Consider the following 576,716-nt stretch of genomic DNA (forward strand, 5'->3'; position numbering starts at 1 on the left):
AGATCTTTAATTCATTTTGAGTTTATTTTTGTGTATGGTGTTAGAAAGTGTTTCTAGTTTCATTCTTTTACCCGTGGTTTACCAGTGTTCCCAGCAGCACTTGTTAAAGAGATTGTCTTTTTTCCATTGTATATTCTTGCCTAGTATTTCCCATTCTGTTGTTTTCCTCTATTTCTTTGCATTGATCACTGAGGAAGGCTTTCTTATCTCTTCTTGCTATTCTTTGGAACTCTGCATTCAGATGCTTATATCTTTCCTTTTCTCCTTTGCTTTTTGCTTCTCTTCTTTTCACAGCTATTTGTAAGGCCTCCCCAGACAGCCATTTTGCTCTTTTGCATTTCTTTTCCACTGGGATGGTCTTGATCCCTGTCTCCTGTACAATGTCACAAACCTCATTCCACAGTTCATCAGGCACTGTATCTATTAGATCTAGGCCCTTAAATCTATTTCTCACTTTCACTGTACAATCATAAGGGATTTGATTTAGGTCATACCTGAATGGCCTAGTGGTTCTTCCTACTTTCTTCAATTTCAGTCTGAATTTGGTAATAAGGAGTTCATGATCTGAACCACAGTCAGCTCCTGGTCTTGTTTTTGTTGACTGTATAGAGCTTCTCCATCTTTGGTTGCAAAGAATATAATCAATCTGATTTCGGTGTTGACCATCTTGTGATGTCCATGTGTAGAGTCTTCTCTTGTGTTGTTGGAAAAGGGTGTTTGCTATGACCAGTGCATTTTCTTGGCAAAACTCTATTAGTCTTTGCCCTGCTTCATTCCGTATTCCAAGGCCAAATTTGCCTGTTACTCCAGGTGTTTTTTGACTTCCTACTTTTGAATTCCAGGCCCCTATAATGAAAAGAACATCTTTTTTGGGTGTTAGTTCTAAAAGGTCTTGTAGGTCTTCATAGAACCATTCAACTTCAGCTTCTTCAGCGTTACTGGTTGGGGCATAGACTTGGATTACTATGATATTGAATGGTTTGCCTTGGAAACGAACAGAGATCATTCTGTCATTTGTGAGATTGCATCCAAGTACTGCATTTCGGACTCTTTTGTTGACCATGACGGCTACTCCATTTCTTCTGAGGGATTCCTGCCCACAGTAGTAAATATAATGGTAATCTGAACTAAATTCACCCATTCCAGTCCATTTTAGTTCACTGATTCCTAGAATGTCTACATTCACTCTTGCCATCTCTTGTTTGACCACTTCCAATTTGCCTTGATTCATGGACCTGACGTTCCAGGTTCCTATGCAATATTGCTCTTTACAGCATCGGACCTTACTTCTATCACCAGTCACATCCACAGCTGGGTATTCTTTTGGCTTTGGTTTCATCCCTTCTTTCTTTCTGGAGTTATTTCTCCACTGACCTCCAGTAGCATATTGGGCCCTTACTGACCTGGGAAGATCCTCTTTCAGTATCCTATCATTTTGCCTTTTCATACTGTTCATGGGGTTTTCAAGGCAAGAATACTGATGTGGTTTGCCATTCCCTTCTCCAGTGGACCACATTCTGTCAGATCTCTCCACCATGACCCGCCAGTCTTGGGTTGCCCCATGGGCAACCATGCCCCATAGTTTCATTGAGTTAGACAAGGCTGTGGTCCTAGTGTGATTAAATTGACTAGCTTTCTGTGAGTACGGTTTCAGTGTGTCTGCCCTCTGATGCCCTCTTGCAACACCTACCGTCTTACTTGGGTTTTTCTTACCTTGGGTGTGGGGTATCTCTTCATGTGTGCAACTCTTTGTGACCCCATGGACTGCAACATGCCGGGCCTCCCTGTCCATCGCCAACACCTGGAGTTTACTCAAACTCAAGTTCATTGAGTTGGTGATTCCATACAACCATCTCATCCTCTGTCATCCCCTTCTCCTCCCACCTTCAATCTTTCCCAGCATCAGGGACTTTTCCAATGAGTCAGTTCTTCACATCAGGTGGCCAAAGTACTGGAGTTTCAACTTCAGCATCAATCCTTCCAATGAATATTCAGGACTGATTTCCTTTAGGATGGACTGGTTGGATCTCCTTGCAGTCCAAGGGACTCTCAAGAGTCTTCTCCAACACCACAGTTCAAAAGCATCAGTTCTTCAGTGCTCAGCTTTCTTTATAGTCCAACTGTCACATCCATACATGACTACTGGAAAAACCATAGCTTTCACTACAAGGACCTTTGTTGGCAAAGTAATGTCTCTGCTTTCTAATATGCCGTCTAGCTTGGTCATAGGAGCAGGCCTCTTTTAATTTCATGGCTGCAGTCACCATCCACAGTGATTTTGGGGCCCAAAAAAATAAAGACTGTTACTGTTTCCACTGTTTCCCCATCTATTTGCCATGAAGTGATGGGACTGGACACCATGATTTTTGTTTTTTGAATGTTGACTTTTAAGCCATATTTTTAACTCTCTTCTTTCACTTTCATTAACAGGCTCTTTAGTTCTTCTTTGCTTTCTGCCATAAGGGTGGTGTCATTTGCATATCTGAGGTTATTGATATTTCTCCTGGCAATCTTGATTCCAGCTTGTGCTTCATCCAGCCCAGCATTTCTCATGATGTACTCTGCAAATAAGTTAAATAAGCAGGATGACAATACACAGCTTTGATATACTCCTTTCCCTATTTGGAACCAGACTGTTGTTCCATGTCCAGTTCTAATTGCTGCTTCCCAACCAGCATACAGATTTCTCAAGAGGCAGGTCAGGTGATCTGGTATTCCCATCTCTTTCAGATTTTTCCACAGTTTATTGTGATCCACATAGTCAAAGGCTTTGGCATAGTCAACAAAGCAGAGGTAGATGTTTTTCTGGAACTTTCTTGCTTTTTTGGTGATCCAATGGATGTTGGCAATTGATCTCTGGTTCCTCTGCCTTTTCTAAATCCAGTTTGAACATCTGGAAGTTTATGGTTCATGTACTGTTGAAGCCTGGCTTGGAGAACTTTGAGCATTACCTTACTAGCATGTGAGATTATTGCAATTGAGTGGTAGTTTGAGTATTCTTTGGCATTGACTTTCTTTGAGATTGGAATGAAAACTGACCTTTTCCAGTCCTGTGGCCACTGCTGAATTTCCAAATTTGCTGGCATGTTGATTGCCGCACTTTCACAGCATCATCTTTTAGGATTTGAAATGGCTCAACTGGAATTACATCACTTCCACTAGCTTTTTCTTAGTGATGTTTCCTAAGGCCCACTTGACTTAGCATTCCAGGATGTCTGGCTCTAGGTTGGTGATCACACCATGGTGATTATCTGGCTCGTGAAGTTTTTTTTTTTTTTGTATAGTTCTTCTGTGCATTCTTGCCACCTCTTCTTAATATCTTCTGCTTCTGTTTGGTCCATACCATACCATATGTTGGGTTTATGGAAACTTTTAATCCACCACACCATATTTTCCTCTTCACTTCTTACCCCATAGACTGTTGTTTTCAGTCCCTTCACAATCCCCTCTTCTTCTTCCTGAGCACTAATATTTCAGTGCTCCAAGCCTCACTCCTCAGACATCTTTTTCTTTTCTGTCTACAAACACATAAAAGTAAGCTCACTCAGTCCTATACCTATATTAATATCTCCCTTATATATCTCTAGCTTCCAAACTCTCCTCTGATCAATAGACTTACATATCTACTTGCCCACTTGATGTCTCTACTTGAATATGTAACTTTGCATCTACACCTTTGTACGTCCAAAACTGAACTCTTCATTGCCCTCCTCCTCCAAACATGTTCTTTCCAAAGCTTCCCCCATCACAGGTAGCATCAAATGGCTCAGGCAAAAAACCTTGAGTCATCCTTGATTTTGTTTCTCCTTCTCTCACTCTCCTGACCACATATAATCCAGTAGTAAATTTCATTGACTTGACCTTCAAAATATATCTTGGAACTAACTACATCTCACTGTCTTCATTGTTACCATTTGGTCCAAACGGTTCTATTTTATTGTCGCAACAACTTCCAAACAGATCTCTTTTCCACTTTGATTCTTCTGCATCACATCACTCACTTGATCAAAACCCACCAATGGGTTCCAAATCACAGAGAGAACAACACACAGGCTTTATTGTGGTCTTCACAGTCCTCCCTGACTGAAGCTACAAATTAATCTCCTCTGCAGCCCTCGGTAAGGCTCCAGGGAACATGGTCTGCTATTACACAGCCCATTAGCTCACTTCCAAAGAAGGCTGACCCTCACTCAGAGGAGGCAAACTCATCATCACAGAGAGCCAAACAAAGGAATAAACATGTCTTCTCTGGGTCCTGACAGAATGGAACAGCTTAATCCTCAGCTTGGTAAATGCCACAGCTTCAACTGTGACCAGCTCAGTCTTGAAGGCAGTTTGAATGACTTTCAGGGATGGTTCTGGGAAACTGCCAGCTGGAGGGCCAAGACGTTGCTTGAAAGAGTGACTTTTCTGGGGATTTCCCTGGTGGTGTGATTAAGACTCCAGGCTTCCACTGCAGGGGGACACACATTCAATCCCTGGCCAGAGAACTAAGATCCTACAAGTCTTACGGTATGCCCAAAAAAATTAAAAATAAAATTTTTAAATTAAATAAAAAAGAATGACAGGGAGAGTGATTATCAAGATGCTCTTTCTCTTCATCATCTCTTAACATTTTCTTCTACTTTGTGGTTTTACAAAGCATTGCCATACACATTGTTTCACTTACTCCTCATAGCAAGTCTGTGCATTTGAGCCTTTTCCTACAGCTGAGGCTTGGGGAAAGCTGGTCTCATGGTTAGAAAAGGTGATCCCTAGAATGATTTAGGTTTGGGGGATGTCATAATTTACTACCTTGTCTTCCAGATTACAGTTTGTCTATTCCCAACTCATCTGGGCCTTTGTGAGCTCAAGCTAACTGACTTTTAGGTGCTTCCCTGTCAGCTCAATGGTAAAGTATCCACCTGCCAATGTAGGAGACATGATTTTGACCCCTGGTCCGAAAAGATCCCATATGCCATGTGCGGGCAATTAAGCCCATGCACCACGATTTTGAGCCTGTGCTCTAGAGTTTAGGAACCACAACTGTTGAAGTCTTTGTGCCCTAAAGCCCATGCTCCTCAACAACAGAAGACTCAGCAATGAAAAGCCCGCACACCAGCAACTAGAGAGCAGCCCTCACTCACCGGAACTAGAGAAAAGCCCATGCAGCAACAAAGACCCAGCACAGCCTAAACAAATAAACAAAATTACTTTAGAAACATATCGTTAGCAAAAAATACAACTGACTTGAATGGGGTGGGGAGGAGGGATGGATTAGGGGTTTGAGGTTAGCAGATACAAACCATTATATATAGAACAGATAAACAAGGTCCTGCTTTAGAGCATAGGGAACTGTATTCAATATATTGTGATAAACCTTAATGGAAAAGAATATGAAAAAGAAGATACATATATATGTATAACTGAATCACTTTGCTATATAGCAGAAATTAACATAATATTATAAATCTTTAAAAATAATTTTCTTAAATGGTAGTTAACTTGAAGTTGAGCCTCAAGACTCTTCCCACTTGACTTAAGCCATAGGCCACCTAGGATTTTACTGGAGTCCTCAGTCCTGACCCACTAAGACCCCAGTGATGCTGGAGGTTTAACATATCTACTAACTTTTAAAAATATGAACTGATTATTTTGCAATCTTGAAGATATAGACAACGTTAATGGTGATATTTGTCAATCTGATGATATCATACATCCATGTATTTTCTTGCCAGTTCAGAGCATTCTGATGAAGTTAAGATGTCTGATGCTAAGGGATAGTCTTTGGCCATTAAAACAAATCAAGTTAGCTAACTACACTAATGGAAATAGAATTGTCTTAGTGCTTTATAATAAGTACTGGAGCTAGGAGGCCAAATTCAAGGTCAGACTCAAATTCAGTTCCCTTGAAAAATCTTACTCAAATGGGCTCCTCCATCTTTGGGCCATATGTGAATTTTTACCTCCGTGTTTCCAGTGAAAATCTTTCAGGGAAGAACTCAAGTCTGGCCAATCAATTCAAGTTAATGACTTTGGTATTTAAACTCAGGAATCTAGTTAGCAATCATTAAATTAGAAAACAGTAGCAAAGAAACAGAGTAAATACATAGAGGAACTTGTAACTATCACAATATAAATTAAAAGAAGCTTTCAATTCCACCAATCTCAAGTTGGCATCTTGAGGATGAAATTGAATTGCACAAGACTTAGCTTGACTTGAACATGAATTATCCACCACACTCTAAGCAGCTGTTAGTTACTATTATTTATACCAAAAAGTAAAAGAAATTGAGATATCTTACAGAGGTAAGGTGTCTAACACACAGCCACATGGAAGATGGGGAGAGCTTAGAATCAGCATCCCAGCCAGCTAATCTGTGGTTATGAAATCAATCTGCCAAATGATGCAAGATGTAATTGAATAAATGCCTATGCAGATGGCACTGTGCATTTAGTAGGCACTCAATAGATCTCATGGAATGAGTGAAAACAAAACACAGAACAAATACAAGTTTTACTAGGACTCCTAATCACACATGCCATACTCTGGCCTTGTGTTGTGCTGTGCTTAGTCACTCAGTCATATCCAACTCCTTGCCAACCCATGGACTGTAGCCCACCAGGCTCCTCTGTCCATGGGATTCTCCAGGCATGAATGCTGGAGTGGGTTGCCATGCCCTCCTCCAGAGGATCTTCCCAACCCAGAGATCAAACCCAGGTCTCCCACATTGCAGGTGGATTTTTTACCATCTGAGCCACCAGGGAAGCCCTAGAAAAAGGTTCTAGAATCATCACACACAGGAAAAACCTAGAGAAACATGCCCTGTATCTAATGTCAGCTCTGTTCCCCACCCCCCAACACACAAGATCACATTGCCCATCAATGCAAGCAGATTGCCTTCTGCCCAGCCGCTGAGTGATACACAAGGGTACTGACATGAGCTTTCCTGATGGAATGCTAAGGGCTGGCTATCGCTATCTCCACAACTATGGAGAAGTAGGAGAAAGTTCACAGATTACCAGGAAAAACACATTTAGATACTTGAAACATAGGTACTGTAAATATATTGTGTCTTTCTTTATAATGATTAGTTTGGTTTTTGCTATGTTTTGATAGGCGCCATAAACTATATGGTTTTTCATATCAGTTATGCAAAAAATAAGTTCCTGGAGGGACAGACAAAAATAATACATTCCATATGAATTTTTCCTGGGGATCTTTGGTGCCAGCACATGCTGCTGCTGCTGCTAAGTCGCTTCAGTCGTGTCCGACTCTGTGTGACCCCATAGACATCAGCCTACCAGGCTCCACCGTCTCTGGAATTCTCCAGGCAAGAACACTGGAGTGGATTACCATTTCCTTCTCCAATGCAGGAAAGTGAAAAGTGAAAGTGAAGTCGCTCAGTCGTGTCCGACTCTTCGTGACCCCATGGACTGCAGCCTATCAGGCTCCTCCGTCCATGGGATTTTCCAGGCAAGAGTACTGGAGTGGGGTGCCATTGCCTTCTCTGCCAGTACATGCTAGATGCCCATAAATACCCTTTGAATTTTGGGTCCATCCAATGACCTTGTTTTTTAATATTTATTTTTATTTATTTATTTATTTGGCTGTGCAAGGTCTTAGCTGCAACACTCAGGATTTTGATCTTTGTTGTGGCATGTGGGATGTTTAGCTGCCCCACGTGACCTCTTAGTTGTAGCCTGTGGGATCTAGTTCCCTGACCAGGGATCAAATCCAAGCCCCCTGCATTGGAAGCTTGAAGTCTTAGACACTGGACCACCACGAAAGTCCCCAAATGACCTTATTTAACCAAACATTCTGGATATTTTCCTTTGGTCATTTACCTGATGGTATATGAGGTCCTATATTTTGTCCTCTTTTACATAAAGAGTGATCCCTTGCAACTTCCACCTCATAATGTGGAACCATGGTAATTTCTTCAAGCAGGATTGGGGTGCTTAATCAATAATAACCTCTTCTGAAGAGCAAATTACCTTACTTTGTGATAGGGTGATCATCATAACCTAAAACAAAAGAATGTATAGGCCTCTGGAAAACTAAAGAAAGGTCAGTAAAACCATGGGGAGAAGCATTCTGCTCATTCCTCCCTGACCAGAAACTTCTGAGTCTACCTACTAATCACCTGTGTTCTAGTGAATATTTTATAATGAAAATTTCTCATTAGCCTAATGTGGGAGCCACCTGATCATAAACCAAAAAAAAAAAAAAAATTAATTTAGAGATTAGCCAGAGGTCTTTTCGTTACTGGGTGCTTTATTGGGAGATTTCTGGGGACCTTTTATATCTGTCTTTATAGTTTCATAATCAAATGAATTGCTGTCAATCATTTCAGAAGTATTGGGGGTGAACTTAAGGCAAATATCCAGAAGAAGCAAATATGGCATGGGCAGTCTGAGAATGTGAGTGGAGCAGGGGGACTTTTTGCAAAATCACAGAGGCCTTTTCAGTGGTTATTAAGCATTGCATGCTCTTCTCAAATCTAGTGTAGTGAAGATTAATTTAGTGGGGATTTATCAACTCTTCAAGGAAAGCCAAAATAATTTCAGAAATATGCTGTCTTCAGGACTCTCTCACTGAGTTAGTGTTTCAAGACTGACCTTCAAGAGAATGGGGAGCAGACTAGGGGTTTAGGATCCCTGCTGAAGGACAAATGGAACCCAGGCATAGATGGCTGAAGTCCACAAAGAGAGCCTGTCTATTTTTAATCAGACAGCTAAGATCCGAGGAGTCTATGACTCTGCTTCTATTTGTGGAAATGGACAGCATCAGAAAAAGGGTGTATGGGACTTTGCTGTCCTGCTCGTGTTACACCCTGACAGTAAAGGGGCTGCCTGGTATGTTTGGGCCACAGCTCCTTCATCCCCTATTCTGTGATTGTCTTCCCTAACCCTGAGACTTTCTCTCCCCAGGCTTCAGCTGCAGAGAAAGGGCTCAAATGTCAGAGTCACCATGAGGAAGCAAGCGAGATAATGTGTATAGCAATGCTTTGTAAAACCACAAAGTAGAAGAAAATGTAAGAGATGACAAAGTGGAAGAGCATCTTGATAATTACTCTCCAGAAAAGTCATTCTTTCATGCAACCTCTTGACCCTCCAACTGGGGGTTGCCCAGAACAATTCCTGAAAGTCATTTGATCGGCCTTCAAAACTGAGCTGGTCACGGTTGTAGCTGTGGCATTTACCAGGCTGAGAATTAAGCTGCCTCATTCTGTCAGGGCCCAGAGGGGACATATTTATTCCTTTGTTTGGCTTTTGATGATAATGAGTGTACGTCCTCTGAGTGACGGTCAACAGAGCATGTGTGCTGGGGCCTCACCAAAGCACTGTAGAATCAAAGCTGTGTCCAGTCCCAGGAGCAGAAATGGTTGAGACCCTGACCTACTGGGAAAGCTTCCAGCAAAGCTAATGGCATTGGATCCCTGCGCTTCCTCTGCTCTTCCAATCACAGTTGCCATCTCGGCAGTTCCAACAACCCTGCCTTGTGAAAAATAGCTACCCAGCCCCACTCAGGAGGGAGACTTTATTACTCAGAACCACCACATCAGGCTGCAGTGACAGTACCTAAGAAAACATTTTAGTTCTGTGTTATCCAAGTACATGCATATAGATACAATATAGAAATGCTCACATGCTGGTGAACAAGTTCCTGGGCCTCTATTTGCAAATGAAGGAAACTGCCTCTAAAGTCCTTGAGGAAAGGCCTGTTGTAAATACAGAGCATTTTTATTATTGCATCACTGCAAACAGTGTTATCACTTTCTTCTCTTCAATACATCTAACCTCACACAAAGGATAAGGCTATTTGCCAGATTGGATGCCACTGTTGGTGACAGGCTAGGGAAAGAAGCAGGGTTAGATGCAGACTGACAGGTTCTTAAATTTGATTTCTAATTTTATGTATTTATTTCTTTTAAAGAAAAGAGGGAGAGAGGGAATACTCACAGCCATGAAATCTTTAAAACCAATTCCCTTTCTCTCTCCCCAACTCTCCCTCTTCCTGAGTATGTGTGTGAAACAATCTTTGCAGCTACAGAGCCATCCGATAGTATTGATCCAGGTGTGGAAATTGGTATTGACTGCTGCTGCTGCTCCATGCAGTTCCCCAGCTTTTAAAGATACAGCATATAGGTGATTTCACTTTGTACATGACAGAGCCCTGGAGATCTGGGCTGAAACAAGCTAAATAATACAAATTAAAGATCAGGTTTTGTATCTTGCTCCCCACTTAAACAAAAGGAAGCCCAAAGAGCTTCCAAAGAGATGGTGATAAAAATGAAAGTTCGATACCACTTTCTAAGGTGAGAAAAGGACAATTTGTGTGTGCTTTGATTTCAAAGTGACCATTGGTAAATGTCTTAATACAGCCTCAATGTTGTTAAAATCCTTAGAGTATCTAGATGCTTAAAGGAAGTGTGGTCTGCCGGTCAGAGGTGCTGAAGTAGTTCTCTTTCACTGCCCTAAAATATTACCACAAATTTAGTGGCATAAAAAACACAAACTTTTTATCCTACAGCCATGTAGGTCAGAAGTTCAAGAGGGTCCCACTGGACTCAAGTATCAACAGTCTTGGTTCCTTTTTAGAGGCTCTAAATGAGAGCCTCTCGTAACTTTCTGCTCATTCAGGTTGCTGACAGAATTTAGTTCTTTGTGGCTGTAGGACTGAGGTTCCAGCTTTGAGAAGCCATGTATATTCCTTGTCTCATGGCTCTTTATCTCCAAGGTCAACAGGTCAAATCCTTCTCCTGGGGCACCACTGTTTTGCATTTTCTCTTTCATTTTTAAGGATTCATGTGATTAGATTGGGCTGACCAGAAGAATCCAGAATAATTTCCTTTTATCATAGTCCTTCACCTTGATTGGGCCCTGAAAGTCCCTTTTGCCATGTAAGGGAACATATTCACAGGTTCTGGGAATCGAGGAGCCATTATTCTACATAGCACGGATGTCATGATTCTATGCTACTCTCAGTATCTTTCAGGAGAGGCTAACAAAAACTAAAAAGAAAAAACCAGCATTGCATTTCTAATTCTGGACCACATTATACCTGCATTGTGTGTGAGCTCTTTCACGATGGATGCATACTCACACAATGCGTAGAACTGACCAGCCCTGTGTAGTGCCATGTTCTAGCATCAAGCTTGTCTTGAAAAGGCTAAATAAACTATTGAAAAAAGAGTTACTATATCTACTGGCTAGTGTGCTGGCTAGACTCTTCGAATATCACAATAAACACAGTATAATCTAATAATAAGTTTTCCAGAAAGTCACAGTTTAGAGGATAGATAATCATGGGTAAGGCAATTACAATACAAGGCACAGGAGCTCTGCCCCTGTGGTCTGTATAAGAGAGTCAGTGACCAGCGCTGTGCTGATGTGTATAACCGCCTCCCAGCACCTCCTACAGAGGCAGATACTTCAGTTCTGTTTGATAGGTTGCTAAATGAAATTTAGAACTGAGACCATCTGTCATCCAGCCTCATGGTGGCAGATGAGAGCATGGTGCTGGGTGTCAAGAGCCCCAAGTCCAGTCCTGCTCATATGCTGAGTACTGCTCCCCACAGGATGTCATGTAACCTGAGTAGAGATTTTCCACTTGCCCATATTTATTTAGATATCCCTAAAATCTTCCTGTGTTCTATGGGGAAACCATGATGCCTTAGCCTCTGCTGTACTATTATCACAGCCCAAGGCAAGTCTATTTCAGTCTTGCTTATGCCCTCAGACAAATTCATCATGTTTTTAGCCCATTGCAGGGTAAGGGCCCCTTGGCTGAGAGTCTTCTGTTAGCCTGAATGGCTAATTGAGACCTACCGTGCACTGAGCTGGTGCAGATGGCCGTGAATGCAACACTGTTAGGCAAGGAGGGAAGGCAAGGCATCATGAATATTTAATGAGGTAAAAGTAAATATTAATGAAACAATTGTACCTTTAAATGGTTAAATTACTTTCCATGCTCCAGTCCATTTTTATTTCATCATGGTGCACATGCACACATGCACACACTCACACACATATTATATATTTCATCTGTGCTAGTGATTTCCTGTTCGATCCTTTGAAGGTGAGAAACCCCTTATGCTAGATATAAGCCTTCCTGAATTCATTCCCGAAGTTGAAAAAGCATGATTCTGTCCTAAAATATATAGCTCACAACTTGCTGGAATTCCAGTGACACGCCTGAGTCTTGTCTACTCTGATTTCATGGCACAAAGCCATGCATGCTATTGGGAGACAGGAAACCTTAACTTGAGCTCATGTGTGGTAATTGCTTTATTCTGCATGAACTCGTTCTAATTCCCCCTCCTTCTCAAAATAAGAGAGAACTTTAATTTTGCAGTTTTAATGACCACATTATTTTTCCCTCTGCTATTACCAGGTAAGCTGTCTGAGATTTCTTCAAATACATAGCTTCCTTTGATTATATCCCTCTGTGTTAATTTTCCACAAGACATCAATGAGTTTTCTACTTTTATTTTATCTCCCTTGGCACTGACTTTCCCTCTTAACATTTTAGAAAGTTTATTCACTCCAAATTGTATCTCCTTAGACTTGTTTTGTCTGTTATCTTCTATTTCCCATTGTAGAGTTTAGTCTTCTTTCTTTAATGGTCTCTCTTTTGCCTGAATTTCATAATTCATTTTTTAATCACTGCATTTCAGATAGATCTCTTTTATGCTTCTTTGTTTAGTCTTCTGTGTTGAACGGAATAATCTCCCCTTGATGTTACTGAGATGTCCAAGAATCTCTTATCCTGCTTCTGGTCTGTAACCTCTTGGTTCCCTCTCTATCACTGATGATCACAAGAGTCTTTCTCCACCTTTTGAATGCATTGCTCTTTCACCTAAAAATAATTTCCTAATTTCCTTCTTATCATCAAGTGATTTAATGGCTTCCCAACCATTTTTCTGTCCACTCTTTCTAGCTCTTTTGTTATTGACCACATTCTGTGCTCCAGCAGTGATGAGTAATTGAATAATAGAGGTAAAAAACTCTTTTTCATAGGCAAATTCAATCTATTTCCATGTTTAATGAATCTTCGAACCTTATCTGCAAGCAAAGAATTTTCTCTTAATTCCATAATCACATTTTATAGGCCATCTAAATTTTACACCAAACTTATTATCAAAATGTCATATATATATCACATATACATATATATGTATATATGTATACATATTCAATATACATTATACATATAAAAATATGTATGTGTCATAAAACAGTTATTCCAATTTGAGCCCTAGTAAGGAAACGCATTGCAGCCATTCACATGTTAACAAGCAGCATTCTAGAAGAAGGGAAGACATGGAGAGAAAGTTCCTAACTTGTTTTCCTGTTAGGCAATAACAGCACAAGCCTTGGTCCCGGTCTCTCACTTTGCGCTTAACCTTGGTCCTCCCTCCTACCTGCGCCCCTAGTGGCCATCACGGCCCACATCCTTCCCCCAAACTAAGTCTATAATAGCAACAAAAACAGAAAGTGAACTGGTTTGCTAACTGATAGTTGTTTGGCCTCAGATAAGTCACTTGAATTTTCTGAATCTCATTTTCCTGATCTATGAAAATAAAAGGGTGAGGTCAGGGATTTTAAAAGCTAGCAAACTTTCTTCAAACAAACTCACACACAGACACCTCCTCTATAAAACTAATGAACTTGGGCAAAAACCAGAGAGCACCACGTGTCTCAGAGGTTCCTCACCAACATGCTGAGCTACTGCTGGAGCTCGGAGCAAAAACTGCTGGGCCAGACAAAACTAAAATCCAAGTTTGAAATTCTGCATTTCTACAAAAGCAATGGAGCTTGGAAATAACGACATACACACACTTACAGGCACAGTTCACTTTATAGATAGAACCTGTGGCAAGTCATTTCTAAAATAAAGCCCATGTTTCCTATTGAATAGCATTCCATTTCAGAATTGTTTTCTCTTCGACTCTGATCTTCCTTTGGTGACAGCAACTAACATTTCCCTTTCTGACTATTCTATCTCTCCTTTCCTCCCTGTGAACATCATTGCCCAACACCTACTCACGGCCACACCCTGTGCCCCACGCTTTTATATCACATTTTTTCACATTGTTCATTTGCTCTTAAAGGGGAAATTACACTTGATTTTCATTGCAGGAGGAAAACTGCTTGATGAAATGAACCCTGGATTCCATTGTTTAATAAAGTAAAAAAAATTTTAATTTTTGCAAAAGCACAATAAAACTATTTCCTAAAGTATCTATTTGGTCAGCGTGAATGAAAAGAGTATCAAATTTGTATTTTGCAATAGTTTCAAAGTTTTTTGCTTTAGGAGTGAGTTTAAGGAATGTCTATAGTGTCATCTCATTTTTTTTGCCCTGTCTTTTAGATAGGATAAAATCACTCCTTTGACTTGGTTTAGTCATTTATTACCTGGATGAAACAAGAACTCTCAGATCCTGAAGAAAGTGGCCCAAAGGTCAATATAACACAATCCCTGACTTCAGTGAGCTCCCAATCCTTGGAGAAGACACATAAGTGTCTAATTATTGTGAAGTATCATGAATACAAGAATAGTGGTATGAACAAACCTACTAGGGAAACAGAGGAAGCAAAAATTCATTTTCTCTTCCAGAGAAAAGGTAGGACCCAGGGAAGTTTCATGGAAGAATGACATTTGAATCTAGAAAGATGGGTAGTATTTCACCAGCAAGCTCTTGACAAAAGGAACAGTCTGCCCAGAGGCAGAGGCTCAAAAAACAAGGCATGATTATTGATTAAGACCTGGGGTCAAGCACAAAGTACATGGTAGGTAGCCATGGACAATGAGCAAAAAACTGCTATGGGTGGATTGGGAAAATATATCTTACCTTATTCTACTCTACACCCAATAAGAAAGATTTTTAATCAAGGAAATGGCATAATCAGATCTGTATTTTCAATAGTCCTGATATGAGACATTTCAGAGGTGAAATTTATAGATTCTAGTGATGTATTGGAGCCATGAGGAAGAGAAGGTGGTCAAAGAAAATGCTAGTGTGCTAGCTTGGATGACTGGATAGATGGTGACACCATCAGAGATTAAGGGGAAAAGGGAGAAGCAATTTTTATATGTAATTGTGGGTAGTTCACCTTTTAATATATCTTTTGGAATGCCTATTAATATATACAAATTATAGTATATAATTTATAGTATTATATTTATTTGTATTTGTATATGTATATGTATATGTATAATTTTGTATATATAGTATAGGTATTTCTAAAGACAAGTTAAAAGGCAAACTCATTATTTAATTTTTATATTTTTATATATTTTATTAATTTATTTAATATAAATGTATATATTATATAATAAATTATATTAATATATATTATATATATCACATAAAAATATACTCATACTGAGATGTGCAGAATGTTCATACCTTGCTGGATATGTTTTAACAGAGTCAAAAAAGTGAAAGTTAAGTTGCTTAGTCGTGTCCAATTCTTTGCTATCCCATGGACTATAGCCTACCAGGCTCCTCCGTCCATGGGATTTCCAAGCAAGAGTACTGGAGTGGGTTGCCATTTCCTTTTCCAGGGGATCTTTGCAACCCAGGGATCGAACTCGAGTCTCCCGCATTGCAGGCAGACGCTTTACATCTGAGCCACAGAATCAAGCAGTGCTCAAACAAAGTGAGATCTAGACTTAATGGGAAGAAGTCATTCTCAGGTATTAACAGTAGAGCTGGTCACTGTGTACACTACATGGGAATTCAGAGCTTGGTAAACCAGACCAAGGTGCATGAAAGAGATCAAGCCTATCCAGCTACAGGACTCAGCCACCTTAAAGTTTCCCCGTATAGGAGCAGGATTAACCAAGGAATCTGGGACTGCAAATAGTAAGTCAGATAGCATTGACTTAGAAAGGAGGAGAATGAGCAGGGCCATGTCAGGGACTGGGAGAGAGAATGAGAAATCATACCTATTTTATAGGATAGTCTTGAGAATTAAAGGAGATAATTAAGGAGCTTGGCATCTACACATATACAGGACATAATCTTAGCCTTTTACATAAGCACTGTAGACCTCAAAAAAGACACACTACAACAATTATCATGTCATTATTATTAAGTAGCATTTGTAGTTCCTGTTATGTAGAAACTCATTTTATATAATTCCACAAAGAAATTATTCATTACACCACAATCCTATGAAACAACCTCTTGCATATCAGAGTCCTAAGTGGCCATCCTGTTTGTATCCACCATCTTATTCTTAGTGCCACCAACTCCCCCTCTCTTGTATGTTATCATATTTGGCTTTCTGACACACATAAATTTTTTTTTACAATGGTTGCTCAAGAAGTAAATAATTACTTATCTCCAAAAAATAATGTAGTGGAGAAAGATGGTAGTACTGACTCGCCTTAGTAACCCTGTCCTTTGCCTGATTCTCTCCCTGCTGTCTCTTTACTCATCTTCTGCTTTCAACAAAGATCTTCTGAGATGAAATTGATAAGGTGAATATGAAACTTCTCACATTTTAATAATACAGAAGGCATTAAATGTGATTTCTCTGACATCACAGGGGCTCAACTCTGTTCTGTAAATTCTGCTTAATTAAAGCCAGGCTTCTTTATTAGCTTTGGAAAAAGACTTCTGACAAAATGGCTACTTCTTAAAGTTCCAGCACCCAAATGGATAGTATTCAGCTATCAAAATGTATGAACTCAAAAGAACTCATTATCCAATTATGATGCACATTTAACATTCCTATACATTTTGAGACAATTTGTTTATCCATAGGATCTCTGGTTTTACAAGCATTTTACAAGGTTTATGTGACATACAAGTGTTCTACAGAGGAGTTTGCAAGAAAGCATCTTTCACGTTGAGAAACACCTCTATCTTATTCTCAGATATTACTTCCCTCTCATTGCCTCATTTACTACAAAATTAGATACTTGGTCTTAAAATTTACTTAACAGGTTATTTTTAATTAAAATACTCTCTTTTGAAATATCTAAATATCACCATACTATGCCAAAATTCTGCCACTTTCAAACTGGTAAGAAAACCTGAAGGAGGTTCATTAAGCTTTGATTTTTCACAGGAGAAACTCTTAAATTTCATAATTGTTAAATTTTGCTTAAATTTAGGTGCTGAAAAAGTAAAATAGCCCTCTAAATACGATCTATTAATAGTTAAAACAAAAAGACAAAAAACAAAAGAGAAATGATTGAAGACCAAGGAATCCATGCAATTAGAAAGTATTTTATTCCTGGATAGGTATTTTGGCAGAATAAAAAAAGTCCTGCCAGGACTTCCCTAGTGGTCCAGTAATTAAGACTCTGCACTTCGAATGCAAACAGCATAGGCTTGATCCCTGGTCAGGGAACTAAAGGGGTCCCAGGTGGCTCAGTGGTAAAAAAAAAAAAAAAAAAGAAAATCCACCTATCAAGGCAGGAGACACATAGGAGATGCAAGTTCGATCCCTGGATTGGAGAAAACTCCTGGAGGAGGAAATGCATCTCACTCCAGTATTCTTGCCTATAAAGTCCCATGGACAGAGGGGCCTGGCAGGCTACACCCCATGCGGCTGCAAAGAGTTGGATGTGACTGAGCACGCACACATAGGGAACTAAGATCCCACATGCCAGGCACATGGCCAAAAATTTTTTTTAATTTAAAATTTAAAAAATTTTTAATAAATAAAATTTCTGTCAGTGAGCATTGCAAATATAGACATAGACATAGAGAAATTTACATACAAATCTATATATGAATGGCATCATAAAGATACCTGCATTCATACACACACTTGCACACACAAAAATATAAATAAGGACTTGGACTTACCTGTTTCAACCTGCATTTCTAAATGTCTTACTGTTCTAAGATATTGCTGATAAAATTATGCAAGTAAAAAGAATTATAGAGAAATACATTTTATTCTGAAATATACCATAATATTAGACAACAGAATGATAAAAAATCAACATTTTTATCACTTTGTGGAATAAGGTCTCATCAAAGCTCACCAAAGATTATGGCTGTTTATTACCGTTCTCCCCTTTTAGAGCCGGAAACAGATGTACAGAAATCATATGACATCTTACAGACTACATCAGCCTCCAGCTGTCTTATTCAATAGTCTGTCTAATAACTGAAAGAATAGATGCTTGGAACTACTTTCTCCCCTCTCTTCTTGTTTTTTTACCCCTCTCTCTACTCCTGAAGAGAGCAAGCATGCCTTTGTTTCTAGTATTCTAACTGGGATCATCTGCCAAAAAGACATTACGGTTTACGGAACAGTCAAGCTAATTGGATTTTGACTCCACTTACTTTTAAGAAACCAATCTCTTGGTCAAAGAGGAAACAAGTAAGGGGCTCTAGAACTACAACTCAGATATTTAAATGACACTGTAACACAGAATCAGAAGATTATTTGAAGACAATGTCTTGATAATTATTCTTTAATTTATTGATTATAGATTGACTATACCTCGAAGATTATGGCATCTGGTCCCATTACTTCATGGGAAATAGATGGGGAAACAGTGGAAACAGTGTCAGACTTTATTTTTTAGGCTCCAAAATCACTGCAGATGGTTACCGCAGCCATGAAATTAAAAGACGCTTACTCCTTGCAAGGAAAGTTATGACCAACCTAGATAGCATATTCAAAAGCAGAGATGTTACTTGCCAACAAAGGTCCATCTAGTCAAGGCTATGGTTTTTCCTGTGGTCATGTATGGATGTGAGAGTTGGACTGTGAAGAAAGTTGAGCGCTGAAGAATTGATGCTTTTGAACTGTGGTGTTGGAGAAGACTCTTGAGAGTCCCTTGGACGGCAAGGAGATCCAACCAGTCCAGTCTGAAGGAGATCAGCCCTGGGATTTCTTTGGAAGGAATGATGCTAAAGCTGAAACTCCAGTACTTTGGCCACCTCAACCGAAGAGTTGACTCATTGGAAAAGACTCTGTTGCTGGGAGGGATTGGGGGCAGGAGGAGAAGGGGACGACAGAGGATGAGATGGCTGGATGGCATCACTGACTTGATGGATGTGAGTCTGAGTGAACTCCGGGAGTTGGTGATGGACAGGGAGGCCTGGCATGCTGCGATTCATGGGGTCGCAAAGAGTCAGACATGACTGAGCGACTGAACTGAACTGAACTGATACAAAATACAAAAGAAAAATACAATAGATAGGCCTATTAAAATGCATCTAAAAGTCAGCAGGTGAATAAAACAATTAGAAGACAATGGCTATATCTACACGATAAAAAGAACACCAGATCCCCAAATGACAAATTTTAGCTAGTTACTTTCACAGAGGAATTTACTGCCAGGTCCGCTCAAATTTTTGGTCTATCTAAAACTAAAAAAACTGACCTACAGGCAGTTTAATTTCTATATACATCAACCATCCTTATAAAAGAAACAGAATTTTTTATAAGCTTAGCATTTAGGAAAAGTGATGTGGTGATTCAAGGGCTGATATTAAAACAGACTATAGGGAATTCCCTGGCAGTTCAGTGGTGGTTTTCACTTCTGTGGGCCCAGATTTAATCCCTGCTTGGGGAACTAAGATTCCACAAGCCTTGTGGCACAGCCAAAAACAAAACAAAACAAAAAGCAGACTATAATGCAGCACTGTAATTCAACTCTACTTCAATAAAATAATTTTTAAAACAAGAACAGGCTATTATTTGAGCTAGTCTTAAAAGCAGTGTTTGGAAAAAGCATGAGGATAAAGATTAAGTGCAAGTGTGGAGTGTTTGGGCTTGCCTGGTGACTCAGACTGTGAAGAATCTGCCCGCAATGTAGGAGACCCAGGTTCGATCCCTGGGTCTGGAAGATACCCTGGAAAAGGCAATGGCAACCCACTCCAGTATTCTTGCCTGGAGAATTCCATGGACATAGGGGCCTGGAGAGCTACAGTCTATGGGGTCACAAAGAGTCTGACACAATTGGCAATAACATAATATTAATTAAAGGAAAAAATAACAAGGAAGTAGGAAGACTGGCTATGGAGCCACGTTGATAGTCCCAGACCTGATGGGAGCCACTATAATAGTCCAACAAGCAGTCACAAGAGCTTGACATAAGGTGCTAGAATGGGATAAAGAGATGTCACATATGAGAGAGGCTATGGAGGAAACATTGATAAGAATTGGAATCTGTTGAATTTAGGAGGTGAGAGAACGGACAATAACAAAGATGATGACCAAGAATTTTAAAATTTGAGAAAGGAGAGCCTATCTTATATTGTTTAGGGCTTAAGAAAGCCCTCAGAGTTCATCTAGTACAGTCTACTACTATAAAGAAGAAATATAAGTTCCAGGGAGTTTAGGTAATCAACTCAAGGTCATACAACCCTTAGTGACAGAGTTAGACTAGATTCTCAAACTGCTGACTTTCAGGTTCATATTACTTTTCAAAGGTTGGGAAAGTTATCTAGAGAAATCATCAGCCTAAGGAAGAGCACATTCAATAACAAAAATAAAGATAAGTATAACAACAAGAATAAAAAGGATTTAATTTAGTGTATGCTTACAATAAACCAAGCGGTGTACCAACTCTCCATTTATAAACTTACCACTGTAACTACTCTAAGATATAGGTACTATTATCCCCTATTCACAGATGAAAAAACTGAGACAAAAGTTTAATAGCTTCAAAATCATAGAGTTAATAAGGGGCAAGGTCTGGGTACAAACCAAGACAGTATGACTTCAGAAAGTACATTCTAGCCCATTTTGTGTCATACTGACTCTGAAGGACCAGTGAAACATCCAAGTAGATATCCAACAAGTTGCTATAAAGTTAGTGCTGTGTTTGGTGGATTCAAGACTGTAGATGCAGAAAATGGCCAGTGCTAAAGCCATGGAAACACATGATCCTACAAAAGTAAAGACTGTAAGAAGAGAAAAGAAGGAAAAGGGAAGGAGCTGACAGCATATTCCTTCCATGGGGTTGTATTACAGAGCAAGAGAAAGGAGACTCAGAAGAAAAATAGTCATAAAGATAGGAGGATAAACAGAGTAATGGACACACCTGCATATTTTTGGCTTAGATTTTGGCTTAATTTTCCTAACTGAAGACCTCCAAGCAGACCCAAGGATAAGGTTAACAAAGATACTTGTCCTAGCACAAGACCAATTTTATCTCAGGATGGCTTATTTGTCTAGAATTTGCATCTTTGCCACTTTCCATGTTTGTTAAAATATTAGATCTCAGTTTTGGGCCTGATCCTTGATTCCAATTTTTGTCTAACCTTTAGGGTCAGTTTTGCCTTGTCTTGTATTGTCTTTCTAGTTACAACTCATGAGACCCATCATTGCAGAATGATTCATCTAATCTTGATCATTGATGTCACCCATCAAAGACTGTTTCATTTCAAGAAAGAGCAACAATTTGAAGCAACTTTAAGTAGAGATGTCCCATTACTCAAGGCAAGGGAAAGTAGCCAGGCCACAAATATGGCCGGTATTGGGACATGACACAAAGGCTCTCTCACTTTCTCTCTTTCATTCTCTCTCTTTCTTCGTCTGGTTCAGTCTCTTATCTATGTTGTGAACCTATTTTATACTTTCTCTACTATTACATAGTTATCAGACTCTGTATCCACAAAGAGTCATCCAAGCACTCCCACCCTTATGTACTTGCAATTTGGGGGACCACCATGAACAAACACAATTTTAAGCCTCTTACTTCAAATTCACTCATTAGAGAATCTGATGGATTCAACTTGGTTTAAGTCTTTACTCCAGTCCTCAGCTGTGACCAATGATGGGCAGTTTTAAAAGTTAAAAAGTGGCCTCTTAGGTCCACACTTTCCACAGGACTGGTAAGAAATTTCAACGGAAAGAGCATGATAATGGGTCCTAGATCATTCACATTCTTTTCCTGTCCTTTTGACCTACTGAACAAGCAGCCTGCTTTCTGCTTACAATTCAGGGTTAAGAAGGGGAGAAGTTAGGATAAGATGGAATATGCAGGGAAAATTCAGAGAGGAGATAAAACTTGAATTTCTGTGCTTAAGTGAAATTTGTAGAAATGAAGATATTTTTGGAGAAAGATAAGTAACATATGGAAAAGCATAGAGACGAGAAGAGCATAGTCTGAAGTGTCCAAGCTAATAAAAGAAGAGGGAATTTTGCACAAAGTTAGCCATTTCATGTTTTAGCAACCTCCCTCTCTGTGTTGAATTCTTGACATCAGCTTTTACCATACTCTAATGTATATCTTGGTTAAAACACAAAAGCAAAAAGAGCGCACCCTGAACCAACTTCCTACCACAGGCCCTCGAGCTGCACCTCTTGCTGCCCTTCCACAGTCAAGCACCTCAAGAGAGTTCTCTACACTCACTGTCTCCATCTTCTCAAACGTGTTTGCAAACCACTCTGGTGTGACTTCTGTCCTCATCACCCTATGGAAATTGCTCTCAAAAGGGTCACTAATGACTTCTGTCATCAAGTCCAGTGGAAAATGTCCAGACACTATCTTATGTGATTTATCAGTAGCATTTAACTCTGTTTACCAAATCACCTCTCCCAAAAGAGTTTTTCATGGCCTCGTGGAATGATGCGCCCTCTGCAGATCCTTCTTTCTCTCTGGTCCCCCTCACGCATGCTGAGATTTGGGTTTGTCAGATCTCAGTCCTCTCCTCACTCAGTATGCTCTCACAGAGTCTCACCCAGGTAGTTCTCATTAAACACTGATGAGCCCAGGCTCCTTCAAGCCCAGGACTTAGATATCCAGCCAGCTCTCTACATTTCCCTCACTGGAAGCACTTCACAACACCATGGCCCATGCCACAGTGTTGGTAGGCTGACACCTACCAACCAAATGATGAGAGCATTTACAGTACAGAAATTACCCAATGCTACATATCTATTTCTTTTCTCCTTTTTGGAGATCCAGTTGTTAAACTTTACAAAGCACCACTGCTAAAGCTTCATAAATGTAATATTTCAAAACTGAAGGCACACTGTCCCTAATTCATACAACTTGGTTCTCTTGCTGTGAACTCTATTTTTGTGAATACTGCCACCAGAAGTCCACTTCATAGTTAGGCTTACAATCTCCCTCTTCTTTATTTTTACCACTAATATTTTTTCAGTCGCTGCTGCTGCTGCTAAGTCGCTTCAGTCGTGTCCAACTCTGTGCGACCCCATAGATAGCAGCCCGTCAGGCTCCACCATCCCTGGGATTCTCCAGGCAAGAACACTGGAGCAGGTTGCCATTTCCTTCTCCAATGCATGAAAGTGAAAAGTGAAAGTGAAGTCAGTCGTGTTTGACTCTTAGCGACCCCATGGACTGCAGCCTACCAGGCTCCTCTGTCCATGGGTTTTTCCAGGCAAGAGTACTGGAGTAGGGTGCCATTCAGTAGCACCACCCAAATATTTCTCAATTCTGTTCACATCTACCCATGCCCACTTTGCCATCACCACTTTTCTAAATTCCTTCAAACTAACAGTCTACTAAATGCTTCCACTATATCCAAACTCTCTCTTCCACATGGTAGATTTGTGTTTGTTTGTTTTCATTCATTTGTTTGGCTGTGCTGGGTCTTATTTGTGGCATGTGGGATCTAGTTCCCTGACCTAGGGAACTGAACCCAGACTCCCTGGGATTGAACCCCAGACCCCTTGCATTTCTTACCTCATAGTCTTACCTACTGGACCACCACAGAACTCCCCATAGTAACTTTTAAAAACATAATTCTGGTTATGTCACTCTCTTTGATGATTTCCCATTGTTCTTGGATAAAGATGAAACTCCTCAACATGGCCTCGAGTTCTTACCTGGGCTGGTTTTGCCTTTCTCTTCCTTGTCTCACTGGAGAAGGATTGGCAACCCACTCCAGTACTCTTGCCTGGAGAATCCCATGGAGGGAGGAGCCTGGTAGGTGACAGTCCATGGGGTCGCAAAGAGTCAGACACGGCTGAGCGACTTCTCTTTCCTGTCTCACATCCATCTCCGCTTCTCTCTACACTTCATTAAATGTTCCATGTTCTTACTGTGTTCAGGGCTCAGGCACATGCTATTCCTTCTGCCTAGGATAGTCTTTTTTCTCTTCTCCTTCATCTAAGAAACTCTTATTCATCCTTCAAATCTCAATTCATTAATACTTCCTCTTCCTCTTTGACCCTTTGGACCTCGCATCTTAATGACATATTCACGGAACAACCTCTATCTTCTCTATACTTTTCACAATTGTAATCAAACAAGTTAACATAGAATTATTTGTTTAGCATCTGCCTTTTACACCAGAATATTCTTATGAAAGCAGATACTGGGTCTGTCTTGTTCAACATTGAATTCTCAATAGCAAGTGCAATAACTTACACACATAGTGGCTGCTCAATAAATATTCAGTGAATAAATAAGTTTTCAGTAAATTAAGACCATCTTTTTACTTTTATGCCCACTCATAGAGAATAATCCATTAAGTCTCCTAGGCCAGATTTTGAGGGGAAGATAGGCCACAACCTGTGGCGGATTCATTTCGATGTTTGGCAAAACTAATACAATATTGTAAAGTTTAAGAATAAAATAAAATTAAGAATAAAATAAAATTAAGAATAAAATAAAATTAAAAATAAAATTTAAAAAAAATAAAATAAAAAATAAAAAAATAAAATAAAAAAATAAAATTAAATTAAAAATAAAATTAAAAAAAAATAAAATAAAAAATAAAAAAATAAAATAAAAAAATAAAATTAAATTAAAAATAAAATTAAAAAAAATAAAATTAAAAATAAAAAAATAAAAAAATAAAATAAAATTAAAAATAAAATTAAAAAAAAATAAAATAAAAAATAAAAAAATAAAATAAAATTAAAAATAAAATTAAAAAAAAATAAAATAAAAAATAAAAAAATAAAATAAAAAAATAAAATAAAATTAAAAAAAAAAAAGATAGTTTCAGTGTAAATGTTTCCTACATCTAAAATAAAAATAGCATGAAAATTGCAGAAATACAACTACTGCACCCACCTTTGGACCCAGAAGAACAAGACGAAGTGGATTCTTCCATTAATGGTCGATCTGACAACCTAAGAGTCAAAAATACCACTGAAGTCCTGGGCCAAAAACATAGTGATAGAAATGAACAATGATCCCATTCCACCTGAACCATATTCAAACAACAGGAAATGCCCTTGACTCTTTCTTACAAGACTCTTCAGAAAGAATAAACTCAAAATGGAATGTAAAAGGGCAACTCTAGAAAAAAAATTTTAAACCAGATGCATACTCTTTTTAACCACTCTCCTAGGATTATTCTGCACATATAAAATTCAGAGAGATTCTGGAATGATTTTTGAGGCAGGAGTAAGATGGGTCTCCCACGGTAAAGCAATTGGAAACTCATTCCCTAAGGACCAAAACTCCAAGACAAGAATAGCAGGACAATTAAGGGAAGAGGCTGGGCCCTGCCGAGACCATATATTTCTCATTGTTGAAGTCAGGAGACCTCACCCACCAAACATTCACAAAAAGGCTCCTTGAAGGTCAAATGAGAGTGATGCTAGCTAATGCCAGGCTACCCACAGGCCTCTTTGGGAAAATCCCATCTTGGCTAAGAGATGCATACTCACACATGAAAGGATCCTGCTGCTGCTGCTGCTGCTAAGTCACTTCAGTCATGTCTGACTCTGTGCTACCCCATAGACAGCAGCCCACCAGGCCCAGCCATCCCTGGGATTCTCCAGGCAAGAACACTGGAGTGGGTTGCCATTTCCTTCTCTAATGCATGAAAGTGAAAAGTGAAAGTCAAGTCGCTCAGTCGTGTCCAACTCTTAGAGCCCACATGGACTGCAGCCTACCAGGCTCTTTCGTCCATGGGATTTTCCAGGCAAGAGTACTAGAGTGGGTTGCCATTGCCTTCTCCGGAAAGGATCCTGAAGTACACCAAATATGGACTGTTAACCAGGCAAGTCAAAATATTTGACCAAAGGAAACCTGGAAGAAATGCCCCATAAAAGTAATTCAAACTGCCACGAGGGGCAAGATTCAGGGACTCTCTGAGTCTGCCCGTATGTCTATCCACATGTACTATACTCTTTTTTCCTCTTAATAAACATTCTACTTGCTTCACTACTTTCCATCTTTGTGGAAATTCTTTTCTGCAAAGCTGAAGGCCCAGAGCTCTCATCGCTGACGACCAGTCTAGTGGCTAGAGTATCTTGTGCTTTCACTGCTGCAACCCAGCTCAGTCTCTGGCTGGGAACCCAAGCTCTGTTTCAAGCTGCTGCAAGCTGAAGTCACCTGACAAAGTGACTCAAAGTGACTCAATACCTGTCACAGGGGCAACATCTGTCCCTGACTATTGCTATTTCTCTCTGAAATTGGTTACAGTCCAGTCTATCACAATATTGTCATTGATTTTGAATATATAAAAGAAATAATACTTATACTAATATCAACAATAATCATAACCATTTCTATTTTTCATAATTATAGATAGGAATCATTCTAAGTATTTTTATATCCAACCACACATTTCATCCTCACAATAGCCCTAGTGACATGTACTAATGTTATTTCGATTTTACAGATGAGTTAACTTACATAAAGAAGTTCAGTCATCAGCTCAGGGTCAATAAAGTTTTCCCAAGTTTGCACAAATTCAGGTGGAGCTAAAATTTGAATGCAGGCATGATACATGATCATTATAGAACATATCTCTGTTTATTTACTCAAGTTTCAGTTTAGTAGAAACTCTCTAGTGCTTCCTTGGTGGCTCAGATGGTAAAGAATCTGCCTGCAAGCTGGGAGACCTATGTTCAGTCCCTGGGTCAGGAAAATTCCCTGGAGAAGGGAATGGCTAACCCCTCCAGTATTCTTGCCTAGAGAATTCCATGGATAGACAGGCCTGGCAGGCTACAGTCCTTGGGGTCAAAAAGAATCCGACACGAATGAGCGACTAACACTTTCACTTTCAGTTTTCTCTAGAATCAAGCAGAGGTTTGCTTAATCAACCTGTACGTTTACATATGCAAGGAGGGAATGGTCTTTTAGTCCTTTCACTTTTGTGTTAGAGCCTGGCATAGAAACATCTGCAGGGCATGATGGGTTGAATCTTATGGTTCCCAGAATCTTTCCTTTCTCTTTCCCCATGCTCCATTTTCCACCATCTTGATATTAGAGTCTCCGACTTAAAGTGGATGAAAATCAAATGCTCAGCCACATAGAAAAATAAGAGTATCCCATCCATTGAAGGCTAAGACTAAACTGGCAGGGGAATGGGAAAAATGAATGCCACGGGCAGCCTTGCAGGAACTCCTCTCCTGACACCTCATGGCAGTGAAAAGCAAGTGTTACCTGTGGTTTGCAGTCTCTCCCCTTGTTGAGTTCAATCTTTCCAGGAGTGAACTAGAGATATGGTTAAAATCTCCACTGAGGGGTGAAAAGAATGTCACAATCATATGGGAGTTTGAAAGGTCTCTGCTTTTCTCATGTAAAGTCGAGCTGTCTTTGGAGGAGTCTCTTTTGCAGGACATAATGTTCATGTGTTTTGAAGAAAATGATGTGTGTTCTGCTTTGTAGTTTTGCTAAACATTTAAAAGCATACAAGTGTCCTTTCAAAGTGTAACTGCAGTCAACACGCCTAGAGAAGAGAAGCATTAGAAGTGGCTAGCAGAGGCATGTTCCAAAGGATTGAGCACAATGTTCAGTTGGAAGGAGGATCAGAAGAACTACTGAAGTTAACAAAAGCACTGCTTACAGAAGCAGCCGAATGGAAGAAGCTGATGTCCACACTGATTGTTAGGTGCAATATTTGCTGACTTTTTTCAAATGCGTTTTTGATGATACCTAATGGACCTGACTGAGAGTGGATGTTATTTACAGTTCTGAGTTTGTTAGAAACAAACACATCTGTGTGCATCTATAGCTCATCAGACATGGGTGTGTCCTAGATGTATCAGGAGACCTGCCTTGGAATCACATCCATGAGACATTTTCAGGTCTAAGGCTGTGGTGCTTTTTAAAATAGTTACATTAAGAAATAGAGTAAAGGAGCAGGATTTTCATTTTCCGATTCGATGATATGAACATGTTCAGCCACTATAGAGTTTTAAGGTAAAACCCAATGGCTTTTAAGACCTAGGCCTCCAGGTCATACAGCTGTTCCTACAATTTTATGTTTTTTTTAATTTCATGCATTCCTCATTTTTAAAGCAAAATCTCCGGCCCCTGATGTCTCATCCCTCTGCTCCCAGGAAAAGAGTATGCCCTTCCTCTTCTCTTTTGGTGCTGGTTATAAGGAAGATGAAGTCAGACAGAAGCCCCCTCTCTTTTCTGCCTTGCCCCTGACTACCTTCCTTCTCTGCCTTAGGCTTTGTCGGTTCCTTTCTCTCTACACTGCATCTCTTTTAGTTCCAAAAATAGATCATTCAATTTAGGAAGAACAATTAACTGGGATGAAAGAAAATCCAAAGTATGAGGAGGCATTCTCTATCAGGCATGAAGTAATTGGCACCGCCAGGCAGTGTCTTTACTGGGGATACATGCTCCTTCTTCAGTGTAAGCTTCAGGAAAACCAGGGATGCAGAAAAGTCAGACTCAGTTTCTACAGCACTTCCCTTCTCATCTCCAAACATGTCACAGAGTATGACACGAAGCAAAGACCCTCCTGCTGGGATTTCACAAATGTCTAGACTAGATTTACTCCATTTTCTAATGCATTGACCTGTCCTTTGAAAACTAATGTATCAGGAGCATTCTGATAGCTCCAAAGGGGTTTTGATTCAAGACTGCTGTTATCCTAGGGCAATATTTCTCATTTTTAGAACACTGCTTCAGAATCACCCAGAATCCTCGTTAATAAGGCAGATTCCCAGCCTACTTCTCAAGCAGAATATCCAGGTGACACTCATGTTTGATAAATGCTAACTTAAGAACTCCTTATGAAGACATGGCAACTTTAGAAAGTTAAAGACCCTCTAGGGCAGTGGTTCCAGAGAAGGCAATGGCACCCCACTCCAGTACTCTTGCCGGGAAAATCCCATGGGCAGAGGAGCCTGGTAGGCTCCAGTCCACGGGGTCGCAAAGAGTCGGACATGACTGAGCGACTTGACTTTCACTTTTCACTTTCATGCATTGGAGAAGGAAATGGCAACCCACTCCAGTGTTCTTCCCTGGAGAATCTCAGGGACGTCTGGTTGGCTGCCGTCTATGGGGTCGCACAGAGTTGGACATGACTGAAGCGACTTAGCAGCAGCAGCAGCAGCAGCAGCAGCAGCAACAGGGCAGTGGTTCTCAACTGGGGCGATTCTGGCTTTGAGGTGGTAACAGATGGAGGAAGTGGGTGGTGCTATTGGCATCTAGTTGGCAAAAGCCAGCAATAGTGGTAAATGTCTTGCAATGTACAGGATAATCCTCCAAAAAAAAAGAATTAATTCTCCAACCTAAAATGCTGCTGTGAGCACCATTTTTCAATAGCCAAGGACATAAAGATAATCTAAATGTCCATCAGCTGATGAATGAATAAACATACAGTGTATATTTAAACACAGCCATGAAAAATTTTAAAATGCCATTTGTAGCAACTTGGATGGACCTAGAGATTATCATATTAAATAAAGTAAGTCAGAAAGAGAAAGACAAATACTACATGATATCACTTACATACAGAATTCTAAATATGAGACAAATGAACATATCTGCAGAAAGAAACAGATTCACAGATATAGAGAAAAGACATGTGGTTGCCAGGGACATGGGAGATGAGAGAGGGAAAGATTGAGAATTTGGGATTAGTAGGTACAAACTATTATATATAGGATGGATAAACAAGGTCCTACTGTGTAGCACTGAGAACCATATTCAATATCTTGTAATAAATCACAATAAAAAGACTTTGAAAAGGAACATATACATGTATAACTGAATTGCTTGGCTATACAACAGAAATTAACACAATATACAATTTTTTAAAATGCTGCTGTAGAGAGATGAGTCATTTCTGATCTCAACTCAGAATTTCCAGTTGCTATATGGAAATCCTAAGTTCTTTTGTTATTCATAAACATAATAATAAAATAAAATAAAATATTTGCTATATTATTCCATGAAATTTTTATTTCAGTTGTATGTGTGCATGCATGAAGTTGCTCAGTCATGTCCGACTCACTGCCATCCCATGGACTGTAGCCTGCCAGGCTCCTCCATTCATGGAATTTTCCAGGCAAGAGCACTGGAATGAGTTGCCATTTCCTTCTCCATCAGTTGTATATATGAATTTAATTATTGTAAAAATAATTTTACAATATTAATATATAAAAGAGAATATCAAATGTATTTCTCTTTTATATATCTTTTCATTATTAAAAATATCACATACCCTTAAAAATATACAAACCAACACTTCAGTTCAGTTCAGTTGCTCAATCGTGTCCGACTCTTTGCGACCCCATGAATCTCAGCATGCCAGGCTTCCCTATCCATCACCAACTCCCGGAGTTGACTCAGACTCACGTCCATCGAGTCGGTGATGCCATCCAGCCATCTCATCCTCTGCCATTCCCTTTTCCTCCTGCCCCCAATCCCTCCCAGCATCAGAGTCTTTTCCAATGAGTCAACTCTTTGCATGAGGTGGCCAAAGTACTGGAGCTTCAGCTTTAGCATCATTCCTTCCAAAGAACACCCAGGGCTGATCTCCTTCAGAATGGACTGGTTGGATCTCCTTGCAGTCCAAGGGACTCTCAGGAGTCTTCAACACCACAGTTCAAAAGCATCAATTCTTCGGCGCTCAGCTTTCTTCACAGTTCAACTCTCACATCCATACATGACCACTGGAAAAACCATAGCCTTGACTAGACGGACCTTTGTTGGCAAAGTAATGTCTCTGCTTTTGAATATGCTATCTAGGTTGGTCATAACTTTCCTTGCAAGGAGTAAGCGTCTTTTAATTTCACGGCTGCAGTCACCATCTGCAGTGATTTTGGAGCTCAAAAAAATAAAGTCTGACACTGTTTCCCCAACTATTTGCCATGAAGTGATGGGACCAGATGCCATGATCTTCATTTTCTGAATGTTGAGCTTTAAGCCAACTTTTTCATTCTCCTCTTTCACCTTCATCAAGAGGCTTTTTAGTTTCTCTTCACTTTCTGCCATAAGGGTGGTGTCATCTGCATATCTGAGGTTATTGATGTTTCTCCCGGCAATCTTGATTCCAGCTTGTGTTTCTTCCAATCCAGCGTCTCTCATGATGTAATCTGCATATAAGTTAAATAAGCAAGGTGACAAGATACAGCTTTGACGTACTCCTTTTCCTATTTGGAACCAGTCTATTGTTTCATGTCCAGTTCGAACTGTTGCTTCCTGACCTACATATAGGTTTCTCAAGAGGCAGGTCAGGTGGTCTGGTATTCCCACCTCTTTCAGAATTTTCCACAGTTTATTGTGATCCACACAGTCAAAGGCTTTGGCATAGTCAATAAAGCAGAAATAGATGTTTTTATGGAACTCTCTTGCTTTTTCCATGATCCAGCAGATGTTGGCAATTTAATCTCTGGTTCCTCTGCCTTTTCTAAAACCAGCTTGAACATCAGGAAGTTCACGGTTCACATATTGCTGAAGCCTGGCTTGGAGAATTTTGAGCATTACTTTACTAGCATGGGAGATGAGTGCAGTTGTGTGGTAGTTTGAGCATTCTTTGGCATTGCCTTTCTTTGGGATTGGAATGAAAACTGACCTTTTCCAGTCCTGTGGCCACTGCTGAGTTTTCCAAATTTGCTGGCATATTGAGTGCAACACTTTCACAGCATCATCTTTTAGGATTTGAAATAGCTCAACTGGAATTCCATCACCTCCACTAGCTTTGTTCATAGTGATACTTTCTAAGGCCCACTTGACTTCACATTTCAGGATGTCTGGCTCTAGGTGAGTGATCATACCATCGTGATTATCTGGGTCATGAAGATCTTTTTTGTATACTTCTTCTGTGTATTCTTGCCACCTCTTCTTAATATCTTCTGCTTCTGTTAGGTCCATACCATTTCTGTCCTTTATCAAGCCCATCTTTGCATGAAATGTTCCCTTGGTATCTCTAATTTTCTTGAAGAGATCTCTAGTCTTTCCCATTCTGTTGTTTTCCTATATTTCTTTGCATTGATTGCTGAGGAAGGCTTTCTTATCTCTTCTTGCTATTCTTTGGAACTCTGCATTCAGATGCTTATATCTTTCCTTTTCTCCTTTGCTTTTCGCTTCTCTTCTTTTCACAGCTATTTGTAAGGCCTCCCCAGACAACCATTTTGCTTTTTTGCATTTCTTTCACCTTACATCAAGACGTAAAGATAAACTGATTTTATGTGTATGTGCTCAGTAGCTCAGTCATATCCAATTCTGTGACCCTGTGGTGGGATTCTCCAGCCAAAAATACTAGAGTGGGTTGCCATTTACTCCTCCAGGGGCTCTTTCCAATCCAGGGATTGAACCCAAATCTCCTGCATTGGCAGGAGGATTCTTTCCCACTGACTTACTTGGTAAACCAGAAAACATGGTACGTAATTGTATTTAGATCTTTTTAAATTTCCATTAATTAAAGTTTTCTGCCTAGGGATTTCATACACACTAGCATAGTGATGATATATTTTTTGATGATATTATATTTTTCAATTTTAGTTTCTGTTTATACTTGATTATGGAAATACATTTCATTTTTTGTTGTTACTTGAGCTTGTACTCATCAAATTTACTTATCAATTCTAATATTTATCTGGGATTCTTTGGGAGTTTCATATACACATATCACAAACAATGACAGTTTTATTTCCTACATTCCAATTTTTGCTCTTTTTGTTCTTTTCCTTTTCTCGTGGTTCTGGATATTACCTCCAGTAAAAGCTCTAGTAAAATAAATGTAAGCCTGGATATTAAGTATTCCTGTCTTGTTGCTGATCTCAAAGGGAAAGTTTTCAACACTTAACCATTAAGAATCATATTTACTATAGTTTTTCATAGAGAATCTTTATCAGATTAAGAAAACTCCCTGTGTTTCTAATTTATAAAATTTTTTTTTATCATGAATGGATATTGGATTCTATTACATGCTTTTGATACTTGTATTCAATTCTTTTTTCCATTATTCTGTTAATGTTTCAAACTATATTGATATTTTAATGTTATATCAACACTGTAGTAATGAAATAAACTCAGTTGGTCTCAATCATACCCTTTTTACATATTGAAGGATTTGGTTTATAATTACTATATTTTTTAGGTTCTCTGCATCTATGTTCATAAGAGAGGCAGGCCTATCATTATTCTTTCTCACAACGACTTTGTAGATTATTGATATTGAGGTTACGGTGGCTGTAAAGTATTTTATTTTTCTCCAGTTCTCTAGAAGTCTAAGAATAAGGCTGCACATTTTCAATTTCATCCTATGGTCATTTTAGTAAATTCAATGTATTAGAATTTGTTACTTCATTATTGACATATTTAGTCACAACTTACTATTTTTTCAATTGCTACAGAATCTGTATTGATAGCCCTTTTAAAGATTCCTAAAAGTAGTTTTATGGGGTTTCTTCCTTTTTCTCTGAATCAGGCTTGCTAGGAATTTATCTATTTTATTAAGCTTTTAAAATACCTAACCTATCAGTTATTGAGAGAAATGTTTTAAAAATCTTTACCCAAGATTGTGCATTTGTTTATTTCTCTTTGTAGTTTTAAAAATGTTTTATTTTATATATTTGGAGAATGTTTTACTAAGTACATACAAATTTGGAATAACTGAGTATCTATTTGGAAAAAAATAAGTTGGATCCATATCTCAAATACTTATCAGATACAAATCACACACACACACACAATAAAAAACTTTAAAAAATAATAGGAGCATTGCTTTATAATCTCATGAAAGCCTATTCCAAAATATCTAAAAGTCCGAAAATAAGATAAATTTAGCTATATAAAATAAAATTTTTCCACATGGCAAAAAAAAGCCATAAGTAAAAACAGAAGATAAATGACAAAATGGAAATAAAATTCCAAACCAGATCACAAGAAATTAATTTCTCTAAAACATAAAGAAACAAAGAAATTTTCAAATATTATAGAAATTAAAATTGATATAACCTCAATGAAAGGCTATCTAATATAGCAATATCGATCTAAATAAAAATACCTTTGACTCAATAATTCCAAATTTAGGAATTTATCCTACACATACATGTGTGTATGTGCAGAATGATGTGTATAAATACTATTTACTTCAATCATTTCCTATTATTAAATAAAAGTTAACATGATCCAAATATCTATTAATAGGTGACTAGTTGAACTAATTATGGTTTACCCTGAATATGGAGTGTTAGGTAGTCAGAAAAATTAGGGAATACTGTGTACTGATATAAAATAATCTGAAATATATATAGTTAAGTAAAATGAACAAAGTGCAAAACAGTGTATATGGGATGCTGCTACTAATAAAAAGAGGTAAACAATGTATATATTTTGCTAGTATTTTCAAAGTAAGATATATATTAGAATGTATACAGAGGAACCTCAAAACACTACTTTCTAATCAGGGTAGGACACAGGTGCCTTAGTGGCAAAAGAATAGGGATAGGAAGGAAGATTTTCCACTACATTTTATTTTCAACCTTTAAAAACTTTGTTGTTCAGCCCTTCGGTCATGTCCTGCTCTTTGCAACCCCATGGACTGTACCACACCAGGCTTCCCTGTTCTTCACTATCTCCCCAAGTTTGCTCAAACTCGTATCCATTAAGTCAGCGATGCCATCCAACCATCTCATCCTTTGTTGTCTGCTTCTCCTCCTCCCTTCAATCTTTTCCAGCATCAGGGTCTTACCAATGAGTTAGATCTTCAAATCAGGTTGCCAAAGTATTGGAGCTTGAGCATCAAGACCAGTCGTTCCAAAGAATATTTAGAATTGATTTCCTTTAGGATTGATTCGTTTGCTCTCTTTGCTGTCCTAGTGACTCTGAAGACTCTTTTCCAGTATCACAGTTTGAAATTATCAGTTCTTTGTCACTCAGCCTTCTTTATGGTCCAACTCTCATAGTCAGTACATGACTACTGGAAAAACCATAGCTTTGACTATAAGGACCGTGGTTAGAAAAGTGATGTTTCTGTATTTTTTTATTAATCTATTTTATTGAAGGATAATTGCTTTACAGAATTTTGTTTTCTGTCAAATCTCAGCATGAATCAGCCATAGGTACACATATATCCCCACATTTTTGGACCTCCCTCTCATCTCTCACCCCATCCCACCCCCCTAGATTGAAACAGAGCCCCGGTTTGAGTTTCCTGAGACATACAGCAAATTTCTTTTGGCGATTATCATATGGTTTTTATCTTTCAATTTGTAAATATGGTATATCACATTGATTGATTTGTGTATATTGAAAAATCCTGCATTCCAGGAATAAACCCAACCTGATAATGATGTATGAGCTTTCTGATGTGTTGCTGAATTCTGTTTGCTAAAATTTTGTTGAGGATTTTTGCGTCTCTGTTCATCAGTGATATTGGCCTGTAGTTTTCTTTTGTGTGTGTCTTGCCTTCGTCTGGTTTTGGTATCAGGGTGGTGGTGGCCTCATAGAATGAGTTTGGAAGTGTTCCTTCCTCTGCAGTTTTTTGGAAGAGTTTTAGAAGGATAGGCATTACTCGTCTCTAAATGTTTGATAGAATTCTCCTGTGAAGCCATCTGGTACCGGGCTTTTGTTTTTTTTAAAGAGAGATTTTTGAATCTCAGCACAGCTTCAATTTTAGTGCTTGTAATTGAGTTGTTCATAATTTCTATTTCTTCCTGCTTCAGTCTTGGAAGATTGAACTTTTCTAAGCATCTGTCCATTTTTCCCAGGTTATCCATTTTATTGCCATATTCAGTTCAGTTCATTTCAGTCACTCAGTCGTGTCCGACTCTTTGCGACCCCATGAACTGCAGTACACCAGGCCTCCCTGTCCATCACCAACTCCCGGAGTCCACCCAAACCCATGTCCATTGAGTCAGTGATGCCATCCAACCATCTCATCCTCTGTTGTCCCCTTCTCCTCTGCCCTCAATCTTTCCCAGCATCAGGGTCTTTTCAAATGTCTCAGTTTTTCACACCAGGTGGCCATATAGGTGCTCATAATAATCTCTTAGAATCCTTTCTATTTCTGCATTGTTTGTTTTAACCTTTCTTTTTTCATTTTGAATTTTGTTGATTTGAGTCTTCTCTCTCTCTCTCTTTTTTTTTTTTCTTGATGATTCTGGCTAAAGAATTTGTCAGTTTTGTTTATCTTCTCAAAGAAGCAGCTTTTAGTTTTGTGACTCTTTACTACTGTTTCTTTAATTTTTTTTTTTCATTATTTCTGCTCTGATCTTTATGATTTCTTTCCTTCTGCTAACTTTGGGGATTTTTTATTCTTCTTCTCCCAGTTGTTTTATGTGTAAGAATAGGTTGTCTATTTGAGGGTTTTTTGTTTCTTGAGGTAGGATTGTATTGCTATAAACTTTCCTCTTAGAACTGCTTTTGCTGCATTCCATAGGCTTTGAGTTGTGTTTTCATTGTCATTTTTCTCTAGGAATTTTATTTCACTTTTGATTTCTCAGTAATCTGTTTGTTCTTTAGAATCATATTATTTAATCTCTGTGTGATATATTTTTTATTTATTTTTTCTTGTAATTGATATCTAGTCTTATGGGATTGTGGTCAGAAAAGATGCTTGACATGGTTTTAATTTTCTTATATTTACTGAGATTTGATTTGTGACCCAAGATGTGGTCTATCCTGGAGAATGTTCCATGTGCACTTGAGAAGAAAGTGTGTTCGTCTGCATTTGGATAGAATGTCCTGAGAGGATCAATGAAATTCAGCTGTTCTAATGTGTTAATTAAGATTTGCGTTTCCTTGTTAACTTTCTGTTTTGATGATCTATCCATTGGTGTAAGTGGGGTGTTAAAGTCTACTATTATTATTGTATTACTGTGAATTTCTCCTTTTAAGTCTGTTAGTGTTTGTCTTATGTATTGAGGCGCTCCTATGTTGAGAGCATAGATGTTTACAATTGTTATGTCTTCCTCTTGGATTGATCCCTTGATCATTATGAAGTGTCCTTCCTTATCTCTTGTAATCTTCTTTAAGGTCTATTTTGTCTGATATAAGGATTGATACTCCAGCTTTCTTTTGATTTCCATTTACATGGAATATATTATTCTGTCCTCTCAGTGTCAGTCTTTATGTGTCTTTAGGTCTGAAGTGGGTTTCTTGCAGATAGCATATATATGGATCTTCTTTGAATCCATTCAGCCAGTCTGTATCTTTTGGTTGGAGCTTTTATTCCATTTACATTTAAAGTAATTATTGATGTATATGTTCCTATTGTCATCTTCTTAATTGGAATTTGTTATTCAAGATATTTTTATTCTTTTGTATTTTCTGACTATGTAAGAAAATACATTTAACATTTAACATTTAACATTAGTTGTAAAGCTGGATCTGTGGCTCCAAATTCTCTTAGCTTTTGCTTGTCTATAAAACTTTTGATTTCTCCATCAATTTTGACTGAGATCCTTGCCAGGTAGAGTAATCTTGCTTGTAGATTTTTCCCTTTCAGTACTTTAAATATATGCTGCCATTCCCTTTTGGCCTGCAGAGTTTCTCCTGAGAGATCAGTTGTTCAATGTGTGGCGTTACCCTTGCATGTTACTTCGTGCTTTTCCCTTGCTTTTCAAATATTCTTTCTTTGTGTTTAGTCTTTGTTAGTTTGATTAGTATGTGTTTTGGTGTCTTTCTCCTTCGGTTTATCCTGTATGGGGTGCTTTGTGCCTCCTGGACTTGAATGACTATTTCCTTTCCCATGTTGGGGAAATTTTCAACAAGAATCACTTCAAAAATTTTCTCATACCCTTTCTTTTTCTCTTCTTCTTCTGGGACCCCTATAATAAGATTGTTGGTGCATTTGATATTGTCCCAGAGGTCTCTGAGACTATCCTCCATTCTTTTCATTCTTTTTACTTTATCCTGCTCTTCAGCAGTTATTTCCACCATTTTATCTTCCAGCTCACTGATTCATTCTTCTGCTTCAGACATTCTGCTACTTATTCCTTCTAGAGTATTTTTAATTTCAGTAACGGTGTTGTCTCTGTATGTTTATTCTTTAATTCTTCTATGTCTTTATTACTTGACTGTTGCATTTTCTCCACTCTATTTTCAAGATTTTGGATCATCACTATCATTATTCTGAATTGTTTTTCAGGTTGTTTTCCTATTTCCTCTTCATTTATTTGGACTTTTGTGTTTCTAAATTGTACATTTTTGTGCAGTGTTTCTCTGTCTTTTCATTATTTATTTATTTTTAACTTATTGTGTTTTATGTTCCCTATTCCCAGGCTTCAAGGTTGAATTTTTTTTCTCCTTTTGGCTTTTGCCCTCATGAGCTGGGTCTAGTGGTCTGTGTAAACTTCTTGTAGGGTGTGATTTGTGCTCGCATTCTGGTTGGAGGAGATGAGTTATTTTTTGTTTTTGTTTTTTGTTTCCCTCTTATGTACAGGGCTGAGTGAGGTGGTAATTCTGTCTGCTGATAACTGGGTTTGTATTTTTGTCTTGTTTGTTGTTTGGATGAGGCATCCTGAAGAGGGTGCTACTGACAGTTGGATGATGCTGGGTCTTATAGACAAATGTTTGCCTTTGCGGGATTTCTCACTATTTGATATTCCCTAGGGTTAGGAGTTATCTGGTAGTCTAGTGTCTTGGAATCAATGCCTCCACTCCAAAGGCTCAGGGCTTGATCCCTGGCTAAGAATGGAGATTCCACATGTGGTTTGCTATGGCATTAATTGAGGTTAAAACAAACACCCTTAAATGAGAAACAAAGGAAAGACCCCAGACAATTGTCAGTTAGAAATCAGGCAAATAATAACTTAAAAAATGAATATACACATATACGTATACACCTATAAGCAAAATCAAAACTGTCAAAAAAATTAAAAAAGCACAATAGATTGACCTGGCAAACAAAGCAAACAAAAAATGATATCACCAGTTAAGAAAAAAACTAGCTAAAGCACAAACTGGAAAACAAAACTAAAGCATGATTCCCACTGGGGAATAAAGCAATAAAACAAAACAGACTAACAAATATGGTGAAAAAAAGAAAGGAAAGAAAGAAATGAAAGAATAGAAATGTAAGATTAAATAGAATTAGATGAAGATTTATATAAAGGTTAACTTCAAACAGAAAAGATCAGTAGGAAAAGCAAAGGAATAAATGTAGAAAAATAATAATAAATTAAAAATATAACAATTTAAATTAAAAGAGAGAATTAAAGAAAAAATAAAAAGGAAAACTCCACAGAAATGCAAAAGGCCAATAGAGGCAGAGGCTTACAGCAGAAATAAAAAGTGTGATTCAAGAAAACAATTCTCAAACGCTTAAATAGATTGAATAGTACTAATGAAATCAACAAATACAGCACCAGAGGGGAGAAAAATGGGAGAAAAAGAAAAAAAAATCCAGAAGAAAGTACAGAAGGAGTTAAAATATACAAATAATAAACATTTTTCTTGAGTCACTGCTGTCAGAGTCCTTTCCCTTGCTGGGGGTCACAGTCCACCTTGCCTCCCTTGAATGCCCTCCAACATCACGCTGGTCTCTGGACCTGCTGTGGGAGCAGCTCAGACTCTAATCTGGTCCTACTCCTGTGTGTTCGTGCCTCGAATGTCCACAGCTGTCAGAACTAGTATGTTTTCTCTGTGAGAACTTTCAATGTCCTTTTATATGTCCACAGACACAGAGTCTGCCTAGTTGATCGTGTGGATTGAATCTGCAGCTAGTACAGCTGGTGGGAAGGTTTTGGGTCCTCTTCATTAGCCACACTGTCTCCCGGTTTCAACTGTAGTTTTATCTCCACCTCAGCATGTGGGTCATCCACAGGGGTTTGCCCCTGAGACTAACCTGGAGGTCTTGGGTCTGCCCCAATGAGGGCCAGGTGTGGAGGTGGCACAGCTGCTTGGGTGATAGGAGCCTTGGCAGCATCAGGTACTCAGAGGAGCTGGTGGCTAGGGAAGTAGGAAATATGATGCTCTAAAAGGGTATGGCAACCCACGCCAGAATTCTTGCCTGGAGAATCCCCCAGACAGAGAAACCTGGCAGGCCACAGTCCACAGGGTCACAAAGAGTTGGGCACAACCAAAGTGACCCTGCATGTACAGACGCAGGACTTTTTCTAGCCTGTGGCAACTCTACCCCAGTGAGGATCGAGCATGAGGATGGTGCAGCTGCTCAGCTTGGGGGGACCCAGGTGGCACCAAGTGTTCAGGGACATGGACTGCCTCAGCCACAGGAGCTGTGGCCCTATCAGAGTCTTTGTGTAGCCTCTGGCAGCTGGTGATCAGAAGGTCTCTGGGCAGTCCTTCTCTGTTGCTCAGCCTGAACTTGGAGGGCTCCCCATCCTGGGGTCCTTCCCTTTTGCTCCTCATGTCAGGGGCTTGAAGGGCCAGTCTCTGTTGCTCACCTGCTGGTGGTGGGATGTGGGCAGAGACAGGCGATGGTGCTGGCTCCACCCCCTGTGCATGACTCAGTGGTATCACCTTGCTTCCATGGCTGCCTGACTTTCCTCCACAGGCGTTTCCCACTACAATCTCCTCCCTCACATCCCCTTGGGATGTCTTCCCACAGTCAACAGCAGACCTCACCCTGAGATTGCTGCACAATCCCTAAGCTCTAGCTCCCAGGTGCTGTGCCTTCTAGGGGATCTATGTTCCTGTGGAGGGTACATATGACTGTGGCGAGGATTGTGTGATTCTCATTCCGTTTAGGCTGCCACAGATCAGCAACTTCACTCTCAGCCTCAAATGATTTTCCTCTGACACAAACAATTGACCCAATGTGGGAGTTAGACCCCAGCTTCCGTTCCCCTGCCCACCAAGGGCAGGTCCAGTTCTACCAACTCCTGTTTCTTCCCCTGGTTCCTTGTCCTACCGAGTTTTGCATGGTTCTATCTGTTCTCCAGTAGTCAGGTACTCCTGCCCGCTCTCAGCTGGCGTTCTGCCGTCCCTTCTGCGGCTGAAGGTGTATTCCTGATGGAGAGATGTTCTCCACATCCACCGACTTCACCATATTGTTCTTCCTTACTATCCATTATGTTTTAATAGATACTTTTCATTGCCTATTATATTTTTAATTCTTACGAATCCTTTCTTATTCCCTTATTTTTGTGCAACTGTTACATAACTTCTCTCATCACTGTGAAGATAAAAATATATTTGCTTTTAACATTTCTTTGAGTGTTTTATCACTTGCGTTTTTCTCCAAGAATCCCTTTTATATTTGTTTGCTTTGGTCTCTATCGTGTGTCCTAGTCTCTAATGTCTAGGACCTTTGTGTCTATTTGCATTTATAGATGAACTTTAGGAGGCTGACTGAAAACTTTGTGGGGTTAGCTCATTGACTGGTGGGTTTCAGATGATGATCAAGGCTGTCATGGCCCATTCATTGAAAACTCTCAAAAACTGGTTTTCCTCCAGAGCTTACACCTAATCTATTTTGCTAGAGAACAACTCAGGTCTCCCACTCCCCCATGAGGACATAAGCTTTTATGTTGGCAGTTTGGAGGGCAGAGAAAGGAAACTGAGGTCTTCACATTTAGTGTGCATAACTTCTCTTAATTGTCCTTCTTTCAGGAAAGGAATACATTCTCACCCTCTGTGTAGCCAGTGCCCCTAGTCCACTGACCCTCATTTGCTGCATTAGGTCAGATGCAGTCATCTAGGTTTATTGTTGGGTAGATGGATCTGGATGCAGCGTTCTCCTATGTAACTTTCTGTGATGCTGGGCGTATTCTATGCTGCTCCATAAACCAGGTATTGCTGTATGGTATGTGGCTTGCAAAACTGTTTAAAACTTTTTTTTTAATTTATTTTTTTATTGAGGATAATTGCTTTACAGAATTTTGTTGCTTTCTGTCAAACCCCAATGTGAATCAGCCATAGGAATCCATATATCCCCTCCCTTAGGAAACTCCCTCCCATCTCCCACCCCAACCCACCCCTCTAGATTGAAACAGAGCCTCTGTTTGAGTTTCCTGAGCCATACAGCAAATTCCCATTGGCGATCTACTTTACATATGGTAGTGTAAGTTTCCATGTTACTCCTTCCATACATCTCACCCTCTCCTCCCCTCTCCCCATGTCCATAAGTCTATTCTCTATGTCTGCTTCTCCAATGCTGCCCTGTAAATAAATTCTTTAGAACCATGTTTCTAGATTCCGTACGTATGTGTTAGAATATGATATTTATCTTTCTCTTTCTGACTCACTCCACTTCTCTATTATATACTCACTGTATAATTGGTTCTAGGTTCGTCCACCTCATCAGATCTGACTCAAATGCATCCCTTTTTATGGCTGAGTAATATTCCATTGTGTATATGTACCAAGCTTCTTTATCCATTCATCTGTCGATGGACATCTAGGTTGCTTCCATGTTCTAGCTATTGTAAATAGTGCTGCAATGAACCATGGGATACATGTGTCTTTTGCAATTTTTGTTTCCTCAGGGTATGTGCCTAGGAGTGCGATTGCTAGGTCATATGGTGGTTTTATTCCTAGTTTTTTAAGGAATCTCCATACTGTCTTCCATAGTGGCTATATCAATTTACATTCCCACTAACAGTGCAAGAGCGTTCCCTCTTCTCCACACCAGCATTTATTGTTTGTAGACTCTTTGATGATGGCCATCCTGACTGGTGTGAGGTGATATCTCATTGCAGTTTTGATTTGCATTTCTCTAATAATGAGCGATGTTGAGCATCTTCTCATGTGTTTGTTAGCCATCTGTATGTCTTCTTTGGAGAAATGTCTGTTTAGGTCTTTTTCCCGCTTTTTGATTGGGTTGTGTGTTTTTCTGGCATTGAGTTGTATGAGCTGCTTGCCTATTTTGGAAATTAATCCTTTGTCAGCTTTTTCATTTGCTATTATTTTCTGCCATTCTGAGTGTTGTCTTTTCACCTTGCTTATAGTTTCCTTTGCTGTGCAAAAGCTTTTAAATTTAATTAGGTCCCACTTGTTTTTTTTTTTTTTTTCATTACTCTAGGAGGTGGGTCATAGAGGATCTTGCTCTGATTTATTTCACTGAGTGTTCTATGTTTTCCTTTAAGCTTTATAGTTCCTGATCTTACATTTAGGTATTAAATCAATTTTGAGTTTATATTTGTGTATGGTGTTAGGAAGTGTTCTAATTTCCTTCTTTTATGTGTAGCTGTCCAGTTTTCCGAGCACCATTTAGTGAAGAGGCTGTCTTTGCTCCATTGTATATTCTTGCCTCCTTTGTCAACAATAAGGTGTCCATAGGTGCATGGGTTTATTTCTGGGCTTCCTATCTTGTTCCATTGGTCTACATTTCTGTTTTTATGCCAGTACCATACTGTCTTGATGACTGTAGCTTTGTAGTGTAATCTGAAGTCAAGAAGACTGATTCCTCCAGCTCCATTCTTCTCTCTCAAGACTGCTTTGGCTTTTCAGGGTCTTTTGTGTTTCCATATGAATTGTAAAATTTTTTGTTCTGGTTCTGTGAAAAATGCCACTGGTGATTTAATAGGGATTGCACTGAACCTGTAGATTGCATTTGGTAGTATAGTCATTTTTACATGTTGATTCTTCCTACCCAGGAACATGGAATATCTCTCCATCTGTTTATTCTTTCTCTCATTAGTGTCTTACAGGTTTCTGTGTACAGTTCTTTTTTCTCCTTAGGTAAGTTTATTCCTGGATATTTAACTCCTTTTATTGCAATGCTGAATGGGATTGATTCCTTAATTTCTCTTTCTGATTTTTCATTGTTAGTACATAGAAATGCAAGTGATTTCTGTGTATTGATTTTGTATCCTGCAACTTTGCTAAATCTACTGATTAGCTCTAGTGGGTTTTTGATACTATCTTTAGGGTTTTCTATGTACAGTATCATGTCATCTGCAAACAGTGAGAGTTTTACTTCTTTTCCAATCTGGATTTCTTTTATTTCTTTTTCTTCTCTGATTGCTGTAGCTAGGACTTCCAGAACTATGTAGAATAATAGTGGTGAAAGTGGACACCCTTGTCTTGTTCCTGATCTTAGGAGAAATGCTTTCAGTTTTTCACCCCTGAGAATAATGTTTGCTGTAGGCTTATCATATATGGCCTTTTCTATGTTGAGGTAGGTTTCTTCTATGCCCATTTTTTTGAAGAGTTTTAATCATAAAAGGGTACTGAATTTTGTCAGAGGCTTTTTCTGCATGTATTAAGATGATCATGTGGTTTTTATCTTTCAATTTACTAATACTGTATATCACATTGACTGATTTGTGTATATTGAAGAATCATTGCATTCCTGGAATAAACCCAACTTGATCATGGTGTATGAGCTTTCTGATGTGTTGCTGAATTCTGTTTGCTAAAATTTTGTTGAGGATTTTTGCATCTCTCTTCATCAGTGAATTAGCCTGTTGTTTTCTTCTTTTTGTGTTGCCTTTGTCTGCTTTTGCTATCAGGGTGATGGTAGCCTCATAGAATGAGTTTGGAAGTGTTCCTTCCTCTGCAATTTTCTGAAAGAGTTTTAGAAGGATAGGCATTACTCGTCTCTAAATGTTTGATAGAGTTCTCCTGTGAAGCCATCTGGTCCTGGGCTTTTGTTTTTTGGGAGATTTTTTATTACAGCTTCAATTTTAGTGCTTGTAATTGGGTTGTTCATAATTTCTATTTCTTCCTGATTCAGTCTTGGAAGATTGAATGTTTCTAAGCATCTGTCCATTTCTTCCAGGTTATCCATTTTGTTGCCATATAGTTGCTCATAATAGTCTCTTATAATCCTTTGTGTTTCTGCACTGTCTGTTGTAACCTCTCTTTTTTCTTTCTAATTTTGTTAATTTCATTCTTCTTTCTTTTTTTTTCTTGATGAGTCTGGCTAAAGGCTTGTCAATTTTGTTTATCTTCTCAAAGAAACAGCTTTTAGTTTTATCAGTCTTTACTATTGTTTCTTTCATTTCTTTTCTGTTTATTTCTCCTCGGATCTTTATGATTTCTTTCCTTCTAGTAATTTTTGGGGTTTTTTTGTTCCTGTTTTTCCAGTTGTTTTAGGTGTAAACTCAGATTGTCTAGTTGATGTTTTTCTTGTATCTTGGGGTAGGATTGTATTGCTATAACCTTTCTTAGAACTACTTTTGCTGCATCCCATAGGTTTTGAGTTGTCATGTTTTCATTGTCATTTGTTTCTAGAAATTTTTTATTTCCATTTTGATTTCTTCAGTAACTTGTTGGTTATTTAGAAATGTGTTAATCTCCATGTGTTTGTGTTTCTTAGAGTTTTTTCCTTGTAATTGATATCTAGTCTCATAGCATTGTGGTCAAAGAAGATGCTTGGTACGATTTCAATTTCCTTAAATTTACTGAGGTTTGATGTGTGACCCAAGATGTGGTCTATCCTGGAGAATGTTCCATGTGCACTTGAGAAGAAAGTGTATTCTTCTGCATTTGGATGGAATGTCCTGAGGATATCAATGAGATTCATCTTATCTAAGGTATTATTTAAGACTTGTGTTTCCTTGTTAATTTTCTGTTTTTATGATCTGTTCACTGGTGTGTGGAGAAGGCAATGGCAGCCCACTACACTACTCTCACCTGGAAAATCTTATGGATCGAGGAGCCTGCTGGGCTGCAGTCCATGGGGTTGCTAAGAATTGGACACGACTGAGCAAGTTCACTTTCACTTTTCACTTTCATCCATTAGAGAAGGAAATAGCAACCCACTCCAGTGTTCTTTCCTGGAGAATCCCAGGGACGGGGGAGCCTGATGGGCTGCCATCTATGGGGTCGCACAGAGTCAGACACGATTGAAGCGACTTAGCAGCAGCAGCCATTGGTGTGAGTAGGGTGTTAAAGTCTCCTACTATAATTGTTTTACTGTCAATTTCTCCTTTTATGTTTGTAATGTTTGTCTTACGTTTTGACATGCTTCTATGTTGGGTGCATAGATATTAACTATTGTTACGTCTTCCTCTTGGAATCATCCCTTGATCATTATGTAGTGTCCTTACTTATCTCTTGTAATATTCTTTATTTTAAAGTCTATTTTGTCTGATATAAGGATTGCTACTCCAGCTTTCTTTTGCTTCCCGTTTGCATGGAACATAATTTTCCATCCTCTGTGCTTCAGTCTATATGTTTCCTTAGGTCTGAAGTGAGTTTATTGTAAACAGCGTATATATAGGTCTTGTTTCTGTATCCATTCAGCCAGTCTGTGTTTTGGGGTTGCAGCATTTAATCCAATTATATTTAAAGTAGTTATTGATATATAAGTTCCTATTCCCATTTTCTTAATTGTTTGGGGTTGATTTCATAGATCTTCTATCTTGTCTTGTATTTTTTGACTGTATATTCCCTTTACCATTTGTTGTAAATCTGGTTTGGTGGTACTGAATTCTCTTAACTTGTTTGTCTGTAAAGCCTTATATTTCTCCATCAGTTTTGAATGAGATCCTTGCCAGGTAGTGTAATCTTGTAGATTTTTCCCTTTTCAATACTTTAAATATATCCTGCTATTCCCTTCTGGCCTGCAGAGTTTCTCCTGAAAGATCAGATGTTAAACATATAGGGATTCCTTTGTATGTTACTTGTTGCTTCTCCCTTGCTGCTTTTAATATTCTTTCTTTGTGTTTAGTCTTTGTTAGCTTGATTAGTCGGAGAAGGCAATGGCACCCGACTCCAGTACTCTTGCCTGGAAATTCCGTGGATGGAAGAGCTGGTAGGCTCTGGTAGGCTGCAAGTTTGATTAGTATGTGTCTTGGCCTGTTTCTCCTTGGGTTTATCCTGTATGGTACTCTTTGTGCCTCTTGGACTTGATTGTCTATATCCTTTTCCATGTTGGGGAAATTTTCAACTATAATCTCTTCAAAAATTTTCTCATAACTTTTCTTTTCCTCTTTTTCTTCTGGAACCCCTATAATTCGACTGTTGGTGTGTTTGATATTGTCCCAGAGGTGTCTGAGGCTATCCTCATTTGTTTTCATTCTTTTTACTTTATTCTGCTCTTCAGAAGCTATCTGCAGCATTTTATCTTCCTGCTCACTGATTCATTCTTCTGCTTCAGATATTCTGTTATTGATTCCTTTTAGAGTATTTTTAATTTCAGTAATTGTGTTGTTTGTTTCTGTATGTTTATTCTTTAATTCTTCTAGGTCTTTGTTAATTGATTCTTGCATTCTTTCCGATTTTTTTTCAAGGTTTTTGATCATCTTTACTATCATTTTTCTGAATTCTTTTTCAGGTAGTTTGCTTATTTCCTCTTCATTTATTTTGCCTTCTGTGTTTCTAGTTTGTTCCTTCACTTGAGCAGTATTTCTCTGCCTTTTCCTTATTATTATTATTAACTTGTGGTGTTTGAGGTCTCTTATTCTCAGGCTTCAGGGTTGAATTCTTTCTTCCTTTTGGTTTCTGCCCTCCTAAGTTTGCTGGTCCAGTGGTTTGTGTAAGCTTCGTATAGGGTGAGATTTGAGCTGAGCTTTTGTTTGTTTGTTTCCCCTCTGATGGGCAAGGCTGAGTAATCCTGTCTACTGATGACTGGGTTTGTGTTTTTGCTTTGTTTGTTGTTTAGATGAGGTGTCCTGCACAGGGTGCTACTGGTGTTTGGGTGATGCCGGGTCTTGTGTCCAAGCGGCTTCCTTTGTATGAGTTCTCACTATTTAATACTCCCTAGGGTTATCTGTCTGGTAGGCTAGGGTCTTGGAGTCAGTGTTCCCACTTCAAAGGCTCAGGGCTTGATCTCTGGTCGGGAGCAAAGATTCCACAAGTGGTTTATTGTGGCATTAAGTGAGATTAAAACAAATATCCAAAAATGAGAAACCAGAGATGAACTGCAGACAAAGGGCAGTTACAAAATCAGGCAAATAACAATTAAAATAATGAAATATACACATATACAAATACACCCATGAGCACGGTAAAAGCAGTCCAACAAAAATAAAGTACAGTAGATTGACCTGACAAACAAAGGAAATAAAAAATTGTATTTATCAGTTAAGAACAATACTAGCTAAAGTATAAACTGGAAAATGAAACTAAAGCAAGGTGCCAAGTGAGGAATAAAACAATGAAAATAAAACTAACAAATATTTTGAGAGGAAAGGGAAGAAAGAAAAGAAAGAAAGAACAGAAATGCAAAGTTAAATAGTGGTAGAGAAAGAAGGTATATATACATTAAGGATTAACTGCAAGGAGAAAAGAACAGTAGGAAAAGCAAAGAAAGAAATAAATGTAGAAAAATATAATAGGTTTAAACAAATTAAAAACTAAAGGTATAGAAAAAAGAAAAATAAGAAAAATAAAAATAGAAGAAGAAAAACAAAAGGGAAAAACAAAGGAAAACTCCACAGAATTGCAAAAGCCCAATGCAGAGGCAGAGGTTTATAACAACAATAAAAAGTGTGACTGAATATACACATATATATACACCCATAAGCAAAATCCAAACAGTCCAACAAATTTAAAGTACAATGATTGACCCAGCACACAAAGGAAGCCACAAATTATATCTACCAGAACAAAACTAACTAAAGCATAGTCTGGAAAGCAAAACTAAAGCAAGGTGCCAAGTGGTAAATAAAGCAATGAAAATAAAACTAACAAATAAGTCGAGAGGAAAGGAAAGAAAGAATATATATGCAAAGTTAAATAGTGGTAGATAAGGAAGATTTATATACATTAAAGATTAACTACAAGGGGAAAAGAACAGTAGGAAAAGCAAACAAAGAATGCATGTAGAAAAAAATAATAATAGGCTTTAAAAGTTAAAAATTAAAATTAAAAAAATAGAAAAGGGGAAAAGAAAAAAAAAGGAAAATGCCACAGAACTGCAAAAGCCCAACATAGAGGCAGAGGTTTATAACAACAATAATGAATGTGACTGAGAAAAAGAAATTTTAAAAAAGCTCAAAAGTTTTATTAGATTTCATAGTGCCAATAAAATCAACAACTACAATCAAGGGCCGGGGGGGAGGAAAAAAAGAAAAAGTCCAAAAGAATCTACAGAAGAAATCAAAACATAAGAACATTAACTGTTTTTCTTGAGTCACTGCAGTCAAAGTTCTTTCTCTCGCTGGGAGTGACAGTCCACCTCACCTGCCTAGGATGCCCTCCAACACTGTGCTGATCTCTGGACCTGCGATGGGGAAAGCTCAGATTCTAATCTGGTCCTACTCCTGTGTGTTCTTGCCACCAATGTCCGCAGCTATCAGAACTAGTGAGTTCTCTTTTGCGGAAGCTCTCAATAACCTTTCATACATTCCATAGACACAGAGTCTGCCTAGTTGATCGTGTGGATTTAATCTGAAGCTTGTACAGCTGGTGGGAAGGTTTTGGGTCTTCTTCCTTAGCCACACTGCCCTTGGGTTTCAATTGTGGTTTTATTTCCACCTCTGCATGTGGGTCGTCCACTGGGTTTTGCTCCTGCGGCTGCCCTGGAGGACTTGGGTTTGCCCCTGTGAGGGCCAGGTGTGGAGGTGGTGCAGCTGCTTGGGTCATAGGGATTCCGGCAGCACCAGGTACTCACGGGAGTTAACGGCTAGGGTAGCAGGAAATATAGTGTTATAGAAGGATATGGCAACCAGTATTGGCCAATACGCTCCAGTATTCTTGCCTGGAGAACTCCCTTGACAGAGAAGCCTGGCAGGCCACAGCCTACAGAGTCGCAAAGAATCAGACACTACCAAAGTGACCCTGTATGCATGGACACAAGACGTCTTTTGCCTGTGGCAGCTCTGCCCCAGTGAGAGTTGAGCGTGAAGATGGCACAGCTGCTTGACTTGTGGGGATCCTGGTGGCACCAAGTGTGCAAGGACATGGACTACCTCTGTGGCAGGAGTTATGGCCCTTTCAGAGTCTTTTTTTGAGCCTCTTGTAGCTGGCAGTCAGAAGGTCTCTTCTCTTTTTCCAGTCTTTCTCTGTAGCTTCACCCATTTAGACACTTAGAGGGCTCCCTTGCCTGGGGTCCTTCTCTCTCCTGTCCATCAGGCACATAGAGGATTCCCCCTGACTGGGGTCCTACTCTGTAGATTGGCGGGTCAGGCACCTAAAGGGGCACCCTGGGTGGGGTCCTGCTCTGTGTAGTTCAGTGAGTCAGGAGTTTGATGCGCCAGTCTCTTTATTGTTCAGTTGCCGATGCTGGCGTGTGGGGAGAGGCCATCATGATGGCTCCACCCCCCATGTGTGACTCAACAGTACTCCCTTGCTTCCAAGGCTGCCAGGCTTTCCTCCACAGCCATTTCTCATCATGATCTCCTCTTTCAGCTTCCCTCAATCCGTCTCTCTGCAATCAACAGCAGTCCTCACTCTGGGATTGCTCCACAATCCCTAAACTCCAGCTTCTAGCCACTGCACATTCCAGGAGACCTATGTCCCTGTCTGGGGTATGTATGGCTGCAGCAAGGACTGTCTGATTCTCATTCCATTTCGGCTGCCACAGATCAGCTGTTTTACTCTCAGCCTTCAGTGTTTCTCCTCTGACTCAGACAATTGCCCCGATGTGGGGATCGGACCCTTCCTTCAGTTCCCCCACCCACCAAGGGCAGGTCCAGTCCTACTAACACTCCTGTTTTTCCCCCTAGTTCCTTCATCCTCCCGAGTTTTGTGTGGTTCTGTGTATTCTTTTCCACTGGTCATGTACTCCTGTTTGCTCTCAGCTGGTGTTCTGCACGCACTTGTGTGTCTGAAGGTGTATTCCTGATGTATCTGTGGAGAGAGATGTACTCCATGTCCACCTACTCCTCTACCATCTTGTTCTGTTTTAAATCTTAATTAATAGATTTGTTTTTGTTGTTCAGTCATTAAGCTGATTCCGACTCTTTGCCACCCCATGAATTTGCTCAAACTCAAGTCCCTTGAGTCAGTGATGGCATCCAACCATCTCATTCTCTGTCATCCAATTCATTACATTTCGTTAAATATAAGTAGCCACATATGGTTAGTGGCAACTACATTCAACAGCACAGATCTACAAGTTTTAACTTGTCTAAAGAATTTAAACAGACTTTCATCCTGACCCTCCAAATTTGCCTTCAGCAGTAACCTGTACTTTTCATTCCTGAGCCTTTCCTGGCATCTGTACTGTAAACCAGCTTGCCTTTTGTGGTCTTGCTTTGATCATTCTACTCAACATCTAAGCACATGCAACAGTTTAGATAAACCAGAAGCCTAGATAGGATAGCATTAATTCAAATGTTTTTCATCCTCCATATGTTGACTTGTCTCATTTGCTGTTGTCTGTTATGATTCTTTTTGTCATTATTTGTTCGTATCTGTTACTCCTACAACTTCCTTAGAGTAATATTAGTGTGATTTTTGAAGAGAACCATGGGAAAACCAGACTGCAACTTTTAATTGCTTTTAACCTTTTTTAAAATAACTAGCTTCTTGATAAAGCCTCATTATCAGTTGAATTCAATGGTAGCTCCAGAATTTCTTCACATGTGGGGTGTAAGGCAGAAATCTTAAGGGATAGAAAGGGAGCTTGGGAGTTTGTCTTGAAGTGAGTTTTCATAGCAAATTTAGGTTTATAAATAAGTTGTGTGTTCATTTGGGGGTCACTGAAAAGCACGGGCTGAAGGAAATTACAGTGAGGCTAAAGAATTCCCCAAACTACTCCCACTATTGCTATTTTAATATTTTCAAATTTCTGGATAGTGTCCATTGGTGGATTGTAAAATCAATTAAATGGATTACAAACATCATTTGTTGGAAATAAAAAATTATAAAAGTGATTAGAAAAAGTTTAAATTCTAAAATGGATCTTTTGTGTATGTGCATATGTTTAGGTATATATGAGTGTGTGTGTATGTGTGTGTGTGTGTGTGTATACACATACTGAGTCAGGATAGAGGATGTATTTCGTTCTGTTAATTATGTCAAAAAAAGTTAGGAAGCCACTGGTTTAGTTATTCCTATATTTCTCTACTAATTGGACTTTAAGACATGGAATGTTGCAAAGGCAAATATGAATCACCAAAACCTTCATTGCTAAGAAAGATAAACGCATTATATTCCTCAAATTTTCTTCTATATGGAACACTACTTGATACTGCCAAATTCTATTTCCCAACAGAATGAAAAAATGGTAAAATATGTAAACCCGACCAACAATTTTGAGAGCAACAGTTTTGGCCTTCCATTTATTTATGAATAGGAAATAATTTACATGGATGATCTTGGTTTGTTTCAAAGGCAAATCATTCAGTATCACAGTAATCCAAGTCTATGCCCCAACTACTCATGCCAAAGAAGCTGAATTTGAATGGTTCTATGAAAACAGGGGCTGTGGCTGAGAGGACAAACCCTATGCCTGAGGTCAGGGGCAGTGGCCTAGAGGAGCAACCCCACATCCAAGGAGCGGTAGCTGCTGGGTGCAGGAGGGCCAAGAGGAGCTACTTCACGTTCAAGGTCAGGAGGGGGGACCTCGTCCAAGGTAAGGAGCAGCGGATGCACTTTGCTGAGCAGTCGTGAAAAGATACTCTACGTCCAAGGTAAGAGAAAACCAAGTGAAACGGTAGGTATTGCAAGAGGGCATCAGAGGGCAGACACACTGAAACCATAATCACAGAAAACTAGCCAATCTGACCACATGGACCACAGTCTTGTCTAACTCAATGAAACTAAGTCATGCCATGTGGGGCCACTCAAGAAAGACGGGTCATGGTGGAGAAGTCTGACAGAATGAGGTCCACAAGAGAAGGGAATGGCAAACCACTTCAGTATTCTTGCCTTGAGAACCCCATGAACAGTATGAAAAGGCAAAATGATAGGATACTGAAAGAGGAACTCCCCAGGTCGGTAGGTGCCCAATATGACACAGGAAATCAGTGAAGAAATAACTGCAAAAAGAATGAAGGGATGGAGCCAAAGCAAAAACAAAACCCAGGTGTGAATGTCACTGGTGATACAAGCAAGGTCCGATGCTGTAAAGAGCAATATTGCATAGGAACCTGGAATGTTAGGTCCACGAATGAAGGCAAATAAGAAGTGGTCAAACAGGACATGGCAAGAGTGAACGTCGACATTCTACGAATCAGTGAACTAAAATGGACTGGAATGGGTGAATTTAATTCAGATGACCATTATATCTACTACTGTGGACAGGAATCCCTTAGAAGAAATGGAGTAGCCTTCATGGTCAACAAAAGAGTCCAAAATGAAGTTCAGTTCAGTTCAGTCACTCAGTCGTGTCCGACTCTTTACAACCCCATGAATTGCAGCACACCAGGCCTCCCTGTCCATCACCAACTCCCGGAGTTAACTCAAACTCACATCCATCAAGTTGGTGATGCCATCCAGCCATCTCATCCTCTGTCGTCCCCTTCTCCTCCTGCCCCCAATCCTTCCCAAACTGTAGTACTTGGATGCTATCTCAAAAACGACAGAAAGATCTCTGTTCGTTTCCAAGGCAAACCATTCAATATCATGGTGATCCAAGCCTATGCCCCACCAGTAATGCTGAAGAAGCTGAGGTTGAACGGTTCTATGAAGACCTACAAGACCATTTAGAACTAACACCCGAAAAAGATGTCCTTTTCATTATAGGGGACTGGAATGCAAAAGTAGGAAGTAAATGAACCCCTGGAGTAACAGGCAAATTTGGCCTTGGAATACGGAATGAAGCAGGGCAAAGGCTAATACAGTTTTGCCAAGAGAACGCACTGGTCATAGCAAACACCCTCTTCCAACAACAGAAGAGAAGACTCTATACATGGACATCACCAGATGGTCAACACCGAAATCAGACTGATTATATTCTTTGCAACCAAAGATGGAGAAGCTCTATACAGTCAGCAAAAACAAGACCGGGAGCTGACTGTGGCTCAGATAATCAACTCCTTATTGCCAAATTCAGACTTAAATTGAAGAAAGTAGGGGAAACCACTAGACCATTCAGGGATGACCTAAATCCAATCCCTTATGATTATACAGGGGAAAGGAGAAATAGATTTAAGGGACTAGATCTGATAGACAGAGTACCTAATGAACTATGGAAAAAGGTTCATGACATTGTAGAGGAGACAGGGATCAAGACCATCCCCATGGAAAAGAAATGCAAAAAAGCAAAATAGCTGTCTGAAGAGGCCTTACAAATAGCGGGGAAAAGAAGAGAAGTGAAAAGCAAAGGAGAAAAGGAAAGATATACCCATTTGAATGCAGAGTTCCAAAGAAGAAAAAAGAGAGATAAGAAAGCCTTCCTCAGTGAACAATGCAAAGAAATAGGGTAAAACAACAGAATGGGAAAGACTAGACATCTCTTCAAGAAAATTAGAGATACCAAGGGAACATTTCACGCAAAGATGGGCTCGATAAAGGACAGAAATAGTATGGTCCTAACAGAAGCAGAAGATATTAAGAAGAGATGGCAAGAATACACAGAAGAACTGTACAAAAAAGATCTTCACGACCCAGATGATCTCGATGGTGTAGAGCCAGACATCCTGGAATGTGAAGTCAAGTGGACCTTAGAAAACATCACTATGAACAAATCTAGTGGAGGTGATGGAATTCCAGTTGAGCTATTTCAAATCCTGAAAGATGATGCTGTGAAGGTGCTGCACTCAATATGCCAGCAAATTTGGAAAACTCAGCAGTGCCCACAGAACTGGAAAAGGTCAGTTTTCATTCCAATCCCAAAGAAAGGCAATGCCAAAGAATGCTCAAACTACCATACAATTGACTTCATCTGACATGCTAGTAACGTAATGCTCAAAATTCTCCAAGCCAAGCTTCAGCAGTATGTGAACCGTGAACTTCCAGATGTTCAAGCTGGTTTTAGAAAAGGCAGAGGAACCAGAGATCAAATTGCCATCATACGATGGATCATCAAAAAAGCAAGTGAGTTGCAGAAAGACATCTATTTCTGCTTTATTGACTATGCCAAAGCCTTTGACTGTGTGGATCACAATCAACTGCAGAAAATTCTGAAAGAGATGGGAATACTAGACCACCTGACCTGCCTCTTGCCTATATGCAGGTCAGAAAGCAACAGTTAGAACTGGACATGGAACAACAGACTGGTTCCAAATAGGAAAAGGAGTACGTCAAAGCTGTATATTGTCACCATGCTTATTTAACTCATATGCAGAGTACATCATGAGAAACGCTGGGCCAGATGAAGCACAAGCTGGAATCAAGATTGCCAGTAAAAGTATGAATAACCTCAGATATGCAGATGACACCACCATTATGGCAGAAAGTGAAGAGGAGCTAAAGAGCTTCTTGATGAAAGTGAAAGAGGAGAGTGAAAAAGTTGGCTTAAAACTCAGCATTCAGAAAATGAAGATCATGGAATCTGGTCCCATCACTTCATGGCAAATAGATGGGGAAACAGTGGAAAGAGTGTCAGACTTTATTTTGGGGGGGGCTGGAAAATCATTGCAGATGGTGATTGCAGCCATGAAATTAAAAGACGTTTACTCCTTGGAAGGAAAGTTGTGACCAACCTAGATAGCATATTCAAAAGCAGAGACATTACTATGACAACAAAGGTCCGTCTAGTCAAGGCTATGATTTTTCTAGTGGTCATGTATGGATGTGAGAGTTGGACTGTGAAGAAAGCTGACACCGAAGAACTGATGCTTTTGAACTGTGGTGTTGGAGAAGACTCTTGAGAGTCCCTTAGACTGCAAGGAGATCCAACCAGTCCATCCTAAAGGAGATCAGCTGGAAGGACTGATGCTGAGGCTGAAACTTCAGTACTTTGGCCACCTCATGTGAAGAGTTGACTCATTGGAAAAGATCCTGATACTGGGAGGGATTGGGGGCAGGAGGAAAAGGGGACGACAGAGGATGAGATGTTTGGATGGCATCACCAACACAATGGACATGGGTTTGGGTGAACTCTGGGAGTTGCTGATTTATGGGGAGGCCTGGCATGCTGCGGTTCATGGGATCACAAAGAGCCAGACACAACTGAGCTACTGAACTGAACTGAACAAGAGATAAGGAAGGACACAACATAATGATCAAGAGAACAATCCATGAGGAAGACATAGCAATTCTAAATGTCTATGCAGCCTACATAGGAGCACATCAATACATAAGACAAACACTACAAACATAAAAGGAGACATTGACAGTAATACAATAAAGTAAGAGACTTTAACACCCCACTCACACTAATGGACACATAATCAAAACAAAAAATTAACAAGGAAACACAAGTCTTAAATGATACATTAGATGAGATGGATCTCATTGTCATCTTCAGGACATTCCATCCATATGCAGAATACACCTTCTTCTCAAGTTTACATGGAACATTCTCCAGGATAGACCACATCGTGGGTCACAAATCAAACCTCAGTAAATTTAAGAAAACTGAAATCATATCAAGCATCTTCTCCAATAAAAATGCTATGAGACTAGATATCAATGACAAGAAAAAAACTCTACGAAACACAAACACGTGGAGATTAAACAACATGTTTTTAAATAACCAACAGATTACTGAAGAAATCAAAAGGGAAATCAAAAATTTCTAGAAACAAATGACAATGAAAACATGACAACTCAAAACCTATGGGATGCAGCAAAAGTAGTTCTAAAAAGAAGGTTATAGCGATACAATCCTACCTCGAGATACAAGAAAAACATCAACTAGACAACCTAACTTTACACCTAAAACAACTGGAAGAAGGGGAACAACAACAACAACAACAAATTAGTAGAAGGAAAGAAATCATAAAGATCTAAGGAGAAATAAACAGAAAAGATGAAAGAAACAATAGTAAAGATTGATAAAACTAAATGCTGGTTCTTTAACAAGATAAACAAAATTGACAAGCATTTAGTCAGACTCATCAATAAAAAAAGAGAGAAGAATGAAATCACCAAAATTAGAAAGGAAAAAGAGAGGTTACAACAGACAGTGCAGAAACACAAAGGATTATAAGAGACTACTATGAACAACTGTATGGCAACAAAATGGATAACCTGGAAGAAATGGACAGATGCTTAGAAACATTCAATCTTCCAAGACTGAACCAGGAAGAAATAGAAATTATGAACAACCCAATTACAAGCACTAAAATTGAAGCTGTGCTGAGATTCAAAAATCTCCCAAAAATCAAAAGCCCAGGACCAGATGGCTTCACAGGAGAATTCTATCAAACATTTAGAGACAAGTAAAGCCTATCCTTCTAAAACTCTTTCAAAAAATTGCAGAGGAAGGAACACTTCCAAACTCATTCTGTGAGGCTAACATCACCTTGATAGCAAAAGCAGACAAAGGCAACACAAAAAGAAGAAAACTACAGGCCAATTCACTGATGAAGAGAGATGCAAAAATCCTCAACAAAATTTTAGCAAACAGAATTCAGCAACACATCAGAAAGCTCATGCACCATGATCAAGTTGGGTTTATTCCAGGAATGCAAGGACTCTTCAATATACACAAATCAGTCAATGTGACACACAGTATTAGTAAATTGAAAGATAAAAACCACATGATCATCTCAATACATGCAGAAAAAGCCTCTGACAAAATGCAGTCCCATTTATGATTAAAACTCTTCAAAAAATGGGCATAGAAGAAACCTACCTCAACATAGTAAAGGCCATATATGAAAGTTCAGTTCAGTTCAGTCACTCAGTCGTGTTCGACTCTTTGTGACCCCATGAATCAAACAATAAATGCTGGAGAGGGTGTGAAGAAAAGGGAACGCTCTTGCACTGTTGGTGGGAATGTAAATTGATACAGCCACTATGGAAGGCAGTACGGAAATTCCTTTAAAAACTAGGAATAAAACCACCATATGAACTAGCAATCCTACTCCTAGGCACATACCCTGAGGAAACAAAAATTAAAAAAGACACATGTATCCCATGGTTCATTGCAGCACTATTTACAATAGCTAGAACATGGAAGCAACCTAGATGTCCATCGACAGATGAATGGATAAAGAAGCTTGGTACATATACACAATGGAATATTACTCAGCCATAAAAAGGGATGCATTTGAGTCAGATCTGATGAGGTGGACGAACCTAGAACCAATTATACAGTGAGTGTATAATAGAGAAGTGGAGTGAGTCAGAAAGAGAAAGATAAATATCATATTCTAACACATATGTACAGAATCTAGAAACATGGTACTGAAGAATTTATTTACAGGGCAGCAATGGAGAAGCAGACATAGAGAATAGACTTATGGACATGGGGAGAGGGGAGGAGAGGGTGAGATGTATGGAAGGAGTAACATGGAAACTTACACTACCATATGTAAAGTAGATCGCCAATGGGAATTTGCTGTATGGCTCAGGAAACTCAAACAGAGGCTCTGTTTCAATCTAGAGGGGTGGGATGGGGCGGGAGATGGGAGGGAGTTTCATAAGGGATGGGATATATGGATTCCTATGGCTGATTCATGTTGAGATTTGACAGAAAGCAACAAAAATCTGTAAAGCAATTATCCACGATAAAAAAGTAAATTAAAAAAAAAGTTTTACAGTTTTGCAAGGCACATATCATACAGCAATACCTGGTTTATGGAGCAGCATAGAATACGCCCAGCATCACAGAAAGTTACGTAGGAGAATGCTGCATCCAGACCCATCTACCCAACAGTAAACCTAGATGACTGCATCTGACCTAATGCAGCAAATGAGGGTCAGTGCACTAGGGGCACTGGCTACAAAGAAGGTGAGACTGTATTCCTTTCCTGAAAGAAGGACAATTAAGAGAAGTTATGCACACTAAATGTGAAGACCTCAGTTTCCTTTCTCTGCCTTCCAAACTGCCAACATAAAAGCTTATGTCCGCATGGGGGAGTGGGAGACCTGAGTTGTTCTCTGGCAAAATAGATTAGATCTAAGCCCTGGAGGAAAACCAGTTTTTGAGAGTTTCCAATGAATGGGCCATGACAGGCTTGATCATCATCTGAAACCCACCAGTCAATGGGCCAACCCCACAAAGTTTTCAATCAACCTCCTAAAGTTCATCTAAAAATGAAAATAGACACAAAGGTCCTAGACATTAAAGACTAGGACACACAATAGAGACCAAAGCAAACAAATATAAAAGGGATTCTTGGAGAAAAACGCAAGTGATAAAACAAACATTCAAAGAAATGTTAAAAGCAAATATATTTTTATCTTCACAGTGATGAGAGAAGTTATGTAACAGTTGCCCAAAAATAAGGGAATGAGAAAGGATTCTTAGGAATTAAATATATAATAGGCAATATTTAATATCTTAAAACAATGGATAGTCAGGAGGAACAATATGGTGGAGAAGTTGGTAGATGTGGAGAACATCTGTCCATCAGGAACACATCTTCAGACGCAGAAGGGACGGCAGAACACCAGCTGAGAGCAGGCAGGAGTACCTGACCACTGGAGAAGAACAGATAGAACCACGTGAAACTGGGTAGGACAAAGGAACCAGGGGAAGAAACAGGAGCTGATAGAACTGGACCTGCCCTCCACAGGCAGAGGAATTGAAGCTGGGGTCCAACTCCCACATCGGGGCAATTGTTTGTGTCAGAGGAAAATCATTTGAGGCTGAGAGTGAAGTTGCTGATCTGTGGCAGCCTAAACGGAATGAGAATCACACAATCCTTGCCACAGTCATATGTACCCCCCACAGGAACATAGATCCCCTAGAAGGCACAGCACCTGGGAGCTAGAGCTTAGGGATTGTGGAGCAATCCCAGGGTGAGGTCTGCTGTTGACTGTGGGAAGACATCCCAAGGGGACGTGAGGGAGGAGATTGTAGTGGGAAACGCCTGTGGAGGAAAGTCAGGCAGCCATGGAAGCAAGGCGATACCACTGAGTCATGCACAGGGGATGGAGCCAGCACCATCGCCTGTCTCTGCCCACATCCCACCACCAGCAGGTGAGCAACAGAGACTGGCCCTTCAAGCCCCTGACATGAGGAGCAAAAGGGAAGGACCCCAAGCCAGGGAGCCCTCCAAGTGCCTGAGCAGGCAGAGCAACAGAGAAGGACTGCCCAGAGACCTTCTGATCACCAGCTGCCAGAGGCTACACAAAGACTCCGATAGGGCCACAGCTCCTGTGGCTGAGGCAGTCCATGTCCCTGCACACTTGGTGCCACCTGGGTCCCCCCAAGCTGAGCAGCTGCACCACCCTCATGCTCGATCCTCACTGGGGTAGAGTTGCCACAGGCTAGAAAAAGTCCTGCGTCTATACATGCAGGGTCACTTTGGTTGTGCCCAACTCTTTGTGACCCTGTGGACTGTGGCCTGCCAGGTTTCTCTGTCCGGGGGATTCTCCAGGCAAGAATTCTGGCGTGGGTTGCCATACCCTTCTAGAGCATCATATTTCCTACTTCCCTAGCCACCAGCTCCTCTGAGTTCCTGGTGCTGCCAGGGCCCCTACCACCCAAGCAGCTGTGCCACCTCCACACCTGGCCCTCATTGGGGCAGACCCAAGACCTCCAGGTTAGTCTCAGGGGCAAACCCCTGTGGATGACTCACATGCTGAGGTGGAGATAAAACCACAGTTGAAACCGGGAGACAGTGTGGCTAATGAAGAGGACCCAAAACCTTCCCACCAGCTGTACTAGCTGCAGATTCAATCCACACGATCAACTAGGCAGACTCTGTGTCTATGGACATATAAAAGTACATTGAAAGTTCTCACAGAGAAAACATACTAGTTCTGACAGCTGTGGACATTCGAGGCAAGAACACACAGGATTAGGACCAGATTAGAGTCTGAGCTGCTCCCACAGCAGGTCCAGAGACCAGCGTGATGTTGGAGGGCATTCAAGGGAGGCAAGGTGGACTGTGACTCCCAGCAAGGGAAAGGACTCTGACAGCAGCGACTCAAGAAAAACGTTTATTATTTGTGTATTTTAAATCCTTCTGTACTTTCTTCTGGATTTTTTTTTTTCCTCCCATTTTCCCCCCATGTGGTGTTGTATTGGTTGATGTCATTAGTACTATTCAATCTATTTAAGCATTTGAGAATTGTTTTCTTGAATCACACTTTTTATTTCTGCTGTAAACTTCTGCCTCTATTGGCCTTCTGCATTTCTGTGGAGTCTCCTTTTATTTTTTTCTTTATTTCTCTCTCTCTTTTAATTTAAATTGTTATATTTTTTATTTATTATTATTTTTCTACATTTATTCCTTTGTTTGCTTTTCCTACTGCTCTTTTCTCTTTGCAATTAATCTTTATATAAATCTTCTTTATTTAATTCTATTTAACCTTGCATTTCTATTCTTTCATTTCTTTTTTTCCTTTCTTTTTCTCACCATATTTGTTAGTCTGTTTTGTTTTATTGCTTTATTCCCCAGTGGGCATCATGCTTTAGTTTTGTTTTCCAGTTTGTGCTTTAGCTAGTTTTTTTCTTAACTGGTGATACCATATTTTGTTTCCTTTGTTAGCCAGGTCGATCTAGTGCACTTTTTTTTTTTTTTTGACAGTTTTTATTTTGCTTATAGGTGTATAAGGATATGTGCATATATCATTATTTTAGTTATTATTTCCCTGATTTCTAATTGCCAATCATCTGGGGTTTGTCCTTGGTTTCTTGTTTTGGGGTATTTGTTTTAACTTCAATTAGTGCCTGGAAAATCCCATGGATGGAGGAAGGAGCCTGGTGGGCTGCAGTTTATGGGGTCATGAAGAGTCAGACATGACTGTGTGGTTTCACTTTCACTTTTCACTTTCATACATTGGAGGAGGAAATGGCAACCCACTCCAGTGTTCTTGCCTGGAGAATCCCAGGGATGGGGGAGCCTGGTGGGCTGCTGTCTATGAGGTCGCACAGAGTTGGATACGACTGAAGCGACTTAGCAGCAGCAGTAGCAGCAACAATGTCATAGCAAACCACATGTGAAATCTCCATTCCCAGCCTGGGATCAAGCCCCAAGCATTTGGAGTGGAGGCACTGATTCCAAGACACTAGACTACCAGATAACTCCTAACCCTGCTGCTGCTGCTGCTAAGTCACTTCAGTCGTGTCCGACTCTGTGCGACCCCATAGATGGCAGCCCTCCAGGCTCCGCCGTCCCTGGGATTCTCCAGGCAAGAACATGGAGTGGGTTGCCATTTCCTTCTCCAATGCATGAAAGTGAAAAGTGAAAGTGAAGTCGCTCAGTTGTATCTGACTCTTAGCGACCCCATGGACTGCAGCCCACCAGGCTCCTCTGTCCATGGGATTTTCCAGGCAAGAGTACTAGAGTGGGGTGCCATTGCCTTCTCTGAACTCCTAACCCTAGGGAATATCAAATAGTGAGAAATCCCGCAAAGGCAAACACTTGTCTACAAGACCCAGCATCACCCAACTGTCAGTAGCACCCTCTTCAGGATGCCTCATCCAAACAACAAACAAGACAAAAATACAAACCCAGTTATCAGCAGACAGAATTACCACCTCACTCAGCCCTGTACATAAGAGGGGAAAAAACAAAAACAAAAACAAAAAATAACTCACTCCTCCAACCAGAATGCGAGCACAAATCACACCCTACAAGAAGTTTATACAAACCACTAGAACCACTTCATGAGGGCAAAAACCAAAAGGAGAACAGAATTCAACTTTGAAGCCTGGGAATAGGAGACATAAAACACAATAAGGTAAAAATAAATAAATAATGAAAAGGCAGAGAAACACTGCACAAAAAAGGAACAACCTAGAAACACAAAAGTCCAAATAAATGAAGAGGAAATAGGAAAACAACCTGAAAAACAATTCAGAATAATGATAGTGATGATCCAAAATCTTGAAAATAGAATGGAGAAAGTGCAACAATCAAGTAATAAAGACATAGAAGAATTAAAGAATAAACATACAGAGACAACGCCATTACTGAAATTAAAGATATTCTAGAAGGAATCAGTAGCAGAATATCTGAAGCGGAAGAATGAATCAGTGAGCTGGAAGATAAAATGGTGGAAATAACTGCTGAAGAGCAGGATAAAGTAAAAAGAATGAAAAGAATGGAGGATAGTCTCAGAGACCTCTAGGACAACATTAAGTTTACCAACAGTCAAATTATAGGGGTCCCAGAAGAAGAAGAAGAGAAAAAGAAAGGGTATGAGAAAATTTTTGAAGAGATTATCATTGAAAATTTCCCCAATATGAAAAAGGAAATAGTCAATCAAGTCCAGGAGGCACAAAGCACCCCATACAGGATAAACCGAAGGAGAAACAAACCAAGACACATACTAATTAAACTAACAAACACTAAACACAAAGAAAGAATATTTAAAAAGCAAGGGAAAAGCACCAAGTAACATACAAGGGTAACGCCACACATCTAACAGCTGATCTCTCAGGAGAAACTCTTCAGGCCAAAAGGGAATGGCAGCATATATTTAAAGTACTGAAAGGGAAAAATCTACAAGCAAGATTACTCTACCTGGCAAGGATCTCAGTCAAAATTGATGGAGAAATCAAAAGTTTTACAGACAAGCAAAAGTTAAAAGAATTTGGAGCCACAAATCCAGCTTTACAATTAATGTTAAAGGGTCTTACATAGTCAGAAAATACAGAAAAAGAAAAAGATCTAGAAAAACAAACTCCAATTAAGAAAATGGCAATAAAGACATATATATCAATAATTACTTTAAATGTAAATGGAATAAATGCTCCAACCAAAAGATACAGACTGGCTGAATGGATACAAAGAAGATCCATATATATGCTATCTGCAAGAAACCCACTTCAGACCTAAAGACACATAAAGACTGACACTGAGAGGACAGAATAATATATTCCATGTAAATGGAAATCAAAAGAAAGCTGGAGTATCAATCCTTATATCAGACAAAATAGACCTTAAAGAAGATTACAAGAGATAAGGAAGGACACTTTATAATGATCAAGGGATCAATCCAAGAGGAAGACGTAACAATTGTAAACATCTATGCTCTCAACATAGGAGCGCCTCAATACATAAGACAAACACTAACAGACATAAAAGGAGAAATTCACAGTAATACAATAATAATAGTAGACTTTAACACCCCACTTACACCAATGGATAGATCATCAAAACAGAAAGTTAACAAGGAAACGCAAATCTTAATTAACACATTAGAACAGCTGAATCTCATTGATCCCCTCAGGACATTTCATCCAACTGCAGACGAATACACCTTCTTCTCAAGTGCACATGGAACATTCTCCAGGATAGACCACATCTTGGGTCACAAATCAAATCTCAGTAAATTTAAGAAAATTAAAACCATGTCAAGCATCTTTTCTGACCACAATCCCATAAGACTAGATATCAATTACAAGGGGAAAAAAAACTAAAAAATACATCACATAGAGATTAAATAATATGATTCTAAAGAACAAACAGATTACTGAGAAATCAAAACTGAAATAAAATTCCTAGAGGAAAATGACAATGAAAACACAACTCAAAACCTATGGAATGCAGCAAAAGCAGTTCTAAGAGGAAAGTTCATAGCAATACAATCCTACCTCAAGAAACAAAAAAACCTCGAATAGACAACCTATTCTTACACGTAAAACAACTGGAAAAAGAAGAACAAAAAATCCCCAAAGTTAGCAGGAGGAAAGAAATCATAAAGATCAGAACAGAAATAATGAAAAAGAAATTAAAGAAACAATAGTAAAGATTAATAAAACTAAAAGCTGCTTCTTTGAGAAGGTAAACAAAACTGACAAATTATTTAGCTAGAATTATCAAGAAAACAAAAAAAAGAGAGAGAAGACTGAAATCAACAAAGTTAGAAATGAAAAAAGTAAGGTTAAAACACACAATGCAGAAATAGAAAGGATTCTAAGAGATTATTATGAGCACCTATATGGCCACCTGGTGTGAAAAACTGACTCATTTGAAAAGACCCTGATGCTGGGAAAAATTGAGGGCAGAGGAGAAGGAGATGACAGAGGATGAGATGGTTGGATGACATCACCGACTCAATGCACACAGGTTTGGGTGGACTCCAGGAGTTGGTGATGGACAGGGAGGCTTGGCGTGCTGCGGTTCATGGGGATGCAAAGAGTCGAACATGACTGAGTGACTGAACTGAACTGAACTGAACTGAATATGGCAATAAAATGGATAACCTGGGAAAAGTGGGCAGATACTTAGAAAAGTTCATTCCTCCAAGACTGAACCAGGAAGAAATAGAAATTATGAACAACCCAATTACAAGCACTAAAATTGAAGCTGTTTTGAGACTCAAAAATCTCCCTTCAAAAAAAAACAAAAGCCTGGGACCAGATGGCTTCACAGGAGAATTCAATCAAACATTTAGAGACAAGTAATGCCTATCCTTCTAAAACTCTTCCAAAAAACTGCAGAGGAAGGAATACTTCCAAACTCATTCTATGAGGCCACCGCCACCCTGATACCAAAACCAGGCAAAGGCAACACACACACAAAAGAAAAATATAGGCCAATATCACTGATGAACAGAGATGCAAAAATCCTCAACAAAATTTTAGCAAACAGAATTCAGCAACACATCAAAAAGCTCATACATCGTTATCAGGTTGGGTTCATTCCAGGAATGCAATGATTTTTCAATATACACAAATCAGTCAATGTGATACACCATATTAACAAATTTAAAGATAAAAACCATATGATAATCTCAATATTTGCAGAAAAATCCTCTGACAAAATTCAGCACCCATTTATGATTAAAACTCTTCCAAAAAATGGGCATAGAAGGAACTTACCTCAACATCAATTCAGTTCAGTCACTCAGTTGTGTCCAACTGTTTGCGACCCCATGGACTGCAGCACCCCAGGCTTCCCTGTCCATTACCATCTCCCAGGGCTTGCTCAAACTCATGTCCTTTGAGTCAATGATGCCATCCAACCATCTCATCCTCGGTCATTCCCTTCTCCACCTGCTTTCAATCTTGCCCAGCAGCAGGATCTTTTCCACTGAGTCAGTTCTTCACATCAGGTGGCCAAAGTATTATAGCTTCAGCTTCAGCACCAGTCCTTCTAGTGAATATTCAGGACTGATTTCTTTAGAATTGATTGGTTGGATCTCCTTGTAGTCCAAGAGACTCTTAAAGAGTCTTCTCCAACACCACAGTTCAATAACTTCAATTCTTTGGCACTAAGCTTTCTTTAAAGTCCAACTCTCACATCTATACATGACTACCAGAAAAACCATAGCTTTGACTAGATGGACCTTTGTTGGTAAAGTAATGTCTCTGTTTTTTAATATGCTGTCTAGGTTGGTCATTACTAGAGAAATGCAAATCAAAACTACAATGAGATATCACCTCACACCAGTCAGGATGGCTATCATCAAAAAGTCTATAAACAATTAATGCTGGAGAGGGTGTGGAAAAAGGGGAACCCTCTTGCACTGTTGGTGGGAATGTAAATTGATACAGCCACTATGGAAGACGGTATGGAGATTCCTTAAAAAACTATATATAAATAAAGCCAGCATATGACCCAACAATCCCACTCCTAGGCACTTTGTCTCCTGAGGAGACAAAAATTGAAAAAGACACTATATTTCAATGTCCATGTTCATACAATGTTTTATATATATGTTCATATATACAATGAAATATTACTCAGCCATAAAAAGGAATGCATTTGAGGCACTTCTAATGAGTTGAATGAACCTGGAGCCTATTATACTAAATGAAGTAAGTCAGAAAGAGAAAGATAAACATCATATGCTAATGCATATATATGGAATCTAGAAAGATGGTACTGATTAATTTATTTGCAGGACAGTAATGGAGAAACTGACATAGAGAAGACTTATGGACACGGGGTTGAGTGGGAGGAGAAGGTGAGATGTATGGAGACAGTAACATTGAAACTAATATTACCATATGTTAAATAGATAGCCAATGGGAATTTCCTGTATGACCCCCAAAACTCAAATAAGGGCTCTGTATCAATGCAGAGGGGTGGGATGGAGAGGGAGATGGGAGGGAAGTTCAAGAGGGAGGGGATACATGTATTCCTAAGGCTCATTCATGTTGATGTTTGACAGAAAGCAACCAAAATTCTGTAAAGCAATTATCCTTTAATTAGGTTTTTTTTAAAGTTTAATTATAAAAGAAAGTATAATGGATAAAAGTAAAATAATAGACATTAAAAAATAGCTGGCTTGGAAAAATTTAAAAAATCTCCCAAAACAGTAGAATAAAACCAAAAAAAAAACAAAGAGGGAAAGAAAATTAACCTGAAGGAAAATGGTGGGAAAATTTTAGATACTCAACCAAGAGGAGGTATGATATCAAACAAATAGAAGTTCCAAAAAGAGAGAAAAGATGGAAAGAAATTATCAGAGAATTTGAGCAGGAAAAAGTCTAGTTTTTTTCTCTTTACCCTCAGTACTTCTGGCCACCATATTGGGGGCATGAGAAGGGTATTTTCCACACCATCCAGTTCTCCAATTCTCCATACATCTGCTCTGTTGGCTATTTACAATTCAACTCAATAGAATTCAATTCTGATACTATCTACCTGTAATTAACATCACATCCCACAAGGTAAGAGATCAATCGTACAAGCTGCCCCTCCCACTTCAGACACCAATCCCAAATTCCAGGTGCTTCTGGATGACTGATTTCAAGTTCCCCTGGTGCCCTCCTTGGATCTGATACTTTGCTAGAAGCTCATGGACCTCAGGAAAAGAGTTTACTTACTAGACCTCCGGTTTATTACAAAACTCAATAATAGCCAGATGGAAGAGATGCCTAGGAAAAGACACAGGGAAAATTGGGGGAGCAGTGCAAATATTCACTGCCCTCTCCAGGTTCACCACTTTGCAAACACCACATGTGTTCACCCACCTGGAAGCTCTCCAGATCCTTAGGTTAGGGTTTTCAAAAGGATTCGTTATGTAGATGTGTGTGAGCATGCATGGGTGCTAAATTGCTTCAGTCATGTCGGACTCTTTGTGACCCTATGGACCATAGCCAACCAGGCTCCTCTGTCCATGGGATTCTCCATGCAAGAATCCTGGAGCCAGTTGCCATGCCCTCCTCCAGGGGATCTTCCCTACCTAGGGATCTAAGCCTAAACTCTTAACATCTCCTGCATTGGCAGGCAGATTCTTTACCACTAGCGCCACCTGGGAAGCAATTATGTAGATATAATTGATTAAATGATTGCAATTGGTGATTAAGTCAATTTCCTGCTCCTCTTCCCTCTCTGGAGATAACAGGTAGGGCTGAAAATTCAAATCCTCTCATCTAGTTTGTTTCTCTGGCAACCAGCCCCTTCCATCATTAGGGGCTTTCCAAAATTTGCCTCATTAACTTAAATTTAAGTGTGGTAGAAATAGGCATGTTTTGAATAACGAAAGACCCTTTCCGCCTGTTTTTTTTTACTTTCACTTTTATTGCTCTTATCATTTGGGAAAATCCAAGAGTTTTAGGCCTTCTCTGTCAGGAAGGGACAAGGATCAAGCATATATTTCACGTCACAAATCACAATTTCACAGAAACAATATAGGAAAATTTCCACCGAATGATATAAGATTCCAGATCAGAAAGACCTAGTAAATGCCCAGGACAATGAATAAAAGGCAATACAATAGAAAATTAATACATAAAGTCTTGATTTAAAAAAAAAAAAACAGTAGTTTAAGTGTGTTAGTTAGAAATATAGAAGTATTAAAAAAAAATGCCAGAAGGAACAACTAACACTACTTATTATTGTCACTTCTGGGAAATGTAATTCTGATAAAAAGAGAAAGAGGATCATTACTTTTGGTCAAAGGCCTTGAAGTACAATTTGATATTTAATACTATATATATATGTTACTTTGATTTTTAAAAAATGAAGAAGAATTAAATGTAAAAAATACAACTCAGTCAAGATATGATGCCCTATTTCAAAGTGTCCTTCCAGAAATTTGTTAGAATTCCAAATATATGTGCTGTGCTATGCTAAGTCACTTCAGTCCTGTCTGACTCTTTGCAACCATATGGACCATAGCCCACCAGGCTCCTCTGTCCATGGGATTCCTTCTCCAGGGGATCTCCCCTACCCAGGGCTTGAACCCTCTTACATCTGCATTGGCAGGTGGGTTCTTTACCACTAGCGCCACCTGGGAAGCCCATCCAAATACATACTTGTGTGCAAATGCAATAATAACCTTGCCAATCTTTGGGTGGAAAATTCTTAAAGAGGTAGGAATACAAACCACCTTACCTGCTTCCTGGAAAACCTGTATGCAGGTCAAGAGGCAATAGTTAGAACCCAACATGGAACAACAGACTGGTTCAAAATTGGGAAAGGAGTACATAAAGGCTGTATACTGTCACCCTGCTTATTTAACTTATTTGCAGAGTACATCATGAAAAATGCTGGTCTGGATGAAACACAAGCTGGAATCAAGATTGCCAGGGGAAATATCAATAACCTCAGATATGCAAATGACACCACCCTTATGGCAGAAAGCAAGGAGAAATTAAAGAGCCTCTTGATGAAGGTGAAAGAGGAGAGTGAAAAAGCTGGCTTAAAACTCAACATTCAATAAATGATGATCATGGCATCCAGTCCCATCACTTCAGGGCAAATAGATGGGGAAACAATGGAAATCATGAGAGACTATTTTCTTAGGCTCCAAAATCACTGCAGATGGTGACTGCAGCCATGAAATTTAAAAAAAGCTTGCTCCTTGGAAGAAAAGCAATGACAAACATACACAGCATATTAAAAAGCAGAGTCATCACTTTGTCTACAAAGTCCGTATATTCAAAGTTATGAGTTTCCCAGCAGTCATGTACAGATGTGCTCCTGCTGCTGCTGCTAAATCGCTTCAGTCGTGTCCGACTCATAGCAACCCCATGGACTGCAGCCTACCAGGCTCCTCCATCCATGGGATTTTCCAGGCAAGAGTACTGGAGTGGGTTGCCATTGCCTTCTCTGCTGTACAGATGTGAGAGCTAGACAATAAAACACACTGAAGAATTAATGTTTTTGAATTGTGGTGCTGGAGAAGACTCTTTAGAGTCCCCTGGACTGCAAGGAGATCAAACCAATCAATCCTAAAGGAAATCAACCCTATTCATTGGAAGGAATGAACGCCAATACTTTGGCCACATGATGTGAAGAGCTGACTCATTGGAAAAGACTCTGATGCTGGGAAAGTTTGAGGGCAGTAGCAGAAGGGGATGACAGGATGAGATGGTATCACCGACTCAATGGACATGAGTTTTAGCAAACTCTGGGAGATGGTGAAAGACAGGGGAGCCTAGCATGCTGCAGTCCATGGAGGTTGCAAAGAGTCGGACACAACTTAGTGACTGAACAACAACAAATCTTTGAGTGGCAGTCTTCTGAATAACCTCAGTGAACTCTAGAAATATAGTATTTTATAACCTTCATAAGTTGCATAACACATTTATAGTAAGTTGTCCTTAACTGTTTATAGAAATACATCTATATGGAATTCTGTATTATTCAACCTGGAAGAACTAAGGACGTGTCCTGACTTTTTGGATCACTCCTTCGCTAATCAGAAAGACTCTTGGAGTTCAATCTTCAGCCATAATCCATAATTTAAATATGAGGTGCCTCCTCTTCATTATCTCCTCTTTTTCGGGGAGTCTAAGAATTTACCTGTGGACTCATTAAACATGTACTGAAGTATTAATATATGTAAAGCAGATACTTTGCTGGATGTTGAAGATAATAGAGGTTAGGATCTAATAATACGGCTAATATCCCAGGGATTCCAGTGAATCTAGACTTGAATTAATTTATCCAGGTTGATGTAGACATCCAAGAAACTTACAGGTTGTGATTTAAAACTGTCACAGGACACTGGACAGGTTTGAAGTTTCCCACCATTTAGAACTTTAAAAATACAGAGTCAAAGGGCCCTGTGATGGATCCTGTTAGCTATCTCTCCATATCCACTCATCACTTCTATTTTTCTTTGTTAAGAGAAACCTGGTCACAATGGGACAATGGACCAGTGTCGACAGATGGATCATAATATGCTTAGCCAATGTGACAATTGTGGTTAAGACTTTTGAAACCTCCCTTACAGCTAAGGATGTTCACATGACCAGTTCTGACCAATGATATTAAGGTGAAGTTTGTTGGAGTTTCTGGGAAAGCTTCTGTCATACAGATAAAGGCAGACAAAAATGAGTGATAACTGCTTTTTCTGACTTAACACAGACGTAAGGACTGGAGCCCTAGCAGCTGTCTTATAATAAGAGACAGAAGGCAAGGGCCCGTTGAGCAGAAATACAGAAGGGTCTCAGTGGCAAAGGGCATCAATGAACATGTGACCTAAAGGCAGCAAGTCTTTCTTTGACTTTTGTTTCTACATTATATCCGTTTCTTTCTCTATATTTTGGCCGTACTGTGCTATATGCAGGATCTTAATTCCTGGACCGAGAATTGAATCCATGTCCCCCGCATACAGAATGCAGAGTCTTAACCACTGGACTGCCAAGTCCCCTAAGATCTACTTCTACCAACAAAACATTTCTGACACCAGTGTTTGAGGGTTTTTTCCCTCTCACCAATCAATTCTCTGACACCAGCTTGGATGCCTACAATTTAATTCATTCTGAAACTATCTGCCTGGAGTGAGCATCAGAGCCTACCAGTTCCACAAGACCACTCCATTTCAGACAAGGATTGTCACTTCAGACCTCCCATACACCCAACTGACCAGCTGTAAACCAGGGGTTCCCACAGCCCCTGCTTGGGTTTGATAAATTGTTAAAATGGCTGACAGAACTCATGAAGACACGTGACTTACTATCACTGGCTTATTATAAAGGATACAGCTCGGGAACAGCCAAATGGGAAGGCTGTATAAGGCTAAGCATTAGAAGAAGGAGTGCTCAGAGTTTCTATGCCCTCTGGGGTGCACCATCCTCCCAGCATCAACATGAGTTCACTGACCTGAAAGTTCTCTGAACTTCACCTTTTAGGATTTTATTGGAGGTTCTATTCTATAGACATCACTGGCCATTGATGATTAACTCAATCTGCAGCTAATTAGAGGTCAGAGATGGGCTGATATTTCCAACTCTTTAATAATGTTTGATATTTCTGGCATTTCACATACTATCAAGGTTATGCTCAAAGTCTTACAAGCTAGGTTTCAGCAGTTCATGAACCAAGAAATTCCAGATGTATAAGCTGGATTTAGAAAAGGCAAAGGAATCAGAAATCAAATTGCCAACATTCATTGAATCATGGAGAAAGCAAGGGAGTTTCAGGAAAGAATCTGCTTAAGCTTCATAGACTACACTAAAGCCTTTGACTATTTGGACACAGCAAACTGTGGAAAATTCTTAGAGATGGAAGTACCATATGTATGCAGGTCAAGAAGCAACAGTTAGAACCAGACATGGAACAACCAAGTGGTTCAAAATTGAGAAAGGAGTATGTTAGGGCTCTATATCATCACCACACTTATTTAACTTCTGTGCAGACTACATCATGCAAAATGTCCAGCTGGATGAATCACAAGCTGGAATCAAGATTGCTGGGAGAAATATCAACAACCTCAGATATACAGATAATATCACACTAATGGCAGAAAGTAAAGTGGAAATAAAGAGCCTCTTGATGAGGGTGAAAGAATGAGAATGAAAAAGCTGGTTTGAAACTCAACATTCAAAAAACTAAGACCATGACAGCCAGTCCCATCACTTCATGGCCAATAGAAGGAGAAAAAACAGAAGCAGTGACAGATTTTATTTTCTTGGGGCCCAAAGTCACTGCAGATGGTGACTGCAGCCATGAAATTAAAAGACACTTGCTCCTTGGAAGGACAGTTATGACAAACCTAGACACATATTAAGAAGCAGAGACATCACTTTGCTGACAAAAGTCCATATAGTCAAAGCTATGATTTTTCCAACAGTCATGTATGAGTGTGCAAGTTGGACCATAAAGAAGGCTGCATGCCAAAGAACTGATGCTTTTGAATTGCGGTGCTGGAGAAGATTCTTGAGAGTCCCTTGGACTGCAAGGAGATCAAACCAGTTAATCCTAAAGGAAATCAACTCTAAATATCCATTAGAAGGACTGATGTTGAATCTGAAGCTTCAATGCTTTGTCTACCTGACTACCTGTTTACCGACTAGAAAAGACCCTGATGCTAGGAAAGACTGAAGGCAAAAGGAGAAGGGGACAGAAGTGGATGAGTGGTTAGATAGCATTACCAACTCAGTGGACTTGAATGTGGACAAACTCTGGGATATAGTGAAGGACTGGTGAGCCTGGTGTGCTACAGTCCTTGGAGTCACAAAGAGTCGGATACACTTAGCGACAACAACAACGAGTTTCTGGCAACCAACTCCCACCCTAAAGCTATCTAGGAGGATCAATGCCACCAGTTATCTTGGTAGCATACAAGAAGATCTTCATCACTCTGGAGATTCCAAGGATTTTAGAAGATTTTGTGTTACCAAATGCAGTTGGGGGAGGATGCTAAGACCAAATAATATAACAAAAGATGCTCCTATCAGCTCTATCACTCAGGAAATTACAAGGGTTTTAGGAACTTTGTGCCAGGAAATGGAGCCAAACACCAAATATATATATATTTCTCCTCGTATCACAGTATCACAATAAAAAAGATAAAATTCCTATTTATTTAAGCCACTCTTGGTTGTATTTTCCTTCACTTGTCTTCTAATTGAAACAGGATCTGAATCTCTTGTTTTGTAAATGGGGAAATCCAGGCAAAGATAAATTAAGCAATGTAACAATGTAACTAATGTCAGCACATCTTGCTGATGGCAGAAATAGGAATGGAAAAACATAGGAATGTGCCAAACCTTAACATGAAGGAAAGATGGGCTGAAAATTTTTATTCAGCTGTGTCTTTGATAGTTACATTTTCTTAGTTTCCTTTTTATACTAGACTATCGACTATTAGAGTCTCCTGAAGAAAAATGAAGATTCCTCATTGAGATAGACTTTCAGGAAGTAGACTGAGTAGGATCTTTCAATCATTTTGCACCTTCCTCACTCTATCAATATGTATTTATTTATCATTTTTTATGTATTACTTGATTTTTAACATTTGCCTTTAGAATTTATTACTCATTTATTACAAGTCTTCAGCATTAAAAATTATTGCTCATAGCAACACTTCCCTTCAAGATTGGCACTGTAATATGTATCTTATGGAAGAGGACACTGAGGTTCAGAGATATAGTGTACTGAATTCTGTCCTCACTAAAATATGTTGAAGTCCTTACTCCAGTTACCTATAAAGGTGACTTTATTTGCAAATAGGGTCTTTGCATATGTAATCCTGGGCTTCCCAGGTGGCGCTAGTGGTAAAGAACTCACATGCCAATGCTGGAGTAAGAGACTCCGGTTGGATGTCTGGGTTGGGATGATTCCCTGGGGGAGTGCATGGCAACTCCAGTATTCTTTCCCGGAGAATCCCATGGACAGAGAAGCCTGGAGGGCTATAGTCCTTAGGATCCCACAAAGTTGGACACAACTGAAGCAACTTAGAACTAACACCCAAAAAAGATGTTCTTTTCATTATAGGGGACTGGAAAGCAAAAGTAGGAAGTCAAGAAACACCTGGAGTAACAGGCAAATTTGGTCTTGGAGTACAGAATGAAGCAGGGCAAAGGCTAATACAGTTTTGCCAAGAGAACACACTGGTCATAGCAAACACCCTCTTCCAACAACACAAGAGAAGACTCTATACATGGACATCACCAGATGGTCAACACCGAAATCAGACTGATTATATTCTCTGTAGCCAAAGATGGAGAAACACTATACGGTCAGCAAAAACAAGACCAGGAGCTGACTGTGCCTCAGATCATCAACTTCTTATTGCCAAATTCAGACTTAAATTGAAGAAAGTAGGGAAAACCACTAGACCATTCACGTATGACCTAATTCAAATCCCTTATGATTATACAGTGGAAATGAGAAATAGATTTAAGGGACTAGATCTGATAGAGTGCCTGAAGAACTATGGACGGAGGTTCATGACATTGTACAGGAGACAGAGATCAGGACCAACTCCGTGGAAAGGAAATGCAAAAAAGCAAAATGGCTATCTGGGGAAGCCTTACAAATAGCTGTGAAAAGAGAGGCAAAAACAAAGGAGAAAAGGAAAGATATACCCATTTGAATGCAGAGTTCCAAAGAATAGCAAGGAGAGATAAGAAAGCCTTCCTCAGTGATCAGTGCAAAGAAATAGAGGAAAATAATAGAATGGGAAAGACTAGAGATTTCTTCAACAAAATTAGAGATACCAAGGGAACATTTCATGCAAAGATGGGATCAATAAAGGACAGAAATGGTATGGACCTAACAGAAACAGAAGATTTTTAAAAGAGATGGCGAGAATATACAGAAGAACTGTACAAAAAAAGATCTTCATGACCCAGATAATCATGATGGTGTGATCACTGACCTAGAGCCGGACATCCTGAAATGTGAAGTCAAGTGGGCCTTAGAAAGCATCACTAGGAACAAAGCTAGTGGAGGTGGTGGAATTCCAGTTGAGCTATTTCAAATCCTGAAAGATGATGCTGTGAAAGTGCTGCACTCGATATGCCAGCAAATTTGGAAAACTCAGCAGTGGCCACAGGACTGGAAAAGGTCAGTTTTCATTCCAGTCCCAAAGAAAGGCAATGCCAAAGAATGCTCAAACGACCGCACAATTGCACTCATCTCACACACTAGTAAAGTAATACTCAAAATTCTCCAAGCCAGTCTTCAGCAATACGTGAACCGTGAATGACCCAGATGTTCAAGCTGGTTTTAGAAAAGGCAGAGGAACCAGAGATCAAATTGCCAACATCCAATGGTTCATCGAAAAAGCAAGAGAGTTCCAGAAAAACACCTATTTCTGCTTTAATGACTATGCCAAAGCCTTGCACTTTGTGGATTACAATAAACTGTGGAACTTTCTGAAAGAGATGGGAATACCAGACCACCTGACCAGCCTCTTGAGAAATCTGTATACAGGTCAGGAAGCAACAGTTAGAATTGGACATGGAACAACAGACTGGTTCCAAATAGGAAAAGGAGTACATCAAGGCTGTATATTGTCACCCTGTTTATTTAACTTGTATGCAGAGTACACCATGAGAAACGCTGGGCTGGATGAAGCTCAAGCTGGAATCAAGATTGCTGGGAGAAATATCAATAACCTCAGATATGCAGATGACACCCTCCTTATGGCAGAAAGTGAAGAACTAAGAGCCTCGTGATGAAAGTGAAAGAGGAGAATGAAAAAGTTGGCTTAAAGCTTAACATTCAGAAAACTAAGATCATGCCATCCAGTTCCATCACTTTATGGCAAATAGATGGGGAAACAGTGGAAATAGTAGCTGACTTTATTTTGGGGTCTCCAAAATCACTGCAGATGGTGACTGCGGCCATGAAATTAAAAGATGCTTATTCCTTGGAAGGAAAGTTATGACTAACCTAAACAGCATATTAAAAAGCAGAGACATTACTTTGCCAAAAATGTCAGTCTAGTCAAGGCTATGGTTTTTCCAGTAGTCATGTATGGATGTGAGGGTTGGACTGTAAAGAAAGCTGAACTCAGAAGAATTGAAGCTTTTGAACTGTGGTGTTGGAGAAGACTCTTGAGAGTCCCTTGGACTGCAAGCAGATCCAACCAGTCCATCCTAAAGGAGATCAGTCCTGAATTTTCACTGGAAGGACTGATGCTGAACCTGAAACTGCAATACTTTGGCCACCTGATGCAAAGAACTGACTCATTTGAAAAGATCCTGATGCTGGGAAAGATTGAAGGCAGGAGGAGAAGGAGACAACAAAGGATGAGATGGTTGGATGGCATCACCAACTCAATGGAGATGAGTTTGAGTAAACTCTGGGAGTTGGTGATGGACAGGGGGGCCTGGCGTGCTGCAGTCCATGGGGTTGCAAAGGGTTGGACAAGACTGAACTGAACTGAACTGAAGCAACTTAGCATGCATGGGTACATATGTAATCCTTTTAAGAGGAGATCATACTTGATTAGGGTGGGCCTAAATCCAACCTCTGATGTTCTAAATCCAATGAGGACATAGATACACCCAGAGTGAAAATGGCCATGTGACAGGGGAGGCAGAATTTAGAATAACGAAGCTATAAGCCAAAGGATACCAAGGATTGCCAGCAACCTCCAAAAATTGGGAAGACTCAAAGAAGTTTTTTCCCTGGATTCTTCAGAAGGAGGATAGCCTCAGTAATACCTTGATTTTGAACTTCTAACCTCTAGAACTAAGAGAATAAATTTCTGCTCTTTTAAGTCACCTGGTTTGTGGTTATTTGGTATGGAAATTACTACAAAGGTTTAAATAATTTGCTCTCTATAACATAACTGGAAGCAGTGGGACCTACAAGAAAACATTTCATTTAACTTGTGCATTGGAGCAGCTTCAATATAACCCAAGTATAGTGAGTTGAACAGTCACTCCAAATTCTTCATTTATTCTACAAATTTTGTAAGTATTGATACACTCCAAGATAAGAGCTTTCATGGAGCTCCCATGGAGCTCCCAATCTATTTTGTGGTTCCTGAAAAGCAGCATAGGATATCATTATCCCTTACTCTCTTTTCTTTAATATCCCTAGAAAAGTTGTTTCCCCCCCCTCCCCTAGTTAACAGATATCTACTTTAGCTCTTATTTTGATTCAGTGGTTTACAATGATTACTCCCATCTTTTGGCCTAAAATGCTCCTACTAAGAAGTAAGCTGTCCAAAAAAAAAAAATTAAAAAAAAAAAGAAGTAAGCTGTTAGTCTTATTGTTGAAAGTAATATATGAGGGAGTTCCCTGGCAGTCGGTGGTTAGGACACAGGATTTTGTCCTGCCAAGGAACTGAGTTCAATAGTTCAGCCCCTGGTAGGGGAACTAAAATCCCACAAGCCATGAGGTACAGCCAAAAAAAAGTAATGTATGTATTTCTCTCGGAGAAGGTGGTGGCACCCCACTCCAGTATTGTTGCCTGGAAAATCCCATGGATGGAGGAGCCTGGTAGGCTGCAGTCCATGGGGTCACGAAGAGTCAGACACTTACTGAGCGACTTCACTTTGACTTATCGCTTTCCTGCATTGGAGAAGGAAATGGCAACCCACTCCAATGTTCTTGCCTGGAGAATCCCAGGGACAGGGGAGCCTGGTGGGCTGCCGTCTATGGGGTCGCACAGAGTCAGACACGACTGAAACAACTTAGCAGCAGCGGCATGTATTTCTCTGACCGTTCTTAGATTTCCTTTTTCATCGGTTTTCAGTAGTTATATATACTATCATGTGCCTCGATATAGTTTTCTTCTAATTTATCATGCTTGGAGTTCACAAGTATTCTTAAATTTTTGGCTTGATGTCTTACATGGCTTTAGAAAGTTTCAGCCCATTTCTTTTCTTTCTTCTTTTCTCTTTTTTTAATAGGTAAGAACTGGGTTTGTTTACAAAGGTACACATTTCGTATCTTTTTGCCTTTTCATACTAGTCATGGGGTTCTCAAGGCAAGAATGCTAAAGTGGTTTGCCATTCCCTTCTCCAGTGGACCACGTTTTGTCAGAACTCTCCACCAGGACCCGTCCGTCTTGGGTGGCCCTACACGGCCTGGCTCAGAGTTTCATTGAGTTAGACAGGGCTGTAGTCCGTGTGATCAGTTTGGTTAGTCTTCTGTGATTGTGGTTTTCATTCTGTCTGCCCTCTGACAGATTTCAATGGATGTGAGTTTGAGCAAACTTTAGGAGATGGTAAAGAACAGGGAAGCGTGGTATGCTGCAGTCTATGGAGTTGCACGAAGTCAGACATGACTGAGTGACTAAACAACAACATTAACACACATTTCATGGACAGCATGCGGTCCATCTCAAAAGATAAGAACAGCCTTAGGAGAAACACACTTCACAATAGAGTGTGGTCCATCTCAGAAGACTGCTGCTGCTGCTGCTAAGTCGCTTAAGTCGTGTAGAGACCCTAAAATATAGGGTGGTTAGTTTTTATGAGCTGGGCATAGGCTAACGAATAGGCAGATTATTTCAACTGTTTTGGGCAAGGGGCAGAGATTTCCAGGAACTGGGCTACCACCCTCTATCTGACCTTTCATGGTTGGTCTCAGAACTGTCCTGGCACTGGTGGGTGGGTCATTTAGCATGTTAATGCATGGTGATGAGTGTATGACAAAGCCCATTTCATTTCAAACATGGCTTTTGACCTACTATATCTCTCATCTCCTTTTACAACTCCAATTACATGTATATTGAGCCTGTCATTATGTCCCATTTATATCATACGATCTTTCCTGTAATATCCATCTTTATTCTTTCTACACTTCAGTCTACTGACATCTCCTGGGTTACAGTCCTCTCTTCAGCTACATCTATTTTACTGGTAAACTTGTGAATTGCACTCTAAATTTTAGTTATTAGGCTGCTCAATTCTAGGATTTCCTTTTGGCTATAGATTACAATTCTCTACCAAATCTCTCCATATTTTTTTATATTTTCTTGAACATATAAATCACACATTTTAAAGTCTACATGCAATAACTCTAATATCTGAAACTCCCCTGTGGGTCTGATATGTATCTATTTTTTCTCCTGGTTTTTGCTTATTTGGCCTTGTTTATCAGTATGCCTATTATTTTTTTTAAAATAATGATTAATGTGCATGAAAAATTGTAGAGGTAACATGAGACTCAGACTGAGGTCAGATATTTCTGGAAAGGATGTGTTTTCACTTCTGAGAGGCAGATAGACAGAGTCAAATCAACTTAACCCAACCTGTAATTGTGCTAATTAGAATCTGGATTTCATGTTTTGTGAGGGCTCTTCTAGGTTTTGAATCACCTTTTTCTAATATAGCACAGAGGCATATACCATACTCCTTCCCTCTTAGCGGGCCTGAACTGTAATTTTTAAATCTTCCTAACACTGTGAGACTATTTATTCAGTTTCTCAGTCTCTTGACAGCCACTTAAAAATTAGCTGAATGACCTGAAAGGCAAAACAAAGCCGAAAGCTAGGCTTACCTCTCAGAACTTTCCTTGTCTTCTGGATCCTAGGGTCTTAGGTCTTTGCTCAGTAATTTTCAAATACCTTCAAACAGATTTTTTAATTTAACTCTTTCCAGTTGTTATTGTCAGGAGTATTTGTCAGATACAGGCTAGTCAGGACTGCTTGCTTTTTGTAGCCTTGGAGAACTGAGTCAGAAGGGTCTCATTCTATAGTGAAAAAAAGAAACAGATTTCAGCTCTTCTGTTCTTAAATAAGCCTCCAGTAAAGAGAGTGAGCCTCTCCTTACTTGTGTAGGTTGTTACAGGTATCACCTTTGCCTGTGAGAAAGCGAGGTGTTATGGGTACAGGTGTAACAGCTTCCATCTATCCTTCACTCTTGATTTGTCCAGACAAGAAGACTAAATCTAGCAGAACTGTGAATCCGTGTCCCCTCTCTATTCTCTGTCTTATCTGATAAATAATACCTTGCTTTCAGTTACCTCACAATTTGGGAAAATGTCAGATAAAACAACCCTTTAATACCAACTAATGTAAGTAGTTAATATTGATCTGAGAAAGATACTGCTATTAACTTATATATTTAATATCAACTTTATAAAATGTGATGCAATGAAGAGAAACATAAAATTTTCCATTATATCATATCATTAGTCTATTTAACTATTTTATGCTGCCTTGAAATTTGTCAAAATCCAAAGTGCTAATTCAGGAATGTAAAGTTCATTGATTTCAATTTATTTTTATCTACATATAAATATAAAGAGAAGTTTTGGGCAGTTAGTTGTATAATTGAATTCTACTACTTTTGAATTTTAAATCTCCTGATAACACTTTCAAAGAAGATAACTTTGAATAGAATTTTGGAGCTAGAAAGGATCTTAGGTGTCTTTGTAGTCAAACTCTTTTCTGAAATATAAATCCCTCCCTTCAAAAATAATTGTCTGAAAACATTTCAACTTTGTGTAAAAAGACAGAGGTTCAACTTAATATTAATTAGAAAAAAATAAACAAGGACAGAAGAAAACACCCCGTAGTTGAACTCTCTCCTTTCTTTCCTCTTTCCTAGATCTGCTGAGATGCTTCCTCGTGCTAGCCATCCCGGCACTGCAGCTCCCCTCAGGCCACTCACAGGCCACTAGCAGATACTCACCCATAAACAAAGGGTTATGTGAAGAGCATACGGGGGTCCCAGAAGAATTAATGATTAATTTTGCCTGAGGAAGTCAGAAAGAAATTTGAGCTGGGTTTAGCCAATGAAGAGAGACAGAAAGATACTTCAGGGAGAGCACCTTCTGTTTTCTAGAATTATTTTTGACACACTTGGGAAGCAGAAGTTCAGTGTAGAAGCAACGATAGGAAATAGGGCTATAGATATGACATGGGAATAGATTTTGAAAGTCCTAATCTGCTATGCAAAGGAATTTGAACATTATCCAAATGCAAAGCTTCTAAAAAACCAGTGTGGTGTTCAAGGAAATCATTCAGGATCTAAGCCATTTCTAGATTCCTTTTCCACCATCTGTAGCAACACCTTTCATTCTCATGGTCTAAAGATGGCAATTTTACCTCCAGGTATTACCTCCATGTTCAAGCAATAAATAAGACAGGGAAAAAGGCATGAGTATGCTAAATTGTCCAATGTTAGTGCTAAAAGCTTTCTCAGAAGCTCAGACCACTAAGTTTCTTTCATCCCATTGCCCAGAATTATGACACTTGACCTCGCCTAAATGCAAAGGAGGCCTGGGAGATTTAGTTATTTGCCAGGTACCTTGCTGTCAAAATAAACTGTGATTTATAGGAAAGAATATTTGTTGGGACATACAGCTAGCTGAGTCTGCCAGACACATTTCCCTTTAAAAAAAATTTTTTTATTGAAGTATAGTTGATTTACAATGCTGTGCTAATTTCTGTTCTACAGCAAAATGACTCTGTTATACATGTATATTCTCTTTCATATTCTTTTCTATTATGGTTTATCACAGGATGTTGAATATAATTCCCTGTGCTATACAATAGGACTTTATTGTTTATCCACATATTTTGCTTTTAAATATAAAAAGGTAGAATGTTTTCTTATGGGTCATAATTTCTACTGATGTTTTTGATACAATGTCGTCTCTCAACATCTATTAAAGGGATTGGTTCCAGGACCCTTGTAGGGATTGGTTCCAGGACCCTTGTAGATACCAAAATCCACAGGTGCTCAAGTCCCTTATATAAAACAGCATAGTATTTACATATAACCTAGGTACATCCTCCTCTATACTTCAAATCGTCTCTAGATAACTTATAATACTGAACAAAATGGAAATAGTTGTAAAAATACAATGTAAATGGTTGCTGACATGCAATGAATTCAAGTTTTGCTTTTTGAAGTGATGGAATTCTTTTTTGGCGTTTTTGTATCTGTCATTGTTTGAATGCAGGGATGTAGAACTTGTGAATACACAGGCTGGCTGTGCCAGTACACTAAAAATAGAGGAAAGGAGGCAGAGAGATTCTAAAGGAGGAAGGCCACCTGAGAATAGGAGTCTAACTTTTCTCCAGGTTCAAGTGAATTTCTAACCTGTTCCTTTTTCGCCTTCTAGCTGCTCACTTTTGTGAAATAAAAGAAGTGCTTAGGGTTCCAAGAAAATACTGATCCAAAAAGGCTGGACTTGAGAACAGAGCAGCCTGGATTTGTGTTGCTGGAGCAAACAGAGATGGGCTGATTTTTACCTATTAACTCATTAGAAAAAAATGGAGGACACTTGAAGTTAACCAGGACAATCAAACTCTCCATCTTGATTCTTAATTCCAAAAATGTTACCAATTTCTTCATCAATCCCCTTGCAATGTGATTTTGCAACCACTATCGTCAAAAAATGGTGTTGGTAGTGCCAATTTCCCAGCTGTAAAATGTGGGCTGATCTTGGGGCGTGGTTTGGTCAAGGGAATGCTGTGGATATATGTCAGGTCTCAAAAGACTGTGTACTTTCATTTTCTCTCTTTGAACCCTCAGTTTGGTTCAGTTGCTCAGTCGTGTCTGACTCTTTGCGAACCCATGAACTGCAGCACGCCAGGCTGTCCTTCACTGTCTCCCAGAGCTTGCTCAAACTCATATCCATTGAGTCAGTGATGCCATCCAAACCTCATCCTCTGTCATCCCCTTCTCCTCCTGCCTTCAGTCTTTCCAAGCATTAGTGTCTTTTCCAATGAGTCGACTTTCCTGCTCAGGTGACCAAAGTATTAGAGTTCAGCATCAGTCCTTTCAATGAATATTCAGAGTTGATTTCCTTTAAGACTGACTTGTTTGATTTTCTTGCAGTTCAAGAGACTCTCAAGAGTCTTCTCCAACACCACAGTTTGAAAACATCAATTTTTTTGGTGATCAGCCTTCTTTATGGTCCAACTCTCACAGTCAGTACATGACAACTAGAAAAACCATAGCTTTGCTGTTGTCAGCAAAGTAATAGCTCTGCTTTTTAAAACGCTTTGAACCCTGGAGACCATGTAATCATGTCTGAGCTAGACTACTGGATGACAAAAAAGGCAAGATCCAATCATGATGTTACCCCAGACCATAGCAAACAAGCCATCAGACATTCGAGAGAAGCCATTGTAGACAAGGCAGGTCCCAACCAACCTTCCAACTGTCTTGATAAGTCCAGTTACATTCAGCCAAGCTTGAACCAACTCAGATCTGTACAGTTGTGAGCAATAAAAAGTGGCTACAGTTTGAAGTCACTAAACCTTTTAAGAAGGTTTGGTGCACAACAATAAATCATTGATATATTAACGATTGGGATTTCCTAAAATAAATAGTCTTCCTTTTGGAGACTTTACAAGTATCTCAGAGGTTTACACTTATATATTATTTATATTGTAAGTAAATTGCTTTAGTCATATCTGAATGGGAATAGTCTCAAGTAAATGAAAATTTGATTTGGAGGATAGAAAAGAGAAAATACTGAGGCAGGTCATTAGGTCACTTTCTGGAAGGACTGTGAGATTTAGGAATTATGGAGGAAATTATGGATATTATCATGGATATTATGGAAATTATGGATATTATTAGTGGACTCCGAGGCAGGGAAGGGCTTAAGGAAACTTAGATGGCTCTGGGAGAAACTACAAAAGATTAATAGTAAGAATTAGAAACTTAGTCATCTATTGAGTGCTATACTAAATGCTTAATACTTATTGTGATTTGATTTCAACCTAACCACAGTCTTTGAAGTTGTGAAAATGAGGCTTTGTATAACTTATCTCATTTGGCTAAGGTCAGAGAGTGGTGAGTTCCAGAGCCAGCGTCTACGTGACCTCTAAACACTGGGCTCTGCCTTCCGTTTTGTTTCTGTGGCTAGGACTCCAACGGTAGTTGCTGTGCGACTGAAGTTCTTGTCTGCACTCTGACTGTAGAAGATAAATATTTGAGTTGCTATGTCAGAACTTTTTGCTACCCTGTCAACCTCGGTTTGCAAAGAGTTCATTCTAGCATCTCCAACACAGATTGCTCTTAAGTCTAGGTCTTAATTCCTCTACTTCCCCTTTCTTTCATAGATGGAAAAGATAAAGGAATGGGGAAAAAAATAAGAGTGTTGCTTCTGACACTGTTCTCGGCAAGATTATTAGCAGAACATATGGAGACATCCACTCATCCACCCCCTCCACACACCCATCCCTTCCCACACACACATGCACACACCATACACAGACTATATACTACTTGCCTTGATTTTGCCATAAATGTTCTTTTTCCAAAATAATCAAGCAAATTTTGCCAATCTTCACTCCTCATAAAGATGCTGCAGTGAACGAGAAGTATATACTTCAGGATGATATACATGGAACCTCAGTTTTCTCATCTGTGAAATGAAAGGAATGATAATATTTACTTGAAAGGAGATGTCTTCTCTATCTCAGTTTGACCACTTATTTAATTCGTCAAACCAAAATCCAGATTTGAGTTTTGATTCCTTGTCCTCCTCTTCCATCCTTATCCCAGCCTCTAGTGAGACTCATTGACTTTACCTCCAAAAAGTATGCTGAATCCAATCATTTTGCACCATGTCCAGTACTACTGTGCTTGTCCAGGGTGCCATCATTTCTAGCCCAACCTACTGTAATACTTTCTTAAACATTCTGTTTCCACCTATCCCACCCCCACCACCATTCTCCATCCTGAGGCCAATAATACTTTTAGAACAAAAGTCAGATGATGCTGTTCACCCGTGCTCTATGCTGAACATGTGTATCCCTCTAAAGTGCATATATTGACATTTAATGCCCAGTGTGGAGCTTCCCTGATGGCTCAATTGGTAAAGAACCTGCCTGCTAATGCAGGAGATGCAAGAAACGTGGGTTCTATCCCTGGATCAAGAAGAGCCTCTGGAGAAGGAAATGGCAACCACTCCAATATTCTTGCCTGGAAAATTCCACGGACAGAGGAGCCTGGTGGGCTGCAGTCCATGGGGTTGCAAAAGGTCAGACACGACTGAGTGCTCACACACATAGAATGCCCAATGTGATAGTGTTTGGACTTGGAGCCTTTGGAAGGTGCTTGGGTCAGAAGGTTGAACCTCTCATACATGAGACTAGTGCTGTTATAAGAGACAGACCCTGATGCTGGGAAAGATTGAAAGACAGGAGAATGGGATGACAGAGGATGAAATGGTTGGACAGTGTCACTGACTCAGTGGACATGAATTTGAGTAGGCTCCAGGAGTTGGTGATGGACAGGGAAGCCTGGTATGCTGCAGTCCATGGGGTCCCAAAGGGTTGGACAAGACTGAGCGACTGAACTGAACTGAAGAGACAGAGCTCCCTTGCCCCTTCCATTCTCAGACAACACAGCAAGAAGATGGCTGTCTGTGAACCAGAAGCAAGTACTCACCAGACACAGAATCGGCCGGTGCCTTGATCTTGGACTTCCAACTCCAAAATTGTGTGCAATAAATTTCTGTTACTTATAATCTGCCCAGTCTATGGTATTTTGTTACATCAGCCCAAACAGACTAAGATATTCTGTTTTAAACCCTTCAATGCTTTTCTGTTTTTAAATGTAAAATTCGCCTACATTTTTGATCTCAGTTTTGTACCACACTCCCGTCTTGCAACTTTGGCTTTAGTTCTCGTCTCTCAAACATTCTAGGCATCTTCATTCCTCACTTACAACCATCATGTTGGCTGTTTCTTCTGACTTTACTCACTTGATTTACTCCTTCCCATTCATGTCAGAGCTTAATGCCCCTCCTCAGTTCGCCCTCCATGGCCACTCAATCTACAGTAGCTCCCAGGTCACTTTCCACCCCACCTTTTATCATTGCCTGCTGTTTGCTTGTTGCTACATTCATTTACTTGTTTCATTAGAATGTAAGTTCCATGTGACCAGGGAGAGACCATGACTGGCATATTTACCAGTGACAAGGAAGTGCCTAGAATATAGTGTGTCATCAAAGAATATTTGTCAAATCAGTGTTCAGTGTCACTCCTTGACTTAGCACACACAGGTGAATCTGAAATCAGCAGTTAGTGAAAAACCCAAAGTCTTTATCATGGCCTAAAAGTTTATGGGTTTTCTGGTGTCTGCTTCCCTCTCTGATTTCCTCCTCATAAAATTTTCTTTTGTTCATCATGTTTCAGTCTCTCAAGCTTTCTGTCCTTCAAGTTTAAATCCAAGCTCAAGCCCTTTGCATATGTTATTTCCTCCTTCCTGCCCCTCTTCCTCCATTGTTTTTTCCCAGGATCTACCTATAACTGGATTCTTATCCTCAAGTTCAACCCCAAATGTCAGCTTCTGGAAAGCCCTTCTCTGATCACATTATTGATATTGCCTCCCCGACATCACATCATGTTACTCTGTTTTATTCAATGCATTTATAATTCTCTGAGCTTGTGTTTTTCTTTATTTGCTTGTTGTTTATCTCCTACACTAGAATGCAAGCTCCACGAAATCAGAGAATCGAGTGTGTCTTGAAAGTGAAAGTCACTCGGTCGTGTCTGACTCTGTGATCCCATGAACTGTAATTCTCCAGGCTCCTCTGTCCATGGAATTCTTTAGGCAGGAATACTAGAATGGGTTGCTATTCCCTCCTCCAGGGGATCTCCCAACCAAGGGATCAAACCCCAGTCTCGTGCACTGCAGGCAGATTCTTTGCCATCTGAGCCAGCTACCACCACTATATTCTCAGTACCTTGAACAATACGGCAATGTCAGTGTTCCACCAACAATTCTTACCCTCTTTCTTTTGATTTGCTTCAAAGGCAGCTCTTTAGCTCTGATATTGACATTAGATTGACTATCATTCAGTATCCAGTCCTAATGACTATCACAGCTTTCCAAATTGGGAAAGGAGTATGTCAAGGCTGTACATTGTCACCCTGCTTATTTAACTTATATGCAGAGTACATCATGAGAAATACCAGGTTGGATGAAACCCAAGCTGGAATCAAGATTGCTGGGAGAAATATCAATAACCTCAGATATGCAGATGACACCACCCTTATGGCAGAAAGTGAAGAGGAACTAAAGAGCCTCTTGATGAAAGTGAAACAGGAGAGTGAAAAGGCTGGCTTAAAACTTAGCATTCAAAAAATGAAGATCATGTAATCTGGTCCAGTCGCTTCATGGCAAATAGATGGGGAAACAATGGAAACAGTGACAGATTTTATTTTCTTGGGCTCCAAAATCACTGAGGACGGTGACTGCAACCATGAAATTAAAAGACACTTGCTCCTTGGAAGAAAAGCTATGACAAACTTAGACAGCATATTAAAAAGCAGAGACATTACTTTGCCAACAAAGGTCCTTGTAGTGAAAACTATGGTTTTTCCAGTAGTCATATATGGATGTGAGAGTTGGACCATAAAGAAAACTGAGTGCAGAAGAATTGATGCTTTTGAACTGTGGTGTTGGAGAAGACTCTTGAGAGTCCCTTGGACTGCAAGGCAATCAAACCAGTCAATCCTAAAGGAAATTAGTCTGGAATATTCATTGGAAGGACTGATGCTAAAGCTGAAGCTCCAGTACTTTGGCCCCCTGATGTGAAGAACTGACTCATTGCAAAAGACTTTGACGCTGGGAAAAATTGAAGGTGGGATAAGGGGATGACAGAAGATGAGATGGTTGGATGGCATCACCGACTCAATGGACATGAGTTTGAGCAAATTCTGGGAGTTGGTGACGGACAGGGAAGCCTGACGTGCTGCAGTCCATGGGTTCACAAAGTGTCAGATACGACTGAGCGACTGAACTGAACTGAATGTAATACCATGTGGTAGTGAATTTATTTCGCTGACTATGCCAGGGGACCCATGTCTTTGCCATCATTTTGTTTTCTCAGAAAAGAACCAGGATCCTTGCACACTCCTCTTGCACTGCATTCTCCATCCCTAAGTGGAGGTGAGACTTTGTGCCAATGGACTTCCAGAGAAGTCTGAAAGACAATCCTTAGAATAAACAAAATCCTGATGTAGGAGAGGTGTAAAGATGGTAAGATGACTTTGTAAACATTAGAATAAGCACAGATTGAGAACTACTTTGCTAGTTAGCCAAATTTTGGTAATGACTCATGTAATGTCCTTAAAGCATGATTCAGTGGACTTATTATTCTGAAGAAATACAGCATGATTATTCATCACTCATTCTTTCAACACATATTTAATAAATATCTATTAGAATTAAAGCACTGCTGAGGCATGGAAGGTACAAAAAAGCATTATCAATCCCTCACCACAACCCATAGGGTATAGAAATTTCACGTGCAAATTTTTCCTCAGAATCTACTTTAAGAAGTTTTTTTTAAACTGCAAATAGAAGATTCTAATTTTCATCCTGCTTCACCTTTGGTAGTATCACCTGTTAACTTCCTTGGTTCTCTGTGAAGTATTAAAAATAAGAGGACTTTTAAATACATACTTTGTTCAGTAATTTAACTTCTAGGAAACTTAGTTTCTTCATCTGCAAAAAGGAGTTTATAACCTTACAAGGATGTTCTTAAAATTAAGTCTCAAATTGTTAACATTAAGTGGTAATGTACACACAGTACCTGCAGCGCAATCTGTATTTAACAATTTCTATCTATAGATATTATTATTATTCTGTTAGTGCCACTGCGTTCTTCTCACCCAGGCTTGAAAACATTTTCTTTAAAATAAAATCACAAAACCACATAAAATCAATTATCGAGTTCTACTGGCTCTTTCTTGAAAATGTTCTTCATAATTGTCCTTTCCTTCCCATTTCTACTGCCACTTTCTTAATTCCCCTTCCTTATTTCATTGTCTCAGATTTTGTGTTGGGGAACCAGATAATTTTTCTTAAGACATACTTTTTTGTCCCCCCCCCCCTTTTTCGTCTGCCTGGACTGCGGGAGACCAGGGTTCGATCCCTGGGTCGGGAAGATCCCCTGGAGAAGGAAATGGCAACCCACTCCAGTACTCTTGCCTGGAGAATCCCATGGAGGGAGGAGCCTGGTAGGCTACAGTCCATGGGGTCACAAAGAGTCAGACATGACTGAGCGACTTCACTTTCCTTTCACTTTCCTTTTTTTTCAAATTTTTTTAGTGAAGGATAATTGCTTTACCGAATATTGTGGTTTTCTGTCATACATCAACAAGAATGAGCCAAAAGTACTCCCATGTCCCCTCCCTCCCAGACCTCCATCCCATCTCCTTTCCCACCCCTCCTTTCAGCCTGAGCCTGTCACAGAGCCCCTGTTTGAGTTCCCTGAGTCATACAGCAAATTCCCACTGGCTATCTATTTTACATATGGTATTGTAAATTTCTATTTTACTCTCTCCATACATCTTTCCTTCCCCCTCCCCCCATGTCCATAGGTCTGTTCTTTATGTCTGTTTCTCCATTGCTTCTCTGAAAATAAATATCTGTTCCCCCTTTTAAGACAACTTTCCTCAGTGGCTCCCTCTGTCTGTGTTAGTCACTTGGTCGTGTCCAACTCTGGACTGTAGCCCACCAGATTCCTCTCTCTGTCCATGGAATTCTCCAAGCAAGAACACTGGAGTGGGTTGCCATTCCCTTCTTCAGGAATCTTCCTGACCCAGGGATCGAAACTGCATCTCCTGCATTGCAGGCAGATTCTTTACCACTGCACTACCAGGGAAACCTATCAGGGACTCCCTGCTGCTAAGTTGCTGCTAAGTCGCTTCAGTCGTGTCTGACTCTGTGCGACCCCATAGACGGCAGCCCATCAGCCTCCCTGTTCCTGGGATTCTCCAGGCAAGAACACTGGAGTGGGTAGCCATTTCCTTCTCCAATGCATGAAAGTGAAAAGTGAAGTGAAGTCGCTTAGTTGTGCCCGACTCTTCGCGACCCCATGGACTGCAGCCTACCAGGCTCCTCTGTCCATGGGATTTTCCAGGCAAGAGTCCTGGAGTGGGGTGCCATTGCCTTCTCCATCGGGGACTCCCTAGTATACACCAAATAAAACACAATAGCTGCTGCTCAGAGTCCTCACAATTATACTTTTCTAATCATTTCCATTGAACCTGAAGAAAAACCCTGTGCTTCTATCATATTCATTCACGGTATCTCCTGGATCCATCAGTCGTGTCTGACTCTCTGCGACCCCATGGACCGTGGAATTCTCCAGGATAGAATATTGGAGTGCGTAGCTGGTCCCTTCTCCAGGAGATTTTCCCAACCCAGGGATCGAACCCAGGTCTCCCACATTGCGGGCAGATTCTTTACCATCTGAGCCACCAAGGAAACCCAAGAATATTGGAGTGGATAGCCTATCCCTTCTCCAGGGGATTTTCCTGACCCAGGAATTGAACCAGGGTCTCCTGCATTACAGGTGGATTCTTTACCAACTGAACTATCAGGGAAGCCCTCATCCCTCAGAGCCACCTCAAAATCCTTTAATCATTCTAATGGAATTATCCCCTTATCTCACTCTTTATGGATATCTAAGGTGTGGCATCCCTTCTATAGCATTTATTTTGTATTAAAATGTATTTTGGCAACACCATAGTGTTGGCAACACTATAAAAGCATAGGTTTTCAGGCCAAACAATTGTGGTGATTAAATTAATAATGCACCTTGAATATACCTAATCCTTGCAAAGCACTTAATAAATACTATCATTTATATTATTGTTGTGTACATTTTTTATTTTCCTACTAAAATGTTCCTAGATGACAATGATCTTCTGGTACTGGTGGTACATTTTCTAGTACATTATCTAGTAAACTTTTATTAGATTTTTAGTAATTCTAATTACTTGCTCATACTGATTTCTTATAGGCTGTGGGTTACTTCATGCTTTAAGACTGATAACTTCATCACAATAACTTCAGCACATTGTCAAGGATGTGCTAACTCATGCTCACTGTGATTGATATGTGATTTGAAGAGTATTAGTGTTGATTAAAAAACCCATTTAACAAGTTAGGGTATGTATGTGGATAGAACAGTTGTTTCAAGTCCTATGACATCTGAATTGCAATTAACACTCCCTACTGCATGCCCCCATGCCAAAGAATACCAAGTAGCTTGAGAAGTGCTCAGATCCTTATCTTGCAAAACTTGTTTTTTTGGTATTGATTGGGAAGGAGGTTGGGACTGATAAAAGGAATAACATTTTATTTGAGGATCTCAACGCATCTGATGAGGTTACAATCTATTTTGCAGATGAAGTACACTTAGGTTTGTAAAAGTTCAATGTGTCTCCTTTGGCTACACTGTCATCCAGGAAGAGGACTATCTACACAGTATAGTATTTTATATTCCAAAACACTATACTTGCCTTTTCCAAAATAATTCGTATGCTCTTTTCTCTTGTGGCCACTGTGACTCAGTCCGAGATCCTCTCTTACGTGCCAGATGTTAAGACAGGAGGCAAACTGATGGCCTACATAGAGTGACAGAACTGAACTTTAACTGTGAGTTTCTTACTAGGATTTTCCCCTGATTTTATTCAGTATTTTTTTCATTCTCTCCTACTTATTTTTAATTTGGGTCAGTGTGTTTCAATATGTGTATTATTTTAAGCATCTTAGAATAACATCGAAAATAGCATCAAAAGGGAAATAGTCCCTTTTCCAACAAGATGAGTACATAACTAATTTTTACACTATTTATACATTTCTGTTAGATGGAGATACTCCTTCCTTGACACTTAATAACTATGGGACTCAGAGAAGTTATTTAGCATTTTGAAGTTCCCTCCCTGTAAAGTGGAACTAATAATCCATAACTCTCAGAAATGTCTTAGGGATTAAATAAAATAACTCATGTAAATTACTTGGTGCATAGTAGGCATTCAATAAATGTCAGTTTGCTCTTTATTCCAGTTAATAATGCTTATTAAACTATATTAAAAACTAGAACCAGACTGTGATAATGCATTTCTTTATTAAGTACTTAAGCCAAATAACTAATTTCCCCCAGGGAGAAAAGAAAGAGAGATGTTGAATTAGTTTCATTTGGTCAACTTATTTATTAATCTTTTTTTAAGCATTATTTAGTTTAACAGTCCATAATTTAGTTTCCATGCAACCAAAATGTTACAGTTCAGTATTCCTCTTAGCTCTATTGTGATTGTTCTTTTAAATCTATTTTTACATATGCCATTTATTAGAGATCATTATTAATTATATTAACAGCTCGATTGTGTTTCATAACAACTTCGTGCTGACAAACTTTGCTCACAACAGTTTCCCTGAGGTCTAACGAATTAAAAGGATCAACTTTTAAACGGCAATGTTACAGGAAAAGAAAAACCTCGGTTGCAGGGGAGACCCACACTGTCTATATTCTTTTGTGTTAATTTTATACGTTTGTATTTAAGTAGAGCCACATTTTTCTCAAGGACGGAATCCAAGTGAGGCAGGAAGGAAAAGTGGGGACGTACTAACCGAGCCTGCGCTACGGTATCATTGCACCTTTAAGGACTGGAGACTTGGTGTTAGCTCGGCCTCCTTCTCAGCCCACCTCTGAACTCTGATTGACAGGGCGCCGGGCGAGGAGGAGCCGAAGGAGGCCGAGGAGGAGGCGCAGGGAGGAAAGTAGAGGGAGGAGGGGCCTGTCTTTTCTCCAATGACCAATCAGGGGAGGGGGCGGGGCTACGAGTGCCCTCCTCTCTCCTTCCCTCCCCCGCCTCCTGGCTTCCCCGCCTCCCTCCTCCCCCCTTTCCTCTGCCCCCTCCTCTCTCCTCCTCGTCCTCCTCCTCCTTCTCCTCCTCCTCTCAGGCTGTGGTTTTTCTGTATATGTTTCTGGAGTCCTGAGCCTGAGCTAAACAAAAGCAGGAGGCTGACGGGGCTGCTGGAGTTTGCAGAGACACGGAGGAGGAGAGAGCCTGTGCTCTGCCTTGCCGCCGTGGCTGGGGGAGATCTGGCTTTTGCAACAGCCCACCCCCTTTGAGATCACTCTGGCCCGGAGTGGGGGTGGGGGGTAGCGGGGGGTGGGGGGGGAAAGTTTGCATTGCAATCCCCCTGCCTTCCTCTCCTTTCTCCCGGCCAATGCATATTTGCAAAAGGATTAAGCCACAGATTTAAGCGCCGGGAGCCCATTTCTGCCGTGCAAAGGAGACGGACTGAAAAACCAAAAGCCAGCTCTGATTTCTTTTCGTCAAGTGGGAAGGTGGTTTATTTTTCTTGCTTTTTTGGAGTCAACACCCTTCCCCACCAGTCCTTATCCCCACCCTCACCCCGCAACCCCTTCACGCCCCCCTCCCCCTCCCCACTCCCCATCCTCCCACCATCCTCTAAAGAGGCAAAGGGATTTTTTTTTTTTTTCTTCTTTTGGTCTTCTTTTTTCCCCCTTCTCTGTTTATCCTGAAAAGGATTTGAAGACAGCTTGAAGGATAAAAAGCCTTGGTGCTTCCCAGGAGCCGAGCCGAGGAGCAGAAGAGGAAGAGCCGGGGGCTGCCGTTGCCTTTGGAGATGGACGAGCAGCCCAGGCTGATGCATTCCCATGCTGGGGTCGGGATGGCCGGACACCCCGGCCTGTCCCAGCACTTGCAGGATGGGGCCGGAGGGACCGAGGGGGAGGGCGGGAGGAAGCAGGACATTGGAGACATTTTACAGCAAATTATGACCATCACAGACCAGAGTTTGGATGAGGCGCAGGCCAGGTGAGATGGAGGCTTTTCTTTTCCTTTCTTGGGGTTTTTTGTTTTTCTCCCTCTCGCTGGGGGAAACAATGGGAACCGAATCACCACAGCGCTTTCTTTTTAAATGTTATTCCTTGGCCCATTTTGACGAGCAACTATATGGCGGAGGAGTAAAATTTGAAGGAGCGTTGTTATCGAAAGTGCAATCTCCCATGCGGTGATGTGGCTGTCTGTATGTATATTTTCATATATATTGTGTGTGTGAATATAGAGATCTTCATATATATCCACACAAACACTCAGGCAAGCCGAAAATACTGCCAACTGATCCAAAAGCGGCCCTCGGCACTTTTTACTGCTTTAAAAAAGTATCAGAGAGAGCAGAATTGTCAAGTTTTGAACAGCATTGCATGTCTTCTTGTTGAGGGACTCCGTAACATTACAAAATAAAATGTCCCATGAACACTTTATTTGCAAATATAGTTGACTCCTTAAGTAAATCAGAGGCTTTGAATTTTCTATGTGAACGTACTGCTCTAAAATTAATTTTTATCTTTCCCCCTTTCCATATTAAAAAAAAAAAGAGTAATTCTTTGTCAGTAGTTGTCAGCCATCCAGAAAATATTTTGCATTCATTTAATTGTTTCAAAAAGGCTGATGTAAAGAAAGAAGAGATACTGTTGCTTTTAAACATGTTTGTTCGGTTTTAGAGACTCGGATATGTAGTGTAACTTTATTGTCTCTTATTTTGAGTCGGTTAACTACCCTTCTGTGGCACAGAATGTATGGTTCTTTAAAAAGGGGTGGGGGGAGAAAATCAAGCATGCTCTTTTCCCCATGCTTCTTTCAGGACCACTTAGATGCTAGTAAAATAGAAATGAAGGCAAATGTGTATTTTATATATTTCCATCCTATAGGACACGAAGACCTTCATTAAGGAAGCGTTATAAAGAAGCTGTGTAGCTTCTCAGTTAATCCATTGCCAAGTATATAGTTCTCCACTCCAGGATTTTACAGTAAATTCTCTTTAAAAAAACAAACCAAAAAAATTAAATGGTAACCCACCAACTGCTTGCCCACGGCCGATCTTGAAAAGAAGATTTTAAGACACTCTAATGGCCACATATGTCTTTGCAGTTACCCAGCTTTATTAAATCTCAGAAGTAGCTGGTTTTTTTAAGTCATATGTACACAGTTTCTCTACCTCACAAGACTTAGTTCTGTGGAGAAGACATTATTATATGTATTTTTGTTTAAGGGAAATGGGAATTTGAATTGAGAAAATGAGAAGAAGCAATTTCAAGGATGACATGAATTACACTCTTATTTTACCTGTAAGCACATGCAACATGTAAACTCAAAAGTCCTGAGGTTTATGGGTACTTGAAAACTTGGAAAGGTTCAGAGACTGGAACTATGCTATATTTTTTTTCTTAATAGAGGAAGATTTTTAAAAATTATTTGGTGCCCTTTTTGGATTTTATTATCTGGAGAAAAGCTAATAGGTAGGGTCAATGAAAGATTTCCCACTGGCAATCTCTTTTTGAACTGGAACAGATTTCTCCATTACATTGTTCTAGAAAAATAAACTCAGACATACCAATAAACGCCTCTAATAACAAGTTTGTGCAGCCGAAGGGGCTGGTAGCACTGAGAACCACCACTTTTCTGATGTTTAGTCCCGCTCCTTTTTGTACAACTGAGGACAGCCGTGACTTGGTGGGTTCACCCTTTTAATGGCCTAAATGTTAAGAGAATCAAACACAATTTTGGGATGGGGAGATTTTTCTGTTCTCTATAACCCAACCCCATGGACGTGCTTGGCAATACAATATTTCTGCCAAGCTGCATAGAATTTTTTGTAGTTGTTATTTGTTTTGCATTTGGGCCTTTATATAAGAATACACTTAATGAAAACTCCTATAAAAGGCCCAGAAAGAAGTCTTTGATACCATAAAGTCTTCTTCACCATTTTTCTCACCCCACACCAGAACTAAATCACCACTAAGCTTTTCTTTTTAGTTAAACAATGTAACTCAGCAAATACTTTAACTGGGTTTTCCTTTCCTTAGTAACATCTTCATAATGTAAGTTTATTATTTATACAGTGAACCCTTCGTATTTTAGACACAATGTTTATGTTTATTTTGATACTCTTGAATTTTGAGATTATGACTCTTCTACTGTACAGTAGTTAGAGCGTGCTTCTGGTTTCCGTTCCTCAGGATGTGTATCTATTTTTTAACTTTGAAAGGAATTTAAAAAGAACTGCATGTGTCTTGAGTGCCAGAGGTTTCCATTTATCTTTATACATTCATTTTAGTTAGTCAACACGATTCCCTTAACTAATAGCTGATATGATCAGTATTTTGTTTCCAAAACAATATCCTTCTGCTAAGTGCTTCCAGAGTAAAATCAAGGGAAAGGTATTGTTTTGGTCCTTAAGTGCATGCTGAATACAGACACACAGAAGAACCAGGTAAATCACTAATCTAAAAGGCAGAATTGTATTTATTTTTTTCCCCCAATGGGTGCAAGGTCCTAATTGTAAATAATTGAATTTCAACACCTGCAAATAAGCAGTGTGTGCACAAGCGACATAATGTGAACACAGAGAAATGAATCTATTCCCCATATGGGTATGTTTGCCCCCTGGCAATGCATTTCCATACTCTTTAACTTGGGGACTGAAATTTTATAAATTGACAGTTCTGCTCAGAAGACCTTTCGAGCATCTTGTGTTTATGAGAATACAGGGGCATCTGCGGAATGAATTCAAACACATGGATGAATTAAATTTGAAAACACACACACACACACACACACACACACACGGACTGAGAAGCAGACAGCTCCTAGGCTATGGTGGTTGCGTAGATTATACAAAACTGTTAACCCATGCATTTGACTCTGCTGTCTTTTCATTGCCCTGGATAGGATTATTGGTTTAAGACTTCCACTTGGATTAAACTACTCATAAAAAACAAAACAAAACAAAACAGAAAACCCCAAACTCTTCCTAAATGAGCATAATTGAGGTTAGTTCTGTTCTGTAGTTAAATCCCTGCTCTCTCCCTGCTAATTAACATTATTTCTTTTTCTATGGCGGGACTCTTTATATTAAGTCATAAAGCAATTGAAGCATGCCACAGAGTTATGCTTGGTCTATAATTTTGGCTAAATGCTCGATTTTTTTCCTCCTGTGCATTATCAGCAGCTTGATCCCAGGAGTCCACCTAAGCTATTCTGTTGTTTCTTTCTTGCAGAAAACATGCTTTAAACTGCCACAGAATGAAGCCTGCCTTGTTTAATGTCTTGTGTGAAATCAAAGAGAAAACAGGTAGGAATGAGATTCCAACATTTAAGCATTTTCTTTGGCCAATTGACCACTTTAAACCAGCAATCAGGAACCCATTATTTAAATATTAAAATTTCAGAAAAGAAGTACTTTCAAGATTGATCGCATATTCCAATAGGAAGTCCTAGTAGCCTTGCTTCCTGGAACAGAAAGCACCAAGTTTCTTTGACAGTTATTACCAGACATTAGCGGTTTGCTTGCCTTAACTCTATTCCTGGCCTCTTTGAAATTGAAGCTAAAACAGAGGTTCTGAAGGGAAATTTATAGAATAATGTGCCTGTGGGGGAAAAATACGAAAGTAAAAGTCCACTTCTTAAAAGAATATATTTTGGCCCATCTTTAAGACAGTGTTTTTGGAGTTGGGCATGGGGGTGCTAAAGTGTTTAAAGTTTCCTCTTCTTTTTTTCTTGTAATTACACGAAGCAGCAAACTAGAGTTCTTTTCAGAGTGTTGTCAGATACCTTTGTGGAACGCGTCACACAACATCAGGTTATCGGTATTTGAGTGCCCTGTGATTTTATAGCTGGGAGAATTGCTGGGTTTAGGAGAACAGAATGTGACGAGCTCACTCATTCTGTTGTTTTTTTACTTTCTAGACCTCATATCATGAACTAACACACTTATAACACATCCCAGGAGGGCATTTAAATTTTAAAGCAACAATTAAAAAATAGCAGTCATCAATCAGAGGTGTTCTTAAACAACAGATGCTCTGGGAAGGACACTTAGCAACATCCTCTTGTTTGTTTATTTTAATCCTTAATTTTCCAAAGTGAGTGCGTCTCTCCCTTGTAAAAAGAAAGAGTTGAGAAGGCAATCTGAAGCCAGGGCGTAAAGATGAGGAATGAGGGGTGGTTATATAAAGCGGGAGCTTCAGCTGGCCTCTGACTTGGTCGCTCGCTGCGGAGCAGCGCAGAGTACCTGCCATCCTATTTATTTATTTATTTTTTACAACAAGGAGTGTAACAGTCAATAATTCATATCTAAACCATATAAGCAAGGGCATGACATGAATGAAAGTGACAATAAATATGATTGCATGCCCAGTTGATATACATTGATAGTTACACATAAAAAAAGGAAGGAGGGGCTCTGAGGGCATGCAGGGTGGCTTTCTTTTTGAGGGCTCTCTGTGTTTCTATTTTAAAAAATAAATAGTTTCAAGATGTGACCATTGATCGAATATGTAATTACTCGGGTCTTGAAATGTATGGAAAATTAGTAAGCAGCTCCTTTGTTGAATGTTATTTGTGTTGTGCGTGACATCCCAGACAAAGCACCTGAGCAGTGATGTTCAGATCTTTTAAGTCTTCCAGGTTTCCCTGCCAAAGCCTAACCTTAATGCAAAGCTGGGAATTGCATTGTTTTAGCTGTGATATACCTTTTAAGAAATGTATGGGTTGTACATTCAGATATCAAAGGGGCTTTCTCAGTTTGTCACACTTTTTAGTTTTTTTTCTCTGTTAGCCTGGAGCAGGAAACCTAAGTGCGTATATATCTTTATCTTTTGTTTTTTTCTTCCTTCTCAGTTTCTTTTTTCTCTGATTCTAATTTACATGGAATATTTGGTTTGTTGAAATTTGTTGCTACTTGGGTATGCATTCCTGCTGATCTTGTTTCATAAAATACAGAATCAAGCTATAAAGGCATATTTGATAATTCAGTCTAGAGAGACTCTGTTTTTAAGACGCCCTCAGATTTTCATTGAAAGGAAGTCTGTCAAGGCATTTAAATGTATGTTGTGGTCAAAGTGTTTAATTCTAGTCTTCTAATTAAAATCTACTGCTAAGGCAGTAGATCAAGGTGGATGGATGTGACTATAGATCTGGTTCTGGTGTGGATTCAAGAGTTTGCTCCTCACGTGAGTATTGCCTAAACTATGGTGATAAGCAGCAGTTGTGTCGGTCAGAATCATGCTTTAAAGGTGTAATTTATTGTTGGATTATATATTCTGTTTTAAAATTTTTCTGTTACTAAGTTACATTAATGTCTGGAGCTTTTTAAAAATCTGAATTAAGGTTTTGTATGCTGTCTTTCAAATAATATATTTTTAAAAATAGTTTAGTGAATACTGTAAATTGAAAATAATAAGGATAACTGACCCTGTGTTAAGAGGGAAACACACAAATGCACAAGTTTTGGATTAAGAGGGCACCCATGGGTGAAAGTACAAAAAAAAAAAAATAGTAAAATAAAAAGAGAAAAAAAGAAAGACCTTTCTCCTGTTCCTCAATTTGTGTATCAGAAGGATTAAGGAGAAGGAAGAAACCTCTCCTGGAATGTTGAGTGTTCGGTGTTGTAGGTAGGAGACAACTGCGGTATGCTGAAAAGAACTCTTTGATTGTAAAGCACTGTTACTTACTCAAGATCGACTTCACCCTCATTCTGAGAGCTGGCAAATCTTCCATATGGTTGATGTGTCCGCAACACGGTGCGTCTGTAAAGTTGTAGGAGCTCTTGTTTCCCCCCGCTTCTTGATACAGAGCTAGTGACAAGATTGTTGGGGTGATCAGTTCATGTGCATTCTTTGATTGTTTTGGGAGTTTCCCTATTGTTACTTTCAAGTCTTTATGCTGAATGAGTATTTTTGAGCTTGCTTCACAAGTATTGTAGAGGTTATTTGATTTAGGGTGGGCTCTGTTTGTACTCTCCCAGGAGCACACTTTACCTAGGTCTTTACAAGGAAGTCAGGACCCTGAGAGGAGCGTGGGGCTTGCATTCCTTGGCGGATTTTGCTTTTTTGATTTTTGTCAAAGGCTTTCATTGGAAAACTCAGAAATGTGGAGGGAAACTAGCTTAAGATTGTCTTACCAACCTTTTGGAACTTTAAAGAAACAGACGCGTATAACACCTAAAGTAGGCAGCACCGTTTAGATTACAGTTGATTGATAGGTATTTAGTCAGAAATTACTGTGGGGATATTCAGGAGGAAAAAAAAAAAGAACCCAAGTGTCTTCTTGTTGAGAAATGTCGGTAAGTTTTTATTTTGATACCTTTTTGCCTTTTTAAATAAAAATGCCAAGAACAAGGAATGCCTGAACAATTCTCAGGCAGCAAATCTCAGACAGTAAGAAAACTCTGCAAGACCTCTGGCAAGTATGTTTCAGAGGCGGCTTTTATCTGCTTGTTCCTTCTGGGAGCATAGAGATTTCATAGAGTTTTGGACCTTTTAATACCTCATTTTCTTTCATTTTTTCATTCCTTGTCTGCTGACATATTAGCAATAGACTGGGTTTTGCATATATGTAGAGGTGGTGGTAGTGGGGTTGATGGAATGGAGAGAAGGAGAAAAAAAAAATTAAAACATACTGAATTTCTTAAAAGGACCTTAACTATATTTTTAAACATTTCTTGATTTTAAAACAATTTCTGTGTCAAAAATCATGCCGGTTTAAAAATGAGGAAAAAACACGAAATATTGGTTGCCATTTACTAAGGAGACTGTTTATAGATAGTAATGAATAGCTGTAATTGTTGTGAATAGTTTTTAATTTTAGAACAAAATAGCTATATATGGCAGTTTTCAGCAAATTTTCCTCTGAGCATCATCTGCTCTGAAGTTAAATCAAATCACTGAAGGATGTTAAAAAATTACGTTTTGCTTACTTAATGCCCTTTTGTTCTCTCTCTCCTTCCTTTATTCTCTCTGTTCAATTAACACTCTCATCACAGGCTCTAGTTTTTTTTTTTTTTTTTCTTTAACTCTACTACTGTATTTCAGTTTTTTTCCACCCTCTCTTATTAATTCTCACCTGCCACTTCTTTTTAGTATAGCAATTACATTATGAGATTTCTGCTTCTCATCTTTTTATAGCTTTAGAGAATAATTTGTGTGTGTGTGCACGCACGTGTATACATGTGTATGTTTGTGTGTTGGTATATGTAGGTGGAGGGGCCACCGTGGAAGGAAGTTTATATTTTAGGAAAATAATTCCGAAAAGATTAGGCCTTGAGCAGAGAACAGGAGTGAAATAACTTCAGACAATTTAGTGGTGCCTCTGATCAGATTCTTTTGGGGGCTGACATGACAGGAGTGACTTTTCATAAATGTTCGTCTCTAGAAGGAAAAAGCAAAAAAACTTTTTCTTGCTGATGATAGAATTTAATTTAATTTTTTTTTTTTTTGAGGAAGGGGCAGAGAGAGAGAAAGGGAGCAAACGAAGGGGAGTTACTTGATGCGGTTTTACTTGATCCACTCTTTCAGGTACAGTGTGTTAGCAGAAGGCAGGTGATTAGACCCTATATATTTATTCTGATCTGGATACGAGCAGTAGACCTACAATAATAAGACTCCGTGGAAGACACAGTGTCAGCTTCTAATGAGAAGCATCCCTTCTCTCCAGTCGTTTCGTGTCATCCCCTTTTAGAAGCCGATTTGGACCCATTCTGGCAGCTGAGAAGTGGGGCAAAGGGTGCAGTGAGCAGCCCGGGTCAGACCTACCTGAGTGAGGTCTTCGGAAATTTGGTGTCATGTTTTCTAGCAACTGGATGTCTACGAGGACTGGGACTGAGGAGAATTTAAGTGAAACTGAGGAAGCTCGAAGAAGGTTCATGAGTTGGGGAAAGGCACAGGGGAGACCTGTGGTCTGGGCCTTGTGGGCTGTCGGGAGCTGCGAGCAGTGAGGGTGCTGGGTCCCAGGCGGGTGGCGGGCTGCACCCGGGGTGGGGAGGTGGCAAGGTCTGGCTCTGCGAGGGTCCGGCCCTTTCGACATGCCTTTGCTTCTCTGTTCTGCTGACGTTCATATGCTTTTGGTTATTGTTGGCAAAATTAAAAAATTTACCCCCAAACAAGCAAACAAACCAAAACTCAGATATTAAACATATTTAAATAGGCAAGCATTTTAATTTTTTCATTTAAAGCATAACCCTGGCTTCTCTTGAGACATAGTTTTACATGCATGCCTTAGGAAAACTTAGGCTGCACTTTGGTTTCCAACTTCTGTTAGATGAATGCTGTTATGGTTGGAACTTGGTGTGGTGATTCTAAATATACTTTTTACCTTTACTTTTTATTTAAAAAGTCACCCAAAATGCCACATGATTGAGGCAGTGTCCTAGGTACATCTCCCAAAGACAGCTCTTACTCATTTTCTATGCTCCTGGAAGCACCCTGTCCTTTGCATGGACGCTTTAGCCTGGGTTGCTGCTAAGCTGCTAAGTCACTTCAGTCGTTTCTGACTGTGTGTGACCCCATAGACGGCAGCCCACCAGGCTCCCCCGTCCCTGGGATTCTCCAGGCAAGAACACTGGATATAATAATTCTAGCTCCACTCTTGCACCCTACCTGAAATGGTATGGTAAGGTTTAAGGAATGTAGTAAGTGATTAATAAAATAAGCAGAGGATTAATGAGTTGTTTGTTAAGTACTTTGAGCTCCCTGGGTGATACAGATAAGAGATACTGTATTTTCTATAGTAAATTATCTAAATACTTGTATTCTGTTCCATTTCGTAGGTTGCCAATGTGTTAACTCTTCCTTTGAATATATAATTGAGTTGGCGAGGTAGTCATTATGTCCCATCAGGAGAAGTCTCTGGTTGAATCTTTTGTCTCATCTTCATCTTAGCGATAACACTTCTCAGAATTTGGTAGAGTGATTTCCAGAATTAAAAAAAAAGAAGTGTGAGGATCAACTGACATAGGATTATAAAATCTATCTTCCTTTATGGCAGAATAAGGTCAGTGGTGACTTCGCGGAAGGTCTTCTTACTTCTGACAGCTCTCTTTCAGGCTCTCAATAATTGGTAGAAATCAAGATTGCAGTGGGTGGGAAAATTCATCCATTTTGGTTTAGGTCATGGTATAGTTTAGGTCAACTATATCTCTCATTGATACTCTGTCATTAAGTAGAAACTGGGGTGGGTCCCTCATACCTGTACTAGTTCTGGACATACCACTAAGTAGTTATAAGGTGACAAGTAGATAGCTTAAATACTTTCAGGAGACGCTGTAATAGTAGTGCTTAAGGATTTGGTCTCTGAAGCCTGACAGCTTGGGTCTGTATCCCAGATCGCCAACTTTTTCAGTTGTGTGACCTAGTTAAGTTTATGGAACTTCTCTGTGCCTCATTTTTTTTCACTTAGAAAATAAAGATAAAAATGGTACCTATTTTGGAGGGTTATTGTGAGGATTAAATGAAGTAGTACATGTAAATTACAGTGCCTGGCATAGAGTAAACAGTCCATAACTGTTAGCTTTTATTATTTCTGGCCCTGTTTTCATACATGAAAAAGAGAGGCTTGTACCAGATGGTCCCTAAAGACCAAGCCAATTCCAAGACTCTGTAATTCTGTGCTGAAAAAAGAAAAATAGTGCTGAATTTAAGATTTGTTTTCTTATGTTTCTCTTGCCATTCTCTTAAAGTGAGAATGAGTTGTATCTGGCCAAAAGGCTGGGCGAGGTTGGGAGAAGAGGGGAAAAAAAGAATGGATAAGAGCAAAAATGAAGGTTTTCAATTATGTCCAAACTGGACAACAAGCACCTGTAAAGCTACAATGGCATTTTTAGTGATGACATTTTCTTAGCATTAGCAGCTGGAGATATTGTGTAATCATAGTTAAAAATATTTTCCCTCTGAAAACACATAGGCCCATCCATTCAATTCACAAAGTTTCAGAGGAGGAAGAGTAACATAAAGTGAGTTTAGGGCAACCTGACCTCTACCTGTCTTCCTCATCAGTTCCTATTTGAGGGAAAAATGATATTTTTCTTATAACAACAACCTTGGTACTAGTAGGTTTATTTTTTTTTTTTTATAGCTTTCTTGGGATATATTTCATATACCATGAAATTCACCCATTTAAATTATACAGTTCAGTGGTTTTGGTCTATTCACAAAATTGTGCAACCATCACCACAACCTAAATTTAGAATATTTTTATCACCCCCTACAAAAAAAAAAAAACCTTGTACTCATTACCAGTCAGTTCATATTCTTCCTCTTGCCTAGCCCCTGCTAATCACTAATCTCTGTCTGTATGGATTTAGCCATTGTGGACATTTCACATAAATGGAATCATATAATATATGGTTTATTCCTAGCTTTTTTCTCTTAGCGTGGTGTTTTTAAGGGTCACTGTGCTGTAGCATGTACTGATACTTCATTCCTTTTTATAGCCAAATAATATTCCATTGTATGGATATACCACATTTTATTTATCCATTTATCAGTTGATGGACATTCAGGTTGTTCACATGTGTTGTTGCTGCTCGGAACATTTTAACAAAGTTTTATGTGGCCATGTTTTTATTTCTCTGGGTATTTACCTAGGAGTTGAATGTTGGATCATATGGTAACTCTGTGCTTAGCATTTTGAGGAATTGGTGAACTTTTCCAGAGTAACTGTAGTAGATGTATTCTTAAGTTTTATTGTAAATGACATTACATTTGGTCTTCATCACTTTTAACATTCCATTTTTTCAGTCTTTTTCTTCAGTCCCTGGTCTTTCTTTTCCTCTGTGTGTCAAGGTTTACTGTATTTTTTTATCTTCTTGGATCAATACCTACTCTAAGAAAAAGTATTTTGATAGTTGCTTGACTTGAAGTGAACACGATCAAGATTTATATGAAACCTCTCTCAGAACTATCTGCATTTTAGAGACAAAAAGAAGTGAAGTCAAAGGAATGAATCTCTATGGCTGAAATCTCAGGTGTCAGGTTCCCGGAGAAGAAGACCTTTGCCGAGAAGACCAGACAGTGTTCTGAAGAGCAGTCTAGTATGACAGAGAGAGCAGGGTGTCTGAGTGAAACCAGTCTGGATTCAGATCCTCACTTGTGTGTAACACTGGAAAGTTGATTTAACAGCGCTTCAGTATCCTTAGCTATACAGTAAAGACAATGCAATGTAGGCTTGCTTGAGGGACTAAACAGGACAAGAATATAAACCACACAGTTGCGTGAGTGTGCTAAATAAACAGCAACTACTGTTGTCTTTTCAAAACCACACGACTGACTGTCGACCTCTGGTCTCATTAGTTTGACACTGTCTTTTCAGGTTGGGTTTTCTTCCAGCGCTGGCCACAAGGTTTTCAGACTCCCTGAGATACTTCCTGACAGTGCTTTTAAATGCTTTAAAAGATTTTCTGTATGAAAGGGGGGAACCCCCAAAACTCAGCAGAAGGTATCCCAACACTCTTGTACTTCCTGCCTTCAATCCTAGAGTTCTAGCGAGAGAAGAATCCCATTGAATAGTGCTATGCAGTGAACCCATATTTCATTCCAAATTTAATGTTTTAAATTTTGTAGTAGTCCACTGGAAAAAAACAAGTGAAAAGAAACAGGTGAAATTAATTGTAAGAATACATTTTATTTAAATCCAAGTATATCTAAATTATTTCAACATGTCAATATAAAATTATTAATGAAATATTTCCACTTTTTGTATTAAGGCTTTCAAATCTATTGTATATTTTACATTTGTGGCACATCTTCCATTTGGACTAGCCCAAGTGGGCAACTCCAAGTGCCCAAGAGGCTCATGGGACCAGTGTCCTCCATATTGGACAGCATGGCTGTCCATGCTGCCATGGAAGACTAAGGAAGACTCCTGGTTGTTCCCTACTCACACTGATCTGGTGGTTCTGCACCAACTGAAATTGGTTCTTGATGGATAGCCATGTTGTGAGGAAAAAAAAAAAAACCATATCTAAGGCATTTCTTTCCAGCAGGGAATATCCCACTCCTGGGAGCCAGGATGAGGTAGTTCCCCTGTAACTCCTTCTGTTTTTACTTCTTTCTTTCCTTGACTCCCTGTTTTATGGTTTGATTCCTTATCCTAAGGATTTGCATTTGAAATGTTCCCTAAAATAAAATAGGTGGCGGAAATAACCACCTTTTTCTAGAATACAGTGGAACAAGTACAGAGAATTCTATGTGGAGACAAAAAAAGTTTGCTGGACCTTGGGTCAAGAGTTCTAAGACCTAACGCTGCCTGCCTCCAAGGTACTATGTTATTTTGAGAATGCCATTTATCTTCATGGTCTCATATTTCTACATCCATGGAATGGGCCACTTCAGTGAGCCACTAATCTGAGCCCACCTTTCACAGATCATGAGGTCTAACATGGTCCCCACCAGGGCCTGGATACATAGCATTTATGAAAGGAAATTCTTCTTCTTTCATTGTTATGGCACTTCTAATTTATCCTCTGACTCCTTATATCTTTTCTAGACAGTCATGTAAAACTGGTTATGGTGGTGTTAAAGCAACTTCCATCAATCAAATTGAGTTGGAAAGGCAAGCTGGGAGAAAAAAAAAAAGTAGTAATTTTTTTTTTCCCCCCTAATTGAAGCATTCAGTATCACATTTTACAAAGCCAGCTGGAGGCCAGTCCCAGTTTAATCCACCTTGTTGACTCCATGACTAAATGCAAATTATGTTTCTTTTGCATCCTATCTGTTTGTAGCTATTGGATTCTAGACTGAAAATTGCTTTTGGAAAATACAAAGATTTACGGTTCTGGACTTGGAAGTGCGGTATACCTTTGCCAAGTTCATATGGTGCGGCCCAGGAAGTCAGCAAATTTAGGTTTGCTTTACACCTCAGAATTGTGGACAGTTGCTTGTTCAGTGTGCCTCAGCTGAAACACTAAAACGATGTCTGTTTCCCACCTATCTGTCAGTGGGGCTTCTGGAAACTTAAAGTGAAGATATTTAGAAAGATGTTTGACTTTCCTTGAGAAAGTGTCAGTGTGAGAAAAGTTCTCTGTTTGTCCTGCTTTGAGACAAGTTTGAATCTGCCAGGAGGTCAAAGGAATGAATTTACCTAGTGGCCTGTGCTGGCAGGGCCGCCAGTCATTTTTCTGAGGGTTTTAGGTGATTTGAGCTCCAGTCACTGTAAGAGAATCCTCCTTATAATTACCATTGTTAATAGAACTGAAAGTTTGCATTTATCTTTTGTTCCTAACAAAGAAAGCCTCTCAGAGACCCTGATGATGAGCCCAGCCTACATCCATTCTGAAAGGCTCTCTGTGGATATGAGGGTACAGACGTTAATTCCTCACTGCAGAGGTGCTAGGGCCGTGCACCCTGCTTACATTAACAAACATTTAAAAACAAAGCCGGGGCGATACAAGCACAGCTTTCCTCTGTGTGGTCTCCTTACCAGGGTGACTGTAACCCCTAACCCCTTGCAAGGGAGATGCGAGGTTGGGTGTGGGTAGGTGGTGATGCCCCGGGCAGCACGGAGTATAAAGGCCAGACGAGAAGTAACCAGATCCTGTGAGGAATAAATTAAAGCCACTTCCTCCCGAGGCCAATCAACGGGGAAAGAAAGCAACAAAAACCTTAGAGATGAGAGAGCCTGTTTGCTTAGATCAGGTGGAAAAGAGAAATCGGAGTTTCCGAAAAGGAGTTTAAAGGGACGCATTACAAAATAAAACTTTGGGAACTTAAGAAAATGCTAAGAAACCATGGAGGAGCAGGACAGTGAGCCACATGGCCTTGTGCTAAGAGAGGCCCCTTCAGACAGGATCGCAATGCCTCTCGCCGGGCCTGGTTAGACGGGCGCCTAGGTCTTGCGGCAGCATCCCGCTTAGCTAGGCTTTCAGAGGAGGGGGCTCTGCGGGGGCCGTGACGCCTCCTAGAAAACTGGTGATCTCGCCGCGGATCTGATAGGGATGCTGGGGAGCGCCCGCCGGCTCCGGTCCCCTGCCGGCCGGAGGCCTCCAATGAGCCCCGCGGGGCTGCGCTCACTGGCCAGGAGCCGCCGCCCCGCGCAGAAGCGGCCTGGAGCCCCCAAGCCCGGCGCCGGCCGCTCTTGAGCGGCCAAGGAAGCCGAGCATTCCCGGAGCTGAGCTTGGTTGTGTATTCACGGATTTTCTTCTCTTTGGCGCCCCAGGCTCCCTCTCTTCCCAGCCACCTCCTTTCTGGGCTGCCCTTATCATCTCTCTAATCCCCGAGAGGGTAATAGGAGAGGACCCAATCCTATCCTATCATAGGCAGAAAACCATCCTTCTTTTATTAAATACCCCCCCCCCCCCAGGCCGGGCTTGGACCCACCTTGCCACAGCAATCAGAGTCTCTGGTGAGGAGCAAGGGTGTGGAGGTCTGTCACCAGGGAGCCAGGCGTGGGGGCTGTGCTGCATTTTCCATACGCACAGTGGCCGAGCAGTACAGACACTGGCGGCGGTGGTTTTGCATACAGAAGTGAAATTCAGAAGGCAGCGTGCAAGCACGTGGGTGAGTGTCTGCGGGTGCCAGCGCTCACACGCACACATCTTAATTTGCAGCTCCTGCTTAGTTGCCTCGGTGTCGTTTCCTCTCTATTCGGTAAATAATCTAGTTGATGCTTTATGGTATTGGAATGAATCAAGTAACATAATCAGAAGTTCCTGCAGAAACCCTCCCATCTTCTTTCTCTCATCTCTTACAGGGAGCATCTTCCCCTGGGGAGATTTTTAACCCAAAGAACCTTGATGTATTTTAAACAGCATTGGTATTTGTTTTTGTCAAGCTTGGTCTTTCTTTAACACTTGAAGAAGGTTGGAGGCCTTCCTGCAGACCTAGTTGCTGATATGGCCGCTTGGCTTGTCTTGTCTCAGAGGAAGGCCTAAAGGGGCCTCAAGCTGCTTTCTTTTTGCAAGTCTTCTGAAAGTAAAGGATTAATTTTGGTGGTTTGCCCCCCCTCTAGCCCATACACACAGTTGCCTCCCCTCCCCCACCTAGCCTGCTGGAGCCGAGGCAGGAAGGGGCTGTCCTCATGCTCAGGCCTAAGCCATATTACTTTATTTTTCTTTGTAGAAAGTTACACTACGAAAGATGTTCTTCATGTGTGATTATTATTCTTAAATGGATTCTTGTGCTTTCCTATCATTGCTCTGTTACAGCCTCCCGGGGCACCCATCAGGTCCTCTAATTAGACCCTCCAGAAACTGTCTATTGAGTGAATGTGGGAGAGTGAGAAGTCAGAAATGTTGAATTCCTTCATTACTTTGAAAATCTTTGAATTAATTCTCTCTATAAATTTCTACTAGCCCAGTCTTGGATCCACCAGCTGAAGAATGAGGCCCATTATTCATTTCACAGGATAAGTTTCTCATCCCTGTAACTCTGGGGGAGAAGATGGAAGCGTTATTATATAGGTTGAGAGTTGACATATTCTTTCTGACTGTTATAGATATTATAGCTAAAATATAAGAGTAGCAATACTAATACCAGTGATGAGGATAATAAAGAATGAAAATAATTACCTTCTCTCTGTTGCTGATTTGGACACTGCCCCCTCCTACTCATTTACCATACTATCTCTTCCCTTTTTAGGCATTTCAGGCTGGAATATCTTGGTAACTACAACTTTCAGTTAACTTTGTAGAGGTTTACACGAAGGAGAAAATCTCCCCAGTGTCTTCCATTTGGACTTAACGTATGCAAAGATGGGTTGTCTTGCCAATATCCCACAAGAATATATCTTCTTCTCACTTACGTTGGCTAATGTCACCTCCTGAATGTTGGCCTTCATAAGTGAAGAGTCATGAACGCTTGATTGCTTTGAAGTAAGTTTGACCACATATATTTTTTAAAATATTTATTTGGCTGCACCAGGTCTTCATTGTGGCCTGCAGGATCTTCAGTTGTGGTATATGAACTCTTACTGTGGCATGTGGGATCTAGTTCCCTGACCAGAGATAGAACCTGCAACCCCTGTGTTGGGAGCATAGAGTCTTAGCCACTGGACTGCCAGGGAAGTCCTTGATCACATATTTTTGAACACAGACATTTCTGGAGATATTGGGCCAAACTCTTACCTCCCACAGGTTGAAAAGTAAAAAAGTTAAAAATAAATTCCTGCCCTGCTTGGGTTTAATTTTTCAATACCAGTTAGACATTTCATTTTAGACCTCCTGTAGGACATGATGAAATTACAGAGTTTGCATTCTATTTTGGCCCATTTGTTGCTGTAGCAAATATTTATGACACTTCTCTGTTTGAGGCATGAAAGACACGGAGAAATGCAAATGTGCCAGCGATGGCCCTTACCCTCAGGGAACCTACAGCCCAATGTAGGCCCAGAATCATGGTCATGATCTTTGTAGCTTGGGCAGCAGACTTGCTCCCAAAGGCCTGTTCCCAAGACAGGACTGTGTTCCTTAGGGCTAGGTGTGTGTCTGAGGAGGTCATTCCGAGCTAAAGGTGTCACAGGCTGATAGGCATGGCAGAGCGCTTTCTTTCATTCAGAGGGTGCAGACTATTATGTAGGCAGCCCAAGAAGTGTTCTGTGTCTGAGTTCTCGTGTAGCTCACCTTCTTTCCCTGAACACTGCCTCTGCTTCCTTTCCTTTCTGCCTCTTCCTTCCACTCTCTTTTGTTTTTATTCTTTTTAACTCCCCTCCACTGGGGCCTCCCCCAGACCCACAAATCGCTATTTGCCCAACCTGTGACCTGAGACCACTTGGCATTTCCCCAGGATGGCTGGAATTTACAGCCTGCCGAAGAAGCATCTGTGACATTTGCTCACCTGGGCAGCTTAAGCTACAGGGTCCGCGTGGAGGGACTGCTGAAAGGAAGTGTGAAATTTACCTCTGTGCACCAAGGTTCTTGCCAGCAGGGAGACAAACAAGGATGCTTTCAAGAAGCTGAAATTAATTTTTATCAGGGTATGCGTATATAGTCCTATATATTCATACACACATTTATTATGTATTCAATAAATGCGTGTAGACAATTTGTACATTATCTGTTATTCTCTAGTCATTATTTTAACAAATTAAATTTTCATGGTTAGCTTCATCTTTCACATTCATACCCTCCCCTTGCACAGCTCCCTTCTTTCTTCCTCTCGCTCCCTGCTGGTAGAAGACACTGGGTTAACTTAGTGCTCTTTGAGGCCTTGTGCCATCAGCCCTCCTGTCTCCTTAAGGTTTATGAGATTCTGGTGATGGCTTTCTCACTGTGGTGGTCGGCCCAACCAGGCCCAGTTGTTCTGCTGGTAAGGAAATAGCTGCTTGTCTCTTTGGATCAAACTGGTCTAGGAGCTTGTTCAATCCAGTTACTGGGACAGGCCAGCCTTGGAGGCTTCTCTGGCTCTTGGAACACACGGACACACAGTCTGTGTGTCCTGGCTGTCAGCCGAGGAAGGGAGGCAGGCAGTGTAGATGGTTAAGCTGTTACTTTATACTCGTGTTTACCCTGTCCAAGTGATTTGAAGGGGAAGAGTGCTTTGGGCCCCAGGCTGGGGCAAGAGTGCTGGTGGGTCATTTTAGCATGAAGCTGAATGGAAAATGTCAGCGGGAGTGATGCCTCATTTTCCCTTTGGAGCATGGAATTCTGTAATAATAGTTAATGCATGGAACACTTAAAATATGTGGAGCTCCTATTGCCCCAACTTTTAAGGTGAAGAAACTGAAAGAGAGTTTCATAAACTTTCCGAAAGTCACACAGCTCAGGAGAGGATCCGTTGAGACAAGTTTGACTTAGGAAGTTTTACTAAATGTAAATTTTTCTACCATGGTATTCATTCCCATTGAGTGACAGCCCTTCAGCTTGTGATTCTTCCCAGAAAATCCCATGGAATCCTACTCAGTTGTCTAAATAACAAATCATTTGGCTCTGCCTACTTCTGGTCCTGTTTCTCAGGTACATCAACTTCATTATCTCTTGGCTATGGTTGGCTGTAAAGCATAAATAAAAGGAGATAAGTCCAAAATTCTCCTTGGGCCTCTTTCCTGATTTTTGTTAGGCCCCTGCCTTTGTTTTGAGAATCTACCTCCTGACTTCCTTCAGGCAACGAACATGACTTATCTTCATCAGTTCAGTTCAGTCGCTCAGTCGGGTCCGACTCTTTGCGACCCCATGATTCGCAGCACGCCAGGCCTCCCTGTCCATCACCAACTCCCGGAGTTCACCCAAACTCATGTCCATCGAGTCGGTGATGCTATCCAGCCATCTCATGTCTGTCGTCCCCTTCTCCTCCTGCCCCCAATCCCTCCCAGCATCAGGGTCTTTTCCAATGAGTCAGCTCTTCGCATGAGGTGGCCAAAGTATTGGAGTTTCAGCTTTAGCATCAGTCCTTCCAATGAACCCAGGACTGATCTACTTTAGGATGGACTGGGTTGGATCTCCTTGCAGTCCAAGGGACTCTCAAGAGTCTTCTCCAACACCACAGTTCAAAAACATCAATTCTTAAAAAAAAAAAAAATCAATTCTTGGGCGCTCAGCTTTCTTCACAGTCCAACTCTCACATCCATACATGACCACAGGAAAAACTATAGCCTTGACTAGACAGACCTTTGTTGGCAAAGTAATGTCTCTGCTTTTCAATATGCTGTCTAGGTTGGTCATAACTTTCCTTCCAGTGAGTAAGCGTCTTTTAATTTCATGGCTGCAATCACCATCTGCAGTGATTTTGGAGCCAAAAAAAATAAAGCCTGACACTATTTCCACTGTTTCCCCATCTATTTCCTATGAAGTGATGGGACCAGATGCCATGATCTTCGTTTTCTGAATGTTGAGCTTTAAGCCAACTTTTTCACTCTTCTCTTTCACTTTCATCAAGAGGCTTTTGAGTTCCTCTTCACTTTCTGCCATAAGGGTGGTGTCATCTGCACATCTGAAGTTATTGATATTTCTCCCGGAAATCTTGATTCCAGCTTGTGCTTCCTCCAGCCCAGTGTTTCTCATGATGTACTCTGCATATAAGTTAAATAAGCAAGGTGACAATATACAGCCTTGATGTACTCCTTTTCTTATTTGGAACCAGTCTGTTCCATGTCCAGTTGTAACTGTTACTTCTTGACTTGCATATAGGTTTCTCAGAGGCAGGTCAGGTGGTCTGGTATTCCCATCTCTTCCAGAATTTTCCAGTTTATTGTGATCCACACAGTCAAAGGCTTTAGCATAGTCAGTAAAGCAGAAATACATGTTTTTCTGGAACTCTCTTGCTTTTTTGATGATCCAGCAGATGTTTGCAATTTGATCTCTAATGTAGGCTAAAACTTGATTGCCCCTCTGTTTTATATATATATATAAATGTATTTGGCTCCTCTTTCTCCTTTGTGCTCGGTCATGTCCGACTCTTTGTGACCCCATGGACTATATTAGCCCACCAGGCTTCTTTGTCCATGGGATTTTCCAGGCAAGAATACTGGAGTGAGTAGCCATTCCCTTCTCCAGGGAATCTTCCTGACCCAGGAATTGAACCTGGGTCTCCTGCATTGCTGGCAGATTCTTTACCGTCTGAGCCACCAGGGAAGCCCAAATTGAGAATCCTTTAGCCAGACTCCCATCCAAGCACTAACTAGTCCTCACCCTGCTTAGCTTCCAAGACTAGATGAGATCAGACATATTCAGGATGGTATGGCTATACATGTATATGCATAATACATAGCTCACCTTTTCTGATTCCTTTTCAGAAGCCTGGGACTTGGGAGCTTAAAGCAGGGCACAGTGTCTTGTTGTTGCATGCCCTTCCTGGTCTTGTTGTCCTTCTGTCTCACCTCTGTGTGTGGTCACACTCTGGCCCAGGGCAGTGCAATGATTCTTTTTTTTTTTTCTGGCCGCATCATGTAGCATGTGAGATCTCAGTTCCCCGATTGAACCCACACACCCTGCAGTGGAAGCCCTGAGTCGCAATTGCTGGACCTCCAGGGAAGTCCCCTCAGATGGTTCTAAAGGTGTGAATGAAGATTGCTTTGGTGAGACCACAAAGTCTCACGTGCCCAGCTGTGGAGTTGCTCTTGATTTTGAGGAGTGGGTGTTCTCAGTTTAGAGAAGGGGACAGTGCCTCCCAAGGAGTGGCGCAGCCCAGAGCGCAGCCAGCCAAGGACCTAGGTGGGGAGCAGGTCCTGGCGACGGGCGTGGATGCTGGTGGTTCAGGGCCTGTTACTGTCACATCGCCCCAGGGGGTAGAAGGGAAAGAAGGATTTGAAGGACTTATATTTAAATGTATGGTTTAGAAAACCGTATAGTCCCAGGAAGATTTTAACAAAGAACATTTTATAGAAGCAAATGAATTCACTGTTAATCGTATGGCCCTAGCTCAATATCTATGATAACCCCCCACGTTTATATTTTTTTCCTGTCGTTTTCCTTGTGGCTGTATGAATTTTCTATTTCTTGGAGATGACTGTATACTCAGGGATGAAATTTTCTTCTGTTTATCAACAGAACCTGTTATATATGTTATTTATTTATTGCTCATTTCATTTCAAAGAGGAATTCAAGTAGCTTACCAGAAGGTACAAATAAAACAAAGAGATTTACTAGAGAAATGAGGCAGTTAGAAGAGAAAAGATAGAAAAATGTAAAGTGCAAGGGAACGTTAGTATGTAAAATTGCATGCACCAGATCCTTTCTCATTTTGGCCTTCTCAAGCCTTTTGCTGATAAGTCAATAGCTTCCTGATTGTTCAAAACAAACTAGTCTTAGGACCTTGTTCAATCTAGATCCTGTACATGGCTGTGGATTTAACACTTTGTTTCCTGGTAGCAGAAGCAAAAAGGGTAATAGGATCAGTTTCAAATTTCAAAGCCTTTAGTATTGAAAGTGAATCATTTGTTGGCTGCATGCAATTCCTGACATGGTTCCTAATAAGAAGATGCTAAATGATATGATAGATGTTGCCCTCAACATAGGAACAAAATATTCTAGTTCGTATTTTACTGTAGCTGTTTCTATATAGCATCCCCACAGCACTAGCCAGATTTTATTATAGCTGTTTGTTTACAATCTGACTCCCTTATCAGGCTAATGAATTCTGGAAAATAATAATAAGATCTAACATGTTCTCATCAACATAAATATAGTAAATATATATATAGTAAATACTCAATTAATATTTTTTGAATTGAAACACTTATTATCCAAAAGGAGGAAAATCCATGCATTAATATTTATTGAGAATTTTTACCAAAAAGAAGGATCAAAAGCCCCTGCCCTAGAAGAATTTATGGGATAGATACATCTTAATGGATACATTGGACCCTAGCTTGATAACTGCTTTATAATAGAGATATGAACATTTTATTTATTTATTTATTTTTTGGTGAAATGAGGCATGAGATTGCTTAAAACGCACTCCCAGTTGTCTTGCGTCTCCGTTTGGAGTTTGGGCTTTGGGTCCTTAAGCCAAGAGGGGAGGGGAAAATCAGGAATAATGAGGGCATCTGAGAGGAAAGAGGCCACTGTCTTGGAGTTTGCATTTCCACTTCTTTCTCTTTTGGGGAGAAGGTCCTTGGCTAACTCACCCAGCCTCCATGACCCCCAACTCTCTGGGATGTGGGAGGGGTAGGGCTGCAAGGAGGTAGGGAGTGGGCCCCTCTTGGGGCCTCTTCCTGACTTGACCTGGCAGCCTCAACAGGGAGACTGGTTCCTTTTCCCACTGCCGGCAACGTGATCACCATCACCGCCATTCCTGTAATGACTTATAGAGAACACTGGATCCTAAGACCAGGAAGAATGAATGATCCCTGGGACATATTTGTAAAATAAAGAGTGAAAAGAGTAAATAACTCCCACATCTGACTTTTACCCAGATTTATTAATTTTCCCAGGGATCAAACCCGGGTCTCCAGCATTGCAGGCGGATTCTTTACCAGCTGAGCCACAAGGGAAGCCCTATTAATTTTTAGTTATTCGTTATTAATCAGAGAATTTTTACCTTCATATCTCCCTTTCTTCCCTCTTTTCCTTTCCTCATTTAAAAAAAAAAACAAAAAAACATTTACTCGGCACGGACTTCTAAGCTAGGCACTATGAGAAATGCAAAATAGGACCTTGTCCTTAATTGCTTATCATTGGGAGAAGGTAGAGAGGGCTCAGGGCAGCCACTGATCAGGGCTTTTGAGTGTAGGACGGTCTTTAACCCTCAGTATGCTCTGAAAGTTTCCAGAAAGATGACTGCAGTTTTCTCTGAGCTTGTAACCTTCTTCCCCCTCTAGATGGTACACTCCTAGTGTGCAGCGCTTCTTTCATCTCTGCATGCCTAGCACCATGCTTGGTGCATGTACCATACTCATGTGTTAGTTGAAGGAAGGAAGGAAAAAGGAGTCACACAATTCATCTAAATCTGAATAGAACTTATTTCTGTTTGCAGACTACCTATCTTAAGACCTTATTTCCAAAATTACTACTATTTGCTGGCTTCTGAACCTTATGTGTGTGCTTCTGCGATGTGTCAAAAAGTAGAAGACAGGATGTAAATTGCTCTTAGGTCTATTGGATCACTCCTGTGAAGTGCTCCAAAATCAGTGCTCAGAGAGAAAAGGTTTCTGGTTAGAATCAACCTGTTATTGAATGGGGACAATTCTTGAATGGCTTCTTTAAGTCTGGGTTTTCTGAGTTATTATCTTGGCCTTAGGGTCAGGAAGGATGCTCAGGGTATCCTTGGGTAGATGGAGGGGTGGGGAAGAGTGTGCAAGAGAGGACACATGAGAACCCTGTAAAGACAAGTGATAATCAGATTGAGGAAGCTGGCTCCACACAATCTTCAGTGGGAGAGGCGGAGGTGGGAAGGGCAGCTGCTTTAACTAGTCAGTGGCTCAGATTCCAGTACCTTCCTTTTACTCCCATCCTCAAATTGTCCTCCTGTCTTTTCCTATCTGCAAAGCCTCCTCTTTTCTCTTTTCCTTCTCCCAAATGTTAGGCCAATTTTCTCTTTGCTCCTGCTGACTTTTTACCCAGGTTTACTCCTATGAGTTCAATTAGAATGTTGGGAAAGGACTCCTCCATTAAATAATAATAATAATAATAAATACAAATAAACTTAGGAAGTTGAAAGTTAGATATTTTAAAATGTGAAAGTGATTGCAAACCCTGAGGCAGGGGAAGTGATTGAATAAGAAGCTCTCTTGGGCACACTCTACAGCTTCTCCCCTCACCCCTCCCAGTGTGAGCATGTGTAATTTAAACCTGTCCTTGGACAGGAGGAAAGGAAGAATTGCCCCCACCTTCCTCCTGCCAGCTCCCTCCCTGTGTGGAAATTCCTTGGTTGGAGTCTGTGATATCTCAAACTGGGCTGTCACTTTTCAGGGTCACTCTCTGGGGCTGTCCTTCCCCATCCCAGCGCAGTTCACATGTTTCTGAGTTAAGAGTAGCAGAAAGCTCATTTTTGTTACACATTTCCCTCCTTACGAGCCCTCTTCTATGGAGGGTCCTCTGTGTGCTTTAGTGCCTTTGCCATTTAGGCCTCTCCTGGGGAGGATGGGTGTGTGTGTCTTAGACCAGGAATCTCACTATGGCCTTTGGGGAGGGCTGTGGTCTTTGAGGATCAGTACATTTTTTAGAAAGTCTTGAAGATTCCCTTTGGCTTGATTTGAAGACCATTTGAACCAGTTTCTCTGTCTGATTCTCTTCCGTGGCTATTGCACTCTCTTCAGCAGAGTCACTCTACCTAAGGCTTCTTATCCTCTTCTATGTTGCCGAGACTGTTACCTTAAGTTGGGCATCTCAGCAGCTAATAAAATGTCTAGCCGAGAAACCTTTAGCATTTTGCGTTCTAATCTTTTTTCTTTACATCCTATATGCGTGTGTAGTTTTTTCTTGAATAAGGACCCCTTTCCTTTATGTTATTAATAAACAAAATAGCTTTCAATTTACAGTCTCACCCCTTTTGTATGCCATCCTTTGCATGAGTTGTGCTTATAGACATTCATTCATTCATCCAGATATTCAAAAAATGACATCTTCCTGGGGTACTAAAGTTAAATAGAAAGAAGTCTGGAAACTCTGATATACACAGAGAAGATATGTGTTGTACTCACACCCTTGGAAATTAGAGCAATTTGTAGTATCTTGAAAGAACTGTAAATATAGGTGATCACTCTTACAATCCTACTGGCAAATTCACACATCAAACCAAATAGGAAAATACACCCAACATCCACTGCTTATGTTTAATGGTTTATACTGGTGGAGTTGTTCCTCTAATGCATGCGGACAGATAGGAGTAAGCAGGGCAAAGGGTGTTATTTGCAGAAGATACACGTGTGTTCATGTCATTGCTGGCCTGGAGAGTTGCTCAAGGGTGAAGATGCTATAGTTACCCTCTCAAGAGCAAGCCTCAAATACGGCACTAGGCATGTGATGAGTGTCCAGTAGATGCTTGTTTTTCTTTCTTCATTTCCAAAGCAAATCAGAAACATACAGGCCCATTTGGAGCAGCCCTGTGATACAGGGGGACAGATTCTGGCCTGTTCTGCTTTTAAATAGATGGGTAAGAGGGGCTTGCCACTCAGGCCAGCTTTCTCACCTGTAAGGTGTGCATTGTTACACTCATCTGCCTGGTCCTCTCCACTTCCAGGAAGATTATGAATCTCCAGTGAGATCTAAGTGTAAAATGCATTGTAAATTACAAAGCACAACCCAACTTGCAGATTTTTATATTTTTATTTTTTTTCTCTAACTTATCCTGTCACCACTGCTTACAAAATCGAAGCAAGAGAGCGAACTCACAGTTTGGCAGGCATGTGGAAGGCTGATTTAGAACATGGCATAGATTTAGAAATCTTGTTGAACACAGAATTGGTGGGGCATGCAGTTGAATATGGAGCTTGAGATCTCGAGAGAGTTGAGCAGAGAGGTGTGATTTAGAGTTTGATGATGGTGCGTTGAGACCGTTATCCACAGAGGGAACGTGGAAATAGAGGTTAGCTGCCCACAGAGAAAACAGTGGTGACAGTCCACCAGGATTTGTACGGAGAATGGAACTTGGATGTCGACCTCTCGAACCTTCACATCTAAGGATGAAGCGCAGGACAGTGTGCATGAGGGAGATAGCAAGTGTGGTTTGATGTGAACAAATACTGTCTGCCTGCTTCACTTCCCTGGTTCACGCACCAGGTGGGATGAGCTACTGCTGGATCTTCAGTTAATGGGTACTGATGTTCACTTCGGACGGATGTACTTGAGAAGTGTATGGGTCCAGTTTTGGTAACTGTGTCCTTTATTTTGAATCTACTCCTTAGCTTCACGGAAGCAAGGCGTGTCATGGGCAGAACACTGGATGGGGGTATTATGGAGAGCGGGGACGGGTACGTTCCTTTTACTTCGGGCGTCTTCTTCGCCTTATGGTTAAGTAAAGGGGTTTGATCTGAACGATGTAAGAGGTCTCTTCCAGGGCTTCCCTGATAGCTCAGTTGGTAAAGAATCTGTCTGCAATGCAGGAGACCCCAGTTCGATTCCTGGGTCAGGAAGATCTGCTGGAGAAGGGAAAGGCTTCCCACTCCAGTATTCTTGGGCTTCCCTTGTGGCTCAGCTGGTAAAGAATCCACCTGCAGTGCAGGAGACCTGGGTTCGATCCCTGGGTTGGGAAGATCCCCTGGAGAAGGGGAAGGCTACCCACTCCAGCATTCTGGCCTGGAGAATTCCACTGACTGTATAGTGCATGGGGTCACAAACACAACTGAGTGACTTTCACTTTCACTTTGCAGGGCTGGGCTTGTAGCACATCTTTTGTAGGACAAAGAGCCCTTTTTGGAAGGTGAATCCTCACGTCATGTAATGTTTTTAATCTGCCCTTTCTTTGTTTTTAATTGCCAGTCTTTGTGTGTCCAATTTTCTTGAGCAAGGACATCAGACATACTTATTTGCCATGTGGAGTTTATCTTCCAATTCATAGGAACTCAAAATGAGGGGTTTTCAATACACATAGTCCCTTACTAACACCAGTTTCTCAGAAGCTTCAAGAACGGTCATCTCGTTCGTCCGTCTATATGCCTCTCTTTATCAAACAGAGAGGTTTTGTGTGTGTGAAGTTGTGCCCATTTGCAGCCATGGGGCACTTCTGCTTCAAGAAACTGCCTCACGAATACCACCCCAGGGGCTGTTCCTAGGAGGGGTAGAGAGAGAAAAGCCAAATGTTCTAGCATCCCCCACCCCCCACCCCATTCTAGCCCTGAAAGTGTGAATCTCCCACCCAGTCACTTAAGCCTATGTTTCATATGCAGAAAGAATGAGAGGGGAAAGCCCTGGGGATGTGAGGAGGCCTTTTCCCCTCTCATCTCTGGTTGCTGGGATGGACAGCTGATTTGGGGGAATTGAAATCCAGAGTCTGAGGCAAAGAGCAGAGGACAGAGGCCAGACCCAAAGTGACTGCGAGATGGCAGGCGGGCACAAAATGATTGAATGAAATAGGGATACCATCACTGGGAGCTGAAAAACCTCACGTCCAGATGTGGTCAGAGAGGTTCACAGAATGAAAGACAGTCTGATGAGTGAGATACACACGCCTGTAGAGTACAATAGAAAAATCAATAGTAAGTGGAGGTGAAAGAGTTCTAGCCGGCTTTTATTGAGCACAAAGAAGACAAACTGGCTTTTGCAGTGGTTCCAGCTCTATGTTAATGGTGCTTTTTAAAGAACTCCTGTACCGAGTAGGGAGAAAAAGTCAAACAGGAGAGGTTGCCAGCCCAGACATGCAAAACATACACATACACACAGATAAAGGAAAAAGAGAAATTGACTCTGAACTGAATGTTCTGGGGTTTATGCATGTGGTGAAGTGTGTCTTAATTTTACACACGTATTTTGGACTTTCAGATGGCGTAGAGTTTGATCTATCTTTTCCCATCCCTGGTTCCTTCTTCCCTCCCTTTGCTTTCTACAAGTCTACTGTGGCTTTATTAGGAATCCCTTTGGTTTAAGGGGGAAAAAAGAGAGACTGGCTGGAGGGGGAAGAAACCAGACTAGTTCTTGGCTGGAGCCCACAGCATGGGCCCAGAGAGTCATGCCCTGGCCTCTGTTTGCTTAAGCACATGCCCCTCACCCCCACCCCCACGGTGCCCCTTTTTTTTGTAAGGGGGCTGACAGAGACTCTTTCTACCCTCCTAACCTGTTTTTTTTTCCCCCTTTTCAGTTGTTTAAAGAGAATCTTTCCCTTTCTCTCTTTCTCTCTCTCTTTTTTTTTTTTTTTTGAGTTTTTCTTTTTTTTTTTTGAGGCTTGAGCCCAGAGAGCAGTGAATTTCTCCTTGCTGGCCCCTCCTCTCCTCCCCAGCCCCCTCCCTGATGAAGAGTTCATCCAAAGTTCGCATCCAGACTCTGAACAAAGTGGCCCAGACCTTTTCCTGACTCCTCACCCTTTGTCCTCATCACTCAGTGACAGACAGGAATCAAAAGCTGAGGACCCAGCCGGGACAGGGCCATGGGGGAGGTGGGAGAAAGGAGAAGAGTTCCCATTAACTGGCCCGGCCCTTAACAACCGCGGGGAGGAGCAAGGTCCTGGGGGAGGAGGGGGAGGAGGGGAGGAAGGCGGAAGAAAGAGGGAGAGGGGGAGGAGGAGAGGAGGGGAAGGGGAGGGGGAAGAAAGAGGTGGTGGCCCCAGAAAGGATTTTTGTTTAAGTTTCCCCAGGCACACTGAGCATTCCCAAGTTATTTGCAGACAGTTTCATCTGGTTTCTGTTTGAGGAGAAGAGAGAATGGGATGATCCGTAAGGAGATGGGCCCGGCAGAGGGGGGAGAACGGGACAGGGAAAAAGATAGGGGGAGTGCGTTTTTCCTAAAGCTGGAAACATGGAAGTTTTCTGATCCTACCGTGAGAAAACAAATTCTCTGAGAGATCAGGGCTCACCTTTTGGAGGTGGATAACACTTTTCAGGACACGGGAGGACCATAGAGCAAATTACTTCTCCTCGAGTGCTAAATGATTCCCTGGTGCCCTGGAAAGAGCCCGTTTACCTCCGAAAGGTGAATTGTTTATTGCTGGCAAGTAGAATATTGGCTGTAATGCTGGCTCATCCATCCTCTTGCATCCCTGTGAGGTATTCAGGGTGGAGGTGATGCTATCCACCTGTCACTGCAGGAAGCGGGCTGACAGATGCCTTTCTGACTCCTGTTCCTGGGGTTTGAATTGTCAGGGAAGGAGGGGAAGTGACTTTTCCAAGGTCTTAGAGTGAGTGAGCCACTGACGGAGGTGGAATTAGATTTCTGTCCCAGTTACAATGCACTTGTTTCTGGGAGAAACAAGTGTCTTAACTCTGATATGGAGCCTCATGGAGAAAGGCTGGTAGGAGAAATACCTCGGCCAGCTCTTAGGAAGGGAGAGGCCAAAAGGAGGATGCTTCTGTGGTTGTCCCAACCTCATTAGGTTTTTTCCTCTTAGTGCTTTGGGTCTCTGGGCTGTCTGCTCATTTGTACTGTCTGTCTCATGCACTCCTACCCGTGGTTCCCAGTGGTCACCATCTCCCATGCCTCCAAGGTCAGGTATATGGCTGAGTTCAGGTAAACAAGCATGGGGCGGGGGGGGTGGGGTGGGTGGTGTGTGTGTGTGAAAAATGAGGCCTGAGTTGGTGAGGAGGAAGTTAAAATTGTGAGATGCCATTTTTGGTGAGCCTTAATGCAGAAGACAGCAGTGTGAAATCCTGCTTGATGTTATGGCCAGAGATCTGTTGCTTTTTTTTTTTTCTTTTTGATCTATTGCTTTTTGCTGGCCTAAATCTTCAAAATCATAGTGAACTCTGTGACTCCTGAAAGCAGATGCTGTCACCTAGCCCTTCACAGTTTGGATGATGGAGGGAATTGGGAATTCCTTCTGTTGGGGTGAATAGGGAATGGATCTAAGGCGTCAGGGCACTTGGGTTCTGTTTGTCCTTCTGACTGTGGATTTATTATAATAAACTAATGGCTTCCAGGTGGTGTAGTGGTAAAGAATCTGCCTGCCAGGGCAGGAGACACAAGAGACGTGGGTTTGATTCCTGGGTCGGAAAGATCCCCTGGAGTAGGAAATGGCAACCCACTCCAGTGTTCTTGCATGGAAAAATTCCATGGACAGAGGAACCTGGTGGGCTGCATGACTGAGGTCACAACGAGTCAGACAACCAAGCACAAAGGAGAGAGAGAAGCCAAATAAAGTATAAAAAAGATTCTTTGTGGCAATGTTGAGGTTTGGTGATATTAAAAACTTCTAGTACATGATTATTATTCAGGTTTTATGTGCCACAAATTATGCACAGTGTTTCTGTTCATGTATGTTATTTCATTTTAAAGTATATGACAATCTTATGAGGTGGAAGTAATTAACAAGTAAGGAAATTGAGGCACAGGGTGATGAAAAATAACTTGCCTAACATTAGTAAATAGTTATTTGCATTATCACGGAAATACAGTGCATTTCCAGTGATTTTTTTTCTTTTTTTTTTTTTTTTTAATAGAATAGCTGTGTTCACAGAGAGTTTTAGAATCAAGGGACTATGTTATTCATGAGAGTTCTGGATAACTTGGATACTGATTCATTTCAGGCCAGGTTGAGTGAAAGCTTACCTTTTCACAGATTAACAAAGGGGGGTGCGTGCTTTCTAACTATATTAATCACATGATAGTGTTCATGGGAATATTTATCCTGCTTAGCAGAATAGACTTTCCAAAGATGTAGCTGTGGCATCTGCATCCAGTAAATGTTTTAGTTACTAATGATTCTTCCCAATTAGTTAAAAAGTATGTCAGTCATGGTGCTGCTTTCTTGGCAGCACTTTTTTTGACAATGAGTCTGTGTGCATATTTAAGTCATACAAGGACACTTCTTTTCACCATTTCCTAACCTAGGTTTTCTGTGGCAGAACATCCTTTTAGCATACAGGTGTGGATTTTCCTGGTCTACAAGTGAGGAAATGGGGAGATACATCCCTACCCTGGGCCAGAGAGGAACTTGGTGACAGGGTCTGCATTCCAACCTGGCGCTCCCGCATTTTCCTGGCTTCTTGTTTCTTGTGAGCTTGTCAAGGCCGTTTGCAAAGTTGGGGCCCTCCGTGAACAGGGGTGCTTGCTGCTGCAGTTAGATGAAGTCTAGACTTTCCCCCTCCCCTGTGGTACTCTTGGCAAGTTGACAGGTATAATTGATGAGTTATTCTAAGAATGCGATTCCTGAGTAACTCTAGAGTGGAGTGACTGTGTTTCTGAGTAGTTAATGTGGCTGGAGGGAAAGGCAGATGAAGGGGCTGGGGGCTGGGGAGCCGGAGGGGATGGGAAGGAGTGTCTTTGTTCCAGCCCAGGTGTGTTCCAAGACTGTGGTTCCGAGTGAGGGCGTTGGGGAGTCCTCGCACCCAGAGTCCCCTTAGGGCTCAGGGTTTCAGGAAGTCCGTGTGGCTTTCTAGTTTGCCTGCATGTGCGTCCTAGGAAGGGGAACAGAAACACTTCACTTTTAACTTGTATACTTCCACACCACCCTTCTCAGCTGAGTTGATGGGAACTCCCAGAGCAGCTTTCATTGCTTCCCGTTGGTGTCATTGCTGACTGTCCAAAGTTCTGATCGTCCCTGGCTGGCCATTTAATTCTTCAGGGTTTGCAAAGTTGATGGTCTGTTGAGAAAGGAAAGAAGTCAAGGCCATGGTTGTGATCATGGTTTCCCATTGCCCTTGAGGGTGAGCGGTGGCTGAGGGAGTTGGGCCTGGGCCTAGGAGCCCTCGGGGTTGGGTCTAGCCTGGCTCAGGGGGAATGAAAGAGATTGACTTTGCTGGGATTGGCATGGCACCTCCACATGGTAAGTTGGAAAGCAGTCCAGGGTCTAAAGCCACAGGTGGTCAGCCTGGTGTCAGGCTTCGAATTCTGTCCCTGGGAGATCGCCCTCCTTCCCACCGTGCCATCACCTCTCCTGAGTGGAATCTGCAGCTTCCTGTGGCACACCCGTTCACTTACTCTCTTCCTGCCCCACTGGCCTGGCTGCTGATGAAGACGCCTCCTGGGTTTTCTTGTGAACACTCAGTTATGACAGGTTCCTTTTTCCCTCTCCTCACACTGGGAACTAGTATCTTCCTGGCATTCATAGCACACAACTCTTCTATTCTTTTGAAACCCAAACCACCATTTATAGACCCAGACACAATTATCTTGTTAGCGTTTGACTGGATGTGTTGCTATGATGGTAGCACGTCTATTCTCCAAATGATAGGTGGACCCCAGATTCTGGGACTACTTGAGAATTAATCTGCTTCTTTAAAGGTTAGAAATACTAAGTCTGCCCCCATGCTGCTGCTGCTGCTAAGTTGCTTCAGTCGTGTCCGACTCTCTGCGACCCCATAGACGGCAGCCCACCAGGCTCCCCCTTCCCTGGGATTCTCCAGGCAAGAACACTGGAGTGGGTTGCCGTTTCCTTCTCCAGTGCATGAAAGTGAAAAGTGAAAGTGAAGTCACTCAGTCGTGTCTGACTCCTAGCGACCCCATGGACTGCAGATCACCAGGTCCCTCCGTCCATGGGATTTTCCAGGCAAGAGTACTGGAATGGGTTGCCATTGCCTTCTCCAGTCTGCCCCATACTTACTTCCTATTTCTCCTGATGGGAAAAGTTATCAGGTAGGGAGACATGGATGTGAATTTAAACTTCTGTGGTTACCAGCTGCGGTCCATGGGGTAAGTTACTTAATTTCTATTTTTTTTTTTTTTAAATCTGTAAAAATGTGGTTATTTGGCTTAGCTCTAGAAACTTTGGGGAGGGTTAAAAAGTAATGAAATAATAGCCACTAGTTTGTAAAACTATTGCTTATTTTCTTTTTTTGCTTTCTAGCTTTCATTAGGTCAGAAACACTCTTTTCCCCGTGACCATGGTGCTTTTCACACCCAAAGCAGGCACTGACTAGGTTTCTTCCCTAGCTCTGAGTGATAGTTCTGGGTCTCTTGGCTTGTAAGAAGGTTATCTCCAGTTCTCTCAGGGTTCATCTGTGCCTAGAAGCTTGGTAACATCTAGGTTAGGCAGATGTTCTCCTCCTTTGAAAAATCTAGCTTTTCCCACTTTATCCTTCCTTTACTTCTGTCATTCCAGTTTGCTGGAAGTAATAAGTATAGTGTGATAATTGTAACAACTTAATTTGCATAGCACTGTCTTAATTTCAGATCATTTTTTTATTTCTTCTCGCATCAAATGTGGCATTATCCCCATTTTAGAGTTAAAGAAATCAAGTCTCTGTGAAGAAAAAGATTTACATTCTCTTCTGCTGATAACTTGCTGTGAGGAAGTCGCTCAGAAGCACAAAATGAAACACAGATTGTTAAAGCTGCCAGAGGCTTTAGAGATCATCTCACCCAGCTCTGAGGAATAGAAAATTTAATGGAAAATTTGGGATTTGCAATTAGCATGTTAAAAAGGTCGAAAGGAACAGGTGAGATGAATTTTAAAAAGTATGTCTCAGGGACTTCCCTGGAGGTTCAGTGGCTAAGACTCTGCACTCCCAGTGCAGGGGGCCCGGGTTCTATCCCTGGTCGGGGAACTAGAGGCCACATGCTGCAACTAAAGATCTCACAGGCCACAACTGAGACCTGGTGCAGCCGAATAAAGAGCAGAGTATCCCAATATATCCAAAATGTTATTTCAACATATGAGCAATCAGTAATGAGATATTTTATATTCTTTTTGGTACCGTTTGCAACATTGTGTGTGTGTGTTTTACACTTCCAGCACAGTTCAGATTAGCCACATTTCAAGTGTTCTGGCCGCATATGGCTAGTGGTTTACCTTATTGGTTAGTGTACAGCTAGCCTAACCATTTAATTTTGCAGATTAGGACAACGAGGCTCAGAATTATGATTAACTCATAAGTGGCAAAAATAAAACAAGTCTGCATCCTGAACTCGTTTCAACTCTACTGTCTGTACTTAACTGTTGTGAAGACCTGGCTTCTGCTGTAACTTTATATCTTGCCTCTTCTACTCTAGTTTGGTTTTAGAGAAGGCTCCCCCTGTTAACAGACTAAGACAGTGCGTGCTTGTCCGCAAAGTAATACTGTAGTCTAGCCCATAGCAGGGGGATCTCTGTGATGCCTGAGCATGTCGTTGCTCTTGGGGAAGTGGGAGCCTTGTAGATTTCTTCTCAGTGGAACAGGGTCAGTGCTGCTCAGAACTTCCCTTACTTAACCCTGTAAACTTGGACTTGATTCTTCTGAAAATAAATAAATAAATAAATAAAAAATCCCTGGAAACCTAAGTGGCGCCCTTGGCAAATGGCACTGGTGAGCCAAGTGGGCAGTGCCAATAGGGCAATTTTCAGTCAGGTCCCACGGTGGCAAGCTAGCTGTAAAGCAGTTGAGGTTGACATGAATGATGTCTCTTGAAGCTAAGACTGAGCAGCCTTAATGGAAAACAAGGTCAGTTACCTGCCTGGATGATGACTCGGAGAGCCTTTTTTTTTTGAAGGAGAAGAGGAGCCCTTTATTAATCACCACTTTCGGCATGCTACGTGTGATTCGTTTGCTCATTGTCACAACCCAGCTCAGCTCCACTTTCAGCAGTTGATCTCCAAACGGAGACGATCTTTGTATATCCACCGGCTTCTAGAAAACACCAGTGGGAAATCTTGTTTACAGTGATGATGGTTATGGTTATGATTATTGACAACCATTATTATAAACATCATTGTTATTTAGTGTTAATCAACAGCAGCATGAAAGGTGCTCTAAAGAAGGCAGAATTAGACCCTGTCCTTGCAAATGGGCTCATAAGGAAAAAACGACAGGAAGAGACACCCAGCCTGGGCTAGCTAGGAAAAATACATTCTAGGTAAATACAGCTGACAGAATAGCTCCAAAGGTTATAATTTTTAGGGCTTTGGTGGAGTTCTCTATGGCACCTTGAACACAGATTAGAGAAAGAGAAAGTAGAATTTCCCAGTAAAAGAAAGTTTCAGCCCAGTTTTACTGTTAGACCAAGTTATAAAGAACAAATACAAGGGAAAAGTTGGATGTGTTTTGTTTCATTGGCACGCAGGTTTATTTTTATGATCCATTTTTGTTATGTACTATTTGCATTTTTTAATGACTTTGAATATCATCAGAGTCATTATGGACCCACCCATGATATGGGAGAAAATTGGAGCTAGTGGAAAGAGCATTTGTTTCTGGGACAGAAGCTTCTGTTTCATTTATCTTGATTTCAGATACAACATTTAACTTTCCAGCTTCAGACTCCTTATGTATAAAATAGGATACTAGTAACTACATGATGGGCATCCCCAGTGACTCAGCGGTAAAAAATCTGCCTGCACTGCAGGAGACGCAGGAAACATGGGTTTGATCCCTGTGTCGAGAAGATCCCCTGGAGTAGGGCATGGCAACCATTCTGGTATTTTGCTTGGAGAATCCCATGGACAGAGGAGTCTGGTGGGCTATAGCCCATCGGTTCTCAGAATCGGACACGACTGAAGCAACTTAGCGTGTATGCATTGCAACTGCATGATAGCATTTTGACAATTCAGATGTTATTATTTCTACCTCTGTTATTCTACCTTGATTTTGTTTATCTACTAATTCTGATCTTAGTTCTTCTGTTGCTCAACTTCTCTTAAAAAATAATTATTATTATTATCTAGGAAGAAACTGGGCTTCCCTGATGGCTCAGTGGGTAAAAAGTCCGCCTGAAATGCAGGAGACACAGAGAAATGCAGGTTTGATCCTTGGGTTAGGAAGATCCCCTGGAGGAGGAAATGGTAACCCACTCCAGTATTCTTGTCTGAAGAGGCCCATGGACAGAGGAGCCTGGTAGGCTAGAGTCCAGAGGGTTGCAAAGAGTTGGACCACGACTGAGCCACTAAGCACGCAGGAGGAACCTGCGACTCAGAGAAATTTAGTAACTTGGTTAAGGTCACACAGGTAACAAGTGGCATAGCTGGGATATAAGACTGGGCCTCCTGACTTGAATAAATGACTTACTTTCAGTTGTGTTCATTGCAGTCCTGGGCATTCAAGGAAAGCATGCTCAGGACACAGTTTTTGAGATAGGAGTTCTCAGTGATCTTTGTTTTGTTTCATAAATCGCTCAACACTAGTAATATTTCTTTAGAGTGATGGTTATTGCAGTTAAACCCTGTGTTTTTTTTTTTCTTTCTTTTTTCTTTGTTGCAGTTAAAAACTTTGGAAACATGATTTCAAGTCATGTTGACTCTCTGTATTACCAGTTATCTCACTTCTTAATCTAGGGTGGGTTTACATGGCCCCTGAGGGGGTACTGGGAAGAACCTCCTCTGCCCCTGTTTTGTTGAAAGAGTTGATGGTTATCTGAAAGGCTGTTCATCTTCTGAGAAAGTAGATAAAGGTTGATGGTTGGAAAATACAACATAGTTCTTTATGGCCTGGAACTATCATAATGGAGCTTTTGGCATGGCACAGAAATAATTGTCTACCATACTTCCAAATTTGTTGGCCAGAAAACAAGAATTTCTTAAATCTTTATATGGCCTTAAGAGGACCATCATGGGTTTCCTGAAGGCTCTGTGTTAAAGAATCTGTCTACCATGCAGGAGATGCAGGTTCTATCCCTGGGGCGGGAAGATCCCCTGGAGTAGGAAATGACAACCCACTCTCTTGCCTGAAAAATCCCATGGACAGAAGAGCCTGGTGGGCTACAGTCCATGGGGTCGCAAAGAGTAGGACCCAATTGAGCGAGTGAACACACCACAGCAAAGAGGACTGTGACATCCTTTGGATGCCCCCCTGCTAGGATGCTTCTAAAGTTGTGACCTTGCTATGTACTTTTCCTCTAAGAATTCCTTAAGTTTCTATATTTTAGGACTTTACTGTTAAGAATGGATTTTTTATGGCCTTTTTGGGGAGTCTAGTGGCCATGTGGTACCTCAGAAGAGTTTGTAGCTTATAGCTCTGGGCCCTCAAGAAGCCTTGGCCTTTAAAGAAATTGATCTGAATTGTTGCCAGATCTTTCTGTAGAGTTTCAGTTCCTGGGCTTCTGGTTTTTGTTTGTTTGAGCTGACTACTGAAATAAGAATATGTTTCCCTTTTTCTCTCTTTTCCTTTTTTTCTTCTTTCCTCCCTTCCTACAGGGTGGTAGAGTCTCCAGCTGGTGAATTTCAGACTAGAGTTAGGTGGGGACAAAGGCATGTGGTAGAAAGCCTGAGTCACTGTCTTCACTCTGGCTTCTTCAGATATTTCTCCCCTTGAGCCTACCCAGATGCCTACCATACCCTCTTAGCACTAAAAGAGGCTTCTGTTGGAGGTGAACTAGTTTAATTCCTGGAGTTTTCTGATAACCAAACTAATGTCAAAATGGAAGCAGAGTCTTTAACATATGGTAAAGACCTTGAAGAACCAGACCACAGTTGGTTTCGTCATCAATTCTTATCCTTTCTGCGCAATAGGTTCTGCCCTTCCCAGTTCTGCCTCTGCCTCTTTTATTCTTCTTGACTTTTCGAAGGGCTTCCTGGGCAGCCACATTTTTCATAAAGAGTCTAAAATAGCTTGACATTTGTATAGTACCTTAGAGTTTACAGCACATTTCATTTATATGATCAGATTTGACCTTTAAAACCACCTGGAGGAAGGAAGGAGAGGTATCATTATCCTCCTTTCACCTAAAAAGAAATGGAGGCTCAAAAAGGTAAAGTGACTTGCCCTACATTATGCAACAGGTATGTGGCAGGGCTTGAATTTGAATCCTGGTCTGTGTCATTATCAGTTTCTCCCTGCTGATAGACCAAGCCATGTTTCTTTACACCAGATTCAATTTTCATCTCTTTTTCCTCCTGATTTTTCAGCAGAGTCAGCCATCCTAATCAATATGATTTCTTTTTAGCCCTTCCCATGTCTTCTACAGATCTCGTGTCCAATCCCAGTCTTTTACCTGTTCCTTGCTCACCTCTGCTGCCAACATGAACTCCAGTTTTCCCTAAATTGTGTGATTCTTACCTGATAGATTCTGAATTTGATCCCAGTCTCTACTGCTTGATCATTTCTCCCTTTTTTCTCTTTTGTCTTTCTTTAGGCAAGTCTGGAACTCCTGGCAAATATTTAGCTCATTATTATTATTTTTTACAGTAATCTCTTGTGAATATTTTGGCAGTGGCCTCTTCTTAATTGCAGTCCTCTCTGGGGAAGGGTTAATAGTTCAAACCCATCATTTTTCTTGCGAGGGTTGAGACTTACAGAAGTTGCCTGGAGTGAGACTGTCCCTCAGCATGGGGGGAGGGGCTCAGGCCTGGGATGGGGATGACTGGGAATCCAGTTGGGATACTGGTGATCATCAGGACATGTGCCTTTTTCTTGCCCCTCTGTAGAAGAATTGCTTGGGGAAGCACAGACTCAGTGGGTTGCACCCTTCTAAAAGCCTATTGCGAAAGTTAAGAGTGGAAATAGCCTGATGTGTGTCCTTTTTCATTTTTTTTTCCTATTGGTTTGTTAAGAGCAGGCTTTGTACAAACTCCCTCCCCGCCAATTCACCGCCCCCCGCCCCCACCACTCCTGGCTTTTCTTAAAAGGCTTCTGTGTTCTTTTGAAACAAGCCAACAAAAGTTGAAGCCAGTGTGTGTTTGTGACTCAGACCTCAGGAGCAATACTTCTCCAAAGCAAATTTGAATTCAGAGCTTCCAGTTTGGGGGCGCTCAAATCATGCTGGCAATCTGAAGCACTTCTCCCAATATTGAGTACTTTCAATATGATGTTCCTACTTCTCAATTTAGTCTGTTGGACCTGACAATTATGGGAAAATTTAGATAGAATATTTGAGTCAGGACTGTCCTAAAAAATCCAAGATACATTGTTGCTGTCATGTTCTACTGCTTTTTAAAGCTGCCTCTCCTGACACAAGAAGCAAAAAGGGAGTTTGGTACTTTCCTGTTGACTGGGACAGCATCATGCCTGTTGAAAGGAGCAGGACTTAACTAGTTAAAGCGCTGGGCTGATACACTCACCCACTGTGGGCTAGTTAATTTACTGTATCCCTTGACAACAGATTCCATCCTTAAAGTGGTCTCGCCTTTTCATAAATGTTCGCTTCTAGTGACACAGTGAACTTGGGAGATCAATGTCCACGTGAGACTGGAGTAATTCAAACAGATTACTTTTGGTGAGTCAGCAGTTACGATCATTACACCTGAGGAGTTGTTTCTATTCCATACAGATCAGAGAGCCCCCCTGCCCTCTTCAAAGCAGATGCAGAGGTGAATTTAAGCTTCATTATTCAATAGCAACCACTTCTAGGGCCCCTGGGCTAAGAAAACCTCTGCAGTTACAGTAAAATAAAGAAGAGAGAAGAGGAAGGTAACTTTGTGTGTAGTTCTTTCTGAGACCTTTGACTGTGTGGTTAAGGAGGTTTTCCCTAGAAGCTGCATTTAAGTTCAGGTGGGCCAGTTGTAAAGATGACCAGAAGTTTACATTTGACGGAAGTGGGAAAAAGGACTTCAGCGTTGGGATTTGTATCTCACTAGGAAAAGGCAATGGCAACCCACTCCAGTACTCTTGCCTGGAAAATCCCACAGACGGAGGAGCCTGGTAGGCTGCAGTCCATGGGGTCACACAGAGTCGGACACGACTGAGCGACTTCACTTTCACACATTGGAGAAGGCAATGGCACCCCACTCCAGTGTTCTTGCCTGGAGAATCCCAGGGACGGTGGAGCCTGGTGGGCTGCCATCTATGGGGTCGCACAGAGCCGGACACGGCTGAAGTGGCTTAGCAGCAGCAGCAGCAGTGGGAAAAGCACAGAAATACTGTTTCTGGAGGAAGTGAGAATGAGGGAGCCTTTGGACTTTTAAGTTGTGGTAGGAGAAGGTGGAGCTCAAGTCATCTGGAACAGGGCTGGGTGTGTCTCCACCTGAACCCTCCACCCCCAGTTCCTGCCACCTGCCTCACTTGGAGCTTTCGCTTTCTTTCCCTGAGGGTCACATGGCTTGAAATGTTTGAGCTGGATATTTTGAAGATGAGACCCCTTAGCCTGTGGGATCCATTTTCCACAGAGCTCATTCTGGGGAGAGCAACTTGGCAAGGGAAGCCAGTTCGGACCAAACACTGCCCTTCGTTCCTTCCCAGGGCCTGGCTGAGCGCCGTGCCAACCTCCTTCCAGCCTTGCACCCTAGGTGGTGGGGATCCAGCTCCCTGGCCCTGTGAAAGTGAATCCCCAGTGTTAATCCGTTTAGGTAAAGCTGTTGGTTCAAAGATAATCTGTTGAGCCTCCCTTTCCCATTCTCCTCCTTCTGGAGCAGGAGAGGGAGTTCAGGTCTAATTCCAGGACTCTTGGGCTTTGGCTGATTGATGGTTCATAGTGGCCTTGGGAGAAAAGTCGCCTAACCAGTTCCCAGGCTCTGGTTAGTTATAACCATGCACACGGGTATGGGCTGAAGAGAAACAGAGCTTAGGGAAAGGCTTGCTGAAGGACTGCTGGAGGGTGCCACCCTTCAAGCCACCCTTCCCCCCTGAACTAGGTTTCAGTGTGTGCAGCTTGGGCTAACCTTTAGGGTTATGCTACATTCTCTGAATCCGTAAAATAAAGGCTCTCTATTGGAGCACTCTAGGAAACTACCCAGCAATGATTGTTTTAGTGACATTATTTTACTTTATTCACTTCTATTTTATTCTTTTGATGTTCCTGTTTATTTAATTGCTTGAACAAGGATCCGGCTGCTTGGGAAGAGTCCCCATCTTTAGCTCTGTTCATAAAAATGAAAAGTATTAGTCACTCAGTCATGTCTGACTCTTTGCGGCTCCATGGACTGTAGCCCACTGGGTTCCTCTGTCCTTGGAATTTTCTAGGCAAGAATATTGAAGTGGGTTGCCATTCAATCCCTTTTCCAGGAAATCTTCCCCACCCAGGTATTGAACCTGGGTCTCCTGCATTGCAGGTGGATTCTTTATCATTTGAGGCACCAGGGGAGCCACACATCCCACCGACCGCCCCCACCCCGACACAAAACCTCTCTTTTCCCCCACAAACACCTGGGCACCCCAACCCTTCCCACTCCCCCCAGCTGCCGACTGGCTGTATTTTTCACTCCACCCTCACCCCGCACCCCATCCCTGAGGGACAAATATGCTAAATTGCTTGCCTACACGAAAGGGCTCTAGCCTTGGAGGGGAGCTCTCTAGGCACCTAATTTCTCTTAGATTTCTTTCTGTCCTCAGAGGTCCCCAAAGGTACTTGTAGAATGTTTGCCCTTAAACGGTTGTAAATTAGGGACTGAGAGTATGAAGCATTGATGAAGGCTTTGACTGGAACCAGTCTGCCTCCCCAGGCTGGCACATGTTTAGTCCTGAGAAGTTGTTTCTTTGCAGGCCTTGCGTTCCTTAGTATCAGGTTTCAGCTCCCCTTTCTTCTCTTTCTTCTTTTCTTCCACAACTTGTTTCCCTGCCCTACCTTCCTTATCTTCCATCGTTTCCCTTTCTTCCTCCAAACCCACTCTTCCCCCGACTAAGTTTTCTAAAAGGAACCACTAAGGATCAGACTGAAACTAATGAGGCCAGAAAAGCAGCGTTTATTTCTTTTCGAACATAAGGCAGGGGCAAAAGAGTTCATTCTTTTTTTTTTTCTATTTTTCCTTTTTACTCTTTGTGTTTGCTTTCTTTCTTTATCTTGAAGCCAAGTTCAGAATGGATACTTGCAGAAGAGTGGAATTTTGAATAGCTGCCTAAGGTAAACAGAATGTGGAGAAAGTTCAGCTTTCTCCCATGCTTGAAAAATTAAAATTAGAGAAGAATAATGTAACTCAACTCAGACCTCGAGGGACAGGCCAGAGGCAGCTAGGGGACCATCACAGTGCTAATATAGTTATACCTGGGTAAGGGAGAGTCACATTTTAAGCAGCTTCATTATGTGAAACTATGGATCATCAGAAATATATCCAAAGATGCATGAAGAGATCTTTGTGTAATTCAATGCAATAAATGCTTTTAAGCAGCTGTATACAAGTTGTGCCAGGTAGTGAAGTCTTTTTAGATAACAAATTCCTGAGTTTGCTCAAGGTGTGATTTCCTTGCCCTAAATCCATTTCTTCTCCAGTAGGGTACTTTTGACAGATTGTGTGGAGAATATCTACATATTCCTCTTCCTGGGATCAGTGTTTCCTGTCACATCTACTCAAAGGTCACTTTGAGGTGCTTTTTAATTTAGTCAGTATGAACTGTTCCCATGAGAGAATAACATGGTAATTGGAAAAAAATATTTTTATTTTGTTTATGTATCTGGCTGTGCCAAGGCTTAGTTTCCGCACACAGGGTTTTCATCTTCACTGCAGCGTGTGGGACTGCTGTGGCATGCGGGCTCTTCCTTGACTAGGGTTGAACCTGGGCTCCCTGCATTGAGAGTGTGGAGTCTTAGCCACTGGACCACCGGGGAAGGTCCCGGTAGTATAGTAATTTTAAGCACACACTGTTTCCCAGACATAGTGTAAAGCCCTTTGTTCATTATTTCACTAAAGCCTGTTATCATTTCCATTTTAGAAATGAAGAAACTGAGGGTTCCAGAAGCTATATGAATGGCATTAGACTGCTCTGAATAAAGCTGCTTGATTTCTTACCCACCAGTATTTGACCCTGATTGCACTGTGATCCTACCTGACTTCGGAGGCCATATCCACCCTGATACTTGTTCATTTGTTCACTCTTTGGTTATATGTATTGAGCACCTACTTTGTACTATGATGCTCTGTCATTCAGACCAGCAGTTGCTGATAACTGCTTGTCACAGGATCTAATGATTTAGCCTTGACAAGTCAAGAGTGGATGCGGCCTTTGCGTTCTATCCCCCGAGTCCTTGCTGATGCTATCTGCTTATTACTGTGGCATCCATATGTAATAAATAACTTATCAGAATAGTCATAAAGGGCTTGGCAGACAAAATAAACTGCTGGAGAAGACTGCATTAAATTTTAATAGGAAGAATTCTAAGTAATAAGCTGAAAATGCGTCCTGGTATAGAGCTGAGCTGTTGCTCTGAGGCTTTCCCTATGACCTTGTTATGTCTAGGACTGAATTTTTTTTTTTTTCAATTTATGAAATATTTCAGTTTTAGATAAACGGCCTTTGAAATTTCTTGTTCTGTTTCCCAAACAAATAAAACAAAAATAAAGAGGGAATGAAGGCAAGACAAACACCTTCCTTTATTCTTTAGAGGTAGAGTGCCTTCCATACATCAAGCAATGTGTTCATTGCTAGGAAGACATCAGTGATCACATTATAGATCCTGATCCTCAGGAACTTGTATTCTGAGGGGAAAGACAAGGAAATTGTTCTGGTTCAGGGTGTGAAATGCTGCGATGGGGTTACAGGTGGAGTATTATGGGAGTGTTTAGGTAGGTACTGCTCCATCTTGATGGTGATGAGGGCCATAGAATTTTCTTTGGATAGATGACATGTGAGTAGGGAGCTAAGAATGAAGGGGAGTGAGCCAGGTGGGGTGGATATAAGGGGTGGAGAGGAGCAGAGTGGAGGAAGGACATTTTTGTGAAAATGCTTTTGTTGTTTTGGAGAAAGATGACTTTTGGTCCTCTGACATTCTACAACATAGCTTCCAAGACTGTAACAGAGTTGAGTTGTCCTAAAGCAGATGAACCAGTCTTTTGGAATGTGAGTTTAAGCCCCAAGGAACTCAAGTTTCATTTACTCTTGAATTTAGTTTTTCCTCTTCTTTCATGTTAGGCATAACCGTCTTATCAATTCCAACTCCAGTGTTTAAAATATTTGGTGATTTGTGAAAGCCTTCCCATTAAAAAAAAAACAAAACAGTTGATCAAGCATATAAATAATATAATTAAATTAATAAATATGTGCTTAGTCGCTCAGTTGTGTCTGACTCCTTGTGACTCCATGGACCACCAGGCACCTCTATCCATGGGGCTTCTCCAAGCAAGAGTACTAGAGTAGATTGCCTTGCTCTCCTCCAGGGACTCCTCCCAACCCAGGGATCGAACCCAGGTCTCCGGTATTGCAGGCAGATTTTTTTATCGTCTGAGCCACCAGGGAAGCCCAATAAATATATGTTGAGCATTTAAAGTTTAGGGTGCTGAGTTTAGATACTCGAGATTGCTCAAGGGACTATATAGCCAGTTCAAAGTAATAAACTTTTAAAGCTTACGTGAAGGGAATGATATGTATTTGCATACCAATGCCAATAAGTACTCTATTCAAAAAAAGTATGTCTGATGGTGCCTTTTTGTGGAAACAGTTTATTAACAATTAGTAATCATGTCTTATAAAGTTAAAAAATTTATTTTTCACTAAAATTCTTTAAATTCAGATACTTGTAGTAATTCATGCCTTCCCTCTAATCGCCCTGGACTGGGAAGATTAACTGTCATTGCACTGTGTTCTTTTAATAACAATAAACATGTGGATGATGGTGACTATGAAGAAGTGCATAGGCAGGGTGACACTAATTTCTTTCAGCTTTAAGGGATTTAAGTTATTTTTCATTATTCAAGAGTTATAATTTTTGTGTATATTTAAAACAAGTCTCATCTTCCATCTTCTCTAATAGGTAAGTTCTGTAATAAATTTATGATGTATGGTAATCTGATATTGTATTTGCTTACTGTCTGTGTTTCCCACTGGAATATAAAATCCTTGATAGCAGAGACTTTGTCTTATTGCTCTATTCTTAGCACCTAGAACATGCCTTGCCACATGGCAAAGACTTCCTATCTATTAAATAAATGAAACAGTTAATACTTTATTTGTACAAGGAAACAGATGATACTTGCAAAATTTGCATAAACTTGATTGCATAAACATCCTGCCTTATAAGTTTTTTGATGAGAGAGAAATTTCAGAATCTTATAAACTCATTCCTTAGTTAGGATGACATAACTAACTCTGCCATGAGGTATTGGGAAAGTATTCCCAGTGACCCTGGAGTTGGGTTTCTGGATGTTGAAGAATGCACAGGTGTAGGGGGGGTCTGGGGTATATACCAGGCTGAATGTACATCATGGGCGGGGGCTTAGAGCCATATGACTTTTATTGCCAGAGACTTGGTCCATCACAGTGTCAGATTAGCCAAGCTAAGAATTTATAGTTTAGAAGACTTGAGACCTATTGAAGGATACCAGGAATATGAGAGGTGGAACAGAGGTGCTAAGGATGGGTAGGGGAAAGAGAGTTCATGAGTTAGGAGTTGAGTAACCTGTTGGTATTCAAGTGGATATGTAGGAGGCTTTTGGAAATACATGTCTGAAGCTTTGGAAAGGCCTGGGCTAGGGACATAAATTTGGGTGTAATCAGCATATATATGGCAATTGAAGTTAAGAGAGGGAACATGATGATCCCAGAGAGCCTATACAGAATCAGAGAGGACCAGAGCAGGAGCAGAACCCCGAGAATGCCAAAGTATGGAAATTGGAAAGGGAGTGAGGAAAGGACTATCGGAGATATAGAAGAAAAACCTGGAGGGAGTGGCATCTTAAAAGGCAAGGCAAGTTTGAGAACTCTTAAGTTCATCCATATCATTGTGCCATGACCTTCTTTTGGGCTCTTAATATTTCTCTCTTAACATATACTGTGTTACATTTGTCTGTTTACTGCCTTTTCCCTGTTGAGGAGCTCCGTGAAAGCAGGGTTAAAATGTGCTTTGTCTTTGTGCCTAGGTCAGGAATGGCAAAGAGGTTTCATTTCCTATGCCAAAGCTGAGAATTCTGTGCCAAGTCCAGGATCTTCAGAGAAGCGCGCCTTAATCCATTAATGATTTCAGATATAGGTTCAGGATCAGAGAGCGGTGGCAGCCTGCCATGTCTTCTTCATCTCTGCATTAGGCACTCATTCATTCATTATTCAGCAACCATTTACTGAGCCTCCAGCATGTGCCAAGCACCGTGCCAGGCGCTCAATAAATGTTTATTGAATAAATGTAGAATGGTTAAAGGCTTGCAACGCAGCAGCCTTTACCAGCAGTGATAAAGAGACGTGACTGGGGTTGGGTAGCCTTTTGAGAATTGTGTGCCTGTTAATCCTACTCACTGGTGCAGAAGTGTACTAGTTAACCCAAAGTCCTTGTAAACGCAATGCCAGATGTCAATGATTTTAATACAAATACTGTTTGCTTTATAAGGATTTAACTTATTAGAGCACACTTGCATCTCACTTCATCTTTGCACGATTCCAACAAATGTGAGAGGTCAAATGTTGTTACCTCTGTTGGACAGATGAGGTAATAGAGGTGCATATTTCTGGAATGATTAACAAAGCCAAGACTGAAGCAAGAGTGGAAAACAGGTCTGACTTCCACTTCTGGCTCTTGGGATTATAGCAGAGGGGTTGACTTCTGTGATCAGATATCCAGGTCTGCTCGTAGGGCAGATGCCTCATTTTTCAGAGGGGTTTTCCCATGAAACCCCATGGGTGACAGGCAGCATTTGGGGTGGTGGGTAGGAGGAGGGAATACACTATGGGCGCCCAGAGGCTTTGTGGACTCCCAAGTCATGATTCATGATTCTTTCTCTGTAGCTAATTTTTGTTAAGTATAAGAATTCCAGGAATCTTTCAGGACTTGGGGGAGACTGCTCTCTCCTGAAATATAAAACATCTGCTCTGGGTCTCATTGGAGCTCCACTGTCTGGGGGGAAAAACAAGGGAAAAGAGTTGATATGAAACAGACATTGTTTCAAACAATAAATCCCCCTTTTACTCATTAATGAGGAAATAAATTAGGGGACAGAGGTGTCAGACTTTTCAGTAGGCCTTTCTTAGCACTAATTTTTTTTTTTTTTTTTTTTTTCTGAGAAAGTGAGACGTTCAGACCCAGAAACCAAAGTCTCTAAGAACACAAAGTTGAGGGGTTGATGGGATGTGGCCTTTCCTTATAACCCTGTCATACTTTAGCATGTTAGGCAGATTTTTTTTTTTGTTTTTTGGATCAGTGCTTTCTTCCTGATAATCAGAGACATTATCCCTGAGGGGCTAGAAGCTTGGCAGGACATGTATAAGGATCTAAAAAAATGTGGAGGTAGATCCCACCTGCATCCTTCCTTTCCTTTTCCATCCCCCCACCAAATTCCCTTTCTCTCCCTCTGTTCCTTGAGATCTTCCCATCTACCACTTTCCTGGGTACTCTGAGATTCTCAGTATCTGCTAGAATCTGCTAGAATCTCAGTATCTGGTCAGGATTTACCTGAAGAGCAATACCGCATGCTTACCTGAAACCACCTAAAACTTTTCTGTTGAGTTTGGTAAGAACCTTAGACTTGGGGGAGAGAAAAGGAAGGCAAACAAGTTTCAGGGGTGAAGACCGCTCTGATTTTGCCGATCACTGTATTCCCAGCACCTAAGCCAGTGACTTAGTCGTCTGTCTGTTCTACTCAGTGAAATGTGTCAAATAATTTAATTGGGGAATATGGCAAAAGAAGCAGAGGAAGTTAGTGTATGGGCATCTTCAGCAGAGAAGGAAATCTCACGGGGGCACCTGCTCCACCAAAGGGTTGGTGCAAGTTCACGGACGCCCTCCGTCCAAAGCCCCCACCTTCTGTGTCTCTGCGGCTCTTTTGTCCCGTCGGGTTCTGTTCTGAGGCGAGTGGTGGCTGCCACCTCAGCTGCCTCCCCTGCCCCCATGTGTCTCCGCTTGCAGTCAGCCAGCAAGCCTTAATGCATCACACTCTGGCGCCAATAACAGTCTCCCCGCTGAAAAAAGAAAGAGACTTGAGGGACTGGAATTGTGAGGGAAATGCAAGCTCTGTGCTTGGAGGGTGGTCCGGGCCCCTCCCCCTTCTCCTCTTTGAACCAGGGAGGGGGCTGGTTCCAGGCTCAGTGGGAAAGCTCTTTTGAAGGGCGGTGCACTTGAGCCATGGGGCACCATTTCAGTTTAGTTGAGGGGGTGCCTGTTGTGTTCCAAAGAAAATGGGGTGGGGTTAACATAAAAGCAGAGTTTAGCAATCGGGAACCCAGTGGTCCCCGTGGCCTGATTTCTTAATTGATGGTGAATTAAGCCCAGAAGGCACTGGGGGTGGGTGGGGAGAACTTTTGTAAGAGGTTAAATTCCTGGTAGAGTGATGATAGGATTAGCAACAATTTGGTGGAAGCAAGCAGAAAACCAGCAGAAATACAAGTGATCGGTTGGGCGCCGTGTCCTCGCCTTCTCCGGTTCACCGGTGGCCCGTAGGCCCGTTGTCCTGGACGACCACAGCCTTCTGCCGCGGTAGCACATTTGCATGCTTCCCGGCGCTTCCAGGCTGAGCTGGGAAGAAAGGAAAGAGAAAATCAAATGAAATGTTCGACCAGCAGAATTCTGTCTCCACTCAGGCTGGCTTACATTTGTCTCGCTTTCTATTTTCTGAGCTTTCTCTCACCATAAATCCTTTGCTTCTTTTATCCATTAAACTGTTTTTAATCTTCGTGCCAACACTTTGTCTTTTGGCTGGTTCTGTGTCTGTCTCAGCTCTATAATCCTCCCCACATTCTTTTTTTTTTTTGTCTCTTTATTGTCTCCTGCTCCGAACCCCCGTCCTTCACTTTGAAATGCCTTTTTTTCCTTTTTCACATTTCAGGATTTCTTGCTTTATGATTGGATATTCACTTGACCTTTCTTGGGGTCAGTATTTTTTCTCTAACTTCTGGCCATATCCACATGTTTGTGTTACTTTTGTGGACACACACTCACTGGGACTCTGTTTCCCCTGGATTGTCTGTTAAAGAGATGTGAGTCCTGCGCTCCCTTCCCCCCACCAAAAAAAAAGCGGCCCCTGGACTTCACTATCTTACCTAAATGCTTCTTTGCTTTGGGGCCTAGGAATAAAACTTACTAAGCTCATCCACCATCAGAAAGGAAGGCAACATACCTCATAGGAAGTGGGGACAGCCCCGTTTTGCAGGGAGTCTGCCTGATTTCTTAGGAGATAGGGAACAAGGCTATGCATGGCCTCCCACTTACATTTCTTGCATCTCACTTTACCTCCAGCAAGAGGAGGGCTGACAGCCTGCAACAATGGCCTTCTTTCTTCTCTGAGGGCTTGTGTTTTGATAGTGTCAGGTTACACCCCAGCCTCCCCTTGGCCCATTTATAAACTTGACACGGGCAACATGATGTAATGTTATTTTTCAGGATTTCAATGAGGGAATTTTTTGCCCCAGGTCAGAAGAGTGCTGGTTGATTTTTGCTGAAATGATCCGTGGCATACTCTAATATATGGGCTCCTAGATCAAGAAGGTGGAGGTAGGAGAGAGAGCGGGGTCTGCACTGGAGTTGGCAGTGAGGAGGACGACCTTTTGTGTGTGTGGATCTTCCACTTCCGGGTGCCTGAGCCAACCTTTTGCTATTGGGCAGTGCTCCTGTGGCAAGAAGCCTGGCAGCTGCCCCTTTCAGAGCTGTCTTGCTGAGAGCCATTGTTGTCTTGATCTCCAGTGCATTGCCATTGGGTGGCTGCAGCAGCCGAGCCTGCGCCAGAAAGTGACAATAGAGAGGAAAGCAGGACCTTGGGGGACTTTCATGTAACTGAGTTTGTCTTCAGTTCAGCTGCCTCTCACCACCCTGTTTCCTCTGCTGGGCTTGGGCTGGTGCTGTTCGGCGTGGCTGAGAGCTTGGAAAGGGCGGCTGACAGAGAGCTGATGGGCCTCTGGGCCCCTTGTACTCCTTCCCCTTAAGCCTTGACTGTGGTCTTTTGGTGGACACTACCTGTATCTTAAAATTTTCGGAATTGTCCCATTTCTATATTTATATTTACTCGCTGGGAGCACTGCCCTACGCCGTGCTCCCAGTGCAGACCACCTGTGTCCCCCTCTACCCTTTCCCTCTCACATTCTGGAGGTGAGCATGTTAACCAGTGCCTCACGAGAGGTGGTCAAGCACTGCAGTTAAGAGCACTGGAGTTACACTCCAACTCTACTTTCCAATCCTGGCCGTGTTATTAACTGGCGTATTAAGCTTGAACAAGATCGACCTCCGAGTGCCCGATCTGTTAAACAGGAGGAAGGACAGATCTATGGTTACTGAGCAGATTAAATGAGTTAATATACTGCTTAGAACTGTCCTCAGTCCTGTGTAAGTCTGGCGGCTCTATGGTGGGCTTAATGGCGACGCCCTCCAAGAGGGCTTATGCCACCCCCAGGTCTGCTGCACCCAGAGTCCCTGCCCCTGCAGTGCCCACTGCTGACCCGCACCTCCACAGGAGACACTCAAACACTCAAAGGCGGGTCTGGCTCAGTCTCTGTGGGGTCTGCTGGTGTGCACAAGGTTTTGTTTGCGTCCTCCGAGCATCTCTGGCAGATATGAGGTTTGATTCTAAACGCTTTGATTCTAAACCTCTCCTACCATCTTGCTGGGGTTTCTGCTTTGCCTTTGGATGCGGGGTATCTTTTTTTGGTGGGATTCAACATTCTCCTGTCAATGGTTGTTCAGCAATGAGTGGTAATTTTGGAGTTCTCACAGGAGAAGGTGAGTGCATGTTCTACTGTGCCATCTTGGGTGTTACTTAATTTATATGCAGAGTACATATATAACTTATGTACAGAGTACATGTATAGGTTAAATAAGCAGAGTACATCATGCGGAATGCTGGGCTGGATGAAGCACAAGCTGGAATCAAGATTGCTGCAAGAAATATCAATAATCTCAGTTATGCAGATGACACCACCCTTATGGCAGAAAGTGAAGAAATAAAGAGCCTCTTGTTGAAAGTGAAAGAGGAGAGTGAAAAAGTTGGCTTAAAACTCAGCATTCAGAAAGCTAAGATCATGGCACCTGGTCCCATCACTTCATGGCAAATAGATGGGGCAACAATGAAAACAGTGACAGACTTTATTTTTTGGTGCTCCAAACTCACTGCAGATGTTGACTGCAGCCATGAAATTAAAAGATGCTTGTTCCTTGGAAGAAAAGCTATGACTAACCTAGACAGCATATTAAAAAGCAGAGATGTTGCTTTGCCAAGAAAGGTCCATCTAGTCAAAGCTAGGTTTTTTCCAGGAGTCCTGTATGGATGTGAAAATTGGACTATAAAGAAAGCTGCTGTTGCTGCTAAGTCGCTTCAGTCGTGTCTGACTCTGTGCGACCCCAAGGAAAGCTGAGCACCAAAGAATTGATGCTGTGGTGTTGGAGAGGACTCTTGAGAGTCCCTTGGACTGCGAGGAGGTCAAACCAGCCCATCCTGAAGGAAATCAGTCCTGAATATTCATTGAAAGGACTGATGCTGAAGCTGAAACCAATACTCCGGCCACCTGCTGCAAATAACTGACTCGTTAGAAAAGACCCTGATGCTGGGCAGGATTGAAGGCAGGAAGAGAAGGGGACAACAGAGTATGAGATGGTTGGATGGCATCACCGATTCCATGGACATGAGTTTGAGCAAGCTGCGGAAGTTGATGATGGACATGGAAACCTGGCATGCTGCAGTCCTTGGGGTCACAAAGAATCAGACATGACTGAGCAACTGAACTGAACTGAGAACTGTCCTTGGCATGTAGGGACCACTGTAGGAGAATTTCCATTAAAAATTCCTTCTAGAAAAATTTTGACAGATTACAACTATATTAATATCTTCTGTACCTAAGTTTCTCTTTCTGTGTGAGTCTTAACGGTTGAAGTGGCTCATGTTCAGGCCTTGTGTTCCAGTGTTTGACCCTGAATGCCTTGTCACCATCCCTGTAGACAAGCCATCCCAGGCTGTCGCCTAGACATTTATGCTGAGAGCCACATTGGACTGCCAAGGAATGCATCTTATCCCAGTGGCACTGAACTGTCACTGTTCTCAGAACAGGTCCCACTCCTGTGATGCTCAGTGGTTGCGCTGTGTCCTCTGCCTTGTAGGTCTTCCCTGCATTCCACACCACCTGGCAAACTTTTCTCCCTCCTTCAAGGACCAGCACCATTATCAGAGGTGCTGGAAAGCACTTCTTACCTTCCCCAGCCTTCTCCTGGGAGTCCTTGGAGCCAGTGCGGGGCTTGGGGAGTGGTCACTGTGCCACTGTCCTGCTCTGTGCGTGTGTGTAGGTGGGAGCCCCGGAGGTCTCCCATAGCAGCTCCAGCAGTCATCTCAATGTCTGCTAGGTAGCTAATGCTCCATATCTTAATAAAACAAACAAGTGCTTTGTGGTAATAACATTATACATTCCTTTGTCTCACCTGCATGTTTGGTGAGGGCAGAAACAAATCAAAGTGCATGTTAGGGTCAGTCTGAGGGGGGATGACTCCAGAGCATGGGCTGTTTACTGGGGGGCTGCAGCTAGAGGGCCCCTTGGAGTTCTTTCTCTTCTCCTGGAGCCTAGGGTGGTGCTCCCATGAGGTACCCAGAACCTGGGAAGACCTGGCATGGCCTCATGGCCTTGCTAGAGGTAAACTTCATCATCAACTCCCAGGGATGCCCTTCCTAGAATATTTCTGTGCGGTGTCTAATCGCAGGGGGAGGGGCGGAGCATAGAATTGAAGAAACCAAACACAATTCTTTGCCCACACTAGGAAGCAAGATGAAATTCTGTTCTGCGCATAGGGGCCTCCAAAGATTGGGCCTTCCATATGTGTGCAAGGACAGGAAAAGAGAATGGAGAGAAATTTAGAGAATGCATGAGTAAAGTGATGCAAAGAGTGATGAAGCGATTTGACCAAGGACACGGACATATTTTATGATGAAGGCCTGTTCTCCAGATCTAGCACCTAACCATGCTGCCCTCTGAATGCTAGGTCCACACAGTCCGGTCAGCCCCTCGAAGCCTGTCTTGTCTTCTGTTGCTCGTTTTTTGTCTGACTTTTTTCCTCTCGACTCCCCCCTCACTCCCTCCTTCCTCATTCTGTCTGTGTCTGTTGACTTGTGACTCTTATTCCTGTCCAGGCCATTGATTTTTGCCGATGGATTGACGAAGGGTCACTTCTTCCACTTGGCTCTGTCTTCATTTTTACCCTCTAAAATATAGTCCCCTCATGAAAATAGGGGCTTCCCACACATCTTGCAGGTCTAAACCGGGCCTTAATATAATGCATATGGTAATGATAAACAGGTTCGGTAGGGCATAACCTATTGGCGGCTCAGGCTGGCGCTCCTGGGCATGTCAGTTGAACTCTGTAAGCCTGTTCAACTTTTCCCTTTATTGTAGGAGAGTGAGGACTCCTCAAAACTGTGTATTTCCCAGGTAGTCAAAGGAAGTTTATACACACAGTTTCTGCATGTAGAAACTGTGTATGAAATTGAAAGAATTGAGTTGAAACTCACTTCTTTTCTTATTAACTATCTTTGGGTTACCCTGGGGCTACTTTGCTTCTATTTCTACTTCTGGTTGGAATAATCTTCTAAATAATCACAAGGCATTAAAAAAGAAAACTTATTTTTTTCTCCATATCGTATTTTCTCTACACTGATATACATAGCATTTATTTTTCTGGAGTAATTTTTCCTTCTTTCAGGCAAATGATTCTGTAAAGGTGGCATATTGCTTATTTTATATGGTGTTGATTCCCCACAGATGACAAGAGCTCAAATGCCAACCTTCTAAATGTTAGGTACCAGATTGACCTTTCGTGATCAATTTGTTTTTATCCAGCTTTATTAACAGTCGACCACCACCCCATTGATTGGATCGACAAGGTGGTGATGTGGGGCAGTCGCTAGACGTGGCCAGGGTCACCAGACTGACTTTTGTGTGGTTTTTGTTTTCTGGACAAGGACTCTGTTAGTTGGAACAGCATTTAATTGTGCCCACCACAACTGCATAAAACCCGCGAGACAGTTACAAATGACCTGTCAGAAGAGGGGAGAAGTGAAGTGGGAGAATGAGCGGGAGGGAGGGCCCGCAGGCCTTGTGGGAACAACCACAACACCCTCCTGACTTTGAGATTTGGCTTCCCTTGGCTGGAAATACCTGGAAAGGCCTCAGGGCTTAAGAGCCAGGAGGCTGGGGAGGCCGAGGGTTATTGTATTTGGTGGCTGAGTTGCCTTCCAGGTGGGCACCATGGAAACCTTTCTCGCCGGAGTCTTCTGAGATGACAGACTGAGGATGTGTCGTGTGGAATACGGTTTTGTGAGCTGTGGGATGGGGCTGGAAAGGCTGTCTTACTCTCTTTCTATATTTGGCCTCCAGAGCGGCTGCTCTGTCACTCCCAGTAAACTTTCCAATGGCTCCTCTCCAAACGTGGGGTGATTCAGTGTGTGAACACGTCCAGGCCGGTCCTTGGCGTTGTCCCCAGGGCTTAGTTCGGGAGGCTTGCTGCTGTGGGCCTTGTCCCTGGAGTCCACGTGTTCATGCTCTGAGCCTCCTGCTGCCCCTCTGCCCTCCAGGACTCCCTCCCAACCTTTTCCTTCCTCTTACTCCTCTGATATGTGGTAGGGAACTCCATTTACACATCTATGTTGGTGGGAAAGTCTAGGCTAGGGCAAATAATAATACCTTGCAATTGTTTAGCATTATATTGGGTGTATCTCCCTTGAGAAATATATTCCTGGGAGTATACCTGGAGAATAGTTTCAGTTAGCTGAATCATATTTTATGGCTTCTTAAGTTATTAATTTAAAAATCTGTTCTCAAGGACAAAAACCTGACCAAGGCCATCATCAACCACACACTGAAATTCTCAGCGAAGGTTTAAGGGGCATGTTTGCTGATAAATTACAAGGTAAAAACACCTTATGTAATGGAGAAACAAAAATCCCAAATTGCATTTTCTTTCTGCTTACTTTAGAGAGAGCTGCATTTTCTGAGATTTTGAGATTTCTGTGCTTTTGAGAGTAGTAAGAGTAACTAATATTTATTGATATTTCTCATGTGCTAGGTACAGTGGTAAATCCATCGACAGATCATTTTACATAATCCTCCTAATAATCCTTTGAGGAATGGGATATATTTATCCTAATTTACAGATTTTGAGACCAGATTCAAATAAGTGAAGTAATTTGCTCAAGGTCATACAGCTGTTAAATGGTAGAACTGGAATTTGAACCCACCTGGAGTCCAGTTCCAGAGGTCAGATCATATTACCCCTTGACTGTTTCTTTCCTGTTATGAGTGAAATAGCATACCTTCATCTCAAAAAATATTATTTAAGAATTCCTTAAGTTTATATGCTAAAGCCCATCGGCCATATGTTGGTGCCTTTAAACTTTTATTTCCCTGAGAGATTATAACCAAGGCTAATGATGGACTGGTCAGCTCAGTTGGTTAGGGCTAATGGGGCCAAGGTGACAAGATTCAACCCCTATATGAGTCTGTTAGCTGGGCTGAGTTTCATGACCGTGGAATTAACCTTTCACCTGGGCCAGCTGCCTCACAAATGAATGTTGTTCATCTAAGAGACTAAGAAGGAAATTATGGATAAAAGAGTAGAAACCACTTGACTAGCCACCTAAGACTATGACTGGTCATTCAAGAATCTTGTCTTTCCAGTTTGGAACTAGGTATTATTACCATCTTTTTTTATTTTTTTAATCAATTCAAACAGCGTTTCTTACTGTGCCCTATGGAGCTAATACTTGTTGTAATGTGTATTGGAAATCATCCAGAGGGGTGTGTACGGTATAGTGAGGTTGCTTTTCAGAATTTCTTTGAGCTGGGGACATTCTCCCTGGATTAGGATTCTTAGAAATACCCTTTAGAAAACATTGTCTTAAAGTGGTTTACTCTGTTGTTCTGTTTATTTTAAATCCCTGTGGCAGTGATGTCTCTCCACATCAGAGGAGAGCCAATGACAGTTGAAAAGATCAGTTTCCACCTTTCCCAAGCTTCTGGGTCTATGGGGATCTCCTTTTAGCAGGTTACAGCTTTACCTCTGAAGTGCATCTGCACCTCTTGTCTCGTGTCCTCTTGCGTGCGCTCATTGTGTACCTGGAATTCTGCTGCTGGCCCCACCACATACACCGCAGCAGCGACGCAGCAGGGACTAGAACCCTGATCTCCGACTCTGGCCCATTTCTCTTTCCAACAGCCTATGCTGCCTCCCAGTGGACAGAGCATTTGCAGGGAGCAGAGATGTTCGTACTTGATTCTTTTCTTGAAAAAGAATTGCTTAGTAACCTAGCATTTCTTGGACCGCTGTTGCTTTAGTTTGTAATGTAGCATTGTCTTAACTCTCTGAAAAACCCCCTTTATCACTTCCCCCACTCCCAAATTAGCAGTATTGTTAATAAACACTGGAAAGCATTCCTTAAAAGTTCTAAGAACAGATTCGAAATTGACTTTCTATTGGGAGAATAACCGTCACAGTAGAGGAACTCACGAGGTGGTCAGCACCAGCTCCTGACCTTCTCCTGGGGATGCTGAAGTGCAGTGAATCTTGTCAAAGATGCCCTGCTACTCGGTGCTCACTTTCATCTCTCTCTGTTTAACTTTGTTCAGCTCCAGTGACAATTTTGGTGGGCTGATAATTTGGAAAATTAGAGAAAGATAAGTTTTATTTTACTTAAAAAGTGAAGTCCAAGTGAATAATTGCTAGGCTCTATCCCTCCGTCATATTTATATGCCATTCCTGAAGAAGAGTAGAGCTGCCAAAATCAGTAGGGTTTTTACCAAGCTCTGCTTCGGTAATCCTATCACTTGCCTGAAGAATTCATTATGCTGAAATAAACACATTAGGAACTCCGTGGTCTTTTACATCTCTAATATTTATGAAGTACTGAGGCTCCCAGCCAGCAATAGGGACGCAGGTAATTCCCAGCCATCAGTTAAATAGACATTCGTTGATTTGGATTGCAAAATATAGGTACTTGGTTAGTCCCATATATGGACATGCATTGTTCTTCTGTCATTCAAAAGCTACCTAATTATGAATATCGAAGCATAGTGTTCTGGCTTTTAACATGAGGCGCTTACCTTTTAATTGACCACAGCTTTGTTTTTAGCTGGGCTGTATCTCCACTGAGAGTCAAATGAAATGGGGAGATAATCAGCCAGTGAGCAGAGAAAGGGGTAAAATGATCATGGATGTATAAGTGGCAGCAGGGAAAGTTAGGGTTAGGCTAGAGGGAGAGAAACAAAAGAAACTCACGGGACACCAGCTCCCTTTGCTGCCACACTGCCAGGCATACCTCTTTTGCAAGCACCTTTTAATTTCCCTCTTTGGCTTTCAGGTGGGACATATGGACACTTTTGAGCTGACATCTACCAGCTTGATCACAAGCTTGACTCTTGCCTACCCTTAAACTCTGAGCCAAGCAGAGGGTGGGGCCTTGGATCCTCACTGCACAAACTTGGCAGGGAAAAAAAGACCGTTAAGTGAAGGCTAATTGGAAGCTGCCCCAAACTGCACTCTGTTGGAGCTATTTACAATATCTTTCAAGCAGCGACTTACTAGATTATTCAGTTAAGGGGCTGTGGGTTTAGGAGGGTCCTCAAGGGGAGGAAATTGACCTGAAGGACCAGCTGGCTTGGACATAGCAGTGGATGCTTTCTCAAACTCTTGAAATATTAACTCCTCCATGATCTTAATCCTTGGCACACAGCCTTAAATGCTTCCCCTTACAGCAAGAGCAGGACACATCTTCTGGGTCATGTGTCTCTTTATAGTCCTATGAAAGCTATGGCCCTCCTCCCAGAAAATCAATTTACATACACATGTTTTTTTTCCCATGTGATTTGAAGAAGCTAAGGAACGCTTGAAAGACCATCCGTGGATCTTCTGATTTTGTCAGTTTAAGAAAATCCTGCTTTAGATGGAGAGATAAGACCAGGAAGTTTTCTAGACTCTGCGGAAGTAATAGTGTGGTTACCAAGCACACCTCAGTGAAAGCTCTGCTGAAATGTGGCTTTTTGGAGTATTCTGTTAGCCATTCCTCCCCTCTGGCTTCATGGTGATCATAGTAAGTTTTATTTATGTGATTTTGTAGTTTACAGGGTGCTTTTTAACAGCCCATTTAGCTCTCACCACAATCCTGCCAGGTATGTGGATATTGTTTTCCCTATCACTAATTGCTTTCTCTGATACAAGTCCCAGTTCGTCCCAGTTTTCCCTGAGGCTCCCTTCCACCCAAGTATGTGCTTGGTTGATGGAGAGCAAGAGGGGTGGGTGGGGGGAGGGGCATCTACCATGAGCACCATGCAGAGAAGTGAAGGTGAAACTGTTGACTTGGCTCAGGGGTGAGGTGCCTTCTCTCCATGAACTTCTTGTGTTAAGATGAGGACAGAGGAACTATCTTTTCTTTATCATGGCCACATGTCACCAAGGCTGATTTTATTGATTTTGAATTTGTGATAACTATTGCAGAGATGTGGCTGAAGTTCACTTTTGATTCACTGATAAACCTGGCCCATCAAATACATATTGTAAAGATCTAGGCAAACTTTTATAGAAAATCTTAGACTGCCTTAAAAAAAACATTTGTATTTAAGTAATTAAAAAACACCTGTTTGTATTTAAACATCTGAGAAGCAGACCTATTTATTTTCATTTTATTGACACAAGTCTCATAAGTCACTATTTAGAGGCTCTGTTCTGTTAGTGGAATTCTGCTACTGCTGCTAAGTTGCTTCAGTTGTGTCCGACTCTGTGTGACCCCATAGACGGCAGCCCACCAGGCTCCCCCGTCCCTGGGATTCTCCAGGCAAGAACACTGGAGTGGATTGCCATTTCCTCCTCCAATGCATGACAGTGAAAAGTGAAAGTGAAGTCGCTCAGTCACGTCTGACTCTTAGCGACCCCATGGACTGCAGCCTACCAGGCTCCTCCGTCCATGGGATTTTCCAGGCAAGAGTACTGGAGTGGGGTGCCATTGCCTTCTCCATAGTGGAATTCTAGCTAATTCTAATTATTGTAGGCATGCAGAAATGATAACATTTTCCTTTTTAAAAAATAGCCCTTACCATTTTATGCTGTATTACTAGTTCACATGCTTGCCTGTGCTTGTGCATACATGATTGTATGTGCGTGTATGTATGTGTTTATTTATTTTTTCCCTTCCATACATATCCCCCTGAGAAGAAGTAGGGACTTGTCCACAACTGTATCCCCATAGCCTAAAATCAGGGGTGGTGCAGAGTAGATTATTGAATGCATGATTGGATTTGTAATTAGTGACTTCAGATTTGGGGAGGAAATCCTAGGAAATTTTTTTGTTTTCATCTTTTACGGTTTTTCAAGTGTCCTCTTTTTGCATTTTGCTTTCTTTTTCTTTTATAGTCACAGAGGGAGAATTTAGTTTTCAAAACCTGTTATGGACATTTGCCTGGCTGCTAAAGATGCGGGAGAACATTGCAGAGGACAGCCCGGGGGGACGAGTGGGGTCTGGGCCTTGGGGTGCTGACTGGCTTAATACCCGTTCTCTAGAGTCAGTTTTAGGTCAGAGGCTCTGCCCGAGTTAGCCATTCCACAAGCAACAAAGGACTTTTGAATAGAAATAATCATGAATTTGGAATTCCTTTTGTTGTACATTCCATCTATTTGGCCATAATTAAGAATCTTTTACACCCAAAGTGCATATTTGGCCAGTGGAGGTTTTTAACAGCCCCGTTGAGAAAAGGATGGATGGACAAACCTAACCAGAAAGGGTTTTGTGTCTCTGGAATGCAAGAATTACAGAGCTCACAGAAGATTACTCCTGTAGAATGTTTGAACAGGCATCTAGGTGGCTAGATGTTTTCTACCATTTTATTTCTGTCTTCTTTAAGAATGGAATAAATTAAAGCAAGGGCTTCCCTGGTGGCTCAGATGGTAAAAAATCTGCCTGCAATACACGAGACCTGGGTTCAGTCCCTGGGTTGGAAGATGCCCTGGAGAAGGGAATGCCTACCCACTCCAGTATTCTTGCCTGGAGAATTCCATGGACAGAGGAGCCTTATAGTCCGTGGGGTTGCAAAGAATCAGACATGACTGAGCAACTAACACACACACACACACACACACATACACACACACAGATTAAAGCGAAAGGCCCCCATCATTCATATCAAATGTAGTCTATAAAATCAACTAACTTTTATTATCCCTTCCTGGCTCAGATGGTAAAGAATCCTCCTGTGATGTGGGAGGCCCAGGTTTGATCCCTGGGTCAGGAAGCTCCCCTGGAGAAGGGAATGACAGCCCACTCCAGTATTCTTGCCTGGAGAATTGCATGGACAGAGGAGCCTGGTGGGCTACAGTCTGTGGTGTTGCAAAGAGACAGACATGACTGAGTGACTTCTAGTTACTACACTAAGTGTGTCCTGGTTGTTTAGACATACAAGTCATGGAATCATTGAGACCCTATTAAGGCCACTCATTCAGATGTCAATTAGTCTATCTTCTGTTTAGGTATCTTCTGAGCTTACCCAGTCTCTTTTCTCCTGTGGAAGTGACTTTAATACTTGTAAATGCTGAGTAGGTACTTCTTTAAGTGGCCTTAGAAGGCAGGGTTGCGATGGAAATGATCGAAAGGCATCCTACTGGGAAGGGGTGGCGGGGGGGGGGGGGTAAAACAGTGGGTTGTCAGACATCTTCATTTCTGATCCTGTTGTTGCTTCTGTTGAATTCATTCCAGAAAAGCCATTGTGACCCCCCTCTCTCTTTGCTGAACTGCCAGTGCTTTGGAGAGTTTCAGTTTATCTGTATGAAATCTCAGACTTGGAGATACTAGCCCAGAGAGTCTTCTGTACTGGACATGGATGGGACTTCGACTTCCCAAGATCCTGACTGGTTTTTTCATATAGTCATGAGCAGAGGAGTGAGAGTTGCTCGGTTGTTTCTGAGGTTGCCCTCCTCTGCCCTCAGCCTGTGACCACAGTGTACTCACGTGGACCAAGCTTTTCCTGTTCAGGATGAATTAGGCACTTGGTTTGCACATGCTCTTAGCTCATCTCTCCAAATTCCTTCTGATTCTCTACCCAGCATATGCTTATCGCTTTCCTAAACCAAGTTCTTGATTCTGTCTTTGTCCTTTGAGTCCTAACATTCAGAAACATTTTCATCATCTCAGACTGTTTGAGATGACTGTCCACGTCTGGCACGTGGCCGACGTGGGCTCACACACATGCTGACACACCCTCCTCTTACAGACACACAGTTACCATGCTTTAAATACTCTCCTTCTTCTCTCTTTTGCACGTAGCATGTCTATCATCTCCGGAGGTAAGACCTGCCCCATTACACACAAGATGATTGTCACTAACGCAGTGGGTACGGATATATAGAGACATCTAGCAGGGTGTTAATAAAGGGCCTGGTGACGAATAGAGAAATGTCTCCCCCAGGTCATTCTTATAGACTGCCTGCAGTTTGTAGTAACCAGGACTGGCGAGGAGGTGGCAGAGGAATGGGGGAAAGCAGGTGCACTCCTGTGTTAAGTCAGAGGAAAGGCGATTTCTGTACTTGGTTTCCTTTCTGTCTAGGAAATTTTAAAAGCTTCTTCTGCTCAGGCAGATTAAGAGCCTTGCCAGCTTTCAATTCCCTCCAAGCTGGGAAGGGTGCATTAAACCTCATCTTCTTGCCAAACAGCCATCTAAATGCCAAACCCATCGAGTTTCTGAGGCTTTCTTTAGGGTGTGTTTCTCTGCCTCCCCCTCTTTGCCTTTGTCCCTGTCCCGTCCTTGTCGTGGTGGCTTGGCATCGGCGCCTGGACAGTCCCCACTTCTGTGTATCTTGGTTCCTGCCGAGGCTGCCGTGTGCCTTTCATTACCACGCTAACAAACTCGAGTCGTGCCTAACGAGGACGCCTCATACGTTATGCTAATGATCAAGAGACATGTTAATGATATTTTAGAAGCCTAATTAGTGGAATATATAACTATATGCAATTTGGTAATGGACTGTGACAACAAGTTGTTAAAAGGGGGCTTGACAAATCCAGTTGCATGTGGCCTCAGACAAACAGAAGAATGGATGAGTGGGAATTGGAAAGGGAGGTGGAGGGAAGGAGGTGTATCCTGGGGGTGGGAATGCCTATGTCCGTTTATGCGGAGGTCAGTCTTCTTATGGATTATTGCTTTCCTATCATCCTTCCTCGGTTTCCTAAAACCTTAGGGCTAACTGGATAGAAAGAATTCTTTGTTAATGTTTCTTAAGCAGTTGCTACTCTTGTTATTGATCATACACATAATCTTTGTTAAAAACGTTATTTTGATTATGTTATTCTTGGCAATACTCTTACTTAGCATTTGTAATAGGAAATGTATATACAGTAGATAGAAGATCAGATCTTGTATCAAAGAGAAATTTTATTGTGTTATAAACCAGCAATCAAGACTATATAAACTGTGAAATTATCTGTATTGTGTCTATCAACATTTTGATGGTGTTGGTAGGAGTAAAATGAGGAGGTGTGCGTAAAATCGTTCAGCTATTTGAATGTCATTTTCTGTCAATAAAAGAATTGGTTCGAGGCATATATGTCTTCAATTGGAATCTTCTCTCCTCTAGTACAGTGATTCCCATTTTGTGGGCCATGGACCCTGGGGGAGCCATGGAGTTTTTGAAAAGGTTTGGAAAATCCTTACATACACCAGGTGTTGTCTATAAACAGAACAATGTCGTGTGTTTACACGTGGATACACATATAGTATACCTACTGAAATTCTTTAAATGTATGAGATGCTATTGGGGTTAATGTAAGAAAGCGCTTGTCAGTCACTATTGGCTTTTTGTCGTGTGTCTTTTGTCCAGCTGTAGAAGCTAAAATTAGAATGACTGGCTTGTGGTAGTCCTTACAATTTTTTGGCATGAAAAAGTCACAAAGGTTGGGAACTTTTGCCTAGCCTGTCGTTATCAGGTGTTAGTAGCTCGGTTGTGTCTGACTCTTTGAGACCCCATGGACTAGTCCACCAGGCTCCTCTGTTCATGGGATTCTCCAGGCAAGAATACTGGAGTAGGTCACCATTCCCTTCTCCAGGGGAGCTTCCCAGCCCAGGGATCAAATCTGGTTCACCTGCGTTGCAGGCAGATTCTTTATCATCTGAGCCATCAGGAAAGCAAAGCTGCTTATAAAAATTTCAGCAAATAGCTTTCATTTTGTCAACTATTTTAATTCTAGAAAGTGTATTTGTGAAAATTACCTAAGTGTTGTCTGTTTCTCCAGTGACTCTTATTGTAAATTTGGAAGTAGAAGCCAGGCGGCTCCTTATTGCCAAATTCAGACTTAAATTGAAGAAAGTAGGGAAAACCACTAGACCCTTCAGGTATGACCTAAATCAAATCCCTTGTGATTATACAGTGGGAGTGAGAAGTAGATATAAGGGACTAGATCTGATAGACAGAGTGCCTGATGAACTATGGACGGAGGTTCATGACATTGTACAGGAGATAGGGATCAAGACCATCCCCATGGAAAAGAAATGCAAAAAAGCAAAATGGCTGTCTGAGGAGGCTTTACAAATAGCCGTGAAAAGAAGAGAAGTGAAAAGCAAAGGAGAAAAGGAAAGATATCAGCATCTGAATGCAGAGTTCCAAAGAATAGCAAGAAGAGATAGGAAAGTCTTCCTCAGTGATCAATGCAAAGAAATAGAGGAAAACAACAGAATGGGAAAGACTAAGATCTCTTCAAGAAAATTAGAGATACCAAAGGAACATTTCATGCAAAGATGGGCTCGATAAAGGACAGAAATGGTATGGACCTAACAGAAGCAGAAGATATTAAGAAGAGATGGCAAGAATACACAGAAGAACTGTACAAAAAAGATCTTCACGACCAAGATAATCACGATGGTGTGTTCACTCACCTAGAGCCAGACATCCTGGAATGTGAAGTCAAGTGGGCCTTAGAAAGCATCACTACGAACAAAGCTAGTGGAGGTGATGGAATTCCACTTGAGCTATTCCAAATCCTGAAAGATGATGCTGTGAAAGTGTTGCACTCAGTATGCCAGCAAATTTGGAAAACTCAGCAGTGGCCACAGGACTGGAAAAGGTCAGTTTTCATTCCAATCCCAAAGAAAGGCAATGCCAAAGAATGCTCAAACTACCGCACAATTGCACTCATCTCACACGCTAGTAAAGTAATGCTCAAAATTCTCCAAGCCAGGCTTCAGCAATACGTGAACTGTGAACTTCCAGATGTTCAAGCTGGTTTTAGAAAAGGCAGAGGAACCAGAGATCAAATTGCCAACCTCCACTGGATCATCAGAAAAGCAAGAGAGTTCCAGAAAAACATGTATTTCTGCTTTATTGACTATGCCAAAGCCTTTGACTGTGTGGATCACAATAAACTGTGGAAAATTCTGAAAGAGATGGGAATACCAGACCACCTGACCTGCCTCTTGAGAAACCTATATGCAGGTCAGGAAGCAACAGTTAGAACTGGACATGGAACAACAGACTGGTTCCAAATAGGAAAAGGAGTATGTCAAGGCTGTATATTGTCACCCTGCTTATTTAACTTATATGCAGAGTACATCATGAGAAACGCTGGGCTGGAAGAAGCACAAGCTGGAATCAAGATTGCTGGGAGAAACATCAATAACCTCAGATATGCAGATGACACCACCCTTATGGCAGAAAGTGAAGAGAAACTAAAAAGCCTCTTGATGAAGGTGAAAGAGGAAAGTGAAAAAGTTGGCTTAAAGCTCAACATTCAGAAAACGAAGATCATGGCATCCGGTCCCATCACTTCATGGGAAATAGATGGGGAAACAATGGAAACAGTGTCAGACTTTATTTTTTTGGGCTCTGAAATCACTGCAGATGTTGATTGCAGCCATGAAATTAGAAGACACTTACTCCTTGGAAGAAAAGTTATGACCAACCTAGACACCATATTTCAAAAGCAGAGACATTACTTTGCCAACAAATGTTCGTCTAGTCAAGGCTATGGTTTTTCCAGTGGTCATGTATGGATGTGAGAGTTGGACTGTGAAGAAAGCTGAGCGCCGAAGAATTGATGCTTTTGAACTGTGGTGTTGGAGGAGACTCTTGAGAGTCCCTTGGACTGCAAGGAGATCCCACCAGTCCATTCTGAAGGAGATCAGCCCTGGGATTTCTTTGGAAGGAATGATGCTAAAGCTGAAACTCCAGTATTTTGGCCACCTCATGCGAAGAGTTGACTCATTGGGAAAGGTGCTGGGAGGGATTGGGGGCAGGAGGAGAAGGGGACGACAGAGGATGAGATGGCTGGATGGCATCACTGACTCGATGGACATGAGTCTGAGTGAACTCCGGGAGATGGTGATGGACAGGGAGGCCTGGCGTGCTGCGATTCATTGGGTTGCAAAGAGTCGGACACGACTGAGCGACTGAACTGAACTAACTGAGCACACGTGCAGTGGTTCCATAGTGTAGAAAGTTCCCCACAGTCAGAATTGAGTGATTTTCCTACAGAACATGTTACGCCACAACTTACAACATAGATTTTTTTCCTGTGTATATATTTATTTATTTTTGAAGTGTATTTGATTCACAGTATCAGTTTCAGGTGTGTGGGTGCCTAGTTGTGCCCAGTTCTTTGTGACCCCGTGGATGGTAGCCCACCAGGCTTCTCTGTCCATGGAATCTTCCAGGCAAGAGTACTGGAGCTGGTTCCCATTTCCTCCTCCAGAGCATCTTCCTGACCCACGTATCAAACCACATCTCTTGCATCTCCGGCTTTGGCAGTGGTTTCTTTACCAGTCGCACCAACTATAGCACAGCAGTTCAGTTCATATATGGTAATACACTTCAGATGCTCTTGCCTTCCCTTAGAGGTTATTGCAAAATATTGAGTATATTATACAATAAGTCCTTAATGGTTATCTAGTTTATGTATAGTAATGTGTGTATGTTAATCCGAACCTCCTAATTTATCACTCCCTCACCCTTTTTCCCTTTTGGTAACACATATATACACACAGAAACACAGACACACACACACATATTTCATTGTATGTATACCAACAATGGAATATTACTCAGTCTTGAAGAAATATTGCCATGTACAACGACATGGATGGACCTAGAGATTATTATACTAAATGGAGTAAGTCAGACAGATAAATAGCATATGGTACCACTTATATGTAGATTCTAAAAAGAAAAAAAAGATACCATTTACAGAAGAATCTTAACAAACTTCTTGGCCAGCCCAGTATTTCTAGAACAGAGGCTCACATAGACGCTTGAGCACAGCAGGGTACACTTGGCACTAGCTTATGGGAACTTCAGTTCTAAAAACTTGTTCTCTTTTATTTTTTGGTCTAGACCGAAAACTAGGAGAGCTAGGTTTGCCGTATCCCACTTCATCACCAGGGAAAGCTTTGAGAAGCATTCATTCAGTGTGAACTTGTCTCCAGTTTGTAACTTCCTGATGGAAAAAGACACTTACAGAGGCAAAGAGACTTAGTGTTTTGAGCACCAATTCTATACTGTGGAAATGTGTTTTCTCAGGTTATTGGCAATGAGGTGGGTTTGTAGTTTTTCTTTGGCCATTCTTCCAAAGGCAATGTGCCCTATTACTGTTGAGGAATGTGGAAGGGGATAGATTTCTTTGTTTGGATTTTATTATTTCCTGAGCACTACCTCTGTTAGATGTTGCTCATTGGCTCAAGCTTCGTAGTATAACCTTCCTCTTTGTTCTAGGACATGGGCCCGGGGACAGAATGGCTTCCTGTAGTGATGCTTATATTAAAATTTGAGGTTGTCTTCCTTTGGCTTACCCTTTGTTACCGAAAGGATTGATTGTGAAAAGAAAGAAGGAAAAATGTATCACTACATTTAATAGATTGTGCCCTTTTGACGTGGCGACATTTAGTTTTCTAAATTTAGGCACTGCCCATCCCTGTGCTTGTGATCAATGCTTGCTGGTGAGAGAACTTGTCTTTTAAGGGACATAGTGGTTAGTGGTTGTCTTTTGAGAGTTGTGCTGAGAAGACCTCCCTGGAATTCCCTTTTGAATTCAGTGAGTCAAAAAGACTGTGTGGTTTTCAGACCAAGTGAAGTAAGCCAGACGAAGACAGATATCATGTGGTGTCATTTATATGCTGAATTAAAAAAAAATGATACAGATGAACTTTTTTACAAAACAGAAAAAGAGCCACAGACATAGAAAAGAAACTTATGGTTACCAAAGGGGGAAGGGGAAGGGGGGAGCTAGGAGATTGGATTTAACGCATACATGTTACTATGTATAAAACAGATAATCAGCAAGGACCTACTGTAGAGAACAAGGAACTATACTCAACATTTTGTAATAACCTATAAGGGAAAAGAATCTGAAAAAAGTATACATAATTGAATCACTGTGCTATATATCCGAAACTAATACAACATGATAAATCAACTATACTTCAATAAAAAAAAAATCAAATTTTTGTTAAAAAAAAATCTCAAAATGCTGTGTGGTTTTGGTGCTCTGAGAAACTTGTGTTCTTTTTCCTCTTGTGTGCTGTCTTCTCTCCCTCTTTGTAGCCGGCATTGAGACATCAGAGATACGGATTCCCAGCTTTGAGGCCTTGAGTATAGTCCCTGCTCTCTGTGTATAAGGTTCAGCCTTGTGCATTCCACCACTTCAGCATCCCTGTGTTTCAGCTGAGCATCATTCTTTTTCTATTTCCTCTATATTTTTATTGATAAAGCAGTAGAGGAAGATTATGTATGAATTCAGAATTCTGTTATTACATCTGATGTTTGTTTGCAGTTAAAAATGAGGACTAATTTTGAGGAGGGAGGCAGAAAGGGAAAAAAAAGTTTATAAGTGAGCTGGTGGCAAAAGCACATTCATTGTCAGTGTCTTTCTCACTGAGTCGTTTGAAGCTGGGAAATTAGCAGCCGCTTTGAAGCTCAGAAGATCTTTCATCTTTGTGTGTGTGAGTGTATGTGTGTGTGTGTGTTAATATTAAGCTGAGATTCTTTTTCTTGCCACTTATTTGGTTTTTCTCCTAATAATGAAATTATAATGAGATCCCTGATGGGATTAAAAAAAAGAAAGAAAAAACACCTCACATGAATTATCCTGTTTCCCCCTCACCCGCCTTCTGCCTTTCTGTAAAAATCTATTCTGCATAATAGGCCTTTGTCTCTGGATTTGAAACAGAATTGAAGAAGGCCAGGAGTCGGAAGTGCCCCCATTGTTCCTTTGGGGGCTAGGATGCAAAGTTCTGTTGAGCAGGGAATGCTCTCTTTTCTTCCATCTCCCAGTCCTGTTCCTCCCTGGACCCTGTCACCCCCATCCTCCAACTGCCCCCTCCCACGCGCCGACTTTGAGTAGGGAAGAGCTGAGGGCAAGTATTGGGTGTTTCTGCAGGCCAAATGTTTGGTTTATTTGAGGGGTACATACTCCCTCTCCTCTTTATAGCTTTAAGCATTCATAACTTGGTCTTTTATAAAGGGTCCAAATACCTGTCTTGATTGGCAGAAACTGGGTGTTTTGAAACCCTGGGAGAACCTTGCTCAGGATGGTTTTGTGGTGGCAGGTTGCCTTCCCATCGCCTCGCATTCCTGTCCCCTTGTCCTTGTATCAGTAGGGCTTTGGTAAATGCCCCTGATGAAAGAGGCCTCATTGCTCTGGCTGAGAGTTCCTTGTCCAGGCCTGAGTTTCTCCACGCGGGTGAGTAGATGGAATCCTTGGTGGAATAAATCTCTATACAGGCTGTTCAAGACGGATGCACAGTTTTCTAATTTCAGAATTTCTCTCTGTAGAAAAGGCAATGTGTGGTTGATTCCAATGAACAGTTTAAGCCTTGGCAACTCTCAATTTCAGAAAATTCTTCCCTAATTCTGCTTCAGTGTTTTGTCTGAAGTCAGGGATAGCCAGCTGCTGTGTTGGTCTTAGTGCTCTAGAAAAATGAGGTGTGAAAAATGAGGGGGGATGAGTATGCCTTGTCTCCCTCTGTGGCTTGGTCAAAGGCTATTTCCTGAATATATCCCATGTCTAGGTTTCTTTCTGATCAATGCTAATAAGCAGTTTCAGGACCTTGCTCCCATCCATGTCTGCAGGTTCCCCCTCTCTTTCTTCCTTCTCACCATTAAACAGGTATAATAAAGCGGGGGAATCTTTACAGTTGGTGATTTTATATCATAGATCAAAGATCAAAGCAGAGGAATACACAGCAACCGTAAAATTAACTGCTTTTTCAATTTTACAATGCTTTCAGTGATAGAGAATCTTATAAATTTAATATTAATTAAACACTTAGCTTTTAACCTCCTCCTGCATCTACTTTTGGCTGGTGGCTGGGAAAAATTAATTGGGCATCTTAAATCTTCTGTTACTCACGCTTTGACAGGAGGGGTTTCAAAAGCACTTATAACTTTAGCAGAATGCACTTTGGAGCATTTGTCCTTCCACTCACCTAATTGAAAATGCCTTTTCCCCCCTGCCTTAAGGTAAAATGAACCATTTGCTAATTTTCTTTTTTTAAAGAGATATAACTTATAGTCTCCTTTCATAGCCTGAGCTTTAACTCAGCCTCTTGGCACATTTAACACTTCACAAAATGGAAGCCGTTGAATTTCCATTACTATAAACGTCTTTTTGATTTTGGATTGTGTTGGGACACACGTGTGGCTGCTAGTTGCTTGGCCTGATCGTCATGTCACCTGCAGCCTCTGGGTGTTCAGTTTGGCGAGAGTTGCCTCCTGCTTCAGAGAGCATGGCTTACCTTGGCAGTGCTGAGTCCACATGGTGACGCAGATGGAACTCAAGAATGGACTCTTGGTAATAGGACAGGAGAGTCAGAATGGCAGAGAAAGGAAATAGTATTCTACCTGAAGGACATCCCAGTGTGTTGGACAAGATATTTTGAGAGTGCTCCACTTGATTCTTCATGTTTCCTGAACTACTGAAGGGACTGAACTTGGCCTTTAGTTAGGGGATAGGTGTTAGTCTGTCTTTAGTAGCCAGGCAAGTATCCGTGTCTGTGCTTCAGAAATGGTTCAGTAGAGATAATAATAGGGCTTCCCAGGTGGTACAATGGTAAAGAATCCGCGTGCCAGTGCAGGAGATGCAAGAAATGTGAGTTTGGTCCCTGGGTCGGGAAGATCCCTGGAGTAAGAAATGGCAACCCACTTCAGTATTCTTGCCTGGAAAATTCCATGGAGAGAGGAGCCTGATGGGCTGCAGTCTGTGGGGTCACAAAGAATTGGACATGACTGAGCATAACACAGAGATAATAATACCAATCCATTGCATCTTTATAGTATTTTTTCTCCAGTGAGCATGGCGTACTTTCATCCATATTATCTTGTTTTTTAATCACATATCACTGCAAAGTACTTAGAGGTGGCCTCTGAGTCTAAGCAAGCTGGTTTCCTGCTGGGGCCATGCATTGGAAACTGGTGGCCTGGAGTTACAACAAATGGAGCATGGGCTCCAAGAAGGCATCTTCCTGTCCTTGTTTTAAGTTTCAGGTGACGGAGAAGTAGTACCTTAATTGCTTCTGGGGATGTCTGTTCTTAACACAGTGTGCAGTGGAATTCCCCAGGATTATGTGCACCTCACCTTGAAAAAAAATTCATAGAAAACTAAATTTGGGAGAAAAGAAATGAAAGGAGTCATTTACTGTACAAAAATATATTCTAAAGTCCTCTCTAAAATTGTTTACTACACGTTTGCTTTAAATGGCTAAGTCTTCTAGTCCTATAGTCTTCTAATAAGACTCTAAATCAATTTATGGCCCGTGCTTCAGGCGCATATTTCTGGGGGTGAGGTAAGGGACATCGACTCAGAGCATAGTGGTCTCTTTATCTTCTGCACTGAGCTGCAATGGTCCTTGCTCTTCAAGTCCCGAACAGTCACTTTGACAATCCCTGATGGCAGTAGGAAAATGGTTAATCCAACTGTGAAATAATAAATTAGTGTGGAGTCACCACTAGAACTGAGATTCCTAGCTTTATGCACCTGGTTGGTCTTACTCCCTGTGAAACCATCACTGTTCCTTCTCATTGCAGCTGAGCTTTCTGAACCTTTTAAGAACTGAATTGGTGGAATGTGGAATTTGATAGCCGATAAATTAAGGATATTGGTGAATTTAACGACTCTATTAGAAGACGGCATTTCCAGAATCAGAGCAACATTTGCTTGTGTGTTTGTGAGTGTATCTGCAGAAATCCTTTATATATGTATCACTGTGTTTTTCTATCTATCTAAAGCTATATGATATGTGGGGTGCTATAAAATTTTTATAGCCTTAGTTTGGGTTGACCGCCTTATTACTCACGAGTGAGCTATACAGGTCTTCCTTAACAAGTGGCAATAAAGGCTTTACAGCACCCCTTACACCGTCACATATTTTTGTTTAGGCCACATATTGTCTTTTTCTTTTTACGTCTCCCTTTGCTCATGTCCCTCTCAAGTACCTTTGTTGCCATGGCAACAGTTCCATCATGGCTTAGGGTGGAGCAGGCTGACAATCCTCCTGCAAGCTTCTTGAAGTCATTGCTTGTTTGGGTTGACCTCCAACATGCTGCCGGGGCCAGGGCTGGGACCATTAGCCTGGTCATCGGTGTCACTTTTTTCCTCTTTAGTATCAGTAGCTTTGCTCATTTGACTGCTGTGGCTGTTCCTACACATTAATCATTCTCCATGTCTTCATGGACCTGTCCTCTAAGGAATATGAAGAAGCTGGCACTCATTTTCCAAAAAATCAAAAGTTAACATTGAACATTTTGAGTTAAACTTGGAGTTGTGTAAGTGGCTGCCTACTTGGGAAACACTGAGGCGAGACGGAAGGAGGAAAGGAGCCCTCTGCTTATCAAAGTTGTCTTCTGAGTTCCTCCCAGGCACCGTTTCTGCAAGTTACCACATGCATTTTTAGGTCCTCCATCTCTCTCTCCAAGGTTGTCCACTTCCAGCAGATTTTCCCATTCCTTGACTCATGGACTGTTAGTGTTGGACAGGAGTCATAGAATTGAGTCCAGCCCACTCATTGCATTTATAGGAAACTGAGGTGCAAAGGGCCATGTGGCTTGCTGAGGTCACTCAGCATGTAGGAAACTTGCCCATCTGGGTTGAACACCACTGTCTCCTGGTCCCCAGCTGGACTTCATCTTTACCACAATTACTTGATTCTTTAAAATAGAAATTATTCAGAAGGTTTTACTGTCAGGCCAAGTTTCCCATCAAGCCACCTCAGCATTTCTGTTAAATGTGGTGGTAGCTGTTGTAGCGAGATCATTTGGCAGAAGTAGACAGGTGGTGAGGCTGTGCCTCCAAATTTCTCAGTTCTTTTCCCAATGAGAAGGTTGGCTTGCCAACTCCTTGATAGAAGGTAGTAGTTCCTGTAATCTGTTAACTCAGCCACATTTGGGATGCTTGTATGTATGACTCCATCTATTTATATATTTTATATGGGCAATATTTTGACTGTTTCTTTTTTGAAAGACAGTGTGAATGAGTATGCCAAAAATCACAGATGATATGAAAAACGCTATCAAAAAAACCCCCACTTTTTCAGGAAGGTGAATAAAACAACCCTAGAACAATGTGAAATTTGTTCTGATGTCCTTTTGTGAAGTCATTAGGAAAGCTGTTGCTTGTGATCAGTGTGGGGGTGATTCTGGACATCAGTGACTCTGATTAGGGAAAAGATTTCAGATCTCAGAGTCTTGGCAAAGAAAGCAGGATTTGTTGAATCCATTCTTGGATGACGTGAAGAAGGATCCTGAATATATTTTTCTTTTCTGAGTTTCTTAAGTTGGAGGTGTTTTATAGGCCTGGGGTAAGGGGCATTTTAGGAGAAAGGTCTCCTTTAGATCTTCTGGGTTTTCTGATCTATAGGCGTGTGTGTGTGTGTTAGGCACCCAGCCTTGTCAGTCTTTGCGACCCCATGGACTTATAGCCAGGATCCTCTGACCATGGGATTCTCCAGGCAAGAATACTGCAGTGGGTTGCCATTCCCTTCTCCAGGGGATCTTCCTGACCCAGGAATCGAACCCATGTCTCCTGCATTGCAGACAGACTCTTTGCCCCCTGAGCTACCAGGGAAGCCCTGACCTGTGGGCATGGTGCTCATGTATTTGAATAGGCAGTTTTTATATATAGGTCACCCATGATAATTAGTGATTTTCCATTGATCCATCTGTCAGTCAAGTGACACTGTGATACATTTTTCTGTTTCCCAAACACTAGGGAAAAGGGAAAGCAGAAGAAATGAAATTATCTGTATAAAGCACATTGAATGATCCTGAAAGTGTTATTGTTTCTATTTAACAGATGAGGAAACTGAGCCCCAGAGAGAATAAATAAAGTGTCTAATCTCCCAAGACTATTAAGTGACAAAACTTAGATTTCTCGGATACAAAGCTACAAAACTTTTCCTCTTGGTCACACTGTCCCCATTAGATACTTGGCAGTTACTCTCTTGCAGTCCTTGGATCCTTTGCTTTTATCATGTGCTGAATTCCTTCCTCCACAGCTCATAGTAAAACAAGAATGGCAAGCATTTGGCATCATCACACAAAAGCCCGGGAGTCTCACCTTCCTATAAAGACACCTTGTCTGCTCTAGCAGATTTCGAGGTAGTTTGATGTCCCTGACAGAGTGGATTATGAAATAGCAGCACGTGGGTTCCATCCGGGAGATGCAGGAACCCAACAGAAATTGAGGGGTGGGGACGGAAAGAAGGAAGAAGCAAATACATTAAACCCAGAGGTGCTTATTCTTTTTCTTTCAGATTAATGTATATAGCTGTTACCATACTTCTTTAAAAATATAACTCTTAAAAGCCTCCATCTGGCTTAAGTGCTAGATGAAAGTTCTGGTTAAAATAAAACAAGTAGTTTTATAAACGTAGTGGCAGAGAGAATTTTTTTCCCTACAATTTTCAGAGTACTTTATGAACAAACTTAAATGTCTTTAGATGTAAACAATGTAGAGAAGCTAGAAACTATAGCTCTCAGATTCATGGAATAAAAGCATGGGGGCGGAGGAGGGGGACAAAAAAATTAAATAAAAGAGGAGAGTAAATGCTATCACTCTGTGCCGACCCTTTTACTGAGATAAGGGGCAAAGCATAAATATTCCACATAGAAAGTGACAAGTCCACTTACTTAATTCATTATTTATTTTACTTATTGGAGAAGCTGCTTAGCCTCTGGGCATATTTACAAGTGTGATAGAGAAAAGACAGACTCTGCCATTACTGTTTACAGTCCACAATAGATAATATATAAACAGGACATATTGTCTTTGTAGACAGACACTTGCATCAGATACACTTTGAACACACAAGAGAAAAGCAATTAAGATGCATATGAAATCACTGAGATAAATCAGTATTCACAGCCAATGAAGGAAAATAATACAAATCAAGGAATTGGAAATGGATTTGATTCCGCATTTGACTGTTTTCACAGTTCAAAACAGGATTTGGGAAGCCAATGTGGCTGCAGCAGAGTCAGGAACCAGGCGATCAGTGTTGTGACTTGCTTGTTCCATAAGCAGAGCCTGGGCAACACTCAATAACCCCCCTCACCTTCATGGACCATCAGCCGGAGAGAGGCAAATTAGGGAAGTGGCATAAGCCACAAATCACAGGCTGTTGTGAGATTCAGTCTGACCCTTAGCATCATTTTTATCTGAGTCCTCTTGGATTTAATGGGATTCCCTTCACACTACCCCTCTCTCTGGACAAATACTAATATGGTTATCACCGTGATTACTTGGGGTTGACCTAATACCCTTCTGCCCTGAAACCATAGGACCTTGCCATGGCCTCGGCATCAGTGGCCCTGGCAGTGAGGTGCACCTCACTGACTCAGCAGAACCAGAGTTGAAGTTGCAAAGAAGGGAGGTATCCTTTGGTGCCCCCCGCTGCCCTCACCCCCTTCACTTTCATTATGCTCTTTTTCTCCTCTGGGATGCCTCCCATTACTCCCAAGGAATTAAAAGCTCAAATATCCTGATTGCAGAGGGAGGTAGGGAAGAAGTCAGGCTCGGCTGTGAGAACAGTGAGACCTGGTGTACCTGTCCTGACATTCGTAGCACAGCTTTTCTCCTGCTGAACATGGGAAAAGGAGAGAAAAGCCAAACTCTATGACCTTGAGTGTATAGGTTTTCATAATCCATAAATAATTTCAGGAATTAGAGATATCCTGCTAGTGTAGAATAGGCAGAATGCCCACTAGGTATTCGACACTGCTCAAGATCTGTGTTTAAGCTTTTTTCTCAGTTTATTGATTTATATCAACTACCCCAGCCCACTTAGAGCAAGACCTGTCTAATGATGAAGAGACTGGGGAGAATCAGTGGCCTGGATGCATCAGATCCGTATGGTGTGTATGGTGTAGAGAACAAGCAACCTGGAGTCACTGCTGCTGTCCACAAGCATGATGGTTATGGACAAGGAGAAGTGGAAGCACAGAATGATGTGATTTGGGTGACTGAGAATAACCTAAAAAGTGGGATATTGATTTTATGGTGTTTGGACCTTCAACCTGCTCATATAGATCTAGGAGAAACCTTAGAAATGCCCAACCGCTTTGTTTTACAGAGAAGAAAGCCCAGGGTGGATATTAACCTGCTTGAGTTCATACACTTGATTATGGTTCGTGGTGTAGCTAGACTCCGAACCAGTTTTCATGAGTGCATATTCACTGTACCACACCCTCTATGTGGAATGTCCTCAAATGAATGGTATTGAATGACTTTTTATTGTTTTTCTCCGTCATCTCCTTTTCTCTTTTTTATGTTATTAATTATCATATCATCTTCTATTATTAATATTTTCATTGCCAGGTCTGTTTTGCTCTTATTCAAGGGTCCCAACATGGACTGTGTCTTATATCTGGTAGAATTTGAATGGAATTGGTGGAGGACGTGATTGTGTAGTAGCTAAGAGCCTGGCTCTGGACTCTTGACGGCCAGGGTTTGAATCCCAGCTCTGCCATTTATGTGCTAGGTGACTTGGACATGTTGCTTAACCTCTCAGTGCTTCAGTATCTATTTGGTAGGGAGGATAACAGTGGTATCTGTTTCATAGATATCATTCTCATAGTTAATATTCCTAAAGCCATTGAAACAGCGCCTGGTTCGTGTTAAGCCTCGTAGGATTGTATTTATTTTCATCATCCTCCAGCACTGGCCTCGAGCTACCTAAAAGGTTATATCATTTAATCTCCCATTTAACCGAGGAAGGAACACATTTGTAACCGTCCTGGATAACAGTTACCCAACTCTCTGTAGCCTTTGAGAGCCAGCTCACCACGACCTGTGCCAGCTTTGTCTTCTGGACCCGTACACAATACGTCTGTTCTTTCTTCTGCTTTGGAGACAGCTTCTAAGTTGCTCACTGAATATTCCTTCTGCTTTCTTAAAACCTGTAGTTGTAGGTTTCAGGGAGATTCGACCAGGGGCTCCTTCAGGGATGTGGCCAGGTGTCACCCAAGAGGCTGAGGTCGGTGCGGTTGGTTTGCAGCAAGACCTGGCCTGGTTCCACACCTGCTGGGATATACCTTGGACTGATGATTATACTAAAGCACTGGTGCAGGTGAGAGCTGTAAAGAAATAAAATTTACCATTTCCCTCTTCCTTTGTGATGCCTTTAACATAATGGTGTTTCATAAAGGATTCGAAAAGAGAGTGCTTTTTGAACTTGACTTACTGCTGTGGCAGCGCTTCGCGTCTGTTTCTTCTTCCCTTCCTCTCACAATGCCCATCGGGTTCTGTTTCTGGAACACAAATTTGTCCACATTTGTTGTAGTATCTGTTGGATGACTGTCCACTCAAAAAGGGAAGTGTCAGCTTCCTACTAACGTAACTACCGCCATCCTAGGGGCACAAACTTTCTTTTCATGCAGCACTAGAGTGGAAGGTCAGGACTCTGCTGGATATTGTTTAGGGTCTTTTTCCAGGTGTGTGTTTTTGGGGAGAACAAAACCTCTTAGTTATTTCCTAGCCTGTCAGGTCTTGGAAAGGCCCAAACACTGCAGGTGGGAGCCTACCTTGGAGTGTGTTCCATGCACCTTGTTGAATGTTGCTCTGTCTGGGTCTGTCGCCTGGCTCCCCATCCTCCTCATGGTCTCATAAGTGACAAGACGCTGCTTATCTGTCTTTAGAGATGGCAACTCTGAACAGGAGTTAGCTCAGGGGCTGCAAATATGCTGAGCCTCCTTTCTTTCCCCTTCTAGGAGGCAGAGATGCATCTTAGAGAAGGTGGAAGTGTGTGTGTGGGGGAAGGGGGGGTGAGAGCGAGGGTGGGGGTGGGGAGGAAAGGAGGAACAACTGTAAAAAATGTTAATTTATTAATCACTGAATATATAGCAGTTCATCTGAAATGCTGTTGCTATGCCAACACCCTGGGAGTTTATTTTCTTAATCCAAGAGAGGAGCTCTCAGTCCCCTGCTCCCCTGCTGTGTCATTTGAATTTGCTGCTGCCACCGCTGCCATCACGGTATCTGTTTTAAAAAGTGCTGGGGAGGGGGGAGATGTGGGGGAAGGGGGAGTGTGTGGAGGGGAACTGGGCTGAACCACCAAAGCAGTCATATGCAAAGCAGCAAGAGGCCTTTCTCCGTACGACTTAGTAAAAATGACACAAATTAATATACTCTACTTAAACCAGACCAAGATTAATGGTTCTCTTTCAGTGCAGCTTAGCCCAACTGTCACTCGACAGGCGTTTGTCGGACAAAATCAACACTAATCAACATTTATTCGTCTCTTGCCCTTGGGTCTGAGGCGCGCGAGCGGGCTGCTCCGTCCTCCCGCGCGGCTCGCCACGCTTTTCACCCTCCATCCAGCTGCTCCATACATCACCCTTCCTCCTGGTGCCGCTCCTCGGACGGATCCACACACTCAGCTATCAGGGTACATTAGGGGCATGATAGATTTTCTGTTTTAATTTACATCTATTATATTACAACATAACAGATTTTGATTCAGGCGAGACCAGTGTCTCCTATAGCCAGACTCCTTGGGAGGATTTCTGCATTAACTTATTAAGGTTCGTTAGGATGCTGCTTCAAATAGGCTCCTTCTCTCTCCCCGCCGCCCCCCCACCTCGGCTTTCTCTTTAACATGCTCAGTAAAGATGTCTGGGTGCACCTTATTCACAAGCACAGCTTATTCTTTTCAGACTTGGCTTCCTGCGCTGGGTCACATGAGGCTGGCTGGGTTCCTCCCTTACTTTCTGATTGGACTTTGATCAGCCAACAGTGGGAGCTGTGAGCTCCCTTCCCTGCCTGGGTTAATGGGCTCTGACAAATCTGGTGGCCTGGAGTCACTGGGCACCCCCTCCCAGGCTTCAGTCTTAGTCCCTAGCATCTTTTTTTTTTTTTTTTTAATCTCTTTTTCCTTTTGATCTCAGTTACAGTTATATTTTATTTTTACTGAAACACAGGCCTATAGAGAAGAGACAGGGGGAAAAAGAGCAAACAAAATTGGTTGAGCTAACTAAGGAAAGGTATAGTTAGTTGAAAGGGTGACTGAGGAAGTGGGTCTGAGTGACTGCTTGCCTTTCTTTGTGACCATCTTGGAAACATCTCATTTCAGCTTGGAACACCAGGGATGAGGCCAGCATGTTTCAAGCTGGTGTGTGGGATCTTGTATTTATAGTTCCCTTGTAGAATTCCATTCCACCTCATTTATGAAATCAGATTTTTATTTTCATCCTCTCTTCCCTTCCTTTCATGAGTGCTGTAGTGTTGAGGACCTCTTTTATTTGGTGATCCAGTGTTCCCCCATGATTTTTTGGTCAGACTAGAATGTTTTATGGCTGTTGGCTAAGGCCACATTCAGCTTTAGCTATTGAGTCACCTGTTTGCTGGCTGTAGAGAAGAGAACAGAAATCCTCCCATCTGGTTGGGTCCTTTTACCCTGGGTTACTTTGTGTGTGGACACCATGGCTTTGTCAGATGTCCAGGAAGGACTGTGGCTTTCTTCTCATATTGGCTGTAACGCTAGATCCTGGCCGCTTAGAAGGCACAAGCTTTTTCTGTGAAGCCATTGATTCTAAACTGTGGTAAGGTTCCTTTTGTGGTCACAAATGCAGAGAAACCAGGGGCTGAGTTGGAAATGTGTGGTTTGTGTGTATTTGAGTGTGGTTGCCGAAGTGTAGGGTGTGTTAGGAGGAGAGCTTAGCACTTTCATTTTCGTTTCTTATTACGTAGCAATAAAGTAAATGACGCTTAGTATAACTTTGCACATAGAGAACTGTAGCTCAATTTGAGAAACAAAACTCCACCCACAGGGGTACTCAGTATCTTGAACTTGGGAAACGGACCTTGTTAATTTTAATGATGGGAAAAATTCTCTAGCAGGGACTTAGATGATGATGATACCAGTAAAGTTATCGCTCTGGATGATCTCACTGAATTCGGAGTAGAATCAGAATGATGCTTGGAGAATTTTCTAAAATCCTGCAAAGAGATTTAGAAGGGAATGCATATGCCCCCAATGGTGTAAAGAGATGGATTGCCTGGTGGGCATAGCAGAACTTATTTTCGTTCTTCTCAAAGGGGCTGTTGTTAGCCCCTTAAAGGGGCTGTTAGAAAAGTTAACACATTTAAAAGTTGAGTGGAAATAAAACTGAAAGAAGAAAATACACGACCATGATTCTTATGTGGGTCTAGCTTGAAGACAATGTAACTGGGACTATAGTGGCTGCGACAGTTGGCTGGAGCCGAGGGCTGCTGAGTTCAAGTGCATGCTGGGACACTAACTTCCAGTGGGATTTGGGGCATCTGTTTCTTTATCACCCAAAGACAGGAAGTGGGCTAAGGGCGTCCTGTTATACGGTAGGCGGCTATTTGACTTGAATAATAAGTTCATGATTTTGGCTTTGCTGTTGGGGAGCTGACAGATTGTGACCAATAAGGTTAGGATGACTGTCGGACCATTTTGCCCTCAGTTAGCCCAGGCTTGCCAAGTTCCCCTGGCATTGGGTAGGGATCACAGAAAGAAACATCACCATTTAAGGTATTTGGCTGTTTTACTTTATCCCAGTCCTCTACACAGGCTATCCTGGGAAAAGATCTTTATTCTACCAGGAGTTTTTGGAGGTATGGAGCATACAGCTCAGACTTTTCTTCTCCAAAAGTGTGAGCCTGCTGACTCAAGCTCCTTTCCCATCTCTCTGGCATGTCACTGCATTCAGTATAAGATCTGTGCAGCCATCAGGCACAAATTCACGAGTCACTAAAGGGATGCATTTTGATTGAATGGGACCATCTTCCTCTAAGGGTATCTTGTGGATACCTGGATCTGTAGAATGTTGCAGGTGACCCATTCAGGATTTTAAGGTCCTTGAATTTCAGTCCTTTTCTCTGAAAGCTGTAAGACAACAGTTCAAGGCACTTGTGCCACTGCAACGACTGTGTGTATGTGATGGGAAATGCTGGTTGCCAAGCAGCAGGGAATGGACATAACCGTGCTGCCTAGCAACAGCGGGAGCGTGGTCACTTGCGCAGATTTCTGCGCCTGTTCCTGTTTGGTCTGCTGGAAATTAGAGATGGCTTCCACGGGTCGCACTTTGCCCTGGCCACAGTGAGATGTAGGAAAACATAGTGAATGAGAGTGGATAAATATACAGATACGTGCTTTAAAATGGTTACTTTCCAAACTATCTCAGGCCAAGCATTGATTTTAGTGCAGTATTCCTCAGTTTCCCCTTTGAAGGTACTGTGTACAGCTGGACCTATGGGTTGATGGCTAAGCCAGAAGAGGGGTTTCAGGAAAGTACCAGACTTCTCTGGTGCTGCCTGTTCTGAGTCTGGTGGGGCCTTTACTCTGGAGAACATGTGTGAATATAATATAAAACAGTCAATTTTCTGATAAAGACATACACACACAGTCAGAGCCCATGTGAAAGAAAGACAAGAGGAGCAGAGCGTGACCACCTATTGTTCTTTGGGGTCTGAGGAACAAAGCGGTCGGGAGACATAAAGGCAGGCGAGCTTTGGCCTGGCTGACTTGCCCTTTCTCCCAGCTCTGACCGGCACCTTGCACGCGACGCTTCTCATTGAGGTCATCTGCTCAGGGTCGATTCTGAAGGGGCTTCCTGCCTGAGGCCTCCTAGGTCAGAGTTGTGTGTATGGAGCATTGGGAGTGTTTGGAGCTGAATTCTGAAGGAAAGTATTATCTGGCAGCAAGAGAAAGAGGGTGAGCATACCATCCCTTACCCTTCCTGGTGTGAGTCGGTCCTGCCTGTCCAGCTCCTGCCACGGGAGGCTTGGCATCAGAGGACCCTGGTTCAGTCCTTAATGTCACTGCCTGCCAGCGGTGTGGCTTTATGCAGCCACTTGTCCTGCCTGAATCTTTGTGTTTCTGTCTGAAAAGGATAATGTTGATATCTGCCTCTTAGGGTGACTTTGAAGGTTCAAAAAGGCACAAGTGTGTTGGCACATCTGACCTGTGGCACGAATAAAGGGCTTCGTGCTGTGAACCTCCTCCTAGCGGCTCCAGAGCAGGAAGTGAAAAGGTCAAGGCAAGCCCTGTAACCTGCCTGCTTAGAACAAACTTGTTGATTTTTTCCCCAGTCTTAGCCTTCTGAATGAAGACCTGCTATTTCCCTCCCTTGAGGTTAGAGAGGATGAGAGACCCCTCCTCTTTTGATGCTTGACTTGGTTCCTAGGGAGCCTGGAAGGTACTTAGGAATTTTGGGTAATTTCTTAGATAATCCTTATAGGGTTAGTGAGGATGGTTGGCTCCCATTTTAGCGATGATGAGACAGCCATACAGAACAGTGAGATGATCTGTTTGGGATTCTAGAGACCACTGATTCCAAGATGGGATCAAATCCCAGGGCCTGAGGGAATAAATGAAGCCCCTGGCAAAGTCAGAGGGGATAGGGCAGCGTAGGAAGTCCTGTAAGTCAGAAGGGGCTGCTGTTGCTGCTGCTGCTAAGTCGCTTCAGTCATGTCCGACTCTGTGCGACCCCATAGACGGCAACCCACCAGGCTCCCCCGTCCCTGGTATTCTCCAGGCAAGAACACTGGAGTGGGTTGCCATTTCCTTCTCCAATGCATGAAAGTGAAAACTGAAAGTGAAGTCGCTCAGTCGTGCCCGACTCTTAGCGACCTCATGGACTGCAGCCCACAAGGCTCCTCCGTCCATGGGATTCTCCAGGCGAGAGTACTGCAGTGGGGTGCCATTGCCTTCTCCGAAGTCAGAAGGAGCTGCCAACACTTGGATTTTAGATTTCAGGATTGCCAGGTCAGCGTGTCCTCTGGATGGACCGCAGCGTGGCTTTTGAAAGCCTAGCTGAGCTGGGTTGGAATCGGGCCTGTGTCTTCTCTGTTGTGTTTAGGTTTCTGTGTCCACTAGTCTGCAGAGGGGCAAAGGAGTCCCATGAGGAAGCTTCAGCTTCTCACCTTGCCTTTCATGGAAGTCCTGCTGAAGACTCTCATTCTCCGTTTCCCAAGCAAGGATGGTGATCAGAGTCAGATAAGTCTAAGGTTGGTAATTACCAGCTTGGACTGCTCTGCAAGTGCTCCATTCGGGATGGTTCCATGTCCTCCACAGGTCCTTGGAAACGTGGATCCCAGGGCTGCCTGGATGTCTGTGGAATGTTGCATCATACCACCATGAGGGACAGTTTGTATTTCTTCTTCGTTAGTTCCTTGTGTCTTAAAGCAAACACAGGCGCAGTGTTCTGGATTGACTACTGTTTTTTTTGTTTTTGTTTTTTTTAAGTGTTTATTTGTTTATTTGGTAGCATCAGGCCTAAGTTGTTTCTCTCTAGTGGCACGCAGGTTAGTTACCCTGCAGCATGTGGGATCTTAGTTTTCTGACCAGGGATTGACCCCAAATCCCGTGCGTTTCAGGGCAGATTTTTAAACACTGGGCCACCAGGGAAGTCCCCGACAACTGTTGATAGCTTCACTTCTTTGTCAAAGGTGGGGCTTGGTCTCTCGGAACCCTTTTGGCTCTGGCATTTAGAACCTCTTCGTGATACAGGCATCCTCAGCCATTTCTGTGCACAGAGAGATCGCCGCTCAAAAATTTTGCCTTGGAGCAGCCACTGGTGGACCGTGAGCAGAAGGTGGATAGTAGTGTGGTTGTAGAATTCCATGCCACCTGTTCTTTGCACTGCGTCCTGAGCTGCCTCTGACAGTCACATTTCATGGCCCAGAGCCACAGCTGACTCATGAAACTCATCTGAGTGTTTTTCTTTGGGGTTGGGGGCAGGGAGGAAGGAGAGAGAATAGAGGAGAGGAGAGACGTGGGTGGGACCATTGCCCCTGATGTTCACTGTTAAAAGGGTGCAGCAGCTCCTGCTAGGTTACCCAGAAAACTTGCTCAGGCCATGGGGACACCCATTGACCTGATCTAGACCAGTAAAGCAATTTAGGCCTTTTCTTGACCAGGCGTGGTTCCCCAGCAGCCCTCCTATAGGGCTGCCTCTGGAAATGACCTGTCTTCTTCTGCCCTGGCTTCACGAGGTTCTCTGTGTGCAACTCTAGCAGGGTTCTTGGTTACCACCAAAGGTAGCTTCTGGGGCAGCCGTGGCCCCAGCCTGTCTCATGGCTGTTCCCTCAGCTATTTTTCAAGGAGGTATGAAGAACAGCTTCCAGGTCTTGTGTCTTCGTCTTTCTTTCCGTGGATTTTAATAATTTCAGCTCTTCTACTACATCAGAGAAGAGTGTGAGGAAGGAGATTTTATTGTCTGCTGAGTTTCAGCCCTCTCCGGTGGTGCTGGCCTGTGATTTTGCATCCTTCCCATAACAAATAGCACGTATTGTGTTTGGTTTTGCATGGTCATAGTGACTTCTGGTATTCAGCTAAGACGCTTCCTTTAAGGAAGTTAGAACACTTGATAGATTTCAAACCTTTGATTTTCATGAATACTCCTAGAAACTTGAGGTCCAGTGAGATATGGTACCTTGATTAGTTCCATAACACGGAGCCTGCTTTTTTGAATGTCTCTTGTTTCCCTCGTGTTCCCTCCCCCATTTTCTCCCTCTCTTCCTCTGTCTCACTTTGTTAGAAAATTGAATGTTTAGGTTCACAATATTCTATTTTCTTACCGTAAGTCCTGTCTCTAATACTGTTTATTACTCTCCTGCTTATTTTTCAGAACTCAGGTGTGTTTCTGCGTTTCTGTCATCATCTCCCTGTGAAAGTACACATGAGAAGTTGGTAGTAACCCCACTTCAGAACTGAAGGAACTTAGTACAGGCTTATTCTGTCTTGTGGAGACTGAGTCCCAGTGCGTGGAAGTGTCTTGCCAAGGGGAAAGTGAAAGTGAAAGCCGCTCACTCATGTCCGACTCTGTGCGACCCCATGGACTATACAGTCCATGGAATTCTCCAGGCCAGAGTACTGCAGTGGGTAGCCTTTTCCTTCTCCAGTGAATCTTCCCAACCCAGGCATTGAACCCAGGTCTCCTACATTGCAGGCAGATTCTTTACCACCAGGGAAGCCCTGCCAAGAAGATATGACTATTAATAAGAAAGGAAACTAAAAATAGACTTCAGACATTTCACCTGGCTCTCATCTGTGTCATATTCAGCTTGGTCCTGGTTAAGACATGCAGGGCATCGATCTGTTTTCGATCGATAGAGAACTACCACCCAAGTGTGTCCCAGTGGTTGATAGGAGGGTGAAATCCCATGGAAGTGATGTTGAAACTCTAAACATGGGGGAGTTGCTACAGTCCTGAGGATTAACATTGGCAGTATAACCTTGTCTTGTGAAGTCTTTATAGATAGGAGGTATTCAAATTTATCAATTTGAGTAGGTATTTTTATCACAGCTAACACAGTTCTTCATTCTCAACAAGGATGCAGTGAACATGAGGTGCTTGCCTTAGAAAACAATACACATCATGAGATGTTAAAAGGAAGCAATACAACAAAAACCATCTGCCCTCAAGGAGCTCATAGTCTAGTCGTGGAGAAAGGACAGAATACTGGGTGTCTGTCCTTTGCTTTGACAGGTGTCACTGTGATGATTTGAAGGCAACCAGCTACCTCTTGTTCTTTTACCCAGCCCAGCTGTTTCAGATGAAAGAAACGGATAGAGAGGCGGGCTTCTGCTGTGACGGAGGTGATGTTCTATTTTAAGATAAAGTATGGAAGTAACTGATTGATGGATTATAAACTGGGAGGTCCAGGCTAAAGCTTCATTCTGGGGGCATCAGTATATTTCACTGGGAGCCTCCTGGGCATTAATTCTGCCGTTAATTTTGTTATTAGAGACTTAGCCAAACAAAGGGAGGTGGCGAAGCTTGAGGCTGGTTTAACCTTGATGAAACAGTGATTTCACCAAGGATGATGTTCCCCCATCTATCTTCATCCATCAAGGCACTGCTGAAATATGCTAATGAAGCCCAGAGATAGGAGCCCAGAGCAGTTAAATGGGGCGTTGCAGACGCTCTCCCTACCCTTGTGACAGGGTGATGCCACTTACTGTCCAGATTTAGTGCATGAAGACGAGCAATGCTGACGTGGTCTTGTGGTTGAAGACAGAGTGTTGGTGGAGGGGCCACTTAGCAGAAATGAAGAGCAAGATTCAGAGATGCACACTCCGGAATCGACGGAAAAGTGCGGGTTGTGGTGAAGGGGACGTTTTCCTTTATTCTATTTGTCGCACCTTCTAGCTAATCCATAGTGCAGATGAGGAAGCATTTTTGTTTGAAGTTCTGGCATGCTACCTCCCACTTCATGCCACAGCGATGTTATCTGTCACCATGTTAGCTCATATCACTGTGCTTCTTTCCAGTGATTAAAAATGAGCTAATACCTTTTTTCTACCAAATTAGTTTAAGTACCTTAATCTAATTCATTGCTTATAAACACCCTTGAAGAAGTGAAATTACAGCAGTTATTTTACTGAGGAGGTTTAAGAGATTAAATTCATGTCCAGATCACATAGCTAGTAAGTGGGATGTTTGGGATTCGAACACATGTCCATCCAACTCCTCAGCCCTTGCATGAAACCTCTGTGATCTGATGGCTCTTATGCAGGGTGTATCTGGGAATCCTTGCTACCTCTTGGTGTGGTAGGGTAGCTGATAATTCATTGTTAGATTTGGGGATTCTTTTACCTAATTTCTAGGACCACCTATAGTTCAGGATTAGCATCTTGGGAAGGAAGATGGGCTGCTGCCTTAACTGTCTAGGATCAGCACAATTTTGTACACAGCTCCTAGAACAGACTGGCCTGATGATGCCATTTAATGAGTAATAATTAAACTTTACTGTTATTTACTTTTTTTCTCTGGTCTCACTTGGCTTACTTATATATTCACATATTCTTTGAGTTCACTGTATCTTTATTATTCTCTTTATAGTCCTTTCTTTCCTAAACAGACCATAAGCTCTCTGAGGCCAGGGCCAGGATCCTCACTCTAGTGCCCCAAACACTGGACATTTTGATTAATAATGTACCTGTCTACTGTTGATACCCCTAGCTTTCATGTAGAGGGCTTAATTTGTCACTGTGCTTTTAGTTAACGGTAGAATAGAGCTGGCCAGCTGCTTTCTGGTTTTCATACTTTCGATAAATGCCATGGAGGTTTGTATCTGTCTTTACAAACTTGACAAGAATCACAGTAAAATTTCTTGGTAGATCCACTTCTGTCTCCTACTGGCTTTAACCTGTCTAGCCCATATCAGACCACACAGAGGAAAAAAGTAAATAACAGTAAAGTTTAATTATTACTCATTAAATGGCATCATCAGGCCAGTCTGTTCTAGGAGCTGTGTACAAAATTGTGCTGATCCTAGACAGTTAAGGCAGCAGCCCATTTTCCTTCCCAAGATGCTAATCCTGAACTATAGGTGGTCCTAGAAATTAAGTAAAAGAATCCCCAAATCTAACAATGAATTATCAGCTACCCCGCCACCTTTATACACATACACACACACACACACACACACACACACACAGATGGAGAAAAGCAGAAGCAAAAAAAAGAAAAGAAAGATTTTTGAAAAAAAAAAAAAAGAATTTTAAAATAAGATGCTCAGTAACATTATTCCCTGAAATAAATTGTACTAGAATAAAAGCTCCATCTTGGCTTTGAGATCTGCTCTGCTGTTTATCAAGCCAGCTCTGAACTTTGGGGACTCTCGGGTGTTATTAAAGAGTTAACAACCAAAGGCCTGTAGCTTCCAGGATGTCGCGTGGGTCAGTGGATGTTGCCAAAAGGTAACATCAGCCAGTGGAGTCAGTTGGGCTCCCCGTCTGGCAGATCTGTCTTTCTCAGCTGCTCCTCCTCCACTTTCTAGGCTTGGAGTTCACATACAGTAAATCTTTCTCTTAATAAAGCCGTTTTTCAAGTCTGACTTTGGACTAGGGACTGCTTTTTCTCCAAATGCAACAGCTGTTAAACATGGTGCATTGGGCACAGTGTCTATCTCTTTGTTTAGTTTGGGGTTTTCATACGAGCAGAACCATAACGGAGTGGGAGGATGCTATCGATTTCTTTCTACCCCTGAGTCAGGCACTGGGGTTGGAAAGAAGGCCTCCAGCCTCGAAAGGCCTCCGGGCTCTGTGGACTACTAGCCCTTGAAGCCTATTGTCCCCTAATAACCAGTGCAGGGTGCCCCCTCCCCTGGGCAGGATAGAATTGTGGAACTCAAGGTGTCAGCCAGCAGAAGCCAGACCTCTTGGCCCCTATCTGTCCCAGTTATGCGGGGAAAGGCATTTTTGCCCCCTTGCTCTCTTGTCCTTCTGTCCCTGTCTCTGTTCCCAGTGCATTGGGGAGCGTTAACTCCCTGCAGGGGAAAAAAGTTCACAAAAGAAATGAATTATGCATATGGAATTCATTTCCTTGATGAATAGGGAATCTGAACAAACTCCATGGCTGCTTGATTTTAAGGCAGAGGAGAAGGGCGGGGGAGGGTTAAAACAGTTTGAAGGGGGCGATTGAAAAGAATTTGGAGCAAGAGTTGGAAGAAAAACCATGGCAGAAGGACTTGGGTTTGAAATATTAAGGACAAAATGAGTGGCCCTTTGAAAACTGTTCATGGCCCATTCATTATTCTTGCCAACACATACACACCAATACCTTCCTCACTCCCAGTGATTGTGATGATTGGCCAGCGGAGAAATTGAAGGTGCTGGTGAGATACCGCTGGGGAGACGTGACACTGCCATCAGGACCAGACTTGCTGAATTAAATGTTTTGCGGTGGTTCCTGGCACATTTCAGTACAGTTTAACAATTGGCACCTGGAATTTCGAGGCAGAAGTTTTGTAATGGGTAAAGCACTGCGTTTAGAAGTAGAATACCTGGATCCAAGGTCAAGGACAAACAGACTGTATGACCTAGGGCAAGTCACTTAGCCTTTCTCAGCCTCAGCTGTCTCATCTGTAAATGGGGAACGTGGGCATCTGCCTAGTGGAGATCAGAGGGTGAAATGAAGGAAAGATGGAATGAGGAAGATTTCCCTGCGTGTGTTTTGACAAGTAACTCCAAATACAGATCTGAAGAGATTTTATTTTTCTATCTCTGCCTCCTTTCCTTGACAGCCTTAGAGATGTTTAGATCTAGTCCTTAAGCAAGCCAGGCTTCCTTTGGAGCAGAATAAAGGCGGCATTGATTTGGAAGCATATAGTGGGTAAAGAAATAATTAAGCAGACAAGCAAAGAAACAAAAATTCTTTGTAATCTTGACTTCGTCTGTATTATGGAAATCACTTAAAATAATCAATGTTTATTTCTGGCAAATTTAGCCACCGAACCAGGACTTGTAACTGCATAGCTGGTTTGATAGGGACACTTGCCATTGACAGCCACATAAAGGAATGAATCTACCTGAGGGTGGTTTGTAGTTTTTTTGTTTGTTTTGGGTAGAAATGACTACCAGGAAGAGGCAGCCTTTCTTGATTGCCAGAAACCTGTGGATGCTTCCAGGTAGGAAGTGTGACCATACTGACTTCCTTACTTTGAATTGTTCTCCATTATGGCTTCCCCTGTGACTCAGCTGGTAAAGCATCCGCCTGCAATGTGGGACACCTGGATTCAATCCCTGGGTTGGGAAGATCCCTTGGAGAACGGAAAGGCTACCCACTCCAGTATTCTGGCCTGGAGAATTCCATGGACTGTATAGTCCATGGGTTCACAAAGAGTCGGACATGACTGAGCGACTTTCACATGCCTTTCTCCTGAATGGAAAGAGTGTGTGGGCCCTGAGTCTTCAGGGGAGATAACAGACTCCCAGGCATGTATGCACGTATGAAGAAAATTTCCCTGCTTGCTGGGAGGAAAGAGTTTTTTTTTTTTCCCATTTTGGCCATCCCATGTAGAATGAGGGACCCTAGTTCCCTGACCAAGGATGGGATCTGTGCCCCCTGTGCTGGGTGCATGGAGTCCTAACTGTTGGACTGTGAGGGAAGTCCAAGAGATTTTTTGATAATCTTGGGAGACTTGAGTGCCTTCTCAGGATTGAGTGGCTTGAGTAGGTCTCACCTGCCACATTTCTTTATTTTTCTTACAACCTAATTGCAACGCATACTCTTTTCACAATGATATGCTTGTTTTATAACAAACGCCTTCTCTTGTTTTTTGGGGACTGAGGATGTGTAGTCTAGTGAAATTGTATCCTTTGTGCTGTCCATCACAAACATACAAGACAGCTGCATGTCCTGTGATGAGGAACTTCTCCCTCTACCCCTCATAGGATCCTAAGAACGGGTGAAGGTGCCCTAGGGCAGCCCCTCTGGCAGCGGCAAGGGCTGGGTGAGCCCCTGGGACTCTGGACCAAACCCCAACTTCAACTCTTGCACTTCTGTATCATGGATTTCATTTGTTTGACTTATGGGTGAGAGTCGGTTTCTAAGAAATGTTTGAAACCCAGTGGTCCAGAGAACAGACCAATACCTAGTATGAATTATTTATTTGTTTATTAAGATTTTCATGGTAACTTTTCTCTTCAAGCTCCAGGCGCTATATGGAACACTTCAAACTGGAAGCATTTAGCACTAAAGACTGAAAACGGAAGCATTTAGCACTAAAGACTGAAAACAAGGCGAGCAGGGGAAGAAACTCTGGGAAGGATGGGACAAGAAAGAAGGAGAACATAAGAGAGAGTTGGGGCGGGCAGTTCAGGCCTCAGAACTTGAGCCAAAGGAAGTAGGTTCTAGAGACCCAGGGATGTGTGGGAAGGAAGCCAGCTTTGCCCGTTGACGTCATTGTGTTATTAGCGGAAGTCTCTTCACCTTCCCAAGCTCCTCCCCAAGGTGGGGGTGACCTAGTTGACCTCCCATGTCCTTCCCAGGTATGGCTTTCACAGAGGCTGAGAGGCTGACCTTTTTTGGTGTTCAGGCCTAAGACTCCTCTTGCCAAGTCATTATGGTCATAAAAAAATGTGCTTTTAATGTTCTGCATAAACCTTTTAATAGCAAGTATATTTGGTACAGAGTGGCTTTCAATCCTGATTGCCCGTTAAAATCACTTGGGGAACTGATACAAACTACCAGCGATACCTGGGCTTCACCCAGAAACCATGAAATCAGAAATTCTGGGGCCTAGTGCTGAGCATTCATTCTTATTTTTTTTCAAAGCATCCCAACCTATAGTATTAGGCTCATAGGGCTTCCCTAGTGACTCAGACAGTAAAGAATCTGTCCGCAATGCAGGAGACCAAGAAATTCAATCACTGGGTCAGGAAGACCCTCTGGAGAAGGCAATGGCTACCCCACTCCAATATTCTTGCCTGGAGAACTCCATGGACAGAGGAGCCTGGTGGGCTACAGTCCATGGGGTTGCAGAGAGTCTAACATGACAGAGTGATTAACACTTTCACTTTCACTTTCACCAAGATTGTAAAATATTGCTCTGGGGACTGGGGGAAAAGTGGTGATTGGAGAAGTGAGGTTAGGAGATTGAAGATGCCTAAAGAAAAATAAGGAAGGCCTTATAACTGATTTTAAGTGCTAACCATGGGTAAAGGGAAGGCCCATAGACAGAGATAGACTATGTAGGTATACTGTATATGGGGTTTCCCATGTGGCTCAGTGGTAAAAGAACCCACCTGACAAGCAGGAGAGTTGGGTTTGATCCCTGGGTCAGGAAGATCCCATGGAGAAGAAAATGACAGCCCACTCCAGTATTACTGCCTGGGAAATCACATGGACAGAGGAACCTGGCGGGGTTCTAGGGTAGCCCACACACTTGGGCTTCCCTAGTGGCTCACATGGTAAAGAATCTGTCTACAATGCAAGAGATGTGAGTTCGATCCTTCAGTCAGGAGGATCCCCTGGAGAAGGGAATGGCTACCCACTCTAGTCTTCTTGCCTGGAGAATTCCGTGGACGGAGGAGCCTGGCACACTACAGTCCATGGGGGGTCACAAAGAGTCAGACATGACTAAACAACTAACATTTTCACATTTTTCGCTTTTTTGATGTTTATAAGCTATAGGCTATTCTGGTAGTATGTGTAGTATTTGGGGCTTGTGCAGCTCATTTTTCACATACTTCAAGGCAGGGAAACTTCAGAACCGTCGCAGCAACTTTTTTGGACACTGTTGCAGCTACCTGGTTCACTTGGAAGAGTTTCTGCCACATGCCAGGCACTGCGGGGTATGTAATACTTACCGTCTTTAAACTGAATGTAGCACAGATGTTGGTGTTACACTAATCTCCATTTTACAGAAGGGGAAACTGAGGGCCACTGAGACTAAATCCCAGACTTGTAAGTAGTGGAGAAAGAGGATCAAACCTGTCTCCCTCTCTTTCTAAAGTGATCCCCCTCTTTCCACTGTGCTCCCTGCCTCTTGGGAGGTTTGTCAACTGCCCCTCTTGCTGGGAAGGCTTTCTTCTTTCAGATAAGTGAGAAAACGTGAGGAGAGTAATTAACTTCTGTAGGGGGAATCTTTAAGATGGGGAGAGGCCATGTAGGATCATGAAAATATACAAATGAAAAGGGCTTTCTGATCTCAGGGCAAGCTTGAAATTACAACTGGGCCAAAAGACATAAAACTGTGGGCCAGTCCAAATGGCGAATCGTATGGGGAGCACGCTTCTTTTTTAGCTGCTGTTCTGTGGTGTCCTTGATGGAACTTAAGATTACTGCTTCCCTTGATTCAGCATGGTGGCGTGTGTGCTGTTCCCTTTGTGTTCACGATGGATTGCGGGCTCCCCTTCAGGTGCTCCGTGCTAGATGTGATAACGCTGGCCTTCAGGTCTCGCTCAGCCCTTTCCTTGAGCTTTACTCTTAATCGGCGCATTTACGCCTTCCAGAAGAAATGAACCATGTGTCTGCTTTCCTTAACAAAATGTTCTATACTCATACTTTAGAGCATAAAGCAAAATTAGTCTCTTAAATGTAAAATGCTTTTAAAGCACTGTTATTAATGGATTGCTTCCCTTCAGGGATGGTAATGCTTCATATAGGGTGCTAACTCATTTATTTCCACATCATCCAGGGGAAAAAGGCCTGAACTATTTCTGATGAGGAAACAAAGTCCTTGTCATTGTTGAGTGTAGGACAAACTTCTGTTGTGTTTGTCTAGGCCTTAAACCCAGGACACATCTGACAAAATTGTCCCCCATTTTGTGATACCTCAAACCCGTTCTTTTCTCCAATATTTGGAACAACTAGGCAATTTTCTGATATTGGTTGTTCATGCCCTTGGTTGGAGCCATGGCCACTTAGCTCCCTAGTTCATGGCCACTATGTTAAAATGTAGAGCTTGCACTCCTCTTCCTTGGCTTCCCACATTTTCCACATCCCTGTAGCAGAATCTGCAGCAAACTTGTATATTAATTTTTTCGGAGGCCCCCACCTGCCTCCAGGGCACACTCACATTCACGTAGCTTCAAATGACTGTGCTGGGTCTGTTCTAAGTCTGAATTCTGTCATTGATCCAGCCTTCATAAACTTTCTTTTGAATGCTAATTAATAAAAATAATGGCTTTCTCTTCCCTTCTCATAATAATACTGCCAGCTTTCAGAGTTCTCTGAAAACCTTGAGATGTCCATGGCCAAAGAAAATAGGGATGTTTGGCTTCAAAGTGTGGGCTTTGGCTTACATACATACTCTCTCTGAGACAGGCTGAAAAGAAATAGTAGAAGGTTTTCCAGGGAAGGGTTTGCAAGAAGTGATCCAGTCTGGTTGTGTGGGTCTGCTGATGACACTGGGGAGAATGGAGCCCTCCAGATACCAGCCCTGGGCTTCACGCAGGGGCCCGCCATAGAAGTCTGTTCTTTTTGGAGATGAGGAAGCACCCTTCTCTTAGGCAAATCCAGGAAAGAGAGGCTCTCTCTCTTTGGTCCTGTGGATATAGGATTATTCTCCTGGAAGAGAAGGAGGCTTAGTTTGACTACAGCCGATTCATTGCTTCTGTGTTGTGTGCAGAAGGGAAAGTCATCACAGTCCCTAAGCCCTCCCTTGTCGGTTCACTCTCTTGACACCTGGTAACTGGGAGCAGGGCCCTTGCTGCTCTTCCCAAAAGTGTCCACATGGAGGGCTTTTCCTAGTCTGGCTGTGCTCCTGTTGCTGTGCTCCGTGGCCGAGTACACGCTGCCTGAATTTTCTTTGTCAACACCTCCCTGCCCTTCAAAAAAACATGCAGAGAAGCCAGCATTTCTATTTCTTCTCCATCACCAATGCTTCCTCTCTCTCTTCCTTTCCTCCTTCCATGCCCCTTTAGTAACAGCAAATGATGGAGTTACAGTGGTAGAAGGGGTGGGGGGAGGATGGTAACTCAGAAGAGAATCAGCCAAGAGAGCTTGGGGTGGGGAGGAGGAAGGCAGGAAGGCTCCAAGCATCATGCAGCCCGGGCCCGCCCCCAGCCTCCCTGTGCCTGCTGTCTCCGAGGGAGGGGGATAAATTTGGTTTGCGCCAGCATTAAACTGATAAATGAAATTTGTATGTTAAAACAATGGTAATTTCATTGTGTTTTCTCTCCTTCCCCATCCACACTTCCACATCACCCCACCTCTTCCTCACTCTTCAGCTTTGGGTAAGGGGGGCAGCAGTGGGGAGGGGGGCTTTGCAAGCTGTCGGTTTGCATTGTGCGGACGGGGAAAGGTCTCTACCTGGCTCATTTTGTCCCCTTTGCTCGGGCTGTCACTGCTGACAGTCCTCATGTTTATTTCATCTCGCGTGGTGGCTGTCTCGTTTCCCTACCCTCCGATGTCATTAACGCACAGAGAGCGGGCCCTGTAGTGTTGAGCCTAATGAATTCCGCTGTGGCTGCTCTGCTCCCCACCTCGTTACCAAAGCTCAAGGTGTCAAATTAAACCCAGCCTGGAGAGAAAGAGAAAGTGTGGGCGAGAATGGAGAGCCAGGGAAGAGGGAGGGCATAAACAACTGTCCAGAAAAGAACAGGTTGGGGAGTGGGACACAGGGGAATGCCACCGATAGGTGACTTCCTGTGACCAAGTCCACTCTAAGCAAGGTGACAGCCAAGTCTCTCAGCAGGACCTAATGACCTGTTCCTCCTGGTGTGGGGTTTTGCACCTTGGCCTTGGATTACAGTGTGTCGCCTTTTTCTCGTTGCCTGGTTGATTGATCCTCCTAGTTTATGTAGATCGGGCACCTTGCAAAGCAGACAGAGTAGCTAGAGCAATTGAGAGCAGATAGAGCTTATGGAAGAGTGTGTGTATGTGTTCTCTATAAGGAAAAGTGGAGGCCAAATGCTAAGTGGCCTGAGTAGCTGCAGAATCCCATGTTTCAAAATGGGAGAAACAGAAAATCGTCGCATAAATGAACATTATCCCAGTGGGGGATACCCTGATGGATACCCTTTCCTGACCCCTACCCGAATCTGGGGAATCATAATCTCTTCTGTTTATCGGATGATACTATTTACAAAGCAGTTTTCTATATGGTGCTGGCGTTTATCTTTGGTGTGTTTTGTTTGGAATGACCATGAATAAGATTTTCCCATTTTTCAGGTGGGGAAAATGTGGAGTAGAGATATGTTAAGATGATACAGCTAGAAGGTTAGAGGACTGGGGTTATATTTCAGGTCCTCTGTTTCCAGAGTTCAGTGTTCTCTTCCTTGTACTTGCTAGACTGAGTCAGAGGTGGGAGGAGGTTGGTGATGAGTAATCTTGTGAATTTTAAAAACTGAGGTAAATTTACAAATGGTAAAATGGACAGATCTTAAGTATACCCTTTGATGTGTTCACACAGGTAAGTATACCCATGTAACCAGTGCCCCACTTAAGATCACTGTTTTCATCACCCTGAAAGTTTCTTCTGATCCTTTCTACCTCAATTCATCACTTTCCCCTCTCTCCCTTCTCACCCACAACAACCATTATTCTAATTTTTTTCATCCTCTGCTAATTTTGCCAGTTCTTACACTTTAAATGAATAGAATCATGCAGTATGTGTACTTTCGGGCCTGGCTATTACTCATCATTTTTGTGTGTGTAAGATTTATACATGTTGCTGCTTGTATCAGTAGTCTGTTCCCTTTTATTGCCAAGTGGGTAGTCCATTATATAAATGTATTACAATATATTTATTCAGTCTCCCTTGTGATTTTTCTCTAAGGAAAAAAACCTTTGAAATTAATTTGATACTTAGGATATTCAAAATATTCAAAAATATTTTGGAGCACACGGTGGTCCCGTTGGCCTGAGTCTCCTGGATTCACTGAGAGGACCAGGGTGCCAGGTGAGAAGTATGGGAGAGCTGAAGCCAGGGTGAAGAAAGGCTTTATGGACATACTTCTCAGACCTTGCCCCACAAATTGGTGCTGTAAATGGTTTGGGACTGACTTTTCTCTTTGCCTAGGGTTCGTTCTCCGACTCATTGTCCTTTGCTATTGATGACAGTAAGTATGATGATGGAGCAGCATTTCCCTTCTTCCTTGAGTTTTTGTCATTCTGTGTTGATAATTTGATTTTAAAACTCTGCTCCTCTCCAGATTAACATGCAACTTTATTTTTGAGAAATCCCACCATTATTTTCTAAATAGTAGAGAAACTAGAAATCTCTGGCAGATATTCTGTAAAGACAATGAATGGTGAGGTGTCTAACTCTATATACTAGCTTCATTTTGTAGATGGGGGCAACGTGGAGAACTTTGTCAGGTTGTTTGCTAACTTATAATAGCAGGAACATTCAGATTCCCTGACAGGCAGCCTGTCGCTTTTACCTTGAACCAAGCAGGCAGGACACACGGTCCCTGAGAATTGACAGAAAAGAGGCCCAGGCTTTGGTGCTCTGGTTAGAGTTGACATCATGGCAAGACATTGGTTTTCGAGTCTCTTTGATTTAAAATTTGTTATGTAATATGATTATGTCCTCAATGATGGTTTTTTTCCCTTAAATCCACAGCTTCGGTCAGGCTAAGCAGATGCAGGATCCAGAAGGGTTTGTAAAGATGGAGATGAGAAAGCAAGAAATACTGAAGTTAAATTCTCCTCGTCGTTAAACTTTCCCTAGTGATGTTTATACTTCTTCAAGGGTCTAGATGGGGAGAGAATGGTCTGAGAGTATTTCTGGGGCAGCACACCAGTGTCCCGTTTTCTTCTCTCCTCTGATCTAAAAGTCACAAAAAGAGAATTATGTGGCACTATGAGGCCTATTTCGGAGAAGGCAATGGCACCCCACTCCAGTACTCTTGCCTGGAAAATCCCATGGATGGCGGAGCCTGGTAGGCTGCAGTCCATGGGGTCGCGAAGAGTCGGACATGACTGAGCAACTTCACTTTCACTTTTCACTTTCATGCATTGGAGAAGGAAATGGCAACCCACTCCAGTGTTCTTGCCTGGAGAATCCCAGGGACAGGGGAGACTGGTGGGCTGCCGTCTATGGGGTCGCACAGAGTCGGACACGACTGAAGTGAATTAGCAGTAGCAGCAGCATGAGGCCTATTTAGAGAAAGACTCAGTTGTCATTGGTCAGTGGAAGAACCGAGGCAGTTAACTGAATCTCAAGCATTCATATATTCATTTAGCAGCATTTATTGAACTGGGGATGAGAAATAGTCCTTGCCTTCAAGGAGTTCACAGCTGGGAAACAGTGGGTGATGTGTATTATCATTGGGATGAGGGCAGAGCATGATGGGAAACGGAAGGGCCTCGGACATGGCTTGCTTGGGTCAGGGATGGCTCCCTGGAGAGCAAGCCCCAGGGGAAGCACTGACTTTAGGGGAATGAGCCAAAAGGAGTTACCCTTCAGTACGTCCTTCTCCCCATCTCCAGCAGCTTCCTTGAGTACTTATCTTTTTCTGGGCACCATGTTACAGGGTGTCCTGGCTTCTAAAGTACAAAAGTCCAATGTTGAATAAATAGAGATGGATGAGGCACATGGGCATTGGGACTGCTTTAACCACCCCCAAATGAGCCACTTCTGGTGATGTCCCAGTGGGACGGTCAGGACAATGCCAATATTTCTGATAATGATCGGTGAATTTTGTAATCTGTTTGATCTGGTTTTTGGGTTTGCTGGTCTGGAGTCGTTAACCTCCTTGACTGGGGTCATGAGTTTTTGTTTTGTTTGTTTGTAACAGGCTTTACATTTACAAAACATTGTAGACAGTTGTGTGGTGTAGTTGCTCCAAACCTTTCTGAATAGGCTTTTATATGGCATGGACATGCTAGTTCTCCAGTAAAACTATGCATTGTTAATAAGGACTTGATGAAGATTCTGTATGATAAATGAGGGTGTGACAGCCTTTGGAGTCAGTAGATTTTGTGGGACGAGGAAGTGATGCAAATATTCACCATTATAGTGTACACCTCTTTGTTGTGGTAGAGAGTGGAATTAATATGGTATATACTCTTAAATATTTTAAAAAATTATATTTTAAGAGAGTGAGAATAAGACATTCTCATTATTTGATTAATTGAGCGAGAGTGGGCTTCTTAATATAATGAAAAACCCTTGGAATCTATTGGTTTAATTCCTCAGTGGTAAGAAATGTCATATATGTTTTGGTCTAGTATATAAATAATGTACGGAGAAGGCAATGGCACCCCACTCCAGTACTCTTGCCTGGAGAATCCCATGGACGGAGGAGCCTTGTGGGCTGCAGTCCATGGGGTCACTAAGAGTCGGGCACGACTGAGTGACTTCACTTTCACTTTTCATTTTCATGCATCGGAGAAGGAAATGGCAACCCACTCCAGTGTTCTTGCCTGGAGAATCCCAGGGATGGAGGTGCCTAGTGGGCTGCTGTCTATGGGGTCGCACAGAGTTGGACACGACTGAAGCGACTTAGCAGCAGCAGCATAAATAATGTAACTCTGATCACATGGCTGAACCAGTACGGAAGCTGAGGAATGGAGTAGTAAAAGTGAGTATGTCCTGACGAAATCTCAGTCACAGTTGACTCATTAATAGGATCAGGGATCTTTTTCAAATCAAGAATAATTCAGAAGGCAAATGCCTAGTGTGTCTCTTTGAAATTTTCCCCCCAGCCATATGTGCCTGTAGAATCTGTTATTCTTCTAATGGATCTAGTCCATATTTTACAGAGTCAGAAAATTTTAAATAATAATAGAATTCGCCTCATCTAAGTTCATTTAGATCAGCAAACTGGTAATGCTGCACATTTTCACTTCCTTGAAACTAAATGATGAGAAATATTTCTTCATAGCATTTCAACACTAAACAGATTCCCAAATCCGTGTAGGACCACAGTGCATCTATTCCCTTCATTTTAGATAAATTATAAGGAGAAAGCTGTCTGGAATTTGATGGAAACATGGCATGCCATTTGATGCCACTGGAGGATCTGCTGTGTCAATTTGAGTGATGGATGCTGAGGAATGAAGGAAAAACTCTTCACAATGTGAAATAGAAAATTAAAGGACAATAAAATGTTAAAAAGTGTGGGGAATTCCTTTAACACGACTAATTGTGTCTGAGGTGGTGGATATCAGTTCTGCATCTTGAATCCTCAAGTTATATAAATGGTACATATTGTACTATTATATTAGCTTATATATGTTGCATATAATGTATGATTATAGTCTGTCAAAAATAGGTGATATGATTTTTCATCCCCTGGTGAGCTTGATGTTCAAATGAGTTTAGGAATGGGTTAACTGTGGATTATATATGTATGACGCCAAGCCTGTGTTGAGAATGAAAACAAAAATCTCCTTTGTGGGATGTTGGACTAAAGCAATGATATTAAGACAACATATTCTGGTCCAAATAAGCAAATGATCTGTTGTTTGGTAAACAAAACAGTGGAGTGTATTGGTACTGTTCTCCACAGTGTGAAAAAGTAACAAGAACATACAGAGAAATGATAAAAGCTATTTGACTTCAAGAAACAAGTTTCTGAAATACTTGGTGATTGGGGGATATAAGAACACTTACTTCAGTGACTGATATTTCTACCTGCTCCAGTTAAGCATTTTTAGGATGTAGGAGATGTGTCAGGCTTTGGGATCTGTTGGGAAGGTGGGGACATCTGCTGTCTTTCAGGGATTCAGGAGACGGTTATCTCAACAGGAGACAATAATAATATGGTAAACCAAACCTCATATTATCATGATGTACTAAAACTGGATTAATCGAAGCAATAAAATCAAAATAACAGTAAGTGCTTATGCAGTGTAAGTAAGATTTACTTCAAGTCAGAAATAAAGCAATGATTTCACAGTCTTAGTATATTTGATGATACCTGTTCTCTGAGGGCAGAAACTAGACACAAAATCCATACAAGATGTTAACAACAACTTTAGTTGGTCCTGAACTGTGGAATGTGGGATGTAGGAACATTTACATCACACCTCCCTGTTCAGCATGAGGAGTGTGCCCGTTATGTCTTTTTTGTGTTGCTCAAGTAGAAAGGAGGCTCGCTTTTACTTTGATGGGGTGGTTGAGGAAAGAGATACTCCTTTTCCTTCCCCGGTTAGATTTGTTGTCTTGCTGTCTTTCATTGACTCACTCTGATCTGTGTGGCTTTATCGACCGCTGTGGTTAAGCCCATGCAGCCTGCATGCTGTGCGGGAAAGGTGATGGACAGATAGTCCCAGAGTTACACAAACTCCGGGTGCCCCTCCCCTTCCTGACCTGCCATCCCATCATTCCGGTGGCTTTGGGGATGCCCACCTGCTAAGGTGCCCCTGCAGAGGCGCCCCCCAGCAGCTTCAGTGGCTGTTGGGATTTGTGCCCTGCTGTCAGGCACATTCTAGGGGAGAAGGGAGCAGGGAGAAGGCACATTCTAGGGGAGAAAGGAGAGGGTGACAGGTGAGAGGTGGATTGGGAGGCCTAAAAATTCAGAGGGCAGTCCCCTTTTCTCTTAAACACAGTGGCATTCAGAATTTGTGGTATTTCTCAAATAATAGATAAGAAAAAGGAAGAACAGAAGGAGAACTGGTGGAAACAAAAAAGACCAATCGACCTTATGACCCACTCTAATCCTGTAGCCATGATTTAGCTGACTTGTAAAAGTGACCCTGTGCCCAAAGGCCAGGAAAGCGAACGTGTCGTTTCTAAAGGTTCTCATCAGCCTGGTGTGTGTAGAGCAACCAGTTGAAAACTGCTTTTTATCTGCTGTGGTTTTAAAGGTTTCTGGGAATTCCAGTCTAAGAATGACCAAAACAAGTACAGATAATCGCTAGGGCTGAAATACTAGAGATCTATTAATATAGATAATTGCTGTGACAGTTCCTCAACATTCACAGCAGTGGAACTACGGTTTTGGCTCTGGACAGCAGCTTGAATGTGTTTGACATTCTAGGCGTGTGGATGCAGTGTGGTGTCACGGAAATAACATTGGCTTTTAGAGTCAAATCTGAGTTTGACACTCCAGTTCGGCTACATTTCTGCATATATGGGCCCACTTTATGACCTTGGACAGAATACTTAGCCTCTGCAACCTCAGATTATTGATCAGTAAAATGGGGATTTTAAAAGCTACCTGATAATAATAATAGCAGCCAGTATTAGTGCCTATATACTAGGTACTTGTTATAATCACTTTACCCATATTATTTGTTTGAATGTTCACTACATCCTTTCAGGGTAGAGGCTCTTACTATGCTCTTTGTATTACCGAGGAAACAAAGGAGGCAGAGGTTGAATCACCAATCAAGTGCACACAGTTACTAAGTAGCAGAAGATTCTGATTTCCAGAACTCTGGCCTTTAGCCTCGACTTTACAATTGCCTCATCACGGCTTTCGGAAGGACCAGTGGCAATCATACTTAGCTCTTGTGTTTTCCAGTGGCTGGTGGATAGGAGGCACTTAGAGAGTGTGGCTTCCATCCCCACCCCTCCATCCCTACCTGTGACCAGCATGATATCAACACAGTGTGGAAATCTTCCTTTCCCTAATAGTTGGAAATTAGTTGTGTTGTTTCTAGCTCTAGAAACCACATCCCAGGGATATGTCCAGACTTGAAGCTACACGTTGATTCATATCATCTTGTTTGGAGGCAGGTGAAGGTCCTGTTGAAATATGATTGGAAATTCTGTGTCCACAGGTCTTTTGGTTTTGAATTCTAAGCCTGGAACATGCATTTCTCTGCCACCTTCTCCTTAGGAATATAGCCCTCCTTCCTTTATTTTAATGCTTGAGTTCTCTGAGAACTGCAACTCTATACTTTCCTTGAATACCCAAACCACATTATACAGGAGGGAAAATATACCGTATATTTTATTTCTATTCTGTCACACTCCTTGCTGAACAAAGAGGGCTCTTTTGAGTGGCTGAAGGGAAGTTGGGATTTGTACTGGGAAAGCAGGAGCTGAATCTGAGAAGAATGTCCTCTTGCCGTTGAGGGGCTTTTGCAGAACCTGCACACTTCTCAGACACCTTCCGTTTCCCCAGGAGCAGGGTCATGAGCACTTACACTTGGCTGATTGGAACCATGTGCTACGGACAGTACAACCGAGGTAGCGACAGAACTGGGGGTGGTGGCAGTGGCTGGTCTGTGTCCAGAGTCAGCCGTGCAGTGCCTGTCTCCTAGCTGACGTCCCGTGGCAGCGCTTTGGCTGTGGTCTCAGCTGCCTGGGCTTATTTTTCCGAGGTTGGTTCCCCAGACTTCCTGTTGATTCTGTGCGGCACTGAGTATCTGTCCAGTAAATTCCTTCCCTGAGTAGGTGAGCCAGAGTCCATTCCTCTTGTTTGCAGCCCAAAACGTTACTGGTAGAAGAGGCTAGGGAGAATCACATGCTGTTCTGGTAGAAAATAAAGTGTAAGCGAACTGGAGAAGGATTGTGCCTGGCTTTAACATTAAGGGAATGTTGTCTAAGCCTGAAATACTGGTTTAGTCTTTGAATGGAGGCCTTTGGGGACCTTACCTCTACAGGACATGCTGGGGCCTGGAGCCTTGGGGAACTTAACACTGGATTTGAAAGCGGCTGCCAGAAGACTGGGGCTTCTCCGTTGCAGCTGACACAGCAGGGCTGAGAAGACTCAAAACACCTGGATGGTGACTTCCCTGATGGTCTAGTGGTTAAGAATCTGTCTTCCAAGCAGGGGACACAGGTTCGATCCCTGGTCGGGGAACTAAGATCTCACATGGCATGGGACAGCTGAGCCGGAGGGCCGAAACTCCTGAACCCGCGTGCTGTGGAGACCGTGAGGCACAGGCAGGGAGTCTGCGCGCTCCAATGGGAGATCCCACATGCTGCAACTGAGACCCCATGCGGCCAAAAGTAAATAAAGTAATTAATAAAAAAGACCGAACACCTGCCTGGGGAGATTGGAGAAAGATCAAGGATACTTCAGGACTCTCCTTGTGGGATAAAGTGAAGGACCTTTGCCATCACATAAACTTCTTTTATATTAACTTGTTGTCCTGCGCACCCTATCAACTAGATAAAACCCCATTCAGTTGTAAGCAGTATCAGCAGAGGAAGAAGGAAGTGGTTTTGTGTAGAGGTCACATTTAGTGGTTGTACTGCTGCCTCCTGCTATCACTTTCTTTCCTTGGTTAACAAAACAGTGCTGCTTTTATGCACATTACCCTTGACTGCAGCATACTCCTCATCGTTGAGTTTCAAAAACCAAGCACAGGGTAATTTTTTTTTTTTTTTTTTTAGTACAGTATTTCATTTCAGTTGTAACAATAATACAGATTGTGGTCTGTGCCTCTAAATAAATAATGCATCAGCTGTTGATACTACTAATTCCCTTTCAAGGATTTATATACTCCTTCCCACAAATTTCTATTCAGCACAGGGTTACCTACCTTACCTGCGGAGCCGGGCACTTTGATTAATATCTGCAGTATGCTTCTGCTGGGGAGGGGGGGGCAACCCGATAATTGCTGCATTCAAACAGCTGAGCACACTTGGAGGCAAACACACAGCTTGTTGCTGTGCCTGTTCACCTTGTTTAAGGCAACCCAGATTGGAAAGAGCCGAGAGAGGAAAACTCTTCTTTGTTTTTCTCTATAGCTACCAGCTCTTCCACATTGGGCTCTACATTCTTCATCAATGGAACCCCCTACTGCCATTTTCTTATGCTTTCCTTCTTCAGCATCTGTAGTAGTCAGAAAGCAAAGGAGGGCCAATGGTTGAGGATCTGTGACTGAAGCCAGCAGAGCCCCTTGCTCCTTTGTGTCTGAAGGTCATTCCGTCTGTCATGATGGGTAATAGTCCCAGTGGTTCATGTCCAAGAAGTATCCACAATTCACAGAGAGAGCCCTGAGACTATTTCCTCAGTGTGGTCCAGGGGTCACTGGCAATTTCACTGTCAGCCAGTTTCTTGTATTGACCTTTGTAATTTTATTTTTTGGTTATTAGTTAATGTGTACATAAGCATCATCACCTCATTCAGTGTTCAAATCCAAGTAGCCACAGCCCTCTTTTCATTTCATGTTTTCAAGCACGAGTGGTTAGGTTGGTTACAGAGTGAAAAACAAAAAGACCTGGAGACCTAAAAAATGTACCCCCAATGAGAGCATCAGCTGTCTGAATGTTTTCTAAGATACTGTCTAAATCCGATCAAATCAGTTCCTCCCAGACTTGAAGAATGAGCCTGCTTTTGATACCTCCTTACTCTGTTTTTGGAACTTTCATCTTGGCCAGAACTTCAAGCCATCTAGGAGACAAGGTTTAGGCAGAGTTCATAGGATCTTTACAGAACACCGTGAAGCCCTGGAAAGCCCTGGGTGCATCCTGCTGCCTGTGTTAAGTCAATACTGAGTTTTCATGGTCAGTTACAGTGGTCTTGTGTCATGCATGATGGCTCAGGGTTGGAGGAGACATATTTAGTTCATTCCAGACAAGCCTGGAGCAGCCCTGCACTCATGGGGTTCGGGAGTATGGACTTTGACCATCCCCTGGACCAGGGCCTCCTGCACAGCTGAGTTGGAAGTGGGGTGCTTTTGTTGCACACTGAAACTGCACTGGTTTCCTTCTGTAATTGTGTGGAGTTTGGTTGCTTGGCAATGATGACCACTCTTTCCTCTCCCACAGTCGCCTCCTTGTGATGTGAAGATTGTCATTCTGTTATACATGCATGTGGTGGTATAGACAGACTGATTTCCTTTGGGTAGTAGAGGGTTAATGTGCAGGACTTTGATTAGAAGTAGTTTTTCTTCCTCCTGAATTAGAACTATCTCCCTCCCTTATCCTTTTATTATGGTGTTATTACAAACAACTACATCTCTAAAACACAAATGTTTTAAAGTTGACGATGATATCATAGAAATGCATTGGTGCTAACAGAAGCACAGCTTGTGAAAATATGTTGTGCCTAGCTTTGTAGGTTTCAGATGTTTTCCAGAAGCCACAGCCTTAGTGTATGTCAGCCAAAGGGATGACTTCAGCAAAATCTAAAGTTTTTTTTTTTTTTCTTCCTGTAAGTCTTTTATCTTGAGATTTGAACAGAGCAGAAGGTATCTTAGTGGGGCTCCTCTCCCCATGGGTACAACATGACCTTGTGTAATAATATGTTATTGTTCATGAAACATGGAGCCTGTTTGACATTTTGTGCTTTGGGCTCTGACCCGTAGCTTGCCTGATCTAGGCTCTGCAAGTAAAGATACTTATCATTGACACGTTGTGTGTTCTTCAGAGTAAAGCTATATCAAAGATACTTACATTTAATGAGATGATTGCACCTGTCTGTCATTGCAATTAAAACATTTATGAGATCATCAAACACCTTTTTGAGCGCTCTGCAACGTATTGCTCTTGGTATGATATCCTATCCATCATAGTCCTATGCAAATAATTACGTTAAGGAAGTATGGTGAAGTGTGTTGGCGCCTTGAGTAAAATACCAATTGCCAGGTAAGTTTGGGGTGAACTCCAGGCCACCTTTCATACTACAGCTATGACTAATCAGATGATGTGTAAATTAATTGCTCTTCCCAGAAGCCAAGTGTTGAAAGTTAGGTTGTGGTCCTGTGTGTGGGAATCCGAGCACCTGCTGAATGATGCCTGATGGTTTTGTCAAAGGGTTTCCAACAGTCTCCCCATTCGTGACAGATAAACCCTGAAAGAGCAAAAGGCTGCGTTGTGAATGGGAAACTAGCAGCCACTTTGCCCGTGGTGAACGTTATGAATTACTTAATATTAATCCATGTAACAGGCAAGTGGCTACATGGCAAAGAGGACACAGATGTCTCAGCTGAAACAGATGAACTGAGGTCATGGAGTTTAGAAAGTCCGGCTTTCCCTTATTCTCGCATAATGAAGTCTTTCCTTTGTAATATGAGCTGATGTTAACCAGCTGGGGACCTTGTCCAGCTGTCTTGACCTTTTGAAACTGTTTATCTTCCTGTGTGAAGATGGAGATTTTTAGGGGGGGATGTTCCCTCTGGTCACATATTGAAGCTGCTTCTGATAACAGGTGGCAGCAGTTGGTGACTACAGTGGCTGTGGTACCAGCATAGTCTGTTAAGGTTTAGGGCTTGCACCTTCATCGTGAGAGACAGGTCCTGGCATCAGTCTGCATTGTTCTGGTGCTTCATGGTGACAGAGACTTGGAATTTGTGTTGTGGGATCTTAGAAAAGAGACCTTTGTCATGAGTGGGGGAGGAGGAGGACGGTGAACTGTCCTCACTGATGTTTCAGTCCTGTAGTGAAGTTCATGAGTAGTTTACTTTTAAAATTCTTGTCTGCTGCTGCTAAGTCGTTTCAGTCGTGTCCGACTCTGTGCGACCCCATAGACGGCAGCCCACCAGGCCCCGCCGTCCCCGGGATTTTCCAGACAAGAACCCTAGAGTGGGTTGCCATTTCCTTCTCCAGTTCACGAAAGTGAAAAGTGAAAGTGAAGCCGCTCAGTTGTGTCTGACTCTTACCGACCCCATGGACTGCAGCCCACCAGGCTCCTCCATCCATGGGACTTTCCAGGCAAGAGCACTGGAGTGGGGTGCCACCACCCTCTCCCAAAATTCTTGTCTAACTGGGCAGAAAGAATTGTTGATTTCTTTTATATTGGTGGTTCAGCTGTATTGGCCAAAAGTTTTGGTTGCATACACTGGCTGCTCTCAGCAGAATAAAAATTGTATTAAAAGATCTTGGATCTTTTAATCTTTAAAATGCATGGGACACTAGTTGGCTCACAGAATGTCTGGAGAGCCTGGCAGCCTTTGTCTCTGCTGTTGGCAGTCGGGACACTTGTACCTAAGGCCAGTGGTTCGGCCACTTCTGCCCCTGAAGAACCACATGCTTCAACCCCATGGTTGCCAAAAGGTCACGTCCTCTGAATGCAACTGCTGCTCTTCCAGATCTGAGTCTCATGAGTCTTCTGCAAATACGGAACCCATTTCATCTGCCTGCACCTAGTTACAAGGGAATGTGCAGTGTTAAGGCTTACGGTTTGACCTTGGTGAGATGGGACTCATAATGTAGGAAATTATCTGGATTGTAATATCTCAAAAACATCAGGAATCCAAATAACTTAGGGTTTCGGAATCTGCAGTTTGGGGCAGCTCCAGGAGACAGTGGTACGTGAGACCAGATGGAGTCGAGGAGCTATGAATGTGACTCCTGGGTACTGTTCGCTGTTCTGTGGATGCCTCACCTCCCAGAGGAGGTCCCCATTTGTCATCATCTGGAGGTGTATGTCTAACTTAGTGGCACTCTCCTGGGGCTTTCTCAACTGCCATGTGGCAGTTCAGCTCTTCCCAACAGCTTCGAAAGCTGGATGGAAAGAAAGAAGGCTCTGTTCTTTTCTGCATTCAGTGGACGCTTTACGAATGCTAAAAGTAGGCTTACGTCCATGATTATCATTATTCTTATTTGATGCTTTTGTATAAATATGCCGAGGGTTTCAATGATTCAGTGATATATTTAGCTAATGCTTATGTTGTTCTAATGTACTAGTGTGTTCATTTCTCAGTTTGGTCTGAGAAAGAAAAATGAAATAATGATGGCTGCTGTAAGAAGCCTGATAACAGATTCTGGCTGATGGAGCAGATATTCTGCAGCTTGATAAGCTTGGTAGAACTCTGGGACTTTTGTTATTGCCATTCTAGTAAGGGAAATGTCCCTAGACTAGCTTCAAAGACCACCAGTAAGTAATGCTAGGAGAGGAGGTAAAGTAAATATGAAGGATGAAGAATGGGAATGAGAAGATTCCTAAGAGTCACTGGATTTTAAAATTGGGAGATTTCAGGCTAAAGTCCTGGCATTTGCTCTCCTCTCCCTCCCCCCAAATAATTTAATAATTGCTGCCTTTTTTTCAAAACAAACTTTTTGAACAAAAAAAGTGGGGAGGGGTGAGCATCTGGGGACTTGAGAGTTGAAATGAAGCTTGCAGACATCATTGTAGTTGAATCTAAATAGAGACTCTAGGGGGCCCTGATCCCTGGTGGACTTCTTTATCCTCCCCCTCAGTCCGAGCCCATGTGCCCACAGTGTCCCACCAGAGACCCTGTTGTGTCACACTGACCTCAGCTGGACCACGAGATGGGACCCCTGCTGACCAAGACTGGCTAATGGTAGGGCTGGGAACCTGAATAATTGCTACCTTTTATTGAGTCCTGATTATGTGCTGAGACCATCTCATTTTATTTTCATAGAACTCAATCTAGGACAGCATTAATTCCCGTTTTCTCAGTCGAATAAACTGATTAGAGATTTCATGTAACTGGTTTTGTCATGCAGTTTGTCCTAGGCAGAGCTGAGATTTGCATCTGGCTTTGGTACTAGGCTACGCCCTAAGAAGAGAGGATGGTATCATGTTTGTCTTGGGATGGTTCTACCCGCCATAGTTAATCTTTTACAAATGTTGTGGCTCTCCCCATCCAGACTGACGCTGCTTCTGAAGGCTTTTTCAGGCCCATGGTGCCATCTTTCATGAACCCCTGGCCTTCAGACCTTTCCTTTTGCTTACTGATCTCATTTTGATCATCCAGTGGGTTTGTGTATTTAGTTCCTATGTTTACATGGCTGTGAGCTAAGGAAAAAGCAGTGCAATGTTTTAGCTAAGGTCCTTTCCTTATAGAAGTTTATAATCTGAAAAAAATAAATATTGGCAAAGCAATAACTTTGACTCTAATGGGACTACTGAGTACAGTGAAGCAGAGGGCATTTGGGCCAAGACAGGAGGCTCGGGTCATGGTCATTGAGCTGTATTTCAGATCCTTTGGGTCACCCCTTCAGCCTGAAGGTATCATAGGGACATGACCTCTGTCATAATTTGATAAGTAGTTTTTTTGTTAAGCACAGTAGATCTTTGGCATTCAACGATTTCATATTTTTGTTTTTGACAATGAAAAAATAACCACCAATGTGTATGGTACATAATCAGCCTTAATTTTGCTGATTTGAATGAATCATGCCCATTTGAATGATTTATGCAAGACTGAGTCATTTAGCTGGTACGAGCGACTAGCCTCATCTCCATGATTGGGGTTCTCAGATATGGGAGTTCCCAGAGGTGTCTGGACAAGGCTTATGGTAAGTGCAGCTTATTCGCCCAGAATTTTGTTTCTAGGCCTGTCCTGGTCTCAGGTGGCCCAGGTAGGGAGATATGTGCGGCCAGCAGGCTCTCCTCCTGGCTGTATGCACCTGGCTACCCCGTCCACCTTTGGGGGTATGTGGAGTCCTGTTTGCAGGTCTCTCCTTGACTGATAAGGCTTATCTGTGGAAACAGTAATTGGTGCCCATTTCTACGTGCTTTTCCTAGGTTAACCTCCTGTCTGCTTACATTTTGGCCAAGAACTATGTCTCCCATCACCTGTTCCCAATAGTCAACCTTTGACTACCTGGTCCTGAACTAGCCTTTGCAGGGCTCCATGAAATCCAACACAAAATCCCACCCCAGAGACCCTTTTTTTCCGCTAGGAATCTTCTGTTGTCACCCTCAGCAGTTGGTAAAGGGGTTGGTGTACTGGGTCCCTTTTCATTTTTCCACACCCTACCTGATTGTGTCTTGACTTGGAGGGAGGTGGGGGTGGGTTTGACTTTGAGGCTCAGAAGAACTTCACTTCTGTGGCAACAATTGGACAAGTGTCTACAAATCCTCTCTTCCAGGCCAGCATCCTCCTCCACCCAGCGCACCTCCACTGCGACTCACGGTTGCCTGAGAGAGTGTGGTCTCCCAGCCAATGCCAAGCTGGGCTGGGTCCCAAGGTGATCTTTAGGTAGGTGTAGATAACAGGGAGACTCAGAGCCCTGCCAAAAGCACTTGGCCAAGGCCCCAAGATAATATTTGAAGTCCTTGTTGTAGAGAGCATCAAAGTATAATGGACTCTCCCCCTTTTGCCTTACCTTCCCCAGGCACGGCCTATGCTTGACGTCTTTTTATCAGATGAGCTTGGCACTGCCAGGACAGGCTCCTCGCGCCAATGTGGCAGCAGCCACAGCCCCTCAGCTTGTTAGACTGAAAGAATGTGCCGTTTTAATTAATGATATGTAAATATCCTTGAATGGGCCACATTTGCATATTAAGAGAGATTTGCGGAATCTGCGGAGTAATATATTTTAATTAAGGATTAATTAAAAATAATGGGAATTTCATTTCGCCTGGCAGAATCCGTTTAGATTTTAGCACACGTCTGCTTGGGAGTCTGGTAGGAAGGCTCTGTGTTACGATTCCTGCAGATGAGAGAGGCGCTCTTGTGTTTATCATCTTGGAACCCCGTTCTGGGGAGCAAAGGGAATATAAAGGGGGGACATTTTTCCTCTTGCCTTCCCCAGCACCCACCCCTCTTCTTCCCTCCTTTTTGTGATTTTAGGGCTGTTTTGGTATTCTTTATGGTAAAGTAAGTAAATGGCTCTGAGACACGGAACACTAGTTGTGTTGGCAATTATGTTAATGGGATGCTATTAGGCTATGATTCTATATGAGCAATTGGGGAGAAGAAATGCCTTACTGAGAGAGAATGATACAACAGACGTCTGTCTTATTGATATAGCTCCAGTGGTGCTTTCTGCATAATTACACTCGGCCACTTTCTTTAGGTGGGGGAGAGGCCGCTGCGTTAGGGAGTTGGGAACAAGGGATCAGGGTAAGGGGTGCCCCCTAAAGATGCAGAGGATGGTGGGGGTGCTGGGCAGACTCTTCTAGCAGATGTGGGTATTGCAGGTGAGCAGGAGTTGTTTTACAGAAATCCTCGGATTCTCTTCCTTTTTCTTCTGCTCCCTGGGGAGAAGTAGTCTCAAGTATGGACCTAGGGCTAACTCCAGGCCTCCTTTCTAGAGGCTGAATTCTCTAGAAGACACACACTTTTCTGTCTGTGAGCTACTGTCCTTTCCTGAGTTTACACTACGTATCCTGGTACATGTAGGGAATTCACTGTTGTACCCTCAGCCCGGGACACACATGCTTACAGCCTCCCAGCACTTCCTGGCTTTTGTGGTTGATACAGCCACGTGGGAGCTTTTCCTGGACCCTCAAGGGCTGGCCCTCTGCAACCCTTTCCTCCTCTCCCAGTTCTGTAATTGCTGTTGGTATGGAGGTTGGGCTACCTGCTTACCCTTTCTGAGGCTGGAGAGAATTCCTCTTGCCCATTTGACTGCTTCAAGAGTATGAGGACCTCTAAGTGGTGGGTAGTCAAGAGAGGGAGCCAGACTCTGCCCTGGAGGACCGAGGCCCCAGGCTCCTAAGAGCTGCTATGACAGAGAAGGCTTATTTGGTTTTCTTCCCTTACCATAACACACCCTCTGGGAGATCCAGGGGAAATAGCCTCGGACGTCTTTGAGAGCTGATGGCCTGAGGCTTGCATCTTTAAAGCAAATTTCCGGATTATTTTGATGACTGTTGTGCAGAAATGCTGGGGAGGAACTTAGAGTAGGGGGCAGGGATCTAGCAATTACGCTTCCACACACAATCCCTTTCCAGGAGAATCCCCTGGTGGAAAATTTTCAGCACTTCCACTGGAAGCCTTAACTCAGTTTTCCCCTTACTCTCATTAAAAAATATGTATGTCAGCTCTCTCCACCCCCTGCCTTCTCCCCCACCCCGGGGTAACTCCTGTAATTCCTGAATTTAGGGGAAATCCACCTATAAGTGCTGATGGGATGGCCTTTCCTTGTAGGCATCCTGACATCTCAATAGCCAGCTGACTGAAAGCATTCGGGGTCAGAAAGATGGGGTTGAGCTGGATCTGTTGACACCACCCAGAGCAACGGGTGGGAAAGGGGCTTTCAGAGCGACAAGGCGACTGTGGGGCAGAAAAAGGGAGTAGGGGGCAGAGCAGAGAGAGGGACCGAAGGTGGTCGGGTGAGGCGTCCTGTAGACCTAGGGAGACCAAGGGGACAGTGAACAAAGCCTGGGGGCGGGGGCGAGGAAGGAGTCTTCCCTTTCTGCCCGAGTCCACTCGCTTGTGTGCACTTTGCAAAGGCAGCGGTGCCGTATCTAATGCAAATGGAGAAAATGCAGTTTCTGGTAAGTGTTCCCTAATAAATAACATCAAGTCTTCTTCCCTATCAGCTGGTGACATCCCGCATTTCTCTTCCCAATGCGCCAGCCCAAGACATTTAATGATGTGGTGCTCCTTATGGGATGTGAGGTCCATGCTAATATCTCCACTCTCACAAAATGGTGGGAACAGATTCAGCCTGGCTCAATTATTCTGCACCGACAGGGAGCACCAAATAAATATATATACATTGCAAAAACACATAGTCCTTTTTCTTTATATATATATATATACACACACACACACACACATATATATATGTATTTAAGTCAGTGAACTTGCTCTTGCTTTTTCTTTTCATTATGTAGAAATTTGTTGAAGGCTAGTTTTTGGTCACTGGAGGATTTCATTAACGGAACGAAGTCAAAATAATCAATTTCAGATGTTCCCAGTGTTTGTGGTAATGGTCTCTCTAACAATTCTGATTAGCTGGGTGAGATGAATTTTTCTTTTAAATGACTGAACGTTGACATTAAATATGGGCCAACTTTGAGTGCGTGTGCACACACGCGTGTGCCCGCACCCAGGGCTAGCGAGAGGTTTCTGTCAGCCACTGCCCTCTTCCCTCACTGTTTGCTGCCTGTTTAATTTCCCCGGTCGTAACCCTTTCTCTCCATCAGTACAGTGCGTGAAAGGCTGTTTTCTGTCCTTTGCTCTCTCCTCATAAGTCTGGGCCATTTCTGGGAACATGTGTGAAAGGCTGAATTTTGTGTGTGTGTGTGTGAGTGGAGGGGGAGAGTAAGAGGCTGGTGAAATCTGCATTGAAGTCAATAGAGAGCCTCGTCGTCAGAGGAAAGGTTTTCTGTGAGTGCGGGTGTCTGAATCCTTGTATATATTATCCTGGCATCTCTACCACGCCAACTGGGAGCTCATCAGAAAGTGCGGGCTTGCCCGTATGCCTTACCTTCCCTTTCTTCCCTGGGCCCCTTGTACTTTCAAAGAATGAATAAATTAAAATGAAGAGAGTCCACCGTGGATTTTCCATTATTAATATGTCTCTTTTTATTTATTTTTCATGTATTTTTCTTACTCGGGCTGTTTTCCGTTTTTTCCCCCTTTTCCTTTTTCCTCTCATTCCCCTGTTGACACACCAAGTGTACAAGCTCTGTCCCCCCAAGCCTCCCCACCACACGTGAACATGCTGCTTTCTCGGCAGCCTGTTTGTGACACAGACTCTCGCAGATGTAAACACACCAGAGAGGCCACCGCATGTGTGAATTGTTCGTACTTTTTCCCTTTGATAAGCTGTCATCTGTGGGCACTGCTCAGGGATTTGATCCCAGTGATCTTTCGACCCTGTGGAAGACAGTAAACACCCTCCCAGACCCCTTGCTCTGCCTCTGTGTCTGAACCTTTCACTCTCCTTTAATGAGAATTTCTCCTAATTATTTCAGTGGCTGCAGCAGAGGGACTGCAGTGTACTTAGATCTCGATACTGGGACGTGACTGTTATGCTGATAAAGGCAAGAGATCAATAATTTAGGCCCCAGCTTTAATGGCAAAGCTGAGAGCTTAAGTGTCTGCATTCAGGTTGAGTCTTAGAGGTTCTTAGAGTATTCATGATTTCCAGAGGCTTGTCTCCCCCTTTTTTTAAGCTACAGACAATCGGCATTCTTATAACCACTCCATTGTATTTATAAGAAGATATTTGCCTCATTTCTTTGAACTTCTGTCTGCGTATCACATAGATGTGCGGAGACATACCTGTGCCTCTTGTGTGTACATCTGCTTATTTGCAAATGTGTATATACACTTAAGCTCATACAGATTTTGATTTTTGTTCTTATCTGGGGAGGATCCTCAGTCATGTTGTTTTGGCTTTTGGGCTACCTGTGATTTGTCTATTCTGAATTCATCTGGTAAATGTGTTGGCTCTTCAAAGGCAGGGGTATGTCATCCTTTTTTTTTTTTTTTGTCTTTTACCCTCTACTTTCCCCCTCTGTCTTACAGCTACAGTTGTGCTCGATGGAAAGGGGCAACACCAAAGCACCGCACTCACGCACATGCGGGCGTGGGTGTATATGGAATACCTTTCTGAGTTCTTTAGTGTCATGTTCTGAGGAAATCCAGCACACCTATCTGGGCTCCAGCAAATTTGTACAATACATACCTGCTAACCAGACAGATAAATGCTGTGATAATGACCATAGTAGAGAATATATTTTATATTAAATTTGAAAAGGGGGGGGGAGCATTGTACAGTTAAGGGATTATCTTAGAAGATTAGCCATATTCCTCACCTGTAATAATTTAAGACTGTAAACGCATGTTCAGTGCTGTCCCTGAAGGGTCAGAGTGGGGCAGGCAGAACCCCAGCATCCAAGCTCCAAGAGCCACCATTTGTCTCTACTCTCGTCAGCCTCACTTTCTCTGGCATTTTTTCCTTCTGAAAAAGTAACTGACATTTTTAAGTTGCCTTAAGACACTAAACTCCTGTGAAACTGCTTATGTTTTGGCACTGTAAACTGAGGAGAAAGAGAATTTCTTTCCATTGTAAACTTCCCAGCGGGATGGAACTGTTTTGGGAAGGCGGTGGGATTTCACGCTAGGATCCCAGCAGGTGCTGTACCCAGCCGCTAGGGGGCAGAGCGACAGACTTGCGGTTCATCAGGTCTTTGGAGGAATCTCTTGTCCAGGGCAGAAAAAGCATAGCTATGGGGGAAATTTATAGGGAAAGTTCAGAGAGGGGCTTGAATAACTATCCGTGTTTTACACATTGGGAACCTGGGGCACAGAGATGAAGTGATGCTGAGCTGAAAACAACACATGGGTCTGTGTAGTTTCCAACAATGAGAGTTTCCCTATCCAGTTGACTTTTCGTGGGTAAGTTTACCTTTTAGTCATCAGTCACTGGTCAGTCCCATCTCTGTTTCTCGAGTTTGTTAAGGCTGCTGCTGCTGCTAAGTCACTTCAGTCGTGTCCGACTCTGTGCGACCCCATAGATGGCAGCCCACCAGGCTCCCCTGTCCCTGGGATTCTCCAGGCAAGAACACTGGAGTGGGTTGCCATTTCCTCCTCCAGTGCATAAAAGTGAAAAGTGAAAGTGAAGTCGCTCAGTCACGTCTGACTCCTAGTGAGCCCATGGACTGCAGCCCACCAGGCTCCTCCGTCCATGGGATTTTCCAGGCAGGAGTACTGGAGTGGGGTGCCATCGCCTTCTCCGTTGTTAAGGCTGGGACTTCCTAATTTCATGAGATGGCACCACTTAGTTTTGTCCCTAAAGCTTATTTCTAGAAGTAGATTTGCTTTCATGGTATCAAGTCTGGTTATCTTGAGGTCATGACATACACCTGAACAAGGAGGAATGCAAAGTTGAACTTGTGTCTAGCAAAGAACCTTAGCATTTTTGTGTTTTCAAGACCTATCTAGTTGATTCTGTGGCTGAGGTATTCAAATGGCTTTCTTCCTATGTTCTTGACTTTGTTCTGCCAAGGTCATTCTTGCTTTGCTAAGTTGGGATGCTGCTTTTTGATAATTACCACTAAAACCGTTTTTTGAGTTAAGAGAGGCAGCCTAGGGATTTGGAGTGATGCTATGAATCAAGGCGTTCTGAGAAAATTATAAATAAGCATGGAATGTCCTGGATAAGTCTGTGGTGGAGGAATTAATTCTGAACCACTAAGTACCATTAAGAATTTGATGCCAACTAAATAGGCAGAAATTTTTTCAGATGCTGCCAAAATTTACAAACCACCCAGTGTGCCACAACTTCAGGGAGCAAAAGCATTAATTTTACCAAACTGGAGAAAAATGAAGAAATACTTAACAGGTCAGAATCCATCTGATCCCAGAGGCCACTGGTCCTGGGCTAACAGAGGCCAAAAGTGATACTGGGTGGTTGGTCAGAGAAAGAGAGCACAGACTCACACATCTGAAAGGGTCTTTAAACTTGGTGAAATGATGTTTTGATTTCATGGTACTCATGCAAGTAAACCCTTTCTTTGACATGGTGCTTCAAAGACTAAATGTTTTCGCATCTACATTCTTATTAAAAGCAACCCTAGGAGACTGGCCAAGAAAATACAATTCACTTTTTTTTTTTAAGATGAGGATACTGAGGTTTCGAGATCTGGTGTGGCTTGTTTAAAGTCACATAGCTGGTAGGTGGCAGAACCAGAAGAACAATCTAAGTTGTAATTCTTGGTCCTGGACTAATAGGTGATGTCAACAGATGTCTCCCCTAGGAGTTTTAGTGGAAAAAAATTGCAAAACCACTTTATGGCAAAACCAATACAATATTGTAAATTTAAAAAATAATAAAAAAAAGAAATGGGATAGAAATAAACATGCCCTTCTGGGTCTTTTTTTCCTACCTCTGGCATCTAGTCCTTAGTATTAAAGAAAATAGGAAATTTCTTTCTTTTACCATTCACTAAAGAGGTATTATTAGTAATAATAGTCCTTGTTCTCTGCTGTCCTGGTGTCTTCTTGGTGAAAACAGTAGTCTCTGCATGATGCAGCCACCACCCCAGGGCCCAGCACTGTTCAGACTGAGCCAGCCAAATCCAGGCCTGGCAAATGGATGGGGACTTTCCTTGTCAATAAGGGAACTCTTCTGATGTGTACCATGTATCAGCTTGCCAATCATTATGAGGGGCCATGCACTTTACTGGCTTTTCCTTTAATGTCCTCCCTTTATATATGCAAGATCTTTTCCCTTATTATTGTTCATCTCATCATGAATGAACTCCAGGACCCCCATCTGATGCTAAGGATTAAGCACTGTCTTCTTGCGTTATATCCCACTGAACTTGCTTGGGTGAAAACTTCTCAGGCAGATCCTGGTGGGGATTGAATGTAAAATGTCTATATTCCATCAGACTAGATATATTAGCCAGCTCAGGCTACCACAACACAATCCATAGACTGAGTGGCCTAAGCAACAGACATTTACTACTCACAGTTCAGGAGGCGGGGGCCTGAGATCAGGGGTTTAGTTCTCAGTGGGGGCCCTCTTCCTGGCTTGGGGATGGCTACCTTCTCGTTGTAGCCTCACAGGGCAGAGAAAAGATGCTGCGATGTCTGTTCCTCTTCTTATAAAGGCATTAGTCCCATCGTTAGGGTGAGTCCTCATATTATCATTTAACCTAATTATCTCCTCTCTGCTTTTATAACTGTGCTGTGTTTGTCCAGCTTATTGCCTGGGCTTCCCCTTGCGGTTCATTCCGTTTTCAGGTCCCTTCCTGATAAGCAGAACCCTTACATTATTGGAGTTTTGTAGTAGACGTAGGATACTACTGGCCCTAGACCAGCAGAGAGTAAGTGTGAACTAGGATAAGAAATTAAGATCATGTCCAAGTAGGGCAATGTGTCAAACCAAGAAGGCAAGGCACAGAGGCAGGGTTGTGTATAAATGTGGAAACTTGAGCTCCCAGGTGAAGCAAGGTGGTTCTAAGGACACAGTTTCAAACCCTGTACTTTGGCTGCCATGGTGCCAGATTTATGGTCTAGCACGTTTTTGGTTCAGACACCAAGTCTTGAAATGGATTAGAATGAAGTATTTAAGAGGACAGCCACTGAAGTGGATTCAAAGCCTGTCCTTCAACTTGCTAGCTAAGTGATATTAAGGTTTTTAACTGCTGCGAGTAATACATGTTAGCATTATTGTTTTCTTCAAAGAACCCTGCCTGATTCACTCCCTAGCTGCCTAGAGTTTGTTTTTTTGATAAAGCTTAAACCTTGACCCTTAAGCCAGGGGCTGAGGTCTGCCTTTAAGTGGACACACTGCCCCACAGGGTCTGCCCTACCCATGACAGCGACTACTTGGGTGTTTTTTTTTCCCTTTCCTTGCATAAGATCGTCATGTCAGGCTCATCTGATGACTGTCACACCCATTTGGACACTTCAGTTCAGATTCTTGGCCTAATTTCTATCCCTTCTTCAACTGGTGAAAGTGAAAGTCGCTCAGTCGTGTCCAGATCTTTGCGACCCCATGGGCTATACAGTCCATGGAATTCCCCAGGCCAGAATACTGGAGTGGGTGGCTGTTCCCTTCTCCAGAGGATCTTCCCAACCCAGGGATCAAACCCAGGTCTCCCACATTGAGGGCGGATTCTTTACCAGCTGAGCCACCAGGGAAGTCCTGCTCAACTGGTAGGTACTGTTAAGATCTTAACATGAATAATAAGTCAGACCTCCGTGATTTATGGCAAGTAAGAATATATTCCACATATATACTGCTTTACAGTTTATAAAGTGCATGTTTTTGCACTCTACTCACATCTTTTAAGGTGTTATGGGGTCCATAAAAATGTATAAGAACTGATATCTGCTTTTGGGAAGCGTCTGGTGTTTGGGAGACTAAAACATGAGCTGCAGATGATAATGTTCAATGAAGTTGTTTATTGGGTGTCATGGGTTGAAAGTACAGTGATATTTCAGAGAGAAAATCAGGGGCTTGGGTTTCATGGTAACTAGAGTTGGATTCATGGAGGAGAGGTGGAGGTGGGGTCAGGTAGCAGGAGGGAGGCCCGGTGAGTGATAAGGGGGGATGAACCAGTGCTAAGGAAACATGGAGCTGGGAGTGCATTCGGCCTGGGGAGGAGGTGCCAGGGAGCAAACTGGCCTGCGTCTTGTGCACAGAATTTGGGTGAAGAGTAGTGTTAGAGGAAGGTCGTACTTTAGACTGAATGGTTGTGTCTCCCCCGTCAAATTCAAACGTTGAACCTAATCCCCAGTGTGATGGTATTTGGAGGTGGCATGTTTGGGAGAATACTAGGTCATGAGGGCAGAGCACTCAGGAATGGGTTTAGTACTCTTTTAAAAGGGGCCCAGAGGGCTCCCTCACCCCTCCTACCACATGAGGATACAGAAGAAAGGCCAACTGTGAACCAAGAAGTGGGCCCTCACCAGACGCCAAATCTGCCAGCACCCTAGTCTTGAACTTCTCTAGCCTCCAGAACGGTGAGGAATTTCTCTTGTTTATAGACTGTTGGCTACCAGTCTATGGTGTTTCTATGGTAGCGGGCTAAATGGACTAAGACAGGATGAGTAGGGTCAGGTTATGGAGATGAGGCAAACAAAATTTTAAGCAGGTCGTTCATGTATGTATTTTGTCATTTAAATTTCCAACAACCCTATAGATTTAGTATTATTGGCCCCATTTTATAGAAAGTATATTTGATAGTGTACATGTCCAGGTCTGTCTAAAGCCATGTTCTTTCCAGTGCAACATCATGCCTTGTATTCAAGGCAGGATTGTAAGATTGACAAGGTTGGTGATGGAGAATCATTGCAAATTCCTAACAAAGTGTAAGTAAAAGGGATTGTGCACTGCACATGGATTCGTCTGCTTATGTAGGACAAGGAAATCATTTGGTGGAACACGTAGAATGGTCGAAAGCCAAATGTTGGGACTTCCCTGGCAGTCCAGTGGTTGCGACTCAGCGCTTTGACTGCCGGCGCCCAGGTTCAATCCCTGTTTGGGGAATTTAAGATCCCACAAGCCACGCAGTAAGGCCAAAGAAAACAAAAGAGCAATCCTGAAAATCAGACTATGAACTTTGCTCCAGGGATCTGCATCCTTTCTCTGTATACTGGCAACGTCCAGCGCCTTTGTATCCACAGTTTTCTGTGTGTATCCCAGCCTGCATAAAAGGCATGATCCTTCATGGGTCTGTGTCTCTGCAATTTATGATGCTTTCAGATTACCAAACACAATTCATTTGGCAATGAAAGAAAATAGTTTTGTGCTATTGCCCTCCGTGTGTGGGAAATTGCATTTTTGATGAGCAAAGCTGTTGGCCTTCTTCACATGACAGGTTGAGAACATGAGCTGGAGGCCATGGCCTCAGGTGAAAAATCTCAGGAACCCCGTTCCTCATCTGCCACAGTCTACTGAGGGTGAAACAGCCCCCATCCCTGTGGTCCTTTGAGCTATGTTTGTAATCTGGTGGTTTTCATTAGCTAACACATACACTCATAATTATTCCTGTAAAAGAACTCTTTATTAAAGAAGATGCATTCCTGTGATACATTTTGTTGTCAGAAAGTTTCTCACCTAAGATTGAAGTGTGAGGCTTGGGGACGCATGCCAGTTTCTCCTTAGCTCGTGTGTGTATGTGTGTGTCTGTGTGTGAGAGCGAGGTGTTGATGATGTGATCTTTCTTAACTTACAATTTTTCAGGTGAAAAGAGTATTGAGCAGTTTTGTTGTCTGGTATTTGTTGGGAGTGGGGCAGAGGTGTTCGAAGGAGAAGAGACAGGAGCATGAGTTCTTGCTTAGTTCAATCCAGGGCATTCGTTCTCCCAGTCCCTGGGCAACCCTAGAGGTGAAACTTTTTTCTCAATTACCTCTAAGCTCACCAGTGGCAGATTTTTTTCTTTTTAATCTCCTAGAAATCATTTCCTCTTCCTCAACCTTTGCCACTACCTACGCAATGCTAAAAAGACCAAATTTAAGGGCACCATCGCCAGAAGCCCCTCTCCTGCCCACCATCTGCAGGGTAGTTTTATGGGCAACTGCTTTTTCCACTAAAATCATTTGTTAATTAGGGCATGCTGTATTCCAGACTCCAGGGGGCAGCTCTAAGTTCATTTTAATTTAGATTTATCTGAGATGGCAGAAAAATCTTGTACAGGGTGAGGAAACTGCCCTCACCTAGGCAGGAGGAGTTAAGAACTAAATCAAATTCTTGATATATCTTCTAGTATCGAGACTGATGTTTTGAGAAATGGACTTGCCAGTAAATATATATGTGTATGTTTACAAACACTGGTAGCTTTTCCTCCTACTCTTCAGATCAGATCAGATCAGTCGCTCAGTCGTGTCCGACTCTTTGCGACCCCATGAATCGCAGCACGCCAGGCCTCCCTGTCCATCACCAACTCCCAGACTTCACCCAGACTACGTCCATCGAGTCCGTGATGCCATCCAGCCATCTCATCCTCTGTCATCCCCTTCTCCTCCTGCCCCCAATCCCTCCCAGCATCAGAGTCTTTTCCAATGAGTCAACTCTTCGCATGAGGTGGCCAAAGTACTGGAGTTTCAGCTTTAGCATCATTCCTTCCAAAGAAATCCCTGGGCTGATCTCCTTCAGATCCTCCCCCTAAAGGTTACATGGGTTTCCACACTCTTAATTAACCTCATCAAATAATTTGTTTACTAGGCTCAGCTTTTTATTCAGTTGACGAATGATCACCAAGCAGGAGATGATGGTGAGGAGATGGAGGAGGACTGGGAAACCCTGGGCAAACTTGGTTTGCACTTTGAAAGAGGTTTAAAAAAAAAAAAAAAAGAGGTTCATGAGACAATGAAGAAGACAGTCTGCTGCTGTGAACACTGGCATGATGTGCTGTCAGGAGTTAGGGACCTCAAGAGGAGTCACATAACTATAACATAATCAGAGTTATGATTCAGGCTTCATTGAAAATTGGTGGTGGACATAGTATGTGTAATCGTCTGGGCTTTTACTGCAAGCAGACAGCTCTCTTTTGGTCTTTTTATTTACAAAAAGCTGAGATCATCAGATTGTCAAGCACAATTAAAAATTCCCAAATTACTAGATCTGAGACCTAATGTTTTTTTAAGAAAAAGTCAAAAGAAGTTATATTCATTCATTTATTTTTAAAATTCATTTAATTGTAAGTGATTAAAAGATAGAATTTTTAATGCTTTATAGTTATTTAACAAAATTTACCCAGAAACAGGCCCTAACCTGTGAAGAGCACTGTGCTGCTGCTGCTGCTAAGTCGCTTCAGTCGTGTCCGACTCTGTGCCACCCCAGAGACGGCAGCCCACCAGGCTCCCCCGTCCCTGGGATTCTCCAGGCAAGAACACTGGAGTGGCTTGCCATTTCCTTCTCCAGAAGAGCACTGTAGGTTCCTATTAATATGTGTGCTCTCGTTTGATCTTTGTAACAGCCCTTTGAAGGAGGTTCTCAGGACAAACACGGATTCAGCCTCATTTTAAAGATGGGAAATCTGACAGAGAAAGCAAGTTATGGGGTGAAATTCACAAATAATGTCTTCTCAGTCCAAACTCCTGCTTTTTAAATGCAGTGATGTGGTCTTAGCTGGACCAGGGGGTGTCAGTGGAAATATCAGTGACCATGTGCAATCAATTAGTGGTTTCTTCCTTCTTAGTGTTCCTTCTTAGTGAGAATGAACCCACAGAATGGAGCCGCTGCATTACTCTGTTGCATGTGGAACTGGCCCCTATACTGTGGGTTGGGTGGACCTTGATGGTTTAATAAAAGTAGAAAGAAAGCCTATTTCCAGGAAGATGGGTCCAATAGGTCTTTCCTAAAGAACTAGAAGTCAGTTACTAAAGCATTATATTTTAGAAGATCATAAAGCAAATGTTTATCATATTTATTTGCCTTTTTTTAAAAAAAAAAAGCAAAGCCCTTGAGCTTATTTCAGGAATATCTGAGAGGACATTACAATTTTAGAATTATAGATTCAAAAGGGATTTAATATTAAACTCCTACCACTACAACGATAGAACTGGCTAATGTCAGCTGAATATTGTATAAATACTTCCAGAAATTGGTAGTAAGATCACAGCATTTTTCTACCTTAAAGGACCCTTCAAGGTAATTATTATTTAACAAAAAGGCTGTTATATACATGAAACAGGCTGTTTTTTCTCTTGAGGAACTGAATCTGCCTTAGTGAAACTTTTCTCCCATCTATCTGAGGCCTCCCCTTAGACACAGTGTAAAGCAAATCCATTGCTCTTCTGCACAATGACTGCTCAAGTATTTGAAGACCATTATTATTTTTTTTTTCCATCATCTTTTCTTCCCTAGGCAGAACACTCTGAATTCTTTGAGTTTCTGTGTTATTTATTCTTATCCCTAATTTATAACTGTACACGTATTTACAGAGCACCTACTATGTATGAGTCTGGCATTTCTAAATTTAAACCTTTTCCTTGCAGTAAATTGTAAAGGAAAAGAAAACTGGTTGTATTCTTTTCTGTTATGCTCAGGTAATAGAAAATGAAGTGTGTGTGTGTGTGTGAGTGTGTGTGTGTTTGCTTACACACATGTATGGATATATGCATATATGCACACACATCTATATATTGTACATATCATAAAATACGGGGAATGAAAACTGGAAAGGTAATAAACAAGTTGAAAAACTAATTGGACATGTAAAATAAATCTTTTTACTTTTGATGGTTTAAGAGAGGAATTCTGGGGCTAATTACAGCTGCCTTTTAGAGACAGAGCTGTCCGAAGATGCACTGTAGCTGATTGGCAGTCCTAGATGCCTGTAAGGAGAGAAATGCACTTGTAACAGCCTGTTGAGTTTTGTTCTAGACTAAGACGTAGAAAGTAAATGAAAACCAAATTGCGAAAAGAAACAACATTAATTCAAATTCTGCTGTTGGCAAAGTTTTGATCTTTTGTCCCAGTAGAGTCCAATTTAGCTTTGTCTTCAGTGGTAAAAATATTTACCCACCAATAAGTAAACTTGCTAAATAAATTGATAGTATAAGAAGACTTCAAGGGGATGTTCCAAGTATTCATGCAAACAAACTAGTACTTTCTAGTATTTTTGTAGTATATAAGTACTCAATACAAATATACGATTATGTCTTGTTAAAGTGTCATTTACATATAATGTAATATAATTATAAGTCTTTCTTATAGATTTATTAAAATAGATGATATCTACCAAGGATATTATAGGTCCAATGGGAAGAATTAGAAAGAAATCATCCTATTTTTCAATAACATACTCTCTTAGAGAGCTGTCACTAATTCAGACAGGTCTTTCTTGTTATTCTAAGTTGGTGAGAAAATAGCGTATAAATTGGATTTTGACCCGGGTTCGATCCCTGGGTTGGGAAGATCCCCTGGAGAAGGAAATGGCAACCCACTCCAGTATTCTGGCCTGGTGAATCCCATGTACAGAGGAGCCTGGCGGGCTACAGTCCACGGGGTCGCAAAGAGTCGTTCATGACTGAGCGACTTCACACACACACTCTTTGCAGGCATTTAGAAATAGGAGCAGTTGTTTTGGTATGGTTCTTCCTGGACCCACAAGAAGGACCTATTCATCCATCTGTCCACCTATCTGTCCTTCCATTTGTTCATTGAATAAATACTTACTGAGCTAGATGCTAGGTGCTAGGCACTTCTAGATGCTAGGCATTTCTACTGCCTACCAGTAGAATAAATCAGTTAATCAAAACAGAGAACAAAGCCCCTTCTGACCTCAAAGAGCTCTTCTTTTAGGAATAATGATCATTAGTCACTAATTAATGTTTTTATCAACTATCAGCTCTACCTATGAGCTGGGTATTTTCCACTTCAGTTCAGTTGCTCAGTCGTGTCAAACTCTTTAGGTGACACTACGGACTGCAGCACGCCAGGCTTCCCTGTCCATCACCAACTCCTGGAGCTTGCTCAAACTCATGTCCATTGAGTCAGTGATACCATCCAACCATCTCTTCCTCTGTTGTCCCCTTCTCCTCCTGCCTTCAATCTTTCCCAACATCAGGGTCTTTTCCATTGAATCAGTTCTTCACATCAGGTGGCCAAAATATTGGAGTTTCAGCTTCAGCATCAGTCCTTCCAATGAATATTCAGGACTAATTTCCTTTAGGATTGACTGGCTGGATCTCCTTGCAGTCCAAGGGACTCTCGAGTCTTCTCCAATACCATAGTTCAAAAACATCAATTCAACTTAAAAAAAAACTAATCATGTGCTACAAGACTAACCAAGTTCCAGGTTCTTCTCTTTATTTTTTTCTTTGTATTAAATAGCCACCTCGTTCCTCAGGCTGCCAATGGAACTGGTGGCAGAGTCCTCTGGTGTAAGTGCTGGGAGTCTCGGCCATGACAGAATCCCTCATAGACTGAGCTTGTCACTAGGAAACAACTTGAATAGGAAGGGGATTCTTCCCATTCATATTTTGACTCCTCACGCCTTCCTTCCTTGAAGATAGGATAATTGCAAGGATGGACCATTTGACAGTAGTGGCAGGTACGTTTCTTCCTTCTATTTATTTTCCCCGCATGCCAGTCCTGCTAAGAATCCAGGCTGTGAATTTTTGATGTGGAGAGCTGTTCACTAAGCTTGTCCTGAAGAGGAGGATGAAGGGAAAGTGGTGGTTCTATAACCATTATCAAATTTTGGTTTAACACTCAACATTGTCAGATGGGCATCCGTAAGCAAATAAAAGCATACCTTTGCATGAGCCTCTATTAGTCAATCGCAGTAGCATTTGTATTGTGGTATACCTCTTCCCAGATGTCATATCAGATGTCATCTCATTTGATCCCCATCAGGGTGCCCTAAGGCAGAAGACAGAGCCCTACTTTACAGAAGAGGAAACCTAGGATTACAAGGAATTTGCCGCAGATCAAATGGCAAATGTCCAAACTAAGACTTTAACCCTGGCCCTGTGATTCCAAGACCAGTGCTCCTTCTAACAGCCACACGGTTCACTTTTATTGTCTTGACTTGCGGTGTCGGAGGTAAGCAGGGTCCAGGCTGTTGTTTTCCCTGTGTTACAAAGGACAGTCCTGAGACTGAAAACGTTCGGTGCTTTGCCAGGGTTGAATAGGGAGTGGTAGAACTGGGATTTAAATCCAGACCATCTGAATCGAATCCTGGTCTTTCTGCTGTATCGCCTTGCTGGATGTAACACATGCACACACACACACACACACACACACGTACACATACACAGTGTGTGGATTAGTTATAGGGTAAATTAGGTAAGGACTGCTAAACCTGGTCTGGAGACTTACCATGATGGGAAAATGTGCTTGTGCTTTTGATGTGTGCTTGTGATAATTGTGCACCCTATTCTTCCTTTTAGTGTCGGTGGGCGATCACTCTAAGCTTTATGATTATTCTTAAGATTTCTTTCCTTTTGTTTATGTACTGAACATCTAACAGCTAGAGTCACATTTAAAGCAGCCATGTGGATATCCTCGTGAATACTTTCAGTTTGAATGTACTGTTTGTTTTTTTGTAGTTATATCTATAGATCTGTCTACCTATCTCTGGCAGAGAGTGTTATCATCGTGTTTTCCCTGTTTCTTGATACTCTGTGAAAGTATTGCAGAAATAAAAGAACTGTCTTTATTCTTTGATCTCTCTTATGCTTTATGAATTCTGAAAAATTGAGGGAGAACAAAGGAAATCTATGCTTTAGTGTTTGCCCTTAGTATTGAGAATCAGGTTTAAAAGAGGCTTTAAAGTTTTAGAAGCCAGAATGGGAAGACACTGGGAAGAAGGATCTCATGTGGTCAGGCAGACCAGGTATTTCTTTGACCCCAGCCTTTGGGTTGGTTGAGAGACAGGACTTCCCTGGTGGCTCAGATAGTAAAGCGTCTGCCTACAATGCGGGAGACCCGGGTTCAATCCTTGGGTTGGGAAGATCCCCTGGAGAAGGAAATGGCAATCCACTCCAGTACTATTGCCTGGAAAATCCCATGGACAGAGGAGCATGGTAGGCTACAGTCCATGGGGTCACAAAGAGTCAGACACAACTGAGTGACTTCACTTGACTTGGGTTGAGAAGACTATTTTTAAATGTTTCTCTACTGTCCTAGATTCATAGACATGAATGGCCTCATTGGACATTAAGGTCTACGTAGATGTTACTTCCTAAGTGTAATAAATATAAACAAAATTATCAGTGCACACACCCAGAAATCACTTATAACACAGGGCAACTTGCTTTTCCTGTGAACTTTCAGACATGGAATCCTTCTAATGCCACCTAATATTGGCGAAAAGGGATTTGAGGCTCTGTGCTCAGTAATGGCACTGCTTTGTTCTTATACGTATGTACTTATAGATTATATCCTTCTTTTGCCGGTACTCATATCTATAATATAGAAAGTAAATCAACTGTATATAGCATTGTATGATTAAGAACCACTTAGTCTTTTGTGTTGAACTTCAGCAAGAACTAAAAGAAAACTTGTAAATATCTCACTTCATCACTACCACAGCCCTGAGAATTAGACATAAATATCTAGAACCAATTACTAATCAGGAACCCACGTCTCAGAGAGGTTAAGTGACTTCCTTAAGGAAACAGGACATGACATGCTGTGACCAATGCTGGAACCTAGCCTTCCAAATGCAGCATTTTAGCTCTGTTAAGAAAAGTCTAATGACCCAAAGCCTTAACGGAATCTTCCAATGTTATTCAGACTTTTATGTAGCTCACTTTTTGAAGGCTTCCTGCTGTCACGGCTATTTTGGGAGATGCGAATGGCTTTTCCTAGATCTTTCTGCATTATTATTGTTGTTTTATTTTTAGTTCTATTTTCATGAAAAATGTACTTTTAGCCCAGGAAAGTAGCATAGCAGCAGTTTATCAGAGTGTTCCAGAATTGGGGCAGGGGGTCCTTATATCACCTACAAATTAAGGGTACCTTCATGGTCCCACTCCAGTACTCTTGCCTGGAAAATCCCATGGATGGAGGAGCCTGGTGGGCTGCAGTCCATGGGGTTGCTAAGAGTCAGATACGACTGAGCGACTTCACTTTCACTTTTCACTTTCATACATTGAACCCACTCCAGTATTATTCTTGCCTGGAGAATCCCAGGGATGGGGGAGCCTGGTGGGCTGCCGTCTGTGGGGTCGCACAGAGTCGCACACGGCTGAAGTGACTTAGCTTAGCTTAGCTTCATGGTTCCTGGGGTAGAAGGAATGCACAATCAACTTGCCCACAGTGGACAACTAAAGCCAGAGGTCACTTGTCCTCTGCCTGGTCCCATGCTCCACTCTTCCTCCTAGCTCTTCAAGCCCTGACATAGTGCATGAAATAATTCTGTTTCCTCTGCAAATAGAAGGAGGTTCTGGAGACAGGGGGAGAATGAATATTCATTGAACACTCGCTCTGTATAAGGAGCAATGTCAGGACTCTGATGAACATTTTCTCAATAAGTGCAGTGGTTCCATGAGTTTGGTGTCATCTCCATTTTTCAGATGGGGAACCTGGGGCCAGAGTAGCTTTCCCAAAGTGGCACAGGTGGTGAGGGATGAAACCTGGACAGGAGCCCCGATCTGTATGGTCCCGAAGCCTGCGTGCACTCTGTCTACATGAGGTGCCCTCCCTCCTGCTGGAGAAAGCCACAGACCATGGCTTTCTTGCAGTCTTCTGGAGACCATTAAGTGCCAGTTGCCTATGGATAGTGTCACAGAGCACAGCGCCACCCAGAGGAAAGAGCCTGGCTGGACTTAGGAGTTAGTCAGGAATGGGTTTGAGTCTGGCGTTAGCCATTTAGTAGTATTGATTGCTTCAGCATACTGCTTACCTGCTGTGGACCTTCACTGCTGCTGCTGCTGCTAAGTCGCTTTAGCTGTGTCCAACTCTGTGCGACCCCATAGATGGCAGCCCACCAGGCTCCACCGTCCCTGGGATTCTCCAGGCAAGAACACTGGAGTGGGTTGCCATTTCCTTCTCCAATGCATGAAAGTGAAAAGTGAAAGTGAAGGCGCTCAGTCGTGTCTGACTCTTAGCGACCCCATGAACTGCAGCCTACCAGGCTCCTCCATCCATGGGATTTTCCAGGCAAGAGTACTGGAGTGGGGTGCCATCGCCTTCTCTGGTGGACCTTCATTAACTCACCTCTAAAAAGGAAAGCTACCTACAGGGCCAGGAACCTGTGAGGATTAGACAACAGGGTATATGCACAAGGCCTAACTTGGAAGGTATTCACTAACTGATGCTCTTTATTTTATGGTGATTACCATTCTACTTTTTTCTCCCCTTTAGATGAAAGTGTTAGATCACCTGGAACCTACAAGGGTGTGCTGACTTCTCTAGTTTGTCACATCTGTCTGGTCTGACTCTTGGGAAGCTCTGCCCGTCCATCTGATGGGAGTCGTGCAGGGTGAGAAGTAGGGTCAGCTGCAGCAGAGGTAGCATCAGGAACCACTGGACCACAAAACCTCTCCTCGGCTGCTCCAGAATGATTAGAAGGAGGTGTGCATTAAGGTATTACAAGGCAGAAAGAAACTGGGGGACTGGGAGTAGCAACCAACTAGGCTGTCATTACTTGCAGGGCCAGGAAAGTGGGATGGGGGCCAGGGGCGATGCCTCCTTGGATTCACAGAGGTGAGTCAGTGAGAGAGACAAGGTTTCCACTTACTTTCCCTGGCCCCCTGGGTGCAAGTCGGGAGCATTGTCCACCTTGGTTAAGCTTGTTTGATAAATGAGGGATGCGTTGATCATTGTTAATGGTAGGATGCAGAAGTGGTCTTCAGACTGTTTGACAACAGCCAGGGTGGCATGGTCACCGGCCAGGGAGAGTGGACAAGGGCCACAGTGCTGGAGCAGGGTCCTCAAGACAGGGCTCACTGCTGTGTGCTGGCCAGTAACACTCAGCTGCTGGGGCCTCGGAGAAGCACAGGAGAGACACGGGCAAAAAGAGTGTGTCACTCGGAGGCAGAGAAGTTGGTTAAGGCACAGCTGTTGTCAACTGGTGGAGAAATATTTCAGGATTTGAACCAGTGGTCCACATGTACTGGTATCTATCATGCACCAGCCCAGCTTGTGTGAGCATAGGGATTTTCAGTGTGCATATGAATAAAGCCCCTAAACGTGCAAGGCTTGAAGAGCATTTTGTATGTCTCATTGGCAGTATGAGGTGAAATATTTGTCTAGTAACCATCACCAGCATTGGCTTCTGGTACTCCGTTCTGGGTTCTTTTTAGGAATCTGTATTTGGAGAAAGTGTGGACTTAGCACTCACTTAAGGAAGAATAACTGTGATAAGGGCCAGGTGGGTGTTCTTTCTCGTTATTGGTCTCATGTTTTGCAGACCTCCCTAGCTCTCCCTAGGTGTGTCCTGCTGCAGGCACCTGGTTGAGACCCTGTGTGTCACGTTACTCCCACAGGAGCCTTTTGTGACCACCTGGGGACTAGACTTTGTGGCAGAGGCCTTTGCTGGGGGAATGCCTGGCTCTCCCAGCTCTTCCTTGCTCATTCCAGGGCCCATGTCATCTTTTCATCTTCCTTTTCTCAGACTTAGGGTGATGTCTTTGAAACATATGTACATCTACCTTTAGATGGTTTATCATTAACTGATAATAACCCTTCAGATAGACTTAAGGGTAGTTTTCCAGCTTATTTAAAAGGTTTCTTTATATCAGTGGAGTATTTGTTAGCTGGCTCCTATATATAGATTCTCTGGTGTATTTGAGAGTGTATACACTAACAGCTTGAAAGAGAGGTTTGGTGCATTGCTAAAGAACTTTTAAAGTTGCAAATGCAATCAGAAATAGAGATACATATGAATAATGATTATCTGTTTAGTCTTCTAACTTTGCCAGACGCATCCACACATTTTCTCCTGTGGTGCGTGAGGTCTCCATCTCGGATTCTTTGCAGATGGAAAGGCTGCCACATACATTTCTAATGGGTAGTGGGGTGGCTGGAAGGTGTTACCATGAGTCCCTCCAGTTGCACGTCTTGCAGCTATTTTAAGGTTTTCATCCAATGACACGTGATCCCATCTCCCTGCTCCCATTTGTCTTTCAGTACTTACCTTTCTGGATTACGAGGCTTTGCTCTTCTCTATAAAATGGTTGGAATCCTCAGATTTAGGCCAAGAAAAAGTAGACTTTAATTTCCATTCTAGACTTGTGTTAGCACACAGATTTTCGTGAAGATAGCAGTAGTGCCGTCTGGATCTTCGCTGAAGAAGTGGCCCTTCGTATTGCCATCGGACCGAGGAATGGTGGGTAAACAGTTCGCTCTGAGAAGAGCCAGCCGGCTGGGGGGTGGAACCGCGCCTTCTGCTGGCGCCCGGGGCCGCTCTGAGAGCCAGCGACCTTCCTTTGGGGCTCCTGATATCGAGCTGGGGAATGAGTAATTGGGACTCGCCAAAGTGTTTAAACACCAGAATTGAAATTAATGTCCCCTCATTGCCAGCTACGCTGACAATACATTACAGCAAACACCTTCCCAAAGTGAAATGAATGTTTGTTTATCCTCATGAAATATACATCAAAACATGTTGGTGGAAGAAGCCCTAATGAGGGAAGGGGCCAGGTTTCCTGTTAATTCCAGGAGAAAGAGTTAACGGAGGTGAAGGTTTCTTTTTCCTTCCTTCCTTTCTTTTTTTTTTTTTTTTAAAGAATAACCTGTCCACAGCTGTGTATCTAGGACATTAATATGGGTTTAATGAAAACTCCAGTTGATCTGTCCAAAGATATTGATGAGCATTGCCCAGCCGTATTAATCATCTCCTTGAGGGAGGAAATGAAGGGAATGGGCGAGCAGGTTTCTGTCAGATGCCAATCCAAATGAAGAGATGTAAAAAAAGAATTTTTTTTTTCTTTTTAAATTCTCCACAGCTACATCTATTTCCCAGGACATAGGTTGGGCCAGCAGGGAATGAGAAGGACCCATGACAGCACAGGAAATTCTGAGGCACATTTAACATTAAATCATTAAGCTTCTGCCAATAAATCCATTACTGTTAATTATATTGAGATGGCCAGTGATCCGCTGATAATATTACTTCATTGATTTTCGTTCGACGTGGATCGAGGTTCTGGCTTTCATCTCTTTGGTGATTTTCTTCTCCCATTTCTTCCTCCCTCTCCTCATCTCCTTCTCCGCCTGCTCTCCACACCCACCCCTCCCCTCCCGCCTTCCCCCTGGAGCTTCTGCAGTAATGCAGTTCCCCTCTCTGGCGATACAGTTCTCTCCCTAAGTGCCAAATGTTTCTTGATAGGAACAAGCTACATTTCTTTATGGCTTATGGCAAACTGCCTTGATTACTTCTACTGCTGTACCCATTATGTGAATTAAATATGTATTCAGTTGCATGCTGCTTGCGATGTTATTGCGGGGTGACATATGGTACTGACTCAATTAGAATGAAACTAGCATTAGATAACCCTTCTGATTACACGAATCCTGACCGGCTCCTCCTCGGCCTCCCCTCTGTGCTCTCGCTCGCTCTCTCCAGTGCAGGTTTGCATTATCAGCTATCATCTCTACCACGTCGGACGCTGGCTGGGGGCTGGGAAGGGGGTAGGCTGTGGGTTTCTGGGAAAGAAGGCATCTCAGACAGACAGAAAGACAGTAAAAGGGCTGGTGGGGAAGGACTATAAAGGACTTTATGCTTGCCTTTGGAATTAACCTTTAATGTTACATTTTTTTGGAAGTGGTTGTCAGGCCTGCTGTGAGAAGAGGCCAGAAAGGTCTCTCTAAGGTTAGAAGATCAGAAAAGGAAAGAAAAAGAAAGACTGTGAAGTGACTGTTGTGTGTGATGAGTTGGTCCTTACCTTGAAATTGTTCATTTAAAAAATAACACCTTTTTTTCATGTCTCATACTTATTCTAACACCAGTGATTCATTTTGTTTTTATAGCACACCTGGATTCAACATTAAGCCATTTGATTCCCATCAGCATCTGATATTACAAGTGGAGCAGGAATTGTTGCCCCCATTTTACAGATGAGGCAGTGGAGACACAGGCCACATTACATTGTAGTTCAAGGTCATAAAGTCACATGATGCCAAAATGAGAAGGAATAAGAATGCAGACGGTTCTGAAGGGCAGCTCAAGGATGTGCTAAAAACTGAGAATTTTTAGCTCTTACAAAGGAAGTACTTTGACTCTCTGGGCAGGGACAATTCCTGGAAATTCTTGTCCCAACACATGCAATTCACCAGAGAGCAGCTGGCATAAAACATTTCCTTCTGAAGAGTAATTTCTTTCCTTGATCATTTTCATCACCTTTTAAACTGTTCTAAGCTACCTTCCTTTTGCTTTTCCTGCTCTATCGCTTCTACTTGCCAAGTAAGAACCTGGAGACCGTTCGCTTACTGTCATCTAGCCACACCTGGTGCTGGAGCAGTCTCCCAGTCCGGAACCTACGCCAGGGCCTGCAGGCGATCTTGGATTTTCTCAGGGTCTGATAGGAAGGCTGCTGGACCCAAGACTGCCTGCATGACTGTTGTAGCATCCAATGGGACTTCTTACCCATGACCATCTCAAGTCTGCAGGTCTGTTTGAACGTCTGTTTTATGTATTTGTGTGCATGTACGCGTAGTCGCTTCAGTCATGTTTGATACTCTTTGTGACCTTATGAACTGTAGCCCGCCAGGCTCCTCAGTCCATGGGATTCTCCAGGCAAGTGGGTTGCCATGCCCTCCTCCAGGGGATCTTCCCAGTCCAGAGATCAAACCTGTGCCTCCTGCATTGCAGGGTTCTTTTACTACTGAGCCACCAGGGAAGCCCCTAGATGTATTTGTGTGCACCACACCATATGCCAGGGGAAATATTAAAAATGGATAATGTATATGGTCATATCCAGGCAGAAAAAATAGCATGAGGGTCAAGGTAGCCATAAATGAGAATGATGTGAACTCAAAAGTTCCATAGTTACACTTATTAACTTTAGCTGGAATTTCTAGAATTATGCTTTTGCTTAGCCCAGTACCTTGAGTATAGTGGGCATTCAGCAGATGATGAATGGATGAATAAATGAACGAATGAATGAGAGAGATCAGTGTGCTCATGGTAATAATGAGGCAGGTTTTTGTGTAGGTGGATGGGGCCGCTTCCAGATAACACAACCATCCATCCCATCCTGGCCCCCTAGCCTGCTTTCCCATTACAGTAATGATCACTAACGGATAGATCACTTTACACTGAAAATAACCTTTCAAAAAGCTCTAAAAAGATACACACAGAAAAAAGGAATAAAAATGCTTGCCTGTGGAGACTCGGAGTGAGGTAAGGGGTAGAGAGAATGGAGGCAAAGTAGGGACCAAGACTCAGCAGTGAATGGGAATCATAATATGTTCACTGTAGACGTGATTTTATATTGTAGAGAGATACCTACTTAAAAATAAGATTAAAATAAAAAGACTTTCCAGGAAGCATTAACTTACCTAATTTTCACAGCAACCATGTGTGTATAGGGGAATATTTGTATTATGTTCTAATTTATATAAGGAAACTAAGGCACAGAGAGGTGAAGTTAGTAAGTTGTAGCGTGAAGACTGAATCCAGATGCGTTCTTTCCACCGTAGCATGTGGCATCTGTGAGCTTTGGCCCAGCTGTGCCAGGGGGTGCCTGTGTGTTGGGATCCTCCCTGGACCTCTGTTGGACACTGTAAGTGTGTGTGTACTGAGGTCTCAGCAGAAGGGGAGAAGGGGTGGGGCTGGAGGCCCTCCCCATTGCCACTGAAGCCTGGCAGATTTATATTCCCAGTAGATCTGACTGGTGCTATAAGAAGAGGGGTCTCTGCACCAGCCCTGGAGTTCAGGCTCATTCTGCAGGATGGAAGGCAGCATGGTAGCTTGAGCCTGGTCCTTAGGGTGGGCCAGCCACTCTCTGGGCACCTTGGAGGAACCTAGAAGGAGCTGAGGACAAGTCTGGCACAGAGAAATGCCAAAAATTGCTGGTCTTATAAACTTAGTAAAGTGCAGCATATGTTTTTGAGGGTAAAGTGCAACCTTTGTGTGGCATCCCTCAGGTAGGTGTGTCCTTTACTCTGTTCAGCAGTGCTCCCACCTCGCCACCCTGGCCCCCTCTGCTCTTTCTCTGTGACCTCCCCCTAGGGCTGACTCCTCTGGCAGGACAGAGTGAGAGTGGTGCCCTCAGCTGTCCTCACGTGTTCTCACGTAGTGTATCTGTCATTCCATTGTAGCTTTCTTGTGCTTTTGCTCCCCAGGCCCAGCTGGTTCAGAGCAAGGCCTTTTCCTGAGCATCACATAGCTGATGAAGAGTGGCTCTGACCATAGACTCCAAGGGTGATCTACTGCCCTGAACACAAAATAACTTTTAACAACCTGTTTCTAATCAGAGGTTATCTTATGCCTGTGTGCCCTTCAGAAGAGTAAGGACAGTGTTTTCTACAGCCAGCCCTCTGGGTGGGCCATGTTCTGTTTTGATTTTATCTAAAACTGCCCGTTGTTTCTTCTGTATCTAGTGACTCAGGTCCTGCCTCCATGAAGCCTTCTGGTAGGACTGTTCTAGGCTTCACACCCCCTCCAATGATGCTAAGATTTCTTACTTCTAGAAACTTCCTGTGCTTCTGCTGTGATGAGATTTCTACCTCTCCAGGTCATGGGAGCTCCCAGTTAACAAATCCAATCTACACTCCTTTCATAGTAGATTCTTGCCGTATTTACTACCAGTGATACTTCTATGATGAGACTCTCACCTCTCCTGATTTCCATTTTATCCTGATTTGCTTCATAGCTCCTTGATGGAGCCTTCTCAGTTAACCTCAGTGGTACCTGTCTTTTGACTCTTGACTGAAATATTCCTCACCATTGCCCATGACTTCATTTATCACCTAAATACTCGTGGCTCACAAATGCATCACTTGTAATCTCACTGAACACAGGGGACTTCTCTTTCTTCTCTTTCTCTACATCCCTCCTTGAACAACACAATGCCTGAACCAAAGCCAATATCCAGTAAATGTTTATTGAACAAGTGGTAAATGAAACCCTGTATTTTCTTCCCAGATTGATTCTTTGAATTTCAGATCTGCATGTATAACTGCCTAGCAAGTATCTCTACATCTACATTCAACAGAATTCTCAAACTCTACACATCCAGGGCAGACCACATCAAATCTTCTTTGTCTATTCCTTCTCTCTTTCATTTGAAAGAGAAAAAATCCAGAAGCCTCCTGTTTGTGTTGAACTCTTTTTTACTAAGCTTGGCCCCACCCCCATCAAAATATTAGGCCATTTGTGTTAATTCTAACAGTCAACATTTATTGAACACTTTGTGCCAGACTTGGTGCCAGGTGAGGGAGTATAAAGGTAAACACACACACCCTAACTATATCCTGTATCATCTGGCCTCCCCAAATGCCACAGCCCTCGGTCAGGCCCTTACTGCCTTTCACCCAGACAGCTGACCTCCTAGTTGGTGTCTCTGCCCCAGTTCTGTTTGCCCTCTCTAGGATCCACCTTGACACTCTTAACCTGAAAACCTGCTTGCCATACCCCTATTGAGGAGTCTTCACTGGCAGCCCCAATGTCAGAAGCTGTAGTCCTGAATCTCAAAACTATTGTGCTGTGATCGGTTGTGAAGTATGTCACAAGTAATTTTGATATTAATAGTAGTCTAAGACCTGAGGTTTGCAAATTATTTAAAAATTTAAACTAATTCAGATTATCACCATAAAAATGTCACTTTCACTCACTTGAAGTCCCATATGCTGAGCCGAGTAGAGCAGAAGACATAACTTTACAGCCTGCTGGGAATTATGCATTTCTGTGACACACCCACTGGAGTATCTTTTAAATCTGATCATGAATGAATGTGCATGTATAATGAGTGTGCGAGGCTGAAGTCTTCATGACTGACCCTGAAAGCTTTAGGGTAACCTACATTAACCTCATGATCTGGTACTGCTGCTGCTGCTAAGTCGCTTCAGTCGTGTCCAACTCTGTGCGACCCCAGAGACGGCAGCCCACCAGGCTCCATCCCTGGGATTCTCCAGGCAAGAACACTGGAGTGGGTTACCATTTCCTTCTCCAATGCGTGAAAGTGAAGTTGCTCAGTCGTGTCTGACTCTTAGCGACCCCATGGACTGCAACCTACCAGGCTTCTCTGTCCATGGGGTTTTCCAGGCAAGAGTACTAGAGTGGGTTGCCATTGCCTTCTCCAAACTCATGATCTAGCCCTTGTCTATTTCACTGGGGCTATTTCTTAACATTTTCTTAATACTTAAGAAATACTTAAAAGCTGCCACTTTTTTACTTCCACTCTTTAAGATCATCTCTTCTATTAGGAATTCCTGTACCTACCACCTCCATATACTACTGCTAATCATGCAAATGCTAGCAGAGACCTTTCCCGCCTACTGTGACCCAGTCTTAGATATTCCTTCTTTGTGTTCACTTTGCCTTGGATATTCCTTCAAGGTAATATATAACATATTACTTAGTCTTCGTAATTTTATTTTTTGCGCCGCATTTTAATTTTTATATGTTTAGTTTCCCATTGGACTATAAGCACTTTGACTTCAATGCCTTTTTATATCCTTCCAATTTCTTAGGATGGGCTTAGACATGCAGTGGTGATGGTGGTTTAGTCGCTAAGTCATATCTAACTCTTTGCGATCTCATGGACTGTAGCCTGCCAGGCACCTCTGTCTGTGAGATTTTCCAGGCAAGAATACTGGAGTGGGCTGCCATTTCCTTCTCCAGGGGACCTTCCTAACTCAGGGATCAAACCCTGAGATAAATACCGTATACCAATAAAGATAGATACCATCTTACCCACTAATACCAATGTTCTGCAGAGTCAGGCGTCTTTAGTACAAAATTCTATCTTGATGTCCCTAGACAGGGCATCTGAGGAGAGTCCTGACTCATCCACGTGTGGATATATGGCCCTAGGCATTTCCAAAGAACTTGTATACACCTGTTTCTATCTGCCTGGTCTACTTATGAGACTGTCTTCTGAAGTGGTCACTTGAACCAAATTGGAGGAAGTATGGAGAAGAGGATATAGTGGGTAAAGTGAGGCCCCTGTGATTATTATTGATCCTGTGGCCCCGAATGTCCAGCAGAAGGGTTCAGATAAGTGGTGAGAAATGGAGACCCAGTGCTTACTTGAGCACAGATGACATATGCTGAAGCCAGAGTTAAGGACTTTCTGTCTGGTAAAAATGTGCAGGATATATTAGACTAGAGAAAGATTGAAGACAGAGATTTAACCAGGAGACAAAAGGACCTGGGGTGTGAGTAAGTGAATGGTATTTCGGGAATGAAAAGGATTAGATTGTTTTGAAAGTAAGATTAGCAGAGCCTGGTAACCATCCACAGATGGAGCCTGAAGGACAGGTATGACTCAAGGATGACTGAATCATTTAAGTCATCTATTAATTTGGCTTCTAGAAAATGTTTGAGATGAGAGATGACTCAGTATAATGAAAAACTGTTTAACGATTATAACTCACCCTAAATAGCTGGAGGGTGTGGTCACAGATACCACCTAAGCCTGTAACTGCCAGAAATGAGGCTTCGCCAGGGATAGAGGCCTCTACTGTGTTGCATCCAAGTTTGAACTAGGTTCTGAGATGGTGTCCATCTCTACCTATGTGTCTACATATATAGGTTTTCTAATCTGGTTACTGGGAGGATGGGCTTGGCATTAATAAGAACAAGGGAATTAGGAAAGGAGGGGATTCGAATGAGAGCTAGAGTATTGTTCATTACAGATGGGGCAGATTTTTCAGTTTCATAGAATATTGTGGTTGCTGTATAATTGTTGATTTCTTACGGGCTACATCTCTGACATTCATTTGACTTTGTCTCTCCAGAGAGAAAGCACAGTCTCCTATAATCACACTTTATTTTCAGGGGCTTCCAAGGCATAGCTCTTAAGTTTCTGGGATCTCCTTTCTAGGAGGAGCTGGAGTTTGTTGTGGTGGGAAAGAACGAACTTTGACTTTGGAGTCAGACAGACCTGAATTTGTGTCCCAGGTCCTCCGTCTACCGTGGGGTACTGGGCAGGTTACGTATTTTATGTTGTGTCTGTTTTCTCATTACTAAAAGTGGAGTGTATTTAGTTGATATATATATATATATATATATATATCTCAATACTAGCATCACCTACTTCATAGGGTTTGGGGAAGGATAATCATAATAATAGTAGCTAATATGAGCTTACAGTTTACTTACCAAGCACTGTTATTTTACATTCATTAGTTCTTTTAATCATCCCTGCAAAACTGTAAAGGCTGTAGTATCAGTGTACTCATTATATTGACCAGTAAACTGGGCTTAGAAGTGTTAAGTAACTTCCCTAAAAGACCCAGGTAGTAATTCACAGAATGAGGATTTGAACCTAGGTTGAATGACTGCAACAGCTGAGCCCTTAATCACTGAAACAAAGCTTTGTAGCCTCCCAAATATCAATCTTTCCGTGAAAATCAGGAAGCTCTCGTAAAACTCCCATTCAGATTAATCGCCTCCTCTACCATGTTCCTGGAACAAAATATCTGTAGTTTTAATAAGCACATATTTTATGATTTCAATCTTTTATTCAGCCTTTTAGTCATTTGTTTAAAGTCCTTCTTTGTTCACTGAATTATAAGCCTTTGAACACAGGAACTGTGCCTACCTATGTATTTTCCCTCCAATACCTTCTTTATACATAGGTGTTATGTATATTTGTATATTTCAATGTTAATTTGTTGGAAAGAAATTATATGAAAGGCTCAACTTTCCCTAAGGGGAGTTACCTTTGGTACCTTGGGGTCACTTTTGCCTGTCACCAAAAGGAAAGACTAAAGTGTCAAGGAGTACTATAAACAACACTAATGAAATGTGATCATTTAAAATAATGAAAAATGTCCATTAGTCTGATATAATCCTTACCTCACCTCCTCACCCCCAACACACAAATGTCATAAAAACAGAGGTGATCTTTGCTCAGTCAGTAAGTTGTTTGTGACGTTCAGAATTGAACCAGATAAGAAATAAAGTATTGGAAACCAGTTCCTCTTTGCCTCCAGGTGTCACACATGCTATATCCCATTTGGTCTTAACTTTTTTCTCACATCAGTCCCTTCAGTTGGAATGCAAGCCTTGTGCTGAAGCTGAGCTGTGCTGTGGTCTGACTTCCTATTGGTGGAGAGTGGGTCTGGGCAGTTGAGGTGGACATAAGTGAATGCCATTATTCGCACTTGAGACAGAGAAAAGAAACTCCATGACCGCTTGGGTAGCAGCAGAGGGAGAAGGTAAGACTCCCATCTCTGAAGGCCTTTAGGTTTAAAGTGCATGATTAATAGATACACACTACTGTGTATAATACAGATAAACAATAAGGACTTACTGTACAGCACAAGAAACAACATCCTGTAACATCCTATGATGGGAAAGAATTTGAAAAAAACTGTATAAACTGAATCACTTTGCTGTACACCTGAAACTAACAAGGCATTGTGAATCAATTACTCGTCAATATAAAACAAAAACAAAACAACAGCAAAGTGCCTTTTAGCTGCTCTTGGTTGCAAAGCCGAGTGATGATAATGGTCCTGTTGGTAAAAATAATGATGCACAGAGCGTTTCATCCTTATCAAGGTACCTCTTATCCCTGTTCTTTGAGAAACAGCCCCATGTGGGTGAATAGGAGGAATCACAAAATTGTGTTCAGTAAAAGGCTGTTAGTTGTTGTTCTTGTTTTGTCTTCTTTCCACCCCAACCCTGTTCTTTCCTGATCCTGAATGAATCTCGCTGTAGTTACATCTCACCATCCAGCACACACTGTTGGCAGCCTTCCCCATGTGAAGCTATGGAGGCATTGGTACAGGAGGCCTCTGTATGACCCACTAAAGGCTCTAAGCACACCAGTCCATGCAATTGACTGGACAGGGTGCCCAGAGGTCACCCATCCCCAAATCCTTCGACTCTTATTTCAAACATGATTCTAACTGGATGGTTCTCAGGTTTCCCTACCCCTGCCAGAATATATGCATGGTCATCACCAATATTTACTGAGCAGTACCTGCAGGTCGTGGTTTAGCCACCTTGGATATGGACTCAGGGAATCCTCACCACCGCCCCAGGAGCTGGGAGACATGATTGTCTCCATTTTCCTGGTGAGGACCCAGCAGGGAGGGAATCAGAAACAAGGTCCCACAGCCATCAGTCAAGGTCAGGTTTGGCTTCCAGGATCTAGTACCACAGCTGTGTGAACTCGAACACTGTGCTACCTGTGAAGAAGAGCAAACTCCGAGAGGCAGTGAAGCTATAAAAAGCCCAGCAGATGGAGTTTACATAGGACAGGCTTGCAGATTCCCACCTAGCAGTGGGCCTGGGTGATAATTGGCATTCATAATGATAAATGATTTGGGTCGTGAAGAAGAAGCCAAGTTATGTTCAAGATTCCCATCTATCTGTCTATCTGGATATTTTTCAAAAGTGAAACAAAGCAAACGAAAAGAAGCTAGAGGAAAGATAACATTTTAAGTGGCTTATATCTAAAATAATGAAAATCAACACAGTTTTGGTTAAACCCCTAGGAACAGGGAGACGAGGCAGCTTTCTAGAGTGGTTTCTTTCACAGGAGTTAATTTTTTCTTCCTTATCTACTCCTGGCTTCCAGAATCTCTGTTCCCTGGGTATCTTCCCCAGAACAAAGGTTATGGACCCATGGACTGCTTGTACCTCCTCCCTAGACTCTTGTTCCAGAAAAGATGATGTGAATTTATGAATCACCCTCTGCTGTGAACAGGGTGCCTTGTGCCTGCTGTCGCTTTGCTTCTAGGGTGGCAGGTAGAAGGAAGGCAGTGCAGTAAATAGCAGTCCTTTCTTAAACCACCATGAATGTGGAAGAGGGGTGGGCAGGGGATTCGAGAGCAGAGAGGGGAAATCAGGTCTTTGTCTGGAGGGAAATGCTGTGACCACCCCTTCAGGTCTGTTAAGTGTCTACTGGATAAGAAGGAAATTCTCTTCCTTGCTTCCACCTCCCCCTATCCCCGTTCTTTTTTCTCCCTTTGTAGAATAATATAAAATAAAAAAGCCCAGCAGAAAGGGAGCTGTGATGCTGTCGTCCCTGGCGTTGATGTTATTTATTTTCCTCAGTTGCTGCTCTGGAAGCCCGGAGTTGACAGAGCGGTTTTGTAGAATAGAAACATTATAGACTGTTACTGTCAGAGTGTTAAATGTGATGGATAGAGAAATAGAGGCGAAGGAGGGGACTTAATACTGAGAGCCAGGGTGCTCATGGGAAAATAAACCATCCGCATATAAGAAATGAATGAGGTAATGTGGCGGGAGGTAATGGGCTTTCGCAACATGCCGGAACAGAGATGCTTATTACAGGGTGTGCTTAACCCTTGGCATGCTGATTTCCTTTTGTGGGTTCCCCGGCTCTCCGCCGTGTCCCTCGGTGTGAGCATGTGTGTGGCTTTTCTTCAGGCAGGGAAGCAGGCTTGTGTAGGAGTGGAGACAAACGCGTGCTTAATAATGCGGTGTTAGCAGCAGCCTGTACATCAGAAAGCCTTGGCAGCTCCCGAGGGGCTTGGAATCCCCGGGGCTGCAGGAGACGGAATACGCCCTGATTGCCGGGTTAGGGAGAAGCAGGGAGGCATGCTGGGGGAGCTGGGGGCTCTGTTGGTTTCTCCATGGGGGACTTCTGAGGGGTGCTTTGGTTTCCTGGGAGAGAAGTTGATTCATGTTACTCGGCCTCCTTAGTGGCCCTGAAAGATTCCCTGCCGCTTTATGTAGGCAGTGCCTAGCTGTTCTACTGTCCGGAATGTGGTGGCTTTGCTGCGAGTTGGGAGGAAGAGAAGCAGAGAGCGGGCATCTTTCTTAACTCCTTGTCAAGTTGTATAGAGCGTGTCAGGGGGAGACCCAGCCTGAGATGGGATGATGGAAGGGGTCTAGCTAGCCTAGGTGAGGTGGAGGGAAGTGAACTGAAAGGTGGCCAGGTTCCATGGACAAGGCGCTTTCCCTTTGTATTGGGTTCCCATGACCCTTCCTACCTATCTTTGTGTCCTGGTGGTGACCAGCCCTGTGACAAGCATTTAGCAAGCTATCAGGGCTCGGTTAATGGGGCCCTCATCTAGCTTTGGTGATTACCTACTGTGTGGTCTTGAACAAGTCATTTACCTTCTCTGAGTGTTAGTTTTCTCTTCTATGGTAGGGGGATAATAACACCTCATAGGTTTATTATCAAGATTAAACATACTCATGCTATTGAAAGGGTAAGTAGGCTATAAAACATTATGCAAGCACCAAAGTATTACCAGTATTTCTGCAGTTAGTGACAGAACTGTGTATCCTGTGTATTAAGGATCCAGTAAAAAAACGTCACCCAACAAATTAACATTTTCAAGCTAGCAGCTTCATATGCTTTTACCCAGACAGCACTGTTTTTGTCTGCTGTTAAAGTGTGTCTTTCTGCTTTCAGTGGTGGTTACTTCAGCAAGGACGCTGCCCTGGCTTGATGTTTATATTGTTGGCGCTGGGTCAGCAGGAGACTCAGAAACTCTTGCAGGGGACGATTGTCACCTAAGAGCAGGGGTTTTCCTTCCCATCCTATTCAGAGGTTTCACAGAACCACTGAATGCTGTGAAATTAGTCTGTGTCCATCATTGGCCTTGATTTGGCTTGTAAAGACCTCACCTCTAGCAGCTTTTGGACCTTTCCCCAGAGCTCGTCCATACAAGAGGTTCCTCAACCCAACCTCATCCTCTGAGATCTAGCTGCCGCCTCTGAGGTCATGTCTCCAGAAGCCCTGTCCTGAAGATGGTCCACATTCTGGGTATTTTTTAGTTGTCCTTGAAGCCTGCAAAGATCCTCAGTATTTCCACAGAAGCAGAAGGACCTCAATTGGCTGGCCTGATCAACCATGGTCTGGACTCTGTCCCAGGTCTTAGGCTAGCATGTGGTGCCCTCTGGTGAGGTACAGGCCTGGTCTATTGCCCCACTTCCTGTTCCCTATCTCTCTTCCTCAGTCAGGGGTCTGGACCTCCCAGGCAAATTGGTCTCCTTACTGTCTCCCTGCTCCTTGTGGGATGCCTTTATGTCATCCATGTATATCTAGTTTCTATTCATCTTTCAAATTTGCTCCTTCTTATTTTTTTCCCCAGTAATTACAGCTTTAATTGTCTTCTCTTGATTCTTCAAATTTATTCTACTGTATGTAACAGCTGGCTATATACGGTTTTTTTGGTGCTTCTCTGGCTGTTTCATATGAGACTATCTTATCTTTCCAAGAGTATTAAATTTTTCCCCAAAAAAGGGATAGCCCTGTATATACTTTTTCTTATAATTGGCATCCCAGTGCCCTCTTCTGCAATCATTTGTCATCTATGTCATTATAATGCTTCTATAATATAGAGCTATTTTTTTTGCTTATTTCTGGTCTTCTGGAAATAGACAAGCAATGCCTTATAGAATAAAGCATTATCTTAGGTATCTTTGGCTGTCCCAAGGTGACTAATATATAGCCCATCTTGTTATTTCTTCAGCTTATTGGCAGTTTTTAACAGAAAAGTTCTGTTCCTGCACTTATCTAGTTTACATACTCAGACCACCTTATATTCAGCCTTGAATGGAATGGTAATAAAAATCCATGTGTAAAGGGAAAGGGTACCAACCTGTGATGGGGTCTTGTCTCTCTCTGAATAATATTGTTGGTACATGTCAGTAACCATGTCTCTGAGGGTTAGATGCAATGATGGATCTCAGAGTCTTGAATGGTGTGTCACACATAGCAGGCGTCGGAACTTGTTCGTTACAGTGATGGCAGTAGCATCCACAGTAATAATAATCTTAAGAAGTAGTAGTAGTCACAGTAATTTCTGATGCCCAATTCAAATGCCTTTTTTGCTCTGTTTATGTTTTGATCAAGTTTCAGATATAATCAAATAATAGAATCTATAAGCTGGGGAACAATAACACCAGACTCTTTAAACGTAAGTCTTCCCTATGCTAGTGGGATCCTTCTGCTCCTTCTTGCTCTAAAGGCTGGAACCCTATCATGCTGTCTTCCTGAGTGCCTCTGTACCAGGATATTCTCTTCAAATATGTGCCTACCAAAGCCAACTCCTCTTAGGTTCAGGAAGGAAGGTGTGTATTAGGACTCAAAAAAAAAAGCTCAAAGCTCAGTCTCTCAGTCATGTCTGACTCTTTGTGACCCCATGGACTGTAGCCCGCCGGGATCCTCTGTCTATGGGATTTCCCAGGCAAGAATACTGGAGTGGGTTGCCATTTCCTTCTCCAGGGGATCTTCTGGACTCAGGGTCTCCTGCATGGCAAGTGGGTTCTTTACCACTGAGCCACAAGGGAAGCCCTGTATATAGGAATAATGAGGTACAAATCCTTAGATTTGTTTAAAATTTATAAAAAGGAAAGTAATAAGGGATGAGGAGGAGAGATGTAATTTCTGGCCTTTTCAGGAGATTTTGCCTCTGCATTTTTTAAATTCCACTAGGATGCCTAGAGCAGTAAGATTTGCAGACTGTGGAGCTCAGGTGAAAGGCAGAATGATGCAAAGCTTCCAGAACGATACTTTTCCCTTGTTGATTAGTGATTTTTCTAAATCCCTTTCTTTTCTGTGTCAAAGCGCAGCGCCAGTCTTTGAACCTCACCAACTGTGATCTCAGAGTTGTGTGCACTGAGCTCTTTGACAAAGGAAATGATCAGGGTTCAGGAGGGGGCATTGCTGGTGTATGCAGTAGCCAATGTCAGTTCTCAAGAACAACCTGGGGGTGTTTATAGAATGCGGATTCACAGGACTGGTCCCAGCAGGTTGGCTCTGGTCTAGAAACCTGCATTTCATAAACACTTTTGATGAATTTGATGCTGGTGGTACATACTTTACTCTTTGGGAAATAGCTCTACCTCCATATATCTTCCATTCCACTTGTGCTGAAGGTCTTCTTGTGGGTCCTGAAGCTGATAACTCATTGCCATGTGAGAGAATTTAAAATGCTGCATATGTGTTCACTTCAGTAATGTACAGAAAAATTGAGGACACAGAGATGAATGGCATGGGTTTTGCACAGGGATGATGTGCATTTGTAAAGCATTTCATATTTTTCACTGAGCTATACACTTGTGATTTGTGCACTTTTCCATATCTGTGTTACATACCAAAATTTTTAAAATATCTATCATCTTTTTATTAATAGCACTGATATATGACCCAACCCAAGAACTTTTGATCTATATCAAGTGCGTATTTTGAAGAAGAATAAGAACTGATGGTATGGACCCATGGTTTTCTAGGAGCCAGCTGCCATTTAAGGGATATTAAGAGTCATGTCAGCCCCTTTGGTTAACATATGTGGCTTGTAGCAATTCTGGGTGGCATTGAGGACACAGAGCTCCCTTGAGCTTCCTGGTAGTATGAGGTGATTACCACGATGAGGTTTTTTGGTGTTGATCATTCTTAGATTAGAATGCTTGTTGTCCGAACTGGGTAACAAGAAAAACAGGAGCTCATCCTGAGCTCACCTTCTCAAGCACAAGGCTCAGACTCTCTCCAAAGTCATGGAGATTTTTTTTTTCGTGACCTCATTCTGGTAGAGTTGCTGTATTCATGGATATAATTTTGCATTTACCCTCTCACATCAGAACTTTCCTATCTTGAGTTTACTGTTCATTTTGAGTTGTGTTTGGGTATATTTGTGCACTCATGGGACTATACAGTGAGTAGTATGTACATGCATATACGTGTGTGCCTGTCTTCCTGTGATGAATGAGTGTGTACATGCATACATGTGTGTGCCTGTGTTCATGTGATGAATGGGTATGTACATGCATATATGTGTGTTCCTGTGCTCATTTGATGGGCCAACTTGTTCACATGATCTCTTGGAGAGACTTTGTTCCAGAATGCAGAGATAATTAACTTTTTGTGTGAGTTCCATGGATGGCCGGTCATATAAGGGCTTTTGAGTTTTAACAACCTAGTGTTTCCAAGTATCTATTATCCCTCTCTGGCTTGTTCCACTGTGCTATTCTGAATGGGAGAAAAGGCAGGGACACTTGAGGAGACGAAGCAAAGTTAAGAGAGAAAGGAGAGTGTTTTAGTCAAGCTGAGTTGTGTGTCATGGATTACTGAGTATTGTTGAACTATGGTGGTGGAGCTGGAGGAGGAAAAGGGCAAGAGACCCTTTACCTTTCAACACCCCCTGTCCTCTTGAACACTCATAAATACAAACACACACACAATGACTCTTTGCTGATTATCATGAGCCTAAACTCATTTCATCTGAGATGACCTGCTTGCCAAGAGCCTAAGCCTCCATGAGACAACTTGGGTATCTGCCCTTGCTGGTCAAAACCATGGCGTCCCTCACTGCCTGTTAATCAGGGTCTAGGAAATGGCAACCCACTCTAGTGTTCTTGCCTGGAGAATCCCAGGGATGGGGAAGCCTGGTGGGCTGCCGTCTGTGGGGTCGCACAGAGTTGGACATGAATGAAGCAACTTAGCAGCAGCAGGAGAGTCTAGCCTTGTGCTGGACTGGGCTCTCTGAACCCGGCAGCATAGCTTCTCTCAGACCCAAGACAGGTTGGGAAGGAAAAGGGATGGTTCCTCCTCCTCCTTTTTCCTAAACCTCTCCTCCACACACATCCAACAGCACCCCTGAGGACCCAACCACCTTGTTACAATGGGCTCTGGGTTCAGAGCAACTTTCCTACAAATCTCTTTTTATTGACGTCTCCTCCAATTTACCCATCCCGAATTGCATTTGAATCAGTGGAGAGAAGGAGAGAGAAGGAGAGAGGTACCCCCCCTCCCCCAGCTCTTGGAAAAGCAGCTCAGAACCAGCTTTATTTGGTAAAATGCTGCAATATATGCTTGTCAGAAATAATTTATTCCTGTTAGCTGTAATCTGAAGGAAAACAGATACAAGTCCTATAGTTAAAAAAAAAAAAGTAAAGTAGTCTTGCTTTCGCTGACAGTACAAAGGTGTCATATACAAGAAGGATTGACACAGACCAAGGGGTCTTGTGGGAAATATGATAATAACTATAAAGAAGACAGATTATTCCCCAGTTGCCAACATTCAAACCTTTTTACAGTCAGTTCAAACATATAAAACTTTATTGCTCTAGCAGAAAGGGGAACAATTTCTGGTTGCACAGCTTTCCCAGGGCTGGGTTTATACTGTCTGTGTTATTGCTCTATAGTGGCATTTTAAAGTTTATTGAACAAGACTTTTACAATTGAAGGAAGTATATAAAACTGTAAATTTATTAGATTTTTCAGGATAAGTGCCCTTTCTAGTTGTGCTCAAGAATTCGGAGCTACGAGAAACTGCTAGTTACAAGACTTATTAATATTAAAGACTGAGGCTACGCACATTTTATACCTTAACTGATCGCAAAAATAATATTATTATATTACTGAACGTCAGCGCTCTGATGCTGTGGAATTGGATGAATACACACATGTAGAACTAAAGTGCCAGATGTGTCTGTTTCACTGGCTAAAAAGTTAGCTTTTGTTATATCTTACTTTATTTGATTTTAACACAATCGGTCAAGATACTCCCCTGTTCAGTGAAGAATGTCTCAGGGTAAGTGTTTTGGTCTAAGATCCTTGTTGATTTCCCAGCACTTCTCACTGTTTGACTGTAATGTAAGTACAAGTGGTAGATTTTAAGAACGTATTTTAGGTGAAGTAATATATCGTAGCATCCACAGAAAACAGTTATTCTTTTGATAATCAAAATACTACTAAGAAAAGTTCTCTTTTGTGTTTTCCACCTTCTCATTTTTCAAGTCTTTGAGGGATATGATTTGAGGAATTTTGAAATGTTTGTGATAATCTGTATCAGAGTTTCTCAACCTCTGCACTATTGACTTTTTTAGGTCAGAGCTTTCTTTGTTGGGAGGGGCTGTTCTGTGCACTGAAGATGGTCAGTTGCATCCTTGTTTGGTACCTTAGGTACCAGCAGCTTCTCCATTCCTCCACTGTGACAACCAAAAATGTCTCCAGACAATGTCTCCGGATGTCCCCTGGAGTGTGCTCACCTCATGTTGAGAAGCACTCATTTATACAGTAGCATGTCTTTGAGAAAAACTAAGCTTTACTCTAAATAGAGAATATGGGTTATGAGTGGTGATGAAAAAAAAGAAACAAACCTACAGTTACCAAATATGATAAATGATAGGATTATATACTTCCAGAAATATCTGACTGTGGACTTCTCTTAAACAGTGTATTCCCCAAAGAATGTAACAGAACTCAGTCCTGAAAACTCTCCATATGATTTCTCAGGACTGTATCCCTCTATTAACAGATGTCCTGCTGGCTCATCTGCGTCAGAGGGTGTGTGCTGCGGGGTATATCTGCTTAGGAAACTGGATTGCATATTCTTTTTGTGTTACCTATGATTCATCACTATGTCTTTGCCTCTTTGATTTTTCATATGCATATGCAGAAACATATGCATATATATACATATATATGTTTATATTACGTGACTATACAGGGAAGAATTTGAGAAGTACAGAGACAGACAATTTTGATTATAATTTTCTCACTTGACAGCTTTAATTTTGAGGTACCAACTTGCCTTTAATTTTCAATTTGTGTTCTAGCATTTTTTTAACCTCTTCAGAAGGTTTTATTAGTGGATACATTAAAAACATTCCAAGAAGTTGTTTTTAGCACCTGTTCACCTTCATGCTGCCTAATATTATGCAAGTTGTCTGTGTGAAGGGCACTTTGATCTGGGGTTTTGTGTTAATTTGCCTAATAGCCACAGCATTTACAGAAATAATTAAGATAATATGTTTTCAAAAGAGATTACATTTTAAAAAGCCTTTAGTTTTTGATTGCCTGAGTTTTTGAAGTCCTACATTTTCATTTTATTTTTTTCTCTTCTTTTTAAAATTCTAGACACCTGTGATTTACTAAACAGTATCTTGAAAGGGATCTGGATTCTATTGTCCCTGTAGCCACTGCTCTTTTCTCTCTCTGGCTTCCGACGGCTGGGTGATGTTAGCTGTATGACAATATGTCTTTTCTCCCTTTCTTGCCGTCTCTGTAGGTGGACCCCTACCCTGTAGATGCATCAGGGAGTTTCTTTTGTGAAGATGCATGACATCCTTAAGAAGTATGGGATAAATTCAGCTTATTCACTAAATGTCTTGCTGATAAGCTGGGTATACATTGAATGAATGGAAAGCAAATCATATTAGCAATCTGTCATGGGTCTGGCTAAAACACCTATGGTGATTCTCTTAGTAAACTAGAAGATCTGTACACAGGCACCCTTTTAGTAATATCTGACTTCCTTAAATCATAGTCCACCTTGCCTGAATGTTTAGATTACCTGTGTCCGTACCAGTATTGTGTTTGCTGTGTAACATATCAGTCTTTGAACTTGGCCATCAGAGAATGTATTTGGCCTCTTTGAGGGACAGCCACCTCTAGAAATGATAGCCTCAATGCTTTTCAAGGCTAGATAACACATATAGTCTCTGACTTAAATCATAATATGAACTTGGAAGACATGGAAACACAGAGTCAGGCATATGCCTGACTCCCCTCTAAATCACTCAGGGTGAAGAGGGGAAATCTTCATCAAGTCTTGTTACCCTCCTGGATTCTTAAATCCTACTTCCAGGCGCTACAGAGGAGGCGGCCACACTGTGATCTTAGGAAAACCCTCAACCGAACAAAAGAAGTTGACAAAAGAAACTCTAGAGCACTAGCCCAGCCACAGCTAAATTCCCAGGATGACTTAGGCCCTGTACTTGTCCTGAGTTCCTAGACTTTCTCAGCAAGTTTGCCATCTGCAGGGGTGAGTAGAAAGGGCCTGTGGACTCTTTGGAGGTGGAAAGCGAACGAGCAGGAACAACGTGAAATAGCAAATGTCAGGGAAGTCAGGAAGCCCTGAATCTTTTATGAGACCTTGGATATTCTGATCACAGCTCTGCTGACACTGAGATTGGAATACAGATTACAGGAGGGAGCGTCTGTGACATGAAACCCACGCTTAAATCTTCCCAAGGTTTTAGTGGGCCTTACCATATGAATATTTTGTTATTTTCTTTGGCAGTGTTCCTCAGGGGTGGGGCAGTTCTAGAGGCGGGAGGGATGAGAAGAAGATCGAGGCTAACACTATTGTCGGGGGGGGGGTGTGTGCACGTACATAGTGGGGACTGGGGGAGATTATGAGAGAGAAAAAGAAAGGAAGAGGGGGAGAGAGAGAACGAAAAAATCCCCATCTTATATAAGGCCCTGATACTACAACCGCTTAGAGCTGCTTATGAATTCATGATCGCTTCACCATGAAAGGAGGAAATGAGGAAGAGCCCCCCATGCTGAAATGAATTTTATGCTTAAGAGCTTCTCTTGGGAAAGCAGATGGGTTTAAGAGTCTCTAAACTAAGATGGCCTTTTGGGGAAAAGGGGAAAGAAAAGTCTCAACAACTTTGGAGCCTGGGAACAGTGGAAGGATGGATGTGGAAATGAGAAGCTGCCGCTCCCGTGAGGGAAGCCACGTGTCTTGCCGAGGTGATGCTGTGGGCCCGAGGGAGGTGTCTGAGTGTTCGCCCTTAAGCTGGTTTAATTTCCAGCAGAGATCCTGGTGAGGCCTGCGGGCCAGGCAGACACTCTGCACCGTCCTGACCGGGGGCCTTCAGGGCAGGCAGAGGCTGGCAGAGCCCCAGAGCAGCGCAGGCGCCGTGGGGCATGTAGCGAGGTCCGTGGAGTGCTAGGCTTCCAGCTGCTTTGCCAGAACATGACTTGGCAGCAGATTTGAGAGTCTGGATTTTGCTTTTCCACACGTGTCCATGTCTGGTAGATCATGCTGTCTCATATCCAATCCTGCAAGTCAATTAGGTGAGGCGGGCCACCCCAGCCTAATGCAGGCCACAGAAGCCAGGAGACTTAGGAACCAGGTGACCATTGGAGCCCCAGCACAGCTGGTACCAGAACCGGGGTTCCTTGTGCAGCCCTTTCTTTGGTCAGAGCATGTCAACTACTGTAGCAGCTTTGGAGGGGGCAGATGGGAATAGCTGTTCAGAAAGAAGAAATATTTATGTGTAGGTGACTGCTATATGTCAGGCACTGGTCTGTGTTTTTAACACACGTAATCATCATGACACATCTGTGGCAACGGTACTTTGATTATTCCCATTTTAGAGATGGAGAAACTGGGGGTAAGACAGAGTTAGAAAGTGTGGTGGAGCCAGCTGTGCAGTCTTGGCTACCTCCAGAGTACATGCCCTTCAACACCCAGTGGGCAGATTGGGGTTGAATGTGTTCTTCTATTTCAACCAGCCTTTATCGGCTGTTTACTCCATGCTCCATGCCAGGCTGGCTAGGGGCTGGGGAGACAGGCTGGAAGAAGACAGCCACCTGGTCCTTCAGGGTGTCACAGTCACGGCGACACCCAAGCACGCTGCAATGGCAGCAGTGTCGTAGACACTCTGAGACGGCTGGGCACAGTCCTCCTGGGGCTTGCCAGCCCGGAGCGGCAGCAGTGCAGCGGGGGCAGGATGGCCACGGCCCTCCAACTTTTTGTGATCGCATTTGTCACCGCTGACTACCCGGAAGGCTCACCCGCCTCTGCTGTGTGACCCCAAGAGAACTGGCCTTCCTTCTGTGACAGTGGAAGCTTCTCAGGAGAAGAGGGCTGTGGACAAGATGGGAAGCAGAGCCTCCAGAAAAATAGGCCCAGTTGCTTATCTCATGAAATCCTCTAGTCTCATGAGCCCGAAATTATTGGAAGAACAAAGCTGGGTCCATTGAAACAGAAAGAATAAGAAAACAAAAATACCGAAAGGGAGGAGAAAAAGCACTTTAAGTTGAGTAAACTACCACCGCGAGCTGCCTCAGGAGTTCAGAGTGGGATTCTCATGTTTCAAGGATATTTTCAGATTCTGATGGCAATTAGGGAAAGACCACCGTAACTTTGAAACTTGGTCTGGAGGGACTGAGTTTAAGACCACCAGGACACTGCACGCAGACCACCCACTGCAGACTTTCTTGCAGAGATCTGCTGGCCAGTCTCTTGATAATACTGCAAGGCAACCTAAGCCATATTTTTTGGGAGAGTAGAAGAGCGGAAGCAGGTGATGAAAAGCCATGAAAAAAAGAATTAAAACAAAAATGTGCCTGAGGCTCTCATTTCAGCTGGCAGCGGAATTTGCCTCCTCTTTCCTTTTTGAATTTGATATTATTACAGGAACATTAGCACAGACTCAGTTTTCGTTGGACAGTGAAATACCAGAAGTTGTCTTGAGGCCAGAGTGCTTTGTCGGTCCTGGGGAGGCGGGCTTCCTGTGAGCCATTGTAAATCTGTGAAAGAATTGCATGGGGATGGAGTGGTGGTGCAGCTAGTCACGAACTTCCCAAGACCTTTGGGAAAGGTTTCTCCCTGGATGTGAGCTGTTGAGGATCAGGAGACAACAGGAATTATAGAGATGCAGCCAGGATGCGGGTCACTTGGGTGTGAATCATAGAATCGTTTTGAGGGTTAAATCAGCAAATTTGGGTAGCATGCTTCCACTAGCGCCTGGCACATACAACCCATCCTCAGTAAATATCAGCTCTTGTTACCATGTTTTTCTCAGCAGAGCAGTGATCTTTCTATGCAGAACTGAAAACTGATGTCAGGAAAAGAGGGTCAGCCTTGTGGTTGGAGGGAATGGTTTTTGGTTTGGTTATCTTTTTTCCTTTTTTCTCCTTTCGTTTCTCTCTTTTCTTCCTTACTAGAAAGCCACCAGAAATTGAATGTGAACTGGAAGACTTCTCCAGTGCTGTTGAATTCGTTAGGTGTGTGTAGGGGCGGTGGAAGGTGCTGGTTTTCTGTGGTTAAAGGGAAGGGACAGTTGAGAGTTTAAGGAGGAAAGGAGAGGAAACGAGCAAGGGCCAGGAAAGGAAGACCACATGGAAGTTGTTTAATTGTTTGAAATGTTGACACACATGAGTGCTGAACAGGAGCGTGAAGACTGACAGCTGAGTCCAAGGTGGGGGCCCCAGCACTTATCTTCCGTAGATTTGGAATGCACCTGCTCTTGTTGACCCCATCTGGCCAGCCAGGTGTGAGCCCTAGCACAGCAGCGGTGGCGGCAGCAGGAACCGCAGGCGCGGTGCAGGATGCAGCGTCTGCTGCATCTCCCTGTTCCCTCCTGCCCGCGGCTCTTTCTCTCTCTTCCTTCCATGTTGGTGACTCACAAGGGGGAAACATTGCATCACCCTATGAAGGAGCCAGGGGGTGGTTGGCTCTGTGCCATCCGCAGTGACCCAGGGCTGAGCTGTCAGCCACCACGGTGGCTGCTGACCTGGAAGCAGAGAGGTGAGCCCTTTCGTCAAAACTTTTCCATCCCGATTTTCTCTTTGGGGGATGCCCCCTGACTGCCCTCCAGTCCCACAGATAGTTGACTTTCTGTGAAAAGCCAGAGGAACAAGAAAAAAGAGGAACTCAAAAGAGCAGAAGGAGAAACTAGATTGAGGAGATTGCTTTCAGGACACAAAATCCCTGCAAGCCTGGGCTTGCCTCTTCTTCAAGCATCATCTTGGTTGATGTCTGTGTCAACCTGTGAAAGCTGAAGGAGATGATATACACCCCACCATGTATAGAGGGCTGGCTCTCTTCCGGGCACTGGGATGTGGCATTCCTAGGCTGGGAGGGGGAGGGTCTCTGAAGAAGCAGCTTGATCATGGGGCAGGAGATTAGGTTGAGTAAGAGGGTGGGTTATTGAAATTGAATGGGGGGCTGAAGGGCAGAAAGAGCTGTACTGGTACCCCACTCCCTCCCCAGCTTTCCCCTTTGCTGGCTCTTTTTTCCCCTGTAAGAGAATCATAAGGGTCCCATCTGCCTTTTAGGGAGGGGTCTTGCTTGCTAACTGCTAACATCTGGGGCATGGTCCAGTTCATTATGCCACCCAGAATATCAAAGCAGTTGAGGCACTGGAAACCAGGGAAGGAGGAAGGGATTAAAAACAAAAAAAACACCAGCCTTGCTGCCAGTCGGGCAGCTCTCTGTCTGCTGTCTGCAGGCTGCCACTACCCACTCGTTACAATTAAAATGAAGTGTCCGTCAGCGGCTATCTTCTCTGTGTGGCCCATATGTTTCTGAGCTGATACTGTCCGGATTATTCTGTTCGGGAAAACGATAAGGGCTGTTTATAACCTTGGCAAAGACTGAGGCCTAATCAGGCTGGAGCACATTTTCACCGACTGGCTGATAACAGGCTGTTAGCAGCCTTATCGCTGGGGAGAGATAGGCCGAAATAAGCAGATCTGTGAGCACAGGAGCCCAATCGAGTGGTACACACTCTGGCCCCAGCTTTATTTTTAGATTCCCTTTTCTCGGTTGGTATCAGAAGGCGCAGAGGAAGGAGGTGGGGTGGGTGCCCCCATGGGGGTCAGAGGGAGGCGGAGGGGGACGTTAATCAACACGAGAGGCAGAGGGTCAGCCCAGCTCCCCATGCTCTGGGCTCCCCTCAAATGAGGGAAAACACGCTCAGGTCTTAGGAGACAAAGGAAGGGATGGGGCTGAGTTTCCTGGCCTGGTGTGTGGGCCCCAGTGCCTGTTCAGCTGTGTCTCCCGGCTGCTGTTGTTTCCGTCCAGACCTTCAGGCATGGATGCTGGGTCCTTTCCACGTTCCCTCCTGCTGCAGGGCTTTTGGACTTAATCCACATTATGGGTGTCTTGATGGTATCCCTCCAGAGAGATTTTTCCCCGTTCAGCTCATCCTCATGCAGGCTTGGTGGCCAGACATGAGTTAGAATAAGAGGAAAGGAGTTCAGGCAGGTCCATGGGTGCAGAGATTCAGACACTGATTGAAGCTTAAGGAGCTGTATAAACTGAGGACCCACGCACGAAGTTGTGGATTAATAACCATGCTGGCTTCCCTGGTGGCTCAGATGGTAAAGAATCTGCCTGCAATGCAGGAGACCCAGTTTGATCCCTGGATCATGAAGATCCCTTGAAGAAGTGAATGGCTACCCACTCCAATATTCTTGCCTGGAGAATTCCATGGACAGAGGAGCCTGGCAGACTACAGTCCATGGGGTCCCAAAGAGTCAGACAGGACTGAGTGACTAAATACTTGCACTTTTTTTCAGCCTCCTCAGGGATGAGCTGAAAGTTTTCAGAGAGCTCCAGATTTCTGCCTCTCACGAAAGCCTTCAAGGAAAGACCCTTGGAACTTATCCCAATCCGCTGACAAATAAAAGCCAAATTAACAGCTAGCTTTTGCTTCTAGACCTCATTCTCTGAGCCCTGATGTGTATGGTTCTAGAACAGTTCTGAATCTGACATGCAGAGGTGTGAATGTGAGATGAAGCATCTGAAAATAAAAAGTAGGAGGAAAGATACAATTGTGATAGGCAACAAATGTCCTAAAAACAGGGAAGTTTGAAGGTACTGTTTGCATTAGACAATGGAAGTCTTGTACTTTCTCTGTTTATTTCGCATAAAATTTTTTGTCCTACAGAGCATTTTATCCTAAAGTGAAACGCTGTCTACTGTGCTCCTGTCTCTCTCTCTGTCTCCATCTCTGGCCTTCTCTTCCTATCCTCTCTTGCTGTCTGAGCAGCTGCCTGATTCCTGACTCACTTTTGTCTGCCGAAGAGTAGAATCAGGTGGTGGGAAAGAAGGACAAGGGGACCCATGCACAGCGGGGCGGGGGGAGGCATTTGCGGGGGCACACAGATTGAAGTAGGCACAGAAGGCAGCAGAAAGCATTATTACCATTATCATGCTAATCTGTTTACAAGGCCCCCTTTATTCATTAATCTTTGAATAGCATGCAGCCTGAAATAAGAACCACCTGTGCCTCTAGAATTAAAAAAATAAGTGTTAAAGACAAATGGAAACAGGAAGGGAAAAATTAAATATAAGCAAAAGGCTTTAAACCAATCTTTCTGTCATTTAGACCTTCACACATATATTTTAGAGCTCACATACTGCAAAGTGGCCAGCTGATTGGCAATTTAGAGCACATCCCCCAAGTTCAGAGAAAAGTCTAAAAATGTAATAAAATTATTAAATGGTCTGTCTTTAAAAATCCAAACAGAGGTTTTTCAACACTAATTTTTCTTTTTCTTTTTTTAAGTTAGTACCCACACATAGAATAGAAATGAGTTAACACTTTAGAATCACTGGTTAACTCAATAAAGGAATCTTTTACATTATCTTCACAAAATTCACAGTAGAATAATGCTGCTACTAAGTCGCTTCAGTCATGTCCGACTCTGTGCAACCCCATAGACGGCAGCCCACCAGGCTCCCCCGTCCCTGGGATTCTCCAGGCAAGAACACTGGAGTGGGTTGCCATTTCCTTCTTCAATGCATGAAAGTGAAAAGTGAAAGTGAAGTCGCTCAGTCCTGTCCAACTCTTAGCAACCCCATGGACTGCAGCCTACCAGGCTCCTCAGTCCATGGGATTTTCCAGGCAAGAGTACTGGAGTGGGGTGCCATTGCCTTCTCCGATAGTTAGTATAATACTGAAAGCTAATGCTGGAAGAGACTTTACATATGATCTAGTTCAGTCCTCTGACTGTCTATTAAACTTTTAATTAAGAGTTCTTTACATGCAGTCCATACCTCCATTTGTCACATCACACACAGACTGGTTACATTATCTTTGGAGTAGTTATTCTTACAGGAAGCAACATAGCTCTTCCAGACACTTATTACCCTGTGTTATAACAACTAGCAGGGGCTGGAAGGAGATGTAAGGAGAGCTGCAGCTTTCTTTGCCATTGTTGCTAAGATGGCAGCAATACCAGTTAGAAAATCTGCAGAAGACATAGCCCACCTAGACCTAAGAATCTTCTAAGAAGAAATTCAACATGCCAACGGAATGGAGTGGCTTCCGTATTCCTTTAGATAGGACTGGAAGTTAGCTAAATAATAGTTCTTATTAAAAGACATTGCCTTTGTCAAGAGACTTGGTTCTCTAGTTGCAACCACCAAACCTTGTTGGTCACAGGTGGTTGTTCAGTCACTCAGTCGTGTCTGATTCTCTGTGGCCCCATGGACTGCAGCACACCAGGCTTCCCTGTCCTTCACTTTCTCCTGGAGCTTGTTCAAACTCATGTCCATTGAGTCAGTGGTGCCATCCAACCATCTCATCTCACTCTCACAAGTGGTAAGAGTCATAGAATCTCAGAGCTGTAGGGCCCTCCCTCTAAACAGCTACCTCCTTATTTTTCAGAGGAGGAAACTGAAGCCCCAGAGAAGGGACTGGGATTAGAACTAGGATATTTGACCTTCCAGCTCAGTGTTTCCCATCTATATGATGACTTTATGATTTAGCTATAGGATGAAGCATTTAAAATAAATCCCTTAACTGTCCATGCCACTGTTTACTCATCTGTAAAATGAGGATTGTAATTTCCCAATTGATTTTTAAGTTCCTCCCGAGCTGGGACTGTGCCATCCATCTCAGTATTTCCCAAGGCACCAAGCTCTCACGGTGCTTTGCACACAGAGCTGCTCAATACATGTTGACTATTGAATAATTGAATGAATGAATGAATATGACTTTTAATTGGACTTCTCAAGTGATGACTTTTTCATTAAATGATTTTCTCAGTTGTGTGCCTGTTCTTAGCCATTCATCTCTTAAATCTCTTTTAGGAAAAGCAGTGAGAAATGATGATGGTGTCTTTGGTAGTTCTGCTGGAGAATCTTTCAGTACTGCAGAGGCCCAATTTCAGTCACAGAATTGTTACTTGTTTTCTTTGCATTTGGTTGTTTATGGAGCCTTAGGAAGGCTTAGTGATCTGTGAGTCCTTTGACTTTGAGATTCTCAGCAGCAGGGTCATTGGGGAACCCTCTCCAGAGGATTGCTATGGAATCTTTTCATTTTTCCTGAAGATAGAGAGGAAACTTATAGGGGGATCATGACTGGGGACTTCATCTAACTTGTTTCCTGCTATATTCTAGTGCCTAAATAATACCTGGATCATAGTAGAAACTCAATAAATGGATAAATTCAATGTAGACAGAGGTCTGCTTTTGCTTCACGATCTCAGGCCTTAAACACAAGAAGCTGAACTGGGGGGCTGATGTTTTCTTTCCAAGTCTGTGAATTATCTGATGCTGTTCCTCTGACTCAGAAATCCTGACCAGGATCAACTCTTCGCCTGAAAGCATGAATTCTGCCAGTCTGTTAAAAACCTGTGCCTTTGGGCCTATAACTCACATTGCCAAGGCCCTTTGTATTCCAAGACTCTTCTCTTCACTTCCCCATGAAATGACCTCCCACAAGGGCTGGTTGCCCTCTTCTCGGCTTCAGAGAACAGTCATTCAGAGAGGTCAAAATCCAAGGCAGAGAGATTATTTGGGGGGAGGGGGTTAGAACAAAATTGCTATTTTGTTCATTCTAACTTGCTTCTCAGAGGCACATGACTGGCATATTTGGGTCATTAAATATAAAGAAATTCTTATGAATTATGCCAGCAAGATGTTTTTGGATCATAAGAAAATGGTGTGTGTCGTGACTGCCAAGTCGTGTTTTTATATGTATGACTCTGAGCACATCACCCATGGATCTGTATGTAAGAGGCAGTGGGGCTGTGTACATGTATAGCATCATTCATTTGGGCCCTCAGAACCTTTCATAAACATGCAGTCACATAAGACTCCTGTGAGTTAAATAAATAATAAGATCCTTAGCCCCTTGAACAGAATATGAAACCTAAATATTGAAAAATTAGGTAATTTAGCTCAAGGCCTCATGTGCAGAGACAGCAGGGCCCAAGGAGCCGCACCTAGGCGCCAGCAGCAAGAATCTTACCAGCGAGAAGGCATGAAGGCAGGTCGCAGTGCGGCTCTGAGAAGAGGCTTCTATTCAGCACCTGGTATGTTCCTGGTACTGAGTTAGAAACTCTTAAAGGGGGGGAAAGGCAAAACATACCCAAGTCTTTTCTCACAAGGCCTAAAAAAGCAGTCTTTTCAATTTGTTGAGCTCACGCCGGGTGTGACAGTTCAATATTGAACATAATTAAAATATTGAATGCTCTACTACAGTCACTGTTTGGTCTTGGAGGCAGAGAGCAGTCCTGTTCCAGGGTAGTGGTGGGGGGAAATTGATGGTAATAGAGAGGAGTTGGGGCAGTGCATTCAAAAATAGTTAGGTTTGGAGTCAACAGAGAATAGAAGAATGGACCTTACATTTGAGAAGAACCCAAATAAACAACAACTGAGAGATCAGAGAGAGGTTTGTGCTTTCATAGCACTTCCCACTGTATCTGTTCTCCTTTTGGTAAAAATGAAGGAAACAGTATCGGTTAGTAGTGTGCCGCCATGGGAAGCACAGCTGAGGGTGGTTAATGTGTTGATAATCACCTCGGTGACATGCTCTGTATCTGATCTGTATCCGCATGGCATTAGGTACCTGCTCTCTTGAGAGCATTTAAGAACGTGACACTGGAGGTATTTCCGTGGAGACATCTCTCCACCGGGTGTGTGGTATGCGCAGAACCAGACTTAAGAGAAAGGCCCTACTTGGCTGCAGGATGAATACAGACCAGCAGGTAGAACCATGTTGAGAAGGAATCTTTGGGTGTCCCCAGGGCCTCTCCCTTCCAAGACTGAGCTCTGTCTAGGATTGTCAGGCAGATGTTCAAATGAATAATGCAGCTAAAAATACTTCCAGCAGCAGCTGGGATGGTCTTTGAGGAGCTCTGGGATGATGGGAGTACAGCATCCCAGCTACTTGGGCAGGTGTGTGTTGGCTTCAGAAAGTTAGAAGAAACACTCTCTAGACACCTTCCCTACATTGACCAGGCCCCATTTCTGATGGAGAAACGAAACACAATTTTTGTTTCATGCAGCCCTTCCTGGAGACAGGTGTACCTTCACCGAACCCAGCACAGTTAAAGAACAAACAAATTAACAGGCGTCCACTAGGGGGAGATTGTGGTTTCAGAGCAGTAAGAGGAGTTAATATTTATTCATTCCCTGTCTAGTTCCTGCCCACCACTAATAGATAGTACCTAGTATAATCTCAGGGAGAAGTTAATGGCACCCCACTCCAGTACTCTTGCCTGGAGAATCCCATGGATGGAGGAGCCTGGTGGGCTGCAGTCCATGGGGTCGCTAAGAGTCGGACACGACTGAGCGACTTCACTTTCACTTCTCACTTTCATGCATTGGAGAAGGAAATGGCAACCCACTCCAGTGTTCTTGCCTGGAGAATCCCAGGGACGGGGGAGCCTGGTGGGCTGCCGTCTCTGGGGTCCCACAGAGTCAGACACGACTGAAGCGACTTAGCAGCAGCAGCAGTATAATCTTAAGGACAGTAATCTCTATTGATAATCATAGCGATGATAACTGTTACTATATTAGCAGTCTTTTATTAAGCACTTACTATGTGTCAGACACCATATTTGTTTTATTTAATCTGCAAAACAAGAATCAAGGTAAGTAATATTTATCCCCATTCGTATAGATTCAGAAACTGAGCTTCAGTAGTGAAACTTGCCCAAGGGCACACACGCTTAAGTCATGGAGGTAGGAGTTCAGTCTAAAGCCTGATTCTTGAGCTTTCTTGGACATTTTAGTAAAAATGTTAGTTGTATTTCCATGTGAACTTGCTCATAACAGCATGCTTTACCTGTTATTTTTTTACTCTAAACTTATACATATGGACTCATATATAATGATATCGTGTGGTGTTGGCATTGTAGCATGTTCAAGGTCATTTTGGAGAATCCAGATTATGTTTTGCAAAAGGGTCTGTCACCCCCAACATGCCTGGGGTGAAAATCAGCGACTAACAGTTGAAGCCCCTGGGTGGATTGCCTTGGGGAGCTCCGACTCTGAGTGGTCGAGATGTGGTGACTTTCATTATTGTGGATGGCTACAGGACTAACTCTGGTACCTGCCGTATTGAGGAATTGGGTGGCAAACTGGATCTTTAAGACGATTCTACAGATTTACTGTGTTAATTGTTATCACATGATGAGTATTCATGTGGCATTAACCTCAGAACACATGAAGATCCAAACCCTGAATCACCCAGGCTTTGGTGATGAGCTAAGCCTGACTCTGCTCCTTCTTGAAATCAAAGCTGGTGACAGAGGTTGCCTGGCTGCAGCTCACTGGAGACTCGGTGATGCTTTTGACCATCCAGACCTGACGTAAGCATGATGGAGCTATCGACGGACTCTTTATTTTTTGTGGCAGGGACTGGTTATGAAAGGGAAGTCTGTTTCAGAATTTCAGATTTTAAAATGGAAAAATGTGAATTTCAAGTCAGGCCTATTTTAAGTCTTTTGCAATTGAACTGCAGTCCTGTTTTTCCAGTCTTTATGGTAAATTCTCCTCCCTCAAAGTGGAATCACACTTGGATTTACTGAAAGAGGAAGGGCTGACCCTTGGGAACTGGCCAAATGACAATTTTTGGCTGATAACAAAATTGTTTCAGAATTCTACTCAGCCTTGCTTCTGGCCAGAGATACCATCAGATCAGATGAATTGAACAAGCCAGGGGGCTACCAAGAACTGCCCAAGGAGACCTCCCCAGGCCTACTGGTCTGTGAGAAGGACACACGGGCAGCCACGATGAACCATTTTTCTATACATTTTCATTTGGGTTTAGATCTAAGGCAGGTGGGGGTTTGGCAGGAATTCTTCTGTCTGAACCTCATCCTGGAGAGAGAAGGTTAGAAAGCTAATGGTCTGACATCAAGGGTATCATGTGGAATGTGAGCCCTGATTCCAAATGTAATGCAATTCTCTGATGAATCCACAGCCAGAACCTCGACACCAGGAAGTACTTGCCTTTTTAACTTGGCCTGAGTATTGGAAAGCTTTTTTAGGCTATTAATTCAAATTGTAAAAATCATATTTACAAGAAAACAGGGATGGCATATTAGAATTATCTGGAGATCTTTTTAAAATTGTGCCCGTCCTGGGTCATAATCTCTGGATGTGGGGGAGGCCCAGGGGTGTGTATTTTTGCAAAGCCCCCCGGGTGATTCTATGCCAGGCCCCACTGAACTGAAACCCAGAGATTTAGAGTAATTAATTAATTAATTCCATAGTAACATTGTTTTTGTCCCATCCAATGAGCATGCCAGCTGTGGCCCACTGTTCCTGTCATTGGATTTGGAAGTGTTTTGGCTCCTTGAAGTACATGGGGTTTGTGTGTGTGTTTGTGTATGTATTTGTGCATTCGTTTGTTTTCTGAAGCATGCAGCCTGCTGCTGGGCCTGTGACGTGTGATCAGAGCGATGTGGACACGGCGAGCCCGGGCACGCTGACCCTCCCCGTTACACTCTGCCTGCACATAGAGTTAACATCCTCTAGGTAAAGCTCTGGAATCCCACGCTGACCTTTTCGTGAAGCATTAGAATCAAGTAGAACATTTCCAGTTTTACCACAAATGCTTGCCCCATGGGAAAACACTTGCCTACATTTTATGACAATTGATTCTGATTTTGAGGAACTAATTTGTATTGAATGCAAAATGTCCAGCCTCGCATGGAAACTGGAAAGTCCCCACATCCAGGCAGGTCCAACATCGTGTTTCTGTTGTAAAGACAGGGGAAACAATGAAAGATTGTGTTTTCTGTTTCAGAAAATCCTTCCTGCATTGTTCTGCATATTTTTATTTTTTACAGTCCTGTGGGTCTAATGATAACAGTTACAGATATCTGGACTCATGGGAAACTTCATCCTGTCTGGTTCTGAGTTCCAAGATGTCAGAGGCTGCTGGATCTTTTACTGTGAGAAGTTCCCATTGTGCCAAGGATCCCGATGTGATCATGCTGACCCCTCTGAAGGATACTTGCATACAGGACTGACATTTGGACTCTGCGGGGAAAATCAGCATTTCACTCCCCACATTGTTACTCTGTCCTCCAAGGAAGGAAAGTGCCTAGGACTGACTGTATGGTATACGCAAGAACTCTGGAACCTTCTAACCTCGTCTGGAAGAAGTCACAGAGACAGTAGCTGCAACCTATTAGCATCTGCTGACATAAACAGGAGCCCCTCAAGCATACCTTCTGGCAGTGCCCAACCAGGGTTCGCCTAGAGAAGTATTATCACTGATGCTTGAGTACCCCTGCCCCCAGAAGTATTATCACTGATGCTTGAGTACCCCTGCCCCAAGAAGTATTATTACTGATGCTTGAGTACCCCTGCCCCCAGTCCCAGGGCTTCCCAGGTGGTGCTAGTGGTAAAGAACCCACCTGCCTGGAGAAGGAAATGGCAACCCACTCCAGTATTCTTGCCTGGAAAAGTCCGTGGACAGTGGACCCTGGCGGGCTGCAGTCCATAGGGTACATGACTGAGCGTGCATGCATGAGGGTGGAGGGAGATGGGTTGGTAGTAATAAACTGGTAGAACTAAAATAAATAAATAAAAAATAATTTAAAAAACCCCACCTAACAATGCCAGTTAGACGTAAGAAATGCAGATTTGATCCCTGGGTTGGGAAGATCCCCTGGAGAAGGTCATGACAACCCACTCCAGTATTCTTGCCTGGCGGGCTACAGTCCATGGGGTCACAGAAAGTCAGACATGAACAAAACAACTTAGCATGCACGCATGCCTCCAGTTCCAACCAATGTTTTCTTCAGTAGGAACAGCAAGTGGTGTTTGAGGAAGGAGATGGTGAGATGCCTGTTGTAACAGAGATGCTCAGTAGAACATTGGTTGTTTGGTCTTGTGATCTCTGGTCCAAGGGGGCGCTTCTTCAGTGCTGGAGCCATGGTGGGCTTAGGACTTCTGTGGTTTCCTTCCTGAGGTCTATTCACAGTGGCTGTAACTTCACTGCAACAAAAGACAAATGTTAAGAAACCCTCCTGGACAGGGGTCAGGGGGCTCTTTATCCAAAAGAACATCAAGACAGATGATAGTCATCCTAGTCTCTACGTGAACCCATGAGAAGATGGCTGCGGGGGTTGGGGCAGGTGTGGGTATCCCTACAGAACTCTCCAGTCTCCAGCATCCGTAAGTATTCTCAAGTTCATGCAACTGTCTGCTCCTGTTTCTGGAATTTGCCTCTTGGCATTGTTGTGCAGGGGAATTTTCCAGCTGTGCTTGTGGTAGAAAGATCAGTTGTGCACCCACGAATGTGGCAGTCACTGTTTCTTCCCCACAGGTGCTTAAGCAGGTATTTGACTGGGTTGCAGATGAATTTGGGAGCTTGAGGGTCTTAAAACTCTCCTCCATCTGATTCTCTGTGTGGCCAGAATTCTCTTTAGACTCTGTTCCACATCTCACAGACTTCATCTGTAAAACTGGGGGCAAGTGTTTTCTGGTTGGTTGATTTGTTTTCTGGTCCTCCATGTAGGATTGAGAGAGAATGGAAGTAGAAAGGTGATGCCTTAAAAGCTGAAACATTTGCCTTTTTTGGGCTCTAGTAGGTGAGGGCCGTTGTTTTCCACTGTAGAATACCTTCTAAAACATGTACCTGAATTCCCTTTTTCCTATTTACTGTTATTAGCATAAAAGGTTGAGTTGCTAATGGTCTACTCCTGTTCCCCAGATATGAATACTGAGCTTTTCATTTGGCTTCTTGTCAATACCTCACCTGTGGTTTCTCTTGCTCTGCCTGGTGTTGGCTCACCCCAGGGAAAGGAGGAATCTCACCCAAGGACTAGCAGGGGGTGGGTACATATATATTATCACATACGCTATATTCACGCAGGGTTTCATTCGTTAGTCCATCATTTAACAAGTGATGCTCATTCATGTGACAAAACTGTTTTGAGCATCTTTATTGGGTCAAGCTATACTCTAGGCACTAGGGATGCAGCACAAACAGAGCAGACAGAATCCTGTCCTCATGGAGCTTCTGTTTTATGAAAGAAATAGACAATAAATATGTTATCACGTGGTATCAAATGGTACACGAACCTGTAAGATGCTCTTCTCTTTTAAACCTGGTTTTGCCTCTTTCCCTTGGATTGACTTTCAGCTCTAGGCTCCCTGGCAAGTGGTTGGTCCCTCATGTGGACTCCCATGCCTGGCTGTCACTGACTGTAGATATCTGCAGGCTTACTCTCATGCTATGTAACCATTTTCCATTGCAGAAGCTTCTTGCTGCTCACCAGAGCCTTAATCTCTTATGCTGCGATCAATGGGTGTGTGCCTTTCCCACTTGGATGCTCATTTTTTAATCCTTACTGCCTCCCTCAATGTCATCCTGTTCCATTTTTCTTTATAGACTTTCAGGTCTACTGTACCTGCTGATTACTTAGTGGAAAGTGCCGGACATCTCCTTTAATTAATTCTATCGATTTCAAATCCCACAAGGTTCGAGGTCCTTAGATTTCTGAAGCAGTTAAATGGAATGTCTAAATTCCAACCTTTTCCTTCTACAAATTGTTTTGCCACAAAGTTGCTGGGAGAAGGTGCTGCGGTTTTATTTATTTCAAGGAGTGTATTAATTCACAGAGGACTCTGAATTCTTAACTGGCTGTTTGTACACAGAGAGAAGGAGAAAGGTGCTTGGGTGCCTCTTTCTTCCCCTCTTCTCGCATCTCTCCTCAGGAAACATTTTTCTCACTCTCTCCTTTCTTTTGGTCATCTTTCCCCTTTGTCACTTATTTCTACAGTCCTGGCTGAACTGGGACTTTGTCTTAGCAGCCAATTGTTTCCTAATTCTTTGAAAAAAGGTGTGACCAGGACTTTTAACTACCCAGGGTGTTTTGTAGGAAAGTACAGCTAAAAACCTATGGCAGTATGTGAGTTATATATACATGATTTTCTAATGCTTTTTGCTAATAGTAAGCATGGGATTTCTAGAAAAGTGTTATCAAATCTGGCTCAAGCATTGTAAAATTTGTAAGAATGGTAACCTTTCCGCATGGAGAAATCATCACTAGATGAACTTTGAGATGCTGTGAACTCGATTCCCTCATTTTATAAATGCAAATATGGGGTACAGATTGAAACCTTATCATGAACCGGACCTGATACTAGGCACTATACATATATGATCTCTGAAGGGTGGGGGAACTGATTTCTGGGCATATTACAAGCTGCACCTAAAACCCAATTCATTTCCAATCACTGTACTGCTTCTTCTTAAACCAAACAGCCGAAGAGAGGGAAGAGAGACTTAGTGCAAAGAAGTTCTTTGGACTGACTCCCAAGAGGCTTACCCTCCACCCTGCCTGCTAGGTTGTAAACAATCATGGACCCTCCTCAAAAGCCAGCACTGGCAAATGCTGGGTGGTGGCTAGCAGTGGGTGGTGCTTGGAGCAGTGACAGTCGTCAAAGAGTTAATGTTGGGTGGTGGGCATATGAACGGGTTTGGAGGAAGAGATCGACAGATGAATACACCCTCCTACCCCCCATCATGCCATCTGACCATCTGAAGTTGTGTACATGATGGAAGGCCAAGAAACGTTCTAAGAAGGGGCGTGGACGTGTCTGAAAGGACTTTTTCCTTTCTGCCCAGGCCAGCCAGGCAGCAGAGCCCTGCACTGCCTGCGGCTGGGGAAGACTCTGTTGCTATGCGCCGGAAGCTTAATTTTATTATTGCTCTCCCCTATTTAATGTCTGTCTCTCAGGCAGCTGGTGATGTTTTAATGAAGCTGGAATTGTATAGTCTGTAGCGCTGGATAATCATAAGCTGCCGAGTCAGAATCAAATTAATAATTCATGAAATTAAAGTGTATAATTAATTTGAACCGTGCAGATGAGAAGAAGGGCCAGAGCCCACAGGAAGGAGCTGAAGTGTGGGGAGCGTTTACTGAACTCAGCTTCTATCCCCAAATAGTGTAAATCGGCTTATAGGGCAGGTGTAGCGAGTCTGTGGGCCTGTCTGCACATATAGGTCTACCTGAAACAAAGTACTTTCATCTCAAACTTGGATTAAGCTTCTTAGAAGCTGTGGAGCATTTTAATTGGTTTTGATTCACCCTGCCTTGGCCCCAGAAAAATCTTGTTTTAATGGGAAATGAGATTGTCAGATGTTATTGGTTATGAATCTTGGTGGCATGTGGGTCCCTTGCAGGCTCTGTCAGAACACTGGCTCTTTTCTGCAGTCGGCAGAGACGTAAATCACAGTCCCCAGTTATGGAGTCCTTGCGCTTCCTAGCCCCTTGATTTCTCTCTCATGAGTGTGCTTCTTCTCATATACACACAGACATGCACACAGGGAAATACAAACAACTTCCTGTAGACCAGGGATCCCCAGCCCCTGGGGTCTAATGCTTGATGATATGAGTTAGAACTGATGTAATAATAATAGAAATAAAGTGCACTGTAGTGCACTTGAGTAATCCTGAAACCATCTCTTCACTCCCACCCCGTCCACTCTCCATCTATGGAAAAAATAGTTGTCTCTGAAACTGGTTCCTGGTGCCACAAAGGTTGGGAACCACTGCTCTAGACAACAGTGAGGGTATGTCTCGCATCTGGTACCTCCTTTTCCTGCTCAGATGTGTTTTGCAGTAGCTGAAGAAAGGTATTCTCGGTGCCATTTTAGCAGCAAAGTGAAGGCAGAGGAGCCTGAGGATCTACCTCATCCAGAGATGGGGCCTGGTCCACAGATTTCGGAACCGCACTGCCTTCCTTGTCTGACACTTTCAGGCTGCTTTGTGATGCTCATCTCTGTCCCCTCTTGAGGTGGAAGAGGGCAGGGGCTCTGCTTGTTACTGGTCATGTTGACATTACTTGCTGAGCCTTTGCCTGTACTCTTCAGCTACTGACTGGGATCCTATTACTGAGCTTTGGGATACCTGCCCTGGTCCGCTGTGTGTGCTTGGCTTTGAGTGACAATGCCGTAGTAAGCAGAGGGACCTTTGGGGTCCGCTCCTCACTGGAAAATCCCTTGTGGTATTTTAGGCTCCTAAGCATGGCATGTTCCTCCCCCAGTGGAGACATGCAGAGAGCAGGAAGGCAAAACAGGGACCTGCATCTGTCCCTTCCTCCTTGTCAGGCCTTTGAGAGTTCTTGTTCTAAAGGGACACATGCTTGGAGGCTCTGATATTGACTAATAATGCATAAATTCCCCCAAGGTTTGTGCCGAAGTGAGCCTCCACTGACTTTAGCTTCTTGAGTCTTCCGAATGCTTATTTGTCTCTCACAGAGAGGCTGCTGTCTACCCCTGTGTTCACACACTTAACCAGAAACCCCAGGAGGAAGTCCTCCTGAAGAGAAAACTCCTTAATCATCCAGGGCCTCACACACCAGAGTCCAGTTCTCTTGACTCTCTCTTGATCTTCTCTAACCTGGTTGTTTGCATGGCCTTCACTTCTATACCACCTTCCTGCTTCCCCACAGGTAAGGTTTCAGCCCCTGGTGATTTGCCAGACTGACTGATTACCCATAAACACATCTCAGGTTCTGTTTTGCTTCCAGCAATCCTTAAACCATTGCATGTCTAACATTCTTAGACTAATGCACAAATCAGGAACATTTGATGCCCAACCCATAACAAACACGTTTTGGGGCAGAAATAATGGTCCTGTAATATGTCTGGCTTCCTATCTTCAAAGAAGTTTACATACACAAGTAAATCCTTAAAGTAGCTATCCATCTTTTTTTTTTTTTGGCAAGAAAGCCAAGACGGAGAATTAAAGTGACTTGCTCAAGGCAACTGGAATGGCTGGCACCATGATGGGTTTTGTTCTGTCCTACTTTTTGGTTGGTAGAGGGAATCTTAAACAACCTCAGGATTTGGAAATGAAATGTAACCACCTAAGAGCTTCTGGAATTTCCTTGTGTTCAACTAAAAATTTTTGACTGCCCTGGGGGATTGGATATTATCTCTGAAAAAGTGTTATCCTATTACATGGTGTCTTGTATAGTCCTTTAGCCTTAGAAGTTTAATCTGTTTTTGACCAGATTAAATATCATTTGAGACTACTATGCACAATCAGAGTTTGTGCATAGTATTTATTTGTGAGTTCTCTTTTTACATACCAACATTTTGGTCAACCCATAGCTGCTTCCTCTAGGGAATGGGATCTTTCTGACTTGAATAAGGAAAGTTTACAGAGATTATGGTCTTTTTCTGGGTTTAATGTAGAAAGAATAGGATGGGATGAGAATGATGGCTCCTGGGTCTACCTATCCATCAGCTGAGTAATTGGACTCTGACCTGCCAGCCCAGTTGTTTTAGCCATGCTAACAGTGATTAGGTTAGATTGCATAGGATCAATCAGTTTAATCAACCAAGTGGTATGCAGCCATGAATATGGCTGGAACCAGTGAATTAACCAGAAAAGCGCAGTCATATCTGGGTTTTGAGCAGACGCAAGCTGAATCCACACAAAAGAATTAATGTAAAATGGGAAGCCTGGCCACTTTTCTCAGTACCATGTTTGAAGTCTACTATGTATAAGGTGGAGCTTTATGAGGTATAAAAGGTCTTCAGAAAGTCTCATAGGAAGAGAGGTAACTCGTAAAACCTATAATGACGAAGGAATGCTTTACTAGTAAAAGCAGCGCCACACCTCACACTGGGGAGCAATTCTCCTTAGATGTCCTTTGTCCGGATCTTCATCGCACTCTTTGTACAGGACTGGGAGAGTGACTTTTACATAGGAAGAAGCTGAGGCACATCGAGGGGCAATGACAGCATCGGATTCCCTGTGAGCAGAGGCAGAGGTGGAGACGCGCATCTGTCTCAGCAGTCGCTTTGTCTAAGAGCCTCTCTTGTATTCCCGTGATGCAGGACGAAGCCCTTCCTCTAGCTTTCTGGGTTCCCTCCAGCCACTCTTCTTGATCACTTCACTTTTGTCAGATGCTTGAGCAGTGCAATTCGGTGTTCAGTTCAGTTCAGTCGCTCAGTCGTGTCCGACTCTTTGCGACCCCATGAACCGCAGCACGCCAGGCCTCCCTGCCCATCGCCAACTCCCGGAGTCCACCCAAACCCATGTCCATTGAGTTGGTGATGCCATCCAACCATCTCATCCTCTGTCGTCCCCTTCTCCTCCTGCCTTCAATCTTTCCCAGCATAAGGGTCTTTTTCGGTGTTAGGGTTTTGCTAAAACTCAACACCAAGCTTAGGCTTTATTAAATTGCAGACCCCCAGGGATAAATATTTTGACCCTTTAGCAGCTCCTGAATGAATTATTACACTCATCCCTTGGCATGTACATAATGAACATGTAATGAAATTCAGTAATTAACTTATTTAATTTATGTATTTGTTTAATGTGTGCCCTTAATATCTGTCTTATGATCTTAGGAAATCTCTGCAATTCTGTTGGTTTTAATTATAAGATTCTAGGACACAGGGACTGTGGCTGTGCAGTTTTATTTGCTGTTCACTGTGTCACATTAATAAAATTACATTTGGTTATAATTCAAAAGAGTAAGTTCCTGTATAGAGTATTTTAATAAAGTCCATTTTGGAAGAACTAACATAATTTTGAAAGTAGTAAGGCAAATAAGCTTCACTTAGTGGTTCTGAGCAGAGGTGGGGTAGTTCTTTGTGTGGGTCTTCTGGCCTGCTACATCCATTCATGCAATTGCAATTGTTTTTTATTATCGAGATTTAGAGATTGATTTAGACTGTGAGGGACACACACACCTCTGATGGTAGGGTCTTGAGTTGGTTTGGAGCAGAAGCCAGCAGTCCCTTCTTACACACCAGAGATGATTCATGGTCACTTTCCTTTGGCACGTGAAGAGGTGACTTCTGCCATGCATGCCATGAGACTTTTTGCCTTTGTCATCTGGTAGAATTTGGATGTAGGTGTTGTATGGTACAGTTGCTCCCGGGTGGCTCAAGTGGTAAAAGAATCCCCCTACCAGTGCAGGAGATGCAGGGGACATGGGTTCGTTCCCTGGGTCTTGAAGATGCCCTGGGGTAGAAAATGACTGTCCACTTCAGTATTCTTGCCTGGAAAATTCCATGAGCAGAGGAGCCTGGTGGGCTACAGTCCATGGAGTTGCAAAGAGTTCAACGTGGCTGAACACACACACACACACACACACAAACAAACATTACATGGTACATGGGCTTATTTTGTTTGTGTGCCAGAGGTCTTTACCCCAGCTTCCAAGTTAAGTTACTACTGCATCCCCCAACCTGGAAAGGGCACTGGTGAGAAGTCGTTTGTCCCAGATAGAAGAGGGAGGCTCTTACCTCACTGATGATTTTAGCAGAATTTGTGAGCATTTGCATCTTCCTTCATCATCTGCTACGGAAAATGGAGATGGCTCATTCCAGCTGATCCTGGTGAGAATGGGGTGGCTCTGGTTAACACAAATGATGCTTTCAGACTGTGCTTCTTGGAGAGGGGAGCAAAGTGCCCACAAGCACTGACAAGATCCTGCATGAACACGTTCCTATTTCTTGTGCAAACCAATAATTTATTTGTTTTCCATAGTGAAGCCCAAAGCATAGAAGGTTCGTAATTTTCAAAAATTATTTATTATCATTATAACACTTCTCCACAGGCAGCAGATAGCCCATTATTCAGAATTATAACCTATCCTGGTTTTTGATCCTGCCTGAATAATGAAATTGGAAGAAATGCAGGAAATCTGGGTATTCGTGTTAACTAACCATACTTCACTCAACAGGAGGCGGGAACCTCGCCCAACCAAAGATTTGTTTATTTTCTCAAAAAGGCATATTTTGTGCTCAGGGCCTCTGGTTTTTAACTTTGCAACACCAGTGAAGAGTCATTGAGTAATTTTTAACTGCAGGATGCATCTCTTTCCCCAGATTCTCCTCACCCACTGCAACATATTTCAGTTTAAATGGCCTGTTCTTTTTCTTCTTAGAGCTGTGTCTCTGCATGGGTGAGAACTACAAAACCGGTCAGGAGGAATTTGATATGCCAAGTGGGTCAGCTCATTATAACTTCTAGGAAACCACAAGATAATTGTAGGGCTCTTGCTGGTAGGCTCCTCAGCACTGTGTTAAGCATTTTATACTCTTCTCTGCTCTGCTTGCAAGAGCTGCTTCTCTTTACGGTCCCTTTTATAGGACATCGGAATAAAGGTGGTTGACATGTATTTTCAAGGCAGAATTTTCCAGGCAGTGTCCAGGGCTTATCTGGTAACTGACCTTAGTGTTTTAAAACAGCAAAAATAAAATATGTGACTCAATCCCCCATAGTAAGTAGGAAGTAAATTTTGAATAGTCAGCTTCAAATCATCAGAATGCCTCTGATGATAAAGAGTGAGTTTTTCACTAAATAATGGCCTATTGATGGATTCACTCACTATGAAATGGTCAGAATTGACCAACTGAAATACCTTTGGCTCTTTATCCCTGTGCTCAGATTTGTGCCTTCATTTTTTTCTCCCTCCTTTTCCTCATTTTTATCATAATTAAAAAGTATTTTTATCATAGAAAAATCTTCCTATTTTTATCATCAAAAATATTTATTATTATTATTATTATTATTATTATAACAGGCAGCATTTATATAGCATTTACAATATGCTTGGGACTCCTCTTGGCACATTTTTGGCAATTTAGCTAAGGGAAACAAGTGAAGTAGATTTAAATATTCTCTCTGTCTTACAGCTAAGGCATGTGAAGCCCAGAGAGGTTAACTCACTTACCTAAGGTCACACAGCTAATCAATGGCATATTGAGTCTATGTAGGCAAGTGGTCTGTCTTGAGAGTCTATGCTTTTAATCAGTAAGCTGTGCTACTTCTTAGTATAAATGCAGTAAGCAGAGATAATAATAATATAATAACAATGAATAGTAACAGTAGTAGTAAACATTACTTTATATTTCCTACGCATCAGGTACTGTGGCAAACATTTTAAATCACTGTCTCATTAATCTTCCTAGTAATTTCATTACTGTTAGTATCCCTTACTTCACATATTTAGAAACTGACGTAGTTTCTAAACTTGCCCCGTTACACATATAGTAAGTAGCAGAGCCACTTATTATTGTTGAGATAAATCCTGGAGGGCTTCAGGACATTTCAAGGCCACAGTAAATCTCTGTGAGGGAGCAGAAGGTGGAGTGGGGAGTTGGAGGAGGTTTGGGATGGTGGGTCTTTCCGACGAGTCTGTAGTCAGAGAATCCATTTCTTGTCTGTTATTTGCTCTGCTCCATGAACATAGCCTCTCACTCTCAGTCCCCGGCTTGATGGCCTTGATGAGAAGAGTGAATGTGGAATGGCACAGAGCCATCGCCACAGCCAGCTCTCTCACCTAAAGTGATGCCTTGTGACCTGGTAATGCCTGCCGCGTGTCCAGAAGCCAGGCCTGTGGGCATTCTGACCTCCTTTGCCCCTCGGGAAGTGGCCGTGTGGGTCCTGAGACTGCTCTGTTCATGATGAGCATGAAACTGCACCACCGTCTCCTCCTTGGTCTTCAGGCTCAGTTCTTGCCATCCCTCTCCTGTCGCTCTGAGAGGTTCAGTGTCCTCCTCCTTGAAAGGTCTTACTGGAACAAAGATGTCTATGGCTCTCCCTGTCCCTCTGGCCTTAGCCGCCACAAGCCAAATTGGGGGCTGACCAACCTTGGAGTCAGGCTCCAAGATACATTACTCAGAAAAAGTTCCGCTTTGTGTGAACTTGGTCAAGTCTAGAACAGCAACAGAACATAAACTCCAAAAGTTTCAACTGGCTCCATTCTATTGGTATTAAAGAAGCAACTCAGTAACCATTTATTGCAAATTTTAACCATATTTTCCCTTAAGATTTATCAACACCTTTCTCTGGATGGTGGGGTTTTGAGTGTGGCCCTTGTGTTTTAATGTGCAAAAATGGAATGCACACATGGGTGGCACTCATCAGAATGAAGTCAGAAAAAATGGAAGATGCCAGAGTTTTTACGCCGGCTCATTCTTGCTCTCTATCTGTGTATACGGACATGTGTGTGTCTGCTCATGTCTGAGTCTGTGACACGTGGTCAGCAGTGTCTTTTGGAGGCTGGCCTCCTTCTCCGTCATCTCTAGGAACGTCTCCACAAGGGACAACCCCCTTGAAGTATTTCTGTGTCTTTCTCCTTGTTTCCCACTGTTTGCTTTCCATTCCCCCATCACATGTTAATGGCTCACATCATCTTCCCTTTTCATCACCCGAAAAACAAAATCTCACTTGGCTTCTCCTCTGATTTCAGCCTGTCACTTGATGAGGTCCCTGCTATTTATATTTTTGTTTGTAGGAGGGAGCGGGGAACATATAAATAAAGCCCAGGCAAACCCAACCGCCCGGCTGGATACGAAGGGACTCCCTCATCTCATGGCAGCAGGGCTGCCTAACTGGTAGTTAAGCAGGGCCCAAGAGGTCCACACAGTGAATGCCGTTGAAAGGGTTACTGGGAAATGCAAACAAAAACAACATGCAAATGAGGCTGCCAGCAACAGGTAGACTTAATCAGATGCTGTCAGATGAATTCAGCATCTCCCCGATTGTCGCCTCTCTTTGCCTCCCATTCGGAAGCCCTCATCTGCTCCAGATGTGGTTTAATTTACTGCGACTTGGCTAATTACTGTAATTAAGGATTAATTACTGTTAATTACTTTCACATAAACTCAACGCCAGTCAAAGAGCGGAGCCTTATGAAGTCTGCCACCGGAGTGAGCACGGCTCGGCGGCCTGTGTGAGCTCTGCAGGTCTCTGTGTATTGCCTGGGCCCCTGCTGCCACAAATCTGCCTGACCTTCCAGCATCACCAGCGGGATGGCAGAGCCAAAAGTGCAGGAAGGGTCAGCGCTCCAGCCCGCACAGGGCATCAACTACCAGGCACTTCCTTACACCGCGGGCAACCGGAAGGGCAGGGCTGATGTTGGGGATGGCCTGAACAACCTGCAGAGAGAGCCACGAAGCACCAGCCGTGCCCCATGAATGTGGGAGCCAGTCTTGTCTTCTTTTTCTGCTATTACACTGTTGGCTTCGTGAGCTAGCAAGAAGCCAGAATTCCACATTGGTGCTGAGGCAGGGGAGAAGTTCACCGTAGGTAATTGGAACAAAAATAAAAGAGATGGCCAGAAGTCAGCCCCAGGTCATCCATTTCTTCCTAAGTGCCACCTGCCCTTCTTCTTCCCTAGGCTCCACCTTTCTCCAGCTGTTTAGAATCTTTCCCTTTCTCATGCACATGTGCTTAAAGTTGCTTAGTTGTGTCCGACTGTTTCGACCCCATGGACTGCAGCCCGCCAGGCTCCGCTGTCCATGGGGATTCTCCAGGTAAGAATACTGGAATGGGTTGCCATACCCTTCTCAAGGGGACCTTCCCAAACCCAGGGATCGAACCCAGGTCTCCCACATTGCAGGCAGATTCTTTATCATCTGAGCCACCAAGGAAGCCCTTCCCTTCCTCATTTCATTCAAATGATCAAAGATAGAAATTGTGCTTTCTCAAACCCTCCAGTTCTTCCTTTGTCTCCATCCTTGACTGAGACTGCTCTACTTAACGATATCAAGGCTCCACAGTTGCTCAGTGCAATGTGTATTTTCCAGTTCTCATCTTAATGGACTTCTTTCTTTGATGTACTTGATACTTTCCTTCATGACCTCCTCTTAGAATCCCTATTCTCTTGGCCTCTGTGATTCTGCATTATTTTGTTTCTCTTAATGGGTTTCTCTTTTGCCACAGGACCCTTAGATATTGGTGTTTCCCTCAAGTTCTGATCTCACATGGGCTATGAATGGATCTCATTCTACATACATCCTGACTGATTCCATCCATCTCAGGATGTCTGTGACTCATCCTCCAGACTGAGAACTCCTTGATGCCAAGTTGTGTGTTTCATTCATTGTTCTGTCCCACAGAGATGTAGTGGTACGATCAACATGATGTTGTTCCTGTTTTCTGGACCGTGCAACCCTGAGCCATACGCATCTTTTGATATCCACCAGTGCAACTTTCAAGGGTCTTTCTTGTTTCCTGTTCCACCTTTACCATTGCAAAGGAGAATTTTTCTGTTGGGGTGAGGCAGGTCTTTGAATTTGTCATTCAAGAAAATCCTAGGACTAGATTGTTTCAAAGTGGGGTCTGAAAAGGGTCTTTTTGATTGTGAAATTCCAAAAGATGTATCACTGATCCCGAAAAAGAATGCTGGGATACTTTGTGATATGTTTTTATTCTCTGTATTATCATCTCTATAAAAAGTAAGCTGCCTGGACGTAAGTAGGGTTGTCTTCATATTGACAAAAAGATACTGCTCAAGTGAAAAGGAAACCTTAATTGAGGGAAAAAGAAACATTGAAATGATTTTTTTACTATTGCCAATTAAATTATTCAGTAAATTGAAAAAATAGTTTTTATATTTGAATCAATTATAAGTAAGATTTTAACTTTTATTAAATATTTTAAAATCTTAAACTAAACCGGCTGATCAATTAAAGAAAAATGTTTCATAAAATTAAACTGTGTTTTTTTTTAAATAGACCCATTTTGTGTTTGTTTCTATGTCAGAGAAATATGCTATTAATTTTTTTCTTTAGTTGACTAGAATGCAAATGGATTATTGGTATTCCTCATACCCATGCAGGTATTCACTTACTCTGTGTTACTGTGTAATGTAAGTGTAGATTCATTTTGTATGTGTACTGTATTATATTTTGTATATGCTTGTATTTTTCACTACATGTTTGCACTCTGTGATTTGAATGGATGTTCAGATATATGTGATTTCAGTGGGAGTATACTTTATATACAGAGCAAAGACATCAAGACTGTACGTTTTGAAGTTACCTGCTTTCTTGTTTTCCTCTGGAATTTTATGTTAAGGAGTATATTTCTGAAAGTGTAGATTCCCAGTGATGGTTTAAAGGAAGTGTTTCTTGTATACCATGAACCAGAATCAACTTCAATCAACTTCAACTCATTTGCAAGTGTAAAATCACAGAAAATATCAAACTATACTGCAAAATTATTTAACTGCATTCTAGTATTTCTTGACTGAATAATCAACTGCATGACTTGAATTTCTCCTTCCAAGTGATTTGTAAGCCATCACCGTCAGATAATGTGTTTGTCATGGCTATGTACTAACTCTTGAAATCAGGTATTGGGTGTGTTTTTCCTCTTTGTATAAAATGGCTATAACATAAATGGCTCACATAATGTACTGTTTGAATGCCTGTTGTATGTCACACACAGGACCAAGCCCTGGGGATAACATGGTATTAAATTATCTGTAGTGATGAATTACAGTGTGATAAAATTAATAATAACCATTACCACGAGAAACAAATATAGTTTGACATATTGAACACTTTTTTCTCTTGTGGTGGTATGCATTTACTTAAATGTCTGGATAGCATGTAAGGAGCTAGGAATGGAAAGATGATACTATGATAGAACTGTGATCTGGAGGGGGACTAGTTATATAATTTTTCTGCCAATGCTGTCAGGTATTTTGGGAATATCTCTGAAATAAGGAAATGTGGAATAAACAGATAATATCGTGACATCATTTTCCAAACTAGAGAGCAAGAACTGTAGTTATTAGGTGAGAAGGGAAACAGAACATTTCAGATTTTTCTATAATTCATTGATGCTACTATAAAAATATACATCTTCAGGTAAAGTTTACTGTAAATGTTTAATTAGATTATATGTTAAAAAATTAAAAAAAATAAAAAAAGATTATATGTTATGCAGTTATTTATGTTATATTGCATAAGATACATATCCACTGTAGCTTTGGCTCATCTCTAAGCAAATTACAATATATATTCCGTATCTGCAGCACCACAATCATTTGAAACAATATATATCGCTTTTGTAAAATGAATTATTTAGATATAAGTATTCATTCAACATTTAGTGCAAAAGAATTTATTGAATGGATAGAGAGACCCAAAGTAAGCATGCATGGATATGCATAGTCTAGATAGAATGAGACTAATTTGTGTACACTGTCCACGTATAGAATATGTATGGTTTTATACTTAAGCAGTTTTTTGGGTAAATATTAAAGATTCATATGTGCCTATGTATGGGCTTGTATCCCCATGGACTGATTCAGGGACTTGTGTATAGGAGGATCTCCTTGCTGATAGTAATAACAAAGCTGAAAAGAAAGCAATTGAGAGAGCAAGGGAGAAGGGAAGAGAACAGCCGTGATTAAGTCGGCATTGTTCTATACGATCGCCGGCTGCTGCTATTGTTTTCCAGCATTTGAAGATGAAACATACTCATTTAGCTTTCAGAACGGATGGCTTTAATAAGGGCAGAGCAGAGAGGTGGGGTAACACTGATGACTAGAGAGACCCATCAAGGCTCCCCCTAAGGCCATTCCGTCAGAGCCGAGGACCACATGACCATTAACTCTGCAATCAGGACAAGTTTTCAACATTCCGGGGTATCCTTCAATGGCAAAAAGAGTCGTTTGGAGTCAAGGGAAGATGTATATCAGCAGTAATTGGATTCTGGCCAAAGCTCTTAGGACAGTATTATCTATGGTGAGGGAATTGAGAGGGGCTGGGCTGAGCCAAGCGGGTGTGATCCCAGCCACAGTCAAGAAAGCAGCAGCCACCAGAGGCCTCAAGCTGGGGGTGTCCCGGCACACCGAGCTGCTGGTTTGCCCAGGAGTCAGTGGGGCCTGTCTGTGGGTGTAAGTGATCCTCTTTCCCCGGCAGAAAAAGGTTTCTGAATATCCCAAGGGATGAAACTCTGGGCTCCCAAGGATGAGGCCACCCTGGTTGCACTTGACTAGACAAAGCTATTTAAGGCCTGAAAGTGCCCCACGCACCCTCTCCCCACTGCTGCCCCCTCCCCTCTCTTCACCCTGACTACTTCATTACAATCTGCCTTCAGGCCGGAATTGCCCTGCTTAAGCCTCAAATCATTATAATTACCATTATTAGAAATAGCTGCGGGGGAGGCATTGGAACACCAAGTAAAAATGTGTGAGTGTGTCCGCCGGCCCTGGAATCACTCCTTTTGAGCTCAGGGGACCACAAGGCATGAAGGTTCCACCAAAGCCAGCTAATGCGATGGCTGTCAGCTCTACTCACCCCACCTGTCAAGAGGGGGATGCAGTGGGGTTCATTTTTTTAATTGACACCTTCCTCTCTCATTCCACGCTCTCTCGTCTCAACCTAATTCCTCCTTTCATCTTCCTTCTTTGAGAAAATCCATTCCTTTGCTCTCCAAATAAAGAAAAGGGAAAAAGCCATACAAGGAACAGTGAGATACACATTATCCTCCAGGGGAAAAAAAAAAAAACAACACATAGATTTTAACAAAGGTGCAAACCAGGAAAGGCAACAAAAGTCAGAAAAATAATTGTCAGCCACGTATGAGGCAGACAAGATGGATAGATGAAGGAGAGAGATACAAGAAAAGCGAAGCAGGGTAGAGAGAAAAAGAAAAATTTGCTTAAAAATTAGAGAGAGAATGAGATAGAGAAGAGATGATGAAAATATTGTACGTTTCTCATTGTCTAATTTCCTTCTAGTCTTTCTTTAAATGAAACCTAGAGTTTCCTGCAATTGAAGGAAAGTTGAGTTGGGAATATGGTGGAGCCGGAAAATAGATGTCACATGAATGTGTTTGATTTTTCAATTCATAAGGACTACTCTCTGTAGACATTCAGGAAGGGTTGTGAGGTGAAATGGGATGCGGTGCTCTTGACAAAGATTCAAGGAGACAAGGAAGAAAGGTGTGTGTCCAAGTGGATTCTACCCAACAGTGGTACCTAGACATCTCCTTGTTTTTATTTTTGGCAGCCTTGGAAGTTTACCCAGTCTGTGTTTTCTTAGCACCTGATGACAGAGCCTCCTGAGAGAAGCTCCTTCTGTAAGCCTTGGGCTGTTAAACTTTTAGACCTCTGAATGATCGTTTGCTTAAAGTTAGATTGACATGAATCACATATAACATTAGTGGTATTTAGAGAGGGACTGGGTCAGCTAGTCCCTTAAGTCAAGAAATATTAGGATGAAGTTAGGGAAACAAATCTTTTTATTTCAGTGTTTTACTTCAATGTATTGTTTGTTTTGTTTTCATGTTTAATTAACTCATGATATAATTTGCATAAGTAAATGTATTTCATGTGTCCTGTTTGATGAGCTTTGACAAATACGTCTATCTCCCCCAATCACCACCCCAGTCAAGATAGAGAACATTTCTATCCTTCCAAAACATGCCTTCATACCCCTGTGCAATCAGTTCCCCTGCCACTATCCCTGGCTCCTGGCTACTATAGACTAGTTTCTAGATTTTCATGGAGATAAAATTGTACAGAATGTAGTCTTTTGTGTCAGCTTTCTTATATCTAAAATCACAAAAAATAATATTTTGAGATGCATCTGCACTGTTGCTCAACTCAGCAGTGTTTTCTTTTTTGTTGCTGAATAGTATTTCATTATGAGAAAATACCACAACATGTTTATCCATTTTTCTGTTGATGGAAATTTGGATCGTTTCCAGTTGTATTCTCAAGAATAAAGCTACTGTGAACATTTGTGTGCAAATCTTTGTGTGACATATATTTTCACTTTACTTAGGTAAACACTTTGGATTTGTGCTCCTAAGTTGTATAATAACTGTATATTTAATTTGTAGGAAACTGTTTTCAAAGTGGTTATACCTCTTTCTCTTCTTGAATGAGACTATACATTCTTTTCTACAAAGGGAAAATTAGATGAGATATTACATAAAGTGATACAAATAGGTATATGGCTAGTGGATATAAGCTCTCATATTCTGTAAAGCTATATTTATGCTCAGATGAATAGTTTAAACTATCCCATTTTTAAAATTAAATAACCTTAAATAAAACCTTCCCTAAAATCTACAGGTCTAAATTATTAATTGATCTCATTGAATGTGCAGTTATCTAAGGAAACTTGGAAACACAGTTCTAATACTCAGTGTATTCTATGGCCCAGTTTCTCACCTTCTCTAAAACATCTTCCCTAATCAACGCCACCCTGGATTCCCTTAATTCTCATTCTTTCTACTCTTACTTACGTCAGTAATACTGTAGTGCCATCCAGTTTGGACAATATTATTTCTAGTTGGTGTAGTAGTTGGTCTGTTTAGGAATACCAGTTTTGGTACAGATCCCTTACAAGCTGGAGCGTATTTTCTCCTCTTCATAGTCACCATGCATCTTACTAATGTCAGGCATACTCTAGGTGCTCAATAAATACTTGAATAAGTGAAGCTAGTCCCCAGGAGTTATAGTTTAGAAAACTCACTACCCCTCTGTACTCTAAGGTGAAACATCTTAAATAACACATAAGGGTTTCCCGGTGTAAATCAGTCATAGACAGACATTCATACTCCGTTTTATTATAAAATCATCCTGCCTGTTCATGTGCCTTAAATGGGCTCCACATTCAGCTCCTTGCCTTTGAGTAAATAATCACGCGCTAAAGCTCAAGAAATCCTTGGTTGTGGGTTTTGTTTTTCCACCCCGGCTGCTGACGTGTTGCCTAGCGGGCTGTATTCTGCGCTGCACTTCGTTCTCTCTCACAGCTTGTGGTGAGCAAAATTATTCCAAGATTCAATGAATACCTGCTATTGAGAGGCTTCCCTAAGCACCCAAACTGGTCTTTTGTTAGTGGTTATTGAGAGGATTGTCACAGCCATTGACCTACTCAATTTTACTTCAAAAGAAATGAGCATTTTTCTTCCCCTTTCATTTCTAAAAGCAGATATGGCAATTTGCTTAAATTGCTGTCTTTAAAAGTTTAGGTGATTATAATTTTTTTCCCTCTTGCCTTTTTTCTTCCTTTTCACTTAAGTAGCACAGCGCCGTCTCTTTTTCTGGGGTTGGACACAGTTCCTACTGCAAGCTTTATGATGAAGTGACTGTGTGTGGGGGGGGGGGCGGTGTGTGGGTGTGTGTGTCCTGACACATTAGTATTCATTTACCTGAGATCTCCGAGACAAAATGAGATTATATTGAAATTGGTGATTAACATTCTAATTCTGAAGTCTCTTTTCTTTAGGCACAAATACTAGAGGTTTACAGCTTCAAACATTCACCTAATGGAAGGTCTTGATTTCTTTGTGGGAAAAGATATGGTAGCAACTAACTTCCGTGACTGAGAATAGGAAGATAGGTTACATTTTAAAGATGTCTGTATCTGAAGAAGAGACGATTTGATGTAAATGTGGAGAGATGAGATAAGAGGAACAAGTGAAGGATTAGGGTTGCAGTGTAGGGAAGAAGGAGATGATGATGAAATAATGTGGCCATTTGGCAGAGGCCATGAGAGGGTCCTGTTCATGGGTCTGGTTCCCGTGGGTCACAGTTATCTTTACAGTGACCTGTGGCCAGGTCAACAAGACATACTGAGACTTTCCTTCACACCATATGTTTTATATGTGCTGAAACATGATGAAGCAAATACATCTTCAATTGCAATATGGAAAAAATGAAACCTATGGCAAGACTCAGTTCTTCCTTCTGGGAGCTCGGTGTAGTGGCCGTAAAGCTTGCTCCCAGTGGTAGCCAGCTCTCTTACAAATGGGTGACCACGGCAGGTAGAGGATGAATGGAAGGAAAAGAAAGACAGTCCTGGTGCTAATCTGGGGGAAAACCCCTTTAAAGCTCAGACCCCATTATTAAGAGTTTGTATAATATGGGATAAGTATATTTTCTCAGTAATTGGTATGTGCCAGTGATTATATGAGGTGCTTGGGACACAAGGATGAATTTATTAATTAATTCCTAAAATATTGAATGTGTATCTGCTATGTGCTAGGCATGAGTAAGACATTATCTCTGCTCTCAAGGTATTCACAGTTAATGTGAAAGACATACATAATTAGTTCTTTTCAGTACATAATAACAAGTGCTTGGTAATATAGATATTTGTAAAATTCTATGAGAAGACAGGAAAACTAATTCTGCCTGTGCATATTGATATTTGATCTCTGTTACTAGATATAGGATAAAGATTTTGAAACCTTCAGGCTTAGAACATTATTAAATATGTCAGCCAAAGTAAAAATATAAAGATAAAACGCTAAGAATTCATAATTTATATGTGTGTGAGTGTTGTTATAAAGGGGCTGTTTGATTCTCCTTTTTTTTCTTTGTCATTGTGTGGGGTTAATAGTCCTGCCTGTCCTAGCTGAGAATTTGACCGATTGGCATATTTTCTGAGACGTACACAGAGAGATCGGCCAAGCAGTCATCGTGGATATTTGGGGCTCGTGGAGTGAAGACGGCATTTGTGGCCTGTGAGAACAACGGCTCTGGATTTAGTGGGCTAGGAGACTTTTTGGCAAAATTCTTCATAGTGATCCAGAATTCATATGTTTCAGATGTATGCCTTTACTATTCCAAAGAATGCTGGATGAATTTTTAAGGTTATAAATTGCAATTCCTGTTAACAAGCAACCAGAAGGAGTCCTGGAAGTAAAATGTGCTTCAGATCCAGGAGTGAAAGAATGATATACTGGGTCATACAGTCTTTTGTTTCTGTCGTTTAGATGTAATATCTTTACAAGGAAGTAACTACAGAAATGGGCCGTGTGTCCCTGTAGGTTGCCATGGTGGATGGTAGCCAGGCTGTTTTTCCTTTTCTGTTCACTGCACTGCTCTAATAAATGGGGAGAGTGTTTTAATAAGTCCCCTGGTCATCGTCGTGCTTATGATCTCTAGATGAAGACAACTTTTTGAGGCCAGTGTCCTAGGAGGCTGGAATCAGCGTGTGTGTGTGTGTGTGTGTGTGTGTTTGCACTTGATTTATAAACCACCAAAGCCACGATGAAGTACTAGGGTGAAAATCACCTACGTTAACAGCAAAGAAATGTCACCATCAATTCCAAGAGGGACTTGTAAACCTAGAGCTAACAGCCAATGGTTTAATTCTTTTAAAATAGCAAATTCTTTGGCCTTTCTAGGAGAAGCTACATTCCATCAGAAAAACAAACAAACAAACAAACAAAATTATGGGCAAGAAGAAAAGCTGAGAGTTGTAAAAGTTAAAGAAAAAAAATTCCTGTTTTTGAGAGGCAGTCTTCCAGGGATTCTTGAAGAGAAGAGTACCTTTCCTATTCAAGGTACAGTGAGTTCTGGAGAAACTCCAGAATGGGGTAAACTGCAGATATTTTGTTCTGAGAAAAGGGGAGAAGAGCCTCCAAAGCCTACAACTACAAGGTGTCTTGTGTTATTTTGGACTGGAAGACCCAGCGTACATTCAACACTAAGGATCACAAAGTTAGATTTCAAGTTCAGTGTGTGTTAGTCACTCAGTCATGTCCGACTTTGCAACCCCATGGACTGTAGCCCATCAGGCTCCTCTGTCCATGGGATTCTCCAGGCAAGAATACTGGAGTGGGTCGCCATGCCCTTCTCCAGGGGATTTTCCCAGCCCAGGGATCAAACTCAGGTCTCCTGCATTGCAGGCGGATTCTTTACTGTCTGAGCCACCAGGGTAGCTATCCTGTATTACAGCACAGTAGTAGACTCATTTTAAACAGTAAATGGATGAATGAATGACACATTGAGGCCAGTGTCAACATTAGGACTCAGGTATCTGTTTTAGGAAACTGCTATATAAAAAGACTTCTTTTGCTTTGTTCTGTTTTTTACTAATCTTCTTTTAACCTCTGATTTTTAAAAAATAAAATCAGAGAACTACAACTTGCCCCTGAAAACACCAAATGAAGATCATTTTAACCAAATTTGAGCTTTTATTTCGGTATCTACAGAATGAGAGTTAATAGTCTTAGCCAGCTTGCTGCTTGAACATGCTAGAGGCATGAATCTGAGAGTGACTACAGAGCAATTGACAGTGATGAATGTGAAATAGTAATGAATAACTTCATAATGGAGCAGAGATGTCGTTGCTTTGCATGCTAGTTATTGGACAGAAGGAGTGGCACCAAGATCTGACTCCAGTCGTATGGTTGACTTTTCTGCTATGGGTCAGTTCTGGCAAGCAGGGTATAAGCCGGTGAGGATAATTCCTAGTGGGGCAAGGCTCGTGATGGACTAACCCAGCAAGCGTTAGTGGTGATACCGTAGCTGTTGCATTCCTTCCACGCAAGCATCCAGTCAATGACAACGTAATAAGATGGCCATGATCATAGTAATATTTATTGCCTTGATAACAAATTGATAATGGTTCTATTGATCTCTTTTGTTCATTTCCTTTCTCCAACGCAGTCAGAGTCTTGGTTAGCCCTGATGTGCTGAAGTATTCCTTTTTCCCTTTGTCTCTCCCTTTCTTTTTAATAAGACTTCATCAGGACTGAAGGATCCAACACTCCTAGCCCTTGCCATCTGCTACTTTGAATCTTTTTGCTCAAATACTTACTTTCCTCTGCTGCTGTTGAAAATGATTTATGTTGAACCTGTACTTTTGCATAACCTTGTGTTTTAGACCCCTCAGAATTTATTAAGTACCATCTCTGAGACTGTGCGTCATCTTTCACATGTTTCCTAAATTGATTCCAAGGAAATCCAGTATTCTGTCAGATAGCTTACTAACACTGTATCACTTAGGATTATATTTGTCTGCTAGCACCATTCTAAAAATAGGATGGCTTAAGCAATATGTTATGGAATAGAATTCCAAAGGTAAGTCATCAGAGAACCGGGGGACTTATAAAGGCATCATTCTGCATTTAATGCCCATTTTCAAGACCACCTCATAATTTAGTATTACTGTTGAATTTCCCAGCCATCTCATTAGCATTCCAGGCAAGAAGGAGGGAAAGACAAGGCTAAATAGGGCATACTTCTTATTTCACTTAATTCCCTTTAAAGAGTCTTCTTAAAACTCTCACATAACAGTACCACATGCATATAATCATACATAAACATATATGCATGTGCTTTTATATATATTTTATATATATATGTTTTTATATATAATCATCCAGAACTTAGTCCCATGGCCACGCCTAGCTTCAAGGGAGGCTGGAGAAAGCTAATTATTTACCTTGGCATAAATAAACTGGATATCTCTTTCTAAGGAGGACAAGTAGGATGGGTTTTGGCTAGACAGCTGAAAATCCAATAGGATCATATGGACACGTTTGATTATCGTGATAACTTTGTTTCACATTTGTTCCAGAGCACCAGGAGATGTGCCAGGAGGTAGGGTCAGAGAACAATGTTAGGGTCAGGAATACTGGAAGATACAGACCAATAATCCCATATATTTGATTTTGAGAAATTGAAGTCAGCAGTTCAAAGTCATCTGACTCAAATGGCAGATTCTACTTCCTAGGCTTATTTCTAGCTTAATCTTGTAATTTGAGAAGAATCCCTCTTCTCTGTTTCTTAGTTCCTTACTACTTCCTTATATTTGGATTCAGATACTACTGAAGAAGTTCCAACCATACATCTTATATATGTCCAATGAGCAAGTAGGTCTTGAACACAGCTCCTCTTACGTGAAATAACAATACACCCATGGTTAGTTACTCAGACATACCTGTACATCTCCATAGGGTACCTGATGAATTCAAATCTATTGCCTTGTTGCCTCCTTGAAACAATCCTACAGGTCCTGGGGCTTGTCTGTGGGAGAACCTCCTGATCTGTCTATTGGTTCTGCCTCTCCAGTGGCTAGGACAATGCCTTGTTCCTGGTGGTTGCCTAATAAATAACTTCTCCCTACTCTCTCACAGGAAGGGGTTGAAAGGGTTAATAAGCAGAAGTTATAGACTTGGCCTCTTTTCTAAAATAGCTGTTAATCAGGAAGCAAAAGATACATAAGTAATCTGAGGCGATTTTATTCAGCAGCATAGGTACATTTTTTACATAAGTCCCAAATCTTAGTTGAGCTATTTGGGTATCATGGGGTGAAGGGCAGAGAGAAAGGAGGATCACATCCTGGTTGATTATCTGTCATCTATCTGCAAGACCTTATTCCATGTAATGTACCAAACTTTCAAGGCAGTATTCTTATTCTCTACACTAAATGTACAAAGTTATATTTTCTACACCAAGCTTAAAAATGAATACTTTCATCCTCATTTTAAAGATGGGGAAACTGAGTCTGAGAGATGAAGAAAGCTGCTCAAGGTCACATACCTAGTGAGTGGCAAAGCTGACATTAAAATCCATATTTTTTTCCACTGTGGCATATTTCCTCTCCAAGGAAAAATATCAAAGAAGGAAACTTAAACTTTGCAGTGAAAAATTGCAGGAAAGCACGGGCCACAGACTGAGCAATGGCCTGGAAATTAGAATTACTGAATTCTATCTCCCTGACTCTGCCCTGAGACTTTCTTTATCATTAGAAACTGTGTGTTAAAAGTGCTTTATAGAGGCTTGAGACTTTGCTATACAAATGCTAGTTCATCTTAATAGTAACACATATCTACCCCTGCATTTCTGCCCCTATTAAAATTGGGCTAATAATACTGTTTCTTCTCCAAAGTCCTGTAATGACTGATGTGTTGGAAGATACTCAGAGAACTACAAATGAAGTGCCTTTTAAATAGCACCATTTCTCAATACAGTAAGTGTGTAAAATGCTTTTGCATTTTCTTTTTTAAATATTTTCAACTGTGGTGCTGAGAAGACTCTTGAGAGTCCTTCGGACAGCAAGGAGATCCAACCAGTCCATCCTAAAGGAAATCAGTCCTGAATATTCATTGGAAGGACTGATGCTGAAGCTGAAACTCCCAATACTTTGGCCACCTAATGTGAAGAACTGACTCATTTGAAAAGACCCTGATGCTGGGAAAGATTGAAGGTGGGAGGAGAAGGGGATGACAGAGGATGAGATGGTTGGATGGCATTACCGACTCAATGGACATGAGTTTCAATAAACTCTGGTGGTTGGTGATGGACAGGGAAGCCTGGCCTGCTGCAGTTCATGGGGTCGCGAAGAGTCGGATACAACTGAGCGACTGAACTGACTGATACTGGATCTTAGTTACAGCATGTGGGATCTAGTTCTCTGACCAGGGATCAAACCCAAGCCCCCTGCATCTTAGCCGCTGGACCACTAAGGAAGCCCTTGAATTTTCTAATTGAGCTGCATCACTGGAATTTTAAGCAGTGGAAGGAAGTAATAGTCACAATAGTAATTCAGTAGTAATCAGTAATAAACTTAGTCAACCAGCTACAGGTTAGGCCAGTGCTTCTATGATTTTCTGCCAGAGAATTTACTCCCCCTGTAAGATGGCTAACAAAGTCATTATCAGGATAGAGCACATCTGAGATAAGACCTTTTTAGGAGCCTTCAGAAAAATCTCTTAATGAATTCTGCTGTGTGTCTTAACAAATGCATATATAACTGAATATAACTAACATTATATTCCTGAGTTCCATTCTCCTCTAAATACTTTGATTTTCCAATCCAACCCAAGCTGACCTTATGCGCTTATGAAAGATTTTCTTCCACTGGCCTCCATCATGCATCGTAAATAGCAGAATAAACAATCACTCATTGATCTGTTGTTCCCACAGGGTCATTGGCATTATCCAGGAAAGCATGTGATTGTTTTACAACAGAACAGCATAACATGTGTGTGCATGTATGTGTGCTCAGTTGCTTCAGTCGTGTCCGATTCTTTGCCACCCCATGGACTGTAGCCTGCCAGGCTCCTCTGTCCATGGGATTCTCCAGGCAGGAATACTGAAGTGGGTTGCCATGCCCTCCTCCAGGGACTCTTCCTGACCCAGGGATCAAACCTACATCTCCTGCAGCTTCTCTGCATTGCAAAGAGAATTTACCATTGTTTTACCACTGAGCTACTAGGGAAGACCTTGTGCATGTATATGTGTGTACATATGTAGCTAAATGTGATTTGCTTTGTTTTATTAGAAAAAACACTCAGGCCAAGTCTATAATCAGCAGTTAACTTGTATATTTAAGTGGCCATCCTAAGTACTTTGAAGTAAAGTATTAAGTCTAGTTTTCTTATTGTCGAAGAGAAGCTCAGAAACTCGGCTTTTATGTTTCAAAAACCGTTGAGAAGTATTTTGCCTGTGTTTGGCATCTTGAATGTGCAAGAGGTTCTGAGCCACCAGTATAGTAATTTAAGGCATCCCACTTATGTCTTAGTCATTTACCATGGAATTCATAGGTAAAAGTGGTAGCAACATTCTTAAATATAACTTGGGAAAGTTATGGTGGATAGTTATCGCTTTTCCTAAGTGACTTTCTTAGGAAGAATCTAGATTCTTCCTCATTTTAACAGCAGCATTTTTACATGTATCACCTTTACATGGATTATCTCAAATATTTAACCAAGAGCCCCATAGGAGCCTCCTGGTTCCCCATGGGGACCTGGGCTGGTGATGAGATGAGGGTGGCAGGTGAGCTCCTCCAGGATCCCACTTTTCTTCTGGAGTCAGGCCACTGTGTTCTGTTTTACATGTTGGTCGTCTAAGTAATCCTAAAGAAAAGATTTCATGTTTCACAAAATCCTTTAGAAAATCACTGCATTTTCTCCTTTTTGTCACTCCACAAGTCTTTGAGGAGTTGTTGTTCCCGTTATGCAGATGAGGAATCTAGGCTTCAACAAATTGAGTTTCTGGAGAGTACCTAACTCATAAGTTGCTGAGCACCCACTCAAGTTCTGATCTTCTGTCTCTAAATTTTGTTTTCTTACCACTAATTACTGCTGACTCCTTTTTCCAAATTTAAAATACTAGTAAATTTGAGAATGATCTTGTTTCTTTTACCCCGCCCAGCTTGCTTTGTAACTTTCCTGCTTATGTAAATGTGACATCTATATGTGTATAAACCACATACATACATATGTGTGCATATGTATATTTCATGTGTATATATTTCAAAGTACAAAAGGTAGGACTAAATTTATTCAAAAAGATAATTTTGTTCATATTCTTGGCCTTTTATGGATATAATATGACTGCATTTCTGTTTATTTTGTGGTCTGCTTCCATTCTAGCTCTTAGATTAGAACAGTCATCAACTGTGTGTAACCATAAACAGGTAGCTTACGTCTCTGAATCTTTAATGACATGGACTCACTGGAAAAGAAGCTATTTGCCAGTTTCCACATGAAGAGTGGGCAGAACAGGATTTTGTTTGCAGTCTGTTCTTGGGTCATGGATTAGAGCAGTTGTGAAATAGTAATTCTTTTCAAGGAGAAATTTGCTAAATCTTGTTAATATTTAGGTATCCTAGGACTTGACCTAAGGTGCAGTGAGACCAAGGAAATGTCTACCTGCGTGTTCATGGAGGAATTCTGTACCAGGACATGCCAGGGCCAGGAAGGCTTAGAATTTTGTTTGATTGGAGATCAAGAGCTAGATGATAAGGTCCACAAATCAGAACAGAAACATTTCTTACTCCACCTCGTAATATATACACAGATTGTTGGTGTTAAAGTGATGCATACCAAACAGTCTTGGAAAAAGTATCTACCTGCCCTCCTTACTTGAAAATGAAGAAGTTCAGCCATTGTGATAAATGGTATGGGTACCATTCATTCTTTATTTTGGTTTGTCAGGAGAATTAAAGGTACAGCTGATAATACAATAGACTAGCAGGATTTGAGGTGCAGAATGTTGAAAACTAAGAGCGTTAAATCCAAACCCTGTATTCAAAATACAAAGATAAAGAAAGATTGCATTTTATAAACAGTGGTTATATAAGACAAAGGGAGTATGTATATGTGTGTGCATCGCCAAGGGGGTGCCACAGGGCCAGGTCATTGGGGTTCCACTGACTTCTGCTGCTCCATGTTTCCTGCTGACTTTTAGGAGCAGTCATGTATATCCAAGGACAGGCCAAGAGATAATTAAGTGGAAATAAGAACTCTACATCCAGCCTCTTCAGAAAGAGGTAGAAAATCCTCCTAATCAATTCTGATTCCTGCTGGCTTTGTTGCGTAAGGTCAGCTTAACAGTCATTAGAAGAGGTCATGGTAGGCTCTGTGATCCCTATCACCTGAAGTTAAATAATATGTCATTAAAAGGGTCAATCAGAAAAGAGCAGATTCTTTTCCAATGTCTCACATATTTTGCAGAAGCTTTTTGCTTCTTGGAATTTCTATCACAAATTTCAAACGTCACAGCAGAAATGTTTTTACATTGAAGTTTGACTGGATTCAGAGGAAGCTCTCCTGAACCCTGATGGGAATGGGAATTGTGGTCATGGGGAGCAAGCATCTATGACATTTGTCTTCACTCCAGTGAGGAGCAAGGTCAGCATGTTACATCAGATCTCGAATGGGACTTGGAAGAGAACACCATGATGTCATGGGAGCATCTCAGGGTGAAGTGAAGCTCGGAGTAGTGGTGGGTGATGGAAAGGACAGAAATAAAGCTTTCTCTATGTCAATATGGATCAGAAGAGGACACACACGCACACAAATCACAGCTTTACAGTAGGTTTGATTTTAGCCTACGCTTTTCATCTTGACATTGCTGAGTAGGTCTTACTCCCTCTTCAGAAACTTTTCAAGCCACCAGAAATCAGGAAAATCAGTACAACTAAAGTCTTTTAAGATACCCTTCCTTCTCTATGTGATTATCAAGACCATATTAAAGCAACAGAAAACTTGGAAAACAAAGGGGAAAGTGCTGTTAGTCGTCTCCCTTCAATACAGCCACTCTCCACATTTTTTATTCTTCAGTTTTTATCCGTTTGCAAACTGACAGGTAAGTAGGTGGGTAGGGAGATGCAGATTAGATGATAGCTAAAACTGGTATCTGTACAAATGTCTTGCATAGTAAACTAAAAATTTATCATGTCAGAATTTTTGATGTTGCTATATTACTTTCAAATCATTATTTTTGACACCTGATTAGTATATTGTAGTTTTAAGAATCTCACCTTAGAAATAGGTGAAAGTGATGTCAAACAGCATTTGTTATTATTGTCAGTTCTGGGCAGACACAGGAATATAATGATCTATTTTGCTTTTTTCTTCCTTCAATTCTGCTGGGTATTATTTTCAGCAAAACAAAAATGAACGTTGGTACATATTCAGATATTTGGTTTTTGGAGATTTGGGGTAGATTTGTTCCTTCACATGAACATATTGTTATTAGCAAGGTTGGATCCTTTGACTACACTGAAAGCTGTAAAGAAAGACAGTAACTAAGGGATGATTGGATGAATCAATGGATCCATGTGAGAGAAGGAAGGAGGAGATGAATCTATTGTTGATCAAAGCACAAGAATGTGGTTTAGAAGAACTGTGGATGAAGACCACTATGAACAGTCTGCTTCATCTCATGGTGGGTACCATCATCTCTTGGATCAAGAGTCAGTACGTAGGAATGATATTTGAATGGATATAAACATACCCAAACCTTTTTTCCTCTAGATGAAAAGTTAGGATTTAAAAAAATAAAAACATTATCGATAAAGGAAAAGGTTTACTGCCTTTTGAAAAATACTTTGAAGATACTCTCTGAGCTAAAAACAGTATAGTATGTGTACTTCTCTGAAGTTGCATTTAAAAGGAGCTTTCAAAGTGGGGACTGGAGTGTGTGTGTGTGTGTGTGTGTGTGTGTGTGTGTGTGTGTGTGTATTCCCTGAATGCTCATTGCCAACTGTGTAATGGCCTTTCTTACTAAAACCCATGTGCATGTATCTTTGCGTATGTATGAAATATCGGAGAATACAGTATTTAGACCCCATTAGTGAGGGTAAAAATGTACAGATAAACTGTATCATTTATGGTTATGATATGGCTACTGTCAAAATAACATGCTATTTTGACAGTTGCTTTATCTTTACTCTCACTGAGTCTACAATAAGAAACTAGTTTCTTAGCAACTAAAATATATTCTCAAACAAGAGCATTAAAAGGAGGGGGGAGCCCACAAAAGAAAGAAGTACACTCACAGTTAAACTCTGGGCAAGCTATTCCTATTGAGTAGGAATGAAATTGGTCTGCAACAGTATGGGGTCCTCTTGCCCGTCTGTCTGCCCTGGGGCAGCGTCACTGGCTGAGCCAGCTTCTGAGAGTTTAGATCTGAGAGCAGGAGGCAGCTTGCATGAGGGTTTAGGAGGGTCTGTCTTTGTTTTTCCTTTTTCTTTCTGTCAGTGTGTGTTTTCTTTTCAACCGTTGTTTATATCCTAGGTAAGAAACTTCTATGAGAACCAGTACCAAAGTTATGGAACAGAGACTGTATTCAGATGTTTCTTCATTGTGACTTGCAGCCCATGGCTTATGTATTGTGTCATTAGCTAAGTTGATCATGGTAGGGACTAAGGAAGCATATAATTCATCTACTTCAGGCCTGCTGTGTTATGTTCATAAAACCTTTTGAAATTCTCGAAAGTGACATTTCTCAAATTATAATCTGGGGATCTCCAAACCCTTTTGCGGAACTATGAGGTGAAACCCATTTTAATAATACTAAGAGATTATTTGCTTTTTCATCTGTGGTCTTTCATGAGGGTACAGTGTAGCTTTCTAGAAGCTACTTGATGTAAGATACTGCCATAGACTGAACGCAGAAACAAGGATGAGAATCCAGCTGCCTTCTATTGTCAGACACTAAAAAGATTTTCAAAAATATAAAACAAACTCTTCTTAAATTTTGTTTCAAAATTAGTATTTTTCGTAAAACGTGATTTCTTTTAACATGCGATGGGCTTCTGCTTGTTTTAAAATGAAACAATAAACAGTTTAAAATATTTTACTTTCAAATTACTAATACAGGAATTATTGATAGATAGAATCTGTATAAATAAAAGCTCTTCAGAGTCCTCAGTAATTCTTCAGAATGTAAAGGGGTTCCAAGCCCCAAATGTTTGAGAATTACTGCTTCTGCAAACTGGCTATCCATACCCTCATGCACCTCACGGGTTTAGGGAAGTCACCAACTGTTTCCTTTCAAATGGTGGGGGACGTTTTCAAGCGCCTCCACAAGAAATGAGCAAATCAGAGGAGTCGGGCAATTAGTGTCACTTTAGCTCTCTTCGATTTCTTTGTTTGTTTTGGGTGTCTCTATTGGTTAGATATATTCAGGTAGACAGAGAATCAACTCTTAGGAAAGCCCCACCTTTCCTCACCTCCCCATCACTTCCTTCCTCTGGTGCCATAGCCAAGGCATCTCTAAGGAGAATGGCCCCAGTACCTAGGGGCTACCCTGCTAGTGGAGAAGGAAATGGCAGCCTGCTCCAGTATTCTTGCCTGGGAAATCCCTTGGACAGAGGAGCCTGGAGGACTATAGTCCATGGGGTTGCAAAGAGTCGGACATGACTGAGTGAATAAACAACAACAACCCTGGCAAATGCCGAGCTTCCCCTTCCAAACAAGATTTGAGAAATAAGACATAGGGGAGAATGAAGAATATGGAAGGATGAGAGGGGGAATTGTTAATTAAGCTCTATTAAATGTTAATTGAAATATAAATTCAAAGCCTCACCAACCCCTGACAGTTATATAATTTAATTAAGTGGTAAGGCCTGTTGCCCCACAGTGTCATTGGGTGTAGAAAGGGAATAAAGTGACCTTCTGCTCGTAAACACCATGGGGGCTTTATTAATCCAAGGCATTTGCCAATAAAGTACATGGGAAAATCGGCAGTAATAATAATTTTATGGAACATGGAAGAATTGAAGGGGCAATTTTGACCTGGGTGGGAGGGCAGTGAATCAGCTGACGTGCTGCCCATGTGATGTTGGGGCATTTGTCACTGGGGCAGAGGAGATGAGATCCTCACATGTGCCCTTCCACGTTTATAGAAGTATTCTCTGCACTTGGAAAATGTCTGTTGAATTCTTGGGACTAGTTTCAATTTTATAAATCACCTTGAAGTGAAAAATTGTGCATGCATATATGTGTGTGTGGACATAAAAGTTTCAAAAGAATGCAGCTTAAAAGGGTTTTGGAGAAGTATTTGATTTCCTAACAGCAAAGATAAGTTTGTGTTTAGCAGTTTTTGTTAAGGTCGTTATGGTGAGTGAACTGTAAAAATGACCTGAATTTGGCATATATGCTGCAAAAGAAAAGTTGTATTATTATCTTTTCTAGCTTTCTAAAGTTCTTAATGGAAAGTAAAATAGTACACGGTATTGTCTATGTGCTTTTGTATCTTTGAATTATTTTTTAATTGTTTAAAATGTTTGTGGTTCTGAGATTTTTTTTTTTAAGGTGGTGCAATTCAATTTTGAACATAATTATCACAAGTTAAATCAGCAACCCTTAGTCTTTATATCAGAAAAGCTCCTAGACGACTGCTTCATTCCTTTCTCTGTACAAAAGCATGGTTTGTGGGAATTCTCCGTGTTCTTTTGTTGTGTGGCTCTGTTTCTTTTGGTGGTGGTTGTCTCGCACGGTTTTGTAGCAGGACTTTGTACTCCCTGGTTTTACATTGTGCCCGGTACATTGGTCTCCAGGTTTGAGAGATGATGCTTCAGTTTTAGAAAGGGAGCTCTTTCAAATTTAAAAATGCATTATTTTGCCAGACCATGTTTGCCGTCCTATAGTCTTGGAAGCCCTGTTTGTGAGGGACACAGCCTGTTGGTGGCTTTGACCCCATGAAAGTGGCTCCTCCTTCCCTGGGCCACTGGGCTAGCTGGTCAGGCTTGGGGGAAAAGCACAATAGAACCTGTCACAGAGTGTTCCCTTACTCCTCGTATGTTAGCAATTTTACTGTGCTCTCTTATTTCCTTTTCAGTTTGGGCCTGAGTACTTTCTTAAAGGAATGTGGATAAAGGCTCTCAGTTTCGGGAGCAGGAATAATGCAGTTTGAGTAGTTGCCTCGCCCTGTCAAGGGGCCAAAGGAGCCCTGAAGGCTCCTCCGTGGAGAGCTTGCTGTTTCATGTGGCCAAGAGGAGCTCAGTGTTCCTTGCCTTCTTTTGGTATTAATAATAATAATGTCAAATAAGACCAGTGATTCTCTGGGCCCTGGAAGGGTGGGCTAGGTGAATGAGTGCATCTCGGCAAGGCTGGATGGGGCAGGTGGGGCATGAGGGTTTGGGATCCCCTCTGCCTCCCCAGTGTCTCCGTGCCAGTGCACCCGCCGCCCTGCTGCCTACGTGCCCAGCTCGCTCATGGACAGGAACACAGATTCAAGTGCTCACGGGTAAAAGCAGAGGCTGGGCACCTTCTGAGAGCTTGGCAGAGGCATCCCTGTTCGCTGAGGAGTGTTTCTTTTCTTGAAGCCAGTGCTGAATCTTGGGTCTGCGCTGCTGATGCTGTAGAACATGAGAAAGAGCCGCGGCAGGAGCCAAGTATCTGCCAGACTGTGTCGGGAGAACCTTTATCATTTCTGTCAGATACATCACAACTCGCTTGTCTTACCATACATCTTCCTAAATGTGACAGAATATTCAGCTGTTATTAATTGAATACTCTCTAATTTAACTGCTTAGCAGAAGAAAGAGTGACTGGTTTGTTTCAACACGTAAAACTGGCATCAACCTGTACGTGGGTTTTGATGCTGTTGCATTTAAAGGCCTGAAAAAGGTCGTTGTGTAGAGAGAAATGACTAACCCCCTCTCAATATGGTAACTAAATTCAGTTTATTGTTCAAAAACAAATAGAAGGGTGTGTGTTTATGAGAGAAAGATCTACATATTAGGATAATACCGATTGTCTTATGGGCATGTTTACTTTTTGTGATAGGTGGGTTGTAGATCGGAGGATAGCTCCTGAAGTAGGTCAGCTCACCTGGAAGGCCTGAGGGCCCTGTGAATCTCTTTAATTTGAAAGCTTACTCAAATAAACTCGATTCGTCTGTTTTTATCTTTTTAATCGATATAAACAGGGAGCCCTACAAATTTCTATATCATATTGAATGCAGTGCTAAGAATTGAGAGGCTTCTTGGTGAGAAAAATTAGAAGATTAAAATTGAAGGTGAAATTGAGGGGTGAAACAGAGCATTTCTCTCCATGAGAAAAAAGTTCTTCCTTTGGTGGAAGAACAAAAGCTAGTCAACCGTCAGTTTCCAAAACTACCCCAGGAGAAACAAAACCATATTCCAATTTATTGATCCAGGGAGAAACCAATGTGCAAACTATATATCCTACTAAACTTGGGTGGATTTTAACATATATTTACATTTATGTCATTGATCAGTTCGGTTGCTCAGTGATGTCTGACTCTTTGCAACCCCATGGACTGCAGCACACCAGGCTTCCCTGTCCATCTCCAGCTCCCAGAGCTTGCTCAAACTCATGTCCATCGAGTCGATGAGGTCATTGAAGGTTTTCCTTTTTAAAGAAGATATAAAAATGCACTCAGTGTTGGAATGCCTGTATACATGTACAATATATTCTTTTCTTAAATAAATGAATTCAAAGTGTGACAGTAAATAGAAGTCAGGCTTGGCTGGAACGAAACACTCTCCATGTGGAGCTTAAGTGAAACAGAAGACTGTGTCCCCAATTCTACCATCAAGGTCAGCAAAGTGTGTTTCGCCGCTTTGTAGAGATGGATGAGAGTCCCAAGACCGCAGACAGGGAAGAACATACCTATAGTCCTTTGAATCGCTCATCATGGGACTATTAGCTTGAGCGTTCTGGAAAATATTATTACCCCCAGGGCGCCATGTAACTCCCTGGCTCCTGACAAGCTGCCAGCATGGCTCTCTGGGCTGCAAAGTTGGAGCTCCCCTGGCAGGCTGCCAGGGTTTTAAGAAGACTCTGGGGGCCCAAGGTAGCCTCCTGGTACCAGTCAACATTCATTGTAAAACCCAGTTCAGGAAAAAAAAAAAAAACAGAAAAAATCACCCTTCCCTGCTCTCCCCTCTGCACAAAGCTAGCTGGCATAGAAGGAATATCTATGCTGGCACATTGTCCCTCATTTTAGGGGCCAGCTTGTGGTTTGAGATGGCATGGAGAAGGGGATTATTTGCACTGTGGCTTTTGATGTAAGCCATCATTGTCATATTATATGAATAGCATTGCACAGGGATGGCCAGACACAAAGACTAGCTCCCCTTCTTCCCTCACACACTGCCCTGTGTAACCCAAGTCCTCAGCACAAAAGCGCTTACGGATTTTTTTCTTTTTTTACCCTCCATAGTCTTATGGAAAATAGTGGTCTCTGTAGGAAACCTCAGTTTTTAAAAAGGCCTTTTAATTCAGGCATCGAGAAACATGCTAAAAATTAGTAGAGTGTTTTTCTCCAGGGAGGTAATTTCTACATTTTTTATGCAGAAAGACTGTACACATATGCTCACAATCATATTTATAATTACTTTTTTGGGGCTGAATTTTAAAAAATGCAGTTGGCTATGAGGTCTTAAGGTACCCTAATGTTGCATACGCAGACCAGGGGGAAGAAAAAATAGGTTTCACATAATTTTGGTAATTCAGAATAGAAGCTTCCCCAGTGAAAATACCAGAACCATAAAAATCTACTCACTGCAGGAAAACTGATTAAACCAGATACACTGTTTATAAGACAAATGGAGGAAGGTAATATATTTAGTACAAACTCTACATTTGTGTGTACTTACATATAAATATATGTGTTTAGGCTTGTCATGACATGAACCTATATTCACAGAGATGAAGGGTAGATTGGGACCTGGAAAACTCCTAATGTGATAATACAGCACAAAATCATGATTCAAATCCTTGTCAAAAATAAAGTCTAGACAAGGAGAAAAAATTTGTATTTATGTAGCAATTCATTGACAAGCTCAACAGTCTTAGCTCAGGGTGTATTGGGAGTCATAGAGGAGGGAGTTTGGAGGCCAAGGAACAGAAGTGATGTTTAGTCATGTTTCTGAAACTAACCCTTGATCAAGGTGAGTTTTTGTTGTTGTTGGTTGAGAGTGCACAAGAGCAGAGAACACAGCAATGAACAGGACAGAAGACATGACTATCTCCCCCATCCTGCATGGAACCGAGATTCCTGTAGGGGAAGCATATATAAACTATGTTGGGGTTTGAGGACATAACTTGATAAGATGGAGTGATGTTTTTGATGGGCTGATCACAACTTTCAAAGAGTACAAATGGAAGAAAGTCATGAAATGTTGTCATTTTTAAAATCGGCACTACACCTGGAAAGTTCAGAGTCTTTGTAACCTAATAATAATTGGTTCTATATTACAGTCTTTAATTCTCAACTCAGGAGGCTTCATATTTTCTATTCTCATCTGAAGTTTGACCAAATAGGGAATGCAAAGGTGTTGATTAAAAGAATACAAATAGTGGTCCTGAAGAAATATTTTAATTTTCTAGCTCTTGAAAGAGGTTTTGGGACTTGAGAGATGTTATCTCATCTACCTTTGCCAACAAAGGTCTGTATAGTCAAAGCTGTAGTTTTTCTAGTAGTCGTGTATAGATGTGAGAGTTGGACCATAAAGAAAGCTGAACACTGAAGAATCGATGCTTTTGAACTGTGTTGTTGAAAAAACTCTTGAGAGTCCCTCGGACTGCAAGTAGATCCAACAAGTCCATCCTAAGGAAATCAGTCCTGAATATTCATTGGAAGGACTGATGCTGAAGCTGAAGCTCCAAGACTTTGGCCACCTGATGTGAAGAGCCGACTTAATGGAAAAGACCCTGATGCTGGGAAAGACAGAAGGCAGGAAGAGAAGGAGGGGATGACAGAGGACAAGATGTTTGGATGGCATCACCAACTCAATGGACATGAGTTTGAGCAAGCTCTGGGAGGTGGTGAAGGACAGGGAGGAGTGGCTTGCCATAGTCCATGGGGTTGCAAAGAGTTGGGCATGACTGACTGAACAGCAACAGCAACAAGCCAGTGAAGTCAGTGTTTCCACCTGCAGTTGAGTTTTAAAAGATGTTTTTCCAAAGTGGTTTCAGCCTTTAAAAAAACAAAAACAACAAAACCTCTGAATCACGCTGTTACTGTTTTGTGGCCCAGCAAACTTTCATACAAGTGAAATTAGACACAACATACTAGGAAGACTTCCTGAGGTTTGCTAACCACCAGCCAATTCAGACTATAACCCTAGGCCATGGTCTGCATCTTCAGTGGGCTGGTCAATGTGCACCTTGGCATCTACTTGGATCTAATGAGAATCAGTGAGTACTCATGCACTTGAGTAATCTTCACCATAACACTTTTCATTTTATCATTTAAAATGATTCTTCATGGTTTGTAAAATTATTCGACCTTGGGGGCACGCTGGACTCTGCTCTTGGTTTAGCAGCCAGAATACTGGGTACCATCTCGCTGGCCACCCAGACCCTCACCTACGACCACTCATGGTTCACAGTAATTTCACCTCTTTGATACAACCATCCCCCACCAAAAAAACAAAAAACCCTGCATTATTTTCACCTCTTACAAAACCACAGGTCGGCAAGTAAGGCTTTGTGATCACAAAACACTGTTGGCTATTTTGACTTCTTCAGTGGTTGTTTTAGACAACCACCATTTTCTTGCTCATTATGACTTAGATTTTCATCACAGGGTGTCCTGACTTATGGCTAGCATAACTCCCACTCAAAGGGACTGCAGCTGGCATGGTGGGAAGTGACATTGCCCACCACAGGCCAACTCTGAAGGGGCAGGTTTTAGGTGTTCCCAGATGCCAGGGATTGATCTCAGCTTTGTGGAGTGGAGGGCGTACGAGGAGCAGATGACAGCACACGGGAGAAGGACTTCCCAGGCCCTCGGACGCGTGGAAGCTTCGCTGCCTTCTTCCTCTGTCACCAACAGGATGCATGCCGCTGCCTTTCTGCTCCTCCTCAACAGCAAGCCAAGTGCAAGACAAGAGTGCAAACTCTGATATAAAATTATACTTTGCCTCCTCAAAGTGTGTTAGCTAGAGGACTTTTTTTTTCTCACTCTCTTGATGCCAACAGCAAGACGCTTGAAGCTAAAATCTGTTTCTTTTCCCTTTCAGTTTAGTCAGTTCCACACTCGTGTACTGGGTGCCTGATGTACTCACCTAGTTCGGTGCCTGGCATGTAGAAGGTACACACGAAGTGCTCCCTGAATCACTGAGGGAATGGGAGTGCCAGGCCCTGCGGGAGAGATGAGGGAACAGAAGGGAAAATCAAGTTCAAAAGCAAGCAAAACAGACCTCTGTGTGAGAGGAGTCAGAATTCTGGTTACCACTGGAGAGAGTGACTGGAAGAGGTGATAGAACTTCAGGATGTGCTCATGATATCTTCTGTCTCGATTCTGATTCTGAATATCAGGCTGCACGTACTTTGTGAAAATTCATGAAGCAACCAACATTGATTTGTGTACTTTTAATGTAGTCTACATTGCAATTAAAATGTTTTTAAAGGTTGTCCTCAGGTAACTTAGGATCTAATTGCGGGTGTGGGTAGAAGGCAGGAGGTGGTAAGCAGCATATAGGCAAAAATTATCATGTTGTTTGGCAGAATCCAAATTCCAGTAACTGCTGAGATAGCAGAACAGCACAGTGGTTGATTCCAAGCTCTGCCCTTATGGGTGCCATTAGGATAGGTTTCTGGGGGCGGGTCACCTCTTGGGCTGAGCTCCCCAAGTCTCACGCGCAAGAATGTCCAAACTCAGAACCCTGTCGATGACGTAGAAGCCTGGGTGACTGGTTCAGCTTTGTCTGCTGGCTTCCATTTATGGTTTTCTTCTTTCTCTTTTAAAGAAAGAAACATAAGGAAAACATTTGCTTTGACATTGAATCCACCCCCACATGTAACAGTAATTGCAGGACCTGGAGGGAAAAAAAAAGTATCATTCCAATTTGGGGCCAACCAGCCTTGACAATATTGTGTTAAACCTTTTAAAGAGATGAAGCCGGGCTGTAGCGAGGCCGCCCTGGTGCAGGTGAACAATGGGGGACACAGAAACACGGCCAGGAGAAGCTTCCGAACCAGCAGATGTGAGGGCGCTGACACTTCGTTTCTGACACTCTTCAGGGAAGACTGGTAACTCCAGACCCGGTCCTTGGATGGGCTTGTGCTACTGAGCTCCCCAGGGAAGGGGTTTTGGCTGTGAGCTAGTCAGATGCCCAGTTCACATGATAAGATATGACCACTTGACCTCCACTTGGAGCCTGATTGGATCCCCCTAAAAATGACAGCTATAAAAGCTCTGTAGAAATAGGGGCCTCTGAAAAGTCCCAGAACACACATGCTTTTTCCTCCAGTCTCTGTGTGTCTGTGAAAGTTCAAATACTGAGTCAAGTTTATTGTTTCTATCTCGTTTATTTTAAGTATAGTTTTACACTTTATTATGTGCAGTGACATCTTAAATGGAGCCTGTCACTCCATCTTGACTACTGCTAGGGGCTAGAGCCACTTACCATGTCACACAATTCAGCAGCCCTGATTAACAGTATCTGAATGAGCAGCTCCATCTCTCCCCCTCTCACCAAAATAGTGCCCTATTTACATGAAGCAAAATACTAGAACAACGGGGTCCTAGCCAAAGTGAGAGGGATTCTAAATTGATCAAGTTTGAGCTAGCCTTTTCTTTCCATCTCTTTTTCTCTCTTTCCTTCCCTCCTTTTTCTTCCCTCCCTCCCTCCCTTCTTTTTTCTTTCCTTCTTCCCTTTCTTTCTTCTTGCCTTCCCTGTCTCCTTCTCTTCTCCAGCTTTTCTAAGAATAATAAATAGATTAAGAGTTTTTGTCTTCCCAGGACATGCTTTGGTCTGTTTTCTCTCTCTCCTTGAGAATAACATTTTGTTAGGTTAATGCATGCCCTTCAACAACAATATAAAACAAAACACAACCCCCAAAACTTGATTTTCTTCATCTCCCCTCCCCTGTTACACGTCAGTTTTTGTATCCCTGTCATTATGTGAGGTAGCCTAGAGTAATTTGAATATTTCATTCTCCCGGCTGCTAATGCAGCATGCGTTACAGATGGTACTTGCTTCATCCTTCTGGACCTGGTTCAATTATAAATGAAAGTAGGGAGCTGAGATTTGTCTTTTTGTCTCTGCTTAGTTGGAATAACACAATAAAGCTTGATGGGTAGGAATTTCTCAAACTGCTTCTTTTTCGCCTCGGACGTTTCTCAATTAGATCTCTTCTCAGAGTACTTGGGTTGCGCTCACATTTGAAGTCAAATGTGTGATTATTTCTTTGAATATTTTTTCCTCTACAACTGGACTCAGGCTGTATTTGAAAAGTACAACTGGTCTCTGCCCCAACCCCCCACCTTTTTCTTTTGAGTTTCTATTTCTCATCGATTCCTTAGCTATGACTCCATGATTTATTCAAGAACCTTGAGTAAAACCACTTCCCTTCTCTGTGACCTTAAAAGGCCTGTCCCCTCGCATTATTCCTCCTTGGGACATATTGGCAGTCAGGGACAAGGATTTTTCTTCACATTGAAGTATGTATACCCAGCTTACTAACTCAATATATAAAAATAGAACACACGTGTATAGTAATTTATGCGAACTTATGAGTGCAATCTTATATGCACATATTTATTAGATACTAGTAGTATTTTAAATGTGTGTGTGTGCATGCTGAAAGACTTGGGTTTGGTTTGTTTTTTGGAGGTCTGAAAAATAAACATTGCATATCTTCTTTTATTGAGGCATTATTTTTATGAACATTTTGGTAAATAGTAAGGCAGTTAGTAAATGGTAAAGCTTACCTCTGGTTATGTGTATTTGGGATCCATGTAAAGTTTTTTCTTTTTTTTAACCCCTTCAATCCCAGATTCATGCAGTGTTATAGATAAGCTTAGAGGAATGACTGCTTCAAATATCTATCAGTAATATGAAGAAAGCGGTGAGGGGCAGACAGTGATTTTGGTTTCTCTTAGATTGGTTGATCAATTAATTGATATTTCATTAGATTATGTAGGTGCTGCATGTAGATCAATTTTTTTTTTAATTTCACTTCCTCACCTACTGCTGGAAACCAGCTGTGCATGATCATATTTGTTATCATTTCCATCTCGCTCTGATGTTCTATTCTAGTAAAGCTAAGCAGGGATATACATTTGTAATATCTCCTAATCACCTACATTTCTATAAGTTTAAATCTTTAGGCAGAAGGATAAAGCAGCCTACAGAGACACCACCAATTTGAAAGGGACCATGTTAGAAGGTTATGGTAAGAACTGTGGGGCCCTAGCAGAAGCAGCCTGGTCTTCTGCTCGTTTCTCATGAGAGTTGCAGCAGTTCTCAGCTCAGCGCTTTCTTCTTTATCCTACTCAGTTAAACAGAATCTGACCTAACCCTAGAGATAACAGTGAAAATTAACCCATCACAGAAGGCTAGGTTTTCCTGATATATGACATATTACAAAAAATAAAGTGCTTCATCTTGTGTTGGTTTATGCTTCCGCACTTGGTGGAGGCAATCTTGTACTAGAAGACCTGGGTCTGAAGTCTGTGGTCCATACACCCTCCCTGTGTCTCAGTTCACCTTGATTCCTGGCTTGGCTTATGTACCCAAATGATATTAGTTGAGCAAGAGATAAAATCTTTGGATCTAAATGGAGTAAGAAATACTGTTGTTCCCTGTTTTTTAGGTAGCTAAAATAACTTCTTGGCAGCCAATTTTCTAGGAACACAACAATTAGAACTGTTTAATAACCTGTGGTCACTTTCATATAACTAATTAGTGCATTGTCTCAATTTTCACTCTGAATATATTAAGTTTATTTTTCTTAGTTTAGAGATTGGAGAACAAACTTAGGTTAAACAACTTAATCAAAATCATAATTCAAATCCAGTGTGAATGTGTTAGCATTAGGTTCAGCTGTAACAGAAACCACATTCCCCTCATTTTAAGAAACATGAGTCAAGTGTGATCTTTTGATATCCTTATGATCCAAGAAGGCTACTAGAGCTCCAGCTATCCGATATGCATCCCAGGCAACAAAGTGGAAGAAGGGTAGAATTATTCTTTTTTAAGAGGGCTTTGTAGAATGTAACTCATACTTCTGCTTATATCCCATTGACTAAGACTTACTGATAAGACTATACTTAATTATAAGAGAAATGCAGCTGGGTGGAAACGTTTCAGCTATCTCTGAGAAAGAAGGCAAGTTTGAGAAATGGCAATGTACTTCAGTTTAGAAGTGAGAGCTTTAGCCCCCAAGTCTTCTCTGACTGGTAAGATAGACTGGCTAGTCATTTTTATTGTCTAGATCAGATTTAGAACATAGGTGTCAATAGTATACCAGAGAACCTAAAGGCAAAGACAAATCATGATTTTGTTAATGAATGTTTACTAAACTGGTGTAACTAAACATATTTGTGATGAGACACATCAGAAAAGAGAAGATGGTATGCTTTGAACAATAACACTAAAAAGGGCCTGACGCTAATCACACCATGGGTGGACAGTCCATGGAGACCGGAGTGATGTCCAAGCCCTGCTGTAAATTCTCAAAGCTGACTTTGTCTGCTTCCAGCAGGTTTTTTTTTTTTTTTTTTTTTGGTGTTTTGTTTTGTTGTTTTTCAGAAAGCAGCTGCCAAATTCACATGCCCCCTTGGTATTGCTTCCACCTAAATTATAAAAGAATGGTTTGAAGCATTCTGGAGATTGATAGGTTCAGTTTCTTGGCTCTTCTGTTGCCATTGGTCAGGGAACCTAAATGTTCCATATGCCTTCAGTGGAGGGGGCTGTATTTCTGGAGGAAAAAGTCCAAGTTTCCAAGTCCTTGGGCAGGTATTTTTTGCTCTGTGGCCCTAGTATGCTTCGAGTCTTTGTCCATGAGCTGAGCAAGTCGACTTCCTTCCCCAGCGCCTTATCAGTTGTATCAACTGTCTTGAAAGCTTTGGGAGACTGACAGTACACACACATCTCAGAGGTACTGATGGCTGGCCGGTGGCTCTCATTTATTTACATTTTTAAAAGAATAAGATGAAAATCAGGCCCCTATATGCTCATGACCGGAAGGATTTCCTGTGTGTTTGTGTATCTGTATATAATATTTCACATTGTATATCACTTTAGCTTCTTAATGTGATTTTCCTTGGGTCACACATCCATATAGAATATTTGACAGCGTAGCTTGCTCTAATATTTTTGTCACAGTAATGTGGGGATGACCACATTACTCATGAGTGAACACTGCTGGTCTCTTCAGAATGTCAGGGGAAAGTTTATGGTGCTGTTTGCACCATCCCATATTTTATTTAGACCACAGATGTTTGGTCCCATAATTTCGTTGTCTTATTCTGTTACATTTCCAGCTGCATTTTTCTTTTATCTAGCCTTTATAATTATTGGGGTTTGTCTAAATAGCTACAGGTCACCTACATGGAAAAATATTAATTGTAGCATTTGCACACAGACCTATATATATGTTACAGGATTTGAAACCCATACTGAAATGTGTGATACAATTTTTTTTCACAACCCTGTATCAAATATTTAGGTCAGTATATTTCTTTACTCTCATTGAAACTAGTGTCTGTGTTTATGATGCCTCAAGACATTATTCTTGCAGTTCAAGGCTTTTGTTACATTTTGGTAAGTCAAGTTGTCATAATTAAAACTCTTCTGTGAATTGAACAACTTCTTTGGGAAGGAACTTTTCAGCACAGCAAGACAGATATCCATGTAGTTACAGATTAAAATACTTTTCTTCCAACTTGGCCTTTCCCGCATGGTAGCTTCTACTAGGGAGAAGGCAATGGCACCCCACTCCAGTACTTTTGCCTGGAAAATCCCATGGATGGAGGAGCCTGGTAGGCTGCAGTCTGTGGGGTCGCTAACAGTCAGACACGACTGAGCGCCTTCACTTTCACTTTTCACTTTCATGCATTGGAGAAGGAAATGGCAACCCACTCCAGTGTTCTTGCCTGGAGAATCCCAGGGACGGGGGAGCCTGGTGGGCTGCCGTCTATGGGGTCGCACAGAGTCGGATACGACTGAAGTGACTTAGCAGCAGCAGCCGCAGCTTCTACTAGTGACCACTTATATGGTCATCAGTAGTATATGGATATTGATTGAAGCCTCAGTTTCAGAAGCATGTATATCTAACGTCTTGACATAGGGACAGGCAGGTTACAGACATGTATGCATACAGTCCTATTAGTAATTCATCCAAGATGTTGCCAGTGCCCAGTGAAGTTAAAGGTTATCTTTTAAAAAAATTTGTCTTGTGTGTGCAAGTGTGTGTGTGTGTGCATGCGCGCATGTGTACGTGCACAAGCATGCATGTGTAGTTGGGTGGAAATTACATTTTTTTTTTCCTGATTGAAGAAAGTAGCATACTTTTTGCTCTGATTTGATTTGGAAAGTTGGACAGGGAAGGGAAACTGGCCTCATCTGTAAACTTGATTGGCTCCTGATAATGACTCTTCTGGTCCAGATTTAGGGAAGGAGGAAGCAAACAGCTTGTGGAGTCATAACTCTTCCAACTGAAGTTCACCTAGTGAAGTCAGCACAGAGCAGCTAACACTTACTGGAGGCCTTCTGCGTGCCAAGTCAGTCGAATGACTGCACACACGTTTAACTTTGTGTTTAACTCTGATAGCAATCCTGTGAGATAAATGTAACTCTTCCCAGTTGACATACTAGGGCTTCGAGAAGGTAACTAATTCACCCAGAGTCAGAAGGCTAATAGGAAGCCGTGGACTCAGAATTTACCTTAGGCCTGTCTGATGATAAAACCATCCCATTTCCAAGGTACCTTGGAAACTTGTGTCACTGGGAGTCAGATATACCATCAGGATGTGAAATGTGCATTAACATTTTGTTATACAGAACTATGGCGAAGGCTTTCGGGGCTATCTTCATGGACCCTTACCTTGTTGGGCTCTTACTGCTAGCCTCATGGATTCTTACTGCTTACCTTGTTCAACTAAATTGGAAGTATTTATGGAATCTATTTCCCGCCCCTAGCAAAGTTCCAGATGCTATAGGGGTAAAGAGAAGGGTAAGGTGTGGTCCCCACTGTTAGATGGTAACTCTCACAGGCAATGAGAAAACATTCTGTGGAATGACTGATAGCCATGACAGTTTTTAATAAATCTGACTTATAGGGTATCAACTGTAACTATAGAGCCGTATGCTTTTATTCACAGAAGATATCTAGAAGCAGAGAAGGGGGAGACTAATACGTGTAAAGTTGAATAGAACCTAGCGTGACACTTTAAGTGTGGTTCGTTGGAGGGCTGATGAGAAGACCTTAGAGAAACAGCACTGGCTATAGAAACACAAAGTATTTGCCATCATCTGCAGGTATGAGGGTGACATCTGCCTGGTCTGGCACTTTACAGTTTTTTTTTTAACTTTTTTTTTGTATTGAGATATAGCCAATTAACAATGTTGTGACAGTTTCAGATGGACAGCAAAGAGACTCAGCCATATATATACATGTATCCAATCTCCTCCAAACTTCCCTCCCATCCAAGCTGCCACTTAACATTGAACAGAGTTCCATGTGCAATACAAAAAGTCCTTGCTGGTTATCCATGTTAAATATAGCAGTGTGTGCATGTAAGCACTTATATTTCCTTATCTCATTTATCCTCACTTCCTCTCTTACTGAGATATGGATATTATTATTAATATCATCATCATCACTCCCTCTTACAGACAAGGAACACCAACCAAGCACTGTTTCAGGCACTTTCTGGGCTCTATGAAAGGCTCTGGAAGAAATGAATGAAAAACACTGGGGCTAAGAGGGAAGAGGATCACACTTGTTCAAGGTCATGCAGCTAGTGAGACACAGAGACTTGGCCTGGCCCCAAGTCTTCTGCTTCCAGTTTGGGTATAAAAAGTAAGGGCTTTTCTAGAGTCTGATACTTCCCCTCAGTAATTTCCAATTTATGAACAGGTTGTATTGCAGATGTTTCTTTTTTTTTTTTTTTAATCCTTTTCCCCCTCTTATAACTTCCTATGATACATTTCTGAAAGTGTTATATAGATGGTTCAAACATAGATGTCTGTTATAAAATAGAATGTGCCTTGAGTGTGATATGCTTGTTTTATTCCAGTGTGGAGATTTGGCTTAGAATACAAGGAATACCTTTTATCCTAGAACTTTTATTATGGCCTCCCTAAACAGAGTAGGGAGAAGGCATAAGCCTATGTCCGGGCTGGGAAGGAGCAGGGTTCAGGGTGCAAGACAGTGGAAGGGGAGGGTGTGTCTTGCATCTGCTTGTCTGTGGCTGTACCAGGAATGTGTTAACTCTCCATTGCATAAGGAAAGAGCTCTGTTAGTCATTCTTGAAGAATTCTGATCTGGAGCAAAGGAGAGAATAGAGAAGTGGGAGGCAGCACAAACATCAAAAAATGGACCTTTAATACTGCCAACTTCAGATTTGGTTCATTTTCAAGTTTATTATTATAAGTGTAGATAAAGCCCTTCCTTATGTAGAAGTCCCAGCATCTTCCACATATATTTCTAGCACAAAAACAGATGGGATCGAAACTTACACAAAATCACATCTGCCACTCTGGACAATTAAGTAAAACATGAAATTACAGCTAAAACCACAGCGTATTTAAATAGAACAAGATTTCAAATGAAGGACTCATATTGTTGAATGGGAACGTGGCTTAACTCTACATCTTCTGAAGGAGGGAGGCTATTTTTTTTTTAATCTTTTTCTGTTTCTTTTTAAAACCCCCTTCATTTTTACATCAGTGGATGTGCCTACTTAACAAAGATAACTTTTCTCATTCAGGAGCAGGCTAAGCCAAATTTTAGTACTCTTGAATCACATCATCCAAAGGATCATAAAAAGGGAAAAAATTTTCTTAACATTTATTTCACACAAACCATGTACTAGGGGCTCACCAAGACTATAGATGGAGAGCCCTGCCAATTTGATTTTATAATTGAGAAAGACGCTCTGAGATGTCAACCCAGGTCTCCCTGCCAATAAGTGATACAGATAGGATGTAAAGTCTGAGTCCAAAGCTATACTCTTCTCATACATGAAATAATCCATCGTATTGGAAATTCCAACCCAGGACGCCAGAGACATGAGCAAAACAGGGCCTGCAAAGTAAGGCAAAGTCTCAACCTTCCAGGAACACCGTCACCCGGAGAGGGGACTCTGTCATTCTTATTCACTCCGTCCTTGTGGATGCTGAGTACTGCTTTGTACTTTGCTTTGACTCCCTTACATGTTTCTGAAATGGAACTTGGATATATAGCTCACATCACCTCTCCAGTTGCCAGTGGTCCCAACAGAAGTGTTCCAGCCAGCGAGAACAGGTGCCTTGGGCTCTGTGTGGCACAGCCGAGTGAGAAGCATATCAACTCTTCCACCAGAGAAACAACTGCCTTGCCAGTCTCTCTGCCCACTCCACTCTGCCTCAGTTCCCCACCTCAGACTCTGAATATCATCAGCCTTTCAGTGGGAGATAAGAGCACATTCATTAAGGAGTCCTCTCAAATTAATTTAAGCTTCAGATCTAACTTGCGTGTGTCTGACTCCATTACAAATGACTTGGACATGCTGGCTCAAGCTTTGGAGGATCAGGAAAACCCTCACAAAAGTTAAATGAGACTGGACCACATTGTGGAGCTGTACTCTGGCTCATCTCACTTCCTGGTCCCTGTATAGCTGAGCAGAAGACACAATCCTCTTTCACTTCAGAAGCTGCTTCATCTTTGACCCATGCCCTGAGGGGGGTCATGTGAAGCAGGGGAAGAATTAAGCTCTGATGAGCCTATAAAGAAAGAAAGAACCTTGCCCCTAATTAAGGCACCTGGATCATTCTCTCTCCATCCCTCAAAAAATGGAGTCTCACTTTGTTATGTATTAAAAGGGCTTAACAGACCTGGTCCTCTCGTAATGATTAGATGAGCTATTGCATGTGCTGTAAAACTGCAAATAATATCATCATAACCAGAAACCTAGAGTTTGAGTTGGAAATTCAGGAAACGTGTCAGTGTGGACCTTGAGCCAGTTTTTATTACTGTGGCACTGAATGGAATGGTGTATGGATAACTGTTAAAAAAAAGATGAGACACTGTACTTCTGGAAGGGGTTGGGTCCAGTTGCTGGCATCACGCCTCCCTGCCGGCAGCCAGTGCAGAAGCTGGTGCTCGTGCATCTCACCACTCTCTCTGCTCAGCTGTACCCGCTCCACCTCTCTGCCTCTGGACTGCCCCCTCCAGCTCACAACGTGGTAACTGACTTGACACCAGTACACCCCCCCACACATACACAGACAGTCTGTGCTTTTCCGAACAGCAGGGCACAAGCCCAGGATTGTAAATGCAAAGAGCCTAGACTTGGGAGAGCTGGACTTGAGTGAACTGTGTAAGTCTGTGTTCTCTGAGCCAGTTTCCCCCTCCCTGCCCCCCCCAAAAAATGTGTATCCAAGGTCAGTGCCTGAAGATTGATGTGAGGTGCAAATGAGATATTGTAGATGAGATAATATTGGTAATATTGGTTCTTGGTAGTGTGTAAAGCTGTATAGCAGAAAATGCATTCAAATCTGGTCAAAGGCCCTCTGACTAGCTCTTCTTCCCATTTAGAAAATGACTGGATTTCCAGAGACGTGTCTTAATAACTGAAACCTTTTAAAATGACCTAAAGAACTCTGTTATGCTTTCTATCAATAAAGTAAAATGACTTACCCAAGATCACAGAAATCAAGTGGCAGACCAGGGACATCGATCTTACTTAAAAACCACTGTTTTTGTTTTTCCCCATGTAGTTGCCACCTGCTGTGACACCACTGTGATCACTCAGGGTCACCTCTTGTGCCCAGCTGCCTCAGGCTGGTGGACACACCCTCTCCTTAGTGACCAAGGCAGGCTGGGGCCATCCTCTTCCCTTCTCCTGCCATGCTTCATTGCCCAGACTGTCTCACAGACGATGCCCGTGGCCCTTCTGCATGTATGTGGTCTCACCAGTGTCCTGGCCTTCTGAAGGCTATGGCCAGGCAGTCATCCTGCTTCCCCTCTCTTCTTTCTGCCATAACTTTTGGAGCTCATCAGTGTCCCCACCGGTTCCTACTGCCAGTTCCGGTACTTTCAGAGTGTAGGACCTTTCTGAAGTCAGGTCCCACTACTGACATCCCTAAATCCCCTTGTGTGTGTGTCTCAGCTGTGTCTGACTCTTTGCGATCTCATGGGTCTTGACTCTTTGCCAGGCTCCTCTGTCCATGGAATTCTCCAGCCAAGAGTACTGGAGTGGGTTGCCATTCTCTATCCCACCTAAACTCCCTTACTCAGATACTTAGTGAGGATGTTGATGTGTGTTACACAGGCGTGAGAGAAGTGCAGAGCAGGAGTTGAGGAGGGCTCCAGCCTCTAAAGGAGACGCTCACACACCCACTCACTACAGACTGCCTCATGGGCTGCTTTAGGCCGGCCTCTTTCAAAGGCAAGGCCCGTTTAAAAGTAGGTACCTCTTGATACTGCTGCCTTAAGATCCCAGCTTTCACAGGAGGGGCGCATCTCACCCCCAGGCCTCCTGAGGGCCCGCCTCCACCTCCATCTTCCTTCTCCCTGAAAACCTTGAGAATCTGGAATGCTTCCTGCCCACATCTTCAACCAAGGGACCGCCAGGGGATTTCAGAGTTGATTGCTTTTTTCTTTGGAATTGGAATAGCTCCGACCAGCTACTATTTGGAAAACATAGAAGTATTTTTTGCTTATTATCAAGAGGGAGATGGAGTTTTCCTGCAACTAAATGAGAACTTGGTATCTTTTGCCTCGAGGAGTGTGTGTGTGTGTGTGTGTGTGTGTGTGTGTGTGTGCGTGTGTGGAAGTAGGGAGGGGTAGTAGGGGTCCAGCCTTCCCTTCCTTCATCTGTCTCCTGATTGCCAAGCTCACCTTCTGAACCACACTGAGGAGGTCAGTCCGCCTTTCACTTGAGGCAGACCATCAGTAATGAGCCCCTTGCCTGCCTTTCCCTGTCCTCTGTGTCCGTAGGACTCACCACTCTGTCAGTCTGTCTCTTGTCTGCAGGCAGCAATTGTCTGGAGCGCAGAAATCCCCAAACTTGACAATAGCTATGGTCTTTCTGCCTTTCCTCTTAAACAGCTTTTTTAAAGCCCCCAGAGACCCTTAAAAAAAGAATGCAAATGGAAATTATGTTAGAAGCTGAAATGAACATTGTTGTGAGTCATGAGATCCTGGCCACACGGGGACAAACTATTTTTTATTTTGGGTAATATTTCTTCTTTGGCATTTATTACACCTCTGTTAAACACAGCTCATGTGACACAGTGTTACTCATAGGCAATCAGAGAAAAAGCTGAAAGTTGAGCCATCGGTAGGGCAGGGCAACTTATTGTTAATAGCAGCCATTAAAGCTGAAAGGAAAAATTACCCATCTGCCCTGGCCAGACCTGCAGCCTGGGACCCAGCGGGCCTCCAGGCCAGAAAGGGGGCTGGGGGAACATGAGGCAAGGCGAATGGAATGTGGAAACCCGAGACCTTGTGTAGGGCAAGGTAGGGCTCAGTCAGGTTTGGGCCCTACCCCAAGAATGGGAAAAGCCGCACTGCTCTCAGGCGCTCAAGCCACACTTCTGTCTGATCAGCCTTGTTCATGAAAGCTCCTGGTGGCTCTGAACACAAGGTTCATTTTAGCCACAGATCCGAAACTCAACAGAGAGATACCGATAGCAGCAACACCTTCTAATTATGCAACGGTTTTCCCTACAGAATGGAATTTGTAACAGATCTACTCTACCCAGATTCTTTGCCATTAGACTTTTGGAGTTCAGCGATTCAGTTTTTTTTTTTTTAATTTCACAAAGTCTGTATTTAAAAGAGCATACGGTTTAAAATCCTTTCAGACATGTTAAAGCCTAGCCAAAGATGCAACACCATTACCCACTCTGACAAGCCGCCTTGACAGCGTGCTTGTTGATAGGGCCGTATAAGATGTCAGCTGGGAAAATAAATTTGAGAGGGCTCTGCAGAGAGTGTGTGGATACATCTCACACCAGGTCTGGAAGGGAGAGGCAGCCTCTCGTTTGCGGACCATGCTAACTCACTCGGGTGCAAAGATTGACTCTTGTTATCAGCATCACATATCAATTTGGAAAGCTGTAACAGATACTGGACGTGTGGCTTGGAGGATGGCCCCTGAACAGCAATGCCCACTCCCTTTCCCCTGCCCTTCCTCCCCCTCAAGAGGGCTGGCATGTGAGGGGTAGTATTTGCAGCCCTGCATACTGTTTTGGGTGGAGATACTAGAATGAGGTTTGAAAGGCCAGTTGGAGGGCCCCAGGGATGACACCAGGTTTGGCTGAAAGTCCGAGCAGAGGTGGCAGTACTTTGCACTGAGGCAACCCCTGAGTGCAAGATAAGTGGTGGGGCCTGTCGGAGAGGGTGGTGCCTCTGACTCAGATCCAGAGAGGCCTTCCGTATTCATAGTGTCTGCTTTCTCAGATCTGATTACATCCAGTTCTGGGCTTCAGCCCTGACTGTTCCTTGGCTATCCAAACTAACGTGAGGTCAGGTCAGCTTAATTCATCACCAAGGACGTTCTTGATAGAGCTCAGGTTCTTCTTGCCTTTGCTGGCTTTGTCCTGCTAAGAGCACTTGTTCTCAGCCTTTGTGTTGGTGGCACAGTTTTGAATCCTAGAATTATTTTTGGTTGCACCTTGGAGTGAATTTTTAGTGCTCAGAGGATCTTCAGCACATGTCACTCATTGAATAGAGCTCTGCCTTCCTTGATCCAGCTCTTAAATACAGTTACCACACACAGCTCTTGAACCAATGCTCTGTCTTATCTTCTACTTGCAGTGGATGGATTGTACCCTGATAGAACTGGGGGACCCACTCAGCTCAGCTCTTGCTTATAGACACACGTGTATCTTATGTGCACTGCTGATTATACTGTAGTCTGTCCGATTGTTTTAAAGTTTCACGCACTTATCAATCGTTGTCGTGTCTGACAGTTTGGGCTTCACAATTTCATGTCAGAGACCATAGAGTTAAAAGGCTCTGCTATGAGGTTTCCATGCTGTGATTATGGATGAAGAGGGCTTAGGGGGCTGCGTATCTTAAGGGGTAAGGCGGTGAGGGATGGGATGGGACTGGTAGGACAGGTGGTCCATGCACATCATTTTACCTCCCACCTTGCTGGTCATGGCTCCTTCCTTCCTCACCTGTGGATTCTCTGCAAGGGCACTCATGTTACCGTGAGACACATGCTGTAAGTGTATCAGAAAGAATTTGGTGTTGGAGAGAATTAGAGGTCAGACTGTACTGGAGGGAAGCAAGTCTGGCGGGGACCCCTAGGGGAAGGGGCAAAGGTGAGCAGGATGCAGTGGATCCTTCTTGAGAGGGAGGGCCAGGATGCAGGAAAGTCAGGAAGTCATTTTCCTGGCATCCCTCATGCTAGCTCAGCTTGTATAGAATCCGCCTGCAATGCAGGAGACCCTAGTTCGATTTCTGTTCAGGAAGATAGGCTGGAGAAGAGATAGGCTACCCACTCCAGTATTCCTGGTGGCTCAGGCGGTAAAGAATCTGCCTCCAATATGAGACACCTGGGTTCGAGAAGGGAATTGTCACCCCCTCCATATTCTGGCCTGTAGAATTCTATGGAGAGAGGAGCCTGTCAGGCTACAGTCTATGGGGTCGCAAAGAGTCGAACACGACTGAGCGACGTTCACACGCTCACTCCTCACGCTAGTGGAAGCAATTTCCTAAAATGTTATGTCCACTTTGGATTCTTTGATCTTTAAGACACATGAATAGGAAAAAAGACTAGATGTCAAGATAGATGAGAAATTACAAAGGAGGCTGTGATTCTTTATTTTTAGAAGAGAAGGCCACTGGCCTTTTGAACTGTTTTACTTAGAGAGCTGCTGTAAGAGGATGTGAAGGAAAGTTCATCACCAAGAAATGGGCAGAGTGAGAGAAAACAGACTTAGGGTAAGATGTTTTCCTTTTTAGGTAGGATATAAGGGTCCTTTGGGAAGCTTCAAAAAATTCAGAATTTTTTTTTCTCCTATCATGGAATTTACTAAATAAAGATGACCTTTTCACAAGCCTGTCATTAAATGCTGGCCTCCCAAGTGAGATGAGATGTCTCCATGGTGGGGGAAAGAAAAGGCAGCTGCTAGTTGGTTTGGGTTGGTTTGGCATCTTCAAAGTGAGGATGGGATTCTTAAATCATTTTCTTGGATTTCTGAAAAGTGAAGTGAAAGTCGCTCAGTCGTGTCCAGCTCTTTTGCAACCCCATGAGCTATACAGTCCTTGGAATTTTCCAGGCCAGAATACTGGAGTGGGTAGCCTTTCCCTTCTCCAGGGGATCTTCCCAACCCAGGGATCGAACCCATGTCTCCTGCACTGCAGGTGGATTCTTTACCAGCTGAGCCACAAGGGAAGCCCAAGAACACTGAAATGGGTAGCCTATCCCTTCTCCAGCGGATCTTCCCAATCCAGGAAGTGAATCGGGGTCTTCTGCATTGCAAGCGGGTTCTTTACCAATGAGCTATCAGGGGATTTCTGAGGCCCAGTACGAATTCCTTTGTGATTTCCATGTCAGCCATATTCCCCGCTCCATTCCCATACCTGGATCGCAGGATGTTCACAGCACTGCTACACCATAGCCCTCGCTGTGGTTAGAGACAGTGGGATCTGTGTCACAGACACCAATGAAGTATCTTCTGTGGCCAAGCAAGGGTAGAGTTCACCCTTAGTTATGATTTAGGAGGATAGTATATTCTTAATGGACCTGCAAAATCTTTTCAAATGCAGTCACTTTAAAAGCTTCCAAAGCTTGGAAGGAGTACAGGGAGGACGTGGGCACCAGCTATAATCTAATTTTTCTCCCATAACACTTGCTTTCCCCCGTTGCTCAGTTGCTGTCTCCCAGAGTCATTACCATCACAAGCGTTTCCTGTCCATCCCCTGTAGGTACACCACATCGCGCCAACAACCCATGGCCCAGCAGGAATATACAGTATCCTTTGCCAGTGTCGATCAGAGCTTGATTACACTTCACGGCTGTAATTCAAGCCTGCTAATCCTCCTCCACGTTAGGAAAAGAGGCCTGTTCTATTAGATAAGCTGATTACTGTCTGGTGTGTGCTTCATGCCGAGCAAGAGTTGTTTGTATGTGGAATTATTGCTGGTTGGAGCCTGGGTTTCACTGCCCTGGGTAAGCTTGCATAGAGGCGTGGGGGATCTTCACCTCAGCTCGGGGAGGGGTGAGAAGCTGAGTCTTTGATTATAGCTGCTGCTCCTTCAACCTCTGTGCCTGTGGTTAAATATTTACTTTTCTTCTCTGGTACCGGAAGAAACGAGTTAAGATTTTGAGAGTCTGACTTTTGCCTCCAGGACGCCCTGTCGAAGATCTAGTGAGAAAGATCACTGCCCCAGACTTTTCATGTGCTGGTGAGGTTTGCAGAGCCACCCCAGCTGTGCGGGTGTCTCGAGGGCTAAATGAGAGAGGAATACGCTGGGAAGAAGTTGAGCCTGTGGTGAACTCAACGGCCACAGACCCAAGAGCACCCAACCACAGGGCCAGGATGCCTGCAGAGACCATTTGAATGCTTTCTCACATTCAGAGGCCTTTTCTTCAAAGCCACAAAAGCCTTAAAACCACCTTTGCCCCTCCCTCCCAGCCCATCTCTGGTCTGGTGTGCAGCTTGTGGCTTGGGTGCAGGCTACGAAGCCCCGATTCTTCCCGGAGGAGGAAGTGCATTTGTTAAGATCGCCTGCCAGGGGTTGCTGGCATGATGGATGCTGGCTGCACTCTCAGAATTCCCCCACCCTCCTGTTCACTGAAGCAGCTCTCCAGGGAGAGAGGGTGGGGTGTCCTGTCCTGGGACGCAGAGCTGAGGTTCTGCTTAATAGTGGCTCTTGAGTGTTTAAGTCCTGCAAGCGGTTGATGCATTTATCCACGTGGGACTGTGGTGAGGCTGAAACGGTTACAGGTGAATGGGAGCACCTGGTCCCTGGCCTTGGTCCACCTCTGTGCCAGCATATGTTGGTGTCTGTCTGCATATTTGAATATGTGACAGGCTTCGCTGGAGTAAGGAAATCAGGATGAATGTCAGCACACTTAGCTGTGATCATATCACAAGCAGAGGCCTTTTGGAGGGTAAACTTCCTCTACACCAGGGCATTTAAAAACTCTGTTTATTTCTCCGTTTTCTCCTTGAAACCATTTATTCCTTTAGGCAGGCATTTTGTTTTTTTTATTTCTGTGTCCCCAGTACGCATAGTACTGCCTGGCATGTGCTAAGCACTCAGAGAAAGGTGCTTTTGATTTAATGAATAAATAACCTAATTAATATATTGCAGTAAAGAAGGGTTCTGCCCAAGAATGAATGTAAATATAAATTGTTAGCTATTTATCATAGCTCACTGCATGTGTATTCCTTCTCGTACCTTTCCTACTGTTCTTTCCGGGAAGCAGAGACTCTGAAGCCCCAGGGACACAGACGGGTGTCCGTTCCTTTAATGTAAAGGGCACAGCCAGCTAAAAGCAGTGCAGAACACTGCAAATCCAAGTATCTTGTTAGGAAGGATGCTGTGACATGTGATTTAGAAGGAAGGGCCTCTGTGTTATGTCCTAACCACTGAGCCTCTGGTCTGTGTAATGCTTTTTTTTTCTTTGCTTGAGGGATCTTAGTTGCCCGACCAACCAGGGATCGAACCCCCGCCCTTGGCAGTGAAAGTGCAGAGTCCTAACCATGGGACCGCCAGGGACTTCCCAGGGTAATTCTTGATCCACAAAAAACTTGAGGGTTATTTTATCTTCCTCTTGTCTTCTGCTTTTTTTTCTCCACTATTTTCTTTCTCTCCCCACCCTCCGCTCACATCCCTTAAACTCTCCTCTCTCTCTCCCTTTACTAGGGAAATCAGTGTCTTTTAAAGATCAACATATTCTCCAAATAGTTAAATTGTTCCCCCTTGGGAGATTTCTTTTTCTTTGGAACTGAATTTCTACTCCTAGGAAAAATCCAGAAGGAACCACACAGAGGATTGTCCTACATGAAACAAAGCCATTGCAAGGTTTTAAGTCTAATTTCAGCCATGAAAGCTTTCTTTGACATGCACCGATTAACTTTCTCTTCTTTAATTTTACAGGACGATAAACCTATGCCCTTAATACACCATCACTGTGTGTATGGCTTGAACTTCTAAATCTCAGTTAAAATAGACGATGGGGTATCTACATGTGATGCCAGGGTTGTACGTTCCTGTTCCTAGTGTGTAGGAGAGAGTATGGATGCTGTCATTCAGATAATGGAGGGGCAAGTAATGGAGTTCTTTCCTCTTCTCTGCATGAACTGAGTAAATGCTTGGCTATCGAGAGAATAATTGTCCAGGGAAGCCGTACCTTGAAATTCACCATAGCATCTTTGAGATAATCTCAGGATTATTTCAGAGTGAAGAAATGAAGAGTGATGTTGCATTCCAGTGATTCTGCCTCTGACCACAGAGCTGGCTGTGAGCATTTTCTCATGGGACCGAAGCACAGACTGATGACTTTTGAGAGTCTTATGTTGTGGTTGTTGCTTAATCACTAAGTTGTGTCTGACTGTTTGCAACCTGGCAGACTGTAGCCCGCCAGGCACCTCAGTCCATGGGATTTCCCAGGCAAGAATACTAGAGTGGGTTGCCATTTCCTTCTCCAGGGGATCTTCCAGACCCAGAGATTGGACCCATGTCTCCTGCTTGTCAGGATTCTTTATCACTGAGCCACCTGGGAAGCCCTTTGAGAGTCTAGGGTCTTTCCAAACAGAGAGCTGCTCAACTAGCAGTAAGGCAGAGAGCAATTAAGAAGACCTCTGTTTTTTATTCTGTTCATATTTCTTTCCATCTCTGTCACTTAAAGGCTGAGCAACTGTCTCATCTTACATGTGTTGCTTCCAGCCTGAGTTTTAAGACCAGCAGCCAAATTAGCTAGGTTTAAGGGCAGCAAAACAAAAGGGAATTTAAAAGTGTAACAGTGTGGATCCACCCACCCACACCTGCATAGCCATTAGGCGGCAGCTAGCAATAAGTAGCGGAGAAGGCAGGGGCACCCCACTCCAGTACTCTTGCCTGGAAAATCCCATGGACGGAGGAGCCTGGTAGGCTGCAATCCATGTGGTCGCTAAGAGTCAGACACGACTGAGTGACTTCACTTTCACTTTTCACTTTCATGCATTGGAGAAGGAAATGGCAACCCACTCCAGTGTTCTTGCCTGGAGAATCCCGGGGACGGCAGAGCCTGGTGGGCTGCCGTCTATGGGGTCACACAGAGTCAGACATGACTGAAGTGACTTAGCAGCAGCAGCAACAGCAATAAGTAGTAATTTTAATATATAAGACTTATATCAACCACTTTCATGTGCCACTGCAACTCACCCCCTATTTTAAAAAAACAACTTTCACAGGCATAGTTAAGAAATGCCAAAATAACGCAAATGATGGTGCCCTAAGGTCACAGAACCTTCCTTAGGGTTCCAGGAACCAAAGTTGGCTTCTTGGTATCCTCTCTAGAAGAGGAAAGAAAACTGTATGTACATAACTTGCTTTGGTATACTGAGTTTTTAAATTAGCTAGTTGTTTTTCCTGTGTTGCCATGATTCCACCACAGTTTGATATAATGTTTGAAGATGAGGATGAAAGGCTGAGAATAATTCCATACCTCAAAAAATTTTTCTAGACAAAAGGAATATATAAAAATATATAAATGTGCATATATATGTATACACATTTAGCCATCTTTTTTTTACATTTTAATTTTGTTTTTATGCCACATTCATACCCCATATTGTAAACAAGACTTAGATGATCTGTCGAATTTCAAAAATGGAGAGAAGAATACCTGTAACCATCGTGATGCAAGTGCTCAGCACTGTTTCATTGGAGGACATGAAAGCGCCTGTCTCCTCATTTTCCCAGAAGCCTAAGTGTCTTTTGGTAGCATGAAGGCAGAGAGGTGGCCTCATGGTTCTGCTTTGCAAATTGGGAAGAGAACCTGGAACTGGAGGGTGTGATGTCAAACCTTAAAGCCAAGGCCATGTGCCAGGAACCCGTGTCATACAGTACCAGACAGACCAACAGCACAGCAACTTAAATTTCACTTCCACATCTCTTGCCACAAGAAGTGAAAACAAATTTGGCTTAACAAAGTTTGTGCAACTGCAAACTCATTTTTTGGTATGTAAACAATTCTGTGACTTTTCAGTTTACTTTAAGACATAGTAAGTAGTAAGCAAAGAGTGCATTGAAGTTGGGAAAACCACGTGTGTGTTGTTAGTTGTTACTCTTGTTCAGGAGAACAGAGAAATGAGATTCTGCAAAAGGCAGCATGAAAGTTCACATTGGCCTTCAACCTATGAAAATTGCCAGCTATTAATTCCGGCCCTAGAGTCCTGGGTCAGCCCTGTACTTTATTCAGGGCACTGGCCCTCGCTTGCCTCCTAAGCTTGGCTAAGACTGGAGGTGGTTGTGATGCAGAGAGAAGGCCCTGGATGTGAGTCTGCTGCATAACTAGTTGTGTGCCCTTCTGAGTCCCCTGCGCATCCATTCCCCCATCTGAATAAAGGGGTAATGATACCCCATAGTGTTCAGGTGAGAATATAAGCAAATGAGCTTATTTTGGGCAAGTTGCTTTGCAAAGTTTCATTCTCACACAAGAAAATATCCTGTTTCCACATCTCCCATGCATTTATCCACACACCTATTTGATCACTTTGATTCTATTATCAGCTGATGCTTCTCTTTCTCCCACCAGTCTGCAGACTTCTCTCATTTCTGGTCGAGTCTCCCCAGCTGAAATAGGATCCAGTAGAGAGTAGATACTCAGCATATGTTTGTTGAGTGAATGCTTGACCAAGAGACCATCCTGGGTCCTTGTCGGGGTGGCAGTGTTGGTGAAATTGTGCAGGCCAGCAACACTTTGTGCAGGCTAAGAGATTTTTATTTTGACGGAGCTGTAAGGCTGTCACTAAACATAAGTGGACATGACTAGTCTGGCACAGTCAGAGTGCCACTGGAAAGCAAGCAGCCTGGAAAGAAAAAAGCAAAGTTGGCTTCTGAGATTACTCTGTGTCTGTTACCCCAAAGAACATGAGCCCCTGTGAGGGTTCCGATGAACTGGGGACAGCCGGGGTCTTCTCTCTGTCCTGCCGGGACTTACTGGGCAGTCAGCCCTCTGCAGCAGTGTCCTCAGCAAAACAGATGCAATTTGCCAGTGACGTACCATCACTAAGGGGCCTGAGAAAGGGCCACGCTAACATCCGCCTGGTGGAACAGTTGAGAGATATTTTGTGGGTTGGAGAGATGTCAGCTCATTCAGTGGAGGAGGAAACAAGATACCTCTTCAGATAAATATAGTAAGAATCACAGTAAATAAGGCCCAGCCTCAGGGAGGCAGATCTTTAAAGGAAAATTAAGATCCCCATCATCTGTCTCTCTGTCAACCATTGATGTATTTAGTGAGCGCCTCATGGAGCTAAATGCTTTTTGATGAGGATAGTTGTGATGACCACCTTACCTCCCCACAGGGGGAGGGCTCCTTCTGTGTGAGAGTTCTTGGTGAGGGGTTGTGGGCGGGGCTCTATCTCTGGCACACAGAAAGAAAGAATGGTCCAGGGAAACCTTCTCTCCCCTTTCCCAAATGTCCTGGTTTTACCAGGATGTAAACACAAGCAGAGGCAAATACCGACAAGCAAAAGCCCGACTGAAAATCGGAGCCTAATCGTTCCCATCTGCTCCAGTGCTGCTTCCCCTTTCTGCCTGCCAGGATGTGTGCTGCAGACGCTAAGTAGCACATTATTTTCGATAAGTTGCAATCATTTACTTGAAATCTACTTCTCCTTTAAGATGTCCCCCTGGAAACTTGAATCGGCATTTGAGAAGCCCTTTTCAGGGTGGAATTTGAATGCTTGCACTCAAGTTCAAGAAAAGTTAAGCCTATTTGATGGACAGGTGTTTTATGTTTTTGAGATTTCAGCCACATGGACCCTAGTGGGAAGAGGGGACACTGTGGAGCACAGCCTGGGAGCTCAGAGCCACCATGCAGCTCATTCCCTAAGGAAAGGCACAGGTGCTGAGATGGGAAGGACTGGAAATGATGGCTCCATGGATTCTTACCTGAGGCAGAAACATCACAAGCCAAGGCCTCTCTTGGTCCCCCTGCGATGTTTCCCTGTTATGCTGAGACAGGACTGGTAGTGACTGAGGTGGGTTTTGCAACCTGGAGCCCATCGTCTCAATGCCCTGCCCTCATGCCACCAGCACTTCTTGTTCAGCACCTTCATTCTCTTGCCCAGGATGAGACTCTAGACATAGCAAGCATCCTGTCCTCCCATCCAGCCTTCTCTCAGTCAAAGACTTAATGCTTTCTGAGGCCCAAACTCAGGAACGTTTGAACAGCAGCAAAAACCTCGTGCCTCTCCTGCCGCCTTTTTGCCGGCAGATTCTGCAGCCCCCGGTGTCTGAGAATGACTCTGGTGACTCATTAGCACCAAGACCTGTGCTTGGGGTGGTTTTTGTAATGAGTGGTGATGGATTACCCACATGTTTTCCCGGAAGGACGCTGACTGAGCTTGTGTGCGTTTGTGAGATGATGGTCCGGGGTCACAGATGGTGTTTGTGCTCATGGAAAAAGGAAAGCCAATTGGCAGGTGTTTGGAATGGACCTGGGGTGCCCAGAAATCAACCCAGTGTCTTTCTGCTGGGGAATTTCTGCTACCACTAAAGTGAGTGGAGGTGATTTCTTCTTTAAATGGGTCATGCTGAGGTTTTCTCTCCTCCAATGTCCCTCTTCCACTCCTCTGGAACTGGCAGATCTAACGGGCCAATGAGAGTACAAACATTGTTGTACTATAGTGTAAGGAAATACACAAATACAAGCTGTATACAGGTGGGTAAGTTCCAACAGCCTACAGTCATCTGTTAGAACTTGTTCTCACATATTGCTCCTTCTCTTATCTTTAGCTCCAGGATGACAGTTTAGCCTGTCTTAGCTTTCTTCTGTTCAAGACTGTGTCTCTTCGCTTCCTTCATCACAGAGGCAGCAGAGTGCTCTTGGCTACTTTCCACATGCAGGCAGCCCTCACCACCCACCTCTCCCTCCTGGTTTGAGCTATCCTCCCCCAGGCCACCCAGCACCCTGACCAGGAGACCTGTTGTTGCCATGCTCCCTCACTCCAGACTGCCCACGTCTCTCACTTCTGCTAAGAGCCTACGTGGCACCCAAGAGAGACCCCTCTCATAATCAAGCCTTTTTCTATCTGTTGTAAACCTTTTCTTTTCTTTCTTTCTTTTTTTTTTTTTTTTGTATGAAGAAATTCTCTCCAGTGGCTACTCAGGTGTTTCTGTGACTTGTCTCTGGTTATTAAACCTGCCTCTTTCTAATTTTCTCTGTAACACTCTACCCAGCATGAAATCACTCTGCCTTCTAGAGTTCATTCTTTCTTTTTTAAAGAATATATTAGCTTAGATTGGTTAGTCTGCCAAACACAAATAAAACAAAAACCTCCCCAAATCCCAAGATAAATTGGCTTAAACAAAATGCAAGTTTATTTCTCTCTTACTTTCATATAGCCTGAAGGTGACCACAGGCTGGTCTCTAGGATATGAGGACTTCTATCTGGTTTTTCTCCCTGCTGTGGCTTATATTCCCCAGGTCAACTCATGGTCCAGAGTGGCCGCCAGAGCCCCAGCTCTTATATCCATGTTCCAGCTAGCAAAAAGAAAGGAGAGAGGGGAAAGAAAGACATTCCTTCTTTAAGGATAGAGTTTTATATCTTATTTCCATTCATCTATCACTAACCAGAATTTTGTCACTGGAGATATGACTACATTTAACTGCAAGGGAAGCTGGAAGGTATCTTTCCTCCTATAACCATGACTTAACCAAAAATCAATGTTCTGTGTCCATGGAAAGGGATGGGTTGGAAGAAACCAAAAGATCATCCTTTTTCTTCAACTTTGCACTGAAACTCTCTGTCAGGCCCTTTCTTAAGCTGTTTCCTCTCCTATGTCCCATATAGGAGAGAGACACATGCCCTCATCACACCTCATGTCTCAGGGTAAATATTAGCATAGTTAATACACACATTTACTTGGAATGATATTATTATCAGTGTCAGTTGAAGTCACATGGTGGTCCTGAGATTCAGTGAGTCCTTCCCATCCTCTGATAGATTCCAAGGCATTGTGTTCCAAATGGAGGGAGAAGTGGAAGGACCAAGTTAAAGAGGCCGAAGGGATGGAGCCAGTCCGAGTGTTGCGCTCATTTCCTGGTTCTGGACCCTGTGTCCGACCCTAGTGGAGCTCGCTCTTTGCCAACTGCGATGTCGTCCCTGTCTGTCCTTGGTCAGACACCTCTGTGGCTGTCATCTGGCAGAGGTGTCCTTTTACTCCTGTTAGATAGTAAGCCTCCTCTTGCAGGATGAAGGTGGACTGTTAATCATAGCATATGCGTTCTGTAATTTGTGAAAATGGAAATAATCTCAGAGTGAGTTAAGACTAAGTTATCGCTATCTTTGGTAAGGCCCCCTCAAGATCAACAGTACGGTGTATTAGGAATCCTGCCACTGAATTATTCTGTGATTTTCAAAACTGGAAGCATTTTTGTGGGAACAAAATGCTCTTTATTTAAAATTTAGTTCTGATGAAATCATTTGGAAGGTTGGAGGAAAAAAACAGTTCTGCTGTAATGGAGCTTGGAAATATGCACAAGAAAATTTTGCTAGTCACTAGGAGCCGGAAAAGCTTTCTCTGTCCTGACACAGTGGAATGATGTCAAGAAGTTAAGATCACACATCATACAAAGGGAGCAGTATCCAATTACCTTTTAATATTTTGAGTGTGGGGTTGCTCTATGTCCCAGCAGAAAGGATGACATGAGGTCTGAATCCCACCCAAGAGTCAAAACTGAAATACACTTCCTCAAACCTCCATCGTGAATAGAGTTGCTATTCCCTTCTGGTTATAATGTATTTACTTTTTAATGGAAACTTGAAAGCAGCCATTAAAGAGGATGTCCAGGCTAGCTTGTCTGACATAAGGTGAGATTGCCTCAGAGCTGAGCAGCTCCCCGAAGGGTCTTTTCAGTCTTCCAGAAGGACTGCATCTTCCAGTGCGCTCTGCCAGGTCAGCAGGCTTTCTGGCTAAGGAAGATTGGAGCCGGGGGCTCTCATAAACTGGGGACATATTGGGCTTCAGAGGAAGTAGGGTTCTTATCATGCTTGGGAGAAGAACAGCAAGAAAGGTACATAAAGAGGGGGAAAAGAGTGAAAAAAGAAGACATTTTGATATTCATTCTTTGAGCTGAGAATCGATTCCCTGGGCTTGATGATGTCAGTCTGAGTTTGCCTAGAAGCGCAGCACAGTGAGGTAGCGGGGTGTGTGTGTGTGTGCTCACTGACTTAGCCTGGTGTGGGTATATGTGTCTATACTAACTGATTTAGCCTGCTGTGGGTGTGTGTGTGTGTATACTCATCGACTTAGCCTGGTGTGTGTGTGTGTACTCACTGACTTAGCCTGGTGTGTGTGTGTGTGTACTCACTGACTTAGCCTTGTGTGTGTGTGTGTATACTCATTGACTTAGCCTGGTTCCTTCCGCTTTGCTGATTTCTTTCATATAAAAAACAAACTCTTAACTCGGAATCTGTCTTGCTTTCTTATTCTTCCCAAAGGGACCTTTATCAATGGGATTGATGTAGATTTAACCAACTATTGAAAGCTAACCAGTTACCAAGCACGGACATGTGCTTTTGTAAAAATAAACCTATTTAATCCTTTAATGAGAGTCAAGCTGTGGTTGATATTATTTACTGTCAGGTGATAAAGAAACTGAGCTTAAGGAAGGCAAGGCCGTGCAGTGGGAGCCTCGGACTCTGCTCTGTACCCGTGTTCTTCCTTCCTGCCATGTTGTGGAGCTCACGGAAGAGGGCTGAGGCCCATCCTTGCCCTTTGGGAGGATGCTGAATTCTGATGGGAGAGGAAATCTGTCAAGAATTAGCACTTGCCAGCAATGTGCTAGGTGCCTAATTGATGTTATCATCTGAATCCAAGAGAACGGTGAGAAGCTCTCTTGCTTTCCCCATGGTGTCACTTCCTTGAGAAACTAGCATTGTAGAGAGAAGCTTGCATCTCTGGGATTGCACAGCAAGCTGCCAACCAGTGGCTCTCAATTTCTCACACATTTTATACACAACTGAGTAGGAAACCATTTCTTGCATCGCAGGCTACCATTGCCGTCCTGGCTTCTTGCACCCTGCGCTGGCCCTCCCCGGGAGCTGTTCTTCTCTCACACCTCCAGGCATGGTAGTCCAGGCCAAGGCTGCTGTGATGTCACACCCTCCTCCCAACTTCTGCAGCCATTCTTGAAGCCAAGGGTGTCCCTCAGCAGCAGTCCAAGCTAAAGTTACTAAGGACCAATGCCCCCTCACCCGGGCAGCCGGCGCCCATCCAGGAAGGCAGGAGTCTGCTGCCCAGCACATGAGCCTGCTCTCTGCCAGCTGGCCTAGGAGGCTCCATGTGCCAAGCAGGGGACATGTGATCGGGATCCGTGCCCGAGTGTTTCCTGGGAAGTAGAAAATGCATGTGACCAGAGCCACTGCAGCCTGGCTCAGAAAGAGAGATGACAAGAAAAAGTACGGTACGTTTCTCTAAAGAAAACCCCCAAATATAAACAACAACAGCAAAAACTCTAAAACCATCTCAAGAGTGTCATATATTTTTATGTTTACCTTCTGCCCTAAAACTTTTCATAAAGCCCTGAACATAGTAGTAGTGGGTAAATAAGAAGACATGAATGTATCCTTAAGGTCGTTTCTGGACCACAGTTTATTTTGCAGTTCAGCACCGTGCTTGGCACTATAAGAGATGCTCGGTGAATATTTGCAGGATACCGTGCTTCTTGGTATTGACTGACTAAAGCCCTCGAGTCCTGTTGCTTGGTTTACCTGCCTAACAAACCAAGGAAGGTTGAAAGGGCTAGAAGACATCTTATCTTTATGTCTAAAGACCTGGTGATGCCATAAGAAAGCCTAGACCCACGGATCCCAGCCTGGATGTCCCTGAGCATCTCAAGAGCTGGCACACAGTCTAAGCACGGCTTTCACACTTGAAGCCTCCAGGAACTTGGACTTCTCATCTGAGCGGCCTCAGAGATCTCTGCCTGCACTGGATGGTCCCCACTAAGGTGGTCACTGGTTCTTCCATGCTCACCAGAAACTCTGACTGGCAACCATTCTCAGGCTGGCTTGTAAAATTCAAGAAATCAAATTGTCAGTCATTTCCATTTGTTGGATAAACAGACTCTTTTCAAAATGCACAAAACACCTTTTTCATCAAACAAACGAGAAGGTTGGTACTGGAAAATATCAGGACACAATACCTTAAGCTTCAAACCACTGACATCAGATTTTGGTCCCACCTTTGGGTTCAGAAGAATCAAAATATGTCAGGGTTATTTTGCAGCAGAAGCTTGGAATTTAACGATTTGAGAGTGCAGGTGCTTGTGGGAAATGAAAGAAACTAGAGGAAGGATTAGAGGGTATGTGTCCCCTGGGATTTCTGCTTGCTTTCCACCTACTCTGACAACTTGATGTGCTCACACTGAAGGGACTGGAGGAGTCTAACCCTGGGCTTCTTGGAAATCTCAGCATCCACTCCATTCCCGGCTCCTTCGAGGTGCTCAGTTAGTGATTGGTTTGAGTGAACTGAGCGTTCGTTCCTCAGAGGGCTCCTTTGGGTAACACGGTATGCATAGCCCCTTCCCTGGGGGCCACTGTCAGCCCTCCTAGGAATTCTTCCCCAGATACCAGTCACATGCCAGGCCTTCCCAACACCCAGAGCCTTCGTCATGGATAATGTTGGCTTGCTGGGGACATGCCAGGCTGTGGGTTCTAAGGCTGTAGCTTAATGACAGTGTAGGTTTGTGTGTTTAGCATTTTCAGGCTGATTTGACAGATTTTTGAAGTGGGGTGGAAGATGTGACAGAGGGAAAGGGCCTCTACCAGAAGATAAAGAAAGTGAAAGTGAAGTCGCTCAGTTGTGTCGGACTCTTTGCAACCCCATGGACTGGGGTCCCCAGGCTCCTCTGTCCATGGGATTCTCCAGGCAAGAATACTGGAGTGGGTTGCCATTTCCTTCTCTAGGGGATCTTCCCAACCCGGGGATCGAACCCAGGTCTCCCGCATTGCAGGCAGATACTTTAACCTCTGAGCCACCAGGGAAACTCTGGTCTAAACTGTAACTGGACCAGAGGGAGAAGGAGCGAATATATAAGGAGCTGGCCGCCTTACGAACAGGATCGTTGGAGAGCCCATCCTGCAGCCTTCCCTCCTGCACTCTTTCTCATACATTAGGAGATGCTCAAATAGCTACTCAGTGCCAGAGGCACTGTGAGGTCATAGGGGGATACATAGATGGAGGATAGATCATGACAGCTTTTCAGAAGCTTCACAGCCTTGCTGGCGAGGTGGCCGGTGTGACGGTGGTGGTTCTGAGATGCGCTATGTCTGTGGTGCAGACAGTATTAATACTTGCTTGGTGGCTCAGTGGCAAGGGAGCTCATTTCTAGCTATTATCTGGGTAGGTTTCTTGAGAAAGGCTGAATGGAGATTTGAAATAGGATGAGATTGTGGTAAGTGGATTTTTCTGTCTGAGAGGGGAGAGGGCATTCTATCACATGGCTCAGTGGCTCTAATCAGGATGGTCCTATTGGCAGAAAGAAGTAATTGAAGAAGACCAGCTTTGGAGGAAATTTTAAGGAAATTAAGAGGTCAGTAGGAAGAACTTCCTCCCTTCCCCACCTCATGTCTGGTTGTTTTCTGCCTTGCACGTCAGCCACAACCTGAGCATCAAAAGACTGTGTGTGTGTGCGTGTGTGTGTATACATGCCCACATATGCAGAATTGAAAGCACATCCACTCGATTACCACTGGTGACAGAATCTTAATGTTATAGTAGAGGATAAAGTGTATAAGAGTTAAAGACCTAGATTCTAGTTGTGGCTTGTCCCAATTGCTCTGCCTTTGTAATCTTCAGTTATCTGCTATCTAAGTTTGTAATATTACTTCATGTTCTATAAGGTGATGCAATTCATTGTGCACAAGTACTTTCTGAACAAATAAAAGGTCTAACTGTGATATTTTCAGGAAGCAGGCACTTTGCTCTATTTCTAAAAAATGCAAGGACAGCATATTTTTGTCCCGTACTTCTGTCCAAAGTTCTGACCCCCTGGAAGATAGCAGAGCAGGGTTGGGAGGTGAGTCTGGGAGAGCTTCACTATCCCAGCTTTTCTGGTCGTATGTACTGAAGACCAGTTCATAGACTGTGGAAAACCTGCATGGAAGCTCAGTCTTGTGCCTTCAAATCAAGCAAAGAAATTGGCCAGAAAGCATGAGGGCTCCCATCCTGGAAACACCTCATGCCCTTTCCCAAACCACCTGTCTGCTTGCGTGCTAAGTCGCTTCAGTCATGTCCAACTCTTTGCGACCCTTTGGACTGCAGCTCTCCAGGGTCCTCTGTCCACGGGATTCTCCAGGCAAGAATACTGGAGTGGGTTGCCATGCCCTCCTCTAGGGGATCTTCCTGACCCAGGGATCGAACCTGTGTCTCTTATGTCTCCTGCACTGGCAGGCGCCCCCTGGGAAGCCCAGAAGACCCACCTGTCTGTTGACTTTCCATCATCTCTCTCTGTCAGCCCAGCTTTGGGTCCCTGAACGGCTGTCCAAATTTGAAGACGACCCTCTCAGTAGATATGCCCTCTTCCTCTGCTGCCTGCTCCACCCTTGGAAACATGAATCTCAGCAGGGGCATTTCCCCCAGCACTAAAAAAACCTGGGGACTGGAAACAGCCGCCCTCCTAGCACAACCGGTCCTTGGTGAAGAAAGAGTGCCCTCTAGTGGGCTTTGTCTGGAGCTGCTCTAGATCGGTGTCAGGGCTCAGCCAAGGACAAAACAACCCGCTTGCTGCCCTCCTGCCAAGGATCTTGAAGCTGCCTTTGGGTTTGGTTTGTTTTTCTCCGCGTGTGAAGAAACAAAGAAAGAACAGCAGGAGACCAGTTGTGAGAGCAGCCCCGACTGTGCTGTGACAGCCTTCTTATCTTGGGAGGTTCACCAGAGAATTAACCCCAGGGCCAGTGATGGCAGCAAGGTAGATGGTGACATCGGATGCTTTTTAAAGGGCCTGTGACAATTTCTGTATACATCACTCACCTGTCTTGACCGGTCTCTTATATAAGGGGTTAGATTTGTGAGAAGGAAACTCCTTCTTTAAGAATGATTACCGAAAGGGTTAAATATCTTGTTGCGTGACCCTCTTTGCAGAGCAAATCCACTGCAGTTGATTTTATTTTTGGTAATGGAAGTGTACAAATCTCAGTATTAAAATCCTGTATGTACTGGCATAAACAGGGTTTTTTTCCCTTTAAACCTGAGTAAAAGCTGTTGGGCTGGGGAGCAAAGAGGGGAGGAGGCGAGGGAGGCTGCGGGGCTCCCATCAGGGGAGCAGGAACCTGATCACATGTGATGGTTGCTGGATTAGGTAACAGCTCCGCTGGTTGAAATTGGATCTTGGAGGATGAGTGTTAACATCTCTGGTGTCCTGGTGAAAGGTTCATTTGAGACTTGCGTGGTGCCACAGAGATAAAAAAAGGAGCTTTTAAATAATCATTTTGTCTCCTATTTGGCAGAGTGCTGGCTTCAAGCAGTAAATAGGTAGCGTCACTTTGGCTTAGACGTATTGGCCTTTTCATTTATTTATTTAATGTTGGTGGGATTTTTTTTAACTCTCTAGCTGAACAGCCTTCCGTATCAGTGAATCCCAACACCTGTCTTTATAGTGGTACCTTCAGATCCTGCTCCTTTTGGGCAGAGATCGGTCCATGCCGTGTTGTTTACTGGTCCGGGCCTCGTCGCGGCACACATGCATAGCCCAAGACCCTCAGAACCAGAATCTCCTGTGTTAGACAGTGGAAGAGGAAGGTTTTCTTTTGTTTATGTTGCGTGTGTGTGTGTGTGTGTGTGTGAGAATAGTTTTGGTGGTGGTGGTTCTGATACATACTCTGAAGTTTCTGTTTTCATAATGATTTGAGTTTAATTTGAGTGGTATAATTTGAAGAGGACTGTTGGGTTTGTTTTTCCTATTTTTTCTGTTCTTTTATTTTTTTCAAATCTCTGGTTTGGAGCCAATTTATGTGTCCTGAACTCTAAGGATTAATGCAAGCAAGGTGTATTTCATTTCTATCACACCTATTCCTTCTTGGCCACATTTGGAAACCTATTAAATTAAATCTTAGTGAATCCAAATTTCTTTTTAAAGAGTATTTGTTTCCAGGATTCATCAAATGATACAAAAGCTAAGCAAAAGGATAACCCTTTCCTGTGTGGGTATGTGTGTTTTTTTGCCCTACTAAATGTCTCCAGTAGTATAGATTAGGGCTTTACCCTCTGCGACTGTCCTGGGACTTCTTTGGTGGGTAGGGGGTTACAGGGTCTCCTTTCAGTGTCCTTGGCAGCTTTAGCATTTCCTTTATTTCATTTAAAAGCAGTTAGATTTTAAGATCAAGAAAAACATTAAGTAGGTAGGTGTGCAGCCTTGGTGTGGACAGTTCATGCTTCCCATGGATTGTTTAAAAGAAAAAGTGAGGCATGGATGTGGGTGCAACTGAGAAGGGCTGGAAAGGGAAAATATTCATTGAAGTAAATACTGGACACATGGGAAGTACTAGTAGTAATGTGACCACCTGGTCACCTACCTCGTACCTGGATGAATCAGTACCAGCACTTTGTTCTGTGTCTGCCTGACTCCTTTTCTGTCTCATTCTTTTCAGAACAAATGGAATTTTGCTAGAGGAATAAGTTAATGGGGTGCGTGAGTTGGTCTCAGGTCCGATCATCCTTACCATCGCCTCAATAAGGCAGTGTGTAGGTAGCCCCAGTAAAGTATATCCTCACGGGTTGATGTTATTCTCTTTTACTTTGCTACACTGTTGAGAGCTGTCAGTGCTGGATCTGTCAGGAAGAATTGTTTGGGAGTGATGAGGAAGAGCCGCTTGGAGGCGTCATGGCCCGGCTCAGATGCCACCAGCCTCAGCATCCTGAGGAGGTTTCCCATTGGCCGAGGTCTGTGGCCTCTTCTGGAGCGTATTGGTCATGGGATTCCAGAGAGTGGATTAGTGTCAAATTTTGCCCCAGTACCAATTTTTTAATGATTAAGTAAAAGTGCCACAATTACCAAATGGCTCAGAGGTGATTCTTTTTTCACTCTTAAATGACCCATAGGTATTTTGTTGATAAAGCAATTAAAATTCATTCGATGAAATTCACTGGGGAAACGTCCATAAACCCCACACACTAATGTCCTCGGCGGGAAGCATTCACTGGGCTGTACAGGTGAGGAAGGAGAGGCCCCAGGGCTCCAACACCATCTGCTTGGGGGGCCACGTTCTTCTCGCCGCCACCCCACACCTTTAGGGGCTGGCTGGCATTCAGGAAACGGTTGCAGCATTCATTTCCTTTCTTAAGGAAATCTTTGTTAGTGGTGATATGTTCTTGAAGATTGGAGTAAATAAGTTCAAGGAACTGAATAACATGATTAAATCTTTCTTATTCTGAGACCAGGGGGATGATTTCCCATGTAAGTCTTCTGAGTCTGCAAAAGAAGGATTTCATTGGAAAAATGTCCACAAAATTAAACTCCACAATCCTCTAACCTTTGCTGTCACCAGTATAGCAATTTTATGTTACTGCAGCAGAACATTAAAAATTCAGTTGCAAGAGGAGAGCCTGGGTCCTGAAGTGTGGGCTCTCCCTGTATCCTTCTTTCCTGCCAGCTAACCCCCTTCCCCACAGACTCCTGTTGCCTCCTCCTGTCTTTCCTCACTCCCTCAAGGGGTACGTGTGTCTACCCCGGGCCTTTAAACTGCTGCCCCGGGCCACGTGCTTGACTGTCCACTTGACTGCCTCATTCACAGAAGCGATGCTGCCATTTTCCTTTAGCACAGGACTCGGGCTTTCCTTTGAAACAACTTTCAAGGTTGCTTCTTGTCAGACCTGTTAGAAGCCAGGAGCATGTGGGCACAGCCAGCAGTTATGCTGGTATTACAGGTGATGGAATGCCCCGAACGTCTCCATGTCCCCTCGGATTGAGCTCAGATCCACCTTTCCTGTCACAGCCCCGTGGGGCTGCCTTGCTGAGGGTCGAGAGGCGGCTGCACCTGTCACTGTCCCCGTGGGGCTCACCAGATGTATCCTGGCCAGAAACAGTTCTAGACTGTGCTGCGCTGTTGCTCATACACGCACCCGGCCCCCTGGACTCTGGCATCTCCACCCCCAGGATTCGAACGAGCAGAGTCTGCTTCTTCTCTACCTTTAGTTACATCCCTCCTTCCCTACTCTGCCCTCAGTTTTGTTTTTTTTTTTTTTAATTAGATGCCCTTTTCGTGTTCACTCTCAACAAAGACTTGGCTGCTGACGCCTAAACTGGGTTTAGATGAGTGATTTACTTTATGGCGGGTTGTATGGCGGTAGTAAAACGAGACTGCCTAGCTCTCTTCCACTGGCTTACTAAATCACTTGATCTCTTTCAGTCCAAATCACCCCTTCATGCCCCGCAAATGGTCGTGGGGGGTTAATAAAAAGGAGCCTTTCGTGGAGCCAAGCCTCCTTCATCCTATCCGAACCCCAGCTTCTCTGAATCCCTGAGGCAGCTTGTTTAAAGGACCTCGCCCTTGTTTGTACCAGGACGGAGCTCTTACCACCTGGAATAAATTGATCTCAGTTTTGGAAAATAGAAATCCCTAGTCCAGAGCAGAGGTCTTCACACTTTACTCAAATTAACTGAATTTGCCTGACTTAGGTTATTTTAGAAATGAAAACTTAGGCTGATCCAATATCATAAAGTCAATGAGTGTAAAAACTTTGTAATAACAAACTCACAGAAAATCTAAAATTAGAAATGAGAAAAGAAATGCTATTCCTTGAACTAAAATTTAGCAGTTTGGGGATGAAAGTGAAAATTATATTCTGTTATAATTTTTTTTTTTTTCGTGGATTTGAAATTTCTTTCTTTGTGGTAAAATAGACATAACAAAACTTAGCATGGTAACTGTTTTTGAGTGTACAGTTCAGTGGCGTTACGTACATTCACATTGCTGGGCAGCCATTACCACCATCCATTTCAAGAACTGTTTCATCTTCCCAAAATGTAACTTCCCAAAATGTAATGTTCATTGCTAGTTCCTTATTACCCGCTTCTCCCAGCCTGTGGTACCCACAGGTCTGTTTCCTGTCTCCATCAGTTTGACTGTTCTAGGCACCTCATATAAGAGGAGTATCATTAATTTCAGGAACAAATCAAATCTCTCCTTGTATTTTCTTGTCCTCCCATCCCTCTCTTTTTCCAGCCCTCTGCACGCCCATTGCTCAGATGCCTTTTTGTTAAGTGATTTGAGACTTCTTCAGCCAAATCATGTATTGGGAGTTTTCTGTTGTTTTTAAATGTTACTCCGTTGGGTTACTGTCAACACCTCCCCACTCTTTTCTATCTCCCTGCAGTTTTGAGTATCCGGGGAGCCCAGGAAGAGGAGCCAACAGACCCGCAGCTGATGCGACTGGACAACATGCTGCTGGCCGAGGGGGTGGCGGGGCCCGAGAAGGGCGGGGGTTCAGCGGCGGCGGCGGCGGCGGCTGCTGCTTCTGGAGGCGCCGGTTCCGACAACTCAGTGGAGCATTCCGATTACAGAGCCAAACTCTCACAGATCAGACAAATCTACCACACGGAGCTGGAGAAATACGAGCAGGTATTCACAGCCATGTGGGGTTTGGGCCCCCCAGCCCTTTAGGGCAGGGCGGAGAAATCATGAAACTCCGAGCTAGGAGGGGTCGGAGGCAGGCAGCCTTTCCTGGAGATTGCCGTCCGGGATCCAGTGTTTCTGACGTCCCCCCAGAGCCACTTGTTGAACTTGAGCCCATCAAGTCCAGGGTCTCCACTGTTGAAAACTCAGGCAAACTGGAGATAAGATCATTTAAAAAAATAGTTTTAAATGATGATTTTAGGAAACTGAGTCTTATGTACAGAAACAGTCCCTGGCGCTCCAGAGCGCTGTCCCTTGGCATGCAGCTCTGGGGCTCTCGGTGTTACAGTCATGAGCAGAGTCACCAGGTGAGCTGGGGAGGTGTGTGTGTGGGGGTCCTCTGAGCCCTGTGTGCTCATTAATTAGGATGCCTCACCACCAGTGCTCATGGAAGCCTGTGGGGACGGATAACTAAAACCTGGCCTTAAATTCCTTCACCCTACCCAGATTAGTTCAAATGGAAGTCCATCATACTCTGACTTTTATATATAGTATATAAAATGATACACATCTCCCTCTATAAAAAAAGTAGAGGGTCTCAGGGGACCCCTGGAAGTAGACAAAATTGAATTCCAGCCCTGACACGCTACTGGTGGTCTGTGGGATCCAGTGGTCCACATTCTCTACCTCAGTAGCTGGTAGTATTCAGCAAAGAGCTGTGGATTTGGAGCCTAAGCTATCAGAGAGCCATAAAAAAAATCATATGAAGGAAAAGCTTAAAAAACGCTTTAAGTCATAAAACAGTATATAGATGTTGTATGGTATTCTAATTGTAACAACACCCCTCTCTACTAGAGTGCCCCCCACCACACACACATGAATTTAAATGTCAATATTGTTTCCTCTGGTCAGTATGAGCAACATTATTTTACTAGGGGTCCTTTAACATCAGGATTTCCTCCCATTATTTAGCTGACATTAGTTGGTTGTCATATTGTTGGATGTGACATTGTCCTGAAATTCTAAGTTTAACGTACTTTCATAGAATTGTTAGATTTCTGGCTTTCTTTCTTTTTTAAGAATCATAGAAGAAGAGGGAGGAAAAAAATCAAAATGTAGAAGACCCTGTACCGTCCACTTAGGACAGTCTAAGTAAAAGGCAAATGCAAACTTAATAGAATATATAAATTTTAAAATAGAAATAGGCATTTTAAAATTTAAAGTGAAAGTTTCATTATTGCACTCCTATCTACCTTTGAAATGGATTTCTACAAAGTCTCTTCTTTTATGAGGGAAAAGATTACTATGAAGCTGGAAGCCAAGTGTGGTGAATTTCAGCCAAAGGCAGGTGTAGGGAGGTGTCAAGGGGAGCAAAACAAAAGTCATTTTGTGGTAAGAACCTGTGGATCATCACCCTCGACCCTCTTGGGGAAGAAACATTCTTATCATGATGTAGACTCTTGTAGATATTTTACCAGACCCCAGGAGAGGTTCAGCTCAGGTAAGCTGGCGGATCCATGACATTCCCCACCTGGGCCATCATGTTAGAGTTCACAGCCTGCCCCAACCTAGGGCGTAGTTTGGGAAAACTCACAGGGCATTTTCTGTAAAGGTCCCTAGCTAGCCACTTGGGTCTTCCTCCCCATGCTTTTCCCATTGTACCTTCACCACTAAGCTTGGTCTCTGGCATAACAACCTGTCTAGACCTGGTTTCCAGGTCGTGTTAGTTGCTCAGTCGTGTCCAACCCTTTGCAACCCCATGGACTGTAGCCCACCAGGCTCCTGTGTCCATGGAATTCTCCAGGCAAGAACACTGGAGTGGGTTGCCATTCCCTTCTCCAAGGGATCTTCCCAACCCAGAGATAGATCGAACCTGGGTCTTCTGTATTGCAGCTAGATTTTTTACCATCTGAGCCACCAGGAAACTCCAGGGGTACAAAGAATGTGGCTTCCTCCCAAACCTACAACTGAGATGGATATTAGGCTGGATGGTGTTAAAAACTAGCTTTATTTGTAGCCCAGGTTGCCAGCAACAAAGAAGAGCAGACTGTCTTCTTGATTTAACCCCCCCCCACCCCGCCTTGTTACTCTTTCATCTTCTTCCAAAATATCTAAAACACTTTTATCAACCTAACTGCACTTATTCCAGCACTTTTATGGCTGTCATCATCTCCATTCTGATACAGGTGAGGAAACGGAGGTCAGAGAGGTTAGATGATATATCTGGGTCACACATCCAAGGAGGAACAGATTACCCTGGAATCTAGATTTGGACCTTTAGCCCAAGGCTGTTATTGGAGCAATACCCAGCTCCACTTAATATGGAACGAGTGTGGGTGTCTGTAGACAGTGAAGTAACTGGCCTGTCCTCTCTGGTACTTTCATGGAATAGATTGATGCTCTCTAAGAGAGACTAGTGATAAAAATACTCTCCTTGAGAAACTTCTCATAGATACCTACGTATTCTGAATAACAACAATGCTGGAAATTGGGAACGTAAACTGTATCCATTTTGCTGATGGCTGGGGCTGTACTCCCTCTGTTACTTGTTTGGTCTGAGATGACCCAGACCTGAAGTCTGCAGGCTCAATGGTAGAGTTAATGGCTACCAGGAGGATTTACGTCAACATGCGTCTCCCACAGCTGCTGCGCCAGTGTCCCATCCCTGCGGCAGGCCGCTGTCGACCCACCCCTCCGCAGGAGACCCTCAGACATTCACAGGCAGGTCTAGTTCAGTCTCGTGTGGGATCACGTTAGGTCAAGGTAGTAGTAGTAGTCTGAATTTATTATTCTTAAGAAGTACTAAGAAATTATTTCCTTATTTCTTTGGGCATTTTCTGGGTAGGAACTGAATACTGTTTAACACGCTGTGTGCTTAATAATTTATTAATATTAGTTGTATTGTTAATTACAGTAAATGGCAGATTGTGAGGAAATTATGCCATTAACCTTCTAGCTAGTAAGTCTGAAAGATAGATCTTCATTTTTTCTGTAAGCATTCCTCATGGGACCTTTTTAAAAAATAGGAAACCTTAGTAAAAATGTCAGTCTCTTAATAATACCTAGGTGGTTGCTGGATTGACTATTTAAGAGTCGATTCTGTTGTTTTGATTTGTTTTGTTTTTAGTTTGGTGATGATAGATAACCAGAGCATCAATTAGCTCTCCAGTAATTAACTACAGTAACCCTCCTCACCCTTCCCACGCATCCTGTGCTCCCTCCCTAACCCCCACCAAAAAGACCTGAATCAGCCATTGTTTCACCCTGAGGTTATTACATAAGGAAGGCTTCTAGTGACTTGGATTAGAAAGAAAGGAAGGAAATTGTTTTCTTCATTAAAAAGTGTTGTTAAACACCTTTTCAGCCGATCTTGTCTGTAGCTGAAGTATTTAAGAGCTAGCTAAAAAAAAAAAAAAAAAAAAAGCTGGCATATTTTGATAGATAAAACCAGGATATCAGAAAACTGAATTTTCTTCCAAGTGCTATTCAAAAAAAACAAAAAAAGATGCTCTTGTAGCTTTGCAGAGTTCTTCAGTTTTTGTAAGTAACGCTGCCAGGACATTGACAAGGCTTAGTCTCCAAGGCTGAACTGGGGTGGGTTAAGTAGTCCTTTCACAGCCAAGGAAGTCTTAAGATCCCAGTTATATTCCTTGCTGAAACTGGCAGCCAAATCCAGTTTGAAAGACTTAGAGATGAAGATGAGCTGAAGAGAGTGCAGGAAGGAAGCTTCAATTCTAGGATTAAATTGCTTATACTAAGCAAGATTTGTGAAGAGCTTCTCTTGGGTCAGCTGCTCCTCGAAGTGCCCTTGCCCTGGAACCCGGGATGTCACCAGAGGCAGCTGGAGGGGTCGCTCCAGAAGGTGACTGTCTTTAGGACAGCCTTCAGCAGTCTCCTTGTCACAGAAACCTTCAGCCTGCGAGGGTTCTATTTAATTAATTAATCACTCCTACTCCCCATCCCATCGGGAGAACCTGGCCTCACCAGAGTAGTGCAGCTTCTGAAGGTGCTGAGCTTGGGGAACTGAGGAGGAGGCCTGGGTAGTTCAGGTCCTGGAAAATTGTGTTCTGCCCACCTAAATGGACTTGGAGTTCCTGTCTGTTGTCTGTCGTGTGTTCCCAAGCAGCTGTTGAGCAGCTGCCCTGCTGCACCTCAGCAGTGGGTGAAAAGACTCCACTGTCTGTTTAGGGCAGGGCAGAAAGGGGCCCAGCATCCAATGCCGTGAATAAACACCAGATATCGTGAGTATTTTTATTCACTGTAATGAAGCACATTATTAGCTGAGTACTGTGGCTTCCCAGCAGAGAGGGTGTGTGCCTGACAATAGCTCCTTCACGTCCAGCCCCTCCTCACTTTGAACCCCCACCAAGTCGGGGGCGGGTGGGGGGGTAGGGCCTGCAGCCCAGAGGGGGATGCTTGCAGCATACCTCCCCGCCATCCTTCTCCAAGACCTCACAGACTTCCAGCCAACTCGCTGCCAGGCTTTATTTTCCTCCCTTTGTTGTACAGCTTGGGGGTGAAGGGGCTGTTTAAGTTGGGGAGAGATGAAGCTTATAATAAGATCTTGTGTTTATGTAGCAATTTTCATAGTAAGGGCAAAATGCTCTATGGACCTGATCTTCTGTGGATTTCATCTTCAGCATATATATACCTGCAGAGTGGAAAGAAGCTATTTGTGACCCCCTTTATTTGTTCCACGAGGGAAACCGAAGCCTGGAGAGGGTTGCCCCATTGTAATCATATGCTGGGTTACTGAGTTACCTATACTTTAAAAAGATAATAAAGACACACTCTATGGCCAGACACACAGTAACTCATCTTGTCCTTACCACATTCTTTGAGGTACTGTCCTCATTTCACAGATAGGAAAGAGAAGGCACAGGGGTCTTACATGACTAACCAAAGCCCCACAGTGAAGTGAGTTCCTGGGCAGGGTGTGAACGCAGGCGGTCTGTGCTCTTAGCTGCTGCCCTGTTCACGTGAGTGATTTACTCCATCCACAGGTCACCGTACAAGGAGTGTGAGGATTGCTGGCCTTGTTAAAGGGGTAGGAATGATTAAATCCACTCTTGGACGAATAAAGCAAGGCGCTGAGTAGTGAAAGCAATTGCCCACATACTCATGGAGACAGGGTCAAAAACCAGGCTTCCCAGCCCCCAGTGTAGACACAGCCCAGTGGGTATGTCTGCTGATGTATCTTTGGCCAGCAAACCTCGAAGGATTTCAAGAAATGAACAGTGAATGTGTTACTGTTACTACATAACTGACAGCTGTGAAGAGCTTTGTGTTCTTAAAAACAATAGCAGTGCGGCTTTAGCATTAATGAACATGATTCTGTGGTATTAAGTTGGACACTTTTGAGTCCCTAGGTCTTCAACCTTCAGAGCATCAGCTTGCCTTTCTTGCTAACAAATTTTCCACAGTTTTCCAACACTGCTGCGAGTTAAGTGTGAGTAGATATTTTACTGAATGTTCCTTAAGAAAACTAGACTACAATGATAAGTAAGAGTAACTAAAAGAAAGGGCAGTGGTGTTCCAAGGAGCAAGTTCAGAGTCTGGGAAAGAACAGACCCCCTGGCCTGCCTGGTTCAGGGAGTCTTCAGGCTGCTTTTTGCTGGGGGCCTTCATCTCTTGGGCACAGTTTTCCCAACTGTAAAATAAGGAGGTGGGAAAAATGATCTCCAGTTTCACTTCCAGAGCTGATAGTATATTGGTCTGTAACCTTAGAGTTTTCTCTCTGCAGAGGTATTTCCTAAATCCTCTAAATCATGTTTTGAATTTGTTTCTATACAGATTCCCTTTGTGTTATAGACATAGAGGATTTTCAGAAGACCAGCATAGGAAGGAGTTCTTATGTTACAAGCAGAAGTAGATTAATGAGAATCTCACAGAAAAGTCATCAGAGCTTTTAACTCGGTGATTCCATTCTTTGGACTCTTTATGCCAAATTGAATATTTGGAAGCTTTAGCATAACAGAAATAAGGCAAAGCAAAAAGTTCATGCTGTATTTGACTTCAGACTCTCTTTAGCTGTTAACATGGGAGTGAAGGGTTGTGAAGTTTTATACTAATATACATGTTCTCATCTTTCATAATAGTAAAATCAAGAAAAAAATTGATTTTGAAAAACTATTGTAAATTTTCTTCTCCCCTTTAAAAAAATCCACATAGTGATGAAAATTATAATCAAATGGGCTGAAAGGGGTTTCTGGGTTTGTTTGTTTTATTTATTTATTTTTGGACAAAATGCCACAAGCTAGCCCAATTTTCTTTACTTGTACATGTCTCTAGAAAGACCTGCTCAGCCTCACAGCCAGGACCCTTACCACGCCCCGTGTCTGTCCTCCTCCGTTCCAGGCATGTAACGAGTTCACCACCCATGTGATGAACCTCCTGCGAGAACAAAGCCGGACCAGGCCTATTTCCCCAAAGGAGATCGAGCGGATGGTCAGTATCATCCACCGCAAGTTCAGCTCCATCCAGATGCAGCTCAAGCAGAGCACGTGTGAGGCCGTCATGATCCTGCGTTCCCGGTTCCTGGATGCGAGGTGAGTCCCCAGGAGAGGCCTGTCCTTTGGGAGAACCACTGATTCAGGGTTAGAATCCAAGCTGGCCCTCTCCAGAGGCTCCGTTGTCAAGGCTCTGTTCAAGGCTGAGCCAAGTAGTAGCCTGAGAAAGGTCAGGGAAAGGAAGGCTGCAAGGGTGGATAGCCATGGGTTTTATACAGCTCCAGGAAAATGTGGGAATGGGATATTTTTTATGGCCACTGCTACTTACTCTGCATGAGAAACAGGATGATTTAGCTACAGGGACAGAAGAAGCAGGACTTTTTGTTTTCATACCATTAGTGGCCTCTTTCACAGGAATAGGTTGTAACTATAAGCCCATAGAAGGCTAGCCAGATATTGCAATGACATCTTTTCTTCAAGAAAGATGGTTCCAGGTGAGAGCTGGGAATCTCTGCCACACTTTATGTTGGCACAGAGGGTACCTAGTTAGCTTCAACAAATATTTATAACTAGATTATCATGTGTCATATCTGGGCTGAGTTTTAGGGGCACAAAAATGAAGAAGACATGGTCCCTTGGGCGTGGAGGGCCAAGGGACTGGTCTCATATGAGCCAGATTTTCAATCAAGATTTAAAATTTTCTGACACTAACGTGTGACCTAAGTTGTGAGTTCAAAGAATCCAGTTGAAACCATGGATAGAAAAGTCCTTTAGGACAAAAACTAAAACTATAGAACAGACAGTCTTTGTCCCACTACTCTCTACACTGGTGGATTTGTGAAAATCCTTTTGATTTCTTTGGCTTCTGTTATCCAGCCTGTAAGATAGTGCTAGTCATGTCTTTCATCTACTCTAGAAAGTGGTGTTGATAATTGATCTAATACATGAGTTTTCAGTGTATAGATATCCTTTGTGATCCACAGCTCACCTTAAATTTGTCATTTTCTATAAATGCAGATTTCATCATTCATTGTTTCAATTCCTGAATATAACCCCGATATATGATTTTTATTATAAAAACACTAGCTATGTCATGGTCATATACCATTTAATGATCTGTAGTTGAGCTCCTTCTCAATCAGACATACACATTCTCTGCTTTTTCATTTTTTTTCCACCTTAGAAATCATAGACTATTCAGCTCCATTACCTATACTTTTCTCTGTCTTCACCACTGTGGTCTTTACAGTTCACAAACCTCTTTAGAGCTCCCTGGCACCTCCTAAACTCCCTTTCATTCATTGTGTTTTGGGTCATGTGGAATATGAAATAGGAATGTCAGCCAGCCAACTGTATCTCTGGCCTAATAGAAATACATAAAGTCAAGAGAAAGTACGGATGAAGAGAGCTTTTCCCAGCAGAGCACAGTGCTGAGCGAAGGAAGGCCCAGGCCTGCTGAAGCAGGACACCCCTGCCCCAGGCATCTCCCTTGCCCTGTCCTGCTGCCAGCCTGGCTTCTTTGCAGCAGGCTGCTCCCCGCGGTATGAAGTGTGAGTGACTGGCGGCCTGTGTCTGGGTCTTCCTTTCCCCTGCGTTGTGGTCGCCACCACTCTGCCCCCGTGGTAACTCCCCTCGTTAAAATGCTGGTGTTGGCATTTGTGTTGGCAGATATTGGAAAAAAATAAAAAAGTTGGGCCCAGACTGGGTTCTTTTCAAGAAAGAAGAAATCAGAAAGGAGGAGCAGAATCAATTTCTCATAGGACTTCTTCTTTCAGTAACTCAGCTGTGCCCAGTTGAAGGTCAGACTCCAAAAGGCATGAAACCAGGCAAGCTTTGTACACAGTTCCTTTCCCTCCCATCAGCTTTTGCCTAGATTGTTCTAGTTGGCACCAGAAGGACAGTAATCATAAGAGAGGATCTTTTTCCTGCTTTGGTTGCAACCTTTGAATCATTGCCTCTGAGCTAAGGTTCAAAACTAAAACAATTAATCAGTTGTCATTGTTATTAGCATTTACTTTGAGAGTGTATTTAGTATCACTGAAAGAATATGACCCCAAATGCCAACACAAGGATGAGCAAATGGTTTTTCCATCTCAAAAATGAATGTTTGCCTGGACCTCGTGATCAAAGTAGTTAATATCATTGCTTCTAGTGCTATCTATTATTGGGAAAGCTAGTTAAACACACTTTAGTAAGAAAGACACACTCACTGTTGATATTTACATGCTGCTCTAATCCACGCATCTGATGGGCAGGGCTTCATTAAGAAAAGATTTCATGGAAGACAAATGAAATACAAGGGAGACTTGATTTAGTAACAGGATTAGTCATACCCATTAATATAATGGGTATGCAGAATTGAATGTTACAGCTTTGTTGTGTAACATTCCTTGTATTTTCTGCTCTTGAAGAACAGATTACCACAAATTTAGCAGCTTAGACCAACACAAAGTTACCTCATAGTTTCTGTTGTTCAGGAACAGCAGGTTAACCTGGATCCTCTGCCCTCGTCTCACAAAGCTGTAAGCCGGGGCTCAGCTGAGGCCATGCTCACAGCTGAGGCTCATTCCCGTGGGAGCAGAATTCAGTTCCTTGTGATAATAGGACTGATGTCGCCAGCTCATAGAACCCACCCTTCCCATTGACAGGGCTTACAGCTTGGCTGCTTCCTTTCTTCCTGGATAATGTCACCATTTTAAGGCTTTAACCTAATCTCCCATTTCATTAACACAAAGTCACCTGATTAGTAACTTAATCATAGGAATGATATCCTATCATTTCCACTGTCCCCACAACACCCACATTCAAGGCAGGGGGAGTGCTCCAGAGTGGAATCTTACAGATCTTCTTAGGAGTCTGCCTTCCATACTCCCCAGCTGAGCATTTGGCCAGGTTTTGTCCACTTGAGTCATATCCTTCTTTTCTTCCTTATGTTGATTTCACTGTGCCAGGAAAGTTTAACTTAAAAATTCTACTCATTCATTCAGTCAACTTTTATTATTGCATGTTTTATATCGAGCATAGTGCTGTGATAAGTCTTTGAGATGGAACTTGTAAACCTTCTTAATGCTTTTCAAGCAATACAATAATTTTAACTTTGTTTTGTAAAAAATAACATCTTGCTGGAGAAAGCAGCAAGCACATGGTTGGAAATATACCTCTGCACTCCACCGTTCCAGTTAAGGTTATAGAAAATTATTTAAAAAGAGGATTGCAAGAAAGGAAAGGGCATCCAATATGGTCTGGCTGCACTGCCACTACATTTAAATTTATTTACTTTTATAACTGAGTTTTTACTCTTCCAAATGCTGTATTAGCCTCTGGAATAACAAAAATGAAAAGAATACACATAAATGTGGGTCCCGCCTTCAAGAACTCATAATCTCCTGGGACAGGTGCTCTTATAACTGATCATAAACTGCACATGATCACAGGAAGTACAAGTACCAGATTCACCCAAAGGGGAGAGAGCCTGGAGAACTGGGGAGAGGCAGACAGTGCTGAGTCTCAGAGGACTATGACGTTTACCAAATAGAAGGAATCACAGAAGCAAAGTAAACAACGTAATTCAACTTCGACAGGCATTACTGACTGGGGTGCTTACTATGTGTTGGGCACCAGGGTTTCAAATACATGTGAAACACGGCTCCTCCCCTTGAGGATTTGCTGTTTAGTTGGGAAGACACATGTAAACTTGTGGCAAATGCTGTGGGAGAGAAATACACAGAGTGGTATGGAAAGGCACGGGAGCATGAACGCCGTGTGTGTCTTTGGGGAATAGAGGAGCATATGATGAAGCCAGATGAAATTAGGAAGAGCATGTGTAGGATGGTGGGAAACGAGACACTGGGGATGGGCTTGATCCACTGAAAGACCTTAACTGTGCCAGCAAAGATTGCGGATTGTCCTGTGAAGCAGCAGAAACTCTGAGCTGTTTAAGGAAGGAAAGGTGAAAGTTCTCCAATTACACCGCTTGGGTTCAGATTCTTACTATAACCCTGACTACATGTGTGATCCGGGATAAATGGCTTATCCTTCCTAAGACTCAGTTTTTGTGTCTCCAAAATGGGAATAATTCTATACACAGGAATAAATAAGATAACATATTTACAATATAGTGTCTAGAGCATAGTATTCACACCATAATTCAGCTGTAATATAATAAGGATCACTATGGTATATTATTATTGATATCATTATTATTATTTTTATGATCAGATCCATGGTTTAGAGGAATTCCTGTGGTCATTTTCTTAAGGATTAGCTGAGGCTTTTGCTTCTCAAACTGGGGAAATACAGAATAAGTACAAAATACCTTCCCAATTTTACTCGAATATTTGGAGAGAAATATGTTCAGATAAACATTGGTATATGATGGAATAAGATTAAAGAAGGAGGTGCTGAAGACATTTCGGGCACCCCATGGCTGAGAGTCCAGGCTCTCCTCCCAGGAGAGCTATTTGGGCACGATTTCAGCCTACAGTTTTACTGTTTAGTCTGTGGCTTCTTGATTTTTAATCTATATTAATTAAAATATAAGTAAACAAAATTGAAAAATTTAGCTCTCCAGTTTTACACATCTTATTTCAGCCACTCAATAGCAGCTGCTGGCTACTCCAATAGGGGAACAGAGAACATTTATTTTCCTCATTGTAGGAAGTGCTGTTGGACAACTTTAGTAAGACCATTATACAATAGACCATAGTTCCTCTAAACCCATTTCAAAAAAAGCAGTGACACTGAGGATGGAACAGAAGGGATAGATTTGAAAAATAGAACTGGTAAGACTTGCTCTGGGGCCAATCATCCAGTGAAGGGAAGAGAGTGAGGAGAATTGAGAATCATTCCCAGGTTCTGCTGTGTGTTAGGTACGCAAATAGTTAAGGAACGAACAAACAATTGAATGGATGAGCAAATTAGCAAATATAATGAACTTTGTATGTATGGTGATACTATTATATAATGTGGGAAAAAATGAAAATGAAGTTGATTTGAGTGAAATGTGATACTTGTCATAGAAACAGTTTGTTGGAAGTGTCTGGAATATGCAGTTGCAAATGGACGCAGTGGTAAATGGGGTATTGGCTCTTAGGAGAGGCATTTGGGCAGAGATGACACATTTGATGGTCTGTGGTGCCTCCACTCCTCATTCTTGAATCACTGTGATTCCAAAGCTTCCATTCCTAAAATTTCATCAACTTCCACATTTCCTACACTTACCTGGATACCCAACAATCAAAGCTTTTGGTTGGCTTGAAATAACAAGTGTTAACTCACCAAGCTGAAAACCCCTCCAGCCAGAGCAAAGAAACCAGGCATCTTAGTTCAAATAACCTTATTGTCAGAAGTATATTATTTTCCCTGGGTTTCTTGAAATTCTGTAAACTCCTAATTCTGGGGTTTCAAAGGCCCTGGATTGAGACAGACCTTGCAGAAGATGATCAGTGCGGCCATCAGAGTAGATGCGACCCCCTAAAGGAAGGTTGCACGTCCCCAGGAGGAGTCAGGAACAGCTGTCTGTACAATCCCAGCACCCCAACTCATTCCAGAGAGGCTTCCTGTGAGTTCAATTGGAAGACTCCCAAGAAATACACTGTAACGCTAATGCAAACAACTCCCAATTAGAGGAGCCTTCAGGGGCCACTTCCCCAGGCCTAAAACAACTGTTTTCTTGAGGCCAAGAGAAAGCCAGAGGTTATCTGAAGACTAGCCTGGAGACTGGGTTAGCCGCTTGGCTACCTTCCTCAAATTCCCATCATGCAAGAGCTTTTAATACATATCTCCTTTTTAGTTGGGCCTTTTACTCTAATCTGCCCAATTTCTGATGCTGGGTGACCCAGAAACTCAGCATGATTTGGGAGAGTGACTTGGGCTTGGCATAGTCTGGACAGATGTGGTTAATACCTATGGACAGATGGTGTTCATCCGGTAAAATCAGGCACTTTATTGTGTTAATTAATCCAAGTGGGACCCTGAAAATACAATATTAGCTGAATTTTCTGTCTAGCAAGGCGATCAGTGCTTTCCGTTGGCTTAAATTGGAAAACTTGATATCCTGGCATAACCAGGGATGTTCTGGAAATTTTTTTTTTCCCATAAGGAAAAGGTTTTGATAAAAGCAAAAAGGCAAAAGTGCTCATGGAGCTAATTTAAAGATAGAGGCCCTGCCCCCTCGAGGAGGGCAGCAGACATCTGCAAGGAGTCCAGCATCCCTAAGCAAACCCCAGCTCTCCCCAAGCCTTAGCTGGGAAGAGGCCATAAAGTGATTCTCACTTTAAATTAGTTCAATTAGCACTTTTTTTTTAAGGCATAAAAATGCTTTTATTCAAAGAGTGGTTTTCTTCCTTTTAGCAACCTGTATATTAAAAAAGATTTCTCTGGGCTTGTGTTTCACCATTTAGCAGCTGTTCCTGCTTAAGAAGTACTGTTTCTCTCCTTTTAAGGAAGGTCAAGCAGTCAGGGGGTTAATTTCCATCCGTTCCTGCCCCTCTTCCCCAAGCCTTTTAAACATGTCGCATGCACTTACAATGGGGATAGAATAGAGAGAAAATGATAACTTATTTTTAACTTATGGCTGCAGAGTCTCTGTGTAATTGCCAGGAGGCAATTTGTATATAAAAAGAGGCTGGGTTTTGTACTCAGGCAGACTTGAAATAATATTTTAGCTCTGTAACGTACTAGACGAGCAACTTTTAAACTCAGCTCTTCATTGGTAAATGGGAATAACCGTAGCTACCTCACTAGTTTTGAAAAATGAATAATTTGTATTAATGGCTCTGAAGGATCAGATCTGAGGCCTGGGGCCTGGTAGGAAGAATCCCCAGGAAGTCCTAGCATTTGTCATGTATTAGGCACTGGTGGGCTGCTATCTGTGGGGTCACACAGAGTCGGACACGACTGAAGCGACTTAGCAGCAGCAGGCACTGTGCTGAGTCCTGTCTATATATTGATATGACCTCATTTCTCCCTTCCTCTCACCGCATGAGGTTGGTTTGACTCTTTTGACTGTCGTTTGAGGAAGCTAAGGTCTGGAGAGGCATTCCAAATCACCCAGCCGGTGTTCATTTTGTCTAGGGCTCAAAACCAAGACGGTGGATTTTGAAACTTAGTGGTGCTCACCACTCTGTATAAATACATGTGACTGTTCTGCTCAGGGTCCCCACAGTGAGCATGATGAGGTATACAACAAACACCTTAAGAAATGCTTTCACCATCCGGCCCCTTAGAACACATCTCTCATTCACTCAAAAACATGTCTTCTCCCAAATGTAGATCCTCTCCTCTCCCTTTTTATATGTGTTTGTTGTGAACTTCTTTTTTTGTCCATTGTCATTGTGATTTCCTTGCTCTTTATGAAGGCGGAAGAGACGAAATTTCAACAAGCAAGCGACGGAAATCCTGAATGAATATTTCTATTCCCATCTCAGCAACCCTTACCCCAGTGAGGAAGCCAAAGAGGAGCTAGCCAAGAAGTGCGGCATCACAGTGTCCCAGGTAAGACACCCCAGAGGACTCAGCCCAAAGCCTGGCCATAGTGGTATTGCCTGGCAGGGTCTTGGGAGCCTGGCCTTCCTGAACTTTCAAAGCCTTAAAATGGCAAGGTCAGCTCATGGTGTGTATAAGAAAGTCTCCAGGGAAGTAACCTGGAAAAGCCAGCAGAAGTAGAAGACTCAGTGGAGTGCAGTTAAAACAGGGCTGGAGCTCCCCGCTCTGTGCACTCCCTTTCTTCAGATAGATGAGCATTTCTGCATTGACTTGGAGAGCTACCAGCACTTCTCATGTCATTTTCTCAAACAGGGTCAATTCCTTGGCCCATTTTTTTTTTTTTTTTGCCCAACTCAGGAACTTTTTAAGAGTCAGTGAATGGAACTTTTAAATGAAAAGGACTCACATGTCCTCTCTGGATATCCTCACTCTGTAGCTGATGGAGTGTAGGAATTTTAACATGTCACTGATTGCACTGGAATGAAGGCACAAAATGTCACTGAGTGTCCCCTTTCCCCCAAGAGCAATAACCATAAGAGGTGCCTGTTGATGTGGAAAGATACATGACGTAAAATTTTTATGGACCTGGAGTCTTCAGCATTAATATGAAGTAGAAAAGGAGGCAAGTTTTATATGTATCTACTTTTTTTTTTTTTTTTGGCTACACCACGTGGCTTGAGGAATCTTAGTTCCCCGAGCAGAGATTGAACCTGGCCCCTCGACAGTAAAAGTGCTAAGTTCTAACCACTGAACCAGGGAATTCCCATCTACATTTTGTCTACTCAGAGAATCCATCCATACTTCTTATTTGATCTGAACCTCAAATGCCACCACCAGTCTCAATTGAGACCAGTAGTGATAGTTCTGAAATCTCTCAGAGAAAGTTTTCCTCAGAATTATGTCACGTGCCAAAGAATTAGATGTGCTGCTATTTACAAAAAGGGTGGGGGTGAGGGGGAACTGGAGAGAAGAGGCCTACTTTAGCAGGAAACTTCACTTAACATTTGCCAAAAGAAGTAGATGCTGTTTTGTGAGCATCTATACTTCTTGATGGAGAAGGCAGTGGCACCCCACTCCAGTACTCTTGCCTGGAAAATCCCATGGACGGAGGAGCCTGGTGGGCTGCAGTCCATGGGGTCACGAAGAGTCGGACACTTACTGAGCGACTTCAGTTTCACTTTTCATTTTCACGCATTGGAGAAGGAAATGGCAACCCACTCTAGTGTTCTTGCCTGGAGAATCCCAGGGACGGCGGAGCCTGGTGGGCTGCCATCTATGGGGTCGCACAAAGTCAGACACGACTGAAGCAACTTAGCAGCAGCAGCATACTTCTTGAACTGAAGCCTGGCTTCCGCTGCTCCCCGCCAGTGCTGATTCCTTCAGCCTGTGTTTAGCTTAAGCAGAAGTGGGTCTAGTCAGAATAAAGAACTCCACACAGAGGGTCTGCAATGAAGAGGTTGCCAGCACACTGTGGGTGATTTTGCAGGAGTCTCAAAAACCTCCTTTCAGATAAGTTAGAAACGATTGCCTCATCCTTTTCAACTTGGACCTTCCTCAGGTTCTTGGACCCAGCTGAAGGTCGTTTCTAGTCTTGGCAACCCTAGGAAAGTGGAACATCAGTGGTCTTTTGACCACTTCAGGTGGTCTGGTATTATCTTAAGTTTCTAACCATTCTTGTCCAAATCTAGACCCAGTGTCCACAAGAAAAGATAGCTGATGTTTTTTGATACTTGCTGCATTTTTGCAGAATAGTTCCAGGTATGAACCACATCACAAACAGTGAAAGTCAGTCATGGGATATTCTGCTATTAACATTGAAAATCATTATATTGTTGGAATTCAAAATCTGGGACTTGGAATTCCAAATCCCTACTGAAATAGAATGAATTTTCCAGGATCTAGTCTGCATTGTATCTGAATAAAAAAAAATGGAATCTTGGCCTATTCCAACAACCTTTGCATCCTTCATTATGGAAAACCAGGGTGCAAATAGTTGTTCACGGAAGTGATTTATACATGTTTTGCATCACCTTTGTCCTTCCCCCATCCATCCCAAGGCCATATCATTCTACATTCCCCATTACATCACTTCTTCCCAATCATAACCAGACTGTTTTACCATTGCTGAACAAGTTTCAGTGGGAAACAGTATGGTATCATAGAAAGAACCTTTGCTAGGAGCATGTTGACCCATGCTGAGTCAACCATGGGATTTTAGGGAACTCGCTCTTTTAGGAACTTGCTCTTTTAGGGGTTTTTGTCGCCCCATCTATCAGTCATGGTTGGTTGGACCACATGATATACTAAATCTCTGTCCCTTGTTCTCAAATCTAGTAGATGGCTTTGACTATTATCTTGGGTTTTTTGTTTTGTTTGTTTCTTTGGGTTAATAATAACCCCTCCATCTTGAAATTCTCCTACTTTGGCTTCCTTGACATTGTTCTCTCTGGAGTTTCCTCCTTCCTCTTAGGGCACTCCTGCTCAGTCTTCTTAGAGGGTCTCCCATCTCTACATATCCTGAAAGTATTGTCCTTTCTTTAGCCCCATCTCATCATGTCCTAGCCCAGTAACTATATTCTGACATATTTTTTTAATTCACTTACTAATTTGATTCTCAAATGAAAATATGTTCATACACAGAAACCTCCATATGTTTATATAGATATATGTGTGTACACATATATAGATATAGATAGATAAGGGTATATCTGAATCACTGTGCTGCACACTTAGCCCTAACACAATATTGTAAATCAACTATACTTTATTGTTTTTTAATTTCTTGGGTCTCACCCCAGTCCTGAATAAGAATTCCTGTTGGGAAGGAGGGCCTTTCCCGGTGGCACAGTGGGAAAGAGTCCACCTGCCAACACAGGAGATGTGGGCTCGATCCTTGGGCTCGGAAGATCCCTTGGAGAAGGAAATGGCAACGCACTCCAGTATTCTTGCCTGGAAAACCTCGTGAACAGAGGAGCCTGGCGGGCTGCAGTCTGTGGGTCACAAAGAGTCAGACACGACCGAGCACACGCGTGTGAATGGGGAGTGGGAAGGAGAAGAGGAAGCTCGGACTCTGTCTTAATAAGCCGTCCAAGAGCCCCTGACTTTGAAACTTTGAAAAGCACTGTTCTACACGCTTAATTGGAGTGATGCCTTCCTTGCTCACAGCTGCAAATATACTTCTCTTAGAATATCCCCACGAGACTTCTCTACTAGAGCACCAAACTCATATATCTCACTTTCCACCGGACTTCACCGTGGCTCTAGCCATGCGGGATTGTTCAGAATGTGAATCAAGCCTCTCCCTGAGAATCTGCGATTCCTTCTGCATTAGTTGTCTCAGACTGTCAGTCATCTATATATCTCTAGGACCCAGCACATAGTAGACCCTTGTCAGTGACTCTTGAACAGTGAATCAATTATCGAAAGCACTGTTTCTATACATTGTTGAGGGCATATGATATCCCCCTAGTGGTTCGTGTAGGAAATGCCTGAATTGACCCAGCATCTTCCCTGTATATGAGGATCTGTTCTCCTGTAGAGGTAATCATCTAGGAATGGTCCGTTTTCCCCCCTTTTCCTTCTCACTTTCTCTCATGTAACTGACCACAAGCATTTCCTTTCCTCCTCAAAAGTCATTCCAAACTATCTTCATCTTTCCCACTTTCTTCCAGCTCATCCAGTTGCCTCCGAAAAAAAACTCTCCCTACCTCTCTTCCTTTCTGTTCCACTTAAAAGTAAAAACCCAACCATGATTATGATTGATTCCTATGAATAGTGAAAGTTACATCAAGAAAAACATATGAGTTTGAGAATGAAATTAGATAGGCAGCAGTCCTTAAATGGACTCAGAAGTGTCTTTCTCTCCTAGTTTGACCCTTACTGTAGGCACCAGCATTTACAATAAATAAACCTTTTTCTGAATTTATTTTCTCTTGTTTACTAATATTTCAATGATATGGTTTGATTTTTACAACAGAGGCTTGTCATTTCTGCTATAGCATAAGCATTTAGATCTATTAGGGGATAGCCCTATAAGATTTAAAATTTAGCTAATGCACTTAAAAAATAAGTGTAGTTTTGCAAGAGTTTTCTTTATCTGCCATTGTTGGGATAAATTAAGTTACATGTAAAGCTACGGTACATGTGTTACCAACTTTTCCTTTCCTCATCAAATTCATGGTTTGTTTTGTAATTGTATAAAATCATAACATTTTAGTTTGAAGTCACATCTGGAATATGGAGTATGAAACTCTTCCTAAAGCAGGAATCATGGGAATAAAACTTGAATTTCACTGTGTTTCCACTTGTCTCTGGCAGAGGTCTTGGTGTAAAGGGAACGGGTAAGAATCAAGCCAGGACAGCCACTATGAGCCATGTGAAGAAAATAAATTAACAAATGAAAGTAAATTAGGTTTATTTTGTGTTTTGGCATTAACATTTAAAGCCTGAAATGGAAAGGAATAATCAGTGCTATGCTTCAGATTTTCCTTATGTAGATAACACCAAGCTTTACACAAAATACTTAGTGAAATTTATTGGATTGAATTATATTGATCCTAAGGTCAGTAGTAGTACAGTGCAGCTAAGAACCTAGTCCATATTAAAGTTACTTAACTAATAAAAATGGGAAATTAATCCATCCATGAAAGCATCCATATGTTGATCTAGATTTATATGGATATTTAAAGGTCTGTGTATTTTGATTGCCTAGAGTCAGCTTTAGCATAGGTAAGTAACAGGCATTTCTCCTGAAATGCCAAGTTTTTTTAGTCATATATTTACGAGGTAAGCAGATTTAAAATGCTTGCCCTAAAGTAAAATGGTCCTAGTTAAATGAGCAGCTCCTCCATAGAAAAATCTTTGTCACAATGGTTTTCTTAGATTGTGTTATATTAAGCAAGAGAATCTCATTTTATATAATTGTTCCTCTGCAAGCACTTTCTTCAGGTCTTATCATTGATATTGAGAAATCAGAGCTAGGATAAGACCAGTGAAGCCCATGTCTTCAACTCTCTCATAAGCTCTTCTGTGATGCTTATGCAGGAGGAAATGGTAAATTTCTCACCTTCTCTTAAATCTCTCTAGGTATCAAACTGGTTTGGAAATAAACGAATCCGGTACAAGAAGAACATAGGTAAATTTCAAGAGGAAGCCAATATTTATGCTGCCAAAACAGCTGTCACTGCTACCAATGTGTCAGCCCATGGAAGCCAAGCTAACTCACCCTCAACTCCCAACTCAGCTGGTTAGTGTTCTCTTTGATTTGGGGGAATGGTTCTCCATCTTTATGTGTGCCTTCCCAACACTGGGATTTTCTTGTTTTGGATGGGTTGATTTATGTGTTTGATTGTCTTTTTTATCATTGATACTACTTTGGGTTTTTCTTTTTATTTTCAAAAGGCAATGTGTTTTGTTGTGTATAAGATGGACTTGGCTGAGGGTTTGCAGTCATGTGTCTATTTAAGTTGGACAGAGGTAAATTGATTGGTTTTGATGAGGAGACCTCTAAATTCTCCTTTCAGAGATTTTAATAAGTAAACTTGACTTAATACTTTGCGACAGTCTCTTGGGGTTCACACATTTAGTTTGTCTCATATATCTATTTTGCTGTTCCCATCACACGATGTCTGAGTCATTTACTACCATGAATTCTATGCAGGAGTATCCACTCTTCTTTAAACATCTCATTAGAATGTTCTGGTCTGCAGAGCCAACTATGATTATTGCTATCAATTGTTTATTGTTGTTCTTCTTTACTGTTTTATTGTGTTGGTTTTCTTTATATAAACTACAAAGAAAATTGCCAGTCATTAATTCAAATGATCCAGATTCCAGTTTTCCTATTATGGTATCTGTCATGTGCTATGCTCCTGATTTTATTTTAGTAAATGTGCATTGTATCACTAATTTCAGAGTTAAGGCTAACATAATATATTTTAGGAGTGTGCCAGTTCTTAAGTTCCACATGTGAAAAAAAAATCATCTATAATACCTAAAATATAACCTTGGTGTTTGTACTCTTGGTATTTGTGGAAGGTATCCATGTTGGTGCTTTTTTAAAGGGAAAACCAGAAATAGTTCTTATTATATAATTATGTATTAATAATATTAATAAAAAACAGATTATAATATTTCTCCCCATAGTGAATCAGATGCATTGATTTTGGCTATGGGGTGCACATTTAAGAAAATTGATGCCTTCAACTTTAAAAGGTCACAGATTTAAATGTGTTAGATCATAATATGATTTTTCAATCTAATTTCTAACATTTAGGGAGGTATGTGGTATCTTTGACCTCCCAGCTTGTTTGCCCACTAAAATAAGCTATCTTTCTGCCTTATGGTAGATTGTTATTGGAGACATGTAAGGCTCCACACACTAATGTTTTCTGTCAGCTTCTGGACACTTCTAATTTGTTATCATAAGGTTCTCCAAGTCACAGGGCTATACTGTCACAGACTTCTTTTGTTTAAATGGAATCATGCAAGAAGAATGGCCAGGGCTTTGTAAACATGGACATGGTAAAAGACAAGCAGAATTCAATCCAGTTTTACTTTACCCAGCACTCCAGATTAGGTAACCATAGGGAGCATATTTGCTCTTTGAGGTTTTGTGTGTGAGTGTGTATTTCCTTCTTTTCTCATCAAGGTTTTATTGACAAAGGATCAAGGCTAACAGGTTCAGTAACCAGAGAGTTTCCTTCTTTCCCATCTGGTCAATTATTAAGCATTTCAGACCCAACAGCACCAGTTGAATTGCACTGCTAGGCAGACATTTTCTGTCTTTGTGGAAGAAGTTTTATTCTGTCAACATTAGCAAAAACACACTCAACACTCTTGCAAAGGTTATCATAATGCAAAACAGATATCAAAATGACTTCTTCCTGTCCCTGATATATCTGCCTCGCAGATGGCTTAGCATGATTTATGACTAGTCCTTAGAAGGGCCCCATGGACTCCCTTCATTACTAAGTCCGTAACTTCTTTATTCTTTCCTAAAGCACTTAAAAAGAGAAAAGTAAGCATTTTAACCCCCTCGTCTGTGTTTAAGAATTATGTTGGCTCTCTTGGAATGTCAGTCTATGATTACAGTTTTCTGAGGAATTTTTCTGGTGGCTTAACCTTCATGTGACTATTCTGAGCACAAAGTAAATTATTATGGAAAATTTGAGCTAAGCTTTCCAGTGGTGCCTAAGTTGTTGGAAGTAATATGCAGAGAAATCCCTTTGTATTTTTCTAAAATAGGGACAAAAGAAAATACTATTGTATATGTGCAATAGCATGAATTTTAAAAGATAAATGTTTTAACAAGAAAAGTTATAAATGGGTTTTTCTATATTTTCTTTGCTCTTAACACAACCCAAATCTCTACTCAGATAAAGGGAGAACTTTCACCTTTTCACATAGTGTGTTGATAATGTTGTATACCAGCTCCTTGGTAATGATGTCAAAGAGTAAATGATAACTAATATAGCAAGTTTTACATAAGAGGGTAGTAAGTGAAAATATATTTCTTTTGAGTTTGAAGTCCAGAGTTCTGAAACCTGGAAACTTTTTATATCCTCAGTATCGAAGCAGGAGTTTTTCCCAGAAGCTTTACTAAATATAAATACTTATTTCTACTGCAAGATATTTTGCAAGTAAATCTTCTTCCTTATAGAGGCTTTTGTGTGGAGAGCAGTATTTCACCATCTTTATTTAGGCCACTTCTAAATATTCCTGATTGTTGTTATATGCCCAGCCTCCTATTTCCTTAGGCGTGATTCATAAAAGTCACACAGGGCTAAGTCCTGTGAGGAATTAGCAAGCATTTAGAGATACTTGGAATACTTCATATTTTATGCCAGCAGAGCTGGGCAAAATGGATGGAACAAGGATGAAGAATAGAAAGAAGACAAGAAAATTAATTGTTTTGAAAAGAAAAATGGGGACCAATTGAAGCACAAGTTATAACCCTGGATCCATAATTCTTCTGGAGTGAACTAAAGTGATGCCTTTTCAATTTCTTATTTTTGATGGAATGATGAAAGCAAGAGTTAATATCTCAGAAAAATAAGGCCCTTTTAGGAAGGCTAGATTATCTACTGGGAAGAGTTGGAGAACTTTTTAATATCCAAGAAGAAAGAAATTGGCTTGTGGGTTATAGATATTTTCTGTAGCATGGTATCAACATTGATATCTTATCAGAATCTTTGCTTAGCTCAGCAGTCCCTGCTTTTTTGAGGCTCAGAACCCATAGATTAAATTATTTTGCTTAGCTTTGTGTGTGTGTGTGTCAAGGAAAACAGGAGATTCAGCTGTGACAGCTCTTCCTCCAACACTATAGTGGCAAGCTCTAAACTCTTTGGTATATTCTTATTGTACTCCTGAAAGGAAGTTTGGTGTTCTGAGGGATTGGTGGAAGATTATCATATTAAAATCTCTGGACGCTGGCTTCCTAACAGGAGTTGATACATGGTACACATGGCTGGAGAGGAGGTGACACAGCCAGAGAAGTTTACTGACACTTGCACTAAATCTACAGATTCCTGCATGGTTTTGTTTTTTAAAACCAATTGAAAGAATTTATTCCATTGATGTTTTCTGCTGTGTTCCTTCTTCCCATGTTTCTACCCTTAATTTCTAAGTGGAAGATGAAAACATAGCCTCCTGGAATTGGAGCTCTGGACATGTACAACTACTAAAGGGATTTCATACTGGACTAAACATTCCCTCTTGTACTTTGCGCTGAGTAGAAAGTAACAATGATTGTTTGATTTTGAGAGGGGAAAATCATAGAAAATAGAGAAATGAGCATGATAGAGTTGAGCTTACATTGAGCAAACACGCTCTGTCTTCCAGCCTTCAAATAGTATGGGAGTCCAGTCTGATCAGACTGGCTATCTAATATGTGAGGCTTTGATGTCTAGACTGCAGAACTTAAAGCAATACTTGCCATTCGTCTGCTTCCTAAAAATGCTCTGAGTTATAATGAACTAATATTTTTAAATGCCTTGAGTTCCTTAGGAAGGAAAAGGAAATTCATTTTTGTTTTAGGTCATTGGTTCTCAGTTGGGGTAAACTTGACATTTTTGGCTGTCACAGTCATCAGGGGTAGGCGTTCCTGGCACCTGTTTGACCATCTTATAATACATAAGATATTCCTCTGCAACGAAGAATTATTGGATCGAAAATGTAAATAGTGCCAAGGTCAAGAAACTCTGCTCTGGGTTTAGATTTTATGATTATTATACTTTTTTTCTTTGGATTTTGAGGTTAGCTGAGTTTTTGTTTTTGTTTTCTGAAGAAATTTAATTCTGGAAACTCTTTAGAGTAAAAATAGTGTGTTCAGGAAATTGTCTTATGAAAATGGATGTTAACACATCTCCACGTTGTGTTTGAGTGAGCAAATGCATCAAAATCCATAGGTGATCTATTACTTCTCTGTTTAATTGAGTTCAAATTTAGTTTTGTATATGCCCCCAATGTCTAGATTACAATGTAAATGACCCACTTGCCTCCCTCCCCAAGCCAAATTCAGAACCATTTAAATGGTAAACATGTCTTAAACTGTGCTTCTAGTCTTTGCCATTACTTTATAGCCACCGGCAGGTAAGGGTTCAGACTGACATTCTCAGCAAGCCAGGTAATTCTGTGTTAGTTCTTTGAGAATTTCACAGCACCTCTGAGAGAGCCCACTTCCTATTCCAGGAGGTTATCCAATCTAGTATAAGTTCTTCCCAACTTCCAGTGCCAGATGAAGAATGTGTCTTCCCATCATTATTTAGATGTTTTGTGTGGACTTGTGTCTGCTTTATTGCAGTATTCATGGCACCTAGTCTCTTCCCTCAGTGCCATCACTGCCTCTAGATACTTATCAGAGAAGCAGAAACCATGGTGCTGTTGTACACGGATGTGCAGAGACAATGAAATGCTGAAACAGGATGTCTAAAAGCACAGGGACTCCTCCTGCAATTACTGCTCTGATTCAAATGCATTTGTACATGAAGTACATTGATATGCGCATATTTGTCTCTATGTACATTAGGCAGCCAGACATATTTACAATTTATCTATGCACATATATTTTTTTAAATCATCTGTGTCAATTGCAGTGTCTGTCTTGTAAATGGCACATTCCGTGCCTTCATGGTTCTATGGATGCCATGTTCCTTGGCATCAACATAGCCCTTTGGGGCTTTCTTCCGTTTCTCAGTCTGTGTGCTAATTTCCAATAAAGAGTCAACCAAGCATATAGAGTGTATGTTTATTACATGGTATTTGGTTGGGAGAGAAATAGAATACCTGAGCTTCAAACTGAATACTCTCAGGGGAAAAAATCTGATTCATATCAACAACTATAATTTGGGTTCTTAGAGCTGCTGGGTCCTGACTCTGATGACATCTACATGTGAGCATATGTTGTAATACTATAAAGCTATTAAATACTATTTAGATTATGTTGCTGTGGTTGAAAGAAAGATGTGAGAGGGATATAACTATAGATCATATATTATATATCTTAACATAAGAATGTGATCTGTGCTATGCACTACTTCACCTACATGTTAGGGAGGACTGTTTGTCAGATTTGCACCACATTAATGGAAGGAAAGTCCACACCAAAGCCTCCACCCACTGACTGGATGTAAACCATACCTGATCAGATCTTGTACTTATTTTGCCTAAGACCCCACTTTTCTAGTTCGTTTCAGATAAACTAAACCTAGAAATGTGTGCCACATGACATACACAGACATGTTGCAGAGCCATGAGAATGGCATAGTTCTTTGGATGGTGCTTGCCTTGTCCCCTACCCTTCAAAGCAGCTCCTTTTTCACAGGAGAAGGAAGTAAGAGTAGAGGATCTGTCCACATAGCAGAATATTAATACTGAGCTGGTTGCTTGCATATGGATTAACACCCCAAAGAACAAAGCAGGAAGGAGGTGTTTCTTAACTTGAGGTTTTCCCCAGGTAAATTGTCCTCAAGTAAATCATCTGGTCACTAAATGACTCTTGCCTTGGAAGGAGGAGGGTACCATGAAGAGTTAAGGAAAGTGGCAGAGTTTAGAAATCACTGCTAAATGGTCCTTCCATGGAACAAATAAACAAACAAAAAAACCCTCCTATTCTGCTTAGCTGCAGCTCTTCATGTGAGGTGAGGCAGCTCTCTAGGACAGCACAGATCCCCATCTTGGGATAAAAGAAAGAGTCAGAGCTGGGGCATGAATCATTGTTGTGTGATTCCACACGGATGATGGTGGTCTCAGAACTCAAGGGCAGGAGTGCAATTTGAGCACTAAAGGGATGGAAAAAATAGAGTGGAACTGACCTGGGTCCCTGAGGTCTCTCCTTTTCCAGGCTAATGTCATGTTTTAACCAAACCTTGCACGTCGAGCTTTCTTTCCTAATGCGCTGAGCTGCACGATGACTTCAGAATAATAATAAGTTTTTCCACGGCCTTGTGTTTAGGTTGAGGCGGGGGGACTAGGTTTACCATAGTAGAACCAGTGGAACCCGGGTGGTGCCTGTAGGCTGAGTCTGGGAGAAAACATCATCTCTAGGAGGTGAAAACAGATGGTTAAATGCTCTTCTGGAGACCCACTTGATCATTATTATTATGATTTCATATTTCATGCATGCCTGAGAATTCCTGGTTCAATTTCTGTCTCATCTTCCTCTAAAACGGCAGGTGGCAAGAAGAGCATATTATTCTCATTTATTTTTGTAGTCTTCGTGGCTCTCTTAGGCTGTTTGCCACCCAGAAGGGGACATCATCTTCTTTCTAGAAAATCAGGAATGTCAGTGACTTGTATCCCAGAGCCAGCCCTACTGTGCAGCATTGCCTTCGTGCCCTCCCACCCCCAGGTGCTGCTCCCCACATGAGGGTAGATGGTTGTAGCAGTAGTTTATTTAGAATCTAGCTGACAGCTCAGGTGCTCCATCATGGTGGCAGAAGTATCATTGACCAGCCCATAGTCTCCAGCTCATGGTCCCCCAGCCAGTCCCAGAATTTTAGAGGCATGAAAGAGAGATCCAGGGGCTGGAGGCTGTCTCCAGTTCAAACAGACCAAGTTAAGAAGAATACATGTTTCCTTCCTCAGCTTAAAGTTGCTAAGGGGAAGCAGTCCTACAGGCAACTTGCAGGGAGATGTGGGCTTTACATAACATGAACGATATGCACCCTTTATTGCTTGCTCTGTTCTTCATGCTACTAACCAGACTCTGTTGATATTGTTTTGATTTTAGTTTTGTTTGGGGGGGTTGCTTTGCATGTCATTCTTCCTCTTGGCTGTTAGTTGCGGGGGTTGAGCCTTTTCCTTTCTGTGATTCAGGTGCCTCACTCTTTCCTTTCCAGGTTCTTCCAGTTCTTTTAACATGTCAAACTCTGGAGATTTGTTCATGAGCGTGCAGTCACTCAATGGGGATTCTTACCAAGGGGCCCAGGTTGGAGCCAACGTGCAATCACAGGTAGGGACCCAGCCAATGTGCCGCCAGGTGAATGCCTTAGAGTCCAGGAGCCGTCAGTCGGACTGGCACTCCTGCTTCTGTCCAGACAGAAAGAGACAGAGAGAGATGTAGAGACCAAACCTTACCAACAACCAAACCAAAACAAAGACAACCACTGTCGTGGGGAATCTTGTCCACACTTTGTGAATGCATTTGGCTCTGGCTTGTCAGTCATACGAGGAAGGCAGGAAAGGAGCAAGTGCAGGGTGAGGTGACTGAGGCAAGTGGACCCAGTGTATTCTTTGCTCATAAAAGGGAAAGGAAGGAGTTCACTCTGTCGGCTTGCTTTCCAGGTTTCTTTCTGGTTTGTTGGTTTTTCCACACTCAACGTTTGCCCAATATGGAGGTCATTAATCACTAGGCACATACCTAAGTATTTCAGGGTTGCATTTTAACCTTTAAAAATACCCAGTCAGGTTGACTAAACTTATCTTTGTAGTCATCCTTGAGGTCAAGGGACTTGAGTTTCTGGTGACAAGTCTGGTCCATGCTGGGAAACAAAACTCAAGTCGTGTGGCGTAAGCCCTCAGCACGCCTTAGTCAGCAGCTTGCCTTCATGACAACTCAGAAGCCATCCTTCTGTGTGAGCACACAGCCTGACGTGACGGGGTGAAGTTGTGTGCTCTGGGTCAGGGTCGCTAGGACGATTCTGAGCCACGCCCACCCAGGGTCCCACCTGCGTGAGGAACAAGAAGCATTATGTGCCTGGAATACACCAGCTGGCTGGCGATTCAGCCCCTTGCTTTGGAAACATTGCCTGGCACCAAGTTTGAAGATACATAGTCAGGCTTTGTCCAAAAGACTAGACAACCGGCCATTATTTAAGTCCTCAAAAAGACAGCATTAGTCACACACTCTTCTCTCTGTGAGGCAGCTGGCTGGCCCTTCTAAACAGAACCTTGACTTTTATAAGCTCCTGAGCAAAGAAGTTGTATAGGACGATCTGGAAGGAAGGAAAAAATCTTTCAGCCTCCCCACTCACCCACTCCATCACCCAATCCCTGATGTCTTATGCAACAGTAGTTTCATTGTTGGGAAACCCAGCTTTCTTTGACCGTTTTTCTGTCTTGCTTACTAAGCTCAGAAAGGATAATGGATTTGGCAGAGAGTGGAGGCCCAGCCTCCTAATGGTTCCTTTCCCAGGAAGAATATCTCCAATGGTTGCGTTAATTTGGTGTGCCCAAACGGTAGCCTGTGTGCTGATGACCTGTGTCACTTACCTGCATCTCTCTGACTAATCTCCTCTCTGTTGTTGTTCATCCGTTTAGGTGGATACCCTTCGCCATGTTATCAGCCAGACAGGAGGATACAGTGACGGACTCGCAGCCAGTCAGATGTACAGTCCGCAGGGCATCAGTGTAAGAAAACAAGGCTCCCCCCACCCTTTGTTTCTATTCTATCACTGCCAATTATTTCAAAGCCATAGGGCTCAGAATGCCACTTAGTAGGACTTATCTTAGCTTTACGGTCACCTAGTTTCTTGTTTCTGTATCAGTCATGCCATCGGCAGCATTCTACCCTCAAAAAAAGTGGCGATTGGGCAGGCTTCATGCAGGCAGCTGGCGTCTAGGGCTGTCACACACAATCAGTGTTTGCATGGCACCTGCGGCCACATGCTTTCAGCTGAGAGGGGCTGCCAAACAGGTGACACCTTGTACAGTGGTAGGAGATGTCGCCACAAGCAGGGACCTGAGAACCTGATGGGGAAGGGCCGGTAACCGGAATCCCCTGCATCCTGGTCTGTGGTCTTTAACAAAACACCTTTCTCCAATCTAAGGATGATTTAAAAAAAATTAACACAGAGGCTGGTGAGGTTGAAGGGGTGGGGAGGGGTGCAGACCATCTTCTACTTGTTCTTGGGTGCACTGGCGGCTCCTGACTAGCATGAAAATTCATAGCGACAAGCTATGTCGCACAGAGTGAAATCGATCAGACAGACACAAGGAGAACCGAGTGTAGATTTGGGACAGCAATCCAACTTGATTTCTCAGATCAATCGTCCGCTATCTCAGCAGCGGTGACAGCAAGCTGGGACAAGAGGGCAGTCTGGAAAAGGAGGCTATTCTTTGGATCAGGGGTGATTTCCTAGGCTTTTAGAGGTCATGAGATGCTCCAGTAGAACTACTGGCTCAGAACTAACTAAGAAAACTGTGATTGGATGACAGTGAGGATTTTCTTTTTTGTTTCTGTTGTTGGGATTAAAATACATGGGGACGGAAGGAAGGAAAGGTGGGCATTGTATATTAGTGTAATCCTCGCCTATACTAATTGAGGTATGGCATCTGCAATGAAAATACTGAGAGCTTTTCAGTTCTACATTGGTGAAATTGTACATGACAATGGCCAGACTGGAAGGAAACAAGAGGGTACCAGCTGTTTCATCAGATGAGGAATGGTTGAAAAAAATTAGGAATTCTTAACCTATTAAAGAGAAGGTTTGATGGTAAGTAATAGTTAGAGACATGCTGTCATCTGTGAGATATTGGCTTCATTCTGAATGATCTAAAGGGAGTAGGGTAGAATCCTGAGTAGAAACATTTTACTTCAACATTGGAGGGGCCTTTTTTACAGTCAGTGCTGTCCAAAGAAGGGGTCTATTGCCTATGGAAGCCAAGGATTCCCTATCATTGGAGCATGCAGGCATGGTTTGGCTAAGTATTAATACTTGGTCAGGATGTTGTGGAAGAGGGTTAAGTACCAGGTGGTAACTGTCTTGGTGACTTTCAAGGCCTCTTCCAAGTAAGAATTCTTTATTTTCTACCTTCCTTTGGCAAAATATCCTCTGAATTTCTATAATATTTGTCAAGTTCCTCTCTGGGAGGGAAGTAGGAGGTCAAAGCTGACCCTGTTAAACATACTCTAGGCACCTTTGTCTGTTTTTTAGAAAGTTTCCAGAGCAGAAGGATTTTTCCCTTCTTGTGCTTATACTAATTATTATTCTTATATTCATGGCTGACTTGCTAGGTGCCTGCTTAGAAAAATCCAAGACAGTATGATGGAGAATTCTCTTCTCAAAAATGGATTCCAAATGAATTAAGTTGTTCTTTGTTGGGGGAGGGGGATTTGTTCAAGTGCGTAGGCATGTATACATTGCCTGGAACTTTTTGAGCTGGAATATAGGTCTTTCCAGGAAAAGTTTTGCTCTGTGTGTAAGTGGATGAGAGGAACATGATGAAGGAAAAGAGTGTGGGGAGGAGACTGCGGGCACACTCAGAACAAGAACTGAAGAAACTCTACGTGACTGGGCAGGAAGTTGGGTTGACAGTTCTGCTATTTGGCATCTTTCCTAACTGAGCAGAAGAGAGCCGCCCTCAGACTCAGGGGGCTCACCATGGGCCCCTCTGACGTCATCTGGTGGGCTGGGAATCATTTCTGAAATAGTGTAACCACACATGTGCAGACTATTATGTCTGATTACATAAACCCACCACAAAAAACTGGGCTGGAAAATGCCACTTGAAAGAGTCTCATTTTGCATTAATTTTTTTCCCCTGTGAACTGTGTTTATTTTATTTCAGGGTCTTTAGTACACAGGGTAAATGAATCAAAGGCTGATCATGATATGGTCTGGTCTTTTGGTATCAATTTTAAGTTGTGTCACCTGCAGGAGACTAAGCTTGTCAGAGCTATTTTTAGAGAGTGGTATTAGATGCTGAGACATGCGTATGTACAGAGAGGGGTACTGGCTGCTAGGAGGAGAGAGAGAGAAAAAGGAGTGAGATGAGAAGAGACAAGGACAGGAATGAAAGATTTGAGCCAAGGAATAAAAATAAACAATTCCAAAACCCAAGGAGGCAATGGAATTCCCAGCTGGGCTCTGGATTGTGTTTCACTCAGCGGAGGACATTTTCTGGGCAGCCTTTATCTGCTCTCCTGACTAGGTTTTACAGCACCCACATCTTATCCAACCAGCGTCTGTTTTAAATCTCATGGAGTTCAGACCACTTGCATTAACTCAGCCCATGTAGCAATGGGGTCACAATGTGTAGTGGTAAGAACCCTGCGCTGGGAGCTAAGAGACTCTGGTCCTTGTTACTCACATGTGTCCATGGACAGACATCAAACCTTGTCTTTATAAAATGGGGGTAGGAATTCCCACTCTTAATACCTTCATGGCTGCTTTAGGGGAAATGAGAAAATAGGTAGGAAAGGGCTTGGCAAAGCATCAGTTGTTCCACATGAGTGCAGATGAAATGTTGTAAGTGATAACTTTCTAATTTGACCTTTTTCCTCTGTGTGAGCGGTTTTTCCAGTAGGCAGTTTCTAGGAGAAGGCAATGGCACCCCACTCCAGTACTCTTGCCTGGAAAATCCCATGGATGGAGGAGCCTGGTAGGCTGTAGTCCATGGGGTCACTAAGAGTCAGACACAACTGAGTGACTTCCCTTTCACTTTTCACTTTCATGCATTGGAGAAGGAAATGGCAACCCACTCCAGTGTTCTTGCCTGGAGAATCCCAGGGACGGGGGAGCCTGGTGGGCTTCCGTCTATGGGGTCGCACAGAGTCAGACACGACTGAAGCGACTTAGCAGCAGCAGCAGCAGTGAAGATAGGTTAGGACACAGTTGCCATTTTTTCCCCTCTTCTGATGGAAAGGTATGCTTTTGAAAAGGATACAGAGTTATACAAGGCTTAAGGACCCCCTTTCTTAGCCATGGTGAGCGTTAAATTATAGCTCCTTAAGTGCTTTGTGTTCTCAAATGACAACGGGCAGTGTTTACTGGGCTTAGAGTGGTTCTAAGAGATGGAGGGAGATTATTGCACTTCTCTGTCCATCAGACAGGCTGAAAGATCACTTAGCTCTCAAAGCCACTCTTTCCTTTCCTTTCCCATGGCCACCACCCTCCTTCTAGAAAAGTTTATTAGCTAGCTATTGTGCATATTTCTTAATTACCATTACTGCCTTCAGTGTCTCCTTTCTCTTACCCACATCCCCTGAATTTTGTCATTCCTTGCCCAGAAATCATGAGCACCTCTCTGTTGCCCACCTAAGAAAATGCAGTCCCTGAGTCTGACATTCAGAATCCTCTACTCTCTGGCCCTGTCTGCCTCTCCATCCCCCTCATCCTGTCATCCAGTAATCTTTGGATGCCAAGCAATGTGGTCAGCTCACCTTTACCTGGCTACACACATCCCCCAGCCTTCACACCTGTGTGTCATCTATGGAAATGTCCTTTCTTCTATATTACCTTCTGTGTCCCACCCACTCCCCCACGTCACTGACTGTCCCACACCTAGCTCCTCCTCACTGTTTGTCTTCTTAACCCTCCTTTCCCTCTTCTCTCTATTATATATATACATTCCCTTGCATTACAGATATGTGCACAGACACACTTCACACTCTCTGTATTTCATTCCCAAATACATGTCCTAAAATGTATATATTAGTTGCTCAAAATATGTTTGTTGAATGAATAAATCAGATAGAAGGAGACAAGTTACCACTGAATTTTAAAATGCCACATAATTATATAACAGCTGTAAAGGATCCAGCAATGACTTTTCTCTTAAATGAGTTACTAACTCACAATAGGCTCTCTTTTTAACTCAAAAAGCTTTTTAAGTATTCCTTTTTGGAAAAACTTTTTGACCAAGGCAAATTCTCTGAGAATAAGGGTCAGATCAGCATTAAATAAATTAAGCTGTACAGTGATGATATTTTCAAGAGAATTATCACTTTGAATTCTTTAATGGTATCTTTCCTAAAAGAATCCCCTTACCAAAACCTGTTTATGGGGTAGCCATCCATATAGCAAGAGAATATCTTTTCTTTTAAAAAAAAAATTTATAACTATAGATGATTTAAAATATTGTGTTAATTTCTTCTGTGCAGCAAAGTGACTCAATTATACATACACACATTCTTTTTCATATTCTTTTCCGTTATGGCTTGTCACAGGGTGTGGAATATAGCTCCTTGTGGTATACAGCAGGACCTTGTTGTATATCTATCCTATATATAATAGTTTGCATCTGCTAATGCCAAACTCCCAGTCCTTCCTTCCCCTCCCCCCAGCCCCCCTTGGCAACCACAAGTCTGGAGAACATCAGTTTCTATGGGGTTCTCAATGCTGTCTCTACCAGACTTTGGACCAGAACCTGTACGAACAGGTGAAAAGTAGCAGCAGCGTGAAGTCAGGAAACTTGGATTCTTCTTGTGGCTTTTCTTCTGGCAAGTCTCTTCGTCTCTATATCATTCATCTGTCAAATTTTCCCAATGAGTAAGCTCTAAGGTCCTTTCAGCTTAGTTAACTCTGGAGTCCTACAAGTATGTTTTTTGATTTCTACTGTTCACTCCAGGGACCCCAGACTCAACCGTAGGCTCCTCTCACCAGACAACTTTCCCATTTGAGTTCGCCTCCACCATGCTTTCTCCCTGCTCCATCACTTACCCCCGATCGGATCTAGAGGGAAGGAGAAAGCTTGCCTCATGTGAACTTCTTCCTTTGAATTCAGAGATTTGTGGTGGCAGAAAGCATTCAGTTTTTAGAGTGAAATGATTTATTTTTAATTATTTTAGAATGTGACATAAATGAGTAAGTTCACTCCAGTCCCCTCTTAAATGTTGATAGATAACCAATGTAAGAGTTTTCTTACTCAAAAGATGAAGTGAAAATGGAAATAAAGTGTTGGTATTCTCTCTATAAAGGCAGAGTGCCATTAACGTCAGTTGATGAAAGAAAAATCTCATTGGTTTTCCTTTGTGATAATCATAGTAGTGGAAAAATAGCGATGAAGCTTTGATCTTTGTAAACCATAACTTACGTGTTTTTATTTTTGTTTTTGCTTTTTCCCATGTTAGGCAAAGGGACAAAAGGACATTTACAAAGAAAATAAATAAAAAGTAGAAATTGAGGCAAAAAATAGTGAACTATTTTAGTGAACATGTTTCAGGCATTTGGATATCACAGAGGTTACTTGGTAATACTTGGCCACATGCCATCATTTTAATTTTTTCTTAACTGCTTCTGAGAGACTTCTTTCCAGTTAAAGTATATAAGATGTTGCCACATGTGGAATTGTAGGGAATTGTGGGGAATGAGAATGATAATTAAAATCATATGCAGATCTTTAAAAACTCACTTTAATTATATGAAGTCTTAATTGTTATACCGAACCAAATGTGAATTTTGAAGATATTAAAACATTCAGATGTGCCCCCAGTTAGTTGCCTTTGAGTTCCTCTGGTCCTATGGACAGGTAGCAGTGAACAGCCCCAGGCTCGTGGGTAAAGAGTGTGAGGACAGGCTTGAGCATAGTGAACCCGCATCTGCAGGGTTGAAGGCAGGGGTACAGAGCTGATGGACTCCTGCCTTCCAGAAGCCTATAGCCTGGTTCTCCCTGATGACAGAGCCTAAAGGAAACAGAGTAAGTCCCTTTAGCGTCTTACATGATGTGGCCTTTAAGCCTTAATACTGTATCAACTGAGCATCTGAGACCAGAAAAGTATTCTGTTTGAGTCCACAATAGTTGAAGCAAAAAAAAATCCCAATATTGTAATTTCATATGCAATCCATTGGGTTTTCCTCAGCTGCCAGGTAAAAGTCCTTATAGGTATAAAAGGTGAGTGAGGCCAGATCATTCAATGGCATATTCATATATTTATTCATTCATTTATTCATATATTCATTCATCTATTCATTCAATAAATATATCATCAATAGCATTTTGACCTAAGGGAATGAGGCTACTTCATAATATATTCAGGTCAAGTTGGAGACCCTGATGCCAGTCAGGATGTATTTTTAACTTTCAGTCTCACACAACACTTTATTTGAGATTAGGCTCCCTGTTCTTGGAATACTAGGTAGGACAAGGGAACCAATAAATTCTGTAGTTTAGGAGGGGATTTGAAATTAAGTTATAAAGCAAAAGAGGGGAATTCAAGACCAACTAGCAATAGTTTGAGAAATCTACTCCCCTCCTGACAAAAATGTCATACCATGGACCTATAATAAAGTATCCTTTTGTGGAGATGACGTTCTTTTTAGAAGTAGAAGTAGTCACAAAGAATTTTGTTGATCTCAAACCTAGTGATACAGTCACTCCAAACATGACCACATTTAAAGTGTATGTGGGGAAACGTGTGTACGTATCCTTCATTTCTGCTACTTTCTGCCTGTGTGACTGGACAAGTCACTTTCTCTCGATAGGATTCAGTTTCCTGAAATCTAGAAAGGACAGTTGAGCTGAATGATGTCAAAGGCCTCTTCTAGTATCCCTGTTCTTACAAGCATGATGTTTTTCCATTCCTAAGAAAATATGGGAGGAAAGGAAATATACTTAAAAGCTATAAGGAAAAGATAAATTTGTATTTTGGGGAAGAGTGTCACCTGTGATATAACAATGGTACCATGCTATTTTCACTGAAATTGATACATCATCCTGCCCATTTGGGCCCACACGTGTCCCTGGACAGTCATGCTGTTCTTGGGCTAGGACCAGGTTAGTTGTTCCAGATTCAAGTCGCCCCTGCCTTCTGCTCTATAAAGAAAAAAAATTACAACCTCCAAAGGGCAGTTTGTTTTTGTGGTTGCTCCTGAAGGTGGCATAGCCCCTTAGACCTAAGTAAATATTAAGGTAATTAAATTGGCTGAATTCAATTGTGGAAAAAGTTGGTATTGATTTCAGAAGATGGCCCCCTTTCCCTCTGGGAAGGAGTTTCATGTTCTTAAACAAACTTATTTTCAGATAAAATATTAAACCTCTTTTAAAGAAAATACAATTGTTATTTTAAAATTCGGTACATTTAAAAAATCTCTATCTCTGGCTCTAATTGAGTTTAGGGAAATTCTATTCCACGTCTTTAAATATTCTCCATTTTCACAGAGATGTAAGGCAGAAGACATGACTGACTTGAGTCTGTAGTCAGACACGTTATCCATTGCGCACCTGGCCCCGAGACAACTGACTTGAGTCTGAAGCAACTAACCAAAAAGTAAATGAATAAATGCTTTATTCAACAGATTTATTAAGAACCTTCTGATATCCGGTGCCAGGAACGCAAATATCAATAGGACATGGTTCTTGTACTCTGTAAAGTCACAGAAAGCTAGAAGGACTGGGAGTTCCCTGGTATAGTCCCCAGCTTCTCTGAAAGGGAAGGACTATGGCACCCAATATCATCAATGTAATATTATTTTTAAAGAATTTGGGGAATGGCCATCATAAAAGGTATTTACATATATATAATATTCCTATCAACTAAAAATATATGCTTATAAACATGGATTGACTTTGCCATTCATTTATAGTTTTGCAAGGTGACTCTGCCAAAAGTTATGCTTTCCAAAAGAACTTTTTTACACTGGTGGAAATTTTACTGATGTCCTATAAGTTCACCATTAGCCACACGTGGTTGTTAAGTACTTGAAATGTGGCTAGTGTGACTAAGAAAATGAATTTATTAATTGTGTCTAATTTGATGGCTGGTGGCTGCCATGTTGGACAGAGCAATTCTAGATGCTCTGCCAGTCCTGTAGTGGTCACCAAAAGTGGCACAAGAGTGTTCACGCTGTGAAACAATAGACTTCCTAACACAGAACACAGAAAGGCATGCTTTCTGCTTAAATAAGCCTTTCCTTGTATAAATTGAACTCTATTAAAAATTAACCATATGCAAGAAGTTAACTCAGATTAGTGTAATAATGTGCTTTAAACAATGAATTAATTATATGAAGGAAGATTGAAAATACAAAAACATAAATACCAACACTTATTATGGTTCCATTTGCAGCAATTTCCAACTCTGTCCTCCCCTAATCATCTAATCTAATAATTTTCCAAGCTTAAGCTATACATGTCTTTGAATTCATCTTGATTTAAACCTTTCTTTCTGTCTAAAAACCCTTTGGGAATTAGAGAGGACCAGTCTCTTTTTTGGAGAAGGCAGTGGCACCCCACTCCATTACTCTTGCCTGGAAAATCCCATGGACAGAGGAGCCTGGTGGGCTGCAGTCCATGGGGTCGCTAAGAGTCGGACACGACTGAGCGACTTCGCTTTCACTTTTCACCTTCATGCATTGGAGAAGGCAATGGCACCCCACTCCAGTGTTCTTGCCTGGAGAATCCCAGGGACGGGGGAGCCTGGTGGGCTGCCGTCTATGGGGTCGCACAGAGTCGGACACGACTGAAGCGACTTAGCAGCAGCAGCAGTCTCTGTTTCGGACCTCTCAGATGACCAGTCTTTGCTGGCAGCCTCTGCTTAGATGTTCCTTCCTCCCAAGTCAGCATCCTTTGCATCACCTGGGAGCTTGAGACCAATGAAGAATCTCAAGCCTCACCCAAACTCTTAAATCAGATTTCACGTGTTAACCAGATCCCATGATGATTCCTCAGCACACTGAGTTTGAGAAGCTCTGTTCTAGTGGGTAAAGCCTTTCAATACTGCCTAAGACTTCCCTAAGAAAAGGAATTATGTAGCTATCTTTGCATTAAAGATTCTTTTTTTTTCTTTTTTAATTTTTCCAGTTTTATTTTGAAATTTTCCAACATATAGAAAATTTAGAAGAGTTTTATAGCAAAACTTATCTGATACCTACCACCTAGATTCTGTCATTAATGCTTTACTCCACTGGCCTCATCGTACATCCTTCTTTCATCTCTGTATCCTTCCACCCATCTATCAGTCCATCTTTTTTTCCTTTTTTGATGCATTTCAAAGACAACAGTGCACTTTCACCTAAATACTGAAAGTGAAAGTGAAGTCGCTCAGTCGTGTCCCACTCTTTGTGACCCCATGGACTGTCGCCTACCAGGCTCCTCTCTCCATGGGATTTTCCAGGCAATAGTCCTGGAGTGGATTGCCATTTCCTTCTCCAGGGGATCTTCCCAACCCAGGGATCGAACCCAGGTCTCCCACATTGCAGGCAGATGCTTTACCGTCTGAGCCACCAGGGAAGTCCATATACTTCAAATAAATACGAATAAATAAATAAATACTGCTAGTCCAAATAAGTACTACTAGTATGTATATCACTTATTGGAGTTTGATATTTGTCTGTAGTTTTTTTCTCTTCTGAGGTGAAATTTTACACAATTAAATGTAAAAACAGTAAGCCTATAGTCTCTAAGTTTCATCTAAATTTCTTACCCTTCCCTTTCTTGGGTCTCCCCCTTTCTCATAGTTTACAAAACAATCAAAAAAGAAGGAAAAGGAAGCATGAACTGAGCACATGTTATCCACAGGAGAGCCTGTTCTTTGCCAGCCTGTCAGATGTTCCCCTCCTCTTTCCAGCCCTAGCTGCTTGCCACCCCTTCACTCTATCTCATACTCAAACAGGCCCATTTAAAATGGAGTAAGATGGTTTATTCTACATTTGCTTTAGGTTCTGACTTGATGTGCCTGCTTTTAAGGCTTTTAAGACTTATAGCCCTCTTCCATACCAAGAACTTTCAAAATATATAGATATAGAGACCAATGATGTTTGGAAGTTAAATTATAATATGATTTCCTCACTTGTAAGAAATTACATTTCTCCTCGTTTAATCTTTTGCCATTTCTTCCCCTTTCTTCTCTAATGTCTTTTAGTTTGAAGTCAAATTCATTTTCTGAAACCTCCCCCAAACTTCTATGAGCTTATTAGTTTTTCAAACTCACACACCTGTCTAAAATCATACTCTGTTTACATCTCCTTCAGAAATTGATCTAGCCTGGGAGTGTGTAAGTCAGTCTCAGGAAACCTGTAGACCTAGAGGATGCTCTAACAGTTAGAGGATGAGGTTCTGATGAGGGAAGTTTCAGGTCCCTCTCTCATCAGAATTCAGGATAGAGGGACCCAGCATAACAACTGAGGGTTCTGTGCCTTTTTCGAGGGGTGGAGGAACAAAAGCACAATTAATTACATGCTTAATGTTCTGGGGATAACTTGAGCCTCCACCAGTATCCATGTCTATACTAAGAATACTAGCTCATAATATTTATTGAGTGCCCTATGACAACCCACTCCAGTTTTCTTAGGGGCTTTCCTGGTAAAGAATCTGGGCTCAGATGATAAAGAATCTGCCTGCAGTGCAGGAGACCTGGGTTCATTTCCCTATTAGAGAAGATTCTCTGGAGAAGGGAATGGCCATCCACTCCAGCAGTATTCTTGTCTGGAGAACTCCATAGACAGAGGAGCCTGTCCATAGGGTCGCAAAGAATCAGACACAATGGAGAGACTAACACTTTCAACTTTTCAGTTTAGACCAATGTCTTTATAAACATTCTCGTCTCCATTTTATACATGAGAAAATGGAGACTCAGAGAGGTTAAATGGTTTGCCCAAGATCAAACTGCTACTCAGTGATTGAGCCAGGATATGGACCCAAGATGGTCTAACTACAAAGCTTCTGTTCTTCCCCTTTATCCAGACCGACCCTTGAAACCCTAGTCCTTAAACGCTTAATTGAGGTGGTAAGAACCTTACAGTAAGAGAATCCATTATGTTTCCTGATAATTTATATTTTGGGGCCAGGCTGATGTGGGAAAGAGCTGTAAGAACTCAGTTATGACTGTTCTGTTATATATCTTACCAGGGTAGGTAGCATCTAGAAGGTTTAAGGTTGATTAGTTCTTTTATTAAAAATAAATCTAAAAATTATATAGAAAGTCTTTACCTGGATACAGCTTACTCTATAGCACTACTGTGTCATATTTGGTTAGCCAACTTAGCCAGGGATCCAGTTATCATACACAAGATGGAAGACGAGCATTGAGGAAACTGGGGCATTAACTATAGAAGTAACAGTTTTTCTAGATCAATAGAAAAGATAAGAGGGAGCCACCCTGCTTCACAGCGCCAGGACTTCTACCAAGTGTCCCTCTTTGTCAACACTTAATACTTGGCATTTTTAATAATTGAAATGAGTAAAAATTTTCAAAAATGAGTTAAATGAATAAGTGCAACAAAGTACATGGATCAGATCAGATCAGATCAGTCACTCAGTCGTGTCCGACTCTTTGCGACCCCATGAATCGCAGCACGCCAGGCCTCCCTGTCCATCACCAACTCCCAGAGTTCACTCAGACTCACGTCCATCGAGTCAGTGATGCCATCCAGCCATCTCATCCTCTGTCTTCCCCTTCTCCTCCTGCCCCCAATCCCTCCCAGCATCAGAGTCTTTTCCAATGAGTCAACTCTGTATGAGGTGGCCAAAGTACTGGAGTTTCAGCTTTAGCTTCATTCCTTCCAAAGAAATCCCAGGGCTGATCTCCTTCAGAATGGACTGGTTGGATCTCCTTGCAGTCCAAGGGACTCTCAAGAGTCTTCTCCAACACCACAGTTCAAAAGCATCAATTCTTCGGCGCTCAGCCTAACAAGCTTTATTCATCTGTGGATGAATGAGACTAAAAAACAGAAGAAAATAATGGCAAATTATAAAGATCCAGGAAATAAGAGAAACATAATTAAGAAGAAAATAGGCAATGAAAGGATAAAAATAGCAAGAGATGGAGAAAATTGCATGTGAAATGGCAAAACGAAGGTTGCAGGCAATTATGATACATGAGCACTAAAGAGAACAATTAAAACATAAAATAAGCTAGAATGAGTGGTTGAAATAAATAGCATCCACTGAGAACATACTTACAAAAATTATAAAACAGATCAAGTAGTAATAAAATAAGGAAGTAGTATAAAGCAGCAAATTAAAGAACAATTAAAAATCAATAAGAAGAGAAAATTAACAGACTAAAATGACATTTAATAATTGTATTAATAACTAACACTTATTGACTTCTTCCCATGTGTTAGGCATTTTAAATGCATTAGCTTATTTAATTCAAGTTTATTAAAATACTTAGGATATTTAAAAAATGTAAACAAAAAAAGTTTCAGATCAGATCAGATGAGTCGCTCAGTCATGTCCGACTCTTTGCAACCCCATGAATTACAGCACGCCAGGCCTCCCTGTCCATCACCAACTCCCGGAGTTAACTGAGACTCACGTCCATTGAGTCAGTGATGCCATCCAGCCATCTCATCCTCTGTCGTCCCCTTCTCCTCCTGCCCCCAGTTCCTCCCAGAATCAGAGTCTTTTCGAATGAGTCAACTCTTTGCATGAGGTGGCCAAAGTACTGGAGTTTCAGCTTTAGCATCATTCTTTCCAAAGAAATCCCAGGGCTGATCTCCTTCAGAATGGACTGGTTGAATCTCCTTGCAGTCCAAGGGACTCTCAGGAGTCTTCACCAACACCACAGTTCAAAAGCATCAGTTCTTCGGCACTCAGCCTTCTTCACAGTCCAACTCTCACATCCATACATGACCACTGGAAAAACCATAGCCTTGACTAGACGGACCTTTGTTGGCAAAGTAACGTCTCTGCTTTTGAATATGCTATCTAGGTTGGTCATAACTTTCCTTCCAAGGAGTAAGCGTCTTTTAATTTCATGGCTGCAGTCACCATCTGCAGTGATTTGGAGCCCAGAAAAATAAAGTCTGACACTGTTTCCACTGTTTCCCCATCTATTTCCCATGAAGTGGTGGGAACAGATGCCATGATCTTCGTTTTCTGAATGTTGAGCTTTAAGCCAACTTTTTCACTCTCCTCTTTCACCATCATCAAGAGGCTCTTTAGTTCCTCTTCACTTTCTGCCATAAGGGTGGTGTCATCTGCATATCTGAGGTTATTGATATTTCTCCCGGCAATCTTGATTCCAGCCTGTGTTTCTTCCAGTCCAGCGTCTCTCATGATGTACTCTGCATATAAGTTAAATAAGCAAGGTGACAATATACAGCCTTGACGAACTCCTTTTCCTATTTGGAACCAGTCTGTTGTTCCATGTCCAGTTCTAGCTGTTGCTTCCTGACCTGCATACAGATTTCTCAAGAGGCAGGTCAGGGTTTAGATGAGGATTATCTTCTCCCAGAAGTTCTTTCTAGTTGCTACATAGTATATACTTACTGCACTGGGCTTGGAATGGGAGTTCTGTTTTATCTATTTTTAAAGAGACCAGAAATCTGGATTTTGGCAATATTTTCTCTATTTATTTTTTTCTTTAAATTTTTAATTTATATTGAAGTGTAATTGATTAACAATATTGTGTTAGGTTCAAGCACACAGCAAAGTGACTCAGTTATACATATACATGTATCTATTCTTTTTCAAGTTTTTTTTTTTCCCACATTTACTTATTACAGATTATTGAGCAGAGTTCCATGTACTATACAGGGGAGGCTTGTTGTTTATCATTTTATTTTTTTAACTTTATATTTTATATTGGAGAATAGTTGATTACTTCCTCTCAGCCCAAGGTTTCTGAAGAGGATTCTAGTTTTGGATCTCAGCCTGCAATGCAGACCTGGTACCCAGCGGTTCATAATGCATGCTTTTTGCAGTGAACTACTAGAACCTATTGTCAAGAGGTTTTTCTTTACTTTTTTTCTTATTTTATTGTTGTAAATGAGTAACCAGCTTGTGGCTGGATTTTCTGTCTGTCTGGAACTGCTACATGTTTTTGTGTTTCTATGGTCCAGAGTCTTCCCTTTAGAGAATGGTTTTCCTTCTTTTTATTTCTATTTATCACATCCTTGTACCCATTTTTACCTCCAACTTACATATATATCCTGTTACCCAGTAATCTTTACTATTTCCCCTGAGAACTCTTTAATGGGTGTGTTCAAAGACCAGATATCTGTTGCTGTTTCTTCTCTTCCTCATACTTTTCTCTGGGACAGGTGTTGTCTCTGAGGACTTGAGCTTAATCTGTAATTCCTTCATTTATTCATTCATTCACTCTTTAGATCGGCAGACATTTGCTTGGAATTTATTATTAACCAGTAATTTTTGTGGCATTGCGACACAGAAAACAAAAAGGAGATCAAGAGCTTCTTCTCAAGCAACTCTCCATCTCGTCCAAGTTAATTGCTATGTTTAACCTCCTTCCTTTGACCCTATTTTTGTAGAATGGGAAAAACAACTGATTAATACTCTTCACAGGTAATTATATTTTGAGAGAGTCGTGAAATCACCTGCTAACGCTTTCTTCTCCAGGCAAAAGAGTCTCTCTTAACCTCTATCTTCCTTCCTCAGACCTACATTAGACCGTTAATTGCACTGGTCTTTTGCCCAACGAGCTCTGGTGGTTGGCCATGCCCTTTCAGACATGCAAGACAAAGATCTAAATGAGATATGAACTTTCCTCCCTATTTTATTTCAATTTTACATTTACTTTTTTATTCCCAATATTTAATGTAGAAAATTTGGAGAATGCAACAAAATCACACAGAAGAAAATTACTGTTAACTTTATGCTTGGCAGCCTCCTAGCATTTTGTGTATAAGTATGTTTTGTGTGGGTGTACAAAAGTTAGGATCATATGGAACACATCATTTTGTAACCTACTTATTTTACTAAAAATATATTATGAATATTTTCCGTATCATTAAACATTCTTCTCAAACATAAGTTTAATAGCTGCATAAGAGCTTGTTACTGGGAAAGTCCATAATTTATTTAATCAGTCTCTACTGTATAACATTTAAGCTTTTTTCTTTTTTATCACTATTATTAATAACACCATGGTAAACATCATAGTACAGAAAATTCAGTGCATATTTTGCATTATTTCCTTGAACAAATTCTAAGAAATGGAGTTGCTGGATCAAAGGATATGACAAAACCTAAGGCCTTTGTGATGTACGGTAAACTTTTCTCCTGGAAATGCCTATTAATTTATGGTTCCCACAAGCATTTTTGATCCTTTCCATTTCCTCATATTCTCAGTAACAATGTTTTAGCAGTCTTTCAGTCTTTGTCGATTATCACATTATACAATGGCATCTCATTTTTAGATTAATTTAATTTGTATCTCTTTGATTTACTAATGATTGAACATTTTTCATTTGTATAAGCAGGGTGACAGTATACAGCCTTGATGGACTCCTTCCGCAATATGGAACAAGTCTGTTATTCCATGTTCAGTTCTAACTGTTGCTTCTTGACCTGCATACTGATTTCTCAGGAGTCTGGTATTCCCATCTCTTTAAGAATTTTCCATACTTTGTTGAGATCCACACAGTCAAAGGCTTTGGTGTAGTCAGTAAAGCAGAAGTGGATGTTTTCCTGGAACTCTCTTGCTTTTTCTATGATCCAACGAATGTTGGCAGTTGGTCTCTTGTTCCTCTGCTTTTTCTAAATCTACGTTGAACATCTGATAGTTCTCAGTTCATGTAGTGTTGAAGGCCTGGAAAATTTTGAGCATTATTTTGCTAGCATGTGAGATGAGTGCAATTGTATGGTAGTTTGAACGTTCTTTGGCATTGCCTTTCTTTGGGATGAAGATGAAAACTGACCTTTTCCAGTCCTATGACCACTGCTGAGTTTTCCAAATTTGCTAGCATATTGATTGCAGCACTTTTAACAGCATCATCTTTCAGGATTTGAAATAGCTCAACTGGAATTCCGTCACCTCCACTATCTTGACTTTGCATTTCAGGATGTCTGGCTCTAGGTGAATGATCACACATCATGGTTATCTGGGTCACCAAGATCTTTTTCTTGTAGTTTTTCTATGTATTCTTGCCAGCTCTTCTTAATCTCTTCTGCTTCTATTAGGTCCTTACTGTTTCTCTCTGTTATTGTGCCCATCTTTGCATGAAATGTTCCCTTGGTATCTCTAATTATCTTGAAGAGATCTCTAGTCTTTCCCCGGTCTATTGTTTTCCTCTATTTCTTTGCTTTGATCACTGAGGAAGGCTTTCTGTTCTCTCCTTGCTATTCTTTGGAACTCTGCATTCAGATGGGTTTATCTTTCCTTTTCTCCTTTGCCTTTTGCTTCTCTTCTTTTCTCAGCTATTTGTAAGGCCTCCTCAGACAACCATTTTGCCTTTCTTTTTCTTGGGGATAGTCTTGGTCACCACCTCCTGTACAATGTTACAAACCTCTGTCCGTAGTTCTTCAGGCACTCTTATCTATCAGATCTAATCCCTTGAATCTGTTTGCCACTTCCACTGTATAATCATAAGGGATTTGACTTAGGTCATACCTGAATGGTCTAGTGGTTTTCCCCACTTTCTTCAATTTAATTCTGAATTTTGCAATAAGGAGTTCATGATCTGAGCCACAGTCAGCTCCTGATCTTGTTTTTGCTGACTGTATAGAGCTTCTCCATCTTTGCCTGCAAAGAATATAATCAATCTGATTTTGGTATTGACTATCTGATGATGTCCATGTGTACAGTGTGTTGTTGGAAGAGGGTATTTGCTATGGTCAGTGCATTCTCCTGGCAAAACTCTGTTAATCTTTGCCCTGCTTCATTTTGTACTTCAAGGCCAAACTTGCCTGTTACTCCAGGTATCTCTTGACTTCCTACTTTTGCATTCTAATCCCCTATGATGAAAAGGACAACTGTTTTTGGTGTTGGTTCTAGAAGGTCTTGTAGGTCTTCATAGAACCATTCAACTTTAGCTTCTTCGACATTGGTGGTTTGGGCATAGACTTGGATTGCTGTGATATTGAATGGTTTGCCTTGGAAACGAACAGAGATCATACTGTCATTTTTGAGATTGCGCCCAAATATTACATTTCGGACTCTTCTGTTGACAATGAGGACTACTCTATGTCTTCTAAGGGATTTTTGCCCACAGTAGTAGAGGTAATGGTCATCTGAATTAAATTTGCCCATTTCCATCCATTTTAGCTCACTAATTTCTAAAATGTCGATGTTCACTCTTGCTATCTTGTTTCTTTACTTCCAATTTACCTTGATTCATGGACCTAACATTCTAGGTTCCTGTGCAATATTGTTCTTTACAGCATTGGACTTTACTTCCATCTCCAGTCACATCCACCACTGCACGTTTTTTTCACTTTGGCTCTGTCTCTTCATTCTTTCTGGAGCTATTTCTCCACTCATCTCCAGTAGCATACTGGGCACCTACTGACCTTGAAAGTTCATGGGGTTCTCGAGGCAAGAATACTGAAGTGGTTTGCCATTCTCTTCTCCAGTGGACCACATTTTGTCAGAACTCTCCACCATGACCCATCCGTCTTGGGTGGCCCCACACGGCATGGCTCATAGTTTCATTGAGTTAGACAAGGCTGTGATCCAAGTGATCGTTTGGTTAGTTTTCTGTGATTTTGGTTTCATTCTATCTTCCCTCTGATGGATAAGAATAAGCTTATCCTGATGGAAGCTTCCTGATGGGAGAGACTGGCTGTGGGGGAATCTGGTTTTGTTCTGATGGGCAGGGCCATGCTCAGTAAATCTTTAATGCAATTTTCTATTAATGGGCATGCCTGTGTTCCCTTTCTGTTGTTTGGCCTGAGGCCTAACTATAGTAGGGGTAATGGCAGTAATGGCAACCTCCTTCAAAAGGACTTTTTCCTGCACTTTTTTATTCAGTGCCCCTGACCCCGCAGCAGGCCACTGTTGACCCACGCCTCTGCTGGAGACTCTTGGACACTCACAGGCAAGTCTGGCTCAGTCTCCTGTGGGGTCACTGCTCCTTTCTCCTGGGTCCTGGTGCACACAAGGTTTTGTTTGTGCCCTCGAAGAGTCTGTTTCCCCAGTTCTGTGGAAGTTCTGTTATCAAATCCCACTGGCCTCCAAAGTCAAATTCCCTGGGAGTTTCAGTCCCTTTGCCAGATCCCCAGGTTGTCTATCCTAAAACTTTCTTAACAGTATGAGAATTTCTTTGGTATAATTGTTCTGCAGTTTGCGGGTTGTCTGTTTGGTGATTCTACGGTGGGTCTAATGGTGACCTCCTCCCAGGAGAGCTTATGCCACATGCTGCATGTCCCAAGTCTACTGCAGCCAAAACCCCTGTCTGCATGGCCTGCCACTGCTCACCTATGCCTCCCTAGGAGACACTCAAACACTCAAAGGCTTACATAAGAAGGATATAATTCCATTTCTCACCCGGTCAGTATTTAGAAAATAGAGAAAATTTTGTTTCTCAGTGGAGGAGGATGCATGAGGAATAAGGCCCCAGGTCTCATTCTGTCTGTTTCTGTGGAAAGTTCTTCAGAGTGAAAGCTGGATAGTTACCCTAGGAAAACTAAGTGATCTTAAAAGAAATCTGAATGCTGCAATCTGAATTAGCATGACATTTTCTGTATTTCTCGTGTATGGAAAAACTCAGGACTATAAAATAGAAATCAATAGTTGTCTAAAAGAACCAGGAGATACATTAGTCTGTCAAAACTTTCCTTGAAGATTTATCCCATCTTTAGTATTTCCCTAAGAATTAGGAGTTGCCCAGTAAGTCATTGACTAGTTTATAGCCAGGTGGAAGAAATAAAGCTACATATAATTTAAAAGCTTACTTATGACCTTAGCTAAACTTGTCTGAAAAATGGTCTTTTGAGTGATTAGATGTTTTCTCATATTTTGGAGCCTCTATCTGTCTCCTTGCATCTTCTTTTACCATCTGAAAGGTAGCACATTCTTCTAGATGATTAAATTTTGACATTTCACCATCATCAGTCCCCTTGTCTGCCTTTCTCATTCCCTAGCAGAACACATACAGAAAAGCCAAGTCAGACTCCTGAGCCCACTGCACAGCTGGAAGATTTCTGCTGCACAGATTGCTGGGACAGTCTAAAAGGAAAAAAAAATTAAAATTTAAAAAACAACCCACTTTTATACTTGGATGAGAATCTCGGAATGAAAGAGATTATCCGCCAGCATCCACTGAAGATATCTGGGGTGGTATGAAAATAATACAGCATTCTTGAATATGCAGTTTCCAGGCACTTGCCCTCATTTTGGAGGTAAATAGAATTCTCAAAACAACAGGATCATCCGCTAAATAAAGCACAGTGGAGCCTCGTTCCCCATTCTAGCACATTCCCCTCAACGATCTCTATCTGCCTTTCCCCTACTACTTCCCAACATCCCACCCTACCCCCATCCTTCTGTTAGCTGTAATGACCCTGCAAACACTAAATGGCATTTGAGTGCATTAAGCAGCAGACTCTCCGGTGACATGGCAATTATGGCTCTGAAATAGATTTGGTGCGTCACGGAAGATAAGGGTTTTGAAAGTTTCTGTTGTGATTATAGCCTGTAACTCCCACAAATAATAGGCTTCAAAATAAGAGGCTGCCAACGGAGCCTTTGTGGCTTTGTCTCAGTGATGGCACGTAAATTGCTATTAATGTCCTAAGTGTACTTGAATATGCCAGTCTTTGGGATGTGAAGTTGGCTCAGTGTCTCTCTTTACGCAGCATGTCATTGTTGGTCTGATAATCTGGGGTAATTGCTGTCTCTTGGATGGTCAGGAAAGTGTAAGAGGCTTTAGCTTCCTGTGTGATGGTAAATAGCCTCGCGGTTTACACCACGAGTTACGTGTGTTTCGTAGCGAGCCACCGTTTGTTGTTCAGGTGTGTATACAATCCCTGGGAGTGCCCTGAGTAGATAACAGCCTTTCAACAAAGCCAGGGCAAAATCAAAGGTCATGAAAATAAAATGAAGAATCTGGGCCTGTCTGTATCAGCCAATCAGTTAATTCATACTAAGAGTTAAAAAAAAAATCCTTTGTTTGAATTTTTCATATTTGGCTATATGAGTGAATATAATTATCTGTTGTCTTAATAGAGCTATACGTTTCCAGCATCTGCAGTATTTCTCTGTGTGTATGCACAGTTTTAGGTGCTATAAGTATTTTCTGAACATGTATTAGCTTTACATCAAAATGATAAAGTGTGTGGAAGTTTTCCATGTTTTTGTACAGTTTGTAGATATGTATAAGTGTGTGTGTGTGTGTGTGTGTGTGTGTGTGTGTGTTGGTTTTGTAGATCTGGGTGTAGAGGATGTTTATTCAGATATAAATATCTTTCTGCACAAAGACACTTCTATTTAGCTAAAGCAAGCTGAGCTTATTTTTCTTTGTCTCTAGAAAGTTAAATAAAATAAATTTGAAGTTTTCACTTCCTGTGTATACATTTAACCTAAGGATCCCCTAAGTCTGTGAGACATGGAAACCTTGTATATAACTGTCCTATTTGCACTTCAAACAGAAATCCCAAAGCATCCCAGCCTTAAACTCGGAAATGTACGCTACCTCATAGCCTGTACAAGCTACGAAAGGTTCAATCCAGACCATGCTCTGTGTCTCAAGTGCCTTACGCGGCAGTGTTAATTCTGGGCCTTCACAACTGATGAATTAGGAAAGGGTGAAACTCCGGAGGTGCCACAACAGATCTTGATCTCAGAGTTGACATACACGTGCCTTTCAGTCGTGTGTCACTGGCTACTGGCAGAACGGTGCACGGTAACGGTGCTGCCGTTTTGATTGAGTGCCCTTGAGTGCGTGCCACAAAAGGTTAGACGTAATGATTTGCAGTAAGAGAGTTCACAATCATACCAAACAAACTTGGATTGGGGTTCCCATCTTACTATACAGGTCTAAGCCCAGGAGTTGACATCACCAGTGGAAGATATAATGTATTAGCTAGAAAGATGGCAGGATGCATGGTGATTTCTCAGAAGTATGACCCCAGAAGAATAGAGTTTGTCTTGTTCAAAACCAAGTTTGGTAAGGTAAGTTGAGGCTTGGGAGTAGAAGGGATTAGAATCGCCTGAAAGACTTATTTGAGGCTGGTCTTGTGGATCATAGGTTCTATCACCTTGAGAAACAGCACAAAGATTCCCTGAAGGTGAACTTAAGAGCCTGAGTCGTCTGCCTTCAGCCCTGAGATTGGTAGCAGCCGTGCTCTACTTGTAATACACCACAAGCTTTTGAAACTTGAAATGTCCAAAAGCTATGGTATATAGTGGGGATGGAGTTTGGCAAATTCTTGTTTCTGAGTCCTAAGTTTCTGGCTTGAAAGGTAAGAATAGGAGTTTGCACTGACTTGTGTCCTATTATATATTCATCAACCAAAGTAAGAGAATTACCATTAGGATTCCTGCATAATTACAAAGTTACCATGGGCACTAGCAGCCAGATGGCCTTGTAGTCACAGGGACAGGCCCCAAAGGAAGCTTTCATTTCTCTATTCATTCAACTCAAGGACTTAATTGAGCAGCTGCATGATCAGGCATGATCTTTGTCTTCTAATGGCTGTAGTTAATGATTTATCATCTCTCTGAGGATTAAAATCAAAGCCCTTTACTGGCCTGCAGACCTTGACATGAGCAAGCCATCCCATTCTCCAGCCCCACCCTGTTGGGCTCACCACTCTACTCCTCTGCCCCCATCTTTCTGATCTTCTTCAGATCCTCAGAGCCTTTGGACAGATTTCTTCTTCTGCCTGGAGGGTTCTGTGTCCCAGCTCTCTACTTGCCTATTTTTCTGTTCACTTTTAGGTTGACTTTCCAGAAGCCCCAACCTCAGATCCCTGCTGTTCCCTCTCACAGCAGTTATTACCATCTGGAATCTGTGTTCTTTTGATGATGTATTGAATGTCTTATTTCCCACAAGACAGCAAGCCTCATGAGAGCAGACACCACATCTTTTAAAAATGTGTAGTATCTACCATCGTATGCCTAGTACATAGTATGAGGTGGGCACTGAATGCATATTTGTAGAACTTAAGAATTAAAGGATTGCAGTGAATAAGATCTGGTGCTTACATGGATATTTACATGAATAAGAGCTACATGTGGTTAAATGTCAACATGAACATTCAAAAGGTCAGTCGTACTGGAATTTAGAGAAGTTGGTGAGGGTTTACCTTGCAGCAACTTGCAGAAAGGAGGCAGTGCTCAGGCCGGGCCATGAAAGAAGATATGGGTTCCTAGAGACCAGAGGAGGGGGCAGGCAAAGGCACAGAACCACTCAGTTGGCTCCTCTATAGAGTAGGAAGCAGTCTCACTTTGGCGATGGGAAATCTATTGTTTCTTCAGAGCCGCTCAGACTGCTAATGTCAGTTCTCTTCCAGGGTATTTTTTCTCTACCAGGAATAGCTGATGACACTGCTCATCTTTCTTAATTTGTAGATTTTCACAGCAAAATCTCAGGGCTCAAGAGGCTTTGGTGGGAATCAGACTAGCATGGGGTATGATGGTGTCACTTGGATGTAAGGTCACCAGGGACTGACCTAGGGGTAAGTGGCAGTCAGAGAGGATAACCCCAACTGGCAGAGGGCCATGGAAACAGGAATCCTAAAGCCAGTGGCATGGGATAATCCAGGCAGAGGACTGACTGTGGGGAAATGTGATGAGGCAGTTGGTGGGCTTAAGTTCCAGAGCAGGCTTTCATTTGTAAGAGCAAGTTACCACCTCATTCTTTTTTTAATTGAAGTATAGTTTATTTACAGTGTGGTGTTAGTTTCAGATGTATAGCAAAGTGATTTCATTATATGTGTGTGTATATATATATATAATTTTTTCAGATTCTTTTCCCATATAGCTTATTATTACAAAATATTGAGTATAGTTCCATGTGCTATACAGTACATCCTTGTTGTTTATCTGTTTTATATATAGTAGTGTGTGTATCAGAGAAGGCAATGGCACCCCACTCCAGTACTCTTGCCTGGAAAACCCATGGATGGAGGAGCCTGGTGGGCTGCAGTCCATGAGGTCGCTAAGAGTCGGACACAACTGAGCGACTTCACTTTCACTTTTCACTTTCATGCATTGGAGAAGGCAATGGCAACCCACTCCAGTGTTCTTGCCTGGAGAATCTCAGGGACAGAGGAGCCTGGTGGGCTGCCGTCTCTGAGGTTGCACAGAGTCGGACACGACTGAAGCGACTTAGCAGCAGCAGCAGCAGTGTGTGTATGTCACTACCTCATTCTTAAATGAACTGCGATAAATAGGAAACTTAAGCAGAAGCTGATTAGCCTGATAGAGGTGGTCACAGCCACAGGGAAGATTCCCTGTATGAAGATGCAGGTGCAAAAGGTCAAAGTAAGAAAAACAGCACATTTTTTCTATCTAAACTAGGCTAGAATGCAAATTGTTTGGCTGATAGTACATGTTCTTCCCAGATAGGGTTGCCCAGATTTAGCAAATGAAAATACTGCATGGGACATACTCAAGTAAAAAGTTATTTGTTGTTTATCTAAAATTCAAATTTAACAGGGCATCCTGTACTTTATCTGGCAACTCCGTTCCCAGGTCCCAGGTAGAAGCTGAAGCTGCATGTGGGTCTCAGCCCTGGAGAGACTAAAGGTGGGCAAACCCCACAGGCCACTTAGGGACTGTGTCTGTTCCGTACCTTTTTCTGATCCCCAGGATGCCTGAGGTGACTAGGAGACCACAAGGTAGGGCATTGTCCCCCTCCTTGTGCCTAGTGGAGAACACTCCTTGTTGAGATGGAATGGCAATAGGCAGGATCTAGTGTCTTTCTCAACTGCTCTCCCCTAAAAGAAAACAGAACAATATAAATATGAATCATAGTTATTTGTTTGGGATAAGTATGAAGTGCCTGATCTCCTTGATGCCTACTTATTAGCAAGAGAAAAGTTCACTTTCTAGATGTCAGAGCTACCTTGAACCCTGGTGCTACCTCTGCTCTGCATTTTGAATATTTTCTAGGTGTACACAGCTCTTTACACATAGTTAAACTGAACTGTGGAGGTACCAATACCCGACTGTCTGTCCACACCTGTGGTGGCAGATGGATGTTACAGTACCACTAAAGGTTTATTTACTTCTTATGTTCCTCCAAGAGATCGTTATTAAAATCTGTGCTGTGTCAAGCCCTGTGGTAAGCACTTTAGAATCAAAGATAAATTTCATAGCCCTGTTCTCATGGTCTAGTAGGGGAGTAAGACTTGTGAAAGAACAAATGCAGTATGGCATCACAGTTGCTGTGCAATTCCAGGGTACATTCCAGGACTTGTAGGAAAAGGAGAAGTTGCCGGGGGTAGGTACCAGTGCAAGGATACTTAAATTCAATCTTGAGAAACAGTCAAGATGAGAGTAGCACGAAAATAGATGAGTGGGACACCACATTCAAGGGAAAGGAAACAGGCATGGAATGCTAGCTCTGTTGTGGGAATTTCTAAGTAGACTGATATATTGGAATATTAAGCGTGAGCATTGAGTTGGAGAGTCAGCAAGGTCAAGGACATGGTAGACCTAATAAGGACATTGAACCTCACCTTGATACCAGTAAGAAGCCATTGAAGGTTTAAACAGAGAGGTGACATGATCAGAACTACACTTTTGAAAGAGCATGCTGCGGGCAGCTGGAGAGAGGATTGGAGGGGTGCCGGAATGGGCATGGATCTGTTTACTGTTGTGAAATTTCCCAGGGAAATTTTGAATCCTCTGTCCCTTGAGGGGCTTTCCAATAGCATCTTTTCATCCCAGAGCATTCCTTGGTAAGTGCTCACAGTATAATCTTGGGGAAAGTTGATGCATATCGGGAAAACGTAGTCCTATCTTGATGGACCGGTGTTGGATCTAGGGTCTGACTCCACTGTGTGAGCCGATGTCTTCCTTGATAAGTGGTGACTCTGTGTGTGTGTGTGTGTGTGTGTGTGTGTGTGTGTGTAGAGGGGGTGGGGGGGTAGAAGGATGCATCCATGTCTCTCTGTTTTTCTTCCTGGCCGGCCCCAGCAGGGCCGGGGTGATTGGGGACCTAGAGCACGTCCACCTCCTCACCCACCCTGAAGGCATTGCTATTGATGGCATTTGGCCCATATGCAGATTGAGCTTGCCTCGGTGCTGACATCAGCCGGTTTGTGGCACCTCAGCGTATTTCTGGGTTGCAAATGAGAGTTTCTTAGTGCCAGACTCACTTGGGCTGTCACATCAGGTGATGAATTCTCTGCATCAACTGAATGCTGCTAAGGTAAGCTCAGAGGAAGAGCGGGAAAAAGAGGAGGATGGGACCAGTGGTTCTCAGCCCAACAGCCGCTACTCTGGGCTACCAGCAGTACTGGCTCCACGACAATGGGGGAGAGGCAGGTGGCCTTCTGACTTCTGACTCAGGAATGGTGTCAGAGGAAAGAAAAGTCAGGTCCTCAACGGCAGTTCTGTGCTCTTGTGAGTGTGTGGGTTTTGCCACCCACCATTGCTCCCTCCCCTTCTCCGTTACTAGCTTCCTCTGCCTCCTTCGACAGGAGTGCTTTGCCTAATGGATACATTAGATGGGGTTCTGGCAAAAGTTGGTGTCTATCAAATTAGGTGCCAGATTCATTAGGGTAGAACATAGAGTAGTCATTTTTGTTCCTAAAATGATTTGTTCCCAAATACCTTGAATTTGTGTTTTGAAAGTCCAGATTTTCTTAATTAGAAAATTTGCTGCAAGTCTGTCCTAATTTGATATTCCATTAGCCTCCTCTCCCATGATGTTCCACGTTGACCCTGCTGCTGACTTAGGCTTCCCCAGGTGGAATTAAATGTTACATCAAGTCTTGCTGCCCAGGTCACAGGCTACAGAAATAACCTGAAGAACTGGGTGTAAATGTGAACTCTCTCCCATTAGAGGTTTGGGGATAAAAAGGGCATCTTTGGCTTTGCAGATTCCTGTCCCTGTCACCCATTAGGGTGGTTTCTGACATCAGCATTTTACAAAGTGAGTGTGTCCATTTAAAGGCTAGTTTGCATCAGAGTGAAGGAGGAATTTAGGTGCAGAAGGAAAATTGAAGCGAAAGTCTTATTTCCCCACCCCCATCCACCCCATGTTCGTTAATGAGACCATCTTCCAATTTCACTGTGCCCAGAGATAAATAAACTCACAAAGGCGGGTTTCCTACTTAATATTCACCCACAGTGGAAGAAGAGGGAAGGAATTGCTCCCCGGGGTTAACGTGGCAGAAAGCGAGGTCAGCTGTTTCCCAAGACGGTGCAGCCTCTGAACGTCTTACATTAAAGGCGGAATGATACAGCTGAGGCAGCCAAAGTGATTTATGGAAAACCCAGTTCGGGGAGGTTTGCTCGCAGTTTCTGTTCTTGTGGAGGTTTAACAGCAATAGCAGATGATACGCCATGGTAGAAAGCACCTTCAGAGACAAGCATCCTCCAACATTTCCCTGTGTGAGACTCATTCTTTTTAAAAAGTACTTTTGTTCACCAAACTTGAAACTCATAGGCTACAGTGTCCTGGATTTGGCAAGAAGTTGAGGATCATAGCTGATACCCTGGGGTAGGGTGATCTGGGACTCCACACCCCCTAGTCCATTAAATCCCTGAGTCCTGGGCACACTGGAGCTGTTGATCACCCCATCGGAGGTGTGTGTGTATACATATGTGTCTATATCTGTGTGTTTGTGAATGGAGGGGGAGTGAAAAAATGACAGTTAAAGAGATTCATTTTATTTCTTTATTTTTAATAAGGCTTTTTTAAGGTCTTACATATTTTTCTTTACCAGACCAACTCTCATAATTACAATGCTAGTTTTGGTATCAGCCTGAACTAATTCCTGTCTCCACCATTTGTGCGTTTTCTGTCCCCTCTGGCATCCTGTGCACTGGTCTGAGAAAACAGAACTTTTGAAGAAAAGAGATCGAATGTCTGCTGTTTGAGTTATTTCAGCTCAGAGATGACTCAAAAAGAAGTCTCCTAGAACTTTCCAGTCAATACACTGCTTTGCTAATTCCCTCCTAATGAAACACTGTGGAGTTCATTTTCTTTACTAATGGCTTCATTTGGGGCACCACTTATTGTTATTTTAAGGAATTATAGTATGACTCAATAATAGCTGTGGTGGTGATTTCTGAGCAATGTAATGCCGTGTCTTTGTGCCACGTGCTTCTGCTGCTGCTGCTAAGTCGCTTCAGTCGTGTACGACTCTGTGCGACCCTGTAGACGGCAGCCCACCAGGCTCCCCCGTCCCTGGGATTCTCCAGGCAAGAGCACTGGAGTGGGTTGCCATTTCCTTCTCCAATGCAGTGCCACATGCTAGATCATGGATATTTGCTCCCTCCCCTGCTTGTCTCATACCAGGTGGAGTCTAAAATACATGACTTTTATCTTCTTTACAAGCACCTGACTCTCTGCCTTATGATGATGTACTTATGGAGCCCCTGGCATGTTTCCTAAAATTCCACGCTACCTGGTGGCTCAGCCGGTAAAGCTTCTGCCTGCCATGCAGGAGACCCAGGTTTGATCCCAGGGTCAGGAAGATCCCCTGGAGAAGGAAATAGCACCCCACTCCAGTATTCTTGCCCAGAAAATCCCATGGATGGAGAAGCCTGGTAGGCTACAGTCCATGGGGTCGCAAAGAGTCGGACACAACTGAGCGACTTCACTTTCACTTTCAACAGACACAGATACACACACACACACACACACACACACACACACACCCATCTATTTAACTAGTTAATTAATTTATCTATCTGATAAATATACTAAAAAATTGTTAAAACACATGTCAAAATGCTGAGAGTAATTATCTCTGGATTATGGCTGTGGTACACTTTGTTTTTCTATAATTTTCCTATTTTCAAATATTATATTGCATGTGTAATTATTATATTTGCAAACATTATATAAGCATATTTTACTTTTATCATTTGAAAGGATAAATGATGCTAAAGGGTTTTCTTCATGGAAAAATAAACGTAACTGCTATTGTCATTCAGCCAAAAATGGTACCAAAAGAACACGTGTATTCTTGGTTGAGAGGGGATGCTAAGATATTGTTGCTGCTGTGACCACCCTGAATGAGGAAACTGAATTAACTCGGTCCTTGATTCTGGTCATACTGATCAGATTCTGAGTCTTGGATCCCAAAAGGTAGCAAAACCTTCTGTTCTAAGAGAAAGAATCCTTATTGCTCTCTTTCTGATCTCTCTTTCACAAACAGCAGGGGAAATGTCCTCCAACAGAGAGGGGCAATGGGAGGAGCTGCCTGACTCGGTGGTTTCGAGATGGAGATTTGAACTTGAGAGCAGTTATGCATTGATCCAAGACTGAGGGAATGTGTTCTTGGCATTGCCCAGGACCTTTTGCCCTCTTGGTGTCCAGATCTGCTCTTATAGTGAGGTGTGGGAAAAAATTGTACCCTCGTGTTGAAGTAACTGGTGGGAACTCCTTTGATTTAAAAGCCTTGGTTTTCCTGGGAAAATTGGAGCATGATTTGGGTGAACTAATAATAGAAGGAGCCAAATAGATGGAAAGGGCAGAGAAAAAGGAGTCTGGTTCAAAGGTTAGGAAGCCTGTGTCCTATCTCAGTTGTAATCCAGAAGCTTGATTTTCACTTACACCTGTGCCTTTTTATGAATGAAATGTGAATGGATCTTTGCCGGCATGTGTTAAGTGCCAACCGTGGTGGGCTGCCATCTATGGGGTCGCACAGAGTTGGACACAACTGAAGCGATTTAGCAGCAGCAGCAGCAGCATGCTCCTAAGTACTGTGGATTATGCTAGAGTAGAAACCATGGTCTGTCCCAAATGGCAATAATAACACCTTCCCCAGGTACCCCATGTACTTGAGGGAATAAAAGGAGAAGGTACAATAAAAATAATTTACCTGCCTAAAACCTGGTCTGTTCAGTATTAACATTTCCAGTGTTGAGGGTCTGTTAACTCCAAAGAAACACAGTGATTGGGGAAAAGAGGCCTTTTAGCACACTTATAGTTCAATGCTTTAAAATATATAAACAGTCATGAATCAACCACTATAGCAAATCATTCTTCAGCTGTTTAATGGTGGGATATTTTTTTAAAGGAGTGGTCATTAAAACAAATCCTTTTAGAACAATATTATTGTTTTACTGCGTCTGGATTTAGAGTCTTAGAAGGAAGATCTACAAGTATAGATCAAAGTTGTAGCTTCCTGTCTCACCACCTTTTAGATACAGTCACACAGACCAGTCCTTATGGTGTTGGCACCATGGTTTTACCTGTTTGATTCATCTCATCACCCTCTGGACTTTTTAAGGCTTAGCTCAGAGAGGTCATCCTCCATGAAGCCTTTGCTGATGCTCCATCAAGAGGAGATGTTGCACTCATTTGAATCTTCATAACAGCTGGGGGTACCATGTATTAGGTTCTGCTTGAAACTCTAGTTCATTCGTCTGCTTGTCTCATACCCATCCTTGAGGGCATAAACTGTATCTCAGCTTATGAGCATCTAGGACAGAACCTTGCATAGAACAGGTGCCTGGGCTCCCATTATACATACCACATCCAGAGCTGGAAAGAACCTGAAAAAGCGTTTAAGCTACCCTTTCAGTTTTTCTAAAGGGGTACCCAAGGCCAAACAGGGGAGAGTGCTTTGCCAGAGCCAATAGCTAACCATTGCCAGTCAGAGCTAGAACTCGGTCCCTTGGCCAGCAGGGTAGCCGCGATCATCCTGGAGCATGCAGAATTTCCCTCTGATGGCTTGGACTGGATTACAAAGCCTGTGAGAAGTGGACGTGCCAATACTCTGTCCAGAGGCTCACTGGGAGGACCCAAACTCATCTGCGGGTGGGGTTGGGGGGCGGATGTTACTGACCACAATCACAGCCATCCGTTGGCTATGTCCCCACGTGCCAGGCACTGTACTCAGACCTTTTCCTCAGTTGCCTTATTGTCATTGTCTGCGCAGAACAGCCACCCAATCTCAGAGGACTGACTTCTCTCCCTTTTTCCCTTCTAGGCTAATGGAGGTTGGCAGGATGCTACTACCCCTTCATCAGTGACCTCCCCTACAGAAGGCCCTGGCAGTGTTCACTCTGATACCTCCAACTGATCTCCCAGCAGTCGCATCCCGGCTGACCCTGTGCTCCAGTCGAGGCAGGGCCAGGAGGGAGGGTTTCTCAACGCTGAAGCGGTCAGACTGGAGGTCGAAGCAATCAGCAAACACAATAAGAGTCTCCTTCTCTTCTCTTCTTTGGGATGCTATTTCAGCCAATCTGGACACTTCTTTATACTCTCTTCCCCCCCTTTTTTTTTCTGGGTAGAAGCCACCCTTCCCTGCCTCCAGCTGTTAGCCTGGTATCCGTCATCTTCCCCGCCCCTTTCCCTCTGTCCTAGACTCCCTGGGTCCCTGCCCTCTCTTACATCCCTGAAGGATATTTTCAACAATTCTAGGAATTTAAAGAGGAAAACACAAAGAGCGTAATAAAAGCATTTGTATATTTTCCTGCTGGTGGTCTGAGGAGCCAGATTTCCCTCCCTTGGTCCCTCCCTCCCTCTGCTAATGGGCAGCCCTTCTCTGTTTCTCTCGTTTACTCTCACTACCTCTTGGCAGGAATACGCCACGTTGCCCTGCTCGTTCCAGGCCACCCTGCCTCTTCTTGCTCTTCCTTCCCTGAGGACAGTACTGCTTAGGACACAATTCCTCCTCTTCCTTCTCGCCCCAGGTATTCACTGGGGGCTGTCACTGCTGGGCTTCTGCAAGTGCCACAGTTTCTGGTTTTACCCCCACCAGGTTGATTCCCAGGCAGGAAGTCAGGTAGCAAAAGAGGGCTTGAGGAGCAAGAAGGGCAGGATTCTTAGAGGCTTTTGCATCTTTCCAATGACAGCTCTTGGTCTCAAGAGGCACAGTCTTTGGAGACCATGCTTTAAGCAATGTTCAGCGCCTACTACAGAACCAGGTCTGAGTTAGGCATGGTGGTGAACGCATCCCTAAGGAGCGGAAGGCTCTTATCCTGCAACCCTTCACCTTATCCCACCCCTCCCCCCACACACACAGGCATACGAACATGTAGACCCGTGCACAGACACACATTCACTTGCCCCAAATCAGTCACATGCCACATATGAATACCTATGTTAGTAACCATAACATTACACCTTGTGAGCGCAGGAGAGCAATACAACCACTCTGAGTGAAGGTCACTGACATAGAGAAGCATATGTGCCTGGGGCTTCCGGGCCCCCAGCATGCACACACCAGAATGACATACACAGGACTTGAACACGGTGAAGGTTAGTTTCCTAAACCGTTGGCGTTCCCACCGCCTCTGGAGCTCTTGGGGAGCCACACACAGTACTTCCAGTGTCTGCAGTGGATTTGGTTCTGTTTCGTTTTTGTGTTTGTGTTAGGGACAGTGCATTAATTATCCAAAGTGTCATATGGCACCACATTCTTGTCCTGGAGGAGAAAGTTGTTTAAGAAGATGGCTGAGACAAACTTTTTGTTTACTTATGCAGAAGACCTGAGAGTGATGGGGAACAGGGAGGTCGTGCTTTTGGTTAAATCATTTGTGATTTTTATTCCCTGGGAATATCTAAGAGTGAGGAGTATGTACTATTACACTGTTTTCTAATTTTACCTGAACTTCGTAGCCAACTGTGCCAGAAGAAAAGATGGCAGCTCTGTTACTTGGTTAAATGGGAAGTATTCAGATCTCCTGGTGCCTCATTTTCTTCATCTGTAAAATGGGGGTTATGCCTGGCTCACCAAGAGACTGAAGAAATTGATTTCATTCATACCCAATATATAATTGTGAAGTCAGGGGAAGTAGCTTCCCTAAGATAAACTGGCCCATGCCCTGTTGGGAGGATACATGGTTTTCCTGTTGTAACTTTCGATTAGCAGTAATGCCTGAGGTCGTCACCTTGAGGACAAAGAGCAGAGTCAGTGTTGTTGCTTCTCTTTGTTTGTTTAGGCCTGGCTGGTTTCTTAGAATAGAGATAAGTTTCTAAATTGGAAAAATGTGATCTGGTTCTCTTAGCTTGTACTAGAATCCAACATGTGGCCTCATAAGCACTTAGTCCCCTGTTGCATCTGCTGTGTTTGAGAAAGCCTCTGGGAGAGGTATAAAGCCCTGAGGGGTGGGGATGACCAGCTAACAAGGTCATGGACATTCTGCATGGCACTACGGTAATGATTAGAAAATGCTCCTGTGTGTGGGTGTTGGGAGGTAGGGGAAAGCAAGCAGAAGGTATGTGTATTTGAAGGAAGTGCAAAAAGTAAATATTTGGCAAGATGGCATCATACCTGGATGGCTAAGAGGAGTAGGAAGACTGTGTCTTCTAACCTGTGCCATAATCAGAACAGAGCTTGATAAAGAGGCTTCCTGGAAGGAACCATCTTGTGACCATTCTACAGTGATTAGAACCAGAGAAGAACTTGGTCTGAGTGACAGGGATCTATTGAAACTACCCACACAGGCATACGGTAGGATTGCATCCCCTTGACTTGAGGCAAAGCACTTAAGAGACACAAAAGGGTTCTCTTGGAAACAGGAAGGATGATTGCAGATTTGGTTTGAATGATCACCATTTTAAGCTGATGAAAGAGATCAGAGTGGTGCCACCTTTGCACAGGCAGTTTCTCTCCCTGCAGTAGTTTGCACTGACGCTCACCCCTCACTGTGTCGTCCCTGCCCAGCTCGTCAGACGGCGCTCTTTACCTTCCCCTCCTCACCCATGATCACATCGGACATGGCGGCCACCAGCTCTTTTTGTATTAAGGGAGGCATGAGAACGCTGACCGCGGAAGGATGGGTATGGAAAGAGCGTGCCTCTGAAAATACAGTTCCCTGGGAATTCTTACTAGGTCAGTCATACAGATACCAAAATGTGCCCCAAGATTCCTTCATTTTCTGATGGAAGTGGGAGTACCCCGTTTTCCCCGCAGCCGACTTCCCCTGAGAAGTAAAACTCGCCCTAAGGCTTGCCCACCTTGTGACTCTTCATCACACCCTTCTTTTCATCCCTAACTCCTCCCCCTGGTGTGGAATTGACTCCTGTGCAGTAGTTTTGCCAAGTGGCACCTTCTTTACGTTTTTTTTTTTTTTTTGCTGTGGTAGTGTTTTTTATTTGCCAGTTGCCTTTTCTCACGTATCTTTCCTTGCCCCCCTTGCCTTCTGAGTTTTATTTTTCTGCCCAGAAAAACCTGACTTCGATACCAAAAAAAGATGAAACTACAGAAACTCAAATTTAAAAAAAAAAACTTAAAAAAAAAACAAAAAAATACTCAACGATTCTTTCAGCTTTATTAACATTTTCCATTGTTTCTTGCGACTTGTGTCTCGTTCTTTGTAGTATTGATGATGAACATTTGATAATGAATGTTCTTGTATATTCAGATAAAGAAAAAAAAAACCAAAAAAGCGGTCTGAATTTAATAGTGTTTATAATAAAAATTTTAAAAATGACCCTCTTAGCACGCAAAACAGGATGGGGAATTTCCCCTCTTCTTTCTGTGACAATGCACATCATTCCTGCATTAGTTTTCAACACCCAACTACCTACATTCACCATTTCCCCCATTTTTCTTTTATTTTCTTGCATTTGTGAATTAGTTCAAGAATGCTAGAAAAGTGTCGAGTTGTGCACATCCATTTCCTGTTTCACAATGTTTAAAAGTGACAGTAATTCATTTTGTAAACTAAAAAAAAAAAAAGTTTGGAATAGTGAGCATAATAGGTACAGCCTAACATGTTATTATGTTTATTAACTTTGAGACCCAGAAATAAATTCTTTACTTTTCTTTATCCTGCTCTTTAAACTATAAAAAAAAAAATTGTGTTATTTTTGGTTTGTTTATGGGAGGGTGCTTTTTTAATTTTCAGGATTATGATCTTGGTGTTTTTATTTCTTAAATATGTATCCGAGGTGATGTGAAAAGATGACCTTTGTAGAATAGGCTGTTTCCATGTACTTCTGTTTGCTTCGGAATTCAGTTGACTTCAAAGACAAGCCCCACAATGACGTCACATGACTCACCTGTAATTCTGGACTGTGGCATTCCAAAGTCCCTGGGGAAAAAAACAAATGCAGAGACTTGAAGTTCCTTTTTTTGACCTTTAACACTTCAAGGAATTGGTCCAGGGTAACTTTTTATATTGTAGGGAGAAGTTTTTGCCTTGGTTGATTGTGAATGTCACATTAAAATGCTTTCTTTTCTTTCTTCCTGATTGATAACAACTTTCCACAAAGCCTTTCCAACTAGAGAGGATTTTTTTCTTCCAGAGGAATTTCACAGGAGTGAAATTGTGTACCATTTCACTGGTGGGGTGTGTACCATTAGCTGAGGAGACTAGATCCAGGAAGCTGTCCCGAGAGCCGTTCAGCCCGGAGGTATTTTCAGCCAGACTCAGTGCTGTGCCCCAGTGCTGAGCGGTTATGCTGGTCTCACGGGCAGTGCACCTCTCGCTAACTTCTGATTTAGGCAGCTGCTTAAAGCAGATTGTCAAACTGGCTTGATTCGGAATGTTTTTGTTAAGTTAGGGGAGAAAAGAAAGCGATGTTATCTGGAGAAACTTAATTTAAATGGTTTTCATTCCTCAAATGAGTAAGCATTCAGAAAGCAGCCAGAACCTAAGCAAAAAAAGTGAGTAACACTTTAGGAAGTGTCTCTACCCTAATGCATGCACTCTTGTTTTTAAGTCATAACAAAACAATGATGACGAACTTTTCACATCATCTATATGATTTCAATCCCTAGCTCAAAGCTTTCTGGACTCTTTTATTTTTTGTAAACATTTTTTTTTCCTTTTGTTAAAATTAATAAAACATTCAATGTTTTCCCCTTTTCTCTCTTATTCCTTTCTTTCCTTTGGCGTTTTCAGTTATTTTGAAGTGCTTTCCTTTGGTTGTTGGTTTTATTCTCCCACTCCTCCTCCCCCGTTCTTATTATTCAGAGTATAAACCTGCAAAGCTCTGCTCTGTTTTGGTTTTGAAATTTTAAGCTTTTCTGCTTCTGTGAGAGCACAGGCTTCTGTCCCTTTTGATTCCAACTGAAATTTTGTGTTCTCTAATGATACTAACACGGTGTAGGTTTTACAGTCTCCTAATTTGTACTGGTAATGCATATTCCAAATAAATAGTTTCTTTTGTTGCAAAAAAAAAAATATACTTGTATTTGGTGTAAATTTATTTTCTTACCTGCTGATAACTTCTCTTTCCCCAAACTATGATTTAGTTTAATGTGGATTATAATTTAAACTGTGGCCCTCATCATTTTAAAGTCTGCATTTGCAGTGGGACAAATTGAGTTACTTACCTCACCCACAAAGGAAGGAAGGGAGGGAGAGAAGGAAGGAAAGAAGGATTTTTTACGTGTGAATATTAGCTGTGCTGCAGGAAGGCAGAGCACCCAATTTTGTCTGCTTGTCTGTGATCAGCAGCTATCAGCCAAATACCAGTTAAAATGTTAGGGTGATGTTCCATAATAAATTACAAGTTTCTGAGTCACAGCCGTCGTCCACTGGCTTTCCTTTCCTTCTCTTGGTCTGCTTTGATCTGGTCATAAGGAAAATTGTGGTACCAGAAAGATGCTGCAGGGGAAGGAATGAATCTAGGTTAGAAGAACCACCCAGTTCTAGGCTCTGAGAAGTATGCCAGACGCTACTCCACTGGGCAGACACGCCTGCCGTGTGCTACGTCTGCCATCCCGTGTGGTCATCTCTTGCAGTGGTTTGTCTACACTCGCAATGAGCCCCTGACCTTTGGGGTTGTGGTCTGTTACAGAGTTTAATGTCTCAGAGGATTCTCTCTGGATCACCACTTCAGCCTTCAACACCTAAGTCTGCTTCCAGGCCCTTAACACCATTTTTTGTGCATAGCATGGGATGCAGCTTCTTGTCTGCCATTCCTCATATTGTTCCTCTGGAGGCATCACATGCATCATTTTCTCATTCTTAACGCCTTAAGCTTCAGGAGGCTCTGCCCGAAGCCCCAGAGAGGCAGGTCTATATTGAAAATGCCAATCACTCACCCTTTCATCCCTATCATGATTCTAATCAATAGAAAACAGATGAAAAGAATGGACCGTCATGGGGGGATCAAATCATCATTTTTCTTAACAGATAAGCTAAGGGCCCAGTGGCCTCAAAAGTATAAAGCTGGCTTGCCAAGGTAGATTTGGAGAGTGTTCAGCAGTCAAAATGGAGACCTCATGTCTCCTCTGCAAATCTAAACATGGGAGCACATTTATGGAAGTTTGGGTATACAAGGTAGTGTTAGACCACTCCGTCCTTTAGTTGCCTGGAGAATTGTGAACCTCGCCCACCCACCTAGTTTATTACTTAAGAGTGCTACTAAACTGTTGTAGTAGACCAAGACTCTGGTGCCTCAAATTCAGTACAAATCTGTTTCTCACTAATAATGGTAATAGCCCCCAACAAACATTCCTTGTCAGGATGCCTTGTCTTCATGCAGTGCTTCGGGGATCCAGTTCCTTCAGCCTGCAGGAATTTGTAGTCCTCCACATCTGACCTGCAGGAAGGAAAGAGTGTGTAGAAGGGTCACCACTTCTTGAAAGCCTTAACCAAGAGCTCCCTTCCATTCATATTCCTAAATGCAAGAGTTGAGGGGTGGGCAGAAGGATGGAAAAGTGGTCCCTGTCTAGGCAGCCGCTTCCTGGCAATAACAGCACACAAAAACTCCTTGAGTAGTCGGCCGTCTCATCACACCTAGTGCTCCAGAATTAGAGAAAAGGCAAGTCCACAGAGCTGTTTTACTGCACAGGACAGACTCCCAAGAAAAACATTTTCAGTAACATCCCAGGGTTGGCTCTGTTACTCTTCAGTAGAGAAGACCCACAAAGGGGTATAACAACGGGGGCCAGAGCTGAGCCACCCAGTACTACCTCCTCAACAATCTTCACATTCGGTTGTTGTCTAAACTCCTGACTTCAGTACTCAGCCCATGGTCATTATGAAGGGAGAGCTGCTGTTCCTCAAGGCAGCCTACCTGGCCATTGGGAAAGTCTCTCCCATGTATATTACTCTCTAGAAGGGTCAGGTCTAGTGGCCAGCAGTTACTTCAGATGAAGTCTAAAGCATTAAAAATCACAAAATCTGATACGCTCAGCACTTCGCACCCTCACCTCCCCCATAGATTTCTACCTGCTTCTCCTTGTAGACTTCCATGATCTCCCCTACTTGAACAATAAAGCCGGACACCAATGTTCCAACCACCCTTTGTTATCCAAAATATGGCCTCCTTTCTGGAAATATTCAGCATGAAGGATGGCACAAGAGCTTAGTCTTAGGAAGTCGCTGGGTGAGGCAAGGAAGGTGCTTTACCCTACATCTTTGTACCAGAGGCCCGGAGAGGAGTGAGGCTGTGCTCCTCCCATGCCTTGCAGAAGATTCCAACAGTGACTAGACAAAGAGAGCCGTGGATTTACTGTCTGAGCCAGTCAGACACAGGGAGGCACAATCTCTGGCTTCTAGCCTTAGGTATACTTCCCAGACCACTGTGGGCAGTGTGAGGGTAGGTAGGCAAGAGGAGTTGTAAGGGGCCACGTGCTTGGGAGAAACATTGACCTTGTTTATTCTCCTGTATGTGTGTGGGTGTGTTAATCTCTCAGTCGTGTCTGACTCTTCATGATCCCATGGCTTGTAACTCGCCAGGTTCCTTTGTCCATGCAATTCTCCAGGCCAGAATACTGGAGTGGGTTGCCGTTTCCTCCTCCAGGGATGTTCCCAACCCAGGGATCAAACTCAGGTCTGCTGCATTGCAGGCAGATTCTTTAACAGCTGAGCCACAAGAGAAGCCCATATTCTCATGGGACCCAGCTTATCTCATGCTTCTGGATTCCTCTGGATAAATCATAGGGTCCATTCATTATGTCCAGGTGACACCCCAAGCCCAAATTCCATCTCTCTCATGAAAATCAACCACACCGTCCAGTGAAACTCACCAGTATTGACAATGAGCACCTCTGAACATCATAAAAGGCACCAAGTGCTACAGTACCTTTTTGGTGGCTCAGACGGTAAAGAATTTGCCTGCTCTGGGTCTGTCCAAGGCTTCCATTGTTCAGACAGGTTCTGCTCACCTTTAATCCCTTTGAGGAGTCCAACTCTATGAGAGGTATCTTTCCATCACCCTCTGAGGTGGTGTTTTCCCAGCGTGTGTTCCTGCCCTCCCCGGCCATCCCCTGGGCTGCAGTTTCAGAACACAGGACATGTCTGCATTCCTATACACACTAACTACTGTGCTGGAATTCAGTAATAATTCTTGCAGTATTTTACCAGGATCTTCTTGATTTTTCCCTTTTAAATGTGTCCACATTTCCTTGTATCACCTAGTGAAACCTTTAAAGTCACCCACTGGAACATCTCCAATTGCTTTCATTACCTACCCCCTAACTGCAGCTTTCAGTGAGTCTTAGAAACTTTGGTGTGAGGGATACATGCAGTTTGCTCATGGAGATCTTGAAAGTCAGACCACATGAACTTGAATCTCTGTCAGGTTCTCTCTGACACTAAAGGAGAGGTTTTTATTTCATATCAACCAATTCTCAAACATTCCAATAGATGTCCTACAATTCTATTCAACTCTGACACTAACTACTGAGGGTTAGTGTCAAAACCCCACAGGCTTCAGGGCTCAGTCCCACAAGACTGCCCTCACTTCAGACACCAGTAGCAAGCATCAGGTCACCCACACTTCTGATTGGCCAGTTATAAATCAGGCAATCCCACAACCCCCATGTCAGGTTTGATCATTCGCTAGAGTGGCTCACAGAACTCAGGACGTCACTAAGCTTATATTTACTGGTTTATTATAAAGGATACCAGAGAAGGCAATGGCACCCCACTCCAGTACTCTTGCCTGGAAAATCCCATGGATGGAGGAGCCTGGTAGGCTGCAGTCTATGGGGTCGCTGAGGGTCGGACACGACTGAGCGACTTCACTTTACTTTTCACTTTCATGCGTTGGAGAAGGAAATGGCGACCCACTCCAGTGTTCTTGCCTGGAGAATCCCAGGGACTGGGGAGCCTGGTGGGCTGCCATCTCTGGGGTCGCACAAAGTCGGACACGACTGAAGCGACTTAGCAGCAGCAGCATAAAGGATACAGATGATCATCGAGATGAAGAGGTACATAAGAGAAGGTCTGAAAGGGACCTGAGTGCAAGACCCTCTGACTCCATAGAGTTGGGTTGTCCCACCCTCCCAGCACGTGAGTGCTATGGCTTTAGAGGTGTTTGTGAGTTTTCTTGCCTGGAGAATCCCATGGATGGAGAAGCCTGGTAGGCTGCAGTCCATGGGGTCGCACAGAGTCGGACACAACTGAAGCAACTTAGCAGCAGCAGCAGCAGTGGTAATATCAGTGCATGGGTTAAATTGATAAAATCATTGGCCATTGATGATTTTCTCAATCTCCAGCCCTTCTTCCTACATGGTGATTGGGATTTGGAGCTGAAAGCTTCAGTTTTCTGATCAAGGCTTAGTCTTTCTCTGACCAGTTCCCATCCTGAAGATATCAAGGAGCCCACAAACCAAACATACGCCTATCACCCCTATCACTTAGGAAATATGAGGGTTTTAGGAGCTCTGTATCAGGAACCAGGGATAAATACCAATTTAACATCCATTTTAAAAAACTAAAAATGACTCAGAATAACACCTGATACACATAAGTGCTAAAAGCATGTTTATTATTAGTATTATTTATACTTCTGATTATCGGGTGCATCTGTATCCCTGAGCTAGTAACAATCAGGATGTCCTCTTTTGCCCTAGTTCCACTGTAAAGAGCTATTAGCTATGGGCATATTTTCTCTTTTCTTTCTTTCTTTTTTCTAATATCAGTCTAGCCTGGCTACTAAGATCTTGTCCTTCCTGAGGAAATTCCTGTTATCTCTCTGGCTCAATTAATGTGTCTTCCATCATTTCTCACTCACTTTTGCAGTATTCCTATCTTAAGAAAATGTAGGATTTTTTTTTAAACAAGTTGATGTTTAGAAGTAGATAAGCAGAGTTGGTCTTGGACAGAACTGTGAGGTCATTAAGTTTGTCTCCCACATGCCAACTTCTCTGATCCTTTTCCAGGGTGAGAGGATGTGATGTGCTCTTATGTCTTATTTGAATGGCTTCAGCATGCAACCTCTTTCCTCGAGGGATACTCTGCTCTCCAAATGCCTTGGGATTTTTTTTGCAAGTCCTCCAGGCCGAACTTACCTACATGGAAGGCTGAAGGGTTTCTAGTTTCTTGTTAATCAGTACAAGTAGCAGTAGTTGAATGAGAATCAAGACTTTCACAGCAGGATGACTGCAGTTAACAATGCTGTATATTTGAAAGTTGCCAAGTAACTAGATCCTAAAAGTTCTCTTCATGAGGAGCGAACCGTTTTTTTCCCCCCCTTAGGTCTATGAGATGATGGATGTTAACTAAAAATTATTGTGGGAATCATTTCACAGTATACTCAAGTCATCATGTGGTATACCTTCAACTTATTTCAACAAAAAAGAATTTTTATTTATGGTTAAAGAGATGCTGAGTTTGGAGAAGGAAATGGTGACCCACTCCAGTGTTCTTGCCTGGAGAATCCCAGGGACAGGAGAACCTGGTGGGCTGCCGTCTATGGGGTCGCACAAAGTCAGACACGACTGAAGTCACTTAGCAGTAGCAGATGCTGAGTTGCTCTCTAAATGCAGGGCTCTGGGAAACTGTCCTAGGGAATACAGCAGACCTCCCTGCTCTTACCTCAAATTGAAAATAAAGCCTTTTTGTGCAGATCTGGTCTGAATCACCCACCAAGCATGTCTAAGAAGACAAACCAGAGTGTAGACCCTCGGAGAGCTCTGACTTCCTCATGTCCACATGGCCTGGAAGTTCAAACAGAGCCCTCTGCCCCTATAGCCAGATAACAAAAGACTGTGACCTCATCCATCACATTAACCAAGTGTCTTCTGCACCCAAGTTTGTATCAGTTAGTTCATGCATCTTGACCTTCAATGGCATAGTGAAAGTGGAAGATTTAGTCACTGAGTCGTGTCTGTCTCTTTTGTGACCTCATGGACTGTAGCCCACCAGGCTCCTCTGTCCATGGAATTCTCCAGGCAAGAATCCTGGAGTGGGTAGTCATTCCCTTCTCTAAGGGATCTTCCCAACTCAGAGAGCAAACCCACAATGATATAAACCCAGCTGTTTTATTTCTGGGTCTTCAGTCTTACCTCTCTGCACATTACTGCTTTTTCAGTACAATTCCCTCCTTGGGATTTTCCTTGCTTGGCCCATACCTCCTCTGTGGCACCAGCAAATCTCTGCTGAGAATTCTGCAAGTGCCCTGGGCTCCTCTCCTGAGACATCACAGACAGTTGCCAGACAGGCCACAGGCTGTGTGACCACCTTTACATTTCTTCAGTAAGCAAGCATGCAGTTGACCACCTCCTGTGTGCTGACAATGGCTCTATACTTCAGAAGGATCTTAATGTCTAGTGGGACTACCACTGGAAAGACTTTTTCAATAAGACAAATTGTTAAACCAAAAATGACACAAATCTCTAAGCCTTTGCTCGTGAATAACAACTGTACTCATCAGTTAACAAGCTTGGGCAAGATTTTAAAACTATGATGTCCATGAACAAAGCTCAGATCCAGAGGGAAATGGGATTAGGCTGGGCTGATGGAGCAGATGTGGATTAGAATGAAAGCATTCTTGCTACTGGACGATTTGAAGCGACTAAACCCGTCAAGGGATAGAGCAATAGGAAGCCCAAGAAGCTGCTGAGGAAATGTATGACCGACCCCATTATTTTAAATCATCTAACTTCAAGGAGAGGTGGAAGGATGCTAGGCAGGCATCCCTAACCCCCAGAAGCAATGATAATGTTGAGTTAAAGCCTTCCCAAGCTTGGAGTATAGTTACTGTCCCTTCCCCTAGTTGTACAGGAATTCAGCTCCATCCAATTCAACCAATACCTCTTGGCAGCTGTGTGCTAGGAATATGCCAGTGAAGCAGATCACTCGGATCAGTTAGTAACTGCTTTCTTGAAACATCTGTATATAAATTTAGGTTGCTCTGGAGAGATAAAGAAACAATATTAGAATGATAGAAAATATAATTCTGAGAGTTTTTCATTAATCTAGCCTCCTTCTTCCTGTAAACTCAAAGAAGAACAAATGGCTGTAGCCAATGGTCTTCTCGTAGTACCCCTCCCCAGATTCCAAGCTTCTTACTTTCTTTTAACCTTTTTGCAAATTTCGCTCATGATGTGATTATATCAACCACCTAAAATGATGGCCCTACTTTATTCACAGACCCACTTGGTCTTTTTTTTTTAATGTGATTTTATTGGGTTTTTTGGTCATGAGACACACGGGATCTTAGCTCCTTGACCAGGGATCAAACCCATACCCCCTTCATTGGAAGGTAAAGTCTTAAATACAAGACCACTAGGGAAGTCCCCACATACTTGTTCTTTAAGCATAGGTCCAATTCCTCTAGGAAACCTTCCTCCTTCCTGGAGTTATCTGTTCCTCCAAAAATCCTCCAGTGTGTGTATCTTTGGCCCTGCCTTGAAATGTTGTTAAATGTCTTATCTCCCCACATACACTATTAGAGCACCATCTTACACACCTAACAGGTGCTCAGACAAAGGGAGAAATGATGGGAGGGAGAAAGAATGGAGGGAAGGAGGAGGAGAAGAAATAAGAAAAGACAGAGAAACTGAGGGTAGAGAGAAGGGGCAGGAAGAGATAAAGAGGAGGGTGCAGAAAGAAAACGGGCGGCAAGGAGAGGAGAATGGGACAGAGAAAGGAAAAGAGATCAAAGAAGAAATAGTAAAGCACAGCAAGAGTGGAGGGGAGAAAAAGAGAGGACGAGAGCAAGGCCAAGTAAGACCCTGGAGGGAGGTCACACTACCCGCCCCCAAAATAAGCTCCCTGGCATTTGGGTAGTAAGAGGGCAGAAAAGAGGGTGTGGGGACTTCCCCGGCCCTCCAGTGGTTAGGACTCCACCCTTCCATTGCAGGGTACATGGGTTCAATCCCTGGTCAGGGAACTAAGATGCTGCAAACTGCTGGCCTGGCCAAAAAAAGGGAGGGAGTGCTGAAGAGAGATAAGGTCTTGAAGCACGCGGCAAGGATAAAGACAAATGCCCATGGCATGACCTCACAGATTTGGTTAAGAGCGGCTCTGCCAACTTCACTCTTAACATGAAGTCAGTGATTCATTTAAAGCTGTCTAATTATTTTTGGATTTTTTCAAATATCTTATGATTCTACAGTGGAGGTGACAGTAGATTCAAGGGATTAGATCTGGTAGACAGACTGCCTGAAGAACTATGGACGGAGGTTTGTAACATTGTAAAGGAGGTGGTGACCAAACCATCCCCAAGAAAAAGATGCAACAAGGCAAAGTGGTTGTCTAAGGAGGCTTTACAAACAGCCGAGAAAAGAAGAGAAGTGAAAGGCAAAGGAGAGAGGGAAAGATACACCCAACGGAATGCAGAGTTCCAGAGAATAGCAAGGAGAGATAAGAAAGCCTTCTTAAGTGAACAATGCAAAGAAATAGAGGGGAAAAAAGAATAGGAAAGAACAAAGCTAGTGGAGGTTATGGAATTGCGCTAAGTTACTTAAAATCCTAAAAGATACTGCTGCACTCAATATGTCAGCAAATCTGAAAAACTCAGCAGTGGCCACAGGAATGGATCAGTTTTCATCCCAGTCCCAAAGAAGAGCAATGCCAAAGAATGTTCAAACTACCATACAACTGCACTTATTTCACATGCTAGCAAGGTAATGCTCAAAGTCCTTTAAGCTAGGCTTCAACAGTACATGAACCGAAAACTTCCAGATGTACAAGCTGGGTTTTGAGGAGGCAGGGGAACCAGAGATGAAATTGCCAATATTCAATGGGTCATAGAAAAAGCAAAGGAATTCCAGAAAAGCATCTACTTCTGCTTCATTGACTATGCTAAAGACTTTAACTGTGTGGATCACAACAAACTGTGGAAAATTCTTAAAGAGGTAGTAATTCCAGACAACCTCACCTGCCTCCTGACAAAATTGCATGCAGGTCAAGAAGCAACAGTTAGAACCGGACATAGAGCAACAAGCTGGTTCAAAATTGGGAAAGGAGTATGTCAATGCTGTATATTGTTGCCCTGCTTATTTAACTTCTATGCAGAATACATCATGTGAAATACTGGGCTGGATGAATCACAAACTGAAATCAAGATTGCCAGGAGAAATATCAACAACCTCAGATGATACCACTCTGATGGCAGAAAGCGAAGAGGAACTAAAATGCCTCTTAATGAGGGTGAAAGAGGAGAGTGAAAAATCTGGCTTAAAACTCAACTTTCAAAAAACTATTAAGATCATGGCATCAGGTCCCATCACTCATGGACAGTAGAATGGGAAAAAGTGGAAACAGGGACAGATTTTATTTTCTTGGGCTCCAAAATCACTGCATATGGTGACTGGATCCAGGAAATTAAAAAAACACTTGCTTCTTGGAATAAAAGCTATGGCTAACCTAGACAGCATAATAAAAAGCAGAGACCTCACTTGGCTAGCAAAGGTCCATATCGTCAAAGCTATGGTTTTTCCAGTAGTGATGTACAGATGTGAGAGTTGGACCATAAGGAAGGCTGAGCACCAAAGAATTGATGCTTTCAGACTGTGATGCTGGAGAAGACTCTTGAGAGTCCCTTTGATAGCAAGGAGTCAAATCAGTCAATCCTAAAAGAAATCAATCCTGAATATTCATTGAAAGGACTGTTGCTGAAGCTGAAGCTCCAGTACTTTGACCATGTTATGTGAAGAGCTGAGTTACTGAAAAAGACCCGGATCCTGGGAGAGACTGAATGCAAAAGGAGAAGGGAGCGGCAGAGGATGAGATGGTTAGATAGCATCCCCCACTCAACTCAATAGACCTGAGTTTGAGAAAATTCTGGAAGATAGTGGAGTACAGAGGAACCTGGCATGCTATAGTCCATAGGGTCACAAAGAGTCAGACACAATTTAGCAACTGAGCAACAGCATATTCATTTATCCTTTACTCGGCCAACACTGAACAAACACTCTGCCCTGCCTGCCAGGTTGCTAGTCTAGGACTCCCATGGGAGGGGAAAATAGAGAGGAGACAAAATAAATAAGATGAATGGTATGTTGTGCTGTGCTGTGCTTAGTCGCTCAGTCTTGTCCAACTCTTTGTGACCTCATGGACTGCAGCACGCCAGGCTCCTCTGTCCATGGGGATTCTCCAGGCATAGAATACTGAGTTTGCCATGCTCTCCTTCAGGGGATCTTCCCAACCCAGGGGTTGAACACAGGTCTCCCACATTGCAGGTGGATTCTTTACCATCTGAGCCACCAGGTATGTTGGATGGTGGTAAGTGCTGGGGGAAAGTAAGAAAGGATGATGGAAGTGCTTTGAAAATCAAGACAGAGTGGTCCAGAGGACTGACTAGAAAGATCAGTTTGATCAAACTGCTAAAGGTGGGGAGGGAGGAAGCCACTGTGGTATCTGAGATGATTCCAGGCAGAAGACCCTGAGGCAAGAGCGCGTCAGGCAGCTTTGAGGAATCGCAAGTAGCCCAGTGTAGTTGAATCCGAGAGAGAATGAGAAGATTATCGAGTAATACGGTCAGAAAATGAACAGTGCAAGGCAGAACATACAGAGCCTCTTGGAGGATGTGGTAAGGATTTTGGCTCTTCCTTTGCATAAACCTGGAGGCCTCACTGGAAGCCTCAGAGGGCTTGGGGCGAGGAGTAATATGATAAGACTTTAAGTTTTAACAGTATGCCACTGGCAGCGGTGTTGTAAGTAGACAAAAGGAAAATCAGATTGGAAATAGTGAAGCCGGTTAGAAAACAATTGGCGTATTTGGGGCAAGAGAGGATGGTGGCAAGGACTCTGAGAAAACCTAGTGTAAATAAAAATCCAGTGCGTTTCCTAGGACCTGCATTTGTACGTGCATTTTTTGTTGGAAATGACTTTCTCCCTGCTAGAGTTTGTTGTTGTTCCGTTGCTAAGTTGCAGAGTTAGTGTCTCTGTTGCAGAGTCGTATCTGACTCTGCGACCCCACGGACTGCATGCCAGGCTCTTCACTCCACTATCTCCTGGAGTTTGTTCGAATTCACGTGCATTGAGTCTGTGATGCCACCCAACCGTCTCATCCTCTGTCGCCGCCTTCTCCTCCTTCCCATATTTCAAGGCTCAGTGCCCCTGACACCACCTCCAGAGTTCCCAGGGAGGACTGTTGTCCCTACAGCACCCTGCCTATGCCTCTCTTGTGGCACTCATCAAGTCGTATTGCAATTTATCGGTTCCTTCTGCCTCCCTTCTGCATTAAGAACATGTCCATTCCAATTTGGTTCCCAAGCACTTTTATTCAGGGGGAATCAAAAGGTGAATAAATTGCTATCCCAATTACAATCTAGTACAGGAGACTGAACAACTAACTGTTCCCATACTTACCATGGAGTTTCACTCATAGCTGTCAAACAAATAAGGGAACTAAGAAAACGACCAGAAACCAAGTCCCTGTGGCTGGCCTCCTAACTTGCAGTGCTGTTTTAGGAGTCACAGGGTATAGTCTGGGCTGTTGCTCTGACAGCCTCCCCTGCTTATTTCCCCAGTTCTGGTCCAACAACACACCTGCACACATGTGCTGCAGAGCTGAGAGCTAAGGATCTTTCTGTGAGAGAGGGAGACCCTGTGGAAGAGTCCAGGCAGTGGGGAGTGCCAGATGATTAAAGGCGGCCATAGATATATTTATTTTTTCCATAGTACTGGTGGTTGATGCAAAGCTGTCTCCCCAGAGCCTTTTGGTGACATTTGTTACTTGGCTTTTCAATCCTTAAACAGAAATTCTGTCCTTTTCACTGAATTGCTCCTCCTTTGCTAATGTTCTGTCTCCCCCAAGTCCCAGGAAGAGCATTTGACATTTGTTATTGGTACAAGAGCATCATTTGCTGAGTGTGAACAACAAAAAAAAAGACTTTTCCCCAAGGTGGGAAATGAATGATTATCTCAGATCTCTGTACCCTTTTTCCTATCCCTTCAGACACAACAGCAATCCACAACCATGTTGAGCCCTGGTGGGGAGCTGCCCTAATCAGTTTTCACATTCTAGCTTGGTGGAGACGAGCTGTTATTATAACTGTAAATGTTTCAGTGGAGGGTGAAGGGTGGTGCGTCATGGAGTCATAGGATATGGTAGGGGCAGGAAGCTGCAGTGATGACCACTGCATGCAGGATAATGAGATCCCTAAGGATAAGCCCTGTTCCTCCAATCAGTGTTTCCTGAGAACCTACTGTGCACCAGGCATTGTTGTGGATACTGGAGATGACAAGCAAAAATAAAAATACCTAGTCTCTACTGTCAAGATGCTTACTAGTGGAGGTGTTTAGCATCAATTCATTATGCACAGAGATAGGTGTACATCTGCAACTTGATAAGTAATGAGAAAAAAGATAGATGATTCTGAGAATTCATAATAAAGAGAATTGAATCAGTCAAGGGGGTCAGCGATGTTTTCTGGAGGCTTATTGGGCTGCAAACTGGAAAATTAGTTAACTGTAATGATGGATGAGAGGAGGAATCTAGGCAAGGGGAACAGCAGGTACATAGAAGTTGTCTTGGAAGAGGGAGCCTGTCAGGCACAGACCAGAAAGACCAAGAGAAGGTCCCCAAGGAAGACAGGGAGCACAGGGAGGTAGACGTGGGAGGATCACAAGGGGCCTGGCCGCCGTGCTCTCCACCTCCCTGCTCTCTGCTCCAGGGGGCCCCGCTAAGGAGGTCCTCAGCAAGGAACCCAAGCTCTGAAGAGTAATAGCTCATTCCTTCAGCCTTCCAGCACTGACCTATGGAGCAGCATTTTGGCATCTAAAAGTGAGGATAACAGAGGAACAATTTACATGCTCATCCCTCCTGAGATCACAGGTGGGGAGATGGGTAGAAACAGAAACACGACCCCACATTACAGGACGTGGTCTCAGCACATTGCGTTTCAGTGCCGCGGAGTGGCGTTGACTCTAGCAGGTGAGCTGTGGAGGGGCCGGGGAGACTGGAAGAGGAGGAGCCACATTGCCACTGAAAACTGGAACACCCATTCTGCCCCCGTGATTAGCACCGCTGTTACTTTCCCATCTCTTTTCTCCCAGCCCCTAGCCCTTCAGTTTCCAGTGCCATTCAGTGTAAATCTTTCTTGGAGGGTTGTTTCTCCTTGTGGTCATACAGTAACAGGCTACTAAACCTGCCTATGGGTGAATTATGAGCTGGTCTCTGGAGCCCCGGTCTCTGTTGCCCACGGAATGAATTGTGGTGCTCCATCCAGGCGGCTGGGCTCTTTATTTATTTATTTGTTTGCTTTAGCATATTTTAATCTGATCATTAAATTGCAATCTGCCACCCATCCCCACCCCCGACTGTCTTCAGACAGAACAGATTTTTCATAGGTAATGATACCTATAAACTTCAGGGGTGGCTGTCACCAGAGCAAACTGGGAAAGGGAGTGGGGAGAGGTTGCAGAAACACGCGAAACATACCGACTCCCCACCCCCACCATGAACTGACCTTGGCTGTTCTGCTCAGCCTGACCTATCCCTGGGGAGCTGGAATGCCCACATTGTCCCGGGCAGCGCCTGTGGCCTTTTCTAGCCCAATAAACAGGTGTCTCTGCACTTTGTCCTCGAATGCGTAAGATCATCACTGCTCTACACTGTGCCAGGCAGTAAAGGTGTCACCAAACTCATGTTGATGGTGCTGCACAGGGAGAGCTCTGCACTGATAAATCAAAGGCAAAGAGAATGCCAGATGGTGCCCAGGCACCCGTGTTCCTGAGGTCACGCATCTGATCAAATGCCACTCTGCACCAGAGGGATTGCCACCTGCTGGCAGCAGGGCCACTATCCTGGAAAGAGTGACGGTTATCATGGTTATAATATTGGCAACACCAACTTGTCTAGCACTTTATAAGGTGTGCTGACACAAGCCTTTGGAGCCTGAGCAGGTGTTATGATACTCATTCTGAAATTGAGAGGCAGGAACTGTGGAGTGAATTGCCCAAGGTAGTACTGGCTCCTAGGAGGTTCTCAACAAGTAATTGTTGAGTGAATGAATGAATGGGTTTGTGCTGCCCTAAAGCAATCTCAAAGTCACCTCTCATGGTTTGCTTGTGGAACCACATCCAGTGGAAGCTCTCGGACTAAGGTCCTAGGAGCCTGCAGCGCCTACCTGAACCAGACAGGTGACGAATCACCACAAATGACCCATAAGCAATTCTTCTGTGTGCTGGGGGGCTCGGTGCTGGAAGGGGCGCTTTGAAGGTATGTTTGTATGACAGGCAGCTGGAGACAGGTGTCCGCCTTGCTGTGCTTCTGACGGGCCAGGCAGAGTTCTAAGGGATACATACGCTTCTTTAAGTGTCTCAACAAAGCTAGATAAGTACTATCATAATATCCATTACAAATGAAGAAACCAAAGCACAGAGACGTTGAACAAATTTCCTGGAAGTTTAAAACTACAGAGTGAAGGAGCCAGGTTTAAACTTCAGCAGTCAGGCTTCGGTGTCTGGACTGTTGAGCACTCTCCCATACATCTTCTTTTTCTTCCAGAATATGCATGCTCTTGCTCTCCGGGTCTCATTTCAGAATGCAGGTACAGGTGGCAAGAAGGAAGTGGTTCTGGCCTAGGAGTGTGACTTGAAGCAGGAACAGAAGGTGGTAGTAAGTAACAGCAGATATTTTTCTGGGCTAAAGAACTCACATTTTAAACACTCCCTAGCCCATGGCAAGTCCTTGCACTTTCTATGGCATTAGGAAATGGACTCAAGGCACAAAGCTACCTCAATTCTTTCAAACAATTGAAATGTGTAGTCCTATCTAGATATAAAACTCAGGACTTCTAGCCTGTAGTCCAAATACTAACCACTAGATCCTGGTCCTTAAAAATGAATATTATTTTCCTTAATCAAAATTTTAAATTTTGTAAAAGCCAAACAAATGTCTCTATTCATTATTCTGTAACTAGTTTGACAATAGTGATCAACTTGCATCTCAGGGAAGGAGGTGAATTTCCATAATCTGGGGGAAAAGAGATAACTCAGGTCATCTAATCATCCACTAGGAACTTCATACTTAAAGATACTCAAGCCTCTTTTCCAGGGTGGGCAACCATGGAAGACAGTCTGTTGGTCCAGCCTCCTTCTATTCCCCAGTCCAGTATCCAATACTCCTTCCTGTTGCCCAGCCATGAAGTCTCAGAAAGCACCAGATGCCAGAACACTCCGTGACAACACAGGGCTGCAGCAGATCAAATGTGTCCCACTGTGCCCTGCAGTTTCTTCGAATGACTTTCCCTGTTGATAATCTTATTTAGATTGTGAGCTACCCACAAAGATGTAACCTCAATCCTGACCTCATTCTAACCAGAACCATGGACACTAACCCTTACCTGGCTCCACTCATGACACTCAGAATAACTTTAACCATAGTTATTAACTTGTAACTGATAAGTCGTGGGTCACACCTTGATTATTTTGTCAATATTATTTATGCCCTTAAGGTTCTCAAGTTAAACAAGTGACTATGCTTTGAAGAATCATTCCAAAATAAGTTTGAAGAAATTAATTGAATTTTAAAAGAAGTAACTTGGATGACATCTGAGTTTCAAAAGGCACCACAGAAATCCCCTTGCCCATTTCTCCCCTTTCCAAGCTGGACCCCACCTCTTGCCATCCAATATGTGGGATCTGGTCTCTGATATGGCGACTCCTGATGGTTTTCAACAAGAGAGAAATTTTTATTGAAAATCAGAATTTCTGAGGACTGCTCTAGGGTGACTGGATTAAAGAGAAGGAAGGCAGCACCAGAGAAGGAGTCTAAATGGAGAATAGGAAATTTATGAGACAGCATGAGACAGACAAAGAGCACATACTTGGCACCTGGAAAGCCCTAGGTTTAAAAGCTTTGTTCTGCTGCTTAAGAGCTGCGAGATCATGAGCACATTATTCAACCTCTCCGAGCCTCCTGAGCCTTTCTCTTCACCTGTAAAGCAGGGATCTCAGGGCTGTCAGGATTCACGAGACACTCTTTTTCAAAGGGCACAGCGCATGCGTGACACACAGCTGGTCCTCCATCCGTCAGGTTGCCCAGTGAGCTTGCCCAACATCCCACATTTGACTTCACACTGGGGGCATGCTGGGAGGCTGAGCTACAGAGACTCTGTCTCAGAGACCAGGCAGAGAAAAATGTCCTACTGAGGTTCCAAGTGCTTCTAAGTACTGAGGAGAAAGCTACCATTTGTAATTTGAAAATTCACACGCAGGTGCCTGGGGCAAAGGGTGAGCCCAGCTCAGGCACATCAAGTGTGGAAGGTCGAGCATCCCATCTGGAATGCTGCCCAAAGCCTGTCTTGTTCCCTGTCTCCACACACCATGCCCATTAGCTCTGAGGGTTCAAGAAACATTTTCCAGAGAAGAATGCTAAACAAAGCCCCGGATCAGCCAGATCCCGAGAAGGAAAAGAAGGAGGGGTGGAGTCAGGCCAGGTTTCAGTCACTGATCACCAACTGCTTCCTATCCCCCATGGATTTCTTGTCAATGATTATTCAATCTCAGGCCTGACCTTTCTATTCTAAATAACACTGCAATATCAGCGTGGCCCAGCCCGCTGCTTTTGCAGGAAATTAACTGTATCTGGCTCTCACAGGAGACTCAAGAAATCCCCTCAGTAACTAAGCCCAGACTGGTTTACAGAAAAAAAAGACCCAGCATTATCTTCTTCTTATACACTCCTCCTAATACCCGTCTAAATATCACAGGGCTCCCAGCTGTTTAATTCTAATAAATACTCATCTATTCTCAAAATAGACAAATGTTAGGTCTCAGGTGGGCCCCAAGCATTCCGTGCTAGAGAAAGAAGAGAATATGGAGAGAGAGAAAGAAGAGATGGTCTCAGAGTCAGCTGCAGATTTTCTCTTGTGTACGACAGCAGCTTAAGAAACTGGCTGATACTTTCCTGCTTGACCAGAGTCAGAGGTGACTTCTGAGGGAGGCCACTTTCATAACGAGTGTCCTCATGAAGTTGTCCTTACTTCCCTTGAAGGAGCCAGGTTTCAGAGCAGCTCTTCGGGGCAAAAAGGTCTTTGAGAGTCCCAGGACCAAGTAAGATCATTCTCCTTTCATCCTGACAGCTGGGGGGCTGGGAGGGACTGTTAAAGTGTAACGTGTTCCATGGTTAAGGGTTCAAGCCTTTACTGGAAAATCTTCTTATTCTGAATTGATGTTTGGACCTGGGTTTACAGGGTTGCCCCATCCACAGTAACCCCTACATGGGGTGTAAGAAGGGTGGAGACAGCAAGACCTCCTGTGATCCCTGTGACCATGTGAGTAACATAGTCCACGGGATGGGAGGGGCCAGAGGGAGGACCACATGGCACTTTGGATCGGAAAACGCCTGGGAGCGCCTGGACCTGTGTCACTGGGCATGAAGAAATTCTCGGTCCTGTGTTTCTTTGGCCCTTGAAGAATTCTCAGTGCACGGGAGTTGATGAGAGGCTCGTACGGAAGGTCTGCGCTCGCAAACGGAGGCCCTGACAGTGGTTGAGGTCGGCTCCCGCCTCCCTCAGGTGATGCTCAGCCAGGAGCCAGGCACGGAGCAGGATACAGATTGGCTCCAGGGTGGGGAACCATTTCACCACTGTCCGAACACCACACGTCGCTCATCCATGTCAGTGGCTCTCTAAGCGCTTGGGGACACTCACTGGCAGGTGACAAGGGTTCTCCCAGCCATCAGCAAATAGGCCTCTGACAGTTTGAATGTTGATTCTTGCCTCTGACATGGATTAACAATGAGTTTACACTTTAACAGAACCTAAGTATTATTTTTCCAGTGGTCATGTATGGATGTGAGAGTTGGACTGTGAAGAAAGCTGAGTGCCGAAGAATTGATGCTTTTGAACTGTGGTATTGGAGAAGACTCTTGAGAGTCTCTTAGACTGAAAGGAGGTCCAACCAGTCCATTCAAAGGAGATCGGTCCTGGGTGTTCTTTGGAAGGAATGATGCTAAAGCTGAAACTCCAGTACTTTGGCCACCTCATGCGAAGAGCTGACTCATTGGAGAAGATTCTGATGCTGAGAGGGATTGGGGGCAGGAGGAGAAGGGGACGACAGAGGATGAGATGGCTGAATGGCATCACTGACTCGATGGACATGAGTCTGAGTGAACTCTGGGAGCTGGTGATGGACAGGGAGGCCTGGCATGCTGTGATTCATGGGGTCTCAAAGAGTCGGACATGACTGAGTGACTGAACTGAACTGAACTGAAATATTATTTCAGGGATGCCCTGCCCCAGTCAGCCCCAGATATTTGATTCATCTGCTGAGGTTTATTTAGATGCTATGTGACAGTTGATGAGGTGGTCCATGGGGCCTTGACTCTACTGAAAAATCCGAAGTTTACAATTTTAAATCCATCGTTAAAACCCCATGAGATCCATCTGCTGCCTTCTGCTGTGCTTGTTAGGGACCCTGGCAGCAGGCCAGAAGGAGGGGGGCGGTGACTTCTAAGATTTGGCTCCAGGTGCCTCTGGCAGGCTTCCAGGAAAGACGTGAGGACCAGAATATGGCTACCTCTCTGGCCATTGGCTCACATGTCCTTGAATCTTGCAATGACACTCCTGGGCTTTGGTTTCTGTCCCAGTCAGCACTGTCACTCATTTAACAAGCATCCACTAAGCACTGTCTATATGCCATTTGTGGTTGTTGTTCAGCTGCTCAGGCACGTCTGACTCTTTGTGACCCCATGGACTATACAGCATGCCAGGCTTCCCCGTCCCTCGCTGTGTCCCTGAGTTTGCTCAGACTCATGTTAATTGAGTCAGTGATGCTATCCAAGTATCTCACATTCTGCCTCCCTCTTCTCCTCTTGCCCTCAGTCTTTCCCAGCATCAGGGTCTTTTCCAGTGAGTTTGCTCTTTGTATCAGGTGGCCAAAGCATTGGAGTTGCTGCTTCAGCGTGTCCTTCCAATGAATATTTAAGGTTGATTTCCTTTAGGATTGACTTCTTTGATCTCCGTGCTATCCAAGGGACTCTCAAGAGTCTTATCCAGCACCACAATTTGATAGCACATTGATTTTTGGAGCCCCAAGAAAATAAAATCTGTCACTGTTTCCACTTTTCCCCATCTGTCTGCCATGAAGTGATGGGACCTAATATCATGATCTTAGTTTTTTGAATGTTAAGTTTTAAGCCAGCTTTTTCACTCTCCTCTTTCACCCTCATCAAGAGGCCCTTTAGTTCCTCTTCACTTTCTGCCATTGGAGTGTTAGCATCTGCGTCTCTGAGGTTGTTGGTATTTCTCCCAGTAATCTCGATTCCAGCTTGTGAGTCATCCCTCCTGGCATTTCCCATGATATACTGTGTATATATGTGCTAAGTATCATGAATAGATAATCAAATGAAGCAGTTAAAAAAAAAAAAAAAAAAAAAAACCTTCTCTCTGAGAGCACAGGGCATAATAAAGGAGAGATACATAAACAAAAAAATGAATAAGTAAGCTATTAGTGAATGTTAGTAATAAGCGCTAAAGAGAAAAGTTAGCAGAGGAAGGAGAGAATGAGTGTTTGGCTGGGGCAGGCAGCGGGAGCAGGTAACTTTAACTGGGATGGCTGGGGAGGCCTCACTAAAAAGGGGACATTTGAACAAGACCTGAAGGAGATGAGGCAGCAAGCCACGTGGATATCTGGGTCAAAAGCAATCCAAGCAGATACAGCATTTTCAAAGGTCCTGAGGGAGGAGCTTGCCTGATATTTCATGAAACAATGCCCAGGCCAGCCTGCCTGTAGCAGAGAGAGCGAAAGGGACAGAAATAGGTGCAGTAACTAAGGGACCCTGTGGTCCGTTGTCAGGACTATACCCTCTACTTGGCCAGACATGAGTCTAGAGGATTTAAGCAGAGATGCTGTTACTTGGAACTCAGCCAACCTAGGTCCTAGTCTCAACTTTGCTACTAAGCAGCTCTAAGACCAAGTCATTTTAGTTATCCTTGACCTAAAATTACTTTGCTTCTAGTGACTTTAGTTTCATCACCTATAAAAGGAGGAGTTTGTGTTTCTGAATCTAGCATCTTTTTAGCTCTGGGATTCTAGCCAAAGAAGTTGAAAACTAAATCAATGGGACTATTAGCATTGGAAGAGCACGTTTCAACATCCTTGCTCGTCCATAGTTCCTCCGGACATATCACTATGAGAGACAAGGAGGGCTTTACTCCCCACTTCCTATCCAATTTAATGTGACAACCAATCAGAGGTATAGAAAACTCATTTACATCGCTATGGGAGTCTTAAATCCCACATCCACTCCCTTTTCACATATGCTTGACGACCAGATCAAGCTGATTATCTGAAACACTTCAGTTTTATAATGATTGTTCCATTCTATTTAACTGAGCTCCTATGACATAAGCTGCCCCAGGAAAAGCTTAATGGAAGATAGAAGACAAGGATTTAAAACAGGTTCTCCATCCCTGGAGAATTGATGGTCATGTCAGGCAAGAGTTGTCTCATCTAAAACTAGACAAAATGTACTCATAGGATCCAGCTAAGTGGCAGTGCAAAATGGTAAACAGTAGGTGCCTAATGACAATATACATAGTGGGTGCTGCAGAGGTTTAGAGAGCAGATGCTCTTGGCAGGCAGAGGACCTGAGGGCACCTCTGAAGGGTATAGGGTGAGAGCCAGGTCTTGGATGCCAGGTAGATTTTGATGGGTGAATATTACTGCCTCCAATTTATTGGCTCAATAAAGCAGGCATTACACGGTGGGTAAATAAATGTAAAGCAGGTTGGCAGTTTAATATTGTGCTCACAGGCCCAGGCAGTGGGTGATTTGGGTTTTCATGAAGTGATCAAAAACATATTCCTACAGATTTCATGACATCTCTTTTTAGGACATTCTAGTGAGCCTGCCCCATCATAGCTACATAGGATGGATCTTGGGGGAAGGTATGGTCTAGACATAAGCCATTTTCAGAATCTTCTGGGACTCTCAAGATGTCTGCTGTTTTGCTAAATTTCCATCCCCTGGAATCCTTGGTAAGTCTGTGAGCACAGCATTTACCCAAAGAGTGGTGAAGGAGGCTGATGGAGTCCCCAAATCACAGAGTCAGAGGGCACCTCCTTCCAGGAAGAAAGGACCACTCTCTTTCCTGTTGTTCTTCTGTACATCATTCTCTATCACAGCACAGATAAGGAATCTTTTACATTTGTTTGTTTAAAAGAACACACCAAACTCAAAGTTTCCCTTTACAAGGCTGGACATAATACCTTCCTCATCTCTGTGTCTCCGATACCAAGACTAGCAGCATACAGTCGATGTCCAAGTTTGAAAGCGGTAGTGCATCAACTCAGTTTACCTTCATCTTTTCTGGGTCGTTTTTTGGGTTCCACAAAAGATTTGAAGAGGTCATGAACCCTCTACCCAGAGGAAAATGAACTTCTGCACACACTTACAGGATTTTGCAAACAATTTCTGGGGGCACAAGGGCTGCAAGTTGAGCCCTGCTCCAGGGGGTGTAGTAATCACTTAGTAATATCCTTTGCAGGTGATTCTGCAGCCTCAGCTTGAATGCTTCCGGGATGGGGAACTCAATCCCTCCCTGTTTGTGACAGCATTGACAGTTAGAGGGCTTCCCTGTGGCTCTGATGGTAAAGTGTCTGCCTGCAATGCAGGAGACCCAGGTTTGATCCCTGGGTCGGGAAGATCCCCTGGAGAAGGAAATGGCAACCCACTCCAGTATTCTTGCCTGAAAAAGTCCATGGACTGTTGCCTGAGGAGCCTGGTAGGCAACAGTCCATGGAGTCGCAAAGAGTCGGACACGACTGAGCGACTTCACTTTTCTTTATATTGCACAGCAGCCTTCCTTTCTGTAACGCCACCCTCATCCTAATTCTCCCCTGAGCAACGTTAAACAGGCAAAGAGTTAGGAATTTGAAAAAAAAAAAAAAAGGAATTTGTATTACCGAGCTCTAATTCATCATCAAGTACATAACTGCTTTTCTCATGTTTGTAAACACTTATCCTAAGCCTCCGTGGTATTCCCTGGCCTCCGCTGTTCTTTGCTTTGACTGAGTTTGTGTCTCCTCACTATCCTGATTCTGTGTCTTTGGAAAAAGCCCAGCTTATCACCACCCCTATTAAAGTATAGTACCCGAGTGTGGTCATGGAGACAGGCATTATTTCTCCCTTTGTTCCAGACAATGAGCCTTTACACTGCTTAAGACTGCCTTTGCTTTTTGGCAGCCACTTCACCTGATTGACCCATTAATGAGCAAAGAGTCATGCAATGCCCCCAAGTCTTTTCCAGGTGTGCTGTTGATAAGCCCTATCTCCCCACTGGGCACGTGTGCAGCTTGCTGTTCAGACCTAATTGCAGTACCTTTACATTTATCTTTGTTAAATGCCATCCTATTAGATTTGGTCCTTGAGTCCAGCCTGCTGAGACCTTTTTGGATCCTGATTTTGTCATCCAACATATTCTCATTACTCTCAGACGATGTATTCGACGTGCAGCAGAGAGTTACCATTTTGGGAGCCTGTCTCTGCCAGATACTATGCTTTACACAGCACACTGTTTCATTCTCCCTTCACCAACTCTGCTGAGTACGTGCTGTCACCATTTTATTATTTTATTTTTATATTTATTTATTTTATTTATTAATTTGCACCAGGTCTTGGTTACAGCACATGGAATCTTTAGTTGTGGCATGTGGAATCTAGTTCCTTGACGAGGGATCAAATCCAGGCCCCTGCATTGGGAATGCAGACTGTTAGCCACTGGACCACCAGGAAGTCCCTATCCCCGTTTTATTAGTGAAGCACACTGTGACTCAGAAAGGTTAAGTCAATGGTCCAAGGATATGCAGCCAGTATGTAGGAGAGTCAGGATTTAACCCAGCTCTGTCTGACTCTAAAGGCCAGATACATAGCCACCCTCCCTTGCTACTTTCATTCAAGTCATTAATATTCTGCACAGGACAGGACAGGCCCACAGCCTTGTAGAAAAATACCAGAGACAAATTTTGGCTGTGGGTTGATTCATGTATCATTATTCCTTCCCAGGAATTGGGATGTGACTTCCCACAGTACCCACTCTATCCTGAGGGATACCAAGAAAGATTTTGTACACTGTCCAAAGGGACAGTGCTTCTGCTTCTAGCACATGCGGGAACATGCGCTGGTCCAAGTCCCCTTACCAAGCAGCGAATGGCATGCATGTGTGGTGACTTCTTTTTGGTAGCTTCATGCTGACTTCTGTGAGTCCCAAATTCCTTTACGACTTGCTCTGAAATGGTCATTTAAATAACTAAGTCTAGAATATTGCTGAGTCTTTATCATTGGCATTTGGGGGTATACCTTCTTTCACCAGGCCTTTAAGAGCGTCAGTGAAATCTCTCTCAAATATCCCATATGACCTTCCTAATTGATTACAGATCAAATCTTCCATGAGTTTATATAAAGCTTTGTTGAATCTGTGTTAAAGTCTTAGCCAGTATGACCTCTCAAATTACAGACTTCTATTTACACAAGTGACTCTCAGGGCTGGTGCCCAATGACAACTGTACATTTAGGCCTTACAGTGACAGCTTTTTTATTATAATCATTGCATAAATACATCCTTGTTGGATTTTACTTTCAAAAACCCTAATTAAGTCTCTTAACAGTTTCTTTTGTGGCTGTCTTCTTTGACCAGAGACCACTGAAGAATCCAGAGAAATGGTGGAGACCAAGCTTCTTTCAAAAATGGCTTAGAGAACAGCAGTTTAAAAAAAAAATAGGAACATGAAGAGAACAGGCACACACACCTTCTGTTTTGATTCTTGGCTTGAAAATCAAACCTCAACAGGTGAAAAGTCTGAGCATCTGATAAGGGAGAGTTGCATCTTCCAGAATTCTGAAGTATGCCCTGTCCAAGGAGTTGTTTCCTTTTGGGGTGGTTCATTTAAACTTTTTCTCAGGGACCATCAGACTCAGGTATTAGATCTTCTAAGAATGCAGTTCTGTCTTCTCTATCTATCAGTGAGATCTCTCTATCTGTTTTCTCTCTGCTCTGAGATCTTCTGTCTTGACCAATATTTTATGCATGTATAAGAATTAGATCACCTATGATATTTATTTAATTATGTTTTTTCATGTTTTATGTTAGATATACTTTACACATACATATAAATTCTTACTGTGTAATTTTCACACTCATCAATCCACACTCATAATCATCTTTCTATTGTACATTCTAACAGAGTTGGAATCATTCTAGGTTATTGTAGATAGGAAAATAGGAGGACTCTTGAGTTTGTTCCTTAAAATCTTTCTCCATCACAAAACCTCTTGCATAAAGGCTAAAGGCACAAAATTTATATTAATATCAAACTCCATTCCACACAAATTCATAGGTGGAAGGATGGAATAAATGGAAAGACCTTTGAAAGAACCAAAGCCAACCATCCCAATAGAGTGGTGAAAATTTTACAATCCAGAGACACTTGCCTAAATGACATGCTTATTGTCAGAGTATAAACTCTAGGTTCATACCGGCTGGCTGGGTTCTCTGGGAAGCAGACACTAAGGTGAAGCAAGGACTGAAAAATGTTTATTGGAGAGTTACATCTGTGATGGAAAAGGGGAAGGAAGCGCGATTGGGTAGAGAAGCCATCACACAGTGAGATACACGTGTAAAAGAGGAGCTCTGAAACAAAGCCTGTTTGAGATGAGTCTTGTGTTGGGCAGAAATGGCTGACACATGGACCGTGGCCATGCTTAGTCCCTGTCTGAGGTGGACATTGAAGACCCTAGCAGCCAGAGATGCCAGCTAGCACACTCCACCTGGCCAGGCGATGAGCCCTTTCTTGACAGAAGATGTAGTGGTGGGTTTCCATGTCTGCACACACCTGGGGTTCACTCTTGTAGCCTCCATACAAGTTCTAGAGAGACATGGCTTCAGTTACTTATTTATAATGTTGTTTAGTCACTAAGTTGTGTCCGACTATTTGCGACCCCATGGACTGTAGCCCGCCAGGCTCTTCTGTCTATGGGATTTTCCAGGCAAGAATACTAGAGTGGGTTGCCATTTCCTACTCCAGGGGATCTTCAGAGGATTTTTTAATAGTAATGCTTATTTTATTCATTGTAAAGAAAGAGTATTATCTCAGTAGAAACATTATAAATGCCAAGGAAAAAAAAATATATATATATACCAAACTTTTTTTCATTAAAATATTTCACAACTGGTACTTGGGCATGCTGTTCGAAACGGCCTAAGGTGTCTCCAAAGTGGAGGTCAGTGAACTCATGACAACCCCTTGAATTTTCCATTAGTGAGTAGTTAGATGATGTAATAAATAAATTATTATTAAGCACTTGCAAATCCAGTGTTATGTAAATGCTAAATAATCATAATAATAGAGTAGTATGCTGATCTTGATAAACGGGTCGCCTACCATGTCATTTAAAATGGATGGCACAGCAAAGTCCGTGAAGATGAATGAGGTCCTTGTTCACAGAGCTCAATACCAGCGCGGTCTCTTCTGCTGGGCTGCTCCGGTCCCCACGTGCCTGCTGCACTTGCCCCGCCCTGGTCTCTGCGGGACAATTAGAGGAGGAAAGGGATGCTGGCCGGCTCTAAGGCGGTTGTAAAAAGCTCCAGTGTAGGGATATTGAAAGCCTGCAGAGGTGAGTGCCTAGGCATTTGCATTTCTGAGAAGTCGGGACTAATCTATAAGGCAGGTGGGGGAAGAGAACGAACTGAGTGGCTCGAGTGACCTGGACACTGTGTTCAGGGCTCTGCGTTTATTATTTCATTTATCCTCTAGGCCAGCACATTAAGGTAATAAAGCAGTGGAATAAAGCAGAAGGTATGACTGTTTTCTGTAGAGATGCAGAAAGCCTGACCCCAGTGGTATAGTGGTTTTCTTCATTTAACTGTATGATTTTGAGGGTACAAAAGTATCTTGTGTTTTTTAAACACGTATATTGAGCATAATTGATACTCAATAAACTGAACATATTTGAAATACACGATTTGGTTATTTAACATATATGTGCATCACCACAATCAAGATGATAAAGATACTCATCAGCCTCAAAAGTTTTCTTTTTGATTTATCTTTTCCACCACTCCACAGCTAATACCCTCCCCAAGCAACACTGGTCTGCTCTTGGTCACTTTGTAATTAGCTTGCATTTCTAGAGTTTTATATAAATGGAATCAGGTAATATATACTTTTTGTTGGTCTGGCTTCTTTCACTCAGCATAGTTATTTTGTGATTCATCCAAGTATTGGCTTTTCCTTTGTTTTACTTACAGAGGATGTAAGGACTTTGAATAAATGGTATGTATTTTGTTTAATTTTAGCTTTGGACACAGTCCAGAGTTAATATTCTAGTTCCGTCACTTACTATCTATGTGTCAAGTGGTAAGTTTCTTAACCTCTCTAAGGCTTAGTTTTCTCATCTATGAAACAGGTATAATAAAAGCTGCATTACAGAGTTGATGTGCAGTGCGCAAGTTAGATGAGATAACATAGGTAAACTGAATAGCACAGAATCCGTCCATGGTAAACAACTAGTTTTGCAATTAAAATTTTTAAATGATGAAACCTTTTTTTTTTCCATCAAAATCCCCTTTGATGTCCTTCTTTTCTCACTATCAAGTAATATAATAATAGCTGTCTTATATTGTGCCAAATGGAGTAGTAAATGCAACTCATGAATTAGGTCTTTTAATTTTCACAAGAAGCCTAGGAAGTATGTGGAGACATTATTACCCCCAGTTAGAGATGAGGAAGGTGAGCTAGAGAGGTATGGTCATTGGTCATTCTCACAGACAGTAGGTGGTGGGTCAGAATTTGAACTGAGGCTGTCTGGCTCAACAACCTTCCATGATTCAGCTGCCTTTTCATATGCAGTAATGTCACCCACTGACACTAGGGCTCATGCTTCAGGAAAAAATAGATGTGAAATCCATATCAGGAACTAAGTAAAAGTTAGAGAAATAACTATAAAATAAAAAAATTGTTGTTGAGATACCAGTTATTAAGAAATTCCAAATACTTTCAATGTATTATAGGCATATACTTGTAATTTGACATTATGAAGACTATTCCATACCTGATTCTATGTTTTAACTGTGAGTAAATTGAAGACAATGAATCTGTAAAGAAGTAATGAAGGCAGCTAGAGTAGATTCTAATGGAGACGGCGATGGCACCCCACTCCAGTACTCTTGCCTGGCAAATCCCATGGACGGAGGAGCCTGGTGGGCTGCAGTTCATGGGGTCGCGAAGAGTTGGACATGACTGAGTGACTTCACTTTCACTTTCATGCATTGGAGAAGGAAATGGCAACCCACTCCAGTGTTCTTGCCTGGAGAATCCCAGGGACGAGGAGCCTGGTGGGCTGATGTCTATGGGGTCGCGCAGAGTCGGACACAACTGAAGCGACTCAGCAGCAGTAGCAGCAGAGTAGATTCTGCCTTTCCTGCAAACACTGTAGAAACTGCTGAGTGTTCTAAGTCTGAGCTGTAAATTTTAGAGCAAACCCAGAAGGTAGCCCTGTCAATGAGGTTGTACGGTCCCAGCTGAGAAGGCTGTACTCATCCCAAGTTTAGGGACTTACTGTGAATTTAGAGTCCATTGGAATAGCTGTTACGGTAGAACAGAGAAACTCAACTACATCTTCAGTTGTCTTAAGTACAGTAATTGATATTCACTAAAGATTTGGAAATTTGGTGGAACAGAGTAAGGGAGATTTTAATTCAATTCACATCAACAAATATTGGTTATTTGCTCGATATGCACGGAATCTCTGCCTTTAAGAAATTTGTTTCAAGTAGGGGATGGAAGATGAAAAATACAAATAAAATAATTTCAGTGGCAAAAAAGACTTGAATGGGAGAGATATTTGGAAGGCAAAATCAATAAACTCATTTTCCACCAAGAAGACCATGTGAAGAAAAGGTTGGGTTTCTGGTTTGGAAACTGTGAGCCACTAGAAAAAACATAAAATTAAGACAAGCAGACTTGCAAACTAGGTGATGAGGGCAATTTTGAGAATCTTAGATATGAGGTGCAATAGGTGATTCAGGTAGAAATCCTTAACAGGCAGTTGTGTTTCTGGATACTGACCTCAGGGGTGAGGTCAGGGTTGAAGATAATGGCTTGTGAGGCTTCACCCTATGGGATGCAGTAGAACTGTGGAATGGATGAGATCTTCCAGGGGAGGATATGGAGTGAGAGAAAATGGTCAACACAGTTTTGGGGATGGTTAAAAATAGATTTGACCAAATACCAGACTTGTGGACACAGTGGGGGAAGGAAAGGGTAGGACGAATTGAGAGAGCAGCATTGAAACATAACATTACCAGTATAAAACTAGATAGCCAGTGGAAATTTGCTGTATGACTCAGGGAGCTCAAATCTGATGCTCTGTGACAACCTAGAGGGGTGGGGTAGGAGGGAGGGGGGAGGGAGGTTCAAGAACGAGGGGACATAGGTATACCTATGGCTGATTCATGTTAATATATGGCAGAGACCAAAACGATCTTGTAAGGCAATTATTCTCCAATTAAAAATAAATGAATTTTTAAAAATTATGGAACAAATAATACTATCCTATAGATCTTTCCTATTCCAAATTTTTTCAAATCCACTCATTTCAAGCAAGATGCCTTTTATATTCTGTGTGAATAGAGGCAAATTATAATTCAATGTATAATTCAGTGTATCTCATTGAAATGCAGGACTTCAGAGGAAAAAAGACCCCAAAGCAAATACAAAAGCCTGCTTTGGGTGTGGTCCTTCACCTACTAGTGAAGGCAGGTTGCACTGGAAGACCTTGGGGTGAGGGATGGTGGGCAGAGATGCAGGTGGTATAGAATAGCTCTTCTGTGAATACAGATCTGACATCAACAGTGAACCCATTTTCTCTTGTCAAGAGAGGAGGAAGCTGTCAAGGGTGGAGAAGATTAAGATACTAAATTGAAAAGTCAGCTTACATTTTATGAGATTTAGTTGTGCGCTGACTTCCGCATACCGTGAACTATGCCTACCCATCTCCTCATACTTCTCTTTCTCTTTCATTCAGTTGACAAGTGCTAGGGCCACAGAGAGGAATTGTATTTGGTTCTTGCCCTGGAGGCACAGGCCACACTCATGGTAGTGTGCTAATTACCAAAATGTTTCCCATTGGCATAGTTCTTTATATGTGACAAGAAATCTCATCTTCATTATAGCGTTGCAGTTCTACAACATATCTATGAAGGAAGTAGGGCAATGGTTATTATTACTCGTATTATATATGTGATATTTTAATATATACGACTTTAATATAAGCGACTAAACAACATGTTTAGTCGCTAAGTCGTTGTTGTTTAGTTCTTTAGTTGTTGTTTAGTCGCTAAGTCGTGTCCAACTTTTTTGCGGCCCCATGGACTGTAACCTGCCAGCCTCCTCTGTCAATGGGATTTTCCAGGCAAGAATACTGGAGTGGGTTGCCATTTCCTTCTCCAGAGATATGTGATGCATATGTCCTGCATATTATTATTATGCATGAGTAGCTGAGACACAGAGGTAAAGTGACTTGGGGAAGGTCCGTCAGTGGCTAAGATCCAAATCTTTTGGCCAAGTGTTCTTCCTGCTAAGGGTAATGATTTTCCCTGGCTCTCTCATCCTGGGCACCTTGCCTTTGCAATTTCCAGGTTGTCTTTTTTATCTTTCAGTTTACAAATTTGACAGGCCCTTAGGGAATACTGACTCAAGAATAACTGCCTTTGCTGAAGTACTAAATCCCACAGGTGTAAGACAGACTTCGGAAGGGTTACTCTCCCTCTCACTGCCCCCTCAAAATCCCCACTGTTTGTCTGGAGGGAAGTATGCTTATCAGTTCTGGACATACCAGGGAGCAGCTAGCAAAACCAAATTAGCTCAAACTGGCTGCCATTCAGGTCAGCTAATTAAATTAGCTATTGTTGCATTACTGATAAGGACAGTTTGGAAAACGAAAAAAGCTACTCATCCCAGCAGCCATAAGGCCAATGCCAAGAAAATGTGTTAATGGGAACATTCTGAGAGGAAACCCCTCTGACTAGCGGCGGTACCCAGGGTCTTTGGTGGACTGTTCTCTTAGCCATCTGCTCTGAGTTCAGTGCTCCCAGCCCTCTCTGGCTCTGATCCTTGTGGGCACTGCCACTCTCAAGCTTTCTGATACCCAGCCTCAGCCAAGGCAGCCCTTTTTTTTCCTACCATGGGTTCATCCTCCTGGGAGTCTGGAGAGAAATGGGAATTTTTCTGGAAGAAAACGGTTCACTTTTGTGTGCCAAAATCTAATCTCGCCATAGCTTAAAAGCCAGTTGATATTTGCAAGAGAAAGAAAGGAAAAGAGGGGAAAGAGGGGAGGAATAAAAGAAGAAAGGGAGGAAGGAAGGGAAGAAGGAAGGAAGGGTGAGGAAGTAAGTAGCTAGGAAGGTCCTGAAAGACTACAGTTTTTATTCCCCAGCACCTACCCCTTTAGCAGCAGCACTTCAATGAGACTTTCCCCTACATCGCACCCCCGCCCCCACCATCAGCTTCTACCCTCGTCAACTCACCCACCAAGGTGTCCTGGGTCTGTCTTTTTCTAAGACTAATTACCCAGGCTTCCTTAAATTCTGTGAGCCAACTGATATCTTTCTAGTACTTTCCTTTTCTGCTTAAATTAACTAGTCTATTTCATATAATCCAAATGATTTAAAGATTGTTTAGTCCAAAGCCTTCCTTAAGTGATTTTAAGGAAGAGAGAAATAAGGAAGAGAGATATTAAGTGATTTGCTCAGAATCACATAGATGACAATTAGAACAGGCCTAGAATCCAGGCCTCTAACTCCATGAGAATGTATCTAAATACAGAGCCTGCCGTGCCCCTCCTGAGAAAGTGAGGCAACTCCCAGAACTGCCTGAGAGTCCAAGAGGAGGGCCTGGAAAATTTTCAGTGTTACCCTCAACTTATGACTCCCTGTTCTCTCTGTGTGTGTGTATCTGTGTGCACACATGTGCAAATTTTTTAAATTGAAGTAAAATTTGCATATCATACAATTAACTATTTAAAAGTGTACAATGCAGTGGTATTTAGCATATTCAACAATGTTGTACAATAAGCATCTCTCATGAGTTTCAAAACATTTTCATCACCCTATAAAAACGACACATGCCCATTAAGTAATTACTTCCCATTCCTCCTACTTTCATCACCTGGTAGCCTCTAGGTTATATATCATATAAAAAGAATCATATAATAGGTAAGATTTTATACCTGGTTTCTTTCACTCAGCATAATGTTTTCAAAGTTCACCTATGTCATAGCAAGTTATCAGCACCTGGCTCCTTTTCGTGGCTGAATAATATTCCATTGTGCGGCCACGTCATGTTTTATGTATCTATTCATCTGTTCATGAGAATATGAGTTGTTTCCCCCTGTTGGTTACTATGATAATGTTACTATGAACATTCATGTGTGAATCAGTTTCTGAGGGAATGTATATTTATTTTTCTTGAAAGCATACTGAGAATGGAATTGCTGAGTCATCCTGTAATTCTATATTTAACTGTTGGAGAAACTGCCCAATTGTTTTCCACAGCACGTTGCTCCCAGAAATTTCTTTCTGACTGCACCTTTCATAGACAATGAAGGAAATATTTATAACTGTAACAGGGACAACTAAAGAGAGAATGACCTTCTTGGAGAAAAAAATGAGTGTGAATTTTGAGGTGTCAGCATTATGAGTGGGTGTGAAGATCTAAGAGGAAGGATGGTAATGCTCTTCATAATACAGAGAGATGAATTTGGAGTGCTCAGCATAACAGAAAGGAAAAAGGGAGGAAAGGCAGAAAGAAGAAGAGGAAAGAGGAAGCCAGAAAAGTGGCAGAAATCTGAGTACTGGGTGATGGGTGATGTGATTCCTCCCAACCTTGGCTGTCCAGAATTATTCTGTAAAATTGAGCATACTCTCAGTACTCTCTCTCTCTCTCTCTCTCTCTATATATATATATATATATGCATATAGATATAATGTTATATAATGTATATAAATATATATATATATGTCATGATAATGTTGTGAGTTGATAATTCTGAAAAGGGTTTAAATTTTACATTGGACATAACATGGTATAAGATAGAAGCAAAGTTCAAAGAGTTCCTAAGAGGTAGAGAGGCATAGACACAAATAGTCTCACCCCCTCTACGTCAGACCTCACTGCTCCTACCTTGAATTAGCAGAAATCTGGGGGAGCCAATGCCCATATTCAGGCTATGGAATTCCCTTAGATGGCAAGAGGCAGGGAGGACTCCCTTTTCTTTTAATCTGATAGATTTTGTTTCAGATTTTTAAGTCATGAGATAATATCCTCCTTTAAGAAAACAAGTGAAATGGAAACCTAGTTTTGAGACTGTCTACATGCCAGATTCTTAAATGTGAAATGTCTGTCTCACTATAAAATGTGAAAACTTCATTGTTGTTGTCAGTTGCTCATTTGTGTCTGACTCTTTGCAACCCCATGGACTGCAGCACGTCAGACTTCCGTATCCTTCACCATCTTCTGGAGCTTGCTCAAACTCATGTCCATTGAGTCGCTGATGCCATCCAATCATCTCATTCTCTGTTGTCCCCTTTTCCTGCTACCTTTAATCTTTCGCAGCATTAAGGTCTTTTCCAATGAGTCCAGTTCAGTTCAGTCCAGTCACTCAGTCGTATCCGACTCTTTGTGACCCCATGGATGCAGCACACCAGGCTTCCCTGTTTGTCACCAGCTCCGGAGCTTGCTCAAACTCATGTCCATCAAGTCAGTGATGCCATCCAACCATCTCATCCTCTGTCATCCTCTACTCCTCCTGCCTTCAATCTTTCCCAGCATCAGGGTCTTTTCAGATGAGTCATTTCTTCACATCAGATGGCCAAAGGATTGGAGCTTCAGCTTTAGCATCAGTCCTTCCAATGAACATTCAGGACTGATCTCCTTTAAGATGGACTGGTTTGATTTCCTTGCTGTCCAAGGGATTTCAAGAGTCTTCTCCAGCATCATAGTTTAAAAGCATCAATTCTTTAGTGCTCAGCCATCTTTATGGTCCAACCCTCACATCCATACATGACTACTGGAAAAACCATGGCTTTGACTAGACAGACCTTTGTTGACAAAGTAATGTCTCTTCTTTTTAATACACTGTCTGGATTTGTCACAACTTCTTCCAAGGAGCAAGCATCTTTTAATTTCATGGCTGCAGTCACCATCTGCAGTGATTTTGGAGCCCAAGAAAATAAAGTCTCTCACTGTTTCCATTGTTTCCCCATCTATTTGCCATGAAGTGATGGGACTGGATGCCTTGATCTTCATTTTTTGAATGTTGAGTTTTAAGCCAGCTTTTTCATTCTCTTTCACTTTCATCAAGAGGATCTTTAGTTCCTCTTCACTCTGTGCCATAAGGGAGGTGTCATCTGCATATCTGAGCAAGTTTATTCTTAAGCCCTTAGTACCAATGGATTGAGTACTTTCTGCTCAGCTAGTAAATATTATAATTGAGAAAAGCAGTAATATCAAGGAGAGGAACCACTATACTTACTTCATAGGGCAGACTGTAATTATAGTTGGAAAAATATGGTATAAGCTGTGCTCCACTGTGATACCATATGTACTTACTTTCAATTTGAAAGTATTTTCTCTAAGCCTCAGTTTCTTCATTTTCAGACACGAAAGTTTAACTCTTTTCTCCATTAAACTCCAACATTCTAAGCTACTTGCGGAATTATAAAAGCTAGTGAAATAAATGAGAAATTATAAAAGTTAGTGAATTGGGCATAATTTGCTGAAATAATTGAAAGAAAAAATCTTCCAACCCTTTAAGGTAAAAATACAAGAAAAAGCTTTGCTATAGAAGGTATAGCAGAGGAGGAGCCCGGTGGGCTACAGTCTATGGGGTCACAAGAGTCATTATTAACTTTTGAAAAAAATTATTTTTTCTCTAAAAAAATCTGTTTGTCTTAAGCCTGGGTTCTATGTACAATCACTAAAAGAAAAGACAGTTCTATAATGATTTCTTTCAAACTTTACTGACCCTTCATAATAGGGTCAGGGGAAACTGTCTTTTATCAATCCTTTTTAAATGGAGCCATAAAAATGAGGTGCAAAGGAAAACCACTGGGATCAAGTTAAAAGCCTGTCCATATAATTCTCGGGTTAGTAATTTATTATCTTAAGCAAGTTATTTAATATTATTGGGATTAGTTGCTTCATCTGTAAATTAAGGGTAATTTACAGGGTTTTTATGAGGACTGAAAAAGCTAATGTAGGGAGAAAGGCAACACAAATGATTTACTTTTTCTTTCTTAAAAGAAAGGAATTACAGATGGGTTTCTCCATTGAAGTATTCCTAATATTTATCACAGAGAATTTTTATTCACGTTACATGAATGAAAAAGTAACTTCAATTTTGGATGGCTGATGAGCCATTTCCTGTATCATCTAGGTCCAGGCCTTTTTCTTCTCCTCCTATTTTCAGCTGGTTAGCTGCTTATTGAGCTCTTCCCAGAGGGTGGACAAAAGAAATAAAAACTGAAATCGGTCAATTTGACTCTTTGATAGTGGTCCTGATGAAAGATGTGTGGGTAGAGGATGTTAAAGTTGTGAGTTAAACTGGAATTCTGCTTCTTACCAGGATATTGCAAGAACCTACTGATGGTTTGGATGACCTGGTGATGACAGCTACTCCTCTTCTCTTGACTGAAGACATGCCTTCCTCTAACTGGACAGTGGTCTATCTTCCAGAATGACGCATACTGACTTTTGAAGAAGTAAGATGATACCTCCTGGCCAGTCATATCAGTCAGAACAACTGTGGTGAGCAGTGGGCTGACACATGTTGCAACCAGATGACTGTTGCAACAACAGAGTCCCAAAGCAATAATCACTCTTCCTTCTCTTCCCCACTAACCCAGTGATCAAATCATCACTTGTAAGCATTCACTATGTACCGCCATATAATATAAAATATGGTGAGCACTTACATATAGAAGACAACCTCTCAACCCTCAATAAAACTGTAATACATTAAGAAAGCAAGAGTTGTGCATGTAGAAATACAACTAATTACATAGGGGAGAGGGAAGAAGGGGAGAAGATAATGAACACATTAGAGCATCCCCTCTATCCCAGTCAGTCTGCAAGGTGCTGTGCACATTTTATCTAATCCTTACCACATCCCTGAGGCACAGTTCTATCCTTGTTCCATGGATGATGATACTGGGAGGTCAGAGGTGTTTAATAACTTGCCCAAGATCACATAGTGAGAAAAGTGTGGAACCTGCTTTCAAGTTTAGAAGGATCTAACTTTATAGTCTATGCTCTGTTACTCACTGCCACTGAAGGAGTCAGAGTTGGAGGCATCATTTATGTCATCAAGCCAAGACTCTTTAACATATCTCTCATTAAATATGTTGCTAAAGTTTTACAAGTCTGTTCATTGCTTTGGGAAATGATGTCCGGATTCTGGAGGCAGGGATTGTGTGGCAGAAATGACAGCCCTCTGGTCTCAACTCTGCCATCATCTACAAGTGTGGTAAGTCACCTCCATATAAGGGGTTCTGCTCCAAGAGCATGTTTACAAGTCCAATTTGTTTGTTGAGCCCTACAAAGTTCGCTTAGGTACCCAACTAACACAGTTGGCTATATAGTGCTATACTGTAATAGGTGTATAAAACTTTCCACACAAATAATACATGAAAAACAAACACAAAAAATAAAGAAAGCATTTAAAATCGTACAGTACAGTACCTTGAACAGTAGTACAGCAGTACAGTACAACAGCTGGCATCTAGGGGCTGGCATTGAGTGAACAGGAGAGAAGAGTTGCTGACTGGAGGAGGGAGAGGGCGTGGGAGGTGGTAGAAGGGTCATCAGCAGTAGGAGATGGAGGGCGAGCTGCAATGGCACTCACACCTGACGTTCATGTACCGGTCTACGTTCAGGTCCTGTACCTCCGAAATGTAAAGCACCTCCTCAGATAGAGCTGACTTACATGACTGGACATGCGAACGCATGTTTGCAACTTTGAAAGCTCACACTTTCAAGCTTTCATGTGCAGGGCACTTACTGTGTTCATCTGGGCAAGTTCCTTCCCTCTTGTAGGCTTTTGTAATGTAGAGCGCTTCACTTACACTCCATCACTGGACAGTTATATTATGTACCAGGCCTCATGTCAAGTAGCCTTGAGTTTAAATTCTGGCTCCATCCTCAAGCAGTGGCTCTTTAGCAAGTCATTTAACCATCTGTAAAATGGAGATAATAATACCTACCTCAGGGTCTCTGCCCTTTATTGTTCATTCTCCTTGGAATGGTCTTCCCCAGTTATCCACAAAAGGTCACTCTGTTACCTTCTCCAGGTCTTTATTCAACTTACTTTTTTAGTGAGACTTTCCTTGAACATGATCTCTGAATTGCAAACCATCCAGCATTTCCTGTCTTCTACCCTCATTTTATTATACTCCTTAGCACTCAACTCCTAACTTACTATATACAGCACTTAATTATCTTATTTATTGCTTGTTTCCCCACCTCTAGAATGTAAGCTCTATAAGGGCAGGGGTTTTTGTATTCTTTACTGCTGTATCTCCAGTTTCTAGAGTGATTTAGGTGCTTAATAAATATTTGTTGCATAAATGACTGGTTGTTGTGAAAATGATGTGAGTAAACTGCTTTGCACAGGCTTGGCGCATAGTAGATACTGCATGCATGTTGTCTGTTTAATACGCAGTTTCGTTATTATGTTCCCAAGCCATAGTGGGTCAAGTATTTTCTGTTTCTCCTCCAGGGAACCTAAAATGAGCATTCTGATTTTCCTGAAGAATGTGAAAGTTTGGCTCTGTTGAAATTAACCTGGAAGCAAGGGGCAACCCTCTCCACTATTCTTGCCTGGAGAATCCCACCGACAGAGAAGCCTGGTAGGCTACAGTCCATGGAATTGCAAAGAGTCAGACATGACTGAGCGACTTCACTCACCCACTCAGAGGGAATTGGTCATTGTGAGGGAAATAAGGGAGAGGATTTGCATAGCAGATACTTCCAAATACCTAAAGGAGTGGCCATGTGGATAGAAATTCTGGGATTGCTGCTGGAAATTCTGCTGCATGAGAAAGGATTTCCAGAAAAGTGGATGTCTAATGATGATATAAACTGACTCAGGAGATAGTGAATTTCTCAGGCCTAAAGATCTCCTAGAGTCTGGATAAGCATATTTCATTGACCCTACATTTAATTATTGTAATGAGTGACGAGCTTGGAATACAGCCAGGTTTGTCACACTCTTAGAGAGCCATGGAGATGTCAAGTAAAGCATGGCATTTCTAGGGGCAAGACAGATGGACAACCAACAAAGCATTGCTTACTCTATAGTCAAAGAAGCCAAGGATACATAATCAGGAGACTGGGGACAGGCAAACCAATTAAAAGTCAAGGTCCATTATCTAGCTTCCAGATGTGAATCAGTTTTCAGATCCAGAACCCACTGACAGAATGTGCCCAGGTAGAAAGACCCTATAAATATGGTATGTGTCTAGCATAATGATTTTCCCCTTCCACCCCACAAAGATCCCTGGCATTTACTCAGATATAGTGGGGAAGAGGACTACCTAGGCATTTTGAAGACTGTTTGACAGAAGTTCCAAATTGACATTGATGTCTGGGGCCCAGATAATTGCCATGGTTCGTTGTTAGGGGAGCAGTTCTAAGTCTGTCTCAGTGCGCTCACCAGGTCCAGGGACTCACACTTGCTAATTTCCTCAGTTCCTGAATGTATATACTTGGTAGCTGATGGAAACCTCACAAGTTTCCTTGGGCCGTAGGGTAAGAGCTCTTGTGATGAAAATTTCAGGTGCAAGCTTCTGAAACAATACCTTTTCCATGGCTACTGGTTCAGAAGCCTGGGTGAGGAAAGATTTCAAGATCAGTGACAAAGAGATCTGGGGAGGACACATGGTATATGGACTTATGGAAATGAGTGCAAAGGATGAATATCTTTGCATCTCTTATTTAGTGCCCCAGACAACATCCCTCACAGCATAGGCACTGAGCAACTATTAATACATAGAATGATTGAGTCTGATTTTCTCAGTGGTAACCTCAGGGCCAGCACAATGGACGCATAATGGAATGTTCATGGTGGCAGGAAGATGCATGTCTTTCCCACGCACCAAGGCTAATATAGCTATTGCAATTGCCAAGTGTCCATCCACCAGGTAGACCAAACTGAGCTCCTCCCCCACCAAGATGGCACCAGTCCAAGAAGACAAAGCAGCCACTTAGCCGCAACTTGACATCATGGGATCCCTTCTGCTCTGTAAGAGGCAATAATTTATCTTGATTAGAATCAACAGATATTTCACATTTTAATTTGTCTTTCCTACCTTCAAGACCTCAGCTGGTACCACTGTTTGGGGGTTTCTAAAGCGTATGATCCACTGACACAAGATCTACATAATATCCCATCATACCAAGGAACCCTCTATTTCAAAGGAGGGATGGCAGTGAACACATGACCATGAGTTTCACTTTCTCTGTGATATGATGTAACGTTCAGATGCTGCTAGTGTGTAGGAGTGTAAGAGTGATAAAATGGATATCTCAAGACAGCACCAGCTTGGAGATGATACCTTGAAATGATAGGGCTCTATCTTTCAGAACATACTGTACATCTTTAATCAATGACCATTCTGTGGTGCTGGGCCCTGATATGTGAAAGTAGCTCCATCGTGTCTGACGTTTTGCAACCCCATGGACTGTAGCCCATCAGGCTCCTCTGTCCATGGGACTCTCTAGGCAAGAATACTAGAGTGGATTGCCCTTCTCTTCTCCGGATATTATTGCCCCTACCATGCGCTGTGCTGTGCTTAGTCTCTCAGTCATGTCTGACTCTTTGCAATCCCATGAACTCTGTCCATGGGGCTCCTGTGTCCATGGGGCTCCTCTGTCCCTAAGGATTCTCCAGGCAAGAGTACTGGAGTGGACGTATGAATCTGAGACCCCAAAGGGCAGAAGTCAAAGTGAACCTACTTCCATCATTTCCAGTGACTTAAGAGATTTGTGCATCCCATTCCCATATCTCTAGTCCTTGTGGGTTGGAAGTCTAACTCCCAATAAAAGAATACTTTCTTCAGGCAGATAGTGAGCCCCATTGAGCTATATAAGGTGCAACTGCTGTCTTGACATTTTAGGCTCTTTGTAACAACAGACCAAACAGCAAGAAAAGAAAGCAGAGGTAATCGACTCTGATTAGGTGGTAGTGCTACTATTACCAATTGGAACAGGGAAGAATGCATTTGGCATCAGGTGAGTGTGGCCATCGTGCCCTTCTCAAACATGATATACACATACATATGCATATATGTGTGTAAGTGTGCATACACACACACATACCTGCACATGGTATATCGCCTCTTGGTTCTGTTTCCCTGGAGCACCCTGACTGATGCAGTGCTCTAGCCAATGCCTGACAGGTCAACCACAGCTCGGGGTATCTGTGATACAGTATACATTTTTTGTTGCTTATTGCAAACCTGCCCAAAGCCACTTTTAGGCACATCCACCCCAGGGAGATAGGTTTTCTGCTGCAGTCCAGCCCTGGCAGGTCCTGGCAGAGCTCTCCATGCTCTGCAAGAGGACTTCTCACCGAATAGATGCCTGTCCCAGCATGCTCACCCTGTTGGCCTTTTCCTGCTCTTTTTACGGGGCCTGTCATTCCTTCCAGTATGAGGTGTCCCCACTGGCAAAGAGGTGATCAAGCACAGAGCAGCTCCTATCAAATTTCATTTTGCATCTTTGGCAGACTTCCTATGCAGACCTGCAGTAATTTATCAGTCAGTTCTTTCTAGGAAAAGAGGTGGGAGCTTGAGATGGGAGCGGGGACCATGGTTTGCACATTTGAACTCTCATCTGTTTTATTATTTAATTCCATTGCTGTGCAGACCCTCTTAGAATGCCATTTTAATGGTGATGGCTCTTACAGAAACTATCTCTGGTGTTCAGAAAAAGGCAACAAAACTCACTGACTTTCGGCTTTCGTTTGAAAGCTGGTTCACCTGGGTGAATAATAAAAATGGTGTGACCCTGACACACAAACCTGTCTCTTGCCCTCCTTGGATGTTCATCAAGTATTTACCTTAAAAGAACAGAGGGGAAACCAGATGCTGGCACCTACGAAATATTCTCCAGTTCTGTTATCTATGTCAAGCCTCCACCACTGCCCTCTCCCAGCTTCCGCTCATGTAGCTCTGAGCCAAGTTTTGGAATCTGGAGAGCTGCATGCAGCTTCTTCAGGTTGGTTAGTGGTGAGGCTGTGAGCTGTGCTCAGTTCAGTCTTCCTTTGATAGCGAGAGCTTCTAAAGCATCCTGATCTTCAGCTGCACTTTGGTTTCTGAAGACAACCTTCAGAACATTATCTGATAACATGCTGATGCTTGGGTACCTCCAGCAGGCTGCATCCTGATTGCCTTCACTCCTCTCTGATGGGAAATATGAACATGTACACACAAAAACTCTCACTCACAGGCTTTCTCCTATGATGGCCAGCTTCCAGAACCTCTCAAGGCTGACAAGACTAACCCTAAATATGCTCTTCATGGAAGGCGCTGGACTTGAGCTGGATTTTGTGACAGCAGGGCAATGAGGTCTGGAGACAGAATAAAGTCCCACAGTTAGGCAAAGGCAGGTGCCACCAACGCACCTGCATCCAGCCCACAGCTTGATGCATTGAACCTATAGTGCTTTAAAGTCATTCTTTGAGCTTTTAAAATGTGTCTCCTGCCTAAGCTGTTCCTGGCCTCATACACCTGGCATGTAAATCCTTCTGCATGAAAGAAAGATCAAGTGAGCATCAATCAGCGGCCACTGCCCTTAGACACATGGAAGCTCCTTGCTCCTGGTAGGTTTCAGGCGGATGAGCCCTAAAGGTGGGAGGATGGTGGATGGAGAAGCGAAGATATCCCAGAGCCTCATCCTTCACACACATGCAAGAGCACTGCACACACGCACTTTGCCCACCTTCTTCCCCTGCATTCTCCTGAGATTTGACATTCTTGAGAGCCTCAAAATGTACAGGAGAGATGGAATAGGACTTAGCAGTCCTGATACAAACAGTGAGCTCAAAGCCAGTATGTGGTCTGGACTGAAATATTTTGTTGTTTAATTTTTTAGGTCCCTCTATTTATCTCCTGACCCTGCCCTCAGCTTCCTACAGTGAGAACACTGGCACTTCAACAACGTGAGAGTGTTTACTGCTTTTATTTGTGTGTGAGTTAAGACCATGGATGAAAGGAGCTATATAGAAAACAAACTATGCTTACCAAAGGAGATAGAGGGGAAGGGAAGTTAGGAGTTTGGAATTAATGTATACACACTACTATATATAAAATATGTAAACAAAAAGTACCTACCATATAGCGCAAGGAACTAGACTTAATATCTTATAATAACCTATAACAAAAAATCTGAAAAAGAATATATGTATGTGTATATATATGAGACTGGAAGGTTACAGTCCATAGGGTCACAAAAAGTCAGACATGACTGAGCAACTAAGCACAGCGTATACATATTATGTATATATGTGTGTGTGTGTGTGTGTGTGCGTGCACTTATATATATATGCATGTGTGCTGTTGCTTCAGTTGTGTCCAATTCTTTGCGACCCTATGGACTGTACCTGCCAGGCTCCTCTGTCCTTGGGATTCTCCAGGCAAGAATACTAGAGTGGACTGCCATGCCCTCCTCAGGGGAACTTTCCGGCCCAGGGATCGAACTTGCGTCTTCTACAATGCAGGTGAATTCTTTAGCTGAGCCATTGCGGAAGCCTATATATATAACTGGAATCACTTTGCTGTACACTTGAAAGTAATATAACGTTGTAAATCAACTATACTTCCATAAAAAGTAGATATAAGTAAATAAACATAAAAAAGAACGAGAGGCTGATGATTTGCTGGCATTCACCCCGAATCTGATCTGGGCTTCTCTGGTGGCTCAGCTGGTAAAGAATCTGTGCACGATGTGGGAGACTTGGGTTTGATCCCTGGGTTGGGACGATCCCCTAGAGAAGAGAACAGCTACCCTTTCCAGTATTCTGGCCTGGAGAATTCCATGGACTGTGCAGCCCATGGGGTCACAAAGAGTTGGACACAATTGAGCAACTTTCATTTCACCCCATGTCTGATCTACCCGGAGATTTATGAGATACTTTCTCTTTGAAAGTATCTCTTGGAGAAATCATCTCCTCTCTGAGGTGTATGCTGTGTGGCTCTGTTGGGAGGCTTGGGCAGCTTTCCTGGAATCAGGGTGCTGGAAGGGATCTCAAAGCTTATCTACTTCCCTTCTTTAACAGATGACGAAATTGACAAATCTTTTCATCTGTGCTTTGAACTCATGATTTCACTTAATCCTCCCAGTGACCCTCTAAAATGGGCACTATGACTCCAAACTATGGGACAAGAAGCTAAGTACCAGAGAAATGAGAAATCCTGCCCACAAAGATTGTTAGCAGTGGGGGGAGGGATTGACCCCAGGTACCTTGATTCTCAGTCTAAGGTCTTTCCATCTTAATTAGGCGTTACTAAATGTTAGTCTAAGGACCCATGCTGAGGCTTGATAATATTTTCATTCATCTGTGACAAAATATGAAACACATACATATGTCCACACATGCTTGCCAACTTCCTTTCTTGGGAAAGCCTATTTTTATGATGAGATGATGTCTTTCCTACATTTTTCATACAGTTTTCTTCTTTATAAGATTACAGTGATAATAGCTGGAGATGGTTTATATATTTTCCTGGCAATATAAAACACTGGCAATTGCATGACAGTCCTCAATGTTACTAAAAATCAAAAATCCCCAAATCCGGGAATATAGTATTCTACTACGCCATTCATTTTATTGGCAAAAGTGAGCAGGGGTTTTCTACAAGCATTTGACTCATCATCTCGTCAAGCAGCCATCATCATTCTATACCTCAGCACCATGGGTAAGACCCTCCTTTCAAGGAGCTGAAAACTCCTGCATTCTGAGGCTTGTGCATTCTGAGGAACAAGAAAAGTCCCAGGGATGCCATAAGATATCTGTGAGGAAGGGGAGGTTTTTAGCTCTCACTGAATCTTGAGGGCTTAGGAAGTAGACAGGCTGGTTTGACCCTGAATTTGGTCTTTCCTTCCCATCTCCGGGGCCAGATGGGAGAGACGATGCAATGCGTCGTGTGCCTGGCACTGCTCTCCTTGCTCCAGGTGGGGAAGTGTAGTAGTAAGAAGGAAGGATGCTCTGCAGTGCACCACACTGGATGCCAGGGCCATTACTTAATAGGGGTGTGATCTTGAGCAAGTTTCTTTTTGAGCTTTACAGAGTTGTTGTGACAATAAAATTATATAGCTTAGACAAACACCTAATTCAGGAATCGTCCATATCAACGTGTCCAGTTAGTGTTCCTCCCTGTCTCCTTTCGCTCACTTCGCCTTCCCGCTTTGCCTCTAGGGGCTGTCCTAGGCAAAACTATAAACTATCGTGTCCTCGGTGACCTCATGTCTACACTCATGCACCTTTGGGTCCTTCCAGCCGGGGAGATTGCTTTTTGATATCCAAAGTCACACTGAGTGCTTCAGAGTTTGTGGTGAAAGGTGCTTAAGCAGGGCAAAGAATTCTAGCAGTGGTATCCCAGCCTTCCTGACGCACAGCTGTTGGGTCCCAGCTGCCCCCATGCAGGCAGGAGGCAGGTGCCGGTGCCAGGCTTGGGCCGGGCACCAGAGCCTCTGCTGTCACCACCCATCTTCCTCTTGCTCTGTGCACTTGGAGTCACAGCTGCCACCTGGGATGTCACGTTCTGACATATGAGGCTGTGGGGGTCAGTGGGGCAGGGGTGGGGGCGAGCACTTGGCTCTCACAGCCAGGTACATGTCAAACCAAATTCCACTCATGATTGGGTGTCAAGCTTGGACTGAGGACTGATTTGGATCAGAGCGATCTGCTGAAGTCAAATGACAACGTTTGTCTGGCTGGGGCTTATTGGACAGGACATGCTCCCCGGCAGGTCCCAGGGACAGAGGCTTCAGCGGCAAAGCTGGGTGGAAGGCAAGTGGTGGTGCTTGATCCTCCGCCTTGTCTTCAAATTTGTCGCAGCTTGTGTTTGCTGACATTTGAGCAGATCGTACTCATGCAAATTGGCTATTTTGCTTTATTTTGAGTCTTCTACATGCATGAAGACTACTAACTGTCACGAAGGTTTCTTTCCACAGTGGTGGCTAACATCACGGTCACTCACCCAGTAGCAAGGGAGAGGCCTGGCAGGAGAGGAAGAGTGTTTAATATTGATGTGAGTCCTGAATAAATGAGGATTCGTAAGACACTGTTGCTGCTGCTGCTGCTGCTAAGTCTCTTCAGTTGTGTCCGACTCTGTGCGACCCCATAGATGGCAGCCCACCAGGCTACCCGTCCCTGGGATTCTCCAGGCAAGAACAGTGGAGTGGGTTGCCATTTCCTTCTCCAATGCATGAAAGTGAAAAGTGAAAGTGAAGTCGCTCAGTCGTGTCCAACTCTTCACGACCCCATGGACGACAGCCTAACAGGCTCCTGCGTCCATGGGATTTTCCAGGCAAGAGTACTGGAGTGGGGTGCCATTGCCTTCTCCTAAGACACTGTTAGATGGTGTTCAATAGCATAGGCTTTGAACTCAGACAGAACTGAGCCTGAATCTTTGCACTGATCCTTATTATTAATAGCTGCATGACCCTGGGAAATTTGAAACTCCCTGGTCCTCAGTTTTTACATCCATAAAATGGCGACCTAACAATACACACCGCATGGGAGTATCTTGAGGTTTAATTGAAAATGCATGCAAAGCTGTTTGCAAAAGGTCTGGAAAGAAGTACGGTCTTGGTGTTATTATGAGAAGGTTCTAATCTACTGCCACTTTAGTTTTGCCAGTTTATTAGGATTCTTTGTTTTGTCATCTGTACAAATAGATGAGCAAACTCTGGGAGGTAGTAAAGGACAGGGAAATCTGGTATGCCGCAGTCCGTGGCGAGGCAAAGAGTTGGACATGGCTGAGCGACTGAACAGCAAGTAGGATAATAAGAGGGTGCCAGAAGAAAGAAAGTAAGAGGAGACCCAGCAGCTGGGGAACTGGAGAAACACTAGAAACAACTCGCTCACTTTAGGAATATTTCTAGTGGGATGTTTGGCCCTAGGAATTTCTGCAGTAAATTCTACAAGATTCATGATAATTGTCATAGAAGTCTAGTTTTGTAAAGGAGAGAGAGGAGAATAACTGAAGTATGAGCTCACGAGAGGACATATAATCACCATTAAAACAAAAACAGTTCTCTTGCTTCTCCAAACAAGTATAGAAAGATAATAACCGATATTTGATTGAAAGGATACCTTTAATGTCTTTGACCTTGAAGTGGGGGGATTGGGGAACAATTGAGGGGAAGTAGCCAACCAGAGACCTCCAGAAATTTCCCCTTCTTTTCTTTTGGAGGACAGCCCATGGTGCTGCAGCAACCTCATATCAGCTACTCTAAGACAATGAATGGGGGGCAGCATAGGCAGTTTGCCAAGAGGCCAAAGTAAGGAGGGTGAAACTAGAGGATCCCTGGGTACCATTGCTGCGAGAAAGGCCAAACTCAGATGAGAGGTTATGATCTAGATTGAGAGAAAGTGCAAGTCTTCCACTATGAGAGAGTCCAAAATGGATGCCATATGGAGTCAGCTTAATTTTTTTTATGGATTTTATTATGAATATTTTGACATGCCCACAAGTTCAGAGTACAATGTTACCTATAACCCAGTTTCAATAGCTACTTTTTTCCGCATGTGCTTCATTTTTTACCCCTTTTTAATCTTTCTAATAATTCATTTATCCACATTGTTTTTTTTACACAGTACAATTTTAAATATCTACTGGATGTAGCAATTATTAATTAAGAATATTCAGTCTTGCATTACCACTTTAAAGAACTACAAAACTAAATTGAAAACATTAAAGATAGATTCGGTCCCTGGGTCAAGAAGACCCCCTGGAGGAGGAATGGCAACCCAATCCAGTATTCTTGCCTGGAGAATTCCAAGGACAGGGGACCCTAGTTGGCTACAGTCCATAGGGTCACAAAGAATGGGACATGACTGAAGCTACTTAGCACTCACACACTCTGCATATAAAGTTAAATAAGCAGGATGACAAGGTACAGCTTTGATGTACTCCTTTCCCAATTTTGAACCAGTCAGTTGTTCCATGTCTGGTTTTGTTGCTTCTTGGCCTGCATACAGGTTTCTCAGGAGACTAGTAAGATGGTTTGGTACTCCCATTTCTGGAAGAACTTTCCACAGTTTATTCTGATCCATACATCAAAGGCTATAGCATAGTTAATGAAGCAGAGTAGATATTTTTCTGGAACTCTCTTGCTTTCTACATGATCCAATGGATATTGGCAATTTGATCTCTGATTCCTCTGCCTCTTCGAAACCCAGCTTGTACATCTGGAATTTCTAGGCTCACATACTGCTGAAGCCTAACTTGGAGGATTTTGAGCATAAACTTGCTAGCATGTGAAATGTGTATGTGTGTGTGTGTGTTAGTTGCTCAGTCATGTTCGACTCTTTGTGACCCCATGGACTGTGGCCCGCCAGGCTGCTCTGTCTATGGGATTCTCCAGACAGGAATACTAGAGTGGATTACCATTCCTTTCTCCAGAGGAACTTCCCAACCCAGGGATTGAACCCTGGTCTCTTGCATCACAGGCAGGTTCTTTACCATTTGAGCTACAGGGAAGTCCTAAAAGGATTGGCAGTGATGGGATTCAAACACACGCTCCCGAAGAGACTGAAGCCTTAATCCAGCGCCTTAGACCTCTCAGCCATCAGTACAATTATATGGTAGTTTGAACATTCTTTGGCATTGCCCTTCTTTGGGACTGGAATGAAAACTGACCTTTTCTGGTCCTGTAGCCACTGCTAAGTTTTCCAAATTTGCTGACATATTGAGTGCAGCACTTTAACAGCATCGTCCTGTAGGATTTTAAAAGCACAGCTTGAATTCCATCACCTCCACAAGCTTTGTTTATAGTAATGCTTCCTAAGGCCCACTTAACTTCATACTCTAGGGTGTCTGGCTCTAGGTGAGTGACCACATCATCATGATTATCCAGGTCATTAAGATCTGTTTCGTATAATTCTTCTGTGTATTCCTGCCACCTTTTTTTAATTTCATCTCTTTCTGTTAGGTCCTTACCGTTTCTGTCCTTTATTGTGCCCATCCTTGCATGAAACGTTCCTTTGATATCTCTAATTTTCTTGACAAGAATGCTAGTTTTTATCATTCTATTGATTTCCTCTATTTCTTTGCACTGTTCACTAAAGAAGATCTTCTTATCCCTCTTTACTGTTATCTGGAACTCTGCATTCAGTTGGGTATATCTTTCCCTTGCCTTTTTTCTTCTCTTCTTTCCCCATCTATTTGAGTCCTCAGACAGTCATTTTGCCTTCTTGAATTTCTTTTTCTTTGGAATGGTTTTAGTCGTTGCCTCCTGTACAATGTTAGAAACTTCTATCCACAGTTCTTCAAGCACTCTACCTTATCTAATCCCTTAAGTCTATTCATCATCTCTACTGTATAATCATGAGGAATTTTAGTTAGGGCATACCTGAATGGGCTAGTGGTTTTCCCTACTTTCTTCAATTTAAGCCTGAATTTTGCAATCAGGAGCTCATGGTCTGAGCCACAGTCAACTCCAGGTCTTGTTTTTGCTGATTACACTGAGCTTCTCCATCTTCAGCTGCAAAGAATATAATCAATCTGATTTCTGTATTGACCATATGATGAGGTCCAAGTATAAAGTCATCTCTTGGGTTGTTGGGAAATGGTGCTTACTTCAACCAGCATGTTCTCTTGACAAAACTGTTAGCCTTTGCCCTGCTTCATTTTGTACCCCAATGCCAAACTTGTCTATTATTCTGGATATCGCTTGACTTCTTGCTTTTGCATTCCAACACCCTATGATGAAAAGGACATCCTATTTTGGTGTTAGTTCTAGGTAGAGTTGTAGGTTGTCATAGAATTAGTCAAATTCAGCTTCTTCAACATCAATGGTTGGGGCATAGACTTGGATTACTGTGATATTGAGTGGTTTGCCTTGGAAACGAATCCAGATCATTCTGTCATTTTTGAGGTTCCACTCAAGTACTGCATTTCAAATTTTTTTGTTGACTCTGAGGTCTACTCCATTTCTCCTAAGGGATTCTTGCCTACAGTAGTAGATATTATGGTCTACTATTATAAACTCACCTACTCCCATCCATTTTAGTTCACTGACTCCTAAGATGTTGATGTTCACTCTTGCCATCTCATGCTTGACCACATCCAATGTATCTTGATTCGTGGACCTAAAATTCCAGGTTCCTATGCAATAATATTCTTTACAGCATCAGACTTTTCTTTCACCACGAGACACATCCGCAACTGAGTGTCATTTCCACTTTGGCTCCGCCACTTCACTCTTTCTGGAGCTATTAGTAATTGCCCTCTGCTCTTCCTCAGTAGCATACTGAACATCTTTCCACCCGCGGACCTGATCTTCCAGTGTCATATCATTTTGCCTTTTCATACTGTTCATGGGGTTCTCTAGGCAAGAATACTGGAGTGGGTTGCCATTTCCTCCTCCAGTGAACCATGTTTTGTTAGAACTCTTCACTATGACCTGTCCGTCTTGGGTGGTTGTGCATGGCATGGTTCATAGCTTCACTGAATTATGCAAGCCCCTTCACTATGACAAGACCTGATCCATGAAGGAGATGAAAAATTGTATAAGCTCAATATAAGCACAAGAAATACCTTCACATATTCCTATTAAAGTAAGACATTTTTGTAACTTGGCTATCCAAGTAAAGATCTGCATGGAAGGAAGAAAATGCTGTGCTGCTTGAGTTTACACTGATTTTTTACAGGCAAGGCATGTTGGCACAACCAGGAATTGGTATAACCTTCACATACTGTGCCTCTATACAGAACCATTTCATTCTTCCTGTATCTTCCCTGAGTGAAGTTTAGTAACTGACAAAGTCAAAAGAAATACTCCTTTTGAAAAAAGTCTGGACAGGGAAAAAGGAAAAAATTAGGAATAGTTGTCATTGAAGTTGAATGGCATCTTTGACATCTCAGATTTAGCCAAATGTCATTAGGTTGGATTTGGATAGCTGAATACTGCTGATATTTGTGCCCTTCAGCAAATTCTATATTTGATTCTCTCATCCCAAGGGCTTTTGTAAAACAGCATCATATCAGGAACAGAACTGCAGTCAGCCTCCTAGTCATTATGATGGAATAAATGGTAATACATATAACACCCAGCAATGAAAAGGCCTGTGAGTGGAGGGGAAGGATGGGGTGCAATTACTTTTTTCACAATTTATCCATTGCCTCTGACTATATGTTCTGGCTGAACTTTTATTTTTTATTTCTTATAAAATTTCAGAAGTTAACCTTATTTTTCAGATATTAAGCATATTCAGAGGCATGAATATTTGGAGTTATATAATTCTTATTTTCATAGGAGCTCAGATATAAGCATATAAATATATCAATAAATACATATATACAGAAAGAGTGGTAATAAAATCTGTTTTTTAAAAAATGTCTGTCAATTATGAGTCTTTATTTATTAGCAGTTATGAGTCTTTATTTATTACTGCATTTACAAAATACTGTTTATTGTTCTTTGAAAAGATGCAGAACAGACTATGACCAATACAGAGAATGTTTAAGGGTAGTATTGTCAGATCAATACCAAAAGAACTGTTTTATAACTACACTTTGTCTGTGATGGGATGGACTTGGCTCTGCTTCTTCCTGGGTTCTTATGCCTTATGTACCAAGGTACCCAAGCTAGAAATTTGGGTATCATTCATTACTACTCCCATTATCTACCCATAGTACATGCACATTACTGCCAAATTCTTATTATTTAACCACTAAGTAGTGATGGAATCTATTGTTATCTGGCCTCCCTCATTGTCCTCTTTGTCAAGTCCCTCCTCCCAGCTTTCTCATGGTCTCCCAGATTCCGTTCTCATCCTCTTCTAACCCATCACCCACACTGCTGCTCTTTGGTGCTCATTAGAAATCGCAGATTTGACTTATTCTGTATACATGCTAAATTGCTTCAGCCGTGTCCAACTCTTTGAGACCCTATGGACCATAGCCCGCCAGGCTCCTCCGTTCATGGGATGTCTCTCCCTCAAAAATCATCAGTGATTCCTTTCATCTTCAGAATAGAATCCTAACTCATCAGCATGGGATAGACTTTTCCACTGTAGTTCTTGTCCTATCTGTCAACATTCCTTCACCCACAATCTGTACTCCAGCCACCCTGGACACCTGTAACATGACTCACATGCTTGCTGAATATTGAGTACTTCCGCCCTCTTCCAGCTATCTGAATTGTCTCCACTCACTCCTCTACTATCCCTCTTTGTTGTCAGACTCACTTCAAGAGCCAACACACTCTCATAGTCCCTCAGAAGCCTTTTTGAATCCCCCTCCATCCCAGCTGGTTCCCTTTTTACACTGCCTGGAAACTTGTACATATACCTTTTACTGCATTCATCACATTTGATTGTAATTGTCTGACTACATATGTGGCTCTTTGTGTCATGTTGGATCAAGACCGCTATTGTTAGTCAACTCCAAATAGATGATCTATGACACATCTCAAGGATACAGAATAAGAGAATTAAGAATCAAGTAAGAGGGTAAAAAAGATCAAAGTCTTCCCTACTTTTGAGTGTCTGAATTTCTCTGATCCCAAGACCCCATAAGATACTGAAGTTCATTGTAAATAATCAGAAATAACATGTTATTACAGTCTTATCATAGAAAGTTGAATTTTAATGCCTTTGAAATGTATTATTCAGCAATATAATTTGTATGATATATATTGACCACGTTACTGTTTTTCCCATGCAACACTTCTGCCCGACTATGTGTGTGAAGGAAACATTTCCTCATGACTTCCCTGGCCAGGGGAACTAGAAAAATCCAGTCCCACCTTATTCTACCTATATTAATTCTACTGGGGACTTGTTATTAGAACATGTTATATTAGAACATGGTTTTCAAAAAAAAGATGGTTCTAATTAAACTCTGCTGCTGCTGCTGCTGCTAAGTCGCTTCAGTCGTGTCTGACTCTGTATGACCCCATAGACGGCAGCCCACTAGGCTCCCCTGTCCCTGGGATTTTCCAGGCAAGAACACTGGAGCGGGTTGCCATTTCCTTCTCCAATGCATGAAAGTGAAAAGTGAAAGTGAAGTTGCTCAGTCGTGTCCGACTCTTAATGACCCCATGGACTGCAGCCTACAAGGCTCCTCCATCCATGGGATTTTTCCAGGCAAGAGTACTGGAGTGGGGTGCCATCGCCTTCTCTAAATTAAACTCTACTATTTACAATTGTGATACACTGTAAAAGTTACCTAATGTTCTTGAATATGATTGTCCTCAACCAAAAATGAGGCTTCCCTGCTGTCTCAGACTGTAAAGAATAGCCTGCAGTGCAGGAGACCTGGGTTCGATCCCTGGATTGAGGAGATCCCCTGGAGAAGGGAATGGCAACCCACTTTGGTATTCTTGCCTGGAGAATTCCATGGCCACAGGAGACTGGCAGGATACAGTCCATGGGATCACAAAGAGTTGGACACAACAACAACGACCAAACTGGTTGTTGTTAAGGATTAAACAAGATAATGTATAGAAAGTGCTTCCCAAAGAACTTGGTACATAGGAAGCATTCACAAAAATATTATTGTTATCATTATAAAAGAGGAAAACTAAGAAAAATCACTTCCAAGATGTTAGCTCCTCATGCTCACAGGAAGGCAGAAAGGACAATGGTTTTTGATGAATCTTTGGAAAATTACACTTGAGCTCCATGACTGAGCACACCCTGTAGTCTGCCAGTTGGATGCAGATTTAGAATTTTCCTCCAATGGTCTTGGTGGTATTGATATTATCAGTATTGGAATCTAGGTCTCCAAAGGGTCAGACAATTCTGAGACTCACTGAGCAACATCCTCTTAAAAGGCGGTGACCAAAGTGGAGGAATATGGAAAAGGAAGGAGAGAGAGAAGGAAGCTGCTGAGGCTTCCAACCCCCTGAGAGATAAAGATGATGGGATCTCAGCCATACCCTTAAATAATAAAGAGTGATGGCAGAGAAAAGCTGACAGTTTGTGACATGTGACATGTGACTTTTCTTGTGACCCAGAGACTAGATTTGTTTCTAAATGGGAAGAGCTTTCGTGGTGACATCAGGAGCAGTTTCTGATACAGCAAGTAGCTCACATCCCCCTCAGTGGCCAGTGGCCAGAGGGAAAGAAATTATTCAGAGAACTGGAGTGCTGCCTTGAATACTAAATTGATAATACATTATTAAACTTTCCTTGAGCCATTCACCATACCCTTTCTGGCACAGAAATTTCCCTTGGTCAAAAAAAAAAAAAAAAAAAGCAGTCTCTGAGGTTTTGAATTTACCAAACAGATTAAAGTCTTCCTAGATAAGAAGTTGCTTTCACTTTATTGAAGAATTCACTAAATTCTGTTAGAGTTGTTTGCAAGGTGTTTGTTTTTTTTTAAAAAACATAATGAATTTACCTAATACATTTTCAATATAGGTCAGTATCTTTTATCATCAAAATGCACACATTCTTTGCCTCTGCAGTCCCTCTGTGGGGATTCCAGATTGGGAAAAGCAGACCCCAGTGCGCATGATTTCCATACGTGAGTGGTCATGACATTCATGATCACTGCAACAAGTTGAAAGCAACCTGAACATCAATGAAAAGGAGAAATTAAAATAGGAATATCACGTTACAGAATGTCTCATAAGCTATTATAGAAAATAAACAGGAGTTGTATGTATTGCCCTGAGATGTGTCCAAATATATAATTTAAGAGGAAAAATGCAGATTTCAGAGTAATATATAAGTGCTTGTATAAGCAAAGGAAAGGGTATAAACAGTGCCCCCAAGCTGCTAATACTGAGTATTTAAGGAGGTGTATGATAATTAACAAGTGAAGCAGATTCTTTATTTATTCAAACTAGAATAAATGAAGTTAGGCAAGGTTATTTCAGGACTAAAAAGTAGGGAAGGCAGGATACAAATTTTTTGACTGTGCTTTGAGTCAATGCATAGTACATGTGATTTCATTTAATCCCTACAATTCAGTGAAATAAATATTAGTAGTCCCATTTTACAGGTGAGATGAAGACACTGAAGCTCAGATAGACTAGATGATTTGTTTTAATATAAATAGTAAGAAGTAGAACAAAGAATTTAACCTGAGTCTGTCTGTCTTTGAAGGCTATTTCTTTCCACAAGCCCAATTTTAAAAGTAATTTCATTGAAAAGTATAGATTTCTTTCTACATGGCTTTTATAGATATAAATAAAGAATATTCATTTCTAGTTTGTTACATGTCTTACATATCTGAAGAAGAAATTCACTGAAACTAAAAATGTTATGTTTAGACTTTTCTTACTACCTTGTCATGAACCTTCCTCTATATGTCTAATGATGAAATTGCGTTAACCGATTATTGTTTTACTATGCAATTTCATTGTTAGTTGTATAGAGGAAGGTTCCTGACAAGGTCGTGAGAAAAATCTGGACATAATTCATGCCTCACTTATGCCTTGAGAACCCACAGCTGGGAAGGAGGAATGATATGATCTTTTGTTCTTTGTCTTCCACTTTCCCGTTTTATCTGTTGGACAGCCTGAGGTCCGAGCAGGGGAAGGTCAGTTGAAGAGGAGCAGACTTTCAGGTCCCTGGCGCCACAGTAAACCTTTCTTGACCAACCTTGACTGTCTAGGTTGTTCACCCCATACTCTTACTTCTGAAGTACTCTCCCCCATGTGTGTATGCACACTCAGTCATGTCCAACTCTCGGCGACCCCGTGGACTGTAGCCCGCAGGTCTCCTCTGTCCATGGAATTCTTCAGGCAAGAATGCTGGAGTGGATTGCCTTTTCCTTCTCCAGGGGATCTTTCTGACCCAGGGATTGAACTCATGTCTTTTGTATCTCCAAGGGAAGCAATGTGAAAATCCCTGTCATGTCTGACTTTTTGCAACCCCATGGACTATACAGTCCATGGAATTCTCCAGGCCAGAATACTGGAGTGGGTAACTGTTCCCTTCCCCAGGGGATCTTCCCAACCCAGGGATTGAACCCAGGTCTCCCGCATTGTGCACAGATTCTTTACCAGCTGAGCCACCAGTGAAGTCCAAGGATACTGGAGTGGGTAGCCTACCCCTTCTCCAGGGGATCTTACCAACCCAAGAATTGAACCGGAGTCCCCTGCATTGCAGGCAGATTCTTTACCAGCTGAGCTACCAGGGAAGCCTTCTTGTAAGGTAATTCAAGCCCAGGGAGTTTCCATAGGACCTGCTTGGTCATAGGACACTCATTCATCCTTGCCAGACCACAGGGTGGTAGCATAGCTGGCCCCTTGCTATTGTTCTCTCTTCTGATTTCACCACTGTACATGGTAACAGCTGGTCTCCAGCTTTCTGAATTCTAGGAGGAGAGCAGGCATCAGACATGAGTTTCATATGCAATCTCAAAGACACCTTCCGTGGACCCTCCAAGACCCTTTCACCGCATCTCTTTCCTTCTGCCCTGCAGCCTTCTATACTTCCAAAATATCCAGTGAGTCAGTGAGAGACCTTTTTCCACTTCCCACAACACCCTCAGTCTCTATGAGTATTTCTCTTGGGTCCTCATTAGTTGATCTGGAGGAAGGCAACTGGAAAAGGAAAGTAAATGGGTGAGAGATATCACTGTCTACATTGTTTGTCTAAAAACCTTCTTTTAGTGAATCTCTAAGTCATCCATTTGAATCTCTGCATGTGTCTCATATTCACTGCTGGCCATTGCTGGAGAGATGCTGCTTCCCTTGATCATCTTTTGGCAAGATGTTTCTATTTCCTGTCTTTAAAGTGAGGAGTTACTTCTCATCTATCATTCTTAGCTTTGGGGTTTGAGCCAACATTCCAGGATACTGGGGAAAGTTCCACTCAGCATCCTGTTATCTAAGAAAAAATGCCTTTCTTTAGCTCAAGAATTCTTCAAAAAAATTGAATTTCAAATCCTTCAAAAGAGAGAGCCAAGTCATAAAATCATAGACATTTTAGAGCTTAAAGAGATCTTCGAAGTAACTACCTTTTCATTATGAAGAAAATACGTTCCAGAAAGAGCAATTGACTTACCCAAGGTCATGGCTACAAGAGGTAGTTAAGGGTAATGATGGATCTACCAATAGAGTCCTCACTTGATAAAGGAAAGTACTTTTTCCTTCATTGTGATGCTTCTCTATCATTATCATCCTAAATTTATCATTGGGGGCATACTGGAAAAAATTTATGACTGAATGATGTTTTGAGATACCAAAATTATAGTAAAACATATTCATCTGGAACATAATGAAAGGAACCTGAAGCAATGGGAATTCTTACACATTCTTTATTTTGCTTTTATAAGGAAAGAGTAAGTGACATGTAAATAAATATCAAGGTCTTATCCAAAAAAGAAATGTTCAAGGTATGTCATTTCTTGATGAATTGGGTTAATGCAATTTCTATTTAAAAATTGAAATCATAAGCCTTCATATTTCTATAGTTTTTGCCACTTACAAAGAGCTTTTTACATACATCATCTGAAATTCCACACTGAGAAGTAAGGTTATATTAATGACCTCGAAGCACCGTGAGTGCCTTTTGAATTATTAAAGCAAGATGGAATTTTGTTCTGAGTAAATTAGCATTAAGTATGTTATTTAAAATAATCCTTCCACATATGATATTAGTGGATAAAAATTCTCAGCTAACTAGAATGTTCCAACAACTAAAGGACTTAACTTTCCCAGCCATTTTGAATATTGAACTGCTATTTTGATGCCTGGAGAAGAAAATGGCAACCTGCTCAATTATTCTTCCCTGGAAAATTCTATGGACAGAGACACCTGGAGGGCTTTGTGACCCCTGACAGTCTATGGGGTCACAAAGAGTCGGACACCACTGAGCATGCATGCATGCACACAGGCATTCTGAGGTCCTTATGATGGGCAGACACTGTTGCCTAAGACAAAGTCCTCAAGTCTTTTCTTCTCCAATAGGTATCAAAACCCTTAAATTATATTCTAGAAATTTATCCTGAGAAAATAATTCGGCAAGCAATAAAGATGCCTTGTTAAGATATTCAGTGCTATACTATCTTATTATTTTCAACATTAGAGAAAAAACATCAATATCTAATAAAATGGTAATGGACTAAAAGATGTTACATGACAATGAAATGGAATTCTATACAGTCAGTAAAACTGAGGTGTGGAAGGTTATTTAGTGATATCTGGATGTGCTAATGTTATTTTGTTTAGTGAAAGATTTAGGCCTAAATGCGTATGGCAAAATTACAGTTGTGTTTTAAAGTTATTTATCTATAAGTGCATGTGTGCCAGCAAGAATACTGCTGAGAAATGGACACCTTTGGCTTCCTGCCTCTAAGAGTCTGTTTGTATGAGCTGATGAAACAGATATGATAATGCATGAGATCTTTATGCTTTGGACTGAGGGAAAGCTGGTGATGGAGATACCCAAGAAGATGAGATTAGGATGATTTCAATGACATGGACTCTATTCCAAAACCCAGCCAGAGAGTCTGGTTTTGTGATTCAACTGAGAAAAAAATTAAGAAGAGAAGCTGAAGGCTATGTTGGTAAACATCAGCAGCCTCTGAGCACTCAGTGATATCTCTTCAAGACGTCAGCTAGGTAACAAAGTTTCAGAGGTGTGGGAGGAAGCCATCAGTCCACACTGGCCCAACCTCCGACTCAGTTCTGGGTGACACCAGCAGAGGAGTCATCACAGGGAGGGCAGCCACTTCACAGGTGGAGATGAGGCTGGAGCAGAAGAGAGGTGAGTTCCCAAGCATATGTGAGATACATCATCACCCATCATCCCCGGAAAATACTATGACATGCCCTGAGGCAGAGCTGTAGTTCAGGCTGAGTAGGTGAGGGCTGGGATTTATCACAGTTTGTGTCTTAATCTGATGCAGCACTATTGACCTCTGAGGCCAGAACATTCTTCGTTATCAGGGGCCATCTGTGCATATAGGATGTTTAGCAACAGTACTGACCGCTATTCGCTAGATGGCAATAGTCACCTCTCAACTTGTGACCAAAAATATTCCCAGATATTGTCAAATGTCCATTGGAGGCAAAATCTCTCCAGGCAGAGAACCCCTAATCTAATATAACTGCAGCTGCAATCACAGATTGGTGAGAGTCGCTGCATGAAAACCGCTAACATTTGTTTAGTCTTTACAGTGCCCTGGGCCCTCTCCTAAGAGCTTCCAGTCTTAAACTTATGGTTCGTTCACAGCTCCATAAGGTGGGTTCCATACTTTATTTTACTGATGAGGAGACTGAAAGCAGAGGAGATAAGTAACTCTGCCAAGCTCACACACTATGATACTGCAGAGCTGATTGGAATGCACGTATTCTGGCTTCTGAGATCTTCCAACAATATATTAACAATTGTGGACTTTCTGTGTGACTACCATCTTTCCTTCTTGTTGTTATCACTGTTCTTTTCAAATACTTTCCAATACAAGAAATCACCTCAATTACTGATTAAGCGAGCAGTTCAATAAGATCCAGTGTTGCAGGATTCCTGCCCTGAGCCCAGTTGGGTGATGAGCATATCCAAGCAAGGGCCCCCATGGATCTACTGGTCCGTGATTCCGAGAAAGGATCAAGATAGCCAACATGATGTTTTAAATATTTATTTATTTGTTAGGCTGTGTTGAGTCTTAGCTGCAGCACATGGGGTTTTCATTGTGTCATATGGTATCTTTCATTGGAGCACATGGACTCTCTAACTGTGGTGTGCAGACTTAGCTGCTGCTCTGTGACATGTGGAATCCTGGGTCCCTGACCACAGATCAAACCCAGGTCCCTCGCATGGTGTAGGGAAAGAGCAAATTAGCCGAGATGGCGTCTTCAGGCTCTCTTGCCCCATGTTTTGTAAATAATGACTATGTAACAACTGAGACCATTTATAGCACTGTGCATGCGCGTCACGAGGTCCTGCTTGGTCACGGGTTGTGTGCACTCCATCTAGAAAGCAGTGGCGTTTACTGCTGCATCACAGCTGCGTCCATTGGGTCAGCCACGAGAGGAGAGAATAGAGCATGTCTACTGCTGCGACTGCTGTGCCAGCCAGGAGAGAATGCTGTTATGGCCACGGTGGCAGCCAGGAGAGAGGTTGTGTTGTATCGGGTTATGCTATGGCTGCTGCTACGGCTTCTGCATCAGCCAGGAGGGAATAGACGTGTCTGTAGTACCTGCGGCTCCTTGAGTCCCCTACCACTCTTAGCTCACACCTGCCTACCCTGGGTTCAGCGAACAGTGCACACAGTGAAATACAACAAGATAACTGGTATCACAAACAGGATGAAGAGCAATGCACGTGGCAAAGCATATTCTCAGCCAGTGGACACCAGGGAAGTCCTGGCCAATACGATTTTAAGCTAAGACCGAGAAACAGCAGGATGAGAGGCCTGACAGAGTACGAGCCCTCGTGGTTTGCTAAATTGTCCTCCCCTTTCTCCTCATTGCCTAGTGCAAGGGTTACTACCCAATCTGAGCTCCTGGCCCACCACCTACAGGCACCCTCCTTCAGAAGCCACTGAGCTCTCTGGTGGACCCTGGTGCTGTTCCTGGGTAGAGGGCTGGTGGGGTGTGGGTGCCCCGGCTGGAGGCCGAGGCCCCAAGAAACAGAGGGCTGAGGCCTATGGGCTGGGGTCTGCACCCTGTGCATTCACTCTGGCTGCGGCAGGTGTTTGGGTAGTGATTCTCACTACCCAAATAATTCTGGGGCTCTCAGCAGAGCATTTATTTAGCAAAGCCTGTCTGTCAGTCACTGCTGACGCTCACTCCTTAATGGCACTTCCCTTGTCATTTGGCTGGGGTCGCTTTTATCTTAAGTGAATTTAACAACGGTGAAAGGTGCCAGTTGGAGATCCCCAGAGAGGAGCTTTGCCGGAAGAGCAGTTGGAGTGAACATTTCTCCATCAAATCACCTCCGCTGCCGCACCCCAGGAGGTAAGTAACCCCCTGACTGCAGGGTACCCCAGAGGCCCAGCTGAGCCACCCCAGCTCTCCCCACAGCTCATCTGGCATCCTTAAGGGAAGCTAGCTGCATGAAGCACTACAAAACAGGGAGGCATCTTCCATTTGCTTTTTCCTTCATTTTCACACCCAGAAGTGTTTCAGGAGGAATTTAATCTCTGTTTCCAGTTCATTTACACTTAACTTGTCACAGGATTCTTTCCAAAGAGCCATTTTGTGCCCGAGAGAACTAGTGAGCTTCTAAAACATATATCCACCTTAAAAAAATTTTTTTTTAAAAATTTCCCGGATTCAAAGCAATGTCTAAGATACACATGAATGTGAGACGGTTTTAAATTTCAAATCCAGTTAAGATTTTAAGACTAGCTCTGGGAAGCAGCCCATCTAGCAATTCAATGAATGAGAGGTGAAAGCAGGTATCATTTTTGTCCTCTTAGAGCTGGGAGTTGATTTTGGGGTGCGAAATGAGTGAGCAGGAGAGGGAAGCAACAGAGGAAGCAAGAAGATAAAGAGAGAGGTTGAATAATAATTCTAGTTGCCTTGTCCGACCTCTTACTATTTACTAGGCTCTGCACTAAGCATTTTGTATATAATTTCTTATAACAATTTGGGGGCAATGCTGAAGTTACCAGGAAAGAAGTTTCCCTATTTCATAGATGAATAAACTTAAGTGTAGAAATTAAGTAAAATTTTCAGTTCACACAAGTAGTAACTGAAGCATCCAGAACTGAATCCAGCTCCATCTGAATCCAAATTAGCAACCCCGAAATGGGGAGAAAATACACAGAAAGCAGAAGAAAGGGACAGTTCCATCCGCTTTGGGATGCCACTCTACACTGGCAGTGGAGTGTAATACAATGCAGAGCCTCTTTTCCTGTTTCCATACTTATGGCCTCAGAAAGCATGATGGGATGGACGGTAAGCCTGGCTGATTTCTGTCGTCCTTGTGTAGACTGTGCTTCCATGGAAAGAGCTTCCTTTCAGTTGCAGCGATAGGGCACTGGCTCCTACTCACCCAGAAAACTAAGCCGGAGGTACAGCTGGAAAGGGCTGAGTGTTCTGTGCGTTAGTCACTCAGTCGTGTCCAGCTCTTTTTGACCTCATGGACTGCAGCCCACCAGGCTCCTCTGTCCATGGGATTCTCCAGGCAAGAATACTGGAGTGGGTAGCCTTTTCCTTCTCCAGGGGGCCTTTCTGACCCAGGGATCGAACCTGCATTTCCTGCACTGCAGGCAGATTCTTTACAGTCTGAGCCACCAGGGAAGAGCTAGGAAGGGCTGACCTTTAGGTAAAATCTGACTTTACTCCAGAAGAGAACTGGTGACAATTTCCTAAGTACTGAGGCTAGTTATTTCTGGGGAAACTTGTATTTTTAAGACAAAATTCCTTTATATGTCCTGGAGACTGAAAAAGAAGAAACAAGTGTGTGAGTGCTTGTGTGTGTGTTGACGGAATATCTGCGGAAGCCACTGACAATCTCCAGCACTACCAGGATCCTCGTTGGCTTTTCCTGGTTGAGCAGCACTTTGCTTGAAGCCTTCTGTCCCACTCCATTTAGTTCATGAAGTGCTGAGGACCTCTGATGGCAATACTGTTGTACTTGATATTAAACACACCACAATGAGGAGAAAGCTATTTTGTTTACTTTGGTGGTTTTCTCCAGCATCACTGCCTTTTGTGCGATTTACATAGATGACCCTGGATCTTTCCTAGGGTAAAGGCACTCATAGGCTCCTGGGTACTTCTTTTTTTCATCTAGTATTTAAATATGCACTACGCTCACTTTTATTTCAAGAAGGACATTTTACTAAGTAAGTGTAGCACTCCCAAAAGAGATGAGAAAGTGCTAATATAGAGTGCTCAAGATTTGACCACAAGCCCGGCCACCGTAGAGAAGAGTCTTGTACGTTCATGCCTGAGGAAAGAGAAATTCGAGGGAATGGGAAAATGTGAAATGAAACCAAGACAGGGGCTTTCCCTGGGTCCCCAAAGCTCATAAATTATCTTCGGATGCAAAGGCATGGAAGATGACATACCTCTATCCTCCTCTAAGAGCCGAGGCTGGCATTAGATGTTACCAAGGATTGAAAAGTTCGAAGAAGAAGGAAAGATGTCAGTTTCAAGAGGAGCAGCTATTTGAAACAACCTGGGATAGATGAGCCTTGATCAACCTCCCTCTACTATTAGCTACCCTGGCATCCGTGGTCTACTGCACACAAAGCTATGTTTTACCACCACTGTTTCATGTGGACACCTGTTTCCACTCATCAACTGCCACTCAAAAACCTCCAAAGTCTTCTCCTTACCTGCATCCTGAGCTCCAAGCTTGTTCCCCCAGCCTCAAAGTTCTTTTTCACTTCTACTCTCAACATTTCCTCAACGGTGCACACCAGCACTCCCTTCTATTAAAGCTGATATGTTTGTCACATAGGGTGATCCTCTGTCTTAGTTTGCCAATGGAAGGGGTTCCCAGGACACAGGATTTTTGGTGCTAGATCCAGGAAAGTCCTGGGCAAGCTGGGATGAGTATGTTACTCTCTTTAAGTCACTCTTGGATGAGCAAATTTTGAGTTGTTCTGCTTCATACCTCTCATACTCCTCCTCTTGCTTGGAACACCACCTCCTTCTGTCTGCCTACTAGGAACTTATTCATCTGCCAAGATCCATCTCAAATTCTAGCTCCTGGGTGAATCTTTCCCAGGTCCCTCTTCATGACAAACCATTTCTATTTTCTTTGAAACCTTGCAGCTCTGATTACATGGGTGATTCAAAGGAAAGCAGTAGAGTGGTCAGGAGCATGGATTAATGAGGTAGGTAGGTATGCGTTCTAAATCTGAAGTGACAGTTACTAATTAAATACAGTTATTTAACCTTTCTTTCTCAGTTTTCTCATGGTGTGTGTGTGTGTGTGCATGCAATGATAATATTTAGCTCTTTGGGAAGTTGTGAAGCTTGGGTGAAATAATACACTTAGCACCTGCATCATAGGTGGTATGTTAATATATGTATAATGAATGTTACTACCTTTGGTTCCTTCATTCAATGAGTATTATTTGTTGCATGCCTTCTATGTATCCGATTCTATTCCATGAAATGGACAATGTCCGCATCCTAAGGAGCTTAGATGCTAGTGGGGAAGGAGGGGGGAGCATAAACTGCAAACTATGGCCAATGGTGTTAAGTGCTAGAAAAATAGGACAGAGAGGGGAGATAGTGAGTGCTTTGTATCAGGGTGATAAGAGGGCCTCAAGCAAAGACTTGATGGAAGTGAGGGGTAGACCCATGCAGATATCTTGAGAAAAGAGGTATACAGATGGAAGTGACAGCAACCAAGTACAAAGTACCAACAGTCCATCTTGGTGTTTTGGAGGCAACATGGCTGAGCAGAAGGGAAGAGGAGAGTGATAGCAAATGAGATTAAAGGTTATGAGGGAGGAACAGACCCGGAGAAACATAACTGAAAGGCTTTGGATTTTGCCCTGAATATGAAGGCATGACATTGAGCTATTTTGATCAGAGGAATGACACTTTTTGACTTCACATTTTAAGAATCATTCTTGCTGCTGGCATGAGGATAGACTGTAGGTCGGCAAAGGTGGAACATAAGAAACCTCCCAGGAGACTGTTGTGGCTGGAAAGTGAATGAGAGAGGAAGGTAAGCTAGGTAGGTGGGACAGGTGAAGGTTATAGGAGTTCTAGATGCTGGCTGTTTTGGGAAGTAGAGCCAATGCACTTGCCTATAGAGATTTGTTGGCCTCTATTCAGGAACAGCTCTCAGATTTTTGAAAAAAAGAATAGAGTTGCCATCAACTGGGATGAGGAAGACCAGGGACACCAGGTTGGGAATGAAGACCAGAAGCTGAGCTACATGGTAAAGTGTGTGGAACCCATTAAACATCAGGTGGGGATGCTGAGTTATGTTAACCAGGCAAGTCTTATTTACTGTCTTTCATGGTGATCTGGAATGGTTCAGGGGAGACTCTAAATTTTTGGAGGGTAATTAACAGTCCTTCCTCAAATCTACCTGCTGCTGCTACTGCTGCTAAGTCGCTTCAGTCATGTCCGACTCTGTGCAACCCCACAGACGGCAGCCCTCTAGCCTCCTCTGTCCCTGGGATTCTCCAGGCAAGAATACTGGAGTGGGTTGCCATTTCCTTCTCCAGTGCATGAAAGTGAAAAGTGAAAGTGAAGTCGCTCAGTCGTGCCCGACTCCTAGCGACCCCATCATAATTTCTCAGTTACAAATGGATTACATATCAGTGATTACACATTTGTGGCCTGCTGTGTAATATACCAAGGGGCAATTTCATGATGGAGTATCTCACTATTAACTGTCGAAGCAGTTAACTCAGCTTCTGAAAGTGTTCAGGTTTAGAGTTGGAGAGAAGCTTAGATATCTGAGTTGGTTGGTATAATTTCAAGTTACAAAATAGTACCTAAAGAAAAAAAAAAGTATTAACTCCCACACCTAGTCCATCATGCATATGTGGGTAAGTGTGGGGAAGGTCTCAGAGCTGAGACATGCATTTAAATTTCACTCTAAAAAAATTCCATAACATCAGAGTAAAATAAACATTAGCAGAGACAACTGTGCAATATATTTTTTATTGGTTGAAAGTAAAAGATGTTTTCTGAAATGTTACAATTACCAGGTCAAGCCTTCAGAAATGAAGATAGTAGTATCTACCAAGATATTAAATGAAACAGAGACCACAAGATAAAACTTATGCAAAATAAGGCATGGATAGGTTCATAGGCAACAACTTTTATATTTGACACAATTCTTTGTTTTATATTATTACTATATATTTATTACAGTATTTCTAAACACACTTTGAAAAAGGAAAGTAACAATCTCTAGTGTCTTGTAATTTAGACCAAATCTACCTAGGAATACTGTTTAACCAAAAGGTCAGATCCATCATTTTGTACATTCTTCTGAACCTCCTCCAGTTCATAGAACAATACTAGGTGTAATAAATACTTGGTTTGTATTGGGTAGAGACAGCAGAAATTGAAGAGCAGGAACTTTGGATTTTATGAATATTTAAAAACAGAACCCTCATAACTCTAAGTCCTTTTTGTAAAAGAACTTGTTTCTCTATGTGGAAGCCTTTTGAAAGCACCTTGCACATTCTAGGGGCTTTCCTGGTGGCTCAAACATTAAAGAATCTGCCTGCAATCCTTGGGTTTGGAAGATCCCCTGGAGAAGGTCTTGGCAACCCACTCCAGTATTCTTGCCTGGAGAATTCCATGAACAGAGGAACCTGGCAGATCAAGGGGTGCATATTCTACAGTCCCACACAAAACCTTAGTGAGTGGCCAGGCAGGCGACACTTTGTGGTGGAGACATTTACTACGTTTCCCAGAAACAAGAGAATAAAAGGCAGAAGATGAATGGCCTTTGCCTCTGAAACAGCTGCTGCTGCTCTTGCATCTGCATGGCCAGTTGATTTGGAGATTTGTGAAGAGAGCCTCTGAGCCCCAGGCTCCTGCCAAGTGAGTTTCCAGGATCATCCCATGGCAGGCGTTATCTTTCTGTGCCAGGTGCTGCAGAACAAATGCCCTGGAGCTAGAAGATGAAATACACTTTCTCCTAGAGGGAAATGCAGACACAACTTGGGTTCAACCCAGAAGATCAAGGTCATCTTGTTCTGGAAAGTGACTTGGAGCTAAGTCAACAGCACTCATCCAAGTAACGATTACTGAGGAAGGTGCCTGGAACTGCTGTTATTGAAAGACCCTGATAATAATGCCAGCCCTCCAGTATTTGTGACAACATGCCTGGAGGTGGGGGTGGGCATCATGGCAGAAGTTGATACAAGCAGTACATCATCCAGAAATGGAAAATGTTTCCCCTAGATGGTGAATGACGCTGAGACCCTTCTGCCCTATTCAGTCCACCCTTGGTAGGTATGTTAGATACCAATTCATTTGCCATAGGCCAGTTTTCCCTTTCCCTTCCAAAATCAGGCATTGTCTAACAAGATGTCTAGGATCAAATAAATTTGGAAAAGTCCAGGTTAACAAAATTAAATAGGTTTCTTTGTGTAGGATTTCTCTAAACTCTCAATATGCTAACGTGCGTTGAAATTTTCCAAAGAGGAACACATGCAGCAGTGTGATTTTTTTTTTTTTTTTTTTGAGCACAAGGACCTGTTCCCCTGAAGCATCTGTGAAGGTGAGTATTGCTCTCTTCTCACTTAGACAAATGCTTCCTTAGGCTAGCATTTAAACAGTTGACATTCTCTGAGACCAAATGGTACCTGGGGAAGAAGCCAGGAAGATGCTGAGGATTCATTTTAACAGTGCCACAGGAGATTTAAAAAGAAACAAAAAGGGACTTCCCTGGTGGGCCAGTGGTTTTTCAGACTTGGCTTTCCAGTGTAGCCGGTGCGGGTTTGATCCCCATGAAGGAGTTAAGATCCCACATGCCTTGATGCCAATAAAGTGAAAAACAAAACAGAAGCAATGTTGTAACAAATTTAATAAAGACTTTACAAAATGGCCCGCATAAAAGAAACCTTAAAAATAAAGAAAAAGAGGGAAAAGGAGGGAGAAATAACCAGCCCAGGGGCAGGAGCAGGAGGTTGATTCTCCTGCCTCAGTGGTGTTTCTGGCAGAAGCATCCAGCCCCGCCCTAAAGGCTTTACCTTCAGAAGCAGTGAGCCTGGCATTTGCTCTAAGAACTGGCAGGTGCTATCTCATGTTAATGGGAGGGGAAAAAACAGGAATGAAGATCGGAGGATCCCACTGAAGGCTCCACTTAAGGGAGAAGGGCCTATCAGAATTTAACTACATAAAAAGTGCCACTTAGAATATTATCCTCAGAGAATCTTTGCTGCAAAACTTTTTGTAGCTGATACCAGCTTTAATAAAGTTCTGGGGTAAACCCTTTTATGCGATCAGAGGACTTATGGAGGATTTCAGTCTAACCTCCTACTCTATCCATCAGTTCCATCCACGTTTAGATATCCATATTATAAGAGTTGTCCTGTTGTTTTGAACACCGCCGGTGATGAGCATCTCAACATCTTCTAATGCAGCTCATTCCGTTGTCAATCAGCTCTAACAGTTGGGGTCCAGGACTGTGAACATAATGAATAACGTGATCAGAAGTTTCCTTCATTCTCAGCCCTTGCTGGTTTGTGAATACTGTGTACTAGGCTCTGCGGGTAAGTTATGTAGACTCTAAAATAAGCAACAATAAGGGAGGTATACTGATTCTGGAACAATGCACAGAAAGAAACGCATAAATAAAGCAGCCCCAAATTAGTCTTTATAGTTTACTCTTCAGGGAAAAGAGCCATTCTGTGGATGTACCTTTGGGGTGAAAGAGGAAGTTTGTTTTGCAGAAAAAAGTGATCTGCTGATACAGTGAGAGTGCTTTGGGAACTCAAGTGCTCTGTCCACATCTGGGTCAGGTGTCACAGTGTGGGGCTAACAGTGGGGCTCTGAGGAGGCAGTGCGTGGAACGGAGAAAAGGATCACATTGCTAAGGGTCAGTAGGAGCCAAAGGAAGTCAGTGGGAAAGGGGAGTGATGAAAGATCCAGGTGGGAAGAAAATGGGTCGATGAGAAAAGGTCCTTTTGAACAGTCAGTGTCTGTGTATGCAGTATGCCACCTTAGTAACCACATGCCTCCAACCCCTTTGCCTAACTCTGAAACTCAGGCATCAGCCTCTTTTTCCCTTTGTTCCACCCTCCCCTCCCAATCTTCCATCACATCTTTGTACCCATCTCTTCAGCACAATGACATTATTTGATGTGTTCGCACCTGGTACGTGCTCACTATTTTTAATTAAAACAAAATAAGAGCCTTTTAAGAGGTAAAGCAATGTGAGGAGAACCCTCCCCTGTGAATATCTCTCTGTGTCAATGGGCAACATTTACCCAACAGAGGGAAGATGTCTTTTTCAATAAATGAGCCGTTAAGACTAAGTTTCTGGATCAATGAAGGCACCAGGAATGAGCTAAAAAGGAGGAATGTCCTTCGCTGGAAGGACTTTCTGCCTCCTGCCTCCCTGAATAGACAGCTGCCTCCCTGAAGATGCGTCTTTCCCTCTCGGACTCTTATCCATCTGTTCCTGGGCTCCCTAGTGGAGCTATTGGTCACAGAGAATGGCACGAGGCTCCAGTTCACCCTGAGCTGGGGAGGTCCTGGACCTCCACTTATTCCAGGGCTCCTGAGAGCTCTTGACAGAGGCTACTAGATCAGTCTAGACAGTACCAGCTGGGTGAGTGTGTGTGTATGTGAGGGATCCAGTGAGTGTGTGTGTGTGAGGAATCCAATGAATCTGTGTGTGTGTATAGGAGGGATCCTGTGTGTGTGTGTTTGTGTGTGTGTGTAGGAGGGATCCAGTGAGTATGTATGTGTATGAGGAATCCGATGAGTCTGTGTGTGTGTATAGGAGGGATCCTGTGTGTGTGTGTGTGTGTGTGTGTAGGAGGGATCCAGTGAGTGTGTATGTGTCCAGGAGGGATCCAGTAATTGTGTGTGTGTGCACACTTGTATGTGCCTGTACATGTGGCTGTGGCTCAGGTGCCTAAACCTGGAAACCAGGAAACTCTGACTGAGTCAGGGTGGGGATTGATCACAGTGCTCAGAGCACACTGTGGATTTGCAGTGATGGGAAGGTCTTCAGGTCTCCCATGCTCTTCTCCCTCCAACCTTGGCCTCTGAGCCCAGTGCTCGTCGCGCCCAGCCAAGCCTGTACCATTTCTTTCCTGGAGCAGCTTGTTTAACTTCTGGGACCATAGCCTTGCTTGCTGCTTCCCTTCTCCTTTAACTGAAGCCCCCCTCTCTGGATTCAGCATCTGCTCACCTGATCATATATGTCCCTTCTGGGCATTTCAACATCAGAGGTCTATTTTCATGTGTAACCCAACAAATGAGGCCCATGGCCAACTGTAAAATACCATCAAGGGCATCACGATTGTATATTTTATAATACCTATCTATCGGGGCTGGGGGTGGGGAAGCACTGGTGGGTGCGTAAGCAGTTTCCTCTATACTAGAATCCCTCCAAGTCTTGGGGCTTCCCTGGTGGTCCAGTAGTTAAAAATCCACCTTGCAACTCAGGAGGTGCAGGGTTTGATCCCTGTTCAGGGAACTAAGGTCTCACATGCTACAGGTCAACTAATCCCCGGCACCATAACTACTGAAGCCCAAGCACTTCGGAACCTGTGCAGCATAGCCAGATAGTGCGTGTTAGAAACAAAAGGTCTCTCAAGTCACAGTGGAGATCTCATGTGCCACAACTAACTACATACATAAATATTAAAAAGAAGAATCCTTCCAAGCCTTCTCCTTTGTAATTTAAAGTTGCCCCCTTTTTCATCACCAAACCACTTCCTCCAGGATCCTCAAACTCTGGACTCAGGCTCTTTCTAATTAACCCAGGTCTGAGAAGCCCTATTTGCCCAAGAGACTGCTGCTGCTACTGCTAAGTCGCCTCAGTCGTGTCTGACTCTGTGCGGCCCCATAGGTGGCAGCCCACCAGGCTCCCCAATCCCTGAGATTCTCCAGGCAAGAACACTGAAGTGGGTTGCCATTTCCTTCTCCAACGCATGAAAGTGAAAAGTGAAAGTGAAGTCGCTCAGTCGTGTCCGACTCATGAGTGGATAAAACTCAGAATCAGAGGTCACAAATTTTTGGCCACCTGAAAGCTCCCATACAGGCATTTTACCTGAAATTGGTGCTGTTTTCATTTGCCTTCACATGATTCAGTGGGTATGCATTTCTGGTATCTGGGTGAGGTGGTAACTGTTGATTTGAGACTAAGGCCATAGAGAGGTGTTCTAGTTTTTTTTTTTTTTTGTGGAAAAAGGCACACGATATAAAACATACCATTTTAACTATATTTAACTGTACAATTCAGTGGCACTAAGACAATTTACATTGTTGTGCAACTCTCACCATCATCCATCTCCCCACTTTTTCACTTTCCTAAACTGAAACTTTGTCCCATTAAACACTAAGTCCCCCTTCGCATTCTCCACCATCCCAGCCCCTGGCATCTACCAGTGTACTTTCTGAGTCTATGAATTTGATTATTCTAGGTACCTTGTATAAGTGGAATCAAACAATGTTTTTGTACCTGCTGTATGTTGGAATGAATTTTTAAGGTTAACTTCATATACTACGTCCTACAAACAGACTGTACCTTCTTCTTTCCCCTGTGCTATACTATAGGTTCTTATACGTTATCTATTTATGTAACTTTTCAGAAGGGCAGCATCTTGCTAAGTCACACATCCAGCTCTCATGCAGTAGGGCAAAGTGGGATGTGAAATAGCCGTGAACTTCGGAATTAGACCTGATAATCTATCTGGGTTTTGTCACACACAGTCTTCATCTCTCTGAACTTCTTGTATAAATTATTGTGAGAATTAAATGAAATAATGTGTACAAAGCACCCTGTACACCACTTACCTATACATGCATACATGCTTGCTAAGTAGCCTCAGTCATGTCTGACTCTTTGTGACCCTATGGACCATAACCTGCCTGGCTCTTCTGTCCACGGAATTCTCCAGGCAATAACACTGGAGTGGGGCCCTCCTCCAGGAGATCTTCCTGACCCAGGCATCGAACCCACATCTCCTGTGTCTCCTGAATTGGCATGTAGGTTCTCTACCACTGGCACCACCGGGAAGCCCACTTACCTATAGAAGGTGCTCAATTATGGTAATATTTAGTTATTATTTCTGAGCACCCTGAGGCATGAAGTGCAGGATTGGGGTTTGTGACCTCTATAAAGATTTATCCCCCATCTGAGACTAAAACCCAGACTCTTTTTAAAAATACAATTTTATTTGTTTGTTTTTGGCTGTGCTGGTTCTTCGTTGCTGCACGAACTCTGCTCCGGTCGCAGCAAGTGGGGGCTGCTCTTTGCTGTGGTGCGTGGGCTTCTCGCGGAGGTGGCTTCTCTCTTTGCAGAGCACAGGCTCTGGGGCTAGTTGTGGCACGTGACTGAGTTGCTCTCTGGCATGAGGGATCTTTCTGGACCAGGGTTACAATCTGTGTCTCCTGCATTGGCAGCTGGGTTCTTTACTACTGAGCCACCAGGGAAGCCCCTAGAACCTAAATTCTTAACCTCCTTTGTTAATCCCTTGTCTGATTCCACAATCACCTAAGAGCCTTTTGTCAAATGAAGATGCAACTGACAAAGAATTAATCTCAAAAATATACAAGCAACACCTGCAGCTCAATTCCAGAAAAATAAATGACCCAATCAAAAAATGGGCCAAAGAACTAAACAGACATTTATCCAAAGGAGACATACAGATGGCTAACAAACACATGAAAAGATGCTCAACGTCACTCATTATCAGAGAAATGCAAATCAAAACCACAGTGAGGTACCATTTCACGCCAGTCAGAATGGCTGCGATCCAAAAGTCTACAAATAATAAATGCTGGAGAGGGTGTGGAGAAAAGGGAACCCTCTTACGCTGTTGGTGGGAATACAAACTAGTACAGCCACTATGGAGAACAGTGTGGAGATTCCTTAAAAAACTGGAAATAGAACTGCCTTATGATCCAGCAATCCCACTGCTGGTCATACACATTGAGGAAACCAGAAGGGAAAGAGACATGTATACCCCAATGTTCATCACAGCACTGTTTATAATAGCCAGGACATGGAAGCAACCTAGATGTCCATCAGCAGATGAATGGATAAGAAAGCTGTGTAGATATACACAATGGACTATTACTAAGCTATTAAAAAGAATGCATTTGAATCAGTTCTAATGAGGTAGATAAAACTGGAGCCTATTATACAGAGCGAAGTAAGTCAGAGAGAAAAACACCAATACAGTATAATAATGCATATATATGGAATTTAGAAAGATGGTAACGATGACCCTATATGTGAGATAGCAAAAGAGACACAGATGTATAGAACAGACTTTTGGACTCTGTGGGAGAAGGCAAGGGTGGGATGATTTGAGAGAATAGCATTGAAACATGTGTATTATCATATGTGAAATAGATCGCCAGTCCAGGTTTGATGCATGAGACAGGGGGTTCAGGGCTGGTGCACTGGGATGACCCTGGGGGATGGGATGGGTAGGGAGGTAGGAGAGGGATTCAGGATGGGGAACACATGTAAACCCATGGCTGATTCATGTGAATGTATGGAGAAACCACCACAATATTGTAAAGTAATTAGCCTCAAATTAAAAATTAAAAAAATTATTTCTTACACTACTCTAAAAGATTCTGATTTAGTTGATTTGAGGTGGGATCTGGGAATATTAGGCTTCCCAGGTGGGAACCCGTCTGCCAATGCAGGAGCCGTAAGAGACATGGGTTTAATCCCTGGGTTGGAAAGATCCCTTGGAGAAGGGAATTGCTACCTACTCCAATATTCATGCCTGGAGAATCCCATGGACAGAGGAGCCGGGCAGGCTACAGTCCAGGGCATTGCACAGACTTGGACATGCCTGAAGCAATTTAGTGTGCTGGGAATATGTATTTTGTAAAAGCTGCACAGATGAGTTCAATGATCAAGCAGAAAGAGCTGCTTATAAAGCCAGGTGTATTTTACCACTAACTAAATCAGTAATTCTTAATGACATGGTAATAACAAAGTCACTGATGCAATCGTTGATTAAGTGGAGGAGTTTTTTTTCCCCAAAATAAACATACTAGCATCCTCCTTCAGCCAGTCAGAGTATAACAGAGTGGGTGTAGAGGATGTATGTGTATTTTGACAAATTTGTAGGTAATTCTTCCCATTTCTACTGAGAGCCATCCTACCAAGGCTGTCTTGGAGCTTGCACCCAAATGGGATTCCAGCATCCCCATCTCTGGCACCACAGCTTGTGTAGCAGCTGGGGTTTTAGATACAGGTTAAGACAATGACAGAAGTATCTTCCAGAAAGCAGTTCCACGTAGGGTGGGAAAGCTGCTCCAGGCTTCACTAGGCACTGACGTAAACTAAGTCACAAGGGAGAACTTGTCCCAGAAGCCGAATCATGAGATGTTGCAAATCAGTGACCAATCAGAATGAGGAGGTGAAAGGTGTTGGTCACTTTGCAATTCCCTGGCACTAAAACAGAACAGACGATTTCTCCAGTCCTGGAGATCACTGCTGCAGGGGTGAGAAGTTAGGCAAGTGAGTCATTTCATGTTGAAATCGGGGAATTAGTGAGTCAGAGTGTCTCATGGGAGCACCTGCTGCTGCTGCTGCTGCTAAGTCGCTTCAGTCGTGTCCGACTCTGTATGACCCAAGAGATGGCAGCCCGCCAGGCTCCTCCATCCCTGGGATTCTCCAGGCAAGAACACTGGAGTGGGTTGCCATTTCCCTCTCCAATTATTGAAAGTGAAAAGTAAAAGTGAAGTCGCTCAGTCGTGTCCAACTCCTAGTGATCCCGTGGACTGCAGCCTACCAGGCTCCTCCATCCATGGGATTTGCCAGGCAAGAGTACTGGAGTGGGGTGCCATTGCCTTCTCCACATGGGAGCACCTAGCTGAGAGTATATCACCCAAGAGTCAGAAGCAGTGGCAGCCTTTCCTCTGCATGCCCTGCTGGGAGGCTCTCTGGGCCTGAGTAGGGGGACTGATGAGCTGGAAACAGGTACCAGCCAGAGGTGTGTTTACCAGGTGAAGAGGGAAGGGAAAAGGAGAGGTAGAGAATTAAAAATAGGAACACATCCTGATTTGAAAAAGTAGTGAAGTCTGCAGATCTTTGGGAAACTCAAAAGTCTAAACTTGGGGTTGACTGATCATTGACCTAGAGCCAGACATCCTGGAATGTGAAGTCAAGTGGGCCTTAGAAAGCATCACTACAAACAAAGCTAGTGGAGGTGATAGAATTCCAGTTGAGCTATTCCAAATCCTGAAAGATGATGCTGTGAAAGTGCTACACTCAATATGCCAGCAAATTTGGAAAACTCAGCAGTGGCCACAGGACTGGAAAAGGTCAGTTTTCATTCCAATCCCAAAGAAAGGCAATGCCAAAGAATGCTCAAACTACCACACAATTGCACTCTTCTCACACACTAGTAAAGTAATGCTCAAAATTCTCCAAGCCAGGCTTCAGCAATATGTGAACCGTGAACTTCCTGATGTTCAAGCTGATTTTAGAAAAGGCAGAGGAACCAGAGATCAAGTTGCCAATATCAGCTGGATCATGGAAAAAGCAAGAGTTCCAGAAAAACATCTACTTCTGCTTTATTGACTATGCCAAAGCCTTTGACTGTGTGGATCACAATAAACTGTGGGAAATTCTGAAAGAGATGGGAATACCAGACCACCTGATCTGCCTCTTGAGAAATTTGTATGCAGGTCAGGAAGAAACAGTTAGAACTGGACATAGAACAACAGACTGGTTCCAAATAGGAAAAGGAGTTCGTCAAAGCTGTATATTGTCACCCTGTTTATTTAACTTATATGCAGAGTACATCATGAGAAACGCTGGACTGGAAGAAGCAGAAGCTGGAATCAAGATTGCCGGGAGAAATATCAATAACCCCAGATATGCAGATGACACCACCCTAATGGCAGAAAGTGAAGAGGAACTAAAAAGCCTCTTGATGAAGGTGAAAGTGGAGAGTGAAAAAGTTGGCTTAAAGCTCAACACTCAGCAAATGAAGATCATGGCATCCGGTCCCATCACTTCATGGGAAATAGATGGGGAAACAGTGGAAACAGTGTCAGACTTTATTTTTCTGGGCTCCAAAATCACTGCAGATGGTGACTGCAGCCATGAAATTAAAAGATGCTTACTCCTTGAAAGGAAAGTTATGACCAACCTAGATAGCATATTCAAAAGCAGAGACATTACTTTGCCAACAAAGGTTTGTCTAGTCAAGGCTATGGTTTTTCCTGTGGTCATGTATGGATGTGAGAGTTGGACTGTGAAGAAGGCTGAGCACCGAAGAATTGATGCTTTTGAACTGTGATGTTGGAGAAGACTCTTGAGAGTCCCTTGGACTGCAAGGAGATCCAACCAGTCCATTCTGAAGAAGATCAGCCCTGGGATTTCTTTGGAAGGAATGATGCTAAAGCTGAAACTCCAGTACTTTGTCCACCTCATGCAAAGAGTTGACTCATTGGAAAAGACTCTGATGCTGGGAGGGATTGGGGGCAGGAGGAGAAGGGGACGACAGAGGATTCGGTGGCTGGATGGCATCACTGACTCGATGGACATCAGTCTGAGTCAACTCCAGGAGTTGGTGATGGACAGGGAGGCCTGGCGTGCTGCGATTCATGGGGTCTCAAAGAGTCGGACATGACTGAGCGACTGATCTGATCTGATCTGATAGAAATCATATTTATATGAAAAAATGTTCCATGAGAATTTCAGTCAAGGGGGCAAGAACTTCTGTTGTTCAAGCCTTGGATTCAAAATGACCTTTCCTATTCAATCCAGATACGGAATCAGAGAACATGGCTGCATCATCTGGGAAATGGTTAGATTCTCTGTCCAGGAGGAGAAAACCATGGCGAAGAAGCCAATGTTTAACAGATGCCAGCTGTCTATCTAGGCCTTCCCAGGTGGTGTGGTGGTGAAGAATCCTCATGCCAATGCAGGAGACACTAGAGACGTGGGTTCAACCTCTGGGTGAGGAAGATCCTCTAGAGTAGGAAACGGCAACCCATCCCAGTATTCTTGCCTGGAAAATTCTGTGGACAGAGGAGTCTGACAGGCTACAGTCCATGAAGTCACAAAGAGCCTGACACAACTGACCGCAACAACAAAAAAACTGTCTGTCTAGTACTGTATTGTTCTTTGACGATAATGATCATTCAAGCAGAAAGGTATTACTGACTGAGTTACCTATGGAGATGGAGGATACCGCAGCTCTTTATAGGAGTCCCACTGCTTAAGTTCAGGTGAAGGGACTTTGTTCCAGATTTGGTGGAAAGTAGACAGCTTTCAGATAGGACTACAGGACCAAGATCTTCAAGAAACCATATCAAATAAAAGAAAGAAAAGAAGACAATCCAGTTCAAGTTTTCAAGAGGGGGAAAAAAGATAAAATCTGGCACACTGATAAAATGGATGTGTACTATTAAGGAAACAACAAACTTATCAAATAGAGAATTAACAAATGATTATTGTTGTTCACTTGTTAAGTAATGTCCAACTCTGTGTGACCCAGTGGACTATAGCCTGCCAGGCTCCTCTGTCCTCCACTATCTCCCGGAGTTTGCTCAAATTCACGTCCATTATATCAGTAATGCTATCTAACTATCTTATCCTCTCATCTTGCTTTTAATCTTTCCCAGCATCAGGGTCTTTTCCAGAGTCAGCTCTTTGCATCATGTGGCCAAAGTACTGGAGCTTCAGTTTCACCATCAGTCTGGGTTGATTTCCCTTAAAATTGACTGATTTGATCTCCCTGCAGTCCAAGGGACTCTCAAGAGTCTACTTCAGCACCACAAAAGCATCAATTCTTTGGTGCTCAGCCTTCTTTATGGTCCAACTCTAATCCATGCATGACTACTGAAGAATCCATAGCTTTGACTATATGAACCATTGTCAGCAAAGTGATGTCTCTGTTTCTTAATATGTGGTCTAGGCTTGTCATAGCTTTCCTTCCAAGGAGCAACTGCTTTTTAATTTCATGGCTGCAGTCCTCAGTCACAGTGATTTTGATGTCCAAGAAAATAAAATCTGTCACTGCTTCCACTTTTTCCCATTCCATTTGCCATTAAGTGATGGGACCAGATGCCTTATTAGTTTTTTGAAGGTTGATTTCAAGCCAGCTCTTTCACTCTGATCACAAGGCTCTTTGGTTCTTCTTCACTTTCTGCCACTAGAGTGGTATCATCTGCATATCTGAAGTTGTTGATATTTCTTGATTCCAGCTTCTGATTCCTCCAGCCTGGTATTTTGCATGATGTACTCTGCATAGACGTTAAATAAGTAGGGTGACAATATCAGCCTTGTTTTACTACTTTTCCTAATTTTGAACCAGTGCATTGTTCCATGCCCAGTTCTAACTGTTGCTTCTTGACCCACATACAGGTTTCTCAGGAGACAGGTAAGATGGTCCGGTACTCCCATCTCTTTATTTAAAAATTTTCCACGGTTTGTTGCAATCCACAGTCAAAGGCTTTAGCATAGGCAATGAAGCAGAAGTAGATTTTTTTCTGGAACACCTTTTTTTTTCTCCATAATCCAATGAATGTTGGCAATTTGATCTCTGATTCTTCTGCTTTTTGTTAAACCCAACTTGTTTATCTGTAAGTTCTTGGTTCACTTACTCTTGAAGCCTAGCTTGAAGGATTTTGAATATTACATTGCTAGCTTATGAAATGAATGCAACTGTATGGTAGTTTGAACAATCTTTGGCATTGCCCTTCTTTAGGATTAGAATGAAAACTAACCTTTTTCAGTCCTATGGTCACTTCTGAGTTTTCCAAATTTGCTGACAAATTAAGTGCAGCACTTTAACAGCATCATCTTTTAGGATTTGAACTAGCTCAGCTGGAATTCCATCACCTCCACTAGCTTTGTTCATAATGATGCTGAAGATCATGGCATCCGGTCCAATCACTTCATGGGAAATAGATGGGGAAACAGTGTCAGACTTTATTTTGGGGGCTCCAAAATCACTGCAGATGGTGACTGCAGCCATGAAATTAAAAGACGCTTACTCCTTGGAAGGAAAGTTATGACCAACCTAGATAGCATATTCAAAAGCAGAGACATTACTTTGCCAACAAAGGTCCATCTAGTCAAGGCTATGGTTTTTCCTGTGATCATGTATGGATGTGAGAGTTGGACTGTGAAGAAGGCTGAGCACCAAAGAATTGATGCTTTTGAACTGTGGTGTTGGAGAAGACTCTTGGACTGCAAGGAGATCCAACCAGTCCATTCTGAAGGAGATCAGCCCTGGGATTTCTTTGGAGGGAATGATGCTAAAGCTGAAACTCCAGTACTTTGTCCACCTCATGCGAAGAGTTGACTCATTGGAAAAGACTCTGATGCTGGGAGGGATTGGGGGCAAGAGGAGAAGGGGACGACAGTGGATGAGATGGCTGGATGGCATCACTGACTCGATGGACGTGAGTCTCGGTAAACTCCGGGAGTTGGTGATGGACAGGGAGGTCTTGAGTGCTGCGATTCATGGGGTCACAAAGAGTTGGACACGACTGAGCAACTGAACTGAACTGAACTGAAGGCTCACTTGACTTCACACTTCAGAATGACTGGTTCTAGGTGAGTGACCACATCATCGTGGTTATCCAGGTCATCAAGACCTTTTTTGGTATAGTTCTTCTGTGTATTCTTGCCACCTCTTCTTAGTCTCTTCTGCTTGTTAGATCCTTATCATTTCTGTCCTTTATCATGCTCATCCTTGCATGAAATGTTTCCTTGATATCTCCAATTTTCTGGACAACATCTCTAGTCTTTACCATTCTATGGTTTTACTCTATCTCTTTGCATTGTTCATTTAAGAAAGTCCTCTTGTCTCTTTTGAGCTCTGGGTTCAATACCTCTTTTTCTTGCAACCTTACCATTCACCTCTTTACTCATCTATTTGTAAAGCATCCTTAGACAACCACTTTGCCTTCTTGCATTTCCTTTTAATTGGAATGATTTTGGTCACTGCTTCCTGCAAAGTGTTACAAACTTCCATCCATAGTTCTTTAGGGACCCTGTCTACCAGATCTAATCCCTATACCTCTACTGTATAATCATAAGGATTTGGTTTAGATCATACCTTAATGACCTAGTGGTTTTCCCAAATATAATTTCTTCAATTTAAGCCTGAATTTTGCAATAAGGAGCTCATGATCTGAGCCACAGTCAGCTCCAGGTCTTGTTTTTGCTGACCACATAGAGAGCTTCTCCATCTTTGGTCGCAAAGAATATAATCAGTCTGATTTTGGTATTGACCATCTGGTGATGTCCATGTGTAAAGTTGTCTCTTGTGTTGTTGGAAAAGGGTGTTTGCTTTGACCACTGTGTTCTCTTGACACAATTCTGTTAGCCTTTGCTTTGTTTTATTTTGTAATCCAAGGCTAAACTTGCCTGATCTTGACTTCCTACTTTTGCATTCCAGTCCCCTATGATGAAAAAGACATTTTTGTGTGTGTGTGATAGTTTTAGGTCTTGTAGGTATTCAAAGGACTGGTCAATTTCAGCTTCTTTGGCATCAGTGTTTGGGGCAGACTTGGCTTATTGTGATGTTAAATGGTTTGCCTTGGAAACAAACCAAGATCATTCTGTAATTTTTGAGATTGTACCCAAGTACTGCATTTCAGACTCTTTTGTTGACTATGAGAGCTACTCCATTTCTTCTGAGGGATTCTTGCCACAGTAGTAGACATAATGGTCATCTGAATTAAATTTGTTCATTCCTGTCCATTTTAGTTCGCTGATTCCTAAGATGTTCACTCTTGCCTACTGCTTGACCACATCCAATTTACCTTGATTCATGAGCTTAAAATTCCCAGTTCCTATGCAGTATTGTTTTTTACAGCATTGGAATTTACCTTCGCCACCAGACACATCCACGACTGAGTGTTGTTTCCATTTTGGCCCAGCTGCTTTTTTCATTCTTACTCCAGCTATTGGTAATTGCTTTCTGCCCTCCCCAGTAGTATATTGGACACCTTCTGACCTGGGGGGCTCATCTTCTGGTGTCATATCTTTTTTCCTTTTCATGCTATCTGTGGGGTTCTCCAGACAAGAATACTGGCATGATTTGCCATTTCCTCCTTCAGTGGACCACCTTTGGTCAGCACTCTTCACTATGCCCCGTCTGTCTTGGGTGGCTGGCAGGGCGTAGCCCATAGTTTCCTTGAGTTACACAAGCCCCTTGGCCACAACAAGGCAGTGATCCATGAAGGGGTAACAAATGATTATTATTTATAAAAGAAAGGAGTAGTCTTTAGAATTAGCATGGATTCACTATAAACAATTTATACACCCTAACTGTATGTCCTTATTTTGCTAAATTATTAGACTGATACCATAATCTGTATAAGTAAGACAGTCAACAGTTTTTAAAATGGTATTCTTGTGAACAAGATAAAGAAATATGATTTGACTGGAAAACTCTAACTCCTGGGAAAATTCGTGGGCTGATGTTAACAGTGGAGGAAATTGTCTAATAATAATTATAGTATTAATAGTGACTAAAATCTGTTTATTGATTTAGTGCTTCACATGTGCTCTCACTTTTATTGACTTACATGAAGTGTCTAGTGATGTAACTCCATCCCATCTTGCTAAATATCTTTGGTATTGATTTGGATGAATACCAAGCAAACATTCGTGGTGGAAGAACGCTGACAGGAACAACCCTATGTTAGATTATTTAAATCAGAGATATTGTAAACAGCCCAAATGATTTTCAAACTTTTCTAAGAGCATCAGAAAATTTTCCTTAAAAAAAAAAATCTTTGAAAGAGAGATGTGTATAAACATATAAGAGCAGAGTTGCTTGGCTTCGAGGGCTCAGAAGGCTCTATTCAATTTCCTCTTTGCAGTAGTTAACCCTTCACTTTGCCTTCTCTTTGGAGCTTGTTTGCAGTGGTGGTAGAGACAGAGGAATTATCCGGAGAATTCCAGGACTTTTGGATTCCAGTCTAATAAATCCCTGAACTAGTGTGGCTTCCAAGTCAACATCCAAAACTATGATTCAGTTCAGTTCAGTTCAGTCGCTCAGTCGTGTCCGACTCTTGGCAACCTCATGGACTGCATCATGCCAGGCTTCCCTGTCCATAATGAACTCCTGGAGCTTACTCAAACTCATGTCCAATGAGTCAGTGATGCAATCTAATCATCTCATCCTCTGTTGTCCCCTTCTCCTGCCTTCAATCTTTCTCAGAACAGGGTCTTTTCAAATGAGTCAGTTCTTCACATCAGGTGGCCAAAGTATTGGAGTTTCAGCTTCAGCATCAGTTCTTCCAATGAATATTCAGGACTGATTTCCTTTAGGATGGACTGGTTTGATTTCCTTGAAGTCTAAGGGACTCTCAAGAGTCTTCTCCAACACCACAGTTCAAAAGCATCAGTTCTTCAGCGCTCAGCTTTCTTTATGGTTCAACTTTCACATCCATACATGACTACTGGAAAAACCATAGCTTTGAATAGATGGACCTTTGTTGGCAAAGTTATGTCTCTTCTTTTTAATATGCTGTCTAAGTTGGCCATAACTTTTCTTCCAAGGAGCAAGCATCTTAATTTCATGGCTGCAGTCATCATCTGAGTGATTTTGGAGACTCAAAAAATAGTCTGTCACTGTTTCCACTGTTCCCTATCTATTTGCCATGAAGTGATGGGACCAGATGCCATGATCTTAGCTTTCTGAATGTTGAGTTTTAAGCCAACTTTTTAACTCTCTTCTTTCACTTTCAACAAGAGGCTCTTTAGTTCTTCTTCACTTTCTGCCATAAGGGTGGTGTCATCTGCATATCTGAGGTTATTGATATTTCTCCCGGCAATCTTGATTCCAGCTTGTGTTTCATCCAGTCCAGCATTTCTCATGATGTACTCCGCAAATAAGTTAAATAAGCAGGGTGACAATATACAGCCTTTAGGTATTCCATTTCCTATTTGGAACCAGTCTGTTGTTCCATGTCCAGTTCTAACTATTGCTTTTTGAGCTGCATACAGATTTCTGAGGAGGCAGGTCAGGTGGTCTGGTATTCCCATCTCTTTCAGAATTTTCCACAGTTTGTTGTAAGCCACACAGTCAAAGGCTTTGGCATAGTCAATATAGCAGAAATAGATGTTTTTCTGGAACTCTCTTGCTTTTTTGATGATCTAATGGAACTAAGATTAGATGGTAATGTGTCTGGCATACTAATGCTATTCCCATGTCTGCAACTTACTTCAAGACACTGCAGCACATAGAGTGAATTCATAAGTGTTATGTAGGATAAGCATTAATGAGTCTAACCCAGGAGCAATGTCTGCATTACGTTCCCATGTCCAGGGGAACTGGAACCTTCCTGCAGTCCAGTGGGTAAGACGCCACCTTCCAATGCAGGGGTGCAGGTTTGTTCCCTGGTTGGGGAACTGAGGTCCCAAATGCTGGGAGGTGCAGCCCAAAACTCGGGGCTTCCCTCGTGGCTCGGCAGTGAAGAATCAGCCAGCAATGCAGGAGACCTTGGAGATGAGGGTTAGATCCTTGGGTCAGGAAGAGCCCCTGCAGGAGGAAACAGCAACCCACTCCAGTAGTCCTGTTGGGAAAATCCCATGAACAGAGGAGCCTGGCAGGATACAACCTGTGGGGTCACAAGAGTTGGCGTGACTGAGCACACGCACACCAGTGAGAATTATAGAATGAGGCTTGTATTAATAGACACCACTTCCTGCCCTCTGGGAACAGATGATCTAAAACGGAAACAGGCAGAGACGTGTGGTGGGAGATACAGATGCCCTTCTAGCCAACCAAGAGTCACAGTCAGATTAGGATTACCCTGGGTTCAGATGCAAGGTGGGGGTGGGAGAAATCTATGTCACACTGAGAGATGCCACTTGTGCATTTTCACCCACATGTGCAGTGGAGGAAAGCAAAAAGTACTTTCGGGTTTCTAAGCAATCGGAAGTGACTTTCTTTCTTTTTTTTAACTTCTTCTTTATATATAGAAGAAACAAATATGCCATTACATTGCCTGGCTCCTTTCATGAGCAGGACTTACGGGAGAGTGTTCACCCTGGCTAAAGGCTACCCCTCAAGGCACAAACAACTTTGCAGTGGCCCTTTCTCTCTGGCACTGACATGGAGAAAGGGGAAGCAGAGTCAGCCTTTAGTTCACACCATCACTGACTCCCTGGAGAAATCTAGCACCCCAGTCCTGGAGCTGGAGTGGGACCCAGTGTTAAGAGCGGAAGGCAATGGAATCAGAGAAGCAGCAGCAGGACCCAGAGATGGGCACTTGTCCTAATGTGCTGGATAGTGGTGGGATGGCTGCTTCTTGAGTCGTATGTGGGTGGGCTAAAAAGACCAGCATCCTGGTGGGAAGGTGAGAATGTCCCCAAATGCTTTGCATTTTGTTTTTGAATATATAATTTCCTTTTTTATTGAGGTATAGTTGATTTATAATATTAGTTTCAGGTGTACAACATATGATTCAATATTTTTATAGTTTACACTTTACTTAAAGTTATTATAAAAACTGGCTATATTCCCTATGTTGTACAATATATCCTTATAGTTTATTGATTTTATAGATAGTAGTCCCTCACCCTCATCTTGCCCCTCCGTCCTTCCTTCTTCCCACTGGTAACAAGGAATTTGTTGTCTATATTGGTGAGTCTGTCTGTTTTATTATATTTATTTTTTATATTCCACGTCTAAGTGATAAGATACAATATTTGTCTTTCTCTGCCTTGCTTATTGCACTAAGCATAATACCCTTCAGGTCCATCCATGTTGTTGCAAATGGCAAACTTTCCTTCTTTGTTATGGCTAAGTAGCATTCCACTGCATATGTCCCTATTCCACATCTTCCTTATCCATTCAGCTGTTGTTGGATGTCTTGTGTTTTAATGCACTCTATGTTGAGGTTTCTCCCTGACTAGATGGTGAGTTCTTCAAAGATAGGGGAGATGCTGTCCACCCTCTACTCTGTCCCTAACCCCCCAAATAGCCTCCTAAAATACCTGGAGATACTTTGAAACAGTCTTCCTCAGAGTTCTGTAGCCTTCCAAGTGTTTGCTCTGGAATTTGATATAGGTACAGAATCCTGGGATGCACTCTGTAACTACTAAATCAGAATCCCTAGAAAAGGATCAGAACTTGAATGCTTTAGAAACTCCACAGATTATACACACACACACACACACACACACATCTGTGAACCGCTGACCTGGAGCAGGATTTAACAATCACAGTTGCTTAATGTCGAATTCTGAAGCCAGGTTGAGTAAGTTTTAAATCCAAGCTCTGCTCTTTACTCCTTTTAAGACCTTGGGCAGGCTTGCCCTTGATTTCCTTTCATGCCTTGATTTCCTCAATTTCCTTTCATGCCTTGATTTCCTCATCTGTAAACTGGGGTTAACCATAATCTTTATCTCACAGGGATGTTGTGAGCTTAAGTGAAGTTGTGTGTATGAAGCCCTTAGAGCAGTATGTGGCACGCAGTAAGCAGTTATAAGTGTAAGCAGTTCAGTCCAGTCACCAAGAATGATAGGCACGTGCTTTTTAAAAGCAGGCCCCCGAGGAAAACAAAAGAGACTCAATGTCACCTGGAGACCCGATTCTGAGCACCATCAGGGCATGTTGGGTCAGAAGTCCCAGGAAGCCCCAGTCAGAGAATATGGAGTCAAAGGACTCCATGGGAGCATCTGTTATGGATGAGGAACCTGAGGCCCCGAGAGCTGCAGGGGTGCATCTGTTGTCCCAGGCTGTGACTTCCACACACAGCTCCTAACTCCCAGTCTGGTGTTCTGGCCCCTCCCTGGCCCCGGAAGGGACGCTGTCAGCAGGGTAGAGACACTTGCAGACTCCTCCTGCCCTGATCTGCTAGCCCAGCTTCCAGTGACCTCTGCCCTCCAACAGTGCCATCAGCTTGCAGTCTGAAAGCCCAGGTTTGTGAGTGGGCTTGGAATAAACCAACTCAGAGCCATCAGATTTTGATGGGGAAGACTCTCTGGGATTCCTCTAAATTATACAGATCAAACCAGTCAGTCCTAAAGGGAATCAGTCCTGAATATTCATTGGAAGGACTGATGCTGAAGCTGAAGCTCCAGTACTTTGGCCACCTGATGTGAAGAGCTGACTGATTTGAAAAGATCCTGATGCTGGGAAAGATTGAAGGCGAGAGGAGAAGTGGACGACAGAGGATGAGATGGTTGGATGGCATCAGCAACTCAATGGATATGAGTTTGAGCAAGTTCAGGGAGTTGGTGATGGACGGGGAAGCCTGGCGTGCTGCATACAGTGCCTGGGGTTGCAAAGAGTCGGACACGGCTGAGCGACTGAACTGACCTGATACAGATCAAAGCACTGACAGTGACCCCAGCCTTGCTCCCTTTTATAACTTCCTCCAAATGAGGGAAGCAATTCATTCAGCGACAGCTCTTTATTGTTTGTAACAAGTTGCCTTGATACTGTATGTCTATTTGGTTACCTGCCCTTTAAGAATTCCCAAGGACAGTCTTAATTTCAGCTAAAGATCCCCCTCAGCACCTCTTCTCTCCAGGGCTTAACTGCCTTTCATCCAGTAAAGATCTTCCCACCTCAGCACATATCCTTCTTATACCCCCTCTTGTCTCAAATGGGATTCAGGGTCCAGGTTTCTAGCTAGGATGCAAAGAAAGGAGGCTTGGTGAGAGCAAGCAGGAAAGAGAGAGAGCCCGGAGCCTGGAAACGACTCAACATCTTGCCCTTGTTACTAATAATCCTCCCAAAATCACCGAATGGTTTCTAGGCATTAAAGTTATCGTTTGCCATAAACCCCTTGTCTGTTTTCTGGAGAGTTTAATATATTGCAGGAAGTTTCACCCATAAAAGGTGATGGCTGCGCTCCTGTGAGTGAGCTGGGCGTCTGTAACTTATGACCTTCATAAATGTGAGTGGGTCTCGCGAGCAAGTCCATCAGTCTTTGGAGTAATTCTGCTTCGTAGTAAAATATTTTACTGTGCACACTCCTGTCAGCATTTGCCTTGGTGGTGTGGAGGCTTCTGTTCTTGCCGCCTCTTGCTCCTTTCTCCTGTTCCACTGTCTATTATCTCACTTCCAGACTCCAACTGGGGACCCTGAGACTCATCTTTGCTTTTTTAGGGCTGCAGCTCACTGGACTTGGAGAGTGGCAGAATGGTTGTAGCATTATTTATCACTGTGACATTCTGGGTGCTTTTTTTCTTACTGAACTGAAGGGAATCTGGTAAGAAAGCCATCACTTTAAGCAGAGACAGTTTTCCGTTATCAAATGGAACTCTGTGCTTGAAGGTGCTTTGCAAGCTGTAGAATCTTCTAGAAGCATGGGAAAGCCTTGTCACCTTGATGGAGAATAGCAGTTAACATGCCGCATTGTAGTCCCAGAGACTCAGATAGGCTTTGTTGAACTATTGCTTTAACACTGGCCCCGAAAGGAATCAAACACTTCCCAGGCATTGTGGGGCAGCAGAAAAAATGCTCCTGTCAGCAAGTTTACATCTCAGTTCCACCACCTGCTACCTGGGTGACTTCCGGCAAATTACTCACTTTCTCCATGCCTCAGTTCCCAAAGGTGTAAAGTTCCTATGATATCTCCATTGCAATGTTGTTATAAAGAGCAAACTAAATACTTTATAAACAGCAAAAAAAAAATCTAAAAATGCCAAGTGATCATGTTTTGATGGTAAGGGATAATGGAGGGGTAAAGACTTAAAGGGAATGAAACCAAGTGGAAAATGAAAGAGTTAATAAAAAGGATTTAAAAGAAAAAGAAGTAATTGGGTATAGTACGTGAACTATTCAGCTCTCATGATTGGGTGTTGCATCTAGTGGTAGGCATGGGGTGGCAGTGGGAACTGGGAGCAGTTTGATCATACCCATGGGGGTTGGGCTTGGTGAGGATGGGATGACGGTTTATCTGCCCAGTAACATGATGTTCCCCGATGTTTTGCATGGCCTGGCCTTGGGGTAGTTCAGCTCACTTTCAACTTGACAAGTGTATCTTGAATGCCTAGTGTGTGCCAAGCACTACTGTGGGAGTTTGAGTTGTATCTCTTAGCAAAATAAAGATCTCTACCTTTGAGAAGCTTGCAGTTTAGAGGTGGAGGTTGTCTGCTACACGTACACAGTGGATAAAGAGTTGCTCAAACATGGAATAGAGCCTAAAGGAGCTAATGCAGCCCCACTGGCTCTCCCATCCTTCATGCAGACACTTGGGGGAGGCCTATAAAAACTGAATCTGTGGGTCATTGAACAGAGAGAGTTCATCAGACTCCATGGGGCTCTGCAAGTCCATCCTTCATCCCTTTTCCTCCCTCCCTCCTTCATTTCTTTCCTCCCTCCCTTCCTGCTATTGGGCACATCATCTTTGTATCACAGGTCCATACTAGTTTGTCAAATAGACCAATAGGAATAAGTTTACTCAATCATCAGTGACTCATGTGGCCAAATTCAGAATTCAACCTTAAAACCTGCTTGGTAGAACACTTCAGTTTCTTCAGTTGAGTTTCTGGAACATTTAGGGTGAGAGCAAAGAGACTGAGTAGGGAATAGCATGGAGCAGGGGAAACATGAGAAATATCAAGGTGAGCGGATTGTTCCCTGGGGAAAGTTACTATTACATCGCATTTTAGAGGCTGTTGTGTGCATGCTTAGTCGCTAAGTCATGTCTCTGAGACCCATGGATGGTAGCCCACCAGGCTCCTCTGTTCGTGGCATTTTCCAGGCAAAATTACTGGAGTGGGTTGCCATTTCCTACTCCAGGGGATCCTTCTGACCCAGGGATCAAACCTGCGTCACCTGCTACCTGTGTGACTTCTGGCAAATTACTTACCTTATTTGTGCCTCAATTTCCAAAGGTATATGGCAATGGCAATGGCACCCCACTCCAGTACTCTCGCCTGGAAAATCCCATGGACGGAGGAGCCTGGAAGGCTGCAATCCATGGGGTCACTAAGAGTTGGACACGACTGAGCGACTTCACTTTCACTTTTCACTTTCATGCATTGGAGGAGGAAATGGCAACCCACTCCAGTGTTCTTGCCTGGAGAATCCCAGGGATGGGGGAGCCTGGTGGGCTGCTGTCTATAGGGTCACACAGAGTCAGACACGACTGAAGCGACTTAGCAGCAGCAAAGTTCCTATGTCATCTTCAAGGGCTTCCCAGGTGGCGCTAGTGGTAAAGAATCCACCTGCCAATGCAGGAGGTATACAAACTGCAGGTTTGATCCCTGGGTTGGGAAGATGTCATTTTCATTGCAGTGTTGTTGTAAAGAGCAAACTAAATACTTAATAAACAGAAAAAACTCTAAAAATGCCAAGTGATCATGTTTTAATGCAAGAGCTGCCTCTTGCCTCACTTTCAGAACTTGTTATTGAGAAGACGATCATATATTCTTTTATTTATGACTTGTCAGAGCAATTACTTATATTGGTCAGCTATGGCTGTGTGAAAGAAAAGAAAGTGAAAGTCGCTCAGTCATGTCTGACCCTTTGTGACCCCATGGACTGTATGGTCCATGGAATTCTTCAGGCCAGAATACTGGAATGGGTAGCCTTCTCCAGGGGATCTTCCCAACCAAGGGACTGAACTCAGGTCTCGAACCCAGGTCTCATACATTGCAGGTGGATTCTTTACCAGCTGAGCCACAAGGGAAGCCCAAGAATAAGAGTAGCCTTTCCTTTCTCCAGGGGATCTTCCTGACCCAGGAATCGAACCAGGGTCTTCTGCATTGCAGGCAGATTCTTTACCAACTGAGCTATGACAACTACCAAATCTCAGCAGTGTGCAACCATAAGCATGTATTTTGTTCACACATCTTCAGGCTTCCTGGGAGGGGCTGATACAGGTTGGGCTCAGCTGGTGGCTCTAAGCCAGTGGTTCCCAGAGCTCCATGTGTCTCCCTGCTCTCTCTCTCTGCTCTTCTGTTCAACATTCTGGGAAATTCCTTTAACTAATCTTCAAAAACATTTTTGAAGGCGAATTTCAAATTCAGCCACACCAGTCCTTGATGGCATGAGACTGTTCTTCTTGGTCTGTTTTAGAACACAAAACAGATATAGCAATGATGTACCACTGGGAGGAAGTAGGGGGAGGAAGGAAGGAAGAAGATAGGGAAAAGAGGGAGGGAAGGAAGAAAGACTGGAAATAACCAGCATCATCACTTTGGAACTTAGTAAAAAGGCAAGTTAAAAGTTTCTATCCCAAACTTAATCAGAATGTCTAGGGGTGCTCCTGCTGCTGCTGCTAAGTCGCTTCAGTCGTGTCCGACTCTGTGCGACCCCATAGACGGCAGCCCACCAGGCCCCGCCATCCCTGGGATTCTCCAGGCAAGAACACTGGAGTGGGTTGCCATTTCCTCCTCCAATGCATGAAAGTGAAAAGTGAAAGTGAAGTCGCTCAGTCGTGTCTGACTCTTAGTGACCCCATGGACTGCAGCCTACGGGTCCCAGCAATCTGTGTCTTGATGAGATTTGCACATCATCTTCTCATGACACTGGCAGAGACACAAGAGGGAGAGCAGAAATAACTGATACCTCTTTAGGCTTAGATGAAGCACTGGCAATTGTCTGCCCACATTTTATTGCCAAACCAAGACAGATCACTAGCGTTGTGTGTCCAGGGAAAGGCGAAGAACTGGGGCTAAGAATTCAATCTACTGGAGAACTTAACCAAAATAATTTTGGTATAGTACTTTATGATCTATAACATTCTTTCATTATCTCGCTTAATTCTCATAATAACACTCTGAAGTAGGAAGTGTCTTCATTTAACACATGGAGGAAAGGAGGCTTTTAGATGCTGAGGTCAAAGTCACACAGTTAATATTACCTGGGCCTCTCAGCTCCAAATTTGGGATTATTTTAATTGCATTGAACTTCTAGGCCATAGATTGACAAAAGCAGGCTCCCAAATCTCTTTCATGGTCAAAAGCATCTTCAATGCACAGTGTGGGAAATATCCTATGGTTGTTATATACTTAGGGAGAATGAGTAACAGAAATACAAGAAAATATTTTCACCCATTATCAGCATTATACTGTGCAGCTAGCTCTATTAATCAGATTTCAAAGTTCCCATCTTTTTTGCTTCTGTTCCCCCATGGCTTGGGTTCTAAACTTCCACGAGCCTTCTTTTCAATATCCTATGTTCTCTAAATCTGTGCGTGCATGTGTGCTCGATTGTGTCTGACTCTTTGGAACCCCACGGACTCTAGCCTGCCAGGCTCCCCCGTCCATGGGATTTTCCTGGCAAGGATACTGGAGTGGGTTGCCATTTCCTCCTCCAGGGGATCTTCCCGACCCAGGGATCCAACCTACATCTCCTGTGTCTTCTGCATTGCAGGCAGATTCTTTACCACTGCCTCACCAAGGAAGGCCCCTCAAAATGTGGTGTAACCAAATATCTATAGGAAACCTTCCTCGACATGTTTTCTGGTGACTATGATTTTGTTGTGGTAAGGAGGGTTGCACAAGGGCACAGAAGAAAAACAGTAAGCATGTGGAGCTTTCCTGTTTAGCTAAAGATAGAATCTGAGAAGGGAAATAAGGTTAAGAAGGAGAACAGGAGTACGAAGAAAACACGGCATAGAGGACATGACGTTTCTTGGAGCTACTACCCTGTCAGATATTTCATCAGCCAGCAGGATATTTTAGCAACTACCTCTGATGACTTCACAAATCTAACAAAAAATTTTAATCAAATAAAATCTTGTTGGAAACATTTCAACAACTTAAATCTAAGAGAAAATAATTTTTTAAAGACTCTTCTGAGGGTATTGGCTCAGAGAAAGAGATTCATTTGTTACTTCTATATTCTTCTCTTTCTCCTTCCTTGCTTGGCCTCCAACTTATTCCTCCTCCTCGACTACCTGACAATTTAAAAATTTAAGACCCCTAAGGTACAATAGGAGAAAAATATGAGCCTGACTCCAAGTGTGATCTATAGGGAGCTCTGGCTGCACACCTTAATTATTGCTAACAAAGTAACATTTTAATAGCTTTAGGTTGAAATTGATGAGCCCTCCTGTTCACTGAAACTCTTGCAAAAACATGACATGACATCTTGTACGAAAAAAAAAAGGACACAGTTGTTAAATAACTCACTATACATAGAATGGTCAGTTTAAAAAAAAGTGTATTGTCCTTGTTCAGCAACTTTTTCCAAAGAACTCAAAGTCTATTAGAGCCCATATGTTCATCTACTGCCTTTCCATCTTTCTATAAATAGTATGCAAATAGTGTTCTCACCTTTTACAGAAGAATAAGCTGAAGAAAGGCATTATGGAGGAACAGAACAAAGTCCTCTAGCAAAAGAAAGGTGAATAGCTAAACAGGAGCTTCAAAATTCCTTGAGGCCAGTGACTTCTCCATCAATTTCCATAATGGTGTTGTAAATAGAAGGTATGCCTGTCATACTAGATGGCTGAGGGGACTTCAGGGAACTAAGGAAAGAGGAATTGGCCTCCATATTCCAAGGCAGATCTGTTGCAGCCTCAGTATTCCATGAAAATGACTATGTCGGGCACTTAGCAGATCTTCAACCCATCATGATGCTTGAAGGATACTCCTGTCCAATGATCCCAATTAATTCACATAGTCACTATGATTTCCCAGGACACACACCTCATCCCCAACATCTGTAACTTCATCTAGCATCCATGCGGGTGTTTGATCTTGATCAATAGTCCAGGGAAGTTATACCATATCTTCCTTAGACCTCAACTACAGACCTTTTCAGGACAGTGACTGTTACTTCAGAGCTCCTCCCGAGAGCATCAAACATAGTTGTTCTCCAGAACCACGGTGGGATTATGAGAACATTGATAGGCTGACTGCAGAGTCTGTGCTTGGAGAAGACATGGGTCCATTCCCACCCTGCTGTTACAGCACCAGGATGCTGCAAGAACACCTTTCAAGGGTGCGTGACTTTAAAACCTGAGAGTGGAATAGGGGGAAATGAGATGCAGAGACCGTTTTTAGAGACCCATAACAAATATCTAATTCTATCCTTCTCCTCTCTGGCTGTCCTCTGACTTCTCAAAGAAATTAGATCTTTTCCATATGAGATAAAATGGGTTCAAAATGTCTTCTTGGAAATAAATTTATATGACAAACTTTTATTCCCTATATCCTTAAGGGTCTTACTTTTCAAAGTCAGGTTTCTGGAACTCCAATCACCCTGTCTCTTTCCTTTTTTTCCCCAAAATGATGAGTTTGAAAGGTATGTCTTAGTTCACTCAGGTTGCTTTAACAAACATATATAGGCTGGGTGGCTTAAAAACAGCAGAAATTCATCCCGGTCTGGAGGCTGGGAATTCCAAGATGAGAATGCTGGCAGAGTCAGGGTCTGGTGATATTCTGCTCCCTGGTACACATGTGGCACCTTTAACTGTGACCTCACATGGCAGAAGGGACAAGGGAGCTCACTGGGGTCTTTTATTGGACAGTTAATCCCAATCACAAGGGCTCTGTTCTGAGTACCTCCCCAAACTCCCACCTTATTGCACCATCACATCTGGGCATTAGGATTTTAACATACCAATTTTGAGGACATAAGCATTCAGTCCAAATTCTGTTTATAAGGACAAAACCCACTTTGAATGTTTTTCCCTTTTTTCTTGCATTTTTACATCTGAGGTGGTGAGTAAAGAACACCTACCTCACTGCTGGTTGAGACAGAGGGAGGAAGGTGATAGGTTAACATTTGAAGCTCTTTTCCTACTTATTGAATTAACTACTCGTAAGAGGAAAATTTGGGAGAAGGATTGAAGTCAGCACAGAAGGAAAAGGAGAAAGTAAAGAGCTATTAAAACATGCTGAGTCTTTTAGTAGATATTTGTCATATAGCCATATAATCATAAACATAATTCAATAATAAATGGCTTCCTGGTGAACAATATTGAGCTAAAGCTTATTTAGGGAGCCCCAATACACCTGAATCAATTCATAGCATATCAAATTACATGTCACAGTTGGTATGTATAAATAGCAGTGTGTAAATACTAAAGACATTATGTGGCGGCAGATGGGGAGGTCCTGGAATTCATTGCAAGGAGTGAGGGTGGGGGACAGAATAATGTCATTGTAGAGAGATTAAGGAGACATCCGTTACCCTGTTGAGATGAGGGGACTAAATGATGTAGGGATATCTAATATCATTTGCAGAAGTAGATCTGAAACAGCTAAATGGTTGGCAGAGAAGAGTGATGAGGTCTCCATGACAAGTAACCTTGAAGATGTGTTAGGAGTTTCAGGTGGTAGGGCTGCTAGTTCTTAGCCAATACTGGAGATGACCATTCTCAGATCATCAGTCAGTGTTATCTCAAGGAAGTGTTGCCTCCTAAGGCCAACTATGATTTCTTCAGATTCTGCAAAGAAAAAATACGTTTTTTTTAAATTGGAGGATAATTGCTTTAGAAAACTGTGCTGGTTTCTGTTTACATCAACATGAATCAGTCACAGGTATACATATGTCCCCTCCCTCCTGAACTCCCCTCCCATCTCCCACCCCATCCCACCCCTCTAGGTTGTCACAGAGCACTGGGTTGAGCTCCCTGTGTCACAGAGCAAATTCCCACTCGCTGTCTAGCTTACATATAGTAATCTATATGTATCCATATTATTCCCTCAATCTGGTCTACCCTCTCCCTCCTCTACTGTGTCCACAAGTCTCTTCTCTGTGTCTGAGTTTCCACTGCTGCCCTGCAAATGGGTTCTCTGATGTTCACTGCAGCACTTTTTACAATAACCAGGACGTGGAAGCAACCTAGATGTTCATTGACAGATGAATGGATACTGAAATTGTGGTACAATACAATGGAATATTACTCAGCTATAAAAAAGAGCACATTTGAGTCAGCCCTAAAGAGTTGGATGAACCTAGAGCCTATTACACATATTGAAGTAAGTCAGAAAGAGAAAGACAAGTATTGTATATTAATGCATGTGTATGGAATCTAAAAAAATATTTTAAAATAATTTCTGAATAAATAAATTAAACTTTGAAGGAAGAAATTGGTTGGTATCAAGATTCAAACCACTCTAAAAAAAAATGCCCAATGAATCACACAAGATGAGAGGTTTTAATATGTAAATATGCAAAATAAATTAATATAGTTTTAAAACAAGCCAATCTTACTTAAAATTAAAAACAATAGATTGTGTTGTACCTGAGTTCCCCAAAAAACCAGAGCCTGAGGTAAAAGCCAAGATTAGAAGTGCAATCCCAGGGAAGCCAAAGCGAGGGGAAATGGGAGGAAAGAGGCAGGGAAGAAGACAATTCGAGGGTATGTTTCCAAGCGATCCTGCTTTTAGTGTTGAGTGCAACTGAATACTGGACCTCTCAGGACCATTCCTGAGGCACCACATGAACACTTGCTTCTCAGGTTTCTTCATTCAGGTGGAATAATGGAGAAGAATCCCTTTTTTAGCCTCCTTCTCCCATTAGTCAAAAGTTCATCTTACTGGAGTATTACCTCCCCTCTTCTTCTTAGACTCATGCATCAGCAGGAACAGAGATGTCCCTAGGCAGGCAAAAGGGAGAGGCATAGAGCAGTGTGGGCATGAACTAGCATGAGAAGTGTGCTTCGACTTTTAGGGCATGAAGTCAGTGTGGCCACTGCCACTGCCACAGCCAATGGTCCCAGAGATGGACAAGACAGAGAGACTCTGACAGGCACGTAAAGGTAACTGTTTGTCTTATCTGTTTGGGCTGCTAATGGATGTACTATAGACGGGGTGGCTTAAACAGCAAATGTTTATTATCACAGTTTCAGACACTGGGAAGTTCAATGTCAAGATGCCAGCAGATTTGGTGTCTGGTGACAGCCTGCTTGCTGGTGTGTAAATGGCTGCCTTCTCACCATGACCACATGTGACAGAAGTGGCAAGGGTTAGAATCTCATTCATGAGGGCTCCACCCTCATGACCTAATCACCCCGCAAAGGCTTCATCTCACAACACAAGTTGGGAGTTAAATACTTCAACATATAAAGTTTGGGAAGACACAAACATTGAGCCCATAATACTGTTACAATCTTTTAAAAAAAGATTTACCTTCATATCTCCTCAAATAAGAAAAGAGGATGTCTATTAGTGTGGGTACCTAACAAGAACAGGTAGTTTTATCCAAGAATTCTTAACAATAATTAAGGAATACATGGGTTAAATGTGTTTCACTGTCCAGATGAGTTGGGAAAAGAGATCTTGATCTGTTCAGTATTAGCTTTCTTGAAATCGAAAAGAATATTAAGAAAGATGTCTTGAGAGAAGTCAATGATTTCCTGATAATTAATAGTAATAGCTAATATACTGAGAGGTTAGGCATTACATTACCTTCATAAATAAGGTTCAAACACCATAACCTCTGGAAAAAAATCACTCTGCAAGAGCTGTGATAAAAGTTGATAAAAGGGAAAGTCCATCTTGACCTAAATCTGGTAATAAAAGCAATTCCATCCACCAACCACACGTTCCTAATAACATCTTAGTGTCTAAAGGGCATCTTGGCTGAATTAGAAAAAGTTCCTTTCTCCAGGAAGGTAGAGGCCCCAGCCTGCCTTAGTCCCCTAAGCCTATGATTTTGCACAGTGAACAAATAGCAGAGGTGGTGTTGAGGCGAACAAGTTTCAAGAGGTTGAAAGAAAGCACAGAAAACTCTCACTGTGAGCCCCAGTCCAGAGAACTTCCCAAAACAAATTTTGTTGCCTGCCTTTAATGTATTTTTTCATGCTCCACAGATGTCCTTTCTCATAAATTCCGAAGTATCTGCACGTCCCAAGGTGAGCTGGTATCTTCTTTTTATTACTGGCAGTTTGCAAGTGAGGATCTGACATTAAAAAAAAATATATGGCACTCACTTTTAAGAGTGTGACCCACTTTTCCAACTCTTTGCTAATCTTCTTCCAAATTTCCTTCCCTCTTTTTACATTTGTGCTTCTGGTTAGCTCACAGGTGGGCTCTGGAGACCCTTCCGGATCTTTGGACGTCTTGCTCTATTGGAAAAGGATGCATTTTCTCTGCAGATTGTCTCATAGAGACACTGCATCTGTCTAAAACTAAAAGAGCCTCCAGAGAACTGACTTTAGCTGTTTGCCAACTAACCCATTTTGCATGCTTCCTGGGGAGAAACAATACGCCACATCTCTACAGGAGGAAGCAGGAGAGATATTGGTTCTGTGTAAATATCTCAAAGGAAATTTATGATGCAGATGGGAAATTTAAACCCCTTTAAAATAACTGCTGCTTTGTGAACAGAGAAAGCAAAATTTTAGCACCTCATTTCTGCGCCTTCCCTCATCCCCTTCCTGAGGGAGAGTGGCCTTAATCCAGTGGTCTCTCCATCTCTTCATCTTCAATGACTTTTGCTGTGGAAAATTCTGATAGACCGTCAGTTCCACTAACTCAAGCAGATTTGTGCACCTTTAGATGGACACAAACACACTATATGTCTTACAGAGACTACCATGTTCTCTACCCACCTTGCATTTTCTTATTCTTCTTTCTAAAGGACCCCCTCTGTCTTTGGAGCTAGTGATGTACCGGCTAAAAGGCGTTTTCAGTACTCTCTACCAGGTAAGAGTGGACTTGATTCTGGCCAATGAGATGTCAATAGGGGTTGTTCAGAGGAATTTCTATGGATACCAGAAATGAGAGAGCACCTGAGAGCTCCTTTCTGCCCTTCTGTCTTTCCTCACTCTTTTGACCTCAAACCTGAACATGAAGACTGGAGCTTCAGCAGCCGGATTGCACCATGAGGCAATCATGTGGGAGGATTTTTGAGCCAACTGTGGCAAGGAATAAAGATGAAGCATTCTAGTCTTTGATAACTGAAGAACTGTCATATCAGCCCTGAACTGCCTGCCTCTAAACAGTTTATCCAAGAAATAAGTTCTATCTTATTTCAGTAAAGGTTATTTTGTTTGTCTATTCTGTGTAGCAATACCTAACACAAACGGATACATGACCTCTGTGAGGAGAATGTGCCAGTGGTGCTTTCTCCTAACAGATGGATTCAAGTGTCTGTCACTACGGATGTGTTACTGCACTGTGGTGACAAATGACAGAAGCCAACTAGAGCTGGCTTGTACAGGAAACGGGAATTCATTATGAGGTCTAGATGTGTCTCACAGAACCCAGGACCACAGAGCCTCTGGGAAATGCTGGACCCAGGAACTAGAGAGCTATCTAGCGTTTCTCTGTGTCTTTTTCCTGTTCTTTTCTGGGCATCTGCTTCTTTTCTCTGACTTTCTGCAGGCCACCCTCCTCTGCTTCTGTGGACCACACAGCCAATAGAATGATAGTTACATTGTCGTTTATCCACACGGTCAAATGTTAATAAGCAATAACAACAAATAATTTGTAAGTGCGCATAAAAATATTGATGAATCCCACAGGTGTAATATTGAGAGCAAAAAGGCCAGACCAAAAAAAAAAAAAAAAAAGAATATATGTAGCATGATGCCAGTCACGTAAAGTACAATGGAAACATTCCTTCTCCCGTTGAAGCCAGGAGAATGGTTGCACTTGGGGTGAGGTAATAACTGGAAAGAAACAAGAGAATATTTCTGAGGTGCTAGGCTAGGAATGTCCTGTTTGTCCATCTGGGTGCCTATTAATGATACATTTAATTTATAAAAATTCTTTTATTTCTGTCTTATGTACACTTTTCTATTTATCATGGAAGATTGAAAACCTGGTCAAATGAAATCTAAAAAGCACCTACGTTTAAAATGGTAACTACTGCTTGTCTACACGTAGATTCTCTTTTTAATTCTTTATTAATACATTCTATATTAACTTGTAATTATTTAACCTTTCCTAAATCATTTTTCAAAGAACAGAAATGAACAAATAAATGCATAAGAATATATTTTATTAACTGCAAAACATATTTGCCAATGACATTCTACTTATTAAGTCATAATTATTAAATTTAATTTTATTTACTAAAAAACAAGTATTGGGTCATGTGTGGTCCATGTATATAAGGAGACATGTTAAGGAATATTGGGAAATTGACAAGTTTATTTCCAGTGGCTCCTCCGGTTCATCCCCTCTTCAAACTCTCCATCCTGAGGCCAGGGTCCCAGAGGCTTTTCCCCAGGCTTCCCTCTTACCCAGCTCCTCAGCCCAGTTAGCAAGCATTTGTCCTGTATCCATCCTCTCAAAGCTCTGCTCTTGGCTAGAACTAACCACATAAACAAATCTCAGCTGGTGAGTTAAGAACTGATTATGACCAGATACTTTATTTGTCCCAGAATAAAATTTTGATTTTTTTGTCTTCAACTATCAAAACAAAATGGCAGCCAGCTCCCATATCCTTGCCTGGGCAATCCCTTGGACAGAGATGTCTAGAGGGCTGCAGTCCATGAGGCCACAAAGAGTGGCACGTGGGCACCAGTGACTAACACTTCCTCAGAAATCGAACACAAGAGCTTTGGCTGGTCACTAGGGGGCATGCTTTTGGAAAGGAAGTTATTTATGATGCTTTCTTCACACCTAGACAACTCACCAGTCACATGCCTGTCCTGACCAGTTTGTGACTTCTCCAGAGTTTTCTTCACAATTAAGAAAAACAATTCTAGATTTTTTTAAATGACAACCATAACTTCTAAATCTACTTGTTTCTTCCTTCAGGGCCCCCTCTTGAAATGGACCCGATTTAATAAACTGGGAGATTCTATTTGGTTTAAGCATTGAACTTCTGCAGCTCAGAAATTGAGGGAAGGACTGGTTTTCATCAACTTCTCCACCACTGTCCAAATGGCAGCAAGATGTATTCTGACCAGTTCCCGTTTAACGTTTCTGAGTAATCAACAAAGCAGACAGACCAAGGAGGGTTTATTAGCACTTTGTTCTTCTCAGAGGCAGAGGGCTGAATAAATGCCTTTTTCCCTTTGGAAAAAATTTTACTAGTAACCATAGCAATAATAATTCCATCTCCAAGTAAAAATTATTATTGTTATCTTTGTTGGCAGTCCCGGTTTCTTTCCTGTCACAGGGAGACAGAAGGCAGACGCTGTCTTGAAGTCTATAAAAGGCTCACCTAAGCAGGACCAGGAGCAGCTGTTTTCTCTCTCAGCTGCGAACAGAATCGGAGAGTAATGGCTTAACCATCAAACGAGGGGCTTAAGCTAGATGTGAGGAAGTGCGTCCTGGCCGCATGCGGGACAGCTTGTCACAGGAGTTTACAGATTCCTCTTCTTTAGAAGCCTTTAAAAATAGCTTAGATGATCAGTGCCTGGAATGGCAGCCTGTGTCCACAGCACATTTACTCTATTCTTGTGGGTCTAGCTGTGCCTTTACGTAGACTATGAAAGCAGAGGCAACCAGGCTTCTTCATTACCATCTACTGGCACCAGACATAAAACACAGGCTTGTAAATGCAGATAAATGGGTAACGTGTGGATAAAATGATTTGTCCATGATCAGTTATAGGCCACTGGTTTGGGGCTAAATACTGGCCCCATGGTTGTTTTCCTATAGTCATGCCTACAAACAAGATTTGGCCAGATGCACACCATTTGGTCAAAAGACTCTTTGAAGAATTACTGAGTCCAACTCCCTTCTTCTGGATTGTTAACTTTGTCCACTTGATGATTCTACACAGTCTTTGGAATAAGAAGGAAATGTTCTCTCAAGTGGGAGTCGTGTACTGTGTTTCAGGAATTACTCAACTGTACTTGGAGAAAACAGTTTATAGGAAGTACTTAAACCAGAGTGAAATCCAAGCATCCCCCTTCCAGTCCAAATGATGCTCTCTCATCGAAGAAATGCGCTAACCTTTGGAAAAGTACTTTCATTTAAAAAGTAATGGTCAAAACCTCACACATTTTTTCAGCTACAATATTTTACTTCAGAGTTGACATTTATATGCCAGCAACTCATTTGTTACAAATTCTAATTGCAGAGCAACAATGCAAAAAAGGCAATGCAAAAGCCAAAAAAACAAAAAGAAGAAGGGGGTTCTCAGAAACCCTTTGAGATCTCATCTAATTAAAAATGCAAATTAAGAAAGAAACCTCAAGTCAATACGTCCTCTTCAGTCTTTTCAAAGGCACCAATTACCAGTGAATCACTGAGAAAGGGGCTGCCTTTAATTTTAAGTCAAATTTCTCAACAATAGTCCATTGGCAGGAAATTAAAGTGACTACCAGCTCAGTGGTACAATTAACACTTCGACATTTGTTATCCAAACTTTACTCATTCTTGTGCTGTTTCTCTAGCAAGTACTAATGCAGACAATTTTTATTGAGTTTTTCTGAGATCCCAAGAACATTTTGTTTTCCAGTGATAAGCAATACTACACTGAACTAACCCACCCCTTCCTGTGGAATCATATTGAGGAACATTCCAGAAAAGGGAAAAAAAAATTCTTTCTTGATAGAATCTCTTTTCTAACAATACTTCGAAAGGCAAGATAGAAAAGTGCTAAAGAACAAAGGTCTTCAGACAGGAGATGTGAATTCCCTGAAGGTCTTTTACTAGGTCATCTGTTAATATGGACACATGTTATGTCAAGTTCTTCACTGTGGTCTTGTTCTCAAGGATCAATTCAGGATTTTTGCTTTATACTTTTTATTATAATAAATATCATGAGTTATGAAATAGAATTTTAAGTCTAAGAAATGGAAGAGAAATATAAGAGATTAGGTAGGACAATCTCTTCAGTCTGGAGCTCACCCAGTATAAATTGAATGCCTGTATCAGTTAGGATTCAACCAGGAGATAGAAACCACACAATAACTTGAACAAAGAAAATAATTCTGAGGAATTATTAATTACATCAGGGAACTGGCTAGCCAGAAGCAAAGAGGTCTCCCAACAATGTAGGATGCAGATGGAAGGAATAGCAACCTCCACTAGGCTGATATAGCATGCCCAAGAAAGATGCTTTCTCACTGCTCCCAGAGCTGAGATCCAGAGAGGGTACTGGAAAATGAAGAATTCACTGAAGTGCCAAGCAGGTAGACCATGCTAGGAATCTGTCCCCTAGAATGCCAGTGGAAGCTGTTAATAGGGAGGTCCTACATCTTGGAACTTGCTGAAAAATCCCAGAAAAGATCATCCAGGGAAGTTTATGATGCAGAGGTGCCTTGCCAGTGTGCCTTTTTACAGAGATGACTGAGGGGGTACTGGGGTAAGACACAACTAGGCATGCTGCAGAGGCTGGGAAGATGTCTTTGGCTGTAGGAGCCAGGCTTAGAGAAATCTGTCCATGTCGCAGGAGTCAGGCACTGGAGGAGCTGCTGCCTGTGCTACAGGCGCTGGGCGCATGGAAAGTCGTGCACACTGCAGGAGCCGGGCACTGGGAAAGCTGTTCACACTGCTGGCAAAGCTGTGCATGCTTCAGGAACCCAGCCCTGGAGAAGACACTTGCCCTGCAGAAGTCAGGCACCGAGAAAGCTGCATTTGGTGCAGGACATTGACAAGAAAGCATGAAGAACTAGGAAGGAAAGTTTTCTCCTCTACTAATGTCTTTCTGGAGTCTTCTACTAACAAAACTTTTCCTGTGTTAGATGATGAATAAATATTTAAAGGGCAGACAATGAACTCTGGATTTGGAGCTGCAATGATAGAGCCGAATTGAGAATGGAACTGAATTGAGATGAGGGTTAAGGCAATGGCATGGGTTCCTCGAAATAAGAGACCAGGAAAATTAAGTTTTAAGGCAATGGGTTGAAACTGGAGGCAGGAATACACCAAAACAGAACAAATAGACTCCAGGTAGAGGTCACTATTTCCCCATGATGAACATCACGACCAGTGGTGGCAAGGTGACTGTGGCCATGCTCACATGGCTAAAGAAGCTGGCTAAAACTATATTCTGGCTCAGACAGGTTAAGACTGTCTTGGCCAAATTAGGACTAGAACCTATCTCCCTTGACTCCCATTTCTGTGCTCTGTCTACACTTGTCACTGCTATTCATGAATTCTATACTTGGGCAACAATAGACAAAAGGGAATGAAAGAGCTGGACCATGGAGCCTCTTGTCCATTAAAGTAATCAGGGAACATAAAAGCGGAAGGCATTGATTGTTCAGTTTGGGTTAAATTCCTGATACATTTAAAGCACTTCCCTTGTCCTCCATGAACCTTCTTGAGTAGATGTGTGATAAACATTGGAGAACCCTGTTCACAGACAGAATTTCACATTGTCATTGTTGTTAGTTAAGGCCTTCTAATCAGAGATACTCAGCTTTCACTGAGCATTGGAATCATTTGGAAAACTTAAAGACTGATACCTGATGCTATTTAATAACAATAATAAGAGTCTGTAGAGGTGGGCCCTGTGCACCAGTATAGTTGCAAGTTCTATAAGTGATTCTAATTCAAACCCAGGATTGAATATCACTGTCATATCCTGAGGATAGTATAATGATATGAAAAAAGACAGAAAGAAATGTAAACCTCTCTTTCTCTGGGATTCACCATCCTACGGGATTCTTTTCTCTTCTGGCTGTACTGGGTCTTATTTACGGCACAAAGGCTCTGTTGTTCTTGCTGCAGCACGAGGAGTCCATGGGCCCAGTATCTGTGGTGTGCAGTCCTAGTTACCCCATGGCATGTGGGGTCTCAGTTTTCTGATCAGAGATTGAACCCAGGTCCCCTGCATTGGAAGGTGGATTTTTAACCACAGGACCACCAGGAAAGCCCCCACTCCTATGGGATTCTGAGAACAGCTTCTTTTACAGAGCAATTGCCCTCTGAGCTGTATTGCATGGTGCCATCCCAAGGAAAGATTTGGAACTCAAAGCTAGTCAACAGGTTTAGTGACTCTGCAGAAACATACCAAACTGATATAAAGGCTTCTAAAGCTATACTGCTTGCCAAGATGGAGAAGGCAATGGCACCCCACTCCAGTACTCTTGCCTGGAAAATCCCATGGACAGAGGAGCCTGGTAGGCTGCAGTCCATGGGGTCGCTGGGAGTCGGACACAACTGAGCGACTTCACTTTCACTTTTCACTCTCATGCATTGGAGAAGGAAATGGCAACCCACTCCAGTGTTCTTGCCTGGAGAATCCCAGGGATGGGGGAGCCTGGTGGGCTGCCATCTATGGGGTCATACAGAGTCAGACACGTCTGAAGCGACTTAGCAGCACCAGCAGCAGCTTGCCAAGAACCAACAAGACACAAAAGACTGGCATTCCTTTGTTGGAAAGGGAAACTTGTTATAATTCTGAGGCTGATCCACTCGTTGGCCTTAAGTAAATGAGGTGTGCTCCCGACAACTACCTAAGGGTAAGATTTTAACTAGGAAATCCTAATCTTCAGTGGCATATGTGATGGGGAAAAGCAATGAAACATCCTTCTGCTTGGTGATGGGTGAAGCCCTAAAGACTCAATCTGGTCTTGATGAACATCCAAGAATCTGGATGCGCACACCCTGTGGAGGCAGGGGTTTCTGCCAATGATGCTGGTAAGGAAGTCTGTGGTTTCTCGCAGTGTCAGATTTGTTCAGTATGGGTATAAACAAATACCATAATTTCTGCCCTGGGGTATAAACAAGCAGGTTTCTCTCTCGTATCCAGATGCCATTACTATCTTTTAAACTACTTGTGTATCTAACTAAAAACAAAATTTTATTTAACCTTCAGTTTTCTCTATGTTATGTCATTCCATGTTATTTAAAGTGGGTTCCTTTAATTTTGTGAAAGAAAAAAATAAAATATATATTTTGAACAAGGTAAAATTTTTTAAACAATTATTATGAAAACTTTTAATTCTAATTAAAGAATAGTTGTATGCATTATCCAACTTTAACAATTATTATTAATCTTATTTTAACTGTACATTTGCTCACTAGCCCAGCCCCACATTCAGATCAGATCAGTCGCTCATTCGTGTCCGACTCTTTGAGACCCCATGAATCACAGCACGCCAGGCCTCCCTGTCCATCACCAACTCCCGGAGTTCACTCAGACTCACGTCCATCAAGTCAGTGATGCCATCCAACCATCTCATCCTCTGTCGTCCACTTCTCCTCCCACCCGCAATCCCTCCCAGTATCAGAGTCTTTTCCAGTGAGTCAACTCTTCGCATGAGGTGGCCAAAGTACTGGAGTTTCAGCTTTAGCATCATTCCTTCCAAAGAAATTCCAGGGCTGATCTCCTTCAGAATGGGCTGGTTGGATCTCCTTGCAGTCCAAGGGACTCTCAAGAGTCTTCTCCAACACCACAGTTCAAAAGCATCAATTCTTTGGCACTCAGCCTTCTTCACAGTCCAACTCTCACATCCATACATGACCACAGGAAAAACCATAGCCTTGACTAGATGAACCTTTGCTGGCAAAGTAATGTCTCTGCTTTTGAATATGCTATCTAGGTTAGTCATAACTTTCCTTCCAAGGAGTAAGCGTCTTTTAATTTCATGGCTGCAGTCATCATCTGTAGTGATTTTGGAGCCCAGAAAAATAAAGTCTGACACTGTTTCCACTGTTTCCCCATCTATTTCCCATGAAGTGGTGGGACCGGATGCCATGATCTTCGTTTTCTGAATGGTGAGCTTTAAGCCAACTTTTCACTCTCCACTTTCACTTTCATCAAGAGGCTTTTGAGTTCCTCTTCACTTTCTGCCATAAGGGTGGTGTCATCTACATATCTGAGGTTATTGATATTTCTCCTGGCAATCTTGATTCCAGTTTGTGTTTCTTCCAGTCCAGTGTTTCTCATGATGTACTCTGCATATAAGTTAAATAAACAGGGTGACAATATACAGCCTTGACGAACTCCTTTTCCTATTTGGAACCAGTCTGTTGTTCCATGTTCAGTTCTAACTGTTGCTTCCTGACCTGCATACAAATTTCTCAAGAGGCAGATCAGGTGGTCTGGTATTCCCATCTCTTTCAGAATTTTCCACATTTGATTGTGATCCACACAATCAAAGGCTTTGGCATAGTCAATAAAGCAGAAACAGATGTGTTTCTGGAACTCTCTTGCTTTTTCCATGATCCAGCGGATGTTGGCAATTTGATCTCTGGTTCCTTTGCCTTTTCTAAAACAAGACTGAACATCAGGAAGTTCACTGTTCACGTATTGCTGAAGCCTGGCTTGGAGAATTTTGAGCATTACTTTACTAGCCTGTGAAGTGAGTGCAATTGTGCGGTAGTCTGAGCATTCTTTGGCATTGCCTTTCTTTGGGATTGGAATGAAAACTGACCTTTTCCAGTCCTGTGGCCATTGCTGAGCTTTCCAAATTTGCTGGCATATTGAGTGTAGCACTTTCACAGCATCATCTTTCAGGATTTGGAATAGCTCAACTGGAATTCCATCACCTCCACTAGCTTTGTTCGTGGTGATGCTTTCTAAGGCCCACTTGACTTCACATTCCAGGATGTCTGGCTCTAGGTCAGTGATCACACCATCATGATTATCTGGGTCAAGAAGATCTTTTTTGTACAGTTCTTCTGTGTATTCTTGCCATCTCTTCTTAATATCTTCTGCTTCTGTTAGGTCCATACCATTTCTGTCCTTTATTGAGCTCATCTTTGCATGAAATTTTCCTTTGGTATCTCTGATTTTCTTGAAGAGATCCCTAGTCTTTCCCATTCTGTTGTTTTTCTCTATTTCTTTGCATTGATTGCTGAAGAAGGCTTTCTTATCTGTTCTTGCTATTCTTTGGAACTCTGCATTCAGATGAAGCAAATTCCAGACATCATATTATGTATTCCAATAAGATACATGAACTCAAAAAGTAACATGTAATAATATTTTCATAGCTAAAATATTGATAATTACTTAATACCATCTAATAACTAGTGTTCCAACTTTTAGCTTTTATCAATTTTATATCAATTGTATCAATCTCTTACATTTCTTTTAGATCAAGGTCCAAAGAAGATGTATACCCTGCACTCAGCTGAAATGCCTCAAGTTTCTTTCAAACTATGAATTCACTTTGATCTGTTTTTCCCTCTTAGAACTTATTTGATTAAGAACCTGGGTAGCTCACCCTGCAGGGCTTCCCTCAGGCCATATTTTGCCTATTGCACCTCCATGGTAACCTTTAACATGTTCTCCTGTCCTCTGGGTTTCCCGTGATTCACTTGTGGACTATGTTAAGCTCAAGATCCAAGAAAAGCCAAATGGCACTAACTACTTCTAACAAAATAGAATTAATGTTCTGTTTTATAATCAGAATTTCAGAAAGCCAGCCTTAGTTTGGAAGCCTAGTGCTTTGTCTAATTCAGCTTTTCTTCTGAACTATCACCATGCCAAGCTACAAAATCATCAGAGCGACATGGCTAAGAGTCTGTATTCAGAAGTCAAGGTTCTTGAGTTTATATACTGACCCTGTTCCTCACTGACTGTGATTTTAGGTAAGTTACTTTGTGCCTCAATTTCCTTGTACCCACATGGAAACATGTATGATACTAGCCCTGGGGTATAAGCAAGCATGTATACATGGAAGATACTAATAACATGTCCCTCACAGGATTGTGAGGATTAAATGAGATTTTACAAGTGTAAATCACTTAGAACTGTGTCAGCCATGCTAAATGCCATATATATGTCTTTTAAATTAAAAATTAATATCTAAAGTACTAGACTCAAATAGGCAATGAATGTGAAAAGTATCATGAGGTGTATCTCTCTAAGCTGAGGAACAAATAAAAACTGGACTCAGAAACAACTGGCTCAGCAGTAGACACAGAAGTTCCCTCGGGTCTCTAAGTTGGTAAGGTTTTGACCTAGCAGGAGATGGTTTGTATTCTGCCTGCCTACTAATGATGATGAAAGAGACTGATTCCCTGCACAGAATAACCGTAAAACGTCTATGGCCTGGATTAAGCCCCCAGGTTGAGAGGCCATAATCAAAGCAATTTCTGAGAGCTCCATTAATAAGCTTTTCTAGAAGCTGCCAAAGTCCAGCTACAGTAATTATCCAGTTAGTTTGCTGAATCAGCTAGTGTAAGCTTCCCCAGTTCTGCTGCTAATTAGGCTCTAGCCTCTCATCTCATTAATAAGCTTCCAGTTCATTTGCATGTGAGGAAAAATTGTGGGTATAGGGGAGTTTAATAGAAACCCAAATCACCTTCAACATGTGTCTTTTTTTATTAAAATATTTAACCTTTTATTATGACTCAGAAACATCTGTCGGTATTACACTGTATGAAAAGACATGATGAATTCAGCATTTGCAGAGCGTTCCACGGCCCCTCCTCCTCACACCTGGCCTGTTCCCAATCAAGTAGCAGGAAGAAAAGACAAATGAATATGATTAACTCAGTATTAGAAATTTGCACTTAGAAGAAACTATCTGCTTCCATATCTTCCTTCTACAAATTAGGAAACCAGGGTCCCCTAAACTTGCCCAGGGATGTGCAGAGCAGGGGCCAGAGCTCAGGCCATGTTTCCTCTGACCCAGTTCTTGTTACTCATGCTGCGTACCAGGCCTACAAAACATCTGAGGGTATTCAGCTCAGTTCAGTTCAGTCGCTCAGTCATGTCCGACTCTTGGCGAACCCATGGACTGCAGCATGCCAGACCTCCCTGTCCATCACCAACTGCTGGAGTTTACTCAAACTCATGTCCATTGAGTTGGTGATGCCATCCAACTATCTCATCCTCTGTTGTCCCCTTATCCTCCCGCCTTCAATCTTTCCCAGCATCAGGGTCTTTTCAAATGAGTCAATTCTTCGCATCAGGTGGCCAAAGTATTGGAGTTTCAGCTTCAGCATCAGTCCTTCCAAAGAATATTCAGGACTCATCTCCTTTAGGATTGACTGGTTGGATCTTCTTGCAGTCCAAGGGACTCTCAAGAGTCTTCTCCAACACCACAGTTCAAAAGCATCAATTCTTCTGCACTCAGCTTTACAGCTTTCTTTATAGTCCAACTCTTACATCCATACCTGACCACTGGAAAAACCATAGCCTTGACTAGACGGACCTTTGTTGGCAAAGTAATGTCTCTGCTTTTTAATATGCTGTCTATGTTGGTCATAATTTTTCTTCCAAGGAGTAAGCATTTTTTAATTTCATGGCTGCAATCATCATCTGCAGTGATTTTGGAGCCCCCTCAAAATAAAGTCTGACACTGTTTCCACTGTTTCCCCATCTATTTCCCATGAAGTGACAGGACTGGATGCCATGATCTTAGTTTTCTGAATGTTGAGCTTTAAGCCAACTTTTTCACTCTCGTCTTTCACTTTCATCAAGAGGTTCTTTCTGCCTTAAGGGTGGTGTCATCTACATATTTGAGGTTATTGATATTTCTCGCAGCAATCTTGAATCCAGCTGTGCTTCATCTAGCCCAGCATTTCTCATGATGTAATCTGCATGTAAGTTAAATAAGCAAGGTGACAATATACAGCCTTGATGTACTCCTTTTCCTATTTGGAACAAGTCTGTTGTTCCATGTCCAGTTCTAACTGTCGCTTCCTGACCTGCATACAGATATCTCAAGAGGCAGGTCAGGTGAACTGATAGTCCCATCTCTTTCAGAATTTTCCACAGTTTATTATGATCCACACAGTCAAAGGCTTTGGCATAGTCAATAAATCAGAAATAGATGTTTTCCTGGAACTCTCTTGCTTTTTCAATGATCCAACGGATGTTGGCAATTTGATCTCTGGTTCCTCTGCCTTTTCTAAAACCAGCTTGAACATCTGGAAGTTCAGGTTTCATGTACTGTTGAAGCCTTGCTTGGAGAATTTTGAGCATTACTTCACTAGTGTGTGAGATGAGTGCAATTGTGCGGTAGTTTGAGCATTCTTTGGCATTGCCTTTCTTTGCGATCGGAATGAAAACTGACCTTTTCCAGTCCTGTGGCCACTGCTGAGTTTTCCAAATCTGCTGACATATTGAGTGCAGCACTTTCACAGCATCATCTTTCAGGATTTGAAATAGCTCAACTGGAATTCCATCACCTCCACTAGCTTTGTTCGTAGTGATGCTTCTTAAGGGCCACTTGACTTTGCTTTCTAGGATGTCTGGCTCTAGGTCAGTGATCACATCATCGTGATTATCTGGGTCGCATCTGATGATATTAGCTCACAAATAATGGCAGCCCATTTCCTGATATGAACTAACTTCTCTACATTTGCATCTGTCTTTGAGAAAGTATATAATCATTATCCTTTCAATCCATGGCCAAAAACTATTGATTTTATCTCAGCAGATAAAACAGGCAGAATTTTGGCCGCCATGGCCTTTGCCTTTTAATGGCATGCCCATGGTTATGTTATAGTGTGTGGCAAAGTAGAGATGGCGAATATGATTAAGGATGTTAACCAGTCGACCTCAAGATAGAGAGATTATCCTGTATATTCTAGGCAGGTCTAATGTAATCACATGAACCCTGAAAAGTAGAAAAGAAATCAGAAGAGGAAAATCAGAAACAGCAGAAGGGCATGGAGGAGATTACAACCACGAGGAGAATTTGATGCACCATCAGTGGCTTGAGAGTAAAAGAGGTCATGTTTCAGGGAAATGGAGACTGAAGTCCTACAACCTCAACGAATTAAATTCTGTCAATGGCCTGAGATGAGTTTGCAAGTAGAATCTTCCTCAAAGCCTTAGTTAAAACTCTGGCTGGCTGAATTATGATTTCAGCCCTGAGACACTCTGGGCAGAGAGCGGTTGAGCCACTTTGTGCCAGGACTTTTGACCAACTGTGAGATGCTAAGTAGACATTGTTTTAAGCCTCTTTAAGCCTCCAGGTTAGTGTTAATTTGTTACAGAAGCAATAGAAAATGAATAAAGCTCAAATCCACCTTTTTTGTTCCATCTCTAAGGCCGCTACCCTGATCCAAGCCACCACCATCTTGATCTTGGACCACAGAAGAAGCCTCTCAACTGTTCTCTCCATATCCCTTCTGACTCAACTTTTATAAGATACACTGCAGCCCAATCATTTTTTTTTTTCAAACAGAAACCTGATTATGTGACTCCTGTCTCAAATTCCCCACACATGTACCCTCTTTAAGATATCTAAGGTATCTTAATACTGTTCAACATCTTCCCAATGGCTTCTAGACAAACCTGGTTAATGTCCACTTAGTCTTTCATTCTCAATTTAAATGCTTCTTGCGATGCACTGTCTGCTTGCCCTCGTAGGTACTTTTATATCCCTGTATGTTTTCCTTTAAAGCATTTTTTAATTGCAACTTTAGTTCTATTATTATTTTATTACACTTCAAACCAGAAAGTCAGTCCCATAATGTATCATAGGGTTTTTCTGATCAAGATAATAGTAGCTAAAACATTTATCACAAACCTAGGAGATAATAAGCACTAAATTGTATCTTATATATATACCATATAATATCTCATGTATATACATATATATATATATATATATATATATATATATATGTAACATATGATGTTATTATGTGCGACTATTAGGACACCCACCCAGGATCATAGAAAAGGAATCCAAATTGCCTTGTAGGAGAATTTGGGAGGAAAGTCTCCCAGGAAAGGTTTTAATGATGAACAGGATTCAGCCAGGTGAAATATTGGTGGGAGAGGAGAAGATGTTCCAAGAAAAGGGGTAACATGAGCAAAAATATGGAAATGAGAGAAACATGATGAATGTGGGGAACTCTGCTGCTGGCATTAGTAGTTACACAAATCCCATAATGGATATGCTTTGTCAAAGCAGGTGTCGCAATGTCTGCCTGGTGTATAATTTGGCATGTGTGCCTGCCCAGCCAACAAACTGATTATCATCACACAGAATTCCTGGTGCCCTTCTTCCAACTTGATATCCTCTGCAAGTGCACCAAAAGGACCCATCAAAGGCTGGCATAGAAATACGGAAGAATTGTGAATGACAGAGTCTTCAACTTTTTGACATTAGGTTATTTTCCTTTTCTTCAACTGATCAACAGGTATACACTAATCTCATCTCTGGGCCAGACTCTGGAGAATGCAAAAGAAGTCTAAGACTTGACTCCTGCTCTCAGGATCATAATAGAATTAAAGGGGGATTGTGAATACATATAAGAAATAAAGAATACCTCAGGTTAGCACATAACAGATGCTAGCCCATAACCAACAGTCATACTGTCCTTCCTTCTTGCTGACAGAACACAAAGTGTGCTCAGATATGACCCAGATTACAGCATGCCCTGGGAATGCAGCTCCCTACTCCAGCTTCAAGGAAGAAACTCTAATTGGTGTATGTTAGTCACAGACATTCCACTTTTTTTTTTTTTTTGCCAGTGATTGGTCTAGGGTTAAGCATGTGAGTTTCTTCTGGATAGTGAGACATAAAGGAAAGTCTCAGGGAGGAGCAGAGATAGTGTTTCCTGCACATTTTTTCCCTGTGTGAGATGGTATTATGTGTGAGGGTGGTACGTGGCATCAGTTTGCCACCGTGAGTTAATAAGCCTAAGGACAGAAAGCCAACACACTGAGGAAAGCAGAAAGGAGAGAGAGAATGAGCCTGAGTTCCTAATGATGTGTTAATTCTCTGTAAGAAACCTATTATCCATTGCCAGAATTTTGTTCTGTAAGTTAACATTCCTTCATTGTCAAAGCCATTGTAGATCAGTATTCAGTTTCTTAGAGTCAAACATATCCTAACTGGTTCAACATATATGAGAGACCTATTGCAAGCAACATGGAATTTGCAATCATAGGAGTTAAGGGCAGGTATTCAAATTCTAACTCCATCACCAAGCCTCTGTGACCCTCAGAGCAAATATTAGGGAAAGGGCACTGTGCTAAACACATGGGGTTACACAAAGATGAGGAAGCTTACTCCTAAAGATTTTGCAGTCCAACAGGCAAAGTATACATTATTTTAAAAACACTGTCTAAGCTGCACAGTGGAATGCAAGGTGCAATTGGAAAAAAAGAGATTCAACAAGTAGGTGCAATTTGGCCAAACTGTGTGTTTATGGCCAATATTCATCCTGACAGGTAAATATCTGTGATATACCAGGTTTTCAATATTTTTAATATTTTGACTATGAAAGATATTACAGGCCAGGAGCGCAAAAGGAAGAAAGCAGAGCATTTGAGCTGCATCTTGAGTGATGAGAAGGACTAAAAGAGAACAGGAACAACCCCATATCAGCTGAAGAAACAGCAAGAACGCAGGTCCTGAGGTGAGAAAATGAAGAGGGGATTCCACTCAATAATTTTTGCGATCTGATAGGTGAAAATTTTTTACAAAAATATACACATTGAAGGAAACTCAAGTTTGCAAAAGGTGTCATTCATTTGAGAAATGTCAAAGACAGATACTTTGAAACATTTTGTACTAGTAAAATTATGTGTTTGTTTACAGATAATAACATAATTGTCATCATGTTAGCAGAGTAGAGATATAGAAAACTACCATGTTATAATCAGTACCTTAAAGAGCAGTCAATCAAATAACTGGTTTCTGGAATTCTAATGGCAATCAGTGGTAAGGTGAAATTCTATTTGCATATACTTATTGGAATAGTTATTTTTAAAACATTTAAATAGTATTAAATGATATTTTAGGTTCATAGCAGAATGGCAGATATACATATGTGTGTGTGTGTGTATATATATATATATACACACACACACACACACACACATATATAGTATAGAGAGTTCTCATATATCTTTCACTCGGCTTCCCTACTATTAACTAAAGTATAGAATTTATTCAGAGTTCAACAGTTTTTTCTGGGAATGTTCTTTTTCTTTTTTTTTCATTTTAGGATCCCATCCAGGACCCCATACCTCATTTAATTATGTCTCATGGTCTCCTCCAGGAGAAGGCAATGGCAACCCACTCCAGTACTCTTGCCTGGAAAATCCCATGGATGGAGGAGCCTGGTAGGCTGCAGTTCATGGGGTCGCTAAGAATCAGACACGACTGAGTGACTTCACTTTCACTTTCCACTTTCATGCATTGGAGAAGGAAATGGCAACCCACTCCAGTGTTCTTGCCTGGAGAATCCCAGGGACGGGGGAGCCTGGTGGGCTGCAGTTCATGGGGTCTCACAGAGTCGGACATGACTGAAGCGACTTAGCAGCAGCAGCATGGTCTCCTCCACTCTGGAACAGTTTGTCTTTCCTTTATTTCATAACTTTGACACTCTTGAAGGTTACTGGTTAGTTATTTTATAGACCATCCCTTGACTGGGTTTGGCTGTTGTTTTTTCATGCTTGGATGGAGGTGGGCATTAGTAGAACGTGTCACAGAGGCAATGTGAGATCCTCTCAATGTGAAAGCCCCTCTCAGTGCACCCTATGAGGACGTACTTGATGGTTGTATGTATTACTGGTGAAGCCCACCCCCAGCATTTTACTAAAGTGGGGGCTGCCAGAATTCTCCTCGGAAGTAGAACTTTCCTCTTTGTTCCCTTTTCCCAGACGTAAATGACTCTTCCCTAACACCCTAAAGCCAGAAGTGCTTATTGCTTTTCTCCCCAAAGATGAAAGCTTTTGTTCTGTCTGGGAGATAAAGGAGACAAATCTAGTTGAATTTCTTGCCCCTCTATGGCTGCTCCTTCTCTTCCCCATGTCTGTTCCACAGTAAGCATTTCTTAGGCCTGTTCTCACCTGTTTTGAGTGCCTGGTATCTCACGGAGAATGAGGCTGGAAGAGACTGCCGACTCCTCCAATTTATGTAGCCCCTTGGGGATCCCACTGTCCCACCAGCCCTAGCCCACACTTGACCTTCACCCATCTGTCAATTATGGCAGCAAGACTCTTTGTATCCAGATGTGTTTTCCCCAGAGGTTTCTTCTTCCCCAGAAGAGGTTTCTGCACCTCTTCTCTCCCTACAGGCACTGTTTTTCCTTAGACTTGAAGCCAGTTGATTTCTCCGTGATCTTAACTCTAGAGATTCAAAAATTTTATGAAGTTTGACAGAAGCCTGAAGTCTTCACACAGACATGTACTGTGCAAAGTACAAGTAATTTGCACAGGTGACATCCAGTGTCCTTCTTAAGTTTTTGAGAACAGAAAGGGAAAGAAAACGCTCTGTATTTGGATGCAGGTCCGTGTAATTTACCACCTTTTCCCTGGGGCTTTGTTCTAGGGTTTTGGAGGAGAAACAGTGGCTTCCCAGATGGTGCTAGAGGTAAAGAACCCGTCTGCCAGCGCAGGAGACAACATGAGACAAAGTTTCTATGTCTGGATTGGGAAGATCCCCTGAAGGAGGGCAATGTAACACACTCCAGTATTCTTGCCTGGAGAAGCTCAGAGACAAGGAACTTGGCAGACTATAGTCCATAGAGTCACAAAGAGTCAGACATGACTGAGTGATGTAGCACACATCCTGTCACCAGACATGAAAGAACCCATTTGTAGAAGGATGAAATCAAAGGAAATAGCCTTTGGAGTCAAGGGATCTGGGCCCTAATTCTGACAGACAAGACTTTGTGGCCACAGAACTTGGAATAAATTGTCTAATGTCTCTGGGCCTCAGATTTTTTCCATCCATAAAATAGGACTGGTAACACATAAGACCTGAGCCTGGGAGGCTTGGATGAGAAAATGTTAAAGAACAAATATTTCTCTAGACCAGGAGTCAGCAAAATTCAGTTTGTGAAAGGCCAGATTTTAGATATTTTAGGCTTTGCAGATCATACAGCCTGTCACAAGTATTCAACACCAATGCTTTGTGCAAAGCAGCTGTGGAAAAGACCTAAATGAACAGATATGACTGTGTCTCATTTTCATTTACAAAAACAGGTGTCAGACCAGAGGGTCTGCAGGCAGACAGTCATTTATGACCCTTACAATGGACACAACTTGCCTTGGGGCACGTTCAAGGTACAGTAAAATTACCTGATTCCTCTCTATTTAGGGTACCCACAGCCTTATCTATTTGCTAGAGTCAGACCAAGATTTGTCCTATTTGAAGGTGAAAACAAATCTTGTCTCTGAGATCCTACAAGCTGTCTTAGTTGTTCATGCTCCATGTTGTCACCTGGTCACAGAATTTGCAAAAGTATCACTGCTTCTGCCCAAAGAAAGCCCATACCACTGTCCAGAGGGTTAAGCACCAACTGATGCTGCTTGGGCCTACCTTTGAGTATTCCCAACTATTTTTCTTCAGATTCTGGCTGCATGATGGTTATGAGTGAAGGCTCCTGAACTAGACTCCAGAATTCAGATCCTAGAAATGCTATCTGTATGACCTTGTGCTGAGAATAATTTCTCTGCTATTTCAGTCTCCTCATCTACAGGATGGGATGCAGAAATCCCCACCTAGTAGAGGTGTGGTGAGGATTAATTGAGCCACTACTTGTAGAGTATCTAGAATAGTACCTGCCACAAGTAATTGCACAATAAATCTGATATTATTCCTCTCTTGGGTAGCATTCTCTGTGCAGGACACTGAGATGGAAGTGATGGCATTCTGAAGTCCTTATGAAATTCACCTTTTAAGAACAATAGCCTTCTGTCTCTCACTTCTTACCTTGAATCAGAAAACTGTCTAGGGTTAACATGTGCACCCAGAACCCTATACAGACCACATCCTGCCACAAAATTGACATTCTGTTTGGGGCCCTGAATCCCTGGAGCCCCACCTTCTACCATCTGACAAAGCTGGGACCTGGTTCTGCTTCTTCTATGTCTTAGGACTGCAGGGAACTGTCCTGCTCCCATGATTTAACACACACATATGGACAAGCATTTGTTGATCTCTTTCTCCTCCCAAAGGTGGATCTTCTGATCTCTCACCCAGCAGACCTCTCCTGTCAAAGTTCCACTTGCATACACAACTCAAATTTTGTGGGAGAATTTTCAAGCTTTTAACTCTATAAAGTGCCTGGTGTGTGTTTGCTTCTTAGTAAATTTTTCTCTTTCCCTAAACCATCAAAGAGAAGCCAATGTAAATAAGTAAAAAAAAAAAAAAAAAAAAAACTGCTGAAAGAAAGAAGTTTTTGGTTTCTGGATCCCTACTCAGAGTACCTGAGGTTGCATGACAAGAAAAAGCAAGTGATGGGGGCAAATGACAGTATGAGGATCCCAAGTATTCCTTAGGGGTTCTCTGTTGCTAATGAGCATGAAGTGAAGATGATGCAGATGGTGACAGTAACAGCCAACATTTATGAGCCCTTAGTATATGCTGACTGCCTCAGGGCATACTCAGTCCTCACAGTCACATATGAGATGGGCATCCACATTTTACAGCTGAGAAAACTGAGGGTCAATTCGATCATGTTCAAGGATGCAAAGATAGAGTGATGATTCAAACCCAGGTCAGTTTCCTCCTAAAGTTCTTGCTCTTGAGACCCCCCCACCCCCACCCACACTAGGCTGTAGTGGGATACATTCAGGTTCAGGTGTGTGTTAAGCAGGTACTTGGCCTTCTCACCCAGCTCATGTTTGGCAGCTCTGTCAGCTGGACCTATAACTGTATGAACAAGAAGGGATGTAAGAGTGGACAGCTGCTCATCAGCTAAATGACCAATGGGAATCATGGGCCAGAGAGTTATGTGGCAGCAAACAGAGCTGAAAGGCCAAGACAGCCAAAGTGGGGTCTCTGGGTGGTCCATAGAGTAGGAGATGGAGTCCACAGCATCTTGAACACATGTTAGGCAGCTGTGAAAAGCCTTCTTGGGATACAGTCTTGCTTTCAAAGCAAGGTGGCCAGGCTGTGCTGGGGACTGGAATTCAGGCTCAGTGTGCCTCCTACTCTACACACTGCAGAAATACATGCTCTGGCTCTGACAGCAGACTGAGAAGGTCAAGGCCCATTGGCTTGACTCAAGAACCAGCCTGATGGATGATTTATCTAGCTTGTGGTGTGTGTGTATGTGTGTGTGCGTGTGCTCATGCATGTGTGTTCATGTTCGTGAATATATGTGTATGTGTACATGTGGCTATCTATGTAGATGTGCTTGTGTGTTACTATGCATCAGCCATATGTATTCCCATGCTCACCATCTGCACACATGCCCGTGTAAGCACCTTGCTGCTCAGAAGAGTGAGTTAAATGAATAGACACTTGTGAGTCCTCCAGCCTTCTTTTTGTGTGGATGGGTAAGGGCCATTGTTTGGTACTATTAACCTGGGACTCAGGGCCTTGGGTACTGCATCCAAGCTGTAGTACCCAACAGGGTATTGCAGCTTGGGTGCCTTCCAGCACATGGTATGGAAAGGGGGTTGGGTTTCAAAGCCTTCATCACACTAGACTGCCAACATTCTTGATACCTTGGGCTTTGGAGGACGCAGGCAAAGGGAAGTATCAGACTGGAAAATTGCCCAGTGATCTGTTACAAACATATTGTCAACTGCTGGAGCCTCTGGTGCCCGTCCCTGCTGTGATGGGTGAATGCCATTCCCTTTGGCTCTTTGGAAGCCATGTCTACTCTGATTCACACTGGGGAGAAAAAAAACATCTCGCGCCTCAAGATGGAGGCATGCAAAGGCATGAGCACATTGTCTGAGAGTTGGAGAGTAAGGGGAGAGACACGTACATTAGCGTGTAGGGTATACCCCCTCTTTCTACCTCTTCAACTGTCTCCATTCTACATTTATCCAAAAGCCCTGCATCTCTGAGTACCATCTCTCACCTGCCTTCAGTATTTAGTTAGTGCATTGGGGGTTCCTAGAGGAGACAGTGATAATATTCACCATCACCAGGTCCACAAAGCAAAGTTACTGCAAACCCAGAGCTGGACACGATAGATAACTGTCTTCCTGATATGATTTGAGGGTCCAGAAAGGTTCCCCTGTCTCAGATCATCTACCCTCCTACCCTGATCTATGTCTCCTTACTTCCTCAAGTAACCTAGTATTCATCTTAAGGAAATATGTGCATTTGTATTTAATTTAGAGTATGTTGTTATTTGACAAGGGTCACATATAAGAACTAACACGTTAACAGTGTTCCACTTCTAGCATAAGTTAACAAAACCATCACCACTCATGGTCCCTTGTAGAGACCTAAGAAAAGGAATACATGTTATGTAACTTCTGATGAGAAGAACTAGAACTCAGAGCATTACTGTAGACTGTATGTGTGTGTGTGTGTTGCACATTATGAAAAAACAATTGAGATGGAAGACAGTAAGCACACCTTCAAACATGCAAAAATCCTTAACAAAATTCCAGCAATCAGAATCCAACAACACATTAAAAAGATCATACATCATGACCAAGTGGGCTTTATCCCAGGGATGCAAGGATTCTTCAATATCTGCAAATCAATCAATGTAATACACCACATTAACAAATTGAAAAATAAAAGCCATATGATTACCTCAATAGATGCAGAGAAAGCCTTTGACAAAATTCAACATCCATTTATGATAAAAACTCTCCAGAAAGCAGGAATAGAAGGAACATTTCTCAGCATAATAAAAGCTATATATGACAAACCCACAGGAAACATTATCCTCAATGGTGAAAAATTGAAAGCATTTCCCCTAAAGTCAGGAACAAGACAAGGGTGCCCACTTTCACCACTACTATTTAACATAGTTTTGGAAGTTTTGGCCACAGCAATCAGAGCAGAAAAAGAAATAAAAGGAATCCACGTTGGAAAAGAAGTAAAACTCTCACTGTTTGCAGATGACACGATCCTCTATACAGAAAACCCTTAAGACTCCACCAGAAAATTACTAGAGCTAATCAGTGAAAATAGTAAAGTTTCAGGATATAAAATCAACACACAGAAATCCCTTGCATTCCTATACCTTAATAATGAGAAAATAGAAAGAGAAATTAAGGAAACAATTCCATTCACCAATGCAACGAAAAGAATAAAATACTTAGGACTATATCTACCTAAAGCAACAAGAGACCTATATATAGAAAACTATAAAACACTGGTGAAAGAAATCAAAGAGAACACTAATAGATGGAGAAATATACCGTGTTCATGGATCAGAAGAATCAATATAGTGAAAATGAGTACACTACCCAAAGCAATCTATAGATTCAATGCAATCCCTACCAAGCTACCAACGGTATTTTTCACAGAGCTAGAACAAATAATTTCACAATTTGTATGGAAATACAAAAGACCTTGAATAGCCAAAGCAATCTTGAGAAAGAAGAATGGAACTGAAGGAATCAACCTGCCTGACTTCAGGCTCTGCTACAAAGCCACAGTCATCAAGACAGTATGGTACTGTTACAAAGACAGAAATATAGATCAATGGAGCAAAATAGAAAGCCCAGAGATAAATCCACGCACCTATGGACACCTTATCTTTGACAAAGGAGGCAAGAATATACAATGGAGAAAAGACAATCTCTTTAACAAGTGGTGCTGGGAAAACTGGTCAACCACTTGTAAAAGAATGAAACTAGAACACTTTCTAACACCATATACAAAAATAAACTCAAAGTGGATTAAAGATCTAAACCTAAGACCAGAAACTATAAAACTCCTAGAGGATAACAGGCAAAACACTCTCCGACATAAATCACAGCAGGATCCTCTATGACCCACCTCCCAGAATGTTGGAAATAAAAGCAAAAATAAACAAATGGGACCTAATTAAACTTAGAAGCTTCTGCACAACAAAAGAAATTATAAGCAAGATGAAAAGACAGTCTTTAGAATGGGAGAAAATAATAGCAAACCAAGCAACTGACAAAGAATTAATCTCAAAAATATGCAAGCAACTCCTGCAGCTCAATTCCAGAAAAAAAAATGACCCAATCAAAAAATGGGACAAAGAACTAAACAGACATTTCTCCAAAGAAGACATACAGATGGCTAACAAACACATGAAAAGATGCTCAACATCACTCATTATCAGAGAAATGCAAATCAAAACCACAGTGAGGTACCATTTCACGCCAGTCAGAATGGCTGCGATCCAAAAGTCTACAAGCAATAAATGCTGGAGAGGGTGTGGAGAAAAGGGAACCCTCTTACGCTGTTGGTGGGAATACAAACTAGTACAGCCACTATGGAGAACAGTGTGGAGATTCCTTAAAAAACTGGAAATAGTACTGCCTTATGACCCAGCAATCCCACTACTGGGCATAAACACCGAGGAAACCAGAATTGAAAGAGACACATGTACCCCAATGTTCACTGCAGCACTGTTTATAATAGCCAGGACATGGAAGCAACCTAGATGTCCATCAGCTGATGAATGGATAAGAAAGCCATGGTACATATACACAATGGAGTATTACTCAGCCATTAAAAAGAATACATTTGAATCAGTTCTAATGAGGTGGATGAAACTGGAGCCTATTATACAGAGAGAAGTAAGCCAGAAAGAAAAACACCAATACAGTATACTAATGCATATATATGGAATTTAGAAAGATGGTAATAATAACCCTGTATGCGAGACCACAAAAGAGACACAGATGTATAGAACAGCCTCTTGGACTCTGTGGGAGAGGGATGAGGGGGATGATTTGGTAGAATGGAATTGAAACATGTATAAGATCATATGTGAAACGAATTACCAGTCCAGGATCGATGCATGATACAGGATGCTCTTGGCTGGTGCACTGGGATGACCCAGAGGGATGGTATGAGGAGGGAGGTGGGAGGGGGGTTCAGGACGGGGAACCCCTGTGCACCCGTGGCAGATTCATGTTGATGTGTGGCAAAACCAATACAATATTGTAAAGTAATTAGCCTCCAATTAAAATAAATAAATTTATATTAAAAAAAAAAAGTAAGCACACCTTCACACAGAAGAACATGTAGATCCCTACCAAAAGGCAACACATATGTACATGAGTTAGGTGATACATCCTGAAAAGTAAAATAATACTTGTTCCTAGGGATGCCATGAGTGATGGGTGATGCTCCTCCAGGACATTTTGAACTGGGTTGTGAAGGCCTGCAGGTTGATTAGCATCACCACAAGGCTAGTGTCAACAGGCAGTGAGCAGGCAGCAAGCAAATTATTTTTAAAAGGTCCACTGTCAGACCATCTGGGATGGTAGGTGTTGATGAGAATGAACATCAACAGTGGGAAGAAATAAAGGTTGCTGTCCCCACTTGCCCAGGAAGGTGATGAGCATAAAGTAAACAAATTGAAATGGACACAAATCAATTAGATGATGACAAATAAAAATTGTAATAGCCCAGGATGAGGTATTATTAAAAATGACTTGCCTGAGCCTGATGCCTTTAGATTTACATTTAAATGTAATTAACACTGAATGGCACTTGCTGCTGTTCACGTTCTGCCAGCGGATGGTGTTCGTTAGAGCACTGTGGAGAGGCCGGGAAACATTATCTCTAGAAAATATTCCCTCTCCGTTTTTATTCGTCTGTAGTTTGACTTCATTATGTTGCACTAGGAGAAAGAGTGTGGCTGCCTCCTGGTGTGTGCCCTCCTGAGGCTCATTTCCCCAGTTGAAATCACCATCAGCTCGAGACATTGTAGCCATCTCCACAGCAACCAGGAGAACATACACTTCACTCCTATAGTCTTCCATTTCCCTCATTATTTATTACTAAAGGGATCTGATATGGAAAAAATACTTCATTGACTTTCTAAGACTTTGCAGCAAGTTGATCCTTCTCCTTCCCTAGAAACATGGCTGTGAAGAAGAGAAAGGTGTGCTTTTGGACTCAGGTAGACTTGATTCCTTGAATCCTGTCTCTACTCCTCCTTTCTGCTTTTCTGCAGCACGTTTCCCATCATGGAAATGGGGATCTCGGTACCTCCCTTACACAGTGCTTGTGCTAAGTTGCTTCAGTCATGTCCAGTTCTTTGGACCCTATGGACTGTAGCACAAAGGCTCCTCTGTCTATGGGATTCTTCAGGTAAGAATACAGCATTGGGTTGCCATTTCCTACTCCAGGAGATCTTCCTGACCTAGGGATCAACCTGAGTCTCTTACATTTACTGCATTGGCAAGCAGTTCTTCACCACTAGTGCCACCCATGAAGCCCTCCCTTATGCAGCATTGTTAGCAAAGTTTATACAATTAATAGATACTTCCGTGCATGCTAAGTTGCTTCAGTCGTGTCCGATTTTGTGCATCCCCATGTGTAGCCTGCCAGGCTCCTCTCTCCATGGGATTCTCCAGGCAAGAATACTGGAGTGGGTTTCCATGCCTTCCCCCTGGGATCTTCCTGACCCAGGGATAGAATCCACAACCAGCATCTCTTATGTCTCCTGCATTGGCATGCTAGTTATTTACCAATAGTGCCACCTTATTGCTTAGTGAGCAATTATTATGCTCTGGATGCTTTATGTGTATTACTGTCTTTTATCTAAAAGGTAGAAAATATTACTCCAGGTTTTAGTTATCTATTACTGTGTAATAATCCACTCTGAAATTTGGTGGCTTAAAACAGCTTTCATGTTATTATCTCTTATAGTTCTATGAGTTGATGGGACTCAGATGGGGGCTGGGTTCTTCTGCTGGTTTTTCTTGGAGTGTCTCCTGTGGTGCAGCTGGGGTTGGAGTCACGTGGGCTCAATTGGCATGCTGAGATGGTTGGGGTGCTCTCCCATGTGGTCTGAGGGCCTCTCCAGGATAGACTTCTTATGTGACTTCTCAGGGTTCCCCAAACACAAAAGTGCAGTCTACCAGGCTGTTTAATGTCTGGGTTCTGAACCCCCAGAACATCGCTGTTGGTTTCCTCTGTTCTTTCAATCATATCACATGAGGGTAGAAGTTGGATGTGAAAGGGGATTACACAATGACATGAAGACCGAGAGGCATGGTTTATTGGGGGCCAGCTTCAGAGACTGGCTGCTTTGTTTCTACTTTACTTATAAGAAAGCTGTGGCTTTCAGAGTTTTAGAAACTTTCTCAAAGTCACAGAGTGAATAAGAAGTAGAAGCAAGATTCAAAGTTAGACATCCTGAATTTCAGAGATTGTGAATTTTACCTCCACCTCTGTACTTACTTTTAAAAGTCACGAAAAATTCCTAAAATAGTGTCTGGCATATAAAATCTACTCTTTGAATCTAATTTTATTTTGTTTCCTCTCTTTTTTTTTCATATTGTCTCATAAGAACAGGAATCCAGAAGTCAAAAACTTCTTTATTTTTGCAAAAGAAAATTTTCACTTATTTATGTTTCCTTGGCTTGTCAGTTTAGGCAAATGGAATAAAAATTTACTAAGCAAACACATCCTATCCACTTTCTAGAGCTAAAAGTTTGAAAAACACTCCCACAAAATTTAAGTTGCATTTGCCAGTGAAACTTTCACAGGACAGGTCTGCTGGGTAAGGGGCTGGAGATTGACTTCTGGGAGGAGAAAAGGGCCAACCTGTGTAAGTGTGTGTATCTATGTGTGTGTCCATGTGTGTTGTAAAATGTGGTAGGACAGCTCCCTACAGACTTAGGAGACAGAAGAAGGAGAATCAGGCTTTATATACTTTATATACATGTTCCCTAATCTACTCAATAATTCCTCAAGGATAATATATTACTATATTCATTTTACTGATAATAGTCAAATAATTCGCTTATGCTCTCTGGATGTGCTGTGCTGTGCTTAGTCACTCAGTTGTGTCCAACTTTTGCAACCCCATAGACTCTAGCCCACCAGGCTCATCTGTCCATAGGGATTCTCCAAGCAAGAATACTGGAGGGGTTGCCATGCCCTCCTCCAGGGGATCTTCCCAACCCAGGGATGGAACCCAGGTCTCCCATATTGCAGGCATATTCTTTACCATCTGAGTCACCAGAGAAGCCCATGAAAAGTGGAATGGATAGCCTATCCCTTCTCCAGAGGATCTTCCTGACCCAGGAATCAAACTGGGATATCCTGCATTTGCAGGCAGATTCTTTACCAGCTGAGCTACTAGGGAAGCCCACCCTCTGGATAGCCGAGGTCATTTTTTAGTGTCAGAGAAACTGCTGTATATTGTTCCCTCTACCTCCTCCACAACTAGCACCTGACAAGTCACTGATGTATGTTAAGACCTTCATCCAAAAAAAAAAAAACACCTTCATTCACAGGGCTTCTCCATACCCTGCATGCTATTTTGTGGTCCTTCTACTTCCCTAGTGGCTCAGACGGTAAAGCGTCTGTCTACAATGCGAGAGACCTGGGTTCGATCCCTGGGTCGGGAAGATTTTCTGGAGAAGGAAATGGCAACCCACTCCAGTACTCTTGCCTAGAAAATCCCATGGACGGAGGAGCCTGCTGCAGGCTACTGTCCAGGGGGTCGCAAAGAGTCGGACACGACTGAGCAACTTCACTTTCTTTCACTTTCTGTCTACTTTATAAGAAGCAGATCTCTCCTCTCACACAGGGTTGAAAGGGCCAAACGGATCACGCAAATAATGAGTAAGCAGTGTTTTCTGGACGAGATGAATGATCAGAATTACCTCGGAGAAATTTTTTTAAATGCAGATTATCAAACCTAACCCAAAATGTACTGAACTAGATTTTTCAATAGCAAGACTCAGGCTTGACACGGATTAAAATCTCCCACAGGTAATTCTGAGGCTCGCTCAGGCTTTGAATAACTGCTGGGGGAGTTCAGAATGGACGTGCCTTTGGCAAAGGGAAAGCTTACATAGGGAAATATTGGGTTGTCCAAAAAGTTCATTTCAGTTTTTCTGTAACATCGTATGGAAAAACCTGAATGAACTTTTTGGCCAACTCAATATTTCAGTTGAACACTCAACTGAAGAAGTTGAGTGCTATCTGATTTTTAAGCATGAATGAAATTCAGATAGGTGATGATGATTGAAAGGGTATTTCCAGTAGGAGAGTTGGTGTGAATAGAGTAAGAAGCAGAAAAATACATGACATTTTGGGAAATAGTGAGAAAAGAAAAGTTAGCCAAGGTATAATGGTAGTTCCTAATGCTTCTCTCCATGTAGAGGGAGATCTGTTGGAGAAAAGTTCTGGTCTCTCTCATCCCCTCACTCATGATGCTTCAGGGAAATTTAGGAAAGAAACGGAACATGTGCTCTTCAACCCCTTCCAGTCCCCCTCCAAGGTACTGCTCTGCTGCTCCTCATAAGTTTTCAGGGGCAACTTCTGCTCCCATGGGATAGAGGATGCCAGTCCCAGCCCAACACTCCCTGAGGCTGAGTGGGTAGATTTAAATCTGGGGCTTTAGTATGAATAAATCCACAAGGTTGAAGCTATAGCATGTAGTCTTCAATGTTCAGATCAGATCAGTCAATGTTAGTCACTTGGATAAAATGGTAATATTATCATTACCATCCCTTCTGTCTTATTCATTTGTCTTATTTCCCAATTGGTTTAGGACTTAGGCACTGGGTTCCTCAATTCCCAATAGATCAGTGCTGGAAACAAAAGATGAGTCCTGATTAGGGAGCACTCCTGGAATGCCAGAGTGAGTGAGTGAAAGCTGTTCAGTTCTGTCTGGCTCTTTGGGACCCCACGGATATAGGAGCCTGGCAGGCTCCTCTGTCCATTGGATTCTCCAGACTCTTCTACTGGAGTGGGTAGCCATTCCTTTCTCTAGGGGATCTTCTCAACCCAGAGATTGAACCCAGGTCTTCTGCATTGCAGGTGGATTCTTTACTGTCTGAGCCACCAGGGAAGCACAGAATGCCAGACTTTAGGCCAGTAATTCTTAAACTTCTTGGAGCCACAGAGTGATTTGAGGCTGTGATGAAATTTGGGAACATTCTTCTTAGTTCAAGGTACATGATCAAAATTATTTGGGGGTGCTTTAAAAAAAATACAGATTACCTAATCCTACTCAAGAACTCCTGATCAGATTCTTCAATGGTGAAACCCAAATTTGGTATAGATAAAAGTTCTCACAGACAATTTTGATGGAGTACCTATTTCAGGATATTCACAGATTTGCTGAATGAAACCTATTCATGGGCTACTCTCTCCTAGTAGAAAAAGCTCTAGTTTTAAGCAAAAATGGGGAATTCAGTCCTAGACATGACAAAGAGACATGGAAGGCATCAGTGATGTGGTTCTAATTGTGGCATTGCCGTTTTGTTTCAATATGAAGTCAGGAAGGACAAAAGGGCAAAAATGATCAGCCTTCCTGAATTTATTTTGTGGAATCCATGGCAGATATTTGCAGTACTCCAGGACTCTGATGAAAAGAAGCTAAGAATTCCTGCATCAGAGAACACTGGGAAACACTAGAATTCTGTTGTTTGGGGTTTTTATGACCTGGTTCTCATCAGCATCGTCTCTAAAACATGGTCCTCACATTCAGACAATGAGTTAACAAATAAGTGGATGCTGTTACACTTGTCTTTTCTTGTCAGTATTCCTTCTGCCCTTGCAATCATTAGAAAAATAAAAAACCTACCAAATTGCAGCTGCTTCTCCTTGCTTAACCTAAAGTGTTATAATGCCAGCAATTTGGGGAACGGAAACGGGCTAGTCTGCCTAGAAATCTCCAGAGCATTGTAGGCTAATACATTAAAATTAAAGAGAAACAGAAGCCATCACTACAAATTGCAACATTATTGTTCAAGCCAAGATCGTCCTAATTATAAACTAGCATTTTTATAGATGTCACAGGGGCTGTTTTAGTGCCGCTTTGCTGATGCTAAAAAGATAGTGTGGAAATGTGATCAGGGATCCTCACACTACTGTCTAACTGGAGGGGAAAAAAAGTTAATTAGGCTCTTTTTGGCATATTAGTGAAGACAGGCTTATTAGACACATTTACAAGCTAATGATATGCCTATATTCTGCTATCAAAAAAATGCATTTAAATAAACTGATTTACAGTTCAGCCATTTTCATCTCTTTAACAAGTACATTCACAATTACTTTCCCCACATTTAATTGTCCTGGCATCTGAGTATCTTCTGGAGGCAGCTCTGTGAGGTGCTGATGGGAGGTGGTCTGCTCATCCTGCCTTCCCTAACTTGCTTGGGACAGCAGGTACCTCCACAGGCTACTTGTTGTCCACCTCCTACAATGAATAGCCATGATCTGACTAATTGGTTCACTATTTGAACCAATAGTGATGGGTTCCAGAATATCACTGATGATGAGTGCAAATGTTTGAAATAGTCAGCTGCAGGGGATAGTGGGGACAGGCCAGGGAAGAGGGGAAGCAAAATGTCCTGTTTAGCCAGGGCCCCACTCCTCCTCTGGCCTCCTGGGAAATGAAGAAAGCATTGAAGGAAATGGGCATTTCCCTCTTCAGCTCAGAAATCAAGAGCGTCCCTCAGGGCCTAGTCACCCTTTTCTGGGCAGAATAACCCCTTCTCCATTAAAACTCACTTTCTATACCACTGTTAGAGATCCTTCAAACAAACGCAGCCATCTGAGCCTGTCACAGCTGGAGATCTTGGCTTTACCACAAGAGGCTACTTCAGCTCCCTAACCCTTAGGAATGGTGATTTTAACAAAGTTTTTTGTTGGTTGGATTTTTTTTTTTTTAGATTTTTATGCTGACCATTTTTAAAGTCTTTAATGAATTTGCTACAATATTGCTTCTGTTTTATGGTTTGGGTTTTTGGCTGTGAGGCATGTGGACTGTTAGTCCCCTGTCCAGGGATCAAATCTGAACCCGCTGGGTTGAAAGGCAAAGTCTTAACCACCACCAGGAAAGTTTGTACTTCAAAGTGTTTTTGAGAAGATTAGCTAAGGCCCTGCCTGTAGGGCGTAGCAAAGGACCTGGCTTGTGGTAAACACTCAACAAATATTTGGTGGGTATGTGCATGCACGCATGCATTTGTGTGTAAGCTTAGTCCTGTCTGGCTTTGCGACCCCATTGACTGTGGCCTGCCAGGCTTCTCTGTCCATGGAATTTACCAGGCAAGAATACTGGAGTGGGTTGTCATTTTCTCCTCCAGAGGATCTTCCTGACCCAAGGATCAAACCCATGTCTCTTGCATTGGCAGGAGGACTCTTTACCAATTGTGCCACCTGGGAAGCCCCAACATATATTATCTGTAATCATTTGCATCATCATTACTATTATCAATATTACTAAATAGTGTGTAAAAGTCTTTGATGGATCCTTATTTCTCACAGAAGAAATCTGACTTACTTAACATGGTCCATAAAACTTCAGATTATGATGCTAATTTCTCTTCCCAACTTACTCTTCAGCCCCTTTTCCTACAAAACTACTCTCCACCCGCAAAGAACTGTCCATCTTCTGAGAGCATCTTTGTCCTTTGCTCCCGTGGCTCCCTGTTTCTTCAGGGCCCTGTCCTGTTGCTCAGTTGCCATCCTCTCCTGGTCCTCCATAAGGAATCCTCCTCCTCGTGCCCCTACCGCTTCCCTATTCCTCTTCCCTCCAGGCAGAATGATGACTCCTGCCCGATGCATCACACATGCCTCTTCTGGGTGTCACTTACTTCACAGTGGGAGAATTATTTGTTTACTAGGCTATCTCCCCTATCTTCAAGGACAGAAACCGGACAGAAATTCTACTTTTATGTCTAGGGTGTGACTGGGGGTATATGTGTACTTGCAGACATTCAAGTCATGTCTGACTCTTTGTGACCCCATGGACTGTAGCTCTCCAGGCTCCTTTGCCCACACAATTCTCCAGGCAAAAATACTGCAGTGGGTTGTCATTTCCGCCTCCAGGAGATCTTCCTGACCCAGGGATCGAACTGGCCTCCCTTGTGTCTCCAGCATTGGCAGGCGGATTCGTTATCACTAGTGCCGCCTGGGAGGTCCAGGTGGTTAGAATTCCAATGAAATCAAGTTAGATTAAAATGACTTGGCAAAAATATAGATCAATGGAATAAAATAGAAAGCCCAGAAATAAATCCATGCACCTATGGACACCTTATCTTTGACAAAGGAGGCAAGAATATACAATGGAGAAAAGACAATCTCTTTAACAAGTGGTGCTGGGAAAACTGGTCAACCACTTGTAAAAGAATGAAACTAGAACACTTTCTAACACCATACACAAAAATAAACTCAAAATGGATTAAAGATCTAAATGTAAGACCAGAAACTATAAAACTCCTAGAGAAGAACATAGGCAAAACACTCTCTGACATAAATCACAGCAGGATCCTCTATGACCCACCTCCCAGAATGTTGGAAATAAAAGCAAAAATAAACAAATGGGACCTAATTAAACTTAAAAGCTTCTGCACGACAAAGGAAACTATAAGCAAGGTCAAAAGACAGCCTTTAGGATGGGAGAAAATAATAGCAAACGAAGCAACTGACAAAGAATTAATCTCAAAAATATACAAGCAACTCCTACAGCTCAATTCCAGAAAAAAAAATGACCCAATCAAAAAATGGGACAAAGAACTAAACAGACATTTCTCCAAAGAAGACATACAGATGGCTAACAAACACATGAAAAGATGCTCAACATCACTCATTATCAGAGAAATGCAAATCAAAACTACAATGAGGTACCATTTCATGCCCGTCAGAATGGCTGCGATCCAAAAGTCTACAAGCAATAAATGCTGGAGAGGGTGTGGAGAAAAGGGAACCCTCTTACACTGTTGGTGGGAATGCAAACTAGTGCAACCACTATGGAGAACAGTGTGGAGATTCCTTAAAAAACTGGAAATAGTACTGCCTTATGACCCAGCAATCCCACTGCTGGGCATACACACCGAGGAAACCAGAATTGAAAGAGACACGTGTACCCCAATGTTCATCGCAGCACTGTTTATAATAGCCAGGACATGGAAGCAACCTAGATGCCCATCAGCAGATGAATGGATAAGAAAGCCGTTGTACGTATACACAATGGAGTATTACTCAGCCATTAAAAAGAATACATTTGAATCAGTTCTAATGAGGTGGATGAAACTGGAGCCTATTATACAGAGTGAAGTAAGCCAGAAAGAAAAACACCAATACAGTATACTAATGCATATATATGGAATTTAGAAAGATGGTAACGATAACCCTGTATGCAAGACAGCAAAAGAGACAGAGATGTATAGAACAGTCTTTTGGACTCTGTGGGAGAGGGTGAGGGTGGGATGATTTGGGAGAATGGCATTGAAATATGTATAATATCATATATGAAATGAATCACCAGTCCAGGTTCGATGCACAATACAGGATGCTCGGGGCTGGTGCACTGGGATGACCCAGAGGGATGGTACGGGGAGGAAGGTGGGAGGGGGGTTCAGGATGGGGAACACGTGTGCACCCGTGGTGGATTCATGTTGATGTATGGCAAAACCAATACAATATTGTAAAGTAATTAACCTCCAATTAAAATAAATAAATTTATATTTTAAAAAATCAATAAATAGTACAAAAAAATAAAATGACTTGAACTATAGTTTCAAATAGATTATTTATAAGGTGCCATCTAGACCCAATGTTTCATAAGCCTGTCATTTTACCAAATACTGGATTCAATGCCCTTCTCTGAGCTTCAGTTTTTTAATTTATAAAATGTGAATGATAATTTCTAACTCACACGGCTACCAGGAGCCCTAGTGGGTCAATTCATGTGAAAAGACTCTGTAAAGTTCAACTGCTATACAAATGTTAATAGCGTTGTTTACTTGCTTACCCTTGTTTGTGTTTCTACAGTGAGATGACGGAGTAATAGAGAAGCACATTGTGCAGCTTGATCTGTATTTGTTGTTAATGTTTTTCCCATGCCAAGTCCCCATAGTAAAGGTAGGCTCAGTATCATTCCTTCCCCAGAGAAAGAGGAACATTCTTTGGTGCTCATTTCAACAGGATGAAACAGAAGTCTCCACACATTGTAATCTTCATGATCTGACTCCAATCTCAATTCTTGTAACAGGAGCATCATGGGAAATGCCTTTTCTCCTCCTCTCCCCACAAACCCCTCCCTACTGAAAAAGCCCAGTCCATCTTTTTATGATGATAATCATCATCAAAGACATCATTTGAGTTTAATGCCTGAGAATGACTTCGCATGCCAGTGACTAACAATGTTACAGACAATTATTTCTTTAGAAGGTTACTGCTTCACCCATCAAGGAAAATGTCACTTTTGTAAGGTAATAAATGTAGTTTATAGAGAGAGTGGATACATTCAGGTCTGCCATTTAATTTGATCACGGTTCATCCCCAGCAATTCTTGGAGATCGAGTCACTCAGGAGCAGTTTCTCGCAAGTCCTTTCTTGAGTGTTTTCTGAATCATTATGTTGCAAAATGATAACCCGTATTTGTCCGAGGCATCTTTTAAGCAAAAAGAATTTATTCACCAAATAGGAGATTTGGGGAAGCACCATTCAGTCAGAACAGTCAATGCTGTGTCCCCAGTTTCTACCATACACTTGAAACTGCTTTTTAACACTTTAGGTTGCAGCTAGAGTGGCATTCTTTGGCCTTATTCCTGTTTGCCTGTGCTGAATTCAGGAAAAGAGACTCTCCAGTAGGGGAGTGGAAAGGGAGGGCTCTCCCTTCTCTCCAGGTCACTGTAGAGTCAGAGCATAGGCCAGATTGGATAGTCATCCCTCTAGAGGAACACAGCCCTGAAATGGGGTCAGGAGTACCCAATAGAGTGAGATGTTGTATGAAGAACTCATAGAATCATATTTTCTTACGGGTCACACTGAGTGTCCAATGTGCTGTGTGTGTCTCTTGCTTATGACATTACTATGTGGAACAAGTTCATGAACTACTTCTGTGTGTTTAGATGAGCATGCAAAACATTCATCCCTACATAGAATCATAGCCTGTTTAAATCAGATGAAATAGACTAACATACTGGAGTATAGTAACGCTTTTGCATCTGCTTTGGCAACAGAAAAGCTTGAGTTCAAACCTGACTCTGGCACTTACTGGAAAAAGTGCCAACAAAGTTGGAAAAATCAAACAAACTCCTTCCTTAATCTCATAAGCTTTGTCTTTCGGAACTGCAAAATACAAATGAAATTGGCCCTTCACCATGCTCTTCTGAGGATTAAATGAAATCGTGTCTACAAAGCACTCAGTACAGTGACTGGCATCCAGTAGGAGCCTTGTTCATGGTAGCTACTGTGGTTGTCAGAGATAATGCTGTAAGAGGCAGCAGTAGTCACAGCACTGGTCTGGCACCTAGCGCAATGCGGATGCTCAGTTCACTTTTGTTTGCTGTTTTTTTTTTTTAATCAAGATTACTTTGTTGTTGGAGGGTAATTGCTTTATAATGTTGCGGTGACCTCTGCTGTACATCAACGTGGATTGGTCATAATCATATATATGTATATATGTACCGCTTCTCTCTAGAGCCCCCCCCACCCCGACTCCACTCTAGGTCATCACAGAGTGCTGTGCTGGGCTTCCTGTGTTATACAGCAGCTTCCCTCTAGTTAATTATTTTCCAAAATAGGGTATATATGTCACTGCTACTTTCTCAATCTGTCCTACCTTGTCCTTCCTCCACTGTGTCCACAAGTCCACCCTCTACGTCTATATTTCCACTTCTTCTCTGCAAATAGTTTCATCAGTACTATTTTTCTAGATTCCATATATCTGCATTCATATACGATATTTGTTTTTCTCTTTCTGACTTACTTCACTCTGTGTAACAGGCTCTAGGTTCATTCACCTCATTACAACTGACTTAAATTCATCCCTTTTTTTATGACTAAGTAATATCCATTGTGTATAGGTACCAAAACTTCTTTATCCATTCATCTGTTGATGGATATCTATGTTGCGTCTGTGTCCCGGCTATTCTAAATAGTGCTGCAATGAATGTTAGGACACAGGTGTCTTTTTGAATTGTGGTTTTCTGGGGGTATATGTCCAGTAGTGGGATTGCTGTGTCATGTGCATGCGTGTGTGCTAAGTCGCTTCAGTAGTGTGTGACTCTTTGCAACCCTATGGACTGTAGCCCTCTAGACTCCTCTGTCCATGGGATTTTCCAGGCAAGAATACTGGAGTGTATAGCCATTCCCTTCTCCGGAGGATTGTCCTGAGCCAGGGATAGTCACCTGCATTGGCAAACGGGGTCTTTACCAGTCACACCACCTGGGAAGCCCTTGCTGGGTCATATGGTAGTTTTATTCCTAGCTTGTTAAGGAGTCTCCATACAGTTTTCCATAGTGGTTGCACCAATTTATATATCCACCAACAGTGCAATAGGGTTGCCTTTTCTCCACATCCTCTCCAGCATTATTGTGTGTAGATTTTCTTGATGATACCATTCTTTTTCATTTTGAAATTATGGTTGAACACCTAAGTAGGTAAATGAAGCTACTATTCCTCTTCACCTTCCAGAAAAGGGTGCTGAGGAACATAGGGGCTAAATGAACAGCACAGAATCACACAGGGTTTGGCAGAGCTTGATCTTAGATCCTTTGATTCCCAATGTGGTGCTCTTGCAACATCTCTGATCACTACCTCCTTCCCTTCACCTCCCACTCTCCACAATATATGTATATGTGTTTGAGATATACACGTCTGTCTTACAGACTGAGAAAATACAAATTTTGAAGGGGATGTGCTGCTTGGGTTCCTGGAAGCTGGTGAAGGGAGCCAGGCTGATGCTTTAGGGTTGGGCGCACTCTCTGATGGATTTCACGTCTTGTTTCTCATGCTTGCAAAGCCCAGGTCTTAATGTGCAGTTGAATTTAGAGCCTAGAATTGAAGGAGGCTGAGCTGGACTCACAGCACAGATCCCCAGAGATTCTGTGGCTGAATAATATTGGGTATATTCATGATTTTGTCTTCAAAAGCCCTCAGGTTTACCCCTCTCTGTAGTACCCTTCCTCGTCTCATTCCTTTGAACTACACCATGATTTTTACTGTACCAGGAACAGTAGTCATACCAAAAATACGAGAGAAAATAAAGAAGCTACTTTCTAGCTATTAAGCTTCTATAAACCTGGTATAAATAATAGGTTTAGGAAAACAATTGTCTTTGCACATTAATAACAGAAAAAAATTTGCACCAAGAGTGAACTGCAGGAGTCCACAGGAAGACACATACCACAGAGGCTCACGGACTGGGCCGCGTGGCACCAGGACACACTCGGGGCTCCCCACCCTGTGCGGCATCTCTTACAGGCTACATTCCCGCCTTTCGTTAGAGATTTGTGCTCAAGACACGGTGTGTTTGTTTGGTCATTTAATAAATAATTTTAGGTCTGACAGAGAATATTTTAAAACTTTATATGAATGGAAAGTTCTTCTTAGAATTTTCTTTTTAACTTTAACTGGCAGAGTTAACAGGTGTTTCTAAAGCTTTCCACTGTCAGCTGAGCAGAGCCCTGTGCACAGAGCGGGAGACCTTGTGTCCATCTCTGACACTCAGGGAGGGGTACATCTCTGCATGTTTACAGATTCACCAGACACTTATCTCCATCTAGAATATGCACTCCAGAACTTACAAACCAACCTGGTAGAAGAAAAGATAAGAAAAATTCATAATTTACCGACTATAAACTCAAAATGGCTGAATCTACTTTAAGTTGACTGAGATTGCCTTTTGGGGATCAGGTAAATTGGGTGATAAAAACAGAACTGATAACTACAAAAGATGAAGTGACATTTCTGCAACCCCAAGGTACTGCTTTAATACCTACTATGCCTTTTTGTCTTGTAATGTCAGAACATGACAGCATTGGGCTGTATGCCATAATCCATTCTAATGGAACCATACTTCAGAGTAATGTGAAGGTACCCTGTGTGCATCTGGGCAGACCAAGGACACAGGGACACCCAGATGCCCAGAAAACTTTACAAAGTACTTTTAATCTAGCAGAAGTTTAGTCATGATAGTGACAATGGCATCAGTGACAACTGTAAACACTTCAGATATAAAATCCTCAGGAGGAAATACACTGAGCCCTTGGGATATAACATCTACGGGGCTCTTAGCTCAAGACTTAGAAACATTTTATCTCCAAATTATACCTCTTTCCTGAACTCCAGATTCAAATACTATTGCCTTTGATTCCCCCACTTGAGTGTCTAGTAGATACATCCATTTAGCACATCTGAAGCTGAACCTATGAGCTCCACTCTACCCCTGATGCTCAGTCAAACTTATACAACTTCCAGTCTCCCTCCCCATCTCAGGTTATGACAACTCCATCCTTAAGTTTGCTCAATTTAGAAATCTTGAAACCTTTCTTGATTCTTCTCTTCTCTCAGATCCACATCTAATTCACTAGGACTGTTGTCATTACTTTCAAAATATATCATGACTCCAACCACTTCTTACCATCTCCTGTTACTACTCTTGCCTGAGCCATCTCTCACTGGGATACTTCAGCTGCTTCCTATGGGTCTCCATGCTTCATTCCTGCCTTTCCTAACCATCTACACTTCACAAAGCAGTCAGAACGATCCCTTTAAAGTGTAAGTCATATCATGTTACCCTCTGTTCAAAACTCTCCAATGACTCTACCTCACTCAGATAAAAGCTCAAATTCCCATACGTCCTTGCTGTTCTTTGAACACACAGGCATGTTCCTGCCTTAGGGCTTTGTATGGGCTGAAACCTCTCCCTAGAATGCTCTTCTCTCAGATATCCATATGGCTGAACGTCCTACTTTTGCAAGTATTTGCTGAAATATCACCTTTTAAAATGAGGCCTTTGAAATTGCATCCTGCCACTCTTCTGCACTCCTAATCTCTTCTCTTGTTTGGATCCCCCCCCTTCAATATTTACCACCCTTTCTATATAGCATAATTTATTGAGTATTATATTTATTGCTTGTTTTCTCTCTCTTCTCACCAGAACATAAGCTCTACAGTGGCAGGGATTCTTACCCTGTTCTGTTTTTTGATGTACCCTGGGTACCTAGAACAGGCATAATGTGGTGGTGTGGTTCAGTCTCTAAGTCATGTTTGACTCTTGCAACCCCATGGACTGTAACCTGCCAGGTTCCTCTGTCCATGGGATTTCCCAGGCAAGAATACTGGAGTGAGTTGCCATTTCCTTCTCCAGGGATCTTCCCAACCCAGGAATAGAACCCAGGTCTCCTGCATTGCAGGCAGATTCTTTACTGACTGAGCTATGAGGGAAGCCCAGGCATATGGTAGGCACTCAGTGAATATTAGATGAGCAAATGAATGATCATTGAATACAAAATGTTAGCACTAAAAGGGATGCTAGAGTTTTTGTGGCCTAAATCCTCTTCTTCTAGATTAAGAAATTTTAAATTGTTTCCTGGGAAGATTAAGATATTTGTCTAAGAAAATGCCCCAAGTCAGGGACTTTCAAATTCTCTTGCTCTGTGCTTCAGTTATTACATCTGGAGGATTTCATCCTGGATCTTGAAATGATGTTATTAATATTCAGTTCAGTCACTCAGTTGTGTCCAACTCTTTGCGACCCCATGAATCGCAGCACGCCAGGCCTCCCTGTCCATCACCAACTCCCAGAGTTCACTCAGACTCACGTCCATCGAGTCAGTGATGCCATCCAGCCATCTCATCCTCTGTCGTACCCTTCTCGTCCTGCCCCCAATCCCTCCCAGCATCAGAGTCTTTTCCAATGAGTCAACTCTTTGCATGAGGTGGCCAAAGTACTGGAGTTTCAGCTTTAGCATCATTCCTTCCAAAGAAATCCCAGGGCTGATCTCCTTCAGAATGGACTGGTTGGATCTCCTTGCAGTCCAAGGGACTCTCCAGAGTCTTATGTGTTAGTTTTCCCTTCTGGACTTGAAGTAGAGAGATGATGAACCATATTCATTAGTTCATAGGGATGCAGGAAGCAGCAGTACCTGGGAACACTGTGTGGTCCCTGACTAGATTCATTCCTGGATTCACGTGAGCTCTTTCCAGTGGGCTGCTGGAAATACATGTGTGTGTGTGCATGATTGTATGTGTGTGTGCAAGCATGTGTGTGTAAACACATGTGTGCATGTGTGTTTGGGGCGGTAGTACAAGTGCTGAGTAAACTGGTCAGAATAACAAAGTTTCATGTTCTAGGTATAAAGAGTCTTTGAGGAAGCTCCCAGAACTTTTAGTAGAGAATGATTGCAATCTTTAAAGTATATAACAGAGCTACAGTTTCTCATTTTTTGAGAAAAGAAAAAGGAGTTAGAGGGTTTAGGATTTACCTGCTATTTTTCAATCAGAAAGTTGTAGAACCTAAAACTGAATCTGAGTCCCAAGAGTCCTAGATGTTATCTTGCATTACGATGTGTTCTCACACATGATGCTGTGTCCACCTATGGGTATTTCAGGGTTACCCACCAGAGCAAGGAACTGGGTGATGGGGCTTTGTTTTCTATACAAGGCAGAGCTATAGATCTCAAGGCACTGTGCTATAGTAGGAAATATTAAAGTTACTAACTTTAAAAAATATGTTATTGGGTTTCCCATTTCTTCTTCTCTCATTATTTGGTGTTGCCTTTCTGTTTCTCTGACACTTAACTCTGAGGATATGACACTAAAAATATCAGGGCCTGCAGGCTCCCTGACCCTTAGCTCCTTTTCTTCCAACAGCTGGGACATTTGATCCTTGCCAGCAGGCTCTGCTTTAGAGTCAGGGTAAATCATTTCCCCCAACACACATTTTTTTTAATACTTAAAAAAAGGTCATGTCCATGAAAGTGTGTAGGACACAGTAAGCCTTCAGCAAATTATAACACCCTTCTTCTTCTCTTTGGAACTTCTTACAATCTCTGAATATGGTAGAGAGTATAAAGTTTATCACTTGGAAATCAGAGAAAAATTAAATCTTCAAGGGCCCATCTACAAAATAAGTTCCGAAAATGCTAAGATCATGGCATCTGGCCCCATCTCTTCATGGCAAATAGGGAAACAATGGAAACAGTGGCAGATTTTATTCTCTTGGGCTCCAAAATCACTGCAGACAGTGACTACAGCCATGAAATTAAAAGACACTTGCTCCTTACAAGAAAAGCTATGACAAACATAGTCAGTGTATTAAAAAGCAGAGATACCAATTTACCGACAAAGGTCTGTATAGTCAAATCTTGCATGGCTGTGGGAGTTGGACCATAAATAAGGCTGAGTGCTGAAGAATTGATGCTTTCAAACTGTGGTGCTGGAGAAGACCCTTGAGAGTCCCTTGGACAGCAAGGAGATCAAAGCAGTCAAACCTAAAAGAGATCAACCCTGAGTCTTCATTGGAAGAACTGATGCGGAAGCTGAAGCTGCGATACCTTGGCCACCTGATGTGAAGAGCCAACTCATTGGAAAATAACTAAATGCTAGGAAACACTGAGGGCAGGAAAAGCAGGTGCTGACAGAGGATGAGATGGTTGGATGGCATCACCAACTCAATGGATATGAGTCTGAGCAAACTCCAGGAGATACTGAAGGACAGGGAGGCCTGGCATACTGCAGTTCATGGGGGTCACAAAGAGTTGGACATGACTGAGCAACTGAACACCAAGCCTTTCAGAGCTAGTCCAAAGTAAGCAGATATGAGCCTAGTAAGCATTTCTAATGAGTTGCAGCCTGCATTCTTTTCTTCTTTACTCTTCCCTGTAAGGTAACATGCCACCCAGACGACTGTCATCACAACGCATAGCCCATGGTTTGGAGTGAGTTCATGAAGTGAAAGTCATTGCCATCCTTGCCCAAGTTCATCAAGACAGATATTTAAATGAACGCTAATGTATAGCAATTCTTTGTTGATCCTATATGATTTTTCCATGGATACATTGGTCTTTAAAGGGTTTAAGTGAGTTAGATGTGCCCAAGCTCAAAAGAGGTGAGGTCAGAGGCTCTCTGTCAACCCAGAGATCTTGGAGTTCAAGCAGGGTACTAGATCAGAACCATCAGGGATGGGCAAAACATGGGCAAGGATGCGGAGATCACGTGTCAGGAAGTAGCCCTCAAGCACTGCTTCTGTGTATGTTCCTGCTTGTGGAGCTCGGGCTGCCCCTTCCCATCCCAGGTTACTGCTGCAAAAGTATTCTGAACTTTATAACCCTAAATATTTCCTCTGTTAATCAGTCATCTGATCCTAGAACATTTGTTAAAGAATCTGGAGATCTATATTATTAAAAAAATTATTTCACTCAAGCATAGTTGATTTACAATGTTGTGTTTATTTCTGTGGTAGAGCAAAGTGATTAAGTCACACACACACACACACACACACACACACACATATATATACTCATTTTTGTATTCTTTTCCATTATGTGTCATCACAGGATATCGAATATAGTTACCTGTGCTATGCAGTGGGACTTTGCTGTTTATTCATTCTGTACATAATAGTTTGCATCCACTAATCCCAAATTTCCAATCCATCCCACCTCCACCCCTCCTTGGAACCCACAAGTCTGTTCTTTACGTCTGTGAGTCTGTTCCTTAGACAAGTTCATTTGTGTCATATTTTAGATTTCACATATGACAGGTATCATATGGCATTTGTCTTTCTCTGTCTGACTTACTTCACTTACTATGATCATCTGTTGAGTACTTTCAGCCCTTCTGGGTGAGGCAACAAAAATTTAAGGGAATTATGTAATTTGCTCAAGGTAACACAGCTAATAAATGGTAGAGCTGGATTTTGAACCTGAACACTCTGACACCAGAGTTCTGGTAACCCTGGGAACATGTGAGTAGCAGAATGTGCCTTAAAAGAAAAACAAAGCCCATGAAATATCTTGTAATAAGCAATATATAATTTACACATATCACATCTATGCATGCCATTTTCCGGAAAATATCCCATAGTAAAACAACTGTGCTCAGAGGGCCTCTGGAAAGGAATGTCATGATCAGCAGTCTGTTGAGAGGTCCTGTGATGCCTTCAGCAGTGTGGCAAGCATAAAAAGGTCATGGCAGCTTGAAGGTCATATAATCTGCCTCTCTAGTACCAAGGCCACTGCAGGATTTATCCCAAGGACTGATCCATTGGAACAGTGCAGGGCAGATCTGAAATTCTCTCAAGATCATAGCAATCATCCCATGGGACTATGGCCAGGACGATGAATTTATGCAGACGTACATAGTGCAAATACACACTAATGTAGGCAGGGGTGGGAGGAGAAGGGGATCAGGACAGGGAGAGGGAGAAGAGAGGGAGAGAGGGAGAGGGGAAGGAGAGTGAGAAAAAAGAGAAAACTTTGAGTTTTTGACAATGGTCTACATTTTCAGTCTTTATACCCTAAACTCCCCTTCTCTTGCCACCCTGCTTCAAGGCTCTCATTCCCCACCACTCCACTGGAAATTGACTTCAAGGTCAACAATGACCTAGATCCTTGATACTCAGTGTGGTCCAAGAACTACTAGCTTCATCTTAGCAAAGCCATATAATCTCTCTGAACCTTAGCAGCTTATCAATAAAAGGAGGCTAACACCTCATGGTAATATCAAGAGGGTTATATTAATGTGCATGAAGTACCTGGCAGACAGGAAATGCTCAACTTCTCCTGATCCCAGTGTGCCAGGAAGAATCCAGGCTCATTAAAAGCAGAGAAATTGAAATGTGATAATTTACACTAACAACGTGTGTGTGTTAGTCGCTCAGTCATGTCTGACTCTTTGCGACCCCCCATGGACTATATCCTGCCAGGCTCCTCTGTCCATGGGGATTCTCCAGGCAAGAATACTGGAGTGGGTTGCCATGCCCTCCATGCCCTCCTCCAGGGACACTAACAATGCACTCATAAAATCTCAAGAGATGGAAAAAAGGATTAGAAGACTTCTGGTCCAAGCATTGCTTTTACTGTTTTATTTACAGACTTCTTTGAACATGAGTCTTCTAGGTTATATAGAATGCCTGAAAATAGGCTTTGCTTTCCAATAATCTCTTTTAAATCATCCAATTTTTGTATAAAGTATGGTATATCTGGTGCTTCCCTGATGGCCTAGCAGGTTAAAAATCTGCCTGAAACACAGGAGCTGCTGCTGCTGCTGCTAAGTTGCTTCAGTCACGTCCAACTCTGTGCAACCCCATAGACGGCAGCCCACCAGGCTTCCCCATCCCAGGGATTCTCCAGGCAAGAACACGGGAGTGGGTTGCCATTTCCTTCTCCAATGCATGAAAGTGAGAAGTGAAAGTGAAGTCGCTCAGTTGAGTCCGACTCTTAGCGACCCCATGGACTGCAGCCCACCAGGCTCCTCCATCCATGGGATTTTCCAGGCAAGAGTACTGGAATGGGGTGCCATTGCCTTCTCCGGAAACGCAAGAGATATGGGTTCAATTCCTGGATGGGGAAGATCCCCAGAGGAAGAAATGGCAACCCACTTCAGATTTTGCCTGAAAAATCTCATGGACAAGGAGAGCCTGGTGGGCTATAGTCCAAAGGGTCGCAAAAGATCAGACACAACTGAGCAACTGATAGCCCCTGCATGTATGGGCTATCTGCTCTGTTATGTAATAGAAGAAAGTGCAAAGCTTTGGGAAAACTCCGAGGTTGATACAAACATAGCCCCATCGGCAGGGATGATGGTGAGCACTTCGAGCTCTGTGCTTCCCCAATGCTCAGCTCAGTAGGATGCCTTAGCTGAGGTGCCAGCATGGTCTCACTGGAAGAGAAACTAATACCTACAAGAAAAGACACATTCAGCTTTCCAGTCCCCCAAAATCATCAAGGTCTTGTGACTCAACAGTGAGTCAACAGGCAGACTTTGTTAGTCAGCCCTGATAACTAGCATTCCTATGACCTTCCAGCAAAGACTCACACAACTGCATGGGCAGACAGTGACAAGAGGGGTCAGGAGATTGCTATTTCCATTTGAGTTCTGCTAAGCATCCTCACTTTGGCTCTGGGTAAGTCACTGACACTTTTAAGGCTTTAGTTTTCACATCTGTAAAATGAGAGTGTTGCCTTGATAAGATGTACCAATGTTCTTCCCATGTCTCATTGTGCATGTACATGGATTTTCATATGTTTCCTTGGTCTTAGTTCTCAGCAGAAGAAAAGCTCTATGTAGGAGGACTGAGAGTTAAGGCTGCTAATGAAAGCTATAGTTAACCCTCAGTATTTGCAGATTAATTAAATTCTATGATTGTTTTTACATGAAACAATCAATGCTTACTGAACACCTGCTTAGTATCATGTAGTTACATATACACTAAGAAAAACACAATCCAAGCAATTCCAATGTAAGTTTGATAAGTGCTACCCAAATTAAGCAGAAGGTGCTGTGGAAACACATAGACAATATTCCTAACCCAGTTTTGAGTAATCAGGGAAAAATTTCCAGGAGGAACTGGCATCTAAGATGAGACACAGAGAAAGAGTAGATCTTGCCTAGGCAAAGAGAAGTCAGTTATTTCCTTTTTGTTTGTTTGCTTTGTTTTTGCAGCATATGCAAAAGCCTGGGAGCAGGAGAAGGCACAATGCCCTTAGCAAGTGCAAATAGTTCAGTAGGAAAATTTTCTTTGATGCCATATTAAGAAGTTTGGATTTTACTTGAAGATCATGGGAACCATTAAAGAGGATCATGCAGTAGGGTTCAGGATATATTTCCCACATCAGATATATCATTCAGGTTACAGAGTGGAGATATTGGAGAAGAGCAAAAGAAGTCTCTGAGAGTAGCCCAAATGAGATGGTGAGATGGTGGTCTAGAAGAAGGGAGTGGCAGTGGGGAACTGAAGGCAGGTTTATGATGGAGAATTGAAAAGGCTTAGTATTGCCTAGACCGAGTATAGGAGAGAGACTAGTGAAAAAGGTTACAGGAGTTTCAGGCGTTAGTGACAGACAAATGGCAGTGACACGCGCTCAGTTTTGTTGAAAATAATTAATTCAGTTTTGGATCCATTGTGTTTTGCTGAAATGGAAGATTGCCTAAAATAGAGGTACACCCACATTCATTCATAAATATGTATTGAGTACTTTCTGTGTGTTAAACATGGTCTGGGATCTGGAAATATAAAGATGCATAAATTCCAGGAGTCCCTATCCTCAAGGATCTTACAGCTTAATGAGATATCAGATATGCAACAAATAACTAAAATATGGTCAAGGTGATAAATTATAGAGGGGGCATTCATGGTAAAGTGTGCTAAGTGAGGGGGCTCTGACAATGAGTAATGTAGAGGAGAAGTAAGTAGCTGAAGTTTCCATTTGTGAGAAGGGCTTGTGGTGAAGATAGAACTCCTTCTGGGTTTTTAAAGAAGGGCCAGTTTTAAGGCATGAGCAAGAAAGTGTTTGGCAGGAAGAGAGATTCACGCAAAAGCAAAAGAACAGAACAATGTTTGGCATATTTGAGGGACAATATTTAGTTTTCCTAGTCCTGAAGAATCTTAAGTGGAATTATAAGTGTAAGCCTGGACAGACAGAGTCTTCTGCTCTTTACCTGCAGCCTGGACTTCTAGCCTGAGCTCCAGACTTGTAAATAGGTTGCCTATTTGGTGTCTCTCCTTGGACAGCTAGTGGGCAACGGCAATATGCCCAAAATTGAACTGCTGACCCTCTCTTTTAAAAATCTGACCTTCCTAGAGTCTTTCCCATATTAGAAAAATGGTAATGTCATAGCAATAACTGTTCACATCCCAGATCTTTGCCTCCTCTCTTTATCTCCCAAACAACAAGAAACCCATCAGCAAAACCTATTATCTCAGATTGACGCCAACAAAAAAATGATGGAATAAAGACCTCTGAAGACTCTCCTTCCATGAAGGCACTGAGAAAACCGGCAAAAATTGTCAAAATCAACTTTTTAGAACTCTGAACAGGAATCAAGGCTTGTAATATCTAATAACAGACTGAAAATATGAGAAGTAAAACTGACAGATTCAAAGGGAGATTTGACAATTCAATGATACTAATTTGAGATATCAATATTCTACTTCCAACAATGGATGAAAATAAATAATTAATTCGGTTTTGGATCCATTGTGTTTTGCTGACATGGAAGATTGCCTAAAATACACGTCAGCACACAGTACACCCACATTCATTCAGAAATATTTATTGAGTACTTTTTGTGTGTTAGAAATGGTTACAAAATTAATAAACAAATAGAGGAACAATACTAGGAACAACACTAGACAATACTACAGAATAACACTGTAAACCAACTATACCTGATAGACATCTATAAGAATATCCCACCAACTAAGATCGTGACATCCAGTCCCATCACTTCATGGCAAATAGATGTGGAAATGGGAAACTGAGAGACACTTTGTTTTGGGGGGCTCCAAAATCACTGCAGATGGTGACTGCAGCCATGAAATTAAAAAATGCTTACTGCTTGGAAGAAAGTAATGACCAACCTAGACAGCATATTAAAAAGCAGAGACATTATTTTGCCAACAAAGGTCCATCTAGTCAAAGCTATGGTTTTTCCAGTAGTCGTGTATGGGTGTGAGAGTTGGACTATAAAGAAAGCTGAGCACCAAAGAATTGATGCTTTTGAACTGTGGTGTTGGAGAAGACTCTTGAGAGTCCCTTGGACAGCAAGGAGATCCAACCAGTCCATCCTAAAGGAGATCAGTTCTGGGTGTTCATTGGAAGAACTGATGCTGAAGCTGAAACTCTAATACTTTGGCCACCTGATGCAAAGAACTGACTCATCTGAAAAGACTCTAATGCTGGGAAAGATTGAAAGCAGGAGGAGAAGGGGATGAGGATGAGATGGTTGGATGGTATCACCAACTCAATGGACATGAGTTTGAGTAAACTCCAGGAGTTAGTAATGGACAGGGAGGCCTGGCGTGCTGCAGTCCATGGGGTTGCAAAGAGTCGGACACAACTGAGTGACTGAACTGAATTGAACTGAACTGAACCCAACAGTAGCAGAATATACATCCTTCTCAAGTACACAGGGAAACTTCTCCAGCATAAATATACATATGCTCCAATACCTAATAGATATTAGGTCATAAAACAAGTCTCAATCTATACACAAAGACTTAAATCACACAAAGTGCATTCTCTATTCACAGGGAAATATGATTAGAAATCAGTAACAGAAGGAAATCTGGGAAATACACAAATGTGCATAATTAAACAAAATATTCCTAACTAATCAATGAGTCAAAGGTCGAATCACAATGGAAATGAGAAAACATTTTTAGGTGATGAAAAGAAAACATACTAGAACTTTTGAATGCAGCTAAAAGAGTGTTCAGATGGAAATTTATAGCTGTGAATGCCTATGATAAAACATAAGATCTCAAATCAATAACTTACATTTCACCTTAGGATTTTAGAAAAAGAAGAGCTTGCTGAACAAAGCAAGCAGAAAAAAAAGAAATAACAGAGATTTTAGAGATGAAATAAATGGAATAGGGGATAGAAAGCAAGAGAAAAATTCCATAAACTATAAGTTTGTTCTCTGAAAACATCAACAAAATTGATAAAGTTTTAGCTAGCCTGACAAAAAAAAAAAAGAGAGAAGACTAAAATTACTGAAACCAAGAATGAAAGTAGAATCACCACAGATCTCACAGAAATAAAAGGAGTTTCAAGGGACTTCTATGAAAAACTATAAATCAATGAATTAGATAACTTATAGAAAAAGGATAAATTCTTAGAAACACAAATAGTGTGTTTAAAAGATAGCCCACATTCATGGTTTGGAAGACTTAACATTAACACTCCCTAAATTGATCTGTAGAGTCAATATAGTTATTTTCAAAATCTTAAAAACCTTTTTCGTGTTTTGTAGAAACATCTATATATTATTTCAACAAGCATTGAGACTGGTAGGAAAAAAGGTTTCCTTTTGACCTATTTCTCCTGCTCCGCCACCCCACCAACCCCACCCCAGGTGAAGTGAAGGCTACATACAATTTGGATTTATTTCAGATAAAAAAGCAGAGATAAAGTTCTAAAGACCAAGAATTCTCTCCTGCCATGCCTACACACTTTCAGTTTTAGCTCTCTTTATAAGATGGCAATACTTCGTGAGAAAGCAATTGTTCATTTTTCTCAGTTGCTTGCAAATTTACTTTTAGTCTAAAAACAAGACATAAATGATCCAAGTGACAACATTGCCTCAGGGTAAAGTTTCTGCTCAGTTTCCATAAATAATAGAACAAGTAGTAGTACCTCAGTATGTTCACTGAAAAGCGTTTCCTGCAAGGAGCAGAAATGACACCTGATAAAACATCTCATATAGCCGTGCTTTAACATGTACAGTGACCCGAGCATGACTAGAATGAGATGTTTCCCTTAGGTCCTCAAGGCAAACCTTATGAAATCTCACCTTCTTTTCCAGTATGCAGTGGTACAGAAGGTCCACTCTGGAACTGGGGCTGTTTGGACAGGTGTCCTACCAGTGCATTATCAAAGATTTTAAGGTAATCCTGAAAGTCTCAGGTTTTCAAACCAGAGGACTGGGTTCAATGTCCAGCTGTAAATAAGCAAATTGTACTGAGCAATTCACTTTTCTCCAGTTTATTTGGTAAGATGAGTTGAAGGCAAGATTTCCTGTGAAAAATATATGTTAAAAAAAGACTTTATAAAGATAAAATAGAAAGTTAGTTATTAGTGTTATAACTTAGTTTGTCCATTTTACTATGCTCTTTGACTTGCGTGTGTTGCAAGGAACTTCTGCAATTTGTCCTGTGAATTATGATAGTAAATCATGTAGCGGGTTAGGAGTTTTTCATTTCATCAACTTCTATCACTATTTTATCAAACCTTTTTATAAACCCTGTGAAGTTCATATTGTTAGCCCAGTTTAACAGATGTGCTGCTGCTGCTGCTAAGTCGCTTCAGTTGTGTCCGACTCTGTGCGACCCCATAGATGACAGCCCACCAGGACCCGCCGTCCCTGGGATTCTCCAGGCAAGAACACTGGAGTGGGCTGCCATTTCCTTCTCCAATTCATGAAAGTGAAAAGTGAAAGTGAAGTCACTCAGTCCTGTCTAACTCTTTTCGACCCCATAGACTGCAGCCTACCAGGGTCCTCCGTCCATGGGATTCTTCAGGCAAGAGTACTGGAGTGCAGTTCCATTGCCTTCTCTGAGTTTAACAGATGTAATACTATGCAATAATGAAATGAAAGTTGGTAACCAAACCCCTGTTGCAGATATGTCCAACTGCAACTTACACTCTCCACCCCACTCTTGCCACTTATATGTAACATAGTATTGGAAGTCTTATTTAAAGCAATCAGACAAGAAAAGGAAATAAAAGGAATTCAAATAGGCAATCAAACCAGTCAATCTAAAGGAAATCAACTTTGAATATTCATCGAAAGGACTGATGCTGAAGCTCCAATACTTTGGCCACCTGATGCGAATAGCTGACTCATTGGAAAAGACTCTAATGCTGAGAAAGATTGAGGGCAGGAGGAGAGGGGACGGCAAAGGATGAGATGGTTAGATAGCATCACTGTCTTGATGGACATGAATTTGAGCAAACCTTGGGAGATAGTAGAAGAGAGAGGAGTCTGGCATGCTACAGTCCTTGGGGTCACAAAGAGTCAGATACAACTTAGTGTCTGAACAACAACAATAAAATAGGAAATGAAAAGTATTTTTTTCCATTTTCATGTATACTTTTATTATTTTAAAAAATTTATTTATTTTAATTGGAGGCTAATTTCTTTACAATATTGTAGTGGTTATTGCCATACATTGACATGAATCAGCCATGGGTTTACATGTGTTCCCCATCCTGAAACCCCCACCCAGTTCCCTCCCCATCCCATCCCTCTGGGTCACCCCAGTGCACCAGCTCTGAGCCCCCTGTCTCATGCACCAAACCTGGACTGGTGATCTGTTTCACATATGATAATATACATGTTTCAATGATATTCTCTCAGATCATCCCACCCTTGCCTTCTCCCACAGAGTCCAAAAGACTGTTCTATACATCTGTGTCTCTTGTACTATCTCGCATACAGGGTTATCATTACCATCTTTCTAAATTCCATTTATATGCGTTAGTATACTGTATTGGTGTTTTTCTTTCTGGCTTATTTCACTCTGTATAATAGGCTCCAGTTTCATCCACCTCATTAGAATTGATTTAAATGTATTCTTTTTAACGGCTGAGTAATATTCCACTGTGTATATGTACCACGGCTTTCTTATCCATTCATCTGCTGATGGACATCTAGGTTGCTTCCATGTCCTGGCTATTATAAACAGTGCTGCAATGAACACTGGGGTCCACATGTCTCTTTTAATTCTGGTTTGCTCAGTGTATATGCCCAGCAGTGGATTGCTGGGTTGTATGGCAGTTTTATTTCCAGTTTTTTAGGAATCTCCACACTGTTCTCCATAGTGGCTGTACTAGTTTGCATTCCCACCAATGGTGTAAGAGGGTTCCTTTTTCTCTGCACCCTCTCCAACATTTATTGTTTGTAGACTTTTTGATAGCAGCCATTCTGACCGGCATGAGATGGTACCTCATTGTGGTTTTGATTTGCATTTCTCTGATAATGAGTGATGTTGAGCATCTTTTCATGTGTTTGTTAGCCATCTGTATGTCTTCTTCGGAGGAACGTCCGTTTAGTTCTTTGGCCCATTTTTTGATTGGGTCGTTTATTTTTCTGGAATTGAGCTGCAGGAGTTGCTTGTATATTTTTGAGATTAATTCTTTGTCAGTTGCTTCGTTTGCTATCATTTTCTCCCACTCTGAAGACTGTCTTTTCACCTTGCTTATAATATCCTTCGTTGTGCAAAGGATTTTAAGTTTAATTAGGTCCCATGTGTTTACTTTTGCTTTTATTTCCATTACTCTGGGAGGTGGGTCATAGAGGACCCTGCTGTGATTTATGTTGGAGAGTGTTTTGCCTATGTTTTCCTCTAGGAGTTTCATAGTTTCTGGTCTTACATTTAGATCTTTAATCCATTTTGAGTTTATTTTTGTGTATGGTATTAGAAAGTGTTCTAGTTTCATTCTTTTACAAATGGTTGACCCAGTTTTCCCAGCACCACTTGTTAAAGAGATTGTCTTTTCAAAGTAAAACTGTCATTGTTTGCAAATGACATGAAACTACACATAGAAAATAATAAAGACACTATCAAAAAACTACTAGAACTCACCAACAAATTTGGTAAAATTCCAGGATAAAATATTAATATAGAGAAATATGTTATAATTCTATACACTAGCTGTCAGAAAGAGAAATTAAGAAAACAATTGCACTTAAAATCACTGCAATTAGAATAAAATATCAAAGAATAAATATAACTAAGAAGGTAAATTCAGTACTTTGAAAACTATAAGTCACTGATGAAAGAAATTGAAGACCACAAAACAGAAAAATATACCATGTTCATGGGTTGGAAGCATTAATGCTATTAAGATGATAGGCAATCTACAGATGCAATACACTTTTTATAAAAATATCAATGACATTTTTCACAGAACTAGAAGGACTAATTCTAAAATTTGCACAGAAACACAAAGGACTGAATAGCCAAAACAATGTTGAGAAAGAAGCACAAATCATGCTCCTTGATTTTAAACTATATCACAAATCTACAGTAATTGAAACAGTGTGTATTGGCACAAAGATAGACAAATAGATCAATGAAACAAAACAGAGATCCAAGAAATGAACCCACACTTATATGGCTAATTAATTCATGACAAACAAAGCAAGAACAACCAATGGGGGGAAAGAGAGCCTCTTCAATAAATGGTGTTGGGAAAGATGGACAGTTACATGCAAAAGAATCAAACTGGACTACTCTCTCATAACATATAAAAAAATAAATTAAAAATGGAGTAAAGGCTTAAATGTGGAACCTGAAACCATAAAATTTCTAGAAGAAAACATAGTACATTTTTTTACATTGGTCTTAGTAATCTTTTTTTTTTTTTTGGATATGTCTTCTCATGCAAAAGAAACAAAGTCAAAATAAACAAATAAAACTAAAAGGCTTTTGCACATTAAGGGAAATTTTGACATCAGTCTTAGTAATTTTTTTTTTCTGTCCTAAAGCAAAGGAAATAAAAGCAAAAAGTAAACAAATGTAACCTAATTAAACTTAAACGCTTTACATAGCAAAGGAAACTGTTAACAAAACAAAAAGAAAATCTACTGAATGGGAGAAGATATTTGCAAATTATATGATCAATAATGGCCTAATATAATGTATAAATTATATATAATATATATGATATATATATAATACATACAAATGAACTAGAAAAACAAACAATTGGATTAAAAAATGAACAGAAGAACTGAGTAGACATTTTTCCAAAGAGGAAATGCAGATGGCCAACAGGAACAAAGTAAAGATGCTCAACATTGCTAAATCATTAAAGAGATGCAAATGAAAACCACAGTGAGATATCACCTGACATCTGCCAGAATGGTTATCATCGAAAAGAACGCAAATAACAAGTGTGAAGAAAAAGGAACAATTGTGCTCTGTTAGAGGTTTCCCAGGTGGTGTTAGTGGTAAAGAACCCACCTGACAATACAGATAGATGTAAGAGACTCGGGTTCAATCACTGGGTTGGGAAGAGCCTCTGGAGGAGGGCATGGCAATCTACTCCAGTATTCTTGCCTGGAGAAGTCCATAGACAGAAGAGCCTGGTGGGTTGCAGTCCACAGGGTCACACAGAGTCAGACATGACTAAAGCAACTTAGCATGCATGCATGTGCACTGTTCATGGGAATGTAAATTGGTGCAGCTACTATGGAAAACAGTATGAAAATCCTCAAGAAATTAAATATAGATCTACCATAATAATCCAGAAATTCTAAGGCTGGCTATTATAATAAAGAAAAGGAAGGCACAAATCAAAAAAGATGCATGGACCCCTAAGTTCATTGCAGCATTATTTACTATTGCTAAGACATGGAAACCACCTAAGTGAGCATCAACAGAAGAATGTCATATCTATTAACATCTATATACCCTCTCACTTACACACTGGAATATTATTCAGCCATAACAAAAAGAATGAAATCTTGCCATTTGCGAAAATGTAGATGGACTTAGAGGGTATTATGCTAAAGTGAAATCAGTCAGAAAAGAGAAAGACAAATAGTATATGATTTTACCTATGTGTAGAATCTAAAAAACAAAACAGATGAACAAACATAACAAAACAAAAATAGAGTTATGGACACAGAGAGCAAACAGATGGTTGCCAAAGGGAAGGATGGTGAAGGGTAGGAGAGGAATAGGTGAAGGAGGTTGAAAGTGAAAGTGAAACCTGCTCAGTCGTGTCCAACTCTTTGCAACCTGATGGACTATACAGTCCATGGAATTCTCCAGGTCAGAATACTGGAGTGGGTAGCTGTTCCCTTCTCTAAGGGATCTTCCCAACCTAGGGATCAAACCCAGGTCTCCTGCATTGCAGGTGGATTCTTTACCAGCTGAGCCATCAGGTAAGCCCAAGAATGAAGTGGGTAGCCTATCCCTTCTCCAGGGGATCTTCCCAACCCGGGAATCAAACCAGGGTCTCCTTCATTGCAGGCAGATTCATTACCAGCTGAGCTACCAGGGAAGAGGCACAAATTTCCAGTTGCAAAATAAATGAGTCGTGACTAGGAAATGTACAGTGTGGGGAATATAACTGTGTGATATCTTTTTATGGTGACATATTATGACTAGGCATTGTGGTGATCACTTTTATTGAATCACTATATTGTGTAACAATATATTGTGTAATTGTGTATACAGTATGCTGTGTAATCACTATATTGTGTAATTGTGTAACAAGCATTGTAGGTCAGCTATATTTCAAAAACAAACAAACAAAAAGAAAAACAGAACAACAGAAACTGTATATGGGTACATCTTCCTGCACTCAAATTCTTTGCACCTAAGGGAATTGAAAAGCTACATCTATTAAAGCAAAAGCCACTATATATTCACAAGACCCCTGTCACTCTGCCCTTTTCAAGGGTTTCACTCCAGTCCTCCACTCTGTCTTTCATTATTAGTCTCTCCCTTTCTGTTGGATCATTCCATTCACCATGAAAACTTACTCCAGGGGAACATCTCCCCTTGAAACTCTACCTCAAATGGAGTAACAGGCCATCTATGTTCTCAGAAGATAGTTTAACCTTCTCAAACAATTGTCAGCACATACCATTCCACTTCATCACTTTTGCTTGACTCTTCAACCCATTTTAATCTGGTTTCTTTCCCATCACTCCACCGACATCGCCTTTCCTTCACATTCTTAGCACTCTAGGGCCTGCAAGCTCCACTTCCAAAGACTGCTGCTGCTAAGTCGCTTCAGTCGTGTCCGACTCTGTGCGACCCCATAGACGGCAGCCCACCAGGCTCCCCCATCCCTGGGATTCTCCAGGCAAGAACACTGGAGTGGGTTGCCATTTCCTTCTCCAGTGCATGAAAGTGAAAAGTGAAAGTGAAGTCGCTCAGTCGTGTCTGACTTGCAGCAACCTGCATTTCTTACCCAAGGCTCCTTTCTTGCCACTGAAGCCCAAATCGCATCTATACAGCAAACCAGAAATGCCATCAAACTAAAGCCCTCTCCCCAACGCAGGAGCAGAACTCAATGTCAATGGGATTTGACATTAAATAGCTCCCCTCTTGTGGAGTGACCCTCTGAAGAGTGTATTTTACAGTGGATTCCAGAGTTTCCCCAGGCATATTAATCACATCAGCAGCCCACACTGGCAACAGGCTATCTTTTCTTCCTTGTCTCACTTCTCCACTTCCCTACTAGCACCAACTTCTTCCACCTGAAGCTTTGTCTCTGGATTCATTTCTGAAAGAATCCAAACTAAGACAGCTTTGTTATGCTAACTTTAACACATGTTTCAGTTTCACCTCATTGACCAATTAGCAGCATGTGACCCAGAGTCACCCCATCATTCTTGAAAATTGTCTTCTCTCTGGATTTTTAGGATCTGACACTCTCCTGGTTTCCCTCTGCCTCACAGGCTGGTCCTTCTCCACCCTACCTTTCATATTGAAATATCTTAGGCTCAGATCCCCATATCACTGGTCCCAAGTTTCTACCAATTTTTCCTCTTTTCCATCTGACTCCCATCTTTCTAACTCTAGCCAGGCTTCTCTTTTGAATTCCAGACTAACTCTGGACATTAATTAAAAGTGAATCTTAAGTCTACACTGAGTTGAAGTTTTTAGAGTTTTGCAGTACTTCAGATGCTATGTAAGCTCTTTTTAAATACATTGACTCATTTAATCCCTATAGCAATGCTCAAAACCGTCACACTTGTAAAGGTGAAAAAAGCAAGGCTCAAAGAGTCTCAGAGTTTTCCTGGGTTCATGCAGTGGGTGAGGGGCAGCACCGGGCTGTGAACTGAATCTCTCTGACTGAAAGTTGTGTGCTTAACTGCCACGCTATTCTACTTCTGTTTCCGGATCTCCTTTGTGCAATGGGCACAGAGATTTTCTAGAATAATCAGCTGCCAGAGCTGGAAGAAAATTTAGTAGTCATCTATTCCATCTCCCTCATTTTACAACTGCCTCAAAGGAGAAAGCAATTTTCCTAAGATTTATTTAGATATCTGCTTGTATTTACTACAGATGGTTATCTCTAGACTTTACGTTTTGAGCTATAAATGGTGCTAAAGTTCATCCATTTTTACTTTCTTTGAGTTATATCTCCAGCCTTGGAGGCATTCTTTATGCAAATGTAGATGACACACACTTTCTAATTCCCTTGTTCCTGATGGGCCTCTAGAGAGGGCAATGAGGGTCACCATGTCACTTCCTTTGAGTATTTTTTCAGATGGAGATGATGTTCCAGTTGTACAGACTGGTGACTGGCATTTTAGCCACAGGAACACTGTGCTTGTAGCTCTGTTAAATATCTACCCATCCCATTAAGGCTATTTATTGTGCTGTATCCAGAGCAACTAAACCCAAGACTGTGTCTGTGCCAAAGACATGAATAAAAACTGAAAAAAATTGCAGCCATCCAGATGTTCTTTGGCAATGATAAACACCCAGACATTTGGAGACATCTGGGTGACTGACTGACTTTTTCAGTTTTCATCTGGAAGATGAAGATTACGCAGACGCAGCGTGATTACAAGCCGGATGATAATAAACAAATCTTTGACAATGTCCACAGGATTCCAAACATCTGGGTGCAAAACTGAAAAATCCAACTAACTATCCAAATGTTTGGCATCATTTAAACGAAACATCGGACAGCAGGAGAGGGGCAAAAGATCCCCAAATGAGGCAAGAAATCCCCAAAGCAAGCTTTGCTGACCAAAAATAGTTTATATTCACTGTAAAGGGAAAACTGAGTCAGGAATAGTCTATTTCTTAATAGAACCCACATTCTAGAAACCCTGTATACACTGGAGTTTCTAAACCAAGTGTGATGACATACATCCCAGAATTGTGTAGTCAGGGTCTGATCTACTCACATAGCATAGGAATTTTAGATATCATAGCAGAACATCAAAATCTTGTTTTTGTATGATTTTTCAGTCTACTTAAAAAGACAAATAGGACGTCCCTGGCGGTTCAGTGGTTAAGACTTCATGTTCCCACCACAGGGGCACGGATTCCACCCCTGGTAAGGGAGCTAAGATCCTCATGCCCTGTGATGTGGCAAAAAAAGACAAACTAATGCATCGAGGACTTCAGAGTTTGCTAACGGAACAGGGGGCAGTGATGCTTACCTTCCTACTAGGGATAGAGAAGAAGAAGGTGATTTGGAAGATGAACCAGTTTAGGCTGCTGGTTCAGGGACACTACAGAATATGCTGATGACACATGGAGGCAAGGATGTATCTCACAAAAGTGAATCTTCTTATATTCTTTCACTGATGAAGGAAAAAAACATTGTACTTACAGGTGAATTTTTTTTAAAGTGTTGATATTGGGGCTGAAAGAGTTGTCATCATTAAAGGGGAGTCTTTTCTTTTGTGACAGAAATGGCTCTTAGATTGATTGTGTTGGCTGCAGTAGTGTCAGCATTAAAAAAAAAAAAAAAGATGCCTTCGTGGTGACAGTAGCTTCAGAGGTCTATGTGGTTTTAAAGACTAGTATCAGAGATGGAAGTTTGGTGCCTATAGGTGAAGATGTCAGAAAGTTGTAGCATCTATAGGATCTTGCAAACTGAGTGTGGACTGGGAATCAAACTTCCTCCAATTACAACCTGAGCTCATGACTTTTTTTTTTTAATGCTGATATATTCTAGGAAGATAAGGATTTTGAGCCAAAGTAAATGTGAGGCATCTTGACACTGCTTTCCATCTGGGCCATGTTAAGGAAAATGTAATACAATTTATACCTCTAGCTGTCATACTTGTGATATTTACTATATGGTCATTTTCCTTGACATTATCTGGGAATAAACACTCTGCTAGATCATGAGGCAGAGAATGCAATTTTCAGACCAAAAAAGGAGAAAGACATTGGACGGAGAAAGAACACTCACACAAAAATGTGGAAAAGCAGAAAGACAGTCAGTAACTTCACAGACAACGCAGAGCTGAGCTTCACTTGCCAAACGGTTTTTGAGTCCTAGGCAAATCGGAAAACCATTGTCCAAAACCAAGATGCTTTTCTTAGAAAATGTCTGTCTTTTGATCAGCCACCAAAAGAGAAGGGGGAAAAAAATCCATCCCAAAGTCCCCCTTAGATTGTGTAAACAGAGAAGGTCTGTATACATTCACCAAGGCCTTTCTTCCATTGTGCTAGCATTATTTAAAACCAGATGCTGGCTCTCCCTGCCTCACTGCTGGAAGAATTGCTGTCAACATGCATTGTTTCTGGGAGAAATTTAAAGCAAGGCAGTCTCCAATTTCTCTAATTAAAACAAGTTTTTTTTTTTTTTTTAAGCCATATAAAATTCTCTGAATTTCACAATTTTATTGCAAATACACATCCCTTAGGTTACAGAGAAATAACTTAAAAATAATTGCAAAACACACCAAAAATGTGTGTCTTCTAAGTAAGACCCATTTCTGCGTGACTTTGGGTAAATTAGTTCAGTAATCTGAGCCTCACATTTCTCATCTATAAAGTGAATTGTTTGGAATTCTGTGATCCATAAGGTCCTACTCAGCATTGTAAGTCTTTAAAATTATTTTCTGTTGGGTGGGAAGGAGAAGTATATGGGAATTCTCTGTACTTTCTGCTCAACTCCATCGGCAGAAGAATGGATAAGGAAGTTGTGCTGCACACACACAATGGAATATTCAGTTCAGTTCAGTTCAGTCGCTCAGTCGTGTCCGACTCTTTGCGACCCCATGAATTGCAGCACGCCAGGCCTCCCTGTCCATCACCAACTCCTGGAGTTCACTCAGACTCATGTACATTGAGTCGGTGATGCCATCTAGCCGTCTCATCCTCTGTTATCCCCTTCTCCTCCTGCCCCAAATCCCTCCCAGCATCAGAGTCTTTTCCAATGAATGAGTCAACTCTTCGCATGAGGTGGCCAAAGTACTGGAGTTTCAGCTTTAGCATCATTCCTTCCAAAGAACACCCAGAACTGATCTCCTTTAGGATAGACTGGTTGGATCTCGTTGCAGTTCAAGGAACTCTCAAGAGTCTTCTACAACACCACAGTTCAAAAGCATCAATTCTTCGGTACTGAGCTTTCTTCACAGTCCAACTCTGACATCCATACATGACCACTGGAAAAACCATAGCCTTGACTAGACGAACCTTTGTTGGCAAAGTAATGTCTCTGCTTTTGAATATGCTATCTAGGTTGGTCACAACTTTCCTTCCAAGGAGTGAGCGTCTTTTAATTTCATGACTGCAGTCACCATCTGCAGTGATTTTGGAGCCCAGAAAAATAAAATCTGACACTGTTTCCACTGTTTCCCCATCTATTTCCCATGAAGTGATGGGACCAGATGCCATGATCTTAGTTTTCTGAATGTTAAGCTTTAAGCCAACTTTTAACATACAACATTACTCGGCTATAAAATTGTTTTTCATTGAAGTATAGTTGCTGTGGGCTTCCCAGGTGGCACTAGTGGTAAAGGACCCACTTGCCAATGCAGGAGATACAAGCTGCACAGGCTGAATCCCTGGGTTGGGAAGGTCCCCTGGAAGAGGAAATGGCAACCCACTCCAGTACTCTTGCTTGGAGAATCCCATAGACCGAGGAGTCTGGCGGGAGCCTACAGTCCACAGGGTCACAAAGAGTCACACAAGACTGAAGCAACTTCGCATGCACACACATGCACACAGTTGCTGTATAATATTGTATGTTACAAGTGGACAGTGTAGTGACTCACAGTTTTTAAAGGTTATACTCCATTTACTGTTATCATAAAATATTGGCTGTATTCCCTCCCCCCAAGTTTGACAACATTTCCCTGTAGCTTATCCTATACCCAATAAGATACTGTCCCTCCTACTCCCCCACGCCTGTATTTTTCCCCCGATCTCCTCTCCCCGCTGCTAATTACTACTTTGTTTCTCTATCTGTGAGTCTTCCTCTTTCTTGTTATAATAACTAGATTTTTTTGTGGGCTTCCCTGGTGTCTCAGTCGGTAAAGAATCAGCCTGCAATATGGGAGACCTGGGTTTGATCTCTGGGTTGGGAAGATCCCCTGGAGAAGGGCATGGCACCCCTAGAGTGTTCTTGTTTGAAGAATCCCCAAGGACAGGCGGGATGCAGTCCATGGGGTCACAAAGAGTAGGACACGACTGAGTGACTAAGCACAGCCCACAGTTTTTTGTATTTTTAGATTCCACCTATAAATGAGATCATACAATATTTGTCTCTCTCCGATTTACTTCACTTAACATGATGCCCTCCAAGTCCATCTATGTTGCTGCAAATAGAAAAGATGTGTTCTTTTTTAGAGCTGAGTAGTAGTCCATTGTATATATGTACCACATCTTCTTTAACTAGTCATTTGTTGGTGGACACTTAGTTTGCTTCTTGGCAATTGTGAAATGATGCTGTGCTCAACTTTTCTGTAAATCTAAAACTGGTTGAAAAAATAAAGTCTTAAAAAAAGTCAGTTCTAATGAGGTGGATAAAACTGGAGCCTATTATACAGAGTGAAGTAAGCCAGAAAGAAAAACACCAATACAGTATACTAACGCATGTATATGGAATTTAGAAAGATGGTAACAATAACCCTGTATACGAGACAGCAAAAGAGACACTGATGTATAGAACAGTCTTTTGGACTCTGTGGGAGAGGGAGAGGGTGGGATGATTTGGGAGAATGGCATTGAAACATGTATAATATCATATATGAAACGAGTCGCCAGTCCAGGTTCGATGCACGATACTGGATGCTTGGGCCTGGTGCACTGGGACGACCCAGAGGGATGGTGCGGGGAGGGAGGAGGGAGGAGGGTTCAAGATAGGGAACACATGTATACCTGTGGTGGATTCATGTTGATATATGGCAAAACCAATACAATATTGTAAAGTTAAAAAATTAAATTAAATTAAATTTTAAAAAAAAGAAAAAAAAAGTCGTAAGCCCAGTTTAAATAAGCAAACTCAAATTGAGAAACATTCTACAAAATATCTAACCAACACTCTTAAAAAATGTGAAGGCCATTAAAGCCACAGAATGAGTGAGAACTTGTCACATGTTGGAGAGGCTAATGGGACATTATGACTAACTGCAATATTATACCCTGAACTGAATCCTGGAACAAACAAAAGATGCTATAGGAAAAGATGTTGAAATCTGAATCAAGCCTATTATTTAAAAAATGATAATAACCAACTAAATAAATATAGTATAAATCTCCAATAAAAAAGTAAGACAAGCTATTTGGAAAATATAGGTACATAGAAAAGCATTTTTACCTCTTTGAAATATTTATATATTAACAATTTAATATTTATTTATTTGTCCCTGTACATTTCTGTTCTTGATTGACTAAAAGCACAGTTTTTTCTGTTGAATGGAAATCCTAGCCACTACCAGCACTACCACTTCCCCTAAGTGCTCCATTCAAATTCCATATGTGATTCTGTACGAAATGAGGTACAGGAAAATGGTGGGGACATGGCATTGGTGTTCTTGCTTTCAGAAAATCTAAACCACAGAAGCCCCCACTAAGAGAACATCTAAATAATACTGTCTTTTTTGATCAGTTCAGTCGCTCAGTTGTGTCTGACTCTTTGCAACCCTATGAACCGCAGCACGCCAGGCCTCCCTGTCCAACACCAACCCTGGGGTCCACCCAAACCCATGTCCAATGTGTCAGTGATGCCATCCAACCATCTCATCCTCTGTCGTCCCCTTCTCCTCATGCCTTCAATCTTTCCCAGCATCAGGGTCTTTTCAAATGAGTCAGCTCTTCACATCAGGTGGCCAAAATATTGGAGTTTCTCTTTTTTGATACTGTTTCTTAGTTTAAAAGTATTTGTTACAAGATGTCTTTAAATGACTCAGTCACTACAGAACCAAGTTTTATGTTCCATTTTCTAAAGTTTAATTGACACAACTATTGTGTTTGACAAAGTCCCTTTTGTAAGGGCAAAGCATGAAGATTCCCTAAAGATTGATTACATGGCAGTGGGCACAAACAGCAAGGATGTTGTAAAGGGATCTCCTAGTAGATGGTTTTGCAAGGACCCTTCTGAGCTTACAACCCTTTTCTTTGAGAACATCACACATACAAATGGTGCAGGTCTAGTTGGACATGTTTATACAACCTGCCTCTCTTTCCCCAAATGTAGTTATGGATGATTTGATCGCAAGTGAGAGCTGATTCAATATGATCCAGTCACCGCAAAAACAAACATGCAGATTGATGGGACAGAATGGAGAGCCCAGAAATAAACTCACATCCCCACAGTCAATTAATCTTCAACAAAGGGGGCAAGAATGTGCAATGGATAAAAGACTGTCTCTTCAGCAAGTGGTGTTAGGAAATCTGGACAGCCACATGTAAATCAATGAAATTAGAACACTCCCTCACACCATACACAAAAATAAACTCAAAATGGTTTAAAGACCTAATTATAAATCATGACACCATAAAACTCCTAGAAGAGAACACAGACAAAATATTATCTGACATAAATCATGGTAATATGTTCTTAGATCAGCCTCCCAAGGGAAAAGAAATAAAAGCAAAAATAAACAAATGGGACCTAATCGAACTTAAAGGCTTTTGAACAGCAAAAAAAAAAAAAAAACTATCAACAAATGAAAAGACACATTATGGAGTGGCAAAAAAAATTTGAAATCCATGCAATTGCCAAGGGGTTATTATCCAAAATATACAAACAGCTCATGCAACTCAATATCTGAAAAACAAGCAACCCAAACAAAAAATGGGCAGAGGACCTTCATAGACATATCTCCAAAGAAGACATACAGATGGCCAACAGAAACACAAAAAGATGCTCAACATCACTAATTATAAGAGAAATGCAAATTAAAACCGGCATGAGATGATAGAATGACTATTATCAAAAAGTCAACAAATAATAAATTCTAGAGAGGGTTTGGAGAAGAGAACCCTCCTACACTGTCCATGGGAATCTAAATTTGTGTACCTACTATGGAAAACAGTATTTTTTCCTTAAAAAATAAAAAATAGAGCTACCATATTAGACAGCAATCTCATTCCTGGGTACATATCCAGAAAAAAGCAAAACCTCTAATTTACAAAGACATACGCACCGCAGTGTTCACAGCAATTTTATATACAATAGCTTAGACATGGGAATGACCCAGATGCCCATCAATAGACAACTGGCTTGAGAGGATGTGGTCTATTTATACAGTGGAATATTACTCATCCATAAAAAGAAAAAGATTGCCATTTGCAGCAATGTGGGTGGACTTAGAGATTATCAGGCTGAATGAAGTAAGTCATGCAGAGAAAGACAAGTATTTATCATTTATATATGGAATCCAAAAAATAATGTAAATGAATACAAAAGAGAAACAAACTCACAGACATAGAAAACAAACTTACAGTTACCAAAGGGGAAAGGGAGGTAGGGAGGGATAAATTAGGAGCATGGAATTGACAAACACAAACTACTATGCATACAATAGACAGCCGACAAGGATGTACTATATAGCATAGGGAACTATATTCAATACCTAGTACTAACATATAGTGGTTCACTATAGACCAGAAGCTAACACAATATTGTAAATCAACTATACTTTAAGGAAAGAAAAAAAAAAAGAGCAATCACATTCTCTCTCTTGAGAATTTGGAGTTGGGATGAGAGACCAATCATTTGACCTTGATGTAGCCATTTGAACTGGGAAATCCTTGGGAGACTATATTTGGCAAAGATCACAGAGCAAGGTACATAAATCTGCTAGAGAGAGAGGGAAAGGAAAAGGGAGAGCGAGAGGGGGCGAGACAGGAGCTGGGATTAAAACAGAGAGGCAAGAAAGCCAGAGTACCTGGGGATGTTCCAGTGCCTGCTTCCAGACCACCTGAGAGCCCACCATGCCTTTTACTCAAGTCAAATCCTAGATTTCTTGTTTTCACTAGGTTCGAGTTCATTGTAACTGATAAACTTTGTCCATAATAGATCTTTCAATGCCCATGGCTGCACTTTTACAACAGCCACTTAACAATATTTTTTCAATGTTTTAAAATATTTAAAATAATAGAACATTTATTATCCCACAAATACGTATATGTCAAGTAATAGATAATCAGAATATTCAACTACTATTAGATTCTGGACATATAGAAAGAAATAAGATGCTATTCATATCCTCGAGAATCCTGTATTGATAACCTACTCAGCACTAACTATATGTCATGTACTTCATTGAAGTTATTACTATAATTTTATGGATACAGTGTTAATAAATGTTTAATTTCACCAAATTCATCTTTGACGAATGAAGGTAAATCACTGTTACTTTTTTTTTTCCCTCTGTGCAAGCTTTTATTTTTTTTTAATTTTATTTTATTTTTAATCTTTACATAATTGTATTAGTTTTGCCAAATATCAAAATGAATCCGCCACAGGTATACACGTGTTCCCCGTCCTGAACCCTCCTCCCTCCTCCCTCCCCACACCCTCCCTCTGGGTCGTCCCAGTGCACCAGCCCCAAGCATCCAGTATCATGCATCAAACCTGGACTGGCAACTCATTTCTTACATGATATTTTACATGTTTCAATGTCATTCTCCCAAATCTTCCCACCCTCTCCCTCTCCCACAGAGTCCATAAGACTGTTCCATACATCAGTGTCTCTTTTGCTGTCTCGTATACCGGGTTATTGTTACCATCTTTCTAAATTCCATATATATGCATTAGTATACTGTATTTATGTTTTTCCTTCTGGATTACTTCACTCTGTATAATAGGCTCCAGTTTCTTCCACCTCATTAGAACTGATTCAAATGTATTCTTTTTAATGGCTGAGTAATACTCCATTGTGTATATGTACCACGGCTTTCTTATCCATTCATCTGCTGATGGACATCTAGGTTGCTTCCATGTCCTGGCTATTATAAACAGTGCTGCGATGAACATTGGGGTACACGTGTCTCTTTCCCTTCTGGTTTCCTCAGTGTGTATGCCCAGCAGTGGGATTGCTGGATCATAAGGCAGTTCTATTTCCAGTTTTTTAAGGAATCTCCACACTGTTCTCCATAGTGGCTGTACTAGTTTGCATTCCCACCAACAGTGTAAGAGGGTTCCCTCTTCTCCACACTGTTACTTTTTTTTCCTACATGGTGTGGCTTCCCAGGCGGCGCTGGTGGTAAAGGACCCATAAGAGAGACATAAGAGACGTGGGTTCAGTCCCTGGGGTCAGGAAGGTCCCCTGGAGGAGGTTAAGGCAACCCACTCCAGCATTCTTGCCTGGAAAATCCCCATGGACAGAGGAGCCTGGCGGGCCACAGTCCGTGGGTTGCAGACAGGTGGACGTGACTGAGCGACTGAGCGCACGTGCACATGGCGTTCACTCTCATCTCACGCCACTAGAGTGGGTCTACTCAGGGCATTAGTGACCAGCTCTGGCCGCCTTCTCCAATGGCCACAGACGGCAACACAAAGAATGGTGTCCCCGAGCAATTGCTTGAGAATTTGAACTCAGAACCGTGGCTGACCCCACTGATTTTGAAGCACCCATCTCTTTAGCATGCATTTTATTAGAATAAAAGTTATTTTAGTGACATAAACTAGATATCAATAAAAATTCACATGTAGAGTGCTTAACTAAGAAATCTAACTAGATTAATTTTAGGTGGTAAGTTTTAATCTTAGGGGTTCTATTCTGTTTCTCATTCAAACTTTAAACCTACCTCTTGTTACTAAGAAAAAACAAAACTCCTGGATTTCAGGAATTCAAGACTGCCATTTCCCCTGGCACTTAAATACAGTCAAGCAGTCCTTCTCATATATGTTCCCCAAAGTGGCTGCCCATCCGAAGAACCTGGAGTGTTTGTAAGAAATACAAAGTCTTGGGATACATTTGATGTCCTGGACTCTGTGGATCTGGGATTGGCCTAAAACTCTTTTTTTCTTTTTTAACCAGATTCTCAGTTTATTCTGATGTGATTTTGTGTTGATAGCTGATTTACTGTTTAGAAGGCTGAAGTGTAGCACTGAGAAGTTTGTTTAAGGTCAATAGGAAGGAGAGCCCTGACTTCCAGACTAGCTGCCAAGTTTAGTTGTGTGAGTTGTACACTGCCCAAGGGCACCTACTGGAGAAGTGGGGGAGCTGAAACCCAGCCCTGACTCCATCCACCAACCATGCATCCAACACAGGACTGTATCTGCTGAGGAGGGGTACCTGTTTCAAATTTGCTCTGAGGCATATGGGCCAGTGGCCACTCTGTGATAAGGCTGGGTGTGTGCCTGCAGCCTTCATGCCGCATAATATCCAGGCTAGTTCAACATTTGCCTTTATCCTTTTAATGGAGCATCCTTCCCAAGGCCCAAGCTCCACATAACATTTTTCCATACCTATTTTCTCATCCTAATTCTTTTGCAATTTCACTGCAAGTCAGAATTTCCCAAAATTCATCCTATGTAATAAGTATCACACACACACACAAATCTGAGAAACAACATATTTTATTTCTCTCTTGGAGATTATCAGCAGACGTTAGATTAGCATATTAAAATCTCTGGTAAGTCCTACAGTACAGGAGTCTAGCTGATCAGAGAACATGGCTTCACTCCGTTTCCCATATTAAAAAACAGCTACTTTCCTTATTTCTATTTACATGTACCACCCAACTCATCCTTTCTGCCTAAGACATGTTTTGGATTTCGCTTTGGGCTTCCCAGGTAGCTGTAGTGGTAAAGAACCCACCTGCCAATGCAGGAGGCAGAAGAGAATGGGTTCGATCTCTGGGTTGGGAAGATCCCCTGGAGAAGGAGATGGCCACCCACTCCAGTATTCTTGCATGGAGAAGCCCATGGACAGAGGAACCTGCTGGGCTACAGTCCATGGGGTCACAAAGATTCAGACATGACTGAAGTGTCTTAGCACACACTCACATCTCTTCCATTCACTGAGTTTCTGTTGCTTGTAACTTAAATGGCAGAGAGATCACATTTTAAGCACTTTTGTCTCCCCAATACACAAAACAAAATGTGCTTACAATGGGAAATCAATAAATGTTTACTAAATGAATGAATAAGTAGATAAATGCAGCTACAAGGGAAATTTTTATGAGAGGACCATTTTAAAATGTTGAAATCAATGACTTTTTGGTGTTTAACATTCCTCTGTTTGTTTGTGTGTAGGTGCAACCTGGGAGTCTCAGTGACTAACTGTCCAACTGGTGATGCCACCTTTTCCTAGAGGCTCTCGGCTGCTGTGGTCCTCATTAGCAGGAGGCTGAAATCTACCCGTTCCCTCTCATCTCAGCTTGTGCCCTGTCAGGACTTATCAAGATCTTCCTTGCTCAATTCACGGGCAATCATTATTTTAGAACCTGAGATAGGAAGGCAGTAGATTTTACGTGATTAGCTGCTGAGATAAACATTAATTAGTTTTCAATTTCCAAAATGTATCCTACTGACAGAAAGATTTGCTAAGTCAGTTAATGGCTATAGATGATTGTTCCAAAATTGGATTGTGGGGGCACAGAGACCTATGAAGACAAGGACTGGCAGGCACTGAACATGAAGCAGGCAGCACAGAATACATTACAAAAATAAATGGAAATGGTACCAAATGAATCATCGCATGACCTTACAGCTGATAAACATTAGGAAAAGCCAGAACTGGGACTGGTAAAAAGTAAGAGACAAAAAGTGGGTGACAAGCCAGGCATTTTTATTTTGGCCCCACAAGAAAATATATAACTGAGTCCGAAATCCAAGTACTGAGGCATGTGTGATGGCAAACTACTAAACCTAAACCCGATGCCAAGGCAGATGTGGACCACATTTTATTTGAGTCCCATCCAGAAAATCTGAGAAATTCTCTCATTTATTCCTAGAGCAGGGAGGGGACTGCTTTGGATCACTCAGTCAGTTCTGTTCCTCAGTCGTGCCTGACTCTTTGTGACCCCATGGACTGCAGCACACCAGGCCTCCCTGTCCATCACCAACTCCTGGAGCTTACTCAAATTAGTGTCCGTCAAGTCAGTGATGTGATCCAACCATCTCATACTCTGTCATCCCCTTCTCCTCCTGCTTTCAATCTTTCCCAGCATCAGGATCTTTCCTAATGAATCAGTTCTTCGCTTCAGGTGGCCAAAGTATTGGAGTTTTAGCTTCAGCATCAGTTCTTCCAATGAATATTCAGAATTGATTTCCTTTAGGATTGACTGGTTTGATCTCCTAGCTGTCCAAGGGACTCTCAAGAGTCTTCTCCAACACCACAGTTCAAAAGCATCAATTCCTCAGCACTCAGATTTCTTTATGGTTCAACTCTCACATCCATACATGACTACTGGAAAAACATAGCTTTGACTAGATGGACCTTTGTTGGCAAAATAATGCCCCTGCTTTTTAATATGCTGCCTAGGTTGGTCATTGCTTTTCTTGCAAGGAGTAAGTGTCTTTTAATTTCATGGCTGTAGTCACCATCTGCAGTGATTTTGGAGCCCAAAAATTAAAGAAATAAGGCCAGAGCCTTAAGTTGCTGCTATTGGTGCTTCTAAATGCCAAGGGCAGCTGAGAGGCTTGCCAGACACAAAGCTAAACTCTGTAACAAGAAGGCTCCAAACCCAGGACTTCTACACGAATGACTATATACCTCTCACACGAACCTCCCAATCAGCTCACTGGGCCCAGGAAGGGAGATACTGTCAAGTCTACTGATGACACTTATCCTCTCTACTTCTGGATCTGAGGATCGAGACATCTCCCTGAAATCCCTTTTTTCCATCCAATGTAATGGAATAAATGAACATGTGCAAGAAAGATGCCACTGTTGACATGGTTTTGTTTCAAACTCAATGTTTCCTGTAGCACCATCCTCCCACCCATGACAGACTGCTCAGATGCACCTTCTACCCACGCGTCCCAAAGCGAGACTCAAATTCTGAGTCACCGTACTCATGTAAGGCAGCGACCTCTTAGCCCCAGCAGTATAATTGCTTGCAAAAAGCACTAACTGCTTTGTTTTAATGGCAACCCACTTTAGTACTCTCGCCTGGAAAATCCCATGGATGGAGGAGCCTGGTGGGCTACAGTCCGTGGGGTCACAAAGAGTCGGACACGACTGAGCGGCTTCACTAAAGTGTGTTCCTGAGGGAGCTGAGGAATTTGAGGGAGCCAGATCAGAGTGGGTTGTGGCTTCTTTGACATCTAGTTATTCAGAGGAAATACCATATATTCAGTATCAATTAAATCTACCCCCTGGCATGTCCTGTCTTAGCTAAGCATGAAACCCAGAGCAATTTTTATCAATAACACTTCAAATTACTCTAGATCTTCTGTTCTAGGACCACACCACATGTTAGGGGCCAATATTAACATATTATGATTTCTTAAGAACATGTGCTTTCAAAGTGTGGGTTCAGCATACATCTATTAGGGGGCTGAGTAAGAAAATATAGAGCCACAGGGAGGAAGGTCTATTAGAAAGAGATTCTGCTTCTTGAACAAAAAAAAAAAAAAAAAGAGGAAGGATGGAAGGAAGGGGTAGAGGGAAAGAGGAAGGAAGAGAAAAAATTTCAATAAATCATCAAGAAAATTAGAAGCCAGAACAGAAAATAATGACATATAAGAGAAAATTCCTCATGGTAATTTTCAAGTACTTATACTTAGATGCTTGATTTTTAAGCTAAATTTATAAATAAAAAGAAATTAGTATAAAGCTTGGGGTTAGAATGCAACTCGCTTCTGCAGGAACAGGATATTATCTGGAAATATTCTCTCCTTTATTTCTTTATTTTTAACACAAAGAATAAAAAGCACATGATGCAGTTAGAGGTGGATTGACAGTGACATTTCATTAATGGTTTGAATAAGGCAATTTCTCTCTAGTTCACAGTACCCAGACAGACAACCAAAATAGCAAGGCTATTTGCCTTCTAATTCTGTTGCAGAAACAGCCATTAAAGATAAATAACCATACATAATTATATATATTTAATTTAGTAGACATTTCTTGAAGAAAAGGAACTTTATACTATTTTCAAACTCAACCTTTTTTCTCATTTCTCCTGTTCTGCTTTTGAAGAGAGAAGGCAATGTGACTGCATAATGATCTACCAAATCAATGCTCCTGGGGATATACATCATACAAAACAATGAAACCTCATCAGGTTGTCCTGGCATTAAATGGTATACTATACACAGCATTTAAATTCAAAAGTCCATCTCACATCCAGGAGCTTCTGGTCCATGTGGCAAAATTATCTGGAAAATTCATGTTGAATCGCTTCATTATTCTGAACTGTTTAGGTATATCTACCAGGGCTTCCCTGGTAGCTCACATGGTAAAGAATCCACCTACAGTGCAGGAGATCTGGGTTCAATTCTTGAGTCAGGAAGATCCCTTGGAGAAGGAAATGGCAACGCACTCCAGTCTTCTTGCCTGGAAAATCCCATGGACAAAGGAGCCTGGTGGGCTATAGCCCATAGGATCACACAGAGGCAGACACGGCCGAGCGACTAACATGCTCACACTCATATTGGTATAACTGTGGAAACAAACAATGCCACCCAAAGAAAATAAGCAAAAGCTATTTATTCAGAGCTTACTATAGCAAGGGAGTCAGTCACCATCACATACATTTGGCAAACTCAAATGTAGACGGAAAAGTCACTTTAAAACACGTTAAAAGCGGGGCGGGGGTGGGGGCGGAGGGGGAAGGTGGCTTTAGATATGCTCTGGTTGGAGGCAGTCGGCTTGGGGAAGTTGTAGTTACGTTAACTAGAAGAGGGATATCCCATGTGATTGGTTTGGGGTGTATATTTGGCTGTTTCCAGTTGCTCCAAAGGTGGAAGTGGAGACAAAAACTGAAAAAGCTGTCTGTTAATCGAATCCTGGCTGACTGGGGCTAATTGTTACAGGAGTTATTGTTTGGCTTCCTGGTCTGGTTATGACAGATTGTGGGCTAGAGTGCTATTTGTATATGTAGTCTAGCCATTTTCTTTTATTTATTTGTTTACTTACTTATTTGGCTATGACAGGTCTTAGTTGAAGTATGTGGGATCTTCTATCTTTGTTGAGGTTTGCAAAGTCTTTTTAGTTGCGGCAGGTGGGATCTTGAACAGGGATTGAACCTGGACCCCCTACAGTGGGAGCATGGAGTCTTAGCCACTGCACCACCATGGAAGCCTGTTCATTTTCCATTGGTGTAGTGAGTAATTTCCTATATGACGGCTGTTGGTTGTCCTTTGTCATGAATAATGTGAGTGTTTCAAAGAAATCAGGTTCTTTGAACCCTCTTAAAGAGATGGGAATACCAGACCACCTGATCCGCCTCTTGAGAAATCTGTATGCAGGTCGAGAAGCAACAGTTAGAACTGGACATGGAACAACAGACTGGTTCCAAATCAGGAAAGGACTACATCAAGGCTATAAATTGTCACCCTGTTTATTTCACTTATATGCAGAGTACATCATGCTAAATGCTAGACTGGATGAAGCACAAGCTGGAATCAAGATTGCCAGGAGAAATATCAATAACTTCAGATATGCAGATGATACCACCCTTATGGCAGAAAGCAAAGAAGAACTGAAGAGCCTCTTGATGAAAGTGAAAGAGGAGAGTGAAAAAGTTGACTTAAAACTCAACATATAGAAAACTAAGATCATGGCATCTGGTTCCATCACTTCATGGCAAATAGATGGGGAAACAGTGTAAACAGTGGCTGACTTTATTCTTTTGGGCTCCGAAATCACTGCAGATGGTGACTGCAGCCATGAAATTCAAAGACCCTTGCTCCTTGGAAGAAAAGTTACGACTAACATAGACAGCATATTAAAAAGCAGAGACATTACTTTGCCAACAAAGGTCCATCTAGTTAAAACTATGGTTTTTCCAGTAGTCATGTATGGATGTGAGAGTTGGACTATAAAGAAAGCTGAGCACCGAAGAATTGATGATTTTGAACTGTGGTGTTGGAGCAGACTCTTGAGAGTCCCTTGGAATACAGAGAGATCCAACCAGTCCATCCTAGAGGAAATCAGTCCTGAATATTCCTTTGAAGAACTGATGCTGAAGCTGAAACTCCAATACTTTGGCCACCTAATGAAAAGAACTGACTCATTGGAAGACACCGATGCTGGGAAAGATTGAGAGCAGAAGAGAAGCTACTATGGGTCATGTTCTAGGTGCAGAGATAACATTAGTGAACAAAACAAGCAAGATTCCTTCTTAAATTCTAAAGACAGAGGGATATGATAAATAGGCAGAAAACTAGATAAAGGAATAACTAACAAAATACAGTTAAAAGGTGAAAAGTGCTATGCTGAGGTCTTGACAAAGAGATATTTTCACTAAAATCTGAATTACAAAGATCAGAAGGAAGAATATTCCAGGAAGAGAGGTCAGCTGGGGCAAAGGATTTGAAAAGCCTATGTGCCTGTAGCATATGATCTAGGGTGAGCAGTAATAGAGAAAAAGAGAGAAATAAGGAAGAACTTGGACATATGTAGCTTTTAACAAGGTAATACCCTCTGCATCTATCCATCTTGCTGCAAATGGCAAAATTTCCTTATTATTATGGCTGAGTAATATTACATTGTATAAATATATACTACATCTTCTTTACCTATTCATTCAACTTAGGTTGATTCCATATCTTGGCAATTATAAATAACACTGCCATGAAATAGGGGTGCAGATATCTTTTTGAATAAATATTTTTGTTTTCTTCAGATAAATACCCAGGAGTAGAATTATTAGGTTGTATAGGGGTTCTGTTTTTAATTTTTGAGAAAATTCCATACTGTTTTCCATAGTGGCTACACCATTTTACACTCCCACAGAAAGTGCACAATGGTTTCCTTTTCTCCACATCCTTGCCAACACTTGTTATTTGTTCTTTTTGATAATAGGCATTCTGACAAGTGTGAAGTGATATATCATTGTGGTTTTGATTTGCATTTTCCTGATGATTAGTGATGTTGAGCATTTTTTCATGTGCCTATTGGCCATCTGTGTATCTTCTTTGGAAAAATGCCCATTCTGATCCTCTGTCCATTTTCAATGAGGCTGTTTGTTTTTTAATGTTGAGTTGTATGAATCCTTTGTATATGTTGGATATTAACTCCTTATCAGCTATACTGTTTGCAAATATCTTCCCCCATTCAGTAAGTGGCTTTTTTATTTTGTTGATAGTTAATTTCCTTTGTTATGCAAAAGATTTTTAGTTTGGTGCAGTTTCATTTTTTTTTTTTTTTTGCTTTTATTTCTCTTTCTTAAGGAGACAAGTCCAAAAATATATTGCTAAGACGAGTGTCAAAGAACATTTTGCTTGTGTTTTTCTTTTAAAAGTTTTACAGCTTTAGGTCTTACATTTAAGCTTTTAATCCATTTTGGATTTATTTTTGTATATGGTATGAAAAAGTGGTCCAGTTTGATTCTTTCTCATTTAGCTGTACAATTTCCCAATAACATTTATTAAAGAGGCTGTCTTTTCCCCACTCACAGTATATTCTTCTTTCTTATATCATAGACTAATTGACCATATAAGTATGGTTTCATTTCTGGGCTCCCTATTCTGTTCCATTGATCTATGTGTCTGTTTTTGTGCCAGAACCATACTGTTTTGATTATTGTAGCTTTGTAGTATAGTTTGAAATCAGGACGTGTGATACTTCTAGCTTTGTCTTGCTTTCTTGAGATTGTTTTGGCTATTCAAATCTTTTGCTTTTCATACAAATTTTAGAATTACTTGTTCCAGTTCTGTAAATAATATCATTGGCATTTTGATAGATATTACATTGAGTCTAAAGATTACTAAAGATTACTTTAGGTAATATGGTTATTTTGCTCCACTTACGATTTGTAAACAACCACCACTTATAATTTGTAAAAAACCAATCAGAGTTCTGGGTGAAAAATAAATTGTAGGCTGCCAAGAGTAAAAGCAAGACCAATTAGGAAACTGGCTTAGGGTAAGGTTGTATGGTACAGGCAGAAAAGTAAGTGGACTAGAGCACATCTTAGAGATTAGTGGAGTCATAGGACTTGCTAGAAGTAGGATATGCAGAGAGAAGGGTAGAATCTGATTTGGGGTTGAGCAGCTAGATGGATACTGGTAATGATGAATGAGATAGGGAAGTCTTGGGAAGGAACTAGGTTCTGAGAAGGTAATGAAGAAGTTCTTTTAGACCAAATTAACATTCTTGTGTGTTTTGGCCTAGGGTGCAAAGCTAGGGAAAACCAATTAAAAGCTATGACAATGTAGTTGAGAATTAAGTGTAAAAACAGAAGCCCTCCAGGACAGCTTTGAAGAGTCTTTCATTTTCAGCTGTCCTAAGGTGAATGTGGCTGAGTATCAAGTCCTGACTCTGTTTTGCAGAACTTCAAGCATCATAGTGTCCTACCTATTAGTATGACACCTCTATACCTCTTAGGCTACATTAAGAGTTCTGTGGGAAAGGAGTTGAACCATGAGATGTGAAGTGTGGATATTTGTAAAGACATAGAATAGGCTGAAAATTTTGAACCTCCAAATCCCTTAACTTCCTTTGTCAGAGAAGACAGCTCCTCTACTCATGCTTTTCCATCATTTCCTCTCTCAACTCACCGTTCTCTCTATAAAAAGCTTCCAAAGTCTTCACCTTGGGTCCTTGCCCCCTGTGCTGATGCCACTTCTCCTAAGCCCCTGATGCTGGGAAAGATTGAAGGCAGAAAGCTTAGAAGAGGGCATTAGAGGATGATATGGCTGGTTGGCATCACAGATACAATGGACATGAACTTTGGCAATCTTCGGGAGATGGTGAGGGACAGGAGGCCTGGTGCTCTGCAGTCCATGGGGTCACAAAGAATCAGACATGACTGGGAGATTAAACAACAACAACATGACCAAGTAACAGAAGAAGAAAAAGCACTGATGTGGTTACACACTGATATACACAGTATGCAGCAAAGGTCTGCAGATACTGCACTGTATTCCCGTTCTGGAAGGGAATCTCATAATATGGCAGAATTGTATGTAGCATATTCTATTGCACATTTTGTATAAAAGAAAAGACAGCCTGAGTTAAATATCTTTGCTGATTCATGGACTGTGGCTAATGGGTTGACCAACCAATTAGGAACTTGGAAAGGATAAAATTGGAAAAATTGATGACAAGGGTTACTTAAATGGGGTTCTGAGAGAATCAAAAGATTTATATCAACAAATGCTCACAAAAGTGTATCCACAGCTAAGGACAAGATAACCCATCTTGAAGATGCCAATCAAATTCTCTTCCCAGCTACCCCAGAGCTTACTCAATGGACTCAGGTATAAAGTGGCCACAGAAGAATGGAGGAAGACTTTACGTGGGCTCAACACCATGGTCTTCCTCCAGCAAAGTGAGTCTGGTCACCATCATGGTTGAATGTGAACAGTTTTCGACCAGCAGAGGTCTAAGTTGAGCCTCTATGTGGTAGCATTCCCCAGAGGGTCCTGTCAGGTTTCAGGCTGGTTGCACTGGATCCTGCTGCTCTTTATAAAGTTAGGCAGCACCTCGTCCTCACAGCATAAATGTTAGCTTTCCCTACCTGAAGTGTTTCAGCCATCATCATTATTCGTGGGCTTAAAAATACATCATTCATCATTATGGTATCTCACAAGACAGAGCCTCATAACAGTAGACATACTTTTATAAAAGTATGACATAATTTGCAACCACGGAATTCAGTGGTTTTGTCAAATATTCCAACTTCTAGAGGCAGCTGACTTGATAAAGCAGTGGCCTGGCCTGCTGAGGTTCCAGTTAGGGTCCCAGCTGACAGATAACAACCTGCACAGTTGGGGGACTTTTAAAAAATTTTCAGATTTGCCTTAAACTGACACCACTTTTCCCATAGTCAGGATGTATAGATTCACGAGCCAAGAAATAGAACTGGGAGAGGCTTCTCTCACTATAATATCTAATAATCTTCTGGAAGAATTTTTCTTCCTGTTCCTATGAACTTCAGTTACGTTTTTAGAGGTTCTAGAGCCCAGTAGAGGAAAGTTTCCTCTTGGGAACTAAGTCATCCTTTATATTGCTGCTACTGCTACTGCTAAGTCACTTCAGTCGTGTCTGACTCTGTGCGACCCCATAGACGGCAGCCCACCAGGCTCCCCCGTCCCTGGGATTCTCCAGGCAAGAACACTGGAGTGGGTTGCCATTTCCTTCTCCAATGCATGAAAGTGAAAAGTGAAAGTGAAATCGCTCAGTCGTGCCCAACTCCCAGCGACCCCATGGACTGCAGCCTACTAGGCTCCTCCGTCCATGGGATTTTCCAGGCAAGAGTACTGGAGTGGGTTGCCGTTGCCTTCTGCTCATTCTTTGTCCCTCTAACCTCCAAATCAATAAGCAGAGAAGGGATATCGCTGCCTTGGGTGGAGTGGTTAATCCTGATTATCAAAGAGAAATTTGGTTATTGTTATGCAGAAGCAATAAGAAAAACTATCTTGAGAACACAAGGAACTCACTGGACTGGTTTTTAGCATTCCTTTCCTCATGACCCTGGTCAATGGGAATCTGTGGCAAACAAATTAAAGACTTGACCATCAAAAATACATATTCTTTGGAAATTCAGATTTCATTATCCCTGCAAAGTAAAGAATCCTATGCATCTGAGAATCTGGCAAGGAGTAGGGGGGATAAGAAATCTGTGGTGGAAGAAATCTGCTGTAATAGCAGCTTAGACCTCATGATGCTACAGAGGCAGATTCTAACAGTTTTTTATGCTCCTTGCTTCCTTTCTCCTTATTTTTCTCTTACAAACTTAAATGAAGAACCCAACTGTGGCTAATGTTTTAAGTTTCACGTTAAGTTTTAACTTAATATGTTAATTTCCTGTTACAGGGCATGGGTGGGGAGTGTAATTAACCTGACAACTCGCCATGATGTAAGAGTTATTGGTGGGATTTCCTGAGTCCTCTGTTTGAGATATTAAGGGGGAAAGGAGACAGAATGTGTTGAATACCATTGATTCAACTCACCCAGACCTAGCTCCCTTCTTTCTCTACCTTGCTTTTCCGCACAGCAGCTTACCTGTAAGTTCCAAATGTAACAGGCTTTCATGCTTCTGCTGCTGCTGCTGCTGCTGCTAAGTCACTTCAGTCGTGTCCAACTCTGTGTGACCCCATAGACGGCAGCCTACCAGGCTCCACCGTCCCTGGGATTCTCCAGGCAAGAACACTGGAGTGGGTTGCCATTTCCTTCTCCAATGCATGAAAGTGAAAAGTGAAAGGGAAGTCGCTCAGTTGTGTCCGACTCTTTGCAATCCCATGAACTGCAGCCTTCCAGGCTCCTCCATCCATGGGATTTTCCAGGCAAGAGTACTGGAGTGGGGTGCCATTGCCTTCATGCCTCTGGCCTCAGCTAATTGGGAGGAGATGAGTGAGGTCAGGATATTTACTCCTCTGGTTTTCTTCTGTGAAGTTGTCTCAAGCTGGCTGTGTCCCTGGACCAAAGATCACTCTTTTCTCAACAGCCTGCCCTACATGATTCTCCTTATAGATTCTGGTACCCTCCCCATGCTCATCCCTTCAGGACCATAGTGCTAACTGCACTGCTGCAGCTTGCCCCAGCTTCCTGTACTTCCTTATCAAAGGTTTCTAATTTGAATGTACCATCTGTTTCTCATTGTCTAATATAGTTAGTAAGGAAAATAAGAGAGTAGATATTAGGTAGGAAACCAATAATTGAAAGGGTGAAAGAGAAGCTGATTGTAGTTATTCTAGCCTAAAGTTATCACAGTGTAGTGGTTTTAAAATGTGTTCAGAAATTCTTTCCCTTGAAGAGGTGGAGCTTAATTCCTTTCCTGGAATGTGGACTGGACTTAGTGATTTAAGGAGGAAAAGAAAGGTGGAAGTAATAGTGTACAGCTTCAGAGACTAGCTCCTAAAAGGCACTGTGATTTCCTCCTCTTTCTTAGATTGCTTGATCTGGGGGAAGCCAGCTGCTGTCATGAAGATGCTCAGTAAGCTTTAGAGAGGCACACAGGGTGAGGGACCGAGGCCTCCAGCCAACAACCATGGGAGCCAGTCATTTAGGAAGTGGATCCTACAACCTCAGTCAACTCTGCTCATGACTTTACCCCTGCCGACATCCTAACTGCAACAACATTAGGTATTGTGAACCAGAACCGCCCAGGTTAGCCACTTGAAATTCCTAATTAACAGAAGCTGTGAAATAATAAATGTTTACTGTCTTAAGCCACTAAGTTTAGGGTAATTTGTTGTAAATATCTTATTCAGATATCTGATATACTTGGATATAGCTAAAATGCTATGTTAATCAAAATAATGGTTTAATATTTATTGGATGTATACTATGCATCATTTACTGTGCTAAATATTTCAATTTTCACACATACCTTATGAGACAAGTATTATGACCTCATTTTAAAGATCAAGAACCTGAGGCACAAGGAAGTTAAATATCCTGCCCAAGAACACAGCCTGCACTATATTTTACAGATTATAAGGTGCACACTATTTTCATGTTTAACATCTCTGACTCTATGACCCACCTCCCAGAATACTGGAAATAAAAGCAAAAATAAACAAATGGGACCTAATTAAACTTAAAAGCTTCTGCACAACAAAGGAAACTATAAGCAAGGTGAAAAGACGGCCTTCAGAATGGGAGAAAAGAATAGCAAATGAAGCAACTGACAAACAACTAATCTCAAAAATATACAAGCAACTCCTACAGCTCAATTCCAGAAAAATAAATGACCCAATCAAAAAATGGGACAAAGAACTAAACAGACATTTCTCCAAAGAAGACATACAGATGGCTAACAAACACATGAAAAGATGCTCAACATCACTCATTATCAGAGAAATGCAAATCAAAACCACTATGAGGTACCATTTCACGCCAGTCAGAATGGCTGCGATCCAAAAGTCTACAAGCAATAAATGCTGGAGAAGGTGTGGAGAAAAGGGAACCCTCTTACACTGTTGGTGGGAATGCAAACTAGTACAGCCACTATGGAGAACAGTGTGGAGATTCCTTAAAAAACTGGAAATAGAACTGCCTTATGATCCAGCAATCCCACTGCTGGGCATACACACCGAGGAAACCAGAAGTGAAAGAGACACATGTACCCCAATGTTCATCGCAGCACTGTTTATAATAGCCAGGACATGGAAGCAACCTAGATGCCCATCAGCAGATGAATGGATAAGAAAGCCGTTGTACGTATACACAATGTAGTATTACTCAGCCATTAAAAAGAATACATTTGAATCAGTTCTAATGAGGTGGATGAAACTGGAGCCTATTATACAGAGTGAAGTAAGCCAGAAAGAAAAACACCAATACAATAATGCATATATACGGAATTTAGAAAGATGGTAACAATAACCGTGTATATGAGACAGCAAAAGAGACACTCATGTATAGAACAGTCTTTTGGACTCTGTGGGAGAGGGAGAGGGTGGGATGATTTGGGAGAATGGCATTGAAATACGTATAATATCATATATGAAACGAGTCGCGAGTCCAGGTTCAATGCACGATACTGGATGCTTGGAGCTGGTGCACTGGGATGACCCAGAGGGATGGTATGGGGAGGGAGGAAGGAGGAGGGTTCAGGATGGGGAACACATGTATACCTGTGGCAGATTCATTTCGATATTTGGCAAAACCAATACAATATTGTAAAGTTTAAAAATAAAATAAAATTAAAATCTGAAATGTGGACACAACAAAATCTATTATTGCATTAGGTCCAAGTAAACTGGAGTTTGATGTTAAATTACTTTAAGATTGGAAAATAATGAAAATTTCAAAAAAAAATTAAATTAAAAAATAAAAAACATCTCTGAAATCAGAGTTCCCTTATAATCAATGATTTCTCACAATTACTGGCAATCAGGCAGCAGTTTGATGTAACTCTGACATGTGCACCTGTGTGGCCTTGGTCATGGCTGTTTATATTGCTATTGATTCAACTGTTGTTACATACATTGAGCTGAAACTGCCGTTTAAAATATCTTCAAGTGTATTCTATGACTTGGAATTAAAAGTTATTGTGTACACAAAAAGACAGAAATAAAGCAGTAGATCATAAATTTTATATTGGAGAGGCAACTATTTATTGCTTGAGGAACAACAGCAATTTCATGTTTTCTAACAAAACAACTACCAAGTCCTTTATGGAAGTTGGTAAAAGGATAGTGTCCATAAATAGCTCAAGCTGTTCCTTTTTATTCCTGTTGTTATTCAGTTGCTAAGTTGTGTCTGACTCTTTGCAACCCCATGAACTGCCTTAAATTTCTTAAAGTGATATCACTCTTCCCATAGTTAGGATGTACAGATTCAGGAGCCAGGCTGAGGCACTCCAGGCCTCCCTATTGTTCACTATCTCCCTGAGCTTGCTCAAACTCACGTCCACTGAGCCAGTGATGCCATCCAACCATCTCATCCTCTGTCATCCCCTTCTCCTGCCCTCAGTCTTTCGCAGCATCAGAGTCTTTTCCAGTGAGTCAGCTTTTCAAATCAGGCCAAAGTATTGGAGTTTCAGCATCAACATCAGTCCTTCCAGTGAATATTCAGGGTTGATTTCCTTTAGGATTGACTGGTTTGACCTCCTTGCTGTCCAAGGGACTCTGAAGAGTCTTCTCCAGCACCATTGTTCAAAAGCATCAGTTCTTTGGCACTCAGCCCTCTTTATTGTCCAACTCTCTCATCCATGCATGACTACTGGAAAAACCTTAGCTTTGGCTATATGGACCTTTGTTGGCAAAGTGATTGTCTGCTTTTTAATACACAGTCTAAGTTTGTCATAGCTTTGCTTCCAAATAGCAAATGTCTTAATTTCATAGCTACATTCACCATCTGCAGTGATTTTGGAGCCCAAGAAAATGAAATCTGTCTCTGTTTCCACTTTTTCCCCATATTTGCCATGAAGTGATGGGGCCAGATGCCATGATCTTCATTTTTTGAATGTTGAGTTTTAAGCCAGCTTTTTCACTCTCCTCTTTCACTTTCATCAAGAGGCTCTTTAGTTCCTATTCACTTTCTGCCGTTAAAGAGGTGTTATCTGCATATCTGAGGTTATTGATATTTCTCCCAGCAATCTTGATTCCAGCCTGTGATTTATCCAGCCCAGCATTTCACATGATGTACTCTGCATGTAAGTTGAAAAAACAGGGTGACAATATACAGCCGTGATGTATTCCTTTCCTAATTTTGAACCAGTCCATTGTTTCATGTCCAGTTCTAACTGTTGCTCCTTGTCCTGCATACAGATTTCTCAGGAGGCAGGTAAGGCGGTCTGGTATTCATCTGTTTAAGAATTTTTCACAGTTTGTTGTGATCCACAGAGTCAAAGGCTTTAGCGTAATCAATGAAGCAGAATTTTTTTTTTTAATTCTCTTGCTTTTTCTGTGATCCAGTGGATGTTGGCAATTTGATCTCTGGTTCCTCTGTTTTTTCTAAATCCAGCTTGTATATCAGGAAGTTCTCAGTTCATGTACTGCTGAAGCCTAGCTTGAAGGATTTTGAGCACAATTTTGCTAGCGTGTGAAATGAGTGCAATTGTGTAGTAATTTGAACATTCTTTGGCATTGCCTTTCTTTGGGATTGGAATGAAAACTGACCTTTTCCAGTCCTGATATATGTACAAAAGAATAGCCTATCACATGCTAAGAAAGACACTGTAGTAAATGACGGAAGTCCTTGAAAAGGAAGAGATAAATTTCAAGGCGACTAGAGATTGGAGGAACTAATGCTTGTGTCATATAGGACAATTACTAAGGTACTCTTTCCTAGTTTAATTAGAGTCGCTGTTTTCCTTTTTAGTATTTAAAATAATGATGTATGTTATGATTGGCAGTATATTAGAGATGATATAATATGTGAAGTGGTGGGGCTGGGATTTAAACCAGAGCAGTGAGATTCCCAATACTTTGCCCACCTGATGCGAAGAGCTGACTCATTTGAAAGACCCTGATGCTGGGAAAGGTTGAGAGCAGGAGGAGAAGGGGATGACAGAGGATGAGATGGTTGGATGGCATCACCGACTCAATGGACATGGGTTTGGGTAGACTCCAGCAGTTGGTGATGGACAGGGAGGCCTGGCGTGCTGCGGTTCATGGGGTCACAAAGAATTGGACACGACTGAGCGACCGAACTGATACTGAACTGAATGAGATTCCTTAATCACTACACAAAGTAATTCCTGTATGCCCTAGCTGTTGGAAATTCAGGAAGTGCCTAAACAGTTCTAAATGGTAACTTAACTTAAAAGTTATTCAACATATTTTCCATCTCTGAGAAAGTTCTGGAGATTGATTGCATAACAAAGTGAATATACTTAACACTAATAAACCATACACTTAAAATGATGAAGGTGGTAAATTTTATGTGTATTTTACTGCAATTAAAAATAATGATAAAAAATATACTTTCCATCTCAAATATTTAGTTTACTCTCTGTTTCTGGGCCTTGGTGGAAAGTGTTGGCAGACAGTGGAGGGTGAAGTTAGTAACTTATATTGTAATATCAAAAGAGCACTGAAGCTCTGTACTCTGATTGTGGTGGTAGTAACCTGATGTACACATTTGACCAAACTCATCAAACTATACACTTAAAATGAGAACACTCACCATGTGTTTAGTGCAGTTCTGTCACTCAGTCATGTCCGACTCTTTACAACCCCATGGGCTGCAGTACAGCACACCAGGCTTCCCTGTCCATCACCAACTCCTGGAGCTTATTCAAACGTATGTCCATCAAGTCAGTGATGCCATCCAACCATCTCATCTTTTGTCATCCCCTTCTCCTCTCACCTTCAATCTTTCCCAGCATTAGGGTCTTTTCCAGTGAGTCAGTTCTTCATATCAGGTGGCCAAAGTATTGGAGTTTCATCTTCAGCATCAGTCCCTCCAATGAATATTTAGGATCAATTTCCTTTAGGAGAGACTGGTTGGATTTTCTTGCAGTCCAAGGGACTCTCAAGAGTCCAACACTACAGTTCAAAAGCATCAATTCTTCAGCGCTCAGCTTTCTTTGTAAATTCTCTAATACCTTGGCAACTGGTGGCTCAGATGGTAAAGCATCTGCCTACAATGAGGGAGACCTGGGTTTGATCCCTGGGTCAGGAAGATCCTCTGGAGAAGGAAATGTCACCCCACTCCAGTACTCTTGCCTGGAAAATCCCATGGATGGAGGAGCATGGTAGGCTATAGTCCATGGGGTCGCAACTGAGTGACTTCACTTCACTTCTTCACCTTGGCAACAATAAAATTGATTTTTTAAGAAACATTGAAAGCTTTGGTGGAGAACCAGGCAGCCATGGGGAAAAAACCTATTAAGTAAACATCACTGATACTAAGTCAATACAGGTTCACTGATTATAACTATTGTACCATTATGACATGAGATGTTGATAGTGGGGGAGATTGTACATGTGTGCGGGCAGGGAGTATATGAGAACTCTATTTTACACTCAAATTTTTGCTTTCAACTAAAACTTACATTTATAAAAATAAAGTCTTTCTTAAAAAGTTAAAAAAAAAGAACTTACTGAGATTATTTTCAATCTCATTTCCATAATTCATCATATTAGCTGTTCCATCCAAACTTCCAATCGCAATGCAAGTGATTGAAGGATGTATATCCTATCTGTGACATGTGCCCAATCTTCCAATACATTGTAGTTTCTCAGGAGAAGGGTTTGACATGATTTGTCTTGCAGATCACATGCTGGTTCCTAAAGAAAATCCATACCTTTATCCAATCTTTCACACACATTTGTTTAATAATCCAACTGGTCAACTTTGAACAAACGCTTATCAATGATATTTACAATGTTGATTCTTCTTCACTCCCCTTTGTGAAGTAGAATGAAGACATCAATAAGTTCCTTTTCTCTTCAACTTCAAAGAGCTGGGAAATTCTCAGGTCCTCACTGGAAGCAGAGAAGAAGGAAATTGCATGAGTTTTCCTCCAAATCTTTCTTTGGCTGTAGGAGGGAATCCTCTGCCTATGCTCTCAAAAGGCTGCAAGTAGGTCTTGGACTAATTGATCTCACTTCTCCATGAGCCGTTTCTCTTGGTTTAGGAAGATACTTTGATGCTGGAAAAGGTGGAGATTCTACTCAGTCCCTGCCAAGAGGGGCTCGGGAGCAGACTCTTCCTGGAGAGCACAGATGTTGGATGTGATATAGGAAGAGACATGTGAAAAGACAGGAAACTGAACACAAGTAGATGAAGCTGCACTATGGGTTTCTCGGTGTCACATGCCAAGCAATGCAACTGAGAAGAGGAGATTAATGTTAGCCTTGGGTTAGAAGAATTAGGCTGGACAATTTGATGGTGAAGATAATGATAAAGGTTAGAGAAATTGCTCACCACCCCAAGCCCACACCAAAAACAGTACAAGAAGCGGTTTCAGGTCTTTCTGTCACTGTGTGGTACTCTACCTGGACCACACAGCTGTCCAGGGTTTACTTGCCTATCACGACCTGTCACAGACCAGAGAAAGGCAGAGCAAGAGTGGGTGGGCACGGTGAGCCCACAACATAATCAATGTTAATTTTAGGGGAGCAAATGTCTTCATGGTGAGGGTTGGGTGGGAAACCCAAAGACCGAATGTGAAAAATGCAGTAACTCATACACACTTTTCCTTTGTTTTGCAAAGAGACCTGAACAAATGGCTCACCAGTTCATATCTCTAGTTCTCCTACTATAAAATAAAGTCAATTATTTCATTCTATTTTATCTCTCAACTTCTTTCTCTCTTTCTGCCTCGCCCTCTCTCTTCTCACTTGCCCTCTCTCCCTTCCCGCTTCCTTCTTTCTCCCATCCTTTTATTCACTTATTTAACTATTTATTTTTTTTATTTTATTTTATTAGTTTTGCCAAATATCGAAATGAATCCACCACAGGTATACCTGTGTTCCCCATCCTGAACCCTCCTCCCTCCCCATACCCTCCCTCTGGGTCGTCCCAGTGCACCGGCCCCAAGCATCCAGTATCATGCATCGAACCTGGACTAGCGACTCGTTTCATACATGATATTGTACATGTTTCAATGCCATTCTCCCAGATCTCCCCACCCTCTCCCTCTCCCACAGAGTCCATTAAAACCCCTAGACACTCATCAGTTTTATAGGCTCCAGGCCTAGAAAATGGTGGGCAAAATAAAGTCCCTGCCCTCACAGAGCTTGTAGGCTGTGCAGAAAACACATTCATATTTAAATGAATAAACTCTGATAAATTCTCTAAAGGCAAAGGACGATGGACTCATGTCGTAGTGGAGTAACATGTGAGGTAATACATGGAAAAGCCCTCTATAGGAAAAACCTGAGCAGAACTCATCATAATGAAGACATTAAGGTTGCCAGATGGGAGAATGACAGTTGGGATTGTAGAGCATCAGCTGCTCAGTTGGGATTCGTAGGGAGCAGGGCAAGGTACAGAGAGGGACAGAGGAGGTCTCTCGATCAACGCCCATTTCACCCTCCCCTCTTTCCCATGACGAGGGCCTGACTCCAGCTGGCTCACATTTCAATAGCACACAGAGCCAACAGAGACCTTTTCTTTCCTTGGCATCTATTTTTTTCCCCTCTTAGGAGCAGGAAGGTGGTCAGGGAGAGGCAAGGCATGCAGGCTAGTTTCCTGTGTCCAGTGTGCAAGACAGGCAGAGGAGGATCACACTGTCAGGGTGAGCTTCCGTTCGTTGTTAATGACTTTGATGTTATTAGGCTAGACAGAGGGATGTCGATGTGAATCATTTTCAATATTTTTCCATATTCATAATGGACTAAATATAGTCAGAGGGCAGAGACTGGCGGGCATCGGCCCCTGGATGGTCATAGTGGATGATTCCTATGATGAAATTAAATGCCAACCCAGCTTCTTTGTTCCCTGAGGGTCATGGAAACCCATATCCCCACTCTCCAACCCAAAGACGAAACTAAGATACAGTTGTTAGATTTTTACCCTTCTTTCCCAGTAGCCAAATTCAAATAACATTTCATGAGGCCAGGCACTTTGCTCTGATGTGTGGAGATTTCAAGTGCACAGACCCAGGCAGAGGCAGCCAATTCCAACCTACCTCTTCCTAAGGCAGTCCATGTCTCTGTCCAGCGCCAAAGCCTTGGGGCCATGATTTTCATTAAATGAGAAGGTTAATGTTTTCACTTATGTGAAGGGGAATATGGAGTGCGGGTAGGAAGGGTTGCAACTTTGAAAGTCTGTTTTCTTGGTAGCACCATCAAAAGTGATGGAAGAGGAAGAAATACAGAAAAGGAGTCATTGGTCCACTCATAGAATTCAAAGCTGAGAACTCAGCTGGTAGTATCTAGAATGCTAGAAGTTCCAGATCATAGGTTATGAAAGATTAAATTTAATATTTATCCTATTCATATGTGCCATTTAGTATTTAATCCCAAATACAGGCAACAGAAAGAATTTATTAATTTGGTTCTAACTTATGAAACTTCTGCTTACAAAATAATATATGTTCAAAATAATATAACTGGAAAAAAATCAGCAGGAAGTAAATTGCATGTAATCCACCATCCAATAAATATATATGTATATACATTGTTTAGTTCCTAAGTCCTGAGTGACTTCACTTTCACTTTTCACTTTCATGCATTGGAAAAGGAAATGGCAACCCACTCCAGTGTTCTTGCCTGGAGAATCCCAGGGACAGGGGAGTCTGGTGGGCTGCCATCTTTTCGGTCACACAGAGTCGGACACGACTGACGTGACTTAGAAGCAGCAGTAGCAGCAGCAGCAGCAGCAGCATGTCCGACAGTTTTGCAATCCTATGTACATCAGATTCCTCTGTCCATGAGATTTCCCAGGTAAGAATACTGGAGTGGGTTGCCATTTCCTTCTCCAATATGTAAATATACCTACATTTATATGCATCTATACCTATACCTTCAATTATGTTCTGATTGTCATATGTCTGTCTTAGGAAATTAAGTTTGAATTTCTTCTGTATAGACAGTATGATATGTGTATATCATTAACTTTTAATATTCACCTGAGGGTGATCCAGAAGTTTTTATTTAGACATAAAAATTCATTATTAAGAGCTGTATCAGTGGGTTTGATAATCACCTTTATTGATCTTAGAAATAATTGAGGGATGAGAAAATACATGATGTCCAAGTTATGTGTGAGGGATTGTTCTGTTGCAGCTTGAATAGACCAGAAGCTAGATTTCCCAGGGTCCCCTCTGTGTGATCCTTGGCTGGAATTGTTAGAAGAATTTGCTTGAATCAGGGGAGCTGCAAGGGAAGGAGTAGCCCTTCCTCTTCAAAGTTCTTTTCAGTTTAACATATTGACAAAAAGAAACAGAGGTGCCCAGCAAGTCCCAGCTTGTCTTCACTCGTCTCCCTCCACATCCAGGTCTTCTGACCAGCTGACCAGCAATAACGCAGGCCCCCTCCCATTACCTAGCAACAGGCACAAAGAGGTGGTTCACAAGCAGTAGTCTCCCAATGGCCCACCTCTAAGTTTCCTACTTCGGCTTGGTTTCTTAGATTCCCTCCCAAATCCTGACCTCTTTACCCATGCCAGTACCTCTTTTCCTTGATCTTCTAACATCTCATCTCACATCTCCACTTAAACTTCTTTCACAACTGTGTAAGGTATAGTTTCTATGATAAATGCCATATCCTGTTACAGTCAGAATCATTCTGCTTCCCTAACTAAACCTTGACTGACACAGTTATTTGCTCCAGATATGGTTCCTGATGAACAGAATCTAAAAGGGTGGGAATCTCTGATTGGACTATATTAAAAGGCATTAATGATCCCATTTCTACTAGTGGTAAATGGGACACTGGTTGTCCATGGCATACAGTAGCAAAACAGCTATTTAAGTCATCACTGTGGTCACCTAGAGTCAAGTGCCTACAGAAAGCACAGCTTTGAGTAAGCAAATAACTTGCTCCATAAAACATTTTAGTAGAAACAAAGGTTTCTACTTTGGTTGGTTGGATTATATATATATATAAATGGTTGGTTGGATGTACTTAAGTATGCTGTAGAGCATGGAAAAGAAGATGAGGACCTCAGAGCTCTAAATTTCCAGGTCAAGGTCCAGGTAAGTGACCACAAAATTCCTTTGCTTTATGTAGAACAATAAAAGTGGCTTATCCCTTCTAACTTCAGATTGAGATATCTGAATGCCAACCCAATATTTAATCTTGTGGATGTGACTGAATTACAATACAAATAGAATTTAAAAGCTTGAATAATCTCTTATGTTAAATTCAGCAAGCTAATTAGGGAGAATTCAAACATCAAAATTTGGAATGAGGATATATGAGTAAATTCAAATGAAACTAAAGACACTTAATCATCATATTCTGCCGGGATTTGTTTATTACTAGCTGCATGCCTTTCTTCTCTATCAGAAACTAGCCTTCTCCTCCCTGAAGAAATGTGATGACATCTGTGTTGCGGGAAAATGCTGATCCTTCTCAAATCCTATCCCTACGTCCACTCATTACTCTGGTGGCTATGGCCAGATTCAATTCTATCCAGTCCCCTAGGAGTCATTTCAAGGTATAAATGGTAGGAGATAACCCAGAAAACAAACTATAAGATTTCTCAATTATATGATCAGAAATCTGAGGGAAGATGTATGAGAAAGGATCCGAGGGTCTGGATCAGGATAGAAGGGACATATTCTTATGGTCTTTGGGGGGTGTGCTATTCTTTTATGCAAGCTCTCTATCATATCTAGACTTCCTTTTCCATTGAAACAACTCAACACCATTTGTCTTGCTTCCAAGTTGTGAGATAGGTTCAAGTTTTGGTCCCATTCTGGGACCCAGATTTAAAAGTCAGCACTGCCTCAGGCTTGATTTTTTTATGAAAGAGGATAGAACATAAGAGGCCTAAGTTAACCTCAGAATCACACTTAAAACTTCTGATCAATATGCTATATGTCACATAGACTTGCATACCCTGGATGAAGAACATCCCATAGCCAATCCTCAAAGGGATAAGGAAGTATAATCCTCTAAAATAGAGGGGGAGAAAAAAATGGGTATTTGCCAAATAATAATATAAATTTCCACATATCTTCTTTTTCAGTGTATGTTTAAAAATATATTTATTCTACTTTCCTATGAAGGTCAGTTTGGTTGAGTGTAGAATACTTTATCAGAAATATTTTTTCATTAGTATTTTACAGGAATTGTCCCACTGACTTTTAGCATACAGTATTGTCGATATAAGTGGTCTTCTCATGACCTATTTTTCCCTCTCTGGAAACAAGTTTTTATCCTTGCTGTTCTGAAATTCTACAGTATAATGTGTCAACGTTTTGATCTTTTTCATTTATTCAAATTGATAATAGGGAAGGCCTTCCAACTGGAAACTTACCAACCATCACTCTGAGAAATTTCCATTGTGCTATTTCTTTGGTAATTGACCCTTCTCCATTTTCTCTACTCTTTCTAGAATCCCTTCCTGGAGTGATCCTCTAAGTCTGATCTTTTAATGCATATATTCCACTACTTTTTAAAAAATTATTTTTGGAGGTTTTCTTGGTGTTATATTCTACAAGTTCTATTGAATATTTTTATTTTAATATTTCAATTAGACTACCAGTAAGTGATGGCTCAACTCAAAATGGTTTAAACAAAAAGGAGATAGATGATCTCCTATAGGAAAAAGTCCAGAGGTTGGTGGCCCAATAGATTAATAAACTCAGATGCTTAATGGCATAGGGGCTCTGGCAGTTTCATGGTGCCATCCTTGTCGCTGGACTTACAGACTTTTAGTGCTAAGATGGAGAAGGCAATGGCAACCCACTCCAGTACTCTTGCCTGGAGAATCCCTGGGGCAGGGGAGCCTGGTGGGCTGCCGTCGATGGGGTCGCACAGAGTCACACAACTGAAGCGACTTAGCAGCAGCAGCAGTGATAAGATAGCTGTAGCAACTCCAAGCATCACATCCTCACACAACTAGATGGGAGGAAGGAAAAGGAAACCTCTGTATTGCATCCTTTTTTACAAAAGAAAAATCTTTCCCAGAACCAGCAATACAGACTTTCTTCAAACCTCATTGGCCAATATCCTCTCACATACTCATTCTTAAGCCAATTACATGACAAAGCAGGATTACCACTATTATCCTACCCAAGATTCACTCCTGGTGCCAG

The 576,716-nt window shown here is 42.2% G+C and overlaps 1 protein-coding gene and 1 long non-coding RNA gene across 5 annotated transcripts; one reads left to right on the forward strand and one right to left on the reverse strand.

Moving 5' to 3' along the window:
- Positions 1-59,111: 59,111 nt before the first annotated feature.
- On the reverse strand, positions 59,112-67,574 carry LOC147377071 (uncharacterized). The gene is made up of 2 exons (XR_015161688.1): positions 65,622-67,574; positions 59,112-59,320 (listed from the first exon to the last, which is right to left on the reverse strand). It is a non-coding gene; the product is annotated as an uncharacterized LOC147377071 (long non-coding RNA).
- A 25,440-nt stretch (positions 67,575-93,014) lies between these two features.
- Positions 93,015-427,458, forward strand: PBX1 (PBX homeobox 1). 4 transcript variants are annotated; one of them, XM_086394561.1, is made up of 10 exons: positions 93,015-93,462; positions 93,665-93,955; positions 97,201-97,274; positions 327,651-327,895; positions 334,247-334,437; positions 341,697-341,832; positions 346,909-347,068; positions 354,162-354,274; positions 355,582-355,671; positions 425,456-427,458. In XM_086394561.1, the coding sequence occupies exons 2-10, from the start codon at positions 93,765-93,767 to the stop codon at positions 425,474-425,476; spliced, it is 1,221 nt and encodes a 406-aa protein (XP_086250687.1). In that variant the 5' UTR covers positions 93,015-93,462; positions 93,665-93,764; the 3' UTR covers positions 425,477-427,458. The 4 variants fall into 4 exon arrangements, with proteins under 4 accessions (XP_086250687.1, XP_086250686.1, XP_086250689.1 ...); XM_086394560.1 differs by lacking the exon at positions 425,456-427,458 and adding an exon at positions 385,729-390,877 and having other exon boundaries at positions 93,017-93,462; XM_086394563.1 differs by lacking the exon at positions 354,162-354,274 and having other exon boundaries at positions 93,019-93,462.
- Positions 427,459-576,716: the final 149,258 nt, after the last annotated feature.

The sequence above is a fragment of the Bos grunniens genome, chromosome 3 (assembly GCF_055505025.1).
Source record: "Bos grunniens cultivar Pamir isolate PY7600 chromosome 3, Bosgru_T2T1.0, whole genome shotgun sequence".
NCBI lineage: Eukaryota > Metazoa > Chordata > Mammalia > Artiodactyla > Bovidae > Bos > Bos grunniens.

Bases quoted from the DNA above. Each gene is read 5' to 3' on its own strand.
- PBX1 (XM_086394560.1), top strand. From the start codon at position 93,765: ATGGACGAGCAGCCCAGGCTGATGCATTCCCATGCTGGGGTCGGGATG. The intron at 327,896-334,246 runs GTATTCACAGCC...CCTCCGTTCCAG, and splicing joins AGCTGGAGAAATACGAGCAG to GCATGTAACGAGTTCACCAC. The intron at 355,672-385,728 runs GTAAGAAAACAA...TTTCCCTTCTAG, and splicing joins ACAGTCCGCAGGGCATCAGT to GCTAATGGAGGTTGGCAGGA.